A 441,356-nucleotide genomic window follows, 5' to 3' on the forward strand; every position below is an offset into this window, starting at 1 on the left:
AGAGTTATTTATTAGCTGGCTTTTCTCTCTCTGTCCTTTGGGTTATGCCTTCATCTCTACTTGGCTTTCACAACCGACTTGACTGGTAATCAGAAATTGATCGCCAACGTTTGATTCTCCACTCCTTTTTTTTGTGTGTGTTTTGTTGCAAAATTGGTTACATCATTCGATTGCACTTTTTGTGTGTGTGGTGTGTGGCTCGCATCTGTCGGAAATTGCTCAAGACATAGACGCCATGAAGGCATCATCTAACATATAGCAGATTCTGCCCTCCGGCCACTTAGTACATTACTTATATCCGCAGTATGTGCATGTTTGCCAACTTTTTCATTTTTCTTGTTATTTTTTTTGTATATTTTTTTTGCACTTTTTTTTTGTTTTGAGCGATTGCACGTGCTTATGTCAGGTTTTTTTTTTTGGATGTTACTACCGACACCAGACGCCAGGAGCAGCATCAGCTTTACGCATCCAGCTTAGCCAACATAAAAAAGTGTATGTAGAAAAATAAAATATATATGGAAGCTGGCGCTAATGCTGACAGCTGTCTGTAGATGATAGCCGTGTGGGTATCCGTAATAAGATATTGGAAATTGTTAAATTATTTTTTAAGTGCTAATATCAAGTTATCTGCAGCGTAAAGCTCCAGCTTTCCAAGGACTTAAGGGGTTGGTAGTGCTCTGGTTTAAAGTGCAGAAAGCTAGATTGTTGCTTAGAGGGTTTCCAGGATCTTTAAAAAGTCCTTTTTACCTGCCACTTAAGGGTCTGATTTCACTTAGACTCTGAGGTTCACTGCAAAGCAATTTTTAGCGCCATTCTTGCTGTTCTGCGGGTTTTTTTTGGGTAATACGTCCCAAGTGCCTTTTCGGATGGTTCAGTTCTGTTTGGTTTTAGGTACGGTCGGGATGTCGTTGTTGTTGTTTCCATACCAGCCAAAGCAAATAACCGAGGCACCGTTTAACCCTGCGGCGCGTTGATGGCAACCTGGGAACGTGGCATGATTTTTCCTCGTCCTTTTCCGGCATCAGCCCAGGTGTGAAGAGCTCTAAAATGGGCCCCATAAAACGGCAAGAGACATAAAAAACAGCTAGACATGCCTTCAGTTATGATTTGTTATTTGATTGCGATTTGCATTTCAATTGCCATTCAACAAATTGGATTGCCAGGGACTGGTTAAATAATTGAGAATTTCCTCCTCAGCTAACATACTACATGTGAAAGAAAACTAGGAGTCGTAATTCCTTTGCTCGACAAATGAATAGTTTTCTTTGCTTTCGGGATTGCCTGATTAGCATACATATACGTAGTACGTATGGGATGCATAGCTCATCTGCATGCCCCCCAGAAGGACCACGCCCCTTTCCAAACGCCCATGCGTGCATTTTTTTGTTCGTTTTTTATGCGCCATAGTGCCAGGGGAGCGATAAAAAAATAACATACAAAGAATGAGAAACCAGCTAACTGTGTGAAGTGTGTGCATATTAAAATGCTTCGGTTGGTCTTTTCTCACCCTCGATAACCGACTGGAATGGAATTCATCCTTTCAGCCCTCCGCCGTCCTGCGGCGATGAGCTTGGCTTTCATCGCTTAAATGCTGAATATCAAGTATACCACATGGTGGCCCATTTAAGGCGGTCCAGGTGAATGCCAGTCCAATGATAAACAATCAGATGAAGGAAAGCGCAAAAAAATGAAAAAGATTAATTGTGTTTTTGTTGTTTTCATGATTTTTTGTTTGGGTGAGTAAATAAACAAGGCTCAGAGGCCAACAGGGTCTCTGGCCAAGTTGTCTTTTGTTGTGTCCGGCCAAATGATAGATGACATCTGCGAGTATTTCGCAAAAAGACGAAAAAACAAAAACAAAAAATTGCCTCCGACAGCCGACAGATGTGGATAAGAAATTGATTGATATACGGACGTATTTCCCATTCTGGACGCCACTGGAATTTCGCCTTTCATTTATCCACTTTAAAGAGAAGTCATTATATATAAGGATTCCTGCTAGAATTTTCCATTTTCCAATTGGTCTGCTGAAAAACTCCATATGTTTCAATTTATGGGTCCGCCATGCCACGGGGGAATTGAGAAAGGCGGGGGCGTGGCCACTTTACCCAATGGCTTCATTCTGTCGTCAAATAATGGCAATCAGCATGTTACAGTCCGCATTCAAATGCCGAGCCAAAATTTAATAACAAAAATAAATCATTTCGCTGACAGCTCAAGCACGACCGCCAGCAGCTTCGTGTCCGCATACCCAGGGCTCTGGGGATCCCACTCCTGCCACTCCTCCCATCCCCGCTGCCCATCCCAGAACCTCCATTCACACCTCAAGTGATACTGTGGTGGGCCGAAAAGAGAAAGGGCAGGACGGGGCAAGTGGAAACGGAAGTGGAGACGCACTAATGGCAGAGTCGCCGAATAGAAGGACCATTTCTCATCCTCCCACACTGTGTGTCCGCCCGGCTGTCTGAGTGTTACTGTGGCGTCCTTGGAGGGGGCCCAACAGTTTCCACTCTGTCTGTCGTGTTAATTTTTTATCACTTTGAAATTAAAGAACAACACTTGGGCGTTTGTCCGTCCGATTTTTGCCCGGGACCACCAGGACCTGGACCCTAGTCCTGGCTTGTGTCTGGCCGGGCATAAATAATTAACTTAATGCCATGTTGCCCATAAATTAGGCATGCTCTGTTCCATTCCTGTCCTCCAACATTTGTTAAGTGCCTTTCACTTACCTCGGGCTCTGGGTCGGGACTTTAGTCACTCTTTGATTAACAAGGATAGCGCCAAGGGTCTCCCGGCTACTGGAGCTCCAAGTGACCTCCATCCACTGGCTCCAGCGAATTCCCAGCTCGAGCGACTAAAGCGACCTATTTGCCAATGCAATGCCAAATGCAATTTCGACCAAATCAATTGAAAACACAATTGCCTTTCACCGAGAAAGTGCTCTTGTGCCGGCCACTCCCCCTGCCACTCGTCCTTGCTCTTCCTGGCTCTCAATTTGGCACCCCTTTGGTGTCCGCCGCCCAGGGCCACCCCCTTGTTGTACAACCTGTTTGCCCAGCCAAGCAATGGAGTTGAGATTTGTTTTGCATTGACCGCAAATTTCAATACAGTTTTGCGGTCGTCGCCCAATTGCAGGCGCCTCTCTCAGTCCACAGTCCTGCAATTTACTCGCCTGCCAGTGCCGTGGTACTGAAATCCACAAAAACTGTAAAGAAACGGCTCTTTTAAAGCCCTATATATTTTAACAAGGATATTTCATTAATTAATTACCCGCTGGAAGGCTGGCTTTGAAGCGGGAATGGTAATTAAAAGCCAATTCACACACGGCAAACATTTCACCAGCACTTGATATTTTTATATAATTAGTTGAATATTTTGCAGCTAAATGGATTGAGTGGACGGTGGGTTGGGGGTTGGGGATGTATATACATTACTAATAAATTTATAAAAAAAACAGAAACGTATAAATTTAAATTATAAGTAAAAAATATATTTAAAAGTTTTGCCTTTCTCTAGTCTTGTCTAACCCAAGTACTCGATTTATTGAAAATTTTAAGGTATTTTAACTTTTGGTCCATTTTTTAAACTTTGTAAATTTTATTTCTTAATTTAGTATATTTGGCAACCACTGTGTTGAATCGGCATTAAAGATTTATGTTGCGGCTTTCTGCTCCTGTGGCTTGCAGTTCGTGTTTCTACCGTTTGTTGTTCCTGTTCTGGTGTTGCTGTTGCCATAGCTGTTGGTATTTGGCTGTTACAGGTGCAATGGTCGCGGTGTTTGCTCAGCTGAATGTCAATTAACTGCAGTCGGCGACCTAATTGCGTTGACGCCATTTATTTAATCCAAATTTAACGCTCCCATTTGGGGTGGCCGCCTAATTGAAAACACAAATTCCACTGATTGCGATTCATTAAGTTGCCTAATGTGCATGAAATGTTCATAATTGTATAAGTGAAGACTTGTGAAGTGATCACACTTCAGGTCGCGAATTTTCTCCTGATTAAAATGAAGTAAGAACACTGGCAAGTAAGTTACCCCAAGAAGCTTAAAAAATTATATTAAAAATCATTAAAGGTACTATCTTAATAAAGTTTTTAGAGTGAGATTGTACTTAGAATAGCCTGAGGACTTTGAAAACTTCAAGTTCTTGTTAAGAACTACTATATTTTTTTCAATGCATTGTCTTGAAGGTGACAACTTGGTTGGCGTTAGCCCTGACCCACTTTACTGTCGAAGGGGTCGGTTAGCGAAGGAGAGATTGAGGACTTGGGACTTGGGTTGGTGGACAAGTTGAGAAATTATATTTTAATGAGATGCAGTTGGTAATTTTCGGGGCGTGCTGGTTAACCCCAAGATGTGGCAAGCTTTGTCACTTTGATTATGCATTTGTGTCTCCCGGCACTACTGCCTGTGGTTTTTGTCCTAATTTGATTACTTTGGCTGACTGGGCGGATGAATATTTATGCTCGCATAAATGCATTACAGTATCTGGCATGTAAATTACGTGCCAACTCCAGCCTCATCTCAAACGCCATCTCCACATACCCATCTACCCATCTGCCCATCTACACCATCTACAGCATCTGCCCATTACCATCTCATGCTCAATCTCCATCGCCATCGCCATCTCCATCTGCGGGCCAGAACCTCCTTTGCACATCACATCCCAGTGACCTCGTAATAAATCCTTGACATGCCTGGAACATCAAGTCCCCGGGACCGTAAAGTTCTTCAGTTGGCTGTTCTGTCGCCTGGCTGACTTTGCATATGATTACATGAAATTTGCATTGCATTATTTTGTGTCTGGTCCATTTTCTCGCTGTTGGCCAGTCACGTGGCCCGGCATACAAATTGCACGTGCAATATTTATCGCGCGACTTCATCAACCCTCCAACAGCAGTCCCTCCAGGCCCACCCTACAGATCTGCCGGAGGAGTTACATTTTTTTTTGGGTCATCCAATTGATGAAGTTCACGTACACGAAATTGTTTACTACCGATAAATGCAAATGGGTGCTCACTTTTGCTCTCTATCAGCTTAAAATCAACAGAATTATTACCCTGCCCGCAGAGCTCAAGCCGCTGAAGTTTACTTTGCTTTTTTACGAATCGATGAATACCAAATCGGTTGATCAATAAGGACGAAATTGTTCGTTGAAACAGGCCTATCAATGCCAAAGGCAAATAAGAAAATATTCACCAGATACACTTATTAGATAATTGATTAAAAAAATGAATATTTTCACAGGATTTTCTTTGTATTTGAATTCATAAAACCAATTAAATGAAAATGTAAATAATGATATTCAGTAATCAACTATAAATACACTATTTTTGAAACCACAAAACTGTGTGTGCTTTTGAATGAAATAATTGTTTCAAATTATTATAATTTTTTTTATTCCCAGCAGTACGCGAAATGCTAAAAAAGTAGCATATTTTTTTGGTTAATATGAAATATTAGATTCCCAAATGCAGTGTCTGTATAAATTGAAGCGGAAAAAAAGCGCTGTTGATTTATTTGCTCTGACAATAGTTTATCTGCCACATCTAGCCCGAAGCTATATATTCCCCTCTATACATAATGGGGGTAAAAAAACCCAGCTTTAACCCCAGGAGGACTGGGGAAAGTTAACACTGCTCGTGGCAAATATATTGAGGGCAATAAACACGCTGCGGGGTGGATGCAGTTCCCAGTTCGCAGTCCGCTTACTTTGTGTTGGCGGCGAAGCGTTGCCATCGATTTTGGCCAATACAAGCCGCCATATGGACCCTTTAAACTTTCAGCTGCAGATGATGCCCGGCAGTTGGCGGCTGCGATGGATGGATGGGTGCACCCCTAGGATGCAAAAAAACCGGGGAGGCTGGCTCCCCTAATTCATGCAGGACAGACTTTGCTCCACTTGCGCTTGCACCGCTTCAGTCAAGGATACTTCACACTCTCCATCTTGGTCCTCAGACCAGCACTCTGCCCCCTCTGGCCTGCCCCCACCGCCCCTTCGCTTTTCTGTGCCACTTGTATGGATGGATTTATTGCCGTTTTCGGCTTCAGCTTTGAAATTGAAAAGCAAACAAGCCGCTAACAAGGTGAAGCTTTTGCCTCCTTGCCTGCCATTTTTTTCCTATTGCCGGGGAAGGGGGGGTATAGCCACCCACCCAACGGCCTCATAAATCCCCCTCCGGACACCCTACCACCCCCAGCCTTCGTAGCCTGTGCTCCGATTTGCTGCGCACACTTCAATCTAAATTTGAAGTTGCTCGATTCGTTTCCTCTGCGATTCGATTTTTCGTACGTGCTCGATAATCCCGCCATCCTGTTTCTCAGTTTCCCAGTTTACCAGCTTCCCAGTTACCCAGCTAGCCAGGCTTCCTTACCCAGCAGTCGCCAATTCCTTCGCCAGGTGGAAGTCCTCTTGTAAATGTTGAACATTTTTGATTTCTCACGTATACTTATGCCTTTTGTGTGGCCCGACGCGTACTATTCGTTGTGTGTTGTGCTGTGTTTGAATTGAGCACCATTAAATGTCCAAGTGGCATGCAACATTTTTCTCACTGTGGTCGTGCCTCAACGAATATTTACAAACAATCACACAGACTTGTATAAATCCAAACACTCACACACATCCGGCCGTCTACTTATTCAATTTCTTATTTTAGCCAAATACTTTTTTTTTATACCCTTGCAGAGGGTATTATAATTTTGTCCAAAAGTGTGCAACGCAGTGAAGGAGACATCTCCGACCCTATAAAGTATATATATTCTTGATCAGGATCACCTCCTGAGTTGATATAAGCATGTCCGTCTGTCCGTCTGTCCGTCTGTCTGTCTGTCCGTCTGTCTGTTTCTACGCAAACTAGTCTCTCAATTTTAAAGCTATCGACTTGAAACTTTGCACACACCCTTCTTTCCTTTGCACGCAGTATATAAGTCGGAACGGCCGAGATCGGCCGACTATATCCTATAGCTGTCATATAACTGATTGATCGGAAGTGCTATAACTTTGGTGTTTTTAAAGCTAGAGAGTTCAAATTTGACATGAGAGCTATTTTTGGCAAAATAATACGACATGCCAAATTTCATAAGGATCGGCCGACTATATCTTATAGCTGCCATATAACTGAACGATCGGAAATGACCCAACTTTCGTGTTTTTGAAGATAGAAAGCTGGAACTTGGTACAGATTATATTTTTGGCCAGTTAATCCGACCTACAAAATTTCATTAGGATCGGCCGACTATATCCTATAGCTGCCATATAACTGAACGATCGGAAATGACCCAACATTCGTGTTTTTGAAGATAGAAAGCTGGCACTTGGTACACATTCTATTTTTGGTCAGTCAATCCGATCTACCAAATTTCATAACGATCGGTTGACTATATCTTATAGCTGACATATAACTGAACGATCGGAAATGGTATTTGGTAGAAATATCAACTTTCGAATTTTTGAAGATAGAAGCTTGGGACTTTTTTTTAGATTCTTTATTGTAATTAATTGGTTTTATTATGATGTAATCATAAGGATCGGCCAACTATATCCGATGTTTGCGATATATATCCGGTTATAGCTGCAAGGGTATATAAACTTCGGCTCCGCCCGAAGTTAGCTTTGCTTTCTTGTTTTTATTTATTTTTGGGGTATTTATTTGATGGTGAGGTAAGCATTTTTGGTAAAGGAATTCGTTGCCATTTGAAACTGTCTGGAAATGTTAGATTGTTGCGAACACAACATGCTGACGAAGGTTTGAGAAATGAGAAATCCCTTGAGTGCTTTGATTATTCTAATTAATTCAGATGTAAACGGGACTCCTCTTGAACGGTAAAGGACTAAAAAGGAAATATCCTCGCCTAAGGATAAAGTTCCTGTGATAACTACGCTAAACGATTGCATTAGTTCTGCACTTTTGCTGACATTTTGCTCAAGGTCGCTCAAAAGGAAACTTTAAGTAGAGCATCACTGACATATTTCTCCGCTTTTTGCTAAAATGCAACCAAGTTCTACCTATATTTTGTAGCAGGATTGCTACTTAGGGTATATATATATTAGCTATAAGTGTATTGTATAACTGTAAACTATTAGTGTAAGTCGGTGTCGTTGGCTGTTGTCGGTTCTGGCTCTCTCTCTCTCGTGCTCCCATCGCTCTCATTGCTCTCTCAGCGAGCAATGAGGGTTGATGCTGATCACGAGTTGAGAGCGGAGTCAGTCGAACACCAGCAGCGATCCGAAGCGGATCTAGTCAATAATAAATAAACTAGAATAAGGAAAGTGTTGGTGTTTTACTCCAGGGACATTGTTATATCCCTACAAAATCAGAAGTGGGCCGATCTCGTGCCAAATAAACAGTTAATGACAATTAATTATAATCAAAATGGATGTTAGCAACGCATCAATTGCGCAATTAAAACGGTGGTTAAGTGCGTTACGGCTACCAACAACGGGAACGAAGAGCGAATTAATATTACGTTTGGATAAAATGTCAACGGAAACGCGTAATTATCTGGAAGCAATTAGGAATCAAGACGAAGACGGCGATGGAAACAACGATAAAGACGAATATGAAGAGGATCTGGAATTAGAAAGCCAAGAAAATGACAACGATAATGGCGACGAAGACAGAGGCAACAACAACGACAAAGCTGGAGTCCAAGAAAACGAAAAAGTCAGAGGCGAAGGAAACGACAAACACGAAGGTGGAACTAAAGGAAAAGATGGTGATAAAAATAAGAGTAAAGTTGGCGGCGATCAAAGCGGAAAGGACGTAGACAGAAGAAACAGCAAAAATGGAGGCGAGAGCAGCAGCAAAGACGGCGGCGAAAACAGCAGCAGCGATGGCGGCAGAAACAATGACCACGACGGCGGCGAAAACAACAACAGCGATGGCGGCAGAAACAACGATCACGACGGCGACGAAAACAACAACAGCGACGGCGGCGAGGGAGAAGACAAAGATGGAGATCATGCACGCAATGACAGGAATGAAACCGGCAGAAGCGGCGCAAAAGAAGGCGCCACTGAAGAAGTGAAAAGAGGCAACGTTGCAAAGTCGGAGTTTTTGGAATTTCACAACCCAAGCATCGACATTGCATTGGGCATGGCAACACAAGTTGTGAGTGATTTTTCGGGCAAAACTTGCGCACGAAAATGGATTACGCAAATGAAAAATATTGCAAGCATTTATGGAGTTAGTGGAAAATACATTAAAATGCTGATGATTAGTAAAATCAAAGGAAAGGCAAACGTGTGGCTACATGCGAACCCTGACCGCATCATGCTACAGCTGGAGGAGTTAACCGGTGAGCTAATTTCAATGTTTTCGGACAAAGTTTCGAGGTTAGAAGCAAGGCGTCAATTCGAGAACCGGAAATGGAGTTCCGGTGAAAGTTTTGGAAGTTACGTGGACGATAAAGTGATGCTTGGCCAGAGAATCGACATAGATACAGAGGAGATGATAAGTCGTATCATTGAAGGAATCCCTAATCAAGGGCTTCAAAATCAGGCACATATTCAGTGCTTTGAAAATATTGCACACATCAAACGTGCATTTGCGGAGGTGAAGTTGCCTAAATATAATGGTGACAAAAAGGATGCAACAGAGAACAAGAACGAGAAGGACAGCAAGGACACGCGTTGCTATAATTGCAATGCTAAAGGACATTGGGCGAAGGAGTGCAGGAAGCCAAGACGAGAGAAAGGATCGTGCTATGCGTGTGGCGAGATGGGACATTTTGTGGCGAAGTGCCTAAAGAACAAAGTTAAGAGCGAGGTCAAGAACATTTATGTAAGGTATTTTGAAATTTACTTTAAGAATAACACTAACACCAGACTAATTACACAATGCCTCATAGATACAGGGAGCCCAATTTCGTTTATCAAAATATCTAAAGTACCAGAAAATATTTGTAAAATGCCAGTTTTAAGTTCATATCATGGAATAAATGAAAGTTATTTGAAAACTTATGGCAGAATATTATGTTATATAAAGAAAAAATTTAATAAAGTACATTTTCATTTAGTTGTTGTGGCAAACAAATCTATGAGTCATGATGTAGTTCTGGGAAGAGATTTTATGGAAGCATGTGATTTGAATCTGAACCTTGACACCTTGAAGATGGTTACGGTAGAAAATTTAGAAAATGTTAAAGACAGTTATGATGTTAGTGATGAAGAGCAAATAGTTAGTGATGTTAATGTTAAACAAAAGATTAGAAATGCAGTTAGGTTACAAGAAGCAACGAAATTCGACATAAATGAAGTGGAAAAAGAATTGATGAATATTAATATTGAAGATGAATCGGTAGAATACAAAATTGGTGAACAAGTTGAGTATAAGGTTAGACAGCAATTTATTAAAATTATAGAAAATTTTTATGTCAATAAACAAAGACCAAGGGAACCAGAGGTTAAGTGTGAAATAAAGCTGAGGTTGGAGGACTCGAAACCTTTTAGTAGTTCTCCGAGACGGTTAGCGTATACAGAGAGAGAAAAGTTACAGAGCATATTAGACGAGTATTTAAAAGAGGGAATTATTAGGCCGAGCGAATCAGAATATGCATCTCCAATAGTGTTAGTCAAGAAAAAAACAGGTGATTTGCGATTATGTGTGGATTACAGAAAGCTTAACAAGACAATGATTAAAGATAATTATCCACTACCTTTAATTGATGATTTATTGGACACATTAGTAAATAAGACAATATTTTCGAAATTAGACCTTAAACATGGATACTTTCATGTATTTGTTGAGAAAGAATCAATTAAATATACTTCATTTATGACGCCGTTAGGACAGTTCGAATTTATGCGGATGCCAATGGGCCTAAAAAACGCACCGGCGGTGTTTCAAAGATTTATCAATAAGATTTTTGCAGACATGATAAGAGAAGGAAAAGTGGTTATATACATGGACGATATTATGATCGCAAGTAAAGAAATTGAAGAGCATTTGAGTGTACTAAAAGAAGTTTTCGAAAGATTAGCAAGGAACAAATTAGAACTAAGAATGGATAAATGTGAGTTTTTACAAGCGAGTGTTCAGTACTTAGGGTTTTTGGTGTCGAGCAAAGGAATACAAGCAAACGATAAAGGAATTGAAGCCATCAGAGATTTTCCAGTCCCCAATAAAGTGCATGGAGTTAGAAGCTTTTTAGGATTGTGTTCATATTTTAGAAGATTCATAAAGGATTTTTCGAGGATTGCAAAACCATTATATGATTTGTTGAAAAAAGATTGCGAATTCGTGTTTGAAGAAAAAGAGTTAGATTGTTTTGAAATGCTAAAGAAGAAACTCATAGAAGCACCGGTATTAGGTTTATATTATTATAAGGATGAAGTAGAACTACATACAGACGCAAGTGCACATGGTTTTGGTGCAGTACTATTACAGAGGAAAGAGGATAAGAAATTGCATCCTATATTTTATTTTTCCAAAGCTACAACGAAGGATGAAGCAAAATATCATAGCTTTGAACTTGAAACGTTAGCCATTATTTATGCTCTACGAAGGTTCCGAATTTATGTGCAAGGTAGGCGGTTTAGAATTGTTACTGATTGTAATTCATTGACATTGACGTTAAACAGAATAGAACTTAACCCTCGCATTGCGAGGTGGGCTTTAGAGTTACTTGAATATGATTTTGAGTTAGTTCATAAGGCAGGAAAGCTTATGCAACATGTAGATGCCTTAAGTAGGAATACGAACATATGTGTAGTAGAAACGGTGAATTTTGAAGACAATTTAGTTATATGCCAAGCGAAAGATGAAAAGTTAAAGAAAATTAGAATGAGGTTAGAAAAAGAAGATGACAAAATGTTTGAGATGAGAAATGGAGTAGTGTATAGGAAAGCAAATGATGGAAAATTGTTGTTTTATGTTCCAGAAGAAATGGAAGACAAGATACTGTATAAATATCACAATGAGTTAGGTCACTTAGGTAGAGATAAGGTTATGGATGCAATTGTTAGGACGTATTGGTTTGCAAATATGAAAGAGAAAGTTGTTAGGCATATTGATAATTGTTTGAGGTGTGTAGCGTTTTCACCAAAGTCAGGAAAAGGAGAAGGATTATTACACAGCATTCCGAAAGGGAATGTACCATTTGAGATCATACATATTGATCACTACGGGCCAGTGGATAAGGGAAGGGCAAATAAACATCTTTTTGTCGTCATAGACGGGTTTACAAAATATGTTAGGTTATATGCAACAAAAACAACAAATACAAAGGAAGTTATTATAGCATTGAAAGATTATTTTAGATCATATAGTAGACCGACGTGTATCGTCTCGGATAGGGGCAGTTGTTTCACATCTGAGGATTTTCAAAAATTTCTCGAAGAATATAATGTTAAGCACGTAAAAATAGCAACAGGGTCACCTCAAGCTAATGGGCAGGTGGAAAGAATTAATCGAATATTAGGACCGATGATAGCAAAATTGGCAGACTCAGAAAAGGGATTGCATTGGGATACAGTTATTGAGGATGTTGAGTTTTCATTGAACAATACAAAGCAGAGAAGCATTGAGCAAATGCCGAGCAAAATGTTATTTGGAATTGCACAAAAAGGAAAAATTATAGATGAATTAAGGCAAAAGTTAGAAGAATTAGATAATACTGATAATGTTAGGAATTTAGACGAAATTAGGAAAAAAGGAACAGAGTGTCAAACAAAGTTGCAGAAAGACAATGAAAGAAATTACAATGAAAAAAGGAAAGCGAGTTCAAAATACAAGGTAGGAGATTATATCGTGGTTAAGAATTTTGATTGTACTGTTGGAGTTGCAAGAAAGTTAATACCCAAACATAAGGGTCCATTTGTAATAGACAAAATTTTAGGAAATGACAGGTATTTAATTAAGGATGTTGAAGGTTTTCAATTGTCACGTATTCCATATCAAGGTGTTTGGAGTAGTCAGAACATTAAACATTGGATAGGTAAACGAAGATAAAGCTCAAATATTATGTAAACTTTTGTAAATAAATAATTAGTAGTATCTAAGTCAAATAGATGTAAGAATCAATTGTAAAATATCACAAGATCAGGGGATCTTTAAATGTCAGGACGGCCGAATTGTAGCAGGATTGCTACTTAGGGTATATATATATTAGCTATAAGTGTATTGTATAACTGTAAACTATTAGTGTAAGTCGGTGTCGTTGGCTGTTGTCGGTTCTGGCTCTCTCTCTCTCGTGCTCCCATCGCTCTCATTGCTCTCTCAGCGAGCAATGAGGGTTGATGCTGATCACGAGTTGAGAGCGGAGTCAGTCGAACACCAGCAGCGATCCGAAGCGGATCTAGTCAATAATAAATAAACTAGAATAAGGAAAGTGTTGGTGTTTTACTCCAGGGACATTGTTATATCCCTACAATTTTTTGCTTTTCAAAAATTTTTGTGTTATTTATGGAGTTGTTTTTAGAGCCAAACATAGAATCCAATGAAAACAAGTTACGTAATTGGGCACTTTCCGGCCAGATAAATACACAGACATGCTGCCCCGAATCGAATACCTACACATATGCTGAATGGTTTCGGCTTAGAGCCGGACGGAATGGGCTTGGGAGTGCATTAGCCGGAATCGAACAATGAATAATGTGCGGCCATTTGATCGACGTTAACAGGGCTCCGGCTTGGCCAAATTAGGAGCAATAAAATTGAAATTTATGAGAGCAGAACGACGGTCGACGGTCGACGGAATACGGCGATAAAGCCAAAGGCTTATCCCCCGAAATCTCACCTATGGACGCCATGAACGCCACAGACGCCAGACAAAGGCAGAAAAACAATAAATTGGCAGTGCCGCCATCAAGTTTGCCTCTACTTATTAAAACACACACAAAACAAATGCAAAAGTTACACACAAAAAGGAAACTTTCTCGCCCACGGCCGGTTAGTCTGGAGTTTGGTTTGGTTTTTGGATTTTTCCAAAGGTTGTGGGTGGCTTGGTGGCTGGTTCCGTTGTTCTTTGCTGACTGTGTAATTTTAGAAAAACTTGCGCCCACGTCTTGGTCTGCCTGCCAGGCACCCTCAGAATACACAACAAGAAACAAAACCCTTAGGTAGAGTATACCATTATTAAAGATCTCTAGATTTCTCTCAGTGCTTCACATTTTCCTTCAGCCAGTCAAGCGTAAACTCCCCGCCGACATATATAAGTTGAAATTATTTGACTGACTTGGGGGGTAGCTGGTGGGGAAAAGGTTCAAAGCCAAATTCAGCTACCAATTCATTATAATGACATCAACGTTTGCCCCTTTTTCGGGCCAGCCTAATTGAGATTTAATGGATGCCTGGCTCGGCTTCTCCGCTTTCTGGCCATCATTTCTGCGGGTCCATTGGCGGAGATCTATCGTAATGGTGGTAAACTGCAAATTTAGTTGAATCCAATTATTTTTTATGTTACCCAGCCATGGATGAGGGTCCATAGCCCCTTACACAGCCCATCAAAGATGGCTCGGGAAACGCTTGAAAAGCGCTGGCGGAAAATTGAAAATTGCACAAAAGGTACACCTCGCTGAGTGCAGAGTTGGGATAGGAAACGGTGGCTAGTTCCTCCCCCAAAACATGCTGGCACATTGTAGAATAGTTAAGTTAATTGTCCTGTCCAGACGGGAGCGATGCAATCTGGAAAAGAGCTCCACCGCCGCAGCTGGACGATTCGCTGGAAGCCAAATTTGCAGGTGACAGAGCTCTTTGAGGATTTTCCGAGCGTGACAAATGAACGCTTTGTTAATTGTCTTTGGCTGCTCCACTCGAGAGTCCAAGAGCCACTTTCCACGACAAATAAAGGTATCCTTATGGCTTTGTGTGTTTGTGTGTATTGGGAGTGCGGTGCCTGCGGTGGCAGGTCGATATGCAAGTACATAATGTCAGTGGCAATTGACACTGTTTTCCATTTTCTTTTAAATTGGATATGGAATTCAAAACAACAAAAAAAGGATTTAATTGCAATAAAAAAATCATTAAAAGTAAATTAAAGTGGGTTTCCTTAATGAATTAAAATATAATTGCTGGCCAGTTCTTGCCAGAAACCTGAAAAGATAATCAAGTGGTGTTTGGAACTAAAGTTTTGGAAATTTGGATACGAATTAACAAAACCCCATCGTATATTATTCTCTTCTGTCAAACGATAAGCAATCTTATGATTCAATTAAATAGAACCATAAACAATGGCTCTTAAATTTTCAATTTCAATAAATTTAAGCCGTAGCCAGCATTCCAGATTCGTCTTCTTTGAGAACGTAATTCAATTTTGTGTTTTTAGTCAATTAATCATTTTTTTAGCGCCGCAAAAAAAAAATGAATGTTTATACTGTCTAGATTTAAACGCGTACAAACAAATAGACTGCGTAGGTGAATAAATATTTTCATGTAATTATTATGCACATGCTGGCATAATCCTTGGCCCGAAAGTCGCGTTATGGCACAAACACAATAAGCCCCGGCTTCAGTCAGCTCCCCAGCCATCCGGGGGGATGGAAGCCATCCAGCAGGGCAGGCAAATAAAAACATTTAATTAAACTTTACCAACACATACATGAATAATTAAAATTTAATTTCGGCAATATATATTACACAGAAAGTTAACTCGAGGGAGTGGGCGAGCGAGGGCGAATGTGTGTGAGATGGCTATACAAAATGTACGAAGCTACTAAGCAACAGCACCACCCAACCACCCACTCGGAGACAGGTAACTTGTCACCTGAAAACGAGAGAAAAAAAAAGGAATGGAAAACGAAGCAGAAGCAATTTGGCCGACGAAGCCCACAAAAGCCTCCGCCGAAAGGTGGAGCCAACAAAGGAAATACATAAAATATTGCCCCAGCTTCGCCCTCATCCCCAGGCTCACCTGTCCATCTACTCACCTGTCGCCACGCCCCCCACCTACACCCACTGCTGCCACTCAATCCTGCCCACCCACTGGCTGCAATCGTGTGTCAGCATTGTGTATTTTTGTATTGTTGTGTGTAATTGCTGTTTTAGCTTCATTAAAAAATAAGTCACAAAATCGCTTACAGGAATTCCTCGTAAAATTTCCATCGCTTCCTGGCCGGAGCTCGTCCGGGAGCTCTTTGCTTTTCAAAAGGGCAAACATAACTCATAAAGAATGCACCACAATGGCAGGATAATGGAGAGGCAATGGCTTGGTTTTCCCGTCCTGGTGGAATGGGGAGTTTCCCTTTCGAATGCCTTTGGTTTTGTGGCCGGCAATCGAATTCATACAAGCGACTGGGAAAACGATAACGGAAAAAAGAAAACCCATTCTCATTCCCATTCCGCAAATTGCATTCAAAAGGAAATTGATTCGAAAGTTAATCAAACCCGTAACAGAGTAAAAACTACAATGGACTGCTTTTCAAGCTCAAAGTTCAAGTTAAAACAAGCAATTTATATTAAATAGCTTTAAGGCTGATAATTTCGGGGCACTAAATTTTTGGTCCTGTCATAAAATTTACTGCGCAACGTTTTAATAAATATGCAAATGAGAGCGGGGCAGGCGAATAAAAAGGCAAAAATAAATAATTTAATTGATTTCATTAAACGTAGCGAAGCATCTGCTGAGAGCATCGACAGTAGGTGGCATCATCATCCTCATCATCGTATCGATTGCCAAATGTCTGGGCTCTGACTACATCTTCGTCCTCGTCTCCTGCTCCGGCTCTGGCTCCGGCTCCATGTCTATAGAGCTTCCAGTCTACGGCTCCTGCTCCGGTTCTGGCTCATAATTTCGAGTTTGCTTTGGAAATTGTCGCCAAGTGCTGCCACAGCATCTTGCTTCCGCCTCCAGTCAAAATGTCTCCGATCCTACACTTGGAAGTATCAGAATTTTTAATACAATTTGACTGAGAAACATATATTCCAAAATATACTATAGATCCTTGCAGATCAGAAAAATAAGTACATTATTTATATTATTTTTAAAGAAAGTGACCTAATATTTTATAATACTTTTTCTCAGTGCTTACCGCCTTGGTCCTGGTCCTACCATCGTTTCCCCAAAGGACTCTGCTACGGTGACAGCTGCCAGCGACGGTAGCTAACGAGATAAATTTCAGTTTGATGGCCGGAGTCGGGCGAATGCAAATAATTTCGAATGAAGCATCAGGTAATATGGATAGCAATTTCAAAAATGCTCACTTATTGCCGCTGCTGATGACCCAGCCAGCGTCGACTACTGTCGCCCTCTTACATCGAATCGAATCTAATAGAATCAGAAAGCCATAACATCGAGCCAGCTCGGTCGGAATTAAATTGTTGTCGTTTCGTAATTAGACGCCGGAACAAAGTCCATAAGCCGTGGTACTCGGCCTCCTGGCAATTTGAATTACAAATTGCAGATTGTGGGGGATTTTGTCTTTTGTGCTTTTCCAACATCAATTTCAGCAGTTTTTCTGCCGTCAAACTCTGGTGACTATATTTTTTTTTTTTTTTCAACCTGTGCAACGGTGCGTATACGTAACGTACGCTTTCGTTTTCGAATCTCGCTTTGCTTTACTTTGCTCGCTGACTTGTAACACTCACATATATATCCACATATGTATTTATATATATAATGGTTCGTAAGCATGTCATGTGTCGACATCACATGTCATTTCAGGACTCAGGATCTCTCCCCCTGCCAAAACAAATGCTTAAATGCTTTTTGTAGGGCGAAATTTATGCAAATGTCAGCTACAGAGGTGGATACTAAAAAACGAGCGGGCTGGGATGGAGTGAATTTCGCGTCTAAGCAGGGAGGATGCAGATAACCGCCGATTCGCACCCTATCCTGCCGTTGACCCCATTCGACCTCGTTCCTTTCTCTGACATCTCTGACACACACACATCCCCCACACACATATGCTCGGATAATGCTCAAAGTTTTGTATCAATTGTCGGAGGTGTTATAAAAAAAAGGAGCAACTCAAACAGTACAATTAAAGAAAGGAAATGAGTCAAGTTTTTTAGTCTTTTGAGTTGTGTTAACTTTTAAGAAAATTGTCTCCTAATGGGAATTTAATTAATAAGTAAAGTTAACTCCTTAACTGATAAGGTACTACGGAATAAATTTTTCTGAAACCTAAAACTTCATATTTTTCTGACCAAGCCCTATTTAAATGACTTTCTGAACTGCAAAACTTTGCTGTCTTCTGTAGTTTATAATTCGATTTACATATTTTTGTGCATAGCAACTATGTGTAAGAGTATATAAAAACAATGGGATCCTAAATTCCTCGCCCACTCTGCCATAGATTGCAAATCCACCACGGAAACGCCCTTCCGCCGCTTGAACACCCATTATGCCCCAAAAGCGAGTTGCGTGTCATGTAACGAGGTCAAATGGAAATCGCCGCGTTGGCATTAACTTTTGACACCGCCATCATTCGGTGGAGGGGGGGAGTAGTGGGATGGCAGGATATCCATAGTGAGGATGGGGTAGCTCTGGATAGCTGTTCGTGCTACTGCCACACGATTAAACAGTCAACCTATTGAAAGTCTCACGCAACCAACCGAACAAAGACTTTTTCCGGCAACCAAGGTGGCACAGACTCTTCTCTCCAACACCCCAACACCCCACCACTCCATCCTCCAGTTTTCTTGTTAAATGCAGCTACATTCAGCATTCGTGTTTCCCTTTAGTTCTATTCATTCGATTCGATTCCTCATTCATTCGATTGTCGTTGGCTTCAATCGCCTTTCATCAGTAGAGTTCAGTTTCCACTTTCCCACAATCAATTCGATTGCATTAAAAAGTCACTTCACAATGCCAACGATCCAGGTTGGGTGGTTTTTGTGTGCTTTTTTTCTGTTTTTTTTTATTGTGCGCCCCCACCTTTCTGCCATCAGTAATCGTTAAGTGTCAAGCCATGATTTAGTTGGCAAAGAGAACAAACTTTCTTCCTCAAAAAAAAAAAAAAAAAAAACCTAAAACGACAAAAAAAGTTTCCCTGTTTGTTCGGGGCTTTCTGAATGGCAGAGCTAATTGATGCAAGCAATTTGGTTTATTTTCTAAATTTTGGCAAACCAATTTCTGCGGTAATCCAGGATAAAGTTCTCCGATTGCCCAGAGCGAGAGGCAACTATTTGAACAATTTAATTTCGAATTTTCCAGAAGCCCAGCTCCAGTCCTGTGTTTCCCCAAGTTTCGAACTTGTGCCAAAATATACAAAAAACAAATTAATTTGTCGTTGTTCGTATTGTTTGTTCTTATACCCTGGCGGAGAGTATTCATATTTTGGCTGAAAGTGCGCCACGGCATCCTGTTTACGATTTGGCTAAAATGGAAGTCATTTCATATCGTATTCATTTTGTATCCGATCCAAAAAAGATAAAGCATTGGTAAATCAGTGCTTCAATTGCCGTCAGAATATGGGGAATATCCAAAAGTAAAATTTTACCTCGATTTTTGAAAAAATCATACTTTGAAAATTTTTTTAAAAATTCGGTCAAATTTTAGTAGGACAGGTTTTGATTAAGAATGGTCCTACTCGGAAATCTAAGGTAAACCTTATGTAAATCTGAAAAGTATTAGCCAAGTTATGAATATTTTTGCAGCTGAAAAATTAAAAAAAAAAACGGAACGTGTTTTTGAAAGATTTTATTTCGCCAAAATGTAAGCTTTTTATGAAGTTCTTAGTAAATATTTTAACTATTTGTTAGCCCATCCAAAAACCGACTACCATTTAAGAATCAGGACTATAATCCCCAGCGATCTGCATCAAAATATGGCAAAAATCGTCAAATGAAATTTTTGATTAATTTTTGTTAAAATTCATGATGTTACCCCTTGAAAAAATGTCGAAAAATATGTTAAAAATTGTTTTGCAGGTTTTTATTAAAATTTGTGCTACTCGGAGTTTTAAGCTCGTTAAGGTATACAAAATGTAAATCTGTCAAGTATTAGCCAAGTTATGAATATTTTTCTGTGCCAAAAATTGATAATATTGGAACGTCTTTGATATTTTTTATATGGCAAAAATCTATATATATAAAAGAACAACGTGTTTTATGTTACAACACTTATAAATCAAGAACGGAAGAACAGATTTGAGTGAAAATTGGTAGGGAGGTAGCTTAGAGCCAGGAGAAGGACATAGGATACTTTTTGTCCCGTTCGACAGCGTTCCTCCCTGGCCCATACTTTTTTATTTAGGCAGACAGCTAAGAAGAAAATGTCAAATGTCAAAATGTCAGTTACAAACGAAGTCAAATTCATAGTCAGGCTCTCAAATTTAACAACGAACCAAAAAGATTGTGTTGCGCTTCCGGGAAAGTGAAATTGCCTCAACTTGAAGCACCACTAGAGCCTCTGCACTCTCTATTGATATTTGTAAGAAATCAATATTAAAACTATTTCTATTAAATAAATAATTAACAAGTGGATTGAAGTGAAGTGAAGTTTAATTAATAATGCCGCGACCAAGACGATCGAATCTTTCCCGACAAAGCCGTAATGCAAGAAGAATACAAAATACTGCATATGAAAGGACTGAAGAAGAACGAGAAATTGCACGTGAACAGAGCCGCAATAGTAAGGCTCGACTTCGTGCTTCTCAAATAGATTTTAATTTGCGACGAAAAATTTTAGCTGATTTGAATCGAGCTGCGTTTCGATACGATTGCAGCAATGATTACAGCTTGCATCCTAGCGTTTGCATTGGGCAAATGGACGTTGTTTGCGAGTATTGTGGTGCATTAAAGTTTTCCGGAGAAACGCCTGGATTATGCTGCGTTAATGATAAAGTGAAGTTGCCAGTAATTCCAAGATCTGCGGCTGCCGACGAAATAAACGCTTGCCTCAAATCGTCAAATCTATGGCGCTATGTGAAGAAACTGCAGCTGATAACAAACATGAGAGTTACATTGCTTAATGATACATCTGCTGAAGATTTCTCGGAGCAATTTCTGACTATCGGTAATGGTCAAGTACCTGTCGATGAATCGAGCGGATTAATATCATTTCCAAATAATTTTTGTAATTTTGTCTCATCAAAAGACGAACTTATCAACAATGTATTTCCAAATATTATTTCTAACTACAAAAATAATGAATGGTTGAGTGAGCGAGCAATTTTAGCGGCTAAGAATAAAGATGTAGATGACCTGAACTACATAATTCAAAATAAGATCATTGGAACAATGCATTCATTCAAATCTATTGACTGCGTCACAAATGAAGATGAAGCCACCAACTATCCAATTGAATTTTTAAACTCTTTGGACGTGCCTGGCTTACCACCGCACAATTTACGCCTAAAGGTTGGCTCCGTAGTAATCATGCTTCGAAACATAAACCAACCAAAACTGTGCAACGGTACGCGTTTGGTGGTTAGTAAATTGATGAACAATGTAATTTACGCTACGATAATGATAGGAAAATTCAAAGGTGAGGAAGTTCTAATTCCGAGGATCCCGATGATCCCAACCGATATGCCGTTTGAATTTAAAAGACTTCAATTTCCGATACGTCTTGCATTTGCCATGACAATCAACAAATCACAAGCCCAATCCTTAAAAGTTTGTGGTTTAAATCTAGAACATTCATGTTTTTCCCATGGTCAATTATACGTGGCATGTTCACGGGTCGGAAAACCATCTGCGTTGTTAAAAAAAATAAAAAAAAAAAATGTCGTGTATCACAAGGTGCTTGAGTGAAGAGCTACCTATATACTAAAATACAGAAATAATAATGAATGATTAAGGAGGAGAAACAAAGAATATTGTATACCCACAAGTATTACAGAATTTAATTAATTTGAAAATTATTCTTTTTTGTTTGACTTATTTTTTATGCGTGCAACAACAATATGCCACAGCGAAACGTGGCAGGGTACTGCTAGTATTAAATATTTGAACACTTGTTAGCAAATATTTAAATTTTTTGGAACCGATTCAAAAACGAAACACCATTTATAAAGCAGAACTCTATTTTAAAAGTTTAGCCCATTTTCAATAATTATTAAAGAATAATTTTTGACAAAAATGAGGTCCATTTTTTTTAAGTGAAAGTTTAAAGTTTTTGAAGTTCTTTTCTGGCAATAAAGATAGAAAAAGAGTTAAATATTCATTTTTGAATAATTGTTTATGTTTAAATCGCATTTTAAATGTCTAAAATACTGTCTTAATTTAAGACTCTCAAACATTGGCTGAATAGTTTCCAAATAAGACTTTTATCACCGTTTAATTTTTTTAACATGCAATTTTATATTATAGTATTTCACTCAGAATGTCAATCAATTATTTTCTTTCAGACTTTATTAATTAATAAACTATCAATTTAGAATTGTTAATGGTCCTGTAATGAGTTGATGGCCAATATTTATCTTTTTGTAATGACTTTTTTCAACCCGTCACCGAGCCGAACACCTCCAACCGCAATCATCGTCGGACATGTCAGTTGCATATTCAGAACTTGCAACTGCCCCCGCGTGATGACCACAAACCACCGCTTCGAGTGTGAAAATACTTGAATTATTGACGAACATCGAACAGATAGAGTGCGATAGAGTGAGAGAGGCAGATGGTCGGAAAATGCGGGAAAATGCTTTTCCAATCATTACAAACCGAACAGAGAAAGAGAGATAGGGGGTGTGGTAGGGGAGACGTCCTGCCAGGCTGCAATTACATATGCACATTCATGCGAACGGCACTTGATGCAGATGCTGATGCTGATGCCACATGCCGCATGCTGCGAATGCGGGGAGACACGCCCCTTTTTTGGGGGCTTGCCGGCAAAACCCAGACGCGCGGTTTGAGTGACACTTGAGTTTGCCACAATTTTAATTGACAGCCACAGTGAGAATTGTGCGCTGTGCCACGGGGGTGCCCCGGGGAGTAATGTGCAGCTGAGAGAATTCGCCATGTTAACTTCAGCACAATATTGATGAATGGCTGATGTGGAAATTAATGAGCCAAGGCAATCGATGCGGTTGCCACCGACCAACCGAGCCCATTGGGGACCTGAAGGAGCAGTCAGGTAATTGATTAGATTGCATTCTATAGTGATGGGTGGGCTCCTTTGGCCAAAGGCTGGCTATTAAGCTTTTAAGCCCGAAACTCCCACAACAATGTTCTTAATTTGTAAAGGGCCAGCATGGGTCGATGCGGCGTATACGTAACAATTTCAATTTCTATTATTATTCCAGCCTGTGACATGGACTCCAATTCAATTCATTGAGCAGGACATCATTGACAATTTAATTAGTTTAATTACAGTCCTCTTGTTTTGCCGAGCTAAGCAAAATCAGAATTTGCATTTAAATTTCCCACTTTATTTATAGGATTTTGCTGGCGTATTTATTTTTACAGGAAGCCCTCTTATTCGGCCGACTATTTGCCTGCCAAGGACTCTATTATTTCCAATTTAAAGTCAGGCATTGATTTAAATGCTGGACGATGGCCAAAACCCAAACATGGCCCAATGCTCTTTTGTGACGGCTTCTCTATTTATCTCTTCTTTTGCCACTTGCCGGCCTGCTTTTGTTTTTGGCCTTTTAAATTCGCGCTGAATGAAGGGCTCAACTCTGTGTGTATAAACCAAACGCTTTATTTGTATGAAGAACGAAAAAATAAAAATAATGAAAAGGGACAGCTAGTCGGAATATTCCGCTGAAAATGTATGTAAACACAGCGAGTGCAAATACCCTGGTTAAAACAAGGAGAAAGTCCACAATCGAATCAAACAGCAGCTATACATACCCTTCCAAATGTTGAATTTTATTCAACAAGTTAAGTTTACCTTCCGAATGCAAACAGAACTCCATATCCGACATGTAAATGGGGGAGTTTCTCCATCGCGGGAAGACCCCGTCGGGGAGTTAGGGAAGCTCGGAAGGCATAACAATCATAAAAGCGAAACAATCATAATAAATGTGGGAAATCCTTTTCGGCTGCAGCATCGCAGTTGAATTGAAAATTGAGGCTTTGCGGTTACAGTTGGGGATGGTGGATGGCGAAATTTTTCTGGTGGATTTTTCCTGGAGGAATTTTTTTCAGGGGGTCGAGAGACGAGCCAACAGGAAGCCGAGGCAAAAGGGTTTCCACACGGATATTTAAGAGGCAATTCCGGACCATTAGCTAATGAACAGCGCAGTTGAAACGGCAAAGATCTGATCTTTTTTTTATGACTGAGCTTTGATGGCAAACCGAACAAAGAACCTTTTGCCACCTTTTGTGGCATTTAATTAATAATAAAAAAAACGAAAGGAAAACGTCGGAAAGAAGTCATGCAAGGAAAACCACTTTCGCTTGGTCCATTGAACAAAGTACTCGCTGTTCCTTTGACTCGGATTCCAGGTCTTTGGGATCCGCTGCCGCTGCCGCTCCAGGGAATGCATTCCAATTTAACATTCTCCATAAATTTTCGGACCTCACACCGCACCGGGCACTGAGTTAATCAAGGCTACGTTCGGTAATTTGGAGAAGAGTGTGAAGTGTTTGGTCCGGACTCAATGGAGTGTATTATTCCCGCTGGCCACCGCAACCGGGAGCAGCCGTCGCCTCAGTTGCCGCCTCAGCCGCCCGAGCACTTCATCAATGCCCATACACTGCCCGCTGCCCCCTAACATCATCCAGCCATCCAACCCAACTGGCTCCCCTTTGGATACCCTCGGACCCCCTTGGCTCCCTTATCACTGCAGCGCTGCCTTCGTTCCGTTAAGTGTTTTACAGCGCTCTCCACAAAGCGCACATCATTCATGTCCGAGGCAGGATGTAATATTTGCCCAAGGCCGAAACGGCCCCAGGCCCATCCTTTATTTTTTGCCCCCGAACTCAGTTCGCCCCTCAGCCTGCCTGGTCACACGTACACACATCAGAGGATGAATACGAACAAGTGCACTGGGGGAAAAAAAAGAGTTTAAAATAAAGAAACTATGACAAGAAATAATTAGGTCATTTAGGTCATATACTTATAGGTTATATAGGTCATCATCATATACTTAAGTTTCTATAGCCCCTATCCGGAATCCTTTTTCATTAAATAAAATGATTAAATATGAAATTTCTCTCACTTTCATGCATCTTTTAATTCAAAATTCAAGGCTCAACTTAAAGTTTCAAACTCCATGTCAATAGAAAGGTCAGATTGTTAAAAATCCAAAAGTTCTTATTTAATTTATTTTCCGTATAGTTTTTTCGTTGTGTCCTGAAGAGTCCTGTGCGTGTGTGAGTCCAAGGGTGGGAATGGATGGGTGTGCAAAAGTGGATGTGGATGTCAGTCGGACAGTTGGCAGTGGCAGGCTTTCATTGCATATGAATCAAGTAAAGGTAATTGAAAATCAAAGCCACTGAATTTTGAAGCAGATCTGGGCCGGAACACTACGGAACCAGGCATCTGGGAGGTTGTGGAGAGCTGCCTCTTGGCCTGGCTTAGTGGCAATTGTCGGGCTATCGTCTCAAAGGCGATTTGCAGCTCGGGTGGCCGGGTAATGCGGTTTTTGAATTGCCAACTTTCAGCTTTGTAGTGGCCATTGGGCATTCGTTGAGAGGCCTGGCCAGTCGAGGCCTTTCGATAACTTTGATTAGACCAAAGTGCCACAACTGCGAGTATCCAACAAATTAGCCCACATGAATGCTGGGGAATGTGAGCTTGCATGTGGCACATGTCAGGAGTCAGGAACTCTAACTAGGTGACTCTCGGACTCAGCCCCTCAAGCACTCAGCACGCTGCTAGCCGTACACTTTTCGTGCGCACTGTGACACTTAGCAGACAATTAAGTTGCTGACCCCCGAAACACAACACGAACGGGGTTGCTTGTGCCAAATGACAGCCAGGTTGCATTTCCCACCATTATTCTCACAGTCGCCTCAGTCCCCGGATCCACCCACTGCCCTCCTTTGGGGGGATTTTTCATAATTAATCCAACAACTGCCGGCGGCATTTCCCAGCGCTTATGCCACCCGCTTGCGGTGTGCGGCTCTCTGGTTTCTCGTGGCTCGCTGGCTAGCTGGCTGGATGGCTGGTTGCTGGAAAAGCATTTTCGCCATTTTCCAAGACAATTTGCGAAATTGCACTACTGCCAGGCCTTGCCTTGCCTTGCCTGGCAGGCTCTTTCTCTACTTTCTACTTTCTGCATTTCTCTGTTTTTGCTTTTGGCCGCTTTCAATTCGCTGCTTTTGTTTTTTTCAGCCATTCCTCCAACAGAAACCAGAAAGCAGAGCGGCAATGAAAAAATACGTGGAAACTGGATAGCGAGGCGGCAATTGCTTCAAAATCTCCATCGCATTGCCAAAAGGAAAATGCAGTTTTGGTCATACTGATGATGAAAAATACGAGTCAGCTCCGGGCTTTTCCGGGTTTCTATTTCACAAATGAAGTGTGGAGATTTGGCTAAAGATTCAGCCACCACTATGAGGTTATAGAACCTAAGACCCTTGAAACCTTAACATTTTGTGGTTGAAAACTTGGTGTTTATAAGCGGTTTAAGCTTTCGGAAATAGACCTACTAAGCCCCGTCTGAAAGCCCCAATCAAAAGGTCCTTAATTTATTCCATCTAAACTAGGCAATAAGCTTTTAGCTATCGAGTAAATCAAAAGGCTTAAATTTGTCAGTTTTCCCGCCTCAAAGTCTGTTGGCAATTTAAGCGTGCTTCCTCAATTTCGTAGAAATTTCCGAAGAAACCGAACCCGGGAAGTGTTACGCTCCGTGGAGCTTGTCTTGGGGCCACTTGCCTAATCCGCTTTACCATGTCTGGGGCGCGGATGTCAAATTTGCAGCCAACTCTTGCCAGCCGTCTCCTTTCGGGGAATTCAAAACAAAAACCAAAAAAACAACTATATACAAGAGCTTCAAAAAAAAAGAAGAAAAGAAAAGAACTAGGAAAAGTTTACTGAGGCGCGGCATGTTCTGTGGCAAGTAGCGCCATTGTAGCAAACTTTAATCCCGCTTAAATTATAAATGGCACATTTGGCTTTCCCGCCACTCAATGTTGCATCCACATACAGCCAAGTCGATGGCAATGCCTAGGCCTACTCCGGATACCCATTCCGCAGGGCAGTGCTCGAGTGCTCCGACAAAAGTTTATACGTATATGTTGTCACAATCTCCCAGGTCCTGCCTACAGGAGATTCCTTTTGATGCCTTTCCAGGGGACTGAGGCTGGGACAGGGACAGGGCAATGGCAAACACAAAACACTTTGTATCCTTTTATTTGGCAAGCGGAATGCACTGCACTAAAGCCAAAGTTTACGGCTGGCATTTAGTTGCTCGAGCTCCGGCGGCACCAAACTTCTAAGCCAAAACACGAGCTCTAAAACCGAACCAAAGTGTTGTGACTTTGCAGCTCCCCCATTTGGGGCATAAAATTGTTGCCGACATGTTTGCTCCGCTCTCATTCGCTTGTTGAATTATGATTTTCTGCCTGGCCTGGCAAAGTGTCTCCATCTCCGTCTCTGTGGCACAGTCCGGGAGTATCCATCTCCCAGGGCCAGGAAATCAATTAAAACTTTGCATCTTGTCCGGAGACTAGTCTCTCCACCCCCCCCACATAGTCCCAGGTCATGTTTTCTGCTCCGCATCTTGGCAACTCGTGCATCGGAAATGCCAACATGTACGTAGGGCGTACGACGTACTTACTCTCCGGCACATCAAACAAATGTCAGCAGGCTGAATATCCGTCGACTGTTAAATGCATTTAAACGTCATGCAATGCACAATTAATGCTCCAAGATGGCCCAGTAATGGAGTCAAATTACACACTTCAATGGCCGGAGAGCTGCCAGGCTATTTGATCTTGGACTTAAGTCCATGGATAACATGGTTTGCTGTGAGTGTAGCCCGGTGTGCCATTCCCTCGATTTTCCAGCTCAGTCATGCATTACGGGCACAGATCGCCGGGGGCGAGAGTTTATTACATTTTTTTGTTCAGCCCTTGGACATTTGTTTAGTTTCCGTTCGAGTTTAGCATTTTTTGCAGAACATGTACCAGCATTTTTATGTAATTTGGTTTTTTTTTGCTTGCTGCCTGGCTATAAACTCGTAAAACAGTTAGCAAGTATTGCAGCCGAGAGCCAGCGGCACAAATTTTAATTAGAGTCCGCCACGCAAACATATCCTTGGCCAGGATGCTATACTTTAGGGCCTCCGTTCCATGCCCACTCCCACATCCACACCCCACAACACCACACAGAACACAATGTTTATGTTTGTTTGTCATACATGGGAAAAGTCCCTGGTGCATTGAACGGTATCCAAATAGGGCCCACAGGCGTTTTGTATTCGGCGCTGGACCAGCTCGAGTAAATTGGAGGTCTGGGAATGGGAATGGGCCGTGGACGAGGACGCAGTGCAGGACACAACCCGGTTTACAATAAACAAGGGTGCTGCATTTTAGAGGGAAGGTGGAGGAGCCCCACGAAGAGCGAGAAGAATTTGCGGCCACGGTGGAAGGACCTTCTTCCCTCCTCAAATTCTACCATATATATGTGTATGCAGTTCCAATTCTCTCCTTCCTCTTGGCAATTCACTTTCCTCGTCCTGGTCCTCTTCCTTCCAATTTTTTTTTTGTTTTCCCAGTGCCGAAAACTTGAATGTAAATTTGCTTGGGCTTCGGTTAAAGGCAGCAACCGAAACACAATGAAAACCGCCCATTTCCCACTCGCAGATCAATCGATTTTGTCGAAATGGGAATCTTAAATGTGGTCTTTCTTGAGGACTATTAAGTTGTCAAAGGAACTACGAACCATCTAGTTGGAGACATCAGAACATCATGCAAATGTTTCTGTTTAGAATCCATCAGAGAAAGATCTAATACTAATACTCCATTCTAAAACATCTTATTCCGAAATCCCCAAATGAATCATCTTGTTCGCCACGCGCGTGGGAATTAGAACTCCCGCGCGGTTATTCCCGAGTGGCCCAAAAACACAAAACTTTAATTAATAAGTTTTGATTGGCCACGGTCTGAAAATTGGCTAAAATGCAGTTTCAGACAACTAGTTTTCGATGGTAAAATTACAACAAGGGCAAAGGAATCTCCATCAAGAAATGAAGACTTAACCCATCACTCCAACCGGAATAATCTTGAATTTGTGCTCAAAACCTGAGAGATCCAAAGCAATGTCTTGCCGTGCTCCCCATTTATCCACCTGGCTAATCCGAAAGTAATTATAGCAGCGTGCATTTTAAAGTATAACGGAAATGCCGAAGCATCAGGCATCTGGACCACATTATCCTGTGAACACTGTTCCCAGTATTCGATGCCTTTGGGGGAGAGAGAGGATTGCGCAGAATCAGCATCCACAGTTGTCAGTTGGGTTCTGTGGCTCCTCGAACGCTGGTTGCCTTTGCTGATGGAATCAGTTGCACGTCGGGCTCTTAACGGAACGGTACCACCATCTCCGGAATGCGGAGTATCGTCCACGGGAACACTGTTGTTGTCTGACTGTTGAGAGCTTGGAGGACCATTTCTCCACCTGCAGGTGTTTGGCGCCAAGCTGCCCACTTTGCCTTTTTTCTGTGGCGCAGAGAGACAAATTGTTTATCTTGTGTCAAGTGCTGGGGTATAACCACACTCTAACCCAACACACCAGCCCACCACCGCACCACCACTACCCCGAAAAACCTACTCCTGCAGACCCGCTCCGCTCCGGATCTGAGTTAGTCAGTGAAAGTTTGTTGTCGCCGTTTGTGGGTGCCGTCTGTGGAGTGCTTAACCGTAACGAAACTCGGTTTCTGGGGGAGCCCCAAATCGGATGACATTATCTCCCCGGGCTTGAAGCGGTATACGGCACAGGATCCTCAGCCCACAGCCCACGGCCCACGGCAGGACATTCGCGGTTCTGGTACAAGGAGGGCGGGAGCTGTGCAGGGGAATGGCAGACGGCAGGGGTGTCTGATGGGTGGTGAGACCGAAATTAAAAGCGAAACAAGGCGTCGCACCTTAGGCATGCATCTTTAATCAGGCCCCAATGAATTTGCGCGCTCCGTGGAACCGTGCGAAATGTTTACGGCGTATGGCGTATGAATAAGCAATGAAATAAGCGCTCCCGGGCATTTGTCATTTGGCAAAGTGAAAATTGAAGTGACTGTGAAATTGAGACAAATGTGCTCTGGCATACCGGATTAAAATTAAACCGAAACTCTGCTAAGCCAATACCAGACCAGACTTGGCTAAAAGTTACTTGACTAAGGCTAAGGAATCAAAGGCACCGAAGGAATTGAGGAGGAATCTGGCCTTAATTTATTCTTAACTGGGTAAATATTGAGTTTCAGCTTGCCAGACACGTTTACCAGTTCGGCAGTGTATGAAATGTGGGGATGTTTCACACCTGTTACAACTTAATTACGGCTATGGCTATGGCTTTGGCTACGGCTCGGCAAAAGTAACTGAATTATTCACCTGGAATGCGACTCGAGTGGCTCAGGTAGCTTCGGGAGAAGTATTTGCTAAAGCAGAAATACAAATAGCCAGCGGGGAGAACGTGTGTTGGGGTCTGTGTGCTTTCTGTCCAGCAACTGGGCTAATTCCCCTCGAGGCTGTTGGCCAAAATGGAATTCCTGGGGAGTGGGCAGTACGGTATATAGAGGGAATAGCAGTCATATAAACGAGAATGAATGAATGTAATTGCTTTTGATTTATCTCACTCTCATCACCACCAGCAGCGGCAATAAATGAAAGCGCGGGGGACTGCCAGGCAGGAAATAGAGTGGAAAGCCATTTATTTGGTGATTTCCGCCAAGACCTGGCCAAATAAAGAAAATTCTGATAAATTATTACCCAGATGATTATTGATGAACACTAATTTGTTAAGTCAATGCGACTGGGACGCTCCCTCCCTCGTAAGTACCCCAAAAAACTGAACCCCAAACCTGAACCTCAACCTTTACCTCAAAACCAAAACCAAAACGGAGAAAAGGGAAATGGAATTTGAAATCATAAATTTATTTATGAAGGAATGCCGAGGGCGTAAAGGTCCTTTGGCATTGCCTTTTTCTGGGTTTGCGGCCAACTTATTTGGGAATAAAGGGAAAAAGTTTTACTTTTTGTGGCCGAATTATAAATATATATGTGTATATATTCGTTTAGATGGATATTTGGCACACGTATATGAATTTGTTTTTCATCTAGTGAACACTGAAGGGGGACGCAGGCCAAAGCTTAAAAACGACAAAGTTTCTGGGTCAGATGCCCTCGAAATTCCCTCAGGATCTGCAGGGTTTGAGGGTAACTATTTTTGTGCTTCATTAGAAAGGGGAGAAAGTCATGAATTCTAGATTAGGTATATGATTAATGTTTAACACTGACCATGGCAAAGTTTTCAGATTTAAAATGTGTTCTCTCCAGACCACCCACCAATCAACCCCTTTCCCGCTTCAATGTAAATCAATTTCTGGAATGCATTGGCTATGTTTGTGCATCACTGCGGTATATCCGATTATGCAGCTGTGATAGAACCACAACGATTAATCAATGACACCATAATGGCTTTCTGCCGATTCCGCCGCTCTGCACAAACCATACATCAAATCAGGTCCGCACTCGGAGCTTCAGGAATTCATTTGGCCAAAGATTGAGTGCTTCTCACAGTCAATTAAATAAACAAATTCTCCACAAGCTATTCAGTTTCATTTACCCTAGAATTTATTTATTTTTTTCTACGCAAAATGCAATTCTATAGTCTGGTACACTCTATAAAAAAAATTGTATTGACATTTTTTCAAACATCATGGATACTATTTGATTTTTAAACAAAGAGTTTTCAATTAAATTGTGCCACAGTGCGTATGAGTAATTTTTATTTAAATTCTCTTAGTAGATTTTGGACATCCTTTGCTTATTTTTGATCCTTTATTCATAAATTTAGCTAGAATTTTAATTTAAGAAATCAGAAATCAGAAAGTTATTCTCTTTTTTTAAACCAAATTGAAACAATAAATCTGAAGTATATATTTTTTTACCCTCCAGTGCTCGGTTGGTTGCGAGAAAAAGTGTTCCATTATTTTTTGAAATTAATTGGCCAACGGTTGTGAAACAATTTCCGGTCAGGAATTCCTCTAGCATTTAGGAGGCAAACACGAACAGAAAAAGGGGTGGTGGCTCACAGGATTGGGGGTTGCTGGTTTGGGATCGGGGGGTTTCAAGCATCTCTGCTAGCAGCCCTGAGGCATTTTGAATATTTCATTTTCGAATTTTAATATTGACCAACTGGTCAAATAAATTCGTTGCAAACAAATAAACGAAGCGAAAAGGATGAAAAAGTATAAAGGGTGCTGCTGGATGGTGCTGGTCTTTAGATGGAAGATGAAAGATTTGATGCCGTTCCGATTGTTGAAGGACCTCATGGCATGGTGTCGCATTGTGGCAGGGTCTGTGCACTTGATTCGCTATGCATCGGCTGGTTGGAATTTATGGATTCTGAAAATGTTGACACAATGCCCAAATAATTCAAATGTTGTGCGAATCTGCTGAAATATGTTATACATTCATTTACATGCAGATCTGCTGGGCTTGTTGGCTGGCTGTATGGCGGGGTGACTGGGCTGAGCCCTTCGGCTTTTAGACGGATTTGACACGTAGCTGGGAAAATGCAGATACAGAATTCAAGTGGGCCCATTTCGCAGGATGAGCAACGGCTGCAGGATGCCAGGGTGCCAGGATATTCCAGGGCTGTTGAGAGGGTGTAGTAGATGGTGTGGATTTGGTGTGGAAAATATAGAGTTTTCGTTCACCCATGCTGGTTGTGTTCGTGGTGTGGCGGGAGTGTGTGCTTCCAGTTTGTTTGTGTTGTAGGTATTTGCATTTCCATTTGGTTTTCATTTTTTATTCCTTTTTTTCTACACATTTTTGTTGTTTTATTTTTGATGTTGCTGGGTGCTGTTGCTGTTGACTGTGACTGCAATATTCGCTTGAATAAATTATCCAGGTGAGCATTGCTCTGAATACCAAAGAGGCAGGCAGCACACGCCACATCGGACTTTAAAATCAAAGGCAGATGGTTCGGTAACTTAATTGTCTTCAATTGCAGCCGTTTGGCAATTGGCAGCGGTAATGCATGCTAATTTTCTGAGGCAGTGCGGGCAACAGGATACAGGACGACTTCCTGCAAAATAATGCCATTAATTCGGATTACAATTTCATGTTTCATGAAGTGGCGCTCGGCAATCTTCTCTCGACTATCACCGAAATCTCCTTCATTGTATTCAAATTTCTTTATCCCCTTATAATGTCCGTCCCAGTTTTCATAATGTCTGGGGGTTTATCCTACCACCCCCAGACCCTCCCAGCGCCCTGTCTTACTTTCTTGCCGATCCTATTTGGCTCATTCCCCACTCTCTAGTGTCCTTCTCCCTTTCCAGTCACTGTCGCCTTCGTTCCTCCTTCGCCTTTATGGTTCATGTTCATGTCTTCTTTATCTAAATCATCCAACTGTGTAAATATTTGCCTCGCTTCCTGCATTCCATCCTCGTTATCCTTAAATCGTGCGTGCCGAGCTATACAAAGACAAACGAGTGCGACAGAGAGCGGTCGAGTAAGAGCAGCAAAGAGGTCGATGAGGGAGAGTGCAGGGCTTGGATGAAGCGCTCCAGGAGCGGGAATGAATAAAGCAAACCAGCCAAGCGGCCAACCCATCCCAACACAGCGACCGACCGAGTGAACCGACCTACTCTACACTGGGTTAAATTTTGCATAAGAAACACAAGACACAATGCACAGTGAAACGAGAAACAAAGCAGCTGGGAAAATTTGTAAAGACTCTGCATAAATAATAAAGAGTGAAAAACAGTTCTAAAGAGCCTTTAAGCTTCGGGAAAATACTAGACAGTTGATTTGTTTGAAGGGAAACACGGGACTACAGTCCACGAGCCCACTTAAGTATGCTATAGATTTTACGAGTCAGCATTCTCGAAGCCTTAACGAAAATATAAAATTGAATAATGACATTAGCATCCAAATCGTTAGCTAGGATACTAAAAAGAAGTAAAAAGGCCACAAAAAAATGCTAAACTTTTAGAGTAAAAAAAGTTTTTAAACTACAACTTTTTGAAAGGTACTTGAGTTAAAAATCTAGTTCAGAGTTTCAGTTTCTAAACAGAGTTTAAAAATATAAAAATAAACCAGAATATGATTCAATTTGTTCCACTGTACGTAATTCCGACGGTAAACAATAATCGCAGCATTAATCTGAAACTGTGCACAAATCCGTCAAACTTAGTTGCGAAAAGCGGGGGAATCCTCGGAACGCTGAAACGAATGGCAAAAGGAGACAAAAACAACACAGGATAAAGACTAAAGCGCCAACTAAAACAAAGGCACAAAAACAAACATTGGCGCAGATTTTGGGGCGCTTAAGCTGTCATTAATTTTAAGAACTTTAACCCGCTTTCGCTCAAGACCCCCACCATAAGCCCAGCCTCCACTCGTTATCGGGGCATTCATCAATTTTCCAGGTGGCTCAACTGCTTTAATTTAAAAGTTGGCCAACAACGGGCACACAAACAAATAGTTCAAATCATCTTCAAAAGGCAATTAAGCAGCGTGACTGAGTGTTTTATGGCACTGAAAATTATACGACTATTGCAATGCTTTTTATGATTTTATGCCCAGACCTCCAGCCAGGGCCTGAGCTTGGCTAGGAGGAGGGATCTCCGATGCTATCTGGAATTTAATGGGCCATGCTGGCCAATTATCCCTGAGCACAAAGAATCGGGGTCACCACTTACGCTCCGGCAGATCCACAGGAGTACTCATCACATCTTTCTGAATGATATGAGTTTAGTTTGTTTTGAATACAGTTTTGTAAAAAAAAAAAAAGGACGAACGAAAGATGAGAGTCTTTTATGTCGATTCGAATTTGCCGGCAGTACTGCGAGTATTTGCTGACTGTGACTGTGGTGGAAACCGATACTCGACATTCGAAATGGGGCAAATGTTTGGTTTCAACATGCCCGGAGGTCTGAGAGTGGGCGGTGGTGCGGCCTGGGAGGATAAAAGCTATGGCAGCTAGAGCCAAACATTGACAATATTGAAACTCAATCCGCAAACAGAGACAAAGGCCAGAGATCAGCATCGCCATCATTACCGTCGGCCAGTTGCAATCAATATTCATAAAGATTTGCCAAAAGTTCTCCTCTCGTGTGGGGCACGGGGGTTAGTTGGGCCAAGTTTCGATTGTCTTCGGGGATATGCGTAAAAACTGCTACCAACTTTGTCCTGGCTTATTTCATTATGAAACTTATCAACAGATTTGAAACAAAATTCCCTCTTATTTTTTGTGGGCCGACTGTGGCGCCGCCAACTTTCATAAGTATTTACAATGTTAGGGCGTTTTTGTCAGCTGCATTATGATAAATATTTTACAAAGTTTTCCTTAAGCTTTTTACACGAGCTTACCGCAAGATGTCGGCCGATGGGCCACAGCAGGGGGGTGGCGCCTCTCAGAGGTAAGCTAGCAAGGATCGAAGCGTTGGGGATGGGGGAGGGGGAAATGGCTTAGCTGAAAACTTGAAAGGGACAAAATCCCTTTGGCCTCAAACTATTATTACATGCTCATATAGATTATTCACATTCTTTCACTTTGCAGTCAACCGCAACAAAAGCAACAAAGGATGGATTCTAAAGCTGGCTTAAGTGCGCTGGAGGAGAGGTCCCTGAAAGGTTCAGGTATGTGTACATATATGTGGATTATATAATTGCCAGCAACTGTCGAGAATTTGTCGCTAAAGAGTATTGATTAAATTTTGTTCAGAGTCTTGAGAAGATTTTAAAGATATTATAGATGGCTGAGAGCTGGGATTATCATTCAACGTCTTTTTCTTTAAAGAAAGCCTAACCGTCTGAAAGACCCAAATCCTTTGAAACTTGGAGTTTTTTGTTTATTTCACTTAAAGCACTTTTTTGGTCTTATAGTTTGTCACTTCAAACTATATCCCAGGATAAGACCGAATCGAATCAGTTCTACGGAGAAAAAAAGCAAACATGGCACTGGGGTAAACAGAGGCAGAGCCACCATCCACCACCACTACTATCTCCACCTTAGTATTTATATGGTCTGGAGGGCATTTAGAAAACCCCACACTCGAGAAACGACTTTGTCTGCTTTCCTTTATTTGCCTGTGACTGGGTGTGTATGTGTGTTAGATTTTTTTCTGCTATTCCACCTTTTCGACTTTCGACTTGTTTACGCAAAAGTTAAGGAAGGACATAAAAGCGAGCGGGCATCCTGGCATCCGTCGTAAAAACTGTCGCCGTCACACTGGCTGATGCTGATACCGATAGCGAATTGCAAATGGCGGTTGGGGGAAGGGAATTTAATCATAAACACACAGAAGTCGATGGCGTCATGTGCGAAAACAAAACTATTTGTCGTTTCTGCTCTTGTCCTTCTTTGCCTTTCATTTGAACTCAAAAATTCAATTCAATTTTAGCCTGAAACGGGGGACTTTCTTCGCTTTGACTTTGGCTTTAACTGAACAAAATACAAAGACATCAGAATAGTACTGGAAATAAAAGTGCCAGGGGGATGGCTACGTTGAGAAGAAAAAGCGTTGGGATATATCCATCAAAGCTGATTTTTTGTTGCTACTGCTATTCCCTTTTGAATCTAATCCCAGCAATACTGGAAATTTAAACAAAAAAAAAAAAAATGGCAACATTGGATTACAGATTGTCGCCAGGGTGGAGGCAAAGCGGAGAGCCGAGAAACGGGCATAAAAAGGGGATATAATAAACAAGCAGCGAAGGCAGTAGCGGATGCTTAGCTCCTCCTCCTTACTTTCTCCCCAGGCCCCGCCTCCTTTTCTGAGCCCCACTGCCTCGTGTATGCTTAAGGGCAGAACTTGACTTTTTGGTTTTGTTGTCGGTTCTTGTTTCCTTTTTTTTATGATTATTTTTACTTTTGTTTCGACTAACGAGACGCATTCCGTGGTAATCCGTCCCCGGGGAAATGTTAAACCAAAGGGAGTCCTTCCTAGCAGGGGTTGCCGTACGGGGGGGAGGTATCATCGGTGTCCTGTCGAAAATCGCTTAAATGGACCATCAATGGTTCGGCCACGAGCCGAGAAATCGCCAAAGACATTAACACTGACAAAATGTTGATTAAACTGGCAGCCCCTTTGGGCCATATTGAAATGGCCAACGGTCAGCTGTCAGTGGGGGGTATGGACCGGCAAAGGACAAGAGGGAATCTCTTCACTTTGAAATTGAATAATTTGCATATATACATTCATTCACTTGACTCCCACGTGACCTATGCCTAAGTCGACACGGCACGAAAAAGGTGGCCAAAAATATATATTTCAGGCAGGACATGCAATGCCATATTTTAGAGGAAGTCAGGTTGCAGTGACGCCAACCAGAAGGAATATAAATACGTTGAAATGCACTAACCAAGCCACTATTTTTGGCACATTTCAAAACTTTTGCTTTTGGGAATCCCTCACGGATACGGACACGGACAATTGTGACACCTCTGATGGTTATATTTGGTTTCTCGCTGTGCAGGCAGGTGCTCGAGAGGTTGAGGAAATAAAAGGGTTATATATCATGCCCAAGACAGCGTCATCGCTCTGAAGAGGGTTTTTTGCCAGGCATTTTCCGACCCAGTGCAGGGGTCAGGACCCGGGGCACCGGCGGCGAGCGACGGGCGGGTCAGGCAGCGGTGTATGTTAGCTCAAGTGCCTGCCCCCAAGGCAGCAGCGGCCTCCGACTAAGGAAAAGTCAGAGGGCTGCTACTGACTGGCTGCAAGACAAACAAAAAAAAAGAAGCAGACTCCGGTGTAGGCAGCGGCCCAGGACAGTGTTTTCCGCTTTTCCGGACGAGCAAATGACCCGGAAAGGCCAAACGAAAGGCGGCAGGCGGCAGTCGGCAGGCTAAAGGAAAATGCGGAAAATATGGCATCGGGAAAACACAGACTCTGAGCAGAAACAAAAAGTGGCAAACGGAAACAATTGCAGTGACTGAGCAAATGTTTAGCAACCTGCCTCCGGGGAAGAAATATGAAGGGGAAAGGGGTGCTGGTGGCTTGGGGAAAGCGGATACGGATACGGAGGTGGAGGCGGAGGCGGAAACAGGAAAACGGAAGACCGAAGGAAATGCAAGTTAGTTGAGTCTGTGGCTGCGGCCAAGTTGATATTTAAATCTGATAAACACCATCAATTGTTTAGTCAAGTGGTTTCCATTCAGAGTTTGAACCAAAGCCAGGATGTGCACTTGAAAAAATCTATAAAAAAGGATACTTTTATTAAAGATTTCCCTCAAAAACGTTGAAAGCTAAAAACAAAAAATTAGCTGTGTTAAAAATAGAGTACTTTGAGAAACTAATAAACCAAACATTGTATTACTTTTTAAAAAATCGGCATTCCTTCTCCCAATTAGCCAATTTCCTTCTCACATTTTCTAAAGGTGTTGACTCTTCTGCCAACTATCGCTGCATCCATTATGTAGGCGGGAATTCCAGGTGGATGGGGCAACTGCACCTGGTCCGTTGGCCTGAAATGCATACCTAATTACGTTAATGGCCGTGCTGGCCATAAATTAGTGGAGATTAGGCCACGCCAGCAAATTCCCTCGCACCTTCTGTCCGGGAACCGAAATTTCTGCCAAATCGTACCAGAAACTGTAGAGAAAGTTTAAATGGTAGTGGAACGATGGCGTTGGTAATGGCGGGCCGACAAGAGAAATAATAATTATTATTGTCATGGCTGTGAGCGAAAAGTAATTATTATTATTATTGCCTTTGCTTTTACAGAGCAACGTCGAACCGAGCCGATTGGGACAGGTAAATCAATAAATTTACATAATCATTGTGTAAAAGGCCAATTAATGGCGCTTTAAATGCAAGATGGCCAAAGTTATTTTTGCCAGCGGCGTGAATCGATCAGTAACACCGACACGACTATTGTGCAAAATATCATTCAATTAAAATAAATGCCCATAGAATATTACAAATAAAAGACAGAGCAATTCGTTATGGTGAAAAATTGAATTTATTAAAGTGAAAAGTTATTTGGAGCGAAATTAATTGTTGGTGAAATGCCGCTAATTGAAAAGTACGACAAGGATGGTCCTGGTGGCCCTAGTTGCCCGGGGGAGACCCAGCAAACAACAAAACTTTTGCTGGTATTTTGGCATTTGGCATTCCCCTTGAATGAAATGGAAATTAATCTAATTTCTGTGGGACAAGCGGCCAGAAGGAGAACACGAATATCCTTTTAGGCGTCTAACAGCCATCTGATGAGCGTAATTAATCAAGCAGAAATGCAAAAATGTTTATCCCCAAGACGATGTCTGGCGACCCATCATAAATATTATGCTCGTTGCAATGCCAAACAATTAACACAGATCTACATTTTCCAGCCGCTTGAAATAGCGCACCTGGCCTCCTTTCCGCAGCTCTCCCTGCCCCCATTTCACCTTTCACCTTCCACCTTTCCACCGGGCTCCTTGGCTCGAGTCCATCAGAATGCACTCTGCTGACAACTGCCAGCTACTTATGCATGTTACTGCCACTGACAAGAAACTGCCAGAGAAACAGAAAGGCCGTCTGCCCCCAGAAAGGGGCTGGGAGGGTGGCGGCCTAATAGCCAAGAAAAGGGGAAGTGTCAGGCAGGGTTTTTACCCAGTGCTGACCAAGATACACACTTTTTTAATCAGATTTTCATTAGAAAATTCAAAATATTTTATTTTTTCTAATTGCTGCATTTAAAAATTTATTAAAAAAATTAAATGTTTAGCCATAAAAAAGCTAAATTATCCCCACTGGCAATGCAAATGTTGCATTCCGTTGGAAAAGGCAACGACAAAAGGTGTTAAGAAAGCCATTTCGCCTGCTAATGAGTGACGATGTCTTTGTGTGAGTGTATCTCAAGCAGTGTGTGTGCGAATGTGGGTGTGTGCTTTCTCTCGCCTTTCACGTACGTTTATGAGTGTGTAGGCCTGTGAGTGTTTGTGTGTCCCCGTGAGTCCTTGCCAGGACTTGAGCCTGAGCTGAAGAGCAAACAAAAATGTTTTCATGTTTGGTCCTGTCAACAGATTTATCCATACTGCCCCCCATTCCCAGCCCCTCCTCCTCGAACACCTCGTCCTTTGGTTTGTGTCTGTGTGCAGAAGCATTTTGCTTAATTAGTTACAAACAGCTGAAACTGAGCGAAAGCTACAAAGTACAAGAAACAGAGTAACTGAGAAGGATACTGATGTATCCTCACAGCCACCTCACCAACACTCACCCCATCAGATGTTTTTAAGGCTCCGCCAAATGTTTACAAATGTCGCAACGTCTGCTGCGGGCAGCTAAAGATACAAAGCGACACTACCAAGCGAGATACAAGATATACGAGATGCTAGATACGAGATACATGAAGGTGTAAAGGATGCCGATGCGTTTACGAGCCAGGATGTGGGTGCCGACACAAGTCAGTTTGAGATAATCCGATGAACTTTCCGTCTGTCGCCGGCACACTCATGAGGGCAGATAGCAGGGTGAATAGTGTGAAATTTATTCACTGCATTAAATTCGCACATAAACGAAATTATCTGGCTTTCCAAAGAGAATTTTCTCATTCTATTTAATTAAAGTTCAAGAAGTCGGCAGACTTGTTTAAGAAATTCAATTTCAAAACTATTTTATTAGTTGCTCTTTTGCTGTTTATAAAAGTAACAACTTTGTTTTATTAAATATGTTTTTGTTGCCAAAGTATCTGTGAAAAAATAACATTAAATTGTTTATTTCCCTTTACTCTGAACGACATTTTTGTCCATTCGGAAACCCCGCAGGGGCAGGCTGGGCCATAAAGTTAAATTACACGTTTAATTACACCACCATTAACCGAATGCATTTCCTTATTTTCCTTCTTTTTTTTTTTGCAGAAAAACTCAAAATGCTGGACATCACACGCGACAAGCCCGTGAAGGTGGCCGTCAAAGTGGCGGTGCCAGTGCGAGATCATCCCAAGGTAACACCAACTAACCCACCACCCACATAACCATACAGCCCACACTCCACTCCTATGGAGGTAAACATTTTCATTGCATTTTCTCTCCGTTTGCGACAGTTCAATTTCGTGGGAAAGCTGCTCGGCCCCAAAGGCAACTCGATGAAGCGCCTGCAGGAGGACACCATGTGCAAGATGGCCGTACTGGGGCGCGGCTCGATGCGGGACCGACGGAAGGAGGAGGAGCTGCGCGCCAGCGGCGACAGTCGCTATGCCCATCTCTTCGAGGACCTGCACGTGGAGATTTCGACATTTGCGGCTCCGGCGGAGGCTCATGCCCGGATCGCGTACGCCCTGGCGGAAGTGCGACGTTTTCTCGTTCCGGTGAGTCCTCCAGAACGTACCCTGTTGCCCGGCAACCTTTTTCGGGGCATTGTTTGTGTTTAATACCCATTAATGATTAAAGTTTCGTCCGCTCCCACCCAGCATGGGCAAAATGAGCATCTTAAAGTTGGCCAAAACAAGCTGCTTAAAGTTATGGCACATAAAGAAAAAAATATTTGAAGGAAATATGAATCCTTAATTAACTTCGTTGCGATTTTTTTTTTTTGCCAAACAGAAGCTAGAAACTTTTATACTTGCTTTGCTTTGGTTTCACAAAACTTTTATTCCAATTAACGAAATTTTAATAAATAGGCTTACCATTTGAAACATTTTTAGTATTTAAGCTCTACTTAATTAAAGAGATTATAACTAATATAAAAATGTAATAAACTTAAGAAGGGAATCCTTTCATTATATTTTGAAAGAAAAAACTATGATGTAGATTCAATGAAATAACTGCCCCCATTTTAATAAAGTATTATTAAGATTCTTTGGTAGGAAGTTTCAACTGCAACGCTTTCTTCATTTGTTGAAAAATTAGTGGAAATTATAGAGAATAGTTTCCGAAGTGTAGAGCGGCAAGGACTATAGAGGACTCTCCTCCAAGGTTGTGCTCGTTATCGACTTCAGCTTCCGTGTTTCTGGTGTTCGCGTGGCATGCAGCGGGTTTCCTTAGCTCCTCGCTCACTGACTAAATTGCATTGTGCTGTAATTACATTTGCCGCCCCCACTGGCACTCGACTGGGCTCCGCCCATGCTCGTCATTCTCCTTGTTCCTTGCTGGCTGGAGAGCTTGGCTGGCATCTTCCTCTGTCCATTGTGTGGAGCTCGACACGCCACTGCCATCGCCATCGTGCCCCACGTCTTTTGGTGGCAAGGATTGGATGTACATGCATACATACGTATATATCCATACATACGTACAGGAGTCTCTGTGTGAGAGTGTCGGGGATGAAGCTCACCCCTCTCCTGGTTGGAACTCCCATCCCAACTTGAGACACAAATGTTAACCGTTTACTATCTGTAGCCAGCAGACCGGGCGATTGGTAGACTTCTGGGCCACGGCACGTCCTGGGCATCATCCACACTTGCCCAGCTACCCGGCATACTTTATTTATATATCTTCTTTAAGATGCAGGCAGAAATGTGGGGATTGGACATGGAACAATTTAAACGGAATGCCCGTATATATCCGTATATCTGGAGTAGAGCTGGGCGGTATAATACGGCAAGGGGAATCACAAATGAGCGCAATGGAAAATTATGCTCTGAGACCCCAGCTTTTGATCTATAATTTCCCACAAAATTCAATTCTCACCTAAGCCACATTGTTTAAGCATATTTTCCACATTCCCCCCCTTTTTTGTTGAGGCTTGAGGGGATGAGTTCGGATTTTGTGTGGCTCGGAGTTTGAATGGAGTTTGGGTAATCTAATATATTGACATCCTGGCCTGCCTTCGACTGCCGGCTGCTGGCAACATCAAAAATGTCTCCTGATGCACAATTTCCCCCTCTGAGTTATTCCGATCCGATTACACACGTTGGAAAATTTGCATAGAAATTATTTGATATCTTCAACACAGGAGGCGATAGAGACAAAGGCGTCGAAAGAAGAAACTGTTTCAATTTAGATAAATTGTTGGGCTTTATATATACACTCATGAGGTGGTTGTGTGCTGGGAGTCCTTGCAAATCTCATCTGTGACATATTTAAGCTTCACCCACCTGGCGGGAAATTGTTTATGGCATCTGCAATCACGATTTATGTTTTGCCAGCGAGTGCCATAAAAACGCTGCCTTATGTGACAGTTCTTTGGGAACGGGATAGGTTATAAAAAAATAAAAAAAAAAAAAAGAGGAACAGGAACAGGAAATAGGAAAAGGAGCTCTTCACAGATACATGTGTTGCGGGAGCGCGATTTTGTTGCGAATTCAGATATATATTCATAAACGAGTTAGTCGGTTAATGGGGTTGATGAAATGTGTATCCAGAGTTTCCTGTGCCTGTGCCAGCCTGTATCCTTTGAATCGTTCTCACACCCTCACCCGCAATACCACCACTCGCATAATTGCATTAAGCACTCACAGATACACAGATGCGTGTATATAGGAGATATGGGTGAATTAAAGTGAACCTTGTTTAATAACAAGGTTCTCTAATGAGAAAAGTAGGTTGCACAATGGCTTTAAGGTCCATCACGCATACGCAGTGTTGACAGAGAAATAATTAGTTTAACCTTTAAAACGAATAGCCTCGTTGTAATACAATGAGTATGGGTAGCTTTTAAAGCATACACCTAGAGTACCACCCTAAAAAAAAATATATATATATATATTATATTATTTAGTGTACATGTATCCTGGGGCGGGCAGAAAATGGAATCTGCTCAAAGGGTACTCCGTGGGCAACACGCGACACATGAAACGTGGCGCACAAACTTTTAATTGACATCCAATAAAATTCGCATTTATTGCCAGCGACGGCGGCCAGGGAAACGTGAATTAAATTTAATTGCTCCCACGAACGATGGGACATCCCCGGCACCATCCTGGGCTAATCCCACTATGTATTTTATATGCCCGCAGGACTACCACGACGACATCCGCCAGGAACAGATGTGGGAGATGCAGGCGCTCACGTCCACGCCCGGCATGGGCGGTGCCCATTCGCTGGACGACTCACTCAGTCCTACCATTAATACAAGTAACACGGCCACCGGTTCGGGGGCGGGGATCAATGCTGGCAACTCGAATAGCAGCTCCAGTGGACGTGGCCTGGGCGGCGGACTGGCCGACATGGACACGTCCAACGATGACAAATCGGACAACGACGCCAGCGGCATGGAGTGCCTGTCCACCGTCGACAAGCTCGAGTGCTCGCCCACCTGCGGTAGTCTGGCCATCACCGGCATAGCCAGCATTAGCACCGCCAGCTCAAATCACACCCACCCGCACCAGCACGCCCACACCCACGCCCATGGACACCACCAGCAGCAGCAACATCAACACCAGCAGGCGGCACACCACCACAGCCACCAGACGCACTTCCACCAGTTGCTGCAGCAGGCCCACGGCGGAGCCAGTGCAGCGGCAGCGGCTGCCTGCGGAGAGCATCTCTCGGGACAGGCGACACCGGCGACGGCGGCGGCACGTAAGTGGACTTCTCTTCGGCAGCAGTGGTTTAGTCTGGGTATTAATTGGAAATTACTGCTTCCATTGACAAAGTGCCTGCAAAAGTCAGGGAACTTAATCCCATCTCCGTTGGAGAGTCAATGCAAGCAAAGACCATGGATTATCGGTTTCTAGGGTATTAGGGGGTATACAGGTTTAGTACAGGATATACTTATCAAGTATTATTTGAATATTAACTATCTGAAAGGGGATTCTTTGATATTCTTTAGAGTTTATCACTCATACGCAGTGTTGCCATACAAGATTCTTTAACATACATGGCGTATGAGTAATTTTTAACAAATATTTCAAGTCTGGGTATATTTGAAGACAATAGACTCTTAATTATCCCGAAAGGGTATAGCAAATCTCCATTGCCAAAGACAGAACAAAGACTCGTTCGAAGTAATCCCCCAGCTGCCACTCATTCCATTCTTTTCGTCCTGTTCCGCCGTCAATCCATCCAGTGCACACCACAGCCATGGCGGTGGCATTGCAGCATCAGCTGACAGCCGCAGGAATCGGAGGACTCCTAAAGCCGGCCACCGGAGTCGGAGCCACCATGGCCGGGCTGCCCACCACGCAGGCGAGTGGCACGGCTCTCCAATTGCCCGGCGACGGGGAGGGGGCGGCCACATCCACGCTGACCCTGCTGGAGCCCCCGGGGACCGCTCTCCTGCATCCCGCACTGCGCAACGTCAAGACCATCAACATAGGTGAGTGTGGTGGACGAGAAGCGTTGGGCCTTAGCCGTTACTAATCTTGATTTTTTCACTGAAAAAAAAAAACTGTTTTTCCTTCAAAACTTTAGAACTATGTGTTTATATAGGTATCTCTTTGTTTTTCTTTGTGTACCAGGTGGCGGCCTGGGCAGGAAGCGACCGCTGCTGGGCGTTCCCCGATCCGGAATGAATCCCACAAAGCGCACCGTGATGAGCCTTCTGGCCCGGGCCAAGAACTCGCAGGCCCTTCACTCGGTCCGGCAGCCGATGGTCACAGCGACCAGTTTCGCAGAGTGAGTTGGCCAAAACCCATATACAATTTCCATGTTCCCAGGTTACCAATGGTAGTGGAAGTTGGTTGGAATGGGACGGGGAGTGGAAATGGGCGTCTATAAATGATTCCGTTTGTGCAGGCCGTTGCAGATGCTGACCTCGCCGTTCATCATTCCGCACCAGGCGGTGGACCAGCCGATCCTGGCCCTGCCCAAGGAGAGCCTCGCCCAGGGCGTCTAACCCAGTGACCTGCACCTGCACCACCTGCGGCTGCCCACCACCGGCAGCGGACCGAGTCCGATTTGACCGACGACTACCCGCACCCACATGACGGCTCCAGAGATGCCTCGGGATGCCGGGAACGGGACACATACGATGTTTGTGTAGTTGTTGGGTACTTTTCAATGTAGTAAGGCTATTTATATAAACGTACCGATCTTTAGGGACTAACTGTGAACTTATCTGAGCGAAATCTCGAGCTCGTGCTACACGATTTTATTTTTTACAGAGAATAAACGGAGAGTCTATTTGCAATGAGATGTTTTATTTCCACTGATCCACTGCAGATCCCCACAAAAAATGTTCGATTTAATAGAACAGATTTAAAACTTTAAACAAATTGAAACCTAAAATTAGTGTCAAATTAAAGAAAAGAAAAACCAAGAAAAACTTCAATAGTAATAAATGTAAACGCAATTACTTTAAACAAATTACTTTAACTAAAATATACACACAAAAAAAATACGAATGCGAATGCAGATACCAAAAAACACGAGTACCATAAAATATATATATATATATATATACATATACAATACATGCGAACACGTATACAAGCATATACAGAAACAAATATATATGTGTGTACTTAAATCTATATTAACTTAAGATTAAACCAAACCAAACTACTAAATTAAAGAGATAATACAATAATTTTAAAGTATTTTAAAAGCCACAAAAAAAAACACAAACAAAACCAAAAGACAAAGTCAAATCGCAAAAAAACAGAGAGAGTTTAGAAAAAGTATAGACAGACAGTTGAGGTAGAAACCCCGATCAGAGAGATCCCACCGCCTTCAGCTTCAGTTGCCTGATTGATTGATTGATTGATTGATTCAGCCATATTGAGTCCCCTGAGATGAAGAGCCACAAGCAGCTGATAGAATATGATAGATAGTTCGGTTTCAGTTTTAGAACGGACAGTTTCAGGACATCGAAAACCGCGATCGCCTAGAGAGTTATATATATTGTTTGTTTAAGCTATAATAGTACATATAACGACGCACCTAAGGATAGTGTATGGAAAGGTCTCTGGTCTGAGTTTAGCTAGATTTCCCCCCAAAATCTCCGGCACCCACCTAACTTTCAGAAGGAATCACCTTAGCGCCCCCAGTTACTTTGTTGACAGTGCACAGCCCCGCATAGTACTTACATAGCGATAACCGATATACAATAACAAAACATTATTCAATAAATGTTCACAGAAAGTTTAATCAAAATACAAAAACCAAAAAAAAAAGAAAATCTTAAAAAAAAACGAATATTTACAAGCGTATAGTAAAAAGTAACGTTAAAGTAAAATATTGATGTTCAAAGAAAGCAAAATCCGTGAAAAGTCCTACTCATGTCATTAAATGTAGATGCCAAGTATGCGATTCAAATTAAATAATTAAAAACCCACTTAAACGGGCAGCCTAAAAACCACCACAACCACCAAAAAAAAAAATACACAAAAAACGCCTCCAAAACACCACAACCACCACTACCACCACGAACCACAGCTTCGAGCTATTCACAAATAAAATGCAATATTTTAAAAATAAAGACTTTTAAGGACTTTTTTCTGGGGTGGATAAAAACTTTATGGCGGCATAAAAAAATCATAGGAATATGCACTCTCCGCAGACTGAATATCACTATTATTTTCAGGAGTGCTGAGATTTTTTATTCCTAACCAGGGCTTTACGAGCCACACAATGTCAGAGGTATGGATTATAAAAAGTTTACGGCTAAAGTCACACATTTTAGCAAAAGTCCTTTACTCAGTAGTTCGTCAAAGTTGCCAGCCAACTCTCCGGAAACATCCTTAAAAAGTATCGGCGAGAAGCCTCAATCACAATCAATAAAGTAGCAAACGGCCAGATGGTCCAAAAGAAGAACATGAGCCAACTGGAATATAGAAAGTCATTTGTAATATAAGTACTATAGTCCTTTGATGCAAAACAGACCTATCGATCTGTGCCAAACAAAAGAAATCAGGTAGTTCCACGGTATTAAAAAAGATGATGAGTCCTATGAGGAACAAGAAGGCCACATTTAACGCCATGTTGTCGAAGCCATGTGTCAGTACATTGGCACGAGCTGTCTTGGACAGCAATAGATTGAAGGATTGCATCATGATGAGGCACGTCAGGACTACGATACCCACTTGATTGTCAAGCTTCATGCGACTGGCATAATTCTGCAAAATATCACATAGTATTGTAGTCATGAAGACGTAGTTTCCGTTTAATTTACCCATTCCTGGCCATAAGTATCGATGATATCATCCACACTCGGGTCATACCACCTGTAGTTTAGGCCGTATAACGACTTGGGTATGAATCCCCGATGGGCCATGTATTTAAAGTACAGGATAAAAACAGCTGCGGCTTCAATAGGTCCCACCAAAATATGTGTTACAAATAGTAGTCTAAAGTTTAGATTTAAAAAATAAAGTGTTATTCTTTTAGTATCAACAACTTACCGTCTATTGACTAAATAGTCATCGTAGACCTTGGGCTTTTGCATCATCAGATGCTCTTCAGCATACTCCAGAATGAGGGAAGCGGCCGGGATCTACCAAAAAGGATATTAGATTGCAAGGACTCTCATATCAATCACCATGCTTACCAAATTCACAATAAATTGTATAATAAAGACGGACATGACGCGAATCCAAAAGGGCAGCTTGATCAGAAAAAAGCTAAAGTGGACCAAAAGGAAGGTCATATTGGTAGAAAGACTGTAGGCCATTGCCTTCTTCATGTTCTCGAACAGCAGGCGACTCAGGGAGATGACACCGACCAAGCTGGCGAAGGAGCCGTCCCTCAGGATGGCATCGGCCCCAGCATCGCAGGTGATGGCTCCTCCAAACTTGGCCACGCCCACATTTGCCCTTTGCAGCACCGGAGTGTGATGGAGACTGTAACCGATTACGGAGACCACAGCGCCCATTCGGTTGCAGGCATCCACAATCATGTAATGCTGATCCACGGTGCAGTTGGCACACACCAAGTCCCGCTGGCTGAGGAGCAGCTGCTCCATCTGCCACTTCTGGTGGTTGGGCTTGAGTCCCACAAATTCCATCATGTCCACTATATCTGTACTGGTATCTATTATGGTCATTCGCGGATCGCTGTGGAAAACGGACATCGTCTCGCCAAGGATTCCCACATCTATGGCCAGGGCTTTGGCATTTTCCGGTCTCTGGCTGGTGACGATGACGATTTTGATGCCAGCCGTGCGGCACCTGCTGACGGCGTTTCTAATGGTACTCCTTGGTGGATAATGGGCGGCTACCATACCCAAAAATCTCAAGTTGAACGTGTCTACAGCCATATAGTCGCGGTACCTGGAATCCGTATCCCTAGCACCTCCGTGTATTAGTGAAAAGCGACGGACTTCCACCTCCCGGTCTATGTCCCTATAGGCAAATGCCCGGACATGACGTCCCGACTCCACGAGACTATCCGACAAATTGGAGATGATGTCGTACATCACAGTGTCCAGCTGCAGCTCCTGGTCGTCAACGATGATGCTGGAGCAGCGGCGAAGTACCACGTCGCAGTGACCCTTCATCAGCAGAATGAGCTTGGGCTGGCCATCCTCATCGACCACCTTGTGCACCGTCACGTGCAGGCGTTCCGAGTCTGGGTATAGCTTGCTGGCCACCTTTTCGTAGTCCCGACGAAGCTTATCGATATCCGATATGAATTGCATGCCGTATCTGAGCAGGGTCATGTCGAACATATTCCCATACAGCAGTCTCTTGAGCTTGGGCACTCCAATCTGACCCGGGGTGACATAGGCATCGTTGCAAAGGATCAAAGCCTTGATCAGTTCATCGAACGGATCACCCATGTCGTCGATATTTGGTTCGTCGCTGCTCACCAGTACCATGTTCACGAAGATCTCCGTAACGCGCATCTGGCGGCGGGTCAATGTCCCAATATTATCGCTAACGATTACCGTGGTGAGGCCCACTGTGCTGGCAGTATGCAGGTTCTGCACTAAGCACTGCCTCTTCAACATTCGATTCTTGGTGTACCACAGGCCCCACCACAGCAGCGGAGGCAAAAAAAGTGGCATTAAGGCCAGCAGCAGGGACAGACTCACCTGTAGTCCCATCTGGACGGCATTAAACGAAATGGTGTAGAAGATCGTGGTTATACACACAACTACCACCAGGATCATATAGTAGCTGAACTAATAGGAGAGTTTAAAAAGGAAGTATTTTAATTAATATCTCCGCATCCTACCTGTCGTAGATGCTTTGCCACTCGTGTAGTGGGACGTTTTTGAAAGCTCAGCTCCGCCATCCTGCCGACATCCGTGTCCTTTCCACAAGCGATGGCCACTCCATAGGCATATCCTTTCATGGCATGGCTGCAGGCTAAGCCCACATTGTGAGCCTCCCATTTTGATGACGGCATTTCTGAGGAAGTTTTAACATTAAGGACTACCGGCTTGACACAAGAATCAATGGTTTTGTTTTAATTTATTTTATTTAAAATTTGAATATACAATTTAATAAATTTGCGTTGAGTACCGCGACTGGCGGCCATCGATTGACAAAGGAATAATCTGAAAAGGATCCGTATACCCGGTCAAGGCCACATTATTGACCTCCAAGCCGAAACAGTTGAAGAATCGCAAATCGGCGGGAAGGCGCTGTCCATAACTGATCGGCACGATGTCGCCCATGACCACCTTCTCGGTGAGAATGATCTCCTTTTCGCCATCCCGTATCACGGTGCAATACCTGGGAACTAAATCCTCGAAGGCCGTGACCAAGGGTTCGGTATCGATTTCCTGCAACTTTTGCAAATATCCATAAAGAACAAAAGTGAAGAAGAGTATGCAACTGGTTGCTAAATATTCAAAACAACCGTCAGTGGAATTTTTTTTCAACCAAATAAAGAGGATGAAACAGGCTATGGCACTCAGGAGCAGTAGTACGCCGTATATGCTGAAACAGTGTCTGGCCAATTTCAAAATGTATGGAGTATGTTTGGTTTTAATCGGCAGAGCATTCTGGCCATTACGGGCCAGCTTCATCCTGGCAGCATCGTCAGTCAGGCCCTGTGGTTACCAATTGATATATGTAGCTGCTTGATTTTTAAAACAATCAATAGCACTGATAATTACCCGAACCGTATTCGTTTCCAATCTGGAACAGAGCTCCCGAAAGGGCCAGATGTGAAGGTAATCGGCATAATACTCCAGCCAGAGTTCATTCTCCGTTGGTATCGGCCTTTGATTCGGCTTTGACCTTTTGCTGTTGTACCAGTTCCAGTAATGTTTCCTCAGACGTTTTCGAAATTTCGTCCACAATTTCATGTCTACGGGAAACTCTAGGCAATTTGTGTGAAACTGTGTTTTCGGCTTGTTGAACATCACAGAGCACCCAGCACAGAGAACCAAGCCAATGGTCGTAAAAGTGCCATCAATGTTCGCGCATAAACTCCGCCGCCTACACCCGGCGCCTGTCACTTGTGGTACGGAGTGGAGGTCCTGTCGAGCCTCAGGACACGGGCATTAGGAGTCGTAACGGTGGCAAGAAACAATCTGAACGTTTCCACTGGGAATAGCAATCGCCATTGCAATCGCATATCGACAACCCGGATTGATACGGCCGAGTTTGGCAAACAATTGCGCCCCAAAGGACGATACTCCCAATACTGATACTGGATACTGGCACTGTCTTGACTTACTGCCCTGCCTCAGTGTGTATTTTGCCAGGAAAACGGAATGCGCTCTTTATGGCCTCGTTTAATAAGTCATCAAATTTCATTGCTGTGAAGTAAAAAACAGATAAAACATGCATTTGCATATATTTATGGGTTGCGGGTCCCATCAATGAATCGGGAAATTTGAGCATTTCGGTTCAATAGGTTGGGTGGGTCAAACTATCTGAGGGGTTCACTGGCTGGATGCCACACAGAATTATGTCAGACAAGTGCTTGGTTTGTGGCAATATTGTAAAAATAAGCCAGAGCGCAGGGACATTTGCGAAATTAAAGCATTAAATTCGACATTTATTGGTGAAATCGAATAAATGACAAAGGAATTAATTTAGCTGAATAAACTCTCGATTTATGTGCGAAATATTATTTTATGCTTCGTGAAATTGCATAAATTTACAATTAAAAACCAATCTAATAAAGAGAAAATGAAAATATTTCAAAAATTAATCATTTTTATCATTTTTGTGTGAAAGCTTTAAAGTAATTTAAGGAAAGAAAGGTCAATATACTATGAATTATTATGAATGGTATTATGAATTATGTAGATTATTTCTTAGATGTACAAATTTTAGATCGTTTCCTATTTAAAGAGCGAGCTTGCACGCTCAAACTGAGAAGAATTCTTTAACAGCTGATCACAACAATTCTTCTCACAAGCTAAGAAAGCTGTAAGAGCTCTCAGAGCCGAAAGCTTTGAAGAGAACATAGAATATAGAATCGTCTACCTGATGTATATAAACGACATGTGGCACTTGTTTGCCATTCAGTCTCTCGCCCTCCGGAACAAAGGAAAACTACCCAAGAAATAATGTCCGGAAACAAATACTGCTTTGCCATCGACCGCGGCGGCACCTTCACCGATGTCCTGTGCATTTGTCCCGGCGGCAAGGTCCGCACCATGAAACTTCTCTCCGAGGATCCAGGACGCTACAGCGATGCTCCTCGCGAAGGCATACGCCGCATTCTTAAGGAGGAGACTGGTGAGGATCTGGCGGCCAGTGGCCTGGTGGACACCTCAAAGATTGGTTGGGTGCGCATGGGCACAACAGTGGCCACCAACGCTCTGCTGGAACGAAAGGGAGATCCGGTGGTATTGGTAGTCAACAGTGGCTTCCGAGACCTCCTCTACATTGGCAACCAGGCGCGTCCCAAAATCTTTGATCTGAACATCCGAAAGCCGGCGAATCTCTACCAGTCGGTGGTGGAAGTGGATTGCCGTATTGTTCCAGAGCAGAAGGAACGCTGTCAACTGGGTAAGAATATATATTTCCCCGCCTGAAATCGCAGTCCATCGCTTACATAAATCAATTCTTCAGATCAAAGCTGGAAGCTTCTAGAGGGAGTGGCCGGCACCAAGTATTTGGAGGTGCGTCCCGTGGATGAGACAGCGGTACGTGCTTCCCTTGCAGCTGCCCGGGAGCAGGGTGTCTCCTCCGTGGCCGTGGTCTTGGCCCACAGCTATGCCTGTCCGGAGCATGAGCTCCGGGTGGGCGCCATTGCCCGGGAACTGGGCTTCAGCCATGTGACACTCTCCCACCAGGCCATGCCCATGTGCCGGGTGGTGGCCCGCGGATACACCGGCTGTGCTGAGGCCTACCTGACTCCCCATGTGGATCGGTACCTGGCCAGGTGAGTCTGGTGCATCTAATCTGGGTTTGTAAATTAACAGAATGAGTTAGCTATATTTTAATGGGGCAAAGAAAAGAGTTATAGTCTAGGCGGGGAAAAGCGTCATAAAGATAAGTTAGGAGTCGGTATAAAAATTAGATTAGAAACCAAACAAAACAAACATTCAAAGCTGAGATCCCCCATAGAATTGCGTAATATAAACATAGTGAGAATAACAACGTGTTATTTAAAAAAGGTATGAGGAACTTGGGATACTTAGTAGTCCATGTTACTTGTAGTTATAATTAGAAGTCTTGGTGAAACATCTTCAACTCTATCTCATAGGAACAATAGGATCACTTCTCTCCTGAATTATAAAAGGTGTTGAAAAGTTATACTGTAGTTTATGAGTTGTGAGTGTGGTTTCAAAGCCCCCAACTATCTAATCATCATATACCCAAAGTTCTCCAACAACTGGAGGGTATACCAACAAATTCACACTCTCACTGATTGCCTTGTCATCTACAGTGGTGGTCTGAATAATACGAAAGCCCAAAACTTGATTAAAATCTTTTTCCCTTTTCATACTTATCTAGTTTTAAATCCGGTTTCGATAAGCAACTAGAAGGAGTGGATGTTCTGTTCATGCAGTCGGATGGAGGCCTCACCAACATGGAGAACTTCAGGGGAGCCCGTGCCATCCTTTCGGGCCCAGCTGGGGGCGTAGTGGGCTACGCTCTAACCGGAGCTCGGGAAACGAAGCTACCCCTCATCGGTTTCGATATGGGTGGTACTTCCACGGATGTTTCTCGGTATGCAGGAAGCTATGAGCATGTCATTGAGAGCACCACCGCTGGAGTGACCATTCAAGCTCCTCAGCTGGACATCAATACCGTGGCAGCTGGTGGTGGATCACGGCTTTTCTTCCGTTCTGGAATATTCGTGGTCGGTCCGGAGTCGGCGGGCTCTCATCCAGGTCCCGCCTGCTATAAGAAAGGAGGTCCTCTAACAGTCACAGACGCCAATCTTATACTCGGTCGTATCCTGCCTCAGTATTTCCCCAAGATCTTTGGGCCAAAGGAGAACGAGCCCCTGGATCATGAGATTGCGAAGAGCAAGTTCGTCGAGTTGCAGAAGGAGATCAACGACCACTTGAAAGCCTCTGGAGATGGACGAGTTTTGAGCATTGAGGAGGTGGCACTGGGCTTTGTCCGAGTGGCTAACGAAACCATGTGCCGGCCTATTCGGGCTCTAACCCAGTCCAGAGGCTTAGACACTGCAAACCATGTGCTTTCCTGCTTTGGAGGTGCCGGTGGGCAGCATGCCTGTGCCATTGCCCGCAATTTGGGAATTGCTAAGGTGAGCTCGGATAAGATATTTTGTGATCCTTATTTATTAACTTTATTTCACCATTTACCAGGTTGTTATTCATAAGTACGCTGGCATTCTCTCCGCCTATGGAATGGCTCTGGCCGATGTGGTTCAGGAGCTGCAGGAACCCAGTGGTCTGGAGTTCAGTGATTCAAATGGCCAGCAACTGATGGAGCGTTTGGATGCTCTCTCGCAACAATGTCATGCCAAGTTGGCCGATCAGGGATTCCGTAACATTGAGCTGGAGCCTTTCCTTCACCTCCGTTATGAGGGTACGGATGGAGCTCTGATGTGTGCTCCCTCAGGCGGAAAGCAATCCTCATCCGCTTCGTCTGCTCTTTTGTCTGCCTATGGAGATTTCCATGCCACTTTCCTGGAGCGATACCGGACTGAGTTCGGATTTGTTTTACAAAACAGACGAATCATTGTGGATGACATTCGTATACGAGGATTAGGCAAGAATGACACCCCTCCAGAGGCACGGGTGCAGAGTGCCCCGGATTCCTCAAAGCCAGCTGAAGAAGGAACTACTCACATCCACTTCGACGAAGGAAGCTTCAATGCTCCCATATATCTGACCAAGAACTTGCTGGCTGGACACAAGATAGCCGGACCAGCAGTGTTGATTGATCAACTTTCCACTATTGTTGTGGAGCCAGAGTGCGGTGTCGAAGTAACTCCATTTGGAGATCTCATCATGGATGTCAAAACTGGAGGAAAGCATGGCATTAATGCAGAGCTAGATCCTGTGCACTTGAGCATCTTTAGCCATCGTTTTATGAGCATTGCGGAGCAGATGGGCCGTGTCCTGCAAAGGACTTCCATCTCAACTAATATTAAAGAGCGGTTGGACTTCTCCTGCGCTCTCTTCGGCCCGGATGGCGGTTTGGTAAGCAATGCTCCTCACATTCCTGTTCATCTGGGAGCCATGCAGGAAACTGTTCAGTATCAGTTGAAAGTGCGCGGAGACTCCTTGAAGAATGGAGATGTTATTCTGGCCAATCATCCTTCGGCTGGTGGTTCTCACCTGCCTGACTTGACTGTCATTACTCCAGTCTTTTATGAGTAAGTAATCTGTAATTACACTAGAGAAATATATTTAATTCTCGAATTGTCTTTTTAGAAACAACCCACGCCCTGTCTTCTTTGTGGCCTCTCGCGGTCACCATGCTGATATTGGTGGCATTACTCCTGGGTCCATGCCACCACACTCTACATCCCTGGCTCAAGAGGGAGCCGCTTTCAAGTCCTTTCTTATCGTAGAGAATGGACTGTTCCAAGAGAAGCAAATCATAGAGCGCCTGACCACACCCACTGATGCCAAGGGAGCCGTCGGTACCAGGAACTTAAGCGACAATCTTTCCGATCTGAAGGCCCAGATAGCTGCCAATCATAAGGGAATCCAGCTGGTGGCAGAACTGATCGACAGCTATGGATTAGATGTGGTTCAGGCTTATATGTCGCACATCCAGAAGAATGCTGAGTTGGCGGTGCGGGACATGCTGCGTCAGATTGGTCGGGACACCCAGGAACGCACTGGATCGACTGTGTTGGAAGCCCAAGAGTTCATGGATGACGGATCACCCATTACCCTGAAGGTTACTATCGATGCGGAGCAAGGTTCGGCACTATGCGACTTTACAGGTTCCGGAGTGGAAGTTTGGGGCAATTGTAATGCCCCCAGGGCCATTACTTTATCGGCCTTAATATACTGCCTGCGATGCATGGTGGGTCATGATGTGCCTCTTAATCAGGGTTGCCTGGCGCCCATTCAAGTTATCATTCCCAAGAACTCTATCCTGGATCCCTCCGAGGGGGCTGCCGTTGTTGGGGGGAATGTCCAGACCTCCCAGCGCATTGTCGACACAGTGCTGAAGGCATTTGGAGTGTGTGCCGCCTCCCAAGGATGCATGAACAATATTACTATTGGAGATGACACCTGGGGCTACTATGAGACGGTGGCCGGAGGAGCAGGTGCTGGTCCCGGCTGGCACGGAGCTGGTGGGGTTCATACCCATATGACCAACACTCGCATTACCGATCCGGAGATCCTCGAGCTTCGCTATCCCATGATCCTGAAACGATTCTGTCTGCGAACCGACGAATCTGGAGGCCGGGGACAGTTCAACGGTGGCGAGGGCGTGGAGCGTGATCTGCTATTCCGAAAACCAGTGACTCTCTCCGTCCTAACGGAGCGGCGAACCCTTCAACCATATGGGTTAGCCGGAGGGCAGCCTGGAAAAAGTGGACGCAACCTGATTGTGAAACGGGATGGCCGGGTTATTGCCTTGGCTGGAAAAACATGCATTGATGTCGATGCTGGGGTAAGTTTTCGATCCTTTACGATCTCAGTCTGGATTAAACAAAAACCTTTGTTTTTCAGGACACTTTTGCTATGAAAACTCCCGGCGGCGGTGGATTTGGATCAAGCAGCGAATCTAAGGGTTCTGATGGTCTTAACCAGGATAGTACCAAGAGATTTGTTGAGCGTGGAACTGTTTTCAACTATTTGCAGGCCCAAGAATCCGCTTAGATTCCAGTTTTTTCATATATGTTTCTTTTTGTGCCATATTATTTGCAGTATATTTCTGTTTTTTGTTAAAGTCCTCTAAAAGGGAATATTTTATGAAATAAAATGTTTTAATTAAATTAAGCCCACGAAGTTACTTAATCCGCCAGCTGGAGTTGCTTCTCCAATGGGAATCAGCGGTAGTCTAGTTCAAGATTGTGCCACATATCAGGGAGCATGCCGTAAACTTCCTGACATTTACGAGAAACTCTATGAAATTTTTGGAAAATTGTGTTATTGGTTTGTTGAACCTCCAGAGCACAGATCACCGCGGAAAAGTTCCAATGTTGGCTCATAAACTCACAACCCACACCCGAGTATCTCTTGTGGTATGGCGGGTGCTCCTTTCGGGCCCAAATCATAAAAGACATCTTTGCCATTCAGTCTCCCGGCCTCCGGAACAAAAAAAACCTAACCAAGAAATAATGTCCGGAAACAAATACTGCTTTGCCATCGATCGCGGCGGCACCTTCACCGATGTCCTGTGCATTTGTCCCGGCGGCAAGGTCCGCACCATGAAACTGCTCTCCGAGGATCCAGAACGCTACAGCGATGCCCCTCGCGAGGGCATACGCCGAATTCTCAAGGAGGAGACTGATGAGGATCTGGCGGCCAGTGGCCTGGTGGACACCTCGAAGATTGGCTGGGTGCGCATGGGCACAACAGTGGCCACGAACGCTCTGCTGGAACGAAAGGGAGATCCGGTGGTTTTGGTAGTCAACAGTGGCTTCCGAGACCTCCTCTACATTGGCAACCAGGCTCGTCCCAAAATCTTTGATCTAAACATCCGTAAGCCAGCGAATCTCTACCAGTCCGTGGTGGAAGTGGATTGCCGTATTGTTCCAGAGCAGAAGAAACGCTGCCAACTGGGTAAGAATATATATTTCCCAAATATCCACGTTTATGTAAATGAATTCTCCAGATCATAAATGGAAGGTTTTAGAGGGAGTGGCCGGCTCCAAGTATCTAGAGGCGCATCCAGTAGATGAAACAGCTGTACGTGCTTCGCTCGCAGCTGCCCGGGAGCAGGGTGTCTCCTCCGTGGCCGTGGTATTGGCCCACAGCTATTCCTGTCCGGAGCACGAGCTCCGAGTGGGAGCTATTGCACGGGAACTGGGCTTTAGCCATGTGACACTCTCCCACCAGGCTATGCCCATGGTCCGGGTGGTGGCCCGCGGGTACACCGGCTGTGCTGAGGCTTACCTGACGCCACATGTAGACCGCTACCTGGCCAGGTGAGTGAGTATCTCTAATCTGGAATTATAAATTAGCCGGTCCACTCGGTATCGATTTATAAAGATCGTTGCCAAGTTCTACATTATTTCTCCTTTCTATTTCCTACCTATCCAGTTTTAAATCCGGTTTTGATAAGCAACTAGAAGGAGTGGATGTTCTCTTCATGCAGTCGGATGGAGGCCTCATCAACATGGAGAACTTCAGGGGAGCCCGTGCCATCCTATCGGGGCCTGCTGGGGGCGTAGTGGGATACGCTATAACCGGAGCTCGGGAAACCGAGCTGCCCCTCATCGGTTTCGATATGGGTGGTACTTCCACGGATGTTTCTCGGTATGCAGGAAGCTATGAGCATGTCATTGAGAGCACCACCGCTGGAGTGACCATTCAAGCTCCTCAGCTGGACATCAATACCGTGGCAGCTGGTGGTGGATCACGGCTATTTTTCCGTTCTGGAGTTTTTGTGGTCGGTCCGGAGTCGGCGGGCTCTCATCCAGGTCCCGCCTGCTATAAAAAGGGCGGTCCTCTAACAGTCACAGACGCCAATCTTATACTCGGTCGTATCCTGCCTCAGTATTTCCCCAAGATCTTTGGGTCAAAGGAAAACGAGCCCCTGGATCATGAGATTGCCAAGAGCAAGTTCGTCGAGTTGCAGAAGGAGATCAACGACCACTTGAAAGCCTCTGGAGATGGACGAGTTTTGAGCATTGAGGAGGTGGCACTGGGCTTTATCCGAGTGGCCAACGAAACCATGTGCCGGCCTATTCGGGCTTTAACCCAGTCCAGAGGCTTAGACACTGCCAACCATGTGCTTTCCTGCTTTGGAGGTGCCGGTGGGCAGCATGCCTGTGCCATTGCCCGCAATTTGGGAATTGCTAAGGTGAGCTCAGATATGATATTTTGTGATCCTTATTTATTAACTTTATTTCACCATTTACCAGGTTGTTATTCATAAGTACGCTGGCATTCTCTCCGCCTATGGAATGGCTCTGGCCGATGTGGTTCAGGAGCTGCAGGAACCCAGTGGTCTGGAGTTCAGTGATTCAAATGGCCAGCAACTGAAGGAGCGTCTGGATGCTCTCTCGCAACAATGTCATGCCAAGTTGGCGGATCAGGGATTCCGTAACATTGAGCTGGAGCCTTTCCTTCATCTTCGCTATGAGGGTACGGATGGAGCTCTGATGTGTGCCCCTTTAGGGGGAAAGCCATCCGCCGCCGCTGCCACCTCCGCCTCATCTCCGCTTTTGACTGCCTATGGAGATTTTCATGCCACTCTTCTGGAGCGATACCGGACAGAGTACGGATTTGTTTTACAAAACAGGCGCATCATTGTGGATGACATTCGTGTACGAGGATTAGGCAAGAATGAGACACCTCCAGAGGCTAAAGTTCAAAGTGCTAAGGACGGCACGCAGCCAGCTGAAGAAGGAAAAACAAGTATGCACTTTGACGAGGGTAGCTTTGATGCTCCCATTTATTTGACAAAGAACCTGCTAGCTGGGCAGAAGATCTCTGGGCCGGCAGTCTTGATTGATCAGCTCTCTACCATTGTCGTGGAACCGGAATGCGGTATTATGGTTACTCCATTCGGAGATCTCATCATGGATGTCAAAACTGGAGGAAAACATGGCATCAATGCGGAGCTAGATCCCATGCACTTGAGCATCTTTAGTCACCGGTTTATGAGCATCGCCGAACAGATGGGATATGGCCTGCAAAGGACTTCCATCTCAACTAATATTAAAGAGCGGTTGGACTTCTCCTGCGCTCTCTTCGGCCCGGATGGTGGTCTAGTGAGCAATGCTCCTCATATTCCGGTCCACCTGGGTGCCATGCAGGAAACCGTTCAGTATCAGTTGAAAGTGCGGGGAGATTCCCTAAAAAATGGAGATGTTATTCTGGCCAATCATCCTTCCGCTGGTGGTTCCCATCTTCCTGACTTGACTGTCATGACTCCCGTGTTTCATGAGTAATTTTTTTAAATTATTTTTAAGTACATTGCTGTAGCTTACATTGTTTTTTCAGAAAACTCCCACATCCTGTCTTCTTTGTGGCCTCTCGCGGTCATCATGCTGATATTGGTGGCATCACTCCTGGCTCTATGCCACCGCACTCTACGTCTTTAGCTCAAGAGGGTGCCGCTTTCAAGTCCTTCCTACTTGTGGAGAATGGACATTTCCAAGAAAAGCAAATCATAGAGCGCCTGACCACACCTACTGACGCCAAGGGAGCCGTTGGTACCAGGAACTTAAGCGACAATCTTTCCGATCTGAAGGCCCAGATAGCTGCCAATCATAAGGGAATCCAGCTGGTGGCAGAACTGATCGACAGCTATGGATTAGATGTGGTTCAGGCCTACATGTCGCACATCCAGAAGAATGCTGAGTTGGCGGTGCGGGACATGCTGCGTCAGATTGGTCGGGACACCCAGGAACTCACTGGATCGACTGTGTTGGAAGCCCAAGAGTTCATGGATGACGGATCACCCATTACCCTGAAAGTTACCATTGACACAGAGCAGGGATCGGCAATTTGCGACTTTACAGGATCCGGAGTGGAGGTTTGGGGCAATTGCAACGCCCCAAGGGGGATCACTTTGTCAGCCCTGATCTACTGCCTACGATGTATGGTGGGTCATGATGTGCCTCTTAATCAGGGTTGCCTGGCGCCCATAAAAGTTATCATTCCCAAAAACTCAATCTTGGATCCTTCTGAGGGTGCGGCTGTTGTGGGGGGCAATGTCCAGACCTCCCAGCGAGTTGTGGACACAGTGCTGAAGGCATTTGGAGTGTGTGCCGCCTCCCAAGGTTGCATGAACAACATTACCATTGGAGATGACACATGGGGCTACTATGAGACGGTGGCCGGAGGAGCAGGTGCTGGTCCCGGCTGGCATGGAGCTGGTGGGGTTCATACCCATATGACAAACACTCGTATTACCGATCCGGAGATCCTCGAGCTGCGCTATCCCATGATCTTGAAACGATTCTGTCTGAGAACCGACGACTCTGGAGGCCGGGGACAGTTCAACGGTGGCGAGGGCGTGGAGCGTGATCTGCTATTCCGAAAACCAGTGACTCTCTCCGTACTAACGGAGCGGCGTACTCTTCAACCTTATGGCCTAGCCGGAGGACAGCCAGGAAAGAGTGGACGCAACCTGATTGTGAAACGCGACGGCCGGGTTATTGCTTTGGGTGCAAAAACTTGTATTGATGTCGATGGTGGGGTAAGTTTTGACTTCTTTTTCTGTCTTGTTCTGTATTTTAAAAACCTTTGTTTTTTCAGGACACTTTTGCTATGAAAACTCCAGGTGGAGGTGGATTTGGACTAAGCAGTGATTCGGCTAAGGGATCCTAAGAGATGTGTTGAATTGTTTTCTTCTTTTTTTTAATTTTATTTGTTGTTTTGTTTCATAATGGTGTTAGTTCGTCATTTGTTAAAAAACCAAACCGTAAACGGGCATGGAATTATGACAATTTTTATGACAAAACTATTTTTAAAACCAATTAAAATACCCCGCCAAATCGAATTATCGATTGCAGTTACAAGTATGAGAACAGTTTTTTGTTGATGGGAACAGTATATTTAAAATGACACCCTAGGGTATTTAGCGTAAAGTTTGTAGTTTACACTTCTTTAAATATTTCTCTGAAGTTAATCTAGTTGGATTTTATGTCATTTAAAGCGCACTAAACCTGCAAATAATTAATTTATTTTGAATTTCAAAATAAATTCCGCCAGTTATCGATAATTTTATGAAACATATGTTTACCGTGTGTTCAAAACTGGTCACACCGCCATTTTCTGCACGTGTTGAGTTTAGAAAACAAATGCTCCAAAACATTTGTGTTTTTTTATTAAATTTATATATATTAATGCCAATGAAGTGATCTGTAAACATAAAAAATTAATATAAAAATGGCATCCCTTGCGGAAAAGACAAAAGATACAAACACATTTAGGGTAATCCTTCCCAGAAGTCTTAATATTCCCATTGATGTACCAAATCCCACATTTTTCAGTTTAAATCATTTGGAGATCGGGTGAATGAGATTGATTTGCGGCACTTGGCCCTTTACCACATTGGCCACCGCAATGAGGAACTCGACGAGGAGGAGAACGAGACCTACTTCCAGCAGACCATCCAGAAATGGAACGTGCTCAATCTCACCGAGGAATACAACTCGTTCAGCAAACGATGCCGAAGGATTGTGACTCTCCCTCAGCTCCTGCATCAGAAGGATTTTGTGGTGGACCTGCTTCTAGAACGACTGGCCACTGCCACAAACCTCTCTCAGCAGCCGCTGCTGGAACTGCTCTATGTATTGGCAAGGGATCTACGTGAGGAGTTCTATCCGTATTTCCAGCGTGTTCTCGACCGTCTGATTTGCCTGCTCAACACCCAGGATGCGGAGCAGCTCGAGTGGACACTCATCTGCCTGGCACATTTGTTTAAAACCCTGAAACCATATCTGAAACGGAATATTGGCGTAGTTTTTAATGCCATCTTACCCCTCTTGGATGAGCAGCACTATGCCGAACATGTGACAAATTTCGCGGTAGAATGCTTTGCTTATATAGCCCGCGATGTACGAGACTTCCCTCGTTTCTTGGCCTATGTGCTCAAAACCCTGTTGCGGGAACAGGTCGAAAGTGTCCGTGGTTGCGGTAGGCTCATCTACGAAATCCTGCGAGGTGTCAACGGACAGCTGCATAATTCGGCTGCTGAGATCTTTAGCCATGTCCTCGAAGTGCTCGTAAATAAAGACAATGTTTACACCAAGGAACAGACAGAGCTTCTGGGTGATATTGTCGAGCATTCCCTTAGTTTACTCCTCCACTTCTTGCGCCCTGACCAAAGCCCCGTTTTGTGGGAGAAACTATGCTCGGCTGCAGAAGGCGATAAAGTTGATGTCTCGCAGTTGATTCGACTAATGCATCAACTGGTTACCCACAAAGGCGGTCGCTACGTTTCCGAACTTCCTCGGGTCGTCAGCACCCTTTTGAAACTGCTGGACGGGGGCGTGGAACCACTTAATCCCTTGACCACCTTGGTCACCAGTCTACTGACTGCCCAATGCGCACAACTCACCCAACTGGACGCCAGTCGCCTGCTCCAAAAACTACTAAGCATTAGTCGTGGAAATCTTTTGGTGTACGAGGAGACTATCCATCAGCTCCTTGACTATCAGCAGTTTGAGATCCTAGTGCTGCCACATGTTATTGGATTTTACGAAGAGAATAGACAACCGGAAGCTCTCGAACTCCTGGCTCGCATTGTGGTGCACAAGAGGCCCCTGCAGGTGGATGGCAACTCCCTGGCCCAGTGGACAGCGTATCCTATTCAAATTAAGAAAAAGGACACCATAAAGAACGTGGAGGAGAAGCTGTTGCGGCTGGACGTGGAAAAGGAGGATGATTTGCTGCTACTCTTACTGACTCCTCACTTTAGAGGCTTCAGCAAACAGCCCTTGGAGAAGAAGTTGCAAAGTTCTATCGAAGATCACCTGAAAGGAGGGCAGCATGACTTTAAATTGTTGCTTCTGATGCTTCAGACTCATTCTCTGCTCAAGTTTAAGCTACCCAAGGCCCTAAGATCCGAGATAAGTGCCTTCCTTCAACCAGAATTGGGAAAGGAACTCCTAGCTCTGGCCTGTCTTCATCTGATTCTGTTGGAAACGCAGAAGAACGAACTCTCCGCCACGGAGGAGCTGCTTTCCAGTGTTTCCACTCTTCTGAGTCACCCGCAGGCTCAGTTTCGTCGCATTGCAGCCCATTGCCTGGATGTGCTTTATGCCACCAGTAAACACAATCCGTATTCCCACTTCTACGCCGCCAACTGCATTGAACCCACGGTGCACAACTACCGCGAGATACTTCTGCAGCTGCAACAACTGGAACCAGTGGCAGCCCAGTTCAAGCAGTTCGAGTTGCTTCCCCATTTCAAGGAGCACGCAGTGAGCCTTCTGCTGGGACTCCTCTACAACAATTTCAAGTTTGTTTGGGCGCCGGTCCAGCAACTCCTGGCGGCCTATGTGAAGACCATGAAGACCGATGAGTTCTGGGACCTCTTTAAAGCCAAACTGGTGGAGACAGTTGCCTGCATAGATTATACAAATGATGTGGCCATCCTCCAGGCGCATCCTCCCAGGTCTTACCTGTCTGCAGCTTTGACTATTGTCCTGGATTCCGAAAAGCACCATCAACTGAGTCTGCAGCAGGCGCTCAACTACCGACAACTCCTGTGGCAGTGTCTGCCCAAGCTGGGTAGTCTCGTGGAGGTTAAGAACGCGGATCTGGTACGTTTATTCCTGCAGTTTGTGGAGCAGGAGTACCGAGCACAGTTGGAAAGGACGGAGCACACCTGGAATGTTAACGAGACAACAGGTTGGTTACATTATGTAGAAAATAGTTTATTTTTTAAATTTTTTGTGAAATTTTCTGGAGGGTCCCCTTCGAAATATTAAAAAATCTATGAAAATCACAATATGTCCACTTCCAAGGCTCCATAGACACGTTGGTTAAGTTAGTCGCGTAGTTAATCCCTCTTTCTTGGCGTATTAATTAATTCTTCTTATATTTTCCTCAGCTGACCTGGAGGTGGATGATGATGAGGAGGACGAGAACAAGTCAGAGTCCCCACGCCCCCGCCAAAAACGCAGAACCCAGAATGCCAATGCCAAGTTCATACTCCAAACCCTTCAACTGAAGCTAGCCTGCTTTGTGGCGCAACCGAACCCCAAGGCCCTGCATCGCCAGGCAGAGATGCACGACTTCTACCTGGAGCTGTTGGCCGGCCCGAATGCGCAACTGCAGCAACTGGCCCTAGACTGCCTGGCAGCCTACAAGCGGCCTCCGGCACTGGTGCAGCAAAAGGCTCAGCTGGCGGGCTTGATCGATGAGGCAAAGTTCAAGACCACACTCACTGGCTTCGAACTGTCCAGTATTCCGGCGCAACAACGCACGGAGCTGATGCCGTTTATGCTGCGCGTTCTTTACGGAAAAATGTTGACCAAGGGCGTGCAAAAGCAACTGAGTGCTCAGCTGAGGAAGACACTGATTCTGCGATTCCTGGGCCAGCTGGAGGAGGCGGAGATCATGGACTTTTTGCAGATGGCCTTTGGAAAGTTCTCGGCCTACACAGATAAGCCAGTGGAGGCGGTGGCTACCTATGTTCGGGAGTCGTACGATCCCTCGGCGGTGATTGCAGCCAGACAGCTGCAGAGGATCGTGAATGTCCTGGAACTTATCCGGAAAGAATTCGCTGGCAGGCTGACGACCGATTTCCAAGTCTATGTCCTGAAGCTGCTACTCTTCGTGGGCAGTGTGGCTCAGGAAGTGATCAACGGGGAGGGAAAGTTGGTGGCCGCCTACAAGAATGTGAAGCATTCGGCCCTGCAGACGCTGGTGAACTATTTCGGACAACTGGTGGACATGGAGGACCTTTGGCAGGAGAAGGAAATGAATGCCGTTTGCGAGGTTTACATTTGGCCAGGACTGGCGCGACTCTCGCAGGACTCCATACACACACCCACGCCCATGTTGAAGCTGCTGCTCCTCTGGGGTGGGGAGCCCCGATATCAGAAATGGCTTAACCAGAGTCCCACGGACCATGACCAAGTCATCATGCACCATTTGATGGCCCTATTGTTGAATGAGAAGGCCAAGCCCGTGGTGAAACGAGCCCTTTTGCAGCTGGTGGAGCATCTTCTGGAATCTGCAGCTACTGAAGAGTTTGGTGCCATCGCCCTGGCCATTGTGCATCCCCATATTCCGTCTATCCTCCAGCAGCTGCAGAACAGCTGGCGCCACAAGAAGGCTGGAAGACAGACCCTCGACAAGCGGGAGCTCAACATCCTGACGCTGATCACCTCTCACGTGGAAGAGCCTGCCACTTGCGAGCTACTCCTGGACGTAGTTCTGCCCATCTTCACCAAGCAGGCAGCTTCATCCGGTCCGGAGACCGTGGTCCAGCTGGTTACAACGTTGTCCAACCTTCTGAAGCGGGTGGCCAAGCCACAGGATTATGTGCGTCCACTGGCTCCGCTCTTCGAACAGGTTCATGTGCTGCCAGCCCGGAAGTTGCTGTGCGATGTCCTGGCCGATATGGCGAAAAGACTGCACAAGGAGGCCAAGCACAAGCCGGAGCTCTCGGCTACAGCTGCATCTCTGCGCGAGTGGGTGAGACTGGTGCTGCTCCTCAATGCCTGGGACAAGAGGTGGCTGGAACAACCGGACTACGACAAACGCCTTGAAGGTCTCTCGGAGCTCAAGCAGTTGGTGGAGAAGAAGGACACCAAGCTGGACCTCCAGTTGGGAGTTCTGGTCGTGTACAACTGCTTCTACATGCTGCGCCACGATTCGGATCTGGGAATGAGGGTAAACATTGGGGAGCTACTGAAACCCCTGCTGCCTCTGGTAACCCTCCAACTGGAAGACAAGGAGGACATTAAATTCTGGTTGGAGGACACTCTCCTGCCATTACTACAGCGTAGCATGCGAGATGAGAAGCATGAGCATGCCAGGAGTGAGGCAATTGGCTTGTTGGGAGAACTGGCCCGCCAGTGTCCAGCAGCTCACGAAATCCTGAAGGATCTGTCTCCTCTGACTGATAAACACGACCTGGAGGTGGACTTCTTTGAGAATATGTTGCACCTGCAGACCCAGAGACACGGTCGCGCCCTGCAGCGTTTGGTGAACATTTCGGCGGGAAGTTGGCGGCAGTCTCCGCCATGTGCCCGTACCCTCACCCAGTATCTCATGCCCCTGGCCACCAGATACCTCCTCAGCGAGAAGCATTCTGGCAAGCACACTCTAGTCGATGCCGCCATCGAGGCTGTGGGGGTGATGAGTGAGTTCCTGCCGTGGACACAGTATCATGCGGTGCTGCGCTACTACCTCCAGAAGCTGAGGCACGCCCAAGGTCAGCAGAAGCAGTGTGTGCGTCTGGTGGTGCGCATTCTGGATGCGTTTCATTTCGATCTAACCCAGGCTCAAACGGACCTGACAGCTCTGGCCAAGCTGAAGCAGAAACTCACCGAGGAGGTGGAGGAAAAGGAGAAGGCAGAGGACTCCAAAGAAGCCAAGGAAGCGAAAGATGAAGATGATGAGGACGCGGACGCGGAGGAGAAGCCCATTAAGAGCGAGGCAGATCAGTCCGACTTTATTGACTTCGAGGAGGAGGAGGTGGCCATCGAATCGGTGTCCCAGCCACAACGGACTCAGCTACTAGCTCCGAACGCGGCCAAGAAAGTCATGGCCGCGATTACCACGGTGCTGTTGCCCACTTTGAACCGGGCCATAACCGAGAAGACCAACTACGACACCAAGCACAAGGTCAACCGTAAGCGACTGAGCTTCGAACGCGAGGAGGAGGAGATCCAACGGGTGCCCATCGCCCTGGCCATGGTGAAGCTGCTGCAGAAGCTTCCAACCGAACTGTTGGACAACAGCCTGCCCGGCATCTTCATGAAGGTCTGCACCTTCCTGCGTTCCCCCCTGAAATCCGTGCGGATGCTAACTCGCGACATCCTCAAGAAGATCATGCTTACCCTGGGCGGCAGCTACTTGGGTCTGCTCCTGGAGCAGCTACAATCCCTGCTCACCCGTGGCTTCCAAGTGCATGTTCTCTCAGTGACACTTCACGGCGTTCTGGATGCCTTAAAAGGTGATCTGAAGCCAGACCACATCGAGAGCTGCCTCCAAAATCTACTCGAGGTAGCCCTCAACGACATCTTCGGAGAGGTGAACGCCGAGAAGGAAGTGGAGAAGATCGTGGCGCACACCCCCGAGGCGAAGCCAAGTGCCAAGAGCTATCTCACCCTGCACATAGCCGCCCGCCACATCCGGGACAACTGTTTGCTGGATCTTCTGCTGCCGTTTAAGGAGCATCTGGCCAGGTCGCACTCCCGCAAAGTTACCCAAAAAATCCAGGAGTGCTTCGCCAAGATTGTGGGTGGACTGGTGGAGAATACTCACATCGCCAGGGAGAGTCTGCTGATCTTCATTTACGGCACCATGTCGGAGAGTATAAGCGATCTGCTGCCGGGAACGAAAAAGAGGCAGCTGACCGAAAAGGAGCAGGCGCTGATGAAGCGGGTGCGTCCCGATTGCCTTATCCTGCAGCCCGCTCCTGGACGCCGCAGCGTGGCCACTGGGAACAAGCAAGTGAAGTCAAATGCCCAGGCCAATGCCCACATCCTCGTCGAGTTCGGCTTGGAGCTGCTGCACTTTGTCTTGAAGCGAAAGAAGCTCACGGACCTGGACTACCAGCCCTTCTTGCATCCTCTGCTGCCGCTGCTAAGGGATTCCCTGAAGAGCAACCATGCTAGGACAACCACCTACGCCCTGAAATGCTACTCGGCCATTTGGCTGGGACACTACGAACTCTCCGAACTGAAGGACGTGGCACTGAAGCCTGTGGTCGAGCGCATGTTTGAGATCCTGAAGAACTTCTCCACTTTCGGAGCTACCCGCCAGGAGGAAAATGCTCAGCTGGTCCGAGCAAGCTTCAAGTCGGTGGTGGCCCTGCTAAGGAAGTGCCAGGATTACAAGCTCACTGACGAGCAGATAGAGCAGCTGCTGCTCCACATCGAACAGGAGCTGCAGGAGGGCGAGTGCAGCAGTCAGTCCATGGTATTCATTCTCCTGAAGGCCTTGGTGAACCGAAAAGTGGACACCCGCTCCCTGCACGACCTGTTAAGGCGCCTCGGGGAACTCTCCATCATTTCGCCCTCTGACTATGTAAGGGACGAGTCCCGCAGCATCGTGCTCACCTACATCATGGAGTACACGTTGGGAGCGAAGGTGGAGCAGATGGTCAAGTTCATGTCCGTCCAGTTGTGCTACAGCCAAACCGCCGGCCGGCAATCGGCCATCCAGTTTATGCACTCCATCATCAACAAGTTCCCCCAAAAGATTCTGGTGAAGCAATCGGAGTTCCTGTACCTATCCCTGGGCACCCGCCTGGTCAACGATGAGGATCCCTCGTGCCGCCGGAGTGTGGCGGCTGCTCTGGAAGCCCTTATTGGTCGTCTGACTAAAGTGGAGCGACAGCCTTTATTGGATCTTACCCTGCTGTTCTTCACTTCACCCAAGTCCAGTCAGAACCCAGGAGTCCGGGAGATGGCTGCGGCACTCCTGTCAAGATTCGTGCAGGCGGAACGTGGTGGTTTCGCGGAAAGACTTACATTGGTGCTGCCCACTCTGGTTAATGTCCTAACTCTGGGTGATGCCGATTCCGGCGGGAAATTCGTGCGAGCTCCAGGACACCTGGCAGCTGAGGCAGTTGGCAATGGTCTTCCAAAGAAGAAAAGGAGAAAGAACGACACAGTCTTGCCGGATGAAGATCTCCTGCTGGCTGGCCAAGACACTGAATCCCGCTTGAAGGAACAGCAACGCAAACTGGACCACCAGCTCATCCAACTCCAGTACTGTCTGCTGAAAATCTTGGAGCACTGCGGCGAATCCTTGATGAGCAACCCGGAACTCTCCGATACTGTTGATGAACTGGCCTATGGATGTCAGCGTCTTCTGGGTCACGAACACAACTGGGTTCGCTGCAATGCAGCCAAGCTGCTTAGCCACATCCTGGCTCACTACGATTACGCCTATGTGGGCCAGCAACTGGCTGGGATTAAGGACGAGGCGTGTGCCAAGCAAACACTTGAGTTTATTTACTCCCAGCCTGCCCAGGACATCAAATCCCTAGTGTTAGATCTGTGTGCACAAGTAACGCCTGGGGAAACGGCCCAAGAGATGATCGATGAACTGACCAAGATTCTGTTATTCGTCGGACAAATGTTGAGAGATGTGCCTTTTAACTTGAAGCAGGAGAAGGACGCGGATGACGAGGAGGAACCGAGCCTCGGCAACAAAATACACCTCAACTGGCTAGTGCGAAACATTCGTTTCCTGGTCAACAAGGAGGTGGCCAAGGCACCACATGACATAAGCATAGTAAGTTTAAGAACTGTCCAAAGTTTAGAGAGAATCTAACTTATCTTTATTTTACCTTCCAGCGCACTGCTATGTTCACCCTAATTGAAGCTCTTACCACTCTTCTCAGCGTGGAGGCTGTGTCCCAATTAGCACCCTCTCTACTCCAGGCATTGGTACGTGAAATGTCCGAGGAGGATCAGAACGTGGATGCGGAGCTGCGGCAGCAGGCACTGCGAGTGGGCAGTCGGTTGAGAAAACGTATTGGCACCGACGTCTACGACAAGCTGCGCAATGCAGTGCAGACCAAATTGATGGCTCGTCGAGCCGAGAGGAGAAAGATAGTGGCCCAGGAGAAGATCCATGATCCGGAACGGGCAGCCAAGCGGAAGGCGGGCATTCAGGAGCGGAAGAAGGCGGCCAAGAGGCTGAAAACAGCGGTCGTGCGTGGCAAGGCGCCGGACCTTAAGCAGAAGCTTAAAAAACGGAAGAGAAAAGCAGAGATGGATGGATTTTAGTTAGTGTCTATTTTATAAACCTAGTTTTTTATGTAGATCGAAATAAATTTGAGATATGAACCTTGTAAAATTTCGAATCCATTTAAAGTTGGCGCCATTGAGCGATAAAGAGCTTAATAATCGAATAATACAATCGATAAATCAAGACTTTTCCAACACTCACCATGGTTTTGTAACCATGTGTTATTGTTTTGAATTTTGATCTATTATCAACAACCCAAGGATGGTGCAGCTGCGACTCTGTGCCCGCATCCTGGCCAGGAGAGGCCGGCTACAGCTTCCAGTCAGGATGTCACACAGTTCCAGTAGCGATCCTTACGATGTGGTGGTCATTGGTGGCGGACATGCCGGCACGGAGGCATCTGCTGCGGCCGCTCGTATGGGTTCTCGAACCTTGCTGCTCACCCACAAACTGGAAACCATTGGGGAGATGTCCTGTAATCCCTCGTTTGGGGGCATCGGTAAAGGACATTTGATGCGCGAAGTGGATGCCCTGGATGGAGTGTGCGCCAGGTGCTGTGATGTCTCTGGTGTCCACTACAAAGTGCTGAACCGTCGACGAGGCCCGGCCGTTTGGGGACCCAGAGCTCAGATCGACCGGCAGCTGTACAAGAAGGCTGTGCAGCGGGAACTGCACAGTACTCCCAACTTGGAGATCCGAGCGGCTGCCGTGGACAACATTCTGATCGAAGATGACACCCCAGATTCGCTGAGCCGACGTTGTGGTGGTGTCTTGCTGGCCAATGGCGAAGTGGTGCGAAGCCGATCGGTGGTCCTGACCACTGGCACTTTTCTGCGGGCGCATATCAACATCGGGCTGGAAGTGAGACCAGCAGGACGCATTGGAGATGCTCCAGCCAAAGCCTTAGGGGAAGCCATCGATAGATTGGGCTTTCGCATGGGTCGCTTGAAGACAGGCACGCCTCCCAGAATAGCCAAGAGCAGTATTGACTTTTCCAAACTCGAAAGGCACGATGGCGATGATCCCCCGATGCCGTTCTCCTTCCTCAACAACCAGGTTTGGCTTCCAACCAAAGAACAGTTGCCCTGTTACCTCACATACACCACCCCAAAGGTGAGCGACATTGTCAGGGACAACCTCCACGTTAATCGCCATGTAACCGAGGAGATAACTGGTCCCCGATACTGTCCATCCATTGAGTCGAAAATCCTGCGTTTCGGCGCAAAAGTTCATCAGGTTTGGCTGGAGCCAGAAGGCCTGGACAGCCCCCTGGTGTATCCACAGGGAATCTCTTGCACACTGCCCCACGAGCAGCAAGTCGAACTGGTTCATGCCATACAGGGCCTGGAGAAGGCTGAAGTGGTCCAGCCGGGCTACGGGGTGGAGTATGATTTCATTGATCCACGCGAGCTTTATCCCACACTAGAGACTAAACGGGTGCAGGGTCTGTTCTTTGCTGGCCAAATAAACGGCACCACCGGTTACGAGGAGGCGGCGGCCCAGGGAATCATAGCAGGAGCCAATGCAGCGGGCAAAACGATACATAAGGATGGGAAGCAGCTGACAATTAGTAGAACGGAAGGCTATATTGGAGTCCTGATTGATGATCTGACCTCTCTGGGAACCAACGAACCCTACCGCATGTTTACAAGTCGAGCCGAGTTCCGCCTATCCCTACGGCCGGACAATGCCGACATGAGACTTACCCAGAAGGGCTACGAGTTCGGCCTGGTGTCGCAGCATCGGTATCAGCACTTCCGGCAAACTGAAGAGAGGCTACAGTCGGCAATCGATTCGTTGAGGAAGCTTCGAAAGCACACCCACTACTGGAGACAGGCGCTTGACCTGCCCAAAGCCAAGACCTCAGTGGAGAAGACAGCCTTCGAAATGCTGAGTATACCAGCGGACAACATTACGGTGGAGCAGCTAATCGGATTACATCCCAAGGAACTCAGTTGGCTAGCGGATGACCGAAACCTGGCCGAAAGGATCAAAATCGAAGCCCTGTACTCGTTCTTTGTGGAGGAACAGCAACGCGACGTGGAGGACGTGCGACGGGAGGAACGTCTGACCATTCCTGCCGACATAGACTACTTCTCGAAGACTCTGAGCTTGTCCAACGAAGAGCGCCAGAAGCTGACCCTCATCCAGCCGCAAACCATCGCGGCAGCTAGTCGAATTCAAGGGGTAACTCCCTCGACAATTGTCAGAATAATGAAATACGTTAAGAAGGCCGAAGCGAAGGCGTAGTTATCTGTGAATAAATGTTTTCAAAAGATTTAATCTTATCCCCTGACCAGGAAAATCCTTTGGCGTATCCTTAAGTACAGTTTATTTCATAAAATCATAAATGCCTTATGTAATGTTGCACAATATTGTTTAAATGTTTGTTTCGCATATCGTTTGCCACATGGTTTATTTTGCTATGCTGTTGTGTTTTTGGATCAAGTGATATATCTATGGTATGGATGTATGGCCTGTGGTCTTGTGGGGGATCTGCAAAAGGAGCGCACTAGCTCGAGGGCTCCTTCTTAATTCTATTGCTATTGGTTTAGTATTTGTGATGGATTTCGGTAATGGATTCTCGATTGCGTTTCGGTTAGCTTACAGTTTAATCTTTTACATTTTGTATTCTGGTTTTTATTTTTACACACACAACGAAGATTGAGGGGGAGTTACAGTACATTTAATTTACGTTGATCGTTTTCTTTAATTTGATAAGGTTTTTTGTTTTGTATTTGAAACTATTTTGCAGTAGTTGATTAGCTATCGCATGGCATCTTTGGGGAGTAAGTTATTATGCACGCCAATTGATTTCAGTTATCTGTGTGTGTCGTTCAAGAATCTATTATGATTAGTTTTATTAAAATATATATGTATTTGCATTTTCAGTTTTACTGGTACATACACAATAGTTTTTGTCAAAAGGAAAGTCGACTTTGCATATGGCGAACATTTTCATGCTGAACTTTAATCGAAACATTTTGATGGCCTTTATCGGGAGTCTATATATATCCAACGTCCCAAGGCTCATATGCAATTATTTTCAAAGTTTTTGGTTTTAAATTTTCTCTTTTTTTTTTTATAATATCACAGATTGCTCGAGATTTATGCATTAAAATATATATAAACCGTTACTTCACATCTCATTAAACTTTAGGCAATCTCACAAATTAAAAAATCAAATATTGGAGTTAAGATAGAGGAGGGTTCGAAAACTTGAGGGTTCTTGAAAACTAGATACTACATCTTTTGAGAGGATCTTTAAGGTATTAACTACTTACTATAAACATCAAATATAGTGTGTGTGTGTGGTTACAAAGTACTCTTCATTCATTCCCATGGGTACACTCGTCTAGATCGCTTCCAAAATATTCCAAATCACACAAAATAAACTATAAGTTTAAGGGCCAAAGGGTGTCGTACAAAAGTTATTTAATTTCGAAAAATAATTTCGGTCTTTTCGCTCTTCACTTCTAATCCATTTCGGAATATCTTTCTAGGTTTTTGATTTGATTTTTTATCTAAATTTTCAGTTCCATTTTTAGCATTTTTTTTTTAACCCACTTTGTATTCATACGTTACGTCCGTTTTATTTTGTTTCGTTTTCGTACTCTCCAAATCACAATTATTAGCAATTAGCAATTTAAGAATAAAATATAGCTACCCAGTGTATGTTTTGTATAATTTCTGTTTCTTTATCTTGTTTTTTGTTGTATATATATAAATTTCTTACTTAATTTACCATAGACCTAACAATAGTTTGCTCGGGCAATATGAACATTTCCACACAAAAGACTACATTGAGAGTTTTTATGGAAGAAGTATTACCTAAAATCCTTATATACTTATACTTTCAGATTAGTTATGTTTGTTTGGAATATGTCACAATAATTTACATTTTATGCAGATACGATTTGTTTTTACATTCAATTCGAAATCATTAATTGTGGTAGAATTGTATTCAACTGGTTGGTTGGTTAAACTTTAGATTGTAACACCGAGAACAAACAAATATCTGATATCTGTTATGCAGTTTATACATATAGTACTGACTCTCTAACCGATGTTGCGCCTATATGTAGTCCGTGGGAACTACATACATATATAGACCTATAGCTTCAGGAACTCGTCGAGCATTCGCTTGCGTTGCTGATGAAGAGCTCGCTCCGAGAGCAAGTACATCCCAATGTCGCTGTAGTTTTTCATTAGTTAGTTGTTCGAATTGCTGAAGAGTTGGTGTCATAAGGCGGTGGCCTCCTCGGCGCTGTTGCTGCGACCTAATGCCCCCAGCTGCACCTTCGTCTCATCTGCAATTAAAGTTTCGGAGCTTGTATTCAAAGAATGGATCACCCTTCTAATGAAGGTCAGAAACAAAACCAAAATGAAATAATAAGGCAAATTTTAAAACAAAAATGATTTATTCATGCCATTTCTAAAATTAAAAGCTTCACATTTAAACAGGCCAAATGATAATAACTAAGGCTTTAAATCATTTAGAATTGAATCTAGCCGGCGCTGGCAATACACTACAAATTCATTTATAAATAAAGATGATCGACTACACACTAAATTATCGCTTATTTAAATGTTACTGAAGGTAGATGTTAACTAGTTCCGATCCGAGGCGACTTTTCAAACTTAAAACTAAACGAATCTTTTGACTGTCCGTCCACTCCCGCCAGGGGACTAGATCCTTCTGCTTCTTCTCATGTACTCTTCATCATCTGGCTGTCTCGGTGGCAGTGGTGGTGGCGGCACTGGTGGACACCTCATCGCTGGTCTGGGCAGCTGCCGTTGGCTTGCCGGTCACTGCACTGGCACTGTTGGTGTTGGTGCTGCTACTGACCACTGGCGGCGGGGTGGTGCCACTTGTGGTGGATGTCACCCCACCGGAAGTGGACACTGTGTCCGGCGAAGCCACCGAGGAAATAGCTGCCGGAGGAGCTGGTGCCGGCGACACTGACAATCGGTCAGGGCGCTTCTTCTCCTCGAGCTCTTCTCCGGCTGTTTCTGTCTTAACGTCCGAGTCTGGAATCTTTGCAGGCTCCTCTTTGCAATTACCTGATGTTGGAGTCACTCCAGTCGCCGGCAGCGAGTTGTTCGTCTCCGACTGCGGGCTGGCGCTGCGTCGCGATCCCTGCTCTGGTGAGCTGTCCGGGTGCAGGGGCTTGTCCAGCACGGTGTTCGGGGTGGCTGGCTTCTTGTCCAGCGCCACTGGTGGCGGAGAGCTCTTCAGGGGATCCTCTTTGCCCTGCTCTTTGCTCTCCCCCTGCGAAGCTCCATTGGACTCGGCTCCGTTCAGTTCGTGGGTGGCCGGCTGTCCAGTACTGGTGTTCGAAGGGGCCTGGTTACTGGAGTTCGAATTGGATCCGGTCAGGTCCAAGGTGGTAGGCTCATGGGAAATCGGTGTGGCTGCCTTATCGATCAGCGCCGATTGCTGAGCTGCCACCACAGCGGCGATGTGATGCCTCATGGCGTGGGGACTGCCGCCGGCTCGGCCACCATTAGCCGAGGAAGAGGGCGTTATGGGGGGCGTGATCTTGGGGGAGCTGGGCAGCGAAATGGGCTGCTGTTGGTGGGCGGCCGTCGGAGTAAGACCGCTGGCCGCCGCTGCGGCTGCATGCATGGCCGCCAAGTGGCCGTGGCTCATGGGATAGTAGTGACTCATGGGAGGAATGTGCGAGCTGGACGTGGTTGGCGGCACTCCGCTTCCACTGCTGCCGCTGGGCGTCGAAGTGGGAGCCGACTGCTCCGCCCCGTGCTTCACAGCCGCGGTAAGATTAAGGCTGGCGTGTGGCGAGGATGCAGAGGAACTGGAGCTTGACGTCACGGGAATGGAGTTGGACACACCCACTCCTCCTACCGACGCCGCCGAGGTGTGTGGTGGCATCTGATGGGCGGCAGCCAGCGAGGCGGGATGGTGCGGCGACATGTGCGGGTGACTGAGGTTCAGACTATGCGGATGAGCACTCAGCCCTAGGGCTGCAGCGGAGAATCCAGGATGCGTTAGACCAGCGGCCGCCGGATGGGCCAGTCCCATAGCTGCCTGCTGCAGGTGGTGCTGCAAGTTGGGCGGCCCGTGGCCTCCCAGTGGGGAGACACCCACGCCCGGTAGTCCCGGCATGCCCAGGTTGAGGCCCATGGCAGCATGTGGACTCTGACGCTGGGCATTTGCAGCTGCCGCGTGGTAGTGCGACATTCCAGGGAGACCGTGCAGTGGCCCAGGAGGACCTCGCAGGCCCAGGTTGAGATGGGGCATCATGGAGCCCAGGAGGTTGCGATTCAGTGGCGAGTACAGCTGATTCGAGTAGTGATGCGAGGCGTTAAGCAATTGCTGGCGCTCCCGCTCCCTTTCGCGCTCCTCGTCCCGCAGCTTCCGCTCCCGGGCCTCCTTCTCCCGCTGCTCCTTCTCGCGCTGCTCTCGCTCCCGCTGCTCCTTTTCGCGCTGCTCCTTCTCTCGCTGCTCCTTCTCACGCTGTTCCCGCAGCTCTCGCTCCTTCTCGCGCTGCAGCTCTCGCTCGCGCTCCTCCTCGCGAGCCAGCCGCGCCCTGTGCTCCTCCTCCAGCTTAATCCGGTCGTGCATGGCCGGCGAAATACCCAGCGCCGCTCCCGGCATCATCGAGTAGAGGTGGGAGTAGGGAGAGGCCATCTGTGGGTACAAAGCAGCCGCGTGCGGATGCGAGGGATGGGCGTTGGCGGCCCGGAGCAGTTGGTAGCGGTGCTCCAGATAAAGCTGTTCCGTGTACGGCAGTCCGGCGGGGTTGAGGAAAGCTGCAGAAGATTCTACGGTTAGGATTCTGTCCAGAGAGTTTATCCACATTTACTTACCCGCTGGTGGAATTCCTGGCAAGCCGGCAAAGTGCGAGTACGCCTCCAGAGGAAAGGCTCCGGCCGGATGCATCAACCGCTCATCCGATCTGTAGGGCTGGAACCCGCTCCTGGCCAGCAGTTCTGGTTGCAGCGACGCCGTTTGTGGAATATGACTTAGCCGGGCAATCTTCTCCGGCGGCTGGGGAGACGGTGGCGACCGCTTCTTGTTGCTGGACACCCTGTCCTCGCCAGGCCTGTCCGATCCGCCACGCGATGCCACCGAGTTCAGGGGCCCCGGGCCGGATGTCGGAGGTGGTCCTCCCGCTGCCGAAGTAGGCACACTCCTGTCGCCGCCCACATCCTCCTCCTTGATGTCGGCCTGCTTGGCCAGCGTCCGCAGGGCGGCAGCAAAGGAGCCGCGACTGTTCGCCGCCGAAGCAGCTCCGATGGCTCCCGGGGGCAAGCCCACTCCGGCCGCCAACTGCTGCTGCACTGCAGCTGCCACCGCCTGCTGCTGCGCCTGGTGTTGTTGCTGTTGCTGCTGCTGCTGGTGGGAATGCTGCTGCGGCGAGGGGGTACCGATGTGATTGCTGGGCAGGGCGTGGTTTAGCAGGGGGTTGCCACCGGCGGTGGGCGGTGCCGGGCTGTTAGCCACCGCGGAGCCTCCGCCCCCACCACCACCACCGCCGCCGCCGGGAGGCGTTTGCAGGTGATGCGGCACTGGGATGTGCGGCGCAGGACTGGTGGCCGGTCGCTTTTGTCCAGCCTTCGGCGGCACTGCAAAGGATCAACACAAAATGCCGTTAGTCGAATTTCGAGAATGTACAGATTTCTAAATGCACTTGGAGGAATAGTTTATAATTTAATAATATTTAATATATTTTAACAGTTATATTCCGTTATTAAAGCCCTTCTATAATAATCCTTGTGAAGAGGTCCTGAAACTCTACCATTTTCTGGCCAAAACCCATCATAAAAGTGTAGCTCCGAAATGGAGGCCCCGTAAGCCCATCAAGAAACAGCTTTCGACTCCGCAGTGCCTCTGTAATGGAACACAACACCAGTAGTTGCCCCGCGGGATGGAGGATGTAGGATGGAGGATGGTCTGGGCTGAGCCGGGGTTCGTTCGAATTTCCTCTGCTAATATCTGATTGATGTCCCCGCGAGTTGTGTGACGGGCAAAAATTGCGCATACGGCTCGTTGCATTTGCGGCAATTTGCATAGCCGGGCGCAAGGTGGATCCCAGGACAGAGTGCGGTGGCGCCACCACTCACCACCCACCGCCCACCATCGTAGCAGCTCTGGAGACTCTGGAGGTAGAGTGGTCAGTCAGTGCAGGTTGGGCCGGCAGGTTGGCGCTGGTTGAATGCAAATGGCGAATGCCCGAAACTTGAATTTCGGACATGGTCCACTCAGGCATGCGAAAAGGGGTGGGAATGGGAGTGGGAGTGGAAGTGGGAAGTATGGCAGGAGGCTGGAGCCTACGCAGTGCCACTGCCACACACTCTTTCTTTCTTTGAGGCTCCTCCGCACGGCGCAAATTGCACGCCCAACGAATTTATCGATTCTTGTTACTCGTTTTCGGGTTGCCCGCTCCGAAATTGCTTTCAGATATGACAGTACCGCCCCCACCCTGCACCAGGCACCAAGCACCGCCCCTTTCGGATCAGCATCGTCGGGAGAGAGGAGTCCTGGCACAATGCTGAATGAATGGAATTTGCAACGACATCGACGGGACAGGACAACGTTGTTATGAGGATGGCACGGCATGTATTTTGAAAACCATTGCGATGGCTTCGTCCTTTGTGAACCTTAAAGCTCCTTGGTCTTAACTATAGAGGGTTTTTTTTCCCATCCGTAAGTTGCAGCAAATATTTGGAATTCCACATCCAAGAGAAGCAACAAACAATTCCAGAAAAGTGAAGAAAAACATTTCGGTTGGTGCGGTTGGAAAAATATTATCACCTCCAGTCTTGGTCTTGGTCTTATTGCTGCGTAAGGTTTTATTTATTTACGAGGTCCTGCCAGCTATCCAGCCATCTAGCCATCCAGGACTCTGAAAGCTTTTATTAAATGAAGAAAAAATGCAACGAAGAATGCATTTGCATCACTGCCTCCATCATCATCATCATCATCATCATCATCATCAGGATGGCTTTTCCCACTATAACATCATGATGATAACGTCTGGTGCATAAGCTCACGGTTTAGAGCGTTTTGTGTCGTTTATGAAAGGGTATCGAAGGGTGAACCAGAGTGGAGGATGGGGGCCTCGATGGAGATGCACATCTGCATCTGCCTGTACTGCGATGGCTGCTGCTATGGTGCATGTGTATTTACCAAACTAAACCGAAATAATGCCCGAAACTGCAGTAGTACCAACATCGATGTTGCCGACGGACGACTAGAACAATAAAATGCCGACGACTGCGAATGCGAATGAGTTTTGGGTGGAGGATGGTAGTGGTAGAGGTGGACCTACCTTACCCAAACCCATCCAAACCCATCAACTCCCTGGACAAACCAAACAAAGCTCCTCGATGCCGATGACGATGATGCCGACGTTGACGTGGCTGGCCGTATTTGCCAGTTTGCCCAACTCAGCCTGTGGGCTTTAGAGAAGGATGGCAGGCAGGCAGGCAGGATGGCAGGATGGCAGGGGGGGCTTATGGAAATGTAGTGTATAGTAGGGGGTCCTTTTGCTCCCATCGCCACACCACCACACCACCTCACAGTCTCGCCATCTCACTCGGTTGTTTGCCATGAAATGCCTGTTTGTTTGCATGGGTTTTGTGTACTTCAACATGGTCCCAGACCCCAGAGATGCAAAACCCCGGATCTATCCCAGTTCTAGTTTCGAACCTGACTCAGTTGCCACACCCTGCAGCAAACATACACTTACACACACATACATAGATGTAGATGTAGATGAAGAGAGAGGAGAGTCCTGTGACTGCTTTGCATTGAGCGGCGATTTGCAGGCATCAGCGATATTTGCCGAATTTAATCAGCGCACTGACACGAGAGCACCGCAAGACTCGACTCCCATGGGTTGCCATGGGAGGTGGAACGATATATGGCATGGCATGGCATGGTATGGTATCCTCTATATCCTCTTCTTTTTTCCGGCTGTCAGTATGACAGTGTGCCCATTAAAGCGGCCAGGAATTTGCAATAGTCCATCAAACGGAATTTGTGGACTAAAAGCCTCTCAGAGACCCGAAAAAACTGGCACACCAATTTTCAACAAAACGTAAGAGGATATGGATATGGATGCAGGATATGGATTTTAAAGCCTTTTCTCAGGTATGACTACTTGGCTTTGGTTGTCTAGTCGTATTATTCCTCAAATCAGAGCCTAATTGGGAAGCTTTAGAGCTTTCGAGTCCTTTAAAATCCGTTTCACAAAATCGATTTTAACCTTCAGGCTTAGAACCCTGCCTGCCTGCCTGGCTGATATCCTGCCGACTTATAGCTCATTTATTAGCTCTAATTGAGAGGGCAGGGGCAGGGGAGGGCTTATTCATTTCAGTTAATTTGGTCAAATGCAAATGTAATTTTGTAAAGTCAATTAAGAGAGAACCCCAGACCATAGACAGCCCCCCAGACCATAATGCAAATCATAACTGCCAATAAATAAATGCTGAATAAATTATGCAGAGAAACAATGCTCTATAGTGCTAGCCATGGTGCTGCTGCTGTTTTGTGGCATTTGTCAAATTTTGCATTTTGGTTCATTGCAACAAAATTGGTTTTCTCGCTTGGGTAAATTAAAATGTCACCGATTGGGAGAAAGGCCAAAATGCAAGCACCAAGCACCACCAACTGCCCGCACCACCCAACCACAAGTGGTCCATATCCTCCTCCATTATTGGGACACATAAACACATGTTTCCATCCACAGCCGCCTCACAGCCGGTCAGTGCACGTTTATTATGGAAAATTCGTAGAGACTCATTCCGAATTTATGCCATTACCACTGCCCTTTTGACCCCTCACACATACACTCTCCACAAATATATATATATATATAATATAGGCAGGGGCTGGATGGACTCCCAAAACCACCAAACATTCCTTGCCACACAGAGAAATGTCGCCGGTGGACGCCGGTCGCTCGCATGCGATTATTCCACCACAACTAATTACAGTGGCAAACGGAACACAGGATCCACCTTCCATCTACCTCCTCTACCTCCTCCTGCTCTCTGAACTGTGTCCTGGTGTGCCCTGCAACGGTGACGGCGCTCCTGTGGCCAGGACATGTTTAGGTCAGCCACAGCACATTCACATGGCGAAGTGCACTAGCCCTGGCCATGAATAATTTATTTAATAAATACATTCACAATTAAATCAAATGCGAAAACGGTGACCCCCCCACCTTCCACCAGCCTAGTGACCTTTTATTCGCAGAACGACTTTGGGGAAATGGGATTACAGGGATGGACATAATGAGTACTAAGTGGAGCCTAATACATGTTATAATACAAATAATTACTCTTCAATGATTTTAATGTATATTGTGTTTAGTATTTTTCTCTCTAAAGGCAGCCAGGACTAAGCAAGGACTCTCTATCAGGATCCAAATCCTTCGGCTATTCGGAATCTTGGAGCTTAATTTACTTTCGCAATTTGCTGAGGAGTTGGAGGCTTCGGACAACGTGTGGTGCACAAATGAATTATAAATTAGGTTTGATTCCATTTCCCCCCTCGCCCCACCCCACCGGCTTCCTTCCTCTGACGGTCTCACCACCATCCTGTGCATGTCCTGCGGCTACCGATGGCGCACTGCACCAGGCCGGAGCCGAGGAGGAGGCCGTCAACAGCTCGTGCGGTTTCATATGCAATTATTTGCCATTGCTGCCGGTACTGTCGGGACTATGGTGCTTCTCGAGCCTGGTTCCGTCCCGGCGGGCAACAATGAAAGGCGGGTGGGCTGCCTCTGGGGTGCCTACTCCACCTCCCTCTCTCCTTGTTGGCCCACTCAAGCCTGAGAAGTGGCCGGAAGCTGGGAACAGGACTCTGGTTTAGTTAGTTTGGCAGGAGTAGCAGTAGCCGTAGCCGTTGCGCCAGCTCATGCATTAATTATTGCTGGTCTGTTGCGGTTGGAGTTTCCCCAACGGAGACCCGACCACAACTGCCCAGGCTGGACACCATGGATACCATGGATGGGCAAAGGATCGCTAGGTGGCTCGGCCCAGTCCCAGTCTCCTCCCGAAAATTGGGAGCAATGTAAACGGCTGCGGTCACGCCTCCAAAATCCCGAAACAGGCCCCCAGCCCCCCTGCCACGCCTGTATGGTGGATATATCGGGTTGTGTACAATATTATTAAGCAAACAAAGCAACAATAAATATGCATAATAATTCCATGCATCATCGGGCATTGGAAGTTCCTGTTCGACCATCACATCCTGCTGACGAGGACGAAGAATCGAATTTCATTTCGCAAATTGGTAGCCAGGGTTCATAATTAGAACTTGATTCTGTTTTATAATTAGGACTAATATTCTTTTTAGTTCTGGATAGAATCCTGAAACGGCGACAGGACCCTGTCCTTGGCAGTGTATTCTCAATTTAATTAATTGGAAAAGCAAAGGCATTTCAGCAATTTTGTCTACAAGACGGCAAATATCGCCTCACAACATTCCGGCACGCACAGAAAAGTGGAAACGGAAGAAGATGCCCGAGGTAAAAACAGGATGAGGAACAGGAACCGGATACGGATCCGCATCCAAAAGGAGGATGCAGTATGCAGAAGAAAAATGTTTGCAAACTTTTCGGTTCGCATTCGTACACAATTTAAATAGTTTGCAGTCACATTCCGGCCCGAAAACACACACTCCCCACTGTACACTGTGGAGACTGCTCCCTTTATATGCGGACAATAAACAAGTGCCAGGAATCACGAACACAAAGGATAATGCCATTGCCTCTGTCTCTGGCAGTGGCAGTGGCACTGGCACTTCCACTTGCACTTCCTTCTTGTCTCCCGGACAGTGTCTTGCCCCCTTGGAGGTTGGAGGATGGAGGATACAACACACAATGTCTAAAGGCATGGCCAGAATGAAGGAATTCCACACTGAAAATTCCCAGCACGCGCGCAAGAAATGCACAACTTCATAGCATTCCAAGTGCAGTACGCATTCAAGGCGGTCATAACTGGAATTTCATCCTCACTCGTGGGGCGGACAGACAGACAGCCCCACTCCCCATCCGAAGCAAGTTCACCTATTCAGTAACCAAGTAACCAGGTGAGAGGGTGCTTCTCCTTAATGCTTCCATATAATCTCTAGAATTCCTCAGAAAGGACCAAAAAAAAAAAAAAGTACAGAAATGGAAGATAAAGAGAACCCTTGAAAAGCATTTCCAATTAAATCTGTAAATTCATTCTCCAAGCAAAGGGGGGGTTCTCAACAAAAAATGAAGTACAGAGAGACAGAGACTGGCTCAAGTGCTAAAAATGGCAGCCATATGCCATCAGGACACCAGGAAATGAATAAGGATGCCATCTACATATGTAGAGGCAGGGCAGGATGTGGCGGGGACGCTTGAAGATGGCTATGCAAGGTGGCTAGGTGGCTGGCGAGAGCAAACCACTTGACAGTGAGTGTAAGTGCGTGTGCGGTACTGATACTCGCATCCTTGTTGTGTGAGTCCTTTTCGGGAAAGTGTCGTACGTGTATCTTGTAACTCAAAGGCACCAGCCAGCAACTGGCCCCAATTAGTCCTTTAGCAGCCTGCGGCTCGGATGATACTTACAGTAAACGACATTTGGTCAGAGCCAGTTAAACTAATAGCAGTGCAAACTAAATTGCTTTCCAAACTCACCTGCAATCAGAAAAAAAAGAAAGAGAGAGATTAGTTTAAAGTGTAATTAGTTTGTTTATAAAATATTAATCCAAAACTAAGTATATTTAATCGCCACAAGTCATAAAAACAGATTAAGTTCCTTTAAGTTCTTAAGAATCCTTTGTGATGCATTGAAATGCCTAATTTTGGTGGACAGAGGGTGGTTTTTTGTAACAAAACGATCTTCTCATCCCGAAACCACATTCCCAGCAATCCACACAATCCTATTCAGAACCAAAACCAGGACCAGGACCAGCAAAGGCGACAACTGACGACGAGCACTTTGTTAATCCCGTATTTATGCGCAATTACGTATTTTTCGCATTAGTCAGCCAAGCAGTCAGCTTTTCGGGCAAGTCGAGACGGATGTTGGACGGATTTAGGGGGATTGAGACCCGCTCCTGGTCCCAGTCCCTGAGACAGTATCCTTACCACCTCTCATCTGAGGGATAAGGGATGTTGGCCGTTTGTTGCCATTGTGGGTTGTTGTCCTTTATGGGCCAAACCCGTCGCATTTTGCACGCCCCGCCCTTTGGCCACCCTTGCCCTCGCAGTTGATCCTTTTATTTCGCATTTTTTTTTTTTTTTTTCCAGCCATAGAGCAGCAACCATGTTGTGGCCGCCTTTTCTTGGCTTAGCTTGCTCCTGTCTTTCTTCCTTCTAGAAGGATAACCAGCCACCAGGACCTACTATGCTCCTGCTGCTGTTGATTCTCTTTATCTTTCCAGTGAAAGGCGTTGCTCGGTGTCGCCTCCGCCAGCTGTCGCTGCCCCGCCCTCCAGTCCTGTCTGTATCCTTCTGCCTGTCTCGCCTGACCCCCCGTTGCCCTCTTACCCTCAGCTACCTTCGTCCTTTTGCTTCCTTCGTCTTGAGTCATTTACTTTTTACTGCCGCATAATATTGTCCCGATTAGCACAAACACAACGTTTTACCACAAAATCATCATCATTAGTGACGCTAACGCAAATGCTCCGGCTCAGTCGCAGGATCAGAGCCAGAGGAGTACAGTGGGCCAGATACTAATAATTTTCTTTGAAAAATAAAGAGATTTTGTTTAAAGAGTCCTAAGGTTTATTATTATTTCTTAAATATAACTCTTCCTATATTCTCATAATTTTGTGAAAAAATCTTAGATCTATCCCACTGTCCATGGAGAGGCAACAAAGCAGAAACACGGCACGAATGGCCAAGGACGACAAGGGCGACGGGCCAAAAGAGGATAAAAAGGAGGCGGGGCCGGGCTGAGGCAGTAAAATAAGCAGCAGGCAGAATGGCTGGCAAGGCGTCTATTATGCGAAGGCATCATTTAAGGGGATTATTTTATTTGGGCTCTAAACAATAAAGTGGGTTTATTAAAGGCACACCAAAGACCCCCGCAACCCGCCACCGCCAACGTCCGCGCCCACGCCCGCATGCCCGCAGCATCCTCCTACTACTCCTACTCCCCTGTCTGTCTTTATGGGCGGGCTTAGCTGATGGGTAGGGCTGGGTTGAAGGACGAAGGACGAAGGATGTCTGTGCACAAAAGATGTTGCGCTATAAAAGTGCAAAAATGTGTTTTTCGCTCTTCACATCGCCCCTGTCCCACAACTCGACACCATGGTTACCATTCCACCGCCACCACTTCTTCAGCTCCTGCATTCCAACCACCCACAGCTACCACCCACCCACACAGCTCCTTCATTATTTCCGCTCCTGTTTGTACAGTTGCGCGATTCGAGCAAACGCCTTGCAGCCAATGCGCCTTGGCTTTATCCTTTTTTTCCTTAAAAGCCAGCTCGGGTGGCACGAGGAGTCCTTTTTTGTGTGAAGCATGGAGGGGGGGCATGGATTTTAAATTAAGTTTTAATATTCATACTCCCATACTCAAAAGCAAGCACTGCAGGACCGCAAACAGCTTCAATTATACACGAGTCTGAGCAGTCAGCACATTAGCCAGGCTCACAAGGACGAAGGATAAAGGCAAGTACAAGATGAGCTACAAAATCTGATTAACTGAAAAGGAGATTTTCCAAAATCCTAAAAGAATCTTAAACTTTCAAATAATAAGGATTTTTAATCCTTGATCGTTTCAACACCTCGACGCATATCCTGTTCAAATTAGATTAGATTGCTATTCACCAAGGAGTCGAGACTATTGAAAAGTCCTTGGCAAGAAACTTTGTAAGAACTTTGTGGCGACATATTCTTGGCAGGATGAATGTGTCCTTTTGAACCCCTCGAGCTGCCCGAAAGGTTAAGCGAAACGAACTCACACTGATGGGCGGCAGACATGGGTTTAAAGGGTTACGGGTCAATGGGGGCGTGCCAGCCGACCACAAAATGAAAAGTTTCTCAAAAAACTTTTCTCCCAGAAAGCAAACAAACGATTTTTGGGGGAAAATACTTTCGTAGAATTAAAATTTGTGCTTGATGTCATCCTTTTGGCCTCCACCTCATGCTATATGCATGAGTCCGACTGTTCCTTGGAACACAAACACGTCCTGTGGTTAGCCTGGTGGGCGTGTCCGCATGCGGCTGGCTTTTTAGTGTCAAAAGCTGTCGCCCCTCCTTGCCACACTGCCACTTTGCCACACAAGTTGCTCTCCTGCCACATACTACATACATATATAGAGGCGGAGTTTGTCCCGAAAAAGGTGCAGATGTCGTCCTAAATGCTGCCAAACGACAACAGCATGTTAATGACTCTGACCCCAGAAGTAGAAGCCCTCCCTACTGTCCTGGACCTGGACCTGGTGCTGGCCCTGGGGCATGGGGGCAGGATGGAATCCTTGGGGTCTGGTCACTTCATGTCTTGTCTTGTCTGAGCTGCTTAAGTAATTGGCATACAAATTTACTCACTCACACGTTACCTCCAGCCCCACTCATCTGTTGGAGGCTCTGTGATTCCCCCGAGGTGGCTCGTTAATGTCTTTCCTTGGTAGGATTGCCTTGTCATTTAGCTGCTTCTCCCGGAGTTTCTACATTAATTTCCAATCCCCCGAAAATCCATGTTGCAACACTCAAACAGACACAGCTGCCAGCCCCTAGACCCCGCTCCTTTCCCTCCCTCCGCCAGCCTGACATTTTAATTGAATGTCTGTCTGTGAGCGTGTGAGCAAGAGATACTTTTATGTGCTCGCCGGATAGAAGATACAGATACAAATTGTTCGAGTGTTTGGTTACGAGAAATATTCGGAAGTGCGAAGAGTTTATTGTAATCGCTACTTAGACTAGGGCACTCCTTAATTTAGACGTCTTCTCAAATGGTTAACATTTGTTTGTTATTTTAATTTCATTGTCGGATGAGGAGGGATACACCCCCATCCGAACAGTGTTTACACAAATTATTATCATTCCAGTGCGATTTTCATTGCGTTTATTGCCGTTACTGAACAAATATTGATTTTAGACCAACCGACCGACCAGAAGACACAACACAAACGCCGAAGGACATATCGGTGGGCCATCGAAGGGCCGTAACCCATAGTCCAGCTCCTATAATCAACAATTCATTTCGAACGAATGACAGTCGGCCAACAAGTCAATTGTGTATTATTTTTGGGAATTAATAATGCGTTTTGCCAGTTTATTGTTTATTTGTTTGCCTCTAATTCAATTTGCCATAAAAATAAATGCAAAATTAATTTTGCGTTTAGCTTTCGAACAAATAAATTACAAAATTTTGTATATTTGTTATGTGGGCTAGACTGGCGGGCTAGCCTGCCAGGTGTTGGCTAAAATCAACTATGCAGATACATCTTATTTAAAGTTTAATTGACTCTGTTATGGACCAAGACCATAATTGAATGAATATTTATGTAAAATGCATATGAAAGTAGCTATAGTCCTCTTTCCACTCTAAGAATCTCGTGTCGAGACTTTTCAATTCTCGGTGTGTGGGATTTGTGGGTCTCGGTTTTCGTGAAAGACAATTTACAAGGTGATAATTTTTCCATGGCAGCGCTAAAACAACAACCAACAGAAAAGAAAAACGAAGATCGTTTCGATAAATAAACATGTGTATATACCAAGAGAGAGAGGTGGTATGGGATCGGTATATAGATCTGTTGCAACAGCTGCCGTGGCAGCCAAAACAAATAACTTTGATCTGACACTTCCACCATCAGCTGTGCGTGTCAGCAAATTAATCAATTCCGATCGCTGTGTGTTTATGTTTCTCTCCCCCGATCTCCCCCGATCTCCCCAAAGTGATCCCCATCGTTTCCTCTGTTTGGTAATCCGTCCCCCGGATGGATTTGTATCTCATGGGTGCGTGTTGACATTTAATTGTCGGCCTAGAGCCTCGTTGTCAAAATAAATAGATGAAAATTAAACGAACCTATTGCCTCTCTCTTTACTATTTTTATGAAATTCTATATGGATCTGGGTGGGTTGCTGATGATGGTGATGGTGATGGTGCTGGTTCTGGGATATTTTTGGAAACACGCACTCGAGACAATTAATGCCGAAGCATTTTTTTTGGCTTTGAAATTGAAATTTTATTGGTTGGCGGGGCGGTGAGGAGGAATTTATGGGTTTGACAACAGTTTTAGTGGAGAACTGTTGAAAGTTCTCCCTTCCAGTGGGGGGAATTCTAATTGAAAGGAGGGGCAAGGCTAAGTGGTAACTAATAGATTTGGGAGTGGGGGTTTATAAGCTAAAAGATATGTATCTCCTCTGTATCCTCCAGTCTAGTGTCTCCTCATATCTTCGTGTAGAAAGATGTAGGTTTTTTTTTTGGAAGGACTTTACCAACGACTCACCACAAATCGGTATCGGAGCATGGATGCTGGGTAATCCTCTTGGTAGCCATTCCATCATTTATTATGGGCTATAATCCAAACAAGGTGCCACTGGCTCTCTCCTCTCCTCTTTCACTCACTCTTTTTTGGTGGCTCCCTTTCTTCCAGGGAGTCTATATGTGTCTGTGTGTGTGGATGGGGGTGTAAGTGTGTTTGTGTGTATGTTACTGTATTGGGTTGCACTATGCGTTCGCGTAATCCTGGATCCGGATCCTTTTGTTTTTTTTCCCCTCACTACTGCTTCGATTTCAGGATATTTTTTGTTGTCTTTTTTTTTACTGCTCTTCCGTTCTTCCGTTTTTTTTTTCAGCGAACGCGGGGCAACAAATTGAGTTAATCCAAGGAAACGGAATAATAAAACACGGGGGCGAGTGTGCAAGAGTGTGCGCTCCTTATAAACGATGCCTCGTCTTGCGTGCAAAAGGTTGAGATTTACTTGGTCCCCGCCACGGCGAAAGGAGGCATTAATGAAAGGAGCAAGAGGAACAGAAGCAGAAGCAGAGCCTGGCTCGAAGGATGCAAGCGGAAGTTGTTTTCTCTACCCGCCAACGACGCGTGCTCTGCACTTCTCTTCACTCCTTACTCCACACTCCTTTCCTGGCCCTCTCGTTGTACTCTCTTCGCTGCACTCCACTTCACTTCCTTCCTGCTTCCAGGCTAGCTGACTGAAATTTCTTTTCTTCAGTTGCACTGCACCGAAAATTTCACTGCTCCTCGTGATGCTTCTTCTTCTTCTTCTTCACTTCCTTGCCTGTGTTTGTTATTTCTTTCTTTTTCTTAATTTAATATTTACTTTGCACTTTGTTTAACTTTTACTCGAGCGCTTTTCTTTTCATTTTACTTTTCCAATTTAAATTCCACGCCAAAAACTTTTTCTTCTCGAAGTGGGAGGGGGGGAGGTCGCCACCCGAGGGGCTCCGGTAGGATGTGTTCGGGGGGTTGGTGGTGGTGTTGGGAAAACTTTTGCCGCTTTTCGTTTTATTCGAGTTCAGGGAGGTTAACGGTACTTGGTACTTGGTACTTGGCAGTTGCTAGTTGCACTGATACCAAGGAATTCAAATAGAATAGTGGGTGGCAAGCGGGGATGGGTGGCAAGATGGGTGCTTGCTATATACGGTATACGGTAAATTGTTGAATTCTGCGGGCGCCCACACAATTCTCACGCCTCAAGTGGCGGCCATAATTACTGCAATTCGTAATCGTTGTCGTAATCGCAACTGTAATTGTAATTCAATTCGCTTGGCCACCTCCACTCACTCACTCGTACTGGTACACTCGTATACTCGCACTTATTTCACTCCCACACACAGCACAACAAAACACAACACAACCGCCGCCCACTGGAAGCAACAACAATAATAATCAGCACGAGACTCGCAGCACACCACGCGCCTTAATTGGCACCCGTTAATCGCGCAATCCAAAAAGCGTACCAGACTCACGACACGGTGGAGAGAGCTGAGATGAACTGGTAGACCCGTAAAGCCAGCAAACCGAAAGACCAAAACCGAAGACACGGCACTGGCGACGTTTGCGAAAGGACTAAATGCCAGCTCGACTCCCAAATGGGTAAGACGTCCGCACACTCAAACGCACGACCACTCACACTCTGGCTCTGGCAACCAGTTATCTCAGAGAGGCGAAAAGCAATCGAGAGAGAGAAAGTGCACTGGGAGAAATGGGCTGAAATACATAAAGTCTGAGGATAGCCTTTTTTCGGGGCATACTGGGTATTAATATAACCAACCTAATATTTAATATTTCTGTTAAAATTTTATTAAATACTCCCCTTTTCTCTGAGTGTTTGCCCACTGCTTAGAAATTTGGTGAGCACAGCGTCGGCGTGTGAGTACCACAAAGAGACGGAGAGAGTCCAAGTGTGTGTGTGTGTGTTTGTGAGAAAGTAGCAGAGTGGGATGGCGGGTGAAATTGAGAGAGAGAGCAGTTTAGCGGGCAGAGAGCAAGTACGAGTGCACCTCTGCCGAGTGTGGAGCAATTTGGACTCGTGTGCACTCTGAACTGAACTGCTCCGCCACTCACTCTGCTGCACTTTTTTTTTGTTTTTTTGGGGTGGAATCGGTAGGTATATTCTTGCTGCACTTAGGGGGGGCAGCCCAGCGAGGCCCAGGGAGGCCCAAAGTGGTGAGCGAAGAGCCGAGTGAAGACGCAAAATGGTGGCCACCGCACAACAACAGCGTCGACATCGTTGAGGTCTGTCTCTCTTTGTTGTTGTTAGCTCTTTGCTGCTGCACCAACAACAAATACAACAAGTGAGCGCTGTAAACAAAACCTGCGGTTCATGTGTTCAACACCTTGGCAGAGCTGCGGCGCAGCCGCTGGCCAACAGAAGCAGAATCAAAAGCAGCGCAGCTTCCGAGTCCAGTTATTTTGAGTGGGTGGTGTAAATGTGTGAGTGGGTGTGTGGATGGGTGGTTCGGCAGCACAATGGCAGCTAGCAGAAATATTGTTGCATACCTTTCAGGGCGGCAGCGTTGAGAGCTTAAGTTGAGTTAATTATTGCAAAACACAAACAAACACGTCCCAGCATAAAAGTCGTCTGCGGACGACTAAAGTGCAAGACCACAGAGTAGAACGGAGTCTAATTGGTGGTGCAAGATGGATGGGTTTTAGGAGAACAATAGGGTTAAATGGGGGGAAGGGAGTTCTATTTTGATGCCAGGATAAGGTGTGGGTTTAAGAGAAGCATATGATAATTATATATCTTTTACTAGAAATATCTATAATTATTGTTTTTCTCAGTGCATTTCACATTCAATTGGATTATCCTTTTCTAACCCCTAATTTGGTTTCGAGGATCTATTTAGGCGGGTACGGTTCCCACCCTAAAAATATAAAAAAAAAAACAACAAAAGACCCAAACCACCGTCGATTGCAAACAAATTGGGCATAAATGTAAGCCCCAGGGTGAGGGCAATCGATACGATCTGCGATCTTTTTACCATACTCCCCGGAACGAAAATTCCCTAAACCTCTATCAACAAAGAGGTGCCAAAGACTCGGGTACACACACTCACACACACACACCTATACACATGTCGGACGAAAAAAAAAAAGAAACTACGCTTGTTGGCATCTGAATGGGAATGTGTGTTTGAGAGTTAGAGTGCCGGAACAAAGGCAGCCTTCATGATATCCTCGGATGAGCATTTGGCTGGTATGCTGCTTCATTTTCTGCCGCTGCCGCTGCCACTGCCGCTGCTGCTTCTTCTTCTACCTCTTATCCTTGCTGCGACTCCATTGCATGCTCTTCCTTCTGGTGCTTCTCCTGTTCCCAGGATGCTTGTATTTGTTGTTGTTGTTTTTTTAGGTCCTGTTTATGCACACACACACACACACACAAACACACTCGAACAATCGCACATGGAGCAACGATTACGATAACGACGTCGCTGAGGCGACGCACTATGGGGCCAACGACCACTTTTTGTGGCCATAAGTCATTTTTTAAAAGTTTTTAAAGAAAGGATCTAATGTCGTCATTAACTTAAGATAACATCAAGCTTTAATGATGCATAACAGAAAAGTTAACAGAGATCAACACTGTTATGTTATTAGCTGTCAAAGTTCACTGTTAGTGCCGATAAAAAACACGTGGTAGATTAGCAAAATATTTTCGTTTTTTAAAAGAGTTTTTAGTGGACTAAAAGGATTTAAAACATTTATGTTTGATATGCAGTCGAACCAAAGGGGTTTGTACTAAGTGTTTGTGGGTGTCCATTGTAGGAATTGATCGTGTTGTTTTTGTAGTGTGTGTTTTTGTGTACCCCCTGAATAGGTAAAAGCTAAATTGAAGTACATTTTTCAAATGGAGTAAACAAAAAAATGTAACCTAGTTTCACCTTAATATTTGTACTGTGTTGTAGTGTCTTTCGTCCTCTTTCAAATGAATGTAGTCTTAAGCTGCATATGTTTGAACTTTTTATGGTATTTTGATTTTTAGGTCAGTGCCTGAGCAACGATAAATTGTTCGATAAATGGAAATCAGCTGCTACGAAAAGCTGAAAGAAGTCTGCTATTTTGGATTGCTTTAGGAAAAGTGTAAATGGGCCTATATCTGAAGACCAAGATACAAAATTAGTAGTCCAAAGCGAACAATTTTGCTACCGTTTATCACGAAAGTGGAATAGTTGCAAAAGAAATGTAGCATTGTTTAGAAGAAGGCATGCTGTTTGGCTATCTTCGCAAACTGTTGTGCATATGGAAACAAAGAACCGACGATCCGTGGGTCGACCTTCATTATCATACGCGGTTAGGAGTTACAGAACGATAAGAAGGGCAGCATCAGGTCTTGCTTCTCGCATGGCAGGAAATGTAGGTCTTCTAATTCAATCAGCGAGTGCAGCAGCGCAAAAAGGGGGCAAAGTTGATCTCGCCTTTGTTTTACAGCTATTAGCTAAAAGTCCTAAAAAGGCAACAAATACTCATTGTTCATAAGATGTTCAACAACTGTTCATAAGATCCTTGTTCATTCGAGTGACATAATAGAAAACACAGTAATTCCAGTGGGATGCTTCGGAGAAGAAGGAGCAGAATCAAGGAACAAAATTTACAAGTCTGATCGGCTTCACCATGCAAGAAAAACCAACAGAATAGAACATTTTACGGATGTTTTTCAAAGAGCATTTGACACATCCGATCCACTCATTTCTACCGTTAATGTATCAAGCGTATACGGACTCAGAAGCAATTAAGCCTACTTTTAATAGTTACTGAATTGCTTGATGGCGTAAGTTGTACTTCAGATACGCATTTAGAGGACCTTTCAGATGATCAATTTGAATTTTCTTTTGATATGGAACTGCAAGCCGAAGAACAAATACAATAAAAATAGAAATGAGGTACTTAAACATAATATTTGAATTATTCTACATGAATTTTAAAATCAACTATTTACAGCTCGTCAAGCCTGACATTAATGTAAATGGATATTTTAAGGAGCACTAGTGCCTTTTTATTATTCAATAAATAAATATAGACAAATAAACATATATTTTTATGATTTTTTTACGGAATTTTATGATGAAATATTATAATAGGTATATCTTTAAAAAAAAAAGGTGGTGCCACGCCCATTATCATAAAACATATTCATTTTTTTATTATAAACTCAAATCCGAAAACCAAACCGAAATATCTCGTTTCGTTTTCGAGATATTAATTTCGGCCATAAAAAGTGTTCGTTGGCCCCATAGTGCGACGGCAGCGCAGCGGGCGGCAGCGTCGACGGTGGGACGACTGTGCGAGCACATTGGCACATTTAACAATAGCGGTGAACAGTAGTGGCCAAATAAATAGGTATGGAAATGCATTTAAAAAATATTCTATTACCTAAACTTAATTTTTTTTCAGGAGAAACTTTTTTCATTTAATTTTAAAATTAAAAATATGCAATATCTGATCGTATTATCTTAACCTCGATTGTATTAGTCCCACTGTAGGTGTGTTTGTTGCCCTGCCCAGAGTGGCAAGAGCAGGATCTGGCGGTGCAGTGAGGCGAGGAGGCCAACTCAGCAGGCGATGCGTGTAAAAAGGATAATTTGTCAATATGTTCGTTCGTTCCGGATTTGCACGGCCTTTGCCGGCAGTTGGCAGTCGCCCGCCCATTGCCATCATCATTGGGTCGAAATCGAATGGATGGATGGAGTGGGTTTCTGTGTCCTCGTTGTTCGAGGTCCTGCCTTTGGGCACCCACCCACTACTCCCACTCCTACTCGCATTCATCCTCCATGCCACTGTCGTCCTGCTCAAATTCTTTGTGCGCCTCTGCCGCTTATTCAATTGCTCGCTCAGTCAACGCAATCCGGCCACTTTCCCCCCCTTCGCCCTTGTTCTATGAACGTGCCCGCCCACTTTCACCCCGCCCCCCGATCCATTTACAGTTGGCTGCTTCCACCATTCGGTTAGCAATGGTTAATAGGGCTTAGGAGCAGAAATTATTGCCTTGTTCAGTGTGAAGCAGGCCAAATCGGATGAGTATGACCAGGATATTGCCGGGTCTTTGTAACTGGGAGCAGAGCGGGGGGTGGTGCGGTTGAAAATGTGGAAGAGGGTGTTCTATTGGAGGAACGATAAACGTTCGATAATTGGGATGCATGAGATGCATTTGATCTCAGGGAAGTGGTGAGTGGTTACATTGGCTAGAAGACGAAAATGGTAACAGAGATGCTTAGTACTTTGTACTAATTATTTTTAATTATTCTAATAATTTTCCAACTAATTGCCTATTAGATTACTTAATTTTTTTTATTACTTAGTTCCTCCTTTTGTGAGGCTACCACATCCAACTTTATTCAAACTGTCCACAAAATATGGGAACTTGTTCAAAACCAATTACAGTTCAAATCTCTAGTGGCGACCACATTCCCCAAAAAAGGTCGGATAAGGAATATCGGGAATGGAGCTGGGGAAGCAACAATCAGAAACGCCAAAGCAAAGCAAAGTCATCGCCAAAACCAATAACACAATAGACTGCCAGCCGCACAGAGCCATCCACCACACCATATACAGCCGGGATAACCGCAGATCCGCCCTTTGCACTCCCTGAACTCCACTCTACAAATCCCTCCGCCATCGCTAGAATCCCTCACCCCATCTAGCCAACAAATCCCTTTGGGCAACCTCGAGACACTTCTGCCATCGTCGAGGACAAAACGCTGGCGATGAGATTTTAAAAGCCATTTAGAAAAACACCCTCAGACACAAAACAAATCCACAAAAATACCGACACGGATACCAGAGGGTAGCACTCACACCATCATAAAATCACACTCACACACACTCATACACGCTTAGCACTCACTAACACATAGCTGGGCAAAAGCAGAGAAGAATAAACGCAAAGCTTACACAAAAGTGGCGTTAAAAATGATGCGGAAACACGATGTTCGTCAGCGAGAAAAGGGCAAGTAGAGACGGGGGGTTACCAGGAGTCAGGAGGACGAAGAACAGGGCAGGACGAGGAGGGAGGGAGTGAAAGGCCGAGGACACAACGTCGCCGTCGTCGACAATGAGCCTTCGAGCGAAAACCGCTGCTAAAACTTCACGCTTAAATATTTTTCACACCACATAGCGACAAGTTTGTGAAGACAGGCGAACAGCGAAAGAGACGGCTCTATTAAGAGCGAGAGAGCCGGCAATAAGACGAGCCTGGCCCCGGCCAGGACTTGAAAATGGCACAAAAACCCCGACGGAAGTGCGAGGAATGCGCGGACTGGAAAAGCTTCAAGGCAAATGCCATACCGAGAGAGAGTCAGAGAGGGGATGGAGGGAGGAAGGTTAGTAAGGATTTTCCCTCCACCCCCCTAAGAGCAAGGAAGTCCTTGGTAAGTAGACAGCAAATGTCTAAATACCCTGTGCTAGTGCCAAGTGCCCGGCATTCCGACAGGCGACCGCAACTGACTTGTCGGGCGAGTGGTTTTGGCCAATTGTTGGATCCGTTACTTGGACACCGACTTCGAGAGTGAATTATCAAGTTAGTGTGGATGACGAAGACGAATAATAAAGGACATTGAAGCAAGTATCTACTTTTAGCTTTAAAAAAATGTGTTATATTTAATAAAGAGAGAATATCCTATTTTAATAAATAATTATCCTTAATAACATCCTTGGAAATCAATACTCCCATGTCCTTTGTAGGGCAAACGGACCAGAAACCGCAGGAAAGAATAAAAAACGGAACAGGAATGGGAAGGAAAGCGAGAACCCAAATCTAAACCGAAACACAATTGTTAGAAATTAAAAGGAAAACTTTAATCATACCCGCGGGCAGTCCTGGAGCTTGGAGCTTGGGGATGGGACTTGAAGCGAGTTCCGGGGGTCCGTTTCCAACTGTCTGAGAATACAACGAAACTTTTCCAAGTTTCCGGTCGTGTGTACAATTTTCCGTGCTCATTTCCGCAACCATTTCCTTCAGCACACACACATACAGGCATACGCACAACAAACACACACCCACACACATATACACAGACTGGAAAGGACACAAGCAGTCTAAAAGGAAACAGCAGTCGCCAGTCAAGGAAGGCGGGCGAAACTCGCCAAGTCGTCTTGCATCGCACAATTGTTGTTCTAAGGATAAAAAGGACTTGCAGGCAAACTTCAACTGGAGGTCAGCCAAGGGGCAGGGGGCATGCTGGAGGGGAAGGGCAATAGTGGATGGCAGCACAGTGTACACATGTAGCGATTATTTCCCTCACTTGCGGCGAAAAGTAAAGGACCAAAGTCAAAACTAGGATCTGTAAGATTTTCCAAATACAGTGGAGCTTCAATAGGAAAATAATTAAAGTTTCATAACTAATATTAAGCTAGTTATTTACTTTATTTCCTTAATTTTATTTAGTTTTAATCTTAATTCTTAAGTTTATTTTTTAAACCTTAAGATAGAGTCACTAAAGACTCTAAACTGTATATGCATTTCAGATTTTTGTTCAAAAATTGGTATAACTTTTTTCCATTTTCCTCTGCCACCGACAGGCCGACAGTCCATCCTGGAGAGCCTTGAGGGCTCAGAGGCGGAGACCCCAAGGATGCCGAGAGTGAGATGGCGAACTGAATTTTTGCATACTGCCCGCCAGGATGCTGTGGTGCGGTTCTGCGTGGTGTGGTGTGTGCACAGTCAGTCAATCAATACGTCAGTTGGGCTCATCAAAAATTCCAATCACAAATTGGCAGAGAGTCGAGAGTCTCCCACTTCTTCTACTGCCCACTTTCCTCGCTTGATTTCCCACACTTCTCCGGGGTGGGGTGGGGTACTGGGTGAGACAGGGGCTGTGAGGCAGTGAGGCTGCGAGGTGGTCGCAAGTCAAGCGCAGGCCCAAGAGCAGGACCTCCACTCACTTGACTGACCCCCTTGGTGGACTCGGCGTGATCGCAAGGAGAGGGCGATGGGCCGGCCGGGGGTTACCAGGGGGCGTAGGCAATAATGGCATTTAAATGCAGGGTCACGTATCAATTTACTTGGTTATTAGTTACGAGCCCTCGCTTCGGTCTTGGCCACTGGCCGAGAGTCCGTCCATCTCTCTCACTCTCTTACAGTCTCTGCGAGTGTATGTGTGAGCAACCCATTTGGTATTCCCACTCTGGCCTCCTCCAGCTCCTCGGCCCCCTATTTTGCCCCACTTGCCCTTTTGACCCGACGAGCAAATCCGGGCTGAGCGCTCAGTTTGTTGCTCTTTTCGACCGCTTTGCCAGCCGCTCATAACGGATATGGCTTTGTGCTAAACTGACAGCACAAGCACCGCACCTGACCCACAGGCACCCTCCCCCTCCACCTGGCTGCTTCCTAAGAGTTAGTCCAGTTAGGCACTGAGAGAAATGTTTTGATATTTGAAGGAGAGATCTAGTCCATCTAGCAGTCTAGTATTTTTTTTTTTAAGGTTTCATAATTTTATTTAAAAATACTAAATTTTACTTTCATTTTTCTCAGTGCATCCAAAGAGGAGCCACAGACAGAAGTTCCTTTTTTCACAATCCAAGTTCTCGCTCTGCCTGCTGCTCTGACTCGGTTCTCTGTGGTGGTGCTGGTACTCCTGCTCTCACTGGCTCCTCTCGAGCTCACCCACTTCGTCCTGCATCGGTGCAGCACCACCCCTTCCAACCACAGCAGTGGCCCCCCCTTTTTCGGTTGCAGATTCGGGCTCAAGGAGCAGCTAGCAGGCCATCTTCCAGCCGAGCCCACGTACACGAATCGTGGCCAGGAGATGATTTCGGTTCCTTCGGTTCCCAAGTGAGAGAGAAAGAGCGATAGAGGAAGCGAGATGGATAGAGAGGGGGGACTAAAGTGCAACAGAGATGGGTGACTGAAGAGCGGCAGGGTCAAAGCTATGTGGATAGGCGCCGGGGCACAGCAGCAACATGCAATGTGCAACAGCAAGTGGCACTGATGCTAGCGAAACAATCTGCGATACACAAATACACTAAGAGAAAAAGAGTTATCTTTTTTCAGATGAAGATTGAAGATATAATAGCACATGCATATATTTTCTTAAAAAAGTTATTAAATATTTAGCTATTTTTCTGTTTTAATTCTTTAAATAATTTGAGTATCGGCACACTAAAAAATATTTTTTAAGTACAAAATATTTCTCCAAGTGTCTAAAAAAGAAAAACATAGCCCTTTCGTGATTTTGGCTTTCCATCGATACCTTGGAACAGGCGTCAGAGCTTTGGGAGCGAGTGCATCAGCAATACACAAGCCCACAGAGGCCCCCGTCCGTGTCCGTGTCCGTGTCCGGGGTCGTAAAAAATATTTGCCAGAGAAGAGCAGAGGAGCTGTGGAGCAGCGGAACAGGATGCGAACGAACGGGGCCATTTGGGGTGAGCAAGTGTGTACGGCGCGGCTGCCACAACAAATCCCTAAACAAGCAACAACAACCGGCGCACAACACAACTTCCGACGTCGACACCCAACGTCAATAGTCGAATAGTAGTGGTGTCTCGTGTTCTCCTCGTTGCTTTCGTCCTTGCGGGTGGCTACGAGTCCTGCCACCGAGTGAGTCCTGCTGTGAGCCCTGCTACGTTTCATACGCTTTTAACTCCAGCTCCTGCTGCTACTGCTGCTCCTGTCGCTGCATTCTGCATGTAGAGCGGAATTTCCGGTCTAACCTCACAGCGCCCAAGCGGAAATACAAGCGGATTAGCTTTTAGATTTATATACTAACAAACACCGATTAGACAGGTGGCCAGGGTGGCGAGTCCTGATCCCGGAGAGAAGCCAGTAGAGAAAGAGCGAGAGAAAAATCGTATGCTATGGTATGGCATGGCATGGATGGGTCAGGTGGAGGAGGTAGGACACCGATGGGGGTTCCCGAAGAGAAATCGAGAAACTGCCTGAGAGAGAGAGGCAACTGCATGGCTAGGAGAGGCACTGCCAACAGCCAGGACTTTTGGGTCCTGTCGAGGGTCGGGAACGAGGCAAAGAGAGCGAGTGCATTGGGAGCAGCAGCTAGGACGGAGGGAGGCCTTGTTTGTGTTGTCCCCCGGTCGCGGTGGCATTGCATTTTAGTGTTTCCTGCTCGAAGTTCAAATGTGAGAATATTTTCACATGGGCGCTATTCTCCATCTCGCTCTATCGATGCCCCAACGCCTACTATCTCACTCCCCCATGGTGTTAATTTTTCAGATACCAGGCAACTTATTTTCCAAGGCCCCCCCAAAAATCAAATGGAACAATTTTGGCCAAGTTATTTTGCAGGCATTTTTCGATGCTTTCCAAAGCCAAAAAATTCCAAAACCCAGAAAACAAATTGAAATTTTCAAAATACTCTTTTGAAATTCAGGCCTCTAAAATTTCTACTTTATTGGGTTTATGTTTAAATTAAATTTTGTAGCTCTACAAATCTCAAATCCCAAAAGATTTGTCTCTAAAAAAAAAAAGAAGATATATGTATGGACGGAAATGGTTCGCCACCTTAAAAATTGCAATGAAAGTCGTCGTCAAATTGTCATAAAAATGCGATAACTTTGTTTTGTGTTGTTCTTGTTGGTTGCGGTTGTTATTGTTGTTTTTGTTGATTTTGTTTGTAACATTTTTGTTGTTACTGTTGGTGTTGGTGTTGGTTTGTTGTCGTTTTGCCAACTACGAGAGCATGATAAATTTTTACGATGTTGCCATAACAATAAACCGAGCTTCGGCTGGCTCTGGCATTGCAGGCATGTGAAAAGCGCGCGCGGAAAATGCAGGACGTGAAAAACTAATAAAAATCCTTCTCCAGCTACTACTCCTCTTGCTGCCTGCTGCCACTGTGTTGAGAAGCTGCGAAACTTTTATGGCCAAACTACGCGCTCCATCACAACGCAGCATCATACACACACAACAACAACAAAAAGAAAGGGTAAAATAGGTGAATAACTAAGGGGGGAGTGGAGGTGTGGGGGTGCAAATGTGAAAAGTGCAAAAATAGCTCAGGTGCAGGGTGCAGGATAAGCGAGAAAGTCGTCAAAAGGGGCGAATTTTCTGGCTCTCAGCATGTCTGAGTTTTGTGTCATACATCCCCATGGCAACATCCAACACCAAAAAAAACCCAACATCCGCTTTTCTAAAAAACTTTTTAAAGCCAAGCAACAAAAAGAGAAAAAAACTGTGGAGCAACTACCATTTTTGTATGACAATGAACGATTATTTTTCATAAAAGTGCGAACTTTGATTGACAGAATCAGGGTGGGAAACGTGATATACTGCCAGGTAAATATTTTCTTCTAGAAAATCTCCCTTTTTTTCAACAATACAGTAATACTATTAAATTGTCTATGAAATCTCCTCTATCTTTCAAGTTTTAAAAACCAAAAATGCGTCAGCAAGACAAATCTCACAAAAATCATAGCATACATATCAGGGCCATCCAGCCGTGGGTAATCCTTCAACCCTTCGAGAGGCCTCTCTTTGCAGATCAATCAACCAAGTCACGAACTCAGTGCTCACTTTACATAAACTTTTTTTTTTCGATTTAAACCTGAGGCAAATGGGAGTGTGTGTGTGTGTGTGTTAGCCAAGTCGATGTCACCAAACCATGAAAGTAGGCTCACTGAGGGATGGGATGGTGTGGTAGGTGGAGGGCGAAGGTTGTTTGGCTTTGGGATATTTTTGGATTTTGGTTTCGCAAATGGATTTATAACCCCTTGTGTGATTTTATAGGCCCTTAAGCCATTGTTCAAATAACCCGGCGTGCCAAGCCACCAATTCCACCCACTCCACCTCCATCTCCCACCGCCCACGTCGCTTGGCCTGCCAATCCGACCCCTTCCATCTCCATTATCAGCCTGCCACATGGTTGCGTGTGCTTGTTGACTGACTTGCAGCAATCCAGGATTCTGGATTCATGGGATGCGTATGCGTATCCTTCTAATGATATTTGAGGAACGGATGTGTATGTAAAACCAATAATAAGACGGCCACATGGGGGTACAGGGGTGGATGGGGGTGTGGTTGCAAAATGGCTAGAAGGTTGGATAGACGGTTGGTTGGATGGATGGTTCCATCGAAAGGAAGTCGAACAGGGCAGGCCGGGATTTGGTGGTTCATTCGGCCCGAAATGGTTAACAAGCGGTGCGTGTATCAATTCAATTGAATTTGTAAATGTTGTTGTTGCCCAGTGGTGCGTGAAGAGCCCTGTTGCCCAGGAGCCTGCAACGGTCGCATCATTATCATCATCATCATCAGTCGGCTGAAGTATTTTATGATGTATCCCAGTGCCACTTGATGTTTGTCTTTGGATTTTAGGGTGAACAGAGTCAGAGTCAGGCCATAGCTTTAATGATACAATTTTTCGGGGGATGGAAATCAACTAAAAACTTTTTTAAAGATTTTCTTTAAGTGTATTTTACCCTATTTCGTTTGGAAAGAATATTAACACACTTTCGTTTCAGCAAATAAGCGTTAATTAAAAAAAAATCGTGAGTCGGATACAAAAGAATGCCAAGGGAAGCGGTAATAAATACCATTCAGAAAATAACAACAATCGGAAGCAACGTGAGCGGGCAAAGCAATGGCAACAATTCAATTAAAATGCCAAAGGGGCCGACCCCCCGACCGCCCGACCGTCCGGCCGACCAACCCGAACGAACGGTCGGCATGCAAAGTGCTCAGGGGAGTGAAATTAACCCCCATAAACTGCTGGTAATATGCTCAAAATGATGCACTTAAAAACACATTAATCACATCGACAATTATGCCGGACGCAGAAGCGTGATTGTGTGCGTAAGAAAGCTAAGGGGGGGTGAAGGTGATGAAGAAAATAAAAAGCCGACTGTGAGGACACGTGCTCGAAACTCAGCTTACCCCGCAAGTCTTTTTAATGGGTGATGTAAAAAAAGGGGAAATTAACAAGAAAATCAACCACCATAAAAAGAAATAAATCCCAAGAAACAGTTAAAAAAATAAAATAAATTTAAAAAAATATACACATTATATCTTTATTGAAATATCTCTCAGTGTACACCAACTGGACTCCCTTGCAAACAGAATTCAAAGCATAAAAGCTTTCGTGTCGTCATTAAAAACTGTTTTTGCTAATTAAGTGCTCAATTGAGCATTCAATTTCACACACACACACAAAGGGGGCCGAAGAAGTGCGAGAGAGAGATGGTGGAGGGCAAAGAGAGTGTTGAGGTGAGTCAAAACGGAAAGGTGGGGTTGGGTAAGAGTACACAAGCAAACAAATGCGAAACAGGGTAAATAACCGCCCAAGCTGAACAAGCAACAACAACAACAACACTAACAAGACCAAAAGAAACCCAGAACAGAAACAGAAACAGAAACCAAAGCAGAAACAGAAATATCAACAACAAATAAGCAAACGGTTGCTGGTCCATACAGCTTTAGATGCCTCTGACCCACCATACCCCATTCCCATCCATGCAGTAGCCCCTTCCCAGTGAGAGTCTCCATACCATTCTTTACCTACGGCCAAGGCAAACGAAATGAAATGAACGAAAGTATAACAAAGTTGGTTTATTTGCTCAGTTAATGCAAAATGATTCCCCCGGGGAGAGGTGCAAAATCAGCACAGTGCAGGTACAGTGGAATAGGAACTTTTGAAATTTTTGAGAAATTTTAAGAATATATTTTTAAAAAGATAAAACTAATCATGACAAAATAGCTTTATTTCATCTCCTCAAACTATAAATTTTCTTAAAAATATTCTCTTGAAATTAAAAGATTACCATATTATCAAAAAAATTACAATTAGTTCCTAACCTCGAGTGCAAACTAAAGCCACACAAAAGAACCGTCAAAAAAAAAAAGAAAATACAAACAAAGTCCGACTCGACATAAGGGTAAACACGATTCAATAAAATTACGCTGAAAAGTATGCTACAGAAACAAGCAAACAAAGCTATGGGGTGAAAAGGCGTGGGAGGACAAGAGCCGGTCTGAGCTCATAAGGTAAACAGTTACTAGGCGCTGCTGACGGTGAAACGGTGAATGGGAACGAATGCCAAAGCAAACGTGGCGAAAAAAAGTGCAAAACAACGAGGCAAAGAAAAACAAAAACGAAACCAACAAAACAAAACAAGTAAGCCACGCCAAAGGAAGTGAAGAGAAAAAGTACTTAAAGAGCTCACAAGCAAATATTTATAAGAGTAAATCACTTTGGCGCTTGTACACCCACACCCACACACACCCAAACACAAACGCCAACACACAGACAGGGAGAGAGATATAACAAAAAAAATGGTGGGGTGGGAGGCCTAGTAAAAAGTGCAATAAAAGAAGCAACAATTCCGCCAACAGCAGCAATATTCTATACACTGAACAAATTTTTAAAAATGTAACAATATTTGGATTAAAGAGATTTCTCCAGCAAGGACCAACTTGCAAATATTTGTGCCACAAAAAAAAAACAATAAAAACGTAAACAAATACAAAGTAAAAATGGCGGCGACAGGACAGGAAAAGAAAATTTTGTAGCGCACTTCTTGGCGCATTCTCCTCAGCTTTTTACTTTCTTTTTCGCAGTTGTACTTCGGGGGTTGATAATATTCCACGTCTGTCTGGATGTGTAGAGTTCCTTAGTTGTTGTCAAGTTTTTTAATTAAATTTGGGTCTGCATATTTTGCAAAATGGAACAAGAAGAAGGAGCAAAAAACGTATAGTTGAGAGCTCAAAAGTTTGCTTATAGGAATTAGTTGCAAAAGGGTGCAACAATAAGATTATCTTTTGTCCAAAAACTTCTCCCAGCAACCTTGCAACAGGGAAGATCTCATAAGTCTGGCTAATAAAAATATTTCACAATTTATTCTACACGAAAATGCAATTTGAATGGGAAACTTTGTGCAAATAAATGCATCGAATTTTTCGAGGGTGCCTCAAAATATTGTATGTAAATATTTTCCTTTTTTTTTGGTATTGCTATTGCATAGGCATAGACCAATAGCCTGTCGAATTGTCGAAAATAAATCGATGCTTCGAAATTGAATAGGAAAATACAGAAATTGTTACGGGTAACTCGATGGCCGAACAACCGAAATTGAACAAAAGAAAAACACTCAGACCCATCTCGACCACCACCCTCAAATAAATATGTTTAACCAAATTGCTAACCAACAACATAGCCATCCTGCCAGCCAGCCAGCCAGCAGCCCTCGAAAAAAGGACGAGTCAGGCGTAACATATTTATTGACATTGCGGTCTGCAGGACTGAGAGCTCGGAACACCCTTCCAAAAAAAAAAAAAGACCCCAACCCCGTATCCGGAACACACGAGTCCGGAAACACATTGGATTTCAGTTAGCAGTTAGCTAGTTGGATGACTAGCTGGCTGGTTGGATGGTTGGCTGGTTGGATGGCAAGCTACCACCATCACTAACCACTGACACCAGGGCCACAAAACCCCACGATACCTCTCGGAACCCAAAACACCGAATCCCCGAGAAACCACCAAATGAGTGGCACTTGCAAGTGTGGTGTTTATGTTCCATACATCAAGGGTTTATGGGCTAAACGTTTATGTGTCTGGCAACAACAAGCTTTTAAAGGGTTTCCATACCCACACTCATAAAATAACCCACAAAGGTACAGGAAATAATCTTACAAGTGAATATAAGAAACTATAATATTAAAAGAGATTATAATAACTATCTATAACCAAGAGATCTAGCAAGTTAATAAATAAAATAAATTATTATAGGTATTAATTAAAGATAATTTATTATAGAAGCTTCACTGTACCACCCTCTATATTGAAGAGGGTGGCACACTAAGAGTCAATGCTGAAGTTTGCCTTGGTAGCGCCACTTGAAATTTCACTTACACCCACATGGAATGCCTTTTTTGTCAGTGAGTGTGTGTCTGTGTGTGTGAGTTGACGTTGCACACTTCGTTGACTCCCAAAAGACGCCCACACTCAAACGGTTGACCTCAGACGCCCTCCTACCACCCACCCTGCTCCGATAAGGGTGTTGTGGTGTGGGGCTAACGTATTACAAAATGTATTTTATCTTCATCGATTGGCAGAATTTATATGTTTTTTCATGCCACATCAGCGCTTTATATGTGCTCGTGCAAAGGGACAGAAAGAGAGTCCTGCCCACACCCGATATATCCATAAGTAAGTTGAGGTTATGTGCTGACAGCTACATATGCATATCGGAGCGATTCAGTGTGGGATAAATCAGCTGCTGCTAACAGATGATGATGATTACACAGGGATGAAGTTGTAAGACTGCGATTCCAACAGAGATGTTAGGTTTGTGGCAAGAATGGAAGATGTGGCAAGGCAGCTATCGAAATTAGCTATAGATTTTCCTAAAGTGTTTTATATCCTTTCATATATTATAATTCTATAATAAACACCAAAGAGTAATGACAAAATTTACATAATCTAAGTGCAGAAGTCAATTTTACTTTGCATAATTCCCCTTGAATATACATACATACATCATACACCCTGGTGGCACACACATATCCATAGTGAGCCTTTTTAGCATGCAATCATGTTTGCCAATTATGCAAATGACGATGCGACCCACTGTGCGTGCCACTACCACTGTTTGGGGCATAGCCGAGTAAATACTCTCCAAACACTTGGCTTCGTGTTTACCACAATTTACTGCGACTCGAGCGGCCCAGCCAAGCAGGCCAGCCAAGCAACCAAGCTGGCGGAGCAGTCAACCGAGCTCTCCTCCAGCAAAAATAAATGCACATTTTTTTGCCCACAATTTCCTGGAAGCCACCCAGTACCCAGTTGGGGGCAGGAGAGCACAATAAAGTGAAGGGAGACGAAAATGGGCAAAGGATCGGGATCGGGGGCAGGTCGTAGCTTGCCACAAGCCAAATATGTCTGTGTCTGGGCTTGGTTTACCACCCCCTTACATACCCCTCCCCACCTCCAATCATGCTATCCCTCTCACACATTTCTTTCAGTCTCGTCCTGGCATTCGTGTCTGGAAAGTGTGGCAATAAAAAGGATAATGTAACTGTTATTCTACGCAAAACGGAAACCAAGGAGGGGTAGTTGAAATGCTAGGGGGGAGGTGAGCGCTTGAAATATTTTTGTGGCAAAGGTGGCAACTTGGGCATGGCCAACAGCAACAACAACAACAAAATGTGGCAAAAGTAAAAAGCACAACCCAGCAAAGGCGGCAAAAACAGAAACGGAATTGTGGTTTGGGGTTTTTGGGTGGCAACCAGAACGAGAGGGCCAGGTTGCAGGGTTGAGTCTTTGCTGCTCTGCTGAGTGACTGACTGAACAAGTGGCAACGAGGAAACGGCTGTCAGTCAGTCAGTGACGGGGGAAGACGAGGGGGCGGGGGCCTGCAACGTCAACTGGGGGTGCAAAAAACCCGAGTCAGAGGCGGCACGAAACCGAAAACGAGACGAGGCGGAGTCCAACCAAAGTGCCAAAGAGCGAAGCCGGAAAATTGTGTGGAAATTTGAGCTTCTTTTTGAAATTGAGGCCGGAAATGACACCCACACAGCCCACTGTGCAACGACAGAGACAGAGAAAGAGATAGAGCTAGACTGAATGAAAGAGTAAGAGCATATACAACGACGATGCCTGTTGTTGTGTTAAACAAAATGTTTGCGGGTGCAATAAGCGTAAATTCAGTGGTTTTATGTTTACTTATTCAACTCCTCCAGCCACCACCCCAGGCCCCTGCCACTCCGTGGCATAACTTCATTTTATTGGCATCCAAAGGGGGTGGGGGACGAGGCGGGCGGCACGAGGCATGAAATAGCAAGGAGGGGGGCACAGAAAAAAATAGACATTGATCTTCAAGAAAACATAGGTCTTTTAAAAAAACAAATAATATATAACCTTAGAAAATATTTAATACCCAAATATCAATATTGAAAATTATTTTCAGTGTATTGAGTACACTCCTTTCTCACTTTAGAAGGTAATATACTTTTTGCAAATCGATGCCAACTCCTTAAACGGTGGGTGGCAGGGATGAATGAATGAATGGATGGAGTACTCGGGGAGTGAAGTACTACCTCCACCACCCACCCAATCCCCCAGAGAGAGCTCTCCCCCCAGAAAAGAACGGTACAGGAAGCGTGTGGCATGTTGAATGGTCTTGAGTGTTTTCGTATGGTTGACAGGATAACACGGAGTAATTCAATTCGAAATACTTTATGCTGTTGCTTTTATTATTTGTGCTTGGCTCGCTCGGTTGGTCGGTGGGTCCTTCGTTCTCGTTTCTGGGGGGGATTGGGGATTGCTGTTGTCGGAAGTGGTATTTGTAGGTGGTTTCAGTCGAGTGTATGTGTATGTGAGTGGGTGTATAACTGAGTGGGTAGTGGTTGGGTAGCTGCATAAAAATTCGTGTGCAAAGTTATATACACACACACACACACACCCACACAGTGAACACACTTGAACAGTTGCTGACAGTCTGTGTGCTTGTGGTTTCTCTGTTTATTTATTTTTATGATGTTTCCTTTTTGGCATTTTATTGAAGAAGTTTACCGACGCCATTGCTCCTGCATAAATAAGTGAGCGAGAGAAGGATACAAGGACCCCCAAGTACTCCTACCCCCCCACCCCCTACTCTTCATTGCAATTCATAAAAAATCAATATTTATTACAAGAGCTAGTATATATGAAGCCTGCTTCTAGTGATTCCGTATCCTTGTTGTGGTTTCGGCTTGTTATTGGGCATTTAATCAGTTGATTTCTTATTCAGCTTCGAATATTTCCTCTCTGAATTCAGATTTTTTGGGTTTTTGGGGGAAAATGCAATTAGAGAGGCTTTTGCCGAGATTTCCAAGTGGGTGAGTGTATGTGTAAGGACCCTCGAGGGACAAGGCTCAATATGATATGCCGAAAAATGGTAAATTCAATTCAGAAAATAAAATTGCTACAAAAATAAGAGATTTATTTGTTGGAGAGGATACTCTTTTTATAAAAAGGTAAGACATGGGATCTATAAATTAATATTTTGAATAAATCATATACAAGGAATTATAGATCATCTTTTAGATCTAGGATCAACCTTGAACCAGCTTTAGCTCACTCTGTCTATTTCAGAACTCCATAAATCCTCTTAAATATCAAATGCCCAACCAACTAAACGATTCTACCCACAAATACCCAACCGTTTTTGTGGCAAATGCAAAATAATATGGCAACCGGGAGGCAAGAGCAAAGACTGTCTGCAAATGCAAGCCCAACTGCACAATGTTTCACTTTGCAAAAGCCAAACGAACCGGAGAGCTAAGGCTATTATTGGACTGTCGGAGCCAACTGGCCGGACAACGCCAAACACTCAGAGTTAAGTGAAACCAATTGAAATTTATTGACGCGAATTGGGTTTCACTTGAACCCGCTAACCCCGGGGCGCTGGCGGAGCGTTTCGCATTACCGCCAGCCGAAGCAAAATCGCAATCAGATCGGATCGGATTCCCTACCCTCATTGGGGGGCAATGGCGCAATGGCGGAGTCACTTACCTTCTTTTGACTTGTCGTACTGCTTGGGCGATGTCGTTTTCTTTCCTGGCACGGGCCTCAGAGCGTTGCTGATGAGCTGTTGTTTGAGGGGCGAGAGTCAGAGGGTCAGGTTGCATTGTGTTCAGGGAGAAAGGGGTAAGGATTACACTTACAATGCGATCGGACCGTTCGCCGCAGGGCAATCGTGCCACTGCGGACTCGGGACTGTCCTCCGGGGGCGGTGGTTGGGGCACCCAGTTGTAGGCCCGCCTCGATATGGGCACCCCGAAGCGGTCATGCTGCGAGGCTTGTTGTCTGCAACAAAAAAAAAAATTGGAACATATGTCAATTAATAAGTCTTGCAAGAAATTTTACTTGAATTTCATGTGATTTTCGACAGGGCCTTAGATAAGAAGGTTGGCTATAAATCATTTTGTGAGGATCTCAACTATCTATATATTATATTGACATTTTATCACGAGGTTCTATCATTTTTTGACAAATTTAATTACATTATGCTTTCAACTCTTGAGGCTTTTTAGACTTTTGGCAGTGAATCATTCAATATTTTATATCTTTAGACTTTTTAGAGGTCGTTTTATGTAAGTTTTAAACAATATTATGATAGTTTAAACAGGATCTTATATATATACGATTTTTTGTTTAAAAACAGTGCTTTCTAGACCATAATATTGATTGATACAGTAAAGATATAACTTCAGCTTCTAGAATATAAAAACTTTGCACATTTAACAATCATTTGGAAGCCATTTAAGCCTGTCTTTAGTTTCTGTAGCAATCCTACACCTTCAAAGGTCTATTTAAGTTCCTCTAAAGGCCAAATTAAGCTCTTTCATAAACTATCATGACCTTCCTTAAAATTAAACCCTAATATTTCCTATAATTCCCATTTCCCACCTTAAGCTCTCATAGCAATCCAAACAAACGACCGCATATTCTCCATTCTCAAGAAGCAGTCCATCCTCGCTCTTCTGGTTCTTCACGAATGGAAACTCGTTGACGGGTAAGGCCCGCACCCGCTTCCTATACGTTGTAATCCCGCACAGGTGACAGTTGTAATCGTGCCAATTGTATTTGCGATCCGCTGGGTTAACGCTGGGACTCTGTGCCTCATATCTGGTGGAAGATAGTGGAAAATCATTAGTAATTGTTTGTATAATAAATATTTAACAAGAGCCGTCTTACTTGCGCCACTGATTCAACATGGAATGGTAACAGAAGGTGCAGACCAATGCCAAATTGTTCCTCAATTGCTCGGCATTGGGCAGCGAGTTGTGTTTCAGCAGCAGAGGAAAATAAGGTCTGGATCCCTAAAAGGAATTAATTGGAGATTCAGTAATTTGATTTACAAAGGGAACTAAGCTTCATAAAACATATTAATTTGCAAGCACTGGGTACCTGCATTAGAGTAATCTATAAACAATGTGCACACTATCATGTTACATTATAATTTAGCCCGATGGCGTTTTTATCTATATTGATGGACTGCACTTGGGCCTTAATTAGGGAAAGCTTATCAGAAAATTGGCAAAATTGTTTGGCAAACGATTCACACACAGTGTGTATTGTTTGGCACAAATTGAAAATTGATCCAAGTGCTTGAGGGTGAAGTTTAAATGAAAGTCTATATATCCTAGTTGAAGATTAGGAGCTTTAGGAGCACTTAGCTTGCGCTTCTAACAGAATAAAATTTCTCAGATAATCGAAGCTAATCATCTTCAAGTTTTCCAGTTTCCCAAGACTCTACCTCCTTGCTGGCATATAGAATTCTGGCAAGAGAAAAGTCCGAGTGCAGGCCACACAGGAAGCAGTAGATGGACTGGCTGGCAGCCGTCGACGACGCTATAGATGGTGTGGAGGGCGGCGTGTTGATGCTCATGGCGCCGTGCCGAGATCCGTTTGGCGAACTGGAGTTCATCATGGGTGAGGGAATGTTGTATCTGGAAAGTAGGTCACATTAGTGTCTTGAATTGTTTAAATGCCAGCATGTATGTATGGAGAACCTTCTGTGCTCGAGTGGTACCCTTTCGGCGTCCATAGACTCCCACTGGCTGGCCAAGTAATCCTTGCAGTCCTTGCAGGCCAGCACGCGATTACTGCTGAACTCGTTGTTATTGTTATTATTATTACTGTTGTTGTTGTTATTGTTATTATTGTTGTTGCTGTTATTATTATTATTACTATTGTTGTTGTTGTTGGTGTTGACGGCATTGGCCTTGAGACAGGGAAAGTGCATGGCATGGGAATTCATGTGCTCGGCACTGGTGGACAGCCAATCCATTTTGTTAGAGGGGCAGAGTACTTTGCAAATGGAACAACTGAAAGATATAATCATGTTAGTTGAATATCCAAAGATATCCGACGAGGATAAAGCACTTACGGATACTGGCCGTGACCATTTTCGATGGCTCCTCCTTGGCTGGAACTGGGGGAGTTGGGTCGCGAATCGCTGCGACGGATTTGTTTGAGGTCGCGTGCCGTGTTTGAATTGGAATTGTTAGAGTTCGTCTCGTAGGGCTATCAATTGCGGAATGAAAACGAAAATATTATAAGTATAAGTATTAGTACAGAGATTGTATTCGTTATTTGTGTACTATTATATTAGTTCTAAGAATATCACGGAGCCGACTGTGAACGAACCGAACTCTATCTAATCAGCGGGCGAAATGAAGAGGAGTGTATATAAAAGCCCACCAAAAATTTTATTAAATATTTTCAATACGATTGATTTGCTATTCAAGGAGCAGGCACTCGACTATGACTGGTGTTTGGCCGGGCTTGCTTTGGACTTTTGCCGTCTAACCGATTCGAACCAGTTCGAACCATGTGCGTTTTCCCACTTATCTCCCTTCGATTTGCGACTTATATTTCGAGGGCGAGAACGAGAGCGAATGGCTCTCCAAAAGCCAAAAAGCCCCTTATCTGTAGGTTCGGTTTAGGACTAATTAGATGTGGGGGCTGGGGGTTATGCCAGCTGGTTATCAATCCCGGCTCTTGGGGGGTCACAAGTTAAAGTCATCATCGGGGAAGTGCACACAAGTTCTTGACTTATTATTTATTTTATTTTCGTATTTCTTTTTTTGTTTCATAAACATGACTTAACATCATTCGACTGATGTGTGTCAACACTGTCTATATTTGAATATAATTGGATTCTCGAGGGTCATTCTGCTCTTCGGGTTCTTGGGGGGCTCTTGAACTTGAAGTGATTGTGGGCAGAGTCTTGAGATCTGGGCCTGTGTAGGCCGAAGAGTATGTTTATATTCGGCTATTAGCAGTTATTACTTAAAATGTAGTACTTGAGAAGGTTGAATGACTCGGGAGGCGAGTGTGAATGCAGGTGTTTGCTTAATACATTTACAGGGCTCTATTAAGTGAGTGTTAGTTATCTGGGGGAAGAGTCAGTCACCAGATATGGATCCGATCCGGCTCGAATAAAGGTATACTAGCCTGGTTGCCAAGCCAAACATTTGCAATTCAAAGCCCTGGGGACCGTAATGCAAATACTAAGTCACTCGCTCTCCTTCGCGTCATGAAAACGAAAACAGAAATCAACAAATAAGACAATGCAAATGTAAACATTTCAGAAAGAATTGTTTAAATATTGGGTTACGGGTTACGGTTTACTGTTGTTGTTGTTATGGTTGCTTGCTGGTTGGCCTATTGATAAATATTTGCATTTATCTATATTTAATTTTCGAATTTCGTATTTCTTACTTCAGTTTGTACTGTTTCTTTATGCAAGTAAACGAGTTTCGAAAACGATTGTGCCCGATTGTGCAATGACCTGGATATAAAGCCCCTCATATATATGTATATAGAGATATATAGAGAGCATACTGCATTATATCGTATAGAAAATAGAGCATACGCCTTGGGGGCAGACGGGGCACCTGTTCAAAGATAAATTATTGTTGGAATTTTGCTTATTATCCACGCACACGCTCGGCAAACAGATGACTTTTGTTTAATCAAAGACAACACAGCAGACAAATGTCAAACAATTACCCCAAAAAAAAAACTGAGAAAAAGAAACATTTGGCAATTGCTTAGAAAAGAATAGAGACAGAAAGTTTCCAGACTGTGTGATACCCGGTACTCTACTCTTTTAAAGCAAAGTATAAGAACTTTTGTTGCCTACTTTTGAGTGCTTAAGAACGAGTCACCTTTAGGGAAGCAGACTAAAAGGTCTATAACTTTTCTTAAAATCATCCAATTTGTCTGAATTTTGTTTGGAAGAATCTAGTTAAGTTTTAAAATATTAAGTCATCATAATACTAAGGAATATAAAAATACCACCCTAACATTTAAGTCAACTTTGTCAAGGCTTTGGATTATTACTTTCAGCTTATTTCTTCTTAAATATTTAACTAATATCAATAGAGTCAAAAAAAAACCACACAGGAAATCACCTCAGAACAGAACCGTAAATCACCCGAGACACAGAAAAAGAAAACACTTTAAGACAAATTAAGCTAAACAAATAGTCAACAAACATTGGAAGATTAAACAAAAGTATCTACTATGCGCGACTTCGTAAATCTAAACAGAAGACCATATATATATTTCTAAATATATGCGAAAATAAACAGCAATAAAGAGCAAAAGACCAACGGCGATGTCTAATAATTTACGAGCGGGGCGACGACAAGTCTTTCAATTGTCTCGAACACGGGCAAAACGCTGAAAGATTTCAAATTAGGAAAGAAGAGGAATAAAAGTCACAACAAAACTAAAAAACAAAAATAAACAAAATTAAGACGCTACCAACAGCTGGCAATAAATATAAAAAAAAAAACCTTAAGTAGTATTGTAGAGATAGCCAAGTAAACCGGTTAAAAGCAGATGCCTTAAACCAACAGACAAAATAAAGAATAAAACCCAGTCGGACTGAACCAAGTTTACCCAGTTTTTATTGCCCGTCCAGCTTATGCGATAATTTCATTTTGGGTTTATACTATACTATACTTGCTCTATATTTATTTGCCTACAGAGCCCCTTCCCAGACCCGCGAGGCAGTGGCAGAGCATGCAGAGCTGCCGTGGGCTACACGGGCTATCTAATCTCACAATTTGTTGACTCAAATTGGTTAACATATAGTGACGATCGAATTCATTTTAGCGCTAGTCCCCCCGACCGATCCACCGACTGACTGATAAGCCGACTTTCTATCACTCTACATCGGCCACAACGGCCTTCTGACTTCAAACTCGAATGAATTACTCAACAATTTCAGGTCGTGAACCATCTGCAGTGATCTGTACGTGGCCTGTACGTCGGACTATATGCCCACGCCCAGACAGACCGTAGTTGAATGGGGCTTGGATCATTGGGGTTATCGCTCACATACCACTTGGGCAAGCGGGGGCCAGCTAATCGCTGGAAATGTGAGCAATGTTATCGCAGTGCCTCGAGAGTGCCACTGCTACTGACCCAAGCGATCCCATCCGATCCGTTCGGGGTGTAATAAGTGCAATCATTGTTTTTCCTATATTCGTACATCATATTCGTACTATTATCTGCCGCGCAGTCTCGTTGTAAATTTCCATGTTTGCGCACTTAACCGACCATCATATATATAGAGTACAGTATATACAGATTGGATTATTTATGGTGCTGGGAAATTAAAAATCCCATTAGAAGAGGGTAGCAGGGTACCCCTGCTCAAATACAAATTGATATTGACAATCGATCTATTGGACTGCGTCGTCGTCATCTGTGAAATGGCCTGCCTGCCTGCCTGCCTATTCCACTCAAACGAACCGGTAACAATTGGTTTCATTCAGCATTTTGTTCCTCGAGCACCTCCACTGATTTCCCTAAACTGCGACCAGGCAGTTATCGGCGGACTCCTTACCCTAAACCGCACGTTACTCGTGGAATCTGAATTCGCCAGGGACTTCTCCGATGGGGAATTGCGGCCCCCAAACGGTGCGACACTGTTGCCGGCTATAGCTCCGCTGGAATTGTACATCGCCGAGGTCGCTTCCAGCGCGTGTCCAATACTGGGCGAAGCACTCGAGTGGGCAGCCGGAGGCGGACCACCTTCCGCCTGGCTGCTGTGCTTCTCATTGCAGGCAGAGCAGACTTGGACCATGCCTGGTGGGGAGGATACGAATGGCATTAGTTGGTGAGACAAACTGTGTGTACCTCAAGCACTTACCCTGCGGACTGATGGGACTAGCGTTCTTGTAGGCTACCATGGTCTTGATGAAGGAGTAGTAGGGTTCCCGCTCGGCATTCGGACAGCAGTAGACCAGACGCAGCTGGGAGGAGGGCGTGTCCGAGCCGCAGGTGTAGCAGACGAAGGTGGTTCTCTCGGCTGCGGGCGTGGAGCGTTTTCGCAACTGATAGGATCGCTCCGATTCCGGTTTGTGAGAGGCCTGGAAAATAGAGTCTTATTAGTCACTTATCCGGAAATTTGCAGATTCAGTTAGCATCCTTATATAAGTGATGATTACACCGCTCCATAGAAACAACAACGGAGGTGTGATATCCACAAATACGGTTCTATTTAAAATCGATTAACAAAGCTGGGATTTTAGCAAACAACTGTTAAGTCGAAGGTGCGGTGACGACCTTAACGATGTGCCAATAAACCCAAGACATGTGTCGTCAAACAAATATTCCAATCTTAATAGCTATTATGCCTACTCTTTTTTTAAGAATCTATCTATCTATATCTTCTATAATTGACATTGACGAATTACATCTGTGTTGATGGGCAGCCTGACACATGTATGAATAAAACATTTCGTGATGCAACCAGTAGAAATCGGTTTATAGAAAAAAGCCGCTTAATATAGTCAATGGATTACCAATTGGGCTTTTTTTTAAGCCACCAGATTAACTAAAGAATTCTACAATGAATACCCATGACCCAGAAAATCCACGGTTTCCATCCGTATATTTTTATAGAATTCCCATTTTATTGAAAGTTAAATTCTATTCAATCATTCGGTTATGAGGGATGGCACCTGTAAACAACAGTTTCCGCCTCGTAGCTGTCATTTCCCTTGAAAAACAATGGCACGTTGCGTATACGACATGTGGGACGGGAGGGAGGAGGATGAACTCTACCCCCCGGCGCTGCTCTTCATTGTCAGACGTCATCTGTGTTTATACAAATTAATAATCCTATATGTAAGGCCCCCGGGGGATACCCAAGACCGCCCCCTCAACCGACAAGTGCCAGTTGCCATATTACGTATACGACCAGTAGGTTCTCTCACATTATTTGCATAATTTTTGGCAAATCTTTTTGCGAGGAATACTTGCTTGAAATTATGTATCTAAGGCATCTCCAAAGAAGCCTTTGTTTCTGGGCAGCTGCCCGTCAGATTAGAAGTCTGATTCCGAGCATAAATTTATTTTATTAGGCACTAAGTATATTTAATTGTTTGTTTACTTTTCGTATATCATTGTGTCAGATTTTCTGACATTGATAGGCGGCGCGCATTTTGATTACACAACTGAAGGCAAGACAGGGCCAGAACTTCCAGATACAAAGGGACGGACAAACGGACAAGCGGACAGACGGACAGTCGGACGCGTATCTATAACTACGGTAGAGGTGGCAAGTATTTATGTGCGTTCATGTATCCGTGTCTGTTTCCATTCTGTTTGTTTGCCTTGTCATGCGGCGCGTACATATACAGCACATCGCATCACATCAATCTGGACAGTGCCATGTCATCTATATTTATTGATCCATGTGGCGTCTCCTGCTTCTGTGATGTGGCACTGGCACGCCCACTTACAAGTCGGCAGTCGGCAGTCGGCCGGCCGGGCTTTTTTGTGGAAAAACAAGTTTGTAATATTTTTTGTATGTTCGCTCTCGTTGACTTTATTATACTTTTTTTATTTTTTTGTTTTCTCCCAACCCCCTTGAAAATAAAACTCTTTAGACCTCAATTCTCCTCTGCCGGCTTTTCCCCCTCTTCTCATTTTTTTTTGGTTGTTTGTTTGGGGCTTTTCATGCTCTGCCTGATAAGCATTTCGAGAATGGGGGTCATGACCGTTTAATAACTTTTTGTGAAGAACTTTTTTGTGTTTTTTTTTTGTGGTTCTTTCATAACTTTTGTGCCGTTTGTTTTGTTAATTATAGACACAAAGTGATGGAAAGTGGGTGGAATGTTTGTAACTTTTAGACACTTTTTAAAGAGCATATATTATAAATAAGCCCCTTAACTTGGCTAATTAATGAATGTTCTTTTTTTTGTCCCCCATTTCCAGGGATTATGTCGACTTTGCTTTATTTATCTACAAGTTTTTATTAATTATTTGCTTTGGCCATAATTTAGGTCACTATTGATTGATTGAATCGTGATAGTTGCCTCAAAGAACCAAAGTTCTATAACCAGTTTACCTTTTCACTCTGCTGGTCCTTGAGTATGAGATACGTTTTCAGTTTCTTGTAGTCCTTCCAGCCATTGGTATCCTTTGGCTTAAAGTTAACCGACGTATTGCTGCTGTTGCTGTTTTCATTGGCATTATTGTTGCTGCTATTTTTGTTATTTTGGCTTGAACTGCCATCACCGGACAACATGGTGAGGTTTTGAGCCATTTTTGGAATCACTGAGCACTCAAATGCTTTGTATTTTCGTTAATTGCACAAATATGGATCATTTTTCACAGCATTTCAATTGCTCAATTATTTTCAATTGAGTCTGAATGAATCACTTCTTATGGTATTAACACTGTTACTGGTGTTTTCTGTTGTTGGGTTAATTATAGAACTCCTTTGGTTGGTCTTTGTGTGGCACCTTAATTACGACACGATAGAAATTAAGTTTAATTGAAACCGATATTAACGAGAATGGTTGCGGTGTGCACTTGGGCGTGGATGAAACGCAAACGTGACGCTCATGAAGATACAGATGCATCCGGGGGCAGCACTTCACTCAAATTCCCCCATCACACGCGATCAACGGTCCGGATTAAGAGGTAAACTAATTATGCATTACATGCAACTTGCCAACATGCCGGTGCACAGAGAGAAATTGTTAGGGAAATATAGTACTATCTTCTAGCCAGAGTTCACCTGTTGCTCTGCCAATGGCAACTGAATGGCGGACGACACCGAGTGCCACAAATGGCCCGCACGGTGAGAATACAATTCGCGTGAATACGAGTGTCGACACCTCTCGACATGGAGTAGTGCCCCTGGGTATACCACCTCCCCCCGGTATACGGTATTATTCCAGCCAGCCCACAATCAATTGAAGCTCGTGCGAGAGGCGTAGCACCTGATAACCATAACAACGGGGCTACAATAGGCTTCGCACTCAAGTGAAAGTAAAGCCCTAACAACGGGTAATAATTAGAGAGTTACGAGAACTACCAAGATTTTAAAAAACAATTACAAACTAATACTTATTTAAAGTTCCAATAGTTGTTCCTTATAATTGAGTTATGCCATGAATAGCCCTTAAATTATGCATTTCTAAAGCTGATACCTCATCGCACGACAGGTCGTTAAAAATTGATTGGATTATCCACAAAACAGAGAGTGGAGCACTCGGTAATGGAAGTGAAAAACTCGACCTTGGGCCGAACTGAGACTGTAACTGTAAAAGGCAGACAGCCCACCCAAGTGGGTCAATGTGGGAAGCCCACTGCAGACAAGGACGAGTGTCGGGCTAGTATGCGGTTGGGGTTAGGAAGAGGGCGTGCCAATTATTTTTTTGACCCACTTAAGTGTACATGTGCGTGCCAAAGAGTATCGAGTTGGGGCATTGTTTGGCTCTTACTGGTAACTGGTTACTGGTTACTGGTTACTGGTTAGTGGTTTGGGGGCTGATATAAATCAACATTTGCACGCAAAATAAATCACATTAAATAACCGATAAGGAAAAAAAAACCAACATTCTTTTTCTATCCGGCAGGAAGAAGTGGCAGAAGACCCAGGGGGAGAAGAATTGCACATGAAACGGTGGGTTTATTTATAGAACGGTACACGCGAACAAACACAAACACACACACACACACATACTCTTGTAGGGAGGAGAGGGCAAGAAAATATCGCGCGTGTTTAAAAACTCGCAAAGTGAAACGGTAGTTGCTTTGTTGCTGCTCTTGACTTGCGCCTCAGTTGTTAAAGTCGTGTACTTGTACTTGTACTTCAACTTAAAACACACACACAGATACACTCATACATACATACAAGCATACATAAAGACTGGGGGCAACTTAATGGCTCTGCCACCTTGCTGACAGGTTAAGATACAGTGAACAATAACCACAAAAAAAAAAAAAACTTGACCCCCTTGACTTTAGGGATGGTAGTATGTAGTAGCACTCCTTAGCGCTAATTAAGTCACATTCTCGGTTCGGTTATCGCATAGGTAGTAGAGTTTCAATTTGTGGCTTTATCTTGAGGTACTTTCTGGTAGATTAAAATATATGAATTTATATTTATGCCTCTACTTTCAAGTTTATTTATAATTTAGCGATTTATATGGCGCTCTTGAGACATTTGTTAATCGGAAATATCATCAAGTGCCTCCTCTTTCATACACTTTTCTACCAATTATTAACTTTAATGATGTCACCCGTAACTGTTTTGATAATACGGGTTATTTACTGAACTGAACCGATTCAACTGCTTTAAATTGGATTAATTGCTGAAATTATTGCTGCTGGTAGCGGTTTCGTTTATTAGTTCCCGTATGAAAATCATTGAAATGCCTTCCAACAATTTGATTAGCGAACACACACACACACACGCTCGAGTAAACAATCTGAGAGATACTCGCAAGAAATATGACTCATACGCCACATAGTGCGCATCACAATGCAATTATCGGTATTCACGCGCTCATCTCTAACTAGCGACACCTTTTGCTGTTGTTCTTGTTGTTGTTTGGTGTGGCGTTGGAGCCGAGGATGATGATTCCGATTCCGGGCGATTAACTAACTGGAAAAGGGCAACAATTTTCGACGTTATGTTTTTAAACAGACGCGGCGTCGTTAACTTGTTGTTGGCTTTTTTTGTTTTTTTTTTTGAAAAACCAGTTTTTTAGAGCACTGCCACCGTTACCGGCTACTGTACTGGGGGGGAGGGGAGGAGATATTGGCAAGAGAGTGGGAGTGTAAGCGAGATATGTGTATATGTAGTGAGACATTGAACTGCTTTGACAGCCGTGACTTTTGTTTGCTTTTATTATTAACACAATCTCGCACACGACATTTTTGCTGGATTTGCTGTTATTTATTCTTCTTCTTCGTCTTCAGCTTGTTTTTGTTATTATTGTTGTTGTTGTTGTTACACTTTATTGCCAGTTGTGCATTTATCAATTTTGATTTTATGCGCCCAGGGCACGAAAACACAAACAAACACACACACACATACATATGTATAGTAAGAAGGAGAGCAAGTGATTGCCGCAATTTGCCGTTTTGATAACACCGACACGAGCACCCTCACCCACACATTCAAACGTATGTACATATATGATGAGCCGCCTGGGCAATAAACAATTGCGAATTGAGATTGAAAATCGCGCGACTGAACTAAACTGCGATGAATGCGATGGAATGGCCGCCTCGGCCGACGGCGACTGACGAAGTGACGGCGAGAACGGATCGAGCGCTCCGCAGCTCCACCACACACACACACACACACACACACAGACCAGAGGCGAGGCGTCGGCGCCGGCTGCTCCGTCAACTGCTCTGCCCGCTGATAGAGCCCTGCGCCTTGTTGTCGCTGTAGTAGTTCTTATTGTTATTGTTGTTGTTGGCTTTCGTTCTTGTGGCCCGCAAGAAAACAAAGCAAAGGCAGAAGGCAAATGGTGGCACAGCACCCAACACCAGCCAGCCAGCAGCAAAGCCATCCAGCCCCCACGACAATATGGGGGCAGCTAAAACAAACGCAAACAAACAAACGACTCAGCCGGCAGCGACGCCAACGCCGGCTTCGTGGGGAGCTCACACGCACACACACACACACACACACAGACAGAGACGCGAATCTACGAAAAGCTAAAACGGAGCCAGGGAGGAGACAGGGAGCCATGGAGCACGACATGAACCACATTCAATTGGAGCGGCGAATGGCAAGACAAAAACACCGCAAAAAGCAAAGCCAAAAAATAAAAAAAATAAAGGCATGAAAAGAGCAGTCAGTAATGGCTGAGACAGCGACTGCGGCAGCGGCAAATGGAACTAGTTCCGGAAACAGAAACTTGAAAAGTTTATTTATGGCGGAGGAAGGCAGTTATGATGCAACTAACCTTACTTTTCGAGAAATAAAAATTTCTAGACTAAGACTTTGTATCTTTATCTTCTAAAAACCTAAAATGTATCTAAATAAAGTATCTTTAACCATTTTTATAAGAAAAATTTCAAAGTTTTAATTATAACGAACCATAAAAATTAAATCCAAAACTACCTCATCATAAATTCATTTAATAAATAAGAAAATATAGCACTAATTAATGATACACAATTATAAATTAGAATATTTCTCAAAATTTCGCACGCAAATATTTGCTTTTGTTTTGTTATAATTGCGATGCCGGGCCATCAATAAATAAGTGGGAGGCCATAATTAAAAACCAACAATTAAGAACAAAAACATCAGCTATGATGCTGCCCAACTAAATCAATTTAAAATTGCAAAAAAAAAATCACACACATACACACCTTTAACAAATTCAAGCTCTCGAAGAACCGCACACAATATCGATTAATTTGTGCACTTTTTTGTTTCGATTTTTAGCAAACATTCTTGTCTAATTGAATTGAATACCAAATTGACCCCACAGCTCTGAATTGAATGTTTGGCCTGAAATTTTATTGCCTGAAATTCCTCTTATGACGGCAGCCAACCCTGAAAACTGGACACTGAACTGACTACAAAAAACGACAGGAAACTGTAGCAAAAAAAAAAAATATTAGAGAGAGAACTAGGACAAGGATAGGAGGAGCTGAGCTATGGGTCTGGGGTCGGGGGTCATCACCTTTGGCAAGTAGACGCTGCCTACTTCATGTAAACATTACTCTATAAAGAGAAGAGGACGATGAAGAAGCAGAAGCAGACTCAGGCACTTGGAGGTCGTCATGGCAAGAGGCATTCTAGAGATACAGGAAACCATCACTATAGAGGACTATCCATCTAGAAGTTTGATATAATTTAAGTAGATTTCTTATAATTTTTAATAGTGTTAGAAACTTTATATTATTTCAAAATTTTAGAGTTTAAGTTTCATTTTAAGGACTCTCCACTGTACCTAGATATAGACAAATGCGTAGCCAGTGTGCAATTGCAATGGCGCCGTGCTGAAAAGCGGAGCAAACAAGAAAACGGCAACAAAACCAACAAATGCTCTCCAACATAGATTGCAATGTTTATTTATTTAGTCGATGGCAGCACCAACAACAAGGCAAGCAAGGCACGGAATCTGCACAATGTGGCTATACCGAGGAAGACTCCCGTCCAGAATGCGGGGGAGATGCACTCAGACACACTTAGAGACCCAATAATCCACCTGGCAACAGTAAAATCGGAAACAATGTAGGCGAAATACCAAACCAAATTGAATACAACAAACAGACAGGACACCCAGGACACACAGGACATACAGGGGCTATAGGATAAAGGGTTTTCAGTTTCCATTTTGCTGGAAAATTGAATTTAATTTTCGGGAGAAACATTAAAATAAATGAAATTGCATAAAGTCTTCAAGAGATAGGTAATCTAAGAGGGAGTGTTTAAAGACCGAAACCCAGAACAGGACAGGACTAAGGCAGAACAAACGCAGTCAGTCAGTCAGCGCGATAACAAAAGTTAAGTAAACGCACACAAACACAGACCGGCTAACAAACAAACAAACAAACAAATGAAACAAAGTAAACGAAACAAAACAAAGCAAACAAACGAGGACCATCTAAGCCAGCTCGCTGGACGAGTTGGGGAATGGGAAGTTGGAGCCAAATTAAATGTTAGTTGAAAGCAGACGAAGTGTGAAATAATCACATTAACTAATGCACAAACAGCGACCAGAGAGAAGAGACTCGTTGTCAGGGAGACCGTAACCCCCACGACCTCTCCCCAGAACCCTCTAGAACTTGCAACACTTGGAAAGACCCACAACCACCCACATACACACACAGCTTCTTAAGTCATCGTCGACGTCATCGTTGAAGAGTTCAGAGTGAGTTCCAAAGGCCTCAATGGCAATGTAAGGCTTAATTAGTGACAGACAGACATTCTATAGCTTTCAGCTCTTGTGTAGAGCAGGGAGATATAGATATAGATACAGATACAGATACAGATAAGACATAGATATAGATATAGAAGCTACAAGTAGCTGTATCTAATCAGCCTATAGACCTTTTTAACCTTAAATAAAGCTAACCTTAATAAAGATCTTAAAACCCAACGAATGAGGGTAGTAATTCCCGAAATACTGACCTCTTGAACCACCCATTACGGCCACCTGTTAGCTATATAGAACCTTAATAAGTACTTTTAATATTTGCACTTTTTTTAATCTCTGTGTAGCCATATTAGCAATAAATATTTGATTTCCCCCACCTGGACACTTGTGTCTTATCACTTTCAGTATCAAAATCTAGACCAATGTTGGGTTCCAATTAGGGATAGCCGGGTTACCATACCATTATTATCAACATATCCCCACATATGGGCAAAAGTGGTGCTGCCCGAGTAGGGGGATGAGTGAGTCCAAAAAAACAGTAATTATGGTCAACCCACCACCCACTAACCAGCGCCCATACCCATCATCCTCTAGCCCTCCACCCCATAGACCCCATGCTCCACCACCCATTCCCGTTGAGGGTGTGGCGGCTATCTAAACAACAATTTTATCATCTACTGGAGCGCCCAGAAACATTTCAGTCTGTGTCTGACGTTCGAGCGGGCTGGAAGTGCCGGCAGATTGTGGCCAAAGGAGATTATATATATTTTTATACGCCTATATATATATCCATCCTATATACACAAATAAGAATATTACATATAGGAGGAGTGTAGCAGAGTATTGCAAGTACAGGGAGGACAGGGTGAAATGGATCTGACTTTGGGTTTCGGTGACAAGCTCAAGTTGGGCGCCAAGTAAGTGAAAAAAATAAAATAAAAGCTCCAGCGATGAGTCATCATAACCTCTGCCCTTTCGGCCTTTTCAGAGCCATTGGCCATAAGGTTACCCAGTACAGGCTGAGCACCGGCAAGACCAAGGAGCTGGCCACCAAGTATGGCCAGCTGAAGGGCCAGCAGCGTAGGACCTTCTACGACGGCGAGACCTACTACTCGTTCGAGGGCATCCCCTTCGCCCAACCACCTGTGGGTGAGTTGCGTTTTCGCGCCCCCCAACCGCCCACTGCCTGGAAGGGCGTCCGGGACTGCACCTATGCCCGGGACAAGCCGATGCAACGGAACGCCATCACAACCACTGCCGAGGGCTCCGAGGACTGTCTGTATCTCAACGTGTATGCCAAGAAAGTCGAGTCGCCACAACCACTGCCAGTGATGGTATGGATTTACGGGGGTGGCTTTCAGATTGGCGGAGCCTCTCGTGAAATCTACGGACCCGACTACTTCATGAAACATGATGTCATCCTAGTCACCCTTAACTATCGCGTGGGGGCTTTGGGCTTTCTCAGTCTGAAGGACGAAAGCCTGAAAGTTCCCGGCAACGCTGGCCTCAAGGACCAAATACAGGCCCTGCGCTGGGTCAAGGAGAACGTGGCCAGCTTCAATGGCGATCCCGAGAACATAACCCTAATGGGTGAGTCGGCTGGAGCGGCTTCCACCCACATCCTTATGCAATCGGAGCAGGCAAGGGGCTTGTTTCATCGGGCCATCGTCCAGTCCGGGTCGGCGCTGTGTGAATGGGCCACGCAACAGGACAGAAACGCTGCCCCCAGGTTGGCCAAGAGGTTGGGCTTCTCTGGGAATCTGGATAGTGAGGCGGACATCCTGAAGTTCTTCCAGCAGATCCCAGCCAGCAAGTTGGCCGTCCTCTGCAATGCCATCGTCACTCAGGAGGAGGAACGGGACTACGAGATTATAGCCTTTGGTCCCGTCATCGAGTCCTATGTGGGGGAGGACTGCGTGGTGCCGAAGCCCCAGCAGGAGCAGCTTTCCCAGGCCTGGGGCAATGAGATTCCCATGATTATTGGTGGCACCTCATTCGAGGGACTCTTCTCGTACCAGAGCACCCTGAAGGATCCCTCGCACATGCTGAGCGCCTTCGAGGCGATAATTCCGCGAAAAATACGCGACACCATCGACAAGGACGAGCTGGACGAGATGGTGCGGCGCCTGAAGTCCTCCTATTTCGATGATCCCGAGCGGGCCAGCATGGAGCTGTACGAGTGCCTGCACATCCTGAGCATCAAGAATTTCTGGCACGACATCCATAGGACCCTTCTGGCCAGGCTGGCCTACGCCCCCACCTCACCCACCTACCTCTATCGATTCGACATGGACTCGTCCCACTTCAATCAGTACAGGATCATCCAGTGCGGTAAAAAGGTCAGGGGAGTGTGCCACGCGGACGATCTGTCCTACTTGTTCTATGGCCTGCTCTCCACCAAGCTGGACAAGGACTCGCCCGAATACCGCACCATAGAAAGGATGATTGGCATGTGGACGTCCTTTGCCATCAATGGGGATCCCAACTGCGAGGTTATAGCGCCCCTGAAGTGGGATCCCCTGAAGCCCGGCGGACCCGAACTCTGCCTCAACATAGCCGATGGTCTGGAGTTTATTCCGCTTCCGGAAAGCAAGCAGTTTGTGGTCTGGGATAGTTTTTACACCCGGGAGAGTCTCTATTGAGAGCTCTAACCATCTCACTTTATGAATTTAGAAAGTAACTCTTACTTTCCAGAATCTAACTATATTTTTTAATATTTATCGGCCTATACCAAAAATTATCTCGCTTTAAATGTTATACATATATGTTTTGAACAAAATGTGTGAAAGTACAAACCCAAAATCAAAGGTAATCTATTAGCTTTACAAGATTAGTAAATATTATTATGTTTTTTTAATTATGACGTCTAATATTGACCTATAAACCCATAGCTTTTGGCAACCAGTTCTAGCCAGTTCTAGTGTCTGGGTTCTCGTATCTTTTATTAACTTTTTGGCAGCTGGCCAGGAAATTCGCGAAAGCCAAGGGAATACCGCAGGTCATTGTTGTCAATCCTTTCCTGTTTTTGTTCTCGATCCCCCATTCACAACCATCCTAAATTAATGTTCTCTCGGGTTGTTAGGATATATTTCATTTCGGCATCATTTCGCGGGAACTGAGAGAGTCGTTTTATTGAGAATTTTATAATGCCAGGGTAAACATGCATAACTTTGATTTATTGTTTAAATGTATTTTTAACCAAAAACGAGAAACGAGTCGAGTTCATTTGCACATTTATGTGGAGCTTAATGATTAAAACAAAAAAGAGAAACCTGTTTTTTGAGAGATAGCGATGGGGGATACCCCCTAAATGGTTTACACTAAACACTTAATGCCTTACAACAAATCTACGAATTTTTTTAGCAAACAAAGCATTTATCATAACTATTTTATATAATATTAATATTTATTTTCAAATAAAAACAAATAAACTGTGAAATTGTGAAAAGCATATCCACCATTGTCTTTCATTATTCGGGGTATCTGCTGTGATTTGTTTATACGAGTTTGTTTATTTAGATATAGTTTATGGCTTTGGTTTATTTTTGGATCTGTTGGATCTCTTGGCATTTAGCCAAACAAACCAATCAATTTCGATTCCTTCGAGATCTTTAAATAAAATGCAAAGCATAAATATTTAAATTGCTTTTCGCACTTTCCGTTGAATGGGAATTCAAAGGTGGCCGGAGGATGGGTGAATGGCTGGTTGACCATTGGATGGTAGGCTTGGTTTTCTGGCTGTTGGCCAAAAGAGAGAGAATTTCCATGGTTTACTGGGTTAAATTTAATTAATTTGTCTCGCCAGCCTACAGTCCCCTTAGACCCACCCCCTCTTGAGTCTGATTATTTATTCATTCTGCATTCCCTCCCTCCCCCTGCTCTCGTGTTTCCTACTGCATTGCAGCATTTGCCATTTTATTTGCTTTTATTTATTTATTATTTCGTAAAACTGGCTATTTTTATTTGGACTTTACTTTTTCCTGCGAAATTTACACAATTCCAATTAATGGCATTTAATTATTTATCCGGCATTTTACACATTGCATTCCCCAAGTTGCAACCAGCGCCTGCGCTAGCGTTGACGTTGACGTTGACGTTGGCGTTAGCGTCGGCAGCGACTGAGGCAGAGACAGAGCTCCAGCAGCTGTGAATTTTGCATTTTTATAGCTTGTTGGAAATTTCTGCTCTGAATTTAAAATTCAAATTGTTTTGGTTTCGTGTCGAGGGCGGGCGACTGCCGAGGGGGTGGTGGTGGTGGGCTGAAGTGGTCAGTGGGTGGTGCTACAAATTAATTTCCATTTGTGGGCTTTGTTGCGTGTGAAAAAAATGAAGGGGTATTTGAGATTGAAATTTAAGAGAAAAAATACTGATTTTTTTCCACTTTAATTTAAAAGCTTGAAATTTAATTATTTCATCAGACAATTAAACCTCAAAAGGGCAATGACTTTATCACTTAAATAGTAACCTTATTTTTTTGAATAAAACAGAATCGAATGAATCATTAAACTAAAATACTAAACACATCCCCATGAATGCCCCATCCCGCCAATCATTAACAAAAAGCAGGGCAACGTCTCGCAAAATTTATAAATACATTTTTGCATTCAGAAATAAAAAATCGAAATAAACATAAAAAAAAAGAGACACCAATAAAGAAAGAATAACAAAAAATACAAAAACAAAACGAAAGAAGCGAAATAATCGCGGAAAGCTATTAAAATTTAATCAGAAACACAAGCGACCCTGCGGTCAAAATTCCCACAACACTCGCCGCCTTCCCGAGGTTCCCCAACTGACCCCCGACCCTGCCTCTAGTCCCTGGCTCGTGGTTGTGACGATGATGATGATGATAATGCCCTCTTCCAAGGGGAATGGGGGTCTATAGAATACATATAACATTTTACCATTCAGTTTCCAGTATGTGGATGCTGACGACGACGACAGAGACTACGACCCCACTGATTAATCGTCCGCGCTGTGGAGAGCGGGAGTCCTACTCCCCGGGTCAACCTCCGTGGCGCCAACATCATCATGATCGCCACACCATCTTCATCATCGTCCTCATTGGGGCTGTGGCAATATTTTTGTTTATTTTGATTCGTGCGACGCGAAAAACTGCTCTCGTGAATTTGTTTCCCATTTTTTTATACTCTTTCAAGGGGTATTATTAATTTTTGCAATATTATGACACTTAGGGACTTTCTTTAGGATCTAAAATCAGGTATATCTGAGAAATATAAAAGAAGTAGCGGCCTACTCTAGGTCCCCATAATAAGGCTATATTTTTTCCCCATAATAGTCATCCGATTCTTGTGTGGAATCTGATGATTCTTAATTCTTCTTATAAGAATTGTAGAATAATTCTCCAGAAATCTGCATCCAAACCTTTTGATTTTTTATCAATTTTTTTAGGGTATCTCCTTCGAAAATGAAAAAAACTATATGAAACTACAATATTCCCCACAGGGATGGCTGTATCTTTGGGAATATTTATCCGATTTTTAAGCGGATAAACGAATTTTACCAATTGTACCTTAAACGAATTATAGATCGATTCTCTCTATCTGCATTAAAACATAGGATAAATTTTTTTTTTAATTTTTTGTAAAATTTTTCTAAAATGATGAAAAGGCCAGAACCGACAATTTGGCTCCCAGGGTAGGCTATATCTTTGGCAATAATTATCCGATTCTTAAGCGGAGTACCTTAAATGAATCTACCAGAATCTACCATCAAAATTTGACAATAAATTTTTTTTAAGATTATTTGTCAGTTTTTCTTGCGAGTCCTCTTCAAAATGTGGAAAATGCATGGGGAGGGAAATATGAATCATTGCGTAACCTACATATATCCTGACTTATATTTACCCGATTCTTGAAAGAAATACCTTAAACGAATTCTAGATGAATTTTCCATAAGTCTGCATCAAAATATAGAAAACAAATTTTTATCATTTTTTTTTTTGCGAGTTCTTTCTTTCTATTGTGATGGTTATATCTTTTCGAATTAATCGGATTTTCAAAAGGAATACCTTTATGGAATAGTACACCGTTCAATCTTATATTCTTCTTAAAACTGCATTAAAACTGTCAATCAAATTTTTATTTTAACTTTTTTATCAAATTTTTGGGGTATTCCCCTTTAAAAAGGCTGAAATCCCATGAAGGCACAATTTAGGCTCCATATCTCTGGACCATATACACCATGTCTCGAGAAATAAGAAACCGATTCTTAAGAAGAATACCTTAAAAGAACCGTAGATCGATTCTCCACCAATCTATATAAAACAAAGAAGCACAAAAATTGTATTTTTAAATTCTTTATATAACCGTAAGAGTATTCAAGTTTCGCCTTGGCCCAAGTTAAATTTCCTTTCATGTTTTATTGTCCTTTTTGTGTATTTGTTATTTTATTTTCGGCCATGTTTGCTATTGCCGTTTTGCATTTCCTCTTTATTTCCAGACCCAGCGTGTGCTGGGTGCCGGGTCCCCCTGGCAGCGGACTCGTCCTGCCAACCGTCCAATATACATCCATGTATATACATCCATATATACTTTTTTTCATTGAATTCCATTATTTATGCGAGAGTGAACAATATTGAAATTTTCACAAAATATTTTCAACGCGGGGGGTGCTTCCATAAACATTTCTATTTGCATATTCAAACGTTTTATGGTTGCACGTCGTCGTTTTGGGTTTTAAATTAAAGCATCGGCTATAGAATACCAATTTCTGACTTAAATTTCAATAAAACTCTATACTCTTATTGAAAAAACTTAAACTTTAAATCTAAAATGATAGTTTATTTTTAAATAATGGAAACTTCCTCCCCGAGATCTCCACCTCGACCTCATTTCGGATGAAATGCAAACCTCCATCCAAACCGGATGGCTGGAATCCCCTCCTCCATATGCATGTATGCCAATGACAGATTGATATTCTTTCCGAGAACTTCCCGGCCTCGGATTTGAATTGCTAACTCACCTGGTGGGCATTCCACTGATGCATGAGGTCCTCGTAGCATGGCAGGCAGGCCTGGATCATGCCGCGCGGATCCTTTGGACGGGAGCGAGCTGGTCGCGGATGCTGCTCGTTGAAGAGCGGAAAGTAGGCCACCGCCTGGCCGGGTCTGCCCGTTTCCCGGGGCTTCACCGTGCTCAGCTCCATGAGACTGCCACGGCGCTGCTCGTCCCCGCACACATAGCAGACCTCCGTGATGGAGTTCTTGTCGGGCATGGAGAGGTCCAGGATGCCAACCTCCGACTGGGGCTGGCTGGTGGACGCCGCACTGGCACTACGGGGGGCGGCCGGCGGCGGGGGAGCACTGGAGTTGGAGGAGTTCCGGAGGTCCAGGACCGTTGCGTTGTCGTCGTCGGCGTTTGGGATCGGTGGAGGTAGTTGTCCGCTTCCGGGAGACGGCAGGGCGCTGTAGGGATTGCCCTTGTAGTGCGAGGATGGTTCTCCGCCGGGTCCTCCTCCGCCGGCGGTGCTCACCTGCTGGAGCATGTGGTAGGCGGCCGTCTGCTGCTGCAGCTGCTGGTACTGGGCGGGGTGGTAGGCCGCCTGGCCCGGATACCCAGCCGGCGGTGGGTTGGAGGTGGCCGAGGAGCTCAGCTTGAACTTCTGGTGGGCGTAGCTGCCCGACTGGCGGTTGAGGGCCGCCGGCGGCTCGCTGGGCGGTCGGGATGTGGGCGAGGCCACCGGCATGTCCCGCGACTGCGGACGACTCAGGTACCGGTTGTGGTTGCTCGACGGGGTGGTGGAGTTCCTCGGGTAGAAGTCCCCACCACCGGCGGCACTGGGATTTGGCGAGGGCGAGGCATTTCTCGAGGTACTGAGATGGTGGTGCTGGAGGTGAGCTTGCGGCTGTTGCGGCGAGTAGTGGCGCGGCAAAGCGTAGGGATCATGGCCCTCCACCAGGCCACCGTTCTGGGTGAGATGCTCGGCACTCAGGCCCAGGACCTGGGCGGCGTACTCGCTCTGGGTGGCCACATCCGCCCCGATGTAGCCCTTGCCGTCCACCCGCTTCATGTGGTAGATGCGCTGCAGCAGCGGCTTCTTCTGCCGCTCGTAGGCGTCCCACTGCTCGTTGAGGGACCGGAAGCAGAGCATGCACGCCCACACGTACTCCTGGCCGGGCGCCACTGCCGGAACCCCGTTCGGCGGCTCGTGTCGCTCCAGAAAGGGGAAGTACGACTCTGCCGGTCGCTCGGCGTTATACCGGATCCGCAGGGGCTGCGGCTCATAGCCACCATGTCCTCCGCACACGAAGCACACCGTCATGGGTACCTGGTGGTGGTCGGGTGGCGCTGACGCCCTTCCGGTCGATTTGGCTCCGGCCATATGCGGCGGATAGTAGTGCTGGGCAGGATGCGGTGGATAGCCCAGGTGATACTGTTCGCTGGGCGTTCTCGTGCGATGAGCTGCTGCTCCCGGCGAGGGCATCAGCTCCGCTGGCGGATACGAGGGATGCTTTCCAGCTGGCAGAGCAGGCGGTGCCGAGGCCGGAGAGGGCGGAGTGGGCGTGGTTGCTGGCTCGGATTGCTGGCTGCCACCGCGAAGTTCATTCTTGATATATGCCTTCGCTTTTTCCATAATATACCAGTCTCAGCTGTGGGAAGAGACAAAAAAGTTGGGGGGGGAAATCATTAGAGGTCGTTTCTTGAACATAGTAAGTAAGTATAAGGTGTTACATATTTTTATAAATATTTTCTTTTAATAACCCCGTTTCAGGCAGAAATTCGAGGCTCGTGAATCGAACGATTGCCGCTGGCGATAACCTATTTCATCTGGGAGCTCCTGATAACCCGCCGCACACACCGATCATGATCTCTGAGCTCTGGTCGCATCTCAATGTGGGAAGTATAAAATAAATAACAATGTAAAAAAAAATGAAAAAAAAAATATAAAGATTCCGATTTGCAAGCTTAAGTGATTCGCCGATTTGTCGGGCGTTGCTTCTTGTTTCTGAGTCGATTTGATTTACTTTTTGCGGACATTTGTTTTCATTAAAATATACAACTTTTTTTTATTCAGGCATGTGACGCAAGTCGGACACTCGAACGATGATAACAAACTGGAGATGGAGAGGAAAGCCCCAAGGAACTCGCACTTTGGAGTTCCAGAAAAATCCAGACAGATGCCTGGCTAAATATATAATTCGGTTTATTTGTTTATGGCACGAACCAGATCTCGTGCTAATTCGCTTTATCAAGTACACACTATACTATGTATGCCAAATCAGACAGACGCCGCTAAATAGTTTGGTGGTGCCCTCGTTTAGCATTTCCGATAATGATCATCACTTTCATGATGAAATCTGCAATAATACTCTATAGTAGTATGATGTTTTTTGTGCGAAATTCTCTGGGCAATCCAATTATATATCTGGCATTATTTATTTACAAAAAAATGTTTACATTTTACAACTTTATTACAGCTGAAAAGTGGCAAAAAAAAAACGAGCCAGGGAAATGGCTGGGGGGTTTTATTACCCAGTGTTTGTATAGTTAAGGGGTATATTGTATATAAGGTCGATATAGACCCTATATTATAGAGGAGTATTATTAGAGAAATATGTAGATAGCTTCTTCCAAAACCCCCAAAAGTAGGCAACAATAAAGCCAAAGTTTTAAGTTTAAGTTTAAGAGAAGTACCAGGTATTATACAGTCTGGAAACTCTTCTATAGTAGTGGATTCTTCCTTTTTCGTATTGCTATTATTTTTAATTTATTTATGCGCATTTTTATTGATTTTTTTTCTTTGCAGTTTTGTGGAAAGTGGGAAATGGTATGGCATTGTTTTTGTTTTTAAGCCACATAGCTGCAGGCGTAGAGGAGTAGGTGGTGGCGAAGGAGGCGGAACTTTGCTTCCAACGCTCATATTTTATATTTTTCCCTTATTTTTGCTTGTGCAAGCTTTTAAGAGTTGTTTGTAGAGTAGTATGGGTATTTTTTTTTCCATTTTTTTTTTGCACAATTTTTTACCAGTGCCTGCACTTGAACATTGTTGCTTTTGTTTCCCTGTTGCGCCCCCCAGCCAGCCAGCCCCACCTGGCTCCGGTGCCTGGTCCTTTCCCTCTGCAGCCAGTTGTTTTCAAAAGTTTTCCAAACAGCACACAGGAACATTTTTATGGCTCTCGTGTCCTTGTTTTTTTTTTTGGGGGGGGAGAGGGAGGAGAGGGTAGGCGTGGCTGCAGTGAAATAGAAAACCCAACGAACCATTCTTTAAGTTTTTCCTCCAATTTTTCGTTGCAAGCTGGAGGCTTTAAGTATTGAAAGTGCCGCTTATCATGGCTTGGAAGCGGGGAAAGGACCCCCTCCAGTCTCTAGCGGAAGTTCTCGGCAATAACAACTACGAACTAGTTCCAGGACAAGAAAAGATAAAGTTGCGTTGTTGAAAAAGTTTCTAGTTTTTAGCAAAGTTGGAAATTCTTTTTTCTTTCTCCCATTATTCCTTGAGCCATTTTTTTTATAAAAAAATATATATTTTCTTTTCTTTGCCAAGTGAGTTAAGGTGCTTAAGTCTTTCTTTTTATTTTTTATCTATTCTTTTATTATTGTACCAGTAAACGCCTCGGGGGGGCTTCGAGCCAACTCCGAACTGCATTTGAGTTTCCTTGCCAAAAAGACCAAAAATTTAATAATAAATCTGAAAATGAAATATGAAATTGCCGTGTGCGCCAAAAAGGATGCTGTCTGTTGTGTTGCGTGCATATTTCTACGGATGTTCATATTTCATATTTCAGAGGAGGATTTCCTCCTCCAACTCGCCCTACTCCTCCTCTTTTGTTGGCCAAGAGCCTGGCCTTTGATGCAATTGAAGTAACGAGAGCGAAATTGAATTTTAAAATTTTGCATTGCCCGAAAAAAAACAAAAAACAAAAGAAAATAAATATGACAGCCAAAGAGGGGGGGTTTCTGAAAATGGAATTTATTAAATAGCATTCCGCGCAATAAACTCTCTTTCTCAAAAAAAATCAAATAAAAGCAAGTTGGACATGCAATTTTATGGCAGAAAAGGACAAAAAAAAACAAAAATGTTTAAAACAAAAAGACCGCTCAACATTTTTTCCATTAAGGGTTTCCGAAAAAAACCTGAAACAGGCAGGCTGAAAGGGTTCTGGAAGGTGGGGGGCCCTGAGCCGATTTCAGGTTCCCGCTGCCTGCAGCTAAATTTTAAACAAAAAAACAGAAACATAAACCCTTTAATAAAAAAAGGTAAATTAATAAACATAGTCGTTGCTCTCGAACCACTCACTGAAATGCATATTTAATTTTTTTGTGTAAATCATAATTTTTATTTGAATTTTAATGCTTTTGTTTGCTCTCAATTAAATGAAATTCTTATGTAAAATAATAATACCTGGTAACTGGAAAATACAATAAAAATTAGTTACACCGACTAAACTGTAAATAATTGGAATCCCCGCCCCAATACGATCCCATGACTAATGGCACTGCGCCTCCGATTTCGAGTAGAACAGTTGCTATCGCACTTGACTAATTTCCATCCATAAAGAATCGGCTCGGGACAGGCTATAATTTAAATGGGAATTATCGCGCTGATGGGATATGCCTTAAACTCGTTTAATAACCCTGGATCTTATGCAATCTTGAAAATACATAGTTGAGATGGATGGATGGATTCCTCTGGAATTGATTTAAATTAATTGAATTTTCCAATGATTTTTTTTAGCGGAAACCGGTTTCCACCGATTCGAGGCGATCTGATCGCATCTTGATGAATGGTAATATGTCCTAATTGTTTCGATACTGACCTGTGCGAGGGGTTCGGCCTATTCCAGTTGACTTCTATTAATCCAACTCATGTGCTTTTATTTTAATTCTTTTTTTTTTTTGATATTTAATTAAAGGTGAATCCGGAAGGGGGGCTGGACAGAGGCTTTAAGCGCCTTAGGAGGTGAGAATTAACTTCTGGGCGGAAAACACATGGGGATTTAGGCACTTTTCTTTTGGCTTTCTTTCTTTCTTTCTTTCTCACTCTTTGCTTTGCTTTGCTTTCTTTCGGTTTGTCACTTTCTTTTAATTATTTATTTATTTTTTTTACTTTTTTAAGTTGTTGCTTTGGAAGCTTGTAAGAGCACAAATGGAATTATATTGAGCAATAATAGTATTACTTATTGGGACTCGTTTTCTCAGCTGTTTTGAGGGGCTTGAGCTTTCTTGGCCATATTTTACGTATTTTTGAGCAAACTGTAATTACAAATTTCATTTCTTTCATTGACACTTTTTTTTGTTTTATTTTTAAAATGCATTGTAAACATTTACAGAATTCAGAACAACAAATTTCCCCCTCATGGCCACTGCGGTGGTCTTTGCGCCGGCAGCGACGTCAACCGAGGCAGTGGCAGCGACAGCGGCAGCGACTGCAGCAGAGAGCTGCGACACCATTTCACCGGCGACGAAAACAGAAAAAAAAACACTGAAAGACCAAAGAAACGAGGCAAAAGAATCGAGATCACCCGCTGCTGCTGCTGTTGCTGCAACTAGTGCTGCGTTGCGGCGCTGTGGCAGCAACAACATAAAGCAAGGCGCTTGATTTTCGCTTTTTTAACAAGGTTTCTTTTTATATCCGACCTTGGGATTGTTGGCTTTCAGAGCTGAACTCTTGGACAGCAACAGCTCCCGCAAATAAAGCTTATCCAATTGTTTGCTTTTGCGTTCGCTGCCTCTGCTTGTTGCTGCTGCTGCTGCGCTGCTCAGCCGCTGCTCTGCCTGCGTCGACGGCAGCGTAGACGGTGGGGGTGTACGGATTTGGGGTTTTTTCGGGAGTTTTAACTAAATTCAACCGTGCGGTGGCAATATTTACGGGTTATTTCGCGCTGCAGCTGTTTTAATCGCGGAGGTTGGAGACGGACAGTTAGAGATGGGACTTGTTGGGGCTCGAGTTGGCTGGCCTTGTTTTGGTCTTTTCGCCCCCAACAATCGATGTTATTTACGATGTTTTTTTTATCATAGCCCACCACTATCTTATCCGATATCAAATTATCTTATCCGATATTCGGTTCAAGCAATCGTTCACGAAGGAGAATTAGAGACGATAGACATTGAAATGGCCTCCAACAATCGATATGTTTGAATCACGATTTATCCGTGCACACAATTTATTCTCCGTTATCCATTTACCCGGTTCGTTTTGTAACGATTGTTTTTAAAATTTTGAATGTTTTTTTATTATTTAATGTAAACTCATTTTATATGCAAATTAGAGTTTTCACATACAATAATAAATAGCTTAAATTCAAATGGTTTTTAGTATAAAAATACCAAAACGATTGGCGCGTAATTTGAAAAAAAAAAAAACATTGAGAAACCTAGCAGCATCTTTTAAAAGTTTTTAGGCATAAAGGAAGGCGTGTGGCTTACATTTCAAAAGAAAATTGATTGTACAAACGTAATCAACACACAGAATTGAAAAATGAAACCAATTTTAGCAATAGTGGTACCAATTCTTTTAGGTAAGATATTAATTGTTTAAAATTTAATAAAAACAAACCGTTATAGGATTGGCTATTGCTGATGAAACCACTGATAATGTTCTGGAGGAAAGCACTATAATCCAGGCGGTGACTCCCAAGCCGACAACCCAGCCAGGCGTCATCATGTTTGTGAAGCCCATGAAAAATAATCATACTGCCACTAGTATAAAGAAAGTGGCAGATGCCTTGACCAGTGCCTCCAATCCAATATCCTGGCAACTGAGCTTTGTGCCGCGGAATGTAAAGGTCTCCTTCTTTCGCTTCAAGCGCGACGTCGAATCTAGTTGGAAGCACGCCCGAATCCAGCCCAGAATGTGGCCACCGTTCTACGACGTCAAAGATGACCCTCTAACGTATTCCGCAAAGAATGGGACGAGCCATCGGAAGCCCAGCTTCGTTAAGCTGTTTTTTGTTATGGTCCATCATCTCTGTAGGTGGACTGGCGTTGAACCCTAGACGATATACTAATCCTCTTCTCCCCGCAGGGAAGGATTCCGCAAAATACAAATTCAACCAAGTGATGAAAGGAGATTACGAGGGGGGTAATGGTGATCGTAAATGAGCGGAACGGAGATGACTTATTTCTGAGAAAGTAGTTTCGTTTATTGGAAATTCAATTTTAACCAAAGACACGAAGAAACTAGAGCGCCAAAATCAAAATTTTAGAAGAAATTCACAATAAGTTTAGTTAAAGAAATAAAAATCCTAAATAAAGATTTCCAAATCGAATTAAAAAGTAAAGAAAACCATAAGACTGGCAGTTTCCAAAGAAAATAAAAAACAGATAAGGTACATTTATAATTTTTTTTCATTGGTTTTTTTTTCATTTTATATATGTATATATATAAGTATATATAGTATAACATTTGTTAACATTTATTGACTACGTAATATCTGCTGCAGAGATACTTTTCGTGTTTCGTGTTTTGTTTCTGTTTCCGTTTCCGGTTTTGTTTTGTTTTGTTTGTTTTTGCAGGTACTTAGTACTACTTTGCTCCTTGGGTTTGCGATTATTGTACGCTTGTCCTATATACACACATATATATATGAGAATTTGTTTGTTATTGGGGGAGGGGGTTAAGGGGCATTAGAGTTACGACGGAATACTAAAGAGTTTGGTTGTTAGGCGTTAATAAATACATCTCGCGTTTAGTTGGTAGTAAAATTTCTAACATTTAGTAAGTAGCTATGTTGTACATTCAAGGGCTATATCGTTATCGTATAAGGTATCGCTGATCTATACCGATCGTAAATATATATATATCTTTATATACCTATATAGTGTTTTGTATATGAATATGAAACAATCTGCAGTTATAGTAGATTCTAGGCATAGGCTATGCAGTGAAGTCTTAGACGAGTTTAAATAGCACTTTCTCGAAGTCGGTACATCTATAAATATTATCTCAATTATGTATATATGTATATTTATCGTGTATATCGTTTAGATTCTAGATGCTAGATTTTAGATTTACGTTTTAGAATTTAGAGTTATACAGTTATAAAGTTACAGTTAAAGTTTCAGTTACTTATATCCGTAAAATACTTGGGTAAAGATAGAGCTAAGATTGTTAACAGACATTGGTTGACTACTTTGCTTCTAAACCCATTCCAGTGGCAAGCTGCAGGCCAGCATGCTGCACGCTGCACGTTGCACGGGGCAGATTGTTCCCATTTAAGGTTGTGGTCATAGAATATCAGTGGATCAATGTGGTTCTCAGACAATCGGCACGCACACCCATTCCATCAGCCGGAACAGCAGCGAGCACAACCAATTCTAGGCAGCCGTCGTCACCTTCGGCTGTCCCCCAGGACCGGTGGCAGCACCACCCGCTCCTGCCGGCGTAGCCGCACTCGCAGCTGCCGCCTCTGAGGCACCACCCATACTGGAAGTCATTTCCAGCTCCTCAAAGTCGGGCTCCTCCATCTGGCTGATGCTGCTGCTGCTGATGGCGACACCGCTGCCGGACTGGCTGGTGCGCAGCTCCGGTGGCAGATAGATTTTGACCACGCTGGTAATCTTGACCCGACAGTTGGGGCAGTTGCTGCATCTGTAAGGGGGGTTTCAGGATTAGTAACTTGATTATTTTATCAGAAGATCATCGAACTTACCTCGCAGCACACTGGGCACAGGCTATTACGTGACAGCACGGATTGAACACTGTGTTGATGGCGCGGTCCATGCAGATCTTGCACTGCATGGCCTCGGATATCCGCGTGTCCACGCAGCGCTCAATCGCCGCCTCACGCGCCTCCTTCTCGCGTATGGCCAAATCTATCTTGCCGGCCATGGAGCTGCAGGCACCCGCACTGCCTCCAGCCGCTCCCAGCGGATCAATGGCAGCGGCGCCGCCATCCACAGCACCCGAGGTGAAGCCCTCGGCCCCCTCGGCAGCCAGATCGCCGCCCCGCTCGTGCAGCGTCCTCCTGGCCTGGTCGTGCACCTCGCGACACGTATGCTGAATATCGAAGACGTAGCGCTTGCCCAGCTCCGTGTTCTCCATGAACATGGAGGCGATGGTGCCCTTGAGATCCCGGGTAAACTGATTGGTGACCACGCCACGGACCTTGTCGCACACGTAGAAGGCGTGGCGCTCCGTGATCGAGCGGTAGAGGCCCGCGGCAATGGGCTGCTTGGGCAGCTTGATCTCCAGCTCCTTGCGATCGTTGTGGTCGTCCACGTACTCCAGCTTAAAGGTGCGTCGGAGCGACTTGGCTGCAGCAATAGCGCCAAAGGGGATGCTACAAAAAAAGACATCCTGATTAGCTGAAGATCTCCCGGATGAATCAGAGCTTCGAACTCACCTTTGTTTCTCACCCCCGCGGCTGACGGTGATTCCATGGGCTCCCACTGCAATGTCGCATCGTGTGGCACTCTCGTTGGTGGTAACGCCGCTGAACAGCTCCTCGCCATAGCCGTCGAGATCCTGAATGGACTGCAGCAGCCAGTACTTGGCCGACTTGGGACTCATCTGCAGCTTGGCTAGCTTGCCGTGTTCGGTGGCTATTTGCCGGAGGTAGTCCGCCGGGGGCTCGCCCTCGGAGCTCGGCTGGATCAGGTACTCCTCGTACATGCGCAGCGGATTGGTGGCCAGACGCTCGTCCAGACCCGTTTGGCTGCTGCTGTTGCTGGGGCTGCTGGAGCTGCTGTTCGAGTGGGTTTGCGAGCAGGCGGAGGTGGAGGCGGACGCGGAGGCGGATGGCGAGGGCTGGAGGCTGAAGCTGTGTATCTGGGTGGTGGCCACCGGCAGGGTGCAGGTCTCTATGTGTTCCATGGACTTTTGCTTCGACAGCCGCCGCTTCTTGAAGCTCAGGGCGTTCTCCTTCTCCTTCCGCTGCTGCTGTTGCTGTTGCTGCTGCATCTGCTGCTGCTGCTGGGCCAGTTCCCGTCGCATCCTGATGGGGCACTCGGCCCGCACCGACGACTCATTGAAGCGCAGGCCATCTGCCTGGCAAAGCAGTGCCGCCAACTTGGCCGCTCCACTCCAGTCCGGAGCCGAGAGTCGGCCCTCGAGAAGATCGCGCCTGGCCTGCATGAAGAACAGATTCCTCACACTCTCCTGGAGGATGAAGTGCACTGGCACCCAGAACTTGACACGCAGAGCCAGCATCAGCTGGATGCCACTGCCACTGCTGCCGCTGTCGCCGGAGAGGCGATTCCTCAGATTGATCCACTGACGGGTCTGTGATTCCTTCTGGTTGGGCGTCCAGTGTTCCAGGCCGAAGTATTCCATTTCGCAGATGATGTTCAGGGCGCGGCAGACCTGGAAGAGTCAAGGATGAAATAGGTTAGCTATTATGATAATTGTGTGGAGTGCGTAAGACCCTCATTTCTCGCTTGGTTGCAAGTTCATTGTTTCCACCAGCAACAAATTAAAGTTTAATCTACGCCCGACATGGGTGACTGTTTTTCAATCTATTCTGGATCAGCGACTTATCAATTCAACTTGACAGACCCTGTCAGCGACATGCGGCTAAAGCAGCATCAACGCTAAAGTAAAAGCAAGGAAAACCCAGAACCAGAACCAGAAGCTGTATCAGCGAGCATGTCCTGTCGTCTATCTCACAACATTGCCATGACAGCCAGCAACATCCGCAGAAGCAGAAGCAGCAGCAACAACTGCTCCTGGCAAGTGGATGGATTGGGAAATGGCAAATGGGGAGTGCGATTGGGAATGCCAGTGGATGTGTAAGTGTGGTGGCATGATGGGATGTCGGCTTGGTTGTGGCTTTTCAGAAATATTTGCTTATGCAACGAGCGTGTCATCATTTCGAATAGAACAAGTTCAAATGTGGGCAGTGGCTGTGGCAGCATTTCGCCTAGCAACAGCATCCTGTATCTGGTTCATAATGTTTTCCCCATCTATCTGGCTGTCGGTTTGGCTTTAACAAGCTGCCCCCCAACAAGCCCCAAAGGCAGTTGCATTGGCTGGCGCCGAAATGAAATTTCAAAAACGTCAAAACACAAAAATACAACCAAAAATAATGTGTTTGTTTGGCAAACAGGGAGATACAGATAGAAATGGAACCCCAGGGACTCACCTTTAAATAAAGACCCCCCTCCTGCCACTTTTCAGCACTTTGCATAATGAGATATATATTTCCGAGTCTGGGTTAGTCAAGGCAACAAGTTGCTCACGCATCAACGCCTTCGCATTTTATGCTTTTTTTTTTTTTGTGGTTCCCCCCCCTCACATTTCCAATTAGGCGAAACCGCAAAATAGCATAAAAAGCGTTCAGGAAAAACAAGATGAATGACTGGGGAGGACTGGCAGGAGCAACAGGACTCTCTAGTGTGGGTGGTGTTTAAATTTATGACTGAATATTATTAGCCATTATTCTGAAATTTGAGTCAATTTGTTCTAGTTGGAAAAGCATACTTTTGCATCCGCACGTTGCCTTGTTTGCTTTGCTTTTTCACCTTCAACAAAGGACACTTTTCCCACAAAAAAAAAAAAAACCCGGGTGTAAGTGAATTCTCGGAATTCAGTTAGTTGTTGGACTAATTAAGACGACAGATGTCATCGTCAGTTGCGGTTTGCTGCTGAGGGCTTGGTGACTTGGTGGGTGCTTGGAAACAGTTTCCAAACTGCGTTTCCAAGTCGAAACGCAATTAATTAATCAAGTACCCAGATCGATTTACATAGAGCGAGGGGGCGTGGCAGGTTAGTAACGACTCTTGGAGAAGCGTCAGCCGAGAATTTGATGTTCATCTTGGCAGGCCTGGCAGCTGCGACGGAAGCTTACGACTTGCGGAAAGTGGCAAGTGAGACACAGTGAGAAAAAGTGGTATTAAAATAATCAAAAATCATAAAACTGGCTATGAAAATTATATATTTTTGATTATGTTCTTTCAGAATTTCATATACTTTTAATAGCTTTCTAATAAAGTCATAAAGAAAATGCCCAATTTTTTCTTAAGTGTTTGGCATTAAATTCATGGCCTATGGTGGGGTCTTGGGTGGGGGCTGCCGTTGACAGCCAGAGAGCGTATCTAATGAAGCCTCTCGAGAGCTCCAACCAGCGTAATAACTGAAATCCCATACTGCGCCATTTGCCTCGAGCGGAATGCCTAACAGAATTTAGGGAATCAAGAGGGCCAGATGGGTATGGAAATGGAAATGGCAATGGATCCGGCAGATGTTGCAAACAAATCTTTCGAAACTCCGTCAATTATTTGGGGCTTTGAAGCAAATCACATTTTGTAATAAAGAACGCAGCTTGTTTTTTAATCGCTTTAGGGTTAATGAACGCGAAATAAACAAAAAATAAACGAAAAAATAAATAAAAACAACGTTTTTTCGGTAAACAGATTCATTTAAATATAAAGCTATAGCCAATATTTATAAAGAGATAAGGAAAAACTAGAGAAGATGAAAAAAGATACATCTATAGAGTCGCATTTTAAAGATACATATATTTTTATTCCAACATTCCAATCAAGCAAAAAATACTCATTCCACTGAGTGGTATCTATTTTTTTAAATTTAGATTTTTTATTTTTTTTAAATTTTGAATCATTTGTGGGTTTTATGGGGAGCCAGAAGCGTCTAAACGTGGCAACAGGCGGAACCGAAACAACTAATACAAAGGCACACATGAACATTCATTCACCGCAAAAATAACAAAAAAAAAATTGAAAAAAAAAACATTCAGAAAATCGTCGCTGTCGTCGCTGCTGTCAAGTGCAAAGTCCACTTTTGTGGATTTCGCTAAAATTAAATAAAACACAAAAGCGAATCGCTGCTAAATGGCGAACGTGAACTTATTTTTTGAGCGCAGAGCGAGGCGCTAGCAACTCTGGCAAATAAGCCGGGAAACTCGACTCCAAGCTTCAGTGAGCAGCCAGCCTGACATAACCGAAAAGTTTCATAATTCCCCATACAACTTTTTTTTTTTTTGGCGGGTACTGTCCTCCCACGACATGCATTATATCGCTACCCTCCCCCCTGGCAGATAACAAAAGTACCCTTCTTGATTATACGCCTTAATGCATTTCGTAATATGTATTCCCCGCACTATATAACGACTTATTTGTTGTTATTGCCAGTAATTTTTTTTCGGTGGTTTATTATGGAGCTCGTAAAATCGCCAAAACCCCCAAGCCAAGCAACAAGCGCGTAAAATTCCACGACTCTTCTCTACACGACACACGTGCTATTGTTTTTACTTTACATACTTGTGGGGCTTGTGGCTTGGGGCTTAGTGAGGGTGTTTCCCAAAATAGGGTAAGCTTCGACTATTATTAGTTACTTTTTTTATGGCTTAAACATTTAGTTGGTGTTTAGGTGGTTTAATAGCCCTGCTTTAACTTGTAGTAAACTTTCACCTACTTTTCAAAAAAGGGGAATAAACCTTTAGAATTTAATTACTACGAAGCTTGTACTACTTAGGGTCGCAAGTGACAAGTGCTTTTAAGTGCAGATAAACTGAAATCTCAAGGCTATTAGAATACTAATATTTGTTAATTTTTTTTTTATATATTTGTTTTCTAGTTGATGTGCTAACCCCAAGCAACAAGCTTGTAAAATTACACTCCTTTTCTACACCTGCAACTTGACTTTTCTTAAGAGCCCCCTCAAGATGCCAGCAAGAGCGTGTTTAAGAGAAAAGAGTGGACAAAGGTAAACAAAGTGGAGTCTCTGGCACACACAATGTACATACATATGTAATCCCAGATGGTGGAGCAGATGGTGGAGCTGATGAGAGAGCGTGTGAAGAAAAAGAGCGACGCTCTTCTTACACACAACTCGCTCAGTGCACTCAGACAACAGATGTAAACGTGAGAAGGCCGTCGAGCCGTGGGGGGGCAGGTGGGGCTTGGCGGGGGGTGCTATGACTAGATGGCTGGCTGGCAGCAGAAAAACCCGATATGGACTTTGGACCCGAGTCTCCGAAATGCCAAATGGACTTTGGACTGGCACTCGCCTAGTGAGTGTTGTTTTGTTGCCGTTGTTTGTTTCTCTCTCTCTGTCTCTGGTTTGCAGTTGTGTTTATTTGTTGGCGACCGAACACCCCCTTTCGCCGTCCCCTTCTTCACCGGTGACCGGTGATCGCAACTGTTTGGCGTTTGCTTATGTAGTTTAATGGCCCCCCCAGCCGAAAACCGAAACCGAAGACCGAAACCCAAACCCCAACTGTAACTGTAACACAAGCCATGACGTCAGTGGAGAGGGATCGTCTTTTGTACTTTGAACCCTTGGTGTGGAGTGTGTTGGGCGGCCTGGGCCCCTTATTTGCATCTGCAGCATTATATTGGGGGCCGATTAAAGCGCTTTTTGAGCGCCCCACGTGTAATAAAAAAAAAGAGAATGAGTGGGATTAACTAGAGAGCGATCAAAGATGCTGGGTGCTTAGCTCTCTTTCTCTTAGTTGGCCAATAAGATATAAACAAACAGATAGACGGGAAAGATAAAGAAAGACCCCACAACACAGAAAGCATTGGCTATAAACGGTTAGAACTTGTTCATTTTGTATTTATTTAATTTTTTTGTATTCATTGCGCTTGTTGGCTGGCGGGTCATGCGCCCGTCGAGTGATCACCCACCTATCCCCCTCTCAGTCACTCACGATGACAGATGAGTCTGGCAGGGAGGTGAGGCTGGGGTGGGAGCTGGAGAAGAGTGGGGGGTCAGCTGCACCTCTTTTTGTGCAAATTGATGTACTGTGAGAAAAAAATCAAAAAACCTGTAAAGGTTTGATATTCTCTTTGCTTAAGTTTCTATTTTAATATTTTTAGAGAATATTATTATTTTCAACAAATTTAAATAATTGGTTTAACCCTTTTTCTCTCTGTGATATTGGGAATGAAAATGCACCGAAACAGGTTCGATGCGGGGAAATTGGCCATAAATTGCACTTAATTACTTATGCACTGAGACCGAGACCGAGTGGGCCAGACCACGTGCCCGGCATGTGCGCTCTCTCGCCTTATAAATTGGAACCCGTCTTTATCAGACCCCGTCTTAAATGTCACCCGCTGTAGTGCCATTTACCATAACTGTTTCACGTTCGGTGGCTGCTTTTTAATTGCTGACGTGAGAATCTCCCCCTGCACCACTCTCTTTCATGGAGAAATGTAGTGAAAATGAAAATACAATAGCCCGTCCGTCCGTATATCGAATGAAATATGAAAAGCGAAAAGCGACTGCAAGTGCAAATTAATTGGAAAACGTCTGGACCATCTGGCTCTGATGCAATTAGCCAAAGGTGAGAGATCGAAATGTCAAGGTGCTACAGTTACCAACCTAATGATGCAATGCGATGCTGGGTATTTCCACTCGATTTGTCATCCAGACAGAGTGAATAATATCCATTTTATTTAAAAACAAAAGCACCTGCTCGATCGGAAAGAATTTAATTCGAAGTGCCACCTTATCAGCTGGCCATTTGCATTGCGAACTATCAACAAGTAGTGCTAACCTTAAACAACGACCTTCAGCACCTTCCAGTCCTACAATTGCATTGATTTTCACTTTCAAGTCACCCCCCAGTTGCTAATCAATATTACATGTATTTTTTATGATTTTTCTGATTTTAATTTTTTTGCTTGTATTTTTAGTTAAAGCTATTAGAGAGTGGAATAGGAACTAGCGTACAAAGTGCACTTCTTCGATTTTAGAACGCGAGCACGTGTCTCTCTTTCTCTTTTCTCTCTTTTGGTGGCCGGTGCATTAAAGGGGCGTGTGTGTGCGTGAGCTAGTGAGTGTGTGTAGTGTGCGTGAGTGCAGCGACTGCAGCGTCGACTGCACCGCCGACCGACTGAACATTGGACTTTGATCGTTGGCCATAAATTTTATAGCAGAATCGAAACAAATGCTAGAAACCAAAAGCTAAAAACAATCCAAAGTGCACACTAAAAATGCATTAAGAACAAGAACAAAAAAATGACCATTTCATAAGCGCAATTAAAGGCTGATTAATGGGGAAATAGCCGGGCTAGTAGGTCCTTGAGTAGTTATTCTAGAAATTCCCTGGCACAAAACGTATAATTACAAAAGCTTTGGTAATTTAATATTTTTTTCAAGGCCCCTCAGGCACTTTACTTTCAGGGCACTGTGTCCTTGTAGTGATCAGAGCCACCCTTGCAAGTAAAAGCCCATTTGAAAGAAAGGGCCAAGTTTATGGAGCCCATGGTCATAAAACTCTTCTTCTCCTTCTTTTTTTTTTGGGCAATTATTTGGGTGTCCCCGATTCGCAGAGTGATCCAATGTGGCCATCTTCGTGCATTTTTTATGAAAATTATGTTTGTTGTAAACTCCTTGGCCGGTTTGTTTCGGCCTGGTCCACGGCCCGGGGTAATGGTGGCACCTACGTGACTGTTGGCACAGCTCTGTAAGCGGTTGCGTCAACGGCTAAAAGCCAAAAACGTCAATTGAAAAGCGAGCAGGCTGCCACTGCATCAACTCTTAAATAAAAATCATAAAAAAAAAACAAAACAAAACATAAACATGTACATATGTATATGCAGGCGGACTAAATTAAAAATCAGGGCATCCAAATGAAAATATACGAGTCCTGTGCATATTTATTCCAAGAGGTTGTTAGTATGTGTGTGTGTGTGTGAAAGCAAGAATGTCCTGACTGTTGCCATAATTTTTCTCGGTTTCTGCGTTTCTGTGTGTTATGTGTATTTTTGTTCGCTTTTTTTTTTTTTGGTTTTTGCGACGTTGTTGTTTTGGTTTCGTTAAGTATGCGTCATTTTCAGTGGCTGCCACTTTTTGCGTGCGTTGCGCGAAAATGCGGAAAAGCCGCAAGGGAGTGGGCCGTTCCGGGCACTATACGCGACCCTTGATCCCTCCTTCCTTCCTGCCTGCCAGCCAGCTTTCCTGCCTTCCTGCCTGGTGTTTTATTTTTTCCTCCCCTTAGGAGTTGACTGCAGTCCTTTACAACAAAAACAAGAACATGAGGCCAACAAGCCAAATAACCATGCAAATGCATTACATTGTAGAGAGGGCCAACTCCCGACCCTAATTAGCATGGCACATTCCCAATTGCCGGGACGTGATGCCCAGATTATTGCGGCTTGAGTTTGGTGGCAAGAACTTTTATGTTCATGAAATATTATGCCACTAAACATCAGGTTTATAAACCACTTTCATAAGGATACTTTTGTGATATCCATTTAGGTAATCCAATTTCAACAAACTTGGCTTGAGAAATCACGAAACTATTTACCAAAAAATACATTCATGGGATTTCCATACCATTCTCATGGCTAAAAACTTGATAAATTACATTCTGGCCTAAACGAAATGTCTGAGAGAAACTTTTTGGCAAAAAAAGGAATGTCAAGAGCCACATACAAGAGCCAGAAATGGAAATGTTGCGGAATGTGTGGATGACGAAGTGCTCGCTGAAGAGGATGCACTTTTCTTTACCAAAAATGTCATGTGGTTGGGATACCACTCACTACCATCCGCCAAGAAGTGAATCACTAAGGTCAGGGACTGTGTCCTTCTCGGACAATTGTCGATGTTTTAAAAAAAAATTCCGAGCCAAGTTGAGGGAAAAAATAATAAAAAGAAATATCTTCCGCCTGGCGGATTTCGGGCGAAGGAAAAGGATGCATAATAAGGCAACATTATGCGGCAACCCAAGGGGGATGGGGGTGGGGGAGGGTCTGGGTCTGGGTAGTTCACAGGATGGCACAGTTCCAAAATATAATAACAAAGATATCAGCAAATCGGTTTTCGCCATTCGGTGCCGGGGGCGGGGGAGGGCATGGGAAAGTTTGTACAAGCCGAGGGAGGCACAGTTGCCGCTTCTGGTGGTGCAGCTGCTTTGATGATTTATCCGCACCCACTCAACCACCCGCTCGCCTCTCTTTTATGGCCCCGGCTATGAACTTGTTTACCCATAAATCCAAAGGCAGGCTTACAAGTTTACCTCGCCGCTTCTGGCCGCTCTCCAATGTATTTCAATTAAGTTATCAAATACACGAATACACACATATACACAGAGCAGACTTTGCAGGTTTGTATCCTGTATCCTGTCAGTTACCAAAAAATGTATATTTTTTATATACATACATATATATGTATGTACATATAAGGTATATGCCTGTTGCCAGGTGCCAGGTTGGCTCTTGTCTGCCTTGTATTGATTTTATTTTTGGCCAAAACCCCAACCCAGAGCTCAAGCCCTAGCTAGCAATTCCATGTTTGCACTTGATAACTCTGGGCATTTCGAATGCAAATGGTTCGCTGCCAAAGCACATAATAATATATCATTTAAAATTGCTCCACTCGAAGGGACTGAGGCCTGTGTCCTGTGACCTATGTCCTGGGCCTGCTTGTCGTGCCTAAACTCATTTATTCTAATTGTAAATTGCATTCGTCCTTGAGCCCATTTCTCGCTTTCAATTCATTTCAGTTCGTTTCTCCGTTGCGAGAATCAAGCGGTATCGGAAATCGCGCGTGACAAGCTTAGCCTAACCAAACACGGTTCTTAGGGCCTGGCCAACACAATCGCTGACCAACAATGCACTTTGAGAAAAAAGGCTAAAAAAAAGAGAGAGGTTTAAAGCTAGAGTTTAAAATTTTTCAGCTTCTAGCGGGAATACAGTGCGTATACGTAATATTAAGTATACGCCCCATATCACAAGAAAATCTATATTTTCCTCCAAGTGTAGCAGCCTTTCTATTCAAATGACTTTAGTCATTGCAGTTAATGATGCCTGGCTTTAGGCCCCACCACCTCCTATACCTCCCATACCTCCATACCCACTTCAAGCCAAGTTTGGAAGCTTTGATGGACATTTGATGGCCTCCTGCCCACTCCCTCTGCCCACCATATGCCAAATGGCAATTTTCACTTCGTTAAAATTGTAGAATTTTCTTTTCAAGCAATTTAGTAGCGGAAAATGCTTTTGATGCGAGAAAAAGGAAAGCTCGGCTAGCGGATACGGGCTAAGTGGGTGTCGAGAGCCGGATCCAGAGCCAGAGGCAGGAGAGTCAGGGTGGTGGTGGTGGGCTGGAGTGGGTGTGACACCCGAGTAGAGCCAGACGCCTGGTCTAGAAATACACTGATTAGAAGTGATTAGGGACCCGATTTGATTACTCCAGAGCACGTCGGAGGATTACATAAAATTGCATTTAAAAAAGTGTACTCATTTAACAGGTAATTCAGGCAATTAGGTATTCGTGACCCCAGGCCATCATACATTGACGTTTATGAATATTTAAATATCAAATAGCAGCGTCAGTGGCCAATCAAATGACAACAAATGTAATTAGTAATTAGACTAGAATAAATAAAAAGCCCACGCTATGAAAGTTTTCATTAAATGGCAATTAGGTTCATGGCGAATTCCGGTTGGCATTCTTAAATTCAACTTAATTAATTTTAGTGCCAAAGACAATGTAGCTTTAAGAGGCTCAATTAAAACAGCATTATCCTGGCGCTGATTGTGGTTTGCTGAAAAGGGGGGCAAAAACAAAAGCCTCGGACAATGCAAACAGGACACGACGCCGCAGGACATTGTACATCTTTCGGGGCAGTAATAATAAAAATAAAAGTAAAAGCATTTAATTAAGATGGCCGAAGGGCGAATCGAGCGAATCGTAAAGCCTTTAGACAACTTATAGGGTCTATAGGCCTTCCATTTCCATTTCCATTCAAATAAATTGCAATTTAATTTAATTTCGAATTTAAATTGAAATCCCAATCCCAGAATGAATTATATCTTGATCCGGTGGCTGATCGGATTTGTTTTTCGCTGTTTCTGGCTGTAAGTTCATTTCCCATCATGGGTTTTATGTACTTTTATTGGCCCTCTTTGTTCTACAAGGCCCTCGGTGGCAGGACTAGTAGTAGAAAGGCCAAAGAAAATAATAGTGAAAGCCACACAGGACCCCCGGTTCGGGGCAATAAAAGTAAAGCAGAAAAAAAGGATATACATATATATATATAATATATAAGTAAAGAAAAGGACGAAACAAAAGCCTTGCCATTAGAGACACATCAAAATGGCACTCAGCATGGCGCCAGGGGGTGGCTGGGGCTTGGTCCTGCGAGGTCCTGGCCAAGAGGTGTAAAAAGGGGGCAGGGGGACAGAGCTTGTCGGCTTTTATAGAAAACTATATTCGAATACAATGGCAGAAGCATTCAATGCATTCCCCAGGTTCTGCTGCGGTTTTTTTTGCGGCCATTTTTTTTTCGGCTTGCATTTTCACGCAATTTATTGTTCTCCCTTTCTTTCGCTTCTCTTACTTCCTGGCTTTTCCTTCCTTCTTTTTTTTTTTGATTTTATTGTTTAATATTGTTTTAAGCCATGTATGTTTGTGTTGTAAGCATTATTTTCCAGGTGGCAGTGAGCAGCGGAGTGGAGCTGAGGGCCATATTTCCGCTTAGTTGTTGTGCATTCGGGTTTCTATGGTTTTGGCCCCTTCCTTTTGGCGCCACTTTCTTGCCATCAGGCTTTTGCGAAATGAGCTCAAAGCAGTTCAAGGATAATATGCAAAAACCATGGAAACAATAGATAGCACTAGACCAGGCTAGGTCCCCCCCCCACAGGGGGAGGCGCCTGTTTAGCAAATGACATTATCATTTGCCTTCAACATTGATTTTTGTATGAAAATTTCGTCATTGTCATGTGCAGGCACGATTTCTGCATCATCATAAAACTGCTGAGTGGGCACTGCGAGAAAAAATAGTGCAAAATGGCAGTTCTGATTCTTTACAGAATGAAGAAAATCTGGAGAGAAAGCTGCCCCTGACACTGCAAGCGGTAATTGCATTAAGTGTCGGCTTAAAAGCAGACAACACACCACCACCCACTACCCACCCTGGCTGTCCGCGTCATCCACTGGCAGCCTTGTCATTGTCGCTGGATTAGCGCTGCACCCACACCCCACACCACCCACATATCCACTCACTGGCACGAAGAACTGCTTCCAATTAGCCAGAGAATGGCCAAGACACTCTGCAACATATAGCCTCAATATGCTTGGCTTTAACCATTAAATCGATATGTCCATGTATGTGTGTGTGTGTAATTGTGAAGAGTTTCTGGCCAAAAGAGGAGCGAATCAAGTTGCACGTGACGCGAGCTGACTTCATTCGTTTTGACTGTTTTCCCCAAACCATGACTCCCCCACTCTATTTTGGCCATACAGTCTATTTTCGGTAAGTCGAACATGGCTATTTTAAGGGAATTGGTATTCCAATTACTGAAGAAAACTAATAAAATAAAAGTTATCCCAACTTTCATTGTAACTCGGAATAAATCCTTTTCTGCTCAAACTTTTTATGATGTTTTCATTATTTCTCTTTTGAAACTAAAAAGTTTCCATTTTATCCCTCTGGTTATGAATAGAAAATGTTAAAAAATATTTTTAATTATTAACAAAAAAGAAGGGGATGATTTATGGAATAGAGACCGTAGTTTTCAGTACTTTCCTTCTTTTTTTAAAACTTGTATAGAACTGTTCAGGACCTGGCACGCGAATATAATTTCCTTTTGATTGGGTGCGCCTCGGCTCGACTTTACTAGCTGGAAGCGATTTTCCAGATAGATTTGCGGGCGCACTGCCAGCACACGGTGTAAACATAAATTGCGCTGGCAAGGACACGCACACACACACACACACACCTACACTTGTACAAATACACACAGAGAAGAAGTGGGTGTAGGGAGTAGAAAGTAGGATGTGTAGGGAGTGTAGGGAACAGAGCGAGGACACAGACTGGATGGCGCACACGCACCATGAAGCCTTCTTCGTGTGACCCTCACAGCTCCAAACTCCAGGCCTTGTGGCCTGTACAGTGTAACCACACACATGATGGCTCGCCAGGGTTGTCAACGGAAGTGGAAGGAAAGCAACAACAAAAAAGTTAGTCCTTTTTTGCTTAAACTTTGAGTTTAAGGAGTACTAAGTCTACCAAAGAAGAACCAAGGCTCAAGAGGGACTATATTCTTATACTTATTATATTTTTGGAGTTTAAAATAAAGGATTTATAATAATTACTTTTATAAAGACCTACATAAGTAAGAAAATATTTTATTTTATTATAAAAACTCTTTAATAATTTATTCAACTTCCATATTAAGTCAGAAAATCAAACAGAATTAGCACACATTCGATCCATAAAGTTTCTTAAAGACCTTTGGCAACTCTGGCAGGTGTGTGGGCTGCCGCAGGTTGCCGCCTGTCTTGTGTGTCGCCTGCAGTGCGTTTTGCATTTTCCGGACAAGCACAAATGTCCAGCGAACATGATAAACGCCCCGGTTGCACCCGAAGCGACATAAAAGCGATGGCGCTACATTTCGGAAGCAAAATGCAGTGCGGCTTTTTCGGGTCTCCTCTGTTTGTTGGCTTGTTTATGCGTTTTGGCCCAGAGAGCACACTGCCACATCGACACCGACAGCCAGTTGCAATTAATTTCGAAATTGGCAAACGATATTGAGGCTGGCCGGTGCTGCTGGTCAGGCCAGCTCGGATGTAATTGTTTGGAAAATTAATTTTTGCTTTTTGCCAATTTAATTATTTGAGTTGTTTGGCCAAAACAATGGGCCAACAATATAGGCCCAATTGATTAGCATAGATATGACATAAATATAAACAAATACATATATTCCTTAGAGATTACCGTTGTGGGTCAAGTGCAGGCCGAATATTTATTGACAATTCGAGTATATGTACATCTCGTATATATATTTTATGTCAATGCATTCAACTATTGCTGCAATCAATGCAAATGCAAATGCCGAGGGGCAGGGGGGCTTTTGGCAATGATGTTTTTTTGTTTTTCGAACTCGACTATGTCCCCCTGAATACCAGAATACGACCTCCGCGATGAGTCAGGGGCGTAGGAGCGGTTTGTTTTTCGCATTTTGAGTTCACTTCTGGGTTCTGGGTTCGGGGTTCCAGGGCTGAACTAATTAAGCCATTAAACCATATCAGCCATGAATATGCAAATAAACTTTTAAATACGAACTTTTCTTGCCAGAAACTCGGTGAAAACAATAGTGGGAAATACTAGATTATATAAGATATATATTATTTGTATTGTATGGCAGGGTTTTGTTAAAAATTTATGGCATTTTTGTTGACGGAAAAAGCTAAAGAAATTTACGATCAAATCGAGATACACTAACATCAGATAGAAGACATATATTTGTCTAAAAATTTATGATTTAAGATATAAGGGATATAGATAGATAAGCTTTCAACCTGTTATTTATCGCTTGAAAAGGTTAAACAAAAATAAATTGGTCTTTTTTTGTTAAATTCCTAGCGATTAAATAAAGAAATTTAATTATAATCATTTTAGTTGCCCAATTTGAATGAGTTCTATTGCGTTGTATCTTGTGGATGCGACAAACAAAGAGATTAATTGTCGCCGAGCGCCAGTCAGATTCTCTTTTTTTCAGGTTTTTTATTATTCGCCGGTTGAGGTGCAAAAAGTATCTGAAAAAACTGGTGGGGGACTCGCCTTAAATAAATTTGTATTTATCTTGGGTTGTTTGTTTAAATTGTTAATAACTGTCGACTGGCGAACTGCAAAAAGCAAAGCAGGAGAACGAGAGCAGAAAGCGCAAAAAAAAATAAAAAATAATATAAACGATTTACATACAGATACACACTATATATGCCGATATACACACTACATATACATATATATGTATATGGCGAAAAAAAAAATGAAACTTGACAAAAATACAAAAATAGGTAAAATATCTCGTTTTGCGTTTTACATTTTATTGTTGTTGTTGTTGTTGTTGTTCGTATGGGCTTGGCCAAAAGAAGCTAAAAGCGAAAAGAAATACAAACACTTGAAGCTCAGGCGCAGCCAACTCTGTTGTCACATTCAGATACACAGCTACAGATACACAGATACAACTTGTGCGCTTATAAGATATTCTTTTTGGCCAAACACGTGTGTGGTGGGCTTCTCCCCAGAAGACGAAGGCGAAAAAACTTCCTGCTGTTTAGGCCAAAAGCCACATTTAGGCCAAGGCTATGAGGACCATAAAACAGGGCGTATGCTTAATATTAATCACAAAACTTTACGCTAAACAAATAAACAAACAAGTCACTGCCGAGTGTGTGTTTGAATCTCTAGATCGGGAGAGGGGAATTTCAATATCAATTTAACATCTGTTGATGGCAAACAAATGGATAAAAATAAAAAAAATGCTAAGAAATTGCGTTTTAAATAAAAGAGGTTGAAAACGAAATTATTTATGCTTATTTATCATTTACGCTTTGATTGCTCTGATATCTTCTACCTGTACTTCTGTATTCTACGCCTCAGTTTTCAACCTTCCCACTGCCAGTAGTATCTACCCTCATTTTTTTCCATTCTTTTTTTTTTTTAGCTGTTGACATCGCTTATTAATATAAGAAATTTTCGAAAAGCTTATCGGCAAAAAGGCGATAAAAAACGGAGAAGGAAAAACGAGGGTGAAAAAAGTCAATAAATATGATAAGTGTTTTGTAAAGTTTGTTGAACAGTAAATATTTAATATTTTAGATAGGATAGCCTATCTAGAGTCGAGTCTATACTTATAGGCGAGTATTTCACATTTGGTTTTGGGGCCAATTATATAGGTATCTGTGAGATACCAAAAATATACCCAGACATCTGGAAGAGGAGAGAGAGAAAGATTCTTGCGAGCTATTTTCTAGCTATTTAGATTACGCCGCTTGAATTGGCCTTTTGTAGTGACACGAGAGACAAGCAAATTGGCCAGCGGCTGCTGCACTTGACCCTCCTGGCACCTACTATCCCTATCCAGTCCCCCCTTGTTCTGCTATCTGCCACAATCGCCCCCCTTCTCTAGCCTTGTTGCCACTTGAGCTGCCTCATCAAATCTTGCCTGGAAACTTGCCCGGCTGCCATCTTTCAATTGTTGCAAGTTGCACACTCAAGCAAAGTTCCGCCCACACACCGCCCCCTCCTCCCCCTATTCGTAATCCCACACTTCAAGGGTGTTGAAAGAACTCATCATCCAGCTGCCTTCTAATCCCCGTCCTGCCCTTCGAAGCGAAGAGACAGCCGCGTTCGCAAATATAATTACACCTAGAAAATAGATGTCGGCCAGCTAGAAGGATCTGATTAGAGCGAGCTTGTTGACGGGAAATCCGATAAAGCAAGGACAATACCCAGCACAGTGGGTGATGTCACATGGGCTTGATTCCGGGAATTCTAGTTGCTTCACCGCGTATTACTGCATTTTGTGAAGACTATAGGCCCTCCATGTTCTGCCATTTCATCATAGACACGACAAAAACAAGACTCGTGATTTATCAGGGCTATCTATCAATAATTTTCCCATTTTTCTGGTGTGGACTTTGTCATGTAACAGCAGAGTCACTCGAGTAACCAACCCAACCATGCCCACTTGAAGCAAAACCCACCGAAGCAATCAAAAAAGCAACTCAAATGGCCACTCAGAAGTACCAGAAGTGGCAGCAGCTCTGACGACAAACGGGCCGCAAAAATGGCAATTTTAAATGCAATTACAAGTAGCTGGTAATTGCAAGTAACTATTATCGAGCATAAAACTGTTGCACTCTGCCCACAGTAAAGGGCTTACATATATCCCTCCAACGAGAACTGGAAAAAGTGGTCCTTAAGCGGTTCTGACATGAGTTTTCGGCAGTTACAGGCCGACTGAGTCATATGGCTTGTATTTGCATGCCTACAAGTATATTTTTTGTTGAATCGAGGTAACAAAAATGTAATCCCACTTTGACATGCAAACTCGTCGAAAGCGTCCAACCCAATGACGTCAGGGAGGGCCTGATGGGGGGGCCTGAAGAAAAGTTTTCAGAACCTGGGCCTGAAAAACTTTGTTTCTTGGCATTCGCGTCCGAGCCAGCTTGGCAGCTTTGTAATTAAAATGTGCAACTGACTAAGTCAGGGCTTGGGGTTCATTAGCCAGAGCGATAAGGCGAGGGTGCCCTGCTCAAAAGTTATGTAAACCCGCTTATCACTTTCCCGAGTCACTAGCCAGGCGCCCGTCCAGTTCGTTTACACCCCGAGCCGATAATCTTTAGACGAGGACTGTGAGGAGGAACCTTAGCAGGTGACATTGACAGAGCCATGACTAAGTTGCTCTTTGGACAATTAATTAATTATTTTTATTTATAGCATGGATTTCTCATGGCCAGGCCGTCCAAGCTGGAGGAGACCAATGACGAATGCGTGTTACATATTGAAGAACTCTTATCGCTGCTTACAAGAGGCGCGTCATTCAACGATAAGCCCCCTATAGGCCGGATCCATAAATATAGATTAAGCTGACGCATAGTTCAAAATTAAATCCCTGCAGAGAAATATTAATTGGATTAATCCAAAGTCCCAACACAAAAGTGTGCGTCACACATGCCCCATCCCTGGGGGGATCAAGTAATAGCTTTCATCTGACAGATTTTTTCACAGATTAATGGAGCTGATAGCGCTAGGGACTGGACATTGGACTGGCACAGCATTAATACTGAATGTAAATATGTAGCATACGTGATTGAAAACATGTGGCTCTGATGATAACCCACAGATTCCCCGATTTAAGCTCAATGTCAATGGGTGTGAACTGAAATCTATTATTCTATCGATAGAATAGGAGGTTTCAGCTTAAATCCTTGGCAGAACTGCAACAAAGTATCTGCCTTGCAAGATACCTACTGGCAACCTTTGTAACGCTCTAGGGTCTAAGCCCCCCCATAAAAACCATTTACGCTCTGGCCTAAATCGACTTGTTGGCACAATATATGATATACACTCCAGAGCTCTGGATCTTGATAGCCAGGCTAGCTCTTCTGATAGGGAGCGGTCTCCGATTAGATAAGACTGTCAGAGTTGCAGAAACATGGTCTCTTGTTTTCTTGTTTTCTAAGGCAGAGATAAGTCCCGAAGTTGGCAACGAATCTGGCCTGAATATTAATGCTTATGTATTTGTGTGTGTGGACAGTTATTTGATAAGTTTGCCTGATTAGATTGCACAAACACTAATGTACGGCGGCATATAAGCCAAAGTCTTAATTAGCCTGACAAACAAGGCGAATTGCCGAATTGGCTATAATCTTTTGGGGGGGAGTAGTGGGTTGCTGGCGGGGTAATGGTATTTGGAATGTTGAGGTGGACAGAAATCATAATGTATACCGCTCGTAGAAACAGAGGAGCCCAACAGAAGCGGCCTGGTCAAGTGTTTGCACTAAACGTCTCAAGTGGCACACACTTGGACGTTGAACCCGCCAGTTACTGCCCCATATGATTAAGCTCTTCTCTTGGGGTTTATTTTTCTTTTTTTTTTTTTTTTGTATTTACTACAATTCACCTTTTCGCGGGGGGGCCAGCTGGGGTGCCAAGGTAATTCGAAACGAATTAGCACAAAACTAGTAAACAACAAGACAATGAAATCGGACACGGACTGATAACAGAATGCGAATCGAAAACACACTCATTACTGATAAGCGTGGAAAAATTTTGTGATTTTGAAACGAATATTTACAGGTCCAGCCCCTATCTCAGACAAATACCAAAGGATAGTTAGACCTTTCCACCTGGAATTACCTCCATGAAGAAAACCATCAAAAAACTGTAACTCTGCCATTAAAATGAGAATGTGAACGAAAACGAGAACATGGGGGCGCTGTTTCGCACGTTTGCCATAAAAAAGTAATCATTTTTTTTGTAGTTATATATTTTGAAAGATAAAACCAGCAACCAATTTTTGTAGCTTCGAGTGAGTCAAGTGTGTAAGTGAAATTGCGGTCGAGTCTGGAAGACTTGAAGGCCTCTTTTGATGTTACACCATATCCGCGTTATATATATCGGATATGAGTGCTACTATGAGGTAATTTCAAGGCGAGATGGATCATTTAGTAACACTTGTGAAGGGCATAACGATTGACTTTCCCTCTTGAAGTATCCCAACCTTCAAGGAGGGGTTCTTGATACTCCCAGTGGCGTAATTACACGTGCTCTGAAGGATCTTCTAAAGACAGTCTTAATAATTTTTAATCGTCAGCTGTGATAACAGCATTTCTAATGGAAATTCCCCAACCATACCTAACTAGTACTGCTCACATTATTAATATCCACAGTGAACTCACCTTTTCTAGACATTCCTGTCCATTGGCTTTGGGATCCCACTTGACGGCCTGCTGGGTGCCGTTGGGCAAGTTAACAATGCACCACATTTTGTTGCTTTTGTTGCTCTGCTCTGTTGCTTGATTAGTTGTCTAACTGGTAAAAGCTCGACTCAATGTTGAGTCTAAAACAATTGCATTTGGAGTGGAGTATTGTTGGCCGTTTTTGGTATTCCAGCTCTCCAGTCTCCAGTCTCTATCTTACAGCTTCCGGCTTACACAAAATTCAAAATTTTTGTATATCAAAGCTACAGGTTGCGAATATCTTAGCCGCCTCTGTGTAGAATGATAGGTGGTTTCTTATTTTGATATTAATTCCAATCTGCGCACCAAATTTGATTTGAGTCGCGTATTTAGTTCCAGTCTGGGGGGGGGGCTTTAGCCGACTCCTCTCCTACTATATTTGTTAACTTTGAACGTTGAGCACCGAGTGCCGATTTATATAAAAATTTGCACTTTTGTTATTTTTGTTTCAACACATTTCATTTAGCGGCAAGCGAACGAACGATGGCACGCACGTTTTCTGCTTTTATAATTTCTTGTTGATTTTGGTTTTCGAATTAATTTTGATTGTTTTGCTTATTTAATTGTTTTGTTTTATTTCTTTGTTTATTGGTTAGACCACTAGGTTGGGGATTATAAAGTTTCACAGTCACGAAAAATATATTCCTCTTGATATTCCACGAATACCCACACTTTGTGGCTTCTCTGCTTTAGATGCTTCACCCAAGAACGCGCATTCGACAATAACAGAGAGCTCGTCGTGCCAGCTGCTTAAATATATGAACACTCGTTCCCGAAGAGCAGGAACTGCTCCGGACACTGGCGAAATGGTACATTACCAGTAATGTGGCTGGTAATCGATTACCCAGCGACTCTCTGAGAATCGGCTGCTCTCGCAGTACACACGAGCCAGACAGACTCATCCAAAGAGCTCAACGTGCGAGCTTACTAAAATATATATATTTCGCTCTTAAAATTTTATTAAAAAAATATCTAACAAAAAATTTAAATATCATCACCAATTGAGATATTTCTTTTAAAAACCAATTGATTAAAAAGCAATTATTTTATTGGGAGTTATCATAAATCAAAACAAATGGTTATTAAATGGAAGAAACTATTTCTTTTAATAGTTTTTAATTTTTTAATTGACTATTGCTTCTTTAAAATGTCTTTGAATTTTCTCTATAATTTAAAAACAATGTTAAAAAATAACTTAATTTATATATAAAATAAAAAATGAAATTAAGAGTATGAATAACACATTTATTTTTAACATTCGACTCAAAGAGAATGAAAAAAAGAGCATTACCTGCTCTTACCTGGGAGCTCTCTTTATTTTTACCTTCGCGGGGGCGCAGAACCAGCAGCTGGTACGACCTGTTCCATTCACAGCTGTTGCTTTTGTTGTTTTTATTATTATTCTCACTCGGCTTTTGTTATCAGATTTCTTGGCTGGAGGCATTGAAAATGAAATTGAAATGCAGGCGAGTTGAATGCAATGAGCGCATGCGTGTACGGATCCCTTTTCTTTTCAGAGCCTGGCAGCTGGTTTCTGGCTTACTGGTTTCCCCCGTTTCCCCTGCTTATCTCTGTTTTATTTTTGTACATTTGTATTTAAGTATCTTCGAGCGACCTGCACAATACAAAGACTAATGGGACATTGCAAAATTTTAGGGTGGACTTGGAAGAGTTTTCATACTCATGTTTCAACCACGTTTATCTGGTTAATCTGGAGGGATAACAAGACACTGTACATTCTTGTTTCACAATTAGTAATATTTTATACAAAACAAGGAAACCACAACAAAAAATATATATCATACTATTAGTAAGCTTTGAAGCTTTTAAGAAAAAATTACTCAAAAATTACTCAAGTAGATAGAAATTTTAAGATAGTCCCCTCTTCCCATTCATTATCCATCTCCAAGGCAAAAATAATCATACGCCCTGTAGGCTTTTAAGCTTTTATTTCTTCCCTCCAGAATAGAATAACCCATAGCCCTGAATGTCTTTTAAAAAAATAATAAACATCGATTCTAGTTTGACTTGCATGAGCTGACACACCTTCACTGATATTTACCCTCATTATGTATGATGACACTTTGTGGGTCAGGTGACACAGGTGACACTTGAAGGGAATGGGGCGGGCAACCACATCGGGTCACGTTCCCCACAAATCCCCCAATAATAAGGTTGCATGGACTAAAACTGACCTTGGCTACTACTATATAGAGTGGCATGCAGTCGTAATGGGTCTACATCAGGGGTTTCGGTGCAGAAAATCAATATCACTGCAATGGCCATTGGCGAACGGCAATAGACAATGATTGAGCATTCGCTGGGGGGCAGGAAGGTAGCGGGGCACTGTGCGACTGTCTGGCCCAACATCGGAATTGCATTTGTACAACTTCTGCCATAAACTATGCAAATCTGGTGCCACCGGGGATATTTCTAATTCGACACATGTGGGTAACAAGCTTCCATACAATTAAATTAGTGGCGCCAGCGAATATTTGGGTAGTACTTGAATATTAAGTGGAATATGGCCTATACGCAGAAGGGTTATTTATGCCAGATTCAAGAACACCTTCTTTAAGAAGGCTGATTATACCAAAAATGCAATTGTCAGACGCAGCAGGTGACTTCAGAATCCAGAAGCCGCAAGAATTGGGGAAATTGGAAAATTTGACAAAAATTAACAAAAAAAAATGTCTCTAGATTTTGATGCAGATTTATGGAGAATCGATCTACAATTTGTTTAAGGTACTCCGCTTAAGAATCGGATAATTATTGCCAAAGATGTTGCCTTCCCTGGGAGTCAAATTGTCGGTTCGGACACTTTCTTGATTTTTGAAGAGGACCCCCTGGAAAACTTGACAAAAAATGTAAAAAAAATGTCTAGATTTTGATGCAGATTTATGGAGAATCGATCTACAATTCGTTTGAGGTACTCCGCTTAAGAATCGGATAATTATTGCCAAAGATATAGCCTTCCCTGGGAGACATATTGTCGTTCCATGTCTTTGTACGGTAAAGAAATACGGTAATCCAAAATTTCTTTTCAGTGAAAGAGAATACAACTATGTATATATTTCAAAAAGGTATTTTCTTTTATTGCACTTCTAATTTGAAAAATGTTTAAATTAAAACTATTTACTTACCTTTTTTACCTTTCAAAGTTTTTTGGCATGAAAGCTTTTAACAATTTTATTTATGCAAGAACCAACGATATTCAGATGATCAGCTTTTTGAAAACGCATATTGTTTGAATAATTCTATTAATTGCAAGAAATAAAATCTATAAAAATAAACTATAAAAAAAGTTTAGTAAAATATAAAAGTTAACTAAAAACTATAAACGAAACTCCTTTTATGAAAAATAGATTGAAGTCTAATAATAAAATAAATCTGGTTGTTAGATAAAAGTTTTTATTATTTCTTTAATAAATGGTAGTATAATAAAGGATTTAAGAAATAATATAGTTTTGTAGAAATTGCCTGTTGGTAATCAAGATTTTTAAGTCGAAAGGAATTGTTTGCCTATTTTATAGCCGTTATTCGATTGCCGCCCATAACCGATAAGACTGGACAAAATAGTGACAATAATCGTTTTATATCCTTTTTCTTTGAGGTAGCACACTCCAGCCTCATGTATTGAAATCATAAAGACCGATCTAGATTGCGTTTATGGACTTTGAAAACGACAAAAATCATTCGCAGACGGTGTGGGTGGAAAGCACACCAAGCCAAGATTTATGGAGTCCATCAAGGTGATTGCTATAGAATTCGGCTGATGACATTACTCATTACTCATCTAGGACGGAGACAAACAAACAGTGGCGGTGGGTGACCTCTCCAGATAAGAGAGTCTCTACAGCTCCGCTTTCTGGACATTCCTCATTTATAATCATATTTATAGCCACCGATCGGCAATCTCATCGCATCCATTTCATTTGACACTATAAATACGGACTAGAAGGTTTCCGTATATAAGTGGAGGTTTGTCCGGTTCACTTGACAACAGCAGAATCCTACCGAGAAACGACCACCCACCCACTAAACCATCAAATATCACATCTTGGATGAATGAATTTCGAATATTAAAAATGTGCCGAGTAAGTGGCATAATTTATGTTTTCAGATTCGTGTCGATCTGATTACCGAAATCACTTGTCTGGTGAAATACTATACGCAAAGTAACATGCTTTCCTGGCTGTTCGATTGGACTAATTAATTCAAAAAAAGCGAAACAAAAAACCAACACGTTTCGTGGCTGATTGCTATAATCTTCGGATCCAAAGTTCATTGTCTGGGCCAAGGAGTCAGTATTGTTTATTATTTGCAGAGTCGCATTAAATGCCACTGCCCTGGATATTTGGATTTCCTAAGAAGAGTTTTTAATTTTTTGTTTAATTCTTTCAATGCATGAAAGAATGACTATATAACAATGTATATTCAAATGGGTTCAATAAAATTGCAGATTATTTGATTAGTCTAATCAGCAAAAGCATTGTTTGTTTGCTTAGTATAATTACAAACTAGGTCTTCAAATATAGAAATCATGATGGACTGGGGCTCTAGTATAACAAATGCGAGGGACTTCAAATAAATTAAGCTTCGAGTACCCTTCAAAGAGTACAAATTTGTCTTCTGATTTGTTGATGTTTCCACACCTACTATACTATCATGTTTAAATGAAAAATCCCCCCATAGTTCCATATCTGATCGAGTGTGAATGGAATTATGGGCAGGAACTGATTTGTTTACAATTTCATTCAGTTACTATCAAGGTGGGATCAAGGTTCCCCAGAAAAGGGCGCATTTTATTGATCGGTCAGTTGAAATTTTCCCAATCACCTACTTGTAATTATGAATAGTAATCGTACTAATTTGAATTACTCATTAGCCAGAATATATTTTTGCAACAAATATTGCAGATCGAGAAAAATAAACCAATTAAAAGTTTCCATCACTCTGATGTATTGGCATCTTTTTAGGGGAAAACCCCAGTGTGCATTCTAAGAATTACAGACAATGTCACACCTTTAATTAGTTTTCAAAACAATAAAGGCAATAAATTGTAAGCGTGAGGTCATATATTTTCCGAGAATCCCCAAAGATTTCAATTTTATTGCCGGAAGTAAAATTGACCGAGACATTGCACAATAAAATTGCGAAGCTCCTCCGATGGGATCAGAATGATCGCTTTTAATCAGTTAGGCGCCCATGAAATCACATTATCAGCAACATGATGTTTCACTAATTGCCTCTGGTGTCTACGCAACATGAACATGTACTATGTGGTCACATATTCTCTAGATCCCCGACTCTTGATCGTCATTCAAATATAAATGCACTGCGGAATTGCGCGGGAAAACAAATGGAGAATCAACATCATAGTTTTGAATAATTTTGAAGGGTATTTATTTCATAGTTTTTTAAACTAATATTAATTCAAGTTTCCAGGTATAATATCTCTTATGATAATTATTTAATAATATTATGGATTAGCTCTTCCTGTAAGATTAAGATTAAAAGCCCCAAGCAACAACCCAACTATTTTAAAGTTTCATTAATGATCCTTAATCTGATCAGTACGAAAAAAATAGCTTTAAGTAATCAATAGTGATTATAATATTGGCCATTAATGATATTTGGAATTTGATAATGATATTTCCTGTCTTCAAGAATTTAGTCCTCAAAGTGCCGAGGGCCGAGAATCAACAAAAACGCCATTGTAAATTCCAACTGATATTATTATCTCGATGGACAAACCCACCGACATAATAGTACTCCCAAAACTTCTTAGTCCATCTGGCGCACGTATGTAGAGATAGTGGCGTTACCTGGTATTGGCCTATCAAATTTTGTGTGTGTCACGAATGCTGCACGATCTCAACACGATCTTCAGCCGAGCTGACGGGCCTCGAGATTGTTATTGTTGTGGTGGTGGGTTGGTGTGTTGGTGTGCTGGTGGTTTGGTGGATTGGTGGGTGCGTTGCCTCAGCCACTCGTGCCTCTCGTGTATAAAAAGTAATGCTCCATCGCCACTGGCTCCCAGTTGCTGACTATACCAGATCGGGAAATCATAACATTGTGCGATTATCAAATTAAACAAAAATATTTTGTCGCGTTTTCGGGAGAGAAAGTATTATTTAATCAGATCCACAGAATGGCTAAGAAAGTAAGGAAACACTTCTGTCCCTGACTCGAATTATTTGAATACAAAGTCTATCAAAACACCCAAAATGATAATACTGCCCGAGCCTCTAATCAACGATCGAAATAAACCTCCTTGTATATATAATGCCATTTGCTCCACAATGATTTATAGGCGGTGCTAAACAATAAAATAAAATAGATTCATAAAATCTATCCAAAAGTGAAGATTGAACTAATTTTATTATGAATGTGCAATGATTTTATTAAACTCGTTTAATCTGGCTCTGATTTCAAGATTTAGACAAAACCCGACAAAAGCGCTTCAAACAGCCTCTGATTCCCATTCCATTTGGGTCTTCCCGAAAATATTTCAATTAATAAATTGCTTCATCTTCGACTTATTGCAGATGTTCTGCAGTATATTGATGGCAACGACCCTCCTCATGCTGAGTGTCGACGCGAGACCCTCGATGATGGAGACGGCCAGCGTCGATCCCAGCGAGTATCACGGGAATCTGTCCGAGGAGACCATCCTGAAAGTGCAACAGTGCGAAAAGGACACTGCCACAATGGAGCTGTGCATGCGATGTGCCAAGGTCACCAAGTCCCAGATCATATATCCCATGTGCTGTAGCAACGATGATGGCATCAAGGACTGGTGCAATGCCTATGTCTTCTATGGCGACCAGTAAGATGGCGTAGAATGCAGGCGGCGAACCAAACTGTGTAAATTAAATTATTTCGCACTCCTGCTGGGATTGGCTGTGATAACCTATTGTATTTAACTTAAATTATGTATATATTTAGAAATAAACAAGGCTAAATTATCTTAGTTGGAGCTCTTATCCTTCCCCCCTAGAAAAACCTCATTTGTTTTTGGTATTTTTATTTATTTATTTCATCTTTCTTTTTTTTTGTTGAATTTTGTGTTGGAAATTCATTTTTTGCATTTTTAGAAAACTTTATAATAATTATAAATGTATAGTAATGATATTAAAGAGTGATTTCGAAACGAAATTATGTTGTTTTGGCCTTCTCATCATTAAGAAATTAAATCAAAATCATATTCTAAATAACATCGCGTAACTAGAACTTATTTCAAAGTACAGTTCTGTTCGGTTCTTTTATGGCAAATCGTAGAAAAAATTGAGTAAAATTATAAAGTAAAAGAAACGAATAACAGAAGCGAAAATTACAAATGCACATCCGTTCGTATCGAAGCCCGAAAATCGTCATCGAGCGCCGGTGAACTTTGGAACTTTGCACTACATGGGATAGTCAAAAATATATATGGGATATACTATATACAATTATATATAAATGTATATAACAAACAAGGTACAACCCTGTAACGATTATTTCTTTTTTTTTTGTAAATCTTTGTTCAATTTTTTTTGTGTATTTGCACTCGTTGGGCGCCATCTGCTCATCCTCTTCGGTTTGCTTAGCATTTGATTTGTTGGGTTTTTAATTTCAACTTTTTTTTTGTTTTCGTTTTTTAAAGTTGACTGAAAGCAACATTTAAATATTAAGTTGCGTGAAGAGTTCAACTTACCAGAATTCAAGCACGCTATTTTTAAGATTATGTTTGCTTTTAGTGGTTATGTGAGTTTTTTTTTGTTTTTGTTTGGTTGTTAGGTATTAATAGTGAGGTTTGTCTTTGGCAGCTCTTTCTCGCCGATGCCTGGTGGGGCATCGGGTCGGGCTAAATGCAGGAAGGAGCAGTCTGCATCCTCGCAGCGTCCCATCAGATCGAAGGGGCATATGGTGGCGTAGACATCAAGGTCGCTGGGGGAATAGGGGATACAAAGAACGAAAGCAAATACTTTCACCAGGCAACAAAGAAACAAATTCTTACTCACCTGTTGTAGTTGCGGGACATGGGCGTTTGGTAGGTTAAGACATATTGGTGCCTGAGTGATCCCACCCGTTTAGCCGTATCCTCCCTTAGCTCCCGCATCGTGGTCACAGTAAAGGGTCCCGGTTGTTTCACCCCCCGTCTGGCTTCACTCGGTTTGCTCTGCGCCGGATTCTGAAAATAAACTCAACCGTTTTGTTAGTTCTTTGTTTGCGACAAATCGCTCGGCAGCAGAGTGCTGACCACACTCTTAGGAAGGCTAAGAGAATCGCCTTTCATAGGTATTTTTTGAAAGCTATTTGTATAAATCGAAATCCACGCACATCTAGAGGCATCTTTTCCGGTTCTATGCTAGATTTGTTTGTATCCGAAGCTTCCGAAGGCTCCTCTCGGTTGCTCGCCTCCAATTCCGTTGGCCTTTCTTCAGGAGGCTCCTGAGCGGGTGGCGTGGGAGCGGGATCCTCCGGTTCAATCACAGGATTTGGCTGAAGATCCTCTGGAGCAGTCAGTTTCTTCAGGTCATCGTACTTCAAGATGGAATTGTAGAGACGGATTTCCTTGGTTAATTTCGTGGATTTTTGCGTGATAGTCGCCTTGCCCTCGTCGATTAACCTGCAAGAAAACCAAACCTATAGTCGCATAGAACCTTTCCCCTGCCCCTCTTGATTGATGTGGCTGCTGCAATCTGCATTGGTCCAGCTTTCCCACGCCGTTCAGGTCGTTGATGTGGTTGATGATGGTAGTACCTGTAGTCATCGCCCCTTAATCCACGGCCCAGGTCCATGGCCGCTGTGTGGAGTTTATGGCGTTTCTGTTTCAGAGATATGATTATCTCGTGGCTGGTCTGAATCTCTGGCTGAATCCGCGACAGCTTCAATTCCTCCTGCTTGACCACCTGCTTCACAGACTGCATTTCCGCATACAGTTCCTTTAGTCGCTGCGAACATTGCAGTCGTATCGCCTTTGACTTCTTGGCTTCCTCCACCAGCTGCAGTGACTTGTCCAGATTGGTTACCATGCTGGCCCTGCACGAAAAACGTTTAGAAATCAATATCCATAGCTGAATCTACAGGAAACATACCCGATTTTTTTAAACGAATTCTCAAATGCCTTGAGCCGGCTTTCCTTTGATGGGGGATTTGGTTTGGGATTGAGCTTTGGTACTTTGGGATCTGGAAGTTTATCTTTTGGTGCTTCAGGTGGCGCAACGGACTTGATGCTACCAGCAGGGTTAGCTTTAATAGCCGACTTTGGCCCCGTTTTAGAGAGAGAACCGTTTTGTTTGGGTGGCGGTGCCTTTCTCACAGGACTAGCTTTGCTTTTGGGACCCAGAACCTTAGCTTTGGCTTCCAATTGTTTCTTCTTTTCCAGCATTTGCATGCGCTCGATCAAACGCAGGTACTCCTTCTGGGAAGCCACTGGCAAATGTCTCACAGCCTGAAAAAAAACAAAAAACTTTATATTTTGAGGATGAAACTAACTTATAGTAACCTACCCCTGGTGATATTTTTGTAGGAAGTATCGGAGAGGGAAGCACATCTTTCCGCTTTTCGGCTACCTTTGGTTCCTCGGGCATTTTCTCAACAGACGCCTCCGGCGAACTAGTCAGAGGTGCCTGGGATCTGGCTTGTTTCAGGAAGTCATCAATCTTTTTCTCAAAGTGATCGTTGATGACAGTTCTCCTCAGGTTGGTATTGGGTGCGGGATTCATATCTCCCATCTCGGCCGTGGGAGTGTTGGATCGGGTGGTTGAACCACTGGCACTACCCATGGCCAGGCTCAGGGGACTGGCTATGTCCGCGTACGGGGTGTAGGCCATGCACGAGTTCAGCTCTAAATCGTCGTCGCTAGCTGCCGATTCCTCTGCCAAGCTGATGACCAATTTGTTCACCCTGATGGTAGCTGGATCCACGGTTGTAATAAGGCGGGTGCTGGACGCAATTGTCGAACGACTGTGCAGCGGAGCGTTAGGTTCCTTGATCATAAGCGTTGACGGACGTTTGATACTCAATCTTGGAGATGATGCCTCATCTACTGGCATTTTCCTCTTCGTAGTTGCCTTTTTGTTTATCACCTTGTTGGGTTTCACGATTTTGATGATTTTGGAGGAGGGTGAGGTTTGGTTTATACTTTTATTCTGAAAGACTTCTAAGCGCTGAGGGATTTCGACCGGTTCTTCAAAGGTTGCTGCAATTGGAGTTGGTGGGGGCTCTGACACACTTTCGATTTGCGATTCTTTCTGGATTTCTGGTTCATTTATCTCTGGGGGAATGGGATTCTGTTCCCTTGTCGGCTCTTCCACTTCTTTGGGGGAGAAGGCGCTGTTTTGGAAGCGCTTCACAGCATTCTTGAGTATCTCTGGCAAGCCCTGATTGCCCCTCAAACTCGGTTTGACAGCTTTTTTCGTTGCTATGCTGGAGAGAAGAAGTGAACGCAGCTGATCTGGGTCATCCGACTCATAGCTTGCGTTCGAATCTTCTCTAGGAAGTTCAACGGCGGATGGCGGAGGGGCAGAAGGACCGAAATTCTGAGGTGGCGGCGAGGGCGGGCACTCAGGCGGGGGTGGAGGAGGCGGAGGCGGTTTTATTGAACGCAAATTGGCGAGGAGCAAAGCCCGCAGAGCCCCAGCTTCGTCGTCACTGGACTCGGTATGTGATCGCATACGCGTCTGTGAGTTTTCCATGGAAACCGATTGCATATCAGTTATGTAACTATGGTTGGAATGGTGATCGACCAGATGCATAGCATCTCGCGCATCCTCGTCCTCCAGATGCATTGGCGGAATGTGAAATGGCGGGGGCGGAGGCGGTTCTTCGTCATCATCAAAGACAACATTTTCCACTCGGCCCCTCGGGTCATGTGCTCGGATATCATCTTCATCGTCCTCATCTATCACAATGGGCATGGAGACAGGTGGCAGCGAGTTGGGCACAAAGGACCGCCAACTGCCTCCGGCAGTTTCTAAGCTATTCCAATTATTTCCCCAAGTATTCCAATTTTCATATTCCCTATTCTGATCTTCGCTGTCCGTTTCAGCCAGCTCCATGTCCACGGGCTTAGTGTCCTCCATGTCCGCTAGAGTAAATCGCGGCGGGGATGGCTCTCGTTCTGGGGAAGCGGCCGGACTTATCTCCATGAGGTCGTCGATTTCGTCCGCATTGGTTATGGAAGGATGCACGCGATTGATCATATCAGTGGGCGAGTATGCCCGCTCCGCATCTCGTTTCTGGCGCGCGAAATGTTTTTTTAACATTGCTGATTTCAGAGCTGCTAATCTCAGTCTCAGTTCTGCCGGATCGTCGTCTTTTTTGCCACAAGCCTGCTCTGATGTGTTCTCCTCATTGTCAGATATATGTTTTAGGGGCAACGGCAGTTGACTCGGGGGGAACCGGGAGTAGTCATTTGTGAACTTGGGACTGGGTGACTTATGCAGGCGAACCTGCAGACGCTCACGCAGACTGTTTTTGTACATTTGCTGGCGCTCCTCTCGCGCCAAGGCCACTCGAAGCTTGTCTCTGCTCAGCTTCAGCCTCTCCAGGTCAAGCTCGTCCTCATTCTCATCGTCCTCATCGTATTCGTCGAACTCGTCGTCTGTAAGGCTGTCCAGCGAATCGACCAGAATGGTATCCTGATGATGGGGCGGTGAGCTCGCATGATTTTTGTAATGGCGCGGCAGGTGATAGTTCTGAGAGTAGTGGTGGTATGGCTGGCGTCTCCGCGGAGGCAATGCATGATGGTGTTTGTAGCTGGTTCGTTTGCTGATTGCACTCCTGCGGGTATCACTCGGTCCATACCTTTTGGCCAAATCCATGCGGCGAAGCTTTTGCTTAATCTCCCTTCGCTGGGCGTCCAGCTCGTTCTCCGATAGACTGGACACATCTGATAGCACAAGGACGGGCGATTTCGGTGTGTGTCGTGGAAAACGCCCCGCTGGTTTCGGATAACCTGCGAAAATATACAGAATAGTTTCATAACGTCAAATAACCCACCATGGGGAACCTTGTCACTGAAACAATAATAAAAGGCAATAATTGATTTGTTTTCTTATATTTATCAACTAGTCCTTGAGGGATAAAATGGGACCATCCCCCGGATACACACACAACCAACAACATGTTGCTTACTGTAATGATGCGCCAAATTGGCGGAAAGCATATCCATCCGTTCCACATCCTGGTTCTTCTCCTCCAGCTGTTGAATGCGGGCACGTAGCTTAAACTCCTCGTCCTCGGATGATATGATCAACTCAAACTCGTCCTCAATCTCTCCCTCCTCGCGATTGTCACCGCCTGTTCCCTTTTCATCTCCTTGGCCAGAGCCTTCGAGGTCATCGATTAGTTTGCGGGGTTCTTTGACCTGGTTATTATGCTGTCTCGTGTCTGGTGGCATGGCAGCTGCACAGATAACCATGGCTCGCTTGCCAATTATTGCACGCTCAGCAGTTTCGAGGGAGTATTCACAATGATGCACAAGAAACGTTTATTACGCTCGTTTTTTCATTCTTGAGTATAAGTTATCGATTTCGCTAGTGATGGAACTTTGGCGAAGTGGGGTGAAGTTTCCATCGTATCTTTTTGGAATTAAATGTAATTATTTTTTTTATTAGTTTCTTTATAAGCATAATTTCTGTTTCGAACACGATTTTTATATATTTTTAAGTATATAAATATATATTTTAATGCCCACTTTTATCATTTGTTATGCAACACTGTCCCATAGATGGCGCTTTTTGGTATTTTTTTCAATGACAGCTAGACCGAAAATCTGGTCCCACCAACTGTCAACGCGACTTCCGCTCTTTTCCTACCCAACTCGCGGAGCAAAATGCAGCAGAAGGTATTTGTGCCTGTGAAAAAACAAATATTTCGTTCATTACTAATGGTTACAATTGACTTTTGCAGCGCAGAGAACCCGTGCAGGCCGTCCAGGTCTTCGGACGCAAGGTTTGTGTGGCTTAAATCGCTAAATCCAGTGAAGTTTTCGCACGTGTCGCAAACGAAAAGCGCGTCTGAAGGCGGTAGATTTTATTTAGTGTCTACCGCTTGCCGCTGAGGTTATGTTTGTGTGTGGAAGGTTTCAATGGTTTTTTTTTTAGAGACTTTTATATTATTGAATGGATTTTACTAGTGATTTTAATTATTGCAGAAAACCGCCACCGCCGTGGCCTACTGCAAGCGTGGCAACGGTCTCCTGAGGGTGAACGGACGTCCCCTGGATCAGATTGAACCCAAGGTTCTGCAATACAAACTGCAGGAGCCTCTCCTGTTGCTCGGCAAGGTGAGTTTTGATAGGAATTCCTTTTCAGTAAAGGATTAAGCCAAAAGTCAGAGTTTTCGATGTAAACCAGACTTTTTTGAATCAAATGATGATAACCTTTATCCCGAATTCGAAGCCAAATGAGATTACTTTTATTATCTGATTAAAACAATCCTAACTAAGGATTGGGACCTCTTGTGCTCTTTACTAATCCTACTTTAAATCAATCTTCTTGCAGGAGAAATTCGCCGGCGTGGACATCCGTGTGCGCGTCAACGGTGGTGGTCATGTAGCCCAGATCTACGCCATCCGCCAGGCTATTTCCAAGGCCCTCGTTGCCTTCTACCAGAAGTGTAAGTATCAGCAGACTTTTACAAATGTCCCTTCCCCGCCTTAATAGGTTTTTGTTTGAGAGAAATCCGTCTCTTTTGCAAATGATTCATTTAGGCCAGAGTGACCTCCATTACGAGCATATACCAACCAAGCTGCTAGCTTACAGAGCAGATTGGGTGATGCATCGGAAACATTTGGACTATAGACGCCTTCTTCCAGATTTTTGTTGGAATTATTTGCCATTTCCTATGAGACATTAAAGAAAGGCAGACTGAACTTCATTATGAGCATATACCAACCAAGTTGCTTGCTTAATAAGCAGATTGGGTGATGCTTCAGGAACATTTAGACCAACTATTGTCAAAGCCAGCACCTTCTCCCAGATTTTTGTTGGAATTCTGTGCCATTTCCAGTGAATGACTCGAGCAAGGAAGAACAAGTGCATGAGGCAATCAAAGAGGGCAGTAGGCAGATTTGACCATTGCTATTTTGAGGCTTCATCGACACACTCTTCAAAACCTATAATTAATTACTTTCACAAATATTTAAGGCTTGTATTTAACAAACTATTGTTTCTCTTCATTTTAGATGTCGATGAGGCCTCCAAGAAGGAGATCAAGGACATTCTGGTGCAGTACGACAGAACCCTGCTGGTCGGCGATCCGCGTCGCTGCGAGCCCAAGAAGTTCGGCGGTCCAGGTGCCCGTGCCCGCTACCAGAAGTCGTACCGTTAAACTACTCTGTCTGGTTTTCAATTTGGATTAGAGATATTTTTTACAATTTGAAAATGGTTTGCACGCAAGTGCGAATAAAAACGGAATAATTAACTGTACAAAATGAGTTGTTTTAACAAAAAATTTATTACAAAATAAGACTTTACTAAACAAGTATTATCTTAGTTCTTCTGGTCGCAACTCTTCAACGTTCATTTTCTCAAAATATCTGGGAACCAAAAATTGCGCCGAAAACTTTTCAAAATCGAACTCCTTCCGGAATTTATCACGAATCCTTCGAAAAGCACTGGGGTTCCGGCACCAGTTGGAAAGCATCTTAACCAAGGAGTTCGTTGTGTTGAAGAGATTTTCTTTGGGATAGATTTCCGGATAGACCAACTTATTGGGGGCTAGTGGATAGCAACCGCAGTAAGCCGCCTCCAGCATGGCTACTCCGTAAAACTCATGTATGGCGGTGGATATCACAATGTCGCCTGTGAGCAGGGTCCTCACATATTCATCACGGGTTAGGTGGCCAAAGTTAATCAGTCGGTCACCCAACTTTTCTTTTATGCTTTCGAAGGCCTGGGGAACTTCCTGGTAGCTCTCACCACAGATGGTAACATGAAAGTTAGCTTGGCGGTTGACCAGCTCCAGCAACACCGAGACCAGGAGTTCTGGATTCTTGTCATGCTCCCAGCGATGGGGCCAGACCAGATGCAGGGCGTCTTTGATGTTTGTGGAATCCTCAACAGGTCGCTGATCAGGGAAGACTTTAAAGTTAATGGGAAAATACAAAACTTCGCATTTACTTTCAATCTTCTCCCGTATGTTTTTCACCCGGAAATCGGGCTGGATGTTGAGGAAGGGCTTAACATTGTCCAGAAACGAGGTTCGATTAAAGTTGGAGTTGAAAAGCACCAAGTCGGCTGCCAGGCAGGTGAGGATTTCATTCAGTCCATACTGACAGTCTCGCTCCTTGACTTCCCGCACTGGATAGATGAGTTGGTTCTCATGAAAGTAAACAATCTTCCGGCACGTGGCCAGGTCCGGCCGGATGCCGATCAACTCGGCCAGACTGAGCACGGAACTGGTGAATAAAACCCGGTAGCTATGATCCTGTGGTATGACCTGGGAGAAGTAAAGCGCCGAACTCCGTGCCCGCCAGTGCCATTTCTTGGCCGGCAGAGTGTAAATCTCATATTCCTCCGGACGTAAACTTTCAACTAATGTGCTTATCAGCTGCTTGTGGCTGCCTCCATAGAAGGGTTCAATGATTAAAACATGCGGCCTGATCTCCGGCTCCATTGGCAGGGTGAGGAAGGGGCTGTAACCGATTTTGATTCGGATTATGATAAGTTATCAGAAATGTTGATCAGCCGTTCAAATGTTGGCAGTATAGCCGTTCACCTGAAAAAGATTGGTTACCGGCAGCTGGTCACATTGCATTCCGGTTGGCGTTAGGAACACTTTGCAACACGTCAGCTGGCTATACTAATTGAGTCATGGGGGCTTTGTTTGGGAAAAGTAGCAAAAAAAACGGCTCCTAGCCGAATAACCGACCAGGACAAGGCGGTTTTAGTAAGCAAATGGCTAATATAGAGTCTAGTCAACCTATCTAACCATCCAAAACATCCTTATTCCAGCAACTCAAGCAGCAACGGGATCGCCTGAAGCAGTACCAAAAACGCATAGAACTGCAACTGGAAAATGACAGACTGCTGGCCAGGAAGTGTCTCCAACAGGGTCGCAAGGAGTAAGTATTTATTATAAAACCAATAAGGTCGTCACTAACTCCTCCTACTCCTCTAGCCGGGCCAAGTCTTTGCTGCGAAAGAAAAAGTACCAGGAAAGTCTCTTGACCAACGCGGACAAGCAGCTGGAGAACCTGGAGAAACTAGCCGCCGACCTGGAGTTTGCCCAAGTTGAGATGAAGGTGCTGGATGGCCTCAAGGCAGGCAATGCAGCCCTGAAGAAGGTGCACGATTTGCTGGACATAAACGAGGTGGAACGCATCATGGACGAGACGCGAGAGGGAATCGAAAAACAGCAAGAGATCGACGCTATACTGACGGATGTGCTAACGGAGCAAGACGAGGAGGATGTGCTGGCCGAATTGGATGCCCTCGAGGCCGAGGAGGACCAGCAGAAAACTGCACAACTGCCAGACGTGCCCACCGAAGATTTGCCTGTTCCTGCGGAAAACGAACCCGAAACGTCGGAGGAGCCTGAAAGGACCAAAGCAATAAGCAGCAAACCCAAAAAAGTCTTGGTCGAGGCCTAGATATAGCTATACACACTTCTTAACTAATGCCATTTTTTATATGTATATATAGCCTTTCAACTAAATATTTCGTTAAGTTCAATGTGAAATACATATTTTTATAGACTGTAATTATTTTTTTTGGAGCGTTGATCGCCGTATGTCTTCCTTGAGCTTGCTGCGCAGTACTTTGTTGGTCTCTTGCAGCTTTTCGATTTCCTCCAGCAAAACAACATTCTCCTTGAAAAGCTTGTCGTACTTCCTTTGCACCGTCTTGTCTTCAGCCACCGTTTTGTACCGCGCCAGGACATTTTCGATTTGCTTGCGTTGTCGCATAAACTCATCCTTCACCTCCGCCTCCAGGCTAACGAAGCGCTTGAGCTCGTCGTCGGAGGCGTGCTTGCGGAAGAGTTCCTTCACGGCCTTCTTGAGGCCTTCGCTTGAGTTAATCTCCCCGGCCACATAGTAGATATCCGAGCAGATGGCATGCAAACACTCCCGGGAGGCCTTCGCCCGATGGCGCTCAGTCCGAAGCTCGACGGAATTGCTTAGGTACTTGTCGCGCATCTCCTTCAACTGCAGCTCCAACTGGAGATTATTCTGGTTGAGGCCTTCCAGCTCCGCCTCCATTTCAATGATGTGCTTTCGCTTGTCGTTGATCTGAAACTCCCTTGGTTCTATCTGGGCCTTTAACTCGGCGATCTTATGGCCCAGCACCTGCTTGTATTTGTCCAGTTCCTGGTTCTTGTGCAGCAGGTCCTGGATTCGCTTTTCTTTGCCATTGATGGCATAGTCACGATCGGCAATGTCCTTTTGCAGATCTTCAATGTTGCGAAGCTGTTTCTGTATATTACGTTGGGATTTCTGGTGCTCCTCTTTGAGTATCTCCACCTCTTCAAGAAGATTGTCGATTTCCTTGCTCTGAGACTCGAATTTCTTCTGAAGGACTCCAGCCTTCCCGCGCCACATCTGCGTCTCATTCCTCTCGGTGGTTAACTTGTTTTCGTACTCGGTTTGGGTGGACACCATATTGCGATCATTTTCGAGCTCCACCTCGTGGCAGTACTCGATGAACTCGGCCTTTTTGTCCTGCATCTCCTTCATAAGATCGCGGATGAGCTCCTTGCGTTCTATTGTTTCTCTTCATTTTAGATGTCGATGAGGCCTCCAAGAAGGAGATCAAGGACATTCTGGTGCAGTACGACAGAACCCTGCTGGTCGGCGATCCGCGTCGCTGCGAGCCCAAGAAGTTCGGCGGTCCAGGTGCCCGTGCCCGCTACCAGAAGTCGTACCGTTAAACTACTCTGTCTGGTTTTCAATTTGGATTAGAGATATTTTTTACAATTTGAAAATGGTTTGCACGCAAGTGCGAATAAAAACGGAATAATTAACTGTACAAAATGAGTTGTTTTAACAAAAAATTTATTACAAAATAAGACTTTACTAAACAAGTATTATCTTAGTTCTTCTGGTCGCAACTCTTCAACGTTCATTTTCTCAAAATATCTGGGAACCAAAAATTGCGCCGAAAACTTTTCAAAATCGAACTCCTTCCGGAATTTATCACGAATCCTTCGAAAAGCACTGGGGTTCCGGCACCAGTTGGAAAGCATCTTAACCAAGGAGTTCGTTGTGTTGAAGAGATTTTCTTTGGGATAGATTTCCGGATAGACCAACTTATTGGGGGCTAGTGGATAGCAACCGCAGTAAGCCGCCTCCAGCATGGCTACTCCGTAAAACTCATGTATGGCGGTGGATATCACAATGTCGCCTGTGAGCAGGGTCCTCACATATTCATCACGGGTTAGGTGGCCAAAGTTAATCAGTCGGTCACCCAACTTTTCTTTTATGCTTTCGAAGGCCTGGGGAACTTCCTGGTAGCTCTCACCACAGATGGTAACATGAAAGTTAGCTTGGCGGTTGACCAGCTCCAGCAACACCGAGACCAGGAGTTCTGGATTCTTGTCATGCTCCCAGCGATGGGGCCAGACCAGATGCAGGGCGTCTTTGATGTTTGTGGAATCCTCAACAGGTCGCTGATCAGGGAAGACTTTAAAGTTAATGGGAAAATACAAAACTTCGCATTTACTTTCAATCTTCTCCCGTATGTTTTTCACCCGGAAATCGGGCTGGATGTTGAGGAAGGGCTTAACATTGTCCAGAAACGAGGTTCGATTAAAGTTGGAGTTGAAAAGCACCAAGTCGGCTGCCAGGCAGGTGAGGATTTCATTCAGTCCATACTGACAGTCTCGCTCCTTGACTTCCCGCACTGGATAGATGAGTTGGTTCTCATGAAAGTAAACAATCTTCCGGCACGTGGCCAGGTCCGGCCGGATGCCGATCAACTCGGCCAGACTGAGCACGGAACTGGTGAATAAAACCCGGTAGCTATGATCCTGTGGTATGACCTGGGAGAAGTAAAGCGCCGAACTCCGTGCCCGCCAGTGCCATTTCTTGGCCGGCAGAGTGTAAATCTCATATTCCTCCGGACGTAAACTTTCAACTAATGTGCTTATCAGCTGCTTGTGGCTGCCTCCATAGAAGGGTTCAATGATTAAAACATGCGGCCTGATCTCCGGCTCCATTGGCAGGGTGAGGAAGGGGCTGTAACCGATTTTGATTCGGATTATGATAAGTTATCAGAAATGTTGATCAGCCGTTCAAATGTTGGCAGTATAGCCGTTCACCTGAAAAAGATTGGTTACCGGCAGCTGGTCACATTGCATTCCGGTTGGCGTTAGGAACACTTTGCAACACGTCAGCTGGCTATACTAATTGAGTCATGGGGGCTTTGTTTGGGAAAAGTAGCAAAAAAACGGCTCCTAGCCGAATAACCGACCAGGACAAGGCGGTTTTAGTAAGCAAATGGCTAATATAGAGTCTAGTCAACCTATCTAACCATCCAAAACATCCTTATTCCAGCAACTCAAGCAGCAACGGGATCGCCTGAAGCAGTACCAAAAACGCATAGAACTGCAACTGGAAAATGACAGACTGCTGGCCAGGAAGTGTCTCCAACAGGGTCGCAAGGAGTAAGTATTTATTATAAAACCAATAAGGTCGTCACTAACTCCTCCTACTCCTCTAGCCGGGCCAAGTCTTTGCTGCGAAAGAAAAAGTACCAGGAAAGTCTCTTGACCAACGCGGACAAGCAGCTGGAGAACCTGGAGAAACTAGCCGCCGACCTGGAGTTTGCCCAAGTTGAGATGAAGGTGCTGGATGGCCTCAAGGCAGGCAATGCAGCCCTGAAGAAGGTGCACGATTTGCTGGACATAAACGAGGTGGAACGCATCATGGACGAGACGCGAGAGGGAATCGAAAAACAGCAAGAGATCGACGCTATACTGACGGATGTGCTAACGGAGCAAGACGAGGAGGATGTGCTGGCCGAATTGGATGCCCTCGAGGCCGAGGAGGACCAGCAGAAAACTGCACAACTGCCAGACGTGCCCACCGAAGATTTGCCTGTTCCTGCGGAAAACGAACCCGAAACGTCGGAGGAGCCTGAAAGGACCAAAGCAATAAGCAGCAAACCCAAAAAAGTCTTGGTCGAGGCCTAGATATAGCTATACACACTTCTTAACTAATGCCATTTTTTATATGTATATATAGCCTTTCAACTAAATATTTCGTTAAGTTCAATGTGAAATACATATTTTTATAGACTGTAATTATTTTTTTTGGAGCGTTGATCGCCGTATGTCTTCCTTGAGCTTGCTGCGCAGTACTTTGTTGGTCTCTTGCAGCTTTTCGATTTCCTCCAGCAAAACAACATTCTCCTTGAAAAGCTTGTCGTACTTCCTTTGCACCGTCTTGTCTTCAGCCACCGTTTTGTACCGCGCCAGGACATTTTCGATTTGCTTGCGTTGTCGCATAAACTCATCCTTCACCTCCGCCTCCAGGCTAACGAAGCGCTTGAGCTCGTCGTCGGAGGCGTGCTTGCGGAAGAGTTCCTTCACGGCCTTCTTGAGGCCTTCGCTTGAGTTAATCTCCCCGGCCACATAGTAGATATCCGAGCAGATGGCATGCAAACACTCCCGGGAGGCCTTCGCCCGATGGCGCTCAGTCCGAAGCTCGACGGAATTGCTTAGGTACTTGTCGCGCATCTCCTTCAACTGCAGCTCCAACTGGAGATTATTCTGGTTGAGGCCTTCCAGCTCCGCCTCCATTTCAATGATGTGCTTTCGCTTGTCGTTGATCTGAAACTCCCTTGGTTCTATCTGGGCCTTTAACTCGGCGATCTTATGGCCCAGCACCTGCTTGTATTTGTCCAGTTCCTGGTTCTTGTGCAGCAGGTCCTGGATTCGCTTTTCTTTGCCATTGATGGCATAGTCACGATCGGCAATGTCCTTTTGCAGATCTTCAATGTTGCGAAGCTGTTTCTGTATATTACGTTGGGATTTCTGGTGCTCCTCTTTGAGTATCTCCACCTCTTCAAGAAGATTGTCGATTTCCTTGCTCTGAGACTCGAATTTCTTCTGAAGGACTCCAGCCTTCCCGCGCCACATCTGCGTCTCATTCCTCTCGGTGGTTAACTTGTTTTCGTACTCGGTTTGGGTGGACACCATATTGCGATCATTTTCGAGCTCCACCTCGTGGCAGTACTCGATGAACTCGGCCTTTTTGTCCTGCATCTCCTTCATAAGATCGCGGATGAGCTCCTTGCGTTCATTGAGCTGCTGCTTGTAGTTGTTCTCCAGAGCCTCCACCGTATCCTGCAGAGTGCCTGTGGAGTTCTTCAGCTTATCCTCGTAACTCTCGCGCAACTCCAACATATTCTCTCGCAAATTGGTGAACTTCTGGTATTCGATCAACATCCGCTCCGAGTACTGGGTGGCCAGGGTGTCCAGCTGAATACGATGATCCTCCCTGATGGAATTAATCTGGAACGTAATGTGATTCATCTCCTCCGTATGCCGGGCTTCGATTTCGTTGTTCAGCTCCTTGAGCTCCTCCAGCGCTGAGCAGTAGCTCCTGTGCACCTCCTGCAGCTGCTGGCCGTCAAAGATTTCGTTCTGGCTCAGCTGGTACTGGAACTCCTCTGCCTGCTGCTTCAGTCGCAACTCCAAGTTGGCTATCTGCTCGATCTTGTCGTTCAACTGACTCCGGGGGATCAGAACCTCTTGGCTGCGCATCAAGTCCTGGTCCATATATGGCACCTTGCCCTCGATGTTGTCCATTGACCAAATGGCCAGGGTGCCCTTGCTGGAGATGGCAAACAGCATATTGCCGCAGTAGGAGAATCGCATCTTGTTTACTGGCCCATCGAAGAACCGGAAGTTGGTGAAGGTTCCGCCGCCAGCCTCCATGAACGGAAGCTGCATGTTAAAGAGGTTCCCCTCGTGATCGGATATAAACATTATAAGATCCGATCGGGCCAAGCACATATCCGTAACGGAGCCTTTATTCCTGGAAGGAATAGTGATCTCCCTTACAAGCGTCGAGTCTTGGAACTCACGGATCGTGCCCACACTGGTGCCAGCATAGATGGTAAAGGGATCACCAAAGCTGCACGAGAGGGTCACGTATTCAGTGCCCTTCTGTACTATCTCCTGGGCTCGGGTACCAGTCTCTATGTCCCACAGATAAATGGCACCCTCGGCTCCGCCTGAGATCAAGTACTTGTCGTTCTTTGACCAGGCTACGGACAACACAATGCCATTGTGTCCTTTGAGGTTAATCATCACATCCAGCTTGTACACCGAGGTGACGGCAATGTTATTGTCGTAGGCGGCGGCCATTAGGTGACCCAGATTGGAGTAACGCACAGCATTGCAGTGGGGAAAGTTGTAGGTTTTTACAATCTAAAAGAAAATGTCACGTAAGGATTAAGGGATTCATCTTTGTATATCTTTCAATCTTACATTTAGGTCATCCATAAAGATCTGGGTTATACGCAGCTGATCCGAGAAGCCAATGGCCGCCATCTGACCCGTCAAACTCAGCTCGACAATGTTGACATCCACTTGGAATTTCCTCACCAGCTCCACGAGGGCAGTCTCATAGTTCCAGATCCGAATGGTCTGATCTCTGGCTGTAAATTGCTTGGATTAGAAAGGATAAGTACGTAATGATGGGTCAAAGTTCTACTCACAGGCAGTCATGATGATGGGCTTCCAGGCGCACACTGATATGGCAATTATCTCCGCCGTATGGATGAGCACGCCCAGAGGTTCAAACTTTAGCTGCTTGGTTTTTAGCGTCTCCGGGACTATGAGAATGCCCACGTAGATCTGAGAGTGGGCTGTCGTCACGATCACCGTCTCCTGCTTGTGATCTATGGCCAGATTTCGGATCTGGTACTGGGGCTCTGAATACAAATTAATAGGCACCGTCAAGATGGTTTTCCTTTCGAACTTAAACTTGGAAACTCTTTCAAACACAAAGACCCGATTGAAAATGACGTAGGCAAATCCTTTGGGAAAGGCGGTCATGCAAAGGACTCTCCGGTCAAACAAAGTAACTGGCTGCGTGGTCACAAAGCGTTGATCCTGCAACTCCCGATCACGATCGAATATCTCTTGGTCGATCATGAGATCCACGGTGTCCGCATCACTGGCTTTTTGGATCAACTTGTGTTCACCGTTCTCGACGAGAATCAGTTGATCATCCGCCGATCCCACCATTAGAAGATCCAGCGACAAGAAGGCCATTGAGCAGACCCGATACTTGACCTTCAGATTATTGCTGATGCTGAAACCCCTTTCCGACTTGCTCATCAATAACAGGGTTCGTTCCCCTCCAACTGCCAAAAAGCTGCAATCGTTCGGGTTTCCGGCGATGCACTCTGCACCACCATGCGACCCTGGAACTGTGGCTCTTCCTTCGATAATGGTACTGGTCTTGTCCAGGACCATCATGATAACCGCCTCCTCTGGCGGCTTGGTCACCACAGCCACAGATCTGGAGTCATTGGTGAAAATCATTTGCTGGACTTCACTGTTTTTGTGATTGGCTGGCAGTTCCAAGTGGCGGCGTTTCTTCAGGGTGGCTAGTTCATAAATGGATATATAGCGGCCACTATATGGGGATTACAAAATCGGAATCATATTTAAGCTATTCAATTCTCACTTTTTAGTATGTCTCTCCAGCACGGCCAACAGTTTGCGATGTGAGCTTATGGCAATAACCTCTGGTCGAGTATCCTCTGGTAATCTGGGGATTAACAATGATTTAAGAACTAAAACATATAAGGATTGCCTCACTCTCACCTCAGAAACCGTTGCTTGTTTTGCACGTAATCGTGGAATGCCAGGACACCCTCCACTGGATAGATGACCTCCTTGGTCAGATTAAAATGGATATTACCAATGACATCCGACCGGAGACCGTATATAAGCCGTGGCCTTATGGTCACCGTGCCACCGGTCACTGAGGGCCTCTTCATGTCATCCATCTTGTTGGGTTGTTTCTACAAAATATACGCACGCGGGACAGGATTACAATTTAAACTGCCAGCCAGATGTACTGGGGAACTGAAATTCGATCAAACAATCTAGGGAACTCTCTTCTACCCCCTGCTCCGACAGTAAACTCCATGGCATCCGGTTAGGGGAGAACAAAACAACAAGAAATAGGCTCATTTTGGGGGGAGGTTGATACTGCTCCGTCGTCCCAATCAAGACTGGGGCCGCAAGCGTCCATGAATAAGTAATTAAACGCCTCTAAGTATGCTTTTAATTTAGACTCGCAGAGCTGAGGGTCGCACTGATGAAAGTCTTGATAGGGCGAAGAGGCTAAGACGAAAGAGAAATGGCATTAAGAACTTGGTAAAAACAACAATAAAATTTCCGATGAATTTGGCGCTCGTTTCCAGGCCAACAAAAACAAAAAGAAAACGCCGCCATGCCACTTGAACTCTTGCAATGCGCTTTTCAATGGTATTATGAGTGTATATATGGGTATATCTGTCATTCTGTCAGTCAATGACTGAGTCAACATACGAAAGAACCATGACCTCCGACAACATGTGGCTATAAATACGCCTATATGTTATTTATAATAATATATTTAATATAATTATTGCAATTATACAGATAGAAAAATACTGCTAAGACCAACTTCTCTGCCATATCCTTATTATCCTTTAAAGAGAAAAGTAAACAAGCCTGTAGCACCCATGAATAAGTAATTAAATGTTGCCAAGTATATTTTTAATTTAACAGCAAACACTTAGGAAGAGATAGGATTTCAGAAGGAAGATGGCTTTTGGCCAAAACAACATTAAAATTTCCGGCACAAATTGCCGCGCGTTTCCTGGCCAACAAAAAACAAAAGGAAATGAAATGCACACCGCCATCGCACTTGAACTCTGGCAATGCGCTTTTCAGCCAAATATGGGCCTGTCTGTCAGCCAGTCAGTCAGCCAGTCAGCCAGTCAGCCATTCAGTCATTGAGTCAATCAACTCCCTCTACCAATATTAGTTAACGACAATCGTCTCCTTGGCAAAACGAACACGACCTAACACAAGGAATTGTTAGTTGAAAAAAAAATTCAAAAAAACAAAAAACAAAAGCTGCTCGTTCGCTCTTTAATCAAGTACTCTTGAGAATTAAGGGAGAGGGCGAGAGAGCTTTTGGGTCGACAATCCTACAAGTTGGAGATGCTAAGAATGGTTTGGGCAGCTTGAGGTCCCTCAATGGGGGATTAGCTGAGGCAAGTAAACATTACTAAAGGGATTTCCAGTAACTTGATTAATGGTATTGGTTTGTTACATCGGATATTCCATTAATATTTGTAGTTGATACGAAAATTGCAATCATAAATGGAAGTTTTATTGCTTTGGTGAATGAAGAAGATTAAATATACGCAGTGTAGCCATTTATGTTTATGTTTTTCTTTTGATATGTAAAGATCTGATATTATTTTACTTTTAGTGAAATTATTATGTAATATATTTTATATTACTTGAAAAGTAAAAGTTTCTTTGGGCCAACATGGCGTATGAGTAATCTTTTAATCATTTAGCCGTTAAACCGCCATTTTAACATAGCCATTGCATTCACCGCTATAAGAGAAAGCTTTTCCTCTCGACAACTGTCTCTCTCTGTCCCTTTTTTTGTCCCTATCTCGCTTTGGCCGCAAGGCTCTGGTTCAGCTGAGTTCAGTTTCGTTTTCGATTTCGTTTTCATTTTCGTTTGTTCACTTTAGTAGTAGTTTTCGCGTCGGCCGCAGCACAACGAGCAAACGGAAAAAGGAAGCGAATCGGGCTAAGAGAAACTCGCAGTAGCTAACAGTGAAGCACAGTTAACAGGGCAGGGAACTGAGGAGGCTTCTCCTGAGTCCTGAACGCAGTGAAGTGTTTGTTTTTGGCGTTATCAGTGAATGCACGCGTTTCCAGCTCTGATTGCGAGATACAAGAGGAATACCGGAGGACCTCTAACTGACAGATACGGACGGACGGAAGGTTGAGGCGTCCAGCCGGAGAGGCGTGTCACTAGCAGGTGGCTGAGCCGGTTAACCAGAGTCCGTCGGCAAAAAGTAAATAAAATTTCACTTGTAACTTTTATGTTTGAGTTGAAACTTTCGAGAGCCTCTCTTTCCACTGCCTGAGTGTGTATTTTGAGAGCCCCGCGACCGGATCAGTATGTGTGTGTGTTTGTGTGGTGTGTGTGTGTGTGAGTGGCTCAATTAACAATCGCTGGCAGATACTGAGAGCACTGAGTCCTTTGCGGCTGGCAAGAAGCAGATTTTTAAGCCAATTAATTCCATAAAAGACAACAAAATAAAAGCAAAGGAAATGAAACGGAAAATTGCCTAATGGACTCTGTCAGAATTTTTTTTTTTATTTCACCTGAATGGCAGCACACAGCTGTGGCAATTAAAAAGTAATTTTAATGCTTCTTGTTCCGTTTATTTGCGAAAACAAGCAACGATTTTACAATTAACTCGTGTATTTCAAGTTTCTGTTGGGGTGGGTGAGAGTGTGGGTGGGTCAATTCAACGCCCTTGCACTGCTGTAAATCTTTTTCATCTCTCAATTCCATTGGCTTTTAATTCCCACATGCCATACTTGTTGTTTGGCCATTCGAGGCGTAGCAAGTCGCACGTAACACTTTATTATAAACAAATCGGTTTTAACAAAAGAATCCGCCATGGGGGAATGCACAAGTTTGGCCATAAACATATATATGTATATACCGCAACTAGAACAGGTCAAACGAAAAACGGATCGGCGGCAAAATACGCCCGGAAAGCGTAAATGTTCATTTTAAATTTAAATTTAAATCCGTCGCAACCGCAGTCGCCGCATTGCGTGCATTGCTCCACACCATATGTATAAATATGTAGAAAAAAATATACATACATATATTCAAATATAGCTCTATATCTATACTGTACATGCACCCGCTTCTATATATATATTAGCACGATTTGTTCCCGTTATTTTTGGACTCAAGCCGCAGAGTTTGCTAGATTAAAAATGGAAATTTCTTCATTGCTGGAAGTTGTTGTTTGCGCTAATTTCGGGTCTCAGTAAATAAACAAAATGGTTTTGTAAATACATATTCATAAAAGCACCAGCAGGAGGGCTCGTTTTCAAAAACTGTGAATAAATCAATCAAAAAATTCATAAACAATTCTCGGCAATGTATTTTCATGATTGATTGCCCGAATTATGGTTCGATCGTTAAGACTTAATGAGTTTTTAAACTTCTATATATCATACATGATTGCTGTTTTTTCGGGGCACACATTGAGAGATTGTTTTAATTTTAATTAGCTTAGTTTAAGTCAAGTTTAAACACAAAAACTTATACTTGCTCAACTTTAATCTACCATACCCTTAGTTTTTGTATCTCAAAAGTTTTCTTGTTTTCATCAAGTTTGAGTTTGTGCTTTTTTTGGGAATACTTTCGCCTTAATAATAAAACTTATCCCCACTTTAAACATTGATTGCTGCAATGATTTTAATACCAACTCAATTTAAAGCTAAAAGCGTACTCAATTAAAGCCAACTCCAGCTCGCCATTTCGTGTTTAATTTTTTATCATCCTGGCAGGCAGCCTGCATCCTCGTTAGCCTTCATTCCCCCATCCTGCCAGCCTCCTCTTTCCGCCCCACCACCTTCCACATCCTTTACACACCAGAGCTGCTGAAAATCTCGCCGAAATTGAAGTCAAGTGTTTTCTCTTATTTTCTTTCTAGCCTTTCCTTTTTTGTTTTTATAACCAGGACATAATAGCATGCACCCGTCCTTTTCTTTGGCTTTCTTTCCCAGTCCTTAGCCCCCCTCCGCACCACCACACCGCCAACCAAACCACGTTTCACTCACACAACCACTCACACACACCGTACACATCCATAGGTAGAGGAATACACAAGCCTTTTTTTCGTTTTTGTTCAATCCTTTTACCCTTTCAAAAGGGTATGGTAACTTTAAGACCTAATTTTGACTATATCTACGGCTTCTATATAACTTAACAATCGGCAATGCCTTAACCTCTTAGGTTTTGAAGTTACAAGGATGAAAATTGCTAAGAATTTTATATTTGGTTAAGTATATTGGCATACTAAATATCATAGAGATCGGCAGACTAATTTAAGGTTAAAGTTTGGGCTTGTTTTTGGAATATAGGAATATGACCCACAAGGATCCTTTAACTTTCATAAAATCTCCTATTGAACTACAAGAGTATAGTGACTTCGGCTAGTCCCTAAGTCCGCTATCCTTTCTCGTTTTTTCCTGTTTTTTGGCTTTCGGCTTCAATTGTAGCGGCTAAGTTGACCTTTTTGTTAATAGCGCACCAATACAAACACGCCACTATGTTGTATCGGAAAGGAGCACTGTCTGCGCAGGAATTTGATGTTAGCCCAGCTGATTGATTTATTGTCTGCCAGTCTAAGCCAAACAGACACACAAAATGCCAAAGGGGCGCTCCGTAATTCTCTCGCAGCGCCGCAGCGTGTGCAATAAAAAATTATCAACTGAACCCGCTTTCTAAACGGTAAATTGTATGAGTGTGTTCAAGAGAGGGTTTATGTTTGTATGTGTGTGTGTGTGTGTGTGTGTTTATGTTTGTTTGTGTGCATGTGACGCCGCTATAATTAAGAGCGTTGGCGAAAGCGAAAGCGACAGCGCGTACTAGCCGCCATTTTCATTTTACGATAACTGCTTTCACCTACTTATTTGCCATCGCGGCAATGCATGCACTCACTCCCTCTCCCCCACACCCACACCCACACCCAATACCACCCACAATTTTCCACCATGCGTCACCATTTTTTTTATGCCTTTACCCATTATGCGTAATAAAATTTTAAAATATACCCATAGCTATAGAGGAATTACCATTTAAATTGAAAAATTCTTTGCTTTCTTACCATTTTAATTATTTATAAAAAAAAGAAGTAATAAATTTAAAAATTTGTCCCTTTTATGATATGAGTCACTGGTTTATTATTCTGCCCTTGGTCTCCTCTGGAATTGTACGACTTAATTCCTTATTTGGTTCTTATTGCGTCAAAAAATTATCATTTAAATTGCAAAGCGTGTGCTCACTCATTACACATTCTCTCATGGCTTCTGCTATCTTTTCTCGAAAGTCCCGAGCATGCCAAAGTGTATGCCAAAAGTTCATAAAACTTTTAAGGGTCCCTCAAAAAGCAGACCGAAGGAAAAATGAGACACAAAAATGCATAAATTTAATGAGTATCGAGCGCTGACCAGCTGCGGCGGACAAGAGCCGTGGTGGTCACTTTCGTACTTTTGAGATGTTGATAAAAATTTCAAGGCCGAGGGCGTAATCTCAATTATCCTCTGAGCAGGAAAGTTATTTTGTAAAGTGCCAGAGGACAATATTTAACTGGTAAGCCATTTTTATCCTTAAATATCATCAGCCAGTTGAAATAAAACATCAACTTTTGATGAACGATAAGTTGTAAGAGCTTCTCGGATACTTTGAAAGAACCCTTATAGCTAACAACATAATCAACATAAATTTAAGCTATGCTACAGATTTGTAGCCAGCATAAAAATTCTGTTCCCATCAGGGCTTTTACTCTTAAAGTTAGCCATAAAGTATTGGTCCCTTTTTTTTTACACACACACTCTAGAGTTTAATGGCCATTTTCCCAATTGGTTAGAAAAAGGAAGTCATTCGGGTGCCATGTTGGTTTACACTTCCAATAAAAGAAAATGTTGCCGGTACTTGTTTCACTTTATTGGTTTACTTTTCGAAAAAAAGCGAAAAATCACAGTAAACGGAGGAGCGACCGGTTATTGTCTGACCATTTAAAGTGCCAACAGGTTGAAAACCATTGAAGCAGGGGACGGATGCAAACCACACATGTTAACCGCACTGTTTCATGCCGAGCATGCTAATCATGAAACCCAGAGGGCGGCGCACTATCGCACGCATGATCGAGGCATTCCACAAATTGAATTGTCTGATGCAGATGAAACATGAAATGAATTTGGGAATTTGTACAACACATTTGATATGCATTGGCTGTGGGTGAATGCGGTTAGTTTCCGAATGACTGAGTGTCTGTGTGTGTACCACATGGCGTATGCGCAATGCCAATTAAAACGAAAAGCCAGGCCCCAAAAAGTATGCAGCGCATAATGTAATTGAGTTCTGTTTTGTTTTATTTCCCTTTGATCACGTTAATGAATAACGAATTAACTGTTGTACGCATTAATTGTGATTGAGCCGAGAACACAACTCATTATAATTAATGTAAATGTATGTAGTGTATAATATGTACCTGTATCCCTTTAGTTTTGTATCGAAAATATATGCGCATATTTTGCCCTAGGCCATTAATGCCATTCTGATTTATTGCAGCCTCCTCCTCACGGCCCAACAATAACAGTCGGCCCATAATTAACCGCATGCCGCAAGCCGCAAAGAGAGAAAAAAAGCCAAATATCGAAATCAAAACAAAAACATTGAGCGGAAAGAGCAAATGGAGGTCTAAAATGCTGCCTAAATGCTTTGGCAATTATGCCAAAATTGTTAACAAAATACGAAATGTATCCAACTAAGTAAAAGCGACAGGAAACCACAAAAATCACAAAGGAATCAAGCTGTGAACTTGGCCTGCAAGCAAGCGGGAGAGGCGACGACAGGTGGCCGGTGGCAGTCGCTTCGGGCCTCCTTATTGAATCAACTTTGTGGGTGGCCGAACCACAACCAAAAATTCCCCTGACGACTTCCCCGAAAAGCAACAGAACCCAATCCTCGAACCCACACCCATATCCGGACCGAGACACGGAGGACTACCTATCAGACCCAAAAACCAGAGTAACCCAGAGCCGGGCCGACGAAGCTCAAACCCAAAATTGAAACCTCAATAGAAAGGCACAACGGAAACAAGAACAACACAAAACCCACTTAGGTTGCCATCCAAATCAACGGCTGTCAGACAAAAAGTCGCTTTTTATTGATTTTTATAAAGCCAAGCCGAGCAACACCAAAAAATAAAAAGCAATGAGCAGCAAAGAATAATAACACACAGGCCACAGAAACAAAAACAGAAAATAACAAAAAGCGAACGCAATGTGAATAATTCCCTAGTTGAACAGAAACGAGCACGAAACAGGGAAAAACTGTTGGAATATTCCTCAGCCACTCACTCTCCCTCCCATCCAATTCTTAGCAACTTTTCCTCTATGCCCACATTCCCCGCCCCACATATATAGAGAGTACACCCGACTATCAGGACGTTCATCAAATGCGATTCGATTCGATGACGATTCAAAAAGGAGACACAGGAGCCACACAGGACAACGAGACGACGGGACGCACACGACGGAGCTCCATAAAAATGTGTTATAAAAATATACACGCATAAATTCGACTCTCACTCGCAAGGACATTAACATCAGGATAGTCACAAAAAGCCCGGGACGGGGCTGTAGAAATATTTTAATGCAAAAGTCATTGACAAAGTCAATTAGTAGTCGGGAATGGCAGGCTAATATGAGCTGAAAATACTGCTGCAGCTGCACAATTCAGAATTTATTAAAAGATTCACACAAAAAAATAAAAAAAAATAAAGGACAAACCAAAAAGAGGAGCATAGAGTGCGAAGTACGGAGTGAATAAAAGCAAGACTGATTTTTATGTTTAGTTAGATTATTTTTGGAACAAAAAAACGCAACTGCAACTGCAACAACGAATAAGCCAAGCGGAAACCCTAGCAACGAGGAAACCGCCCACGGAGGAACTAAGAGAAAGATCCGCACCAACAAAGCAACAAAGCAGCTAAAGGAAAAGCAAAGCAACAGCACCAACAGCCACCAACGAAACGACATCACCAACAAAGGCAAACAGAATCATACGGAAGCATGTTTGTGTTCATAGCCGTGCTGTTTGTTAACGCTTGCCTAGCGGGTAAGTAGGGACCCAGAATCCAAGGGTCTAGGGTCCAAGTACCCTGAATATAATAGCATATTTAGGGCCATTTTGGGGGCTTAAAGCTTATCTAAACAAGTTATAATAATTTGGGGCAGTAATCCCAGAAAAATAAATCAATTTAAGAAAGTGCCAGTTGGTAAACACTTGTATTCCCTAATTTTTTAGTCTTTATTGCTTAACCCTTAAATGTTAAGGCCATGTTATTTATTGCTCAAGACTGATTTATATTACCATTTATTTTTAGCCATTTTATTATCTGAATGGCTTGGAAAGTATTTGCTCTAAAAATAGGTAGAAATATTTATGGCCTAAAGGTGTCTCTTAAATTCAGGTCACACGAAAGGCTCTTAAACAGAAACAATGATTAATACATTAATAAATAAATACTTTTATGAAAAATAAGAAAACTATAACTCTTTTGACAATTTAATCTGCTTCTGGGCTGAGCAAACTTGATAGGATAAGAGAAGGACTTAGTGTCCTTAAGGCGATACTCAAACCAAAGCCAGTTAATCCCCCAGCCAGACACATAAACTTGGCTAGTGCCTGAGAATTACTATATATTAAGCATTTACGGCGATAATAGCATAATAACAAGCAATTATTGTTATAATAGGCACCATTCCGGCTACGCCGGAGAACATAACCGTTACATTTCTAACGCCCACGGCGGTCCGGGTGTCGTGGCAGACGCAAATCGATCTCCGGGAACATCCCATCGAGAAGTACATTGTGACGTACAAGCCGACGGATGACAGGTAGGTACCTAACAACACTAACAAAGCTAAAACTCAATCCACTCGGACACTCGGCCACTCGGCCACTTGACCACTCGACCACCTGACTTGGCTAAATGACGGCCAAAGCACACATGCTTAGTATGCAAAACGGACGAGTTTTAAGTGGGTGGTTTTGGAGTCGAATCGGAGGGGCTATTCAGGACACTGGGAGAAATAAATCATATCACATAATAAAAGGTGTTTTTTTGATAAGGGTCTAGCCCGTTATCGTATATGCCACTCACTAGGATCCTTTATTGTTAAACCTGTCAAATATTTTATTATAATATTATAATAATTAAAATTATTTTCCGTACAAGATAACTGCAATTGCAATTTATGCAAAATGCGGGAAAAAACCCCAACCTGGCCTGCAATTGACGGCCCAGGGAATGGGTTTTGCGCTTAAAAGCCAAAGGCGGGGGTGGAGAAAGTACTGGGTTATGGTGGCTCCCACCTCCACCAGCGGTCAGTCAAGAGCACTGTCTGTGCGTGGACTTGTGTGAGTGCGTCTGTATCAAGTTGTGAGCCGCAGGATTCCACTATACATATACTATATAAAGTGAGCGGCTTGGCCCTGAGCTAAATAACCGCCCAAAGTAAAAGTAAACCAACTAGCGGAGTGGTTGGGAAAGCGGCAACAACATGAAAATAGTGGAAACTTGAGGCCAAATTGACCGCGAGTGCCGGCCAGAAAGAAAAACAAAAGCCGCGTGTACTTGAAGTTAAGTTTTTTTTCTGGAAACCAAGCGAACAGAGCGTAAAAATGCGAGTTAGGACACAAAAGTTTATTCAAATTTTCAATTATTTTGTGACTTGTGAGAGCAGGTCCTTTCAGAGTAAGGTCCTTGGTAAGTAAGTTGGTCTTTATATTAGAATTTCGCCCTGGCATTCGTATGCCAAGTGCGAATTGCGAGCCAAGTGTGCATATGTCAGCGACTTTGTTGCCCTGCCAGCTGCATTTCAGTTAGTACTCTAGGGCCAAATTCCCGATGATTTACCGAAATAATGCAGCTCAGCTGCAGCTGTCTTGGCCTGGGTTGTGCCCTGACTCTCTGCATTACCACCTCCACAGTGGCAGCCACTGTTGATGGCCATTTCTCAGCGGCACGGCGGACGGGTGGCGAGGAAATGGCTTGCATATTTCGCCAACAAACTAAGCACTTCCGCTCCAACTTGGCCAAGACCAGCAAGTGGCACTAGCCAGCAGAGTGTTGGTCTGGGTCTTTAGCCCGTTTGCGCTGCCATGGAATGCCGTGTAATAAGTTAAGTGCTCGGCTTTTGTGCCTTTTGACTGCAGTCCGCTCTCGACTACTGGCCAAGGTGTTTTTCAATTTAATGGCTCGCGTTGCGTGTAAGTGTGTGTGTGTGTGTTAGCCATTGGCTGTTGTGTTAGCTGCATGAGCGTGTTTTGTCTTTTACTGCCCGCCATTCCAATGCTAACCCAGCATTGTGTTGTTTTTGCTCTTGGCCCGTTCTTCTATAAAGTTCACGCCTATGTCAAAAATTTTATTACAAAACTTGTATTTTTGTTTCTCTTATACTATATACCATTTTTCGGTTGATAGCTGGTTTTGTTCTTCAGTCGTTCGGTCATTATTTATAAGTCAGTTTGTTTTTAATTTTTGTGTTACTTTTCTATCGATTTTTGTCGTATTACCTACTTCCGACTGCCAGTCATTATGGTGGGCGTTTTTTTCCAGGGCAGGGGGATAGTAGCTAGTAGTAGTTGGTAGGTTGTCGTGGAGCCTCTATCTTCCTGCCGTTTTTCGAGTAAATTGTGCCTTTGAATAATGTATGATTAGTACATAGACACATTGTCGGTGAGTCGGCTCGAGCTTTGGCTTTGGCACTAGCTTTCTACCTTTACTTTCGGCTCGAGCTCCTCCTCCTGCGGCCTGCCCTGGCCTGTCCTGCACTTCAAGTGGATTAGACTTTTGTCCTAGACAACAAAATAGACACATATGAACATATCCTTAGGTCTATGATGCACAGCGAGAAATGAGACATAATTTATCAAATAAAATACAAGTACTTTAGAGTTATTACCCATGAAAACAACCATAATTTTCCATTAGCTCTTCCCCATTTTTTCCTCGAGTGTGACATGCTCCAAATTGCTAAGTGGATTTATGAAATTCTTGACGAACAATACATGTCGAATGACGGGGTTCTGGGGGTTGCCTGGTGGAGTTCAATACTCGTACGTCCAAGCATGTCAAGCACCATCAATAACAATAATAATTAATAACAATTACTGTCCCAGTGGAGGAGGAGGAGGAGGCACGAGGCACTCCGCCTCTAAGGACGGCTAAGGACATGTGCAGGGTTGCCCCCAAGAAGGCGTGTAGTAGTTTGGAAAACCCCAATCAATACATAGCCATATGCTACATTTAATTCATTATGGTTATTCGGGCTTTTTTCATACACATTCTGACATTATTAAAATTGAAATGTCAAGGTTTCATGCCACTACTAGCTATTTGCTGTGTAATGGCAAAGCGGATGAGATTTGTGAGTGCCTTCTTATCCTCCTCCTATCGGTGTGTATGACACTGCCGGTATGACAACATAAATAAATTTTCCAGCAAAAGCCATAAAAGTGCAGGACCTGGAAACAGGAAATGTGCGGAACGGGAGCCCTAGACCAGGCTGGGCTAGGATATTCTATATGCTGAATTAAGCCAGGCCTTGGATATCCATTTGGCTTTTTCCATGGAACTTATCTATCCTGGGTGTCCTTCATTGAACATTGATAGAACTGTCCTATGGGGCGTATGCGTACTTTTAATAGAATTTTTAATTTAATTCAAATGCATAGCGATTTTCGAGCGATTTCGAGCCGGGTGGGCTGTGCAAGCAACGTGTTTTTCTAGGCCCAAAGTAAAGTTTTCGAGGCACATGGAAAGCCATGAATGTCATAAGTTATTAAATAACAAAAAATAAAACCGCCTCACTGTCGTGCTGTCGTACACACATTTTGTATATTTTTTTCCATGACATATATGAACGTATGTGGGCCTGTGAGTCCGGAGTTTGAGTAACGAATGCGAAAGTTTTGCTGGCTTGTAAGCTAATTGTTTATTTATCAAACCGGAACATACTGGATTACATACACAAAAGGAGACATTAAAAAAGGAAAACGAGAAATACAAGCCGAATTGCACATATCCGACCATATTTCTGAATTTCAAATTGCCAACGATAGCGTCCCAGTCCACCCAGTTGGCCATAAAGGGAAAAGGTAAAATAATCGTAAAGGAAAAGCCAAAATCATGACGGCGAGAAAATTAGAGACTTCCTTGAACTGGCGCGGAAATTCGCTTGCATTTCTGATGACCCCCCTGTTCTGGTTGTTTTCTGGCCAACCTGGCTAAGAGCAAAGGGTACAGGATCCACCCAGAAGGAGCTGGTCTATGAGGCCGCCCTGCATGGCGTGAGTTTAAATGGTGTATAATAAGCGCCTTCCCCAGCCAACTTAATGCCAAATAACCAGGCCAAGAGGGAGAGGATTAAATTTGATTTGGCCCAAAGCGCCGCCATATGATGAAAACTTTGGCTACGAAACTTTAGACAACGCCTTGTGCTGTCACATATGGCGGTCGGATCGGATAGCTTGTGGCTGCCTAGCTGGCTGGCTGGCTGGCTGACTGCCTGAATGTTTGCACAAGTCGGCCCAATTCCAGTTGCCCTGCGGTCTGCTGGGTCTATTGGCTGCGTGTGTCTGGCTGTAACACATGTGCAAACGGCATGCTTAATTAATTATTTACCCGCCGGCGTGAAATTTTCACCAACAGTGAGAGTTGCCTTTCCATCCTTTCTGTCCTTCATTTTTTTTTTTTTGTCGATTTTGCGGACAACACCGATATAAATTCACAATGAAACGTAAGTGCCAGCTTACGCGCTTAAATATTTTGGCGGGTTGAGGAGCTAGTTTACTCAAAAGCAGGATGCTTTAAAAAAAATCGTAAAGTGGCTTTCCTCTATTTCAGTTTTTCCTCATTTTCCCTTTAATTAGAAAGAATTGGCTAATTAAAATAAATTGCTTGCCAAGCTGACCTTGTCAAATATTTATTATCTGATATTAAGGCCGAGGCTTTTATCTCACAGACAAGAATTTCTGATTAATTAGTTAGATAGCTACCGGAATTGTGTGCAATCTTTTAGTCATGAAAGCCTATAATTTAATGCCTCTATTTAAATTTTAATAAGCTTCAAATTTAATATGGGTCAGAGTTGAAATTTTTATGTGAAATAGCCACAATGTTATAAATATGTCTGCTCTCGCTAGTTGGGGAGAAAGTTTTTGAAAAATATAGTTGGTTTTCAGCCACAGTATCCAAAAGTTGGCCACAAACCACATTAGACAACAAACTTTTTCGTAACTACATTTTAAAGCCATGTTTTTTTGGTTTTTAATCAAAAGTTAAAACCAGAAAATTACTGAAATTATTTGGAAAAATGTTACATACAAAATAAAGTAATATTTCTGACCAGAAGTGGTCAGTTTTGTTAAAAAAGGGTGAAAAATTTGTTAATTAAGAGCATTATTAAATTCGGTTAGCTTTACTCCTTATTTTTCAACATAGTTTGTTGGCTTGGTGTTGTTTTTTCTTTGTCTGCCATCGGAAAAAAAATGTACGAGTACAAGCAAAATGCGGGACATTTCTGTTTGGACTTTAGTTCCATGGGGAGCCATTGCTTCATATCCGAGGGGGTATAGGGCACAATGTAAGGGTGTAGGTTGTATGGGGGTTTGTGTCTTACATGTATGAATAATGAATCATTTGTCAGCATGTTGTTGCCATTGTTGGAACAGTGGAACACTGCACACAGGCCAGAAGTCTGGGCCACTTTCGCTGCCACGCACTCACTACAAGGAGCTGGATAAAAACCAAGAGGCAAGAGGAGCAGAGTCCATGGGTGGAGCAGAGTGGGTAATGTGAACCGGCTCAATTGGCAAATCTAGGACATGTTTGGTAACTGCTCTGGCAAAAGTGACAAAGTGAAATATTGGCCAATGCTGTAATTACCAACACGGACCGGGCTCATATTTCACGGACGGAATGTTGTACCATCGTTTGTTCAATTAGCGCACACATACACACACACACACACACTTTGTAACTTACACACATGTTGGCTCACACCTATGAAGAACTACATACGACCACATATCCTGCACAATCCTGGGCACATTCCAACCCACCTATCCCTTAGCTGACGTTCGAGAGTGGTAATTGAATTAATTTAAGTTACAGGGTTGTACAGGACGTTGCCGGCAGCAGTGAGGCCATTGTCCTGGATCGCCTCCTGCCCAGCACCCAGTATTCCCTCGTCGTGACGGCCATTTGGCAGGGCAAGAAGTATCGCAGCGGCCAGATTAAATTCAGGACATTGGGTGCGTCTGAAAATCATGTTTGTTTTAAATTATATGTTTCTATGTTTGACATTTCACCATCTGCCATGAGAAGATCTGCCGAAGAACACCTCCCAACAGGACTTTCCGCCTGGTGTCTATGGAAATGTCAACAGTGGCAGCCGCAACGGAACCGGAAATGCCAGCATCTTTGGTGATGATGTCACTTCCACAGCCACCAACACGCTAACCCACGGCACCACCAGAGAACTGCCAACTGTAAGTTTAACCTTTCCAATTTAATTACTCATATTTGGGATTTATTAAAATAAGTAATAGTTTGTGTATTGTGGTATTGTGTATCTGACATTTAGCGGTCTGGGCCATATCCATTTGATCTTTTTTAATGGGCACCCCAGTGTATCTCTCCACCGCCACCACCACCTCCTCCAATGCTGCCATGCTGGGCACGTCGAACTATACGGGTTCTTTCATAAGGACTGGTGACTCCTTGATTGTCGTCATGGAGCGCGATCACTTGTTCTCCAACTGGGTTACCTTCTTCTTCCAAGGCATAGACATAGACCAGGCAAAGGATTCCAATGAGGGCTAATAGTCCTAGGCGCATTTTGGTTTAGACTTCTTGTTAGAGAACAGTCTCGCTTGCAACTGATAACTTGTGACTTAGAACAGTGCCTTTTATACCAATATACAGTAATATTACTTAAAACATGCTAGATAATTAAACTAATTAAGCAATTTATGTAAATTATTATAATTATCTAAATTTCCTGAGCTTTTTCTGAGGTACTTCCCTGATATTACATTTGAAATGACATTAGAATATAATTAAGGCGTCAAATCAAACATTCTAAGAAAAACTATTTTTGTATTCAGAATAAAAACTTCAGAATCTAAAGGCATCGAAATATGCCATCTGAATGATTATAATCAAAGAATCATAATAGTAATTATTGAAAGGTTATCTACGCCATATGACTAAAAATATACTTTTTCTTATTCAATTTTCTGAATAATATAAAAATGCTTTTATCTGAAAATATTCACAGATTGATCTGATTTTAGGTACTTTTTAAATGGGGCTAATAAAAAAATCCCTTCACCCTTTTTTCAAAAAAACCACTCAATTATAATGCTGTAGTAATATTTATTTTTGTCAAGACAATGTAACAAAAGGCTCAAGCCAATTTTCCATTTTAATGTCCCTGTCCATGTCCACCGCCACCTCCAAAGCCTCCTCCTTGGGCGCGACGAACGACGCGAGCTCCTTGGTTTTCGGTTTCAGTAGAAACTTCGTCAGGAACTGCATCCAAATGTCCAGCCGGTGTGGTCGACTGTCCCGAGTGGAGGTCACCGTCCTCTGCAGCACAGGCATAGGCCAGGAACAGGACACCAAGGAATGCCAGCAGTGATAGACGCATCTTGCTTTCTAGAAGTCTCAATTGCAACTAAACTTTTGAAGATTTGTTGGGGCCTTTTATTTAAAAATCAGCTTGCAATGAAAATTAATTTAATTGATAAATTGAATAATTAACTAACAGACTGTTCTCATTTCCGACAGCAAAAAAGTCCCTACCTTTGGATAAAATTATAATAAATTAAATAGTTTTTTTTAAAGCTGCTTATTATAGTATCAAATGTCAAAAGTCTCATATTAGGAGTTTAATTGTTAATCAATAATTCCATTTAATTGTGGGGTATATTTTCATATAATTAAATTGTAAATAAAATGTAAATTTAATTTTATATTGAGGAGAAAAATTCATATCCTTTATCTTCTATATAAAATGGGAGATGGGCATGCAATACTTGATGATTTTAGCTCATACTTTTAGGACTTAAAGTAAACCAAATATATTAAGGAACCACAAAATCTTTAAAAAATATCCGTTTTTTTTTTTACCATCAGAGTACATTCCTTACTCATCATAAGAAAAGAAACTTAAATTTTAAAGTTCTAGTATACTAATAGTACTAACTACAGCATCCTTTGGCGATTATTCAAGAAACATTCAATAATAACTACATATAACTGAATAGATTATAGTATAGAATAGAATAGTTCTGCCACCTCAATTCTGTTCCCCCCCAGCCCCTTTTAGTTAAAAACAAAATTTTATTGCTTGATTGTTCTTTATTCTTTATGGAATTCGATATATATTGGAAGGCATGCCCTGTTAGTTACTTCTGTGACTACCGCCGCCACCACCGCCTCCGCCACCTCCTTGGGCGCGGCGAACCACCCGGGCTCCATGATTGGCTGGAGTCACTTCCTGGACACGAGCCTCTAAGGTTTCGTCCGAGCTAGTAACCTGTTCGGCACGTAGTCCTCCATCCTCGGCAGCGTAGACATAGGCCAGGAATAGGAGCCCAAGGAAAGCCAGGAATGTTAGACGCATCTTGATTGCTGTTTGCTTAGAAACCTTTACTGCAACTGTTGAGATCGGATCTGATTCAGGGGCTTTTATATGAAAATTCTATAGCTGACTTAGTAACTAATTAGAGAGGTAATATATTAACTAACTAGGTGGAAAACCCCTCGACTTAAATCAATATTAGAAATATTCAACGTTTTTCAAAGTATTTTTTTTAAATGTTCTTTATTCATGCGGATAAACATGTACATATGTATATTCAGAGGTGGTCATGTGGTCACTGTAAGCCTATTAGCCGCCACCAGACCCCCCACCAAAGCCCCCTCCACTGCCGCCTCCGCCACCTCCTCCGTGGCTGCCTCCGCCACCGCCTCCGGTACCGCCTCCAATGCCACCTCCGCCACCGCCTCCTTGAGCGTGACGCACCTTACGAATTTCCTCGATGGCACGTGTGGGCCCCAGATCATCCAGAAAGCTGGTACCTTTCGAGCCACAAACGTAGACCAGACCCAGGACCACAATAAATCCAAGAATAATTAGACGCATATTCCTGGCTTTACTTTAGAATCGTAGAAGAAAGCCCCCGGCTTTTTATTTTCCCATCATCGAGATTCTAGAGCTAGACTTTATCGAATTACACTAATTACCTTATCAAAATTCTATTTTTCCGTACTCCCCCTTCTGTATTGGGCCAATTAAGTTCGGAACCATGTTCCGTGTGAACTTCAAACCTGGTTGACATCTGGTCGAACAGGTTAGACAATTTCCAAATGCCCGGATAGTATTTATTAAACGATTTTTAATAGAGCTTTCGGGGATGCGCATAATCTTATTATAGTTTTCTCCGCACGTGAGGGTAATTGTTACAATTTAAAAACAATTATACGCTAATTAAAACGTTAACTTAAAGGTATTTTAGCTTTCAGGGGAAGAACATGCCTTGACTTTGATTTAAAAATTAAAGATGAAAATTATATGCTTCTCGATTGACAGATTCGCGGCGTGGAAATTGGCATTGTTCTGATTGTTCTGATGGTGTGGGCCGGAGCCATCGCCCTGTTCTTCAATCGATGGGGAAAGATCCGGATGCTGCTGCCATATCAGCCGGACTACAAACACGAACAGCTCAAGGTACCGGGCACCGGAGTCTGCAGTGCCGGTGGATGCAACGGTCAACATTCACACCAGGTACGTTACACTGGGAGGAATCGGATGGGAATACTGTGGGAATATATGCGGGTTTCTAGGATGATGATAACCCGGGGTACATCACGTTTTTGGATAATCGCGAAGGAACTTATCTCTCGTTTCGTTTTTTTGTTATGCTTCATTTTTAGAACCTACACCCCGATTTCTTTGTCAAGGTATTCCAAGTAACAAATTCTTCAAACTACATACAGTATTTATACGAAAATATCCAAAAATATCTTTGCATTTTATTCGCTTTTTTTCCTATGCATCAATTCAAGTAAATATTTGAAACTTATTGAACAAAGTGCACCATTTCCTGTTTTTAATCCGTGCACTGAACCCGCCAGATCCCGCAACAAGAGTATCAACATAATAATCATATATATTTCTGATTAATTTCCGGAAAAACTACTCTGTTGTGAAACTCTATACCAAATGCTTAAAACCACTTACTTATTTTCATTTTATTCCCAGAAACAAAATTCGAATCTTTTGAATAATTTGTGGTCCGTGACGATGTGATTAAATGGGAGACCCAGTAAAAATTTCTTCAAAACAATAATGCATTCAATCCCTGTAGAAATCAGACTCAATAGACTTTACTTTCTTATGATTTGCTTGATAAGATAGCACGTGCTAGCATTGCATTAAATTTAGCTTTCTTTTTTAGGCAACTAACTAGCACTAGTCTGGGGTACACTCCCTAGATCGATCCTGTATCCAAATTAAAAGGGTTAGGGTCTCTTCGGTTCGCCGAAGTCTACTAGAAATTCCACCTAGATTCGTTCAGCTCTGGATGAGAACACTCCTATTTTATAATTCGTACTATCCACCTATCATAGACTTCTAGGGGAATTTTTCTACATAATCTATGTATAAAGTATTCCATGGATGTCCTAGAAAAGTTCCCCTTATCTTTAATTGCATTTAGCGGTTTTGGTTTTTGGTTTTGAGCTTTGCTGTTCAGGTTGGCGCTTTTTCGAGATCTCACTGACCAAACGTTCCCTACTTTCACTTCGCTCTCCGCCTGCTGATCTTGTTCCTGCCTATCTACCTACCACTGCCACCTGTTCCCGATCCTGTTCCGGTTCCGGTGGCTGCTTACCCATTCTTTGGTTTTTGTTTTGGAATCCGGAACAGTGCTTGCCTCGGTGCGAGGGATGCGGCATATTTGACCGCTGCTTCCAGTATCCGCGGAGGGAGCTGGAACGCGACTGTGGCTGTCAGTTTGCCCTGCTGCACAAGGCGGACGTGGAGAGCTAGCAACCAGCGCACCGCGAGCCATCCTCGGCGGCCGTGAGTGCTACGTCGAGCCATGGCCATGGCCACAGCCACGGCACTCCGGTGAACACCTATGTAAGGGGTCCCAGCGTGGACAACCAGTCGATTGTGGGCGCCAATGTGCTGGAGAATGTCGATAGCCTAGAGGTGGCTAACGAGGACATCGAAGTAGAGGGCGATGAGGCTCAGGAAAGAAATCAGGAGGATCAGCAGCTCCTCCAAAGAGAACGAGATCGGGATCGGGAGCGTGATCGTGATCGTGAGCCCGTTCAGCGCCTCCTGCCCCTGCAAGCGGGAGCCGTCAAACAGCGAAAGTTTGCCCAGCAGCGTGGCATCCTCAAGAACTCCCAAGAGCGCACCTTTGTCGAGGAGGACGAGGTGCTGGAGGCCAAGAAGCAGCTGATCCTGCGCCGCCGCCGCCTTTTCAGCCACTACCGGCAATACGACCAGTGGCGGAGACGGCAGTTTAGCTACGACCCCAGTTACTTTCGCCCGCCTCCGATACTCCCTAGACCGCTGGCATGCGCTGATCACCAACTGGGGGCCGTTGACGGCCACAGCACGTCGGCCACTGCCGGAAGACGCAGGCGCCAGTACCGAAGACAGTACTCCTGCGCGGATAGATCGCGGGATGGATCGCGCGAGAGCCGCGGCTCCTCGTCGCTGCAGATGCAGAAGTACCACAGCATGGTGGCCAGTGACACCATCCACACCGAGTCGTCGGTGCTCAACCACAGCAACTACAGCGAGCCGGCCAGCGTAAGTTAGCCAGCTAGTGTTGGGTGGCTTCCAGGGTGATTAAATTAAAGGAAGTGCCTCCATTTAGCAGTGAACTTTGATGTTTCCCAAACTAATAAAAGTCACAATGTAAAGCACTATCAGAGCCAAAAGAAAAAGCTGAAGTACGCTCTATGTGTGTCACACTTGGCGTATACGCAATATTTTTCTTATCAAATATTTATCACAATCTTTAAGGACATCTAATGTGGTTATAACTCTAATTGTTTTCTTCACTTATTGTTCTCACAGTTAATTATATGTTGTCCTCTTTATCAGATCATTAATTAATAAGAGTATTTAATATATTACTGATTTAAAAGAAACCAATGTTCACTTGCTAAACAAAAAAAAAGAGTTCCTTAGATTTAATTCACTTGATTAAGCCTAGATATATCCCAACACTAGTTCCAGCACAAGCAGCTTGTGGTGCACGTGGTTTGTCTTGGATTTCGATTTCGAGTTCCTGTTCTCAAGTTCGAGTCACACTCCAGATTGCAGACCGGAGCACCAACACGCACCACCACTCACTTACCATGTACAGAAAATTTGCAGCAATGTTCACTGGATGGAAAATGGCTAGCACTTGCTCACTTCTCTCACAGCATAAAATCACAAACCAAAAAAAAAAATCAATTCGCAATTCGCCACTCGCATCCGTAAAATGCATCCGCTTGTGTCCCCGGCTTCGTGTCGAGTTCTTGTAGCTTTTGTAGCCAGGTGTAGCTTGTCCCGTGCTTTGCGCTTGCTCTCGTTCTTGTTGTTCCAGTGGCCTCTCGCCCGGAGGGTCAGCCGGTGTGCCGAGAGGTCCTTGTCCAGGTCCCCGCTTATGTGTTATGTTGTGCGTTGAGTCGCAGTGAAAGCGTCCTTTCTACCGTTTTCTCTCTATCTCTTTCTATCTATCTATCTCCCCTTCTCTCTCTATTCCTGTGCTCCTTTCGGGACGCAGTTCGACAGCAGTGAATGTGCCCACCCACCGTTGCACTGCAATAGCCGCGTAAGAACCAGACCAGAGGATGTGGCAAACCGCATCTCGAGATCACTTCTAATCCGTTTTTCATTGCAGCACATCCACATGCTGGCGGAGGAGCACTCGACGTCCATATCGGAGCGTTGCACGCGCAGCAGGATCAATTCGGCCATCTTTGTGTCATCGGAGGGACGAGGTTTCGACTCCATTGAGTTCCTGCGACGCCACGGCTCACAGAGTGTCCTTTGTCGAAAGGCCAAAAGTGCGGAGAATATTACAGATAATGGAAGAAGGGTGAGTGGTATTTTTTAGCTTTAGAAGTAAGGTCCTTCCATCCTTAAAAAGGTAAAGCTAATTGCTAGATATAGAGATGTCCTTTGAATCACTAGCAGCTAAATATCCACATTTGTAGTTCGAGTAAAAGTCCTTAAATAAGAAGTAACTAGTAGGTTTCCTTGTCAGTCATTTATAAACTTTGCCAAACTTTTAAAACAGGATTACTTTTTTGAGGAAAAGTATTTCGATTGGGATTTATTTGATTCGTGGGTGAGTTTGTAATTTTTAAAGGATTTAGTATAGAAGTCATAGAAAATGAGGTCTCATAACTTAAATTAATCCATTAAAAAGAAAATATCTTAACACAAATATTTAAAAAATTTTCAGAAGAGCCTTCGACCTTGGCGCACCGACGACGAGTCCTGCAAGCAGCAGCACACCTCCCAGGACAGCAACGACATCGAGCTGAAGGAGTGCGGCGGCACTGGAGGCGAACTGCTCCGCCTGCCTGTCATCCACGATGCAAAGCAATCGCCCTCGGCCGTAACCAGTCTCTTGGCTCGGTCGGCAGCCATTACCACGGCCAACGTGATAGTGGGAAGTATTTCGCTGGAGGCGCCGCCACCCTACATGCAGGATGATGATGGGGACAACCTTTCCACGGCTGCTCTAATACACACAGATGCTGCCGCAGTGGTGCACGAATCGCAGGACTCGGCGGAGACGGTGGAGGAACTTGTGCATGTCCCACTCTTAGCCAGCGCCACGGCAACGGCCAGTGTGTCGGCCTCCTCCTCGCCCAGCATTGCCATCGAGGCCAAGCCACGGGTACTGGTCCATCAGCGATCCTCCACGGCGTCGTCGTCGCCGCACAGCAGCCCCAAGAACCTGGGCAACCTGGGACTCAAGATCATCAAGCCCAAGATCAGCGCCGTGCCAATGGTTTCAGTTTCGGGTCCGTCACCTCCGATTGAGAAGCCGCCGCTGGCGGAGTGCTTGTAACAAATGGCAGCCGAAACATTTATCTAAGCGCGCGCTCAAGGCAACTGGACCCTGAATCCTAGAGAGTCCTTCAAGAACCCAACAAGTCCCTAACAAGTACACGTCCCTCTAATAATTCCAGACCAAAAACCTATCAAATATTCAAATCATTTTAAAATGATATAGAAAATAACCGTTGAGATGGAGAAAGTATGCCAGCTGCTCAAATAAGTGTTTCGGTGTGAGGATAAATATTATGGAAAATATGGATTTCGAAATACAAAACTTGGAATGAAAAGAAGTGTAGGAATAGGCTAAGAACAAAAGGATATTGTACCAATGGTCATCACCGGGCAAAGAAAGCTTTGTATATTCAACAACGACTGAAGTATACACCTATGTATGTACATTATAAACGAAAAAAATAATGGTAACCTGTAGAACTTTACGGCATACCTATTAACTGATAAATCAGCTTTAACAACAAACAAGTAAACTATCAGGCTTTAATATAACGATGATGATGAATTTCTGGTTTAACCTAGTCCGTAGACTCACCTAGCCGTTGAATAAATCAATTCTCTTTAATTGTTCTCCTATACATATAGCCAAAAAAAAATAAAAAGCATAATACTTGGGCACCACAACTGTTATACACGCGATCTATATAGATATATACATATACTAATAACTATATACATATATTTATACACCTGTCAACTCACGTATGTACGTACCTTAGAGGTACCTTAGGACACCCGCTATATAATTAGCTCGTAATATTAAGATGATGAAATCACATAGTCCAAATGTTACTTGCTAACATATCAGATACTATACTGTACTCTACTCTACTCTACTCTACCCACGACCAAAGCGAAACGTTTGAAACTGTACATTAGTCTTTAACTAGCTATAAGCAACCTACATAATTAAAACCCATTGAATAGCTGTAGAATTTTTGTCAAATAAGTGCCCTGAACGACTTCTAGATGTGTTTTTGAAAACCAGTCCTTACATGTACTCCGTGTAGATGTTTTCTTAGCTCCATATACCCTATTAATTATAGAAGAAAAAACCAAAAAACATATATATTATATAGAAAATATTATATAGAATCGAGAACTATTTAGGATGCGCCAGCTATGTATCTTCAGAACCAGTTTGCTCCCAATCACTGATTTAGGTAGTCTCTTTACATTTTAGTTATGGTACTTCAAATTAGATCTATCCATCTTATCTTTAGAGAACTTGATTGAAATCTTTCCTATCCAACTTGTTTCAATGATCAATTTTCGAGATATGTAAATACACACACACCGACCGCACTTGTACCTACTTGCGCTGGACTACTGTTCAGTGGAACACAAAAGTTGTTATTAAGGAATTGTCAATTTATGGTCCAAAGCTACAATAAACAGAACACCATTTGGATGGGTCAGCAGTAAGCTTAGCTAAGTTCTAGTTTACGTTCAATTCGCTAACAAAAAAAAAAGTAAAACTGTGTGAATGTGTATTTTTTGAAATCAAATAAACGAATTACATAAATGTAACACTCTCATGCGGTGCCTTGGGAGATCTTCTCGAAGATAACACAATGATTGCCCTGATCGTAGTAGCTCTTTATTAACTGAACCTCTGGTAGCTGCGACACCAAATTCTCCAGTTCTTGTTCTTCAAAGACGTGATAGTATCGCAGGAATGTGGTCCGTTGTTCGTCCTTCGTTTTCCATGGCACCAGAACATCCTGCTGTTGGAACTCAGTGCGATTGGTGTGCACCGGAAGTGGAGTGTTATTGGGCAGCTGCTCCAGTTCATGTTGCTGCTTTTGACGCTGTAGTTGCTCTGTGGTACGTTCCTTGTTGACAGCCTTGTTCTGTCTGAGGTAAGCGGACTTTTTGTCATTTCGGCGTTGATCCTTGGCCCACACATAGACCAGAGCCCGTCCGCCAGGACGCAGAACCCTTGCCATTTCTCGCAAAGCAGCCAAACGACGCTCTCCTGTGGCCAAGTGATGGATCACGGCTATGCTTATGCACCCGTCGATGCTGGAAGTGCGCACTGGAACACTGAGACAGTCGCAACGGAATACGTTTTGTCCTTTACTGCAACCCACGGACAGCAGACCTTGCGCCCGATCGCAACCTATGGTTAGAATCTGGGGATTACACCCGAGGTATTTTCCATTCCCGCAGCCGACATCTAGTACCACAGATTGCGACTCAAAGCTCTCCAGAAATTGGGCAACTTGTGGCCAGGGCGAGTGTCTTGTTTCACTGAAGTGATCTGCTATTTTATCGTAGACTTCGTGGACATTTTGCTGCTCCAAACTAACAGCTTGCTCTGCCAGAGTGGAAGATAGCTCCAGTGGTGCTTTCGTTTGTCGCGTGTCACAAAGAGTGGGATAAGCACAGTTACAGGGGCTTCTCCGCAAGCGCCGGAAGGTCAGAGAAGTTCTCTTTCCTCGAGGCTGCGTGGTCAGTCCCCCTGATGCGCTGGGCACCACATCGATGTGTTTTGGTCTGATACCATGAGTCCAATCATAGCGGGCCTCACCGGACATTACCAGCAAGGAACGACGTGGCAGTCTAACCTGAACATGCTCCTCTCCTCGTCGGAAGTCCATCACCACTTCGGATTGCAGAGATAGGGATAATATTGGATTCAAAAAGGCACTATGGGTATCAACATGAGGAGGTATGCCGTGCCCCGGTTCGTATTCATTTACCGTCAGCTGGTCCGGAGTACTCCAGTCCCAGGTAGAGGCAGTGCTTTCAAGTCGAGGCCATAAAATATCACAGGCAGATGGTATGGGCTGTTCTAATGGTTTCGAAGGATCCACATTATTGCTGCCATAAAGGAACTCATAACCAAAGTGCTTCACTTTTCTATGCTTTAGGGTACCGCCTTCGGTGCTTCTTCCATCCTCAGAAATCGACTTAAGCAGCTCTGATTCCTCCTGTTCGCTTACAAAGTCGGGCATTACTTGCAGACCGTTGGGAAGTGGGCTATTCCAGTCACTTTTCCCCGCCAGAGCCGGTAATTCCTTCACATAACTCAGGTAAGCGACTGCTCCTTGCTGTCCAATGGTTGAGATATTGTGCATACCCAGGTATATGAGCCGGGAATCATCCAGGGTGGAACAGACCAAGAAACAGTAGGATTTTCCGGGCAGCATTACTACCTCCGTGACTTTTCCACCTGTCTTTGATGTCGCATCCAGAAGGCACTCCTCTGTGAGTCCATTGCTGAGGCCCACGTTGAGGACAGCTAGGTATATGGTGGGCTCCTCACTGGAGGACACTTGGCAGTCACTTTTGATGATTGCCAGGCATCTGCGTTGCTTTTTATCGGCCTTTTTGGCACTGTTTACATTTTTATGCTCCTCAACGTGCATCTTGAACCCAGTGTGACCAAATTAAAACACGGATTTGAAATCACTGGATAGCAGTTCAAGAAGGTGACGAAATAAAAACCCTCCAAATTAAAATACTTTTATTTAAAATTTAAATTAATACTTTTCCTTGTAATATATTTTGACTTTGTGTTTTGTTTTTGGTAAATAGTTTACAGTTCTCTGTACTAAATACAAGAGCAAGTTTCAAAAATATAACTAAAATATAAAAACCAATATTTTTTTATAATTTTGAATCGCAAACGCAAATGCATTTATGATAAAATATTTGTATTTCATACTTTTATCGTCCTAACCTATGACCTACACTAGAGGAAAATGAAAGTCTTATGGTAAAATATGGGTGAGAGCTTTTCCTACCAGACACGGTCAATCATACTGTTATCCTGTGGTTTTTGGTTCATGGTAGTCAGTTGCTGATGATAGTTGCGCATCTGGTTGCTGCGACGTGGCTGCGCCAGATACTCAAACATACTCTGTAGGTGCTGCGACAACATCTTGCTGAGGTCGCTGGGCATGGGATCAGTCCAGAAGAAGTCATGATTTAGGGCAGTGTCAGCATCAATTCGTTTCTTTGGATCAAGAGTCAGTAGCTTGTCAAGCAGATCACAGCCAGTGGGATCCTTGACATATGGCCGCAAACGCTCTTTAACGCGTCGCTTCTGGTTCTTTGGCAATTCAATACTCTTGTACAGCTCCAGTTCCTCGACGCCGGGCCAAACGTCTGGTGTGAACGAGCCGCACAGCTGCGAAATGAAGGTCAGTTGCTGCTGTTCCGTGTTTCCCTGCATGATAGGGGAGCGCGTCCACATCTCGGCCATGATGCAGCCAGCGCCCCACATGTCTACGGGTGGGCCGTAATTGCGGTCGCCCAACAGCAGCTCTGGGGGACGGTACCACAGAGTTACCACGCGATTGGTGTATCGATTTTTACTCTCATTTTTGGGAATGCTGAAGGCACGAGCCAAACCAAAGTCAGCCAGTTTTAAAATACCATGTTTGGTAATCAGTACATTGGCGGCCTTCATATCACGATGGAGAATCTGTGTAAAACGGGGATTGAATATGAAAGAATTCTGAAGATGTCCTCTTCTTACCTTGTTGCTGTGAATGTAGTACAGGCCGTTGAGCAGCTGCTGCATCACCTTCTTGATCTCGCCCAGACTGAACTTCACGTTCATGTTGGACAACAGACCAGCCAAATCGTGCTCGCAGAAATCAAAGACCAGGTAAAAGGTGGACCTGTAGCCATTAGTGGCCGTAGCCTTGGTGCGGCAGATCTCGATAAGGTTAACCACATTCTCGTGCTTCAGAAGTTGTAGGATGCGGATCTCACGCAATGCCGTGATTGGAAACTGCAGAAATAATACGATATACACAGACTGTACACAATCCTGATTTACTGAACACTTACACCCTCCTTTTCATTGTCCATCAGCACCTTCTTCATTGCCACGAACTTCTTGTTGCTTTTCTTCTCTCGGGCCTTGAACACCTCCCTGGCAGAGATTTATAGTTAAAACAAAGGAAGTTAGGAAGGAAGCATAACTTACCCAAAGGTGCCCTGGCCAATTTTGGCCACCTTCTCATATTTATTGCTCTCGTCACAGTAAGGAAAATCGTAGTCTTCAATGTACTTTTGTTTCTCCATTAGGGACATAGTTCTTGATGAGCTGGAGCCGACACTAGAAGGCGTTGACGGCTGTTGAGACAGCATGTGAGACATGTGTGCCATTGTGAAATATGTCAGTAAATGATTTCACAACTTAGGATAAGCAAAAAACGAAATAGGAGACGCAAAATATGAGAAATCAGCAACAATTGTTGGTGCAGCTGTTTACTAAGAAATAGTGATGGTATTTTACCGATAGAAATATCGATATATCGAAATATCGCAATCAGTGGGGCTGCCATATTGGGTAAACTTTGGCCAGCTGGTGTTGATTTTCTGTCCACCCTGGCCGTGATATAACCTATTGTTTTGGCCTCCGAAAAAATTAGATTTTATGAATAAACTACTGAATGTAGCGCAGGCAGTGCCGCGCCAATTCGTTCGCGAGTATGCGTTCAAGTCGGACCTGAAAATAAAGTGGGTGCGACCCGAAAAGATCGCCTGCTATAAGCCGGAGAAGAGTGGCGATTTGAGCAAGTTGCCCCCGTTGAAGGGGGACGAGCTCTTGCCGGAATTCAGGGACTGCAAGGAGCTGGAAAAGTAAGTGGTCTGGCCACAAACAAAGATCCTATTCATTTTTACTTCTCTTTTAGAGCCGACAACACGGTCAAGTCTCTGTTCATGCTGAGCAACAATGCGAATTACTTGACCACCAAACATTACCGCAATGAAATGGTTAAAGATGTACAGAGACATGCCCAGGACTATGGCTCCGTTGAAGCTAAATGTAGGTATTCCTTAAGGTCTCCCTTTCTTCAAAAATAATGTCCATTATATTTTAGTGGCCAACATGACTGCTTTGATCCGCCGATACCAAGAGCGCATGGAGTCCCATCCTCGCGACAAGATGATTAAAGTTCGGCTAAAGGAACTCATAGACAAACGCAAGAAGTTCCTTAAATACCTGAGGCGCTGGGACTATGCCCGCTTCGAGTGGATCCTCGAAAAACTCGATCTTGTGTACAAGCCACCACCTGAACATTTCCATTGGATTACGAGGAAAGAATCACTGCAGAAATTGACCGATTCCTACTGCGAAAACCTAAAGGAAGAGCGGCTAGAGGCCTACCACAAGCAGTTGCAGGCCCAGCAGATACCGTTTTTGGAGGAGGCCATCAAGAAGATGGAGTTCGTGCGTCAAGAACAGATATCTTGCGATGTTCCAGTCACTGTCACGGAAGAGCAGATAGCTGATTCCAAAAAGCAACTCGCCCAGCTGAGGGAACTGCGTCAGGCTGAGGAGGCGGCCAAAACTAGGAAACAGGATGAAGATTCTTTTAATTAGGCCCGCATTTAATGTTACGGAGTCTTACAATAAACGTAATTTTTGTTCTTAAATCATATTTTTTGCATAATTTTTATAGTAAATTGGACATCCTACCTCGTGTCATGTCGTTTCGAGAGCAGCACAGACTGGCAAATAAATAAACGAGCAATATAATTCGCCCGCAAGAAATGTGTGATAGTAAATGTGAAATATAAGACAATTGCTAAAAGATTGTTGGTGTGGCTAGCGCCTGCCTGGTGATCCTGGCCTGCGCTTACCACCATCGCCACCGCTGCTAGAGCTACTCGAGCTGCTCGATGACGAATCGCTGCTGCTCGACGAACTGGACGATGACGAGGACACAGAGGAAGAGGAGTCTCGCGATGTGCGCTTTCTGCGATCCTTTGCTTCCTTCTCTCCATTGCCCGTAGGCGCTTTACTTTTCAAATCCGTCGAGGTGACTTCGTCGTCGCCCCACAGATCGTACTTGGAAAGATCCTCGTCATCTCCATCTTCATCGTCCTCATCATCCTCCTCCTCTTCTTTCTCATCATTGCGGCTGGACCTCCTGGCCCGTTTTGAATTCTCATGGTTATCGTTTTGTTTCCGTTTCTTTCTCCGTCCAAATTCGTCATACTCGCTGTCCGAATCCGCCCGGTCCTTGTACTCAACAACACCTCGGTCGTTGTAGCCTCCGCCGAAACCTGAAAAACATTCCTGTCAGAGTGAGGAGCTGCAGGGGTCTTATTGGCGCTTACCAGTTCGCTCCTCCACATCCGAGAACTTTGGGGCATTGCACATGTTGCAGGTCTGGCGTCGAGCCCAGTTGACATTGGCGCACTTACTGCACTGCCAGTCCTCAGCGCTGAACAGGCCCCTTGACTTGTCTGCCGCCGCCTTGCCGATCTCCGTACCTAGCTTCTTTTTGCTGGAACTACTGCTACTGCTGCTGCTCCCATTTCCGCGATCTCTGTCTCGGTCCCGGTCCCGGTCCCTTTCCCGCTCTGGCTTATCACCGCCATCACGTTCTCGATCGCATTTGTTACACTGCATGCGTCGGGCAAAATTTAGGTGGCGACAGCTGCAAAATCGTGGGAAAGGTAAGATTCGGCGCACTCGTTGCTAGTACTTCCTGTATGCCCCGCTCGAGGCGGAGGCCGTCCCTGCATCATCACGCGCACTCACTCGTAATCTGGGCAAATCCAATCACCAGCAGAGGCGACGCCTCCTCCACCCCCACTGCTTCCACCGCCACCATTAGAACTGGACATGTTTAGAAGGCTGGAAGGGTTTCTGCTCTGGATGATGGCTTCTCAAGGTCCGGATTGTCCTGTAGCCTCCGTAAAGGCATATAAACGAGATTTTTCTTTACAAATATTCTGTATACGAATCCCGGTTTTTGCAATGACAGTATTTTTGGTGTGCCCAGATAACCTAGATGTCGGTCCTGTCTCATATTTATGGTTCGTGTCTTGGCTTAGGACATAAATGTGTGGCCAGGGTAATGACAATTCTGGCCACACGATTTTTTCAAATTTATTTTAATTTCAGGAAATTAGTTTTTCCGAATGATAGTCGTGTATTTTTAAATGTTTTATAATTTGCACTCTTAAATGAACATTTAATTTACAAAACCAACCTGTATTTCAATATTTTAAAAGTAGACAAACAAATTATCTTTCAAGATTATTTTCTGCCAAATTCCAACAAGTGGTACATTTTTTAAAGCTTTTAGCATCATCCTTTTAACCTTTCATTTAACTTTTTAATCTCCAATCAAACAATAATCAAGCTAAACATTAAATATACACTAAACCTTTATAAATGAACACAATTAGTATACTTTTTTTTGTTTTATTTTCTTAGTTTACAAACAAAAGCTGCTCCAAAAGTAAACACTGATTTTGTTTGTTGTCCATTTGGGTTGTTGGTAAAAAAGTGTAACTAACGCATAACCAGCAGCTTTCGGGAATTGTCGAGGAGCGCTGCAGCGAGTCGCCGACAACCCACTCACACCCACCCGCGGGACCAGGATCTGGCTCAGGGTTTACTTCTTGCCAGTGCCAATCTTGGCCTTGGCGGTACCGCGCACCTTCTTCATCCTGTTGCGGCGTTCCTTGCGCTGCTTGCGAGTCTGCTTCTTCTGCTCGAAGAGGCCGTGACGGGCCAGGCGGTACTTGGGTTCGAACTTCTTGGCGAAGTCCAGAGTGTCGTAGATGAGGGCAAAGCCAGTGGAGCGGCCGCCTCCGAAGTTTGTGCGGAATCCGAAGACGAAGACCACATCGGGGGTGACCTTGTACATGGCGGCGAGCTTCTCGCGGATCTCGGTCTTGTTCACGGACGACAGGCCGGGGTGCAGAACATCGCAGACCATCTGTTTCCTGGCGAGCAGGCGGTTGGTCATGAACTTGCGGGTGCGGATGGTGGCGGTTGTACCTGACATTTTGACGGAGCTGCAACAAGAAATAAGTCAATAAGATTTTGCGATCACTTCACACAAAATAGCCAATCTGGATTGTTGTTGTCCCCCTCCGATGGGGGAATCAACATAACCTCACTGCCCAGCGTTTGGTGCTCCGCAGTCCCACGTGTGACACCTCACTTGCAATTTCGGTTTTAGCACTAATCCGCAGAGCTGCCTCCAAAGGGAGGTGCTCCGCCACTCAAGTGGCTACTTTTGGCTGGATCTTAACACAGTTTTATGCGGTAATTACCTTTTAAAACACTTGAAAAGGTTTTAAACACGTCTCGTTGCAATGGCGATTTTTTGGAAAGGAAGTGTGGCCAGATCAGTCCCACAGATATGGCTATTTCCGACCAATACCTGCCACGGTCTTACTTTACAGTACCACTTTCACGCGCCAGAAGTTTTCGACCAGTGTTACCGGACTGCAATCTTTAGTGTGCTGGGCACCACTGTTTAATTATCGATAATTAGAAAGTGGCGCGGGAATTTTAAATCTGCTACCCAGATCAGGTTTTGGCCTTGCTATTTGTAAGCTTCTTTTTTACGAATACAAACAGACATAAAATAGCTTTGGTGGCACTTTATTTACATATTTAAGACTTATTTTTGTTTAGTTGACAATATGGCACTGTTCTTTTTCTGCCACAAATAAATGCCCCCAATACTCAGGGCCGTTAAGAAACCAACCACAATGGTAGCCACGATGCCATAGAAGACAACCAAATCGAATAAATGAAGTTCGCTGGAAGAGATCCCAATGCCACGGGTTCTTACCGCAGCTCCGCCCTTGTGACGCACCACGTAATTCACCCAGAACAGGGCACTAGCTAAGGCACCCAGGGGACGATCCCTGTACTCCTGGGAAACCTCTCGGATATTTAGTTGAAAATGTGATTCCCTTAGCAATCGATCCACCGCCCAGTTCAGAGAGGTAGTCGTGACGTTATTCTCGTCCAGCTGGATGCCCACGCCCAAGCGAACTGCCAGCTCCAAGTTCTTCTTTTCATGCTGGAAAAGGGGCAAGCCCAGAATGGGAACGTTCCTTATGATTCCTTCCTGCAGGTTGAGCAGATCCCCGTTGGTTAGAAAAGCTTTCATAGAAGGATACGCCAGAATATCGATCTGGGGAACCGCATGCTGGATCAGCACATTCTTGGGCAAGTCCTTCAAGGTTTTCACATCGTGACAGGTCCAGATAAAGCCCTCCTTTCTGCCGGAGAAGAATGAGAAAAGCGCCTTTAGTTTTTCCTTGGGCAGCTGTCCGCAAGGCTGCTCATTTCCCAGCTGCACGTAGATGGTGCCTGGTCGGTCCTCGTCCAGAAATTTTTTTATGTTCCAAGGTAGCTCCTTGGGTCCACGAATGTGCAATCCTCCGGCGGGAACAATCTGCGGGATGCTAACCCGTGGAGTCATCAGTGGAACATGGCTGTTGAGCAGCAAGAGCGAGAGTTGGTTGGCCTGCAATTCCGGGATGGTGTTCTGCATCTTAAAGTGCTTGGCTACCAGCTGCTTCTGAGCTCCATAATGGTCCTTGTCGAACTGCTTCCTTCGTGTAATACATCTCCTAATATAGCCCAACCTCTCGCTGAACCCCAACTGGGGCACATCGTTCTCGAAATCGATAGGGGCACAGGCTGAAGGCACCAGTGCTTCTTGCACTGCATCCATATAGCCTCCAAAGTCTGTGGAAATAATCCCCACCACTGGCCGCTGGTGGAGAAGTCCCAGGGCCAAAAGTCCCTCCGTGTAAAAGTAATCCACTAGAATTACATCAAAATCGAACTCGATGTAGGACATTTTCAGCAATTTCTGAATGGGTTCTTGGGCGAGGAAGTGATCAAGGGCTCTGGCTCCCACTGTGGCCAGGGCTTGTCGAAGATTCTCGATGGGTATTTGGCCAAGATCCGCAAGATTTCCTTTGGGAACCGTTTCCTTTTGAACTGGGTTTGAAAAGAGAATATAAATATATATTTTACAATTTTAGATCTCTTTTTGAAACCACTTACGTTCAGTCCAAAAAGGATACTCCGCCGTAACTGTTTCGTTGACATTTTCCAACGTTTCCCCTAAACCGTGACCCGTATAGACAAAAACCTAAAAGGTTTAAGCTATTATTGTTAGGATCTATAAGGGCCTTAATCCCTGTAACTAACCTGATTATTCCGACTGGCTAATTCCGCTACCAAAGTTCGCATAACCGCAAAGTGACCCTCACTGGCATGAGGGAAAAGTACCAGGATCTTGGCCCCATTTGAAAAGTGTCCACTAACCAAGACGCAAACCGCCAATAGAAACCAACGATTCCAAAGAGATTCCTGCAGGTTCACATCATATTTTAGTATATATTTAAATTTAGGTCAAACCGGCAAGTACACATCATCAAACGGAAGATGCTGGAGCATTTCCTTATCAGTATTCCGGTTTCTCGACCGGTAGATGTGACAATTAAAAATAATTTACCATATTTCTTAATTAAATTAATTAGTCTTCGGGTTCTGGAACTTGTGCCGGATTTATGGAAATTTCATTTGGAAAACTCTTCCGGCTCCTCTGAGCAAACAAATCAGACTGAAGTAATCTCTCCTTGCGCCTTTCGAATTCCCCACAAAACAAAAATATGAACTGATTGCGCTGCGGAAAATAATCTTAGAAGTGCGTCCAGAATTTCTGTGGCTACTGGAACATGTGTGGCACATGAGATAGCCACCAGACACCAATACACCACACCATGTAGCTGTATATATACTCCTATATTGCCTTCATTAATGTACACAGATCGAGTTGGGGACTGGGGTACTATTGCACCGACATACATATGTACATATATATTCCTGGTAGAGCGATATGAGATCGTCAGACTCTTGAGTTTATTGTTTCTCTTTTCAAAAAAATATAGTCTAGACGGGGTAAAGGGTGGAAATGTTTATGGGATATCTCGTTGATTATTTCCGAGAGAGTCTTTGTTGATTGGATTTGAGTTTTCAGCAAAAAAAAGCCAGTTCATCATAAATTTGAAACAAAATATTTACCTCTAATTGGGTTTTGAAAGTTATAACTTTCTGGGTTCTTCAGTTGTTAATTAACTAATTACTGACCCAATTATTTTAGCCCAATTTTATTTTGGGAAGCAACCTTGCACCTGTTCTTTAAATCAAGTCCCTAAATATCTAAATATACACTGTATGGGCTCATCTGGTGTGCACTTTAAATTACAGCAAGTGTGCAAATGAGAAAAATGTGACTTGACATTTTGTTTGCCGAAGCAACAAAAGAGCCGGCCCGGCATCGGAAAGAATTAAATCGGGAACAGATGGAGAATACAACAGCAAACAAATTAGCAACAGAAGAAAACCTGTTTTCGGTTAAGGGAAGTCGCCAAAAGAAAGCGCCGCGAAGCACTGAAGGGGTTCCAAAACCGGTTCATTGAACCTGAACGCCATCGAAGGTATACACACACAAGAGAACATTAAACAAAAGAAAATCAAGAATCAAGTGAATCCATCTCGTTTATCACAAAAAATATGCTTTATTTATATGACATTTGTTTACGCAGAACTGTTTAGTTTAGTTGAGCAGGGCAGCCTGCTTACGGAACAAAATGAATGTCTATGATCATGGTGGACTACGGTAAATGCAAATGCAGCTGGCTGGAAAAATCGATTACTTGCACATTTATGCTTTTTATGCTTAATTCAAATCGGTTAGGTTTAATGATGAATTGTGACATGGACGCCTCGCTTAATCGGTGGCATCAGTCTTGGCTACGGAGAAGGGCTCCGGAACATCCAGGCTGCCACTGTTGGCGATGACAACATCCTTGACGGGACGGTCGCGGGCATCGGTGGCGCCATTCTCGATTTGGCGCACCACATTCATGCCGGACAGGACCTTGCCGAAGACGACGTGGCGGCCATCCAACCAGCTGGTCTGCTTGGTGGTGATGAAGAACTGGGAGCCGTTGGTGTCCTTGCCAGCGTTGGCCATGCTCAGCCAGCCGGCGCCATAGTGCTTCAGCTTGAAGTTCTCGTCCTCGAAGCGCTCGCCATAGATGGAACGTCCGCCGGTGCCATCGCCCTTGGTGAAGTCTCCACCCTGGATCATGAAGTCCTTGATGATGCGGTGGAACTTGCTACCCTTGTAGCTATATCGTTGAAGCGCAATAAATAGAAGAATAGAAAAGAAAAAGGCATTGTTATCCCATTGCTCTGAGATTTGCTTTGATTGCCTCTCAAACGCCACGTAATTGATTGAAGACCCCTGGCTCCCCATACATAGAATGTATTATGTATATAGCCTATCGTTCTAGTCTGCGCTAGTGTAGGTTTGCCGTTAATGAAGAACCGCAACTTACCCTTCGCCCTGGGGCTTCTCCGCCAGCTCCTTGAAGTTCCTCACGGTCTTCTCAACAGTCTTGCCAAACAGTCCAATCACGATGCGTCCAGCGGGCTCACCGCCAATGGTGATGTCAAAGAAAACCTGCGCCGCAAAAAATGCTTATTATTAAACATCATCTCACTTGATTTATCGCCAAACAACCGGTGTGGGTGTGGGAGAGGGGCGCTTTTGTGTGTGTTGAGTGACGCCAATTGCAAAATCAGGACAGAAATGCTTACCTTGTCGGTCACTTTGGGCCCTTTGGAGTCGTCGGCACAGACAATGCCGGCCACAAGGGCTACCAGCAGCGCGGATAGAATCAACTTCATCTTTCGAAAACCTTTGAGCGAGTGGCAAGTAGCTGCTTCGTGTTGGGGTTTCGTGGGAGGGTACAGTGTTTACTGGATAGGGCAGTCGATAATTTATCGATACTCTTCGACAGCCCAAAGTTAGGTTTGGAGTTGCCAGACGACAATAAATATTTGCTCACCCCACAATACAATAAGGTCACATTAGCCAACGGCTTAACTACAAAAATTTTATGAACCAATTTTAAAAATTTGACAAAAGCTAAAATAATAATCCGCTTTCAGGCTTTGATTCAGATTTATAGAGAATCGATCTACGATTCGCTTATGGTATTCCACTGTAGAATCGGATGGGTTTTGTCAAAGATATAGCCATAGCAGTATGCCTTACTGTGATCCCCATGCATTTTCCACATTTTGAAGGACTCCCCAGAAAATTTGAAAAAAAATCTAAAACAATTCCTTTTTTAGATTTTGATGCAGATTGGTGGAGAATCGATCCACAAATCGTTTAAGGTATTCCGATTAAGAATCGGAGAAATATTGGCCAAGATAAAGCCATCGCAGTGGGATTAACAGTGCTAACCATGCATTTTCCACATTTTGAAGAGGACTCCCAAGAAAATTTGACAAAATATCTAAAAAAAATTCCTTTCTTAGGTTTTGATGCAGATTGATAGAGAGTCGATCCAAAAATCGTTTAAGATATTCCGGCTAAGAATCAGACAAATATGGGCCAAGATATAGCCATCGCAGTGGGACCGATTGTACTCCCCATAAAATTTCCACATTTTGAAGGGGACTCCCCAGAAAATTTGACAAAAAATCGAAAAAAAATTCCTTTCATAGATTTTGATGTAGATTGATAGAGAATAGATCCACAAATCGTTTAAGGTATTCCGATAAAGAATCGGACAAATATTGGCTAAGATATAGCCATCGCAGTGGGACCGACTGGGCTCCCCATGCATTTTCAACATTTGGAAGGCGACTCCCAAGAAAATTTGCAAAAAATTAAAAAAAAATTCCCTTTTTAGATTTTAATGCAGAATGGTGGAGATTCAATCCACACATCGTATAAGGTATTCCGATTAAGAATTGGACAAATATTGGCCAAGATATAGCCATCGCAGTGGGACCGACTGGGCTCTCTATGCATTTTCCACAAATTGTGAGGAGACTCCCCAGAAAATTTGCAAAAAATCGAAAAAAAATTCCTTTCATAGATTTTAATGTAGATTGATGGAGAATAGATCCAAAAATCGTTTAAGGTATTCCGATAAAGAATCGGACAAATATTGGCCAAGATATAGCCATCGCAGTGGTACCGACAGTGCTCCCCATGCCATTCCCACATTTTGAAGGGGACTCCCCAGAAAATTAAAAAATAAATCGTCAAATAAGATTGTTTTCAGGTTTTAATGCAGATTTGTTGAGAATCGATCTACGATTCGTTTAAGGTATTCTAGTCGAATTCGATGTGGGTTAAGAGTCGGCCTCAATCTCTAACATCGAGATACTCTGTGAATCCCGCACTGCGTCGCTTAAAACTGTGAAATGAGAAATATATAAAAAACCCCATATTATTACACGTTTATATTGCATACGTATATTTTGCATTAGGCATAGTTTCACATGATCTGCTTTTATTTTTGTAAGCTTACGGTAGACAATTTGAAATTATTGTTATAGCTATAAATATGTGTGCATATAATATTTATCTCCTTTCTATACTCTTGCTTTCGAGAAGTCAACAATTATACAGATAAGCGCAGTTTGAATATTAGGGAAACACAATAAATTAAAGGTGGACTTCAGCAAAACGTTAAAGACTATCACATAGATAAACGGTATTCGTACGAGCTAAAGCTATTTACAGATAATATACTTGTAGGAATATAATAAATAAATTGTACGTACAATCGCAACTTAATATCGAACGCAAAATGCACAAAATGAGAAACACAAGTGGAGGCGGAGAAGGAATTGTGCATGAGTTGTCCCTACAGATTAAAGAACGATTCGAAACGAACTCGTGAACAGCCAAGTTTTAGATTGCATTGCAATGAGCAACTTTCAAAGTGTGTCGAAGCGCGATTTTCACAAAAAAGCGTTCATTCAATCGCTGTTGCTTATCAGCGACTCCTGCTGTTCATCGTCGTTGACTCTGTAAAAAAATTATATTATAGTTGTACTCGGATTTTTTTCAATGGGGTGACTCACCTAACAATGCTCGGCTTATGGCAACCGCAGACTTTTCTATATACAATTTTGAACAGCTTCATTAGAGGGTCGGAATCGTCATTTCGCATAAGAAGCGAAACAAGCACAAGAGCTACGAAGATCGGTATGGAACCCATATAGAACATGGGTGAATAGGGCTTATTCTTAAGCAGAACGTCGAACATGATGGCCAGCGGAATTTGCAATGACATGGCCAGCGTTCCTATTAGCGAAGAGGTGAGAAAGCACCCCCATAGCCACAGAGCCTCGGCCAGAACGGTGCCAATCAAGCCGTTTAGAAAAAGCAGGGCAAACTGACCTTGGCTAGGCAATTCAAATGTCTCGATCTTCGTAAAGTGCAGAATGAAAAAGATAGGCCACAATAGCAAAAGATTCCAGAGACCGACAAAGCCTAAAAGAAACCAATCAGTTATAAAAGGTATCACATATATTTTTCGGGTTCTACTTACCAAAAAATAAAGGTATATCGACCTTTTCCTCGGTATCGCTTTTTCGCTTAACGAAAACAAGATAGGCGGCATAAAAGAAAGCACTAAAGAGCGCCAAGAGAACGCCTCTCGTCATCTTTGTGTCGTGTAGATCGTTTAAGGTGATGGCCACCACTCCGCCAATATTCATGGCCACGGCAATCAGCTTGGTGATGGTCAGCTTGTCGCCGGTTGCCGAGGGAAATACAGCTGCCAGGCAGATAATAAAAAATGACGACGTCGAGCTCACCAGCGTTATCATGGCAGTCTCGTCCATTTCCAAAGCCAACTGGAAAAAGTAGTTGGCAACGAACCAGAGCAGGCAGAACAGGAGCGCTGTCTTTGCTGTCTTGTGGTGGGTCTTTTGCCTTCTTATCCTCAAGCTGGCGGCATAGGAGAGGCGTGCCATTAAAGCATCAGTGGCTTCGTGGGCAGACATCTCGCGGACCTCGGCCATCTTGCTGAAACGCACACTTCGGACACTGGAATCATCACTCTCGGTACCAGATAAAGAGTTGGCGCTGCCGTTAGCTGTGGCGCCTAAGTGGGGCGATCTAATGGGCACATAGGTGGGGTCTCCCTGCAGGATAAAGGTTTTTCAATATCTGGTTACTGATATAGAAAACAATTTAAATACCAAAACAGCTTGATTGGAGTAATAGTTCTCATCGTCTGCATTCTGCTCCATCATCTAAAAAGACATTAAAACATATATATATTTTCTAAAGAGTTTTTGTGGATCTTTCTTACAGCATAGTTTCCATTTTGTCGCTCGCAGGATTCCTTCCAGGGCGCCAGGATTCCTATGACTAGCAGATAAATGCTAAACATTGATGTTTTGAAGTATGTACAAAAGAATGGCTTATCAAACTTTGCCTCATTGTACAAAAACTGTGGATAAAAAGTTAGTCATCATTATTGTTAAATGTATAGGTTTAGAAGGGGAAATCATCACCTTAGTTAGCTCGCTGGAGGAGACCCAAACAACGTCGACTAGAATAAGTATCGCTATGCCCAGCAGCAGCTTTTGCGTGCGACCGAGCATGGTTTTGTTGGCCTCTATTTGCCTTTCGGAATGTTTTTTAAACAAATTATGTTTATTTTTCGCTCGGGATGTCTTTCTCCTGCAGTTATCTGAAGGCAAATAACTATTTACGCTTGTGGCGCCAGCGTTTCTGTTTCATTTTGGTTTCGGTTAGCTTTCGTCTGCTTTTCAAAAATAATTAAATCTAGAGTCGCACCAGGCGATTTAATTGTTATTCCCAGGCAGATAACCACTCGAGTCTATTCGGTCATTGCAACTGGAATGAGAAATGAGGAATTGGGAGTGTTTATACAAAAGTTGAAAAGTTCAGAGGGCAGGCCAGGAATTGCATTTATTGATTTTGTGTTCAATGAGTGGGTGCGGCGTTCAAAGCGCAAATTGGCATTTAACACGTTCCATTCGATTGAAATCGTTCTGACAAGCGATGGAGTTGCAAATTAATTAACAGAGCTGTCTCGCAATTAGCATCTGCCGTTCCAGCTGGGACAGATTACTCAGGCCATCCAATTACGGATTATCCGTAGATCACCGATCGAATGGGTATAAATAAATTAGCATGATTGGCAGGGGAGTGACTGATAAGCGGTTTCCATTGTCAATTGTTTGGTTGGTAAATAAAAAAGGTAAACGGTGTTGGTTGGACTAGGTTGGAAAGAGGGGTGGAGAGAGGGTACTGATAACAATACAAAATCAATAAATTCCAGTAGCAAAATGCCTACATTTTGCGATGTGCAGCAACAAGTTCGCTTAATGAACATATTTAGCTTTAATAATGATACAGTTGGATAATTTATGCAGTTTTTACCACTTAATTGTTTTCGGGGTTACGGTGTACACTTTTCGAAATGCCGCAGCCGTTTTGTGGGCGTTAAACCCGACCACGATTTGTGCTTCTCTTGGGGCGTTTAGCTATCCCTTCTAGCTTCCATATGCCTGAAGAATCCGGTCTATTAGGTTACGCCGGGTTCTTTTAACGGATCCTCCGGCCGCTGGCCTTGGGGTTTCCCAATGTTTTTGTCGATTCGTCAGTTGTGCGTTGTTTGAAGTTAGCACATAATAAACAAAGTTCAGCTGAATGTTAGCAACAACACAGCCTCACAATCGACACACGCCACAGGCAGACGGTGATGTCTATTTTAAATTAAGGGTTTTCTTTGGCGTTTTTTTAGATTTGTTTTAGGTCAGCCATAAAAACTTAAGAATTTTTTGTCCCAGCTGGAGTGGTACTTAGTGTGACCGCAAATCCTCAACGTAAAACCACCCTTGCCGATACATCGATAGAAATATACAAGAATTTCGATAGCTTTTAGGGAAAGGCGGTAGTTTCAAATAACTGCCGCGGCTTAGAATGTTTATTTCCGTGTTTTTGGAGAACTTGCCAATCAAGCGTTTGCGGCTACCTAATTTATGCAAACAATGGTGACAAATTACTTGGCTACGCGCTGCAATTTAGAGTGGAATTATGTTGTCACGCCTGAAGGACACGCACACACCAAATTTGGTGGCCGCAAATGATATTCAAATACAGAGTTGATACTTGAGATTTACGCCGGAGACAAAGACATGGCCTACGGCGGGACACACGCAACCGGACGGAGGGACGGACGGACCGTAGGACGGACTGACGCTCCGCATACTCATGGCTCAGTTTCACTTTCATCACTTCAAACCCGATTAAGCACCTCATTTTATGTGTTATTTATCTACTGATTGGATGGCGATAGGGCCAGAGAAGCCCTCCAGCCACTGGGTGGTTGGTTGGTCTATTGCCTTTGTTATTTTCCACTCGGGGTATTCGCTTTCCTTTCGTCCTGGCCTGGTGTTCGCCTCGCCTATTAAAAGACGACAAAAATACGCGTATAAATGCCACATAAAACAATACAAAGAATAATAGGCTACCATTTTTCACCCGGTCCGCCCTTCCCGCCCCGCTCGCGGCCCTCGACGGGCCACACCCACTTTTGCGAGTCTGTCAGGCAGCCACTCAGTCGGCGACACCTGTCAAACTGCCTCCCAGCTTTCCTTTTCCTTCCATTCCATTCCTTGCCTTTCGTTTCGTTTCCCAAGGCGCGTATGTGCGTAGGCATAAAATAAATAAATAAAAAATTGACTACAACCCAGGGGGACGAAGGATGTGCGGCATGTGAGCTGGAGCTGGAGGGGAAGGACCCGTTGGGTGCTATGCTTCCATCTATCTTTCTATCTCCCTCCCTCCCTACCACATTCTCGCTCTCTCGCCCGCTCTCAGCGGGAAAGGGACCCGGGCCGAGAAAATAATATTATGTCGACCCATTGAGACGAGCATGATGTAATTTTCTTTTCCGTTAAGTTTCATTTGCTCGCTGAGTGAAAGTGGCTTTCCCTTGTTGACAATGTCGAGCAAACATACACAGTTTCCCGTTTTCCCTCTTCCGTTTCCTGCCTGGTTTTTTTTTTTGGGGCAGGTGCAGCGCGCCTCTGAGTAGGCAATGGTAATTTGCAATTGTAAATTCCATTCGACAGCCGGAGTACCGCGGCAGTGGCAGGTCTTAGCGGAATGACATAATTTTGGGATTCAATTATATTGCCATATTACATAAGCCGATTACAGCGATGATAACAAAGCATTAAACTCATTAGGCGGCCACTTCAACAAATGTCAAACAGAGACAATGGCGGTAGTCCAGAGGCGCAGGCAAAATCGAGGGGTGACGGTATCCTGCGAGGAGGATATATGTATGGAAAGGCGGCAAGAGAGTGAAAGAGAGACAGTAATGGCAGCTGGCGGAGGCCAGGCCCATTAAATGAACTTATCAATAAAAAAATGAAAGCGGCGGCAAGGAGCGGCAAAAAACAGCACACACCCAAACGAAGTTACAGTCGAGACTCTGTAATTAAAGCCAATATTTATATTGGAATATAAAGTAAAAAATTAGTCCAAAACTATGATGGATCTCGTCAGGATTTCTGAAGTAATTTCCTTGATTTCCATTTTTTTTATTTGGATTTTCGCCTTAACGCTTTTCTCCTGTACAGTGAAGGGAAAAAGCCGAGAAAGACAATAAAGGCAAACAGAACATAAATTGAAGCTGGCCGCGCCAAATATCAACAAAAGCTCGGCCAGTGGACGGCAGAACACGGGACTCAGAGTGAGAGATAGAGAAACAGCCGGAGAGAGCTCAGGCCAAAAAAAAAAAAAAAGATATCGCATATCAAGAAAAATCACAACCGACAGCAGAAAAAAAAAACCCAAAATTAAATGTCCCCAGTGGACACAAAAAAAAATAGAGGAAGAAGGGCTGCTACCGGAGGGCGGTGGTGCGTGGGAGGTGGAATGAAAAATGATTGACTTTTATGGTGTAGCGCATATTCGGTCTTTAACATAATATTTGTCATAAAATTAAGGCCCGGTCGAGTGGAAAGAGATGGACTCCTAGATGGAACATTGTCATAAAAAATTTGCTAAATGCCGGCACACACACAGGAAACTCTTCCTTTTTTGACCAAGCCTCGGGCCCAAGAGTTCATGCAGTTCACAAATTGTACGCACACACACTCACCCATATGTGCACATTTCCGGTTAAAATAATAATGCCCAGGATTGCAAGGCAGGAGCCGGAGCTGGAGCCGGTTCGGTTAGGTTGCTGAGGAAGGACGATAGCTACCAACAAAAGCAATAATTATGGCAAACGAGTTTGCCTCGTCTTTCGCCTTTTGTCGCCCATTTTCCTGCTTTGACATAAGCCTTAACCTACAAAGATGCGGACCCCCCGCGCTATAGCCATCCTGCCCACCCGCCATCTTTACCCTCTCACCCACAAACACACACACAAACGCATAGAGACACCCAATGCTGCTGTCATGTACAAGCAACAAAGCAATCGAAGCTTGCCCCTCGCTCTCCCAAAAGATGCCGACTATTGTTGGCCAGCTACAGTCTAAAAAAAAATAATAATAATGATATTAAAACTTTAAAATAAATAGTTTTCATATTGTTTTTAATTTTATTAATAAAAAATACAAAAATCCTTTTAAAATCATTTTGATAATACCCCTTTTTTCACCAATCTTAAGTTACCTTCTTAAGTGTAGTATCCTGCAGCTCCTTGCTCCTTGCCACCACCCCTTTTCAGCCCCCTCTCCGCCCACTCCTTTGTCTGTCTTCCCGTTCTTTTCAGTGTGTTTGTGTGCAGGAAATTTCGTTTTATGCGCGAGACAAATCGCACCTTATTATGTGAGGCGCGCATGTATGCGTGTCCGTGTTTGTGTGAGAGTGTATGTGTGTGTGATGGTATGGGTATCGGAGTGGGTGGCTGGGTGGGCTTGAGGCGTGTGCAGACATTCGGTGGCTTGGTGTGTGCGTTTCGACTTTGCGACGAGCCATTATCCACACTCATGCACCCACGGTCTATCTATGGCTTTATCACCCAGCAACAAAAACACCCGCACTCTCACACACCCATCTACAAACACAAACACACACATACTCGCGTCTACCCACATTCCATAAGAATTTACATTTTACGTGCTGCATATGTAGAGATATAAGGGTTCGGGTGTGAGTGTCCTTAAATGGTTGGCCAGCGAATGCGCTACACTGCTTATCAAATTTTATCACTTTTGTGATAGTAAAGTTAGCAAAAAACTAATTTTATTTAATTTTCAATTTATTTTTATGATTAAAAATACATAAGAATGATCCTGTTGGCTTTTAAGATAAGGTTATAAGTTCAAAATAAATTAATTTATCCAGCTAAGGATTATACTTGAACTACGGATATTGGTTTTTCTTTGTTTACTTTTCCAACCTGCGCCATTGTGAGGATTGCAATAACCGCTATTTTGGGTAACCGTTATACCCAACCACCACTACCACCAGCACCACCGCCATCCGGTTTAGGTTTTATTGCGCGCATTTAACGGTATCTCTAGCGCCATCTCCAATGGCTGGCAGTTCGCAGTTCGTAGCTGGCATAATTATCAGACAGCAGGGCCCATTTGTGGGTCAAGACGGTCCAAACGAGTCTGAGTCCGTAGTCCCTAGTCCGATTTCGAATCTGAGTCACAGCCATCGTCGTACTCGTCCTCGCACTCGCACTCGCACTCGTCCTCGTCATCATCGATAAGCGCTGAGCATTAGTTTAGTTTCCCTTTTGCCTTCCAGCGTTTCCAGGAAGGCACCAGAGCAGACACCACGCCCGCTACAATAACAACACCAGCAAAAACACCAACAATAAAAATAATAACGGGACTAAAGGAAGAAAGGAAGCAGCCCCAAGAAGCTTCTTACATACACAGAAGGACCTTGAGGAAGTTATATTCAGCTCAAAATTCACTTTTATACATATTTTGTATTTTATGAAATATTTTAAACAATTAGGGAAAATAAAATAACATTAAAATAATTATAGTTAAGCCTTAAATTATTTGAACTTTTAAAACTTTGAATATAAGAAAAAGGACTCTGTTTTCGGGCGGCATTGTTTGTTTTTGCTTTTGTTTTTGAGGATTGGGGGAGGAGGTTGGTGGTTCGGTGGGGCAGCCAGCAGGACGAAAGGACGGCAGGCTCTCTGTGCATCCGCTCGCCGCGTGACTTGCCCGAGGGATTTGGGGGTTGGCGGGGCTATCCTGCCGCTGTCTCCCTTTTTATCACATTGTTTGGCCGCTTTGTGCCTGCGCGAAATTTCATTCACAAAACTTGCCTCTGCCTCCCTCACCCGCGTCTTTGTGTGCGTGTTTGTTTGTGACTGTGTGTGTGTGTGTATGTTATTGTGTGTGTGTGTGAGGGTTTCCTTCTGCCTTTGCTCTTCGTGGTGCGTGTGCAAAAAGACATACAAAAAAAATACGGAAAAAAATTAAATAAAATGAGCAGAGCGACTTATGCGAAGGAAGGACTGCGCAAAATCCTTGCCGCTTCCTTTCGCCATCCACATTCCCTTCCCCGCATGGCCTGGCCTGCCGCTCGTTTCGTTTCGATTCGTTTGCTTTCGTTTTGGTCAGGCGGCGTCCTTGTAACGGTTATATCTGAAAAGCTGAGCGACGAAGCTACCTTGGCACGCTGCTGGGCTGTTGGCTGCTGGCTGGCAGCCGAAAACTCGAGCTGGGAAAACTGAACTGCGAAACTGAACTGAAACTGAGAAACTGAAGCCTGGCCCCGAAATTGAAGCGGATGCTGCGAATGCCATCCGATGCGATGCGATGCTCAACTTACCCAACTGTCAGATGTGGCGACGATAACGAGTCTGACTCTGACTTAAAAGCAGTAGGCTGCCCGCTATGCCAGCCTCCTCCCATCCTCCCGCAGGACATACTTTTCAACTGCCGGGGTAATATAATTTCTCAGAACTCTGTTCTCAAAGCAGATCGTAGCTGGTACTTCTTAATGCACGGGCTAACTTTAACTGATTTTAAATCGAGGTTGAGGAGGTCCTACCTAATGGGACTTAAAGGATTTATTTCTAAAATTGGAACCAACCACGGGATAAATACTTTTTAATTTTTAATTATTCATATATTAGGCTTTAAGGACGATTACTTTACTTGCGAGAATATTTTCTTGTAAAGGGTATCTAGGATTTTCAATGAATTATGAAAGCCAAACTTTTCCCTTCTAGTTGTTGTTATTATTTTGTTATTTGTGCAGGCATTTTGGTTTTGTTTTCCATTTTCTTGGGGCCTCTCCCTTCCCACACACACACTAACACTTGCTCACCACTCACACACACACATGCAAGATGGTCGCTCGCCGCAAATTTTCTTGAGGGTTATTCCGTTTCTTATCAATTTCTGCACGCACACCGACAGGCACCCTGAGTGAGTATGTGTGTGCCATCTAACTGGGTGTGTATGTGTGTTGTACGCCCGCATAAGTTTGACACATTCATATCCTTGCCACAAACACCAGCGAGCCATCTTCCATCTACCATGCTCTCGATGTCCTGGCACTTTCACTCTTCTCGTGATTCTTCTTGGGTGATTTCTGGGTGGCTCTTCTTGTTGTTATTGTTGCTGTTGTTGTTGGGTGGGTCCTTTGCTTTGCTTTCCTTGTCCTGTTGTCCTTGCATGTGTCACAGTTATTGATTGGAATGCGCATAAATTGAAGCAAACTGCTTTCCAAGCCAAATGATTTTCGCCCGCTTTCCTTCCGCTTTGTTGTTCCATCATTCCCTTCTGTTTTTCTCTTTTTTTTGTACGGTTTGTTTTGCTTTCTCACTTCACTTGGTCACTTTCGCTTTCGGCTTTGCCCTCCCAGATCGCATCGGATCGGGTGTGGCTAATGCCCAATGTCGGGCCTCCCCTTTGATTTGTCGAGGCAGTTACTTAAGTTAATTAACAAAAAAGAAAACTTATTAATTCAAGTGCTGTCTGTCCACCCATTCACTGGTCACCCCTCACCCTTTCTATCCTGGATGCCATCTCTGACTAACCGCCAACTATTGAGTGAGTGGCTGATTCGGCTGCTGTCGAGTGTCTGTTTGAAGGTCGGCCCGGCCTTGGACACTCATCGCAATTGGCCTGCCACCGCTGCTGCCGGCTAGGGTCCTGAAAAAAAATATTCATCACCGAAATTGGTCATCAGTTTAGACTCAAGTTGGTTAAGTTCTTATTCAGATTGGGGGAATAGTTTGAAGAACCATTATACAATGGGTATTTTTTAAAAGTTCATCGGGAGTGTTGGCTTAAACTAGTTCTAATATGTTATAACAACTTTTTAAGAAAAATACATAAGCAATGCAAGTAATACTTAAAGCTTCTAATAAAAATAAAATTAATCCTAATCCTAACCTTTATTAGGACCTATGTACATAGATCCTAGAGTCCCTAGATCATACCAATAAAATAGTATAGAATAGATCCCTCCTTTAGTGGCCAATAAAAAATAACCAGGTACGATGACAAACAGGGTCTTAAAAATGCATTCCCCCATATTCTCCACAGGCACCTGGTAATTATCACTCCATCGACTGCGACAACATCCTGACTTTGGCTGACTTTGTCGTAAGCTGGCGGGCGAAACTAAAACACGTCGAGTGGGATTAAACGACATTATAGGGTATTACACATTTAGGCCAAGTGAGACAAAGACAAAACGCCATAACGAAATGCGCACACAAAAAGGCCGAGATGCAAACGGCAAAACCGAAAAGCAAATGTAAATGTAAAGGGAAAAGGCAAAATGAAATAGATGAGTTGAGTCAAGTGGTGACTTTTGAGTGACTCTCTCGTTTGCTCCACCACCCACCACCCACCTCTACCTTTGCCCCCATCTACCCCACCTCCTGCTCAAACTCCCAATCCGACCATACCACTCCCCCGCATCTCGGTGACAGTCTGTGTTTGGGGCCGTGTGATTAAGTGCCCTGCAGCAAGTAATTCTTCTTACTTCAACTCGAACTGGCCTTATAGAATTGGTTTTCGAAAAAGCTGCCGCCTAACAGAGCTCTGTTAGCTGCCATGTTAGCCAGCTAACGGTATCATTAGCTGGAAGAAGACACAGGAGAGCGTCAGCGCATGGAAAACGGAAGCGGTGAGCGGTCTCTCTCGGTTGTCAGCTGCTGTGCCCTCGGGCGTGAGTTCGGCTCACGTTTCGGATCGGTTCGGCAAGGATTCGGGTCCTTGTGGCACGCTCGCACATTCCAGGCGAGCGCCATCTGCAATTGTGGCACAGTCAGTGCCGTTTGGGGCCATCAGCAGGAAGCAGGATTGTACGGTATTTGTCCTGCGACGTCGCGTCCACAAAACACACAATTCTAGCCTGTAAAATCAGCAGCAAATACCAGGCAGCAAACACTACAGCACTTCAGCAAACAGTGAATCTAACGGTATTCGGGTCTTTTAAAAACCAATCTCCATTGCGTGGCTGGGCAGGCGAAAAACTTATCGAATCGAAAGCTTTTCCGAAACGAATATAATCGAATCGAATCGAATCGTATCGCATCGAATCGAAAACGTAACGTAAACTTTAAGAAAATCTGCCAAGCATAACTCTCGAGCACTGCCTACCACGCCCCCCGCAACCAACCGTGTGTCCCCGCCCACATGCGAAAATAACCGTTACACGGCAATTGATGCTGCGCTCTGCGAAGAATATCTCCCGAGTATATAATACATATTTACATATTTTGCACATAGGTATTAGCCATTAGCCACTTAAAAAGTGTTACAATTATATTAACAAAAAAATAAAATAAATAGAAAGAAAAACATAGTGGTCTCGAACTCGATAACTCGCCCAGAAATCGCCGAAAAGAATAAAAAAGAAATGAGCAACCCGAAACGGTAGCTTCGGTAAATGTTATATAATGCAAAAAATTAATGCGCCCCGCATTTGAAGAAGTCGGTCTGGTCTGGTCGTAATAAATCGGTTCAATTCCCAGGGCAGAGCAAAAACCCATTTGTAGGGAATCTAAAAATGAGTGTTTGAAAGTTTCGTGGTACGTTCCGGGCTTATATAAGCGGCTGTTGTACTGAAATGAAAGGATCCCACAGCTAGCACACGCACCAACAAAAAAAAAAGAAAAAAAAGAGAAAATCCTTATACATATACACCTACCCACGAGTGTGCGTGTGCGTCTGTGTGCGTGTGTGAGTGTGTGTGTGTGCGCAGTGTCAACGCAGCAAATAAAACAAAAGTGAAAGTTAACACACAAAGAGCAGAGGAAGAAAGCCCTCCGAAAAAAAGCGAAGAGGACAATCAAGGATTTAAATAATACAAGAAAAATGCTGAAAACAAATTGTAGTCTATTGTTGCAAACACGTTCACAAATTAAGGACCTCCAGTAATTTGCTTTCATGTTTTTTTTTATTAATATTTTCGAACAATAAGTAAAATGGCTGAAAGGAACCATTTCATATTTTTGTAGTCGCTGATAAATATGCTACGATTTCCACTTCTTGGACTTTGGCTCTAACACCAATACTTAAGCACAGCTTGAGAGAGAGAGTGAGAGAAACACGCATAGGCTTACCACCAATACACGAGCACAATGGTTACAGTAGCGAAAGGGGCGACTTCTTAGGCTCTGCTTCAGCTTCTTCTTATACAGCTTCTTATTCCAAGCAACTTCTTCTTCTTATTCATGGTGGGGCTCTTCTTCTTCTGCTTGTGTGAAATAAAAAAATGGCATGCGGAGTGCTTGCCTGGCTGCCCTAAGTAACTACTCACACACAGGCACACGCAGCTAAGGAGAGAGAACGAGAGTGAGTGGGTGGGTGGGTATGAGAGAGGCACACTTACACACACACACACACACTAAGGCTGGTGTACACCCACGAGTTCTCGTTCTCCTTGTGGATCCGTCCGCTGTTTTTGTGTTTGCAGCCAAACCAACAAAAACAACAACAGCAAGGACAACAACAAAAAAATAAGCCACGAGAGAAACGAGCAGAAAAGCAGAGCAGCAGCCGCTGGCTGCGAATTATATAAATTTCTTTGCACTGTTCGTTAGTGTATGTGACTGTGTGTGTGTGTGTTAGATATACGGGATTTTCACGACCGTTTTTTTCGGCTTTCTTCTTTTGTGCGGTGTTCGCGTTCGGTTCGGTTGCAAAAGCTTCGGCGAAACGAAGAGCTGGACCTTTCCCTCTCTCTCTATATATCCTTCGGCAATGCTCCTTGTCCCTCAAATACCGTTATTTGCAAAATCCTTAATTACAATGTGGTCAAAAATGCTTTAAAATATTATTACAAGAATGAAAGTAAAGTCTAGTTTTGAGAATAAAAGTTTTGGAAAAAATGTTTTCCCATGAATAGCGGTATCTTGGCGATTAGGAGAGGAGGAGCAAAGCTAGAGAATATAGAGCGCATTGGCAAATCAAGAGCGTGAGCGCACAAAACATATTCTAACCGTTTTTTTTTTTTCAACTCGGGAGGATAACGGAAAAACACACATTAAAATTGAAAAAAAAATGCCATCATGCTAACCCAACAAAGTGCTATTAACTAAAAATAAAACCATTAAGAAACATACCTAACCTCACTTCTTTGTATCAGTGTAGATTTCTTAATTCATTTATTATGTGAGCAACCCAAACCCCCCAATGAAAGAAATTTAAGAAAAGAAAAGTAAAGCCAAAACCAAAATCAATTCAACGAAGAAAACGAATTTCCAAAATGTCCAATTTCAAGGTTACTGTGCACCACCAACACCCTCACCACCACCACCACCACTAATTGCAACAATAGCAGTAATAATATGCAAATGAAAAAAATCTAATTAAACGCCATAGTCGGAGTGAAAGTACGAAAGTCGCGCGGTACAATAATACATAAATGTTGGCCCGAATGAATAAGTTTTAGCCGTAAATCGTTAACCAAACAAACAGTGTCTTGGCCGACTGGAATTAAGGCCGGGATTAATGCCGCTGAATGCAGGGATCGGATCTGGGCAGCAACTGAAGCTGGAGCGGCAACGGCGGGCACAAGAACAGGATCAGGATCGAAAAGATCGGCGGGAGCTGGAGAGGGAGCCGCAGCCGGAGCTAAAGCTGAAGCTGGAGAAGGAGCTGGATCCGGATCAGAACCGAACAAGTCCGCAGCCCACACTACTACTGATGATGATGGGGCCATGAGCCCATCATTACTCGCATTGAATTGGAGTCGCAAGCGCGTCTCAAGCGGGCCTGCACCATGCTAGCACCGCCGAACCCGAGGTCAATATGCGGCCAGGACCCGGGCTGGTCGTGATGGCGCTTGCGTTTATTTCGGGGGCTCGGCGTGGCAGCAGCAGCAGCATCAGCTCAACATTAGCAGCAACAGCAGCACCAACAACATCGGCGGCAGCAACAGCAGCAGCAGCAACATCAGCAGCGGCAGCAACAACACTCGGAGCAACTGCAGCAGGAGTAACTAGCGATACTGCAGCAGGTCTAGCGGGCGGAGGAGGGAGGGGAAGAGGCAGAGACAGGGGAGTAGGAGGAGGAGGTGGAGGAGGCGGCGGAGGAGGAGGAGTTGCAGCAACGTTACCGTCCACTGGCGAATCGTCGTCATTCGTTCGCAGCTCTGGCTCATACCTGCTGCCCATCTTCCTGCCCCCTCATCTCGAGTTCGCTCTTCAGTTTCCCATTCAAGACCACGCCTACGAATCGCCAGTAGCCGCCACCAGGATTGGAGGAGATCGGCATCAGAGGCGGCGACGACGCGACAGTAGCAGCAGCAGTAGCAACAGAGACATTGCAGGACGGGCAGGCGGAACAGGAATCGGAATCGGAAACGCAGCAGATCCAGGAACGGGAGCAGGTGCCGGGGACAAGAGTGCGGTTACAGGAGCAACACCGGCCACCGAGTCCATTGAAGGCAACAACGAGGAGGAAGATCAGAACCCCGAGGCTCGGGAAGAGAGCGGCCTGCCCGTGCAGTTTCCCTCGTCGCAGGCCACCGACGAGGACGAGGACATCTTTGCCCTGGTGGCCGAGGACGATCTGCTGTCCGAGGAGTCCTTTGATCGCCTGATAAAGCTCAGTGAAGACGCCGACGAAGAGGACTACAACCAACCGCAGCAGCAGCAGCAGCAGGAGCAACATCATCGGCAGCCACACGAAACGGAAACGGAATTAGATACGGAGGCGGAGACCGAAACAGAAGCGGAAGTGGAAGCAGAATCGGAAACGGAAACCGAACAGCAGCAGCAGGACGAGAGTCGTCTGATTGATGAGAGTGTCCTGCAGCACAACGATAACAGGAACATCCAACCGGAGGAGTTCGCCGCCAGCAACAGCAACAGTAACAGTAATAGTAACAATAACAAACGAGAGGCCAGCGACCACATCCTTGATGCCCAGACGGCCCAGCTGATTGGTCACCAGGATAACAGCTTGTCCGCCGTGGCCACCACCGAGTCAGCAGGAGCCGGCAACGCCACCAACACATCCTTGCCAGCACCCGTGGATCTCAAGAAATCCATACTCGGCACTGCGAGCTCGTTAACACGCCTTAATCCTTGGATATCAGCCTGTGATCTGGCACAGCCGGGCACAGCAACCGACTTGCAGGTGAGTCACGACATGGAAGGATTTAAACATTATCCTTTTTTGATTTTATTCTGATGATAGCATTTAATAAACAGTTTTAAGATACTCAAGATATTAGATAGTAGTTATTGCTCGCTTAGTCTGAAATATTTTAAAGATGTCCTTTTTGTGACAAAGATTAAGTTCTCAGTCGCCTTTTCTCTCGGTGCAATTTGTCAAGCAGTTGACAACAAAGCAGAGCTTAAGTGCACACGGATACAAAAATGGAGAAACACGAACAAAGAACCACTCGAATGCATATACAAATTGTGTGCATTTGGAGGGATTCTTATTGCCAGGCGACTGCCAATGCTCCGGCAGTCCCTGGCCACTGCAACTTGGCAATATCGAAAGCTGTTGTCAATTGCTGGCATCGAATGCTTTCCAATTCAAAGTTCATGTGCCAAGGCATAGAAAATCGAATAGATTGACTCGAAAGAGTCCTGGTTTTCAAGAACGGTATTTATAGGTTTTCAAGTAAATTAAAGTTTCGTAAACTGGAAGTAAAGTTTGCCAGGAGGTTTGGGTCTGCGGACAAGGCCTTTTCCACATTATTATTGCCAGTTATTCTGGCCATCGAGCAGGCTACTTCTGTTTTGTTGGCTTGCCACTCAAACGGCCAAAGGAAAAAGTGTGTTTTTTTCGCTTATTTTCCATTGTGACAATTGTGTGGCACATCTTCGACCACTTGAAGTGCCACGACAGCATCATCATCGCCGCCATCAGCCCCATAATGATCTTCATCATCGTTGGCATCATCAGTGGCGAGCTGGCGGGCTGGCAAGCTGGAAACTGGCAGAACGTGCTGCAAATCAACGAAAATGCTTTGGTAATTGTAGTAGAACGAGGGCGACAGAAGAGCCCGGGACATGGGCGGGAAAACACTTTCAAATTGATTTCTTTTTTGTGGCTTTCTCGCTTTTGGTAGTTTGCCAACAAAAAATCCTTGCTAACCACTCACCTATGGCATTCCCGCCGCCGAATTGGCTCTGCCAAGTGTAATTGAGATCTTAATATTTATTAATGCATTCTTGCCTCTGCCATTTGCCACTTGCCACTTGCCATCTACCATCAACCATCAACCATCCACCATTCTGGCTTAATGCAAATTTAATTGAAGGAAACTATTCTCTTGGCTTCTTTCTTTTTGGGATTCCTTTAAGGAACCGCAGCTTACGAGTACTTTTCCTGACAGACAGACAATTAGCTGCCAGGCGGTTGCTTAAGTCGCTGCTTAACTATTGATTTTCCAATTATAGCGGAGAGGTTTTCACCTCCGAATGTATTTCATTTCGATTGTCTATCACTTAACCTGGCATGCTGTCAGCCTGTCGGCAATTAAGCAATTAAGTCAATCAAGCCATTTCAAGGACATTAGTCTAACTAGCGAATATAATAGCCAATGAGAGCCTATTTTTACTTTAATGATTCTTTTTTGGAGTTGCAACGTGTCACTTTCCAAACTTGTGACTCCAATTTCAAAGCTCCTCTAATCGAATTGCCTCGCAAAGACCTGTTCGAGCTTTCAATTTAGCCGTGTCCTGCAAAAAAGGGCTACTCCTTCTGCAAATTAGCCAACAGCTCTTCAATTTTGGGGCTCAGAATGGACTAAGCCTTCTGTTGTCCATTTCGCCCTTTGCTCCTGCCTGCCACTTTGGCTGCCACTTTTTGCCGACGTGCGAGTTCAGAATTTATGATGGCAGTGCCGTATTCGCGGCATTCGGCGGCCTGTTGATGTGCTGATGGCCCAGGCATCCTGCCGCTAGGCCCTTGTCACTGTGTCGAGTGCAGGTCCTAGCATCCCCGGGTCTCGGCAGTAAGGACTATGGCAGCTCGGAGCGGTGTCCTTAGGGCCGGGAATTACGTGGCTGCATTGCATATCGACGCTCTTGTGGCCCTTTAGGCCATGTCACGAGTCACGAGTGTCTGGGAAGTGCGATTCGCATATTGATTGCAACTTGGATCGAATGTCCTGGAGTCGAGAAGATTGAAAGAACGGGTATGGGTAGTTTACAGGTGATTTAATCAATAGTTCCGACTCCCACGCCGATTGGCATTTTGTTTCCAGTTTCGTTTGGCAAATGGAATTCTGGTTCGGTGGCACAATAATTCATTGAATTCCAAAACTTTTCACAGGCTGGCAATGGCAGGTTGCAGGTTGCAGGTTACTGGTGGCAGGTTGCAAGCCCTCGAATTCAATTAAAATCCGTTAGCTTTGTGAAATTTCATTCAAAATTTGTGTAGAGCTTCGCCAGAAACCCAGCCAGCATATATGTTAGCCCCGTGGAGGGTTCAACTTTAGCAGAACTGAGCGAATGTTTATTTGTGTCAAGGATGTGTATAAAATCAATTATTTTGTAAGCAGTTGCTGCTGCTGTTGCTGTTGCAGGTACTGCTGCTGCTGCTACTGCTACTTGCTTCTGTTGCTGTTGCAGATTGTGTAGGTTGCTGCTCATACTGATTACATCATTTCTACACAGTCGAGCCGTCGAGTCAACGGAACCCAGCCAGACACAAACAACCGAAAAGTGTCATCAATTTTCCGCCAGCAGGCAAATAAATGCCATTTCTATGGAATATTGTCTGAATGTCCAGAGAGTTAAGCCTGATTTTTGTTCTCCTTTCAAGCATTTCGATTGATTGAAAAGATAGGGATTTATCACCAGATATAGCCATATAATAAATATCCATATTTCATCTTAAAGTATAAACTCAAATAGTCGGAGCAGAATTCAGAAAATCGGATTAAAATGTTGCCACATTAGAAACTTCACACAACAGACAAAGTTTAATTAGTTGGCATCAGATTAAACGAGGCTAAGAAGCATGGTTCGTGCCTGAAACGCTTTAAACGTTAATTACCAACAATTTGCATTTCGAGCTTGGCCCGAAGTTGCCGACCAACTTGGCCCTGAAGTCTGGAATGGGATGGGATGGGAGGGGATGGCCTGGGATTGGCGCGTGCATTGATTGGCTCATTAGTGGGGAGGTGAGCGAGGTGATTCCAGAGGTCGTTTTCCTTTCCGTTGCAACGCAATGTCCAGGCTAAATACACAAAACAATTACATTAACCCCCAGAGGGGGTGGCAGCTGCAAATGTGGAGGGAGGGGTGCAGTGGCTATGAAATGGGAGAAGGAGCTAGAGCCAGAGTCAGAGCCAGAGCCACATCCTGCGCGGACTAATGCAATTATGCCCAGTGCCTGGACCCTCAGCACGTACATATAGTTATTGCCCAGGGACCGGGGAGCACTAAGTGGAGCACTGCTGCAGTTTTCCACTTTCCACACCATTCCCATTCCTAGTCCTATTCCTATGCTGCACTCGCAGCATTCATTTCATTTCGTTTTGGTTTTTCATTTGTGCTGGCGCAGGGCGTAAATTATTCAATGAGCATTGTTTCAGCAAAAAGTTGCAAAATGAATTTCTACTCAAGAATTTCATTACGAGTTCGAAAACAAGCAAACGCCGCAGGGATCTGATACTAGGGAGCTGCCAGCTCACTGAGTGCAAAAGGGATACGTTATACTACAGTGAAAGAGATGGCAAATAGATAGCAGAGACAGCAAGAGAGAGAAAGAGAGGGAAACAAACAATGGCCAGGATACTTCTGGGCTTTCCTTTTTGTTGCTTGCTGTCCACAGCTGTCCACATGTTTACATCTCATTTCATTAAATTCATTCAACTTATTGTTCTCATTAGAAAAGGGACTGACAGAGTGAGAAGGAGATATGCCATATAGGTGGCATACACTCTCAGACACACACACACACAGTCACCCACACACCCACACACTTGTACGAAATGCCGGTAAATGTTTGACAAATTAATGTTGATAAAATTGTGTGGCATAACGACAGGCGCCTGGGCCTTCGAGTGTGTGCGGGTGAGCGTGTGTCCTTTAGGCAAACAAATATGTGATGTGACAGACAGACAGGTGCGTCGCCTCCTTTTTTTTTTTTCGTTGTTTTCAGCTGTTGTTGTCGATGTCCTCCATTAATCCCTCACACCTTAGACTCTCCCTTTTATTTGGGGCGCGGTTTTTGGCCAAAAATTTCCCCTCACAAGCATTTGTTTGCCCGTTAATGGGCTCTCGGGGCCATATAGATTGATATACGCATAAATAATGAGTGATAAATACGGGCGCTGTTTAAATATGATTAAAATGATATGCAGAGTGAACAAAAAAGTGCCAGCCATCCAGCTATCCAGCTATCCAGCCAGCCAGCCAGCCTGCCAGCGGGCTCTTTTTGACTTGATGGATTGCCTTTGATAATGGCCATAAAACATAATTCCTACATTATTGCATTAGCTGCGAGGCAGTGTGATGGGTGGGTGTTTATTATGTACATATACTTTTATTATTATGTTTCAAAATACACACAAGAGTGGAATTTAATTTATTGAAAATGCTTTGGAGGAAACACAATCCCCGAGAATCTTATAAACTATTAAGGAGCGTCATGAATACCATTTGAGAAATCACTGACAAAACATCTCCCACTTCTGGGTTTCGTTTGTTTTTTTTTTTTTTGGCCCACTTGGCGTTGCGTGTTGAAACAATTTGTCCCATTGGATTAGACCTTCGGGAGCGTTCACTGAATAATGCACGAAATGTAATTGTCCTGACAGAAATCTTTGTACTCTCAGGACTCTGATTCTTCTTTTTCTTTTTTGGGGATTTTTTGGGTGGATATTTTAGCCGCCGACTTGGAATTCGGAAAATGAGAATGCTTTTGCATCCATTTAGCGTTTGCCTGCCAATTGCACATCGAAAATTGTTGCATAATTGCGGAATGGAGCAAAGGAGCTGTGCGAATCGCATGTCCTGACTGCCTGGCTGCTGGATTACACTTGTTATGCAAAGCAATGCAGCTGGCAAATGCGTGCAGATCGACAAATGTGCAAAACAATGCGAAATGGCTACGAATCTGCCAAGCGTTTAGTGGAGGGCACGGGGTAGTAGGAGGTCATAAGGTAGTACGGTGCTAGGGTGGTGGTAGGAGGCGTGACCGGGTTCATGTTTATGATTTTGACAACAAAACGGCAACGAATCCAAGCCAACACCAAGGTGAAATGCAGGGTGGGGATCAGAAGATGGCCCAGCCATGTGACAAACAATTTGCCTACGACCCGCAATCCCACAGCCCACTCCTCCTCAGCCCACAGTAGTTCCCCTCGCAACTCACAAACGCCTGTCCCTTGCGGCTTTCAGCCACGTCAACGCGGCTGTGTGTCTGTGCCAGTTTATGTGTGGGCGTTACCCATCCCACCCACTATATTTCAGAGTGTGTGTCGGCTGTCAGTTTTTACGCTTCTGCAGCACACACACACACATCTACTGACGAACTGCATAAATATCTAAGCAAAAATGCGGCAGCCAACGAATATCTGATACCTCTGCGGGTGAATTGCTGAAATGCAGGAAACAGGACACCCGAAAGCATCAATAAACCAGAAACCCATGAAGCTTGGTTATTCCACCATATATGGTTTCGAATAAAAGTAAATAATGGAGAGTAATAAAGCTTCAAATTTAAATCAACGGTAGTGTTATCTTTTATAAGTGGGATATAAAATCAAAGTACAAAAATAAACTAAAAATGGATGGTTGAAAGTGGAAGTTAAGACTTTAAATATTAAACTTGACTAGTAGTTTATAGTAAGAGAAAGATTTTTTGATAAAAAAGTTAGCAGTTGCCTAGTTATTTATTTTAAAATTTTACAAAATTCGGAGTTATTTTAGCACCTTCTAAAATATCACTCATACGCCCTGTTATCCAGAAACTAGCGGTTGTTTCTATTGTTGCTAGTCTTGAGTTTTAATTAAAAATATTTACAGATGTGGGCCTTTTCTATGTCTTGATTATCTATTTAAAATTAAAAGAGGGTTGCCTTCAGAAATAAGTAACTTAGGTTTCAGAATATTAAGTATACGCCATGTAGAACTTATTTTTAGTAAAAAGTTGTTCCAAAGATACAAACAACTTTTACATCATCTATGGTTGCTTTTAATATAACCAATATTATATAAAATATTGCTTTTACCCTTATTTTAGAAGGGTATTCTTCACACACCCATTTATATGTGCATGCATTTGAAAATTTGAGTGCTGCTTGCGACATGTTCTTGGGCTGTTGTTGTCGTTTCCATTGCCGTTGCATTTTTTTTCCCCTGCCTGCATTGTTGACAGGCGTTAAAATTTGACATACACCCGCACACACACACACACACAAAATCTTACTGGCATATGCCTCATGTCCTGATACGGACGTGTGTTTGTGTTTGTACATTGTTTGAATTGCCCGTCGAGGTTAAGCTGTAACATTTAAAGTGTTGTCGGTTCCGTTTGCCGTTTGCCATTGTTGTTGCATGTTGCTGTTGCATGTTGTTCTTGTTCTTGTTGCTGTTGCTTTCTTAGATGCCGCTGTTGTTGTTTTTGTTGTTTTAGTACAGCTGTTGGTGTTTAGCTCAAGTGCACTTTGGGCTTTTTCCCCCATTCTAGCCTCAGAAGTTGACATTCCTTCTGCTGCCAAGAAAGCTGACAGATTTCAATTGCCACCCACCCTCGGCGGCACCCAGGAACCCAGTCACCACTCGGTCCACTCGGAAAAGTTTTGAATAATATTTCGCTTGGCCTAACCCCTGGCACCTCGACAACTAATCAAGGCATTAATTTCTTATGGCATTTACGGGTTAACCAGCCTTTGAGGCGAAATGAGGCATGTCGCACATCCATCTGAGATTGTGTCGCAGGACTCGAGCCGTGTCATGGGTCAAGTGGCAGGCAGGCAGGCCGGCCAGCAGGCAGGTCCTCAGCCTCCTTGGCCTCCGAGGCACTACGCCCTTTTTGCCCCATCCACGCCTCTTTTTTTTCTGCTCTGCGGCTGACATCATTGTGCGACAAGTCCATTTTCATTGTCTAAGCATTTAGGAGCTCGTCCTCCCTTCGTGGCTTATTAGACATTGTGGCCCCGCCTCTCTGGCGAACCTGCACAAAGGATAACACTCACAAAGGACATCCCCAGCTATCTGACCAGCTATCTGAGTGTGTAGTTGTAGGCGTGTGCCATTAGCCATAATGCATACTCCATTATGCCGGCTTTGTTTGAGTTTTTTCGTTGTGTGTGCAACGTTCTGCACCTAGAGAAAAGATTTCTCAAGATTTCTTAATAATTTAATTAAGTTTTGTATTTTAAACTATCCAAAAAAGATTACCAGATCTCTAGTAGATTGAATTTCAAATCAAATTTATGGAAAAGTTATCAGATCGTAGCTTTTTTTGCTTGTCCTGATTTAGGAGACGGTTCATGCAACTTGTTGTTTTGCGGCACAATGCCCAAAGCCATCTGGCTGTCAGTCAGTTTCAGGTCCACACAGCAAAGTTAATGACAACTTGCATAAGAACACTTTTGCCCCCGTCTAGAGTGAGATGGCACACCATGCCCAGAAAGAGACAGACACAGAGATGGAGGCCGGAGTGATAGAGTCTGACCCGACACACACATGAATTGTTTAACATTTTGCCATGGGGCCTTGGCCATTGGAATTCCGGTTGCAATTTCACTTATCCTCAGACCAGATATGAATATTTCATGTCCTTCTCACTGCCCAGCTGCCCCACTGTCCCATCTCCCTTCTCGGTCCAGTGCACCGACTGCATTCAATGTGCTACCAAAAAATGTAAGACAATTATGGCCAATGGATTTTAACACTATCCGAGGGGCGGCGAGTCAGGAAATATTGAAGAATGTCCGATGGCCTGGAAACTTTTCGTTGTGTTCTCCGAACTGAATACAAAATTCATGAATCCCTGGCTCTCGGTGTTCAGTCCTCAATCCTCAGTGCTCAGTTCTCAGTCCTCGGAAATTGATTCGAAAGGTCTTTTCGGGCAAAAGTCGATTTGAAAAGTGTTTAATGACAGTCGTCAGGGTTGCTCCCTTACTTTCCTGAGAATATGCATAAATTAATTATTAATTGGATTTAGTGGCGCTCTGGCGCTTCAGCCTCAAGTGTGGCTCATTACGAACTTGCCAATCGAGCTGAAATTGAAAAGTTTCCCAAAAGTTGGCCAACAGAACAGTAGTTCGGGGGGGCTGGAGGGGATCCAGGTCTCGAAAGGTTTTTCCTTTCACCACCTCCACCCCCAATGGCAGTAATTTCTTATTTTTTGCCTGCTGCGAATTGAAGAATTTATCTTTATTTTTTATCCTGGCGCTGTATGTGGGTGTGTGCGTGAATCCTTTTTCCCCGCCACCCCCACTCCCCCCGTTCAAGGCTCTCCCCCAGCCCTGTTGGCCGCATTGTTGTGCATTGGGCCGCAGCTGGTCTGCCATTAAATCAACAATGGCTGCCCGTACACGTGCTCGTCCTTCTCTGCGGGCCTGTGTGTGTATGCGACTATCAGTGTGTCTGTGAATGTGTGTTTTGCTGTATTAGTTTCCCTTTTGTATGATTTTTCATTTGAGTTAAGACCACCCCTGCAACCGGCCATCCCTCGCCGTCAGAAAAGCCTCCAGGCCTGGGCATATTTCTGCGTATTGCAAGTGAAAATTCTCTGCTGCTTATTGTTATTGCCCCGGGAACATGGGGAACATGGAAAACGATTGAGCTGACTAGGGGATACAAGGGAGGAGCAAGGGACGTGGAATGAAGGGCACACAGGACATACACAGGACACGCAGCAATTGAGAGTTGTTGATTGTTGCATATTACTCACAGCCGGAAAGTTCAAAGGGTCATTCGTGGCAGGAATGGAAAGGGAAAAGTTTCCTGATTTTTGAGTTTGAAATTTAAGTAATTTTTTGCCAAACTAATAGTTTAAAATGTATAATTCTATTACACTTGATAGTGGCTATTAGAGACCTAAGTGGGTTGCCTGTTTTTCAATATTGATTGTAATTTTTACAAAAATGTTCTGCAGATTTTTTACTGCCACGCGTACCCTACTCTGCTCCTGCCAGAAGGATATGTAGTATGTTTGTTGTTGCAACTGCCTTGAGTTTTATGCAAGCATGTGGAAAATTCCAACGAAGTGCGGTCATTTTAATAACAAAAAACATCAGCTCTTTATGCACTTCATGCTCTTTTTTATTGTTCTTGTTATTGTTATTGTTTGTTGTAGTTGTTGTTGTTGTTATTTGGCTGTAGTTCGCTGCTTTGGCTTCTATTTACTTGTTTTTGTTGTTGCATTTTATGACTTTCCCTGTTGTTGTTAGCCAAGCAAAACTTTTCCAATATACCGCCAGTGAGCTTTTTGTTTTTGCTGCACCCGCTGGCTTGCCAGCCATCCTGCCATCCCACCACCCATCCTGCCCTTAAAACCTTCCTCCACTATCCTTTCTGGGTGGTATGTGTTGGGTGTACGTGTGTTGGCTATCACAGTTGGTTGATTTAATTTTTAAATCACACAAGACAGTTAATTGATGGCGGGTTGCAGAAAGTGGTAACAGAGAACAGTTGTACGATATTTCATTCATATTCGTTATGGAAATTCTAACGAAAATGTGAATGAAATTTTTTTGAGAGCTTCAGGTCAAAGGACAAGCTCTTGTACTCCTATTTCTAAAGCTTTCTTTTATCAAAAAATATTACAAACTTTACTAACCAATTATCTTAATATTTTGTCCATTTTTAGGGTCAGTGCTCGGCTGGTACACTGCCCATGGCCTGGGTCGATGAGGGACCCGGGCCCCCAGCCTGCCCCCGATCCTGCGCCGAACAGCAGCAGCAACCTCAGCAGCAGCCCAGCAGAACCTCCAAAACGAAACGGAGCGCCACCAATAACAATAAAGTCAAGTATTTCGTAAACTATAAGACAAGTCAGATGCGTTTAAGCAGCAGGAGCAGAACCAGCAGCAGTAGCAGCAGTCGAGTGCGTCGGGAGAGGGAAGGATATTACACGGAGGATAGTCCTTCGGCGCCCAGCACCACTGACGATCTGGATGTGGGCGATAGTACGACCTCTGCCGGCAGTACCACCACCCTAACCACTATTCCAGAGGCAGAGGTGGAGCCCACGCCTTCATACAGTCATCTGCATGCCCAGGAGGGCATTCAGCAGGTAGAGATGGAACAGGAGCAACAGGAGCAACAACAACAGTGCCTTGAATATCTGGGCGATTCCGCCGAGTCGAGTCCGCAGCATCTGTGCGGTCTCCGGTCGCCCGGCCAGCTACTGGAGCGTCTGCAGACGCTGCGGCTGCGCAACTGCTGCGAGCGGAGCGTCTTCAGTGCCCTGCACACCCTCGCCCTCAACGCCAGCCTAACGGACCGGACCGAGTGCCTCCGCATCCTAAACGATCTGCTGGACGTGGACGGGCTGGCGAATCGCATCACCTGCGAACTGGCCGAGATCTTGTTCCGCTTCGACTGCCGGCAGGTGTACTCGCTGATCAACCAGTGCGACGACTGCAAGGTGAGTTCTTCAAAATACTTATAATCCTCCTCGAAAAGCCCAGATAACAAAACAATTACAAGACAGAATGGAAGAAATGTAAACTTTCACCAGAAATGGCAGCTTATCCCTCGAACTTCTTGGCCACTTAACCCCTCTAATCCTCTAACTTCCCCAGAAATTCCTTCCTCGTGGAAACTCTTGAAAAAAACCCACACTCTTACCCAATTAAGTCCCAACCTCATTCGCTTTCCACTTCGGGCTCGGGCTCGGGCCAAGCCAGAAACTCTTCCGCACCGCGTGACATTTTTAGCTGCTCATTAATTATTAAAGTTGAGCTGCGAAAAAAGGGAAAATCTGGAAACAAAACCAAAAGCCCTAAAACAGCAATGTTGCACTGAAAAAAAATCTATTTTTTTTTTGAAGGGATGATAGGCTTTGAAAGGCTATTATTTATTCAGTAGTTTGTTTCTGTTGGTAGTTTAATGAAAGGGCTTTTTTTGACAAGGACTATGAGTATTTTTATTCAAAAATATCAATAAATTTTGAAGATACCTTTTTTTTGAATAAAAATATCTATTTTTCAAAGCCCTTACCTAAAGACCTTTAATATCCCTTTTCTTATTGGCCATTTTGTCAGTGCAAAGCTTATTCTGCTGTTGGCCCATAACCAGTGGCAGGACTCTTGTCCAAGGATTCATATTTCAGTCTCGTAATTATGTGGCAGTCGCGTAAAGTGCGAACGAGATAGCGACAGGGGTCGGCGGTGGGTCGGTGGGTCGGTGGGTCAAACAGCGATGCTGCGAGTCCACGTTGCGGTTAATTTGTGGCACTTAAGCTCGGCTGCAGCTGGTCGCAACAACACCAACTTGCTTCGCACAGATTTTGGTTGCATATTTGATGTCTGTTTCATATAATTGGTAATTATTTGTCGAGTGCTGGCCAGAGATTCCATTCCTTAACCTGAAAACCTGAAATGGCTTCTGGGCGGGACAGGAGGCATGGCGGCAGGAGGAGGCTGGCTAAAAAACAATGACTACGCTAATGAGGGTCTCTGTGTGTACGTAAAGGAAAAACCTTTTGAATACTTTTGCAAAATCTCTCAGAGAGAAACGTTACGACTAAAAAAAAAAAAAAAGAAATGTGAATTGCGCTGATTAACAAAACTTGAGGCAAATGCTAAGCAGACAGCAACAAAACAACAACAACAACAACAGCGACTCAGGCCAAAAATACACAAGATGCTAGTGGGAAGAAGAAGAAGACTGAAAGGGAAGGGAGGTGGCTGGAGAAGTGGGTGTGCAGGTGCTAGGGGCAGACATATGTACATACACACACAAATTTAAATTTAAATTACGCATACGCCTGGTGGCACACATTTAATGCGCTGTGCAGCCACAGAAGCAAAAACAACAACAACAACAGTAAGAACTGGAGGCAAGGGCTTTAAACTAACCAACAAGAGGGGAGTGGCAGTGGGGGTGGCAGGTAGTAAGGGGAATCAGAGCAGAGAAAACCGAGTAGCAGCAGTGGCAGCCTTAACATAATTCTAGTTCGAAAATCTTGCTCTCCTTTTCGAGTGGAAATCGAGTTAAATTTCTTCCTCTCTTCGGCCAGAGCCTCTCTTTCATTTCCAGGGGTCTGCTTTCACTCTCTTTCTCTCACTCTCTCAGCATCCTTTAGTTTGGCTCTCAGTTTTGGAGGCTTTTGGGGATTCTGCAAACTTTTTCGCAGTTTATATAAGTTTCAACAGGCAAATGTTTTCTTCAAAATTAACATAAAAATTCATAAAAACTTAAAATATTTTTAAATCAATTGATATCCTTTTATTTGTCTAATAAAAATCCCTTAATAGTCCTTAAATTATATAAAAATTAGCCAAAATATTACCCTGACAGAGACTTAACAACTGAAAAGGTATTTTCCAACAGAAGATTTGAATTTTCAACTGCGCGCGCTTCACTCTCTCTCTCTTTTTCTCTTTCGTCCTGCGGCGGCTCTCTCATATTCTTATTCTGGCCATTCAGCAGGAGGCTCCTTGGCTTTTCCAAGTGCCAAATGCCAGGATTCCAGCACAAAACACGTTTTTGCACATGGCCCGAACCAAAAATTCTGTGCGACTATTCCGGCCAGTGTCGGTATTTCATGTGATATCTCTACCATATCCATATCCATATCCTTTATGCTCCAGTTAACTGAATTAAATGACCAAATAATTTGCACACTCATCAAAGCTGCCGCATGTATAGATGTATTTATTTATGATTACGCACCTCATTCGACCGCAAGTTCGTCTAATTAGTCGCAAAGGGCCTGACATTGCGGCGAACCGCAAAGTGAAGCCGAGGCCCATTGGCCGAAAGCCCCGGAGCTTCAAGGCAACATTTTGTATCCTTAGTTTGCGGTTTGGTCCCATCTTTTGGCCTTGTTTTGTTTCAAAAAGCAAGCCAAAGATGATGATGGCAATGACAGTCCCATTGTTGCGGCCATTCGATTATTTTTTAGTGCCTCCATAACACATAATATTTTAAATATTTGATGATCTTAGAGCTAGTATGTCAAAGGACAATGAAATCCTTCAGCAAGTATGTGCTCTTCAATTATAATAATCACCTGGCAGTATATTAAATTTCAATTTTCTAACCAAATTTGTTTGCCAACAAGAAACAACATCCACATATGGGTAATTTCCGCCACCATAGTTTGCTTTTTTTGGGCCATAATCTATTTCCATCGAAGATTTAGATTTGATGTGAAGGATTTTTGTTTCATATACTTCTTAGTGTGTGTGTGTAAATTTGCATTTTACATATAGACACATATCCTATAACCTTACGTCACCAAAGGAGCGGTCCCCACATGGAGAGAAACTGGGTGGCATGGGATGGCGTGGCATGGTATGGTGTGGGTGGGTGTTGGAGCCTTTGTCGTTGAAAGAAAATTGTCAAAAGCGGAAGTAGCGTAATTTCATAAATGATTGATTACAAACACTTTACACGCATTCTCACTTATGTACGCCAATCACACACACTCTCGCTTACACACACGTATATATATGTATATGTAATATTGTATATATGGAATCTCACATATTTGCTTAGGTGTTTGGGCCATAAACGATTTGTTGCTGCCACTGTTGTCGACTGGCGACAGCTGACAACACTGAGCTGTATTACACTATAGCTGCGTTTTGTTCATACCGCTTTTCACTTCTTTATCCTGGTCGTCCTGCCACCACCATCCACCAGCCCACTTTGCGGCTGGACACATGTGTACAACAGGACGAGAAGAAAAACTTTCTGTGTTCCAATAATCTTTTTTTCCCATTCGCTTTTCCGCAGCCGCAAGTTTATCGCGTTTGTTTCTACCTTTTTTGCATTGGCATTTGGTCCTGCCTAGCTGCTGCCTGCTCCTTCTCTTGGCCCTCCTCTGTGGCATGCCCCCTTTGTTTGTCTCCTTCGTCCTTTGGTACTTTGTGCAATCTAGCAATTTATCGAGTCCTGCGTGGGCGCCGCATCTTCCAGATTATAATCCAACGGAAGCAGCTGGCCCACGACTCGGGATTGATAGATTTCATTTAGGATTAAAGATATGAAAACTGGGGTTATTTAAGAAGAATCTATTGATTTCAAAAATATTCATTCATTATCCAAACAAAGAACAGCCTTCTGCCGATTCAATGCCAAAACTTTCTCCCCTTGATTAGTCTCTAAAAAATAAAACCCTCCAACTTTCGCCCCTCCGGACAAAAATATTGCGTATACGTCGTGTGGGCTGTTTTCCGAGCGAAAAGTTTGCGAGTTAAAGCCAGGCAATGCAGCAAAAATTGGCCAATTCGAACAAAGGAATTGTTTTGGGATGAAGAGGCAGCCGGAGCAGCGCTAATGTGACCAAAAGAAGGAGCTGATGAAGACGGGATGGGGGCAGTGTGGTGGTGGCAAGGCAGGAGAGCAGCAGCATTAAGCAGCAGCAAACGATTAATCAATAAAACGAAGCCTGATGAGCAGGACACCGAGACAGGCGGACGGGACAGAACTGGATAGACGGACAGATAGACGGAAGGACAAAAGGGTAGCAAGGGCAGCAGATGCTCCTTGTGCTCCTTTGGCCAGGACTCCCACGTTGACTGACAAGTCTTTGTGCAAACAGACGCACAATCCCACTGGCACACACACAAACTAACACACAAAACACACACACGAACAAGGACGACACACACAGACAGACAGAGACCAGCTCGTTGCTGACACAATATGAAAAATGTTTTTTTCCCTCTTTCGTCAGGGATTGGCGGTTGAAGGAGGATCCTGGGGGCGGAGGCAGATGGCAGAAGGCTGGAATAGGAGTTGGAGGAGGGCATGTTCGTAATCCACAATCGACAAAGATAAATCGCTTTTAGTGTGCTTCAAAGCATTTATTTAAATTTACGCTCGCCCTCCGCCGACTCCCTTTCTGTATAGTCCTGTCGCTGACTCCCCCCCTCGGCCCGGCAGAGCCAGACCGGCCATGGCTAGCTGCAAAAGTGAAAATTGAACCCAAAAACGAGACTAAAGCCGGGGGCCAACAAAAGGCAAATGAATTATTTGCGGTTAACGCTGCACGCTGACGTCATAGATACGCGTCTACGACAACTTAAGCTACCCTGCAATACACTCCACACACACTTCAGACACCCACACACACCAGACTGGTGGCAGGGGCATTAGCGTCATTCATACTTTTTTTTTTTTGGGGGGGCAGTTAGCAGAGCTTCGTCTGCTTGTTCTTAGCGGCTCAGCATGTGAGCTGCCCCCAAAATTATGCCACACCCTCTTGATAGGAAAGTGTGTGTGTGTGTGAGTATGGTATTTGTGTGTGTGAGAGTGCTTAACTGTCCGTAATGAGCTGCCAATGACTCAGCCTCGGTCGCAGCTTAATGAGCAAATTAGTTAGCTCCGAATTGTTTTATGTTCAAATCTATCTATCCGAACAGGATATCTATAGCCGGCAGGACACCTTTCTCAGGAGAGGAAAGTGAAATATTTTAAGAATTTATTTAATTTATGGTTTTATGCTATTGGGAAGAAAAGCAGTCTTAAGTAGGGATAATACTCGAGTTATGATTCTAAACAGTTGAGTAAATCTGAATAATATTCAGATATTATGAAGATTATTTATAAGATTTTAGAGCCAAGACTTGAATTGCTGTTTAATTTGTCCATGAGTTGGGCCACAATACCCCCCATATGGACATAGTTCGATGGCAAATGGCGCGTCTTATTTTTAATTAAACTTTCAATTCATATTTGCTGGCTGTTAAGCGGCTTTCGAAGAAATTGCACATGCTGCATAACTGAAATATGGAACATGCCCGGCATGACTGAATGTCTTTTTAACCCATTCAGCTGTGCCGGGCTGCTGCATGGAGGATGCTGCATTCGTCTGGGCAAAAAGTTGCAGACGTGGCTGCCACAGACACATATACCTATACATATACACAGATACAAACCCACACATAAATACAAATAGATGCCGGCATTCAAGGGAAATCGACTTCGACTATCGCATATGTATTGAGCTTGCTTGGGTTTGTGTATTATTTACTTGTGTGTGGCAGTGGCATCCATTGTATTTGAATTGTCAAATCAGTGGCAAAAAAAAAAAGAAGAAAGACCACAAGCGGGGAGGAGAGGCGGGAAGCCATCGGAACCAACAGACGGTGGCACAATGGCCGACGATGGGAAGTGCATAGACAAACAGGCGGAGCATCCTCCGGGTGTATATCAGCGTTCTCAACGCCTGACTGACTGCAACCGGACGGAAGCTGCAAAATAAACTAAGCAGTGCACTAAAGGCATAGATGCCAGAGTCAGAAAAAAATCATACAACGAGATTATAGAGCGTGTGTAGTTCCAAAAAGGAGTCATATCTAGAGAAGACATTCCGGCTAATTAAGTGCCAACTAATGTGTTTGTCCAGCACTGCCGGACGACTCCACCCCCTCCCCTAGCACCGGCTCCGGTTCATCCGGCTCGTTAAAAGAGACACCAAATGCTAATTAGAAAATGTTTTAAAATGAAAATCCCCTTGATATAGACTTGCCTCCAAATGTGTATATTATATGTTTGAATTATGTATTCGAGGTTTGTGTGTTGGTCTTTCTCTTTAATGCTCATGCATATATGCAGCAACATAAATTCCGACACTTGTCGGCCAACATATCCGTCATAAACATTTCACATCAGACACTACGTAAATTTCACTTAAATATGCAAATTTCTTTCCTCTTTCACACAAAAGAGTGGGTCATAGAGTGGGTCTGGGAAGTGGGGTTGACATTTCAACTGTTTCGCGTTTGACAACAAAAAAAAAAAAAAATAACTCACAAAAGCCCACTGAGCTTTGGGGCTCAAAGCAAACACGTTAATTGAAAAATTTCACCCGCATACTACTACCCTATATGCTGAAAGAGTTCTCACAAAACATTAGAATATATATATAAATATTAAACGTAATTTATACAACAGGCAGTGTTTACAATAGGAAATGTTTTTGGCCAGTTATGACAGGCAATTAAATTTCGACTAGGACAGCATTTTGTTGCCCAATTAGCCGAGGCGGTCCTGCCACTTCGGGTTGACAACAGACAATTATGAAAAGGCGGCACAAATGAATGTGCCACAAAAAATTTCCATCATAATTTGTACAGACACTGGTCGTGGCTCTTAGCCCTGTTAAAGCGCCAACAGCTTTGGCATTTTGTTATGGGATTTTGCGGTTTTAAATTTGTATTTGTCTGGTGGCAGCACGTAGCTCCTGCTGGGGAAATGGCTAAGATGGTTAAGATGGCCAAGATGGCCGAAAATGGCCAGGAAGGGGGAGGGAGACTAGCATCCGAGCTTTATGCACTGCACTCTGTTTGAAGGTAACACGTGACCGTGTGGCAAACAAAACAAACGAAGCAATGAACCAGGCGAACAAAAACCGACAAAAAAACTAAAAAAAAGAAAAATAAAGTAGAAAGCGAAACAGAAACACAGAAAGAAAGTGCTGACGACGAAGGGTTCGAAGGGATCTGTGAAAGGGGGGTTGATAAAAGGTGGTAGGTACATAATGGTCCTTGCCATGAGTTTGTTCGCTGGTTGCATGCTTCTGTTGCAAAAAACTGCTGCGAAAGAAAGCAGAGCCAAGCGAGCCACACTCTCACTCGCCCACAGACACACTCGCAAAATGGATGGAAAATAAAAGTTTATCCTTGGACCAACATCAGAAGCATTACTTAAGGGGGTATACTACTACCAGTACTGCCAGTACCAGGGCTGTACAAGGGTAGGTGGTTTGGGGGGCGTGGCTGTGCACGCTGTGCTTATTGCCAGAGCCAATGCGACAACACGTGCCACAGTTGGTCAAGTGCGTTGGCGTTGGCGTTGCAACTGCGATTGTGGCCAGGGCACTTTGAGCTGGTTAACAAAATAAGCACACACCCATACAGAGACACATATCCTTACACACACACACGAGGAAGCCCACCAAGTTATCTGGCAAAGTTCGTTATTTTAGCACCCTATTTTTTAAAAGCAATCCTAGCTAATTATAATTAGTTTGCAGGTAAAGGACCTTTATAGTTTGTTTTTATGGTTAAATATACTGTAATATTCTTTAATAAATAAAATACTTAATGGTCCAAAAGAAGCATATTGTCTGTTTGGCAAAAAAACAACATCAATTGATACAATTCCTTGAAAAAGTATTTTATTATTATTGAAGCTCGACATAATTGAAGTATTTACTTTGGCGAAACAATAACCGAGGGGGAAATTTCCATTTAATGGTTGTAAAAATCATCGTTGATTGTTATTTATGGAGTGAATTTTAATAAATGTGCTTTAAATTCTTGCACATACATGTGAGTGTAAAAAATCTGTAGCACGCTTATGTGGGCCACGCCAAGCTCGAATCGCAAACAGAAACACAAACACTGGCGCACGCATCGTTTCGTGAGCCATTATGCAAATTGGCAACAACAGCAGCTAGCAGTCAGGATATCAGAAGGGTAGGTCCTGCCACCAGGATTGCTACCAAACACCGAACCGAACCAGAATCGAAAAAGACGAGGCAGCTGTAATGCCCGGCACTTACTACTCATAAATTTACTGCAATGGTACAAATCAAATCATAACTTATTTGCATACATACGAGCCTAGCGTATGCCTCTACGAAAAAGGACTCACTACACATACACAAGATTGTGAGGGTGTGTGTGTGAGTGTGAGTGTGCCATATCAATTACATTACATAGTCCATGGCATGGTATTTTGTGTGCTGCGCAAATCTTTGCCAAATTCAGTCACGTTTTCATAACACACTGACCAGGACCAGAAGCAGGACCTCGTCTAGGACCTGGACCCCTGAAAAATATACACATACCTTATAACAGAAAACAGAACCCCAAAATGAAAGTGTATTAATGCTGAATGTTGGGTATCCTCCACACACTCACACACACACACACAACCCACTCGAATGTCTGCAACTAGCGGTGGCACACGAGTGCGCTTAGAATGCCATAAAATATTTATGTCTCAGCCAGTTTGCGAATGAATTTGAAGGCCAATGCAGGAGCATAAACTTTGATACACTCAACCGAGCCAATCGAATTGTGGATTGACTTGCGGCGAGTGGTGGGGAATCGATAACGCAAACAATATGCAAGGACAAACAAAGTTGTTCCCATTTGCTGGTCATCGTAAATAGCAATGGAGTTTGTGAGTTTCCCTGCCATCCATCCCTCCTATTTGTTTCTAAGGATATTAATTGGGCATTATAGAGTGGGAGTATATCAGTTATATTTTAAGCTTCTTGAAAAGAAAAACAACACTCTCGCAAGGATAATTTTCGGCATGTTTGGTTCACTCACTGTGGTTTATTTATACATTTATTATTTTGCGGCGTTTTATTAGCCCCAGTGCCTGGGAAATGTTTTCTTTATTTCTTTGGTTCAACGGCTTATGAAATTATGATAGTAAAAACCCCGACGACTATGGCCAATAGCAATGCCAATGGCAATGGCAACGGCAACGGCAGCCATTTGAAAACTCGTAAATCAACCCACACGCAATGTCTGCTCCGTTTGGCAAATATAAAAAGAAAATTTCTAGCTTTCTTTTTTTTTTTTTGAAGAAAACAAAAATTCAATTATTTGCCATATGAAACGGTCATTGACTGACTGATGGTCAGTGGCAGTAAGTAAGGTTGCTCCTTTCTTTGTTGTCGTTTTGGTGACCGACCCTCTGAACCCACTGACATCCTGACCCCAGCCCCCCCTCCAACTGCTGTCTCGATTGATGGCCTTTAACCCTTGGCTTGGCTATTAATGTTTACGATAAAGGCAAGTAAGTTAAATATTTCTCTCTCATTTTTTGGTTGGTTGGGTTGTTGGCCAAAGCCCCATAAACATTATTCTTATGGATATCTTATGGTTTGGCTGTAAAGCCCGGTTTGGCACAAATATATGAAATTAGAATTTCATTCCATAATCTGAATTTCCAATTAAATCCCTGCTCATCGGATTTGCGCACAAAACACTCGCAAACACATACGAACATGGCCACTCATTATCGCATATTGAGTTTCCAAAATTTGAAGCCGCAAACCCACTTCGCCACTCCGCTAGTCCGCCATGCCGCATACCACATCCCGGCAGTCTTTGGCAGCCCTCCCTCATCCCCACACCCCCACATCCCCGAGCTTCCAGCCGTTTCATCCGTGGACAGCCAGAAGGCCAATCTCGGTGACAGGAACTGGGACGAAGCGCGAAGGTCACACATCGATGGGCAGGCATAACTCCGGCTTATTTACTGCCCGCATGTGTGTCCGCCTACTGGCCTCCTTCTGTCGCCTCCTTGCCCCATGCCGCCTTTGCCACACTCCGATTACGCTGCAGGCTGCATGCTGATGGTGTCATGTCGGCGTAATGGTCGAAAAGGACGAAAATCGGGATTTTGCGTGCGGAATGACTTTTGCGCCCCGCATTTAAATGAAGGCAGGCTTAAATGGATTTCATACGGCTGCCGGGTATATGAGTTTAAATCCACTTGCCACTTCTGCCGCCCACCTTCCTTCAACAGCTGGGATTGATTTTTTTGTCACTGTTTCCCTTGGATCTTTGCGGCAAAAAGGAGGAGCACCAGCCCTCATCAAATTAACTTTGCACCCGCACCTTGCAACGTCGCAGCCTCTAATTGAGTTGCATTTCTTGAGTAGTTTTTTTTTTCGCCCCCTTTTTTTTTGGTGTCAGAATTCATTTAGTGTGTGCAACACACAGATATGAGAGGACGAAGGATATGTATGTAACAGGCTCAAGTTCTCTTCCACGTGCTTCCACGTCCATCCATCCACCCACTACACGCCGGCGGTGTCCCATTAAGGAAAAATACTTTTTTGTAATTAAATAATAATTTAGCAAGTCAAGAGATGGCGACAGACCCGCCTACACGGGCCAGAAGCCCTCGGAGTAACCACAGCAACTGCCACCCCACCTCAGCCACATGTCTATATAATCCAAGTAAATATATATATATTTTGGCTATAGAGTGTGTGTGCGTTTGCGGTTTAATGTCAGACACTCGCTGAGTTTATGGGGTCGTTGTCTTTCATGGCCAAAACAAAATGTGGATAGTTCGTGATGAACTACTCACAATTCTCTGCGAAGGGTAACGCACTTCTGAGTCAGATGATTGAATTGCTATTCCCACTAACAACAACAAAAAAATGAGTGTCCTGTCTGAGATAAATTCAGGAGAGAGGTGGAATATTTTAGATTGCTGTTTTTCAACCGCAAACACCGTCACCAGCAGTGACAGAAAGCACACCAGGCACAAACAATTAGCACAACTGCCAGTTGCATTGCAGGCCGCAGGGCAACGGTGCGTATACGTGATTTATGAATGCGGTGCACGCTTTTGCGGTTATTAGAACCCAAGGCATATTAGGCGCAAAATTCAAAATTGTATTTGGCCGTTGGGTCAGTGTTTTGGGGGTTAATTTAATTAGTGTTCTGCTGTGCATTTGACTTGTTTGCAGTTGTGTAGTTGTGTTGCAGAAGTGCTTTAGTTTACACGAACATAATTGATTTAGACAATCAATGCAGTCCACTTTGTTGCACTTAATCTCGAGGCAATCAAGAGTCTGGATAAATATTGAGAAGGACACCCCTGCCGTTCACTCTTGACCTGAAATCTATGTAGAATATCCGTATGGAAATAGTCTGTCGTGTCGTGTTTATATGCATAAACAAAAATCCAATGACTTTCCTGGATATGCTATTTTTCCCACAGAGAGAACTCTCTTCTCTTCCTGGCATAACCTAAAATTCCATTTGGTCCTTGCAGGCAAATGTAATGGCAGTGCCGACACATTGATAGCCACAGAAATGTTGGCAAATAGCAAAAATTTCACCTAAAAACGGAAAATTCTCTGGCCAGGCTAGCCGAAGAGTTGTTTGTTTGGTATTTGCTTTTGACCAACAGTTATGACGGTGGCAGGGAGGTATAGGGCAGGGAGGGCCAGCTTTTTTTTTGAAAGCAAACTACTCCAATAGTTCTGTCAGAATAGAAAATCACAACAGCAACAACAATAATAGCAGTAGCAGCCAGCAAAAAGCAACAAACAACAAAAATCAACAGAAGCAAAGGATAAGCAAAAATATTTTTCCAACCTGGCAACAAATTGGCTGCCAAATGAAAAAGCCGCCACTTGGCGGCAGGAGGCATGAGGCAGGTGGCAGGTGGCAGGTGGCAAGAGTTGTTGGCAAAATATGGATAGATGGGGCGTGGCAGAATAGATGGGGCAGATAGATGGGATTCAAAATTAATATGTAGAGTGTGTATAGTCTAGTTTTGGAATGAAAGGCATAAATACACGAGAGTCCTGGAGCTTATGAGGATGCACATTGTTTAAATAATATCCCAGCAGATTGCTTCAGCAATAAAATAAAGCATATCGATAAGCATCAGGCAGTCTGCTAATTGCACACTGTAACTCAGCCATTTCAATTAAATTTTCACAACACAAAGGATAGCCAATGAATTAAACGTAAATGCAGGCCAGGGATTTCTGTGCTGATATATGTATTATTATATGAATGTGTTTGTGTGTTTTTGCAGGAGGCATATCGTCGGTGGGTCTGCAGCACACTGGTGCCATATTTCGCCGAACCGAAGGATGTTAAGACCGCCGACGAGGCTGCCAGCAAATCGGCAGCAGCCAAGGCAAAAGCAAAAGCGGCGGCAGCTGCCAGCACGGCGGCAACATCGATGGCCGGCAAGAGCAAGCGTTCGGCGCGAAGCACTGCAGCCGGTGGAATCAAGCATAAATCTCTGAAATTAATCAGCAATAACAATAAATCAAATAACGGCAATAACATGAACGAGCGTCAGATTAATCAGAAGCATGACAAGAGCTCGAACGCGAACGGCAACAGTAACTCGAACAAGGACAATGACCGCAGCGACGAGGATGCGATAGGCAGGGACTTGGCTCAGACCTTCTACGATGTTGTTGGCCTGGCCAAGTTGCCAGGCGTTGAGGATGAGGACGGTGGCGAGGATGCCGATGAACCACAACCAGATGTTGGTACCGAGTCCGATTCCGAGTCCACATCCGATATTGAGATGGAGGGCGAGACGGACACGGACACGGACACAGATACAGATACGGAAGCTGTGGCCAAACAACAATCCAATAATTTCATATCGACTGCCAATAATTCGGATCCCAGAGCCACGGATCCAGTGATATCAAAACTACAGAAGAGGTTCGATTCCTATTCCTAAATAATTGTATTTTCTTTCACTAACCTTGTTTCCTAATCCTTGTAGATCAACACGCAAGGCAGAGTTCCGTAAGCGCCGCCGTATCCGGCCCTGCCTGAGCGTCTGCCAAACCGTGGAACAAAAGTGCCCCTACCTGCTGCCCGCCGATCGCGCCCCCGCGCTGCCCACCCAATATGCCGGCGAGCCGACATTTCTCTGCCTAGGTGAGTCTCCTTCTCCGGATGCTTAGTCCATTCTGTACATGTATCTCCATTTCAGATCAAAACATACCCGAAACAGGGGCACAGCTGGAAAAGTCAAGCTACGGCCCCAACGACTGCTGCTACAGCTACTGCAACGGACCGGCGGATGGCATCTGCACCGTGTGCCAGGACTTTGCCCAAACCAGGACGGGAGGAGGCGACCCCGCGTCGGCGGCCAACTCCACACGTCGCATCCACAACATCACGCTCTCCCTGAGCTCGCATCCCGGCGAGCATGCCCGGGCCAAGAGCGTGGCCCTGGCTCTTCGGAACGTCAGCCAGTCTGGCGGGGATCCGGATGCCGTGGAGACCCTGCTCCAAAGATTGCCCTACTACGCCCGGCACGACGGCGTCTTCTACTACGACGACGAGGGTGACATGCCGCAGGAGCCGCTGTCCGGGGATTGTGCGGCCGTTCCTTCTGTCTCCAGCCGCTGCACGATACCGTACTATGCCTCCGGCACCGAGCCGGTGGCGGCGCCGCCCACGCAGCTGCTGGTGTGGCTGAGCGCCCTGCTCGGCCTCCTCGGCAGCTGTGGGGCGGCTCGGCAGCGGTGGTGGAGTTGCCAGTGGTGGGGCGGCGGTTGCGTGCAACGAAATCGTAGTCGCGCGGTCACCTGCGGGGACAACTGCCACGAACAGGAGCTGATCCGGATCCGGATCCGGAATAGGAGCAAGCAGGAGCGGTCGCGGGTGGCGGCACCTAAGAAATCACACACCGAGAGATCAGAAGTAGGAAGGATAATTCTCGCCTCGAATGCCTGGCTATGGCATACATATAAACTAACGTATAGGAAAGTACGGTATTTTAGCAGTAGCCGAAGTAAGTTTAAAGGCGAGCCTAGACCTAGTCGTATACCTAACTATAGAGACTTACATTCAATGAGAGCAGTGCGAGCGGTACAAGCGGTACAAGCGGTACGAGAGGTGCGAGCGGTACGAACGGTACGAGCAGGCATCCAAATACAATGGGGATGGGGGGCAAAGGATGCGAACGGGTCAAAGGGGGCCTGCGGCATGGGGGTGCTGAGGGAGGGCGGATGCATTAGGACTAGGAACTATCGCTATTTCTACTACTACAACTACAACATAAACGATTGGTGGCGAAGATGGTGGTGGTGGCGTTGTGGCGCCTTATAGTGCCTGCAAAACGTATGCAGCCAAAGCGGCAAAGAAAAAACCAAAATAAATACCAAAAGATACACGATGACAATGGCACTTTGATGTCAGAACTCTACCGCTCTCCTTAGTGGATATGACACGATAAAAAATTAAATAAATAATAGCCAAATCAGAAACGATACATAATAGATGTGGCAAGGAAATAAATGAAAAACAAAAAACCAAAAACCAAAAACAAGACACATAGAGACAGACACACAGATCCGTGGATATACAGTTTAAACCGAAAACAGAAAACCACTTAAATATTTATGGTCCTCTTTCAAATGAAATAAAAACAAGCATAAATTAATTATAAATCTCTATTGAACAAAACCAAAATAGCATATTTTATTACAACTAGAAAAAAGAATATGAATATTTAATTAAAATAAAAGCAACTGCCACAAGAATAGGTTTTTTAGATAAACGATAACGGAAATACAAACAAAAAAAAAAAACAACAAAACCAAAAAAACATTTAATAAAAAAACCAAAAACGATACAACTAAAAATAATATAAAAAATGGGGAAATCGAAAGGATTATATAACTAGTTATTAATTTAATTACTGGCGAACAAAAAAGTTTAGGTTAGCTAAAACGAAAAACCAAAAAAACAAAACTGAAAATGAAAATGAAAAACGGAAGAAAAAATAAAATCCAAAATTAATTAGACTTAATTTGTAAACGATTAGAGAGTCTAAACAAAAAGAAAACAAATAAATTTCAGCCATTAACGACGTATAGGCCGCGTATCAACCACCTCTCAAAAAAAGTACATTAATTAAAAGAAAAAAGCGAAACGTGAACTTTACTTAAATTAGTTTAACAAACAAACAAAAAAATGAAAATACGTAGGCATACATGTATTACGAACTATAGTCGTGGTGGACGTGATTTAAGGACAATTAAATCAATTCAAGTGGCCCGCAAAGTGTCTAAACAATGTCTTTATTTAGTTCGAATAACAAAAAAAAAAAAAGAAGAAAAAGTTCATATTTGTATAATCCAAACCGAAAAAAGTAAACGAAAGCCAAATGCGGAAAAGCGAGAAGCGAGTGGAGATGGGTATATAAAGCGCACAGTAAAAAACGTATCTATAAGATTCATCGACGGCCATAGTGAAGGGACTTTAGCGAAAATATTCGGATTCGGGTAAAAAATAAACATTGAAAAAATGAAAGCATTAACAGCATACATAACATACACATATATACAACCATGCAACACACTCGAAAAAAAAAACAATATATACATGATTATATTGTTTATGTACGATAGATATAGTCGATGAGAAAATGTGCAACGTAAACCGGAATATAAGTTAATGACGAGGCGATAGAAACAGAAACAACAACAACAATATACCTACTATATAAATACTAACAATGAATAATAATACTTTTTGTAATAAAGTGAACTCTATGTAGCATATACATATATATTAATTATATATATGAAATATATATATTTATATAATATATATTGTCTTAACAACTTATCGTACATAACTTGCAAATGAGAAGAGTTAGAACCGAAAAAAAACAAATGAAAAGCTATGAGTAAACCAAACGAGAAAAGCCTAAAGGAAAACCAAAACCAGAAAAATTAATTAATTAAGAAATATTCAAATAAATAGTCGTATTTGGTATCAACTAATTAACTATTAAAATAAGTACTAAACAATTTGAGAGAACCCTCTGATAGAGCACAGTCACTCCATTCAGTCACTCACCGACTCACTCTCACAGGATTGTAAGGACACCAAACGTTGAGCACTCCTCCTATATGATTCAGTTGGCGCTTCTTACCCCTCTTACCTGTTCACCTGTCAGCCTCTCCATTTCCATACCCACACCCCCCTTTCAGTTTCTATTTGTTTCTGGTATTCGACATTTGTTCGACTTTTTTCTCTTCAGATCCTTCATTATCGAACGGTTTAACCCACTGCAGGCAGTGTTAGAGTTACCAGTTATACAACTTTTTAAGTCTATTAGGAAAACTTTCCGAAACATTTCCAAAAACATGTAATTCTTTAAAAAAATACAAATTTTTGCATTTGCAAAACTGACGAAATTACTTTAGGTGAAGATAGTTGACGAGATGGTATGGATTTTGTTAGATGTTGTAGTAGAAATGTAAACGATATAACGAAACAGAACAGAGCAGCCTTCATATAGAACCTTAGGTCCTTCTTTCTAAACATCCTTTACCCTGAAACTAATTATATGTAAATAGCAGTTCGCCTCAACCAAACACGATCCATAGGGTATACTTACAAAAACTGATTCATATTCTTTGATAAATTCTACTATTACTCTCTGTCATATAATTCACCAAAAAGTTTCTCCAGTCTACGTGAACAACTCTTTTTCGCAACAACAAAACGAATAAATACAATACAATTTATGAGTTAACGTGGCCAAAAACTTTTCACTTATCTCGGCTCGTCAACGAGGTAGTACTGTACATTGAGGCGAATGCAAGACATTTTCTAAGAAAAGAAAGAGGGCGTGAAAGTCGGAGAAAGTTAGGGAAGACATGACACGACCGTTATCGTTGGCAACAAAACAACAGCAACAAATTATGAAAAATGTAACAACATAAACAACAGCATAACAGTGAAAATTTCAATGGCGGAAAACGGAAACGGAAATATAGAACAAGAAGAAGAGGTGGAGGAGGAGCAGAGGAACAGTGGAGCCGCTGGCACAAATTGCGCGCATATAGAATGCAAATTGTTATGAATTATTGTGTACTTTTGTAAAACTTTTTGATATATATAATATAGTTAACATGAATAGATGCCTAAATAATAATAAATTAAATGTTAATTTATTTAAATGTAAACAATAAATAGAGAAGGACACTGGAGTAGGCCGGCACGGTTGGGCTAGGGATTCGGGGGACTGAGTAGGATCCGCAACAGGGTTCACCCTCCCATAAACACAAACACTCCATCCCGATTCCCGATCCACCGATTCCAGGCACTTAGAGTATGTACGAAAAACCAAAAAAAAAAAAAAATAAATTAACTTTTAGGCGTTGGATGATGCACCGCATGGATCTATGTAGACCCTTTTCTGTGGGGAATACTAATACTTTTCTGGAACGAATCAATTTTCATTGTGCATAGCGAAACTAGTTGAATTGTGGTGTGTGTATGTCAGTCATATGTGGGTAAAATCGTAAACCAACCAGAGATCGTGTCCATCGATGATTATTATGCTAATTGTGAGCATCACTTAACAGTTGCCATCTCATGCGATCCACATACGAGAAATTCTAATTCAAATCCAGATCCGAATCAATAACCAATTAGCACGAATTATACAATAATTTTTGTAATTGATTAGCCGCTGCCACACAAACCAGAAAAATAATGAAAAATTAAATACAAATTAATACAAAAATCCGCTGCAGCAAAACAGAATGTACGGCGGCGAATGCTAGCAATTATTTTTTAAAAAACAAAACCAAAAAAAAAACATAAAAAAATATTTAAAATATGTAAAAAAAAAAAACAGAAAGATTTTTAAAAACGAAAACCAAATTGGAAACACAAAATTCTTTTTAGGCCAAAAGAAATTACATAATTGAGTGCCAGGACAAAAGTGACAAAACATAAAAAACAAAAACCAAAAAAAAGAAAAATTTCAAATGTGTTGTATTTGATATCATGCAAACATGCACAGAAAACGAAATATTTGCGAATGAAAGAAGGGAAACCCAAATATTATAAACAAAGAATTCATAGCGTCAAGTCAAATTTAATTTAATTAAATGAAAACATAGACTAATTTAAAGGAAAGAAACACAAGCTAGCAAACAAAACCAAATCTCCATAAAAATTGAATACTTTAACCATAGTAATTCCGAAGGAAAAAACGTTTGCCTAGTGACCCAAAAAAAAAAACTTAAAACATGACCCCAGATAATAGTAATTTAGTGGGAACTAATAAGAAATCTTAAAATCTAAAAATCCCACATGAGACAGCTAAAACTTTAACAAACCTAAACTGAAATCTTCTGTACTTGTTATTAAAAAAAATCAAACATAAAGAAAACATAGAAAAATCAACAAATTATAAAAAAAGCGATTAAAAAAACCAAAAATAGAACACTGAAAAAAAACGAAATTTCATAGTCCTTAAGCTAATAAATCTAAAAAAGAAAACGAAAAGAACGTAATTCCCCCAGCCAACACTATCTAATATAATGAAATGAAAACGATTTTCAAAGTGGTCGACGATGATAAAAAATAGTAATACTATATAATAAAAATAATAATAATAAAGAATGACAACTGGCATAATTATGGTAATTGTAAAATAATTAAACAATGACGTAAAAGTAATACCAAAAACAAAAAACAAAACCGAAAAAAATCGAAAATAATAAAAATAAATTGTTGTTATTGAATGTATTTGTATAGAAAAATTATTATGATTATGACGATGAATAATAAATGATTACAAAAATAATAATTATTGTTCAAACCAAAAAAAAGCAAACCAAAAAAAAACACAAAAAAACAAAACAAATATATATATATATACGAGAAAATGTTTTTTGATTTCCAACTGGGATGGCGACAGGATGATATACTCACAACAGGATGGCACGTGTCAAATCCCAAGTGTTTTCAGTTCCTCAAAGCTTCTTTATAGATCCTTAAATGCAAAAACTAGTGTATTTTGTAGCGTTCAGCAAATCTTAAAGACCAAAAGCAAGGCTTGAGTTATAGAGCTTGAAATGCCTTTCAATTAAAATCTAGCCTGTCAGGGGAGTCCTTTCTGCCATTTTGATTCGACTGAAGGGACCTGCAATCAAAACTAGAAACTTGCATGAAATGGCTTCAAAATGGGCGAGTCCTGGCAAATATCCTTGCCAATGGCATGTGTTGAAATCTCGCACGCACTTGCGTTTAAAGTGCTGGGTTTTGTGTATTTCTGTTTATTTTTTTGTTTAGGGGAAGTGGCTGGCAGGCAGGCGGTGCCACGACATTGTATTATATAACTTTCACTCTTGAAGCAGGTGCTTAGGGGAGCAGGCACTGCCACAGTGGCAGTGGTAATGGTATGTGGCACCATCAGTGGCAAAACAGCGGCAACAGTAACAGCGGCATCAGCAACACAGCCAACCAAACAACCAACAACAAACACTCTAATTAAGCGCAGCTAAAGGAGAACGAGGCAGAATGATACACAGAGAGAAAATTATAGCTTACAATCAAAAAAAATATATATTACTTTAGTTAACCACAAAATAAACATAAAGAGTTATACTCTTTAAACTTATCCTTTGAATTGAGATGGTGTTGTTTAGCCACAAATTTTTCTCTGTGTAACAAGGCGGGAAAAGATGGCTCAAAACGAAGGCAATCGGGATGCCGCTGCCGAAGCTGGCTCCTCCGTGTTTCCGTATCCGTCGGCTCTTTTTGGCCAGGGAACTGTGCCGCCGCTTCAGATACGTTTCGGCTGGCGAAAGGGAAAGTTCGAAATTGCGGAAAATCGCGTTGCCTTCTTGTGATATTTTTGATTGGTTTTTTGGCGAGATTTGTTGTCGGTGTTTGACGCACTTTTTTGACCATCCAGGGTACGAAGAACGTGTTTTGTATATTCAAGTACATGTGTGTATTTTTTTTTGCATGCCAGTGGGTGTGTGTATTGGCCTGGCTAAATGTTTGTCTGGCGTTAACGAGTTGTGAGACAACGGTCAGCTAGTGTTTTCTATTTACCTTAGAGTTTTGCGGTTTTTTTTGTTGGCATACCTTTTGGCGCCACGTGCTAAACTTTAATTGCCAAAATGTCGAAAACATTCATGGAAGTTGGCGTGAACACTTGACTTGAATTGACAGCAACACGGATTTTCACTCAGGATAACAGAAAAAGCAAATAGATTGCAAGTGTTAAGTGAAAAGGTCAATACTAATTGAAATGGACATGGAAAATAAGTTTGCGATTATTTGCAAATATATATTGAAGAGTGATTTGTATCGAACCAAAGTTGAGATTTAAAATTAAAATTACATTCTTTATTATTCAATCTTTTGTTTGGCATTTTGATTGGCAACATCCGCAGGTTGTTTAAATATTTATTGGACCCTCTTTCGAATAGCTTATTATGAGTGGAAGATGAGGCAAGTGAAACGCGCATTGCCAGGTCAGTGTCAGGCCCTACTCGTCAGCCTCATTGTGTGCGCCGCCTTAATAATTCAAAGCGAGCAGCAGGAAGTCGGCGACGCGAAAGCTCAGCGGAGACACGAACCCCGCGAGGTGAATACGTCGCTGGCGGCCAACGGTGCGTATGGTTTTATGATTCCGTTTCCCTTCCCAAAGAGTCTGCGCAAAGTGATTAGAAACATGCATTCTTCCTCAGTTCGGATTCCTCGCAGTGTCTTCCATGTGCGCTGGAATCCCAATGAAAAATTCATCGTCGAAAGTCGCGAAAATCCGGCCATCAACTCCTCCAAACTGGCCCCCCATCCGCGCCTGAAGGTCTCCAAGAACACCAAGCTAACGCTCAGTCCGAAGCTCTACCTCTGCCATGACAAGCACTCGGAGCTGTGCCACAACAAGACCCAGCAGTTCCGCCAGCGGATCGTCCAGACCTTTGAAAAGGCCATGATCGAGTCGGTCAACGAGTCGGATCCGAATCACTATAATGTTGACTACAAACCAGTTTTTGGCGACAGTTTCGAGGAGCAGTACTATCCCTCTACCTGCCTGGTGATGGAGGCGGGAGTAAGGGTCCTGCGACGCAAGGATGAGCCATTCAACAAGCTGCCTTTCGGGAGACTTTTTCCGCGCCAGAAACTCTTTCGCAATATTCGAAATATCAAGACTTGTGCCATTGTTTCCAGTGCAGGTTCTTTAGCAGGCTCTAAACTGGGTCGATTTATAGGTAAGATTTTTATTTAATTATTATTCTATCTATTTCTCTCAGTGAAGTTGCATTCAAAGCGACCTGCATGCACAATTAGTCGGAAGAGAACCGTAGGCAATCATGAACAATTTGATTTACTCGTCTACTCTAATTCTGTTTTTCTAGTTTATTTTTTTTTTTAATGGATTTTGTAATATTTTTGTTTTGTATTTTATTTTATTAATTTTTTTTTGTGCCCCCAGACACGCACGACATTGTGATGAGATTCAACCATGCTCCAACGGAAGGACACGAGGTGGATGTTGGCAGCAAAACCACAATTCGTGTGGTGAATTCGCAAGTAGGCTTATAAAAAATGCAGTTCCGCACTTTCAATTGAAATGCATTTTTTATTATTATTGTTTTTTATTGACACCCATCCCTTCACACCCCCGCAGGTGGTGACAAAGCCCGAGTTTGATTTCACACGCGCTCCCATCTTTCGCAATGTCACGATCGCCGCCTGGGATCCTGGCAAGTACAATGGAACCCTGGAGGACTGGCTGACCAGTGCGGACTATGATCTCTTTACCAATTACGAAATATATAGACGACGCAATCCCAAGTCGAGGGCCTTCCTGATTGATCCCCATTCCGTATGGCGGTTGTGGCAGAGTTTGCAAATGTTTGCCGGAAATCGTGCTATTCGAAGGAATCCTCCAAGTTCGGGCTTTATAGGTAGAATATTTTCAATGGTATGTATAGTTTTAATCCTTAATATCCTGTCCACTAGGATTGGCTCTGCTTCTGCCACATTGTCCTCACGTTGACTTTGTGGAGTATGTGCCCTCCACGCGACTCAATGGACGCTGTCACTACTACAGCAAAGAGGTGGGTGGCAGACTCCTTTACAATTCCCCCCAGGGCTTTTGTATTGATGTCCTTGCTCGACAGATGAATTCCGCCTGCACATTCGGCTCCTGGCATCCACTGGCCGCCGAGAAACTGATGGCTCTGGACATGAATATGGCGGAGGATGATGATATGTCCGTTTTCCAATTTGGCATTCTCCGTATACGCCGCCCGGATAAATTGCTCTGCGGCTTCAATTTCTTTGGCTACTGAGAAGAGTTCTTCATCAAGAAGAGACAGAGAGGGAGATAGGAAGCGCGAAAGGGAGAGGAAGAATCCAATAGCGGAAGCAACAGACTCCGACGAGCCGAAGGACAATCCAGGTGCATTTAATCAAGCGGTTTTCATCGAAAGCAATAAACAATGAATATAAACTCAAGTATTTGTCCACTCAATGGGAAGATGAATGCCGGGCCACGCCCACGGCCTCCTGCTTGACAAATCTCTGCCTGAATTTGTATCCCCCAGGTGGCTACTCTTGGCCAGAACAAAGACCTGGCTGGATTTCATGTTTTCTTTAGCCATTAAATGCCATAACTGTTTGTCTACACGGACGACCTGAGTGCAATAAGTATTATTATTGTTATTCCAGTCCCAAGGATGGCAGCAAGGTGTGTGGGTGTGGATCTGCGAGTGGATCTGGGAGTGGGTGAGGTGAGGAAGGAAAGTACTCATTAATACGTGATGCGGCATTCGGAACGTGCAGCGACTTCTAAAGTGAGAAAAAAACGCCAGAAAGTCAGAATTATGATGGCAGCTTTTTATTCTCCTTCTGCTTTGCTTTTCGATCTGTTTGGGTTAAACGCTGCGTATACGCAATTAAATAAAATATAGCCAAAGTAAATATATTGAGATTCCATTGAACCAGGAAAAGGAGTCCATCCTAAACGAAAGTTATGGCCCAAGGGCGCTGTCCAGCATCAGCAAAAAAAAGCAAAATTGTTTGCATCGGAAATCCAATTTAAAGTTTCGTATAATATAATCCATATAATGTAAAGCAGATACAATGGCTGGAGATAAAATTCCTGGCTGGAGTTTTTTGAACTTACACCTGAACCTTCCACCTTCCTTCATTATATGCCACTTGTTAAGAGTTTGCTCTTTTGCATTTCAAAAGCCACCTGAAAAAGTTCATCTGACTTGGGGCGAGTGCATTTCCAAAAAACTCTCCTTTTTTTTCTGTTTTATTTAAATTTCCATTTTAAGATTTTTATTTGACAAATGCAAATAGCCAGACATTCACGTGTTTATGTTTGCACATGGCAAAAATTCTTTGTTTTGATAATTGGGCAGTATACACTGGCCATTGGCCATTTGGCCACTGTCCATTGGTATTTGGACAACAATATTTTGACATTTTTTACTGGCTCTTTTTTGGTTTTTTTTTTTTGACTAAAGCACTCTGCGCAGGCGCGTTCGTTGCCCTCGTGTGAACGTGTCTCCCATACCGAAGAATCAACAAAAAAAAATTATTAATTTTATAGCAAAAAGTCATAAACTGATTTTCGAGCGTGTGCAAGTCCTCTCTATGGTAATGTGGCTTCAAATATACATTTTATATATGAAGAGTCACTTGATTGCAATTAGTAGGACTACAATTAGAAGATAATGTCAGTAACCTATGAATACTTATTTAATTATGATTTCATGAAGTGGTCACAATCAATTAATATCTTTAAATACATATATCCTTTAAATCATATGCTGTTTAATCTGTGGTTTCAAAAAACCCAAAAAGAAAAAAACCGAATCAGCTCTAGCTCTGATTCAAAACCAAACTAAACCTTAAACCTCAGGGTATATTTTTATTTCTGGATTAAAAGTCAGCCTTTGACTGACGACATATCGAGAGGGCCAACATATCCCACTCCCGACTCCCTCATATGCAAAACACCCTAGTTCGGGGATGCAACTTCTATGTAGAATGCAAATTAAAAATGTTGCTTTTTTATTGGATTTTTATCGACTGGTGAATGACAGCTTTGGCCGACTGAGAGGGTCAGTGGTGACTGCCGGACTTGACAGGGACATGGACATCTGTTTCGAGAATCGGAATCAGACTCGCCATGTCGTACAGCCCCCCTCTCTGCTAGTTTGGTCTTGACTTCAATGTTGTGCTAATTGAAATCAAATGCCTGACCCAAGCCATCCATCCATCTAGCTATTTGTGGATACAGATTTTTGGATGCAAGATGAGTCAGCCGAGAGACACTTGAGTGAAATTAAAGACATAAAAGCATTATAATAATTTTCGTTGGGCATCGGTCGGTTTATTCATTTGCAGTGCACGTTTGCTGTGGCCCAGCTGTGTAGTCTGTGGTCTGCTTTTGTTTATAAATTTAAATTTTTTTCAATTTTCGGGTGATACCATTACTCAAGAGAAATTCCGCAGAAATGCAGGGATAGTCAGCATCGTGTATTAAACGGGGAACCAAGGGTTATTCCGGCGAATGTATGGGACTATGGGCAAACAAAAATATGAATACTAGGATGAGACATCAGGGCGTGTCCTACGACCACAACACGTAGCGGTTATGGCCAAGATCCAGACAAAAGATGGCCAGAGCAGACAGGCTGTGGCCGAGTCAAGGGCAACTTTATTTATGTTTCATTAACTTCAAGCTAAATAAGGCTCAGCGATCGGTAGAGAGACTTTCTTAGAGTGTTTTATACTCAAATTCTTTGTGTAAATGACCTCCAATCTATGGTTTCATAATTGTCCCTATAAATACCAAAACTTGCCCTAGAATTGTATGATAAAAATAAATACCCAACGCAAGCAAGCACTCTATTGCTTAGAGAAGATGGAAATTAATAATAAATTCTATATGTGATTATAAAGCTAATCAAACAATAACCTTTATTTGAAGGATTTCTTTTTAAATTTTGTAATAAGGAGCGGCCAACACTCTCGACTTCCTGCTCGTCAATCAATTGGCTCGCTTTTGTATCTAAAGTCCTTAGTTTATTATTTGTTCGTCAAATATTTAATTGAAATACAAAAGAAGGCATTAAACTCGCCGCCGCGGGTGGGTGGGCGTTGGGCGTTTAAGGAAAAGACAGGTTGCGGGAGGACAACATTCCAGCACGTTTGATTGTGTATAAATCAAAATATAAGAACAATATAAAATGAAATTTAGCATCGCAGCGATACAAAACGAAACGGAATGGAATGAATCGAAGGCGGCGTGCATTTCAAATGATTCAGCTCGTCGGAGTTGAAGATATCGCGGCGGCACTCCAAGATACAGATACTTACGCAAAATATCCCATCAAAGACCATTGACTATCGCTTAGGTCTGACCCGATGAATCATTCTCATAAGACAATAAAATGATTTAAAATAAAAAAGTAAAAAAACCGGGATGGCAGTGCGTAAGTTTCCCGTTACTAAATGAGGAACATCGACAAACAAAACCAACAAAAACTGTTACTGAAAAGGGGGTGTTGACAGGGAAGGACGCTGACTGACATCTGAGCTGACTGTCGGAGTGGGTTTGGGATCGGATCGGATCTGATCGGGAACGGAAGCATATAAAAGAATCTAAGTTGAGCTTCTCAGACCTCAGTCTAGCACAAAAAACGCACAACGAACTTGCAGTTACGGCAGCTTGCTGCAGCAAGGCAGATCCTCCTAAAAACAACAAAAACTAAATAAAACCATAACAAATAAACAAATTTGAGTGCAAAAATTAACGTGTGTTTTGAATATAATTAGTGCCTCGACATATAGGAGCTTTTCAAGTGAATCATCATCATCATAACAGTGCTTGCTAACAGTTAGCTTACTAACTTCTAGCCTCCGAAAACAGGCTCTGTTAACAGCAAGCTTAAGGTGAGTTTAGGTACAACAACAACAACGATAAAAAAAAATAGAAAAAGCTATATGTATATCCTTGCTCCTGTTGCTTTGTAATAATATGCAAAGCCTGTAAGGGAAGGAAACTATTTTCAACCCCCGAAACTAGGATTCTAAGCCCCATAAGTGTATTTGTGTGTGCGAGCACTTCTTTATGGTTATTCGCGTGACTTGGAAAATAGAATCCCATACAGAGACAGAAAGCCTAGCCATTAGACCCACACAGATACGTGTAGGGGTAGTACGAAGACGACGACGCGAACAATATATTAGCTGCCACCACAAAGAAAGGCAAAAAGCCAGAAAGCCAGAAGGCAGAAGGCAAAAAGCTAAAAGCCAGACACGAGTCGCAATCGGAACCTGCTGTGAAACGGTCGCCAACCAACAACGCGCTATAAACAACTCGTTATTAAACGATTTAAATCAAAAATCTCTGAACCACAACATGGATATTCCCTCCATAGCCATGCACTGAGAAAAAAGCAAAGGTCTTGTAACAGAGTGAGAGTTGGTGCCTCGAGATTCGATGAGTGATAGTGAGTGCAGCCTTGATTTAGCCGCTGAATGAGTTAACACTCGGTTTAGATTGTGTCTTGGCCCTTATCTAACTACCATACGTAGAAGATCTAATCGCAATCGTACTACGATAACCACTGATAAAGTTTAAAACAAAACGCAAAAGAACTTGAAAAGAAAACAAATGCAATATTTGTTTAAAAGACACGAGTAGACCGACAAAATTAGTTCACAAATTGGCTAATGCAAATTTGGATTGCTCAATTTTTGTTATTCAAAAAATAAAATAATACTGAAAACTTTATGGTAAGTGAGTCATCCAGCGATGAGTGGGGGAGTTCCACTTTCTCGAAAGCAACATCTTTTATGTGGACTTTGAATTTGACATTGGTGGGCCTAACAATCATCACGTAGCTCCCCCCTTTGTAAAACTTTTCAATGCATAGGCCGGCCAGGCAAACATGAATACATATAATTATAGATACATCGGCTAGATAGCTAGATAGACAGATACTTCATATATATCGTTTGGCAAACGACTATCAAAGCCTGACCGTGACGTGATTGAGTTTTAGAAATAGTTTTTCGCACTCAAAGTCAGCAGTAGCAGTAGCAGGTCTATTCAAAATAAATATACTATATTCGTATACAATTAGCATTATCTTTCCAATCTATATGACAATTTGTTCATACATGTGTAGATATACAGTTCTGCTTCGTTTGTCGCTTCAGTTCAAAGGCAAATGTCAATGCAAAATTGGTTGTTTTTTTTTTCAAAAAAACAGAAAGAGTTCATGGTGGAAAAGTTCATTTCACCCTGTGGAGGCTGTAGAGGTCGGGGAACTCGAGTCCGAGAGGGGAGAAGTGTTCTAAAAATACCATAAATAGTTGTCATTAAAGGCAGAAGGAGATGGTGCTCATAAATATTTCATTGTTCCAACTGCATCGCATCGCACAGCAGGCGACAAAGACGACAGCAAGTCAACTTTTCCATGGCCATAACAGACTCAAGAACTCGTAGGATCCGGAGGAGCATCAGGGGGCAACTGACAGCAACAGGCCAGATGCACTTGGTCCATGAATAAGTGCCCAGAATCCCAACTCGTCTCTCATGCCTCGACCCTTTGTTCTGCCATCTCCATAAAGCAAGTCTAGAATCAAGAATCAAGAATTGTCGTTAAGGGAATGCCACCTCCTATCTGAACATTGGATTAGCACTTTTTTACAAGTATAATATACTCTTTTTTTTCAACTGCAGTCTTGTAAACAATTGTTTTGGACGATTATTAGATTTGTTTGCGCTACGAGGTAGCAATTTACTTCACGTGGCCCGCTGGCCCTGTACACTGACTGTGAGTCACTCGAAATTGCTTACAATTGGTTTTAATGGAATGGAACAGCCACAGATTGAGATATATCATTGATTCTTAGAAGAGTCGAGCCTCTTTTTGAGATGAATGTGTAATTAGGTACATTTCCCTCAGGTTATAGACGATAATGAGATGGAAGTATTTTTCCAAAGGCTTAAGTGATGGTTTAGAAATTTATAAGCCAGCTTATGGAAAAATTAAATTAGATGATTAAGCAAAAACTAATTCCTACTCTTGAAAATATATGTTAAAATACCATTTTACGAGGTATACGATTGGTGACGAACGCACTTAAAGCTCAAAAATGTTTGATCTTACCGATTATGACGAAATTGGTTATACATATCAATTTTCAAAGCAAATCAAATTAAATATTAAGATGATCTGGTATCGTCACCTACCAAAACGGCAGCTTTATAATATGTCAAATCCTCATCTCTTAATTAGTAGAATTTTCATACCTATAAGGACTGTAAAGATTTCTTCAAATAATGACTAAAAATGATTTCTACCGTGCTATGTTCACCTTTAATAATCACCTTATTAGCAATATAATGTGGTAGAGCTTTCCTTCTTATCTGCTTGCGTATTACTCATACTCATTCATTGAGAAATCGATGGGCTGCGGGGAATCCAAAACCACATTCATTCATAATTTTGCAGTTGGCGGAAATTCAGCCGAAAACAAATGTGAATTTTAAGAAACAAAAGCTGGGAGGGAGGGGCTTTAAGGTGCTTACCTCTAAGATAAACTGTCAAATTGCCACCGTATCCGAGTATCTGTATCTTTTGTTGCTTTTTTTTATTGACTGACGCTATTGATTGTTGTTTTTGGTGGCGGGCCGACTGCCGTTTGTTGTCACTGTGGCCGAGGCTGTGGCTCTGCTGGCTGGACCCGGTGGCGTATGACACATTTGGATGATTCCAAGAAATGAGATTACTCATACGCACCCCTCCCGCAAAGTGTGAAAGAGAGAGAGAGCGATGGAAAGACTGCGGAAGGGGGGCAGGAACTTGAAACTTCGAATATTGGCAACAGGTTTCGGCTATCTCTGCCCCCCTCCGACCACCGCACACCCCAGTTGCCGTGGGGCCAAGGAATCCCCACTGTTAAGATTGCAGTTCTCTCGCTGTTAAGCAGAAAAGAGACAAAGCTTTTGGCACGCGAAGAGCTTTCGGCACGATCGCCGTCGTCTGCCGAGGCTTCGGTTCGAAACTGAATTGAAATCATTCGAAATTGAAACTGTTCAGTTGAGTTGAAATTTGCGCGCTGCCCAGGGCGGATGTGTTTAGCGGCGAGAAACAGAAACGAAGTTCGAGTTCAAAATATATAATTTAACAAAAAAGTAAATAAATAAATTTCGAATTAAAAGATTATCCCAAAAAGTGAACGCTCTGTTTTGTGCTCAGTTTTGAGTTGAAATCTGTTCGATTGCGGAAATGATCGCGAAGATGGATATGCCAGCGAGCAATTAGTGCAGTTTCTCGTCCCCCAGACACAGACACACAAAAGCCGCAGTAGAAACAAAAGGATCGCTGTAATAAATTATAAACAACGACAATACATCCACAGCTGATACAAAAACAAAATAACGCCCACGAGCGGAATAAGCAGAAGCAACAGAAGCAGCAGCAGCCGCGAAAAATAACAACGACGACGACAGCTACAACAAACAAGAAGAAACAACGTATGTACTCGAGAGATAATTAATTAATTTTTGTAAGTGAGTGTTGCAAGACATCAGTTGTGGCAAGCAACAAAGGCAGACGACTATGGTTCAATGATCTGCTGTTGCACTGCAGCACTGCAACGCCCCCATCGAAACGCATTTAATTGAAAGGTCAAGACAGCTAACTAGCCAGCCAAGCCAAATTGATAAATCAGCCCATTAATTAGACCTAAGCCCCAGGCCCCAAACCCACTTAGTGCCACTTCACAAAAACTGAACTTGAATCGATACATTTCGAAATTCCTTTCGACTTGCCCAATCGTAAATTGGTTAAGGACTTGGTTATCACTAAGGTCAAGTTCTAGACGCCTTCGGACATGTAGTACCAACACCTGGGGGATACCAAAAAATATTTATTTGGTAATTCACAAGCATAACTCGCCGGGCGATTCACAATCATATCTTATCGAAAAAAAACCCAACTGATAATGCGAACAATGCCAAAAAGCGATAGCAAGTGGAATTCAGTGTTGTTGGGTAATTTTGTTGTTCTTTTATTGTTTTTTTTTCAATAGCCAAGCCCAACGACTTTTTAGCCAAACAGGTTAGAATGTTAATTTATCTGCTTTTTTCCAATAAAATTATCAATACGGGTGACGCACGCTCACTTCTCCGAAGATCTGAGATTCATATTTAAGCAAATATTCGATAAAAAAAAGAAAAAGAAAGAACCTTAACTGAATTCTCGTCTTATGACCCACTTCAGGCAATCGACCACACATCCCGTCGTGTCCCACATGCCGTATACGTAACATTTTTTGATAAAAGTTAAAGACAAGCGCAAAACTTTCGCGTATAAAGCAATTTCGACATCGATTATTTGCTCCAAAAGCACTCAAAACTCGCTTTTATTGATCTAACAAAATGGGTGAAATGCGTCCATTGTTATGACAACCCCACAGACCCACTAAATGACGATCTATCCCCTTCAACCCGTGAACCCATCAGTGGAGTTAACCACACGGTGCTAACCTTAAACTGTCAGCCAGTCGACCTTCAACCCAACGCGAAACATTTGCCCAAAAGCCGACACAGAAAATGGGGAATTGTTTATGGTATTTGTTTAACAGAAATTATTGTAATCAGATAACACAATGGTGGTACTACCTATGGGGGGGTGTGCGTATACTATATTCATTATATATTTGGGCAGATCAAGCGGCTAATTGCCGAACATAAAAGCGACAGAAATCCCCAGTCAGTGCTTAGTCAGTGACAACACAAACGAATGCAGACTGTACAGTGTCCACACTCGAATGGATATTTATTTGCAGAGAGCCACCTGAAAAGCGCCTGCCCAAGTGGCGTATACTTGATATGACTTATCGCACTTTCTGGCCTGTCATTTCGCCTGCTGATGTCACACGGATGCCTTGTCTTCACAAAAAAAAAGGCGTAAAAATCATAGGTGCAAGCTATAACCCATTGTATTCATGGGCATAAACATCATAATAAAAGTATAAAGTTTACATAAAAAGTTTATATCCCCGATTCCTGGCCTGGCACTTGTCTCGTGCCCTAGGTCAACAACAACAGATATAAATATATCTGCCACCATGAGTAGAAGAAAACTGCAGGCTATTTTTAGGAAATCAAATATCAGAATATAAACAAAGGCCCGTACTATCCTTTACGGTTATGGCCAAGTTGGTATTTACCAGCCGCCGTCGAGTCTAAAATTAAATTCTAATTGGAGTCTAAACTTACAAACGACTTTTATGACGTCCGAGCTAGCCAGACACCAGACCACATGACTCTCTATATCTCTGGCCGATCAAAACATCATGCCCGATGCAGGACAGCCGTCCCGAATACCCGAGTAGCTCAACGTATCCGATATAGCCACCGAGAGGGATTATTAGCGCAGATATGGGGCATCATAGAGTGGGGTCTCGACAAATATTTGACTCTGATAAGGTTATACTCCTAGGCTGATGGACTTAAAGGCTTCACAAGATGCGAGATGACAGTTCATTGTACCTCAATAATAATAAAAATTAAAAGATTATAAAATAGATATAATAGCAGATGTGCTTTTTCTGAAGGGTATCTGGCAGTCCTTCTCGTCATAAGTGGCGGCCCTCGTAAGAGTTGTACTATTTTTCTACTACGACTCGGAGTACAACTGCCTCTCCTTTCCCGTTCGTGGCAGCCACTTCCGTTTGCCGTTCCACCTGAGTGTGTGCCACATTCAACCTGTTGGCATTTGGCAGGAGGCGGGTGGCAACGATTTCCGTTCGCCCTTTTGCACTTGTACTTGGCCTGGTCCGCTTTCCTCTTTTATTTCTGTTCTGGCCAGTTTGTTGGCTGCTTTATTACATCTGCCCCGGCTTTATGAAATATTAATTGACCTTTTTTTGCTTGTACCTTGCAGTGATATAAAGTTCAAAGTGCGCCCCCCAACTCGAGTGCAAGTGGAACTACATGACAATTAGACATCCAGCAACGGCATCTAAGGGAATCACAAACAGCAACAAAATGACAAACTGCCAAAGTTCAGTGTTCATAGTCGTAGGGACCCTGCTTTCCATTCTGGTAGCAGCGCAATCGGCACCCGTTTCCACCACCACACAGGCAGAGGTAAGTCTAGAATCTACAGCATAATTAAGTAATTAAATATTATCATCTATAATTAATACGGAACTTTAGAATGCAATTTTCCATTAAAATAAAAGGCAATATCATCCCTTTAGTGGATGGGCTTTCAGCAGAAAAAAATACCTATTTAAAATGCAATTTAAAATTCAGGAAATAAGTGGAAATGAATCAGAAATAAATGATAAGGGAAATGGGTTGGTTGCACTTCAGCTTCCCTCCATTAAACGGAATCAGTCAGACTCTGTCTGATATATATATCATTTTATATAATAAGTACACAGCGAGTCTGCAACTTTATTTCCGATTTGCATGACAAATGTGCCAGGCACTCGGTGCTTTGGTTTTTTGGGCAATTATACTTAATTTTACACTAAACTGAGCAGTGTACTAGGAACTCATGTGTATTTATTTATTCCGACAGTGCAACAGGCTCACGCGCATCGCATGTCAACTGAATTTTTTATTCCGCACTTGCCGCGCTATTGGCCTTAGCCTTAGTTGTTGGCCAGGCTTACACGACAAACAGAAAAGTGCATGCAGGTAGAGCCGTAGAGCCGTATAGCCGGCTAATTGCAATCGGCTTTATCATTAGCGTTATCGCTCATGACATTGGTCAGAACGTGGCTTTCCACAAGGAAAAGCTTACACGACCATTTATTCCCAACCCTTCAATTAAAATTCGATTTGTTATTAAAGATTTCCCAACCAACTGATAAGCTAACTAGAAAATTCCCATTATATAGTTGGGTTAAGCCTGCAAAAACAGTGGCTTCTAACTTTCAAAACTTTTAGTAAAAAAAAAAAAATGATAAGACTACAACCCATTAATACATCACCTTTCGATTAAATCCGCCAGAATGACTTGTTTTCCACGCTTACAATTTATAAATATTTATCTCTGGTTAATTGCTTGTCATGATTCGCTGTCGTTTGGCCGAATGTAATTTCCATTTAAAAATTCAACAATTGCCGAAGCTGCAGCACGTTTGCACTTGGAGCTTGTATCTACCTGGAGCGACTCACGTTTACTTGCCACAGACTTGCATAAATTAAAGCAAAAACAACTGTCCGGTTGTCCGACTGTCCGGCAAAAAGTTAGAGGCAAATTACCAACCAACGACGCATCACTATAACTTCCTGATTAGCCATTTACGAAAGCCCAGCCCAATCGAGCGATATGTAGCAAAGTGACAAGGTGCTATGTAGTGACGACTGCCTCCCCCAGTCTCGCATAGAAATTCTCCAAATCGATTCTCGATTTTGATTCTGGAACTCCTCAGCACGCATGAGCGCGTGCTTAACATTGTTTTTAGGTTTTATTTATGTTTTACGTAACTCTCTAGGGGGGTCTGAAAGGGGGGCTGTTGGCTAATTGGTATGTTAACCGCGTTGCCAATAACTTGGCTCGTCGTCTTGGCCGGCCAGTCGGCCCAAAACCAGTAAAGGCGGCGACGCTGGCTAACGTGTTCGTCTCCTCCAATCTCCAATGTCAGGAGGAGGCTCTTTGTTCTTTTCTAATTTCTAATAAATCTCCCTCCCCCCACGAGAATGCAAATCGAGTGGACCACCGATGGAGCCAAAAGGAAATCGTGATTTGATATGATCTCTGATGATTTTCTCCTCGACAGGATTAATGATCTGTCTTTGAGGTGATGCCTGTTATGGATGGCATCTAGTTTGATCCGATCTGAGCAGGAAAAACTATCCACTTCAGAGCTAGTGAGTCATCGACGTCTAGCATGAATATGGAGCTGTCAAAAGGTTAATTGCTCGCACCATTGAATAATATTGAAATGAGCTCAGGCTCAGGCCGTTGTATTCGTCATCGTTGAACGTAAAAGCCCCGAAAGCAGCCAATAAGTTTTCCAAGTTTCTGGTCTAATTATAACTAAATTAAAGCTAGAACCTGGTCGCGAACTTCCTTAGAACGTGTTCGTGCGTCAAACACATTCTCACCTGCCTTTCTCAACTAGGCTTTCTCGGCCAAACTAATCAATAGCCATTGGAATTTGTGTATTTTGTTTGATTGATTTGCCTATGGAAAAAAGTCAGTTAGTTGCGTGCGACCTTCGCGAGGTGGCTAACAAAAGGATAACCAAACAAGGTGGCCCCCCGTTCGCAAGTATAACCTTGTCCGTAAAACTTTCCAAACAAATGATAGTTTTTTTTTTTTTTGCAAACCAACATCCTTTTTCAGACCTCCCTAAGGTCATCTAGAGCTTAGCATTTCACGCGTCGTCTTGCCATAAACAACAACCTAAAACAGGCACAATAAAAAAATCCTAGATACTTTTTTTGCAGCCTGACTTTTGCATGAAAAGCGCCTTTTTATTGCAGGGTTATCTTAGCATCTTGACGCTTATTTATCGCTATGTGAATTAGCCACTTGAAGGCAGCAAAAAGCGGTAACAATAAAAAGTGCCAGAAGGGTGGCGATGCAAAGATATCCTTTTGACTCTTGGGTGTGTGTGGAAATGTCAAATATTTTGTGGGAGTCTCCTTAACTGGCCGACAATACCACAAAATCCCTGAAGTAAATGTCAAGGAATTTGTCTGTCAAATGATTTGTTTTATGGCTTAAAGCCCTGTTCTTATTGCAGCATAAATATTTTATAACCAAAGTGAATGGAGGGGAATTTTTTATTTGCGAGAGAGCTCCCCGTATAACCCAATTTAAGCTGCAAAAACCAACTCGAAATTCTTTCAATTAAAACCCATTTCTCCGACTCTTTTGGCCAAATGCGTTATACAACTTAAAGCTGCATTTAAGACTGGCCCGTTGGCCCAGTTTCTGTTTTTCTTTGCTTCTGGCTGGTTTGGTTTGAGGATTTTTTGGTTTTAGTTTTGAGTTGTCTTTTTATTTTCAATCTGCTGGCCAAATCTACTGGCTCGTTATAGAAAATCGTCAAAAAGAAATGCCGCCAAATGAGGCGCCTGCGCTTCGATTCCCCGGGACGGGGTGAGACCGGGTTGAGGGGCCATGATGTAATCGGCGGCGTTAAAAAACAGTTAAACAAGTTAAGCCTGTTTGCCAGATACGAGATTGGACAACTCGGATTGCATGTGCAGGGAGCCTGGTCCCTGCTGTTTGCCAAAAGCTAGATGGGAAAATCGTCAGGGCGTCGCAGGGAAAACCTCCATTGTTTGCCTTTAATTGTCGCAGACACTTTCGCTGGTGCACGTGCCACGCAAATATTTGTGCAACTAGGTCTAGGTTTGTTACCTGGCCAATTCTGCTAAAAACACAGAAACGGGGGAAACTGAAAAGAAAATGTACGGAAAAAGTAGAAGTGGGCGGCGGTGAAAGTCAACGACCTGGTTGACCCACATTTGCAGCGTAAACTAACCACGCACCCCCGAAAAACGAAGAACTCCGGCCCGGGTTCGCTTCCACCCACGCTCGGCAATAATTTTCTCATCAATTTCCACCGGGGAGGCACTGTGCCGCCCAGTATACACAGAAAGTATACACAAAACGATACTTGTTTATAATTTATGCATGTCCTGTTCTTGTTTCGCCCGGAAATAAACGAGGCGGAAAACGCCTACGAAATTTAAATGGGGGAATAGTTCATTGACTCCTTGAGGAGTTGAATTCGCCCTCCAGTCCACCTCGCTTTCAAAGCAAATCAAGTTGGCAACTTGCAGCTGCAAATTGTGTTAAATATTTGAAGGTTGCATTTGCGAAACGTGTAGCATACTTTCCAGGGCGCACATGCACAAGCACACCAAGTCCTTTGAATGCCCCGAGCGCCCAGTAAGCCATTTCCTGCAAGTTCAACTCCTTGGGGCCAGGCCAGAAGTAAACCAGGCAAGCAGGTCACCCACCAAACCCCCTCCCCTACTACACATGTACGTAGAGATACTACGGGTATACATGATATTACAGTGAAATTTCCACAGAACCACGGCAGTTCTTTGTTGACATTTGGTTTTTATTATCCGACACACCAAACAGCAAACAGAGTCGCACAAAAAAATTAAAGAAAATTGTGTCAATGTCCAATAATAAATTGAAGTGCAATTTCAACGCCCTCTGAAACGTGACCCGACTGCAGTGTCCCTCAACCTGTTCAGTGTACACCCGGACCCGTGTAATTTCAACTGATTTTCAGCCCGACCATGGAGCATCTTTCCCCCTGGGGCGACTATCGGTAATTGCATGCAAAATCAGTCGTGCCCGATGACTCCCGAAAAATAATAAAGAGCTTATAGAATACCTGTATAATCATCGGAGAATTTCCGTTTCAACTACGACTTCCGTTTGCCTTGTGACGCACTACCACATTCTGAATCCATCGAAACTGTCAAAGCTGAACAAAAAGTCGAAAGTATAAGGCGTCTCACAAATGCGTCAGTGTATATCAAAAGTGACTCAAGCAACTCTGAGTAAAGCCTTTTGTTTGTTGCCAAATGGAGCTATCTTATCGATAGGAGATAACAGCCAAAGAGACTTAATGTTTGATTTTCCGAACAATGCGTTCAATTGGCTGTTTGTTCTGTGATGGAACTGCATTACAAACTAAACACAAAAAGCCAAAACCAGCCAACACCTTGCTCCCCACCTCGGTAATCAATTCGAGCGTGCTTGCCTGCAGCTCAGTGCATTGGGAAATAATTATGTTAATTGCATAAAGAATGGCATTCCTAAGGTCACCCACCAATGATGATGATGAGTCAGTGCTTCAGCCAGTTTGATTTTGATCCGAGAGCTCCTCCTCCGAGGGCGAGATGTACTTACAGATACTTGCTACTTGAACCTGCCCTCCTTAGTTTACTTTGTTTACAGTTCGTTTACCTTTTGGTCAAAAAAGAACAACAAATTCCAGCTGATCGGATGGGGGAAGTTACCCACCCAGCGAATAAAAAAGATCACAGAGCCACTGTCTGTAGTACGAGACATGAATTCTTGAATACTCGAATCGAGCGAGCGGGCGGGCAGCGAAATGTTTACTTCCTCGGAGGCGGAAAGAACACAATAAAATTAACAGTCAGCTGGCATTATGCAAGATTCGGCAAATCATTATACAATATGCTACTGGCCCAAGTATCTGTGTGCCAGTCACTAAGTACACACCGAGTCAATATAATATATATTATATATATATGGCGGTGTCATTAAGAATGTGCGACACATAAACGGCTCAGAGACCTGATCCACATGCCAAATTAAAATGTATTTGTTGCCAAAAGCGTTAATCGCATAAAATTCAACTTGTGCTGTAAGACACTTTTCCGTTGTAATTGGCCAGACAACAAATTCAAATGGATATTTTATAGTATATTTTATAGTATAGTATAACTGTTAAGATAACCTCGCATTGTTCTCTCCCCGTATAGCTTGCACTTCCCTGATGGGCAGACTGTGTTTATTCGATTTCTCAATGTTACAATTTACAATTTACAATTAGCGATCCGATGAGATTGTAATTGAAGCGCTTCCTCAAAGTTGGAGATCGATTAAGAGTTTTCACACCTCTCTACAAGTCTCTATTGCTAATGCACTGCGAGAAATGGTCTTGTTCTTAATTTAATACATCTGGGAGATCTCCTCCCTCCTTTCCAAGTATATAAACACAAATTATATGCCACTGTGACAGCCGTAAATTATGCAAGTCAGATAGAAATGCGACACCGTCAAGAGGACTTGCCAGTAACTGGCTAATCTGATGGCCATAAATCAAATAGCCCCCAACAGCGGGTGGCCCCATTGATCTTCGGAGCTGCCGGCTAATCCAGTGTTTCCTTTTTGCTCCTTCCCCACAGATCTACCTGTCCCAGTTCGGCTACCTACCCGCCTCGGCTCGCAATCCGGCCAGCAGTGGCCTCCACGACCAACAGACCTGGGTGAGCGCCATCCAGGAGTTCCAGAACTTTGCCGGCCTGAACATCACCGGCGAGCTGGATGAGGAGACCATGAAACTGATGTCCCTGCCCCGATGCGGTGTGAGGGATCGTGTGGGCACTGGAGACAGTCGCTCCAAGAGGTACGCCCTGCAGGGCAGTCGCTGGCGCGTCAAGAACCTCACCTACAAAATCTCCAAGTACCCGAAGCGATTGAAGCGTGTGGATGTGGATGCTGAGATTGCCCGCGCCTTCGCCGTCTGGTCCGAGGACACCGATCTAACCTTCACCAGGAAAACCTCCGGCCCAGTTCACATCGAAATCAAGTGAGTTTCATAAATAAGTACTGAACAGATTAATTTATAGTTTATATAAATACTTCGGAGCATGGCGTTTAGATAAGAACATAAGACTATAATGTTCTCATGCCCTGATTAAGATAAATAGTGCCAGTAAACCGAGCTACTATCTACTATGCTAGTTGGCAGACAGTTCTTATTTATTTGGGGAGACTAATTATAATTTTTATTTGCCTAATCCCCAGATTCGTGGAGAGCGAGCATGGTGATGGCGACGCCTTTGACGGACAGGGCGGCACTCTGGCCCACGCCTTCTTCCCAGTTTTCGGAGGAGATGCCCATTTCGACGACGCCGAGCTCTGGACCATTGGATCGCCCCGTGGCACCAATCTCTTCCAGGTGGCGGCTCATGAATTCGGTCACTCCCTGGGACTGTCCCACTCCGATCAGAGTTCCGCATTGATGGCTCCCTTCTATCGCGGCTTCGAGCCCGTTTTCAAGCTGGACGAGGACGACAAGGCAGCTATCCAGTCCCTGTACGGAAGGAAGACCAACCAACTGAAGCCCACAAACTACTATCCGCCCACCACCCTGCGTCCGTCGTTCACACCACCTAAGGTTCCGCTTGACGACTCCATCTGCAAGGACTCCAAGGTCGACACGCTCTTCAACTCGGCGCAGGGTGATACGTACGCCTTCAAGGGCGACAAGTACTACAAGCTGACCACAGACTCCGTCGAGGAGGGCTATCCCCAGCCCATCTCCAAGGGCTGGCCGGGACTGCCGGGCAACATCGATGCCGCCTTCACGTACAAGAACGGCAAGACGTACTTCTTCAAGGGCACCCAGTACTGGCGGTACCAGGGACGTCAGATGGACGGCGTTTACCCCAAGGAGATCAGCGAGGGATTCACCGGCATTCCGGATCACATCGACGCGGCTATGGTTTGGGGAGGCAACGGCAAGATCTACTTCTTCAAGGGCAGCAAGTTCTGGCGCTTCGACCCGGCCAAGAGGCCACCGGTTAAGGCCAGCTACCCCAAGCCCATTTCCAACTGGGAGGGAGTACCAAACAATCTGGATGCTGCGCTCAAGTATACGAATGGGTATACCTACTTCTTCAAGGGCGACAAATACTACCGATTCCATGATGCCCGATTTGCGGTAAGATAGCATTACTTCTATATATTTTAGCTTCAACCTTATATATCCTTGTTTTTCCAATCTTCAGGTGGATACGGCCTCGCCTCCATTCCCCAGACCCACCGCCCACTGGTGGTTCGGCTGCAAGAACACGCCATCGTCCACAGGTAATATCGTGGAGGGTTCGGACTCTGAGTTCGAACAGCACGCCCTCATCCCGCATGCCGACGATGGCAACGGTGGTGACTTCGACGCAGGTGAGTGGGACCGACTCGGCGGTAGTTCTGTTTGATTGTGAGCTCGAATCGATCTACTGGAGACTAGAGCGATATCGAGTTACTATTTAATTGAATCTGTAAAGTCAAAAAGATCTCATAGAAAATCTTGTATGAGTTGTTACTTAGCGAGAGTAAAGAAATGATCAAAGAAAATGCGAAAAAACGACAAATACGTTTATAAATCCTATATATATGGTATGTTTAATTAAGTTAATGTCTATGTAGTTGAATTCTATTACTCCAGTCGAAGAATGTGTTTGTCTTTGTTGCCTATGGAAGAAATACATTTATAATACTTATTGAAAACAAAAACCAACCACTAATTACTGTGTATGTCCAATGTCTTTTACTCAGTCTCTATATATATTTTGTATTTATATCTTGTATATTTCTTGATTTTGTGGTGTTTTACTTTAGTTTTGTTTCAGTGTTATCCGGCTAAACTCTGTTAAGCTGGCAACACGTTCTCTTTGAAGAAAAAATCATAATTCTAACACTTTTAAATAAAACAAATAACTTTAAACTCTATGAAAATCTAATACAAACTAACCCAGAACTTTACCAACTAATATTTGTGTGTTTCTTTTTACTAACCCTGCTAACTCTTTCGGTATTTGGTTTAACTAACATTTATTAAAACTAACCAACTCAATTTAGCATACCATGTACAAAGAAAAAGTTAAACGCCTAAGCAACAACTATAAATAAAAGAAAATAATTCAATATCTTGCTTACAGTTTAAAAGCCAATTAATTGAAATAATTGAAAGTACCGGGTATAAACAGCAAACAACAGCAACGAAACTACTGGTCAGTCGGTCTCACTAACTGTGGTCCAAGATCAACACCACACCATCGACGATTATCCTTTAGCTTATAAGCCAAGATCCTAGCATGAGCACAACTAAACCCACTAATTTTAGAATCAATTTTGAAGCATTTGCAACTCGTTACTAACTAACACTAAACGAAAATAAACACTTTTACAACACTATTTGTTAAACACCACAATGACAAACCAGGCCACCCTTGCCAATACCCCTCCTTTGGTCTAAGTGTAGTTCCGTAGCACTAAGTAATTATTTAGTTATGGTATAATTAATATTAATGTCCTTTCCAAAACTAAACTCTTTACCCTGTAGACTGGCACTTTTCACAAAGTGTTTATTATGCGTTTCCTTGTTTCGGCACCCTCGGCACAAAATTCCAATCTCTAAATGGCTGAACTGGGTTGAGAGATCCACCAAACGACACTCAATCACCTTTCCACCCACTCACACACCCACACTCACCTGAAAGCTCCCCCCCACTCCAAGCTAATTGCATGAACCCAGTGATACTGTACTAATATAGGGCAAAAATCGGGCAAATTTAAACCTGCATGAGGAAAGAGGCAGACACTATATGTTGGTCCAAATATCCCGTTATGACCCACAATTGGGTATTTTGTATGACACTCGCTTAATACTCGCTTGCACGTGCCTGGCCCATAACCGTTAAATTTGCATTCACACACATACATGTACAAAAAAGTGCCGAAAACGAAATTCGAAACTGAAATTGTATTCGTCATTGTCATTTTGTTTGTATCATACCGTATATTTCTTGCAGGCTTTAAGAGACGTGGATATAAAAACAAGAACAATTAACATCAGCACCACCACACAGCAAAAACAACAATCCAGACAACAACGACAACTACAATAAGAAAAACTGCCAAAACAACCCAAAACGAACCAATAACGAACTCCATCAACTTCATTACACACACATCACGCCGAAGAAATACAAAGCGAATGTGCCGCCATTCACACATAAAACAAAAAATAAAAGAAATGCTTCTATTTCTCCTTTCTTCCGCCGCCTCCTCACACTCTTTCTAAATGTGTATGTGTAGTTGTAGTCGTACGCTTCCTGCTCCTCTATACCATATGCATATAGTATATTCATCCGATTGCTTGCTACGTAATTGTTGAGCACTCCCCTTCTCCTATCCCAGCAAATAGCAATTATTTACTTTTTTCGTAATTGTCTTATTTATGCTATTCTCTTACTTTTGTTTCAAACAAAAAAAAACAAAACATTTGAAACTTTTTACTGCGGTCTGTATATGCCCACATGATACAAAACATATAGCACCGCCAGTAGTACCGAATCAGGGCATTCTGCCCGGCTGGATGTGGGGCCTAACGAACCGATTCTTCTAGAATCTACATAGAGAGGATCTCGATAGCCTGTCCCGTTATTATTTGCCAGCATTAAGCTTTACCAGTACTTGTGCATCATATCCATCGCCCGCTTGAGTGATCTCTGTCCGAATCAAATATATATATATGTATATCAACCATCAATCAAACCAATTGAAACATATAAGCCATGCCACGCCCAAGATCTGCGCCGCTGCCGAAACGCCAAAACCAAGCCAAAATACAAAGAAACGAACTCACACAGAGTGAAGAGTATGTTACATCGATTCTACTTTTATTTGATTTAATCCCCACATTAAGTTACTTAAGTTATTTATAATTTTCAAATTTGTTTTCTTTATTCTTATTTATTTGAACTTTTCTATTTTTTCTTAACTGGCACTATAACGCTTGAGAAAAAAAACACATGTCCTTAGCTTAGTTATAAGTATTCACCTCACCCAGAAGTCCTCAATTTAAAACTTATTTTCTTAAAACTTAACCAGTAACTAGTAACTAATTCGATTTTCAATTATCCGCATCCTTTAGCCGTTGGCGATCATCAGTCGAACGATGAGCCTCTGGAACCGGAAACGGCCGAGCGAACCGGAAACGGTGCCAACTCGCTGAACAAAGTAACGAGTAGCTCTGCCGTCAACACTGTGATCACAACCATCCTGATGTGCCTTGTCTCCAAACTCATCGTTAGCTAAAAGAGCCTCAGATCCGTAGTAACCAATCAATAGGCATTGCATTTTGTCAACCACACGAACAAAATTATCACCAACTGGAGTAAAGTTTCTAAAACTTTACCGCATGTTGGACACTAAACGGAAATTGCTTGAATTTCAAATGCGTACCGTCGACATATCGAGCAAAAACGATGAGAGGAAATCCAAATCGGAGTAGAAATTAGAATTATAAAAATAAATACGAGAAATACAATTCGAAATCAAACGGAATATCAATTGTAAATTGAGCGATCAGCATGTGAAACAGGTGCCTTATCAAATACATTTTGTTGTTGTGTAAATAAAATCAGCCTTAAATATAATAAAATAGTTTATAACATTCCGCATTCGAAACGACACACCTATCAGGAGTCATGTCATAGCAGAAATTCTTTATGTACTGTATGTAGTTTTTTGGTAATGACAAATTGCGATATTAAATTTAACGAGCCATACACAAAAATAATACAAAAACAAATATTGGATAAAACAAAATTTAATACTGAACGATTCAAAATGAGAACATTGTACTTTAGTTTAGATATAATTGTTGATGTGCGCATATGGAACATGAACTCCCGAAAGTTCCTAAAAATGTGCTACAATTTTGCAAACTGTAAATGTTTTTAAGTTTTTCTTTCAAAGCACGATCGATGCGCGTCCTCCTGACTTGACCACATATAAACTAATATGAAAATCATCATCGAGTACATATGATTATTGTATAAGTGATATTTAAGCCAGTCCCTTAAGCGATATTTGTTCGGGTTTAATATTTAAAACCGAAATATTATTTAACTTATGTATTATTATGTATAATTTTATTTTGTATACCATAATTGTACGCTGAAACTAAGAGAAATTGAAGAAAAACAAAACAATAACAAATAAAAAAGAAACTAATAAGATATTATTTTTTTTAGACGCCTACAGACAATAAATTTAGTAGACGTTGAGGCATCAACAACTTAAGACTCGGCATCTGATTCCAATTGAGCGTATAGCTCCTCAAGTCTGCCTTCCTTATCGGATGAAGCTGTCGAAGCCTTGGTCTTCTCTTGTGTCTGTTTCTCGCTCTTGCGTCGTCTGGTGGAACCTGAAAACAGCCAGCCAAAACAATCGAATTCTGAGTAAGAAACGTGTAGGAGGAGGTAGGATTGGCATTAGATAAGGAAGCCCAAATGGGAATTCAAAATACTTTTAGTTTTAACTCGATCATCGGCGTGGCCTTCTTCAGGTTGGGTGGTGGGCTTAATAGCCGGTTCTGGCTCAATAGTGCCTTCATCAGGAATTCCTAGATAGGCACGCTCAGTTTTAATATCTCGCATTAGGTGGACCGCATTGGATCCTAGAACAGGAATAAAAGCTGATGGATTCGCGCACGGCTCCTCTTTGGCCGGTATGTTAGCTATGAATAAATCTTGAAAAGTATTTAAAATTTAAAATGTAAATGTCAGTGTCTGGATTGAAGTTTGAAGTGTATGTTTGAATATCGGATTCATATGTCCAACTGACATATGTCAAAAATAAATTAGCAACATACCTCCTATAGTTTGTCTGACTTGTAAGTTCCTAATGATTGATCCATATTCGGCCATCTGGCGCTTCAAATTTTGGATCTCTTTCTCGGGATCGGTCAGTTTGTTCTTGCGTCTGCGTCTGCCACCAGCATCAGCGCTCGAATCGGAGCAGTTGTCGCTATCGCTAATGGTGATCGATTCCACGGGTGGTGGAGATATGACTTTGCAGTCAGCATTGTCGTCAATGTCGCCCACTGGCGTGGTGATGGTCAAATTGGAGTTGGTGCACTGCACGGTTGGCAGGCCAGCTCGCTTCCTTAGGCGACGGTAGCGGACGGTCAGGGTGCGGCTGTTCAGTGGACTGCCGACGAGCTCCCTGAAAGCGTTCATGGTGACTTCAGGCGTGGCATAGCGCACAAAGGCGTAGCGGGCGCGCTTCTCGCGCTTCAGGACACCTATGTCCACGCGCATGGCGTTGGTGAAGTAGGCCTTGATGGCCGAGGTTGCCATATTGAATGGTATGTTGCTCACATACAGCGAGCAGGGATCAATAAATTCGGCCTGCTCGTCGTCCGAGAAGGGCTTGTGCTCGGCGTGTAGAAAGCCGCTGCCGAAACGCACCTTATTGATTTCAGCAATGGTGCCCTCGACATCGGCACCGGGCTTCAAATGGACCAGACAGAAGCGTGGCGCTACAGTGTTGGGTAGCACCACATCACGTATGTCCTTGGATATCCCGGATAGCATTTGAATAGAGATCTCCGGGTCCGGGAAGCGAATCAATAATGCCACAGACGGTTGTCCATGGCCTGGCTTAACAGTCAGATCGCGCTCCAACGCCAGAGCTCTCAAGGTATGCTCGCGGCGGAGCTTAGCGAGTTCCCTACGGGATAGCTTCGAATTGGCAGCTTCCGCTAAAACGAAACACCAACCGAAACACCATAAATGGGCGTCTCGTATGAAAGGCCAATCCGTTGATAACTCACGCTTCTTGTTGCCACTGGTGCTCTTCTCCAGATCAAGATCGTTCTCGGAAGTCTGGCACTCTGCAGTGGCCCACGGAAGTATCTGATTCCCGGCTGGGGCCGGCTGGATCACGATGGACTCCAATGATGGAGAGCATCCGTTGCCCGTATAGGGCTGAATATGCTTACCAAGTGCTATCTGATTGCCATCGCCCGGCAACAGCTCAGATTTCCCGTGATCTCCAGCAGTGTCCATGCGTTTCGCATCCGGACCGTCGCCGGTTTCAAGTGCCGCGCGCTTCGAATCCATATTTATTATCAAAAATATAAATATGACTATCTATCCTATTCGTGTTCCTATCTAATGTGAAAAAATATTATTCCTCACAGCTGTGTTTATCCTACGGAAAGTAAATGTAGACTGAATAGAAAACGTACCGGTGCCCGGCAACTACGAAATCGGTTTGACAATCCGTTTCCACAGATCACTCCGTTTAAAAAATTTTGTTGATACACAAACTTTACTGATAACAAAGTATTTACCTACGTCCATGCTGAAACAGATGTTTAAGTGCGCGCTAACCAACACTTTGCGGTTAATCGAATGGATGTATTCATAACGTTACAAGAACAAGCCGTCCACCACTAACCAAAATAAAACCAATTATGTGTGCGGCTATTTTAAGAGGAATAAAACTGGTCAAATTAAGGCCCGTATCGGGTTCTTTGCTCCAGCAGAGCCTGCAGTTAGTTTGAAGATAAGTTCTCTATAGGGCCATTTAGTTTAAATCTCTCTTTTCATTCAGCACAAGTCAGTCTTACAACAAGTGGCAAAATCCGCCCTCGGGAGAAGTGGAAAGAAAACTTTTGTATGGGGACAAGCTCCCGGAAAACTATCAACTTATCTACCGTGCTCCCATCGAGAACTATGTGACCTGGACGAAGAATATTTCAACAGCCACCACCTCCGTTTTGGGATTGGTTGCCGCCTATCATTGGGCCTCAACTATGAACGTGGTTAATGTGGTGCAGAAAATGGATATAGCCATACTGGTTTCTCAAGAGTCTGACTTATACTACTTTTTGGCTGGATTTGTTTTGATTAACCTGGCCATTCGCACCTTTGTGGCCAAGTATCCCTTGCGGATATACAAAAGTTCAGACAAGTATGTACATTATTTGGATAAATATTTTAATAATAGTTAATAATACAATTTAATTTTTAGGTACGTGGCTGTTTACGGCTCTCAGCTGCCTCTAGGCACGGTCAAGCACTTCTTCGAGAAGGGTCAAATAGCCGAATACAAAAATTTCCTCAATCCTTGGAGTCATATTATGTACAAGTTGGGCAGCAGATCCTCCATGTTGCTTATTGACTACTTCAAAACGCCTTCAGAGTTCCACCAACTGTTCACTACTAAGCAATAGTCGGCGTTTTTTATTTATTGTTGTAAATTGTTAATAAATTATAAAAAAAAATAATTTCCATTGAGTTTCAAATTGTAAACAAACAATCAGCCGGTGAAGATAACGCGGACTTATCGAAAGAGTGTCATCGCTAATCGATACCATAACAACCCAATCTCCACGTGCAGCGATGGAATTAAAAAAAATGAAACCTTTAAAAGACGAAAATGTGGCTGAAACATCGACAGATGAACAGCCCAGAAAGCGGAGAAATCCTTTCAACACACAGCGCCTGAAGGAGGAGAAAGAGCGGCGCCAGAAAAAGCGTGCGCGCCTTATCATCCGCAACATTAGCTACAAATCCACAGAGGAGTCACTGCGAGAGCACTTCGCGAAGTGGGGAACACTAGAAGACGTGAACATATTAAAGCGAGGCGATGGAAAGTTGGTCGGGTGCGCCTTTGTCCAGTATGAGACCATCAATCAGGCCACCAAGGCAATACTGCACTCCAATGGAAAGGAGCTTCAGGGGCGGAAGGTGTTTGTGGATTGGGCGCTGGGTAAGGATGAGTACGTGGCCAAGCATCCAAAGAGTGAAGAACCAGAGGAGAAAAAGCCCAAGGTTGAGGTCAAAGAAGAAAATGGAGAAACCATTGACCTGGACTCCAAAGAGGAAGTAAAAGATGAGGAAGACAATTCCGAAGAAGAATCCGACGCTGATGAGGATGAGGACGATGGTGGTGATGATGAGGAGGATGATGACGATGAGGATGATAGCGAGGGTCCCGAAGAGGAAGCAGAAAGCGATGAGGATGTAAAAGATGACAAAGACGAATTAAAATCCAAGTTAAAAATTGAAAATGTCAAAAAAGAAAAAGTCATCTCCAACGACGTGCAAGAAGGCTGCACGGTTTTCATCAAGAACGTACCCTTTGATGCCGAGGATGCAGATCTGCGCAAGGTGTGCCGCAAGTTCGGAGTGGTCAGCTATGCCATTATCAATCGTCAGGCCGTTTCTGGTCACTCCAAAGGCACAGCATTTGTTAAGTTCAGGGCCAAGGAATCTGCCGATCTCTGCCTTCAGGCGGGCACAGAATTCAAGCTCATGGACGAGATATTGGATCCCCATCCAGCGTTGAGTCGCGATGAGATGAAGACAAAGCAGTCGGAGCAGGAAAAGAAAGAGGACTCTGGCAAGGATTCCAGAAACCTGTATTTGGCGAGAGAAGGTCTTATCATGTCGGGATCCAAGGCAGCAGATGGGGTGTCCGCCTCCGACATGGCGAAGCGCCACGAACTAGAACAAGTGAAGACTCAGGTGCTCAAGAACTTGAACAGGTATGGCTGCAGTTTTATTCAAAAGAATTTAATATAGAACTTCTTACCTTTTTTTAGATTTGTGTCTCGAAATCGCTTATCCATTCACAACCTGCCCCAGCACTACGACAACGAGAAGCTAAAACAAATGGCACAAACCTATACTGGATTCCGACCCCACGAGTGTCGTGTGATGCGCGAGCAGAAGATCACTCCCGAGCACCCGCAGGGCAAATCTAAAGGCTTTGGTTTCCTGTCATTTGACACGCACCAGAGGGCTTTGGCGGCTCTCCGAAAGTTAAACAATAATCCAAAAGTATTTGGAACTCAGCATGTAAGTTTAATTTTTAAAAAATATTCACTTTTGTTTTCATTAAAATCTTTATATTTTCGTTAGCGCCCAATTGTGGCCTTCAGTATCGAGGATCGGGCTGTGCACAAAATAAAGGAGAAGCGCACCGAGCGTTCCAAGCTAAACAATCCCACCTTCCAAGCCAAGCAACAGCAGCGAAAGGAGCGGCGTCAGCAGAAGCGTAATGGCCAGAAAGCTAAACCAATCGGTCCCCAGACCGATAACAAGGCCAAGCTTCAGAAACACATTAAAAAACTGGAGGCGACTCGGGCAGCCAAGGCCGAGGGCAAGCAAACGGATAAGAAGAAACCAAGTGACGTTCAGGGCGATTATGTGGGTACAGCATCCAAGCCAGGCACTTCGTTAAAAATGCGATCCAAGAAGAAGATCGTGGAGCAGGCGAAGGAGCATTTGAAGCGAGTAAAAACCGAGAAGCGCAAGCAGAAGAACAAGAAGATCCGCGAGACCCACCTGGCCGAAAGAAAGGCTGACAACCGGCCCAAACAGGGTCGCAAAAAGGAGAAGGATGACCTGCGACCCCTAATCAACAAGTACAAGAATATGATTAGTGGAAATCAGGGTGGCGGCGGTGTCAAGGGTGTTACGAGTGGCAAAGTCAAAAAACCCAAGCGTACAAAGTGGTACACTGAGTAAAGTTTTCCCCGATTAGATTAAGAAATGACATTTTAGCAATAAAACTGTAAATGTGAAAATAATGTTGGGTTTTTGTCAGGTAAAAAGAAACTTTTTTCCAGGGATTATGTTGCAGACATCTGCCTTGGGTGGGATTCTACCTGCCAAGTCGAGGATATATAGGCGCAGAATCTGACAATGATAGTCAGTATTGCAAAGCAGTGCCTGTGAAGCGTATCATCTAGCGCTCTAAATTGTCTATACATTCGAAATGGCTCCCCGTGAAAAGGTTGAATTTGTTCTTGTGCGCCTGGCTTATGTGCCATATATGTAAGTAAAGATAAAAAGTCCAAAGTGGTTCCAAATCTCATTTAAACTTTCTCCATAGTCATCCGCTGTACCCTCGCATCAGCTACCAGATCAGGAAGCATCCCCCATCCGGATCCATCATCCAAGTGCGCGATTGGTTCGAACATGTTATGATGAGGGAACGTTCAAAGCTACCTCCCAATGTTAATCTCCGATATGCCGAGTGGCGCATCATTACCGGCGACGTGGATCTGTTTAACGTGCAAGGCTGTCGCTATGACAAGATTATGCTGGTACTCGGCGAGGAGAACATATCATGGGTGTTCTACCAGAACATGCCACTACACCGCCGCATTGAAGGAAGCGCCTGTTTCCCAGTCAGCTACTGCGGCTGCTGCCTAAACAACCAGTATCTGGACATTATGGATAAGATCAAGCAAACTGTGTCACGAAAAAAGATACGATAAATAAAAAGCATTTAGTACTAATGGAAACAAGAGTTTATGTTAAGATGAACGCTTTCAAATTTCACTAAGCAATAGCAGATTATTCCAGCCAGTGGAAGCGGGCGCCGTACTTGGCTGGCGGCTTGGGATAATCCTCGGGCAGACCGGGAGTGGCGTCGGGGTAGGATACCTTCTCCTCCTTCTTAGGTGGATCACGAGCTGACTTGATTACCTAAAAATGCAGTATGTATAAGTAGGGGTCCTCTTCTAAAAGCGTCAACCTTACCTTGGCCCTGGAGAAGTAACCGTAAGATGGACGTTCCCAATCAAAGTTATCCTTCATGCACTTATCGAACACTCCCTGTGTCTTGCGGCAGCTGAAATGAATACTGTATTAGCCTCAGGTCATATGTAGTCTGTATTATCCCGTTCTTACTGTGAAAAGGCCATGGTGCCACTGCTCTTGTCCAGGCAAGTCGCGTACTGCATGAACTCTTCATGGCACGACTTCTTCACTTTCCGGAAAAAGTCCAAGGCGCAGCTGGTCACCGCTTTTCCTTCACCTAGGCAAGCTCGCGGATCGTCCAGCTCTTGCCTGCATAACATAAACTCCTGAAATTACATGAAAAACAAACGTAAACAAACCCAGAAAGGTACGTTTTGAGGTTAGGTTATATAACTTGAGCCGCCGGATTTTCGATCCTGGACAGCTTCAGAGTCCAATTGAAGCTGCTTTTCAGGTACTATATCAACGTGGGCTTAAGCCTTATACGTTTCAGGGGTACTAACATTATTAGCAGTCTCGCATTGCTTGCCCAAATGAAAGGCACCAGCTCGCAGAGCCGCCGACGACAGATTCAGCTCCTGGACATCCAAATCCGCCTCCTCGGGCAGTGTTGTGTTGTTGGTAATGACCATTGTTGAGTCACAATCTTTGAAGTTCTTTCCAAAATCTGTAATCAGTTAGACTAAATATAAAAACCGCAAATAATTAATATTTGCATCCAAAATTTACGTTTGATACAACACAACAGCTGTTTGGTTCCAGGGCCACACAATCGTCGCAGATGTCACTCAGGTCTATCGATAGTTCGACCGTTACAAAACTTTCGATAGCAGGCTCTTATTTTGAATTTTCAAAAAATAAGCTTAAAAATGTATTCTTATATTTTATACTTTGTTCTGATTTCTATGACCGCGGCTGATGATAATTTAAAAGTTGTTAAATATGAAAACTCTGTAGACACAATCGTGAAGGACCTAATCGGCAGCTGGCAGTCACCAATTGTTTACCTGAAAAGTCGCGGGTACCTGCCAAACGACATGCAGGAGGCACCCGAGATGGATTTCGAACAGCTGCAGGGTAATTTAGACTTGCTGGTGCCAATAAAGGAATCAAATAAAGACTCCCTGGAGTTTAAGCGGCAGGCAGCAAGTGTCCAAGAAAACGGCCCAGTGATAAAAGCCAAAATTTCGGAATCAAAGGTTCAAGGAGTGGCTCCGGAAACTGTCACCGTTAAAGAGACGAAATTATTGGATTCTGACAGTCTACGTCCAGCGAGGTCCTTCGAAAATGTGCGAGATAATGAATTGAAACAAATGTTTCAAAACTTGTTCTCAACAAACGATGAAAATGTATCCAATGAAATCAAATCCAAGCTGGATGTGACTTGGGACATGGATTCCATCAAGCACTCAGCTCGCCAGGGAGCAATGAAGTATCTGGACAAGTTCAACAGCAAGCGGGCTCAACAGGGCTCCCTGCTGTACAACGAACCCATAGATATCTCAGTTTCTAAGGAAGTATCCCAGAACTATCCCTCGCTGGTGCCAAGTAAACTAACTAGAAAGAGTAACATGCCCAACTACTTTAAGGGGGTGGCCAAGATCATGGGCAGCTCTGAGCTAAGGAACAAGGAGAAGCCCGTGCATCAGGCTTTCCATCGAAAGCAGAAACATTGAATTGTATTAATTAAAGTTAACGTTAGTTGTGAAATTGATAAGCCGAAAGGCAAATTAGTTATTTGGGGGAGGAGGCTGGCCGGCTACTGCCAGAAACAGACAAGCTATTGAGCCGCCGCAAATTTCATATTCATGGCTGTCTGGTTAATCTTAGTCATTAGCAGATGCGATTGAAACCCGTTTAGTGAGTGGGGCAACTTTATGGCAGTATAAAAGACGGACGGACTGCCAGTGGGACTCATTGATACACATCTATTTGCTGCTCTACAAAATGCTGAAATACGTGAGTTCCGGCAATCGATTTATATTCGAATTTATCCCAAATTCTATTTCTATTCAGGCTGTAATCTTTGCTATGCTAGTGGTTCTGGCCAGCTGCACTGAGGATGATCGGGAGGCACAGCTTGTGAAGCTAGAAAACCTCCAGAACCTGGACGGAGCCGGACAGTTCAAGCACGAGGTTGAAGTTACCAACGGTATCTCAATCAAGGCTCAGGGCAATGTAAATGGCATTCAGGGCGAATACTTTTTGCCCGGAGAAGATGGAAAGCTGGTTAGGGTGACGTACACAGCAGATGCCACTGGCTTCCATCCCCAGATTAACTGATCGCGTGACCTTGACTATATAATATATTAAAGCTTAAGTACATTTTTGTTGTATATATTATCGTTTTGTTTGTCATAATGCGTGCAATGAATGTGGACTGGAGTGTTTTTACAATTAAACGTTTTCGGCTTTGTGATCCACATAATTTACGACCTCACCCAGGTGGATCGGGGGACAAATTAGCGGGCTCATCACCTCCAACTGGTTACACAGGAATTGGGGAATCGGGTCGGGTTACATATTGATCTCCTGAGTATTTAAGCCTTTGGCCAGAATTCTCTGGTCAACAGTTGAGTTTGTTAAACATTTACAGAATGTTCCAATACGTGAGTTGTATTCTGAAGTGTCTATCCAGCTTGCTTACCGTATCCTTTCCCAGTTGGCCATTTTCCTGGTGATTGGTGCCTGTGCGGCCAGCGACGACGATGCCCACGCCCACGTCGCGAATCAGTTCAAGAAGGAGGATGGACATGGCAAGTTCTCCTATGGCTTTGACATCACCAATGGAATTGGAGCCGACGAAGCCGGAGACGAGCACCAGGTTAAGGGAGAGTATCACTTCACCTCGAAGGAGGGTCAGCCCGTGAAGGTGTCGTACACGGCCGATGAGAATGGCTACCATCCCCATGGTGATCTTCTTCCCACTCCCCCGCCCACTCCCGAGGCAATCCTGAAGGCCCTCGCCTACATCGACAGCCATCCTCGTTGGGAGCCACGCTCTGTTCATCCCCACTCGGCGCCACAGCCTGTTCATCACCAGCCTCCACGACCAGTTCATCCGGTTCGCTCCCATCCAGTGCAGCACCAGCCGCCACGTCCAGTGCATCCAGTTCAGCATCAGCCGCCACGACCAGTTCATCCTCAGCCGGTTCGATCCCACCCAGTGCACCCCCAGCCCCCACGTCCAGTGCACCCTACGGCCAATCCCCATGGCCATCGCCTCCACTAAACGGCTCAATGGGTACCACTCCTGCAACTGCGTCGATGATTTCCTTTTCGCATTCCCCATTATACAAATAAAAGGTTACGACGCAATGCTCTGCTGTTTGTGGCTTATAATCAATGGAAAATGGAAAGTGCCCCGTAGAAGGGGGCGTAGAAGTGGAAGTGGGAGTGGCTGTACATAAAATACGCATTGTCATCCGCATAATAAGGACCCAAGCGGAAATGGGCCGGGACGTTGGGCCGAAGGGGCGCTCCGGAAAGGCAGCCATTCCGAGCTATTGTTAACTGTTAAATTCAAATATGGACTCGCCCATTGTCGGGGCACAAATGACTGTCGTTGGAATATGTTACGGAAATGACAACTTAAATGGGTGCTGCTCCCATTTGCCCCATTTCCCCAGCCCCATCCGCTTATCCTTGAAAAACACTTTTCAGCTTGATGGTTATATAAATGCAATTGGCATCATCACAAAGTCATACACACACACAAGCAAACAGATTGCCTCACAGCTTGGAGCTGCCCACATCCGAATCGGAGGGCTGGCGGGTGAGCTTCATGTCCACCGAGGGCGGGCTGACCAGTTTCCGAATAGCATCGAACTTGGGATTGTTTTTGTCGCGAACCAAGTCAAAGATAACACTCTCACTGGTGGTGATCACGCATCCAGCCTGGCGCAGCCGATCCAAGGCCAAGTCTCGGTCCTGGTTCAGGCGAGAGGAGCAACAGTCTGCCACGATGTAGACGTTGATGTTCTGTTGCAGAAAATCGATGGCAGTTTGCTCCACGCAAATGTGGGACTGTTCGGGGAAAGGTAATTATAGACTTTATGATCGAAAACCATATATTTTAAACCGTAACTCACCTCAAGGCCGTACAAAACCACATCTTCCGGCTTGTCGTTAAACAATTCCTTGATTGCAGCCTTCACTTCTGGAGTAAACATGCTGAAATAAGTTTTTCCGGACACCAGTTTCGCATGGCTAATGTCCAACTGCTCCACGGTTTTTCCCAGTTTTTCTGGATAGTGTTCGGTCACAATCAGTGGGACATCCAGCGCCTTGCCCGCCTTGGTCTGTCAGATTAGGATTTGGATTAGTTTTACCCTTGGGTAGATAAGAGATCAATAATCAAAGTTCAATTACCAATTTATCAGCGTTCTTGACCATATTGTCGAACAGCGGCATGGCAGGACGAAACTTTTCCTGAATGTCGCACAGCAGGAAGAGGGTCTTCTTCGGATTTAAGTGACAACGTCTCAGAGCCATGTTGTTGAATAATAATAAACTGTAGAATTAAGCTAATAACAAGCAATTTGCACCTGCCAATCAGAACGACTGATAGCAACAGCTGGTTGCCGCCAGGGATGCCGCACAAGCGAACCGGTTCAGTGATAAGTGATAAGCACCACCCACCGATAACAGCGGCGGCGTTATTATCGATCACATAACCGCAATGGAACGGTCTAAATTTAAATTTCATTCCGGCAGAGCTGGAGAATTTTCTTGGCTCGAGTTAATTAAAAAGCTCACATAATCCCCATTTAATTTTACCTTCCCCGGGGCGACATCATCAAGTAAATAATTACAAAACCCGCCCTCCCCTGTCTTACCTGCGCGTCTTAGCCAACCTACCAAGCCTCGTCTAGGCCGACGGCAATTAAGTCGAAGCTACCGCACAGCCAACAGATTTATATTCATAAGCCAAGGCAGACCTGGAATCTGCAGGCATTTATAATTGAATTCCTCGAGCACCCAATGCCTACCATCTACTACCATCAGCTCTACAGCGTAAGCCCCCGTTCCAGCCACCCCCACAACATTATAGTAATGAAGCCCGGTCCCAGTCAATTTCAATAACGCAATCAAATGCGTGCAGTTTCAAAAACCACAAATGCCACAAACTGAATGCCATTGACATGGTCGTGGCCAATGCCATAGCCAAAATGAGTGTCCGGCCGGGGCAATCTTTTTGGGTATTCCCGGCACGTAGTCACAATGCTCCTGTCCCGATACTGGCTCGACTGTCCTGTCCTGGTCTGGTCTGGAAAAAAGAGGAAGTCCACGATAATGGCCATGGCGAGTCGCATGCATATTTCAGTAATTTGCGCTGCCTTTTGTGTGGTCCCCCAAACAGGTATTACTGCTCTACATATTTCATGAGATCCGGACCCCAGATCCCCAAAACCCGAGCCTTGCGGATGCAGCAATTTGGGGATAAAGAAAAGAAAACCTTAGTGGAACCACTCAAAAAGTAATCGAAATGTCTAAGAAAACCGACGCACTAACACGCACGCCCTCGCACCTGGAATACCTGTATTTGGTATCTCTTGGTATTCATGGCGCCGCGCTCCCTATTCTCCTAGAAAGAAGTCATCTTGATTTTCAATTTCGACGCCATTTGCGCTTCACCGGAATCAAGAATCATTTGCATTTTACTTTAACTACACTTTCACTTTGGAAAGTACTTGCACTTTCGGGAGGGATTTTCCAGGACCATTTTATGGCCATTCCCCGAATACAAAATGAGACGCCCGTATCTAGATTCTAGAAATTGAAACAATTTTTCCCGTCTTGAAATTTACTTGGAAATTCAATGGGAAACTTTTCCCACAAGGGTATTTTATGATTCGACACCGATAGATGATGCGTGTAGCCAGAAGTGATAATGCTAATAATAAGACTCAATTGACAAAAAAACTTTTTTCATTTACTGTAGCAACAGTAACAGCAACAACTGGGAAACTCAGACCCCTCAGCAATTTGTTGGCATCCCAGGAGCAATTTATTGAATGTGAAATTTTAAAATTGTTCATTTGAGAAACAATTTGTGATTGTGAGCATAAAGTAAAGTCAAGGAAATGTTTTCGTTTTTGTTATTTTTTTGCACTGCCAGCCATAAGTTCGAATATATGGCCATAAAAATCCAAGATGTTGCTGCTCCTGTTGTTTGTTGCCGAAGGAGCAACAACAACAAGCGCCCAGAGAGTTTTCCTGTCTGTCTCACTGTATTTTTATGTGATTTTTCAAGCCCTCCTCGAGCAGGGGAGCAGGGGCACAGCAGGATGGCAAAGTGCTCTCATGCGAGATCAAATGGAGAAATGGAGAAAATGTTATGCCATTTATTTAGAGTATTCAGAGTCTTTTGGCGTTCCATCTAAACCGGCAATATCCCCCCTTTTCCCCATCGCCATCGCCATCTTCGCATCAAATTCCAATGCCATTTGCAATTGTGCAATTTACTCAATGAAATGTAAATGCGAATCAATTGTAGTTTTATTTGTCGTAATTCCTGATTCGACTTCGGGTAAACGCATTTAATTTCCGAATATTCAGTTTCCATTTACATATTGCTCCTTCCGTTGGGCAAATATTTGATTTTCAGGGCAGTTAGTTAGTCAGTTAAGGATGAGGAGCAGCTAGAAGAGTTGGGCTTTTCGGTTCGAATGTCAAAAAACATTGGAAAGCACTTTGTGCAAACCATTTTTTGGTTGTACTTTTTAAACATATGTATGTACTATATACATGGCAGGTACGTGAACACCCTGCCCTGTAACCAATTTGATTTGCTTCCCCTTTTGGCCCGCTCTATGTTTACACCTCTTGAGGTCGTCACCTGCCTGTGTAGCATGCATATCAACGATTTTCAAATTGGCGACGAAATGATATGCCAAACTACACAGGAGAAAGGCACGAGATGGAATTCTCACCCGTCCTCCATCGTTTTTGTTTTTTTTTTGTTCGCCGTTCAGGCATCATGAAGACATGCAGCGACATCGGCATTATCGAGGCACAGGTTGGAAAGAAAGGTGGCAGGTTGTAGCTGTAGCTAATGCTTGTCACGTATCCTTCAACATTTGACAAGGCAAATTCGCCAAAAATTCCGCCCCGTTGTTTTTGGGGCCAGGACTTCAAGGAAAATGATTTTCACAGGTGAATTGGAAAGCGCGTAATGTCGTAATGTTTGACTTGCCGGCAGGCACGTTGCCAACACATGTCCCCCAGCCACTGCCACTACACGGCGGGAAAATATCCCGATTTGAGGTATCGAGAGAGACAGGCGGTAGACAAGTTACGATTCGCAGTGTAGGCTCACGTGTCACATCGAACTGCGTGGCCCACGGGGCGTATGCGTATTCGAGACTCAGGCCGCCACTTTTGCAAATTGGATGAAAATCTTTGGCTTTTCAGCGACGCAATTCGTTTGGCGTATTTTGAGTTTTCCCTTAACCCAAACCCGGCCCGAATCTGAATCCAAGGACCCACTCTCCTCCGACTGCCATACCATTTCGCAATTTTTCTCTTGTGCGATGCATCAGGCTGGAAATTGACATGTCTAACAGAGGGTTGCATTTCTCAAAAGGGCAAAGGGAAAATTCCGAGAGCCAAGAGTCCCAAGCCCAGAGCCTCCCTCATTCATCATGGCACGCCTGGCCGTGTCACAAAATACGTAGCAGCAACAATTTCTAAGAAAAAGGATTTACAACATAGATCCAGCAGCAACACCTACACACCCCCGCACCACACACAAGTCCAGCCGGCGACCGACCGTAGAGACAGGACAAGTTCTTCTTGCCAGCTTACTTCGTGTTCTTTGCCGGGATTATTTTTGTAAACTTTTCTCCTTTTGGCCTCTATGCCACCCATACCACACCATACCACAAAAAAGGAAAACAAATTCAAACAAATTGAAGAGCAGACCAGCAGTGGCTCTCCATTCGGGGCTCACCTTGGTGGCCATTAAACTGGCTGAGCCAACAACATGTGTTACGGGCATCCAACGAGTGCGAAATATGTTTCATGTTGCCCCGAAAAGTCCCGTAACTCTTCTGCTCCCGTGGCAAACTTTTCAACGTTTTTATTGCCAGCCGACAGCGGCGGCGGAGTGTGGGGGATTTCGTTTTGCCAACTTAAAGTTTAAGCGATGCGCTGAAGAGATTGCCGGGAATCTCGTCCTGCTGTCATTGAGGTTCATTGAACCAAAAATGCCAGGCGCATTTCCGTGTCTCCAGTCTCTAGTCTCCTGTCTCCGGACGGAGTCTGCAAATAAACCCGGCTGAGTGGCCTGCTTCTGCTGCGACTTCACCGGGCTTTGATAAATGTGCACATAATTATGGTTCCGTTCCTGGTGCTCAGGAACGAAGCTCGACGTTTTGAATGGCGGAGGCGAATGGCGGAGGAGTGTGTAGCCCAACACCTGGCTGAATGGCCAAAGTGGAGGAGTCAGTGGTGCGACTCCTTTCTCTCTTAAAGCTCTCTCAACAACCGTGTCCTGCTTAAAGCCCATATCTACATCAGGCCTTAATTAATGTTGCATAATTAACACTGGCAAGAAAAAAAGCCCCCAATATAAGGGCTGGGGGGGTAAAGGTAGCCAAAACAAAGTTAAAGCTTGAAAAAGAAAAACAAAACAAAAACTTTTCTAAGCATCTGCAAAACATAAAGCATACAAATTCTCACATCCTTTTCGAAGAACACAGCCCGACAAAAAATAACAAGAAATACAAAAATTGTGGCCGGGCAGGCTCAAAGAACCGCTCCCAAAGGGCAAGCGGTGCCAAAGGCAAACAATGCCAAAAGCCAGGACCCGGGGGCAGGAGCTTGGAGTGACACGGGGCTGCCTTGTGCTGTTGTGGGTGTTCCTCCCGCCTAGGCTGTTGTTGTCGCTGACAGCCTTTTGGCCACCTCCGACTTGTGGGAGAGCGCCTTCAAATTGGCGCCAAGTTTTAATTATTCCATCATATTTATAAACTTTTGTACTTGCCACGCAGACTCATTATGGGCGTCATCCGCCCACATAACCGCACACTGGAGAAACAACTTTACTAAGTGGGTAAAAGGTGTCCTAGACTTTCACGATATTTGACATAATGGTCCTACTTAAATTTCTCTCTGTGCAGCCACACACGCACTCCAGTGGCGGTCGTCACTCCCAGGCAAGTGCCCTGTTGTTGCCTCTGTTTCCTCTCTTGTTTTTGTCGTCGTATCACAATAATGGCAGGCGACAACGGCAGGACAATGACGAGGACGACGACGACGACGGCGACGACTGCCTTCAAGCCGTAAGGATCCTGGCCAAGGCGGCACAAGGCGTTACTCCATAAAAATGAACAACAGCTTTTTATTGTCGAACAATGAAGGCACAAAAGCAGCTCTAAACAACCAAAGCACTGCAAAGTTCGACCTTTCCCTCTTTCGGCTTACGATCCTGTTTGCCGTCGTTGTAGTCCTTGTCTTTGTTTGCCGCTGCCGCCATTGCTAAGAGCATTTAATGAGGCTGTCGCATTATTGTTCAATTGTGCTTGGCCCGGCTAAACTTGGCCAAGGAATTTCCAATAAATACAGCCGGTGGATGAGCCATTCAAATCGAGAGAGTTGCTCTATAAAAAGTTTATGGATAAATTCAAGGAACCGAATTAAATCAAGCATTTGTTTGTCCTTTTTGGAGCCTGTTGACAATAAAGTGAGTCTACAAGGATATTTATTATGAAAAAGAGTAAATAAAATAAAACGTTTTGAGAGGAAAGCATTAGATGTTAATCCAACATTTTAGTAAATAAAACCATTAGTTGTATAAATGCTCAGCCAGAGGCAGGATACTGCCGAAATGTAGGTCCTTAAATGGAAAAACTGCCTGAGGACTCTATTAATTGAATGGAAACGAAAAACAAGTTGCGCCGGCTGGCTGCTCCTGGCTGCTCTTTCGCTGATGAAACTATAATAATAACATGTCATCCGAGTTACGCACCACAGCACTCTGAGGAACAGTGTCCTTCCTGCCTCTACTGCCACGCCCCGGCCGCCCACCACCACTCAAAGGCTAAACGAGGCTCAGCACTGACACTCAAAGCTGACAAGTTAAGCCTGTCGCACATGGCGATTAAGCGGCGAAGAAGGCTGCTGTTGCCCCAACAGCCGAGAGCCTACCTCCAGCAGTTCCTGCCTCATGCCCCTGCCTTCTTGCCACGTTTTTAGATTAGCACTTTGTTGCAGTTGGAAAAGCTGGATATCTGGACGGGCGACGTCTGAATGTTGTTTGAGTCGCGCCTTCCATTCTGAGGGGCTTCGTTAGCCCGGCCGGCGGCAAAAGCCAGACCCAGTTGCAGCCCGGTTGCAGTTGCCCGGCTGGCCCACCGTGCGTATGAGTAATATTGAATCGCAATGCAGCGGCACAGTCGGGAGGCAAGATTCGTTAGTGTGTGTGTGTGTGAGGCATGAGAGGAGGATCCTCTGAATGTGCATAGTTAGAGTGATAAACTGCTTTGGCACGGAAATGGCCCTGGAAATGGAAATGATGTCGAGTGTGCCTGTGTGCATAAAAAGGCCAATTAGAGGACACGACAGAGTTGCACGTTTGCCCGCCGTGCACTGAGGAAAATAAAATTGTTCCTCTTACAGAAAGCCATAATTCTTTTGAATCCTAATTCTACTATTTTTCTAAGTGTCCTTGTAGGCGGTCGGCATTTCGTACGGTCGGCATCTGACAAATGCCAGATTTACGACCGCATCTAACTTTTTCGCCAGACCTACACACACTGCCCTGTTTACACTTTAGGTTTCAGCCTAGAAATTTATGGCTGCAACAAAAACTTTAAATGAACTTTTCGGACGGCACAAAAAATAAATAAGTTACACAAGCCCACATACCGTTCATGTTTATTTTATTTTTACATAATCAAAACTTTTAAATGCATCATAAAAAAAAACAAAACACGACAGCTAACTTTTGGCGAAGCTGAACCTAGGATACCCTTACGAGTCCCCTTTGCCATGAAAATAAAATTTTCTCGGAAAAGGAAAGCCAATATCTCGGTCATTTCTAAACCGATTCGAAAACGGAATACCATTAATGAATCAGGAAATCAATCTCCTCCTATATGCATCAGAAAATGGGAAACACAAATTTTATTGAATTTTTGATACAAAAAAAATTGGAAAATTGGGTAAAGAATTTGGTTCCTAAGTTTTGATACAAAATGAAGCTACTGAAAGTTCTTAGATAGCGAAGACCGGTCGCTTGTAGATCTGCCCAGTATTAGCCAAGTTATGCTTAGTTATGCCATATAAAAATTTATAATAAAAAAAATATATATAAAAAAATAATTTAAATTTAAATTCCTAATTTAACTCCCTAAAATCTAATCATTTTAGCCACTTTTCAGTATACATATTTTAACTATTTCTCAATCGATTCAAAAACGGAGTACAATTTATGAATCAGGGCTATCATCGCCTCCGATCTGCATAAAAATATCTAGAAAGTCAATAAATAACATTTTTGACCAAATGTTGGCCAAAATTGTGATGTGACCCCTCTGAAAATTTTCGATAAATGGGTAAGAAATGTTGATGCCAGGTTTTGATTGAAAATTATGCTACTCGGAGTTCTAAAATCAGGAAGGTATACCAGTTGTGGATCTGACAATTATTAGCCGAATTATTCATATTTTTCCACACGGAAAATAGAAAAAATGGGATGATAGTTTTTGATATACTCCAATTGGCTAAAATCTGAGCCATTCATAAACTTTTTTGTAAATATTTTAACTTTTTCACAACCAATTTCAAAAAGAAATGTCATTTATGAATCAGAGCTCCAGCCTCCCTTGAAGCTGCAGAAAAATGTGTTAAAAAATGGAATATCCAATTTTTGGTCAATTTTGGGAAATATTATAATGTTACCCCAATGAAAATTTTCGAAAATGGTAAAAGATCTAAGCTCGGGAAGGTATACCATTTTGTAATGGGACAAATATTTTCCATGTTATGAACAATAATGTCTTTCAAAAAGCATAAAATCATATTTTTAATCGAAAGCAATATGGAAAACGTCATGAAACCCCTAAAACTTAGAATACCCTCTTAAAGGGTATTTAAAACATAACTTATTCTAAAAACTTGCCGCCCGCCGTATGTGTTGGGGATTTATGATTTTTATGTTTTATTTTATTTTTTGTTGTCTTTTACAGAGGAAGACAGGCTTCTGGTTCTGTTTATGACAAATCTAGAGACGACAGGTGAAGGAGATCTGTCAAATGCAGTAAAAGAGCCGCCGGAACATAAAAATATTTATGACGCTGAAGTTTCAATATCACAAGGGCAATAACAAGAGCTGCATAAATTTACCTGAAAATAAAGCACTCACGCCACACCCCCACAGGTGATTTCAGGCAGCGAATGAACGAACCAATGTCCTTGGCTCTTGAACCTGATATGTGAGCTACATTATGTTATATACTACAATACAGGTACATACACATACGCATCTTAAGTGTTTCTCTATCCAACTTGTGCATTAAACATTCTTCAGGGTGGCCAAAATAACAGACAGCCGAAAAATCTGTGGGCGAACAGCGGATGGCGAATGGCGGATGGCGTTACATAAATTATCAGCCGAAATGCTCTTAGCCCCGACTTGATGTCACTTTTATTGACAGTTTTTGGCGCTTTATGCGCAATTTCATGTGTTTCGGGTGGCGTGACAAAGCAAAAGTGAATCTGAGCAAGAAGGGAGGCCGTCCCATAAAATTTCAATTATCGAAAATTGCCTCGGGATATTCGTCCTCCGAGGCCACGCCCCAGCCCCAGCCCCAGCCCCAGCCCGCCAAAGTCTGGCCTCTCATAATATAATTAATGCCGGAGTGCACTGAATGTTGACGTTTCAATTAAATTACGAAAATCATTTCATACGAGCCACGCTTAATATTCATTTCTGCCAGCTTCAAACATCAACTTTCCATGGCCATGTGGGGTGTCTGGGCGGGGTGTCAGGGTGAGTGTGTGAAGTGTGCGAGTGTGTGTGGATTCAGGAGTGTGCCAGAGCAGCTGTCAAGTGTGCTTTGGCGCTGTCAATTACATACACACACACTCACGCACCCTTCGAACATCCAGCTTCTTGCCGAGAAGGAGAAGGTGTCCTGGGACAGGTGCCTGATTGGCCTGACTTAGACGGCAGAGGTTTTTAGGCTGCATCTTTTGTTATCTGGAGGGCTTCAGAGAAGGCTCGAAGCCTTGTAATTAAATTATACTGCACTTATAGCTGCCAGGAAGCCACTATGCCAGGATGCCAGTTGCCAGGATAGGCATTGTCTCTCTACGTCTCTCGCAGTTTAAAATATGCCCGAGCATGGCTGGGAGGCAATTGACCCAGTTCCCAGGGACCGGGGACGACAGTTGCAATTGTCTCGGGTCGCCCACTTTCACTTCATCTAATTAAGCGAGTCCTCAATGCGCGACACAGTCCCGCTCCTCATCCGCAATGAAAAATTAATTTATTTGCCCCGAAATGCTGCAGTTTGTTCGTCTGCCAGTCCGACCATGATGGGGCACTGCATCAACAGGAGCTGACTTCCCCGAGAGTAATTTAATTTGGCCGAGATCCGACTCGGAATCCGAGAAAGGACAGTAACTCTTTACTTTTTCGCTGGCTCATTATTGCCAAGGACAATTCGCGCACTGAAACTTAAGTTTACGATCCAATCAAGTGGGCACACTCACATAAAAATAAATGCTGACCAGGCTAAAGATGAAGAACTACTAAGACTTCCAATATATATATATACCTCATATATATTCGAGATACTCGCTGACCGTAAAAAGCTAAGCAATAAAATTTGAAAGAAACAAGCCAGAGCAGATGACTGTCACGAGCTGCCATTTTCCTCCAATTTGGTTCGCCTTACCCCTCTGGCTAATGGCTTATGTAAGGACTATGTATGTTTGTATGTAGTAGACAGCGGGAGCTATCGAAAGGGTGTGAAAGCCTCTCGGACAAACGCACACAGCACAGAACAGACCCGAAAACCACCCAAAACCCAAACAGCAACAGACGTAAGCGTCTTATTAGATTTTCGTATGTACTTTTGGTGGAACTCGGGCAGAGGGGGCTGGAAAACGGAAGACGGAGGATGGAAACCGAGAGGAACCTTAAGGACACAAGTGCAGGACGCCAAGTACCGAAGTAACCACGGCAATGGAGAAATGGCAGGACAGCACTCGCATTAACAACTTCATTAGGGCCAAAAACACAGACAAACACACATGCTTACAAACACAAAAGATACTGAAACGGAGCGGGCCAGAGGCTTTGGGGGTCAGAGGTCGGGGAAAGGACTACTTCGAACCCCGGGCAGCTGCTAAACTCAACTGTGAAGTACATTAATTTTGTGGGCTTTTGGCAACAGGCAATAAATCTTTGGCTTTGCCTCGGCGCAGCTACTACCAAGTATCAGTATATAGTGTGGCAAACTGAAATTGACAGCTGGATTGAATTGGGAAATGCAGCCTCAGCTGACATTTATGGCCGCCCCTTGGCCGGCCCAAAACAAGGCCGAGAACACAATGCAATGGTATCTCTCCCAGGGCATCGGGGTCTTTTGTTTTTCGAGGAAAAATTAATTAGTCGAGGCCAAGTAAACGGCCAACCAGCTAGCCCTCTGTACCCAGATTCCAAACAATGTAGCCAGCCGCAGTAGAAGCAGCAACAGCAATCGGCCAAAACAAATCAAATTACAGCAGAACGGGTGCAAGGCAGCATCATTGTTGACAGACTATCCCAGACTTTCCCTTCTCCTATCCTCCTAAAACTACAAAAGCCAACACTTTCAGGAAAAAAAAACACAAAAATGTAAATTCCTCTTCAAAACTCAACTTGCTTTACAGAGAATCATTCATCCTTAACGAAGAGCAGCTTTTCCAGGATTAAAAAATAAAGTAGAAAATGATGAGTGAAAACAAAATTTTTCTGGAACCATGGACAACATGTCGTATACTTAATGCCAAAATCCTAAACACAAAAGGACACAGACCGAGCACATCTTTTGTTAATTAACCTTATCATCTGTCCGACTGAGCGGGATTTTGGTCTTTGGGATTATTTATGCCACCGACTATTAGATTTGTACACTCATGGCATTACATTCATTCCTCATCCATTATTTTGGAAGGGGTTTCCCCTCTACTCTCACTCTCTGACTGTCTCTTCCTCAATTTGCCATTTGCAGTATCGTACTGTTGGATTCCCGGGCGTATACTTAATATTTGAGCAGACAAGAAGGTTGCCAGCCATTATTTGTTCATTATTCAACTGTTATCAGTTGGATCTAAGCCAAAGCCAATATATACGGCCCATTGCCCCATGCCACCCACTCTACGAAGCGTGCGGTTAAAGGTCGCATTCTGTGGGCACGTCTGCCCATTAGAGACAATAATTTTCTTTAAATTTGTCGATTAAATTGAGCGCAGCGAAAGAGAATGATATCCCAATGGCAACCGCAGCCGAGGATTGCCAGGATGTGTGCGTGTGTTTGGGTTAATGCCAGCTCTTAAAGCCCGTCTAATGAATTTAGCCTCGTCCTTACATTTATGGGCTTTAAATTGCGTGACAGAAACGCTTTCAAAGGCAATTAAATGTGTGTGAAGTGCCATGGGCTGGCTGCAGCATACTTGTTAAAAGTTAAAAGGCCATGACTGAAATATTTAGCATAGCTGGCCTGGAACAGGCATGGAATCCTTTGGTCCAAAGCGGCAAAAAGCGGTTAGAAAACACCTCTGGCCCTGATGACTTCCGGCCAACGGAAGCTGTAGCCTGGATGTCGCATTATGGTAAATTAATGCGCCATTATTAGACAAATGCATGACAAGCGATTCAATTAGGGAACCATAAACTGTCACCCACACACAGATACTGACGCATACGAGCATACCCAGGATACTGACAGTTGGCTGACAGTGTTGGGCCATCATTAAAGTCAATTGCAGGATGATGGCATCGACAAGGGACAATGCCTCGCGCCGGCGGATAATCAAGCGCTTTTAATGATTGCACATCCTGCGCGAGGGAAATTGCATTTCTGTCATTGATTGCCACAACACGGTGCTCCTCCGACTCTGCCGCCACCTCCTCCTCTTGGGCTGCCTCTCGTACCGTGCAACATCAGAAAACCATTTAATATTAAAATTTTCATAAATATTCAGTCAGCGGATGGCCGACTGACCCGTGAACCCGTCGACTTGCTCGGCACGTTTAGGCCGGATTTTATTTTTCAATTTCTGGCCAAAACCGAACCATAACCAAAACCGAACTGCTGCAGCAGCCATAACTGCCTCGATTGATGGCCTTCATCAGGAGTTTGATTTGGCCTATTAATTAAGGATTCCATTATTGCAGATGTGCGAAAATTGGGCTTTAATTAAATTGCTTGTAATGCTTTAATTATTCCGCACACACACACACACACCCCACACCACACCTGAGCCACTTTTCGATGTAATTAATGAGTTTTTAGTTAAAAATACATTTTTGCATGTAATAATGACTTGAGGGGCGGCACATGAGCGTGCCACCACGTGGCAGGCATTTTCAATAAATTTAAGCAAGCGCTTCGAGTCTCCGCAGCTCATTAAATGCTTTACATGTGTTGGCTTCCCCCATCCCAGCACTCCTCCCGACTTGATTGTAGAAAAGTCACACATACACACCCACACAGAGTGTGGGAGAGGAAGTTTTTGAAAGTCCTTAATTTATGCAAATGCCTATGCCAGAACGGGCATTTGTGTGCTACGAGTGTACGAGTGTGGGGAGTCTGCCAGTGTGCGTTTCTGTGCACTTATGTAAGCCTCATCAATTTTCCATTGACACAAAGAAGAGTTCTATCACCCCGCAGGCGCCGCGAAAAGTCAAAGCAATTGCGAATGTAAAAGAGCACAATAAAATTCCATATTCCCCAGAAGACTCGACTTGGAGATACTTCACGCTAAATAAAAAAAATAGATAGACCAAATTACTAAACACTTCTGAAGAACTTCTAGCTTTATTGCCACTTTTAGCCACAAAACCTCCAACCTCTTTAAAGAATATCCTTGGAATAAGATGTCTAGATCTGTATACATCCGTTGAACTTATCCTGGAATCGTAGGAAATCCCCCAGCCAAACGCATTAAGCGTAATTACAATTTGAACTTAAGACTTGACTTTCAAATGCAATGAGCTAGATAAATCCCCCGACGTCTAACTGGGGATTAGACATGACTTTTGTTCAGAGCAATGTGCTTTCTCCGCCGACTTTCTCGGAGTGTGAAATTGAGGTTTTATAAATCCATCAATATTGTGAATCCATGTCACAGACTTAACCCGCTGGCGACTACGTTCGGTGGGAAATGATTAATGAAACAGATACCCCAAGATAACAGAAAGCAGCAAGCGAATGTGATATCAGGCGGGGAATTGGTTGGAGGTATTCCTCTATATATTTATCGAGAGACCCAAAAGCTTTCGCTATCTTATCAACCGACAATTCAAATGGCACGCCAGCTTATTCCCTCTCCGCTCTATGTAGGTATTTCTTTTTGTTTTGGTACAAAATGATAGTCAAATGGCCTTAACAAAGTGACTAACACACGGCCAGAAGAGGTGCAAGACCAAAGTATTCTAGCTGATACGATTTTATTGGAAAATTGAACTTACTCACGGTTCTGGCCAGGAGCTTTTCCTCCACACCTGATAAGATATGGCAGTCGAAGCTCTGAAATAGTTACCGATCCCATTTAGTGTGTTCCGGAACTTCAAGATGACGAGCAGTGCTGTTTTCACAAATAAACTTGGATTGTGGGCGACCTTTGCCCTCTTGCTGTGCTTGTTGGCCAGTATGGGAGGTTCCCGGGCGGAGAACATCGACGCCGATGAGACGGACCGCTTCTGCTATCCGGAATCTGCCCGGAACTCGCGTCGGTCCTGCGAGTGCAGCAATGTGAGTGCCTCGCCCTGGGGCACGCGAGCCTTGAGGATAGACTGCAGCTACAAGGACTACAAGATCACAGACATCTCCGAGCAGTTGCCTCTGTACACAGACACCCTGGATCTCTCGTGGAATGCCCTGGACAAGGCTCCGGTCTTCGCCAGCGATAGTCTGCACCAACTCAACCTGATGCACAACAACATTACTCACCTGACGAGCGGAAACTTCAAGCAGCTGACCAGCCTGCGGGAGCTCTATTTGGGATGGAACAGCATAACCCAGGTGGATGCAGGAGCCTTCGACGGTCTGCCTCACCTGCAGACCCTCGACTTGGCCCACAACAACATTCACTCCCTGCCGGGACAGTTGTTCGTTCAGCTTGTGGTCCTCAGCACGCTGGATATCTCCTGGAATCGTCGCTTCAACGAAACGGGAGTGGACCTCTACAAGGGATTGGGTGTCAACTGGAAGCTGGCCACTCTGCGTCTGGATGCGTGCAGTCTGACCGAGATCCTGCTGCCCGCAGATGCTCCACTCCGGGAACTGTCGCTCCGCCGGAATCTCCTTCCGCGGATGCCCAGCCAGCTGCCAGCGACGCTCCTGAGACTGGACATCAGCGACAATCTTCTGGAGCACCTGTTGCCAGAGGACACCAAGAACTTAACCCAGGTGCGTCAGCTCTTCCTGGAGGACATGCCCGTTCTCGAAAGCGTGGCTGCTCATGCCCTCATCACCACCGAAATGCTGGAGACGCTGAGCTTCCAAAACAGTCGCCACTTGACGCACTTCGATGGCGATGCCTTCGGATCCTCCATGGATCCCAAGAACAAGCGTCGCGCCCTCCAGACGCTGAGCTTTCGCGGCACTATGCTGCGCTCCTTTAATTCCACGCTATCGCCGGTTTTTGGACAACTTGCCGAGCTGGATCTCAACGGTCTGCCGCTGCAGTGTGACTGCGAGCTAGTCTGGCTGAAGAATCTTCCGATTCAGACCAACGGACGGTGCTACCGTCCCACTCGAATCCGGGGCATGCTCGTGACCGCCGCCCGCGCCGATGCCTTCAGCTGCGACACCTGGCCGCGGTGGGCCTACGGCCTGATAGTCCTCTCCCTGATCGCCCTCAGCGCCGTGGGCATCTACCTGATCGTGATGGGACTGCGTCCACACAGGGGCGTCACCATGCGCCGCAAGGTAGGTGCCGGGAGCCCCTATGCCCGGATCACCATCGAGCCCAATCGCCAGGAGAATCCGCACTAGAAACTCTGCTCCTGAAACTCTTACCTTCTAAGCTGTTAACCATACGTGGCTGAAACAAGGGATCAATGTTTAAGTGAATCAATTGTGTGCATTATCAATGCGATAAGTCAAAATCTAAATAAATCTAAGTGTAATCGAAACAAATAATTTGGAATTTGGAATATAACTTTTAAACTACAAATTATCAACTTTTAACCTAAATATGATTCTAAATTTTAAAAAAGAAGGAACAAGCTTAGTTTACTTTGTTTATTTTTATTATCAATTTTATTTATTGCATATTGTACAGTTTCTACTTTCAGTAAAAATATATAGGCCTTCCCTTTAAATGGTTTCAGATTCAGAAACTTAATGAAAAAAATATTACTTTAAAAATATTACTTTAAAACTTCATCTAAAGACTTTTCAAAACTTTAAGAACCTTGATCCTTTTGGGTTCATTATACAGAATCCTGAACTTAATTGGAGACTTCTTGGAATGCGATTTGATATCCGAATACAGCTTCTTATGATAACGATCCAAGGCATTCACATCATAGTGCTCCTCCAGGGCGCATAGATGGGGGTACTTGGGATTGGGTCCTGATTTACATCCTGCTGCGGCTCTGTGTGACACCTCGTAGGCTGGCTCATGAGCCACGTCCTCCCGAGCAAAGTTGCAGACTATAAACTGCTGGTGCCACCGTAGGAGGCGCCTCTGGCGCAGGACGCCACAGCCCATGTACGTGGCTCGTTCCTGCATTAATTGCCGGAAGCTGGTAATGTCGCTGCAAATGAAATGAAAACATATTCTATTTAAAGAGTTGTTTACGTATATCCCGCGCACCTGATAGGGTCGGCAGCTCCTAGCTGGGATGTGGCCCTCTTGTACTGGGCGAACCACATGCCAATCTTGTGGCGCAGCAGTTTCATATCGTTGTGACGGCCCACACTGAAGATAACGTGGCCTGTGAGCTGGCCGACGTGCTTAAAGCGTTTGGTATTGCGACAGATGTCGGCCGACAAGCTGCATCTCTTGGCCGCCAATTCGGCCAGATGGGCCAGCTCCGGATCCCAGCGCACGGTGGCCATGCGATGGGCCGGGCCGAAATCTGAAAATCTGCCAGAAGCCACTTGATTTCGGTAGAAGTTGACCTCGTGCACGATGAACTGTTGCAGTTGGCTGCTCAAAGGCATTAACCTGGCATCCTGCTGGCAATGAGGTCCAAAGCTCTGAAAGAAATTGGATTTTTCTCTCAAGAGTTGTCAGAATGCAACTCCTTCAGCTTACTCCATTATTGTTGCAGGCCACATGATCGCTGGGTCTCGAGCACCAGTGCTCCTCACAGTAATCCCACGAGTGGGCTGTGGGTGGGAATATGGTCAGGACAATCACCAAAAATACAACCAACATGTTGACTCTTTAATGCGAAAACGATTACTTGTTTTGTTTATGAGACCGAGCTGGGGAGAATGCCATTTTGCATGGAATGCAGTGGAACCGATTCGGATATCAATAAACCATGGATTTAGCCATTCGTAGTAACATATTTTCGGGCGGAATACAAACGATCCACTAATTAATTTATTATAGCACTCACTTTTGTGCCAGCAATTCAATTAAATTCTGTCAGTACGCCACTTTAGCAAATGCAATGTCATTCCAAACGGACAATTTATGTCGCTGGCCCCACTCAATTGAGCGCGATATTAATAATAATAATAAAGTATGTAATAGTCGCTGCCATAAATACTCTCGGCCATACGACACCAGTCGCGAGGGTGGCGACTGGTCCGGGCAGGATGGCGGCGACGCCATGAGATTTACGAGCCCTCCGAATGGAATTCGCATAAATAAATATTTTTTCCGTATCGCATTTCCGCTGTCTGGGCAGTGAGGACAGCCACCATGGTCCAAATTATTAATCCCGATATCTGGCAGGCAATTATTGCACCCCCCAACAGATGACGACGGCAAAAAGCATACTTTGCTGCTCATGAATTAATTAAAGGACATAAGAAAGATGATGGAATATTTAAGGATACATGGTCTTTATGAATATGTAATAATCTATTACAGTAACTGGGCTTAATTACAATTCTCATATCAGCGACGCGAGTTTACAGATCATTGCCCATCAATTGTTATCCTTGAATCCCTTTGATCCAATTGCACCCTAAATAGGCCCTTTCTTGCCGTCACAGCGAGTGCAAGTTGTCATGCAATTATTGACAAGTAATTTGCATTTCATTACGACAATCTATCAATGACTGTTCCATCATCGGCGACGCTTTTGCATATTAATTCTGGGCCACTTTGACACTCTCCGCACGCTTGGTTTGGCGCCTGCGCGCTGTGGGCCTGTGCTAGTGGCCCAGTGCCACGAGTTGCATGCCACTCCGAAACCAGATTCCGAAATAGCAATCCGAAAGCGAAGCCAGCCAGCATCCCAAATGGCACAGTCAGTCCAAATTGTTTGTTCGAGGCGAGCGGACGCGCTGGCGGATGAGCAACGCGAATATTGCGTATACGTCGTGTGTGCGGCTCGAGTGTTCAGGCTTCGAGAGTTCGGCCGTAAAACGATTTTGTGTGTGAGTGTTCAATTGGACTGGTTAGAAATGAGGAGAGTGGGTCCTGCTGTTAATTGTGCGCTTGACGTTTTGGCTTGGGCTTTTGACTGGGCGAATTATAAACCGCTTACAATGTCCGCCGGCTGTTGATGCTTTGGCTGCGGCTGAAGCTGAGGCTTCGTCTCCGGCTCAGGCTCTCCCTTTGAGCCCATCAATAAATTATAATGTCCTAATACCAATTGACAGCGATGGGAACGATGGGCGACTGGAGCACGGCATGAATAAAATATCAAAAGCATTTTGGGGCACAAATACAAAGTTTCCAGTGCACAGTAACCAGCGCCTCAGGTCGCTTCGTTATCATCAGCGAATGAGCAAAAGCAATTCTCTGGTGTGGCGATGCTTAAGTTGATTTTCCCGGGTGTTTGGGGTGCTTTCACTCATGTGCGTGTATATAGGTATATATATCGTATAGCAGCGCTTTTTGCATTTATTAAATATTCAGCGTTTATACGCATTCGTGCGCCAAACAACGCCAACAAAAAAAAAAAAAACGCTAAAGCCGTTGCTCTCATTTTTCCCCTTTTAGGTCTTTCTGATTCTTTTCTTCTCGCCTCGAGCTGCTTGGGTAAACAATCCTAATGTACATTGACAGTGTGGCGGTCGAAGCTCTTAACAAACTCCATCCCAGCTATCCAGCTATCGTGCCACCCAAAACGGGCTTAGCGAGTCATGTTTACTTAATGGATACGCAAGGCAACTATTAAGTGCTCCCCATGCTCCCGGCTCCCGCCTGTTCCTTATTTACTGTTATCTGCTATCTAAGCACCACCACCAAGGCCAAGCGGATATTAGATTTAATATGGCCATGTCAGTTAGCCACATTATCTGTATTTGCATTTTGGCCACGACTGCAGGGTCCATGGCGCCACAGAAATTAAGAGACAGCAAAAAGTCGAGTACTGCCACTCAGCTGTGTTGGCCGTAAAAGCCATTAGACGTACTTATTATCACACCTGCACCTCCAACAAAAACAAATACAATCTGCTGGCCTGGCCAAAAGATCCAGCTCAATCTAAATTAGCCCCAGAAATTGAGATTTGACTGTCCCAGGGGTCCGCAAAAGAGTGGGCCGCAAAAAATGTCGCCCACGAATTGAGTCTGAAATCTGCATTATGTTATCTCAAATGCCACATCTTTCAACCATTACCCCTACCAGTCCAACAGCCATTCGAAACGAAACCAACAACAAAGAAATTCCAGGGAAAAGCCCTTCGCCTTGGTCAAGATTCCTTTGCTTGGCGTTGCCTGTTCCGTTGCCTTTTTAATTTTAATTCCTGTATTTTCCTGCTGCAGGACGAAAACAACAACAACCGGGACGTGAGGCAAGAAAGGCGAAAAAAGATACTGAATCCGAAGGAGAATTAAGCAAAGTTGAAGAGCGAGTAACAGACACCGCCAGCGGGCGGTCCAACGCCAACTTCATTTACGTCTGAAACGCAGTTGAAATAAACGACTTCACGACACTGGCGGATTTCCTAAAAAGTAAGTTAAGCCTATGCCACCAGCTCAGCAACTCACCAATCCACCATCCTGCCACCCAGTCCCCCCCACCAGCCCACCTGTCACTCCTCTTGTCCCGGACACCAGCATCCTTTGGCTCCTGCATCCGTTTTCAGCATTCCTTCACCTGCTGCCGCTGCTCATTAAAGCCGCCAAAGGCAAGTTTAGCTTTCCTTGAAAAGAAAAAAGCGCAAAGTACACCAAGAGAAATCTAATATAGTTTCCAAGCTTATTAGGGAGCTCAGCTTCTAAGCTTAAGCCTTTCAAATCAAATTAAGATACTTAGCATCCAAAGCAACTACCTTAAACTACAATTTTGAGTTAATTTATGAACTTTCAGCCATGTTTCCCAACTGAACTTGACCATTTGAAATATTTGGCACTCTTTTGAATACTTTCCCCGATACCAGAGAACATCTATCCTGTAAGAAATGAGCAAGGACATCACTCTTACAATAGCCATTACATTTTCCACTGTGCCTCAGTGTCAGTGGGTTAAGGAGCGCCCAAAATGAGCAAAGAAAAAGTCAAAGACAGCTCTGGAACTTTTCGGCCAGTTGGCATTGTTTCAACTGAAGTGTGGATAAAGCGGATGTGGCGGATGTAAGGCCGGAGTCAGCAGTTTCTTCCGGGGGGGAAAGGATTCGGAATTCGGTATTCGGCATTCGCCACTGCCTAAGCTCTAGCATTCCGAGCCGTTTCCTTCCGCAACTTTTGGCCTGAATATTTACAATCGTCGTAGCGGGGCGCTAATTAAATTTCACAGCATGAAACCGTAAATAAGTGAAAGCGATTCTTTTGAAATGTGGCCTAAACCGAGGACGCTTCATGTTGATTTTATTTTCTATTTTATTTTGTATTTATATTTTTGTTTGTGTTCGCAGGCAATTGCATCTGCCGGATGCATCTGGCAGTGGCATGTGGCATGAGGTATTAGAGCTAGGCTCCGGGCGGAAAGGCAACAGCTGGCTGAGTAGTGGAATATTAAAAGTTTTTACCTCCAGCTTCCTGCCAGCTGCCGGCTGCCACATGCCACATCCGTCCTGTGGTATAGAGGAATGGACGAGGGGTAAAAACCGAAAAATGTCACACAAATATGTGCCGCCGGCAGCAAGGACTAAAGCGATTTATGTGCACCAACTCTGTTATGACAATGACAGCACTGCAAATTCACGCCTGGCCAGGTCCAATGTGCATTAGACACAATAGTCGTAATATGCGCAGCTGGTGAAACCGCACCGACCAGGCCAAGAACACCGAGAACAGCCAGAACAAGTGCTGCACTCGATGGCATCGCATCGCATATTAAACCCACATCCTGCCCCACGTCCCAGCCCCTCACCAGTGGACAAAAATGTTGCAGAAATTGCTATAATGTGGGGGAACATTAAATAAAAACCGAAAATAAAATTATGTTTATTTTTCCCATCCCCTACAACGACTACTCCAAGGCTCTTGTGTATGCGCGTGTATGGGGAGTATGGCTTCTGGAGGAGGTCTTCAAAAACTTGCCAACGACACAAGAAACTTTCCCTTCAAGCACTCTCCAAATTATGCTTTTCCTTCTTGTTTTCCTTATGGGGAAAACTTGCTTACACCGAATTCAAGAGACGTTAACAACATCCTCACGGGGACGAAGGACGAAGGGCATAGGGAGCGATGGTACAGCCGAAAGCTGAAAAAGCTGGTTGTTCTTATTTATACACAAGACGAGAGCGGAGTCGGGAAGGACATGGATGTTTAACAACAAGGAGGCACCAACAATGTCATGCGATTCAATTACATAGTTTTGGAACATGCGAATTTTTAGCTCATTATTTTCAACGTATTCCCTACAAAGTATTGTGAAAAGAAATGCTAATGGCAACGATAGTTTTGATTAAATATCCTAAGGATATTCAGATATCAAGCTCTAGAAATTAAAAATCATAAAGCCTCGCAAACTATCATTATTCGATAATTAGATGAAAAAACATTCCAATTCTTAATATTTATATCCGACTGCGAGAATAGAGTTAATCTTAGAGCTCATTCCTTAGAAACTCGAAGAACAAAGAAAGGCTTATAATTACCCATTTGTCTAGGCCATGGAATTGATGAATGAACTTTTAGACTTGTCCCGCTTTCATCCCTGTTTCACGTCCGCCATTCATACCCCCCACCCACACAGTCACACTCGCTAGGGAAAACACTTGTCACACATACAGCTGCGGCAAAAAAAATAGCACTGAGATGCACAATTTTCTTTTTTGAAATATTTTTTGAAAACTTTTTGTTTTTTTGGCTTCTTAATGGAGTTTTTATAAACATTAGGGTATAATTAAACAATATAGAGCGAATTCGACCTCGATTTTAACAAACTTTAGAAAATTTTTAAGTAAGAATGATAAATTTGAGCATTTGACGCGGCAACAAAAATAGCACTATTTTTTTGAAAACATAAAAAACTTAAAAAAAACTTGGAATCAACCAGAAATTATTTAAATTATTATTTTATATTGTAATCTTTATCTAAAAAATGCATTAATAATTTGTTTTAAAGGCTTTGGCAGAAATGTAAGCTTCACAATGTCTGGCCATTGAATTTACCAATCTTTGGCACCTTTCCAGGGGGATATTGCTCCAAGACTCCTTGAAAGAAAGCCCAAAGCTGCTTATTATTTTTTAGTTTTGTATTGGAAACTAATTTTTTCACATTAGACCACAAATTTTCTATAAGATTTAGGTCTGGAGACTGAGCTGACCAATCCATTACATGGAGAGATCTGTCTTCTTACCACTTTGGAGCTTTATTGCTGGTATGCTTTGGGTCATTATCCTGTGGGAAGACCCATAACAATTGCATTTCATCCTCAGCGTAAGGCAGCATGACGTTTTTCAAGATTTCGGAGTATACGAGTCGATCCATTATACCATATTGGGACCAACTCCGTAATACGAGAAGCATGCCCAAACCATAATACTGGTTCCACCGGGTTTAATGGTATTGTACGTAAAGCTGGGACGGTATTTCGAATTTTGGGGTCGCCTTACATATGAACGAGATCCTTTTCCTCAAAATTGAGCGATTTTGCTTTGATCGGACCAAAAAATATTTCTCCATTTTTCTACCGGCCAATTCGGATGTTCTTTGGCAAACGAAATCCAACTTGCCCCATGCTTCACACTCCAAAGGGAAACTTTTCCGGGGCTGTGGGGACTTAAATCATTTTTTTTAAAGCAATTTCGAACAGTTCTATTTGAATCCGAAATATTTAGCTCCATTTTTAGCTCAGTAGCCGGATTAAAGGGCGACTCCTTTCTCTGACAAACCAGCCGGTTGACCTCCAATTTCGACATGGCGACCTTTCTACCGCGGCTTTCTGCCTTAGAAACATATTTTAATGCGTTGCTAATCATTTTATTTGAGAAACCGACAATTCTCTTCACCTGAGCATACGTATTGCCTTCTTTAATAAGTTTTTAAAAGATTATCCTTTGGTCGTCACTACAGTGCCTTTTGTGACCCATATTTATTTTTTTTCCGATCTAATTCGTAAGAACTCTGTTACTGCAATGCTCTCTAATGTAATCAGTAACTAAAAATATCAAAAAACTTCGAAAAATTTGAATCTTTGATCAAAACCATTATTAGTGCTATTTTTGTTGCCGCTCTCTTTTGCATCTAACTTGATAAAATGCCCAAAATATAACAAACCTTTAGCTAACTGAGATTTAATTCACTTCTATCATAGAGATAACATGTAAGCCTACATTGTAAAATAAAATAATCAAAACAATTTCAAAGAAAAACATAATTTGTAATGCATTATAGAAAATTGTGCATCTCAGTGCTATTATTTTTGCCGCAACTGTACATACGTACGTACGTATATCCATCGAAATACTGGCTCCAAATGTTATCGCTTCGTGCTTATCGCAAAACGCATCGCAGCAGGAGAGGAAGCCCAAGGGCAAGGGTGCAGGAGCTGGAAGGAGCTGGAAGGAGCAGAAAGCTCGTGTGCGACAGTCTGCCATTGTGCCAAATTGTTAATGCTCAGCATTCTCTGGTTGCCATCTCCTTTAGCCCGCCGCTCCGTCTTGGGCTGCCTCCTTTCTATTATTGTTCTTGGCATTATCATTGTATCGTCGTCATCGCAGCTATTCTCCTACTTTCTTAGATGCCGCCTTTTCCCCCCGGAGTTCCACTCCCACATTCTACATCCCTACATTTTTATTTTATTCGCTTTTTCGTTGTTATTTTCTTCTTGTGTTTTTTTTTGTCGGTGTCTGCCGACAGGCGACTGGGAGAGAAAATTTAATGCTTCTGGTGGCGTCTGGCGGTCGCGGCGCCAAAGTTTCTTTATGACCTCTGCCCTGTATCCCAGATACAATACTATATACCGCATATGTATGTATGTATGTTACCCACGTATAGAGGATATCCCACACTTTTGTGTGGGTGAATTGATTGATAAGGTTTCTGCGAACAAAACAAAACAGAACAAAGTTAAAGTTAACCAGGAATAGAAATAGAAATGCCAGAGCGTTGGTGTCGCCACAGTTTATGACATTTACGCTGCCATCTCTAGATTATGCATACGCAGCGCTGGCATTTCCAAGATTACGCATACGCAGCGTTGACAAGATAGACCAGAAATTTAAATACGAATTACACTGTGCAATGTCGAGGACCAGAGCGAGCGTAACTTGAGACTGCCTCAAGGCAAGCTCGACTCCAAAACTTTGGCCATAAAACGAGCGGGAACAACCGCAAAGCGTTTGCTTAGTTATCCCCGCCAGCATCTAGCAAACTTTTCGCTTTAATTCCACTTTGTCGCTGCCTTTGCCTTGCCTTTGCCTTTGCCTCATTTTTAAGCAAATATTGTGGCAGACTGTAGCAATAGCCCCCACCCACGCCCCTCTTTTCTATGCTATAGGATTGCTGCCGGCTTATTTGCGTCTCCACATGTGACTCAATCTAAAACACAGAGCAAAAACCTTGGAAATTCTTCTTAAACAATATAGCATAACACTTTCAGGTAAGACAAGAAATTCCATATATTTTCTCCAAGTGGAAACTAGTTTGCACAGCCAAGAACATTGCAGCGACAACAAGGCAACCAATAAAAAAACATTCAACTAATTTGAAGCGCGATGAAAGTTTCACGAAGCACCCTGCCCCAAGTTATATGCAACTAATTACGTGTGTTACATTGTGTGAATAATAGCTGCGTGTGTGCGTAATGCGTCCTAGAGTGTGTATGTGTATGTATGGCCATATCTGGTAATTGCTTTGCTTTTTTATTGCTTTGGGTGCCAGCTTAATGACCATAGGCGTGCTCCGGATTTGACCGCCACGGTCATCAACTGATGAGGAAACTCGGTGGAGCAAAACGGAAAGTTAATGTCGAGATCTTCAAACAAATGAACTTTATGTGGCATGTGATTTGCAAGTTGGGTCACAAAAATGTTGGCCAAAAGCAGTATAAAACCCAGTTTAAAGGTTAGACAACAATTAAAACTTTATTTTTATGGTTTCAGAACAAGAAGCTTATAGTTTTCATTTTTAAGTGGGATCATAAAAAGGAAGTGTTACTGTTCTATGGCGTTTATGAATCCTTTATAATTCCCCACTTGAATGAAATGCGAAATCTCAATGGAAAATCTTAAATTTCAATTCAATTTTGTGGAGAATCCTGGGGAAAACATCTCCATTAGAAGGAAAACTGAAAACAGAATAGAACAATCAAAACAAGCCATTCTTGTATTTCCATGACCCGAAGACAAACTGCATATTTTTCCGTTTTCCAATTCGCTTTCAGTTCCCGAGTCCATCAGTGTCGATTGAGGCATTGAAGCAGAGATTGATGTTAATTATCTGCCTTTGCTTTGTTTGTCATGGCATACTTTTTTGGGCAGTTAATCAAAGGCCATGATTGCAGGAGCGGAGGACCCAGCTCCCAAGATTCCCAGCCTTCAATTTTAGCGCCCTGCGACAGTGAGTTTATGGCGCGAGTGTAATATAATTCATATTGTACCAAAAAATTTTAATGCCGCCTGAAAAATAACTCCCAATAAATAATCCTTAATGTCCTGTTTGTGCGAAAGTGGGCGGGTAGATTTCCGCGTGTGTGGGCGTGAGATGGGTGGTGTGGGTGTTGAGGTAGCTTATGTTGTCCTACCATAAACAAGGCGTGGCCCTCATATGACTTTATGTTGTTGCTCTTTTTTGTTGTTTTCTGCTTTCTGCGGTCTAACCGCATCACATACAACCTCACGTGCCTGTTGTTTCTACTGCTGATGCGGCCATCATGTCCTGGCAGTGTTATGACGTGGCTTGTCGCCTCCTCCAAATGCTGAATCTCTGCCCCTGACATCGGCTTTAAAGCGGAAAGCAAGCTCTGCGCTAAAAAAAACAAAGCGAACGGAACCCCGCCGCATAAAAGTGAAACATTGCCGCGACAAATTTGTCAACTTTGTCAACGCAAGGGACCACAAGTAATAAATGACCAGGTTTTTGTTCGTTTTTCCTTTCATATTTATTATTATTTATATTTATGTGTATGTGTATGTGTTCTTGCAGCGTCATCCTCAGGGACTTAAATATTAATTAATTTTTTGGGTCCTCCCCTATCGGGCCTCCAGCTTGCACCAGAACAATTCCCGCGGCATTAACCGAAACCCGGCAATACTGCCCATCATGTCTCGCGGGGTGCTGTCGGTGGGCTTCAGCCTGAAATGACGGACCAGTTGATACAGGAGCGACTTCACCTCCATGAGGGCCATTCGGTTGCCAATGCAGCTCCTCTGGCCAACACCGAAGGGCAGATAGGTGAACTGGCGGATTTCGTGCTTGTGGTCGTCATCGAAGCGCTCTGGTCGGAACTCCTCCGGCTCCGGGAAGTTATCCGGATCGTGATGCAGTGCAATCACCGGAATATGAACAAGCTCGTCTTTGCGAAGAGTCACCACTAAGTTGTCCTCCGCATCGCGCAGCTGGAAGTCCGAGGCACACATGCGATCGAGGACGATTGCCGGTGGCCACTTTCTTAGAGATTCAGATACCACGCAGTCCAGGTACTTCATGCCCTTGAGGGTATCAAAATCCAGTGGCTTGCCCTGCAAGCTCTCCTCCACTGAAGAGATCTCCTCATAAAGCTTATCCTGCACCTCAGAATTAACCATTAGCTCATAGCAGGTGAAGCTGAGGCAGGTCGAGACGGTTTCAAATCCCGCCGTAAAGAAGAGAAGACACTGGGCCAGCAGATCATCATCATTGAACTCGACCCTATCCTCCTTAGAGTCCTTATCGGTTGCAGTTTCCTGATCCTTTTTAAACTGGTTTTGGGCCTCCATCAGGAGGTGGATCATGTCGGGGCGCACTATATTGTGCTCCTTGCGATAATTCATGGCGCCGAATACCAGTTTCTTAAAGTAATCCACATTATTCAAGTCCATCACAGGAACTCGCAGTGCCTTTAAATAGTTATGTTAAAACAAACAATAAATTATGATTATGGTGGCGTCTTACCTTCATCAACTTGGGCACTAGAATGTACAAAAGTACCTTGAATCCACCCCACAAGGTGAACTCTGAGAGACGCTGGCCGAGGGTGAAAAACTCGTTATTGGGATCCTTGAACGAGTTCACTTGAATGCCAAAGGCAGCCGTGGCAATCACATCGTTGGTATACCGCGTGAAGAACTCCTTCAGCTCCAGCTCACTGTTGCCAGCTTCCAGTTGCCGCTCAATGTAGCCCACTGCCTCGACGTTGCAGGCGTGGACTAGCTCGAATATTTGCCGAATCTTGAGGCTGGTGAAGGTTGGAGTCAGTGTGCTTCGCATTTGTTTCCAGCGCTGATCCCGCAAGGTGAGCAAGCTCTTGGACATGACACTGGTCTCGTTGGGGCCATCGCTGATGCCCTGCCGGTGATTGGCAAAGGTATCGAAGCTCTTGATGCCCACCTGGCGGATGAGCTCCGGATCAGCGAGGTAGTAGAGGGGATCGCGCAGGTTATAGACTCCGTATACCTTGTTCTGCTTCAAACGCAAGTGCTGATCAATGCTACGGAGGAAGAGGAGTTCATTAAGATTCTTGGATAGTATAGCATTCAGGCTCTTACCTAAACTTTATATAAGAATCGGCGCCCATCATCACCGACCAAGGAATATTCCCCAGCACTGGAACCGGCCTCTCGTGGGCCACGCCCCGCTTCGAAAAGTAGCCAAAAGTGTAGACCGACCATTTGTACAGTAGCAAGCCGATAAAGGCCACAAAAATCAACAGCTCCACGAAAACCATTCCGGCGTTATGAACTGCGAGGGGCTGGTGGGGGAGTTAATCGAGCCACGCCGCGTGGGGTAGCCTTCTGAATTCTGAAAGAGAGCGTCTTCGCCAGACGACGGCTGGAGCCCCACTGAAATAAACAAAGAGCTCTCTCTTGGCTATATATGCGGGGTGATAGGAGATATAGCCAGCCAGAGAGCTAACAAAGAACCGGCAAATGGTGCAGCAGTATGCGTGAGAGCCACCTATATGGAGAGTAAAAAATCGAAAATTAAAGAGCTTGTTTACTTAACAATTAACATTAACAGTCACGTGTGTTTGTTACTCAATTTTCAACAGTCTTATGAAGAATATTACATATACTCTTTATTAAAATTATACTAGTTTAGCTTTTTCGACAATTTCATCTGTTTACGAAGTGCAAAAATCATCCAGACTGACGTCAGGAATTACTTTTAGAAGATAATCGAAAAATATTTGTTATGTATAATGCATATTTCTTGTTCAAAGTCGATTAACTCCAAATAGATAACAAATTCATTTGATTACTTTGCGTATTTATGATGAAATAATGCAATGATTTTACCTATTTAGTGATTTTCACACACAAAAATTCATTATTCAACGAGTGTGGTGTCTGGGAGTAGATTCAGATCTCATCTGAGATGAAGTTGGCATTCGGCATGTCATTCCTAATCTCATTGGCATAAACTAATTTCAACATTAATCCCCTTAAGTGAGTCAACTATTTATTATAAAGGACTTAGCGACGACAGTTGAGGCCGGAAAGGTGGAGAGGAGGGTCCCAGAGTGGGTCCATAGAGCGGAGTGGGGCTACGTGCCTGGGATCTTTCCACAGCGGCGACCTCAAAGCTGAGACTCAAATGAAACTTCTGTCAGTTGCTGCATCTTACACGTGGAGAAATATTAAGAATTAAATACTCAGAACCTCAGTTAAATTATTCCACAAAAAATATTTAAGTACAAAAAAAAATACCTATATTTTGGGTTTAATATTTTTACCCCTTTTTTTCTCAAAGTGTTTCCCCAAAAAAAACTCTTTATAGACTTATGTGATGGTGTGCTTTGGAGTGGTGTAAGCATAATGAAATTGCCAGGAGTTTGCGGGTCGGAAAAGTTTCGGGTGCAAGTGTGTGTGATTTCCATCGGCTGGAGAGGTCCAAGACGAACTTCAGATCCTTAGGAAAGCAGCTCACGTTCTGTGCAAATGACAGAATTTGCTTGCATTTAGCGAACGGCTAACGAGAAATTATTGCACCGAGGGGAGAAATGGAGGACATTAACTCATAGAGGGAGGTGGAGCATGAAATCGGCCAGCAGGCAAATCCGTTGCCAGTCCCGGAATTTCTGTCATGTCCTTTTGCAAATTGCGGTCAGCACTGGACCCAAGGATATCGAAGGATGGCTAAATCAATCTCGAATACCGCTCTCGTTCACTTGAGCCCGAGTGCTCATCCACTTCGGATTGTTGTTTTTGCTCAAACGCCAAGGAATTAAATCTTGTGCTCCCTCTGACTTTTATCTTGTTTCGTCTTCTTTGTTTTTTCTGGCTGGATATCAAATGTGTTTACATTGGCGTAAGTTTCGAGAGTCCTTTGAGGAGGAGGGAGGACGAAGATGAAAAAACCAAAATGGCCAAGTACTTCGAGTCGTTTTTTCTTGGTCTGTGACCTACACAATGGCTGACAATGGCCATTGACAATGGCAGGATTTTATCCCTGAAGGATATTATACAAAAACATATTTTCAAAAAATATTATAATTTATATTCTTGTTATATTTCTAAAATTTTAATAATTTTTATTACAAAAATATACAATATTTTAAAGCAATTGAAAACTTCTAGTAGTGCATTGTCCTGTAATTTGGTTTGGGTTTTTGACCATTTGTATGTCCTTGTATTCGTTTGCGTCCTTGTCCTCGGCTTTGTTGCTTTTGCTGTTATTCTCGAGTCTGTTTTCGCTTCCATTTCCATTCTTTGCATTGCCATTGCCATTAGAATTCAAGTGCCGCAAGTGAACTTTCCTCCCCCATCCCGCCCTCTCACTTTTCTCGCTCCCAGGACTTACATTTCTCCACTTTGATGTCCAGCCAAAATGGCCAAAGTCAATGTTTTGACATTCTGACTCTAATTAGGCCAAAATGTTGTGTTTTCTCTAATCAAACGGATAATAACGGAAGCAAACTCTCGCGGCCGTGCGCCCAAGCGCAAATATTTACTCTCCCCGTGAGAGTGTGTGTGTGTGATTTAGAGTGCCGATGGCATTGTGTTTTAGCGAGAGGGAGATGGAGCACACACTTGGCATATTTCTTGCATTCCAGTCCACTTTTCCTTCCATATGCGCATCCATCCCACTCGCTCGCATTCCGGGCGGCACTCTACCACCCACTCAAGTGGCCAGCAGTCTGCAAAGAAAGTGATGAAGAAAGCAAACAGAACCAGGAGAATCCGAGATCCATACTAAGGATACCCTGTACTGTACTTATGGCTTAATATTAACTTCTTTATTATCCTTATAGCTTATAAATTATAAAATGCTCTTTAAAGGATATTAAAACTCTCATGTATTTCGTTAAATTCAATTATCTTCATCCAGGGTAAAGGACTATATATTTTTGTATAAAATTTCTTTGGCATTCCATAAGGCAGCACTCGGTCACTGTTGCTGTTTGTTTTCAAGTTTGGTTTCCTTTTTCATTTTTATCCTGGTTATCCTGCCATGCAGAATTTCAATTTTCCAGCTCTCATGCTGATTGCATGAGTTTGTAATTAAAATAAATAAATCAGAGCCTGCAAAACCTCATAAATATTGGGTTTCTTCAATTTGTCTGAGAGATTGAAAGGCCCCCGAAAGTATGCAACCGAAAATGGAGGCATCTCCGGAGAGTCCTTTTAGTTTTTGGCTCACAAAATGTACAACATCCGGATGTTTCCAATTCATGCAAGGATTCTCAAAATCCGGTTTGAATAACTGCTTATTGAAATGCCAAAAATGTTTCGCCTTGATAATCGCGCCATAAAGGGCTATGCCAACAACTGCATAGTGGAGGTCCTGACACACGCCCAAAACAACATTCCATATAAAATGTTAATTTATTGCCAATGTGGGCCATTCCACAAACGATGTTATTATGCAATGGCTGGGAAGGGGGCTTAGGATAAACAAGCCCGGAAAAATGATACAAAAAAAAAATCTACAACACAAATCGGCTAAATTTCAGTTTAAATGTATTTCTATGGCCGAATGTGGCCTACGAATTTATGACAAACGGAAAACGTTTTGGGTAGATTTTTCTGCTTTTCTGGTCTCTGCAAAATCAACAAAATGCAATAAATATTTTTTTGGGGGCAGATCGCGAAAACAATGGCTTGGCCCACTTATTGATTCCATTTCGATTCACCCCCACCCCGACTCAGGATCTCGGGCAAATGGCCAAGGACCAATGCCAAAAGACAGAACCCTCCACAAAGTTGGTGGCCAACACCTGCTCGTACGTGACCCGGCCAAAGAATTTATGTGTGTCGAAGGAAATCGAAAAGCATTTTTTATGCACGCATCAAATTTATGGCCAAACAAGGCCTGTGCTCTTGGCCAGATAGCTACCATACACCACCCACCGCACCCACTCCAACCGCTCCCTTTATTTCAAGTTTCGCGGGGTCCTGCAGTGCCCGAAAATTTTCTGTCAAATATTTACTCACAGATTCCGCCCGCTGGCAACGCGAGTCCTGTCAATCGACCGTCGGGCTCCGGGGGCGCGGGTCAGTCATGTCACAGCATAGATGAGCTCTACTCTGTTTGTTGTCCTTGTGTAGGTTCCTATCAGTTTATGCGGGAGCTTGTCTCTCGATAAAGGGTTTGTTTTTCAGCCAACCATGGCTGGCTGCAATTTGTATTTGTTTAAATTTCTACCAAAACACATAAATTTAAAAATGGATAGGGAGAAAAATACTATCCCTGAATAGAGGTGCCATGGAAAGTCATGACCTCAATAGAAAGCCATATCTTTGCCAATATTCATCTGATTTTCTAGCGGTCTGATTCTCTGATTCCCTTCAAAGATTTGTGGAACTATTCTCCATTTAGTTGCATCCAAATCTAGAAACGGAATATTTTTTAGATTTTTTGACAAATTTTCATGGGGACGACTATATGACCTATACTGCGATACACATATCTTGGCCAATATGTTTCCGATTCTTGAGCGGAATACCTTAAAATGTTTGTGGGCCGCTTCTTCGTCAATCTGCACTTAAATCCTTGAGCAACATTTTTTTTTTAGATTTTTTGTACAATTTTCAAAATAATACGTAGTGTGTTCAATAGTGTTTCAATACTTAGTGTTCCATTATTTCAAGGCTCCACATTTTCCAAGACCATATACCTATATAATTCTGTGAACAAACCCATTAATGGCTCTTTGTTTATAACCATTGGCTTTGCCGTAGAGCCTTTCTGTTATCCTCTATGGAGAATAAAGTGGGTGAATTGTTGTGTATAGAAGGAGTGGCTCTGCCTAATATATATGATAAGGATGTCCATACAATATGGGCCCTGACCGCCCCCTTTCGGCGCCCCTGTGCGCACTCATTCAAATTTATGCTTATGCCTAAACGCTGATTATGACAAATATGCTACGCTCCACTGGACAGGCATATTTGCCCCACCCCCGAGGCACAGGACCCCCTTTTTCCTGGCAGGATTATTATTTCTGTAGGCCTGTTTGTGCGTTTCTGTTTGTTGGCTTTCGGTCAGTTGACGAAAATCCCAAAATAAATAAAAGTTTTATTATTAGCCTGATGGAGAGAACTGGGAAGCGGGAAAGCTGGAGTCAAAGCCCCAGCAAATAGCACAAAATAAAATGGAATCAAAGCAGGATTTCTGGTTCCATTCTGAAGGCCACTAATGACAGACACGCACACCAACCACCCACTTCTATATGTACGTAGATATATATATAATCGTATATAGTAGGATATATGCGGGGGAATATGTCAACAATTATAATGTGCAAATTGTTTGATACGTGTGCCTGTGTGCGAGTGTGTGGGATTGTGTCCTTGTGTCACCTGCCACATTTGCTTTATTGCCGCTCATTAGAGATGCTCGACGAGAGCATCAGAACGAGAAGGGAAAGAACCCTTTCCATCCTCCCTATAATCCTGCCTGATGTTTTACATGTTGCTCTGTTGACTTCCATCACGTATTAGTTTTTTCCTTTAGTCATGTGGCCCCGATTCCCTTTTTGGCCCGCTTGACTGCGATTTGACAGCAAATGACAAAAGATTTCTGCCCGCCAGCTGGTCCGACACTTTGATGAATGGGGTCACCAAGTTGTGGCTTCCAGGATTTACGAGAGAGCGCCATGGCACAGAGGGATACAAATGTTAAACGCTTCACTTGTTCAAGTTTAGCTGCAAAAATGCATGTTGGAAAAATAACTTTGAAATAATAACTCAAACAAATGACACACAGAGGCAATTTGCTAGTCAATTCAGGTCACAGAATTAACCTGAAATCAAGCTCTTAAATAATTGTCAGCTTAAAGCTAACACTTATTATCCTCCGCATATTAAATGAATTATAAAATATTAATATGATTCATTATTAAATGGAATACTTAATTACAATATCAGCTTGTAAAGCCATATTTATGATTATGAATAATAAATAAAGCTTACTTTGGTAATTAAAATATTAATGGAAGACTCATATGGCTTAGGATTTCATGATTCAAGGACTCCACTTGTGCCAATTGTTCTGGCCAAAGCGATTATATTGCGTATACGCAGCGTAATTGTCAGAAACGCGACACTGAGCCCAACAATCCCTCTAAGCCAACAATGGAAGGGTCTGCATCCGGATTCCATCCTGCGTAACTAAGCCCGTAGCTGGGCCAACAAAAAAAGGATTATTTTGATTATTTTGCGTGTTTGCTACGTGTCCATTCCTCCCGAAAGTGTGGGAGGCTGGAGGCCGTTCATTTCAATGAACTTGCTTTTCAAACGAACATTTTATCATGCTTGGCCAGGCCAAGTTAACCATTTCCCTTGAACAGCAACAATAAAACGAAGGCCAGTCGGTGCGTGAACTGAAGAAATCTGAAAATGGGTGGAAATTTGCTTACTTATGTTTGTGCCTTTTTCTGTTTTTCTGCTCTACTTCAAGATATCCAATCCCTGTGGCTAACGAGCTGGCTCAGCTCCGGTGGCGGGAGCGGGAGGACTAAGAGGCGTATTGGCGGAGGTGGTGGATTTGAAATCGGTGGCCAGGAGAAGCGCCCAGTCAACGTTTACACGCTCCAGCAGCCGCATAAATTTCCGCTTCAATTGGACGTGTACGGTGGCGGTAATTGTAGCCGCCAGGAGCTGGACAGGATCCACCAGCCCGGCACGGCAGTGGCAACAGCAGGAGCACGACAGGAATCAACACTTTTCCCAACCAAAAATCGACGCCAGCTGCGTAAGAGCTGTGACAGCAGCACCAACCCAGCAGCCGAACAAATTTACGAAACCAAATTTATTGAAAGTTCAATGGGTAAGGCAACCAGCCCATCATCCCACCATCCCATCATCCCAGTACCAATATCAACACCCCTAAGCCCACCGAAACAATCACAATCACCAGGCAGCAATAAGAATTTAAATTAAATTTTCGCTTTTTTTCGGCGTATCCCCCCTTACTGAGCATTTTCCCTTGGATTTTTCCCAGTTTCGATTGCGAATGCGAAAAGTTGAAACAGAGAACGCCGTCTGCTGTTTGATTTCAATGTTAAATTTGCATAATTTTGTTAGGAAACATTTTCCGCTCGGGTCCTGAAAGTAAAATACATGGAACCTATCGGCAAATACTCACACTTTTCAATATTTGATTGGCTTTTATCTCTGACACATATATCATGTAACTTATCTTCTCAAAACTATTTGCTGACTTTAAAGTTGAAACACTTTTTATATAACAATAAAAAGACGGGCAAATATTTGATATATGACAGTACACTACCATTTAAATTTAAAGTTTTTAAAGGACATTTTTTCTGCCTGCTTAGCCCAAACAATGGACGACATGGTCTTTCAGTGCAACAATCAAAATTCGATTTATGTCCTTAATGCCAGCTATAGTGCATATGGGGTAAGTCCTTTGCCATGAGGATACTGCTCTCTGTCCGACCAACTATCTGAACTTTACTTCCCATCTTTTTTTCCTCTCTCTCTCTCGATGGCGTCCTATCTCTGTCGACCATCTTGGCAGGACTTTAGCACATATGCGGCAACAACGCGTGAAATAAATGGCAGCCGGAGCAGAGTGGCGAATCCAATCGAGGCAACTTGCTCGAGTGGCGTTGTGCAACATAAATTCAAAACTTTTGGCAATTCCAAAGCAACGGCAGTAGCAGCAGCATCCGCATCCGCATCAGCAGCAACCACAACAACATCAACAACAGGAACTGGAGCAGGAGCAGGAGCAGGAGCAGCAGGAACAGCAGCGGAAAGCGCATCAAACTACGTAAATCCTGTCGCTACATCAATGTCAACCGCAATGTGTTCACCGGCAACGGCGGCCCTGCAAAAATTGTTCAATTGCAGCGTCGGCGGAGCCTGCCAAAATGTCACCCACACTCAAGCCCTGGGCAGCCACAACAACAACCACAGCAGCATCAGCAACAGCAACAACAATGGGGGCAACAACAATAGCTGCCTGTCAGCGGCAGGCATAGGAGGAGGAGGTGGACAGAATAGCCGGAATCAACATCAGATCCGGAGCCGTTGCGGGGAGTCGCTGGAGGGCACAGCAAGTGGGCCATCCTCAGGTTCGGCAGGAGCAGGAGCAGGAGCTAGCGGAGGAGCCGGAGCCACAACGGCGGGCGGCCTCCCCCCACTCTTGGCCAAGAAGAAATGCACCAATGTCAAATCAGCGCTTATTGCCAAGAAGACAAAGTTTCTCAAATATCTCGAAGAAGAAAAATGGCGCAGCAACGCAGCAGCAGCGCCGGAAGATGCTGGTACCGTCAGGTATGTTAGTGTCCTTCCACTGAGAAATATTTTGGCTTAAAATGTTAATTAAATATTACATAAGAATACCTTAACTTAATTTTTTCTTTTAAGATTTATATTTATATTAAAAGCTTCTTAGTTAACATATTTTTTAAAGTATAGCCTCATGTAGCCAAGTGTAGCCATCATAGCTAACAATCTTCGTGCCGCCACAAAAACTTATAAATTCCCATAAATGTTATAAGGCATCGTGCAGCAGTGAGCTGCAAAATGTGGCAACTTTTTATGACGGCAATCGTGGCGCCGCGGCTTCAGGCTCCCGACCAGGCTTAGTTGCCATGCCAAAGTGCTTTCTCATTAAGTTGACGGAGAGCCGTGCGAATTGCATTCCACCTTTGAGGCATTCGATTATTGCTTAATTAATTATTGAACTGTCCTAGCGACAAAATGGAGTGCTACCTTCCGTCTTATACCTCCTGAATAAATAGTACTATCCTATAGCCATTTCTCATGCCTGACTGAAACTTAATTCCAGGATGAAATGCCTTATCCTTCGCCCTGGCTTTCTCAGTTGTTGCGGCTTTTAAGCGCATTCAATTATCTGTCAGCGGACACTTTGTTTCAGCCGCGAAACTTTGCTGCATTGTTCATGAAGTCATAAGTTTTGATCATCATCGCTTAGCAAAGTTGTTGCTCGCCCCATTTAGTTGCCAGTGACGAAGGCAACCCACCCAGCCACCCATCCAGCAAGCCAGCCAGTCATTTGCGAAATTGAAAAATTAACGCGCTCGGCATAAACATAAAGTAAGGCGAGTAACGCTGAAAGCAGTCAAGCTTAACGCTACTTAAAAGGGGGGCGGGTCGAAAAAGTTGATTAAAATGCAAGCCCAGCCTTCTGAATGGATGGCTGGTCATAAATGTTCATATTGAAGTGCAATAATTTGAGACTGCAAGTAGCACTTAAACGGGAGCATTCAGGTTTTACTGCAAATCGTATAAATTCCCCCAAAAAAAAAAGAAAAAGTGCATATTGAAGTGCAATAATCATATTTTGGGGCCTGCACCCGAAAAGAAAAGTTCTACTCATACCATAAGATCCTCCCAAAGGCCCCAGACATCACTCACACGACTTTCGAGGGCGTAAAGTTTTCGAGTTTCCGGCCACAGAACCGGCACACCCCGGCACTTTGGGTCCTATCCCTTATCCCCTTTGGCAATAATGATGTCAAAGTTCGTTCACTGAAAATTTCGCAGCAAAGGCGGCTGGGAAAATTTCATTAATTGCATCATGAAAGGGAGAGGAAGCCTGGGCTGGAGGGCAGGTGGTGGGTCTCGGCACTGCTTTGATTTATTAGTACCCAGTGCGCATTTAATTAGTAAACGTCAGCCGGCAAAAAAGAGAGTGCAGCCCTCTTACTTTTTTAGTCAGCCAGGTACTCCTCCAGCTCCTGCTTTCTTAGGCATTTTCATTATACACGTCGGAATACGGCGGAACGGTGGAAATTCTCCGGAGCACATTCATCAACTTTCTGGAGCCGGATGGCAACACCAGCAGAACTGACAAGAATGACACACCCGCACCCTCAGCTCACAGAGTGTGTGTTTGTTGCAAAATAACTGCGGAAATTTGTTGTGCAAAGTTACTTACTTTGCACATATTTTTTCATCCTGGTGGCCTTTTTGCAGTCTGATGACTGCAGTTTTTTGTAAAAGCAAGTTATCCTGCAGGTATTTAAAGCCAATACAGAAAAAAAGTGTCTTAATTGTATTTATTCTGAACTAAGAGTTGAAAAGTCCTTTGAAACGATACAAATTAAATAAGTTTGTGGGGTTTCCTATTCATCAGGTTTAATTGCTGAAAGAGGAAGTTAAAGAGGCTTATGGCTTTATAAAAATATATTAACCAGAGGCTTTATTTTAGTTTAATCCCCAGTTAACTAGCCTATAATACATACACCCCACTTAAATTTCAATTTGCATGGGAACCTTAATATCCTTACCCCTAATCGGCAGAGCCCTTCCGCGCCACTTGCAACCATTTGATACGCGTTTAGTTTAGTCAACCAGAAGCTAAATAAACTTTCATTTAACATGCTCGACAGCAATTGGGCGGAGCCTCCACCCAGCCGGAACAACAATGGCGGGAACTTGAAAAATCAGAGCATCAGTCGCGAACAGGCCGGAGGAGCAGGGACTGCAAATGGAAATGGATGTGCCATTGGCAGTGGCAGGGGCATGAGCTTGGGCAGTGCCAGTGGCAGTGGAAGTGAGCAACGGCAGCTGAATAAATTGAACAACTGGAGCATGCATAATGAGGACAACAACGCACTGACCACCTCCCAGCAACAACAGCTCTACCAGGAGGCAGCCGATATTTTGGGTCTAAGCTGCAGCCTCTGTGATAATTGCCGATGCCTGGACTGCCAGGTGAGTTGAATTGAATTTATGGTATCACGAGGTGGGGCCTTACCAGGTGGGACAACAAGTTTATTTCCAATAAGCCTGTGAGAATCAGCGGGCTTTTCCTTCTTTAAAGAGTTTTCATGAATTTTAAATGATTTTTCAGCAGCTACACCTATAGGGTTTGAATTTTTGATAAGTTGTAGTGTGTTTCATGTGATTAACCACGGCTTACATGTTAAATAACTATTCATACATATTCATAAATATTATTCAAAATATTTTTTTCCATATAAATTTTAAATCTGAAATTATTTTCTACTTTGGAGGGCGCCTAGAACCTACCTAAAAGTTGTAGTATAAAGAGTAAAATTTTACCGTTTTTTTGCGTATAAAAACATTCCAGATGATGCTTTAATTTGCTTAAGATTTTTAAAAATTATTAATTTAAAAAAAACGCCCTCCTCCTCGATTCTCATAGGTTGCACTTAAGCAGGCACAAAAATAAAAAATATAATTAAAAAAAATTTTTTTTTTTGTGTTATTTTGTAGTTGACTATTACATTCGATATATATTATTGTTGCCCATCCGATAATACTTACTGAAAGGTTTTATCCACTTTGGCTCAGCCCCAAATAAGCTTTCCTCTCTTGTTTTAAATAATTTTAAATGAAGTTAATTATGAACCTGATAGAATATGATGTTTTATGATGGATAGAAGAATAGTAACACCTTATAGCATAGTTTTATGCCAGTAAACCCCTATATACATACATACATACATCCTATAAGAGATAGCAGGCCTCTATAAAACACCCCACTTAGACCCACCAGGGCAATCAAGTGCTCAATCGCAATCTCAACACAATCATCAATCTACGGATTCATTCGCAGAGTGGTTACTTTGACTGTGACGACGACGACGAGAGCTACTCGGAGCAGTCGCTGATGGACGATGAGTTCGAGTACGATGAGTACGAGTACGACTGCAGTGTGGAGGAGCTTCAGGCGATGCTGACAGCTGGAGGCGGGGGCAGCAGCGGGAGCGTCGTGGGACAGAATTGGAATTGGAATTCCCCGACCAGCAACCCATGCTGCCAACTGGACACCCACCTGCAACTACCGTCGGACAAAGGTGATTCCCATGCCGTAAACACACAGCAGCACACAGAACAGGAGCCAGAGACAGAGCCAGGGACGGAGTTGGGGCATGTCGGACATCGGGTGGCCATTGATTTTGATTTAATTAACGCCACTTGCAGCCAAGTGCTGGAAAATTGTGAAACATTCAACGATTTGAGTTTGCTGGATGCCGCCACAGCCGCCGGAGTAGAGCGTCCATTTACGTAAATCAAGGTAGGTGTCCGGTATTTGGCTGTTTTTTTGGGGCGATTTTGGGAACTACCATTGAGTAACTCTGACGATTGTATGACAAGCATATCCCATGACTCTCTAGCGAGGGATTTGTTTTCACTTGATGCTTTGAGGCAAGGATTTTTGCCAAAATACAGTGCGTACACGGTATAGAGAAAACTATTTCAATCAAATTCTTAGAATCTGGATCAAAAGCTTTTAGTTAAATTGAATTTCAATGGGATACTTCGTATATTTTATTTTTCGAGTGTACAATAACAATTTCTCACTCGTTTCCTGGCCGTGAGAATAAAATTGGGGTTTATGCAAAAATGAGCAAATTGCATTTTATTCCATGCGAACAAAAAACAACCAAAACAAAAAAAAAGACAGTCAAAAGGATCTAAAAATGCCGCTGAGTTGGCAGAGCTTAACCCAAAAGCTTGGCTAACGAAATTCTGGGAGGGATTGAATGGACGGCGGAAGTGGGTGGTGGGTGGAGAGCAGGCGGAACCGCAACAGTGGCAAAATGGCCAGGCACTTGGTCAGTTTATTGCATTTAGTCAAGTTTTGTTGTTTGCATGGACGATTGTTGCCAACAAATGAAATGCGGTGTTTCTACAGAGCGGATACAGAGGGGGGTGCATAGGTCAGGGTAGTGACTAGAAAAAAAAGCTGGAAACCGGAAACAGAAGCTGAGGGTCAGCAAATTTGATTTTCACACACACACCCATACACACACAGTCTATACAGTTGAAATTCTCCATATTTGTTGAGGGCTCAAAGCAATATGCAAAACATGCATTTCCGTTTTTATTTTTCTGAACCGAAACTAAGAGTCCTTCTCCCTTTTATTTTAAAACTTTTTCAAGCTGCTCTCGTTTTGTTTGTGAGGATTTTTTTTTCTTTTTGGTTTGCTCGCCTTATTCAATTGAAATGCAGTCCAACAAAGAGCACAAAAAAACAAGCCATTCCCGAGCTATGAAAAATTCATTGCCATCAAAATGGCAAGCGGCAAAAATGGCTAACAAAAAATAAGCAAAGAACCGGGAACGGAACTTAAATCGAATTACATTTGCCAAATGAAATTTAAAGAGCCAGCGAAGAGGCCCGAAGAGCCTCCAAAAGACCCGCCGAGTGAATAATGACTGTTACAAGCGTTGGCAATAAATAGGATGTGCTACCTCATCCTCTTCCAGCCACCCTCTTGGCCAAGCTCCACTGCACGCTGGCAGCCAAAAGCCGAAGCATCCAAAGCCTACTGTCTAAGCCCTTGGGGGCTTAATGTCTACAATGCTTTGCGTGCTCCCAGCTCTGCGCTCCTCTCGTGGCCCAATATGTGGGTGTCGGCCAAGTGCATTGGCTGTTGTTTAACCTTCGGTCGTGCTCCGCCATCTGTTGGCCAGTTGCCAGCCTGCCAGCAAATTCCTTCCTGCCTCGTTGAAAGACAATGCACTAAAAAGAGATCCTTTTTCCCAAAAAAAAAACTTTCTTTTTTCTTCGCCTGCGATGCCTAGCATGTGGCAGCTACTTATGCAATTTCTGCCACCAGGGGGTGTGCTTTATTGAAAAATCACTCTACCTTAGATTCTCCGCCATGGCCAATTGAGCACATTACCTTTACCAACACATACATACTTACATCCTTACACACATGTGAAAAGCCCACATTTAGACCAAAAGCGTCGGCCATAAAACCTTTCTCGGGAAAATGAAATTTTACGCAACGGCCACAGAAGTTGAAACATTTTGTGTTTGTGAAGGTTTTTATTTTCAATTTTCCACATGGACAGTGGTCATTGGCACACAGAAATAATTTATATAACCTCTATAGACGTTTTTTTGACTGTGTATTTAGCCAAAAGTCATCTATCAAATTAATGAACCCGCCAAGTCAAACTTTGGCAGTTAAGTGAGGTCCCTGGGACTGACAGTCGTGGGGGTAAGCTTAAGTGCTCCTAACCACGGTGCAATTGCAAATCCGTATTGGAATCCGAATCCGAATGCAATTGCCATTAGGAACTCAACCGCACAGCGCCCACAACGGCCACGCCTCCGCTTAATGATGCTTGATTTAATTAATGCCGCATTACCTACGTAGTACGGGCCCCCGACTTGGCCCAGTTGGAGTCTCCGATGGGGAATGCTACCGGGCCGGATGGCAATTGGAAATTGTGAGCGGCTGTTATGGGGAAAGGAAACGAAATGAATGCTATGGGTAAGGATAAGGGAAAAGGGCTGGATGGGGCAGGATGAACCACATTGCCATTTGCTGATGATGATAATTTATTGCCCCGAAGGGCTTACAAAGTTGCCTGCTCCACCCACTTAGCCTCTCCGGCCCGGCCCTGCTCGGCCCTGGCCGTGGACTCCTTGGAGGAAACGATTTCCGTTTCGGGCTGGCCCAAAGCGTGGGCAAATATTTGCAATGGCTTTCTATTTCCCCAGCCAGACCAAACAAATTGTTTACAATATTTATTGTTTGTTCGATGTTCTGCGGCCGTTGACAATGATGAAATGGCCAGAGTCGGGGTCTGGGTCTGGGACGCAGCCGGATCCGCCCAGTCAGGGAAATCAGCGCATGTGACTTGACCAACACAGTAGCAGGACACACAGGACACAGTTGTCTTGTCCTGGATGTCTGGTAGCTTGGGTCAGAGCAATCGGACGGCGTCAATGCTCATTTCCGTCGACATATTTTCATTTCCTTTCGACTTTTTGCTCCATTTTACCGTGTCTGTTTGTCCAAGGATTACCAGCAGCTGGCACTCCTTCCGCTCCGCCGTAGTCCTTCGTCCGTTTCCAGCGAAAATTGTAATTCATTAAACTTTATTGTCCAGCGTTCTCGTTTTCTCGTTGACCTCGCCGTTGAGAGTTCGACTTCAGTTTAATTTGTTTTTGAGACCGGAAAACCTCATTTATGGCCCATGTACGCGAAACGAAACTTTTTGGCAAACAAAATAATAAAAAAAATACAAAATCTGAGAGAAATAAAACACAGAAACGCACACAAAATCATAATTAAAATTTTCAATAAAATCTCTGTTGGCTGAGAGGGTCCCCCGAAAAGCAAACACAACCGCTTCTGCCTGCCTGCTAATTATAAATTATAATTTTCCAGATCCTTTGTTGCCAAAATTAATCTTAATGAAATTATTCAAACAAAAGTTTTCTGCAATCGCTGGGGCGGGTCGAGGCGGTGCTTTTTGGGACCTGTACTCCTGCCCGACGGCAATTAATTTCGCTCAACATTCATGGACAAAGTGAGGCACGTTTCGATAATGAAAGCCGCAAACGGCCACGCCTCCTCCATTCAGACGGCTCACGCCTCCTACTAATTGTGCTAACAACTTGATTCCAGCTGAGCAACTTTCTGTGCTCAGCAGTCGGTCTCAAAAATAGCCTACCACACCACATAAAAGTGCCACACACACACCGCCCCAAACCAGAAAAAAAGGAAAGTTTCGGGTGTGTGCGAGTTCTGGGCGGCCCCAAAAAGTATGCTATCTAATTGTTAAAGCATCATGCCAAAAAAAAAATGCCACAAATTTGCGAGCCAAGGAACGAATATTTCGGTCTCTTGTCTATCCCGGACCTGGGCCGTCCTGTCTCCTCTGGCCTGGCAGATGAAAATCAGGCTCTGGCGCTCCTTCACTGCAGTTTCATAAATTTGAATTTCAAATTTAATACACACACGCATAGAAGGAAGCCTAAAGTGCCTTAGATACGACCCACTGATACCTAAATTTTAAATTTCCGAAAGAGCCTTACCTGGCAGTGGCAGTCCTGGAGTATCCTGGCGTACATCAGTTAGCTAGCTGTTATCTTCGCACGACAGGCTGACAGATGGAAAGTGATATCCTTTAGAAGTCAGCCTGTTGCTGACAGTCGTGGCGATCAAGAAGATGAGCATGCCCGTCTCGATTTTTCCACTTCCAGAGCATTTTCCGCAAAGCACAGTTTCCTTTCGATGCTCAAAAGTTGGAAAGTTCTATCCTTATGCAAATTGATTTGTGTCGTGTGTGTTTCGGCTACAATTTTACCTTCGGTGTGCGGTATGCGGTATGCGGACGTGTGGGCGTTCCTTATACTTGTATTCATATGTATTTATTTGATTAAGGTCTCGGCACGGCCTGGCATTTTGAGTTTACATTGTAAACTGGAAGAAAACACAGAACTATTAACAAGACATAGTCGGGGGATAAATTAATTAAAATGTCAACGTGAATTTATCTTTCGCTTTTGCCATGTTTGCTGAAACCAATTTCAAAAGTTACTTCCTTTGGGTGAGGATGGGAAAGGACACTCCAGGATCTTTGAGGCCAAGCAGGACATAATTTCAAAGCCACAAAGAGACGAAAACATGTCTAAATTATTTTATGAGATGGACAGATACAAGCTTGAGCTTAAATATGCATAAATCCTTAAAGCTGAGAAACATTACTTTTATTATTAAAATAAATACAAGACACAAGGAGAAGTTTTATAAATTCTTTCTCTGTTTCCACTTTGATTTAATGAATGCTTGCCTTTTCCTTTTCCTACAGGTATCGAATCCGTGTGTGTTCCGGGGGAAAGAGATTCAGAAATCGGACACTGCAGCTAATTAAAGATTAACGCCCGCCAAGGCTCATTAATTGCAACTGACACCTTTAACAGTGGCTGCCATCCCTGTGTGTGTTCTGACACACGCGCCCCGAGCTGTTTGCATTTAATTTATTTTCTTATTTAAATTGATTTAAATTAAGTTCCCAAACGCTAGAAGGTAAATAAAGATAGATATCGAATGAACTACACGATTTGCTGGTTAAATAGATAGATTTCGCTGCCATATGCTACAACGTACATATGTATGAATCCTAGACCCAAAATATGATTATATATACTAGTGTATATAGTGGACTTGCTGCAAAATTTAATTTTGATTGCGCATCGAGTTGGTAAACAAACAAAACGCAAATAAATTAATTGCGAATTTCGAATTTCAATTGAGAGAGCGTAAATTCAATTTCAGCGAACAACAGAATGGCTGGCAGCGGAAATTTGAAATTCAGTGATTATTATCAGTAAATATATATAAAATGGCATTAAAACCAGCAAATAATATCAAAAAAAGGAATTCGGACATAGCCGAAACTTGTATACCCTTGCAGAAAGAGTTTTCAGATAAAAGTAATGTTTCCATAGAGAGATCCATCTTCCAATCATATGGATTCATGAAATCAAAACCTCACTACCCTGTGTGGAGGCAACTAAAAATTATAAATACCCTGCAAGGATATAACAATTGTGCCAATTTAATATTCATATGCCAATGTTTTCCGAATTGGAATGAATTACAAAACAAAGCAAAAATAATGCCAAATAACAAAAGGATTACTTGGCCTGCAATCGGACAAACGAACTAGTATTTGAAAATTCAATAAAATATTTATCTCGAAATCTATGTAAAGGTTTAATGTTTGGTAGTGCTTAAGTACTTAAGAATTTTCGTGTGATGCTTTTCATTCGTTTAATTGATTTAAAATCAAAGAGAAACATTGGAAATATACATATATTTGTGTTGGAAAAATGAAGACCGAAACATGGGCATTGTGTGTCTTTTTGTCTGGCTCTGGGCGGGGGTGCACAGGGTCATGGGCCGGAGGTCGGTCATGAGCCGGAATGCTGGAGAGCACACAATGGTAACAACCATTAGCTTCAATTAAGCGTTAACTGAGTAACAGACTGACAGACAGATTCTGAAGATAACAGCCGGTACAAACATAAAATGCAATCTGGCAGAAGATAACTGGGCCTGCACAATCTGTGTGATGGCCATTCGGCAAGTGGCTCCCAGTTGGCCAAGTTCGCTCCATTACGTTGCCGCAAATTACAAGCTGCAAGGAATCCCCGGAGGGCCTTCGATAAAAGGTGCTGAAAAGACCATCAACTGCTTAAAATGTAATCAGAGTTTCGGCCACGAAATAGATACACTCGTACACCCCCAACCCATATCTTATCACTTTGACATGCGCCCAAGGCTTTGAGAGTGAATCACGGTCAACGTTTTTGGGCAAAACAACTCATCCGGTCAAGTGCTGGGTCATTTAACCCCAGAATGGATAGCCTGGGCGCCATCCTTCTGATTTTGTTCGTCCTCAGCTTTCTGCTATTTCTGTTGCGCGTGAGTAGAGACACTCCTGGCGAGGCGGTTGCCCACGAAATACAGTTGAACCATCAAGTATCCAATTACAGGTGCTGCTGATTACCTGTCGCTCCTACACCATGTCGCAGCGCCTCAAAGGGGAGAACGGTAAGTGAATCCAGCGGGGCTTCGGGAATCTGGGAATCCGATGAGAGCAAACATAAATATTTGCGTTAGTTAGGGCCACTGAACCCATTCTCGAGATGACACACAAAAGGAGAGTCCCAAGTTCTTGGCTGCCATAAATCATGGCCGACATTAATATATATTTATGTGTGTTGGGTGTACCTATAGATATAAATCTATTTATGCACATTTATCATATTGCTCATTAGATAAATTGCGAGAATGAAACAGAAAACAAAGCCCTGGCTAGGCTCACCTTATCAGCTAATGATTACAAAGCAAATATGTGTGTTTTTTTCGATTTTATTATGGTATCTGTCCCATGTCTGCCTGGGCCGTCGATTCGGTAGCCAGTACTTCTTGTTAGTTTGGTTCGTCAGTCGGTACTGTCGAGCAGGAGTGTTCCTCCATTCCTCAAAAATCGAGTATCGAAATCGAAAACCGCTAAAGCCCCCACCTTAATCAGAACAAATAGTCATTAAAAATATGGCACCTGTCATCAACGGCACGGCCAGCACTATTTCGAGTACACTTGCTCCGTTGTTGAATACAACAGCTCACTACAATACCACCCGGGAGGTACTTAATACTACATTGATCCCTTCTCCAATTGTTCCAACCATCTCCTCCGGAACGTGGAACAATGGCGGTTACGGATGGAGTGGAGTGTACTACTACTGGTATCCCAGTTACATCCTCTACATTGTGCTGGTCTTCATGTTTGTCATCGCCTTTCCCCTGGCCGTGATCATGGTAAGCTGATCCAGACAACTGGTTGTTCCTTATCCTGCTAACGGTTCCCGTATATTCTCCTGAAGAGCTCGGCAAAGCGCAAGCGTGAAGCAGCTGCCAGAAATCTTGCCCAGCAAAGACAACGAGGTAAAGTGGACTTTGTGACTTGTCAATGGTTTTGTACTTTTTATTTCGGGGACCCACATGTAGAAACTAAATAACCTGTTTAAGTGCTTCGAGGAAACCCAAATTAATCAGTCCCAGGTAGAGGTAGTAACAGTTCAGTTTGAGCAGCTCCCATCGTTCACGGAGCCTCAGCCAAAATATACCCGACGAGCCGGATGCAGTTTTCTGGGCTCGCTGTTCGGCATATGACGATTGAACACAACACTTGGACATTACCCAGAAGGCGGTCATCCGGTTCTGGGTGCGTAGTGTGGACTCAATGCCACGGATCAGGTCGTTTGTCTTGAGGATGAGCAGCATCTGTCGGTCTACTTGCTCCAGCACATCGGATATGTGTGGCAGCACTAGCGAGGTATTGTTTTGCAGTGTGTTTTTCTACAAAATAAGGAAGTACGTTATTTCGAAATAGGTTAGAGCTTGAACAGGATATGACATACCTCATCTTTGGAATACTTGACTTTGGTGAGTCCTTGCATGACCGTTTCCCAAGGCCGCCCCGTCACCATGCAGGCAAACAGACCATACAGATCTCCCTGAACGGATGAGTTAGAAATTAAAAAGGATTTCAATAGGCGTACTCCAAAGAACCCACCTTGATTCCCAGTTGCTCGCTATGCAGTCGCATGGCCTTGCGGTCCACGTTGAGGATACTCAGCCAGAGCTTAGAATAATCATATCGAAACTTGTCTGTCAGATTGGCATACAGTCCATGGTCTAGCAGGACTATCTCCATACCGTCCTGCGGCGTCCGACGCACCAAAATGTTTCCCGGATGCGGGTCGCTGTGCACAAATCCAGTTCTGAAAATCATCTCGGAGTACAGCTGTCCAATTCGATTCGCCACCGCAAAGGTATCGATCTTATTTTTCCGAATATAGTCCAAGTCCGTCACATGGCCACCTTCCAGATACTCCATAACCAAGACGCGAGAAGAGCTTAGTTTCCAATAGATCTTAGGCACCCGCAACCATGAGAATTTCTCGAACTGCTTGGCCACTTTCTCGGCATTGCGTCCTTCGTTCAGAAAGTCAAGCTCAATGGGTAGATTCTTCTTGGACTCCTCCACCAACCAGTGGATCTTGAAGTCGGGGAATATTCGCGCCAGAACATTGACCGCCATCTCCATGGTTTTCATGTCTACCCGAGAGTTTCCTTTCACGTACGGATGTTGCACTTTTACGGCCACCACCTCTCCGGTCTTCAGACGCGCCTTGTGCACTTGAGCTAGAGAGGCGGTTCCCAGCGGCTCCTGCTCGAAGCTGTCAAAGATGTCCTCCGGATTGCAGCGCAGATCCTGCCGAATTACCTTGTACAGATCTTCAATAGGATTTTGTGGTGCATTCGAGTGCAGAACCTTCATTGTCTGAACGAACTCCTTGGGTAAAAGGTATTCCAGAGCACCGATGTGTTGACCCACTTTAATGTAGACGCCTTTGTTGGTGCAGATCAGCTCCAGTAACTTTTCAGCCGCAATTTTGTGAACACGACTCTTTTCCGCCTTGTACTCCGGTGTTGTCTTGTCCCATTCCCTGTAGTAAAGTTCCCGCTTGTAGGTGAGCGCCACGTCTACGACGGCGGCGGCGGATCGGGAAAGCCGCACGATGCCCAGCGAGTTGGGATCGTAGTCATTGGTATGCAGACTCCAGCCGGCAGAGGCCAAGCCAGCGCCGAGTACGCCGTAGCCCAGAAAGCGCCGCAACAGCATCTCCTCTGCAAAACGAAAAGAAATGGAGTGGTGAGACTTCTGGGCAGCAGTTGATTAATCGCTCCGGCAGCCAGCTCGGTGAAGTGTGTAAAGCACATCGAGCCATCGTCGCTAATTAACCTTGACTGAGCACGGACTTTCACCTTCGCTTAGCGCGCACTTTGTGGTTTAGTTCAAGGGGATCTTCTAATTCACGCTTGTCTTTGGCCCTGTGCGATTTAAGTGGCTACTTAAACGGTTTTCCACCGACTAAAACCTGTTGCATCTTCGTTTAGGCAGCAGCCAAACAATTTATTTACATATTGCTTGAACAGTGCACCTTAACTTTCACCTCGACGATTTGGCTATCGCCATTATGTAAACATGAATGAAGGTGAGACTGCGGCAGGTGGCAATCACTACCAATAGTTTCACTTACTCGGTTCTGTGCGCTTCAGGCGGTGCTGTGCTTCAACGACAGCGTAGGTGTTATAATAACCAACGTTTGTGATTAAATTCAAGAATGACGTCACAACCGTAGTCAGCTGTTCTAACAGTCATGTTAACTGTTAACAGACATGCGTTAACAGATGTTATGTAAAGAGGTTTAAAATAACGCGGTTAGTTCAAATAACTGATATTGGCTTAAAATAAAAATTAAATAACCATAATTTTAGCTTTCAATTAAAAATTGATATATCATACGTTAATTTCCTGCTCAGCCCGTCGCCAAATGGAAATTCAAGTCACAAACAACAACTGCAACGGCAGCTCCGGAAGTTCTGGCGGAGCCGATCCTGCTTGCGGAAATGCCCAGGATATCACAGTTCTACCCAAGACCCTGGATCTGCCGCCCAGTTATGATGAAGCAGCCTTTAGTGACCGAAAGCAGGACAGCACCTTGACCATTGCCACCTGTCTGGAGGCCAGTAACCCGAATCTGGCTGCAGGAGGCACCAACGAACCTCCTCCGGTCTACGAGGCAAATGTAACAACCACGACTACCACCACTTTCTTGGTGAATGGACAGCCTCCAGTGCTGTAACTCAGTTTTCAATTTTAATGTTTTACATGTATTGATTTCTTATGTATAAATATGTACAGATGTGAAATAATATAAAGTAAATACTTAAATGCTTCGACTTTTATAACTTTAAACGAAAAACTAAACTGAACATAAACTAACATTTCAAAATTTCAGATAGGGTAGGTCCCCAGCGCCCGTATGGATCCTTAGGCAGAATAAAAATATTGTCGCACCACGAATATCCCAAGACCCGAGATTCCACAATCTTTTTAAACGCTGGATTTTCCCCCATTAAGTCTCTGTAGTTGTCATTGGATACGACTGCCGCATCCATCTCATATGCCAGCTGCAATATAAAGCTAGGGAATGGAGTTTAAAAGTTATTAGATTCAAATAGAACAAATTAAAAGTATGGTTAGCTCACCGATCATCGTAACTGATGGACATCTGGCCATGTATGTTTTTGCACGGAGTAAAAACAATCTTGCCCTCCTTGTGCAGCTGATCAAGTAACTCTGGATTTGAGGATTTACTGGCGTTTCTCCGAAACAATGGCATTACAGCCTTGACATTGTGCCCCATTTTGTCAAAGTAATCGATACAGATTTTGATACCCTCGCTCGAGAATATGCTCGATCTGCCATGGCTATGTGGTACAATATTAAGGTTATTATATTGAAATAAAAACTTTGAATAAAACTTACGCAAAGGCCACATTGCTTCCATCAATTATGACGGCTCGTTTATTGGACTTTGGGGCGTCAGCAGTTTGACTTTCATGAGCCGCGGGATTGTAAGTGTTGCTATTATAATCACCTAGTTTTTTCTTCTCGGACTTTGTAAAAAGACTATCATTCATACGAGTTCTGACTTTCTTGGGCGGCGTTTTATTGGTAGAACTTCTCCTCTTCCTTCCGATTCTCTTCTCGCTTTGGTTCCCGGACGACAATGGAATGAAATCTTCAACCACAATAGAGTCATCCACAACAATCACAGCTTGGTTAGCATCTTTGACTATTGTTTTAGGATCTGTTAAGGTGTCACTACTGTCATCCAAAACAATACAAGAGGAGTTTACTTCTTCCTGAGGGTCCCCATCGCTTCTGGGAGAATAGATAACTTTGTTGTCTGTTTTTGCCTTTAGACGCAGAGTGGCTTCACGGCACTTATCTTCGACATACTTCAAATCTTTGAAGATTTGTTCGCTTGTACTTGGTTGTTCATCCTCTATGTTTATTGAAGCGTTTGAATCGTCTATCAATACACAGTCATCATCACTGCTCAGTATTTCCTCTATACTCTCCTCATCTTCTAAAGTGTTATTCACATTTCCTAATAGATTTTGACTTCCCTAAAAATTGAGGAGTAAACATTAGTAAGATTCAAATCTAAAGGGATTCAATTACCTTTTTCTGTTGGTAAAATGTTGGTAGGGGCAATGATGTTTGTTTTGCCGGCGACTTTTTTTGAAAGTTTAATTTCTTACGAGTGCGAGAGTTTTGTACTTGGTACTTCTTTTTTATTGAGCTCAATAGCTTCGAAATCAGTTCACGATTAATATCGTTTTTTCCATTTTGATTCTTTTGAAGCCTTTTTGTTTTTTTCTGTAAGTATGAAATAAAAAAATGTGAATCATAGCTTTTAATGTGCAATTTCTTTGTATCTTACCCTATTTTTTCGTCTTTTAACCTTATTAGACTGCGCCGGCATTGTTGGTTGTGTAGAGGTTGATGGTCCCTAAACGAAATAAAATAAACAATTAGTGTACAAAAAATTAAATAATAAGTGTACTGAAAAGCAAGCCAGTGGTTGCTTTTCGTCCTTCTTTAAGTTTTCTTATTTGTTAGTAAAACATACAGGGTTTTAAATGATTTACATCGAATTTATTATGAGCTGGAGTGTTTACAGGGCTTACGTATATATCTAGGCGTACACACTAACTAGGAAAGTGATTTTGATTACATCCGACTTAAATGTAAAAATATATTGATTTCGCTAGAGCGCGGCAAACGAGGTATAACGGCCAGCAAATGTACAACTCAACAGCAGTGAACAAAGCAGCCCTTCGCATCCCGATCCATCCAACCCCTGGCCGCCACTGCAACCTACTTTTGCTGCTTTAGTTCGCTGATCTCGGTGCGAATATTGGCACGTGCCAACTCCTCGTACTTATCCCGATACTCGTCCGTAGCATAGATACAGGGTATCAGTAGCAACGTCTCCAGCACCTTGATTCGCATGGCCTTGTAGTTGGCATCATCGAGATTAGCATACTCGGAGCGCAATAGAGTTGTGTAGTTTTTATACTCCTCCGGCGGGGCCCTATAATGGATGTCAAACATATGAGGTAAGACTCAGCTTGATTTGAAAATACTCACGCTAGCACCACAAGATCCACATCTTGCAATAAATTTGCTTCCTCGTCGTGATCCCAGGTCAGTTCGTTGTCGGGGGATTTTCGTCCCAGCAGATTGCACACGAGACTTTTGGCGTGGTCCTGTTTCAAAAAGGATTAGGCGCCACCAAAAATATTTATGTCACTTCTACTCACGTCTTCGATGACGGCATCGTTACAGAATTCCTCAAACACCTCACAGTTCTGCTCCGCGCAGCTGCGATTCCCATCGAAATGGTAGTACTGGAAAAAGGCGGCCAGTACGATGTTTGGATTCTTGACGCTAGCCAGGTGTGTCACCTTGCGCTGCATCATCTCCTGCCAATTGTGGTAGGCGCGCGATGGGCTTTTGGCACTTAGGTGCTCCTGAATGCGGGAATACCATTCCTTTGCAACCTGCTCCGGAACATCGTGGTGGGCGCAAGCCTTCTGCCAGATCGTCTCCATCCTGGGTGGGTTCTTTTCACTAATTTGGCCACTGGGATAAGTGCACTAATAGGTTTTTTCTGGAACTTTTCACTTTTCACTGTCTGCTGAAAATGTTGGATGACGGGTATTAGGCGCTGGGCTCTGGCGTTTGCGCACTGCAACAGTTGCCCCAAGCCACCAAAACCCCGATTTGCGCGGTGGAGAGACGAAACTGCGCCGTAAAAAACGCGGAACCGAAAGAAAACACTTTTTGCCTATTTTTTATGGTTCATTGTTAGACACTTACCTCCGTAGGTGGGTTGGAAGCATCGTCTTTTTCAGTCAACAGGCGCAGAATCTTTGTAGCTGCTTCAGAAGCTTTTCCCTTCTTGTGCCAGAGCTTCTTTTTATTATTTTTCTTCTTCTCAGCTCTACTTTTTTTGTTTTTCATGTTGTCGGTCTTGTTTCTTGCATTCGACCCTCTCGAAACTTGCTTTAATTTTGCATTCGAATTCCAAATAGCAACAGCTGATCAGTCGCGTGCACAATGTTTTCTTATGAATAGAGATGGTAGAACGCAAAACGCGGGAATCTCGATAACTTTACAATTTAGTTAAGTTTATTCATTGCTTAAATAATAGTTATAAACCAACACCTATTACTTTCTAACATGTTTTAAAAATTTAAATACTATAATTTTTTTAAATTAAAAACTGTACAAGACTAGTTGCACTGACTATCGAATGCAAGCGATATCTTCCAAAACTCATCCCTGATTTGCATCGGACGACAACAAATTATTGCCGAATTCATAAACAATAAGGCTACGCTTAAATGGATACGCTTTGAAGGACGCTTAAAGTCCCTGGGTCAATCATGACAGCTTGCGTTTTATGCCAGGATAGCACCGACGCCATCTTCAACCTATGTTCCGAAGAGGGCGTCCGGCTTAACATAAGGGACATCATATCCAAGCACTTTTCATTTTTTGAAGTAAGTTGCACGACATATTCGTAAATACTTCATAGTAAGAGATTCACTATCCTTTTTTTAGTTGCCTAGTACAGGCAGCGATGTGGAGGCTATTTGTCGGCCGTGCTGGACATGCGTCACCAGCTTCGACGAACTGTACCAAAAGGTATTTAAGCTGCATCAGATGGGCGGTGACGCGAAAAGCGTTCCCATCGTGTTTTGTGGGGAATCGGAGCCTATCAATCCACTGTTCACCCTGGAAGTGGATGCCCTAGCCGAGGGATTTTTCGCTCCCAACGAAGTGAAAGTGGAGGTGAACGAATTGGAACCCCTCCCAAAACTGGAACTCCTCGAAGACCCCGTTGATACAGAATCCAAGTCAGGCAACAAGCGGACCAGATCTCAAGCGGAGTGCCCCTCACAACCAAAGCGTCGCATTAAAAACGAACAGCCCGTGGACAGTGAATCGGATGTTCCATTATCGGTGTATCTGGAGACAGCTCCGCTCAGAAGAAGCACTAGGCGTGGACGGCCACCCAAGGCCAAACCAGAACCACCCCCTTCTTCGCCCAAAAAGGAGTGCCTTTCAGAAGAAGAGCCTGAAAACGATATGAATGACACAGAATTTGAGCCGCCGGAAGCTGTTTTGGGTACCGATGACAGTAGCCCTTCCAGCAGCGACAGCAGTGGCGAAGATTCGGATAACAGCCTGCCAGACATTGAGCCAGAGGAACGGTATGCTGAGATTCCCAAGCGGGTTGTAGTCAAACCCAAGAAGTATAGAAAACGTGAAAAGCCGCTTGTTCCGCCTGTACGAATGAGTCGTGCGGAGATCGAGCGACGAAAGCAGCAACAGGACGAATATGATGAGGTTATTCTGGGATTTTTCAAGAAGCTTCCCTGTTCCATTTGCAATCTTCTTGTGCAGAATTTTGGCGACATGCGACGACATCTGCGCATGTCCCACAACATTGAGTCGGGATATATCATGTGCTGCGGAAGGAAGTTCCACTTACGCAAAGGGCTGGCGGAACATGTGATGGTACACAGGAACCCAGATCACTTTATGTGCTCGCAGTGCGGGCGGGTGTTCCCAGACTCGCGAGCTTTGGAAGTACACGAGCAGACGCACATAAATCCCGAGGTGAAAACGGAACCCAAGGACAAACCCATTTACCAGTGCGATAAGTGCCCAAAGAGTTTTATCACCAAGGCGGCCATCGAGTACCACAGAATCTCCAAACATGTGCCCAAGTCCGAGTTCAAGTATTCCTGTCCAGAGTGCAATAAGAAGTAACTAAACCACACCTTTGTTCTAATAATTTTCCAACTAAACCGATCCCTTTTCAGAATACCCACTGAGCGAAAATTAAAGGAGCACATGCGGTACATGCACGACCCCGAATCGGCTATCATCTGCGATAAGTGCGGCAAGACACTGCGTTCCCAAACGACTCTCAAGAAACATCACGAATTGGAACATTCCGACGTACCGCGACGTAAACCCGATCCCGTGCAATGCGAGATTTGTGGCACCTGGCTGCGGCATCTCTCTGGACTGAAACAGCATATGAACACGGTCCACGAGCCGCCGGGTGGCGAGCACCGTTGTCACATATGCAACAAGACCTCCACTAACTCCAGAGCCCTCAAGAGGCACATCTACCACAACCACCTCTGCGAGCGCAAGTTCAAGTGCGGTATGTGTGACAAGGCCTTCAAGCGCCCACAGGATTTAAGGGTAAGTCAGACAAGAAACTAATCCTAACATCAGACATTTAAACATAATCATCCCAAAGGAACACACTTCCACGCACACCGGTGAGGTGCTTTATACCTGTCCCAACTGCCCCATGACCTTCTTTTCCAACGCTAACATGTACAAACATCGCCAACGGCTCCACCGTGCCGAATGGGAGGCGGACCGAAAGAAACCGCTGCCGCCGAACATAATGAAAATTTCACAGGGCGCTACCACAGCGATGAAGAAGCGCCAGACCAGCAGCGGCGTGTTCCCACAGTCGGAACAGAAGCAATAGCATTTCCCCATTTACAACATCTAGTAGATAAATCATTGTCAACCATTATTATTAACTCGCACTTAACGCAGATAAGTTAGGCCATAAATAACTAGACATGAAAATATTTACATCGATTTGGGCTTCTGGTATCTTATCTAGCTATCTAATTGTCGTCCTGCGGTATCCGTATGGCTTCGCACATGCCCTCTTCCCGGTGGATGCTTGCCCAGTGCTGGGCGAGATCCCGGCTGATGGCTTTCCGGAAAACCATGCAAGAGATGTGCGGAAGTTTCTCAAAACGCACTCTTAGCAGGCCCAGCTTGGCCAACGCATAGCGCCAGTTTTTCATTAGGTGGGCGTTTTTACCCACATGCTGGGAGTCTGGATGCACAATAACAAGTATGCCTTCGGGCAGGAGGAGGTCGTAGGCCTTTCGACAGCATTCCAGCCGTTGTTCGGCACTGGGCATGTATTCCAACAAAAGACTGAAAATTACGCACTCGTAGTGCTTCGCAGGCAGCCTCCTGACACTCCCCTCTACCAGTTCAGGCTCTTCTAGTCCGGGCTCTATTTCTACTTTTAAAAAATCCGCTTGGAGGACATCCGCTGTGGCCGGACAAAGATCCAGGGCTGTGACCTCCAGATGCGGGGTGCTAGCGAAGGGGTTGAAACAGCTGCCCACGTCCAGCACACGTAGTCTGTCCGGCGGCTCCTCCATCCATTGGCACTCCACGTCGCCCAACTGTCCTTCTGTCCTGTAGGATTCGAGTAAACGTTGCTCGCGTTGTCGCTTCTGTAGATAAATTCCCTCGGTGAAGAAGTATTTCGTGATATAGTCAATGGCCCACTTTATGCGACTGCGCGCCTGCAGCTCCACGTTCTCGTTGTTGGTCTCCCATATGGCCGCCAGTTGCCGCATGGCCTTGGCGTACTCCGCCAATCGGCTGCCGTTCTGAGGACTTGTGTGCTCCTGCCACGCCGCTGCAGCTCCATGTTCCTTCGTCAGCTGCCGTAAACTTTCATGGCAGCTTTTTATAATATTAGCCAGACGTTGATGCTCTTCCGTGGCCATTTTCAGAAATTATGATTGGATCGGATTGTTTATCCCAATTGGTAGCTTTTAACAGGAATGTTTAGTGGGACCAGAAAATAAACACAAAAACGTGCGGAACTTTTACTTCTGTTAAATTCTGTTAATTCTTGTTAAATTCTGTTAAATCCGCGGGCGTTGCCACAATTTCGCCAGTTTTAAGTGTTGCAAAGATCGGAAAACAGTGTTTGAAATATACAACAGAAAGTATATACAGAAATCTAATAGGATTTTCGCAATCGTCCTGTTCAAATTGGAATCGCTGCCAACTGTGAAACGGAGGCGTAAACAAAAACAATGAAGCTGGAAGAGCTGCTAACAAAAGGATCGTCCTCGCCGCCGGAGGACGACGACGAGGACGAGAAGGTGGAGCCGAAGCCCCAAAAGACCAGCAGCGAAGGGGAGGGGGCAGAGAACGCCGAGGATGCTAACGAGGATGCTGGTGAAAAGGAAGGCGCGGGAGGAAAAAAGAAAGGCACCCGAAAAAAACGCTCCCTAAACTGGGAGGAGGCTGAGCGGGGGCTGCTGCTGGAGGTCATCAAGTCGAAGGTGGCCTTCGTGGAGAACCGCAGTGTGGACGCCAAGAGCATAAAAGCTAAGCGCCTGGCTTGGTCCCAGATCACCAAGCAGTAAGTTGCGCAATGCCTACGCATCGAAACAAGGGTATAGATAATTTATTCCATCTCTGCAGGTTTAATGCCCTGAACTTCCGGCACAGGCTCCTTGAGCAGATTCAAGTGCAGTGGCGCAGCATGAAAAATTCTGCAAAGCGGGAGCATCAACAGAAGCACCCAAAATCGGATGCGCTGGAGGGCATGCGCATGATCGAGTTCATGGAGGAGATGCAGAAGGATCCGGTCAGCTCCCGCAGCCAGACTCGAGCCAACACGAATGGTGCGATTAAAAAGGAGCTTCTCGATATTGACGAGGACGAGGATATGCCCTTGGCCGCATTGCCCAACTCCACAAATGCCAGCGAGGATACGTTGCAGACCTCCACTATTGCCATACCGTCGCCCCCACCGTCGACTGCTGGAGGAGATGGAGACTCTCAACAGGAAGGTGCTCCCGCCGCCCAGCAGCCCGCACAGCGTCGAAAACGGGCCAAGGCCAAGCCATCACCGTTGGGTCTTAAAACCGAAGCCTCCGCCGAAACGGGTGAAGAGAACGAAAAGGTATCACCTCCACAGCGAAAACGACGGCAAAGAAATGTAAGTTTTGGGATTTAAATAGCTTACCACACCAGTATATAACTATAATCCCTCATTTTATAGCTTTCCCAGGCCCAGTCACTGCTCTCCGACGAAAACGAAGCTTCCAATAGCGTTGCCCCATCCAACACGTTTTCCCTAGCTGCCACAACAGCGGTGGAGGCCAGTAACCAGTCTGTGGAGCTCGTCAGCACTGCAGAACTCGAGCAAAAGTACAGACAGGAATTGTTTAAGCTGCTCAAGCAAGCCCGCCTGGCCGAGATCGACTATGCCCGGAGGGAGCACGAGCAGAAACTGCGTTTTGAGCAGATGGAGCAGGATATCAAACTGGCCTACTACCGACAAGAGCAGGACCTGAAGCTGAGGCACATGCGGGAGGAGCATGACATTCGGCTGCGGCAGCAACGTCGGGAGCATGAAGCGCGTCTGGGTGTCTACGCCTCGAAGGGAAGTGGACTGAATGAAAACGGCAACGGGAGCATACAGGAGCAGGGCTCCTCGTCGAAGTGCAATGCCAAAGTGGACTACAACAATGTTCATGAAATCGGACAGGCGCCTTTGGGGACACCACCGTCGACTAATGCAGAAGGGGCGCTGGCCGCCTGCAATTAGGATGCAGATGCAAATGCTAATAAAGCAAGAACACAATACGAATTGCCAGAAATTAGGGTGTAAGAGCATGTAGAGGAATCATCAACAGTACTTTAAAATTTAGCTTGAAATACGTTTAGCGAAATGTAGACCATCCGAAGCCCAAGGATGTGAAGGCAAATACGAATACGAATACTCATAGACAGACTCAAGTTGCCACAAGTGGCAGGCGGCGTACCGATTCCGCTTGCCACAAGAAATGGACTGTTGTTTTTTGTGCATTTCTGCACCACACCACGAACTCACAGACATTGCATTTTTCAAGAAATTAGTATTATATATTTGTATCTATATATTTTAAGAAGAAATCTAAACTCGAACTACGGACGAAAAGAGAAAAATCAATTTAAACCGCGGTTGTGTCGTCAAACAAAAACGAACAAACAAAATACAATACTCAAGCACAGACTCTGAATAAGTTCCCCATTTTGCAAAATTGCAAATCTACTCCTCAGTCAGTATTCTCAATGGCCACTGTATTATTTTGATATATATATATTGATTATTTTTAGTTTAAGGCTTTTTTTTACACATACTTACCATTTATACATAGGGTGCATACATATATATGCCATAAATGTAAATCATTGTATGTTTTTTCATACATTAACGAGAATCTTTTGTAATTCTTGTAATCATAAGTTACTGTACGTCGTGTTGTAAAGCGCTGTAATATCCTGTCACTTGCTTCAGCTTATTAAATGGTATAATTCTGCCGAGAGCAAGGTAAAATTAAACCATTAGATAATTAAATACAAATATACATAGCGTGTAAACAGTTGGTGGTTAGTGTGTTTGATATTAGAAATGGAACTTTATATTATTTTTAAATGATCACAGCGAGCTACACTCTTAAATTCAAGTCGTAATGAAAATTTTACGTTTTGTCAGTATTTTTAGGCGTTTTACACATTCGTAACGTACAAAAAGAACACTTTTTTTATAGAAACGATTTTAATTAAAAAATAGTTTTGACCGTTTTTCTTTGGAGAAACTATTGGCCAAAATTTTAGAATGGGTTTCGATACTACTTTGGATACAGTGGAAAATGCTCGTTTTACATATATCTATTCTCCACTTATTAGTCGGATGCTAAAGGATCACAAGCTGATCTTCAAGGACTATGAGCTAACGAGCATCATAATGGTTTTTCACAAATTCGTCCTTGCTAATGGACCCCGTGCCAAATTCATGACGAAGCTGCAGCTGGCGAATATGTTGGGATTCATTTTTGAACTCGATGACATGGAAATTGTCTCTGTTATTGTAGACCGGATTTGTCATTCTGAAAGCTCTCCATATCCCGATTATACACCCGAAAAGTATTGTAATGTGGAATCATTTTTGCACCTTTTCAAGGTATACTTCAGTAGAGATCTACAGCTAAAGATGGAGTTTGCTTTTTCGGTTGGTATAAAATAAATGTATTTAGCTCTTACATACACAATTTTAATATCTTTAGGTTTATGATCGCGGAGATAAGGGCCAGCTGAATAGCGAAGAAGTCGGACATTTTGTTTCAAAATATTTTGATAACGTCGACGAAGAAGAGGCCCAGGAGCTCCGATTGGTTTTATATTTATTTCATTCTATTTTAGTTTTAAAATTATAAAGAATTTTTTGTAGGACATGAAGGTGTTAATAATGCAAAAATTTGATCTGGATAAGGACACTTTTATACAGGCCGAGGAATACTACGATGTGGTGACGCGGCAGCCTAGATTACTGGAATTTCTTGGTCAAATATATCCATCGAATCCTAAGATGGAGGTCATAGCGGTATGCTCAAATATTTTGTCCTGGTTTGATGACTCTCCAAATCCACGGATAATTTCGAAAACAGAATCGAACTAAGGATTGTCTACAAAATTACCAATATGATTGCAATAATAATAAATTTCTCAACTGTGATATACTTTTTCTGTTCATTTATTCAAAAAAATCATAAATTGAGTTTTTTTTTTTAGACTAATAAAATCAAAAATATTATTTTGAATGCAAAACCATTTAAAGTTTCGCGGGAATTAAATGGTGATAAAGTGTGACCGTATAGTCAAAAATAACTATCGATAATTAAGAAAATTAAAAACACATCGTTTCTATCGATGTTTCGCACCTCTAGTGAGCCACTCACACAAACAACCAGAGAGCAGCCGGTCCAGCGGAAAAGTTTCTAGAACGTCAAACTAGGCAATACAGCGGTTAAAAAATAAAACAAACAAATACAACAGTTTAATAAAATATATAAATATATAAAGTACAGGTGAGCGAAGAATCAGCTTTGAAAGCCAGTCTTAAATGACTCTGTTGTAAGACTGACCTGGAACCTACAATACAATTGGACAGAGATCTACCATGGCTACTCTCTTCCATTTATATTACCATTGGAGCAACTATGTATGTCGTGGTTAAAGGTCTTCAGGCCCAGACCGACCGGTTCCTTCGATTTGCAGGAAAATCAATTTAATTTACCCCGTATCGATCAAGCAAGAGTTTTCCCCCCACCCCCACTGCAAACATGTGTTTTTGGTCACGTAACTGTTATAATTTTCCTCGATTTTCTCTGGCCCATAGGGAGATACACACGCAGTAGGGAATGCATCTGTATATATGTCTCATGTGGTCCCCTATATACCTCCTACCAAGTAAATATATGGATATCGCAGTTTGTAAACATTACAATTACTATACTATATGGTATATAGCTGTGCAGATAAAGTTTATTGTACAATTAGTTAGTCTGTGCCAGAAATGGCAATCAGACTGGTGACATGAAAGGGAGGGGCGCCTCCCCCAGAAAAAAACAATTGGGGGCAAGTGGTTCTTTTCGCGCTTATCAAAAGCCCCTCTCTGCGCAGCTCCCTCTATCACACCCGTCCCAGCTCTTTTATTTGCCGGCGTTTCGGGCACATCGCTCTCATTCTTGAAAACGCTCTCGTCCCGAAAACATCGCACCGAAAATAACAATAATAAAGCACAGGCGAGGTGAGCGGGCGAAGGTGTAGTCCCCTAGAATTTCAAAAAAACTACGCAGTTCGTTTATTTAATCCCAGACACTTCGAATAGCGCGTGGTCAGCGTGTTTACCAACTTACATAATTCTATTAATAGGCCAATATATTCCAATAGTCCGGCATATAGCCGGCAAATTTTGGCAACGACCTTACTGCGTCGCCGGCGCCTTAACTTATTTGCTTATCAGCCGATTAGAATTTCGTGATAGAAGTGTTTGGTTACGAATTAGAGCAGAGACCTACGACAACCTTGAGAACCCAGTAGGCCACAGGAAAATATCTATATTTTTTTTAAAGAAAATATACCTATTTGTGGAATTTTCCTATCGATGTCTGGAACGTTCCATTTGACAGTTGCATCAGCATTTGTTTAACCATTTCTACCTACTTTTCTTTTCCAGAAACCCAAAGCATTTGTCAAGGAAACGTGTTCAATTACAAACCAAACAAACAAACAAACAACCCCAAACAACCAATCAACCAAAAACACAAAAATATTCAAAAAGTGATAAGAAAATAAATCGAGCAGAGCAGAGCAGAAAAAAAAGAGCTCCTGCCAAGTGAGTGAAGTGACCCTTTGATTGCGCTATGTCCGCCGGTTCGCGTAATAAACACTCAAAGTTCCGTAACGATGACCAACTCGATATAAGCAAGGAAGAATTCGGCCGGATCAAGGAGGCCCTTGGCCAGGAGGAGTTCCGCAAGCTCTTCTTCGAATACGTGGAGGAGATCCAGGACCCAGCCAACCGAAAGATCTACGAGGAGGAGATCACTCAACTGGAAAAGGAGCGCGGCGTCGAGGTGCGCTTCATTCATCCGCAGCCCGGATTCGTGGTGAAGACTTCGTTGGATGGGGAGCTAAAATGCTTCATTAACATCGCCAGCTCGCCGGAGGTCGAGGCGCCGCACAACGAGGTGGCCATCAATCCAGAGAATGGCAATCGCGGACTCAGCTGGTACATTCCCATGGCCCAAACGGCCTCCAGGGACGATGCCGATGCCAAGAACAACCACTGCAAGGTGTTCGACGTGGTCTTCCATCCGGACGCCCTGCACCTGGCCAAGCGGAATTCACAGTTCCGCAAGTGCCTCATCGACACGGCGCTGGACGCAGTCGAACGCGAGTACCAGGTTAGCCTAGACCGCGCCAATCTTAAGTTCCCCAAGCTGGACTACAAGGGCATCGCCCGTCCCACTGTGATACGCAAGCTTGCCGAGAATCCAACGGCAGAGCAGCTGGAGCCGCACCCCCTGCAGAACATTTATCCCACAGCGCCGCCCACCTCCAATCCGGAACCTCGAGTCCTTCCCATGAAAACGAAATCAGCCCCAGTGCCGGAATTCACGATCCCCAGGTACTCGATCAAACACAGTCATGACGTGGATCTGTCGGAGTATACGGACGAGCTGGACGCCAAGCTGCACGTGACGGTGCCGCGTAACTTGGTTGTGGAAATCGAGCTGCCACTTCTCCGCTCCACGGCCGAGTGTCAGCTGGACGTCACCTCCAAGTCAGTGTATTTGTTAAGCGAGAAGCCTGGTGCCAAATATCGCCTAAAGACAGACCTGCCCTTCACCGTGGACGACAAGGCCGGTAGCGCCCGATTCGATACCGATCTTCGCCGGCTGAGCATTACGCTGCCCGTGGTCCGAACCAGCGTCCCGCAGCAGCGCGAGATGCACGACACCCTGCGCCATTTCACCCGTGAGGACAGCGGCGTGGAACTGCATTCCAATAGCGAGTCTCCCGTTGAGGAGGAGGAGGCCGATGCCGACCTCAGCGACTCCAAAGCTGATACTTCTGAAACTGGTGAGTGCCGGGAGAATATCATTTTCGGTTCAGAGGCATTAATGTCATCTCTTCCAGTAACGCCAACTGCCACGCCAGTGCATACTGCCCCTACACCGTTCCTTAAGAATTCCGTGAAATACCTGTTGCCCGGAAAGTTCGACTGCAACGTCCTGGACAACGTGATGGCCTTTGTACTGCATGTGCCCAACGTGCAGCCCGATTCCATCGAACAGCTGAGAGACCAACGAAGCCTCCACATACAGTTCGCAACCATCGGCAGTGGTTACTACCCCACCCACTATGCTTTCTACGTGGAGTTGCCTGCCGACGAGGACGGCGGCTCGGCCATCGAGAACGTAGAGGCAGAGGCCTGGGACAACAACGTGGTGCTGAAACTGTGTCTCAGCTCCCAGAGCAAGAGCCCGATCCGCTATCTGGCCGGCCTGGACGCCACGGATCTCAACGAGTACCCAGTGCACGGTCAGTATACCGTGAAAAGCAAACGCAAGGATGGACAGACCGCTGAGAGTGCTCCGTTGGACGTGAAGTTTGATCACAACAAGGAATCTTTGAAGGTTACCATTCGCCCAGTGCCCAGTGCCACGGAGGAAGACGAAGTGGAGGAGCAGCACGAGGAAAGCCACGAGGAGCATCAGCCACATGCTCAGAACAAAAAGCCAAGCAAAAAGCAGCGCAAGCGAAACAAGAAGGAGCGCTCCCTATCCGAGTCGGCTTGCGAGGACATCGTACAGGCGCAGCACATCGAGAACCCGGCACCGCCGGCTAAGAGCTTCTTGAAGCTGCCACAGCGTAAGCAGCGCAGCTACTCGGAATGCAATGACAGCAGCGTAGGAAGCGGAGGTTCCCATCGGGGGATCCTAAAGCGATTCAGTCGCTACGGCCCAAGGCCCTCGATGTCGGACAGCTGCTCCTCCATCGACGACTGTTCGTCATCGTACTCTTGCTCTGTGGACGCCTCTGGGGCCTCGCTGTTCTCGCAATCGTTCGGAGGCATTCCCGAGGAAGATCGATCCGATGCTGGACTGTCGGAAAGCTGCAAGAAGACTGTTAGATTTAATGATCACATCATGAAGCAAGTGTTCCGGTAAGTGCCTAAAATAAGACCCCTTTATGAAGGGTAATTGAAAAATTTGGATGATTTGCAGACTCGACTCGAGCATCCTGGGCCAACGCAAAAAGAACCAGAAGCGGCGCGATCTCAAGCTGCGGGCCCAGCAGCGTCGTCTCAGCGAAGGCGATTCCGTGGATTACGAGGAGAGCCGTGGCGATGCCCTCAAGGTGAGTTGGTCTTGATTGGGCAGATCGCGGTGCTGATTTTGTAATTGAGCGAATAATCCGCCTTGTTGGGGAGGTTCTAATTCTGTTAGCTTTTTAATTGAATTAGTGGCCTTCAGCGAAATTCAACAGTTGGGCTTGATTCGCATCATTCCAGACACAAATATTGACCAACTCATTGTTTGTGGAGGGTGCATTTCACATCTTAACTTTAAATAGATCCGATAATATTAGAATGTTGTGAAAATTGATTCAAGTACGTTAATTGATATGCAGTTTAGTTTGAGATGGAAGTGGAATATTTTTGAATTTGCGCAACAGATAATATAATTTTTTTTATTTCTTAAACAGCCACAAGGAAAAGGGTCCAACAAGGGCAACAAACTTCACGACAGCGGGCTGGATCTGACCGGAACAGCAGCTGCCCACAGCGATGTGGATGGGAAGAACGCCATGATGTTTGAAATGGATGAAGATGATGTTATGTAAAACCATAAATATATTGATATTTTTTTTGAGTGTTTTAGAGGCAAGTTTTCAAGATTTTAAAGACCTACCTATACATTAGTTATTGCTAAAAATTATAGTGTTTTTTTCTTAATATTTATACCGCAATTGGGTTTGTAATCAGGCGAATTGCTCAATTGGAAGTATATACACAAAATTTGTATTTAGGCAACGCAAATCAGGGCTAAAACATAAATCAAAATGATCACTACTTCATCTACTAATTGTTATATAATTCGGTTATTCATTGAAATTGTTAAAAGGAACGATTAAATCATACGCTGAACTGAACTCCCTATAATATAATTATACATATATTCATACTCATTCGTATGCGAAATCCCGTAGATGTCTTTGAAGTCGAAAACTATAAGTTTTAAGCACACACATTGTATTCATTTATTATCGGCATGCTCATGGCCCATGGCTCACATAACAATCACAATCGCAACAGAATAATCTTAAATAATAACAATAGTTAACAATTCCTCTAGTATTATACACACAACTGAATCACCGGAATCACCGCATAGGTATTCTCGTAAGCTATGTACATGTTTAGAAACACCGGCCGAAGCTATGAATGTAATTTTAACTTTTGTAAAAAAACGAAAAGTTGAAATATATATACACCCCTATGTGAATGATGCTTGTTCTTGATTTTAAAAGTGGTCATTGAGCAGTTTCCGAAAGTGTCCGATTTGCTGTAGATCCCGCCGTTTTCCCTCAGCCACATACGTAACTGGACAGTCGAGAGACTGGCACTGCAGCTCTCCCAGGCGACCGCAGCAGGACTGGCAGATCTGGCGGGTCAACTGATAGCTTCTCTCCAATCGCGCCATCTTATCGGACAGGACAACCACACAACGTGCCGCATCCTTGAGGCACTCCGGGCATATTCCCGCCATAGCCTGACGACCGCACTCCACCACACAGTTGGTTGTGGAGAAGTATTGGGAGATGGTGGATTTAGTGCCTTTTCCGCCGGCCACTTCACTGGCCGTTCCCACTGTCGGCGTCATCAGCAGCTTGCGGGGCAGGCCGGCAAACCAGTCGTGGACATCGGCGCCAATTAACAGCAGGCAGCGATTCAGGGGCGGGATGATGGCCTTGGTTATGTAGTAGATGGCATTGATTTTGTGGCCCTCATTGGCCAGGATGTCGTGAGGACTGCGCACCAGGCGGATAAGTTGCATGCCCGGCGGGCCATTAACGATAATGAAAGGTACACGCTCTCCGCGCCTTGGAACTTTCCGGGGATCCTTCTGCATCCATTTGCTAAAAAAGGAATTTTATTTTAAATATTTTTAAAATATTTTAAAATATAACTTACCGGGTAAGTGCCAGTGCAGGAACGCAGGCTGTTGGCTTGTAGCCGTTAAGACCACGAAACTCTTTGGCAAAAATGAGATCCTGCAGGTTGGCGCGTCCCGAAAGGAGCTTTGTAAACTGCCGGCAAACGTACTGCTTGATCTGACTGACGTCCTGGGTCTCGAATAGCAATCGCAGCACCTTCTCCAGCATCTTGGCTACTGCCGGGCAGCCATCTCTTCGCACAGTCTCGATTCCTTTGGCCTCGTAGACGGGTTGCGCCTGGTCAGGGGTCTCGTACATGTACCCCACATAGCGTTTCTTTGTCTGCAACATACAAGGTTGGTAGACCTTCTCCAGCTTTAGCTTCACTGGTTGTGGGTTCATGTCGGTCACTGCTTGGGCAATCTCCTCGCCAATCCGAAAAGCCTCGGCTCGATTACGACCCGGGACGAGAACGAACATCGAGTCTGTATCACCATAGACGACGCGCACTTTCCACTCCTCGTTTGTCTCCACCATCTTAATGGCTCGCTCCAAAGTCTCTCGTCCTTTGGACACCACCGAGTCACCCACCTCCACCGCGGGCATTCTTCCACTAAAGTTGGCAGCTGTGTATCCATAGGTTACGTTGGCCATCAGCTTCAAGCCCAGCTGCCGGGAGTGCAGGATGCGCTGAAGGGCTGAGTTGTCCTTGTGGAGCTTCATTGATTGCTTCACCATTTGACGGGTGTCCAGGATCTCGGTTAACATTCGGGGTAGAATACCCTCGCGAACTTCTCGCTTCACAAACACCACGCCACAGGGTGAAACAGTGACCAGGTCGTGCTCCAGAAGTTTTTGGAGCATCTGGCGAGAAACGCGTAGCTGCGAAGCTCCGAATTCGAATGGTGAACTCCCGCCTAGATGCTCCACTCTGCCCAGACAGGTGGAGAAACAGTAGTTGTATCCAATGATCATGCTGGGATACAAACTCTGAAAGTCGAGCACTATCAGCGGGTCGGCATAAAAGCGAGACTGGGGCTCCATTATGAGGGCAAGGTATTCTGGAGCCCGCATGTGGGCGCGTTGCTGGACGCTTGGTGAGAGTGGCACCAGGTTCTTTGGTTTGGCAATCCTAGAAGAAAGACATTATTTTCTGGAGCGGAATCACGACGTTATTCACTCACCTCAGCATCATACTCTCTACTCGGAACTGCGATCCGCGTGAAAGAACTTCGTAGAACTGGATCCCAATAAGCTTAGCCATCTCACTTGTGCGACCCAGAAGATCTAGCTGATCCAGCAATGCGAGGGTACCCCGTACCCGTTCTAGGTAATACTCCATTACTATCCAGCGGGTACATGACGAAGCAAACCATTCGCTCAACGACTTTGAAGAATGCCAAGGACATCTTCTGTGCAAGATGTGGTACATCACGTTCTCAAAGGTATAGGACGTGAGAGCTATCTCCGAGCGCATCAATCGCCACACGTCCAGCAGGATGCGGCCGCAGAGTTTCATCTCCACGTCCAGGTCGGTGAACTGCTCCCTGTCCTCGTCCACAAAGTCGCGAACCTTCTGCGTGGGAACTCGCGACAGCAGAGGAGCAATGTTGAAGCACATGTGCTTAGCCCTGTCGATCACATAGCCCCAGGAGGCCATCTCGATCTCGTAGCCGGCATAGATATCAGCATCCCAGCGCCCGCAAAGCGCCAGCAGAGCTTCGAAAGCCTCCGCCTCGTTGCCAACCACTTGCACCTCTATATCCTTATCTAGGCCGTGAACGAATCCTTCTTTGATGAAATCCTGGGCATCGTTCACCATTATATATCCGCAAGCTTTGTTCGGCAGACTGTCGTCCAAGCTGTGCTCGATGGCGTAGAAGAGGCAGCGAATCTCGTCATACATCGGGTCTGGCTGGAGGTCACCTCTAGTACACACAAACACCTCCAGCGTCATTATGGTGAGGTGGTTGCACTCCACATCCGCTTTGGCTTCCTGTAGGTTCTCCAGGTTGACTTTAAAACCAAAGGTGTTGTCCAGGGTAGCGTGGCTAAGACCAAAGCTTATATCCTGCGGTAGTGGCTGACTATTGCCCTCCAATTGGCGTAGAAAGGAGCTACGCTCGAGTTCCGCTTGGGCAGCACTGCTGGAGACGCTCCGCTCACTGGACTGCGAACTGGGAGCTTCATGATCCTGGGATCCCGTAAAGTCAAGCTTTGTGCCTTTTTTCAATCGACTTCTAGCTGTTCTAGGGGTTGCCTTGGCCTTGCCTACCCCTTGGGTCAGAGGAGTCAGACTCAGGCTGCAGCTTAAATCCTCCCCACCTTCCTCATCACCACTCCCTGCATCTCCGCCGTCCGCTTGCAGCATCATTGTGATTTTTTGACGCTTGATCTTGATCGGACTATCTACATCCTCTCCTTTTGGTGGCTCATCCCGCTGCCGGAGCAGCTCCTTGGCCTTAAGCCACAACTTGGCCTCCTGTCGAGTTGGAGCGCTCTTGGCAGGTTCAATGGCAACTCGGTGGCCACTTGTAAAGTACTCCCGCATTCTCTGCTCGCCTCGATGACGCTGCAACATGGCAGGACCTCCAATGGCAATGAGCTGCTGACGCCTCCACGCTCCCAGTCCACGATCGTTGCCCAAGACACTCTGAAAAGGCTCGCAGTCGTTGAGCTTGTTCCCTGGTATGTGGAGCACCAGAAACCCCACTTCGGTCACCTTGCTTATATCGGCAGGATTGCTATAGAACGGCTGCTGAAACTCGTACTCCGGAATGTCCAACTTCTGACAGCCCCGAAGAACCTCGTCGTAAGAAGGTGGCAACTCCAAAGGAGCGATGACGAATGAATCGTCTTGGACAGGAACTGGTGAAGGGGAATCCTTGACCATAAGAGGACTATCTGTCATGTCGCTGAAAACCGAGGGACTGTTCACAATCAGAGAGTTTTCGTAAAAGCTCCTCATTAACTCGGGCGTATGGCTTTCGTTGCTTTGCGGACTGAGCTGGGGAGTGGTCTGATTTTCCGATGAAACTATTTTGGTTTTAGGAGTCAGTGTCTTGGTTAGGACTTCGGTTCGGAAACTTCTACGCAACCGTTTTAGGTTGGGGGTCTTGCGCAGTTTGGCTACCATTGACTCGTTTTCGGTGTCGGATTCAATAATCTCATCGTCGCTTACTGGTGGTTGGAAGTCTACGATGGGATTTTCTAAATCAGCAGGCTGGTCATCAATAATGATACTTTTTAAAGATTCAGCACCATCCTTTTCACCGAGAGGAGTCTCCGGATTTGAACTCTTTTTTAAATTTCGATCATCTTCAGGTTCCAAGTCTTTTGATTTTTCAGGTACACTTTTAGATTTCTTGTCCATCTCGGCGATAATCCTTGGTTCAGTCTCTTTCTTAGACCTTTCAGTTCCCGATCTAGAAGTTTTACTTTCTAAACTTTTTATAGAATCTTGTTCCTTATTTGGTAGACCAGTCGAAGGGTTTGTTTTATTCTCCTGACCACGAACACTGCGTCGTGCCTTGACATTCCCATCTATATTTGTTATGGATTTTCTGAGTTTCGGTTTACTTGTTTCTGACTCCTTTGCTTTTTTATCTTCTAAGATTTCCCTATTTTGATGTCGAGTACTTCGTCGAGGCCTTTTTGCGACTTCCTCCTCCTTCTCTGGTGATATTTCTTGACCATCCGCTGTCTCAAACATATCAGAAAACGTTGGGTTCTTATCTCGCGGTGTCAAAGAACAAATCACGTGGGTCTTGTCCAAGTCTCGGGTCGAGCGTCGAGAACTGCGGCGGGGAGTACATCTGGAGGGAAAATAGAATTTGTATAGTACTATATATCATGAAATGGGTTTTGAATAAATCTTACTCATTCTGTAAGCGTACAAAACTATTCGATTCCTCCACACTTTTCCTTCGCAGCTCAGACATGGAAATTTTCTTTCGTAATGACATCTCAGGCCTTAAAAAGAATACTTAATTTTAAACAATTCTAATGGAAAACTTTTAACAATTACCCAGGAGTTTTTGCACCTTGATCGAGTTGCAAGCTTAGACGAGGATTTACTATCTTTCCCGGGATTTCTGCATTGCTCTCTATAAAATAATTCAAAGTATTATACAAAAAGTTCCAAAAAGTTAATATAGAATATACCCACTCTTTGCTGAGCTGCTCCCAATAAATAAAGGCAATGGTGCATATTTCTTGGCAGCACTAGATTTTGGAGTGCGTGGTGACCTCAGTAGACTCGGCTGGCCTTTGGGTGTGGTGGGTGTTTTTGGAGGACTTGCCTTCGACTTCAAACTACTCTTCTTTTTGGGTGTACGCTGAAGCTGGTCATCGGCTCCATCGATTTGTGGTAGTTTTTCCGATGGATCCGACACTTTTGGCAATGGTTGACTTTGTGTAAGTTTAAGCAGAAGTTCATCAATATCATCGAGTGCCATGGAAAAGTCGTGCCCTGTTCCCTGATTCGCACCATCAGAATCACAATCCTCATCAGAGGATTCATGGGCGCCAATAGCAGTAGCTGCCATCTCTTTGTCCAACAGCTCCGGAGTAAACTCAACTACAAGAATTATAAAGGATTATTTTGTTTTAAAAAATATGTATCACAAGTTGTACATTTCTTATGTGGTTGTGATAAAGGCGCCAACGAACTGTCCAAATCAATACGCTGTTCATTTCCACTCTGCTCCTCAAGCTGCTGTAGAACATCTAGTAGTTCTAGGTCCTCGTCTCTCACTAAAATAAAATAAATTAATTTTTTTAAACATAATATAATGTATATATTTTACTTACAGGTAGCATCGTGGGGCATTGCTCCAGATGGCTGGGTGAGACTCAGGATTAGCTCCTCATCCACTAGGGTTTCGTCCATGTTTTCAGACTCATCTAGTTCGGGATCCGGCGTGGTTAAAATACTAATGTTACTATTGTTGCTGCAGGCCACATGGTTTTGTATGAAGGATGCATTTATCAACTGTTGCTGCTGATCCTGCGAGCATTCCTCAGGGTAGACAGCATTAGCCAGCAGTTTCTGTAGATTAAATGTGCGACGGTGTTCCTTGGTGGTTGGTAATGTGGTCTGCGCTGTAACGTTGCCGATATGGGTCTGATCCGAAAGAGTTTGATCAGACATAGTGGACTGATCCATAGTAAGAAGCTTGCTTTCCAAGGCGGTGCGATAGAAGACATCGCTCTCGGCGATTTCCACTTCAGTGCGTTCCTGTGTTGGTGGCAACTGAAGGATTGGAACCTAAAATAAATAAGATATTTGTTAAGTAAATGTTCAAATTGTAGGGAATTATATTATTACCGCTAGAACCTTGTCCTCATCGCCAGCTGCAGTGTGTTTTTCGACCAGTTTCTGGCGGCGAATTTTCTCATCATTCCAAATGGCCTCGATGCCCGGATTCGAGTGATTGCCCTTGGCTTTGGAAACCAATTGGAAGCGATTTAATATAAAGTTAGAGCTGACATCCACCTCCAGCGCACTGCAGGCCATTTTCTTAGCATTCCTGACGTCCAGCAGCTGAGCGGGCTTAACATTGGCATAGGGAACCACTAAAATAGAGGATTAATTCAGAGGCCACACAGTTTCTGTGAAAACTTGCCATCATCTTCGTTGTTGCGGCGAAACTTGAGAACCTCCATTGGAACATGCAAGTAGCTCATCCCGTATAGATTGTAGTCAATCATAAACTGCAGGATATAGGGCACATGCGACTCGTGGGGGCTGAAGTTCTTACTGAGAATGGCTCCGCTTTGTAGAAGATTGGCGGCCCGCCGCACAAACCGTGGGTTGAACATGTAAATCTTGAGAAATTGATGCTCCACGCGGTGGTATCCATAAAATGGTCTGTAATTGGTTGGATTACTTTGATAGGAGTCTATCTTATGATCTCAGTACACTCACATTCCCTTGACCAATTGTATTTTGAAAACATGCTGGGCGTTGGAACTGCCCTGACCCAGTGAGATGTTTATGGCTTTATCCAAGTGCATAGCCATTTGCAGGATGCCCCGTTCCAGGGACTCGAAGTCCTTCTTATCGTAGGGAATGTAAAAGTATGGGAATACTCCATGCACATGCATACAGGTCTTCTGTCCATTGGAATTGGCTCCAAAGACGCGCAAGACTGGGACCTATTTTTATAAAAAAAATGGATTTTTTTATTAAAAGTTTATAGAGAAAGTGGAAAGTAAATCGAACTCTTTTGATCTCCTTTCCTCGCAGCTCTGAGTAGCAGGGATCGAGGCCGAACTGCGGTTTTTCCATGTAGAAGTCCGCAATGACCAACCGAACGGAGTAAACCCCTTCGATTTCCGAATCTTTGGCAGCCATTGCCAGGAAATCCTAGTATATCAATCAATTCATGCAACTTTAGAATGGAAAATGTAAAAGAATCTATTTGATTGTGAAATTGCCGGTTTCCCCGGCCCGCGTAAACAACTCGCTCTTCTTCTTAGTTGGACTAAAACGAACCAGCCGTTCCCATTCACAAAATCGCTATCGAATCACTCGGGGGGCCAGGGCTCCTACACATGTATTATTGACATCCCTAACACGATAGGCGAAATGTCAGCAATCAAACAAATTTCACATATATTTTTATGCTAAATTGGTCAATTTCCGTATTATTATGCTGATGAGTCGCGCGCTATGCCGGAGCTGGCTCTCCCAGGTGGCGTAAGTAAGCGGACAACAGTCCAGAATTCCAACGTCCGGATAAATAACAGTCCCGTTCCTTTGAAAATTCCGCAGCCACAGATGCCATGCCAATGCAAAAGCGCCCGTCCTGCGAAGCAGACATAACTCCGGGACCGGGTCGTGCCGGCACTTCCACAGCAATCGGAGGCAGAGCAGTAACATAAAGCCAGCTGGCGGGGAGTCGGCCGGCGAGACAAACTCATCCGTACCTAAGAACAATGTGATTAAGGCGGTGGCTTTTACAGGCGCAGTAAGATAGGAATCAAATGTCCAGAAGCGACTGAATTATGTACATATATGTTTTTTCCCTCTCTTAGTTTACTGTGGGATGCTTTGCAGGAGCTACCATTATGGAATATGAGAACACACGCAGCCTTATCCTGGCAAAGGCACGCCAGGCGAGATTTGGCTGGTGGCAAAGTCGATCCCTGGCCGATCGCGACTACTGGACGCAGCTTAAGAATGACATCCGCCGCTACTGGGATTCCCTGACGCCCGGGGACAAGATGTTTGCACCGATCTTAGTCTGTAACGCACTGGCATTTGCTATGTGGCGTGTGCCTGCCCTGCGTAATACAATGATGACCTATTTCACATCCAACCCTGCAGCGAGTGAGTCATTGTATCCTTCAGCAAAGAGTTTAAACTAAACAGTTTTGGTATAGGGAGTTTTTATTTATTTAAGGAATTTTGTGTTCCGAGGTTTGTACAATGTAACTATACCATTTCTGCGTTGGTGCTCCAACATATTTTTCGGACAATCACTAATCGAATGGCCCTTTCCAGGAGTCGTCTGCTGGCCCATGTTCCTGTCCACCTTTAGCCACTATTCGGCTATGCACATATTCGCCAATATGTATGTATTGCACAGCTTCGCCAATGCAGCAGTGCTCTCGCTGGGAAAGGAGCAGTTCCTGGCAGTCTACCTCAGCGCCGGTGTCTTCTCCAGTCTTATGAGCGTGCTGTACAAGGCCGGTACGAGTCAAGCGGGGATGTCTTTAGGCGCGGTAAGAATTCCTGATCCTTGTAACAACAAGAACGTTAAACATTTAATAAAATTTTAGTCCGGCGCTATAATGTGCGTGCTAGCTTACGTGTGTGCTCAGTATCCTGATACGCAACTGAGCATATTGTTCCTGCCCGCCTTGACGTTCTCTGCTGGAGCTGGAATAAAAGTTATCATGGGCATTGATTTTGCCGGCTGCGTTATGGGCTGGAAATTCTTTGACCACGCAGCGCATTTGGGCGGAGCCATGTTCGGCATGTAAGTTTCTATTTACCCAGTATTGTTCTATCTATTTATTAAATGGATATTGCAGATTCTGGGCTACATACGGAGCGCAAATATGGGCAAAGCGCATCGGTCTGCTCAACTACTATCACGAGCTGCGACGGACGAAGCAGAAATAGCGTGCCCTCTAGGAAATGACCAAGTGAACGAGCGACAGTGGAACTAAGGCTTTGCCGAGGAGATCGTGCTGACATTTTTCTGCCTTAGAGGTTCATTGAGTTATGTTTAATAAAGCGTGTCGTGTACATTTCGCTTCTTTGCCGGCTGCGGCTTTTCCTCCTTTTGATTAAGTCTTATGCGGCGTGCTACATCTGCTCTGCGCTGAACTAACTTCTCCCGCAGTTCCTGAAGGGACTCCCTTTCCGGGGCGTAGGATATGTGCAGCACTCCACCATAAAAGTTTCTGGCATCCAGCATTTTTTTAGTTCTTCTAGCTACATCTAAGCGTTCAAATTTAACGGCGAACACATCCGTAAAGGCCTCTAGCTCCACTAAAATGATTAAAAGTTACACACAGGATTCCAGCAACAAGTTCACTTTCGAATCTTACTTTTAGGTGCCATTTCCGAAGTTATGCAAACACAGGATTGAAGTTTTCCAAAACTCTGCAGCTTTGCCTTCAGATTACTATAAAGGTTTATTTTGGGTACGCCAAATATTAGCAAATGTTGCGACTCACTAGCAACAGTGTATACCTGAAAATAAAGTTAGGCCTCAGTTTATAAAACTTTACTCTTACTATAAGAAAATGATAATTTTTATACTTTGACAGCTTTTAATTCTCGTCCCTGTCGATATTGCAGTCTCGTGGTACAATATTCGAGACGTTTGTGGTGGTCCACAGTTGTGTTTTCCATAGTTTACCATCAAAATATTTTTATTTTCGAGTCGAGTTTGTGTTTAGTTTAGCCGGGTTGCAGTGTGGCCAATTGAGGTTTGGCCTCTTTTCGAAAATTTTATCTTAAACCACTAGGTTTGAAACTATTCAGTTTTAATACTCTTCTTCTAACAGGCATTATAATATATTTAAAGAAAAAATAATAATCTAAAAAACTAATTTCTTTTTTTTACTAAATAATTTTGTAATAATAAAATTTGTACAAAACATCCAAAGTTATCGATAGTGGCCTTGGTTCGATTACCACAGAATTTTCCGGAAGAGTTCCATCTCGAAAAATGGCGGGAAATCGAAACAGCTTGCCGCCCGGCATATAAGCCGCGTAAACTGAACTCGGCAGGTCATTTGCTAGAAAATTTTTGAATCAAACACTACTGGTTTTCCACGTCGCTTAATCTAATTTCACCAGAAAAATCACTGCTGAAGTCAAGGAAAATTAATCACACAGCTATGTCTCAAATGGCGTCCAAGGAAAACATTGCAGACAACATGGAGAAGTTCTCCCTTAAGGTAATTAAAAATGACACGTTTGTGTTTATGCAATACGAGTCCACATTGTAAATTGTTAAACGAAATTTCACGGCTATACATAGACATACTTATAGTTCTTTACGAATGCGTTTGTATGTGTATTCCCGAGGGAGTCTAAAAACGACATATTTCTACGCAGCAAAAACTACATACATATATGAACGCCTTTCTTTTATTGTCTTTTGGTAAACAGAGCCCCAGCAAGAAGATATTGACGGAGAACACCAGCAACGTTCGTAAAATGTCCCTTGGTAACGAGGAAAATGGCCAAGTGATCAAGGAAATTGAGAACAATGCCGGAAAATCAGGTGGCCCCGCTTCAATCATGGAAAAGTCGGTAACTCCTTTTGATCCGTCACTGGAACCTTTGCTGAAGGAGAACCCACGCCGCTTTGTCATCTTTCCCATTCAGTACCACGACATCTGGCAGATGTACAAGAAGGTATGTATATACTACTTTTTTGTGTGTGTATATCAGCGTGCAGCCGGAAAAACAAAATTGGGCGGCAAAACTGTTGAAGGGCGGGCAGCCAGCGATAAAGCCCGCCAAAAGCCGGTCACGTAGCCGACGTGTATGATTACATGAATCAAACTTTATTATAGCTAACTCACTACTTCCCCCTCCTCCAATCCGACCCTATCCCCACCCTCTGAACCCTCATGGTTCCACATACATATGTACATCGTTTTGGCGGGAAAGTGAGTAATATAGTAAATATGTGCATATACACACATTATTGAGCCGTGTACATATTCAATTAAATTATATCAACAGTTTTTATCTACACTAAATTCTTCTGAATTTCACCATAAAAGAAACTGTCCTTTTTCGGCAAATCTTAGCCATTTAATCTCGAAACACTTCGGCATTCAAACCAAATAGTGCAATACAACAATTTTTATTTTTTATTTAAAGGCTGAAGCTTCTTTCTGGACAGTCGAGGAGGTGGACCTTTCCAAGGATCTTACCGATTGGCACCGCCTTAAGGACGATGAACGCCACTTCATCTCCCACGTGCTGGCCTTCTTTGCTGCTTCCGATGGAATTGTAAACGAGAATCTGGTTGAGCGCTTCAGTCAGGAGGTTCAAGTCACGGAGGCTCGCTGTTTCTATGGATTCCAAATTGCCATGGAAAACGTACACTCGGAGATGTACAGTGTGCTCATCGACACTTACATTAGAGATCCCCACCAGCGCGAGTACCTGTTCAATGCTATTGAAACGATGCCGGCGGTGAAGCGCAAGGCAGATTGGGCTCTGGCCTGGATCTCCTCAAAGTCTGCCAACTTTGGAGAGCGCATCATCGCTTTTGCTGCCGTAGAGGGAATTTTCTTCAGCGGTAGCTTCGCCTCCATCTTCTGGCTGAAGAAGCGAGGTCTGATGCCTGGTCTGACCTTCTCCAACGAGCTGATCTCCAGGGACGAAGGCCTTCACTGCGACTTTGCTGTGCTAATGTTCCAGCATCTCGTCCAGAAGCCACGTCGGGAGCGCATCATCGAGATCATCCGCGACGCTGTGGACATTGAACAGGAGTTCCTCACAGACGCCTTGCCCGTGAATTTGATCGGCATGAACTGCGACTTGATGTCACAATACATCGAATTTGTTGCGGACCGGCTACTGGTAGAGCTGGGCGTCGGAAAAATCTACAACACCAAGAATCCTTTCAATTTCATGGAGATGATCTCGCTGGACGGGAAGACCAACTTCTTTGAAAAGAAGGTGGGAGAGTACCAGCGTATGGGCGTGGCTACCAACCGACTGGACAATGTCTTTACCCTGGACGCCGATTTCTAGGGCTGGTCCCGGATGTATGGGCACTACCCATTATTTTCTATTTCTTAACATTGTATCTGACCTCCTATACTATATTTTTACTAAGTTAATCTAGATTAAGACGGCTCACTGACTTTTCAAATATTATAATAATCATCATTAGGACCTCTTTCAATGATTGAATTTTGCAATTATCAAATACTTGACAAGGAGCGTACCTTTTTTTCAAATTCATTGTATATACCACGCTTAAATAAATTTATACGTAGACTATTAAGCACCAATCGACGAAGTGTTTTATCTTTTAAGCTGGCCATTTTAAAACTTTCTTTTGAATCTTGAGAATTCTTTATCAATCCACTTGAGCAGAATACCTTAGATTTGAACGGCAATATTTAATAGACAAAATAAATCAGGAGCTATTTTACTCGGTGACCATTCGATAAGCACTGTAGGCCGTCTGGGCCCCTAAAAGTTGTGCCAAACCTTTTTGCTTATCTTATCTTGATTACATTTTTTTAATTAACTTTGCTTTAACCAATTTTTACAAGCGTCAAAATGATAAACTATAAATCACAGCCATTCCAAGATGTGTTTAAATTTGCAATAAAAGCTTAAATTTTAAACCAAATATATTTAAATTTCGCGCCATTTTTGTTTGTAATCGAACATCGATGATTTGGGAAAAATCAGCTGGCACTTTATTTGGAAAGACTATGCTTGGAGGGTGCAGCTTTTATCAAAAACAATCTCAACTATAACGGTGTACGTGTGGAGTGTGAGGGGATGGTAACCTCTCGAACCGCAATTGACTGATTACCTTACTATCAAAAATACCGCATGACAAAAAATATCTTTTTGTACCGTTGATGGCTTCCTGAAATGTACACCGCGCACAATAGTAGCTGCGAATAAAGAATGCAATGAGCACATCATGGGTGGTAGCGACCGGCGAGGAGCAGTGCACCTTGTTGCCGACGGTAAGCTCCACCAGATCTGGAGCTGGATCCGACGAAGAGACACCAAATGGAACTATCCGAACCAAAGTTAAGTTACGGCAATTACAGCGCGGATCTCGAGCGCCTCTGCCTTTGCCAAGGAATCTGCGACGGCTCGGATGCTGTACCCTAAGCGTCTTTTTTATGGTTCTGATGCTTCTAGTCTACCTGCCACTCATGGACGTCCGCAAGCGTTGTGGTAAGAAAACAAGGCGCACTTTGTACATCTGTTTCTAATTCATGCTTCTTTCTAGCTGGCTTGCCTGACTGGACGCTGGAGACCTCCCGCAGTGTATCCGATTACATAGACGCAGGACCAGCGCTCATTGTGCCGAAGGACTTTTGCCGGAACAAGACATTCCTGGTAATTGCCGTCTGCACGGGAATGGGAAACTTCGTCCAGCGGCAGACAATTCGAGAAACCTGGGGCAACACCACAGAGTTTAACTACCCCGCCTTTGTAAAACTACATGGTCACCTAAAAGGAAGCTATCTGGACGTGATGCCGTCGCGTCTAAAGATGTATGCAGACTACTTCAACGGAACAGACTCCACCCTCACCGCCACAGTACGAATTGTGTTTATTCTGGGCCGCAATAAGGATGAGTCACTTGTGGGAAACGAGACTCTGACTCGGATCCATAATGAAGCCGAGCAGTACAACGACATTATCCAGGAGAATTTCGTGGACAGCTACAATAACTTGACTCTGAAATCTGTGATGGCTTTGAAGCACGTAGCTCGAAGTTGCTTCAACTCCACGGCCTTCTTCCTCAAGTGCGATGATGATACATTTGTGAACATCCCAAATCTGCTGCACTTCCTCCTCGGCGGTACAATTCCGCTCTACAACGATACACTTGACTATCACGATCGAACTACATACCTGGCCAAGTTGCCATCGAACCGATTGAACGCCAGCACTGAGGTTATGTACGGTCACCAGTTTTGCAAGGTGACTCCTGTAAGCGACGTAACTAGCAAGTGGTACATGCCCGCCTACATGTATGCTCCGACCGCATATCCGAAGTACCTATCCGGGGCTGGATATCTGCTCTCCATCGATGTGGTTCAGCGATTGTACGAAGCTGCCCTAAACACTACGTTAGTCTACCTGGAAGACGTTTACATCACCGGACTGTGCGCCCAGCGAGCCGGGATCCCGCGACACCACCATCCCCTGTTCAGTTTTTCGCACTCGAAACATCTGTGCGCCTTCAAGGGCACCATTGCACAGCACCAAGTGAAGGACGACAGTATGGCCGAGGCCTGGAACTTTGTGTCCGACTACTCGATAAAATGTCCTCCACCAGAGCGCTTCTTTAGCCAGATTCGACTACGCAAGAGGCCCGTTTGCTAATCCTCGTTCCTTTTTATTTATTTTCTTTTCCAAATTTGCATTCCTAGTTGCAGGTTTGCTTTGGTTTCCCAATATTGAAAAAATGGTGATATTAAACGCCCCGACAGTAACAGAAAAGTTCTCATTATATTTTAGTTAAAATATTTAATACAAGCTATGCCGACCTACTCAGTTCTTATTAAGTATTGATATTTTTGCTTAGAAAAGCCACCCCAAAACTTCATATCAACGTTAAATATATTGCACAAATGGATATAGCTTCCATGCTAATCGTTAGGCTTCCCATTAGATTTTTCACAAGACATTGAATGTATTTATACCATTTGATAAGATTGGAGAGTAATTTATTTTTCATTCAAAGATTAAAAAAAAATTAGGCGCTTAATCTGCCGCTAGTAGATATATTAAACTAAAATAAAACTAATCATGACATTATGTAAACGTGTGATAGTTAAGAACGCAGAAATACTTACTGAATCAAATTGCCAATATGTGTTTGTGTTCTTTAAAAAATAAAAACGTTAAACAAAATAAATATAAGTATTATCGTTTGTCTTTTTTTTTTAAAAAAGGGTGAGAAACATCCTCCATGAAAACAGGACAAGTTTGTTGTATAATAGCTCTTCAGATTTTATTTACCAATATAATAAACTTAGAACTACACACATTTATTAATATCCATTAATCACTTATTGAATAATTAAGTGCATCTGGCTTTATTCCTCCGCTCGTATATTCAATTTTGAATAAACATGAAGAAGCCATGGAATCCGGTTTCCGTTTTCAATTGTTCCAAACATTCCTTGGGATTGCAGGCTTTACAAACTTCTTGGAAACATAACAATGCATTCTTAAATGCAACAACTAATCCTATGGCATTGGGGGAAATTCAAAAATGTTTTAGTATTGATCCGACTTTGTTTATACACTGACCTTAAGCTAGGAAACGAATGTAAGCTGAAAATTCATTTTTCAAAGGTTGCAAGTTCATGGAAAAAAAAATGGAAAACAAAAAATTGCGATTCAAACCTAGGATTTATTGGACCGAACCCTAATCACCACACACTAGCCCTTGATAGGCGCAGTTTGTGGAAGTGCGTCATCCACTGAGTCGGTCCCAGGTGCTTCCTCAGCACTTTTCTCATTTCCATCCGTACTAGTTAGAGCAGCTTCTCCGGCTTGTTTGGATGAGCTGTCTACCTTGTCGTTGTCATCCTCCCTTAAAAGAATTTCTGGTGGCTCTGCCGTCTCCAGTGGTAGTTCATCAATTAGATCATTACCATCCAGATCAGTCTCGTCTTCTTTTGGGGTTTCGGAAGCAGCCGGGCTCGGTCGGCTTAATGCTTTGATAAGCTCTTCTGTGGCGTCACTCAGCTCTATGCCATCCATGCCTATGTCGTCGTCCAAGCCGCATTCCATCAGTTCCTTTGGAGTTTCTAGCGATTCCGTATCCATGCTTTCTACGAGTCCAGTAGAGGGTTCCCCACTTTCACTACCAGTTTCCATGGGCTCGGCTGTCTTTTCTTCTACAGCCTTTTCAATTCCTGGACTTTCTTCCGCATCGTCACATTTATCCTTATTTTCCGCATCCACATTCGTTTCTTTCTCCGAAAGGACCTTTTCGTCATTAGAATCAGCAACAGTGTCTTTTATTTGATCACTTTCAGTGTCTTTAGTTTCTGGGTGTTCCTTCTCTTTGTCTTCAGTATTTTCCGTCACAGTCGCTTTGTTTGTTTTTGGGTCTTCATCCTGATCCTTCTCAGATATTTGTTCTTTACCATCCGTGAGTTCTTCTATTGTTTCCAAAGTGTCGGGCTGTTTTTCGGTTTGCTTGTTGCTTTCCAAATTGCTTGTATCTTCAGGTTCCTGTAACGTTGCCTGATCTTCTTCAGGTTCGGGGACCTCATTGTTTGTGATTTCAGCTTCATTGTTTGTCATGGAGGTGTCTTCTACGTCTTCGGTTGTAGGTGGAGATTTAGACAGGTCTTTACTTGGCGGACTTTCAATAGAGGCAGTGTCCTCGGAACCCACTTGTTCAGTTGTTTTGTTCGTATCTTCAACATATTCTTGCTGACGCTTCTTATTATCTTCCGCCCATCGGCGAGCAACCTCGAACTCATCCTCAGCTCTCCTCAACTTCACCACCACCTTCATTTTCAACTTGACATCGGACCTCTTCATTTCTTCCATACGTTTCCGTTCCAGTTGGAGTAACGCTGGATTGGGTTTGTTCGTTGTCTTCTTGCGAGGCTGCTTTTTGTGAGTCGCTGCCGTTTTGAACTTGGTGTTTGGCACCTCCATATCCACCTCCAGCAAGCTGGCAAGGATTGTGGAACTTAAGGCAGCCACATCAATGTCCGTCGGTTTTTCCGATGTCTCCACTGTCTCCGCCTTAGGAGCCGCTGACGTCACCGAGGTTATTGTCATGATAGGCTTCTCATGTTTATCCTGTTTTTTAATCGGTGGCTGGATCCTCCTCTCCTGTATTTTCTGAGCCAACTTAACCAGCATCTGCGATTTATTGGATGACTGCATTGATGCCTTTTTGGGCAACGTAGAGTCGCTATCTTCGTTGTCCGAATCGATGGTGATGGTGTCTGTTTTGGGTTCCACAATTTCGATTTCATTATCCTCGTCGTCGCTGGCTTGTTTTTCTGAAAAAGTATGGGTAACAAATATTAATATATGTGTTAATAATAAATAAATATTTTTTATTTATAATCTTAAGTAATAAACCTCCTCCTATTAATAAACACAATTTAATTTTGAAGCTGCCTCACATAGAAAATGTGAATAATTTTAATGTCACAATGAGATTGGTGGAAATATAAATAATCTTATTTCTACAAAGTCCTAAAATGTTTATCAAACGCTGAAGGCGTTATTTTTCGAGTTAACTTATAATTTCTTAATAGAACTAGATTCCTTATCCTTAAAAATTCCAAAAGTAATGTTTTTTTTAAATATTAAGAAACCGCATCTCCTCCAGGGGGAAATTGGATCGCAATTTCTGTAGCTTTCGCTCGTTGGGTCTTTGCCTCTCCATTTCTCTGCCATAGCACTCGTAGGCAAACTTGGCCATCTGCCAGCGCAACTTGCAGGCCTTTGCATCCCGTTTAAAACGAGGCAATCGTCGAGCAACCTCCGGCCATAGACGCTCTCTGGCTGCCACATCACTGTAATCCCCATGTCGAGAGTTCCACAGCGTGGGATAAGCCCGCATGGCCAGAACCAGTTGCTGGACGAACTGCTTATCATCTGGCATGTCCTTAAGCTTTTCAACCGTTTCGGTTCCGTTGGGAAGGCAATCTTGCAGCGGTTCAAACTCATCTCTTAGATCCTGTTCGTCTATTTTGTACAGAAAGTATAAGCTGGCCAAGTACTTTGAGTACTTGAGCTCCAAATTGGCAAAGGCTCTTTTATCTTTTATGTTTTTCAGTCGGAATGTCTTGTACATCTCATACATCTGCTGCCAACGTTCCACGAGATATTCGCAGGGATAGTCTGTAAAAAAAACGATTCGATATAACTTTATTTAAAGATATAATAGAAAAGAAGCTTACTGGGAGCCGATCTCCAAAAATTCTGCCAGAGAGATGTTCTGGTTTGCTCATCAATGCTGTTGAACTCGGGATCGGTGGATTTGCGCCAGAGGACAGGATGGCTCTTGGCAAAGTTTATGATACGGAGGTCAATGGCACGCACATCTATTGGAATGACCCCCTTGGGTTTGATTTTCCCCAAATTACTCTTCTTCTGATCTTTGTTTTCGATGGTATTCTCGATCACATCCAGTTGCTTGCGCTCGAAACCATCGCCGTCGTCCTCGCCGCAATCCACGGCCAGCCACTCGCTCCGAGGTCGATCCCTGTTGGTCAAATAGTTGGTGGCTTTGTCGAAGTAGCCCTTGAAGCGTTTTCCCTGCTTCAGACGCCTTTCGATTCTAACGTAGCGCTTACGAATATTCTTCCATCGGAGTTTTATGTCGTCTCCGCGCGGAAAGTGAGTGGCTATTACGCGCCACTGCTTCAGAGTGACCTCCTTCTTTCCATAATCCGGGTGTCTAGTGCACCAGATTGATGGGTATTCGCGGAGTAGTCGAGTCAGCTTTCGGTCATAGGCGTGAGCCTGTTCGTTTCGATTCATGCTCTCCTCCGTGCCCAGTTCGCCACAATCCTCGTTGTCCAAGTCATCGTCATCTAAATCGTCATCCAAATCGTCCTGATCATCGCAATCCAGGTCTTCCACCTCCTCAACATCATTGCCATCCTCAATGGTCGTCTCCGCAGGCAATTCCGTTTCATCCTCATCGATGGGATCGCCTTCGGCTCTAACTCCCAGTGGCAGTAGAGGTGGGAGTGGCTCACAGTCCTCGCCCTCCTTTAGATTGGCGTGCAAGCTCTTTCGGTATTCGTAGACCTGATTGTGAAAGCTGTTGGAGCCCCTGTTGAACAGATCCACGTCCTCCAGCTGGCCATAGCAAACATAGTCCACGGCTGCAAGAGATGAGAGATTTAAATGGTTAATCCTAAAAGTGAAAAACTACTGCCAGGTTCTATTCCATTGCCTTTCTGGATTGTATTTTGCTTACACATGGACAAAGCTAAAACCAAATTTGATCACCGAAGCCAATGCAATGGAACTCGCAGAGTTTTTCTCTAAAAACACAGCATACTTACATGCTCTCTAAACGAAAAGTCACAACTCCACACGACAAAAATAATAAACACACGCGCGGGAAAAGGAATTCGGAAAGTAAGCCCCATCCATGTGTCGAAAATACGCACCAAAGACAGTAATAAAGCACCTGAACCATCTTCAGGTTCTATTATCACATAAATCTCTGCATAATCCCTAATCCTAAGCAATAATATTCCCTATAATGGAGATTGATTGTATATCGGAACTCACCAGCTGCCAGCTGACCATTCTCCAAGCTATTTGCATCATTCTTGAATCCCATTTCGCGCATGTCCACCAAACACTTCTCCTGCAGGTTCTTGAAACGTCCAATGGCATATGTCATTAGATACGACATGTGAATGTAGAGCTCCTTGAGATCCATATAGCCGCGCACCTGGTTGTAGGCATTCGAGTGGGTTAGGGACACCACCTTACCCGTGAGATGTGTGCAGATCTCCATGGCACTGAAAATTTGTTCCTGCAATTGGTTCCGCGCGTGTCCAATCGGATTATCGGGGTATACTCGGCGCACCAGAGTTGAAGTCTTGGGCCCTGGCGGGCCTGGATGTCCAGCCGTTGCTGGCTGACCTCCGTTTACGTTTGATGGCGGGGCTTGTTGTTGGGATGCAGCTGCCGGATTCATGCTTCCGATCCGTACAATCTGAGGGGATCTTTGTGGCTGATTATTTTGCGGATTGTAGATGCCAATGTTACTGCCAAGGCCCTGGGCCTGGCTCTGTCTACCAACAGCTGGATGCGTAGGTCGCGCTGGTCGGATAACAATGCCCGGCGGAAGACCCATTGGGGACGCCGCCGGCGGCTGCTGTGTCGGGGGTACCTGTCGCTTTACTTGGATCAAACGGCCGTTTGGCAGTCGATACGAGTCCTGCTGTGCCGCACTATTTAAGTCCACCCGGAAACCGTTAATAGTGTGGAATACAGGACCAGAGTTTCGCACCGGGTTGGGCACTACTGTACGGCGCACTACATTACCACTTGGGCCATTTTGGCGGTATCGTATTCCCGAACCACTCAGGACTAGAGGCGGTGGCAGACTGTTTCTTTGCATTGGCAATGACCCACTTCCACTTCCATTACTTCCGCTACTATTGCTGGGAGTCGGTCCTGTGTAGTTCTGCTCGACAGTGACGATCTTGGGGGTGGTAGTGACATTGGCGGGTAGCACCGGAAGGCGAGTGCCTAATTTAGGTTGGTTAGGTGTTGATAGCTGGCAATCCGGTTCTAGCATGCTGAGAAGATCCGGGGTGCAGACTACCTCATCGTTGGAAGCGGGTTTGGGACGCTTTGCCGGTGGGGGCTGAGCTGGTTTGGTTCTCTTCGGAACCGCTGGGCTGCTCTGGCTGCGTTTGGAGGCGTTCGATTCCACGCTTTCCATCGAGTCTGACAAATAGTTAATCTTCCGGCAGCAAGTGCTGTTATCCTTGAGCATAAGACGACGAATTTCGATTTCGGGCAGCGGTAACGCTTGAATCGCTCTATAAAAACAAAGAGAGATTTTAGAAGATATTCTGTTTTAATGTATTTCCAAGGGCATACCTTTTTTGAGTCTGGATGTAGTTTACCAGGGCCCAGTGCTGGGCACGCAGGGGCCAAAGAATCTTGGAGGTGCAGCTGAAGCAGTTCCAGTTCTCATTCTGCTCAATGTCCACTACCACGCCCTTGGAGAGGTTCTTCACAATGCAACACTTGCAGAAGACATAGGGACATGTCGAGCAGCAGTACACCTCGCCGCCTTGGCCGCACCAGCGGCAGTACAGCTCAGAGCCGTCCTCACCCTTGGAGAACTCGCCGCTGTTATAAAAATCGTGGCACTTGACGCAGTGCGTCACTCGCAGAATGGGATGCATCTTGATGTTGTTCTCGGAGACTGGAGCACATCCCAAATGGAGGCGACACACTGTGCAGTGTACTTTACGCAGATTCACCAAATCCACGGAGGAAAACATCTTTAGGTAGAACTTACGTTCCTCGTCAGACAGTGATGCATCTATTTCAAACTTCGATCCTAATGGGTTGGAAGGATGCTATTGAGACATGGCCCTTTGTGTATCTATGGGATCAACAAATCACTCACCTGAGAAGTCTGCCTCCACTTTGACCAGTGGAGACGACGATGGCGTCGCCGCCGCATCGCTACCGGGGGTGCTGCTACTCATCTTGAGGAGCTATTCCCTTTCTGGCCACACGTGCTAATTCACTTTTACAATCACTGCAGCTCGCCTGGAGACACAACAATAAAGGCGGCACGTTTGGCTCTTTACTTTCAGTTCAACAACAACACCACTAGAATGCCGCGTGATTTTTTGTTTATTTGTGAACTGATACGATAGCCGGTAAGTAATAGTATCACTAAATCTCCGGGAAATAGTAATTCGACTAATTTTGTAAGATATTCACATAAACGCCGCCCCAGCAGAAAAAAATTTTTTCACACAAAATGGCGTCTTCTTCGGTACCCAGACGAACAAAAACGAGTGGTACACGAAGTGTACATGAGTACGGATTCGGCACTAAAATTCCGAGGGTACGACTTTTGAGAGATATACTTTTTTCTATATATTTGCCAGGATAAAAAGATCAAACGAATTATCTTAGGATCTCAAATCGGTATTATCTAAGTACAGCCATTAGTCAAAATTAATATATGTGATCTCTTCACAAAAAAGTTTGCTGATAAGGATGATAAAAATTTTTTTCAAGTTAAAACACTATTTAGTATTCAAAATATAATTTCAGTTGTTTTTAAGTTAAAAAATATATAAAATATTGAATTTTTTGTTGCGTTGGTAACCCTATAACTATCATGTTGTCCCTTTTCCACTCACGGAATGTCGGTAAGAACACGAACTGTGCGATAGAGATAGATGTGTCTTTTGAAATATGTTACTTTAGCCTAAAAAACCCTTACCTAAAAAATAATTTATCAAACCATTAAAAACCAAGGAGAAAATAATAAAATAAATACAGTTTGCAAATAATTGCAAATTAATTTTGCAAATGTCTACGGAACTAGTTCTCTAAAGTGATATTAGTGTGACCGCATTGATATACCGATATTGCTTAGTAGTATTGTTTAGTAGGAAGTAGAGGTGCAAAAACATCGATGTATGTTTTTCCCAAAACATCGATAAAACATCGATGTTTTTAAAAATTAAAAAAATATTTTTTAAATAAGTTAAATAGATAAATAGACATACGGTTGTAATAAAATTTTAAAATTTAAAATTAAAATTTTTAAATTTTAAAAATTTTTAAATTTAAAATTTAAAATTTACGTACCTCTTCTTTGCTTGTTCTCTTGATAGTGACGGCACAAAAACATCGATGGTCAAAAAAAAACATCGATGTTGTGGAAAATTCAAAAAACATCGATGCATCGATGTTTTCATCGATGTTTTTTGCACCTCTAGTAGGAAGACATGACTTCACAAGTTCTAAGTTTCTATATAGGGAATAAAATATATATTACAGTTAGTTTCAAAGAGGTGACATTCATATATCAAGGGTAATTAATTTATTGGATCATATCAAACATTATTTGGTTGGTGCAAAAATGTTAATAGATTTTAAGATTTGAGCCCCAAAAAGGTTTTTAATAAAAAAAACATATTGGTTAAAGGATAGTCTACTGATCACATTATCCTATGATATAAATTATTTCTAAAAAAATACATTCTATAAATTTAAATCATAAATAATGATTTACAAATAATATTTATTTGTGGATATATAGAAAACCGAATACATTCATTTCAAAATATTCTGAACATTTTTTTGGTTGTAAAGATGGAAACTTTTTGTAGGCGGTGGGGTTAAACTTTGCACAAAGTTCATAGGCTGAAAACCTGTTAGAGAGCATAGAGGACATATAGAACATATTGGTTTTGATCCATCGATCCATATTTAATCACGGAATCGCAGTATATCGTATGCGTTATCGGCACACGTTTACCGACCATCTCTACTACTGACTACTATAGATTCTCTAGTGAAAGGAAAAACAAAACAATTGAAATCCTTTATTTGTCATATATATATCTGTTAACTAACTGTCACGTACGGAACAACGAGAAGCATATAGATTTCAACCTCATCAGACAAAAAATTAAAAAGTTCTCTTCGTGTGCTTCGTGGGACATGTTGAATCTGGTTCCGTAATTGTGAATCCTTTCAATTATCGACATGGAGGCGGCCGCCAAGAGTGGCGAGTTTTTTTACGGATGGGATCTGCTCTATAAGACGGTTCAGGCAGATGTCAACAAGAAAGCTGACCTCCTGGTTGCCCTCATCCACTTTCTCCTCACTAAGCACTACAGCTTCCGGTGCGTTGGTATTGGCGATGATGTGAGTAAGAATCTTATCGGACCGTTCCATCATTTTATTGTGAAATTTGGTAGAAAACATTGCCTGAAGAAGAGGGCAGCGAACTGCTGCCGGATAGCTGGAACGACGATGACACAAAATATTCCCTGCGCTACGTTCACGACAAGGTTCTCTATCTTTTGCTGGGCCACATTACCGAGGATGCGCTGCTTGTGAATCTGATGGACATAAATACCAAGAAGGTTTCAAACATTTGCCTTGAGCCCGAGACTCTGGTAGCTGAAGTCAAGGGTAGCATTGCCACTCTTATGCCAAGCGCTTCAGAGATTGTTGACCGGTACCGAAAGGAGCTCCTTGATCCGGTCTTTACGGGCAATTCGCGTGAGGTTACCACACAGACTACCGCTCCACGAGCCAGCGGATCGGATCCTCTTCGTATTGGCGAGCCCAGACGGCCCGGGTAAGCTACGGTAACGAAGTATGAATGGATAAATTATTTATCTAATCATATGTAGGTCCTACATGCCAGGAGGTTTCGAGCCTCGCCCTTTTGGCTTTCCGGACATCGGTCGTGGCGACTTGGATCCACTGGGTCGCGGTGGTCCTGGTAATCTTTTTGCGTTTCCCTCGCGCCCAAATATGGGCCCTGGAGTGGGACCGCTACCGCGATTTGATCCGTTCGGTCCCGCCGATCCTAATGTGCCAGGTCGTGGACCCAATCCAGATCATATGAGACCGCCGAATTGGGATCCCGATTATTACATGTGAATACTAGGAGTACCATGAATGCTCTGGAGCACAGATAAAATCTTAAGTTACTAACTTCAAATTCCGGATATACTGTTTTAATTGATCTGAGAAAAAATGAATATATAATTGATTTATAATAATTAAATACAACAATTAATTTTTTGAACGATAATTTTATTACTTTTCATACACAATACAAAATATTTCGATATAAAATAAAATTCAAGCAGCCCAATCGTTTTGATCGGCATATCCGGGGCTACACTTCATATCTTTGAAAATATATGGAAATTTATATATGTAAACGATCTGAAAATGGAATGGAAGTAAAACCCCGAATAGGCCGGTTAGCAATTCGACGGATGGACGAGAAAAATTTACAAAAATCTTAAAACCTAAAACTGAACTAATGCAATGGCTATTCATTCAATTCATACAACAGGGTAAACAAAGTTGGCTCATAGAAGTGCGTAATCTCAAAACTGCTAGGGAAAAGCGCTAAATATCCGATGTCGTACCACTAATTATTAGAATGGGTTTTGCGTTTGTTTTTGTTTTCTTTCATTTGCTTATGTCTAGCCTAATATTATTTTACCATAATATTTTGCTAAATTAATGTAATGTAAATAATATTTCAAGCTTTTTTTTTTTTAGCTGGTTGACTTAAATTAGCTCCGCACGGACAGCGTTCCACCGTGCAGATGGTGCTTTGTGCCTTGGTCGCTCAAAATCGGGCGTTGAAAGCCCAGGTGCGGTGCAATCTCTGGCTCAGTCCCATTCCCCGATGAACATGCGAGGTGTGGGCACGTAGCCGCGTGTTGGCAGCGGTAAATGGCGTCCGTAGATGTGATTGTAAGGTGATTCGACAAGCTCCGAATCTATAAGAAGCACAAAGATATCAGGTTAGCAACTGGTATTTAGGGACTTTTTGGTTTGGGATTATGAATGCGAATATGCGTAGGAGATTGGTTCGTTTTTAAATAAAATTATATTTAAAATCAAAAATTTTGATTTCTTGTTTTGGAAAACGAACCAATCTCAAAAGTGTGTATGTACAAAGTGGTGTCGTGGCTGTCCAGGCTATAAGGAGTCCAAGGTGCAAGTTAGTATAAATATCGTACAGTTTAGTGGTTCAGTTCACCGGGCATTAAGGTAAACCATTGTGCGTTTGTGGTATGTACAGCAATCGATCTGACCGATCCAACCCGACCCGATCCGACCCAAAACAGGGGGCAACCAAAAACAATAACTAATATCGGAGTCTGTGCGCCATATAACCTCGTTTCGAATTCGAGCAACCCCAAATAAATTCAGTCCATTCAGTAGTCGAGTATTTGGATTTTCTTCAGGCTGAGGCTGCGCGGCTTGCGCGGTTTAAGGTAGCCATAAATGGACTCCATGTCGCTGATGTCAAGGCGGCTGGTACTGCGCCCGGTTCTTGCTCCCGACGGAGGAGGAGGTGGCGGGGCATTGTTCGTCTGCCCGGGACTATTGCTCATTGTTGGGCCGACTCCTCCTCCTGCTGCTGCTGCTGCTCCTCCTCCTCCTCCTCCTCCTGCGCCGGTTGCTTTTCCTCCACCTCCGCCAGATGCTGGGGCTGCGGTTTCTGATGCTGTTGCTGTCGCTTTCGCTGCTGTTGAGGCTTTAGATGCTGCTGTTGTTGCTATACTTTTGTTTTTACTATTGAAATAATTTTTGTTTTTCAACATGTCGTCATTGTCTTGCTTGGCGTTCGTTAGTTGTCTTTTGTGCTGGATATTATTGTTGTTGTTGTTGCTATTGCTATTGGTAATATTGCTATTGCCGGTGGCATTGTCATAACGTCTTTTGTCAGCGTTTTGAGCCTGCTCCTGTCGCTTGCCGCCTCGCCAGCTCGGTGCTGGCAGCTGTGGTGGCGTCTTGCGGCTTCTATTTGGGCTCAATATGCCATAGTGTCCTCCTCTTTCCCTGACCCTTTCCCGCTCCCGCTCCCTCTCCCTATCTCTGTCCGAGTCCGTGGATCCGCGCACCCGGTCATAGATGTTGGCCGCCGATGGCGCCTTCACCGCAATGCGTTTTCGACCGCCGTACATATAGAGGGAGCCCTCCTCGTTCGGCTGCTCGAAAAAGCTCTCGGTAGACTGCGACTTGTGGCGCAGCACCGCCGGCGCCTGCTGCTGTCGCAGATGGGATCGATCCGCATAAAGGTCCACCGTCTCTGTGGCTCTGCGCCGGCGTGGAATTGGTTGGCGAGTCAATGCCAGGTCAGAGTCCAGGTCAAAGTCCAGGTCAAAGTCATCGTACGCGTAGCAATCGTCGTAGCGTTCGTTATGGGATGGTTCCATCTCCAGCACCGAGACATCGCTCTCACTGCACCACTTCACCAAGCCACCGCCGATGGGTAATTCCGGCTGGGCCACTCCACTGAGCCGCTGATGGCGTCTCAACTGCTGCTGGCTGAGGCTTCTCTGAGGACGTGGCGGTGGAACCGCTCCACACAGAGGGGCCAGGGCGTAGCAGCTTACACAGTTGCAAGAGGAAGTGGAGGTTCCCTCCGAGGCCAGTGCACGGCGTGTGGACAACCGCCTGGTCACCTGGCGGCAAACTGAATCCTCAAGATTGTCGTAGAAGGGTTGCGACTGCTGATGTTGCTGTTGCTGCTGTTGATGTTGCAGCTGTTGCTGCTGGAGTCGGGAGTGGCGCTCGCACTGATGGCTACGCTGGTGTTGGTGATGGTGGTGCTGGTGCTGATGGTGTCTGTGGTGCGGATGTGCGTGCGAATACGAGTGCGGATGCGGATGTGGGTGCAAATGTTGCTGCTGCGTCTGTTGCTGTTGCATGTGGCTACGTGATTTGTTAGCAGTGCTTTGTGTCTGGTTTGATGCAGTTGCTGTTGCAGTTGCATTTTCAGTTGTTGCTGTTGCTGTTAAGTCCGTTGGCAGTGACTGTGGTTGTTGCTGATGATGTTGCAGTTGCATTTGCATTTGCAGTGCATGCGTTTTGAGCCCACCCTGTTTATAAATACCTATGCCGCTCTCATAGCTGCGAGTCTGCCAAATCTGGTGGTGCTGCTGCTGGTGACCCGAATGGTGGTGCGCCGCATGCGCCGCAGCCGCGGCTGCCATCAACTGTTGTTGCTGCTGCTGGATGTGGTGCGAATGGGGATGCATGCCCGCCAGGTGGTTGTGGATCATCGAGGTCTTCTTCTGGCTAAGTGTGCTCATGCCACCATTGGAGATGTTGTTTCCATTGCCGTCTCGTTGGTCCTTGTTGTTGTTTGATTTTCCGGATTTCACAAAGTTCGGAACGCGGGCCCTCAGTCCGCAGTAGTAGGGATCATCTAATGGGATAAGAAAAAAATAAAAAATTTTAATCTACTGTCGTTTAGCGATACAAAATGCTATTTAGGATCAAAGTTGCCGAGTGGCCTTATCAAAGGTGGAAATCTCAAAAGAGTTCGCCAACCCGAAATTCTTCCCAGTAGAATCTGGGTCAATTTGGTTTCTTCGACACCTGATATTCTGTTTTGGCCAATTTGCGATTCGGATCTTACCATATTTCTTGTTATCTTTGCCCTTGTCCGATTTGCCGCGTGACAGTTTAATGCGAGTTTCCAAATCAATGTCATCGTAATCCGGCTAAAAGAGAAAGAATAAAATGGAGTTAGAAGAAAGCATTCGGAGACGGAATTTATGGATCCAATTCCAGCAATTTTCCATTGGAAGTTGCGCAAGGTGTGTCCAACAAACTGGCTGCTCTCCGTTGGCATAACAGCACTCCGAGCAATCCAAAAGCTTGGTTGGATTCGATCGGTCGTTGGGCCCAATTGGCAATCGAGCTGCAAATGTTAAAGCAACAAAAAATCCAACAATCCAGCTATGGCAACGGCATACCGCGCATATTAATTACACGCGATTCGTTCGCAGTTATTTGAGGCCTTATGCTGCTGAAATTCGAATATTATTGAATGCAATGCCAATTGCTCAGTGAGGCTCAACGGGCGAAATCTTTGCAACAAGTGGCCAAAACACAGAGACTCTGTATCGGTGTCTGTTACTGTGTCTGTGGAGTTCCAAGTGGGAGATCCATTTTGCAAGTGGCCCCATTGCGCATGTGACCAAGCTTGGGCAGTCAGACTAACTAACTAGCTCTAGTAACTCAAGCCAAGCGGACAGGTTGCCACACTAACTATATTCATGGCTTGTCTTACTCATGTTTTAACGCTGCCAAATTTGTTCCGACACTTTGCCCGCAAATGAAGGCACTTGGGCAACCAGCAACACTTGCTTTTTTTTTTGGTTACCGATACGCCAAAATCAAGAGGAATATTGGGTGTTCTAAGGGTACACAGTCTAACCTACCTTGGGAATCAGATCGTGTGAGTAAACATTATCCCGGGGTGGCAGTTTGGGCGGCTTCTCGCTTCGTTTGTGGGCTAGTTGCTGCGTTTGTAGGAGCAACTGTTCCCGGGTGGCGGCCACATGTCCTCCGCTGCTTCCGTTGTTCAGAAGCTTACCCAGCTGCTGTTGCTGCTGTGGATGCAACTGGGACTGGTGACCACTGCCAAAGCCCGAGCTGCCGGAACTGCCACCACTTCCGTTACCAGCCACGCTATAGGGATCCTCATCAGGAATCGGAATGCGCGGGCGGTTCTTGATGTCCACAATAGGACGTTGTACTGTTGGGAATAATAAGTTAATACCAATAAAGTAATGTTGTGTGTAGAGCCTACCTGGTGGCAGTTTGCTCTTAAGCATATCCATGGCCACCACATTGACAATGAGCACCCAAATGGGGCACTCCAGGACATCGTTCTCCGACTTGACAAAGGCCACCGAGGAGAGACACTGTGTCTCCAGACGCCGGCGATCTGGATAAGCGCGACGTAATTCACGATTGACATTCGACTGGAACTTCTTCATGTCGAACAGCTGGCGGAGAACAATCGTATTAGGATTTCGGATGGCATCCAAAGGTGTCACTCACTTACCTTGACTATTTTTTCTGATTCGAGCGCCTGGTTGGGCAGCTTCAAGATTTCGGCACCGATGGAGGTCTCCTCGTTGGGACTGCTGGCGGTGCTCTTTACATAGACATTACTTTTGGCATAACGTCGGATTAGTATGTTGCCAGCATCATCCATTTTTATTTTAACACCCTGTTTTTGGGGATAGAGTATTTCTGATATTAGCTACCCGTATCGAAGCTATTTGTGACATGGTTTTGGGCTGTAGAGTGTGTGAGGTCTGTAATCTTCACACCATCTTTCCCCCTAATGGGGATTTCTCGTCAAATTTTCGGCTTTATTGCCAAAGCTAATTAAACCGATGTCTCTTTGATTGTCCCATAAATTCGATGCTTACCTGCCCGATGACGCGCTTCAGTTCGTCGGTCTTCTGATCCCTCATCGGATTGTCGAAGCCGCAAAGTCCAATTCTGCAAATGGAAGAAGGCAAGCGTTTGGCAATCATTAGACAGGCATAATGAGTATTTTATTAATTGAAAATCAATCAGCTGCCGCATTAAGAGCTCCAAATCAGCAGACATCAAAAGTGTTGCCAAAAAGCTTTGCCACTTATTGGTGGCGGCCGTTCACTTTCTGGAATCGAGGTTGCTGCCACAACGGGTGAGTCACAATGTTTGGTTGGGCCGTCGTCTTGGCCCGTGTGCCGCATTTTGTTACACTAAACGTTTGACAAAACATTTGCCTTGAGTCTGGTTTTCGAGCTTTGGGAGAGAACCGAAAGAACCGTTCAATCGTTTGGCTCAAATGTGCACTGACAGTGATTTATGCCACATGGGGCAGAGTGCGGCAGCTGCAGCCCAAATTTATTAAATAAACATGTCATATTTTGGCCCAAATTTAGGCTTTTAATTGTTTAGCCTCGTAAGCTGAGTCACTAGCAATTGAACTTTTAGTTTTTAAAATATGTGGCTCAGTGTTATCACAAAATAGGAATTAAATAAAAAGTCTGACTAGCCCTAATTGGATTTGAACTATCCATTAAAACTGCAGCAGATCCGCTTCTACCGAATGATGAATGTTCGTTTTATTTTTTCTCCTTCGGTGTGCTGTTTTGATTTTAGTTTTTCCTTCGCCGCTAAGGTCGCCGAAAATGTCGGCAGAAATGCTAACAAGAAGCGGCAAGAGGAAGCCGCAGAGTCAAGACAATGAAGCCAGGCTAATTGTAATTGTCGTTTGCATAAAAGGCCACGGCAAGATGATGATGATGATGTTGCTAGATGGTGCTGCCTGGCATTGCTGTTGCTTCTCAGCTTTTGCTTTTGCTGCTGCTGCTGCTGTTGCTGCTAGTACTTCTGCTGCCCAGCTCACCTGTCACTAATATATTTTATGTTAATTTGTATAATGAAGCAGCCAGAACAAGAACTGAGCCAAAGAAGCCAGCCAGAACAACAATGGCAGTAGCAACACCAGCCACTACCAACCAACAATCGCCGTTAGCATCGCTTTGGCATTTGGCCGTGTGCTTCAGTTCTGCGCGTAACGTCTGCCGCTCGGCTCCACTGATTTATTGGCTAAACGCTTGTAAAAACCGTTGAAATGTGTGTCAAAGTTTTCCATGAAACGAAATCGACATGGACGGGCGATGGTGCTACTAGTGCCGCCGCCACTGCCGCTAGCTGTTGATGTGTGCGCCTCTCAAGGTTGGAGCCTAAAGCGGATTTGCAGTTCTTTGTTCGGTAAATGCTTCGTTAAATTCAAGCCATCATAAGCGAAATGTTATTAAACCTGAATGCCAACAGCTAAGAACAGATGGGTGGCAGATGTGTTGTTGGGTTTGCCCACAAAATAAGGCAAAGGAAGAACCAGCCACCCAACCCACTGACAGTTTAATAGACACTTATTCAGAGCATGTCTTGGAGACATTCACTTCGATGTGGCCAGCACATTATCGCAGTTATGTATGCTGATATCTATATACTTGTTGAAGTACATACATACATATATCGGTTGCAAGGTCGTCTGGTCTGAGGACTGGACTCGACTTGACACGCCTAAATGAGCTGGAAATGCGAAAGGCATCGAAAGACCAACCGAAAGCGAGAGTTGTTCCGAACGAACTCGCTCCGCAAAACTGGAAACCGTTGCGATTTTGGAGTTCAAGTTAAACGTGTGCAGTGGGTCAGGCTGCACTTGCGAGGACGATCCATGGGGGCTTCTTCGAGGAGGAAGCCATCACAAGCCACTGCAGCAACAGCAACAACTGTTGCAGCCGCAAAAAAGTTGCAGTTAACGGCAACTGGTTTCGAACGGTGGTTGGGAACAACTTTTGACCTGCGGCCAGTGGGCAAAAACAATGTCCAACCGGTTCAGTTAAAAATACCATACCATAGTCAAAGACATGTATGCTATGTAGTTCGTATGTATTTATTTAATGTGCTTTAGTAAAAGTCGCCAAACGAAAGACTTAGGAAACAAACCCAGCGATCGGATAACTTGTTTGGCTTGATTTGGCATTAATTAGATTATGGCTAATTATAGGCAGCGTTTCCCGCTCCAGTTTTGGGTCGCACCTTAAAATGCGACGCGAAGGCCGCAACTGCCACAATTTGACTATTGTTCTTGCCCTGACAAATGTGGCACGTGTGCAACAGCAACAGCAACAGCAACAGCAACGGCAACGGCAGCAGTAGCAGCGACAGCGGCAACAATAACAAGTACAATGACAATGTTGCTTTTGCAACTACTGTGGTTACTCAGCACCAGCAGGGCCTCTGATACACAAAGTTGAAAATGTCTTTTGTCTGGCCAGCAAATTGCGTTCAAAAAACTCTCGCAAAGTAAATCTCAACCTTGGCGCGCCCCTGTTATAGTTTTTTTTTTTCTTTCCGCACGAAACATGCAGCAACACAATATAGTATATTGTGTGTTGCAATCGGAGCACAGCTTGATATTATGATTTGATTTCCATTTCATTTGTTCCCAGCAACATGCAAATACGATTGGCAACGCCCACGCAATGAACTGTTTCGCAAAAATCATTCAAAAACCCCGCTAAAAAGTTCAACCCTCAGCGAAACTCGAAACTGTCATAAATTGCAGAATTTATATTGGCGCCATTTGAAGTAACACCGAAGGGGGCAATGTATATTATCCGGCAATGATGGCTTAAGGATTGGCCATTAATTAAACGCGCTTGTTGAAAACCCATATGTCTTCAAGATCACTGATCGCAACTGGCGGTAGTTCAATGTGTTTGTCTCTCAGGTGTGCGTGTGGTCCTCCTTTTAGCCAGTTTTAGCGCCCACACCAGTCACATCAGTAACACCAGCAACACCAACTACTAGCCAGCATTCACGCCAGCAACATCAGCGTCAGTCTAATTAATTAATTTACATGCCGCAGCTGGCTCCACAAATGGAAATTTGTCTATGCATGCAACACACAAAAATGGCTTTTAGCCCAGTTGGCCAGGTCGATAGTTAAATGCCCTGACTTGCCTTCACTTGGAATAAATCTGAATGCAAATGGCAAGCAAAATAAATTGGAAAATAAATTGAAAATAGTGAGAAAATAAAATAACATCCTTTAGAGAAGCTCATTGTGTAGTCAAGCTGAGCCAGATTTATGGTTATTGTTAGAGGTGCTCATACTAGACAGCATGTATAACACCTATCATAGCTCAGATCGCAGCCTCGGCTCTATTATTTGCATACTTGCCAGATTTCGGATGAAAAGCATTGCGTGTGAAGTGCAATTCTGTATGCATGTCTGCCCGCCCGCCACATTCAAATGCAATTCGGTTAACCCGAAAGATAGCACTGGCTAACAAGCGCTGACAGCGGCTAATTAAACAAACAAGCTGCTGGCCCTAGACGGAGATAAAGGAAAAGCAGCAGACACTAGGCAACCAAGCAACAAAGACAATGTCCATGACAACTACAAGGGTCTTTGGACCACACTCAGGGAAACTCATAAACAAGGCAGCTACATGGCCATAAATTATCTCTCCTGCGGAGGCCATGTTTGAAGTTGGCGGCAATTGGCAATTGATTAACCTGACACTCCCGACACTCCCGCCATGCAAAAGTAGTTTTTCCAAACAGAAACACAAACATAAAGCAAAACCCAATCCAAATCCGAATCCCAATTCCTATGCTGATGCCGACGCCGATGCCGATGTCGATGTTGTACTTAACCCCCAGTTGACATAAACAAGTAGTAGTAACTAACATTGGTGGATCCCTGTGTCTTTTGTCTTTTAAGTAGATAGTTAGAGGGGGCCCAGGGAAATGGCAGAGAAAGACTCTTGCCATGACAAGAGCAATTTGCATCGGCAATCTGTGATGACCTCGTCACGAACGAAAACGAATTGAATGAATGACTTTCGTTATTATTTTCAATTTCATTTGTTTTCTTCTCCATCTTCATTGTCTTCTTGTTTTGTTTTTTGTTGTCTGTGATGTGTTTTTTTTTAGTATTTCCAATTTATTTGTGTTGCCGTTTGGCGCTGTTGACATTTGGCATCTGGCAGCAACTCTATTTGTGGCCATTTACAAAAGGAGCCGACGCCGCCGCCGCCTGCCGCCTGCCTCCTGCACTTGATGCCCTTTTAAGGGGCGGCTCTTTCAATATTTGAACTGAATAATCGCCACATATAGTCGCCTTACTACTTAGCCTAATGCATTATGCATGGATCTGTGGATCAATGGATCCCCCCATTATTCTTTTATTTTGTTTCTCTAGCCAGATACTTCTTGACATTTGACTGTGTGGGCTGTGGCTCAAGCAGTCCAAAATTGCCACAGCAATTGAGCGTAAAGGTATTTGGCATTTGGCAATTTCTGGCACGCAACAGTAATATTTTTTTTGAAACGGAATATGTTAATTAGGCCCTCGCTTGCAGCAATTGCAGCCAGCAACACAAAATTCCAAGAACCGTTCGAAAGACCTCCAAAAATACAAAAAAACACACCGAATTCTTGACTTAAATTGCTTTGGCAAAACGGAAATCGCTCATTTCATAGAAATAAGCGAGTAAGAAGTACCGCGTAATTATTAAAGCATTTTCACTAGCTTTTTTTGGCTTCGAGGGGAGGTATACATATATGTAGCTTTTCACATGCTACAAATTGTTTCCACTAAGGTCAGCATTTTGCAATGCCCCTGCCCTCCGAAGGTTCTCCGCCTTTTACACAGATCTTACTATACATAGTATACTGGCTGGAAAAGACGTGAAGTTCATTGGGGGAATTAAATTTTAATGGGATGCCCATCAATTTGATGGGCGTTTCATTCATTGCCCATTCGAGAGCACATCAGCAGCCATTTATTTTTACACAAAATCAGAAAAACATCCAAGAGGCAGATGAAGACGAAGGTTACAGCCGCCATTCGCATCGAAGTAGCTGATACACTTGTCAGCGGAATTACACGTTTTCAAAATTAACCATCAGTCACCATTATAGGGAAATAACTTGAGAAAAAGTACATACATTTATTCCTCTTTTCTCATTCACAATTAAAACCAGTTCTAATATTAAACAATTATCCTTAACACTTGACTCATGTCACTTTTATATTATTAAATATATTTTTTCTACAAACTCTTTTTAAAATTATAGATACCCTGAAGACCTGAAGAGCTCCTGCTGTGAATTTTCTTTGCCAGTGGGTCAAGGGCATACAAATTTGCCAGTGCCCATGCCCGAACGGACATTAATATATTATATATATTTATGTATATATATATATTTATATATTTATTATATTTATGTTTTTTGTGTCTCATTTTGTTTTGTTTTAGCCAAAGTTCAAAGGCATTGTTTGCTCATGTTTAATGTGTTTTGTTGGGATATTTTTGTTTTTTTTTTTTTTAACTGCTTCCAAAGTTGGCTGCCTTTGTTTGTTTATTTGCCTTTTGCTTTGCAATGACCGTTAATTATTGTAGTTTTTAAAGCAAAAGGGATGGTCAAGGGATGACTGAAGGGGGCGTTACTCACCGCATGCCGTCGAAGCCATCGTCGGACCCATTGATGGTCAGCACCGGAGCCCGTGCGTACGCCTTGGCCACGCGCCGATTCCGCTCGAAAACGATCACTTTGGCCCAGATTTCGTCGTCGATTTGGGTCCACTTGTCCAGCACTTCCTGAATGTGTTCCTGTATATGATAAATAGTTTTAATAAGTAACGTATAGAGTATCCTTTAATGGCAGAGATTTAATTAATTAGATAGAGTAACATTTTTCACTTTTACTAACCACTTTAACGACCCTCTCTAAACCTATTAAATCTTATGGCTTTGGTTAACCAAAAAATATCACAAGTTTCCCAAAAATCCATTGATTTGATCCCGAAACATTCGCAACTTGTCTTGGGGTATATGGCGCAAAAAAAATCCTAAGAAAAAACATAGAGACTATGGCTAATACTAGCAATTTTCACTTTCCATCGTGATCAGTTGGTCGATCGAGTGTTGGTATGTGTGAGCCAAAGTGAACGGCCTTGTTGGGCGCTTGCGTTTTAAGTTTGTATTTTTGTTGTTGTATTTTTTCACTCATTTTACTTTTACTTATTTTTTGTTGGCTTTTTGTTTGGCTGGCTGCCATTACAAGCATCAGAGTCTGTGTTTGCGTTTGTGTTGTTTTGCAGTTTGTTAAATAAAAGTTAAAATCAAATCGGAGCAAATGCTGACACGAACACACTAAGCCAGACCCAGCCGGGCAGACTGGGGCTTGGGTTTTGCAGTTCCATGGCAACATGGCTATAAAGCTGCAGCTCCAACTTGATTCCGTGGTGCAGTAAGACATATAAAATTATAGACAACGATATCGTTGGTGCTGTTGCTTTTGCTGTTGGTGTTTCTGTTGCCTGCCTAAGCATTTGCTCTGTTGCTCTGCTTGAAGTCTTTTTTATATCCAACAATATACTTATATGCATAGATATTTGAAGTGCTGCAAGGCTTTTGATTGCAGCTCTACTTTGCTTGCGTCATGCTTAAGTGCACTTTGAAAATATTTAACATTTCTACTTTATATAAACCGGCTAGCGATTTTTGCAACTGAATTCCTCTGGCTATCAGTCGATTAGTGGACGAATATTTCTCAAACAACATGCTCTAACATTCCATTTAATAACCCTTAAACTATTTACATTACCGAAACTTACTGTAGGTCCATATGTAATATGCATACACGAAAAACCCCTCAAAAACCTCAACAGCTGGCCAATTTCCCTCTGTACCGGGCTGGCTCAATTAACCCGAACAAAGAACGTCATAAACAAAGCCATTAGCCCAGTAACCAACATGCCCACAATTTCAGTCACTTTTTTGGGTTATAATAAATATAAAAAAAAATATATATGAAAAATATGAACAACAAAAAGTACACTCAAAATAAAATTTACCCTTAAATTTAGAAATTCGCCATAAAACTTAATTGTTTCTAAATACAAGAAACAATTTCTAGTTTCTAGAAAAAATTTTCTGAAAACAAGAAAAATTTCTTAAATCAAAGAAGTTTTTCTCAAATATAGAAATAGTCGCCATAAACTGAAATCGCCCTAAAATCAAGAAAACTTTTCTATAATTAAGGCAAATTATGACTTATTTTCAGGAAATATTTTCTTAATAATAGAAAGGCTCACCATAAAATTTACTAACCCTAAAAAATAGAAAACTGTTTCTACAATATAGAAATCCCTTTCTTAAAAAGATACTAACCCTAAAAAATAGAAAACTGTTTCTACAATATAGAAATTCCTTTCTAAAAAAGATACTAACCCTACAAAATAGAAAACTGTTTCTATAATATAGAAATTCCTTTCTAAAAATGCACAGTGTTACCCTTTAATTTAGGTAACCCTAGAAAATATAAATATTTTTTTTAATATATAATTTTTTTTATATTTTATCTCTGTCCGTGGTCGGCACCCAATACATTGATATGATTTTAACGCATTAGTATTAGTATAGCAGAAAGCAGAAAGTAGGCTCTGAGCATGACGCGTCATGACGTTTCACACACTTATACTGTGTGTGTGGCAGAGCACGGGCAGATAAATGCATACTGATCTATATTATATTTTATGTATAAAGTTTTAACATGTTAAATACAAAAAATCATGTTAAGAAATAATGTAACGATATTTAAACTATCTCTAAGATGTTGACATTACAAGTTTATTAAAAAGTTTATTTAAAAAGTGCTAATTGATTCCTTGCTGAAAAAGATAAACTGAGAAGCCTTTTCTTTTTTTTCGCTGGTAAGTTACTAAAAACGTTACTAATTTCATAAGTAATTTAATTTAATTACTAATTAAATTAATCTAGAGCTAATTGTGGAAAGACATGATAGATCTTAACATCGGAAAAAAGCCAGAAGGTCTGCTGCATATGGCAAAATTTATCATTTGAAGGCTAAGGAGAAAAAGTTATCAACTGGTAAATTACGCCCCACTTCAAAGGTTAAAAATAATTTCCCAAATACATTTTCAGGTAATATGGCTGATGTTCAATAGTGAAGAGGTGAAGCTTAGCCTTGCAAACGCAAAATTTGATCTTACTTTTGAGTGGCGCAAAAGTTTCTTTTTCTAGGACGATACAAGTGTAGCTACACTTAGCTTAGGAGGAATTGCCCATTCTTAAGCAGAATTGTGAAGACAAATTGGTAATATTTTTTATACATTAATTTTGTTTTATTTAATGCATTTATTGAATTAATTCTTAGATTGTGGCAATTTTTTCTCTCATTTCGTTAAAAGAAAGTCCAGAGTTTTATCTTACTAAAACATTCCCTCAACAAAGCGAAGGTAATAATTACACTACCTTAAAAGATGTTTTTAAACATTCACGATTAAATAGTATATTAATATATTTATATCGCAATATTAATTGACGTTATTTTCCACAGATAAAAAGGACGCAAATGATTCACGCTATTCTAGTCCTCACCAAAAGGGGAAAACATGGTGCTACTGGAAATTTATAAGTCAAGTATACAATTCAAGATTCGAGGGTCAAATTTATTATATACCATAAATAAAGTGTTATGTGAAAGTAAGAACTGAAGAGAGCTATCAAAGAAAACAAATGTAAATGTAAAAATAATGTAAAAATATGTAAATGTATGATGTAATATGTAATGTAAAATGTATAAATAAAATTTCTAGAATTTAGAAAAGGTCACCTTTAATTTAAGAAATATTTGTATATATTGTAGAAAGGGTTATTTTAATTTTAGGGCGCCTTGCCCTGGGGTTTAGAAAAAATCGCCATGAAATCAAGAAATTTTTTCCTTAGTTTTAGAAAAGTACTTTCTAAAACCTAGAAAAACAAACCCTTAATTTAAGAAATTTTTTTCTATTTTTTAGAAATTTTTTTCTTATTTTTAGGGAAATTGGCCTTAGATTTTAGAAAGGAAACGCCATTATTTTAGAAAAATTTACCCTAAATTTAAGAATTTTTTTCTATTTTTTAGAAATTTTTTTCTTGTTTTTAGGGCAATTTTCCTTATATTTTAGAAAGGAAATGCCATTAATTTTAGAAAAATTTACCCTAAATTTTATGGTGCGGTGCCGTTGAAGACAAAAATAGGGCGAATTTCTAAATCTTAGGGTTAATTTTTTTTTGAGTGTAAGCAAGCACTATAGCTGTAGCTGGCATCAACTGCTGGCTTGGCTTTTGGCCACAATTCTACAGACGGACAGACGATTTGGGCAAAACTCGTCTAGGCAGCTCGAGTGAGCTCAAGTTTTGGGCCAACTCATTCAACATCAGCATCTAAGGCAGCATCTAAGGCAGCACCAGCAGCCTCATGATCACTGGCAGGCACACACATTAAAAATGCAAATAAATCATGTAGTAAAACTTGTTAACCTTTTCAGATGCTTTGCGTTTGCCTTTGCGTTTGCGTACTCGGTTTTCGAGATTGAGATTGCCAGCAGATGGAGAGTCTGGCACTGGGGATGGGTCTGGGGCTGGGACGCAAAGATGTTAGCACTTTTGATTTCATTCCGTTGGATTCTTTAGGCAGATTCACTTCAGGTTTCACTTCTACGAAGAAGAAGAATCTTGTAGGCTCAAGTGTCGACAAACTGGTTACAACTTGTTGTTGCTCATATTTCTAGGCCGTGCAGAGAAACAACCTCAAAATGCCGAAGTTCACAGAGTGGTTTTATTGTAAATTTTAGTGGAAAACCCAACAGCAGCTTTTAATTAGCAACCCTAGTTGCAACAGAAGCCCCCGAAGGTGCCACTACAGAAGCGCGTGTTCTACCCGGCGTATACGTAATCTGATTTGTGCATGGAAATTAGCTCAGTTCGAACGAGTTTTGGCGAACGGGTTTGGTCTCCTTATATATGTAGGTATGTATGCACGATTGTCATTAGCATATGAACAATATTAAATCAGAAAATCCGTAACATGAATTATACGGATTTTGGTGGTGCTACGATACGAAAATATGCGAGACAGTCGGTGTGACGTCAGGAGACGACAAACCGCATTTCTGTGGGCGCAATTAAAGTCTATTATTCCGTTGCAAGATCTCTAATGGTGGCCCATTGGGTCTCATTGGCTTGCAACACGTGCAGCCCCACAACCATCCAACCGAAGAAGATGAGGCACAGAATCTCAGCCGGTGCTGGTTGCACTTTTTAGTGTAAAATGTTGTTGAACTTTTGCAGTCACGATTCGCGTCCAACTTCCACCACCGATCTGGGGAAGCTGGCGAATGGAAACAGATGCTCCCAACGCTCAGAGTTGACATTTAATAAAATGATTTTTATTTGGGATCCGGCGGCGGCGGCGGCGGCTTTGGAGTCTCTATCGGGCTAATAGATACAATCGCCTCAAATTATTACGGTCTTGATAAATTCATCTTGTGACAGGTTGCAGCCGTAACAAATGGTGTCCAAAGTTCATTGATATGTTCATTTTCAATTTGTTTGTCTAACCCACTATTTGCCTCCCAATAGTTTCTCCTTCCAAGCAAATAATCAAAGCTAATGTCAAGTGGGCTCAGGTTGGCCAAAAAAATCAAATAATACTTATATAATTTATGCAAATTTCATGCTCATAGACTTGAGTTTTCTATGGGCTGACGTATGATAATAATAGCCCAGAGCAAGTCTTCCGCCAAAGGTAAATCAATCAAGAAATGAGCAGGAAATTCAATTGATCCTGGACGTTGATGAAGTGGTAGCGAACACAAAAAAAAAACTCTTTTCCATTGAATTTGTCGTATAATTTTTGGGCTTAAAAGCCAGCTCACATGAAGTACACACATATGTGTGTGGGACGTGTCTGTCTCGTTTTAGTGGTTTTTCCTGCTCACCACAAGCATTTTGCGCCAACGCCAAATCCTGTTGCTCAGGCCGGGCCGAAAAAGCGAAACCAAAACCAGGTGAACGGGTGGCAAAAAAAAAAATAGCAGGAAAGGAAAAACAAAGGAAAAAGCCAGAAAAAGAAAACTTTCATTTTCATTTTCACAACAAAACGAGTGCAAACCGTGGGTTGCTGAAGTAATAGAATTCTATTTTCTGTTTCTATGACCAGATGCATGCAAGTTCGTTGCCTAAGTCTTTTGTTTTGTGTGCCGATTTCCGTCTGTGGCTCACAGACTGTTCCCAGATAATAAATTTGTAAACAATATTGAAAATAGCACAGCCAGCCAGAGCAAGAGCAACAGAATTGCTCAATAAGCGCTCCAAGCACAGCAGCAAAAAATCAAGTCAAATCAAAGGGCCAAACAGGAGGGAACCGTCCCTCGCTCTTGGCCAAAACGACAAAAGGAAAATTCAGACATAATTTGTTGCCGTTTCCATCATGGGAAATAGAGTTTTTGTGGACGCCTTTGTGTTAAGCCAGACTAAACGGAATTATATAGATGCCACGCTCACGCTAATTGCAACATACCCAAAGACGGAAAGAGACAAGCACAGACCAATAGAAAGAGATCGACGGCTGCACACTTTCCACTTTTGGGCGAGGCCTTTGAATCGCGCTGATGTAAACAAAAATTTATGCAAATCGCCATTAGAAATAAAACATCAATTTAATGGCCAGCATTTTGATGGCTCTCTCTCTCTGTGTGTTTGTTATTGTTAACCGAATGAATTGCAGTTAACCCAGTTGGGTGCGTGGGCAGTAGCGCTTGCCAAAAAATGAGTTAAAAAGCTGAATAGAGATACTCGGCTGGCAGGCTAAAAATAAAGCTAAGCTTTGGCCGCTTTGTAGGGGATTCTCTATATGGATCTACCAATTTTCATTGGAATGTCTTGCTGGCCCGAACTAATGACTGAAATCCGCCCAAGTCACATAGAGTTGAAAGGTTAAAATTACCCTAAAACTTCAGCCAAAAGAGCTCGAAAGAAACGCAGCTGACTTGCATTATATTTGTTAGGCCCACTCGCACACACCTAGACCCAAAACAGTGGGTCTCCACTCCTTGGCTGGCAAGTCAAAGGGTTAGCAGCATCATCAATGGAATTCCCACACACAAACATTCAGTACAGATATACATGCATATCTATTCAACAAAAACCATATTGTAATCGAAAAAAGACGATTCGATCCAAGCTCGTGCTGGGCTTGTCCAAACATTAGGGTTAGCCATAATGCCGTTTTTACCACCAAAGTAGTTGCCACCAAAGCTTTTGCGCCATTTTTACTGCCTGGGCCCGCCATCCTCGTCGTAGGCAAATTAAAAATGCACAACGCAATGCGATGGCCTAACGGTAATTAATGCAATTGGTCAATACAACAAACACCAGAAACCCAAGCCAAAAACCTAAAATCCAGCAAAACAAAAATAAAACGGAAAAACAAAAACCAAAACCTCGGCATTAGTGCGTTTCATGCTGACCCCAATGCGGTGGACTCGACTCGACTCGACTTGGCGTTTAGCGCACGTGTTGAGAATGAGCGACAGGAAAATAGCCACAAATCATAGAAGCCAACTACTCTTCGGGCCAAGCGGAAGTCAGTCAACGACGGCCGATGGGCCAGGGCCAGCACGTCATGGTGATTCTTCTTTGGTTGTATTTTTTGGTTGCAACTTGTAGGGTCTTAAAGAACCCGCAGAGAACTAATTTAATTCAGTAGAGACTCACCTTGTATAGTTTATCCTTTTGATACCAGACATCCTCCTCCTCCTCCTGCTGGGTGAATGTCTGGTCGAGATTAAGATCATCGCGGGAACGTGATAGAATTTTTCGACGCGACACCATCTTGTGTAATTTTTGACGGGGTCTCTGTCCTCTGGAATGAGATGGAATCGTAAAAAGGTTTTGTGTGAATATTCGCGTTATAAACCAAATACATAATATGTACATATATGTCCAGGGAGATCTGAAGGAAGGCCGACCACATAACGGTAATAAAAACAGCAAACACATCACAAAATATTCCCATTCTGTGCTGACAGGTCCCCCACAAACAAAACAAAAAAGGGTTTAAACTCTTCGAATTTCAAAGAACAAACAGAATTTTGGCATCCCTCCTCGTGTTGAGTTCAACGCACCTCTCACTCATTATTGTTTATGACCTGGAAACCCTTTTTTTTTACCAAGTCATCCCGCATGCAGAGAGGCTCCACCAAACCATTTATGTATATAATGCCACTGCAATTTGCCTTCCTATATATGCTCTGATCTTGGGGCATTCTATGTTTGTAAATTAATGTTTCTTTCAAGTCCAAGAATTTATGTGTAAAACATGCGATTTTTATTAAAATTGCTTGTTATGACGATCAGGTGGTGCGAGCTACGCATCGCAGATTCGAAATTGAGATCCCAACTGCGATTCGGGCTGTGAATCAGACAAAGCAGGTGAGATACCATCCAAAGCACGTTGACAACGAGTACAATAAAGGTAAATAAAGAAGAAATCACCTGTAAGTTGAAGTTGAAATTTATGTTGAAGTGGGAAATATTCTTTCTCAAAAGTTGTCATCAAATAAGGAATAACTATTTATAAATTGGTATGCTCATACTAAAGTAATTTCAAAGCTTATTAGTTTTTGTAATATTTATTTAAGTTTTTTTTTTATAAAAAGAGTATCCCCATTGAAGTCTTTTGTTTTTTTGTCAAAGCTCTGTTTGTCAAGTCGTTGAAAAAAATACGTTCATTGCATAATAAACATCTATGGGGGCTTGGGGATTGGGGCTTCGGGGTATTAGCAGACGACGCGTAGCGACAAGAAAGTGCTCTCTCCCTCTACCCAGCTGTATCCTCTCCCTTTCTAATCGCCTCAGGCCCTCTCTTTCTCGCTGGGCATGCAAATGTTGGAGGTTCGAGGTTCGCTAACCTGTTGTCTTATATTTATCCGTCTTTGTTATTAGTGTCTATAATGGCCAAAGGTGTTTCTTTTTATTGTTGGCTTTCTTTTTGCAGATATTGTGCGAATGACTGATCGGTAGCTATATTGACTGACTGAGTGAGTGACTGACTGAATGAGTGAGTGAGTGACTTTTTGGATGCTGCAAGGGCTGGCCATAAATATTCATCGCCTTTTGCACAATCTTTGTTGGCACTGTCAACGATCGACGCCATTTTTGTGATTTTTTTTCTTTTTGCCAACTATAGATTGCAATCGCATAACAAATGTTGTTGCTGTTTCTTTGCTGCCTCCGTTTGTTGCAGCTCGATTTATGCAACAAAAGCCGTTAAATTGTACAAGTCTCAGTGTCTCAGCGGCTCAGTGCTGTGGCACTTCTCCTGTCCGATTGTCGCCATTTGTTGCCAGTTTATTGAGCTGCATTTTCTTTTGTGCACACACATGCCTGTGTGTCTGTCTCTCTGGCCAAAAGTATTGTTATTTATAGCCAACAAAGGGCCACTGTCTGGCGACACAATACCGAACCAACCCTGATACCACAAATCTGTGAATATAGAACATACATATAGTCAGATGTTCGGACAAAAGTTCTACAGGCTCAGCACGTATACAGCACAGAAAACTTGACAAAAATATACGTGTTCTAGTTTGAGTCAAAAAGTTACGTGAATTGCATTCTGAATGGCATTTATGGGATCCAGAGACTTACTAGATTATCCACACGGATATGGGGCTTGTCTACTGTTTACTTTGTTTTGTTTTAGGAGTAATACACGTAGGTGTGGAGAATGAAGAACTTCCTTTGAATAAACATTCTTGTTGATGCTCTCAACCCAAATACGGCCTGGCTTTTATCCAATTATTCGCCAAAAAATCGCAGCCTTAATTTCAGGGCATTCTTTATGGGCCACGTCAAATTAAAACACTTAAACGGAATCTCTCTCAGTCTCTCTGTGTTCTCGGAACAATTCTGGCCAAATAACGCTGACATATCCAGAAAGTTTCTTTTGTATGACGGACAATTAACGGCCCACAGAGCGGCCATCAGGAGGAGGAGAACTGCAAGTCAAGTGTTGGCCAAGAGGTGCTCAAATATCCTGCACACTCATAGCCCGGATAGCCCTTTGGACCGAGGCTCTGTTTTCCTTACTGGACTTTTGTAAACAGAACGGCAGTTGGTGCGACTGGCCGCCTCTCCATGGGCCATAAAATAAAGTCATCACCAAGATCGAGCAGGTCCGCTGTGGCTGTGTTTTATTATTATTTTTTTTTAACTGATCTTTAGGTGTATGCGTGTTGACTTAACTGATTTGGCTGGATGATAATTTCCCTGATCTTTTACAGTTACAAATTTCGCAAAAACAAACACCGAAGCGCGATGGTTGTGCCTCAGGAATTGGGAAAATGTGTGTGTCCATTAGACTGGCAATTTTTCAGTCATCAGCATTCACTTTTCGAGCGAAAATAATAAAATTTTTACCTCGCGCACGCAAAAATGTGCAGCAACTTTCACAAAAAAAAAACCAAAAATATATATATTAAAAAAGCAGCAAAGCCAAAAAAAAAACAACACTGCTATTTGAAATACAATTTAAATAATGCCAATTGATGCATCATCATCATCCAATCATCATCCAAGTTCAAATCGAACAGATCGAACTCGGATTTAAATTTCAAATTCGTTGAACTTTCACAACGAATTGATATTTAATTATAAGCAGACATTTTCCGCGCATAACTGACGAGTTCAATAACTCTTTACGATTGTTATTAGACATGGGAAAGCCTAATATAAAAGTTTATTAATTTAAGATCTAATAATAATCCCACAAACCATCTGGCAGAGATGACATTGAGACAACCCACTCGGTATTATTCTCAAGAAAGGTGACGCAATCTTAACAGTAGATGCTTGTCATAGAATTCTCAATATACTTAAAAATAGGTTTGTATTTAAGTGATAAGACTTTAAAGAATTTCCAAACTGCCCTAACATTTCTGATTAAGTGTACCCTAAGTTAGTGATTGACGAGCGGAAAACTCGTTTCTCAACAGAAACTTTCTAAAGAACTTTCCACAGCCAGAGGCTCGAAAGGAAAATATGCATAATTTTACGGCAACATTCACTGCATATTTAACTACCAGCCAGACTACCAGACCGACAGTAAGCGGCTAAAGCCATTGCTTTTATGAATGAAAGTCAACGTCATGAATTATTATTGGGCTTTACGAGGCGAGAGAGTGCCTAGACACGACGCTGGGCAATCAATAAAGAATTTTGATGATGACAATCGCCATGAAAACGCTACTTGCATATTAATTGAATCGGCAATTGTAAATGATTCTAATGCAATTGCATTTGTGCTGTGTTTGTGGCTTGTCAAGAGGTCGTTAACAGCTGTTTCTCTTTATTATTATTTTTTTTTTTTTCGTTCAGTGCACGAGACTGCATCGTCTCGGGAGTGCAAATAGTTTGCAGTTCGTTTACCCCCGGATGATTGCATTGTTCGAGCAGAGTTCAAATCACGAGTGCGTCACGAGATTGTAAACATTAGCCACGTCTAGTTAGCTGAAAACCAGCTGAAAACAAACAGCATCAGTAGCCTCATCAGTTGTCAACGGGCTGGGAAAAAAACTAATAAAGATTATGTGGTTTTTGAAATGATAATAATCAGAAATTAATAAGCTTCTTACGGCGCATTTTAATCTTTTTAATCTTTTAGAGGAATTATCGCAAATGAGATCTTAATGATGTACAATAATATTTAATAGTTTTCTATTTGTACTTGGCAGATCACCAAAAAGTTAAGGTCAGACATGATAAATTTGTTTTGTGTCTAGAAAGTATTTTTGGCACCCTTAATGGATTCATTATGTAACCGGAGACTACATGAAAGTGGCTGGGGCCTAATGAAGCGTCGAAAAATGGGATGGCAGAGAGAATCATTTGATACTTTCGCAGCCGTGAAGAAGATATGCGATCCAAAAGAATGCTGGAAGAGCTAGGCCACATGATTGATTGGCCGAAAGTCCAAATGGCCGAATAGCCCATAACGAAATTGCTTTCACGCAGGGGTCAAGCGAAACGTTCTCGAGCGAAGAACAAAATAATGAAATGAGGAGGAAAAAGATACATGTGCTGGCCATTGATTTGTGTCCAAATTAAATTAAGCAGTCATTGACTTATGCCTGCCTGGCAAGGAAGAAAAGAAAGAAAGAGGTCTGTGCCGGCATCTAATGGGCGTGCTGGGAAGATTTCAACATGCTTTGGTAATCCGCTTAATTTCCAATAGAAATATATCGATTTCCTTCGAAATACATCAGCACCATGGGGTTGCATTACTAATTGTTGATGGAATCTCATTAGAAAATGTAGAGTGGAGGTGAGATAATACACTTTAAAGTTTTCAGAGGAGGCTCTTCAAATGTCACCATACGTATACTTGATATATTACGTATACGTGGTCTTCTTCCTTTCAAGTTCCTGTTGCTTTTCACTTTCCACCCACTTGCCACCACTTTTGTGTAGGTGAGGGTGCCTTATTTTTGATCATATTTTCTTAACACTTGTCTGCAGACCACATTGTCTGCAAATGCTTCAATTTGCATAGCGTGAAAGTGGTGTTCGTGTTATGGTTCAGTTCCTCGTTTGGGGTTAAGGTTTTCATTATGCGCGGCAGTGCGCGGTGTTCGGTGCAAATTATGCAAAATTGCTCACATCGGGAAGCTAATAATGCGAAATCCAAAGCATTTAACATCGAATCGTATTGCGGAACTAGCCAGCCAGCCAGCCAGGCACACAGCCAGCCAGCTAGCCAAGTATTTAACACCTGAGCGCATCAGCATCATCATCATCATCATCGACCCATCAGCAAACGGTAACAGTGAGAGCCAAAAGTAAACAGCCAACAGCAACCGACAACCGACAGGCCGACAGGTTGTGCATTTCGATTTCGCAAAAAATCGTATTTCCCATCCATGGCACGCACATCTGGCGCCCATCATTCCAACACTTATTAAGCCCAAAAAATATGTTAAATCATATATTTATATATGTGTTTATGAATATTTTGGTGTTGTGTGTGCATCAGCTATAAGAAACTTTTCAAAGTCATGTAACTGTCAGCGCTTTGCGCAATCCAACAAAAAACAAAACCAACGGAATGGATGAATGGATGGATGGATGGTTGGTTCGATGGATGGTTGGAGACGAAAAGCCCCAAAAATTAACATTTCAATTTTTGAAGATCTTCGACTTGAAAATCTTGTCTCTCCACTTGGTTGTGGATATTTAGTTGATTTTCGTTTGCTAATGCAGGCTCTGCAGCTGCTGTTACAGCACTTTCAAAATGTAAATCTCAACAAATGACTTGACACCTTTTTACATCCCAAATCGATTTCGAGTCAACAATGAAAACCATAACTGAAATAAATGGCAATGCAATAAAGGTTCCAAGAAATATTAATAAAAATCCATAAATAATACTCCTTGAAATGCTTGGCATTTCCCGTTTCATTATTTTTTGTTGCCAATCTTATAAGAAAAACCGAAAAAAACCGCCATGGAAAACGGGTTGACACTTTCATTAAGTCTAAGTAAATTTTTCCGCATTTTTATGTTACGTTTCGAGTTGCCCTGACCAAAAGCGAGGTCCGTGCAACAGTTTGCTGGCCAAAAAGTGCAACCAAAACGGGCAACATGCCGCTGCAACTTCAACTAGAGTGAAAAGCCGAACAAGAGGCAGCAAAAAACAAGTTAAAATGAAAAACAAGGTAACTGCAACCGTCTCGGCTGCTTCTGCTTTCGTTTTCGCCTGCACGCTTCAGTTGAAGCAATGCCCCAAAATGCTCCCAGTGTGCGAAAGAGAGGGCTTTTGGCAAGACGAAAGAGATGGCCACAGCCTGGATACACTTTTCTCCACCAACGTAGGAGGGGGGACTTGTGTGTAAACGAAGCAATTTGAAGCGAAGCTATGACAGCGCCGTTGCACTAAATTTTCCACAACTGAGTGAGTTTGAAACCGAAACCGAAACTTTAAACGAAACTGAAACTGTTTTTTTATTTTGTTTCTTTTTTTGTATTTTATGTTAGCGGCAAACTGAGAAGAAAAAGTCATTAAAAAGAAAGAAGTCATTATACACCAAGAAAAAGGGTATAGATTGTCTTTAAACTAAAATAATTTGAATATTTCTAGCCAGCTAAGCTTGCAAAAACCAGCTCTAGTTTTTATAGGAATATTTTAAATAGTTTCCTTTAATGAAATTAATTTTTTTATAAATTGTTTCCTGGTAGTAAGAGCCATTATTTTAATTCACTTTCTCGCTGTGCACTTACGCGTTACGTTGGACATCGTTAGTTCGCTCAATAAATGACAAAATTTCTCTGAACTTTTCTTCGGACCACTTCCACTTCCCATTGCTGGCTGCTTATCAAATGTTTGCAATCAAAAAATCGTCTTGGTTTTCACTTTCAAAGTTTGTTTAAATGCCGTACTTTTTTTTTAGCTTCAGATCATAATGATAATGATCATGAGGCGGAGGAGCGGAAATTTGTGAGTTACACACTGTGTAACAATCAGAAAGATCATAATATTTTTGTTGAAGCGCTTTGTCTGGCTGATTGAGTCAGCGGCGGATCTATTGGATGCTGCCCACCACACAGATTGTATTTAAAATGCAATTTATACACCGACGACCTACCGAGCCGCCAAGCCGCCTAGCCGCCAACAATAGCAGAAGCGAAATAATGTTTTAATAAAGATGCCTTTGTTGGGACGGTGTGGCGTTTAAGGCCGTTGTTTCTATCTCCTCGGCTATATCTATATATCTATCTGGCTAATCGTCGACAAGCACAACAACACGTGCCTCCGCATTGGACTTAATGTCTCTTTCACACTTTGATGGCGCCACAACCTCAGCGGTTTAATTAGCCCTCAAATCTACGCTTGCACGCACTCATATATTTTTTTGTAGCCACTTTAACCGTAAAGGTGTGTGTTTGTGTAGGGAGTCTCTTTATAAAGAATACCCCTATTCCGCATAAGATTAACCCATATTCCCGCTAATGAACAGTTCCCATTTCGAGTGGGGGAATGGCAATCAAAATGGCCAAGAACCAATCATTGGCAGCTCATGAAATATGCGTGGTGTATGAATGGCCAAGAGAAATGGGCGAAAGAACGGTGGTGGTTAATCGGTCAAATGCAAATTCTTTTGGAATTTGGCCAAATGGAAAATACTTTCAGGTAAAAGCTATACAGTGTTGGGAGTTAAGGTTACAAAACCGAATTTATTGCAGTTAGCTTAGAGTCCAAGTCTTAGACTTATTTCTAGTTGTGTTGGGAAAATGTAAATGAAGTCAAAGTTGTCTGCCAACTGGCTGACTGACATTTCCCATTAGTTTGGCCACGTTATTGTGTCTGCAGAATGCTGAACTTTTGCCTATAGACAGATTTCAGCACTTCTTTTATTTTTCTGCAGTGTTTTTGGTTTTTTTTTTTTGGTTATTGTATAGGATTGCTGGCAGAAGAAGAACCGCCACATTTTAGAGGTCTTTTCAGCGATTGTTTACATTTATGGATGCATAATTGGGTGCCATGGCGTTTCCCGCTCCCTCTTGTTGTTGTATTTAAATTTTTTGCCCACTAATTGACTCCCACAACCAACTGGCAACTGGCAAGATGATCGCAGAGAGAAGCTGCAGCCAAGAAGCTGGGAAGCTGAATTTTCGTGGCTGTAACCGAAGCCCAATGAAACTGCAAACTCATTCCGACATCGACTTCCTTCCTTTTACCTCTCCAAGCTCTTCATCAGCTCTTTTTTTATTTTGGCTTATATATACAGGTACTCTCAGGTATATATATGTTTTTTTATTATTTATATAGGTGTATGTGCAAGTGTCGGGGCAATTGTAATGAAAACCCAATGGCAACACCTACTGCACTTTTTAAGCCAAGATTTTTTTTCTGGCTGCCTGATTCATTATTAAATGCATATACTTTTTGGAGGCGTGCTGGCAGACGGATGAGTTACCGATCTGTCTCAGTCAGGGCCATGTATATTTACTGAGAATTTATACAAAGAGATAAGATAGTCCATAAAAATAACTAATTCCATATAAATTGTTGAAACTATTTGCCAAAAAGGAACTATTTAAGCCACAATTTTGTATGATATTCAAATGTGAAATACGCAATCAGTAAACTGAAACAAAGTGGCCAGAAACAACGGCCAAAAAGCGATGTTGTCAACCTTGAGAGCGGCTTGTGTAGTTGGAGCTTGGATTTCTGTTCGCATTTAAATGAAAATGAAACTGAAGTGTAGCTGTAGCTGTAGCGAAGAAACAAAAAACCAGCAAGAAAGAAACACCAAATAAACAAACAAACAAATAACACGCGTAAGCAGGAAGTGTCCAGTGTTCAAAGCAAAACAGTTAGATTCAAATAAAAAAGAGAGCTACGAGTAAAAAAAGTGCGATTATGAATGGAAGGCTGGTGTGCTCTTTTTTCCTGGAAAAGCAACAGGTGCTACATGGGGCTTGGGTTTCTTCTCTTAGGGCCGACTTTTTTTTTGTGCTTTTCTGCTTTGCATGCGTGTCTCTTGGCCTCCTCCACTCACCTTTCTGCTCAATTACTTTTGTTTTTGCTGTTTTTGCCGCTGCAACAGACGTTGTTGTTGTTGTGTCGAAACTGTTGCAAAATTGCTGATATTTTCCCAATGATTACGTATTCGCAGAGGAAAAGTGTTTGCCTCGAACTCGCGTTGCTTTTATTTGTATTTATTTTCTTTATGCTGCTATGCTAGTTTAAATAAAAAAAATGCTGTAACAATGATTTTCTATTATTATTTATATTGATTTTGTAATTGAGACTCTAATACAATTCCTTTTCGCTCGATTTTATAATGCCAAACGTGTGTGTTGCTTTTCACTTTATTAATTTCACTTTTTTTGTTGTTGTTATTATTATTGTTGTTGTTGTATTTGTTGTCTGCGACTGGTGGTAAACGAGTTTGCAATAATTTTAATATTTAATTTGGCATTTATTTTTGACATCGAGAAACGAAACGAAACGAAAGCGATTTGTCCAACAGTATTTATGCGTCTATTAAACTCGCAGATCTCTGGTTTTTTAAATTTTTGTTGTTATAGTTGCTCAGTGGCTGGTACGAAATCTTATAAAAATTTCTAATTCCTCGGAAATTAATTAAACTGAAATTGTTGCTATCTGGGCATTTTATGAACGCACTTCAATTGCATAACGACAACGACGACTGCGCGCACAAAATTTCGTGAATTGTGGAATGACGATACCAATGACGATGATGATAATGATGATTTGCTTTTATTTTTGTTTGTATTTTAGTTTTGTTTGTTCACCTTCTTCAGCAGCTTTTCTTCTTTCTTATTCACTGAGGGAGAGAGATTTCTGTTTTTTATTTCCAATTTTTTTCTAGTGGTTTGGTTTTTCTTTAGAGCTGGACTGCCGACGATCGAGCGGACGAACGGCAACCAAACGCACTCGACGACTTTCGCGACTCGACTGAAGACTGAAAAGCGGAGCTTGACTTGAGCAGCGACGCCAGCGTAAACGCCAGCAGCGACAGCGACAGAGGCAAGCTTACCTGACGGCCTTACCTTACCTTACCAACCCATACCGTAAGTTCGGTTACGTTCGGTATTTCTTGGGCGCTTTGTTGTTGCTTCTTTTTTTCCGTCGCCTTGTCGCTTCATGGCTAAGTTGGCTTAATAGCATTTGGCGTGTCCGAAGCTTGGTGAAAAGCTCTGCTCACTTAAGATAGTTGTTTTCTCTCTTAAGGTTCTCTTAAATAAAACTCCCAAAAGGAGTTTGTTGCCCAAGTCTTTTGATTTTGAGAGATCTCTTGGAACTAAGTTTGCCGCTAAGTCTTTTGAATTTGAATTTTTTTAGAGAAGTTTGTTGTCCAAGTCTTTTGTCAAAAAGTTTGTTTCCTAAGTCATTTGTTTTAAAATAATTTTTTGTTTGTAAGTTTGTTGCTTGAGTCTTTTAATGTAAAGATTGTGACTAAAAAAAAACATTCCTACAGCTTCATTCCTTCTTTCGAGAAAGGTTTGTTTCCTAAGTCTTTTGATTTAAAAAATAAATTTTCCATAAAAAGTTTGTTTCCTAAGTCTTTTGATTTTAAAAATAAATTCCCCTTAAAAAGTACGTTTCCTAAGTCTTTTGTTTTTAAAAATGAATTCGCCTCAAAAAGTTTGTTTCCTAAGTCTTTTGATTTACAATTATTTATTTCAATTTTATACCAAATATTTACAACTACCTTTTAACTCTTTCGAGTTTTCCGCTTTTCTCTCTTAAAATCCTCTCCTTGACTGCATTTCCTCTGGTCAAGAAACCTTTTCCATTTGACAGCCCATAATTCTCCTGGCCAGCTGAATATTTACATTAAGCTATCATCAATCTCTCACAATCTTTCCCTCTTTCTGCTTTCTACACTTTAATTACATCATCAGCATATATCTCATCGTTTTTTGGCTTAAATTCCACAAATTAATTTCGTTTTATTTATCATTTGGATACTTGAAAGCTTTTTTTTGCCGACAACAACCTTTTTTTGGCAACGATGAGTTGTGTGTGAACGCATAACGGTTCTCGGTTTTATCGGTATTTGTGTTTACTATACGCTGATCCACGATTTTTGTTCTAATGGCATTTTGAAGGTCGATCGAAATGTCAAACCGCCTGAAGAAACGCCCGCAGACCTGTAGAATTTATGAGACAGGCAATTAAAAATCTGCATTAAATAAATAACAGGCGCTGCAGCAACAAGTGCATGCAAGCCAAGAACTCGCCTGACTTGGTCGGGTCTTTTGCTTTTAACCCGTTTCGCGGGCAGAAATTAAATTGCAAAATCGCCAAGCGCAACCAAAAGTGACACGAGGCAAATGCACCAGTTCCCTCATATTGAAATGAAACCATACTTGTGGGAATGATTAAGTGAGAAGTCTTAAATGGGAATTTAAAACTGGACTATAAGATACTCCCTAATTTTTAGAATGATTTTTAAAATTGGGCTTAGCCCCAAAAAAACATTTATGGACTTTGAATTGTAAATGTGTTTTAATTTAAATTAAAAGTTAACTACATATTAAAATGCATTCCAATAATACCCTGTAATCAGCTCACACAAAAAAAAAATAGTCTGCTGATGATGACGGACGGGTCCAGCAACAATGCTGGGAATGCTGTCTAGAAATCCGCGGGGCGTAAAATTATGAATTCGAGTCAACTCAAACGCAAGTTCGTCGTCCAAAGTCTTTTGTTTTCATACATCTTCTGGCTGGTTCTTGCGCTGCTCTATCGATAAGACGCCAAACAAGACTTCCCCATTTAATTTGTCAAACTTCTAACATAACTTTGTGACTTCATTCCGTAATAAAACACCAAAAATTCCAGCTAATGACACCGCTTGTACACCGGCAATAAGAAGTTTTGACTACTGCCGCATAAACATTTTGCTTGGGTGCTAATTACGGCAAAAAACAATGGCAAGCACCATAGAGATTCAACCAGCAATCAAGTTTAATTGATGCCATTATCAAATTATGAGCATTTCCAGTGGGTCCGAAGAGGAGTCACCCGAATGGCATCATAAAAGCTGATGAAACTGCAAAGTGTGGGCGTGATGTTGTGAATTCCCGCAAAGTAGTTTCCCCTGGTTATTGTAGAGCAGCGTAGCGTACATCTTAATATGCAGCCCGACAGGTTACTGGCTTCACTGTGCACTTGTTACACTTTGGTAATCCATATTCAATTAGCCTGGCACAATGTCGGCATCCAAAATTGTGGCGCGCAATGTTGCATAACATTCCGCACACGATGCCAATCAATTGGTCGCGTTAATGAAAAGTGAAAGACCAAAGTGAAAGACACCCAAAAGTAATTGGTGGCCCTAATAGGAAAAAACAGATGGAGAACACATAGTTTCTGTTATCGTTATTATTTTTATATGTTGAGATCCAATTAAAGTCAAGTTCAAATGGCCGCACCTCAGCGGGTAATTATAAAGTGTTTGGGCCTCCGATCGAGCGTTGCCAATTCGCCAGCCCGATATAAAACGCCTTGGGGTCAACATTTTTTCAATTTTTGGCACCATATGGGGGTGCTGCGACATACCCAACATACCCGGGTTTCACTGTAGTCTTGATTAGTTACTAGGCTATGCCGGAGCCTTGACAAACAACATGAAACTTGAAATAAACAGAGTCGAAAACAAAACGATGAGAAAACCAAAACACACACTCAAAGTTCAAGTCCAACTAGTGGCAAGTGAAGACGCTTGGAGCAAAATCTGATCATAAGGAGAAGATGGAATAAAACAGCCAAGAAGTAAGATATAAACGCAACAGATTGGAGTAATCAAACAAATCGATAGTCGAATAAAAGCCAATGTTTTATTAACTTCAATTGTTTAGAGCAAATATATCTTCTTTTTACGATTAATTCGTTACACACCCGGATAAATAAATACAAATGTTTGGTCTTTTGTATCTGATGCTACGCTCCAAATGAGGAGTACAAAAGATGTTTTGTTAAAAAATGTAATCTCTAAGAACGGGGTATTCCCCTAGTCGCTAGAAACTGCTTCTTTCAGCAACTGTTGGATCATTCAAGACTCATTGAAGTCCAGCGTGCCATAATCATTCAATTGCCAAAAACTAAAAAAAAGTTCGTTTTATTCTTTTGACCAAAACAAACAAAAAACTTGAGCAACAAAACGGAAACACTATGGCACCCATGGAAGCCATAGACCAGTTCTGCAAAGTCGATTCAGCTTACATCCTATATAGCCATGTGGAGTGCGGAGCTTGAAAGTTAAAGTTCTTTTACGGCCATAAGTCGCTCGGCTCCAGATCATCGCAATCAATGTCGCCCGATCAGCGCCACTTGGTCGCCTTTTGTCCGAAATCGGAGTATTATAAATTGTGAATTATGAACTTGACGCCAATGTGTCACACACTTGAAAAGCACTCGACTCGAATCAAAGCGAATGGAATTGGAATTAAGATTGGGATTGTACTGCGAGGAATGGGGGGGACAAATGTTGTTCAACTGTTTAGCTTAATTAAATCATTTAACGAAATGATTGTGCGCTATTTTGTAGCCACCATTGTCGATGTCATTGGCTCTCCCTTCAATGCGAAGGTTACCCTGCGAGTGAATTTTTCTCTGTTATTGGTAATTTCTCGAGGGTATTGCGCAATGCTCCCCGGGAACTGGGAGTTGCCATCTGGGATGGGATGTAGGTCAGTGCGATGGATGCGACCAAGCCTTGTCGGCATCTTCTTCTCTCTTTTTTTTTTCTTTCTCCCATAACGAACGAACGACTTTTGTGGCATGCCGCAACCGCAGGAAACGAGTTTGATAGCCTGCAAAAAAAAACTCAAAAATGAGAAAAATACGCAATAAAAAAAGAAAAGAAAACCTGAAAAGAAGGTACAGACAAAGACACTTTCGCTTGCCGCGACCTTTGACAAGTTGCTGCCACTTGTGGCATTAACAATTAACCTACTCCCTAAGTGCTTTTCGTTTTAGAGAATATTTTGCGTAGAAAATTAGAAACCGGTAGCCGAGCAGAGTACTAACCAACTATCAACTACTAAGTGCTCTTAATTTCAATTCCTAAAAAAATGGCAAAACTAATTCCAAGCAAAATTTTAAGATGCTATCTAAGACTTCAACGGAATTGGAAGAATACAAGAGATATATTTTCATTGTCTTGTCATATTTATTTTAATGTACATTTGTCATTAGTCACAGCCAGGTATCTCGAGATCTCCGGCTACTGGGTAGCCGAGAGTGTGTGTTAGATTATCTAACGAGTTCAGTTCCTGCTTCGCGGCTACCGAAAATAGAAACAGAAACTGTTGACCCTATAAGCGGTAGGTGGATACATAGATCACTCTCTATATATGAACATTCCTATCTGATTGAATGCTGTGTCACGTGCAACAGTCTGTCGTTGTGGTACTTATAATATTTTATTATATATTTATCTTTTTTTTTGAAACTGCGTTTGGGGAATGATATCATGTAATTTGAGACAATATGCCGTGAACAATTCATTATGGTAACCGCTGACAGCTGCGCCTTGTTAAGTGATATTCAATAGATTTAAGCCGCAATCGGCGGTGGGGGGTGGTGCTTAGAGACTAAAGACCAAAGCCCAGAGCGCGTGCTTTTCAGCCAGGATTTGTTTGGGTCCGAATGGAATGTGAGCTGATTTGGCTTGCCAGCCTTTCACCTGCAGTGTCTGGGCTGCTGCACTAATTGTTGCACAATTTATGTGGATGGGACCCCGGGGGAGAGGGGGCTGCGAGACGGGATGCCTGTCCGGAGACCCGAGAGTCAAGTGCTGGCACTCACATTTTGGCGGTGGGCGTGAATTACTTTGCCTTTTTTTTTGGGTGAACTAATTTCTATGGCATATACAAATAAATTACGGCCGAAATGAGTCGGCTGCTGCTGCCTTTTGTCTGGCAGTGAAAGGCGACTCTTGGCTCTGGCCATTACGAAATCCGGGGGGAAGTAACTCGGGCACTCGCCACAAAGTGGTAAGGAAAAAAAATCCGTCCAACGGGCGCCTGCTACTACAAATTGTTATTGGAACTTAACATTTGTGCGGGTGCCACAAAAACAAGAAGGAAATGCCAGCTTCTCCAAGAGCCGAAGATGATATACCCTTGTATATGAGTACGAAAAGTAAAATATATTCCATATTTCCGACTTTAAAAAAGGCAAAATGTTCATAACTTTGAAAATAATAGTCAGAACCACAAATGTTATACCTTCCCGATGGAACTCTGAGTAGAATCATTATCTATCAAATACTGGCAACATAAAATTTGACTCATTTTTCGCAAATTTTTAAAGGGGTGATTTAATGATTTTAGCCAAAAATTGGTCAAAAATTTTATTTTTCGATTTTTCCGATATTTTTGTTCAGATAGGAGTAGATGAGAGCCTTGATTCCTAAATGGTATTCCGTTTTCGAATCGGTTAAAAAATAGTTCAAATATTCAGCAAAAAGTATCTCAAAAGCCGAAGTTCTGGCTTAAGAAGGTTTTAGAGAATATCAAAATGATGATCCAATTTTTGAAATGTCCCGTACAGAAAAATATTCATAATACGGCTAATACTTGTCCGATCCACAAATGTTATAGCTTCATAATCTTAGAACTTTGAAGAAGAAACAATATCAATAAAAACCCGGAAACATAAAATTTGATCCATTTTTCGCATCATGATTTATTACAAAAAATATACCCAAAACTATTTTTTCGATTTTTAGGATATTTTAAACTAGATCGAAAGAAATTGAAATCCAGATTTTAAAAATGTACTCCTCCTGCATGGCTAATGGTTAATTATTGGCTAAGAAGTGCCTCCAAAGTTAGGTTTTTGACCAAACCCAGATTACTCTCTGATAGGGTATAAGGGGCGCCTGCCACTACATATTGTTATTGGAATTTAAGGTTTGTGCGGGTGCCAGAGAGGCCAACAGAAAGCAAAAAAAATAAACATAAACCAACGGACAATGGCCAAATGCAGCTGCAGTTCGAGCTCCAATTTCGAAGCCAATTAATTTGCCCATAATCGACCAAATATGGCTTTTAATAATAATTATGCAGCTCCAATTGCAGGCCTGAACAGAAACTCATTAGATGCCACAGCAGGTGGAGCCGGGGGGAGTGGAATAATTGAGGTTTTATCGATGTAATTACAGTCCAAACTCAAGCCAGAAAGGTTGGAAATCTGCCGTAAATATTTAATACCACTAACCTTCGATTCCGTTAGTAAAAATTTAATTACACGTGTAAGTAATATGTAGACAATTGAATGAACCTAATGCCTTTGGAAAAATTTGCATAAATCATAAAGAATTTATATCATATGCTTTACTGTACTGTAAAGTATTGCACTGTACTCTCTATATGCGATACATTTATTCCATTTAATCCGAAAACAAAAGATAAATTCATTTGAATCTGTTTCTAGACAGCGCCGTTCGAGTATTTTTCTTTTTCTTGTCGGCCCAAGGTTATGTGTGGAAAATTATATGCCGGAGCAGTGAGCAGAAAAGTTGGGTTGGGCGAGAGAAGTAGTTAACCAGCAGCTCCAGTCCGTGCCATGGAGGATGGGGGTGGTCAGGTTGGGCAGAGGGAGCCGACAGTTTGCTGATTGTCAGACGAAGTGAGTGCGATGGTGCAACATCTAGCGGCAGGCGGCAGTGGCGGCAGTTGCGGTTAATTTGCTTGTCATTGCCCAGTTGAGTGGTTGAGCAGCACCACTAGCGGCAGCACCACCAGCAGCCGTCTGCAGTCTGCGGTCTATTTGAATACAAATTTAATTTGAAATTGAGTTGAATGCTGGGCAGCTGCCCCAACTTATTTTTGGTCACTTTGGACGTGCCGTAAATTAGCTCGCCACAAAGCCACCTACCTAACTGTGCCAGTTTGCCAGTAATTAGAAAGTAAATCCACATGGTTATGGATGACCTTAGTCCATAGGCCAAAAAAAATTATATTCATAAGGAGGGAAAAAAGGCAAATTTCCGCTTTTGGACAATCAATTCATATCGAATTTAACCCGCTGACCCCAGTGAACTGACGGGTTAAAGCCCTAAAGTTAAATACTTTAGGAATTAATATTTGGAATTATATTTGATACTCTTTTGAGGGCTAAATATTAAATAATTAAAATATTTAAAATACATTAGGTCTATATTTAAGAAAGCCATTAAGACCAAGAAGTTTTAAAATTGGAACTTTTTTTTATAAAGTGTATAAAAATAGGCGGTTCTTTTTGTACTTCCATTTTTGAGTTTTCGGTTTCATTCGATTGTATTCGTATTGTCTGCCCCCCAGGAATGGTTATGGCGAATTCAATTGAATGTTGATCGGGGGTTCGGTCGCGTCCAGTTCAGTTCATTTCAGTTTAGTAAGAGCGGGACTGGCTGGTCTATATATATAGCATACATATACCTCTATATAATGTGCTGGCGATCGCCTTGTTCAGTTATTTTTGCGCAATTATAGCCCCCCTTTAAAGAGACACAAAAAGCATGTGCAAAAGTTGTCCGGCAGCTGGCGGTTGGCCACCCTTAGCCCCTCCTGACTACCCTGCCGGCCACCCACTTCCTGCGGTTTCTATCGGCTTTTGCAGAAAACTTTTGCTTTCGCTTCTAAGAGCTAACTGCTGTCTTTTTGCCAGGGGCCTGCTAGTTACCGGTTACCGGTTAGTGGTTACTGGTTGCGGGTTACTGGTTAACAGCGATCGGCACTTGTGTCTGCTCCAATTTGCCACGCTTGATTTCGACTCTGATTAGGCTTGGACCGGACGGGTTTGCTTAGATCCGAGCTAAATAGTCACCTAATTTATGTGAGGAATTGCGTAATCTCTGCCTGAGGCCCGGGGCCATAGTCATGTGAAAATTTGCCGCAGACAAAAATGCGTTCGCAGGCCGAAAAACTAATTTATGCCGTCCGGCCCAAGGTTTTCTGTTTTTTTGGGCGGGCGGTCTGTGTGACTTTCAGGCCGTGTCTCAAGATTTCATCCCAAAAATAGCCATTGATGTGTTCATTTCACAAAAAAGAGCTTGATGGATGCTTTGGATTAAATGAGAGATTTAAACTGAGATGAGTTTTGCGGTTGGCGATTTGCATGCGTCAAGTTCGCAGCTCAAGTCTTTTGTTTCGGGGCAACTAAATTAGCTAATTAGAGCGACTTGCAGCACGCTTTGCCATTTGTTTACTTTTAGCCTGGCTCGAAAAATGCACACACACAGTTCCTAATGAAGATAAATAGTGGACTTGCTAGTGGCTATTCAAAATTAATCAAGTTCGCGTATGTGTATGGACGAGTGTACATATTTAATTAATGCCGATAAACGGGTCGCAGCCGAAACCGAAAGCAAAATGAAGAGTCAAGATTAAAGATTGGAGTGGAGTGAAGTGGCGGAGAACCTGCAGTGAAGGAAACCAGTTTCCATGTGTCACTCGTCTCATAAATCAGCCCAGCGATGACCTTGACAGAACCGAGCTGTGGTATCTTAACCGTCTGTTCCTGTTGGCAGGAATCCTGAAGAGCATTTCACCGGAATTCGATTGTACCTTTCCGGCTTGATTAATCACCCGCTAATGTAAGATTCATCTGAAGCCACCGACGTGGTCAGTTGTTCCAGATGCATTCAGCTACTGGTAATTCATTTGGAGTGGAAGGTAGGGGCTGGGTCTGCGACAACAATAAGCAGCGTGGGCTGCCATCATCATCATGACCTGCCAGCCTCAATGGACGTCAATTGGATGTGGCCAGCGAGTCACAACACGCCCGTTGGCTTCCCGCCGGGCTGTCAGACCGTGTCAACCCCTGTCCACTGCATTTGACGGAGATCAAGATGGATCAGCAGTGGGAATGCGATATGGAGAGGGGACTATAGTTCCATCTAATGGTAAATTGATATGTTGATATGAAACGTCGCTAACTAGGTTATTGTTTATCGAATTTAATCACAACAAAAATGAACTCATTCAAAGTTCAATTAACACGATTCAAAATCCTCCATAAAAATGTGGTGCAAACCTTCAGCCAGATCCACATACCACACAGTGCCTCCCATACAGCGTATCTAAGTTCAAGGCATATCGAAACTATGCTAAAACCTCTAGTCATGCATAATCGCTGGAATACAATCTGCATATCTCAGCCATAGTGACAGCGGGCTATAATCTCAAAGAAACACAACCATGTAGGGGTGGGGCAGCCGTGGCAACAGGGTGGCAATTAATTGCTGCACTCGCCTTTTTGTTTTGGCATTTAATTAGCTATCTTAGCCAGTGGAAATTACACCGCTAACCAATTCTTGGCCGAGATTGTCTCTTCCACTCTGGCATGTGCATTGCAAAATAGCAAAAACGGCAGAAAATGGAGGAAAAAAACTATAAAATTAATATCAAATCGATAATGTTATGGCCCGAAGCAGAAATCGAAAACGAAACAGGTAAAACGGGCTGCGGCTCTCAGTGCAAAGTGAAGTGGAGCGGATCCGAGCCCCAACGGGAGTTTAAGCTTTAAGATCTCTTTTGGCCAAAAGAGCTCTTCGATCTGCATGCGCCACGAAAGTGAGAGTGAGAGAGCTTTTGGCCAGTTGTGGCTCTTGGCCCTCTGATCAGGCTCTCTCTTAAGCTCTGTTGCATAGTTTGTGTTAAATTTTTTTCCTTTTAATTGCTGCATTCAAAATTAACTGTTGTTGATCGGTTGTGAGCCATTTGTATTGCAGAGTTTTAGGCGGCTTGGGTTTTACCTTTTTTAAAAAATGGCAGCGATCGGAAATAATATAAATGTGCATTTTAAATAAGTAAATATCTAAAGGTGTTTATTTTAAAAACATTACTTCAAATCTCATCTTTTATTAGAGCTTAACTAGCATCAAGTTCGTTGCCTAAGTCTTTTGTTTCACGACAAGAAATTTGGCTTAGAAAAGGTATTTAAATTGATTTATTTAAATTCCTATTACTTTTAAAAGTTTGAAAGAATATCTTCTGAGGAAATTCTAAAAATTTCACCAGCTTTTAGAAAAATTGAATTCTTTAAAAAAAAATATATATTTTTTACTCTTTCTTCCCTGTTTCAGTAAGCAACTCAACAAGAACTTGAAACTTTTATTTACTTTTCAGCTGATTTCTCTCACGATAAATTCAAGATTATTTTTTACGATTTGCATGTGAGGCTGGTAATGGTACTGGTGCCATCGATTGGCCTGGAATCACTTCTCAGACTCAGTTTCATCCTCGGAATCAGGCTCATCCCACTCGAACGGTCTTTCGCTTTCGATGCTCCGTTTTTTAGGACCCAGAACCCCAAAACAGGGTAGAGGTGAAGGTGGAGAAGGCAAACAGCAATCAAAAGATCTGTAAACAGACAAAGTGTGTCAGATTATTTTTAAAAACCGAGGGTATTTAGGAACGTTTCAATTAGCTCATGACCCGCATCTAAATCGATGGGCACCAGTGACTGTGTAAACACATGTTCTTGCAACTGATTTACAAATTTACGATTATTGTCGATTTCTTGTTTCATGTTTCGTTTTGGCCCAGCTTTGTTGTTTTAATGCGCTTTTTATTGCAACAATCGAGCCACCAAGTTGCCACCAAGTGGAACAAAAGGAATTCAATGGCATAGTGAGGTGGAAAAGCAAAAGGAAAAGGAAAACCTAAAAAACTGAACAAACCGAAAAAGAATGGAATCTCGAATTGCATTTGGTTAGTCATGCGCGAAATAATGGAATAGCTGCCACCAAGAAATATATGTATATATACTCCTATATATATAAAAAATAATAATAATTACTGTTCAAGTTGTTGGCTTTTGTGTTACACTTGTTTTGGAGTTGTTGTTTTTCTGGCTGGTAACTGCCTTTGTGTGATCTCAGTGCACTATTCCCCCACTTTGTGTTAATAATGGTCTACTATTTCATATTTCATTGTTTGGCTGGCCGATTCTGCACTGCCAGCGAACCAAGGACATGTCAATGCGTCAGAGCCCCAGATATGTTCCACGGTTGATTTGATGTGGATTTTTTAGCTGACGACTCGACCTTCGAAGGCTGAAACGATCTCGGAAATCCCGCAGGCTACTCTGACACTTACAGATCAAAAAGAGCCGAAATAAAGAAGATTTTCAACAAAAGATTTGAGGTCTATATATATCTTACAATCATGGTTAATGGTTTATAACCCACACCTTACCCTGAAGAACTTTTATCGCAATGTTAATATTTGCAAGAACTTTCACCAAGTCGGTGATTCAGATCATGATCAGGCAACTCATATTTAAATGGGTATTCACCAGCTAAGAGGCTCTGCGGTTAGAGAACTCTGTGATTTCATTTCGTGGACTTCCCAGGGCTGCTGTTCCAGAATCAGGTCGAATCAAATTTAGAATAATGATTGCCAATGTTGTTCGGCAATAACAATGACCCCGCATTGATCATGAACAATTTGTTCTAATTCCGCTGTGAGCCAATATACAAAACAGGAAACCCCATTGGGCCATGGCTGGCTGGGATGGCTGGGATGGCTGGGCTGGCTGGGCCGGCTGAGATGATGCAGCGCATTCCTGGGACAAAGCATCAGGGACCGATCCACCCGCCTGATCCCAGTCCAATACCTGTTGGCTGTCTGACCTTGTTGCTATTTGCATAACGGCAAAGCGGTGACTTAATTGCCGGCTGAGGCGACCATTCGATTTGGGAGGTTCAAGCTCAAGTTTGTAACTCTAGACCGGGTTCGGGACTCTGGCCTGGACTCAGCTGATTTGCCCGATTAGGACAAGGAGAGGCCGGCGGAGGAGAAGGTGGAGGAACATCATGGAGCTGCTATGCGGGCGCCACGAGACCCAAGTCAATGCCAATAATTGAGCATGCCTCATAAATAACGGTGGTATGTGTCTTCTTCGAGTCTCCTCACCTCACCTCAACCCTAGGCCTCCCCCCTCGGAGGGCAGTCGCATTTGGCAGTCACTGAGGTAACAGCCACAAGTAGGACGACGACGTCGACGAATAAAGTTATTAACAATGCCTCAACATGTACGTGGTCCTCTCAAAATGGATGAACGTGACAAATACCAAAAGCCCACCGAAACCATCTGCATCTACACTGAAAATAAGACTATTATATTGTTTATTAGATAATAAACAATATAATAGTCTTCTATAAAAAGTTCTAAGGAACCTCGTTTTCCCCAGTGCACTCTTCCCAGCCCGGCCAAATGTTTGTGTTAGCAACTCCGGGAACAACATTGTCCATCATATCGGGCCTGGCCCGAGTTCGCAGAGACCGAGTTGAAAAAGGGCAACCATGCCATGCCGACAGTGGTCTGGAGACCTGCTTAGCCAACTCACCGCGTCCAACCGGCCAGGTTCGGACCGTTAACATTTTATTTGGCCAAAATTGCCTTTAATTTATTGCTAACACCGATTGCCGGTCGTTTAGCTGGCTATCTGGCTGGCTGACTGGATGGCTGGTATCGGGTTTAGGGGATTCGGGAATGTTTTCATTGTTGATTTTTCGAAACGATTCGAGTGGCACTTGTTCTAATTTTTTCCATTTCAAGACCAATCAGCGGCGGCTGCTTTAAAAAAGGAGATTTTGATCCGAGGATCAAGAGGAGGTTCGATTGCTGGGATCATAAATTTATGTTGGCAATGGCTAGCATTTAAATAAATCAATTAAACCCTTGGCTACTCAAGTTGCGATCGGTGTTTCCCGCGAATCTACATTACTCCTCCGGCACCTGCCGGCCAGCCAGGAAGTGTCTACATCGATGTTAAGTGCAATCTAAGGACACAACAAGAAAAGCCCGCAGTACACGTATAATAATGGGTAGTGGGGGAAACATGTGTACCTGCCTAGTTCTCAGGTGAATCTCTGGCACGTACATGAAAATATTACACAAGATAAGGGAATGCAACTGCTGCTGCCGCGGCTGCTGCTGCTGACGATTCGTTTAATGCACTTGAGATATTCTTAAAGGCATTTTATTAATGTTCTATGCCTAGGCCTCTCAAGATTTTCTGAACTTTTCCAAGTGTAACACAAAGTCGGGCCAAGAACGGGCATATATATCCGCATTGTGCTGGCGAATGAATTGGAATTAGAATGCCCGGTCAGCGTAATTAATGCCGAGCTGGCTGCCTAGTTGCTCTTCCACCTGTCAGTTCTGTTAAAAATCAAAAACCTGTGACAGTTAACCGCCTCCACCCACGCCCACGCCCCACGCCCACCTCCCACTACTATTCCATCATATCAGCCGCCCACCATCTGGCCGGATGACGATCAACGTCAACAACCCGAATGCAATTAGCATCTGCGACTTGACCAGCCCAACTTAGAGTTCAATATCACAGTTTCCCCCTGGACCTGGGCAGCAGGGGACTGCCCCAAATCCTTGGCGGAGAAACTTGGCCAAAGTACTTAAGGCGAACTGGGTCACTGCTGTCACAGAACGTCAATTGTTTGGTCCGATATGTGCGAATATGCCAACAATAAACCGAATCTGTGGAGGAGGACCCGCCGAGTCATTTGACAAGCTTTGACAGGCGAGGGTTCTGATTCAGAATCCGCTTTAGAACCACAACCAGAAGCCACACACAGAAGACCCCATGCAGTTGGCCGCCAAAGTGTGAACCGAGGTGCTAAATTATGACCGTGTTGTGCAAATAATGCTAAACGATTTGAAAATTAGGTGGGAAGTTATAATTGTTTGCAGAGATGATATAACCATTGGTTAGGTAACAGTACTCCACTAAGTTTTTTTTAATACTTTACAGTGTATACAATAAAATAATTGTTCTTAAAATCAAATCTCTAGTTCCCCTAACTCCTTAAAAGAAAATCAAACGCAGACACAAATATTCAATTGCCATCACACTCTTTTAATGTGAGGCGTGCAATGGGGCCCTAAATTACCACATTATCAAGTACAAGGCAACAACTAAGGTAAGCCCCTTGCCACAAAGCCCAGGGCGGCACGACTGCCGAAGCATGCCGCAGTACTACATGCACAAGACCAAGTTGTGACCCCACAGCAAGAAAATCCCAAAGGTTCTGGTGGGAAGGGGTTTCTGGTGGTTGGAAAAAAAATATAAAAGAAACAAGAAACAGAACTTGGCCGCGATTTTCCATCTCGTTCTCGTACAATTTCGACACTTTCAAGATTTTACTATAAAAATTTGCCATAAATTTGTTAGTGCGCCGCTTTTGTTGTGCCTCCTGCGGCAAGTTAGCTCAGTCTCCTCCCTTTGGCTTGGATTTTTAGAGATGCCAGTACCTTTGATTTTCTCAAGATAGAGATTATACATCGGACTCCGTAAATCCCTCTTAAAACCCTAGCCCTGAAAAATAGCCATCTCGGCATTACTGATCCTCCTCCTGGTTGACTGAATCTCGTCGTAGCTGGAAACCTACACGCATGTCCAGAGCCGCTGATGATATGTACTTTCGCAAACATAACTGACATGTTTGGCTAAGGAGCCGTAAAATAAATTCCACTGCCATGGCCAAAAGGAGGGAAGTGCAGCAAAGTGAAGGGGAGACTGAATTGGAGTGGAGTAGAGTGGAGTGGAGTGGCTGACACTGCTGACCAAGACTGGCCCACGAGGCAGCACGTGGCCAAATGAAGTTAACTCAATCATGGAGTGGCCAGCAACAAGGGCCCGAAAGTCCCAACCCTGCCCGGCCCTGCTGCCCTGCTCGGGTGTCGGCCGGCAAATAGTAAAAATGTTAGAATAACTTGTATAAAATTTATCAAGCTGCCGTTGCTGCTGTTTTTCTACTCTGTGCTCGGTTAAAGGGTCTGAACTTGGACATGGATCTGTGGGGCTCCTTGGCGAAGCAATCTCAGCCATGCCACCGCCTCCTGCCACCGCCTGCCACACGCTCAAGGGAGCAAAGTGATATTTATGCCAATTGTTGGCCAGCTTTACATGCGTGTGTGGGTCTTAGAAGTGCCAGTAGATGTAGATGGTCATGGAAATGGAAATGGAAATGGCCAGGCAATGGGATGGGGATTGGCCAGGATTGGGGCTAAAAGCGCACAAGGAGAATAGAATATAACTATTTAAGAAAATAGTTTGAAGTATAATATATAAATGGTTGGAAGAGTTTACTCAGACAGACACTCTTTTGAAAGAGTATTTGAAGACTTTTAAAGACCTTTTAAGATATACTTTTTCCCAGTGTAGAAATCATAGGGAAAGGGCTCTGTTTTGTGCTGTGTTGTTATTTTAAAGCAAACACAAACGGACACAAAAGGTGAATTCAATTTATTACGAGAGCATTTCAAACTCGCAGGCAAGGTTGAAGTTGAGCTGGGATTGCGGTTGGATTTAGAGTTGGATTTAAAAAGCAGGCTGGCTGGCTGGCTTATCGGCCTCCGTAATCCCTGGGAGTTGGAGTCGGGAGGCCAAATGCAATTATGTGTATTTTATGCTCTAGCTGGCTTCATACTTTTGCCTGATTGACAAATAAATTTGCGATCCATGCGTGACGATAGCCCAGCCAGCCCAGCTAGGCCAGACCAAGTAACGAGTTCTACTCCTGAAAGTGTTCTGGCCAATGGGAATGGAAAATAGGAGCAGAGAAGGAACAGCCACTGATAGCATTGATAGTTTTCCATTTCATTGTCAATGCCGGCCGGCCAGTCGGCTTTCTGCTCTTGGCTTGTTTAATTAAGCCAATGCCAGGGCAAATCAATGTTTTCACTTAAGTGCAAGTAAATTTTCCCTCTAGCCAGTGATCCGGCATCATTCCAGGCAGCTGGGCTCCTTTCAGCAGGAAAAACAAACTGCATTTGTTTATTGTTAGACAGGCGCTCTGACTTTGAGTCTCCGGGCCTTCTGACTTTGATTTGGTCATTAGGAGCTGTCGTTGTCAATGTCCTAGAGCTGCCAGAGCTTGATTTGTTTGATTTTTCCTGTTGGGCTGGGCTGTTAAGGTTGCCTCCAAAGAACTTCGCTCTGAAGACTCTGAACCAATTCAAAAATCCATTAAATCCATTGTCATTTGTATATTAGAATGCCGCGTATTGTTCTTTAATTAATTTCCACATAGTTCTGGGTAAAGCAAGACACAGGCAAGCCGCGTTCGAGGTGGCAGCCCACGTAGCTGGCCAGGAATTTATGGACAAAGCCACTGCTTCAATTACCAAGATAAGCTGGCCAAGCCACTCCCCCCTCTACTGGCCATCTATATATACATATTTTTGTTTGTTTGTCGGTTTCACCGCCTCCCACCCGAAATGTCTTTGCATAAAACTGTCGAATGTCGTGCGGCATTTGTTACTTATTACATGAAATAAAATGAGACTATGGACTGCAACTTCGACCGATATCGATATGCTAAGCTCCGCCGATCAGTCACACTTACACACCGACTACGTGCTGACCTTCAACTTTGTTTGCAACCTTGTTTGTTGGCCAGCATATGTTTGTTTGTATGTGTGTTGGTTCCCCTGTTGGTTGTTTCTTTTTGGGCCTTTGACTTGCGGCACAATCGCGATCACTTTTGGTGATTGCGCGGCAACGCCTCCGTCTACGACGTCATCAACCAGCAACACGCAACTGACAGCAGCGACAACTGTTGCAGCCACAATAGCAACACAAGCAACAACGACAACAACACCCCCAACAAACAACACGACAATAGACCAAGACACACACGGAGAGAAAACAAGTCCATCAGGATTAGTGGGGATATTTTTTAAAGGCTTAAAGATATCGGAATTTATAAATCCACGTTATCAGAGCATTGCAAAGAATTACAAAAACGCTTTAGATAAATTTTAACCAGAATTTTTCCTCAGTGCCTGTTCAAATTTGTAGAACGTCGTGGTCCCAATCAGACGGCGACAAGAGTTCTGACCATCATTAAATTCGAAATAAAATAATGCGCCACGGTCGCCAGATGTCTCCGGCTGGAGGTTGTCTCCCAGTTCCCAGAGCTGCCGCCTTTGTCACGCTCGCCCTTAATAACTTTGTCCGGCTATCGTGGTGAACACATCTTGGCCAGAACTAGAGCCAGAACCAGAGCCAGTACCAGGAGGAGGACTAAGGTGCCTGGAACCTGGTGCCTTACCAACTTATTGCTCTATTTTCGCAAATAGTTTTCGATTTCAGTTTCACTTTCTGCTGCTGCCCATTTTGCTGCCCATCATGTTAACAAGGCCAACGCCAACTCACGGATATCCCATCCCGTCAACAATGTAAGCGAGCCCTGTCCTCCAGACTTTTGGCCATAAACAACATGAACGACTGCGCCAAGAAGTCCAAGAATCGTTTGGGCGTTCCACTTCATTCTGTATGAGTGGGCAGTTTGGTATAAATTCTATATACAAGTCCTTGGAAAACCCTATCATTATTTTGGTGAAATAAATATGATTTGGTTTTGAAAATAAAACTACCCAAGTGAATCATCTTAAAGCCCGCATGCCGATGATCAGGTAATGTCGATGTCGGGTCCAATCGCAAAAGCCCACACAGTGTTCATTATGAAATATGGTTAACCATCATGAGTGACGTCACGGAGTCAGCATCATCAGAAGATCCAATCCCCGGCAAGGTCGTTAAACGGCATTGCCAGTCAGTGGAAATTCCTGTAAAAAAGAACAGAAAGCCGTTTTTAATGCAGGTTCGATATATATATATACATCTCTCTATATATGTATCATCGATCGGGTTTTATTGCACTTGCGGTTGCCAAGCTAAAAGCTGTTTTTTTTTCAGCTAGAGAGCCAAAAACTCTATATATATTGATATTAATTGACTTGTTCTGGTTTAACTCGTTTTCGATTTCAGTTTCAGACAGAATTTGCTTTGGTTTTTTAGCTGTAAGACTTTTTTGTTTCAATTTCTCCATTTTATTTCATTATGAATGCATAACGGTAAATGTTAAATACTTTATGCAAATTCTCGAATTAAACCGGACCAGTTAACAAGTAAATATATTTAGGCATTCAGCTAAGCTTGAGTATCTGTTTATTTAAAAATGCTCGAAATAAAGCAAAGCAAACACTCAAGTTTGAAGTTTGTGGTTTGTTGAACTTTGGCGGGAGCGTGCGGCCTAAACTTTTGACCTCATCATAGGCGATAACATAAAATATAGTTATTATTCACATAAAAACAAGATATAGTAAAAATATTGCTACATAAAACCACTCCCCAGAATCCAGTTTCCTGTGCAGTTAGCACCTACTAAGATGTAGAGATTTTGTCTTTTGTTCAACACTCGTTTCATATTTCGAGAAAAACTAGTTTAGAACCCTGAATAAATAAAATACTAAGCACTCTGGTAGTAAGCATAAAACTTAATAATTATAAGTGTGTGTTTCTAAATTCTTTTCTTCTTTATTTTTCTAATGTTTCACCCGAACCGGATATGGGGGCTGGCTGGTAAAGTCACTCGAAAAGTCGGCGTAGAATAAATTGTTATGTCTGTGTTATGTCATAATGCTTGAAAAACACGTTCCCTACTTCGAGTTAATATTAAAAAGTGAAACCAAAAAGTGAAATTCGCAATCGCACAGAAACGTTTAATGATAATAATGATCGATTGGTCATTTATGCAAATTAATTTTGTTAAATGCAGCATAATACTTTTGCTTAATTCAATTAACATGGAGTTCTAATCGGATGGCCCGAGGCATCGAAACTATTTAGCCAAAGACACACGTTCTTTGTTGGCTTCTTTGTTTTCGACTTCAAGTAAAATTCACAATTATATGTTATTTAAATCGCTTGTTTCACTCTCTAACTATTGCCAAAAATAAAACTACGTATATGATTCTCCATCGAACGGATCTCAGACATCAAATGCTACTTGTTCGGGCCTACGACGAGCAATTAATGTCGCCTCGAGTGTCTTGTGCAGAAAATCAGAAAAAGAATCGTCAGCGCCAGAAATCAATTAAATCATTCAATCAATAAATAAAAAAAACAATAACAAAAGATGGATATTTCTACTCTGGCGGAAGTAAAAGTATGGCTCAACCAACTGCAATGGAATCGAACCATTTTTGACTATGACTTGGGTGGGTTAAAGCGCCATTAACATTGGATTTGCCATATAGCCCGCCAAGCATTTTGGCAGATTTCTGTGTACTCAAGTTTCATTAATCTTCCGTTTTGTGTTTGCTGCCATTTTGGCCATTTGTGGTTTCTGCTTAATTTGGTTCAGGCCCCGCAAACACACAAAAATAAAAATTATAAACCAAAACACAACTTGTTTGCGGTGCTTGGAATCAAATGCCAAAATGCCAACAGCACACCCGTTTTAATTTTCTGCAAATTAACCAAATAGGAAATCGCACTAATTGCTTTGAGACAGAAATATTTTAAACTAGTTATACACTCTCGAAGTAGAGTGTTCCAAAAATAATAAATAATAAAGCCCACTATAAAGAAGTTTTTAAGATAGAAAAACTATTAGTTTAGATGGATTTAAAGAGTATTTAATATTTTTGATATATTTTGCTAACAGTATATATTTCGTTTCAATAAACTTAAAGTATATACCCTATACCCACGCCTACCTCATCAACTTGTAGATCGATCATTGTATGTAGATTGCGCCTTTTTTTGATGGACAGTGCTCATGAGCATGTCCGCGCCTCGGAAAAATAAAAAGGCAGGAGGCGTGGGTCTACTTTACATATTGGCATTTTATTTTTGTTTAATTATGCCATTAAAGAGTAACAGATTAATAACAATTAAAGCCACAACAGTTGCGCATTCATCAAACGGATTGGAAAACGAGTTTGGGGCGATACTATGTTCGGAATAGTGGCATCGAAATAGTAAAAACAAATCACTTTTATTTTCAGTTGCCAACTACACACGCAGCTGGATGGTATTAAAAGAATTAATTTGAACCCAAACCGAACCCATGACGAGGCTTGGGGATCTATAGAAACCAAGAGTTAAGAGCCTTTCGGTTTCTTTCTGCGGGTTAGTTCATATATAGAACTATAAAGATTGATATCATTGGGGAGATGTTAGATACGAAACGCTCGCTCCTCTTGACGTAAGCCGAAATGTGAATAAAATTCAGATAAAACAGGTTACAAATAGAATCCAGCCAAATGATATTTGAATTTTGGCTGCTGGATGTCATAAAATACAGACAGACATTTGGTCGATGATCATAAGACCGTATTGTATCAGATGGCTGAAATGATGATTATTCAAGGACAGCCACATCTCATTTGCATACCCATATGGCGGCTTAGACCGACTTACACCTTAGTTAGTTGGGTTAAGTGGATGTTATAGATCAGTGCTTGGCTACCAGTATGCAGATTTGTCTTAGAACATGTTCCCTGATCGCGTGATTTCAGTTTAAAGAGAGAGAGAGTGAAAGAAATTCCTACAATTCAAATACTTACTCCATAAATCATTCTTCTATAAATAAGCCAAACTTAATGGAATAACCAAACTCAAAAACGATAACCCAGCGCCATCACTCACCCAACTATTTATAGAGAACTTATAGAAGTTGAATATAGTATATTCTTTGGCCAAAGGATCATGGCTCTGTGGCTAACGCCAGTAACGCCCAATATTTATCGCCTGCTACTTGTAATTGCCACAAATTGTATGACATTTTTATGCCATTTGCCTGCTGGGGCATGAATAATTGATTTACATGGTGTTTGTGTATTGCCACCGCTACCGCCACCGCCGTCAATGCCATAAATTTATTTATGCAGTAGCCATCCTCCTTATCGTTTTCGCTTTCTGGCCTCCAAGTGGGCCCATTAATCAGGAGCCCCACATATTGCATCCACATTGTGTGTCTGTGGCCCAGGCGCCCACGCTGCCCCCATGGGATGCACTCTAATGATTTAAAACTATGCCTCTCGAAAGGTGCAAATGTTGGCTATAAATTATAGAGTATTCGAATCGGTAGATCGTCTATATAGATTCTTCATATGTAACCTCTAGACTCTTTTGATGGCAATCACAACACGCGTTGAAACTGCAATTAGCACAATCTCCTGCCTTAATCTTAGAACATTAATTAGTTTATTTAAAGTGACTTGAAGTTGAGTAGAAATCAGCTTTTATTGCATGGACGACAACTTAATTGCGATAATTATGCATTAGCTCACATTGGAATGATATTTGCGTTAGATTTTGCAATTCCACAAATCCCAAGAGATGGCCTTGTCGGTGCTTATCGACTGGAGATCTAGTTCTACACCAGAAGGTGGGGCTATTAGATGGTTAATAGATAAAGGTAGCAACACAATATAGCCTATATAGGTGACTGACACTCTTACCTATAATTCAAGCTCCTTAATTACTTCATTCAACATTTTTTGCTTATAAAAATGCGGCGGAGATAAAAATACAATTTATTTGATTGCCTGAGAAATGAAATTTCGCTTAAGTAAAGTTCTTAATATTGGGCTCTCTTAATTTAATGCCTCCCATCTAGTTGGCAGCGGTTTACATTGCCTTAATTGCATATTTAAAGCTGACATTTATTATAATTAAACTTACATCGACTATTGCAGACAGCGTTCTCCGCTTGTCCGACTCTTGTAGTATTTTTCAGCTTTCAGTTTCAGTTGCCATTGCCACCGAGCTTGTGCTAATTTCGCTGGCATCTAGCCACTTGATTAATAAGCTGCCATAACCCGGCTATCACAGAACAGCAGCCGCACAACTGAGACCATTCATCTTCCAGACAAAGAAGCCACTTGGAGTGTCTTTGGGGGAACCCATTCCATACCATACCCATCCTTTGAGTGCCGAGCTGCCGAGGTGCTGAAAACGAAATTCATTTGCTACAACATGGCCTTGAGCCATGAATAATGTCTGCAATTACTCTCTGGGTTGTCGTGCCTTCAGAACTGGAGTTCTAGTCTTCGGTTGACTATTTTCTAATGGCAAGTAAAAGTGAAAAGAATTGTGCCACTTGTGCGGTGTGTTTGGCTTCTAATGCCGGCCCGGCCTGGCCTGGGCTGGCAGTTAATTACACCTTGTTGGCCGTGTTGCAAGTCAGCGTGTTGCCGATGCTGCGGCAGATACTGAAGCCCCAACTCAGAGGCAGATACGGATGCGAGTTTTATTTCTGTAGCTGCACCTCTCGGCACGTTGCAGCGTGTGAAATGAATGCCTGTTGTCAGAGCGTGGCGCATGTTTCTGATATCATCGAACAAGCCAACTAGCTGAATCCGAATCGGAGTCTAAATCTGAATATGCCCCTCGATTCGAGGGCCCGCCGATAGCCATCGTATTTCAGCATTTTAGCTTGTTGACATCTGAAAAGAGTCTTCTTCTGAGTCATCTGACCAAGCCAAGGCTGGCTTATAAGACTTGCTTGGCCATCTCACTCCTAAAATATTCAAGCTAGTTTTTCCCTTAAATACTATTCTTCTAGTTCTCAGTTATAACCTCTATGTATTTGAAACCTATTACCGCTTTGGCAATTAGCTTAAAATTGGCCACACTCAGGGGCAGCTCTTTCCATAGACTTTCGGATTCAGATTCGAGCCGCGTCATCGCCGACATGTTCTTAACATAATTGTTAACGCCTCAAAAACGGTTTGAGTGGCAAATTATAACCGAAAATTGGCTTACATCAAGTGGTCAAATGGCAGTTTCCCAGGCCTCAAGGTTGCGTATGCGGAAACTGGCAATGGTGCTTCAATTAACACGCCCAAAAGCAAAACCTTTTCCCACCAAACTGCCACCAATGATTTGATTTTGATTTTAATTTTGTTAAGTTTTTCGGTTTTTGGTGTTGATTGGGAAGCCAAACGTATAGTATCTGCATGCTTGGGTGTTCGTGGAACGTTAAAAAGCTCTTAAATTGCACTGCGTCTCCTGCATGCCAAAAAACCAAAAACAGTCACAATCTTGTGAAATTACAGTCTGAAGGTTGCCAGAAGCCACGACCTTTGTTTCTGGTGTCGTTGACACCTTGCTGTTGCTCGGCTTTTTGGTGTATCAAGTTTATGATTTAGCTTTAATTCGAGTTACGTCACAGCAGCCATTGCTGACGGTCTGATTGCTGAATCATAGTTCCGTTCTGTGAAGGACTTTCCTTGATCGATCGATCCAACTATCGATTGGGTGCCAAAAATAGGGCGGCCACCATGACGTATACTTGATGGGGAAGGGAGAGAACAATTTGCTTATCAATCATACGCCACGTTGACTGCCGTCAGCCTACGCAAAAATGTCGGCAAATCACTTGAGACTAGCCAGATCAAAAATTCTTGATCGACTCTCCTTTGCCATTATTTTTAGCCAAACTCTGTTTGTTTCCCCTTCTTGTATGTCAGCACGAATTAACGATTGCGATTTAAATCGCACCAAGAAGCCAAAACAAACAACACGATCAACTACAATGGTTTTTCGGCAATGGTTTTGTTCCTCTGTATTTCTGAGCCATGCGGAAATTGTTTGTACAACATGGCTAAAACAAAGGCGCCCCAAGAAAACATCGGGCCAAACAATTCATTATTATTATTGTTAATATTATTGTTATTTTAGCGCGATGAGCAGCCAAAATAATTGAGCATAAAACACAGTTTAAACTCGGCTTAAATGTTATTCGTATGACTGTAGCCGAAAGACAGAATTGGTAGCGAAATCCCAGCCTTGAATTCAATTAGCAAATTTCGAGTAGCTGGTAATTTCTTAATTCACATCCAAGAGCCAACAAAAAAAATATTTACCTTCCACTTGCTACTACCCGAAAATAAAAACAGTAACAAAAATGTTAGCTTAGCCATTTTCTCCCACTTGCTGGCTGCGAAACGGTTTTTTTTTTTTTGTTTTATTTTCCGTTTTTAATGTAGCAAGGTCGTTCGTTGGTCTGCGACGCCAAAAGCAATTTGTAATGATTATTAAAACAGCGACCTGCTTGGCATGCTCCACCATGCCGGAGACTCTCCCTTCCCCTTCACCTTAAAAATGCACAGAGAGAAATAGTTTTTGGTTTATTGCTTGAGGGTTAAAAGCCCTCTAATAAAATACAAACAAAGGCTTTATTTTTCTGTGTGTATTTAACCAAAACTATAGCTGTTGCCATTGGCTTTTTCATTTTTTTTTACCAGCCACTTGGCGTTGGCTTTTAATTGAAATAGCAAAAACAGTAACAAGGCGCTGGCTAAAAACAAAACTGGCTAAAAAAAAAAATTATATTGAATTACAACATGGTCAGTAGTGGAGCCGCCCCCCTTCAGTGGCATATGGAATTCTTTGGCAATTATTGCCACACACAACAATATACAGCCTTTCGATACGTTTCAGTTTTGTGATTGAATAGCCGTGAACATTGATTATGACAGCCGGACACTCGAGGAGTTCTATTTAAAGACTAATGCCCGATCTAGGGGCATTCCAGCGGTGTTAGCTCAGCGCCAATTTGGCAAACCGATAATTGTGCCTTGTGAAAGGGAAATCCATCACAGTCCATGGATGGAACCGTTTTAACTGTCCATTCTATGCTAAGTGACCTGCCACACCCTCTTTCACCGCATGATTCACAGGGGGTCTTGCATTCTATTCCGTTTCAGTTTCAAAATTTAAATAAATAAATTGCATTTTATGCTTAGCCACCAAATAAGCCAGCTGCCATAAACGAACAAATCTCTCAGACTGAATTATGTCGCTCGCCGAGTTAATCAAAAAGCAAAAAACCAACGCCAAATAAAGAAGCTTGCTGCTCGAGGGAAATACCCAGGGGGATAGTGGCCTACGGACACATCCGCAACCGGAGCGGCGAGGTAACCAAATCAAAAGTAATTCACACGCTCAAATAAATAAATAAAACAAAACACAAAATGGTAATTCTCTTGGCTAGAAGCCTGCTGATTGCTTTGGAGTTGGGTTTTTGGACAAAATAGGTGGTTCCTAATCCTCAATGTTGTATTTTTGCCAACTTGCCTTCTATTTATAAACGGAACACTCTAAATGATTTTTATACAAATTCTCTTATAATTCTCTGCATAAAAATATTAAAAACATATTTTTTAGAGAATATTTTTAAAAGTTTTTAGAAGATGTACTTTTAAGTCTATGG

At 43.5% G+C, this 441,356-nt stretch overlaps 61 protein-coding genes, 1 long non-coding RNA gene and 1 pseudogene across 101 annotated transcripts; 34 read left to right on the forward strand and 29 right to left on the reverse strand.

Moving 5' to 3' along the window:
- Positions 1-29,608: 29,608 nt before the first annotated feature.
- On the forward strand, positions 29,609-47,163 carry LOC108121330 (uncharacterized). Of its 2 annotated transcripts, XM_017235370.3 has the most exons (8): positions 29,609-30,176; positions 35,504-35,583; positions 40,787-40,872; positions 40,972-41,235; positions 43,822-44,386; positions 44,874-45,122; positions 45,265-45,421; positions 45,542-47,163. In XM_017235370.3, the coding sequence occupies exons 2-8, from the start codon at positions 35,529-35,531 to the stop codon at positions 45,639-45,641; spliced, it is 1,476 nt and encodes a 491-aa protein (XP_017090859.2). In that variant the 5' UTR covers positions 29,609-30,176; positions 35,504-35,528; the 3' UTR covers positions 45,642-47,163. The 2 variants fall into 2 exon arrangements, with proteins under 2 accessions (XP_017090859.2, XP_070135234.1); XM_070279133.1 differs by lacking the exons at positions 29,609-30,176; positions 35,504-35,583 and adding an exon at positions 38,579-38,699.
- Positions 47,164-47,249: 86 nt separating this feature from the next.
- LOC108121232 (sodium/potassium-transporting ATPase subunit alpha) lies at positions 47,250-50,146 on the reverse strand. Its single transcript, XM_017235200.3, has 6 exons — positions 49,922-50,146; positions 48,294-49,868; positions 48,148-48,239; positions 47,919-48,093; positions 47,630-47,862; positions 47,250-47,570 (listed from the first exon to the last, which is right to left on the reverse strand). Exons 1-6 carry the CDS (start codon positions 50,093-50,095, stop codon positions 47,444-47,446), a joined length of 2,376 nt encoding a protein of 791 aa, XP_017090689.1. The 5' UTR covers positions 50,096-50,146; the 3' UTR covers positions 47,250-47,443.
- A 2-nt stretch (positions 50,147-50,148) lies between these two features.
- On the reverse strand, positions 50,149-51,044 carry LOC108121238 (sodium/potassium-transporting ATPase subunit alpha-A). The gene is made up of 2 exons (XM_017235209.3): positions 50,811-51,044; positions 50,149-50,744 (listed from the first exon to the last, which is right to left on the reverse strand). The coding sequence occupies exons 1-2, from the start codon at positions 51,000-51,002 to the stop codon at positions 50,190-50,192; spliced, it is 747 nt and encodes a 248-aa protein (XP_017090698.2). The 5' UTR covers positions 51,003-51,044; the 3' UTR covers positions 50,149-50,189.
- A 1,120-nt stretch (positions 51,045-52,164) lies between these two features.
- LOC108121311 (5-oxoprolinase-like) lies at positions 52,165-57,025 on the forward strand. Its single transcript, XM_017235350.3, has 6 exons — positions 52,165-52,662; positions 52,726-53,038; positions 53,614-54,376; positions 54,438-55,453; positions 55,512-56,712; positions 56,772-57,025. Exons 1-6 carry the CDS (start codon positions 52,218-52,220, stop codon positions 56,919-56,921), a joined length of 3,888 nt encoding a protein of 1,295 aa, XP_017090839.2. The 5' UTR covers positions 52,165-52,217; the 3' UTR covers positions 56,922-57,025.
- A 109-nt stretch (positions 57,026-57,134) lies between these two features.
- Positions 57,135-61,676, forward strand: LOC108121215 (5-oxoprolinase-like). Its single transcript, XM_017235182.3, has 6 exons — positions 57,135-57,827; positions 57,880-58,192; positions 58,308-59,070; positions 59,132-60,159; positions 60,216-61,416; positions 61,476-61,676. The coding sequence occupies exons 1-6, from the start codon at positions 57,170-57,172 to the stop codon at positions 61,545-61,547; spliced, it is 4,035 nt and encodes a 1,344-aa protein (XP_017090671.3). The 5' UTR covers positions 57,135-57,169; the 3' UTR covers positions 61,548-61,676.
- A 304-nt stretch (positions 61,677-61,980) lies between these two features.
- On the forward strand, positions 61,981-70,707 carry LOC108121241 (small subunit processome component 20 homolog). The gene is made up of 4 exons (XM_017235213.3): positions 61,981-62,153; positions 62,213-64,577; positions 64,780-70,148; positions 70,211-70,707. Exons 1-4 carry the CDS (start codon positions 62,109-62,111, stop codon positions 70,643-70,645), a joined length of 8,214 nt encoding a protein of 2,737 aa, XP_017090702.2. The 5' UTR covers positions 61,981-62,108; the 3' UTR covers positions 70,646-70,707.
- Positions 70,708-70,816: 109 nt separating this feature from the next.
- LOC108121244 (protein MTO1 homolog, mitochondrial) lies at positions 70,817-72,974 on the forward strand. The gene has a single exon (XM_017235223.3). The coding sequence runs from the start codon at positions 70,869-70,871 to the stop codon at positions 72,855-72,857; it is 1,989 nt and encodes a 662-aa protein (XP_017090712.2). The 5' UTR covers positions 70,817-70,868; the 3' UTR covers positions 72,858-72,974.
- Positions 72,975-74,701: 1,727 nt separating this feature from the next.
- On the reverse strand, positions 74,702-135,551 carry px (plexus). Of its 6 annotated transcripts, XM_017235215.3 has the most exons (14): positions 135,410-135,551; positions 130,615-132,241; positions 115,629-115,848; positions 115,323-115,564; positions 111,846-111,982; positions 111,469-111,783; positions 111,213-111,405; positions 110,651-110,775; positions 110,363-110,581; positions 109,618-109,759; positions 109,466-109,541; positions 77,439-78,197; positions 75,672-77,381; positions 74,702-74,917 (listed from the first exon to the last, which is right to left on the reverse strand). In XM_017235215.3, the coding sequence occupies exons 2-14, from the start codon at positions 132,223-132,225 to the stop codon at positions 74,850-74,852; spliced, it is 5,817 nt and encodes a 1,938-aa protein (XP_017090704.2). In that variant the 5' UTR covers positions 132,226-132,241; positions 135,410-135,551; the 3' UTR covers positions 74,702-74,849. The 6 variants fall into 6 exon arrangements, with proteins under 6 accessions (XP_017090704.2, XP_017090703.2, XP_017090706.2 ...); XM_017235214.3 differs by lacking the exon at positions 74,702-74,917 and having other exon boundaries at positions 75,010-77,381; XM_017235217.3 differs by lacking the exons at positions 74,702-74,917; positions 130,615-132,241; positions 135,410-135,551 and adding exons at positions 117,834-118,230; positions 120,819-121,032 and having other exon boundaries at positions 75,010-77,381.
- gas (gasoline) lies at positions 124,340-127,081 on the forward strand. Its single transcript, XM_017235224.3, has 2 exons — positions 124,340-124,547; positions 124,619-127,081. Exons 1-2 carry the CDS (start codon positions 124,501-124,503, stop codon positions 126,270-126,272), a joined length of 1,701 nt encoding a protein of 566 aa, XP_017090713.1. The 5' UTR covers positions 124,340-124,500; the 3' UTR covers positions 126,273-127,081.
- A 1,417-nt stretch (positions 135,552-136,968) lies between the features above and the next one.
- Positions 136,969-137,893, forward strand: LOC138926048 (uncharacterized). Its single transcript, XM_070278416.1, has 3 exons — positions 136,969-137,110; positions 137,157-137,561; positions 137,617-137,893. Exons 1-3 carry the CDS (start codon positions 137,071-137,073, stop codon positions 137,691-137,693), a joined length of 522 nt encoding a protein of 173 aa, XP_070134517.1. The 5' UTR covers positions 136,969-137,070; the 3' UTR covers positions 137,694-137,893.
- A 205-nt stretch (positions 137,894-138,098) lies between these two features.
- On the reverse strand, positions 138,099-159,487 carry dnr1 (defense repressor 1). Its single transcript, XM_017235313.3, has 4 exons — positions 158,698-159,487; positions 139,937-140,895; positions 139,244-139,873; positions 138,099-139,182 (listed from the first exon to the last, which is right to left on the reverse strand). Exons 1-4 carry the CDS (start codon positions 158,782-158,784, stop codon positions 138,909-138,911), a joined length of 1,950 nt encoding a protein of 649 aa, XP_017090802.2. The 5' UTR covers positions 158,785-159,487; the 3' UTR covers positions 138,099-138,908.
- Positions 159,488-164,788: 5,301 nt separating this feature from the next.
- On the forward strand, positions 164,789-165,733 carry LOC108121313 (uncharacterized). Its single transcript, XM_017235352.3, has 2 exons — positions 164,789-164,923; positions 165,309-165,733. The coding sequence occupies exons 1-2, from the start codon at positions 164,912-164,914 to the stop codon at positions 165,591-165,593; spliced, it is 297 nt and encodes a 98-aa protein (XP_017090841.1). The 5' UTR covers positions 164,789-164,911; the 3' UTR covers positions 165,594-165,733.
- A 466-nt stretch (positions 165,734-166,199) lies between these two features.
- Positions 166,200-171,284, reverse strand: LOC108121312 (uncharacterized). The gene is made up of 7 exons (XM_017235351.3): positions 170,884-171,284; positions 168,255-170,704; positions 167,841-168,196; positions 167,506-167,784; positions 167,083-167,371; positions 166,764-166,933; positions 166,200-166,689 (listed from the first exon to the last, which is right to left on the reverse strand). The coding sequence occupies exons 1-7, from the start codon at positions 171,167-171,169 to the stop codon at positions 166,536-166,538; spliced, it is 3,984 nt and encodes a 1,327-aa protein (XP_017090840.2). The 5' UTR covers positions 171,170-171,284; the 3' UTR covers positions 166,200-166,535.
- A 197-nt stretch (positions 171,285-171,481) lies between these two features.
- On the forward strand, positions 171,482-173,185 carry RpS16 (ribosomal protein S16). Its single transcript, XM_017235382.3, has 5 exons — positions 171,482-171,595; positions 171,661-171,702; positions 171,905-172,036; positions 172,254-172,368; positions 172,937-173,185. The coding sequence occupies exons 1-5, from the start codon at positions 171,584-171,586 to the stop codon at positions 173,080-173,082; spliced, it is 447 nt and encodes a 148-aa protein (XP_017090871.1). The 5' UTR covers positions 171,482-171,583; the 3' UTR covers positions 173,083-173,185.
- A 38-nt stretch (positions 173,186-173,223) lies between these two features.
- On the reverse strand, positions 173,224-174,482 carry LOC122321119 (tRNA-queuosine alpha-mannosyltransferase-like). 2 transcript variants are annotated; one of them, XM_070278764.1, is made up of 2 exons: positions 173,874-174,481; positions 173,680-173,820 (listed from the first exon to the last, which is right to left on the reverse strand). In XM_070278764.1, the coding sequence occupies exons 1-2, from the start codon at positions 174,367-174,369 to the stop codon at positions 173,810-173,812; spliced, it is 507 nt and encodes a 168-aa protein (XP_070134865.1). In that variant the 5' UTR covers positions 174,370-174,481; the 3' UTR covers positions 173,680-173,809. The 2 variants fall into 2 exon arrangements, with proteins under 2 accessions (XP_043066475.1, XP_070134865.1); XM_043210540.2 differs by having other exon boundaries at positions 173,224-174,482.
- A 69-nt stretch (positions 174,483-174,551) lies between these two features.
- On the forward strand, positions 174,552-175,456 carry LOC122321271 (charged multivesicular body protein 6-A-like; annotated as a pseudogene).
- On the reverse strand, positions 175,457-176,428 carry LOC122321118 (cilia- and flagella-associated protein 57-like). Its single transcript, XM_043210539.1, has one exon. It carries the CDS (start codon positions 176,426-176,428, stop codon positions 175,457-175,459), a length of 972 nt encoding a protein of 323 aa, XP_043066474.1.
- Positions 176,429-176,763: 335 nt separating this feature from the next.
- LOC108121340 (tRNA-queuosine alpha-mannosyltransferase) lies at positions 176,764-178,025 on the reverse strand. 2 transcript variants are annotated; one of them, XM_070278765.1, is made up of 2 exons: positions 177,414-178,023; positions 177,221-177,360 (listed from the first exon to the last, which is right to left on the reverse strand). In XM_070278765.1, the coding sequence occupies exons 1-2, from the start codon at positions 177,907-177,909 to the stop codon at positions 177,350-177,352; spliced, it is 507 nt and encodes a 168-aa protein (XP_070134866.1). In that variant the 5' UTR covers positions 177,910-178,023; the 3' UTR covers positions 177,221-177,349. The 2 variants fall into 2 exon arrangements, with proteins under 2 accessions (XP_017090869.2, XP_070134866.1); XM_017235380.3 differs by having other exon boundaries at positions 176,764-178,025.
- LOC108121329 (vacuolar protein sorting 20) lies at positions 178,023-178,995 on the forward strand. Its single transcript, XM_017235368.3, has 3 exons — positions 178,023-178,181; positions 178,247-178,356; positions 178,413-178,995. The coding sequence occupies exons 1-3, from the start codon at positions 178,107-178,109 to the stop codon at positions 178,882-178,884; spliced, it is 657 nt and encodes a 218-aa protein (XP_017090857.2). The 5' UTR covers positions 178,023-178,106; the 3' UTR covers positions 178,885-178,995.
- LOC108121328 (testes of unusual size) lies at positions 178,996-182,860 on the reverse strand. Its single transcript, XM_017235367.3, has 5 exons — positions 182,536-182,860; positions 182,396-182,479; positions 181,419-182,344; positions 181,189-181,358; positions 178,996-181,128 (listed from the first exon to the last, which is right to left on the reverse strand). The coding sequence occupies exons 1-5, from the start codon at positions 182,718-182,720 to the stop codon at positions 178,996-178,998; spliced, it is 3,498 nt and encodes a 1,165-aa protein (XP_017090856.1). The 5' UTR covers positions 182,721-182,860.
- A 1,616-nt stretch (positions 182,861-184,476) lies between these two features.
- LOC108121279 (uncharacterized) lies at positions 184,477-204,817 on the forward strand. Its single transcript, XM_070278762.1, is given in 10 exon segments — positions 184,477-184,805; positions 189,116-190,666; positions 191,307-191,448; positions 196,731-196,870; positions 196,944-197,107; positions 200,218-200,412; positions 201,556-202,455; positions 203,423-203,470; positions 203,540-203,737; positions 204,107-204,817. Coding segments are annotated over 9 exon segments (2,448 nt in total). The 5' UTR covers positions 184,477-184,805; positions 189,116-190,620; the 3' UTR covers positions 204,722-204,817.
- Positions 204,818-206,199: 1,382 nt separating this feature from the next.
- Positions 206,200-208,119, reverse strand: LOC108121278 (tRNA (carboxymethyluridine(34)-5-O)-methyltransferase ALKBH8). Its single transcript, XM_017235286.3, has one exon. It carries the CDS (start codon positions 208,095-208,097, stop codon positions 206,259-206,261), a length of 1,839 nt encoding a protein of 612 aa, XP_017090775.2. The 5' UTR covers positions 208,098-208,119; the 3' UTR covers positions 206,200-206,258.
- Positions 208,120-208,293: 174 nt separating this feature from the next.
- Cdk9 (Cyclin-dependent kinase 9) lies at positions 208,294-209,971 on the reverse strand. The gene is made up of 4 exons (XM_017235326.3): positions 209,669-209,971; positions 209,530-209,614; positions 209,213-209,470; positions 208,294-209,158 (listed from the first exon to the last, which is right to left on the reverse strand). The coding sequence occupies exons 1-4, from the start codon at positions 209,848-209,850 to the stop codon at positions 208,472-208,474; spliced, it is 1,212 nt and encodes a 403-aa protein (XP_017090815.1). The 5' UTR covers positions 209,851-209,971; the 3' UTR covers positions 208,294-208,471.
- On the forward strand, positions 209,972-211,125 carry bonsai (28S ribosomal protein S15, mitochondrial). The gene is made up of 3 exons (XM_017235328.3): positions 209,972-210,327; positions 210,381-210,514; positions 210,570-211,125. The coding sequence occupies exons 1-3, from the start codon at positions 210,122-210,124 to the stop codon at positions 211,070-211,072; spliced, it is 843 nt and encodes a 280-aa protein (XP_017090817.1). The 5' UTR covers positions 209,972-210,121; the 3' UTR covers positions 211,073-211,125.
- On the reverse strand, positions 211,042-212,493 carry LOC108121299 (zinc finger Ran-binding domain-containing protein 2). Its single transcript, XM_017235327.3, has 3 exons — positions 212,240-212,493; positions 211,813-212,135; positions 211,042-211,758 (listed from the first exon to the last, which is right to left on the reverse strand). The coding sequence occupies exons 1-3, from the start codon at positions 212,323-212,325 to the stop codon at positions 211,298-211,300; spliced, it is 870 nt and encodes a 289-aa protein (XP_017090816.2). The 5' UTR covers positions 212,326-212,493; the 3' UTR covers positions 211,042-211,297.
- A 401-nt stretch (positions 212,494-212,894) lies between these two features.
- On the reverse strand, positions 212,895-213,923 carry RpS24 (ribosomal protein S24). The gene is made up of 2 exons (XM_017235329.3): positions 213,769-213,923; positions 212,895-213,507 (listed from the first exon to the last, which is right to left on the reverse strand). The coding sequence occupies exon 2, from the start codon at positions 213,495-213,497 to the stop codon at positions 213,102-213,104; it is 396 nt and encodes a 131-aa protein (XP_017090818.1). The 5' UTR covers positions 213,498-213,507; positions 213,769-213,923; the 3' UTR covers positions 212,895-213,101.
- A 163-nt stretch (positions 213,924-214,086) lies between these two features.
- On the reverse strand, positions 214,087-216,202 carry Ugt317A1 (UDP-glycosyltransferase family 317 member A1). Its single transcript, XM_070278903.1, has 4 exons — positions 215,982-216,202; positions 215,675-215,836; positions 215,528-215,615; positions 214,087-215,461 (listed from the first exon to the last, which is right to left on the reverse strand). The coding sequence occupies exons 1-4, from the start codon at positions 215,982-215,984 to the stop codon at positions 214,122-214,124; spliced, it is 1,593 nt and encodes a 530-aa protein (XP_070135004.1). The 5' UTR covers positions 215,985-216,202; the 3' UTR covers positions 214,087-214,121.
- Positions 216,203-217,024: 822 nt separating this feature from the next.
- On the reverse strand, positions 217,025-218,291 carry LOC108121219 (peptidyl-prolyl cis-trans isomerase 6). The gene is made up of 3 exons (XM_017235187.3): positions 218,135-218,291; positions 217,873-217,997; positions 217,025-217,662 (listed from the first exon to the last, which is right to left on the reverse strand). Exons 1-3 carry the CDS (start codon positions 218,222-218,224, stop codon positions 217,260-217,262), a joined length of 618 nt encoding a protein of 205 aa, XP_017090676.2. The 5' UTR covers positions 218,225-218,291; the 3' UTR covers positions 217,025-217,259.
- Positions 218,292-219,619: 1,328 nt separating this feature from the next.
- Positions 219,620-223,180, reverse strand: LOC108121225 (solute carrier family 35 member F5). 2 transcript variants are annotated; one of them, XR_001773114.3, is made up of 8 exons: positions 222,765-223,180; positions 221,870-222,215; positions 221,665-221,805; positions 221,552-221,605; positions 220,897-221,494; positions 220,427-220,838; positions 220,124-220,370; positions 219,620-219,753 (listed from the first exon to the last, which is right to left on the reverse strand). XR_001773114.3 is itself a non-coding variant. In XM_017235193.3 (7 exons), exons 2-7 carry the CDS (start codon positions 221,957-221,959, stop codon positions 220,322-220,324), a joined length of 1,344 nt encoding a protein of 447 aa, XP_017090682.2. In that variant the 5' UTR covers positions 221,960-222,215; positions 222,765-223,180; the 3' UTR covers positions 219,787-220,321. The 2 variants fall into 2 exon arrangements, 1 of the variants encoding a protein (XP_017090682.2); XM_017235193.3 differs by lacking the exon at positions 219,620-219,753 and having other exon boundaries at positions 219,787-220,370.
- Positions 223,181-230,605: 7,425 nt separating this feature from the next.
- Positions 230,606-263,936, forward strand: Mid1. 7 transcript variants are annotated; one of them, XM_043211088.2, is made up of 6 exons: positions 230,606-230,648; positions 232,937-234,928; positions 244,583-245,362; positions 257,485-258,134; positions 258,199-258,356; positions 258,412-263,936. In XM_043211088.2, exons 2-6 carry the CDS (start codon positions 233,597-233,599, stop codon positions 259,533-259,535), a joined length of 4,044 nt encoding a protein of 1,347 aa, XP_043067023.1. In that variant the 5' UTR covers positions 230,606-230,648; positions 232,937-233,596; the 3' UTR covers positions 259,536-263,936. The 7 variants fall into 7 exon arrangements, with proteins under 7 accessions (XP_043067023.1, XP_070134859.1, XP_070134861.1 ...); XM_070278758.1 differs by having other exon boundaries at positions 230,616-230,643; positions 232,932-234,928; XM_070278760.1 differs by having other exon boundaries at positions 230,624-230,643.
- A 1,202-nt stretch (positions 263,937-265,138) lies between these two features.
- On the forward strand, positions 265,139-267,664 carry SiaT (beta-galactoside-a-2,6-sialyltransferase). Of its 2 annotated transcripts, XM_017252445.3 has the most exons (6): positions 265,139-265,861; positions 265,940-266,464; positions 266,689-266,786; positions 266,884-267,163; positions 267,219-267,316; positions 267,380-267,662. In XM_017252445.3, exons 1-6 carry the CDS (start codon positions 265,696-265,698, stop codon positions 267,548-267,550), a joined length of 1,338 nt encoding a protein of 445 aa, XP_017107934.2. In that variant the 5' UTR covers positions 265,139-265,695; the 3' UTR covers positions 267,551-267,662. The 2 variants fall into 2 exon arrangements, with proteins under 2 accessions (XP_017107934.2, XP_070134864.1); XM_070278763.1 differs by having other exon boundaries at positions 265,139-266,464; positions 267,380-267,664.
- Positions 267,665-271,029: 3,365 nt separating this feature from the next.
- Mmp1 (Matrix metalloproteinase 1) lies at positions 271,030-288,798 on the forward strand. Of its 9 annotated transcripts, XR_006245978.2 has the most exons (7): positions 274,332-274,770; positions 277,187-277,392; positions 283,177-283,580; positions 283,799-284,717; positions 284,785-284,863; positions 287,110-287,432; positions 287,709-287,846. XR_006245978.2 is itself a non-coding variant. In XM_043210263.2 (6 exons), the coding sequence occupies exons 2-6, from the start codon at positions 277,237-277,239 to the stop codon at positions 287,870-287,872; spliced, it is 1,812 nt and encodes a 603-aa protein (XP_043066198.1). In that variant the 5' UTR covers positions 271,030-271,172; positions 277,187-277,236; the 3' UTR covers positions 287,873-288,798. The 9 variants fall into 9 exon arrangements, 8 of the variants coding, with proteins under 8 accessions (XP_043066198.1, XP_017108162.2, XP_070135235.1 ...); XM_043210263.2 differs by lacking the exons at positions 274,332-274,770; positions 287,110-287,432 and adding an exon at positions 271,030-271,172 and having other exon boundaries at positions 284,785-284,953; positions 287,709-288,798; XM_017252673.3 differs by lacking the exons at positions 274,332-274,770; positions 287,110-287,432 and adding an exon at positions 271,538-272,018 and having other exon boundaries at positions 284,785-284,953; positions 287,709-288,798.
- Positions 288,779-290,800, reverse strand: Pof (Painting of fourth). Of its 3 annotated transcripts, none has more exons than XM_017252681.3 (4): positions 290,397-290,800; positions 289,434-290,324; positions 289,089-289,310; positions 288,779-288,986 (listed from the first exon to the last, which is right to left on the reverse strand). In XM_017252681.3, the coding sequence occupies exons 1-4, from the start codon at positions 290,683-290,685 to the stop codon at positions 288,859-288,861; spliced, it is 1,530 nt and encodes a 509-aa protein (XP_017108170.2). In that variant the 5' UTR covers positions 290,686-290,800; the 3' UTR covers positions 288,779-288,858. The 3 variants fall into 3 exon arrangements, with proteins under 3 accessions (XP_017108170.2, XP_017108169.2, XP_017108168.2); XM_017252680.3 differs by having other exon boundaries at positions 288,779-289,016; positions 289,089-289,298; positions 290,397-290,799; XM_017252679.3 differs by having other exon boundaries at positions 288,779-289,016; positions 290,397-290,798.
- Positions 290,801-290,904: 104 nt separating this feature from the next.
- On the forward strand, positions 290,905-291,838 carry LOC108133026 (uncharacterized). Its single transcript, XM_070279135.1, has 3 exons — positions 290,905-291,121; positions 291,182-291,541; positions 291,602-291,838. Exons 1-3 carry the CDS (start codon positions 291,042-291,044, stop codon positions 291,801-291,803), a joined length of 642 nt encoding a protein of 213 aa, XP_070135236.1. The 5' UTR covers positions 290,905-291,041; the 3' UTR covers positions 291,804-291,838.
- A 77-nt stretch (positions 291,839-291,915) lies between these two features.
- Positions 291,916-294,167, forward strand: LOC108133021 (RNA-binding protein 28). The gene is made up of 3 exons (XM_017252669.3): positions 291,916-293,120; positions 293,178-293,433; positions 293,497-294,167. The coding sequence occupies exons 1-3, from the start codon at positions 291,973-291,975 to the stop codon at positions 294,103-294,105; spliced, it is 2,013 nt and encodes a 670-aa protein (XP_017108158.2). The 5' UTR covers positions 291,916-291,972; the 3' UTR covers positions 294,106-294,167.
- Positions 294,168-294,303: 136 nt separating this feature from the next.
- LOC108133031 (uncharacterized) lies at positions 294,304-294,884 on the forward strand. Its single transcript, XM_017252689.3, has 2 exons — positions 294,304-294,414; positions 294,473-294,884. The coding sequence occupies exons 1-2, from the start codon at positions 294,356-294,358 to the stop codon at positions 294,858-294,860; spliced, it is 447 nt and encodes a 148-aa protein (XP_017108178.1). The 5' UTR covers positions 294,304-294,355; the 3' UTR covers positions 294,861-294,884.
- On the reverse strand, positions 294,879-295,992 carry ND-19 (NADH dehydrogenase [ubiquinone] 1 alpha subcomplex subunit 8). The gene is made up of 5 exons (XM_017252687.3): positions 295,855-295,992; positions 295,629-295,792; positions 295,276-295,451; positions 295,126-295,216; positions 294,879-295,071 (listed from the first exon to the last, which is right to left on the reverse strand). Exons 2-5 carry the CDS (start codon positions 295,755-295,757, stop codon positions 294,940-294,942), a joined length of 528 nt encoding a protein of 175 aa, XP_017108176.2. The 5' UTR covers positions 295,758-295,792; positions 295,855-295,992; the 3' UTR covers positions 294,879-294,939.
- A 2-nt stretch (positions 295,993-295,994) lies between these two features.
- Positions 295,995-296,835, forward strand: LOC108133025 (uncharacterized). The gene has a single exon (XM_017252682.2). The coding sequence runs from the start codon at positions 295,995-295,997 to the stop codon at positions 296,799-296,801; it is 807 nt and encodes a 268-aa protein (XP_017108171.2). The 3' UTR covers positions 296,802-296,835.
- Positions 296,836-296,916: 81 nt separating this feature from the next.
- On the forward strand, positions 296,917-297,553 carry Cpr60D (Cuticular protein 60D). The gene is made up of 2 exons (XM_017252690.3): positions 296,917-297,084; positions 297,142-297,553. Exons 1-2 carry the CDS (start codon positions 297,073-297,075, stop codon positions 297,406-297,408), a joined length of 279 nt encoding a protein of 92 aa, XP_017108179.1. The 5' UTR covers positions 296,917-297,072; the 3' UTR covers positions 297,409-297,553.
- Positions 297,554-297,646: 93 nt separating this feature from the next.
- Positions 297,647-298,437, forward strand: LOC108133029 (larval cuticle protein 4-like). The gene is made up of 2 exons (XM_017252685.3): positions 297,647-297,734; positions 297,788-298,437. Exons 1-2 carry the CDS (start codon positions 297,723-297,725, stop codon positions 298,355-298,357), a joined length of 582 nt encoding a protein of 193 aa, XP_017108174.2. The 5' UTR covers positions 297,647-297,722; the 3' UTR covers positions 298,358-298,437.
- A 352-nt stretch (positions 298,438-298,789) lies between these two features.
- On the reverse strand, positions 298,790-312,935 carry LOC108133027 (isochorismatase domain-containing protein 1). Of its 2 annotated transcripts, XM_070278043.1 has the most exons (4): positions 312,815-312,935; positions 299,497-299,638; positions 299,217-299,426; positions 298,790-299,151 (listed from the first exon to the last, which is right to left on the reverse strand). In XM_070278043.1, exons 1-4 carry the CDS (start codon positions 312,892-312,894, stop codon positions 298,858-298,860), a joined length of 726 nt encoding a protein of 241 aa, XP_070134144.1. In that variant the 5' UTR covers positions 312,895-312,935; the 3' UTR covers positions 298,790-298,857. The 2 variants fall into 2 exon arrangements, with proteins under 2 accessions (XP_070134144.1, XP_017108173.1); XM_017252684.3 differs by lacking the exon at positions 312,815-312,935 and having other exon boundaries at positions 299,497-299,850.
- Positions 312,915-314,489, forward strand: LOC108133253 (leucine-rich repeat neuronal protein 2). Its single transcript, XM_017253104.3, has one exon. The coding sequence runs from the start codon at positions 312,918-312,920 to the stop codon at positions 314,340-314,342; it is 1,425 nt and encodes a 474-aa protein (XP_017108593.2). The 5' UTR covers positions 312,915-312,917; the 3' UTR covers positions 314,343-314,489.
- Positions 314,490-314,581: 92 nt separating this feature from the next.
- Positions 314,582-315,772, reverse strand: LOC108133254 (venom allergen-1). The gene is made up of 3 exons (XM_017253106.3): positions 315,613-315,772; positions 315,169-315,554; positions 314,582-315,109 (listed from the first exon to the last, which is right to left on the reverse strand). The coding sequence occupies exons 1-3, from the start codon at positions 315,733-315,735 to the stop codon at positions 314,737-314,739; spliced, it is 882 nt and encodes a 293-aa protein (XP_017108595.2). The 5' UTR covers positions 315,736-315,772; the 3' UTR covers positions 314,582-314,736.
- A 1,012-nt stretch (positions 315,773-316,784) lies between these two features.
- On the forward strand, positions 316,785-344,096 carry LOC108133147 (uncharacterized). Of its 3 annotated transcripts, none has more exons than XM_070278989.1 (8): positions 316,785-316,913; positions 318,249-318,437; positions 332,917-333,285; positions 333,797-333,879; positions 334,000-334,760; positions 336,845-337,169; positions 338,038-338,278; positions 343,044-344,096. In XM_070278989.1, the coding sequence occupies exons 3-8, from the start codon at positions 333,282-333,284 to the stop codon at positions 343,100-343,102; spliced, it is 1,473 nt and encodes a 490-aa protein (XP_070135090.1). In that variant the 5' UTR covers positions 316,785-316,913; positions 318,249-318,437; positions 332,917-333,281; the 3' UTR covers positions 343,103-344,096. The 3 variants fall into 3 exon arrangements, with proteins under 3 accessions (XP_070135090.1, XP_017108432.2, XP_017108435.2); XM_017252943.3 differs by having other exon boundaries at positions 338,038-338,499; positions 343,044-344,095; XM_017252946.3 differs by lacking the exon at positions 343,044-344,096 and having other exon boundaries at positions 338,040-338,181.
- Cyp9c1 (Cytochrome P450 9c1) lies at positions 324,978-326,845 on the reverse strand. The gene is made up of 3 exons (XM_017252947.3): positions 326,562-326,845; positions 325,969-326,503; positions 324,978-325,913 (listed from the first exon to the last, which is right to left on the reverse strand). Exons 1-3 carry the CDS (start codon positions 326,738-326,740, stop codon positions 325,068-325,070), a joined length of 1,560 nt encoding a protein of 519 aa, XP_017108436.2. The 5' UTR covers positions 326,741-326,845; the 3' UTR covers positions 324,978-325,067.
- A 79-nt stretch (positions 344,097-344,175) lies between the features above and the next one.
- LOC108133186 (uncharacterized) lies at positions 344,176-348,545 on the forward strand. Of its 2 annotated transcripts, none has more exons than XM_017253001.3 (3): positions 344,176-344,662; positions 344,734-344,791; positions 348,134-348,545. In XM_017253001.3, the coding sequence occupies exons 1-3, from the start codon at positions 344,597-344,599 to the stop codon at positions 348,454-348,456; spliced, it is 447 nt and encodes a 148-aa protein (XP_017108490.2). In that variant the 5' UTR covers positions 344,176-344,596; the 3' UTR covers positions 348,457-348,545. The 2 variants fall into 2 exon arrangements, with proteins under 2 accessions (XP_017108490.2, XP_017108489.2); XM_017253000.3 differs by lacking the exons at positions 344,176-344,662; positions 344,734-344,791 and adding exons at positions 345,155-345,562; positions 345,628-345,688.
- On the reverse strand, positions 345,695-347,998 carry Adck1 (aarF domain containing kinase 1). 2 transcript variants are annotated; one of them, XM_070278990.1, is made up of 4 exons: positions 347,851-347,998; positions 346,320-347,435; positions 346,165-346,260; positions 345,695-346,102 (listed from the first exon to the last, which is right to left on the reverse strand). In XM_070278990.1, the coding sequence occupies exons 2-4, from the start codon at positions 347,430-347,432 to the stop codon at positions 345,755-345,757; spliced, it is 1,557 nt and encodes a 518-aa protein (XP_070135091.1). In that variant the 5' UTR covers positions 347,433-347,435; positions 347,851-347,998; the 3' UTR covers positions 345,695-345,754. The 2 variants fall into 2 exon arrangements, with proteins under 2 accessions (XP_070135091.1, XP_070135092.1); XM_070278991.1 differs by lacking the exon at positions 347,851-347,998 and adding an exon at positions 347,553-347,769 and having other exon boundaries at positions 346,320-347,437.
- On the reverse strand, positions 348,534-351,782 carry LOC108133185 (uncharacterized). Its single transcript, XM_017252999.3, has 6 exons — positions 351,549-351,782; positions 350,107-350,175; positions 349,845-350,042; positions 349,143-349,789; positions 348,863-349,084; positions 348,534-348,797 (listed from the first exon to the last, which is right to left on the reverse strand). Exons 1-6 carry the CDS (start codon positions 351,690-351,692, stop codon positions 348,593-348,595), a joined length of 1,485 nt encoding a protein of 494 aa, XP_017108488.3. The 5' UTR covers positions 351,693-351,782; the 3' UTR covers positions 348,534-348,592.
- LOC108133187 (uncharacterized) lies at positions 350,300-351,495 on the reverse strand. The gene is made up of 3 exons (XM_017253004.3): positions 350,990-351,495; positions 350,817-350,935; positions 350,300-350,760 (listed from the first exon to the last, which is right to left on the reverse strand). Exons 1-3 carry the CDS (start codon positions 351,278-351,280, stop codon positions 350,544-350,546), a joined length of 627 nt encoding a protein of 208 aa, XP_017108493.2. The 5' UTR covers positions 351,281-351,495; the 3' UTR covers positions 350,300-350,543.
- Positions 351,783-351,983: 201 nt separating the features above from the next.
- LOC108133167 (transcription factor grauzone) lies at positions 351,984-354,356 on the forward strand. Its single transcript, XM_017252977.3, has 4 exons — positions 351,984-352,234; positions 352,296-353,506; positions 353,564-353,954; positions 354,013-354,356. The coding sequence occupies exons 1-4, from the start codon at positions 352,118-352,120 to the stop codon at positions 354,250-354,252; spliced, it is 1,959 nt and encodes a 652-aa protein (XP_017108466.2). The 5' UTR covers positions 351,984-352,117; the 3' UTR covers positions 354,253-354,356.
- Positions 354,277-355,394, reverse strand: Samtor (S-adenosylmethionine sensor upstream of TORC1). The gene has a single exon (XM_017252979.2). The coding sequence runs from the start codon at positions 355,304-355,306 to the stop codon at positions 354,398-354,400; it is 909 nt and encodes a 302-aa protein (XP_017108468.2). The 5' UTR covers positions 355,307-355,394; the 3' UTR covers positions 354,277-354,397.
- A 96-nt stretch (positions 355,395-355,490) lies between these two features.
- LOC108133170 (uncharacterized) lies at positions 355,491-358,409 on the forward strand. 2 transcript variants are annotated; one of them, XR_011442505.1, is made up of 4 exons: positions 355,491-355,953; positions 356,016-356,535; positions 356,599-357,912; positions 358,272-358,409. XR_011442505.1 is itself a non-coding variant. In XM_070278992.1 (3 exons), exons 1-3 carry the CDS (start codon positions 355,622-355,624, stop codon positions 357,145-357,147), a joined length of 1,401 nt encoding a protein of 466 aa, XP_070135093.1. In that variant the 5' UTR covers positions 355,491-355,621; the 3' UTR covers positions 357,148-357,916. The 2 variants fall into 2 exon arrangements, 1 of the variants encoding a protein (XP_070135093.1); XM_070278992.1 differs by lacking the exon at positions 358,272-358,409 and having other exon boundaries at positions 356,599-357,916.
- Positions 358,029-359,084, forward strand: LOC108133172 (calaxin). Its single transcript, XM_017252980.3, has 3 exons — positions 358,029-358,593; positions 358,649-358,756; positions 358,813-359,084. The coding sequence occupies exons 1-3, from the start codon at positions 358,201-358,203 to the stop codon at positions 359,038-359,040; spliced, it is 729 nt and encodes a 242-aa protein (XP_017108469.1). The 5' UTR covers positions 358,029-358,200; the 3' UTR covers positions 359,041-359,084.
- A 229-nt stretch (positions 359,085-359,313) lies between these two features.
- On the forward strand, positions 359,314-364,438 carry Nop17l (Nop17 like). 2 transcript variants are annotated; one of them, XM_017252907.3, is made up of 5 exons: positions 359,314-359,449; positions 360,601-362,009; positions 362,067-363,096; positions 363,158-363,290; positions 363,639-364,438. In XM_017252907.3, exons 2-5 carry the CDS (start codon positions 360,788-360,790, stop codon positions 363,774-363,776), a joined length of 2,523 nt encoding a protein of 840 aa, XP_017108396.2. In that variant the 5' UTR covers positions 359,314-359,449; positions 360,601-360,787; the 3' UTR covers positions 363,777-364,438. The 2 variants fall into 2 exon arrangements, with proteins under 2 accessions (XP_017108396.2, XP_017108397.2); XM_017252908.3 differs by lacking the exon at positions 359,314-359,449 and adding an exon at positions 360,113-360,171.
- Positions 364,439-364,456: 18 nt separating this feature from the next.
- PolZ1 (DNA polymerase zeta catalytic subunit) lies at positions 364,457-371,600 on the reverse strand. Its single transcript, XM_017252905.3, has 12 exons — positions 371,317-371,600; positions 371,020-371,249; positions 370,718-370,962; positions 370,420-370,667; positions 369,903-370,359; positions 369,726-369,845; positions 369,259-369,669; positions 369,118-369,196; positions 368,970-369,062; positions 366,275-368,905; positions 365,128-366,222; positions 364,457-365,072 (listed from the first exon to the last, which is right to left on the reverse strand). The coding sequence occupies exons 1-12, from the start codon at positions 371,446-371,448 to the stop codon at positions 364,457-364,459; spliced, it is 6,357 nt and encodes a 2,118-aa protein (XP_017108394.2). The 5' UTR covers positions 371,449-371,600.
- A 36-nt stretch (positions 371,601-371,636) lies between these two features.
- On the forward strand, positions 371,637-373,350 carry rho-7 (rhomboid family intramembrane serine protease rho-7). 2 transcript variants are annotated; one of them, XM_017252430.3, is made up of 6 exons: positions 371,637-371,793; positions 371,869-372,064; positions 372,132-372,426; positions 372,601-372,821; positions 372,879-373,078; positions 373,134-373,350. In XM_017252430.3, the coding sequence occupies exons 1-6, from the start codon at positions 371,747-371,749 to the stop codon at positions 373,222-373,224; spliced, it is 1,050 nt and encodes a 349-aa protein (XP_017107919.1). In that variant the 5' UTR covers positions 371,637-371,746; the 3' UTR covers positions 373,225-373,350. The 2 variants fall into 2 exon arrangements, with proteins under 2 accessions (XP_017107919.1, XP_070134957.1); XM_070278856.1 differs by having other exon boundaries at positions 371,656-371,797.
- On the reverse strand, positions 372,231-374,078 carry LOC108132863 (RNA-binding protein 48). Its single transcript, XM_017252431.3, has 3 exons — positions 373,870-374,078; positions 373,656-373,800; positions 372,231-373,596 (listed from the first exon to the last, which is right to left on the reverse strand). The coding sequence occupies exons 1-3, from the start codon at positions 373,960-373,962 to the stop codon at positions 373,331-373,333; spliced, it is 504 nt and encodes a 167-aa protein (XP_017107920.2). The 5' UTR covers positions 373,963-374,078; the 3' UTR covers positions 372,231-373,330.
- Positions 374,079-374,311: 233 nt separating this feature from the next.
- RnrS (ribonucleoside-diphosphate reductase subunit M2) lies at positions 374,312-376,595 on the forward strand. The gene is made up of 3 exons (XM_017253054.3): positions 374,312-374,513; positions 374,728-374,976; positions 375,451-376,595. The coding sequence occupies exons 1-3, from the start codon at positions 374,454-374,456 to the stop codon at positions 376,330-376,332; spliced, it is 1,191 nt and encodes a 396-aa protein (XP_017108543.2). The 5' UTR covers positions 374,312-374,453; the 3' UTR covers positions 376,333-376,595.
- Positions 376,596-377,005: 410 nt separating this feature from the next.
- Positions 377,006-379,209, forward strand: LOC108133214 (beta-1,3-galactosyltransferase 1). Its single transcript, XM_017253053.3, has 2 exons — positions 377,006-377,508; positions 377,564-379,209. Exons 1-2 carry the CDS (start codon positions 377,235-377,237, stop codon positions 378,667-378,669), a joined length of 1,380 nt encoding a protein of 459 aa, XP_017108542.1. The 5' UTR covers positions 377,006-377,234; the 3' UTR covers positions 378,670-379,209.
- Positions 379,210-379,328: 119 nt separating this feature from the next.
- ADD1 (ADD domain-containing protein 1) lies at positions 379,329-385,850 on the reverse strand. 2 transcript variants are annotated; one of them, XM_017253037.3, is made up of 5 exons: positions 385,448-385,850; positions 384,910-385,378; positions 383,581-384,848; positions 382,233-383,165; positions 381,433-382,173 (listed from the first exon to the last, which is right to left on the reverse strand). In XM_017253037.3, the coding sequence occupies exons 1-5, from the start codon at positions 385,527-385,529 to the stop codon at positions 381,629-381,631; spliced, it is 3,297 nt and encodes a 1,098-aa protein (XP_017108526.2). In that variant the 5' UTR covers positions 385,530-385,850; the 3' UTR covers positions 381,433-381,628. The 2 variants fall into 2 exon arrangements, with proteins under 2 accessions (XP_070134000.1, XP_017108526.2); XM_070277899.1 differs by lacking the exons at positions 381,433-382,173; positions 382,233-383,165 and adding an exon at positions 379,329-381,323 and having other exon boundaries at positions 385,448-385,846.
- Positions 385,851-387,322: 1,472 nt separating this feature from the next.
- Positions 387,323-388,618, forward strand: PI31 (Proteasome inhibitor 31 kDa). The gene is made up of 3 exons (XM_017252861.3): positions 387,323-387,717; positions 387,771-388,156; positions 388,212-388,618. The coding sequence occupies exons 1-3, from the start codon at positions 387,556-387,558 to the stop codon at positions 388,462-388,464; spliced, it is 801 nt and encodes a 266-aa protein (XP_017108350.1). The 5' UTR covers positions 387,323-387,555; the 3' UTR covers positions 388,465-388,618.
- Positions 388,619-388,772: 154 nt separating this feature from the next.
- exp (expansion) lies at positions 388,773-416,281 on the reverse strand. 4 transcript variants are annotated; one of them, XM_017252860.3, is made up of 10 exons: positions 415,346-416,279; positions 406,503-406,650; positions 399,391-399,548; positions 393,789-393,861; positions 393,416-393,583; positions 393,158-393,356; positions 392,787-393,103; positions 391,979-392,063; positions 391,451-391,765; positions 388,773-389,324 (listed from the first exon to the last, which is right to left on the reverse strand). In XM_017252860.3, exons 2-10 carry the CDS (start codon positions 406,617-406,619, stop codon positions 389,215-389,217), a joined length of 1,542 nt encoding a protein of 513 aa, XP_017108349.1. In that variant the 5' UTR covers positions 406,620-406,650; positions 415,346-416,279; the 3' UTR covers positions 388,773-389,214. The 4 variants fall into 4 exon arrangements, with proteins under 4 accessions (XP_017108349.1, XP_017108348.2, XP_070134001.1 ...); XM_017252859.3 differs by lacking the exon at positions 388,773-389,324 and having other exon boundaries at positions 389,483-391,765; positions 416,106-416,281; XM_070277900.1 differs by lacking the exon at positions 388,773-389,324 and having other exon boundaries at positions 389,483-391,765; positions 415,362-416,281.
- LOC122321092 (uncharacterized) lies at positions 400,858-402,766 on the forward strand. Of its 2 annotated transcripts, XR_011442246.1 has the most exons (5): positions 400,858-401,653; positions 401,721-401,831; positions 401,886-402,057; positions 402,118-402,199; positions 402,301-402,766. It is a non-coding gene; the product is annotated as an uncharacterized lncRNA (long non-coding RNA). The 2 variants fall into 2 exon arrangements; XR_006245993.2 differs by having other exon boundaries at positions 402,118-402,322.
- Positions 416,282-441,356: the final 25,075 nt, after the last annotated feature.

The sequence above is a fragment of the Drosophila bipectinata genome, chromosome 2R (assembly GCF_030179905.1).
Source record: "Drosophila bipectinata strain 14024-0381.07 chromosome 2R, DbipHiC1v2, whole genome shotgun sequence".
Classification (NCBI taxonomy): domain Eukaryota; kingdom Metazoa; phylum Arthropoda; class Insecta; order Diptera; family Drosophilidae; genus Drosophila; species Drosophila bipectinata.

Bases quoted from the DNA above. Each gene is read 5' to 3' on its own strand.
- LOC108133186 (XM_017253000.3), top strand. From the start codon at position 345,296: ATGGCACCTGTCATCAACGGCACGGCCAGCACTATTTCGAGTACACTT. The intron at 345,563-345,627 runs GTAAGCTGATCC...ATTCTCCTGAAG, and splicing joins TTCCCCTGGCCGTGATCATG to AGCTCGGCAAAGCGCAAGCG. The intron at 345,689-348,133 runs GTAAAGTGGACT...TTTCCTGCTCAG, and splicing joins TGCCCAGCAAAGACAACGAG to CCCGTCGCCAAATGGAAATT.
- LOC108133185 (XM_017252999.3), bottom strand. From the start codon at position 351,692: ATGAAAAACAAAAAAAGTAGAGCTGAGAAGAAGAAAAATAATAAAAAG. The intron at 349,790-349,844 runs GTAATTGAATCC...CTCAATTTTTAG, and splicing joins CATTTTACCAACAGAAAAAG to GGAAGTCAAAATCTATTAGG. The intron at 349,085-349,142 runs GTAAGTTTTATT...TGTACCACATAG, and splicing joins GGAAGCAATGTGGCCTTTGC to CCATGGCAGATCGAGCATAT.
- LOC108121241 (XM_017235213.3), top strand. From the start codon at position 62,109: ATGGCATCCCTTGCGGAAAAGACAAAAGATACAAACACATTTAGG. The intron at 64,578-64,779 runs GTTGGTTACATT...TATTTTCCTCAG, and splicing joins GAATGTTAACGAGACAACAG to CTGACCTGGAGGTGGATGAT. The intron at 70,149-70,210 runs GTAAGTTTAAGA...TTTACCTTCCAG, and splicing joins CACCACATGACATAAGCATA to CGCACTGCTATGTTCACCCT.
- LOC108121215 (XM_017235182.3), top strand. From the start codon at position 57,170: ATGAAATTTTTGGAAAATTGTGTTATTGGTTTGTTGAACCTCCAGAGC. The intron at 58,193-58,307 runs GTGAGTGAGTAT...CTACCTATCCAG, and splicing joins GTAGACCGCTACCTGGCCAG to TTTTAAATCCGGTTTTGATA. The intron at 59,071-59,131 runs GTGAGCTCAGAT...ACCATTTACCAG, and splicing joins GCAATTTGGGAATTGCTAAG to GTTGTTATTCATAAGTACGC.
- LOC108133031 (XM_017252689.3), top strand. From the start codon at position 294,356: ATGGCTCCCCGTGAAAAGGTTGAATTTGTTCTTGTGCGCCTGGCTTAT. The intron at 294,415-294,472 runs GTAAGTAAAGAT...CTTTCTCCATAG, and splicing joins CTGGCTTATGTGCCATATAT to TCATCCGCTGTACCCTCGCA.
- LOC108133254 (XM_017253106.3), bottom strand. From the start codon at position 315,735: ATGTTGGTTGTATTTTTGGTGATTGTCCTGACCATATTCCCACCCACA. The intron at 315,555-315,612 runs GTAAGCTGAAGG...AATTTCTTTCAG, and splicing joins TGGCCTGCAACAATAATGGA to AGCTTTGGACCTCATTGCCA. The intron at 315,110-315,168 runs GTGCGCGGGATA...TTTCATTTGCAG, and splicing joins GGAGCTGCCGACCCTATCAG to CGACATTACCAGCTTCCGGC.
- bonsai (XM_017235328.3), top strand. From the start codon at position 210,122: ATGAATAAACTACTGAATGTAGCGCAGGCAGTGCCGCGCCAATTCGTT. The intron at 210,328-210,380 runs GTAAGTGGTCTG...CTTCTCTTTTAG, and splicing joins GACTGCAAGGAGCTGGAAAA to AGCCGACAACACGGTCAAGT. The intron at 210,515-210,569 runs GTAGGTATTCCT...ATTATATTTTAG, and splicing joins TGGCTCCGTTGAAGCTAAAT to TGGCCAACATGACTGCTTTG.
- Mid1 (XM_043211088.2), top strand. From the start codon at position 233,597: ATGCGGCCAGGACCCGGGCTGGTCGTGATGGCGCTTGCGTTTATTTCG. The intron at 245,363-257,484 runs GTGAGTTCTTCA...GTGTTTTTGCAG, and splicing joins ACCAGTGCGACGACTGCAAG to GAGGCATATCGTCGGTGGGT. The intron at 258,357-258,411 runs GTGAGTCTCCTT...TCTCCATTTCAG, and splicing joins GCCGACATTTCTCTGCCTAG to ATCAAAACATACCCGAAACA.
- LOC108121225 (XM_017235193.3), bottom strand. From the start codon at position 221,959: ATGCTCGGTCGCACGCAAAAGCTGCTGCTGGGCATAGCGATACTTATT. The intron at 221,806-221,869 runs GTGATGATTTCC...TTTTATCCACAG, and splicing joins CCTCCAGCGAGCTAACTAAG to TTTTTGTACAATGAGGCAAA. The intron at 221,606-221,664 runs GTAAGAAAGATC...ATGTCTTTTTAG, and splicing joins GACAAAATGGAAACTATGCT to ATGATGGAGCAGAATGCAGA.
- LOC108133167 (XM_017252977.3), top strand. From the start codon at position 352,118: ATGACAGCTTGCGTTTTATGCCAGGATAGCACCGACGCCATCTTCAAC. The intron at 353,507-353,563 runs GTAACTAAACCA...ATCCCTTTTCAG, and splicing joins TGTCCAGAGTGCAATAAGAA to AATACCCACTGAGCGAAAAT. The intron at 353,955-354,012 runs GTAAGTCAGACA...ATCATCCCAAAG, and splicing joins AGCGCCCACAGGATTTAAGG to GAACACACTTCCACGCACAC.
- RnrS (XM_017253054.3), top strand. From the start codon at position 374,454: ATGTCTCAAATGGCGTCCAAGGAAAACATTGCAGACAACATGGAGAAG. The intron at 374,514-374,727 runs GTAATTAAAAAT...TTTGGTAAACAG, and splicing joins TGGAGAAGTTCTCCCTTAAG to AGCCCCAGCAAGAAGATATT. The intron at 374,977-375,450 runs GTATGTATATAC...TTTTATTTAAAG, and splicing joins TCTGGCAGATGTACAAGAAG to GCTGAAGCTTCTTTCTGGAC.
- Cyp9c1 (XM_017252947.3), bottom strand. From the start codon at position 326,740: ATGGTTTTCGTGGAGCTGTTGATTTTTGTGGCCTTTATCGGCTTGCTA. The intron at 326,504-326,561 runs GTAAGAGCCTGA...CTTCCTCCGTAG, and splicing joins GATTCTTATATAAAGTTTAG to CATTGATCAGCACTTGCGTT. The intron at 325,914-325,968 runs GTAAGACGCCAC...AACTATTTAAAG, and splicing joins TAGTGCCCAAGTTGATGAAG to GCACTGCGAGTTCCTGTGAT.
- Samtor (XM_017252979.2), bottom strand. From the start codon at position 355,306: ATGGCCACGGAAGAGCATCAACGTCTGGCTAATATTATAAAAAGCTGC.
- LOC108133253 (XM_017253104.3), top strand. From the start codon at position 312,918: ATGACGAGCAGTGCTGTTTTCACAAATAAACTTGGATTGTGGGCGACC.
- PI31 (XM_017252861.3), top strand. From the start codon at position 387,556: ATGGAGGCGGCCGCCAAGAGTGGCGAGTTTTTTTACGGATGGGATCTG. The intron at 387,718-387,770 runs GTGAGTAAGAAT...GAAATTTGGTAG, and splicing joins GCGTTGGTATTGGCGATGAT to AAAACATTGCCTGAAGAAGA. The intron at 388,157-388,211 runs GTAAGCTACGGT...AATCATATGTAG, and splicing joins GGCGAGCCCAGACGGCCCGG to GTCCTACATGCCAGGAGGTT.
- LOC108133021 (XM_017252669.3), top strand. From the start codon at position 291,973: ATGGAATTAAAAAAAATGAAACCTTTAAAAGACGAAAATGTGGCTGAA. The intron at 293,121-293,177 runs GTATGGCTGCAG...ACCTTTTTTTAG, and splicing joins GTGCTCAAGAACTTGAACAG to ATTTGTGTCTCGAAATCGCT. The intron at 293,434-293,496 runs GTAAGTTTAATT...TATTTTCGTTAG, and splicing joins AAGTATTTGGAACTCAGCAT to CGCCCAATTGTGGCCTTCAG.
- LOC108121330 (XM_017235370.3), top strand. From the start codon at position 35,529: ATGGATTCTAAAGCTGGCTTAAGTGCGCTGGAGGAGAGGTCCCTGAAA. The intron at 40,873-40,971 runs GTAACACCAACT...CGTTTGCGACAG, and splicing joins CAGTGCGAGATCATCCCAAG to TTCAATTTCGTGGGAAAGCT. The intron at 45,422-45,541 runs GTGAGTTGGCCA...CCGTTTGTGCAG, and splicing joins ACAGCGACCAGTTTCGCAGA to GCCGTTGCAGATGCTGACCT.
- LOC122321119 (XM_043210540.2), bottom strand. From the start codon at position 174,369: ATGGAGCCGGAGATCAGGCCGCATGTTTTAATCATTGAACCCTTCTAT.
- PolZ1 (XM_017252905.3), bottom strand. From the start codon at position 371,448: ATGGCTGCCAAAGATTCGGAAATCGAAGGGGTTTACTCCGTTCGGTTG. The intron at 370,963-371,019 runs GTGAGTGTACTG...AACCAATTACAG, and splicing joins ATACAATTGGTCAAGGGAAT to ACCATTTTATGGATACCACC. The intron at 369,846-369,902 runs GTAAGTAAAATA...ATTTTATTTTAG, and splicing joins AATGCCCCACGATGCTACCT to TGAGAGACGAGGACCTAGAA.
- gas (XM_017235224.3), top strand. From the start codon at position 124,501: ATGGATCTGACTTTGGGTTTCGGTGACAAGCTCAAGTTGGGCGCCAA. The intron at 124,548-124,618 runs GTAAGTGAAAAA...CGGCCTTTTCAG, and splicing joins AAGCTCAAGTTGGGCGCCAA to AGCCATTGGCCATAAGGTTA.
- LOC108133187 (XM_017253004.3), bottom strand. From the start codon at position 351,280: ATGGAGACGATCTGGCAGAAGGCTTGCGCCCACCACGATGTTCCGGAG. The intron at 350,936-350,989 runs GTGAGTAGAAGT...TTTTTGAAACAG, and splicing joins ACGATGCCGTCATCGAAGAC to GACCACGCCAAAAGTCTCGT. The intron at 350,761-350,816 runs GTGAGTATTTTC...CATCCATTATAG, and splicing joins GTGGATCTTGTGGTGCTAGC to GGCCCCGCCGGAGGAGTATA.
- ND-19 (XM_017252687.3), bottom strand. From the start codon at position 295,757: ATGGTCATTACCAACAACACAACACTGCCCGAGGAGGCGGATTTGGAT. The intron at 295,452-295,628 runs GTTAGTACCCCT...ATGTAATTTCAG, and splicing joins AATGCGAGACTGCTAATAAT to GAGTTTATGTTATGCAGGCA. The intron at 295,217-295,275 runs GTAAGAACGGGA...TATTCATTTCAG, and splicing joins GGCACCATGGCCTTTTCACA to CTGCCGCAAGACACAGGGAG.
- LOC122321118 (XM_043210539.1), bottom strand. From the start codon at position 176,428: ATGAAGGAGATGCAGGACAAAAAGGCCGAGTTCATCGAGTACTGCCAC.
- LOC108121340 (XM_017235380.3), bottom strand. From the start codon at position 177,909: ATGGAGCCGGAGATCAGGCCGCATGTTTTAATCATTGAACCCTTCTAT.
- rho-7 (XM_017252430.3), top strand. From the start codon at position 371,747: ATGCTGATGAGTCGCGCGCTATGCCGGAGCTGGCTCTCCCAGGTGGC. The intron at 372,427-372,600 runs GTGAGTCATTGT...GGCCCTTTCCAG, and splicing joins CACATCCAACCCTGCAGCGA to GAGTCGTCTGCTGGCCCATG. The intron at 372,822-372,878 runs GTAAGAATTCCT...ATAAAATTTTAG, and splicing joins CGGGGATGTCTTTAGGCGCG to TCCGGCGCTATAATGTGCGT.
- LOC108133172 (XM_017252980.3), top strand. From the start codon at position 358,201: ATGGGTTTCGATACTACTTTGGATACAGTGGAAAATGCTCGTTTTACA. The intron at 358,594-358,648 runs GTTGGTATAAAA...TAATATCTTTAG, and splicing joins AGATGGAGTTTGCTTTTTCG to GTTTATGATCGCGGAGATAA. The intron at 358,757-358,812 runs GTTTTATATTTA...AATTTTTTGTAG, and splicing joins AGGCCCAGGAGCTCCGATTG to GACATGAAGGTGTTAATAAT.
- LOC108121329 (XM_017235368.3), top strand. From the start codon at position 178,107: ATGGGGGCTTTGTTTGGGAAAAGTAGCAAAAAAACGGCTCCTAGCCGA. The intron at 178,182-178,246 runs GTAAGCAAATGG...TCCTTATTCCAG, and splicing joins ACCAGGACAAGGCGGTTTTA to CAACTCAAGCAGCAACGGGA. The intron at 178,357-178,412 runs GTAAGTATTTAT...CTACTCCTCTAG, and splicing joins CTCCAACAGGGTCGCAAGGA to CCGGGCCAAGTCTTTGCTGC.
- LOC108121219 (XM_017235187.3), bottom strand. From the start codon at position 218,224: ATGAAGTTGATTCTATCCGCGCTGCTGGTAGCCCTTGTGGCCGGCATT. The intron at 217,998-218,134 runs GTAAGCATTTCT...TTTGCGGCGCAG, and splicing joins GGCCCAAAGTGACCGACAAG to GTTTTCTTTGACATCACCAT. The intron at 217,663-217,872 runs GTAAGTTGCGGT...TCAACGATATAG, and splicing joins GAGAAGCCCCAGGGCGAAGG to CTACAAGGGTAGCAAGTTCC.
- LOC108133025 (XM_017252682.2), top strand. From the start codon at position 295,995: ATGTATTCTTATATTTTATACTTTGTTCTGATTTCTATGACCGCGGCT.
- LOC108121244 (XM_017235223.3), top strand. From the start codon at position 70,869: ATGGTGCAGCTGCGACTCTGTGCCCGCATCCTGGCCAGGAGAGGCCGG.
- LOC108121328 (XM_017235367.3), bottom strand. From the start codon at position 182,720: ATGGATGACATGAAGAGGCCCTCAGTGACCGGTGGCACGGTGACCATA. The intron at 181,359-181,418 runs GTGAGTAGAACT...AGCAATTTACAG, and splicing joins GCCCATCATCATGACTGCCT to CCAGAGATCAGACCATTCGG. The intron at 181,129-181,188 runs GTAAGATTGAAA...ATTTTCTTTTAG, and splicing joins TCTTTATGGATGACCTAAAT to ATTGTAAAAACCTACAACTT.
- LOC108121278 (XM_017235286.3), bottom strand. From the start codon at position 208,097: ATGCACGTTGAGGAGCATAAAAATGTAAACAGTGCCAAAAAGGCCGAT.
- LOC108133027 (XM_070278043.1), bottom strand. From the start codon at position 312,894: ATGGGATCGGTAACTATTTCAGAGCTTCGACTGCCATATCTTATCAGG. The intron at 299,639-312,814 runs GTAAGTTCAATT...TTAATTCTACAG, and splicing joins GCTCCTGGCCAGAACCGTGA to TTTATTATTATTCAACAACA. The intron at 299,427-299,496 runs GTAATTGAACTT...CTAATCTGACAG, and splicing joins TCAAGAACGCTGATAAATTG to ACCAAGGCGGGCAAGGCGCT.
- RpS16 (XM_017235382.3), top strand. The intron at 172,037-172,253 runs GTGAGTTTTGAT...ATCTTCTTGCAG, and splicing joins CTCTCCTGTTGCTCGGCAAG to GAGAAATTCGCCGGCGTGGA. The intron at 172,369-172,936 runs GTAAGTATCAGC...TCTTCATTTTAG, and splicing joins CGTTGCCTTCTACCAGAAGT to ATGTCGATGAGGCCTCCAAG.
- LOC108132863 (XM_017252431.3), bottom strand. From the start codon at position 373,962: ATGGAAAACACAACTGTGGACCACCACAAACGTCTCGAATATTGTACC. The intron at 373,801-373,869 runs GTATAAAAATTA...CTTTATTTTCAG, and splicing joins GAGAATTAAAAGCTGTCAAA to GTATACACTGTTGCTAGTGA. The intron at 373,597-373,655 runs GTAAGATTCGAA...TAATCATTTTAG, and splicing joins TTCGGAAATGGCACCTAAAA to TGGAGCTAGAGGCCTTTACG.
- LOC108121312 (XM_017235351.3), bottom strand. From the start codon at position 171,169: ATGGTTATCTGTGCAGCTGCCATGCCACCAGACACGAGACAGCATAAT. The intron at 167,372-167,505 runs GTACTACCATCA...GTTTTCTTGCAG, and splicing joins TTAAGGGGCGATGACTACAG to GTTAATCGACGAGGGCAAGG. The intron at 166,690-166,763 runs GTGAGTAAGAAT...CTATTCCCCCAG, and splicing joins ATGTCCCGCAACTACAACAG to CGACCTTGATGTCTACGCCA.
- ADD1 (XM_070277899.1), bottom strand. From the start codon at position 385,529: ATGAGTAGCAGCACCCCCGGTAGCGATGCGGCGGCGACGCCATCGTCG. The intron at 385,379-385,447 runs GTGAGTGATTTG...CCAACCCATTAG, and splicing joins AGTGGAGGCAGACTTCTCAG to GATCGAAGTTTGAAATAGAT. The intron at 381,324-383,580 runs GTGAGTTCCGAT...ATACTTTTTCAG, and splicing joins GAATGGTCAGCTGGCAGCTG to AAAAACAAGCCAGCGACGAC.
- SiaT (XM_070278763.1), top strand. From the start codon at position 265,696: ATGAGGCAAGTGAAACGCGCATTGCCAGGTCAGTGTCAGGCCCTACTC. The intron at 266,787-266,883 runs GTAGGCTTATAA...ACACCCCCGCAG, and splicing joins TTCGTGTGGTGAATTCGCAA to GTGGTGACAAAGCCCGAGTT. The intron at 267,317-267,379 runs GTGGGTGGCAGA...CTTGCTCGACAG, and splicing joins GTCACTACTACAGCAAAGAG to ATGAATTCCGCCTGCACATT.
- Ugt317A1 (XM_070278903.1), bottom strand. The intron at 215,616-215,674 runs GTTAGTTACAGG...TAAACCTTTTAG, and splicing joins TAGCCAGTCGGAATAATCAG to GTTTTTGTCTATACGGGTCA. The intron at 215,462-215,527 runs GTAAGTGGTTTC...TTTCAAACCCAG, and splicing joins GTATCCTTTTTGGACTGAAC to TTCAAAAGGAAACGGTTCCC.
- LOC138926048 (XM_070278416.1), top strand. From the start codon at position 137,071: ATGAAACCAATTTTAGCAATAGTGGTACCAATTCTTTTAG. The intron at 137,111-137,156 runs GTAAGATATTAA...AAACCGTTATAG, and splicing joins AGTGGTACCAATTCTTTTAG to GATTGGCTATTGCTGATGAA. The intron at 137,562-137,616 runs GTAGGTGGACTG...TTCTCCCCGCAG, and splicing joins TGTTATGGTCCATCATCTCT to GGAAGGATTCCGCAAAATAC.
- dnr1 (XM_017235313.3), bottom strand. From the start codon at position 158,784: ATGTGGTGCATTGTTAACTTGCCCAACGGCACCCAGCAGGCCGTCAAG. The intron at 140,896-158,697 runs GTGAGTTCACTG...TGACTCTTCCAG, and splicing joins GACAGGAATGTCTAGAAAAG to GTCTGCCGCGCCCTGAACAT. The intron at 139,874-139,936 runs GTGAGTTCGAAG...CTTTTTTTGTAG, and splicing joins CGCGGGGGTGAGAAACAAAG to CATCCCCTTTGGCGCTATTG.
- RpS24 (XM_017235329.3), bottom strand. From the start codon at position 213,497: ATGTCAGGTACAACCGCCACCATCCGCACCCGCAAGTTCATGACCAAC.
- LOC108133214 (XM_017253053.3), top strand. From the start codon at position 377,235: ATGAGCACATCATGGGTGGTAGCGACCGGCGAGGAGCAGTGCACCTTG. The intron at 377,509-377,563 runs GTAAGAAAACAA...GCTTCTTTCTAG, and splicing joins GGACGTCCGCAAGCGTTGTG to CTGGCTTGCCTGACTGGACG.
- LOC108133147 (XM_017252943.3), top strand. The intron at 334,761-336,844 runs GTATGTTAGTGT...CATGCTCGACAG, and splicing joins GAAGATGCTGGTACCGTCAG to CAATTGGGCGGAGCCTCCAC. The intron at 337,170-338,037 runs GTGAGTTGAATT...ATTCATTCGCAG, and splicing joins GCCGATGCCTGGACTGCCAG to AGTGGTTACTTTGACTGTGA.
- LOC108133026 (XM_070279135.1), top strand. From the start codon at position 291,042: ATGTGTGCGGCTATTTTAAGAGGAATAAAACTGGTCAAATTAAGGCCC. The intron at 291,122-291,181 runs GTTAGTTTGAAG...CTTTTCATTCAG, and splicing joins TTGCTCCAGCAGAGCCTGCA to CACAAGTCAGTCTTACAACA. The intron at 291,542-291,601 runs GTATGTACATTA...TTTAATTTTTAG, and splicing joins ATATACAAAAGTTCAGACAA to GTACGTGGCTGTTTACGGCT.
- Cdk9 (XM_017235326.3), bottom strand. From the start codon at position 209,850: ATGGCACACATGTCTCACATGCTGTCTCAACAGCCGTCAACGCCTTCT. The intron at 209,615-209,668 runs GTAAGTTATGCT...AATCTCTGCCAG, and splicing joins ATTGGCCAGGGCACCTTTGG to GGAGGTGTTCAAGGCCCGAG. The intron at 209,471-209,529 runs GTAAGTGTTCAG...TTATTTCTGCAG, and splicing joins TGGACAATGAAAAGGAGGGT to TTTCCAATCACGGCATTGCG.
- LOC108121238 (XM_017235209.3), bottom strand. From the start codon at position 51,002: ATGAAATTGTGGACGAAATTTCGAAAACGTCTGAGGAAACATTACTGG. The intron at 50,745-50,810 runs GTAATTATCAGT...TGGTAACCACAG, and splicing joins TGGAAACGAATACGGTTCGG to GGCCTGACTGACGATGCTGC.
- px (XM_017235214.3), bottom strand. From the start codon at position 132,225: ATGGAAAAAGCGAAGGCATATATCAAGAATGAACTTCGCGGTGGCAGC. The intron at 115,849-130,614 runs GTGAGTTAGCAA...TCTATTTTCCAG, and splicing joins ATCAGTGGAATGCCCACCAG to GCCTCTCACAAACCGGAATC. The intron at 78,198-109,465 runs GTAAGTGACTCC...GATCCTTTGCAG, and splicing joins GTACGACAAGTCAAAAGAAG to TGCCGCCGAAGGCTGGACAA.
- Pof (XM_017252679.3), bottom strand. From the start codon at position 290,685: ATGGATTCGAAGCGCGCGGCACTTGAAACCGGCGACGGTCCGGATGCG. The intron at 289,311-289,433 runs GTATGTTGCTAA...ATACTTTTCAAG, and splicing joins AGTCAGACAAACTATAGGAG to ATTTATTCATAGCTAACATA. The intron at 289,017-289,088 runs GTATTTTGAATT...TTTCTTACTCAG, and splicing joins TGATCGAGTTAAAACTAAAA to AATTCGATTGTTTTGGCTGG.
- LOC108121311 (XM_017235350.3), top strand. From the start codon at position 52,218: ATGTCCGGAAACAAATACTGCTTTGCCATCGACCGCGGCGGCACCTTC. The intron at 53,039-53,613 runs GTGAGTCTGGTG...ATACTTATCTAG, and splicing joins GTGGATCGGTACCTGGCCAG to TTTTAAATCCGGTTTCGATA. The intron at 54,377-54,437 runs GTGAGCTCGGAT...ACCATTTACCAG, and splicing joins GCAATTTGGGAATTGCTAAG to GTTGTTATTCATAAGTACGC.
- Nop17l (XM_017252907.3), top strand. From the start codon at position 360,788: ATGTCCGCCGGTTCGCGTAATAAACACTCAAAGTTCCGTAACGATGAC. The intron at 362,010-362,066 runs GTGAGTGCCGGG...CATCTCTTCCAG, and splicing joins AGCTGATACTTCTGAAACTG to TAACGCCAACTGCCACGCCA. The intron at 363,097-363,157 runs GTAAGTGCCTAA...GATGATTTGCAG, and splicing joins ATCATGAAGCAAGTGTTCCG to ACTCGACTCGAGCATCCTGG.
- Adck1 (XM_070278990.1), bottom strand. From the start codon at position 347,432: ATGCTGTTGCGGCGCTTTCTGGGCTACGGCGTACTCGGCGCTGGCTTG. The intron at 346,261-346,319 runs GTGGGTTCTTTG...TCATCCGTTCAG, and splicing joins GCGAGCAACTGGGAATCAAG to GGAGATCTGTATGGTCTGTT. The intron at 346,103-346,164 runs GTATGTCATATC...CTTATTTTGTAG, and splicing joins TCAAGTATTCCAAAGATGAG to AAAAACACACTGCAAAACAA.
- exp (XM_017252859.3), bottom strand. From the start codon at position 406,619: ATGGTGTCGCGTCGAAAAATTCTATCACGTTCCCGCGATGATCTTAAT. The intron at 399,549-406,502 runs GTGAGTCTCTAC...TATCATATACAG, and splicing joins AAAAGGATAAACTATACAAG to GAACACATTCAGGAAGTGCT. The intron at 393,104-393,157 runs GTAGGCTCTACA...TATTCCCAACAG, and splicing joins TAAGAGCAAACTGCCACCAG to TACAACGTCCTATTGTGGAC.
- LOC108133170 (XM_070278992.1), top strand. From the start codon at position 355,622: ATGAAGCTGGAAGAGCTGCTAACAAAAGGATCGTCCTCGCCGCCGGAG. The intron at 355,954-356,015 runs GTAAGTTGCGCA...CCATCTCTGCAG, and splicing joins TGGTCCCAGATCACCAAGCA to GTTTAATGCCCTGAACTTCC. The intron at 356,536-356,598 runs GTAAGTTTTGGG...CTCATTTTATAG, and splicing joins GAAAACGACGGCAAAGAAAT to CTTTCCCAGGCCCAGTCACT.
- LOC108121299 (XM_017235327.3), bottom strand. From the start codon at position 212,325: ATGTCCAGTTCTAATGGTGGCGGTGGAAGCAGTGGGGGTGGAGGAGGC. The intron at 212,136-212,239 runs GTGAGTGCGCGT...ACGATTTTGCAG, and splicing joins TGGATTTGCCCAGATTACGA to CTGTCGCCACCTAAATTTTG. The intron at 211,759-211,812 runs GTAAGCGCCAAT...AATGTTTTTCAG, and splicing joins GGATGTGGAGGAGCGAACTG to GTTTCGGCGGAGGCTACAAC.
- LOC108121232 (XM_017235200.3), bottom strand. From the start codon at position 50,095: ATGCCGTCATCAAAATGGGAGGCTCACAATGTGGGCTTAGCCTGCAGC. The intron at 49,869-49,921 runs GTAGGATGCGGA...CTCTCCTATTAG, and splicing joins TGGCAAAGCATCTACGACAG to TTCAGCTACTATATGATCCT. The intron at 47,571-47,629 runs GTCTGTTTTGCA...TCTATATTCCAG, and splicing joins TGTTTGGCACAGATCGATAG to TTGGCTCATGTTCTTCTTTT.
- Mmp1 (XM_043210263.2), top strand. From the start codon at position 277,237: ATGACAATTAGACATCCAGCAACGGCATCTAAGGGAATCACAAACAGC. The intron at 284,718-284,784 runs GTAAGATAGCAT...TCCAATCTTCAG, and splicing joins TCCATGATGCCCGATTTGCG to GTGGATACGGCCTCGCCTCC. The intron at 284,954-287,708 runs GTGAGTGGGACC...CGCATCCTTTAG, and splicing joins CGGTGGTGACTTCGACGCAG to CCGTTGGCGATCATCAGTCG.